General features: G+C 51.0%; 207 protein-coding genes across 207 annotated transcripts in view; 100 read left to right on the top strand and 107 right to left on the bottom strand.

Annotated features, from left to right (window-relative positions):
- Nucleotides 1–403: 403 nt before the first annotated feature.
- On the bottom strand, nt 404–2,268 carry AUEXF2481DRAFT_46855 (uncharacterized protein; the record flags this gene model as incomplete). The annotated part of the gene is made up of 3 exons (XM_013488791.1): nt 404–616; nt 670–1,907; nt 2,001–2,268. The coding sequence occupies 3 exons, from the start codon at nt 2,266–2,268 to the stop codon at nt 404–406; spliced, it is 1,719 nt and encodes a 572-aa protein (XP_013344245.1).
- Nucleotides 2,269–5,431: 3,163 nt separating this feature from the next.
- Nucleotides 5,432–6,582, top strand: AUEXF2481DRAFT_29027 (uncharacterized protein; the record flags this gene model as incomplete). The annotated part of the gene is made up of 5 exons (XM_013488668.1): nt 5,432–5,587; nt 5,639–6,009; nt 6,054–6,100; nt 6,162–6,312; nt 6,366–6,582. 5 exons carry the CDS (start codon nt 5,432–5,434, stop codon nt 6,580–6,582), a joined length of 942 nt encoding a protein of 313 aa, XP_013344122.1.
- A 1,593-nt stretch (nt 6,583–8,175) lies between these two features.
- Nucleotides 8,176–9,682, top strand: AUEXF2481DRAFT_677529 (uncharacterized protein). Its single transcript, XM_013488858.1, has 5 exons — nt 8,176–8,504; nt 8,569–8,736; nt 8,797–8,890; nt 9,032–9,190; nt 9,252–9,682. The coding sequence occupies exons 1-5, from the start codon at nt 8,485–8,487 to the stop codon at nt 9,525–9,527; spliced, it is 717 nt and encodes a 238-aa protein (XP_013344312.1). The 5' UTR covers nt 8,176–8,484; the 3' UTR covers nt 9,528–9,682.
- A 553-nt stretch (nt 9,683–10,235) lies between these two features.
- Nucleotides 10,236–10,980, top strand: AUEXF2481DRAFT_677550 (uncharacterized protein). The gene is made up of 2 exons (XM_013488859.1): nt 10,236–10,853; nt 10,902–10,980. The coding sequence occupies exon 1, from the start codon at nt 10,315–10,317 to the stop codon at nt 10,798–10,800; it is 486 nt and encodes a 161-aa protein (XP_013344313.1). The 5' UTR covers nt 10,236–10,314; the 3' UTR covers nt 10,801–10,853; nt 10,902–10,980.
- On the top strand, nt 10,585–11,875 carry AUEXF2481DRAFT_39444 (uncharacterized protein). The gene is made up of 4 exons (XM_013488737.1): nt 10,585–10,853; nt 10,902–11,003; nt 11,162–11,425; nt 11,481–11,875. Exons 1-4 carry the CDS (start codon nt 10,797–10,799, stop codon nt 11,802–11,804), a joined length of 747 nt encoding a protein of 248 aa, XP_013344191.1. The 5' UTR covers nt 10,585–10,796; the 3' UTR covers nt 11,805–11,875.
- Nucleotides 11,876–12,157: 282 nt separating this feature from the next.
- Nucleotides 12,158–12,526, top strand: AUEXF2481DRAFT_4569 (uncharacterized protein; the record flags this gene model as incomplete). The annotated part of the gene is made up of 1 exon (XM_013488591.1): nt 12,158–12,526. One exon carries the CDS (start codon nt 12,158–12,160, stop codon nt 12,524–12,526), a length of 369 nt encoding a protein of 122 aa, XP_013344045.1.
- An 807-nt stretch (nt 12,527–13,333) lies between these two features.
- On the bottom strand, nt 13,334–15,329 carry AUEXF2481DRAFT_677512 (uncharacterized protein). Its single transcript, XM_013488860.1, has 2 exons — nt 15,329; nt 13,334–15,272 (listed from the first exon to the last, which is right to left on the bottom strand). Exon 2 carries the CDS (start codon nt 15,138–15,140, stop codon nt 13,713–13,715), a length of 1,428 nt encoding a protein of 475 aa, XP_013344314.1. The 5' UTR covers nt 15,141–15,272; nt 15,329; the 3' UTR covers nt 13,334–13,712.
- Nucleotides 15,330–21,214: 5,885 nt separating this feature from the next.
- Nucleotides 21,215–21,641, bottom strand: AUEXF2481DRAFT_677722 (uncharacterized protein). The gene has a single exon (XM_013488861.1). It carries the CDS (start codon nt 21,513–21,515, stop codon nt 21,273–21,275), a length of 243 nt encoding a protein of 80 aa, XP_013344315.1. The 5' UTR covers nt 21,516–21,641; the 3' UTR covers nt 21,215–21,272.
- AUEXF2481DRAFT_677737 (uncharacterized protein) lies at nt 21,598–22,250 on the bottom strand. Its single transcript, XM_013488862.1, has one exon. The coding sequence runs from the start codon at nt 22,021–22,023 to the stop codon at nt 21,679–21,681; it is 345 nt and encodes a 114-aa protein (XP_013344316.1). The 5' UTR covers nt 22,024–22,250; the 3' UTR covers nt 21,598–21,678.
- Nucleotides 22,251–22,477: 227 nt separating this feature from the next.
- Nucleotides 22,478–22,861, bottom strand: AUEXF2481DRAFT_29034 (uncharacterized protein; the record flags this gene model as incomplete). The annotated part of the gene is made up of 1 exon (XM_013488669.1): nt 22,478–22,861. One exon carries the CDS (start codon nt 22,859–22,861, stop codon nt 22,478–22,480), a length of 384 nt encoding a protein of 127 aa, XP_013344123.1.
- Nucleotides 22,862–25,611: 2,750 nt separating this feature from the next.
- Nucleotides 25,612–26,591, bottom strand: AUEXF2481DRAFT_677748 (uncharacterized protein). Its single transcript, XM_013488863.1, has 2 exons — nt 26,524–26,591; nt 25,612–26,473 (listed from the first exon to the last, which is right to left on the bottom strand). Exon 2 carries the CDS (start codon nt 26,444–26,446, stop codon nt 25,760–25,762), a length of 687 nt encoding a protein of 228 aa, XP_013344317.1. The 5' UTR covers nt 26,447–26,473; nt 26,524–26,591; the 3' UTR covers nt 25,612–25,759.
- A 472-nt stretch (nt 26,592–27,063) lies between these two features.
- Nucleotides 27,064–28,241, bottom strand: AUEXF2481DRAFT_65033 (uncharacterized protein; the record flags this gene model as incomplete). The annotated part of the gene is made up of 3 exons (XM_013488801.1): nt 27,064–27,368; nt 27,421–28,038; nt 28,094–28,241. 3 exons carry the CDS (start codon nt 28,239–28,241, stop codon nt 27,064–27,066), a joined length of 1,071 nt encoding a protein of 356 aa, XP_013344255.1.
- Nucleotides 28,242–29,436: 1,195 nt separating this feature from the next.
- AUEXF2481DRAFT_46857 (uncharacterized protein) lies at nt 29,437–31,533 on the top strand (the record flags this gene model as incomplete). Its single annotated transcript, XM_013488792.1, has 7 exons — nt 29,437–29,631; nt 29,683–30,035; nt 30,092–30,239; nt 30,295–30,508; nt 30,558–31,106; nt 31,163–31,437; nt 31,459–31,533. 7 exons carry the CDS (start codon nt 29,437–29,439, stop codon nt 31,531–31,533), a joined length of 1,809 nt encoding a protein of 602 aa, XP_013344246.1.
- A 1,383-nt stretch (nt 31,534–32,916) lies between these two features.
- AUEXF2481DRAFT_29039 (uncharacterized protein) lies at nt 32,917–33,747 on the top strand (the record flags this gene model as incomplete). Its single annotated transcript, XM_013488670.1, has 5 exons — nt 32,917–33,037; nt 33,096–33,247; nt 33,280–33,514; nt 33,566–33,690; nt 33,742–33,747. The coding sequence occupies 5 exons, from the start codon at nt 32,917–32,919 to the stop codon at nt 33,745–33,747; spliced, it is 639 nt and encodes a 212-aa protein (XP_013344124.1).
- A 2,075-nt stretch (nt 33,748–35,822) lies between these two features.
- On the top strand, nt 35,823–36,648 carry AUEXF2481DRAFT_677822 (uncharacterized protein). The gene is made up of 2 exons (XM_013488864.1): nt 35,823–35,895; nt 35,954–36,648. The coding sequence occupies exon 2, from the start codon at nt 36,067–36,069 to the stop codon at nt 36,520–36,522; it is 456 nt and encodes a 151-aa protein (XP_013344318.1). The 5' UTR covers nt 35,823–35,895; nt 35,954–36,066; the 3' UTR covers nt 36,523–36,648.
- Nucleotides 36,649–37,154: 506 nt separating this feature from the next.
- On the bottom strand, nt 37,155–39,070 carry AUEXF2481DRAFT_4578 (uncharacterized protein; the record flags this gene model as incomplete). The annotated part of the gene is made up of 3 exons (XM_013488592.1): nt 37,155–37,314; nt 37,371–38,822; nt 38,877–39,070. The coding sequence occupies 3 exons, from the start codon at nt 39,068–39,070 to the stop codon at nt 37,155–37,157; spliced, it is 1,806 nt and encodes a 601-aa protein (XP_013344046.1).
- Nucleotides 39,071–40,398: 1,328 nt separating this feature from the next.
- Nucleotides 40,399–41,748, top strand: AUEXF2481DRAFT_4579 (uncharacterized protein; the record flags this gene model as incomplete). Its single annotated transcript, XM_013488593.1, has 1 exon — nt 40,399–41,748. One exon carries the CDS (start codon nt 40,399–40,401, stop codon nt 41,746–41,748), a length of 1,350 nt encoding a protein of 449 aa, XP_013344047.1.
- A 538-nt stretch (nt 41,749–42,286) lies between these two features.
- Nucleotides 42,287–42,757, top strand: AUEXF2481DRAFT_4580 (uncharacterized protein; the record flags this gene model as incomplete). Its single annotated transcript, XM_013488594.1, has 1 exon — nt 42,287–42,757. The coding sequence occupies one exon, from the start codon at nt 42,287–42,289 to the stop codon at nt 42,755–42,757; it is 471 nt and encodes a 156-aa protein (XP_013344048.1).
- Nucleotides 42,758–43,368: 611 nt separating this feature from the next.
- On the top strand, nt 43,369–44,205 carry AUEXF2481DRAFT_88432 (uncharacterized protein; the record flags this gene model as incomplete). Its single annotated transcript, XM_013488842.1, has 1 exon — nt 43,369–44,205. One exon carries the CDS (start codon nt 43,369–43,371, stop codon nt 44,203–44,205), a length of 837 nt encoding a protein of 278 aa, XP_013344296.1.
- Nucleotides 44,206–45,114: 909 nt separating this feature from the next.
- On the top strand, nt 45,115–46,417 carry AUEXF2481DRAFT_65225 (uncharacterized protein; the record flags this gene model as incomplete). The annotated part of the gene is made up of 3 exons (XM_013488821.1): nt 45,115–45,482; nt 45,541–45,595; nt 45,653–46,417. 3 exons carry the CDS (start codon nt 45,115–45,117, stop codon nt 46,415–46,417), a joined length of 1,188 nt encoding a protein of 395 aa, XP_013344275.1.
- Nucleotides 46,418–49,107: 2,690 nt separating this feature from the next.
- AUEXF2481DRAFT_46860 (uncharacterized protein) lies at nt 49,108–51,255 on the bottom strand (the record flags this gene model as incomplete). Its single annotated transcript, XM_013488793.1, is given in 5 exon segments — nt 49,108–49,241; nt 49,261–49,381; nt 49,436–50,761; nt 50,812–51,122; nt 51,183–51,255. 5 exon segments carry the CDS (start codon nt 51,253–51,255, stop codon nt 49,108–49,110), a joined length of 1,965 nt encoding a protein of 654 aa, XP_013344247.1.
- Nucleotides 51,256–51,729: 474 nt separating this feature from the next.
- On the top strand, nt 51,730–52,835 carry AUEXF2481DRAFT_678018 (uncharacterized protein). The gene is made up of 2 exons (XM_013488865.1): nt 51,730–51,932; nt 51,992–52,835. The coding sequence occupies exons 1-2, from the start codon at nt 51,885–51,887 to the stop codon at nt 52,706–52,708; spliced, it is 765 nt and encodes a 254-aa protein (XP_013344319.1). The 5' UTR covers nt 51,730–51,884; the 3' UTR covers nt 52,709–52,835.
- AUEXF2481DRAFT_677968 (uncharacterized protein) lies at nt 52,835–54,103 on the top strand. The gene has a single exon (XM_013488866.1). It carries the CDS (start codon nt 52,962–52,964, stop codon nt 53,688–53,690), a length of 729 nt encoding a protein of 242 aa, XP_013344320.1. The 5' UTR covers nt 52,835–52,961; the 3' UTR covers nt 53,691–54,103.
- AUEXF2481DRAFT_79436 (uncharacterized protein) lies at nt 54,097–59,608 on the bottom strand. Its single transcript, XM_013488835.1, has 9 exons — nt 59,433–59,608; nt 57,484–59,346; nt 57,198–57,434; nt 56,925–57,150; nt 56,563–56,870; nt 56,034–56,509; nt 55,843–55,986; nt 55,184–55,791; nt 54,097–55,128 (listed from the first exon to the last, which is right to left on the bottom strand). The coding sequence occupies exons 1-9, from the start codon at nt 59,540–59,542 to the stop codon at nt 54,334–54,336; spliced, it is 4,767 nt and encodes a 1,588-aa protein (XP_013344289.1). The 5' UTR covers nt 59,543–59,608; the 3' UTR covers nt 54,097–54,333.
- A 406-nt stretch (nt 59,609–60,014) lies between these two features.
- On the top strand, nt 60,015–61,753 carry AUEXF2481DRAFT_46861 (uncharacterized protein; the record flags this gene model as incomplete). Its single annotated transcript, XM_013488794.1, has 2 exons — nt 60,015–60,029; nt 60,059–61,753. The coding sequence occupies 2 exons, from the start codon at nt 60,015–60,017 to the stop codon at nt 61,751–61,753; spliced, it is 1,710 nt and encodes a 569-aa protein (XP_013344248.1).
- A 1,750-nt stretch (nt 61,754–63,503) lies between these two features.
- On the top strand, nt 63,504–65,275 carry AUEXF2481DRAFT_4588 (uncharacterized protein; the record flags this gene model as incomplete). The annotated part of the gene is made up of 2 exons (XM_013488595.1): nt 63,504–64,799; nt 64,973–65,275. The coding sequence occupies 2 exons, from the start codon at nt 63,504–63,506 to the stop codon at nt 65,273–65,275; spliced, it is 1,599 nt and encodes a 532-aa protein (XP_013344049.1).
- Nucleotides 65,276–66,178: 903 nt separating this feature from the next.
- On the top strand, nt 66,179–67,407 carry AUEXF2481DRAFT_39465 (uncharacterized protein). The gene is made up of 3 exons (XM_013488738.1): nt 66,179–66,366; nt 66,421–66,690; nt 66,819–67,407. The coding sequence occupies exons 1-3, from the start codon at nt 66,320–66,322 to the stop codon at nt 66,970–66,972; spliced, it is 471 nt and encodes a 156-aa protein (XP_013344192.1). The 5' UTR covers nt 66,179–66,319; the 3' UTR covers nt 66,973–67,407.
- Nucleotides 67,408–69,873: 2,466 nt separating this feature from the next.
- AUEXF2481DRAFT_65163 (uncharacterized protein) lies at nt 69,874–70,840 on the bottom strand (the record flags this gene model as incomplete). Its single annotated transcript, XM_013488814.1, has 3 exons — nt 69,874–70,536; nt 70,587–70,704; nt 70,761–70,840. Coding segments are annotated over 3 exons (861 nt in total), but the record flags the coding sequence as incomplete, so codon positions are not given.
- Nucleotides 70,841–71,530: 690 nt separating this feature from the next.
- Nucleotides 71,531–74,189, bottom strand: AUEXF2481DRAFT_4591 (uncharacterized protein; the record flags this gene model as incomplete). The annotated part of the gene is made up of 3 exons (XM_013488596.1): nt 71,531–72,383; nt 72,433–73,985; nt 74,040–74,189. 3 exons carry the CDS (start codon nt 74,187–74,189, stop codon nt 71,531–71,533), a joined length of 2,556 nt encoding a protein of 851 aa, XP_013344050.1.
- Nucleotides 74,190–74,549: 360 nt separating this feature from the next.
- Nucleotides 74,550–77,847, top strand: AUEXF2481DRAFT_88443 (uncharacterized protein; the record flags this gene model as incomplete). Its single annotated transcript, XM_013488843.1, has 2 exons — nt 74,550–75,079; nt 75,136–77,847. 2 exons carry the CDS (start codon nt 74,550–74,552, stop codon nt 77,756–77,758), a joined length of 3,153 nt encoding a protein of 1,050 aa, XP_013344297.1. The 3' UTR covers nt 77,759–77,847.
- A 740-nt stretch (nt 77,848–78,587) lies between these two features.
- On the bottom strand, nt 78,588–80,931 carry AUEXF2481DRAFT_39469 (uncharacterized protein). The gene is made up of 3 exons (XM_013488739.1): nt 80,375–80,931; nt 79,833–80,321; nt 78,588–79,781 (listed from the first exon to the last, which is right to left on the bottom strand). Exons 1-3 carry the CDS (start codon nt 80,658–80,660, stop codon nt 78,790–78,792), a joined length of 1,767 nt encoding a protein of 588 aa, XP_013344193.1. The 5' UTR covers nt 80,661–80,931; the 3' UTR covers nt 78,588–78,789.
- Nucleotides 80,932–83,207: 2,276 nt separating this feature from the next.
- Nucleotides 83,208–83,591, top strand: AUEXF2481DRAFT_29057 (uncharacterized protein; the record flags this gene model as incomplete). The annotated part of the gene is made up of 1 exon (XM_013488671.1): nt 83,208–83,591. The coding sequence occupies one exon, from the start codon at nt 83,208–83,210 to the stop codon at nt 83,589–83,591; it is 384 nt and encodes a 127-aa protein (XP_013344125.1).
- A 1,061-nt stretch (nt 83,592–84,652) lies between these two features.
- AUEXF2481DRAFT_29058 (uncharacterized protein) lies at nt 84,653–85,722 on the top strand (the record flags this gene model as incomplete). Its single annotated transcript, XM_013488672.1, has 2 exons — nt 84,653–84,716; nt 84,767–85,722. 2 exons carry the CDS (start codon nt 84,653–84,655, stop codon nt 85,720–85,722), a joined length of 1,020 nt encoding a protein of 339 aa, XP_013344126.1.
- A 1,428-nt stretch (nt 85,723–87,150) lies between these two features.
- AUEXF2481DRAFT_39474 (uncharacterized protein) lies at nt 87,151–89,837 on the bottom strand. Its single transcript, XM_013488740.1, has one exon. The coding sequence runs from the start codon at nt 89,680–89,682 to the stop codon at nt 87,283–87,285; it is 2,400 nt and encodes a 799-aa protein (XP_013344194.1). The 5' UTR covers nt 89,683–89,837; the 3' UTR covers nt 87,151–87,282.
- A 19-nt stretch (nt 89,838–89,856) lies between these two features.
- On the top strand, nt 89,857–90,975 carry AUEXF2481DRAFT_678714 (uncharacterized protein). Its single transcript, XM_013488867.1, has 3 exons — nt 89,857–89,926; nt 89,981–90,039; nt 90,093–90,975. The coding sequence occupies exons 2-3, from the start codon at nt 90,009–90,011 to the stop codon at nt 90,845–90,847; spliced, it is 786 nt and encodes a 261-aa protein (XP_013344321.1). The 5' UTR covers nt 89,857–89,926; nt 89,981–90,008; the 3' UTR covers nt 90,848–90,975.
- Nucleotides 90,857–91,742, bottom strand: AUEXF2481DRAFT_65347 (uncharacterized protein; the record flags this gene model as incomplete). The annotated part of the gene is made up of 3 exons (XM_013488828.1): nt 90,857–91,133; nt 91,189–91,514; nt 91,575–91,742. 3 exons carry the CDS (start codon nt 91,740–91,742, stop codon nt 90,857–90,859), a joined length of 771 nt encoding a protein of 256 aa, XP_013344282.1.
- A 299-nt stretch (nt 91,743–92,041) lies between these two features.
- Nucleotides 92,042–92,952, top strand: AUEXF2481DRAFT_29062 (uncharacterized protein; the record flags this gene model as incomplete). The annotated part of the gene is made up of 3 exons (XM_013488673.1): nt 92,042–92,071; nt 92,126–92,282; nt 92,339–92,952. The coding sequence occupies 3 exons, from the start codon at nt 92,042–92,044 to the stop codon at nt 92,950–92,952; spliced, it is 801 nt and encodes a 266-aa protein (XP_013344127.1).
- An 845-nt stretch (nt 92,953–93,797) lies between these two features.
- On the top strand, nt 93,798–95,784 carry AUEXF2481DRAFT_88450 (uncharacterized protein). The gene is made up of 7 exons (XM_013488844.1): nt 93,798–94,123; nt 94,181–94,254; nt 94,354–94,604; nt 94,658–94,734; nt 94,792–94,894; nt 94,959–95,060; nt 95,123–95,784. The coding sequence occupies exons 1-7, from the start codon at nt 93,928–93,930 to the stop codon at nt 95,727–95,729; spliced, it is 1,410 nt and encodes a 469-aa protein (XP_013344298.1). The 5' UTR covers nt 93,798–93,927; the 3' UTR covers nt 95,730–95,784.
- A 221-nt stretch (nt 95,785–96,005) lies between these two features.
- On the bottom strand, nt 96,006–96,463 carry AUEXF2481DRAFT_29064 (uncharacterized protein; the record flags this gene model as incomplete). The annotated part of the gene is made up of 2 exons (XM_013488674.1): nt 96,006–96,141; nt 96,198–96,463. The coding sequence occupies 2 exons, from the start codon at nt 96,461–96,463 to the stop codon at nt 96,006–96,008; spliced, it is 402 nt and encodes a 133-aa protein (XP_013344128.1).
- Nucleotides 96,464–96,546: 83 nt separating this feature from the next.
- On the top strand, nt 96,547–97,070 carry AUEXF2481DRAFT_678143 (uncharacterized protein). The gene has a single exon (XM_013488868.1). The coding sequence runs from the start codon at nt 96,649–96,651 to the stop codon at nt 96,922–96,924; it is 276 nt and encodes a 91-aa protein (XP_013344322.1). The 5' UTR covers nt 96,547–96,648; the 3' UTR covers nt 96,925–97,070.
- A 153-nt stretch (nt 97,071–97,223) lies between these two features.
- AUEXF2481DRAFT_39480 (uncharacterized protein) lies at nt 97,224–98,497 on the top strand. The gene has a single exon (XM_013488741.1). The coding sequence runs from the start codon at nt 97,577–97,579 to the stop codon at nt 98,396–98,398; it is 822 nt and encodes a 273-aa protein (XP_013344195.1). The 5' UTR covers nt 97,224–97,576; the 3' UTR covers nt 98,399–98,497.
- A 101-nt stretch (nt 98,498–98,598) lies between these two features.
- AUEXF2481DRAFT_39481 (uncharacterized protein) lies at nt 98,599–99,957 on the bottom strand. The gene has a single exon (XM_013488742.1). The coding sequence runs from the start codon at nt 99,819–99,821 to the stop codon at nt 99,072–99,074; it is 750 nt and encodes a 249-aa protein (XP_013344196.1). The 5' UTR covers nt 99,822–99,957; the 3' UTR covers nt 98,599–99,071.
- Nucleotides 99,958–101,521: 1,564 nt separating this feature from the next.
- Nucleotides 101,522–102,472, top strand: AUEXF2481DRAFT_678992 (carbohydrate-binding module family 50 protein). Its single transcript, XM_013488869.1, has 2 exons — nt 101,522–101,794; nt 101,855–102,472. The coding sequence occupies exons 1-2, from the start codon at nt 101,716–101,718 to the stop codon at nt 102,451–102,453; spliced, it is 678 nt and encodes a 225-aa protein (XP_013344323.1). The 5' UTR covers nt 101,522–101,715; the 3' UTR covers nt 102,454–102,472.
- A 3,491-nt stretch (nt 102,473–105,963) lies between these two features.
- Nucleotides 105,964–107,247, top strand: AUEXF2481DRAFT_29068 (uncharacterized protein; the record flags this gene model as incomplete). The annotated part of the gene is made up of 2 exons (XM_013488675.1): nt 105,964–106,016; nt 106,071–107,247. The coding sequence occupies 2 exons, from the start codon at nt 105,964–105,966 to the stop codon at nt 107,245–107,247; spliced, it is 1,230 nt and encodes a 409-aa protein (XP_013344129.1).
- A 3,390-nt stretch (nt 107,248–110,637) lies between these two features.
- AUEXF2481DRAFT_65045 (uncharacterized protein) lies at nt 110,638–111,672 on the bottom strand (the record flags this gene model as incomplete). Its single annotated transcript, XM_013488804.1, has 1 exon — nt 110,638–111,672. A coding segment is annotated over one exon (1,035 nt), but the record flags the coding sequence as incomplete, so codon positions are not given.
- A 71-nt stretch (nt 111,673–111,743) lies between these two features.
- On the bottom strand, nt 111,744–112,718 carry AUEXF2481DRAFT_679142 (uncharacterized protein). Its single transcript, XM_013488870.1, has 3 exons — nt 112,526–112,718; nt 111,917–112,471; nt 111,744–111,839 (listed from the first exon to the last, which is right to left on the bottom strand). The coding sequence occupies exons 2-3, from the start codon at nt 112,419–112,421 to the stop codon at nt 111,835–111,837; spliced, it is 510 nt and encodes a 169-aa protein (XP_013344324.1). The 5' UTR covers nt 112,422–112,471; nt 112,526–112,718; the 3' UTR covers nt 111,744–111,834.
- Nucleotides 112,719–114,257: 1,539 nt separating this feature from the next.
- AUEXF2481DRAFT_29071 (uncharacterized protein) lies at nt 114,258–116,075 on the bottom strand (the record flags this gene model as incomplete). Its single annotated transcript, XM_013488676.1, has 5 exons — nt 114,258–114,812; nt 115,002–115,245; nt 115,296–115,444; nt 115,498–115,772; nt 115,826–116,075. 5 exons carry the CDS (start codon nt 116,073–116,075, stop codon nt 114,258–114,260), a joined length of 1,473 nt encoding a protein of 490 aa, XP_013344130.1.
- A 617-nt stretch (nt 116,076–116,692) lies between these two features.
- AUEXF2481DRAFT_29072 (uncharacterized protein) lies at nt 116,693–121,742 on the top strand (the record flags this gene model as incomplete). The annotated part of the gene is made up of 6 exons (XM_013488677.1): nt 116,693–119,770; nt 119,864–120,086; nt 120,119–120,324; nt 120,378–120,509; nt 120,565–121,462; nt 121,513–121,742. The coding sequence occupies 6 exons, from the start codon at nt 116,693–116,695 to the stop codon at nt 121,740–121,742; spliced, it is 4,767 nt and encodes a 1,588-aa protein (XP_013344131.1).
- A 1,501-nt stretch (nt 121,743–123,243) lies between these two features.
- Nucleotides 123,244–125,700, bottom strand: AUEXF2481DRAFT_65056 (glycoside hydrolase family 55 protein; the record flags this gene model as incomplete). The annotated part of the gene is made up of 2 exons (XM_013488806.1): nt 123,244–125,152; nt 125,207–125,700. The coding sequence occupies 2 exons, from the start codon at nt 125,698–125,700 to the stop codon at nt 123,244–123,246; spliced, it is 2,403 nt and encodes an 800-aa protein (XP_013344260.1).
- Nucleotides 125,701–127,954: 2,254 nt separating this feature from the next.
- Nucleotides 127,955–128,621, bottom strand: AUEXF2481DRAFT_679261 (uncharacterized protein). Its single transcript, XM_013488871.1, has one exon. The coding sequence runs from the start codon at nt 128,523–128,525 to the stop codon at nt 128,106–128,108; it is 420 nt and encodes a 139-aa protein (XP_013344325.1). The 5' UTR covers nt 128,526–128,621; the 3' UTR covers nt 127,955–128,105.
- On the bottom strand, nt 128,622–129,572 carry AUEXF2481DRAFT_679260 (uncharacterized protein). The gene is made up of 3 exons (XM_013488872.1): nt 129,205–129,572; nt 128,819–129,135; nt 128,622–128,765 (listed from the first exon to the last, which is right to left on the bottom strand). The coding sequence occupies exons 1-3, from the start codon at nt 129,260–129,262 to the stop codon at nt 128,718–128,720; spliced, it is 423 nt and encodes a 140-aa protein (XP_013344326.1). The 5' UTR covers nt 129,263–129,572; the 3' UTR covers nt 128,622–128,717.
- A 906-nt stretch (nt 129,573–130,478) lies between these two features.
- On the top strand, nt 130,479–132,264 carry AUEXF2481DRAFT_65179 (uncharacterized protein; the record flags this gene model as incomplete). The annotated part of the gene is made up of 3 exons (XM_013488816.1): nt 130,479–130,588; nt 130,639–131,303; nt 131,357–132,264. The coding sequence occupies 3 exons, from the start codon at nt 130,479–130,481 to the stop codon at nt 132,262–132,264; spliced, it is 1,683 nt and encodes a 560-aa protein (XP_013344270.1).
- A 261-nt stretch (nt 132,265–132,525) lies between these two features.
- AUEXF2481DRAFT_4613 (uncharacterized protein) lies at nt 132,526–132,873 on the bottom strand (the record flags this gene model as incomplete). Its single annotated transcript, XM_013488597.1, has 2 exons — nt 132,526–132,712; nt 132,773–132,873. The coding sequence occupies 2 exons, from the start codon at nt 132,871–132,873 to the stop codon at nt 132,526–132,528; spliced, it is 288 nt and encodes a 95-aa protein (XP_013344051.1).
- A 176-nt stretch (nt 132,874–133,049) lies between these two features.
- On the top strand, nt 133,050–135,134 carry AUEXF2481DRAFT_679506 (uncharacterized protein). The gene is made up of 2 exons (XM_013488873.1): nt 133,050–133,099; nt 133,294–135,134. The coding sequence occupies exons 1-2, from the start codon at nt 133,097–133,099 to the stop codon at nt 134,995–134,997; spliced, it is 1,707 nt and encodes a 568-aa protein (XP_013344327.1). The 5' UTR covers nt 133,050–133,096; the 3' UTR covers nt 134,998–135,134.
- Nucleotides 135,135–135,874, top strand: AUEXF2481DRAFT_679507 (uncharacterized protein). The gene has a single exon (XM_013488874.1). It carries the CDS (start codon nt 135,272–135,274, stop codon nt 135,722–135,724), a length of 453 nt encoding a protein of 150 aa, XP_013344328.1. The 5' UTR covers nt 135,135–135,271; the 3' UTR covers nt 135,725–135,874.
- A 150-nt stretch (nt 135,875–136,024) lies between these two features.
- Nucleotides 136,025–137,558, top strand: AUEXF2481DRAFT_4615 (uncharacterized protein; the record flags this gene model as incomplete). The annotated part of the gene is made up of 2 exons (XM_013488598.1): nt 136,025–136,563; nt 136,616–137,558. 2 exons carry the CDS (start codon nt 136,025–136,027, stop codon nt 137,556–137,558), a joined length of 1,482 nt encoding a protein of 493 aa, XP_013344052.1.
- Nucleotides 137,559–139,363: 1,805 nt separating this feature from the next.
- On the top strand, nt 139,364–141,124 carry AUEXF2481DRAFT_679531 (uncharacterized protein). The gene is made up of 4 exons (XM_013488875.1): nt 139,364–139,898; nt 139,968–140,430; nt 140,482–140,593; nt 140,653–141,124. Exons 1-4 carry the CDS (start codon nt 139,647–139,649, stop codon nt 140,678–140,680), a joined length of 855 nt encoding a protein of 284 aa, XP_013344329.1. The 5' UTR covers nt 139,364–139,646; the 3' UTR covers nt 140,681–141,124.
- A 443-nt stretch (nt 141,125–141,567) lies between these two features.
- Nucleotides 141,568–146,741, bottom strand: AUEXF2481DRAFT_29079 (uncharacterized protein; the record flags this gene model as incomplete). The annotated part of the gene is made up of 4 exons (XM_013488678.1): nt 141,568–142,573; nt 142,630–143,026; nt 143,214–146,549; nt 146,600–146,741. The coding sequence occupies 4 exons, from the start codon at nt 146,739–146,741 to the stop codon at nt 141,568–141,570; spliced, it is 4,881 nt and encodes a 1,626-aa protein (XP_013344132.1).
- Nucleotides 146,742–146,970: 229 nt separating this feature from the next.
- On the bottom strand, nt 146,971–148,669 carry AUEXF2481DRAFT_679745 (uncharacterized protein). Its single transcript, XM_013488876.1, has 6 exons — nt 147,980–148,669; nt 147,820–147,930; nt 147,745–147,761; nt 147,543–147,688; nt 147,411–147,491; nt 146,971–147,332 (listed from the first exon to the last, which is right to left on the bottom strand). Exons 1-6 carry the CDS (start codon nt 148,228–148,230, stop codon nt 147,201–147,203), a joined length of 738 nt encoding a protein of 245 aa, XP_013344330.1. The 5' UTR covers nt 148,231–148,669; the 3' UTR covers nt 146,971–147,200.
- A 440-nt stretch (nt 148,670–149,109) lies between these two features.
- Nucleotides 149,110–150,636, top strand: AUEXF2481DRAFT_4619 (uncharacterized protein; the record flags this gene model as incomplete). The annotated part of the gene is made up of 2 exons (XM_013488599.1): nt 149,110–150,506; nt 150,555–150,636. The coding sequence occupies 2 exons, from the start codon at nt 149,110–149,112 to the stop codon at nt 150,634–150,636; spliced, it is 1,479 nt and encodes a 492-aa protein (XP_013344053.1).
- Nucleotides 150,637–150,908: 272 nt separating this feature from the next.
- Nucleotides 150,909–151,946, top strand: AUEXF2481DRAFT_4620 (uncharacterized protein; the record flags this gene model as incomplete). Its single annotated transcript, XM_013488600.1, has 2 exons — nt 150,909–151,277; nt 151,341–151,946. The coding sequence occupies 2 exons, from the start codon at nt 150,909–150,911 to the stop codon at nt 151,944–151,946; spliced, it is 975 nt and encodes a 324-aa protein (XP_013344054.1).
- A 3,655-nt stretch (nt 151,947–155,601) lies between these two features.
- On the top strand, nt 155,602–158,742 carry AUEXF2481DRAFT_97316 (uncharacterized protein). Its single transcript, XM_013488877.1, has 2 exons — nt 155,602–156,710; nt 156,763–158,742. Exons 1-2 carry the CDS (start codon nt 155,789–155,791, stop codon nt 158,490–158,492), a joined length of 2,652 nt encoding a protein of 883 aa, XP_013344331.1. The 5' UTR covers nt 155,602–155,788; the 3' UTR covers nt 158,493–158,742.
- A 2,065-nt stretch (nt 158,743–160,807) lies between these two features.
- AUEXF2481DRAFT_680239 (uncharacterized protein) lies at nt 160,808–162,120 on the bottom strand. Its single transcript, XM_013488878.1, has one exon. The coding sequence runs from the start codon at nt 161,882–161,884 to the stop codon at nt 161,003–161,005; it is 882 nt and encodes a 293-aa protein (XP_013344332.1). The 5' UTR covers nt 161,885–162,120; the 3' UTR covers nt 160,808–161,002.
- A 328-nt stretch (nt 162,121–162,448) lies between these two features.
- AUEXF2481DRAFT_29084 (uncharacterized protein) lies at nt 162,449–163,441 on the bottom strand (the record flags this gene model as incomplete). Its single annotated transcript, XM_013488679.1, has 3 exons — nt 162,449–163,247; nt 163,294–163,343; nt 163,397–163,441. The coding sequence occupies 3 exons, from the start codon at nt 163,439–163,441 to the stop codon at nt 162,449–162,451; spliced, it is 894 nt and encodes a 297-aa protein (XP_013344133.1).
- Nucleotides 163,222–164,117, bottom strand: AUEXF2481DRAFT_680250 (uncharacterized protein). Its single transcript, XM_013488879.1, has 2 exons — nt 163,397–164,117; nt 163,222–163,343 (listed from the first exon to the last, which is right to left on the bottom strand). Exon 1 carries the CDS (start codon nt 163,953–163,955, stop codon nt 163,503–163,505), a length of 453 nt encoding a protein of 150 aa, XP_013344333.1. The 5' UTR covers nt 163,956–164,117; the 3' UTR covers nt 163,222–163,343; nt 163,397–163,502.
- Nucleotides 164,118–164,265: 148 nt separating this feature from the next.
- Nucleotides 164,266–164,965, top strand: AUEXF2481DRAFT_39516 (uncharacterized protein). Its single transcript, XM_013488743.1, has 3 exons — nt 164,266–164,293; nt 164,353–164,821; nt 164,876–164,965. The coding sequence occupies exons 1-2, from the start codon at nt 164,291–164,293 to the stop codon at nt 164,593–164,595; spliced, it is 246 nt and encodes an 81-aa protein (XP_013344197.1). The 5' UTR covers nt 164,266–164,290; the 3' UTR covers nt 164,596–164,821; nt 164,876–164,965.
- Nucleotides 164,611–164,832, top strand: AUEXF2481DRAFT_65327 (uncharacterized protein; the record flags this gene model as incomplete). Its single annotated transcript, XM_013488826.1, has 1 exon — nt 164,611–164,832. A coding segment is annotated over one exon (222 nt), but the record flags the coding sequence as incomplete, so codon positions are not given.
- A 1,228-nt stretch (nt 164,966–166,193) lies between the features above and the next one.
- Nucleotides 166,194–167,574, bottom strand: AUEXF2481DRAFT_39517 (uncharacterized protein). The gene is made up of 4 exons (XM_013488744.1): nt 167,434–167,574; nt 167,058–167,380; nt 166,661–167,002; nt 166,194–166,591 (listed from the first exon to the last, which is right to left on the bottom strand). The coding sequence occupies exons 1-4, from the start codon at nt 167,526–167,528 to the stop codon at nt 166,443–166,445; spliced, it is 909 nt and encodes a 302-aa protein (XP_013344198.1). The 5' UTR covers nt 167,529–167,574; the 3' UTR covers nt 166,194–166,442.
- Nucleotides 167,386–168,353, top strand: AUEXF2481DRAFT_680469 (uncharacterized protein). Its single transcript, XM_013488880.1, has one exon. The coding sequence runs from the start codon at nt 167,535–167,537 to the stop codon at nt 168,051–168,053; it is 519 nt and encodes a 172-aa protein (XP_013344334.1). The 5' UTR covers nt 167,386–167,534; the 3' UTR covers nt 168,054–168,353.
- A 959-nt stretch (nt 168,354–169,312) lies between these two features.
- AUEXF2481DRAFT_73293 (uncharacterized protein) lies at nt 169,313–170,693 on the bottom strand. The gene is made up of 2 exons (XM_013488830.1): nt 170,506–170,693; nt 169,313–170,367 (listed from the first exon to the last, which is right to left on the bottom strand). The coding sequence occupies exons 1-2, from the start codon at nt 170,644–170,646 to the stop codon at nt 169,447–169,449; spliced, it is 1,062 nt and encodes a 353-aa protein (XP_013344284.1). The 5' UTR covers nt 170,647–170,693; the 3' UTR covers nt 169,313–169,446.
- Nucleotides 170,694–170,802: 109 nt separating this feature from the next.
- AUEXF2481DRAFT_680517 (uncharacterized protein) lies at nt 170,803–173,052 on the bottom strand. The gene has a single exon (XM_013488881.1). The coding sequence runs from the start codon at nt 172,816–172,818 to the stop codon at nt 171,160–171,162; it is 1,659 nt and encodes a 552-aa protein (XP_013344335.1). The 5' UTR covers nt 172,819–173,052; the 3' UTR covers nt 170,803–171,159.
- A 1,734-nt stretch (nt 173,053–174,786) lies between these two features.
- On the bottom strand, nt 174,787–175,670 carry AUEXF2481DRAFT_65115 (uncharacterized protein; the record flags this gene model as incomplete). The annotated part of the gene is made up of 2 exons (XM_013488810.1): nt 174,787–175,303; nt 175,369–175,670. 2 exons carry the CDS (start codon nt 175,668–175,670, stop codon nt 174,787–174,789), a joined length of 819 nt encoding a protein of 272 aa, XP_013344264.1.
- Nucleotides 175,671–175,949: 279 nt separating this feature from the next.
- AUEXF2481DRAFT_29090 (uncharacterized protein) lies at nt 175,950–177,254 on the top strand (the record flags this gene model as incomplete). The annotated part of the gene is made up of 3 exons (XM_013488680.1): nt 175,950–176,033; nt 176,095–177,060; nt 177,117–177,254. The coding sequence occupies 3 exons, from the start codon at nt 175,950–175,952 to the stop codon at nt 177,252–177,254; spliced, it is 1,188 nt and encodes a 395-aa protein (XP_013344134.1).
- Nucleotides 177,255–177,788: 534 nt separating this feature from the next.
- AUEXF2481DRAFT_88477 (uncharacterized protein) lies at nt 177,789–178,728 on the bottom strand (the record flags this gene model as incomplete). Its single annotated transcript, XM_013488845.1, has 2 exons — nt 178,072–178,728; nt 177,789–178,025 (listed from the first exon to the last, which is right to left on the bottom strand). Exons 1-2 carry the CDS (start codon nt 178,552–178,554, stop codon nt 177,789–177,791), a joined length of 720 nt encoding a protein of 239 aa, XP_013344299.1. The 5' UTR covers nt 178,555–178,728.
- A 48-nt stretch (nt 178,729–178,776) lies between these two features.
- AUEXF2481DRAFT_4631 (uncharacterized protein) lies at nt 178,777–180,238 on the top strand (the record flags this gene model as incomplete). Its single annotated transcript, XM_013488601.1, has 2 exons — nt 178,777–178,810; nt 178,863–180,238. The coding sequence occupies 2 exons, from the start codon at nt 178,777–178,779 to the stop codon at nt 180,236–180,238; spliced, it is 1,410 nt and encodes a 469-aa protein (XP_013344055.1).
- Nucleotides 180,239–180,595: 357 nt separating this feature from the next.
- On the top strand, nt 180,596–183,987 carry AUEXF2481DRAFT_39525 (uncharacterized protein). Its single transcript, XM_013488745.1, has 6 exons — nt 180,596–180,698; nt 180,767–180,829; nt 180,888–180,909; nt 180,962–182,259; nt 182,312–182,475; nt 182,533–183,987. Exons 1-6 carry the CDS (start codon nt 180,681–180,683, stop codon nt 183,590–183,592), a joined length of 2,625 nt encoding a protein of 874 aa, XP_013344199.1. The 5' UTR covers nt 180,596–180,680; the 3' UTR covers nt 183,593–183,987.
- Nucleotides 183,988–184,743: 756 nt separating this feature from the next.
- On the bottom strand, nt 184,744–185,662 carry AUEXF2481DRAFT_29094 (uncharacterized protein; the record flags this gene model as incomplete). Its single annotated transcript, XM_013488681.1, has 2 exons — nt 184,744–185,266; nt 185,331–185,662. 2 exons carry the CDS (start codon nt 185,660–185,662, stop codon nt 184,744–184,746), a joined length of 855 nt encoding a protein of 284 aa, XP_013344135.1.
- A 377-nt stretch (nt 185,663–186,039) lies between these two features.
- AUEXF2481DRAFT_29095 (uncharacterized protein) lies at nt 186,040–187,405 on the bottom strand (the record flags this gene model as incomplete). The annotated part of the gene is made up of 2 exons (XM_013488682.1): nt 186,040–186,597; nt 186,782–187,405. 2 exons carry the CDS (start codon nt 187,403–187,405, stop codon nt 186,040–186,042), a joined length of 1,182 nt encoding a protein of 393 aa, XP_013344136.1.
- Nucleotides 187,406–187,988: 583 nt separating this feature from the next.
- On the bottom strand, nt 187,989–192,331 carry AUEXF2481DRAFT_65197 (uncharacterized protein; the record flags this gene model as incomplete). Its single annotated transcript, XM_013488817.1, has 5 exons — nt 187,989–188,558; nt 188,610–191,168; nt 191,222–191,870; nt 191,922–192,022; nt 192,074–192,331. 5 exons carry the CDS (start codon nt 192,329–192,331, stop codon nt 187,989–187,991), a joined length of 4,137 nt encoding a protein of 1,378 aa, XP_013344271.1.
- A 749-nt stretch (nt 192,332–193,080) lies between these two features.
- On the bottom strand, nt 193,081–196,790 carry AUEXF2481DRAFT_97341 (uncharacterized protein). The gene is made up of 3 exons (XM_013488882.1): nt 196,248–196,790; nt 195,835–196,196; nt 193,081–195,784 (listed from the first exon to the last, which is right to left on the bottom strand). The coding sequence occupies exons 1-3, from the start codon at nt 196,430–196,432 to the stop codon at nt 193,203–193,205; spliced, it is 3,129 nt and encodes a 1,042-aa protein (XP_013344336.1). The 5' UTR covers nt 196,433–196,790; the 3' UTR covers nt 193,081–193,202.
- Nucleotides 196,791–197,098: 308 nt separating this feature from the next.
- AUEXF2481DRAFT_4637 (uncharacterized protein) lies at nt 197,099–197,507 on the top strand (the record flags this gene model as incomplete). The annotated part of the gene is made up of 2 exons (XM_013488602.1): nt 197,099–197,223; nt 197,282–197,507. 2 exons carry the CDS (start codon nt 197,099–197,101, stop codon nt 197,505–197,507), a joined length of 351 nt encoding a protein of 116 aa, XP_013344056.1.
- Nucleotides 197,508–197,912: 405 nt separating this feature from the next.
- On the bottom strand, nt 197,913–199,975 carry AUEXF2481DRAFT_4638 (uncharacterized protein; the record flags this gene model as incomplete). The annotated part of the gene is made up of 2 exons (XM_013488603.1): nt 197,913–199,390; nt 199,444–199,975. 2 exons carry the CDS (start codon nt 199,973–199,975, stop codon nt 197,913–197,915), a joined length of 2,010 nt encoding a protein of 669 aa, XP_013344057.1.
- A 644-nt stretch (nt 199,976–200,619) lies between these two features.
- AUEXF2481DRAFT_4639 (uncharacterized protein) lies at nt 200,620–204,734 on the bottom strand (the record flags this gene model as incomplete). Its single annotated transcript, XM_013488604.1, has 3 exons — nt 200,620–204,093; nt 204,148–204,305; nt 204,359–204,734. The coding sequence occupies 3 exons, from the start codon at nt 204,732–204,734 to the stop codon at nt 200,620–200,622; spliced, it is 4,008 nt and encodes a 1,335-aa protein (XP_013344058.1).
- A 1,221-nt stretch (nt 204,735–205,955) lies between these two features.
- Nucleotides 205,956–207,687, top strand: AUEXF2481DRAFT_88486 (uncharacterized protein). Its single transcript, XM_013488846.1, has 4 exons — nt 205,956–206,419; nt 206,468–206,561; nt 206,624–206,899; nt 206,955–207,687. The coding sequence occupies exons 1-4, from the start codon at nt 206,100–206,102 to the stop codon at nt 207,318–207,320; spliced, it is 1,056 nt and encodes a 351-aa protein (XP_013344300.1). The 5' UTR covers nt 205,956–206,099; the 3' UTR covers nt 207,321–207,687.
- Nucleotides 207,688–208,321: 634 nt separating this feature from the next.
- AUEXF2481DRAFT_65237 (uncharacterized protein) lies at nt 208,322–209,624 on the top strand (the record flags this gene model as incomplete). Its single annotated transcript, XM_013488823.1, has 3 exons — nt 208,322–208,364; nt 208,427–209,486; nt 209,546–209,624. 3 exons carry the CDS (start codon nt 208,322–208,324, stop codon nt 209,622–209,624), a joined length of 1,182 nt encoding a protein of 393 aa, XP_013344277.1.
- A 1,230-nt stretch (nt 209,625–210,854) lies between these two features.
- Nucleotides 210,855–213,554, bottom strand: AUEXF2481DRAFT_29103 (uncharacterized protein; the record flags this gene model as incomplete). The annotated part of the gene is made up of 3 exons (XM_013488683.1): nt 210,855–210,989; nt 211,041–213,317; nt 213,369–213,554. 3 exons carry the CDS (start codon nt 213,552–213,554, stop codon nt 210,855–210,857), a joined length of 2,598 nt encoding a protein of 865 aa, XP_013344137.1.
- An 852-nt stretch (nt 213,555–214,406) lies between these two features.
- Nucleotides 214,407–215,530, top strand: AUEXF2481DRAFT_4642 (uncharacterized protein; the record flags this gene model as incomplete). Its single annotated transcript, XM_013488605.1, has 4 exons — nt 214,407–214,459; nt 214,572–215,152; nt 215,209–215,288; nt 215,348–215,530. The coding sequence occupies 4 exons, from the start codon at nt 214,407–214,409 to the stop codon at nt 215,528–215,530; spliced, it is 897 nt and encodes a 298-aa protein (XP_013344059.1).
- A 308-nt stretch (nt 215,531–215,838) lies between these two features.
- On the bottom strand, nt 215,839–216,384 carry AUEXF2481DRAFT_97350 (uncharacterized protein; the record flags this gene model as incomplete). Its single annotated transcript, XM_013488883.1, has 2 exons — nt 216,135–216,384; nt 215,839–216,078 (listed from the first exon to the last, which is right to left on the bottom strand). The coding sequence occupies exons 1-2, from the start codon at nt 216,264–216,266 to the stop codon at nt 215,839–215,841; spliced, it is 372 nt and encodes a 123-aa protein (XP_013344337.1). The 5' UTR covers nt 216,267–216,384.
- A 248-nt stretch (nt 216,385–216,632) lies between these two features.
- On the top strand, nt 216,633–217,832 carry AUEXF2481DRAFT_73300 (uncharacterized protein; the record flags this gene model as incomplete). The annotated part of the gene is made up of 3 exons (XM_013488831.1): nt 216,633–216,728; nt 216,776–217,639; nt 217,696–217,832. The coding sequence occupies exons 1-3, from the start codon at nt 216,707–216,709 to the stop codon at nt 217,830–217,832; spliced, it is 1,023 nt and encodes a 340-aa protein (XP_013344285.1). The 5' UTR covers nt 216,633–216,706.
- Nucleotides 217,833–218,383: 551 nt separating this feature from the next.
- AUEXF2481DRAFT_4645 (uncharacterized protein) lies at nt 218,384–219,848 on the bottom strand (the record flags this gene model as incomplete). The annotated part of the gene is made up of 7 exons (XM_013488606.1): nt 218,384–219,076; nt 219,132–219,195; nt 219,250–219,310; nt 219,362–219,396; nt 219,448–219,482; nt 219,643–219,759; nt 219,810–219,848. 7 exons carry the CDS (start codon nt 219,846–219,848, stop codon nt 218,384–218,386), a joined length of 1,044 nt encoding a protein of 347 aa, XP_013344060.1.
- A 733-nt stretch (nt 219,849–220,581) lies between these two features.
- AUEXF2481DRAFT_4646 (uncharacterized protein) lies at nt 220,582–221,061 on the top strand (the record flags this gene model as incomplete). The annotated part of the gene is made up of 2 exons (XM_013488607.1): nt 220,582–220,982; nt 221,040–221,061. 2 exons carry the CDS (start codon nt 220,582–220,584, stop codon nt 221,059–221,061), a joined length of 423 nt encoding a protein of 140 aa, XP_013344061.1.
- Nucleotides 221,062–223,131: 2,070 nt separating this feature from the next.
- AUEXF2481DRAFT_29109 (uncharacterized protein) lies at nt 223,132–224,871 on the top strand (the record flags this gene model as incomplete). The annotated part of the gene is made up of 1 exon (XM_013488684.1): nt 223,132–224,871. The coding sequence occupies one exon, from the start codon at nt 223,132–223,134 to the stop codon at nt 224,869–224,871; it is 1,740 nt and encodes a 579-aa protein (XP_013344138.1).
- Nucleotides 224,872–225,618: 747 nt separating this feature from the next.
- AUEXF2481DRAFT_39536 (uncharacterized protein) lies at nt 225,619–227,130 on the top strand. Its single transcript, XM_013488746.1, has 3 exons — nt 225,619–225,858; nt 225,909–226,299; nt 226,363–227,130. The coding sequence occupies exons 1-3, from the start codon at nt 225,776–225,778 to the stop codon at nt 226,711–226,713; spliced, it is 825 nt and encodes a 274-aa protein (XP_013344200.1). The 5' UTR covers nt 225,619–225,775; the 3' UTR covers nt 226,714–227,130.
- Nucleotides 227,131–227,270: 140 nt separating this feature from the next.
- Nucleotides 227,271–229,829, bottom strand: AUEXF2481DRAFT_29111 (uncharacterized protein; the record flags this gene model as incomplete). The annotated part of the gene is made up of 1 exon (XM_013488685.1): nt 227,271–229,829. One exon carries the CDS (start codon nt 229,827–229,829, stop codon nt 227,271–227,273), a length of 2,559 nt encoding a protein of 852 aa, XP_013344139.1.
- Nucleotides 229,830–230,655: 826 nt separating this feature from the next.
- On the top strand, nt 230,656–231,372 carry AUEXF2481DRAFT_29112 (uncharacterized protein; the record flags this gene model as incomplete). Its single annotated transcript, XM_013488686.1, has 3 exons — nt 230,656–230,722; nt 230,775–231,244; nt 231,295–231,372. The coding sequence occupies 3 exons, from the start codon at nt 230,656–230,658 to the stop codon at nt 231,370–231,372; spliced, it is 615 nt and encodes a 204-aa protein (XP_013344140.1).
- A 689-nt stretch (nt 231,373–232,061) lies between these two features.
- On the bottom strand, nt 232,062–234,152 carry AUEXF2481DRAFT_29113 (uncharacterized protein; the record flags this gene model as incomplete). The annotated part of the gene is made up of 8 exons (XM_013488687.1): nt 232,062–232,376; nt 232,429–232,521; nt 232,572–232,917; nt 233,022–233,389; nt 233,498–233,526; nt 233,570–233,785; nt 233,840–234,006; nt 234,055–234,152. The coding sequence occupies 8 exons, from the start codon at nt 234,150–234,152 to the stop codon at nt 232,062–232,064; spliced, it is 1,632 nt and encodes a 543-aa protein (XP_013344141.1).
- Nucleotides 234,153–235,763: 1,611 nt separating this feature from the next.
- On the bottom strand, nt 235,764–238,043 carry AUEXF2481DRAFT_39540 (uncharacterized protein). Its single transcript, XM_013488747.1, has 2 exons — nt 236,301–238,043; nt 235,764–236,239 (listed from the first exon to the last, which is right to left on the bottom strand). Exons 1-2 carry the CDS (start codon nt 237,862–237,864, stop codon nt 235,917–235,919), a joined length of 1,887 nt encoding a protein of 628 aa, XP_013344201.1. The 5' UTR covers nt 237,865–238,043; the 3' UTR covers nt 235,764–235,916.
- A 101-nt stretch (nt 238,044–238,144) lies between these two features.
- AUEXF2481DRAFT_39541 (uncharacterized protein) lies at nt 238,145–239,809 on the bottom strand. Its single transcript, XM_013488748.1, has 7 exons — nt 239,576–239,809; nt 239,466–239,519; nt 239,288–239,383; nt 239,046–239,225; nt 238,950–238,994; nt 238,794–238,896; nt 238,145–238,740 (listed from the first exon to the last, which is right to left on the bottom strand). Exons 1-7 carry the CDS (start codon nt 239,603–239,605, stop codon nt 238,631–238,633), a joined length of 618 nt encoding a protein of 205 aa, XP_013344202.1. The 5' UTR covers nt 239,606–239,809; the 3' UTR covers nt 238,145–238,630.
- A 545-nt stretch (nt 239,810–240,354) lies between these two features.
- Nucleotides 240,355–242,405, bottom strand: AUEXF2481DRAFT_29116 (uncharacterized protein; the record flags this gene model as incomplete). Its single annotated transcript, XM_013488688.1, has 2 exons — nt 240,355–241,524; nt 241,578–242,405. The coding sequence occupies 2 exons, from the start codon at nt 242,403–242,405 to the stop codon at nt 240,355–240,357; spliced, it is 1,998 nt and encodes a 665-aa protein (XP_013344142.1).
- Nucleotides 242,406–246,352: 3,947 nt separating this feature from the next.
- On the top strand, nt 246,353–247,260 carry AUEXF2481DRAFT_65148 (uncharacterized protein; the record flags this gene model as incomplete). Its single annotated transcript, XM_013488813.1, has 2 exons — nt 246,353–246,436; nt 246,490–247,260. Coding segments are annotated over 2 exons (855 nt in total), but the record flags the coding sequence as incomplete, so codon positions are not given.
- Nucleotides 247,261–248,061: 801 nt separating this feature from the next.
- Nucleotides 248,062–249,532, top strand: AUEXF2481DRAFT_107809 (uncharacterized protein). Its single transcript, XM_013488884.1, has 2 exons — nt 248,062–249,102; nt 249,172–249,532. Exons 1-2 carry the CDS (start codon nt 248,477–248,479, stop codon nt 249,359–249,361), a joined length of 816 nt encoding a protein of 271 aa, XP_013344338.1. The 5' UTR covers nt 248,062–248,476; the 3' UTR covers nt 249,362–249,532.
- Nucleotides 249,533–249,962: 430 nt separating this feature from the next.
- Nucleotides 249,963–251,942, top strand: AUEXF2481DRAFT_682989 (uncharacterized protein). Its single transcript, XM_013488885.1, has one exon. It carries the CDS (start codon nt 250,098–250,100, stop codon nt 251,757–251,759), a length of 1,662 nt encoding a protein of 553 aa, XP_013344339.1. The 5' UTR covers nt 249,963–250,097; the 3' UTR covers nt 251,760–251,942.
- A 26-nt stretch (nt 251,943–251,968) lies between these two features.
- Nucleotides 251,969–252,437, bottom strand: AUEXF2481DRAFT_4656 (uncharacterized protein; the record flags this gene model as incomplete). The annotated part of the gene is made up of 3 exons (XM_013488608.1): nt 251,969–252,091; nt 252,183–252,260; nt 252,351–252,437. The coding sequence occupies 3 exons, from the start codon at nt 252,435–252,437 to the stop codon at nt 251,969–251,971; spliced, it is 288 nt and encodes a 95-aa protein (XP_013344062.1).
- Nucleotides 252,438–252,459: 22 nt separating this feature from the next.
- On the bottom strand, nt 252,460–253,448 carry AUEXF2481DRAFT_39548 (uncharacterized protein). The gene is made up of 2 exons (XM_013488749.1): nt 253,197–253,448; nt 252,460–253,144 (listed from the first exon to the last, which is right to left on the bottom strand). Exons 1-2 carry the CDS (start codon nt 253,412–253,414, stop codon nt 252,712–252,714), a joined length of 651 nt encoding a protein of 216 aa, XP_013344203.1. The 5' UTR covers nt 253,415–253,448; the 3' UTR covers nt 252,460–252,711.
- Nucleotides 253,449–253,659: 211 nt separating this feature from the next.
- AUEXF2481DRAFT_706495 (uncharacterized protein) lies at nt 253,660–255,670 on the bottom strand (the record flags this gene model as incomplete). Its single annotated transcript, XM_013488886.1, has 2 exons — nt 254,626–255,670; nt 253,660–254,532 (listed from the first exon to the last, which is right to left on the bottom strand). Exons 1-2 carry the CDS (start codon nt 255,295–255,297, stop codon nt 253,660–253,662), a joined length of 1,545 nt encoding a protein of 514 aa, XP_013344340.1. The 5' UTR covers nt 255,298–255,670.
- A 1,205-nt stretch (nt 255,671–256,875) lies between these two features.
- On the top strand, nt 256,876–258,684 carry AUEXF2481DRAFT_79507 (uncharacterized protein). Its single transcript, XM_013488836.1, has 2 exons — nt 256,876–257,211; nt 257,264–258,684. The coding sequence occupies exons 1-2, from the start codon at nt 256,972–256,974 to the stop codon at nt 258,569–258,571; spliced, it is 1,548 nt and encodes a 515-aa protein (XP_013344290.1). The 5' UTR covers nt 256,876–256,971; the 3' UTR covers nt 258,572–258,684.
- A 411-nt stretch (nt 258,685–259,095) lies between these two features.
- Nucleotides 259,096–259,766, bottom strand: AUEXF2481DRAFT_683201 (uncharacterized protein). Its single transcript, XM_013488887.1, has one exon. It carries the CDS (start codon nt 259,588–259,590, stop codon nt 259,255–259,257), a length of 336 nt encoding a protein of 111 aa, XP_013344341.1. The 5' UTR covers nt 259,591–259,766; the 3' UTR covers nt 259,096–259,254.
- Nucleotides 259,767–260,289: 523 nt separating this feature from the next.
- On the bottom strand, nt 260,290–262,697 carry AUEXF2481DRAFT_683203 (uncharacterized protein). Its single transcript, XM_013488888.1, has one exon. It carries the CDS (start codon nt 262,506–262,508, stop codon nt 260,418–260,420), a length of 2,091 nt encoding a protein of 696 aa, XP_013344342.1. The 5' UTR covers nt 262,509–262,697; the 3' UTR covers nt 260,290–260,417.
- Nucleotides 262,698–265,013: 2,316 nt separating this feature from the next.
- AUEXF2481DRAFT_683181 (uncharacterized protein) lies at nt 265,014–266,801 on the bottom strand. Its single transcript, XM_013488889.1, has 6 exons — nt 266,670–266,801; nt 266,593–266,615; nt 266,320–266,536; nt 265,994–266,264; nt 265,783–265,936; nt 265,014–265,734 (listed from the first exon to the last, which is right to left on the bottom strand). The coding sequence occupies exons 1-6, from the start codon at nt 266,766–266,768 to the stop codon at nt 265,188–265,190; spliced, it is 1,311 nt and encodes a 436-aa protein (XP_013344343.1). The 5' UTR covers nt 266,769–266,801; the 3' UTR covers nt 265,014–265,187.
- Nucleotides 266,802–268,210: 1,409 nt separating this feature from the next.
- On the top strand, nt 268,211–271,244 carry AUEXF2481DRAFT_4662 (uncharacterized protein; the record flags this gene model as incomplete). The annotated part of the gene is made up of 6 exons (XM_013488609.1): nt 268,211–268,623; nt 268,679–269,432; nt 269,484–269,650; nt 269,706–269,804; nt 269,853–269,966; nt 270,017–271,244. The coding sequence occupies 6 exons, from the start codon at nt 268,211–268,213 to the stop codon at nt 271,242–271,244; spliced, it is 2,775 nt and encodes a 924-aa protein (XP_013344063.1).
- A 1,497-nt stretch (nt 271,245–272,741) lies between these two features.
- On the top strand, nt 272,742–275,916 carry AUEXF2481DRAFT_65236 (uncharacterized protein; the record flags this gene model as incomplete). The annotated part of the gene is made up of 3 exons (XM_013488822.1): nt 272,742–273,002; nt 273,055–275,688; nt 275,740–275,916. 3 exons carry the CDS (start codon nt 272,742–272,744, stop codon nt 275,914–275,916), a joined length of 3,072 nt encoding a protein of 1,023 aa, XP_013344276.1.
- A 593-nt stretch (nt 275,917–276,509) lies between these two features.
- On the bottom strand, nt 276,510–279,113 carry AUEXF2481DRAFT_683340 (uncharacterized protein). The gene has a single exon (XM_013488890.1). The coding sequence runs from the start codon at nt 278,965–278,967 to the stop codon at nt 276,880–276,882; it is 2,088 nt and encodes a 695-aa protein (XP_013344344.1). The 5' UTR covers nt 278,968–279,113; the 3' UTR covers nt 276,510–276,879.
- A 542-nt stretch (nt 279,114–279,655) lies between these two features.
- Nucleotides 279,656–280,506, bottom strand: AUEXF2481DRAFT_4665 (uncharacterized protein; the record flags this gene model as incomplete). Its single annotated transcript, XM_013488610.1, has 2 exons — nt 279,656–280,186; nt 280,243–280,506. 2 exons carry the CDS (start codon nt 280,504–280,506, stop codon nt 279,656–279,658), a joined length of 795 nt encoding a protein of 264 aa, XP_013344064.1.
- A 508-nt stretch (nt 280,507–281,014) lies between these two features.
- On the bottom strand, nt 281,015–288,448 carry AUEXF2481DRAFT_4666 (glycosyltransferase family 5 protein; the record flags this gene model as incomplete). Its single annotated transcript, XM_013488611.1, has 4 exons — nt 281,015–286,684; nt 286,798–287,931; nt 287,988–288,162; nt 288,210–288,448. 4 exons carry the CDS (start codon nt 288,446–288,448, stop codon nt 281,015–281,017), a joined length of 7,218 nt encoding a protein of 2,405 aa, XP_013344065.1.
- A 5,397-nt stretch (nt 288,449–293,845) lies between these two features.
- Nucleotides 293,846–295,526, bottom strand: AUEXF2481DRAFT_29130 (uncharacterized protein; the record flags this gene model as incomplete). Its single annotated transcript, XM_013488689.1, has 3 exons — nt 293,846–294,088; nt 294,151–295,493; nt 295,517–295,526. The coding sequence occupies 3 exons, from the start codon at nt 295,524–295,526 to the stop codon at nt 293,846–293,848; spliced, it is 1,596 nt and encodes a 531-aa protein (XP_013344143.1).
- A 441-nt stretch (nt 295,527–295,967) lies between these two features.
- On the bottom strand, nt 295,968–298,564 carry AUEXF2481DRAFT_39559 (uncharacterized protein). The gene has a single exon (XM_013488750.1). The coding sequence runs from the start codon at nt 298,313–298,315 to the stop codon at nt 296,192–296,194; it is 2,124 nt and encodes a 707-aa protein (XP_013344204.1). The 5' UTR covers nt 298,316–298,564; the 3' UTR covers nt 295,968–296,191.
- A 326-nt stretch (nt 298,565–298,890) lies between these two features.
- On the bottom strand, nt 298,891–300,519 carry AUEXF2481DRAFT_683554 (uncharacterized protein). Its single transcript, XM_013488891.1, has 3 exons — nt 300,064–300,519; nt 299,558–300,008; nt 298,891–299,490 (listed from the first exon to the last, which is right to left on the bottom strand). Exons 1-3 carry the CDS (start codon nt 300,403–300,405, stop codon nt 299,126–299,128), a joined length of 1,158 nt encoding a protein of 385 aa, XP_013344345.1. The 5' UTR covers nt 300,406–300,519; the 3' UTR covers nt 298,891–299,125.
- AUEXF2481DRAFT_683765 (uncharacterized protein) lies at nt 300,320–302,404 on the bottom strand. The gene has a single exon (XM_013488892.1). The coding sequence runs from the start codon at nt 302,194–302,196 to the stop codon at nt 300,634–300,636; it is 1,563 nt and encodes a 520-aa protein (XP_013344346.1). The 5' UTR covers nt 302,197–302,404; the 3' UTR covers nt 300,320–300,633.
- Nucleotides 302,405–303,024: 620 nt separating this feature from the next.
- Nucleotides 303,025–303,605, bottom strand: AUEXF2481DRAFT_683989 (uncharacterized protein). The gene is made up of 2 exons (XM_013488893.1): nt 303,084–303,605; nt 303,025–303,029 (listed from the first exon to the last, which is right to left on the bottom strand). The coding sequence occupies exon 1, from the start codon at nt 303,428–303,430 to the stop codon at nt 303,134–303,136; it is 297 nt and encodes a 98-aa protein (XP_013344347.1). The 5' UTR covers nt 303,431–303,605; the 3' UTR covers nt 303,025–303,029; nt 303,084–303,133.
- Nucleotides 303,606–303,781: 176 nt separating this feature from the next.
- AUEXF2481DRAFT_65049 (uncharacterized protein) lies at nt 303,782–305,483 on the bottom strand (the record flags this gene model as incomplete). The annotated part of the gene is made up of 3 exons (XM_013488805.1): nt 303,782–304,931; nt 305,000–305,096; nt 305,288–305,483. The coding sequence occupies 3 exons, from the start codon at nt 305,481–305,483 to the stop codon at nt 303,782–303,784; spliced, it is 1,443 nt and encodes a 480-aa protein (XP_013344259.1).
- An 822-nt stretch (nt 305,484–306,305) lies between these two features.
- On the top strand, nt 306,306–308,465 carry AUEXF2481DRAFT_65071 (uncharacterized protein; the record flags this gene model as incomplete). The annotated part of the gene is made up of 1 exon (XM_013488808.1): nt 306,306–308,465. The coding sequence occupies one exon, from the start codon at nt 306,306–306,308 to the stop codon at nt 308,463–308,465; it is 2,160 nt and encodes a 719-aa protein (XP_013344262.1).
- AUEXF2481DRAFT_39565 (uncharacterized protein) lies at nt 308,464–310,770 on the bottom strand. Its single transcript, XM_013488751.1, has 2 exons — nt 308,634–310,770; nt 308,464–308,551 (listed from the first exon to the last, which is right to left on the bottom strand). Exon 1 carries the CDS (start codon nt 310,490–310,492, stop codon nt 308,672–308,674), a length of 1,821 nt encoding a protein of 606 aa, XP_013344205.1. The 5' UTR covers nt 310,493–310,770; the 3' UTR covers nt 308,464–308,551; nt 308,634–308,671.
- An 876-nt stretch (nt 310,771–311,646) lies between these two features.
- Nucleotides 311,647–314,391, bottom strand: AUEXF2481DRAFT_683546 (uncharacterized protein). The gene is made up of 5 exons (XM_013488894.1): nt 313,720–314,391; nt 313,297–313,667; nt 312,956–313,246; nt 312,833–312,909; nt 311,647–312,777 (listed from the first exon to the last, which is right to left on the bottom strand). The coding sequence occupies exons 1-5, from the start codon at nt 313,967–313,969 to the stop codon at nt 311,802–311,804; spliced, it is 1,965 nt and encodes a 654-aa protein (XP_013344348.1). The 5' UTR covers nt 313,970–314,391; the 3' UTR covers nt 311,647–311,801.
- A 161-nt stretch (nt 314,392–314,552) lies between these two features.
- AUEXF2481DRAFT_39569 (uncharacterized protein) lies at nt 314,553–315,382 on the bottom strand. The gene has a single exon (XM_013488752.1). The coding sequence runs from the start codon at nt 315,352–315,354 to the stop codon at nt 314,815–314,817; it is 540 nt and encodes a 179-aa protein (XP_013344206.1). The 5' UTR covers nt 315,355–315,382; the 3' UTR covers nt 314,553–314,814.
- A 2,065-nt stretch (nt 315,383–317,447) lies between these two features.
- Nucleotides 317,448–318,268, top strand: AUEXF2481DRAFT_79523 (uncharacterized protein; the record flags this gene model as incomplete). Its single annotated transcript, XM_013488837.1, has 1 exon — nt 317,448–318,268. Exon 1 carries the CDS (start codon nt 317,861–317,863, stop codon nt 318,266–318,268), a length of 408 nt encoding a protein of 135 aa, XP_013344291.1. The 5' UTR covers nt 317,448–317,860.
- Nucleotides 318,269–318,362: 94 nt separating this feature from the next.
- AUEXF2481DRAFT_39571 (uncharacterized protein) lies at nt 318,363–320,833 on the bottom strand. The gene has a single exon (XM_013488753.1). The coding sequence runs from the start codon at nt 320,790–320,792 to the stop codon at nt 318,546–318,548; it is 2,247 nt and encodes a 748-aa protein (XP_013344207.1). The 5' UTR covers nt 320,793–320,833; the 3' UTR covers nt 318,363–318,545.
- A 151-nt stretch (nt 320,834–320,984) lies between these two features.
- Nucleotides 320,985–321,982, bottom strand: AUEXF2481DRAFT_4677 (uncharacterized protein; the record flags this gene model as incomplete). The annotated part of the gene is made up of 2 exons (XM_013488612.1): nt 320,985–321,920; nt 321,971–321,982. The coding sequence occupies 2 exons, from the start codon at nt 321,980–321,982 to the stop codon at nt 320,985–320,987; spliced, it is 948 nt and encodes a 315-aa protein (XP_013344066.1).
- A 122-nt stretch (nt 321,983–322,104) lies between these two features.
- Nucleotides 322,105–323,349, top strand: AUEXF2481DRAFT_684151 (uncharacterized protein). Its single transcript, XM_013488895.1, has 2 exons — nt 322,105–322,448; nt 322,596–323,349. The coding sequence occupies exons 1-2, from the start codon at nt 322,224–322,226 to the stop codon at nt 323,121–323,123; spliced, it is 753 nt and encodes a 250-aa protein (XP_013344349.1). The 5' UTR covers nt 322,105–322,223; the 3' UTR covers nt 323,124–323,349.
- A 225-nt stretch (nt 323,350–323,574) lies between these two features.
- AUEXF2481DRAFT_29143 (uncharacterized protein) lies at nt 323,575–324,366 on the top strand (the record flags this gene model as incomplete). The annotated part of the gene is made up of 1 exon (XM_013488690.1): nt 323,575–324,366. One exon carries the CDS (start codon nt 323,575–323,577, stop codon nt 324,364–324,366), a length of 792 nt encoding a protein of 263 aa, XP_013344144.1.
- A 958-nt stretch (nt 324,367–325,324) lies between these two features.
- Nucleotides 325,325–326,998, bottom strand: AUEXF2481DRAFT_29144 (uncharacterized protein; the record flags this gene model as incomplete). Its single annotated transcript, XM_013488691.1, has 1 exon — nt 325,325–326,998. The coding sequence occupies one exon, from the start codon at nt 326,996–326,998 to the stop codon at nt 325,325–325,327; it is 1,674 nt and encodes a 557-aa protein (XP_013344145.1).
- A 249-nt stretch (nt 326,999–327,247) lies between these two features.
- Nucleotides 327,248–327,979, top strand: AUEXF2481DRAFT_4681 (uncharacterized protein; the record flags this gene model as incomplete). Its single annotated transcript, XM_013488613.1, has 1 exon — nt 327,248–327,979. The coding sequence occupies one exon, from the start codon at nt 327,248–327,250 to the stop codon at nt 327,977–327,979; it is 732 nt and encodes a 243-aa protein (XP_013344067.1).
- Nucleotides 327,980–328,521: 542 nt separating this feature from the next.
- Nucleotides 328,522–330,270, bottom strand: AUEXF2481DRAFT_4682 (uncharacterized protein; the record flags this gene model as incomplete). Its single annotated transcript, XM_013488614.1, has 2 exons — nt 328,522–328,623; nt 328,681–330,270. The coding sequence occupies 2 exons, from the start codon at nt 330,268–330,270 to the stop codon at nt 328,522–328,524; spliced, it is 1,692 nt and encodes a 563-aa protein (XP_013344068.1).
- Nucleotides 330,271–330,568: 298 nt separating this feature from the next.
- On the top strand, nt 330,569–331,968 carry AUEXF2481DRAFT_39577 (uncharacterized protein). The gene is made up of 3 exons (XM_013488754.1): nt 330,569–330,709; nt 330,827–331,366; nt 331,420–331,968. Exons 1-3 carry the CDS (start codon nt 330,698–330,700, stop codon nt 331,567–331,569), a joined length of 702 nt encoding a protein of 233 aa, XP_013344208.1. The 5' UTR covers nt 330,569–330,697; the 3' UTR covers nt 331,570–331,968.
- Nucleotides 331,969–332,328: 360 nt separating this feature from the next.
- On the bottom strand, nt 332,329–335,159 carry AUEXF2481DRAFT_4684 (uncharacterized protein; the record flags this gene model as incomplete). Its single annotated transcript, XM_013488615.1, has 4 exons — nt 332,329–333,837; nt 333,890–334,253; nt 334,302–334,702; nt 334,752–335,159. The coding sequence occupies 4 exons, from the start codon at nt 335,157–335,159 to the stop codon at nt 332,329–332,331; spliced, it is 2,682 nt and encodes an 893-aa protein (XP_013344069.1).
- Nucleotides 335,160–335,531: 372 nt separating this feature from the next.
- AUEXF2481DRAFT_4685 (uncharacterized protein) lies at nt 335,532–336,523 on the bottom strand (the record flags this gene model as incomplete). The annotated part of the gene is made up of 2 exons (XM_013488616.1): nt 335,532–336,400; nt 336,457–336,523. The coding sequence occupies 2 exons, from the start codon at nt 336,521–336,523 to the stop codon at nt 335,532–335,534; spliced, it is 936 nt and encodes a 311-aa protein (XP_013344070.1).
- A 296-nt stretch (nt 336,524–336,819) lies between these two features.
- AUEXF2481DRAFT_39580 (uncharacterized protein) lies at nt 336,820–337,438 on the bottom strand. The gene is made up of 4 exons (XM_013488755.1): nt 337,351–337,438; nt 337,180–337,287; nt 337,098–337,125; nt 336,820–337,045 (listed from the first exon to the last, which is right to left on the bottom strand). Exons 1-4 carry the CDS (start codon nt 337,413–337,415, stop codon nt 336,998–337,000), a joined length of 249 nt encoding a protein of 82 aa, XP_013344209.1. The 5' UTR covers nt 337,416–337,438; the 3' UTR covers nt 336,820–336,997.
- Nucleotides 337,439–337,475: 37 nt separating this feature from the next.
- On the bottom strand, nt 337,476–338,879 carry AUEXF2481DRAFT_39581 (uncharacterized protein). The gene is made up of 2 exons (XM_013488756.1): nt 338,637–338,879; nt 337,476–338,584 (listed from the first exon to the last, which is right to left on the bottom strand). The coding sequence occupies exons 1-2, from the start codon at nt 338,807–338,809 to the stop codon at nt 337,726–337,728; spliced, it is 1,032 nt and encodes a 343-aa protein (XP_013344210.1). The 5' UTR covers nt 338,810–338,879; the 3' UTR covers nt 337,476–337,725.
- A 180-nt stretch (nt 338,880–339,059) lies between these two features.
- AUEXF2481DRAFT_29151 (uncharacterized protein) lies at nt 339,060–340,396 on the top strand (the record flags this gene model as incomplete). Its single annotated transcript, XM_013488692.1, has 3 exons — nt 339,060–339,119; nt 339,177–339,826; nt 339,877–340,396. The coding sequence occupies 3 exons, from the start codon at nt 339,060–339,062 to the stop codon at nt 340,394–340,396; spliced, it is 1,230 nt and encodes a 409-aa protein (XP_013344146.1).
- AUEXF2481DRAFT_684626 (uncharacterized protein) lies at nt 340,291–341,336 on the top strand. Its single transcript, XM_013488896.1, has one exon. It carries the CDS (start codon nt 340,393–340,395, stop codon nt 340,951–340,953), a length of 561 nt encoding a protein of 186 aa, XP_013344350.1. The 5' UTR covers nt 340,291–340,392; the 3' UTR covers nt 340,954–341,336.
- A 350-nt stretch (nt 341,337–341,686) lies between these two features.
- AUEXF2481DRAFT_39584 (uncharacterized protein) lies at nt 341,687–342,610 on the top strand. Its single transcript, XM_013488757.1, has 3 exons — nt 341,687–341,872; nt 341,931–342,319; nt 342,381–342,610. Exons 1-3 carry the CDS (start codon nt 341,720–341,722, stop codon nt 342,520–342,522), a joined length of 684 nt encoding a protein of 227 aa, XP_013344211.1. The 5' UTR covers nt 341,687–341,719; the 3' UTR covers nt 342,523–342,610.
- Nucleotides 342,611–342,899: 289 nt separating this feature from the next.
- Nucleotides 342,900–343,714, top strand: AUEXF2481DRAFT_4690 (uncharacterized protein; the record flags this gene model as incomplete). The annotated part of the gene is made up of 3 exons (XM_013488617.1): nt 342,900–342,977; nt 343,062–343,442; nt 343,511–343,714. 3 exons carry the CDS (start codon nt 342,900–342,902, stop codon nt 343,712–343,714), a joined length of 663 nt encoding a protein of 220 aa, XP_013344071.1.
- A 249-nt stretch (nt 343,715–343,963) lies between these two features.
- Nucleotides 343,964–345,740, bottom strand: AUEXF2481DRAFT_4691 (uncharacterized protein; the record flags this gene model as incomplete). The annotated part of the gene is made up of 2 exons (XM_013488618.1): nt 343,964–345,553; nt 345,690–345,740. 2 exons carry the CDS (start codon nt 345,738–345,740, stop codon nt 343,964–343,966), a joined length of 1,641 nt encoding a protein of 546 aa, XP_013344072.1.
- On the top strand, nt 345,741–347,525 carry AUEXF2481DRAFT_39586 (uncharacterized protein). The gene has a single exon (XM_013488758.1). It carries the CDS (start codon nt 345,781–345,783, stop codon nt 347,464–347,466), a length of 1,686 nt encoding a protein of 561 aa, XP_013344212.1. The 5' UTR covers nt 345,741–345,780; the 3' UTR covers nt 347,467–347,525.
- A 487-nt stretch (nt 347,526–348,012) lies between these two features.
- AUEXF2481DRAFT_39589 (uncharacterized protein) lies at nt 348,013–349,090 on the bottom strand. The gene has a single exon (XM_013488759.1). It carries the CDS (start codon nt 348,656–348,658, stop codon nt 348,218–348,220), a length of 441 nt encoding a protein of 146 aa, XP_013344213.1. The 5' UTR covers nt 348,659–349,090; the 3' UTR covers nt 348,013–348,217.
- A 1,546-nt stretch (nt 349,091–350,636) lies between these two features.
- Nucleotides 350,637–352,676, bottom strand: AUEXF2481DRAFT_29156 (uncharacterized protein; the record flags this gene model as incomplete). Its single annotated transcript, XM_013488693.1, has 1 exon — nt 350,637–352,676. One exon carries the CDS (start codon nt 352,674–352,676, stop codon nt 350,637–350,639), a length of 2,040 nt encoding a protein of 679 aa, XP_013344147.1.
- Nucleotides 352,677–355,039: 2,363 nt separating this feature from the next.
- Nucleotides 355,040–359,420, top strand: AUEXF2481DRAFT_39592 (uncharacterized protein). Its single transcript, XM_013488760.1, has 4 exons — nt 355,040–358,336; nt 358,464–358,520; nt 358,570–358,821; nt 359,179–359,420. The coding sequence occupies exons 1-4, from the start codon at nt 355,242–355,244 to the stop codon at nt 359,312–359,314; spliced, it is 3,540 nt and encodes a 1,179-aa protein (XP_013344214.1). The 5' UTR covers nt 355,040–355,241; the 3' UTR covers nt 359,315–359,420.
- AUEXF2481DRAFT_39593 (uncharacterized protein) lies at nt 359,229–360,952 on the bottom strand. The gene has a single exon (XM_013488761.1). The coding sequence runs from the start codon at nt 360,896–360,898 to the stop codon at nt 359,708–359,710; it is 1,191 nt and encodes a 396-aa protein (XP_013344215.1). The 5' UTR covers nt 360,899–360,952; the 3' UTR covers nt 359,229–359,707.
- Nucleotides 360,953–361,083: 131 nt separating this feature from the next.
- On the top strand, nt 361,084–362,522 carry AUEXF2481DRAFT_685044 (uncharacterized protein). The gene is made up of 2 exons (XM_013488897.1): nt 361,084–361,155; nt 361,357–362,522. The coding sequence occupies exon 2, from the start codon at nt 361,395–361,397 to the stop codon at nt 362,325–362,327; it is 933 nt and encodes a 310-aa protein (XP_013344351.1). The 5' UTR covers nt 361,084–361,155; nt 361,357–361,394; the 3' UTR covers nt 362,328–362,522.
- A 194-nt stretch (nt 362,523–362,716) lies between these two features.
- Nucleotides 362,717–363,887, bottom strand: AUEXF2481DRAFT_4697 (uncharacterized protein; the record flags this gene model as incomplete). The annotated part of the gene is made up of 3 exons (XM_013488619.1): nt 362,717–363,467; nt 363,522–363,729; nt 363,782–363,887. The coding sequence occupies 3 exons, from the start codon at nt 363,885–363,887 to the stop codon at nt 362,717–362,719; spliced, it is 1,065 nt and encodes a 354-aa protein (XP_013344073.1).
- A 377-nt stretch (nt 363,888–364,264) lies between these two features.
- AUEXF2481DRAFT_46902 (uncharacterized protein) lies at nt 364,265–365,286 on the top strand (the record flags this gene model as incomplete). Its single annotated transcript, XM_013488795.1, has 3 exons — nt 364,265–364,290; nt 364,347–364,605; nt 364,660–365,286. The coding sequence occupies 3 exons, from the start codon at nt 364,265–364,267 to the stop codon at nt 365,284–365,286; spliced, it is 912 nt and encodes a 303-aa protein (XP_013344249.1).
- A 199-nt stretch (nt 365,287–365,485) lies between these two features.
- Nucleotides 365,486–367,613, bottom strand: AUEXF2481DRAFT_685066 (uncharacterized protein). The gene is made up of 3 exons (XM_013488898.1): nt 367,457–367,613; nt 367,080–367,363; nt 365,486–367,028 (listed from the first exon to the last, which is right to left on the bottom strand). Exons 1-3 carry the CDS (start codon nt 367,521–367,523, stop codon nt 365,589–365,591), a joined length of 1,791 nt encoding a protein of 596 aa, XP_013344352.1. The 5' UTR covers nt 367,524–367,613; the 3' UTR covers nt 365,486–365,588.
- A 735-nt stretch (nt 367,614–368,348) lies between these two features.
- Nucleotides 368,349–369,199, top strand: AUEXF2481DRAFT_29163 (uncharacterized protein; the record flags this gene model as incomplete). The annotated part of the gene is made up of 3 exons (XM_013488694.1): nt 368,349–368,655; nt 368,709–368,813; nt 368,865–369,199. The coding sequence occupies 3 exons, from the start codon at nt 368,349–368,351 to the stop codon at nt 369,197–369,199; spliced, it is 747 nt and encodes a 248-aa protein (XP_013344148.1).
- Nucleotides 369,200–369,773: 574 nt separating this feature from the next.
- Nucleotides 369,774–371,735, top strand: AUEXF2481DRAFT_29164 (uncharacterized protein; the record flags this gene model as incomplete). The annotated part of the gene is made up of 3 exons (XM_013488695.1): nt 369,774–369,863; nt 369,923–371,042; nt 371,098–371,735. The coding sequence occupies 3 exons, from the start codon at nt 369,774–369,776 to the stop codon at nt 371,733–371,735; spliced, it is 1,848 nt and encodes a 615-aa protein (XP_013344149.1).
- Nucleotides 371,736–372,645: 910 nt separating this feature from the next.
- AUEXF2481DRAFT_29165 (uncharacterized protein) lies at nt 372,646–373,414 on the bottom strand (the record flags this gene model as incomplete). Its single annotated transcript, XM_013488696.1, has 2 exons — nt 372,646–373,322; nt 373,375–373,414. The coding sequence occupies 2 exons, from the start codon at nt 373,412–373,414 to the stop codon at nt 372,646–372,648; spliced, it is 717 nt and encodes a 238-aa protein (XP_013344150.1).
- A 95-nt stretch (nt 373,415–373,509) lies between these two features.
- On the top strand, nt 373,510–374,963 carry AUEXF2481DRAFT_39599 (uncharacterized protein). Its single transcript, XM_013488762.1, has 3 exons — nt 373,510–373,692; nt 373,751–374,273; nt 374,330–374,963. The coding sequence occupies exons 1-3, from the start codon at nt 373,612–373,614 to the stop codon at nt 374,497–374,499; spliced, it is 774 nt and encodes a 257-aa protein (XP_013344216.1). The 5' UTR covers nt 373,510–373,611; the 3' UTR covers nt 374,500–374,963.
- AUEXF2481DRAFT_4704 (uncharacterized protein) lies at nt 374,754–376,273 on the top strand (the record flags this gene model as incomplete). Its single annotated transcript, XM_013488620.1, has 4 exons — nt 374,754–374,963; nt 375,022–375,167; nt 375,222–375,349; nt 375,399–376,273. The coding sequence occupies 4 exons, from the start codon at nt 374,754–374,756 to the stop codon at nt 376,271–376,273; spliced, it is 1,359 nt and encodes a 452-aa protein (XP_013344074.1).
- Nucleotides 376,274–376,538: 265 nt separating this feature from the next.
- AUEXF2481DRAFT_88547 (uncharacterized protein) lies at nt 376,539–378,320 on the bottom strand (the record flags this gene model as incomplete). The annotated part of the gene is made up of 2 exons (XM_013488847.1): nt 377,856–378,320; nt 376,539–377,678 (listed from the first exon to the last, which is right to left on the bottom strand). The coding sequence occupies exons 1-2, from the start codon at nt 377,949–377,951 to the stop codon at nt 376,539–376,541; spliced, it is 1,236 nt and encodes a 411-aa protein (XP_013344301.1). The 5' UTR covers nt 377,952–378,320.
- Nucleotides 378,321–378,816: 496 nt separating this feature from the next.
- On the bottom strand, nt 378,817–380,465 carry AUEXF2481DRAFT_685397 (uncharacterized protein). Its single transcript, XM_013488899.1, has 2 exons — nt 380,268–380,465; nt 378,817–380,200 (listed from the first exon to the last, which is right to left on the bottom strand). The coding sequence occupies exons 1-2, from the start codon at nt 380,271–380,273 to the stop codon at nt 379,124–379,126; spliced, it is 1,083 nt and encodes a 360-aa protein (XP_013344353.1). The 5' UTR covers nt 380,274–380,465; the 3' UTR covers nt 378,817–379,123.
- A 541-nt stretch (nt 380,466–381,006) lies between these two features.
- Nucleotides 381,007–381,669, top strand: AUEXF2481DRAFT_39603 (uncharacterized protein). Its single transcript, XM_013488763.1, has 3 exons — nt 381,007–381,070; nt 381,142–381,309; nt 381,375–381,669. Exons 2-3 carry the CDS (start codon nt 381,151–381,153, stop codon nt 381,543–381,545), a joined length of 330 nt encoding a protein of 109 aa, XP_013344217.1. The 5' UTR covers nt 381,007–381,070; nt 381,142–381,150; the 3' UTR covers nt 381,546–381,669.
- A 373-nt stretch (nt 381,670–382,042) lies between these two features.
- AUEXF2481DRAFT_39605 (uncharacterized protein) lies at nt 382,043–382,931 on the top strand. Its single transcript, XM_013488764.1, has 4 exons — nt 382,043–382,102; nt 382,177–382,195; nt 382,321–382,675; nt 382,731–382,931. The coding sequence occupies exons 1-4, from the start codon at nt 382,085–382,087 to the stop codon at nt 382,798–382,800; spliced, it is 462 nt and encodes a 153-aa protein (XP_013344218.1). The 5' UTR covers nt 382,043–382,084; the 3' UTR covers nt 382,801–382,931.
- Nucleotides 382,932–383,426: 495 nt separating this feature from the next.
- On the top strand, nt 383,427–385,181 carry AUEXF2481DRAFT_685214 (uncharacterized protein). Its single transcript, XM_013488900.1, has 2 exons — nt 383,427–383,939; nt 383,988–385,181. The coding sequence occupies exons 1-2, from the start codon at nt 383,798–383,800 to the stop codon at nt 384,947–384,949; spliced, it is 1,104 nt and encodes a 367-aa protein (XP_013344354.1). The 5' UTR covers nt 383,427–383,797; the 3' UTR covers nt 384,950–385,181.
- Nucleotides 385,182–385,412: 231 nt separating this feature from the next.
- On the top strand, nt 385,413–386,810 carry AUEXF2481DRAFT_4710 (uncharacterized protein; the record flags this gene model as incomplete). The annotated part of the gene is made up of 1 exon (XM_013488621.1): nt 385,413–386,810. The coding sequence occupies one exon, from the start codon at nt 385,413–385,415 to the stop codon at nt 386,808–386,810; it is 1,398 nt and encodes a 465-aa protein (XP_013344075.1).
- Nucleotides 386,811–387,960: 1,150 nt separating this feature from the next.
- AUEXF2481DRAFT_65361 (uncharacterized protein) lies at nt 387,961–389,812 on the bottom strand (the record flags this gene model as incomplete). The annotated part of the gene is made up of 2 exons (XM_013488829.1): nt 387,961–389,395; nt 389,526–389,812. 2 exons carry the CDS (start codon nt 389,810–389,812, stop codon nt 387,961–387,963), a joined length of 1,722 nt encoding a protein of 573 aa, XP_013344283.1.
- A 2,231-nt stretch (nt 389,813–392,043) lies between these two features.
- Nucleotides 392,044–393,103, top strand: AUEXF2481DRAFT_686132 (uncharacterized protein). Its single transcript, XM_013488901.1, has one exon. It carries the CDS (start codon nt 392,155–392,157, stop codon nt 392,830–392,832), a length of 678 nt encoding a protein of 225 aa, XP_013344355.1. The 5' UTR covers nt 392,044–392,154; the 3' UTR covers nt 392,833–393,103.
- Nucleotides 393,104–393,402: 299 nt separating this feature from the next.
- On the top strand, nt 393,403–393,810 carry AUEXF2481DRAFT_29175 (uncharacterized protein; the record flags this gene model as incomplete). The annotated part of the gene is made up of 1 exon (XM_013488697.1): nt 393,403–393,810. One exon carries the CDS (start codon nt 393,403–393,405, stop codon nt 393,808–393,810), a length of 408 nt encoding a protein of 135 aa, XP_013344151.1.
- A 190-nt stretch (nt 393,811–394,000) lies between these two features.
- Nucleotides 394,001–395,253, top strand: AUEXF2481DRAFT_686134 (uncharacterized protein). The gene has a single exon (XM_013488902.1). It carries the CDS (start codon nt 394,375–394,377, stop codon nt 395,035–395,037), a length of 663 nt encoding a protein of 220 aa, XP_013344356.1. The 5' UTR covers nt 394,001–394,374; the 3' UTR covers nt 395,038–395,253.
- Nucleotides 395,254–395,953: 700 nt separating this feature from the next.
- AUEXF2481DRAFT_29177 (uncharacterized protein) lies at nt 395,954–396,439 on the top strand (the record flags this gene model as incomplete). Its single annotated transcript, XM_013488698.1, has 1 exon — nt 395,954–396,439. The coding sequence occupies one exon, from the start codon at nt 395,954–395,956 to the stop codon at nt 396,437–396,439; it is 486 nt and encodes a 161-aa protein (XP_013344152.1).
- A 236-nt stretch (nt 396,440–396,675) lies between these two features.
- Nucleotides 396,676–397,472, bottom strand: AUEXF2481DRAFT_685197 (uncharacterized protein). Its single transcript, XM_013488903.1, has one exon. The coding sequence runs from the start codon at nt 397,412–397,414 to the stop codon at nt 396,911–396,913; it is 504 nt and encodes a 167-aa protein (XP_013344357.1). The 5' UTR covers nt 397,415–397,472; the 3' UTR covers nt 396,676–396,910.
- Nucleotides 397,471–398,698, bottom strand: AUEXF2481DRAFT_686894 (uncharacterized protein). The gene is made up of 3 exons (XM_013488904.1): nt 398,128–398,698; nt 397,678–398,078; nt 397,471–397,623 (listed from the first exon to the last, which is right to left on the bottom strand). Exons 1-3 carry the CDS (start codon nt 398,400–398,402, stop codon nt 397,547–397,549), a joined length of 753 nt encoding a protein of 250 aa, XP_013344358.1. The 5' UTR covers nt 398,403–398,698; the 3' UTR covers nt 397,471–397,546.
- A 2,631-nt stretch (nt 398,699–401,329) lies between these two features.
- Nucleotides 401,330–402,412, bottom strand: AUEXF2481DRAFT_29179 (uncharacterized protein; the record flags this gene model as incomplete). Its single annotated transcript, XM_013488699.1, has 1 exon — nt 401,330–402,412. The coding sequence occupies one exon, from the start codon at nt 402,410–402,412 to the stop codon at nt 401,330–401,332; it is 1,083 nt and encodes a 360-aa protein (XP_013344153.1).
- An 888-nt stretch (nt 402,413–403,300) lies between these two features.
- On the bottom strand, nt 403,301–403,846 carry AUEXF2481DRAFT_4717 (uncharacterized protein; the record flags this gene model as incomplete). Its single annotated transcript, XM_013488622.1, has 3 exons — nt 403,301–403,571; nt 403,621–403,780; nt 403,822–403,846. The coding sequence occupies 3 exons, from the start codon at nt 403,844–403,846 to the stop codon at nt 403,301–403,303; spliced, it is 456 nt and encodes a 151-aa protein (XP_013344076.1).
- A 982-nt stretch (nt 403,847–404,828) lies between these two features.
- On the top strand, nt 404,829–408,903 carry AUEXF2481DRAFT_4718 (uncharacterized protein; the record flags this gene model as incomplete). The annotated part of the gene is made up of 4 exons (XM_013488623.1): nt 404,829–405,122; nt 405,178–405,247; nt 405,302–408,442; nt 408,494–408,903. 4 exons carry the CDS (start codon nt 404,829–404,831, stop codon nt 408,901–408,903), a joined length of 3,915 nt encoding a protein of 1,304 aa, XP_013344077.1.
- Nucleotides 408,904–409,741: 838 nt separating this feature from the next.
- Nucleotides 409,742–411,264, top strand: AUEXF2481DRAFT_29182 (uncharacterized protein; the record flags this gene model as incomplete). The annotated part of the gene is made up of 3 exons (XM_013488700.1): nt 409,742–409,870; nt 409,923–409,992; nt 410,048–411,264. The coding sequence occupies 3 exons, from the start codon at nt 409,742–409,744 to the stop codon at nt 411,262–411,264; spliced, it is 1,416 nt and encodes a 471-aa protein (XP_013344154.1).
- Nucleotides 411,265–412,751: 1,487 nt separating this feature from the next.
- On the bottom strand, nt 412,752–416,207 carry AUEXF2481DRAFT_4720 (uncharacterized protein; the record flags this gene model as incomplete). The annotated part of the gene is made up of 4 exons (XM_013488624.1): nt 412,752–413,490; nt 413,542–415,355; nt 415,405–415,770; nt 415,830–416,207. The coding sequence occupies 4 exons, from the start codon at nt 416,205–416,207 to the stop codon at nt 412,752–412,754; spliced, it is 3,297 nt and encodes a 1,098-aa protein (XP_013344078.1).
- A 158-nt stretch (nt 416,208–416,365) lies between these two features.
- On the bottom strand, nt 416,366–417,756 carry AUEXF2481DRAFT_39618 (uncharacterized protein). Its single transcript, XM_013488765.1, has one exon. The coding sequence runs from the start codon at nt 417,561–417,563 to the stop codon at nt 416,670–416,672; it is 894 nt and encodes a 297-aa protein (XP_013344219.1). The 5' UTR covers nt 417,564–417,756; the 3' UTR covers nt 416,366–416,669.
- A 470-nt stretch (nt 417,757–418,226) lies between these two features.
- Nucleotides 418,227–419,461, top strand: AUEXF2481DRAFT_29185 (uncharacterized protein; the record flags this gene model as incomplete). The annotated part of the gene is made up of 2 exons (XM_013488701.1): nt 418,227–418,316; nt 418,367–419,461. The coding sequence occupies 2 exons, from the start codon at nt 418,227–418,229 to the stop codon at nt 419,459–419,461; spliced, it is 1,185 nt and encodes a 394-aa protein (XP_013344155.1).
- Nucleotides 419,462–423,160: 3,699 nt separating this feature from the next.
- Nucleotides 423,161–425,417, top strand: AUEXF2481DRAFT_4723 (uncharacterized protein; the record flags this gene model as incomplete). Its single annotated transcript, XM_013488625.1, has 3 exons — nt 423,161–423,444; nt 423,499–423,710; nt 423,766–425,417. 3 exons carry the CDS (start codon nt 423,161–423,163, stop codon nt 425,415–425,417), a joined length of 2,148 nt encoding a protein of 715 aa, XP_013344079.1.
- A 2,621-nt stretch (nt 425,418–428,038) lies between these two features.
- On the bottom strand, nt 428,039–428,923 carry AUEXF2481DRAFT_29187 (uncharacterized protein; the record flags this gene model as incomplete). Its single annotated transcript, XM_013488702.1, has 1 exon — nt 428,039–428,923. One exon carries the CDS (start codon nt 428,921–428,923, stop codon nt 428,039–428,041), a length of 885 nt encoding a protein of 294 aa, XP_013344156.1.
- Nucleotides 428,924–429,469: 546 nt separating this feature from the next.
- Nucleotides 429,470–430,153, bottom strand: AUEXF2481DRAFT_4725 (uncharacterized protein; the record flags this gene model as incomplete). The annotated part of the gene is made up of 1 exon (XM_013488626.1): nt 429,470–430,153. The coding sequence occupies one exon, from the start codon at nt 430,151–430,153 to the stop codon at nt 429,470–429,472; it is 684 nt and encodes a 227-aa protein (XP_013344080.1).
- Nucleotides 430,154–430,894: 741 nt separating this feature from the next.
- Nucleotides 430,895–431,794, bottom strand: AUEXF2481DRAFT_88569 (uncharacterized protein; the record flags this gene model as incomplete). Its single annotated transcript, XM_013488848.1, has 1 exon — nt 430,895–431,794. One exon carries the CDS (start codon nt 431,792–431,794, stop codon nt 430,895–430,897), a length of 900 nt encoding a protein of 299 aa, XP_013344302.1.
- A 797-nt stretch (nt 431,795–432,591) lies between these two features.
- On the bottom strand, nt 432,592–433,303 carry AUEXF2481DRAFT_687052 (uncharacterized protein). Its single transcript, XM_013488905.1, has one exon. The coding sequence runs from the start codon at nt 433,065–433,067 to the stop codon at nt 432,600–432,602; it is 468 nt and encodes a 155-aa protein (XP_013344359.1). The 5' UTR covers nt 433,068–433,303; the 3' UTR covers nt 432,592–432,599.
- Nucleotides 433,304–435,392, bottom strand: AUEXF2481DRAFT_687053 (uncharacterized protein). Its single transcript, XM_013488906.1, has one exon. It carries the CDS (start codon nt 435,058–435,060, stop codon nt 433,540–433,542), a length of 1,521 nt encoding a protein of 506 aa, XP_013344360.1. The 5' UTR covers nt 435,061–435,392; the 3' UTR covers nt 433,304–433,539.
- A 3,241-nt stretch (nt 435,393–438,633) lies between these two features.
- AUEXF2481DRAFT_65200 (uncharacterized protein) lies at nt 438,634–439,323 on the top strand (the record flags this gene model as incomplete). The annotated part of the gene is made up of 1 exon (XM_013488818.1): nt 438,634–439,323. A coding segment is annotated over one exon (690 nt), but the record flags the coding sequence as incomplete, so codon positions are not given.
- A 1,800-nt stretch (nt 439,324–441,123) lies between these two features.
- AUEXF2481DRAFT_4729 (uncharacterized protein) lies at nt 441,124–441,849 on the top strand (the record flags this gene model as incomplete). Its single annotated transcript, XM_013488627.1, has 1 exon — nt 441,124–441,849. The coding sequence occupies one exon, from the start codon at nt 441,124–441,126 to the stop codon at nt 441,847–441,849; it is 726 nt and encodes a 241-aa protein (XP_013344081.1).
- A 1,482-nt stretch (nt 441,850–443,331) lies between these two features.
- On the bottom strand, nt 443,332–445,170 carry AUEXF2481DRAFT_4730 (uncharacterized protein; the record flags this gene model as incomplete). Its single annotated transcript, XM_013488628.1, has 3 exons — nt 443,332–443,969; nt 444,005–444,038; nt 444,100–445,170. 3 exons carry the CDS (start codon nt 445,168–445,170, stop codon nt 443,332–443,334), a joined length of 1,743 nt encoding a protein of 580 aa, XP_013344082.1.
- Nucleotides 445,171–446,720: 1,550 nt separating this feature from the next.
- On the bottom strand, nt 446,721–448,076 carry AUEXF2481DRAFT_39627 (uncharacterized protein). The gene is made up of 4 exons (XM_013488766.1): nt 447,756–448,076; nt 447,196–447,705; nt 447,013–447,138; nt 446,721–446,963 (listed from the first exon to the last, which is right to left on the bottom strand). The coding sequence occupies exons 1-4, from the start codon at nt 447,848–447,850 to the stop codon at nt 446,813–446,815; spliced, it is 882 nt and encodes a 293-aa protein (XP_013344220.1). The 5' UTR covers nt 447,851–448,076; the 3' UTR covers nt 446,721–446,812.
- A 198-nt stretch (nt 448,077–448,274) lies between these two features.
- On the top strand, nt 448,275–449,184 carry AUEXF2481DRAFT_29196 (uncharacterized protein; the record flags this gene model as incomplete). Its single annotated transcript, XM_013488703.1, has 5 exons — nt 448,275–448,308; nt 448,360–448,405; nt 448,465–448,479; nt 448,535–448,810; nt 448,863–449,184. The coding sequence occupies 5 exons, from the start codon at nt 448,275–448,277 to the stop codon at nt 449,182–449,184; spliced, it is 693 nt and encodes a 230-aa protein (XP_013344157.1).
- A 1,022-nt stretch (nt 449,185–450,206) lies between these two features.
- On the top strand, nt 450,207–451,451 carry AUEXF2481DRAFT_4733 (uncharacterized protein; the record flags this gene model as incomplete). Its single annotated transcript, XM_013488629.1, has 2 exons — nt 450,207–451,232; nt 451,284–451,451. The coding sequence occupies 2 exons, from the start codon at nt 450,207–450,209 to the stop codon at nt 451,449–451,451; spliced, it is 1,194 nt and encodes a 397-aa protein (XP_013344083.1).
- Nucleotides 451,452–452,474: 1,023 nt separating this feature from the next.
- AUEXF2481DRAFT_97437 (glycosyltransferase family 20 protein) lies at nt 452,475–455,985 on the top strand. The gene is made up of 3 exons (XM_013488907.1): nt 452,475–452,915; nt 452,970–454,314; nt 454,371–455,985. The coding sequence occupies exons 1-3, from the start codon at nt 452,893–452,895 to the stop codon at nt 455,805–455,807; spliced, it is 2,805 nt and encodes a 934-aa protein (XP_013344361.1). The 5' UTR covers nt 452,475–452,892; the 3' UTR covers nt 455,808–455,985.
- Nucleotides 455,986–456,913: 928 nt separating this feature from the next.
- On the bottom strand, nt 456,914–458,854 carry AUEXF2481DRAFT_39631 (uncharacterized protein). Its single transcript, XM_013488767.1, has 3 exons — nt 458,767–458,854; nt 458,652–458,712; nt 456,914–458,507 (listed from the first exon to the last, which is right to left on the bottom strand). Exons 2-3 carry the CDS (start codon nt 458,659–458,661, stop codon nt 457,384–457,386), a joined length of 1,134 nt encoding a protein of 377 aa, XP_013344221.1. The 5' UTR covers nt 458,662–458,712; nt 458,767–458,854; the 3' UTR covers nt 456,914–457,383.
- Nucleotides 458,855–459,148: 294 nt separating this feature from the next.
- AUEXF2481DRAFT_29200 (uncharacterized protein) lies at nt 459,149–460,441 on the top strand (the record flags this gene model as incomplete). The annotated part of the gene is made up of 1 exon (XM_013488704.1): nt 459,149–460,441. The coding sequence occupies one exon, from the start codon at nt 459,149–459,151 to the stop codon at nt 460,439–460,441; it is 1,293 nt and encodes a 430-aa protein (XP_013344158.1).
- Nucleotides 460,442–461,386: 945 nt separating this feature from the next.
- AUEXF2481DRAFT_4737 (uncharacterized protein) lies at nt 461,387–465,374 on the top strand (the record flags this gene model as incomplete). The annotated part of the gene is made up of 2 exons (XM_013488630.1): nt 461,387–464,837; nt 464,893–465,374. The coding sequence occupies 2 exons, from the start codon at nt 461,387–461,389 to the stop codon at nt 465,372–465,374; spliced, it is 3,933 nt and encodes a 1,310-aa protein (XP_013344084.1).
- A 764-nt stretch (nt 465,375–466,138) lies between these two features.
- AUEXF2481DRAFT_29202 (uncharacterized protein) lies at nt 466,139–468,507 on the top strand (the record flags this gene model as incomplete). The annotated part of the gene is made up of 3 exons (XM_013488705.1): nt 466,139–466,205; nt 466,263–466,293; nt 466,350–468,507. 3 exons carry the CDS (start codon nt 466,139–466,141, stop codon nt 468,505–468,507), a joined length of 2,256 nt encoding a protein of 751 aa, XP_013344159.1.
- A 3,938-nt stretch (nt 468,508–472,445) lies between these two features.
- On the bottom strand, nt 472,446–475,255 carry AUEXF2481DRAFT_706582 (uncharacterized protein; the record flags this gene model as incomplete). The annotated part of the gene is made up of 7 exons (XM_013488908.1): nt 472,446–472,980; nt 473,040–473,801; nt 474,003–474,628; nt 474,716–474,836; nt 474,889–474,921; nt 474,997–475,091; nt 475,138–475,255. The coding sequence occupies 7 exons, from the start codon at nt 475,253–475,255 to the stop codon at nt 472,564–472,566; spliced, it is 2,172 nt and encodes a 723-aa protein (XP_013344362.1). The 3' UTR covers nt 472,446–472,563.
- Nucleotides 475,256–477,457: 2,202 nt separating this feature from the next.
- AUEXF2481DRAFT_39638 (uncharacterized protein) lies at nt 477,458–483,701 on the bottom strand. The gene is made up of 5 exons (XM_013488768.1): nt 483,396–483,701; nt 483,272–483,315; nt 478,504–483,226; nt 478,184–478,392; nt 477,458–478,135 (listed from the first exon to the last, which is right to left on the bottom strand). The coding sequence occupies exons 1-5, from the start codon at nt 483,561–483,563 to the stop codon at nt 477,850–477,852; spliced, it is 5,430 nt and encodes a 1,809-aa protein (XP_013344222.1). The 5' UTR covers nt 483,564–483,701; the 3' UTR covers nt 477,458–477,849.
- A 239-nt stretch (nt 483,702–483,940) lies between these two features.
- Nucleotides 483,941–484,609, top strand: AUEXF2481DRAFT_46914 (uncharacterized protein; the record flags this gene model as incomplete). The annotated part of the gene is made up of 1 exon (XM_013488796.1): nt 483,941–484,609. One exon carries the CDS (start codon nt 483,941–483,943, stop codon nt 484,607–484,609), a length of 669 nt encoding a protein of 222 aa, XP_013344250.1.
- Nucleotides 484,610–484,742: 133 nt separating this feature from the next.
- AUEXF2481DRAFT_88585 (uncharacterized protein) lies at nt 484,743–486,277 on the bottom strand (the record flags this gene model as incomplete). Its single annotated transcript, XM_013488849.1, has 5 exons — nt 486,128–486,277; nt 486,023–486,072; nt 485,261–485,955; nt 484,880–485,202; nt 484,743–484,819 (listed from the first exon to the last, which is right to left on the bottom strand). The coding sequence occupies exons 1-5, from the start codon at nt 486,216–486,218 to the stop codon at nt 484,743–484,745; spliced, it is 1,236 nt and encodes a 411-aa protein (XP_013344303.1). The 5' UTR covers nt 486,219–486,277.
- A 598-nt stretch (nt 486,278–486,875) lies between these two features.
- Nucleotides 486,876–487,472, top strand: AUEXF2481DRAFT_4742 (uncharacterized protein; the record flags this gene model as incomplete). Its single annotated transcript, XM_013488631.1, has 3 exons — nt 486,876–486,967; nt 487,152–487,278; nt 487,347–487,472. 3 exons carry the CDS (start codon nt 486,876–486,878, stop codon nt 487,470–487,472), a joined length of 345 nt encoding a protein of 114 aa, XP_013344085.1.
- A 979-nt stretch (nt 487,473–488,451) lies between these two features.
- Nucleotides 488,452–489,789, bottom strand: AUEXF2481DRAFT_4743 (uncharacterized protein; the record flags this gene model as incomplete). Its single annotated transcript, XM_013488632.1, has 1 exon — nt 488,452–489,789. One exon carries the CDS (start codon nt 489,787–489,789, stop codon nt 488,452–488,454), a length of 1,338 nt encoding a protein of 445 aa, XP_013344086.1.
- A 1,051-nt stretch (nt 489,790–490,840) lies between these two features.
- Nucleotides 490,841–493,549, bottom strand: AUEXF2481DRAFT_4744 (uncharacterized protein; the record flags this gene model as incomplete). The annotated part of the gene is made up of 2 exons (XM_013488633.1): nt 490,841–492,996; nt 493,045–493,549. The coding sequence occupies 2 exons, from the start codon at nt 493,547–493,549 to the stop codon at nt 490,841–490,843; spliced, it is 2,661 nt and encodes an 886-aa protein (XP_013344087.1).
- A 310-nt stretch (nt 493,550–493,859) lies between these two features.
- AUEXF2481DRAFT_29210 (uncharacterized protein) lies at nt 493,860–496,552 on the bottom strand (the record flags this gene model as incomplete). The annotated part of the gene is made up of 2 exons (XM_013488706.1): nt 493,860–496,344; nt 496,401–496,552. The coding sequence occupies 2 exons, from the start codon at nt 496,550–496,552 to the stop codon at nt 493,860–493,862; spliced, it is 2,637 nt and encodes an 878-aa protein (XP_013344160.1).
- Nucleotides 496,553–496,974: 422 nt separating this feature from the next.
- AUEXF2481DRAFT_39645 (uncharacterized protein) lies at nt 496,975–498,080 on the top strand. Its single transcript, XM_013488769.1, has 2 exons — nt 496,975–497,390; nt 497,447–498,080. Exons 1-2 carry the CDS (start codon nt 497,087–497,089, stop codon nt 497,872–497,874), a joined length of 732 nt encoding a protein of 243 aa, XP_013344223.1. The 5' UTR covers nt 496,975–497,086; the 3' UTR covers nt 497,875–498,080.
- On the bottom strand, nt 497,932–499,398 carry AUEXF2481DRAFT_39646 (uncharacterized protein). The gene is made up of 4 exons (XM_013488770.1): nt 499,331–499,398; nt 499,209–499,272; nt 498,166–499,147; nt 497,932–498,112 (listed from the first exon to the last, which is right to left on the bottom strand). Exons 1-4 carry the CDS (start codon nt 499,340–499,342, stop codon nt 498,028–498,030), a joined length of 1,143 nt encoding a protein of 380 aa, XP_013344224.1. The 5' UTR covers nt 499,343–499,398; the 3' UTR covers nt 497,932–498,027.
- A 1,120-nt stretch (nt 499,399–500,518) lies between these two features.
- Nucleotides 500,519–500,887, top strand: AUEXF2481DRAFT_88591 (uncharacterized protein; the record flags this gene model as incomplete). The annotated part of the gene is made up of 1 exon (XM_013488850.1): nt 500,519–500,887. The coding sequence occupies exon 1, from the start codon at nt 500,546–500,548 to the stop codon at nt 500,885–500,887; it is 342 nt and encodes a 113-aa protein (XP_013344304.1). The 5' UTR covers nt 500,519–500,545.
- A 747-nt stretch (nt 500,888–501,634) lies between these two features.
- Nucleotides 501,635–502,759, bottom strand: AUEXF2481DRAFT_4749 (uncharacterized protein; the record flags this gene model as incomplete). The annotated part of the gene is made up of 1 exon (XM_013488634.1): nt 501,635–502,759. One exon carries the CDS (start codon nt 502,757–502,759, stop codon nt 501,635–501,637), a length of 1,125 nt encoding a protein of 374 aa, XP_013344088.1.
- A 352-nt stretch (nt 502,760–503,111) lies between these two features.
- AUEXF2481DRAFT_4750 (uncharacterized protein) lies at nt 503,112–504,152 on the top strand (the record flags this gene model as incomplete). Its single annotated transcript, XM_013488635.1, has 1 exon — nt 503,112–504,152. The coding sequence occupies one exon, from the start codon at nt 503,112–503,114 to the stop codon at nt 504,150–504,152; it is 1,041 nt and encodes a 346-aa protein (XP_013344089.1).
- A 56-nt stretch (nt 504,153–504,208) lies between these two features.
- AUEXF2481DRAFT_29215 (uncharacterized protein) overlaps nt 504,209–504,840 on the bottom strand; it is a gene marked incomplete at both ends in the record, with an annotated part of 959 nt that continues 327 nt past the window's right edge. The window contains one exon of the mRNA XM_013488707.1: nt 504,209–504,840. This exon is cut by the window's right edge and continues 227 nt beyond it. Coding sequence (XP_013344161.1) covers nt 504,209–504,840 — 632 coding nt within the window.

Consider the following 504,840-nt stretch of genomic DNA (forward strand, 5'->3'; position numbering starts at 1 on the left):
GAAGAAGCGAGCGATGGGTCTCAGGTGCTCATTAAATGCAATCGCTCGAGCGAAGTGTGATTTGCAATTGTGATGTTGAAAGAGGGATACAATTTTCACCTACCTGCAGGCAACAATGAACCGCCAAGCCGCAAACTGCTTGTTGGAAGTAGAAGCCACGGATTCGACTCCGATCGTGTTTCGTGATGCTTCGCTCCTGCTTTCACTTGAAGATCAGCAGTCAACAGTGCGGCACAAGTCTATTGATCGGCGACTCTTTGTGCTTGGAACAAAATCTTGAATTTTCTAAACATCAAATGATAGGGTATCTAAATGCCATAATGACCACTAGGATCTTTTTCGTGAAATGTGGGTCTGTTGTGTGTATCTCACTCCAACAGCCATGCTTGGTGACTAAACTTTTTTACAATGTCTGCTTGCCTCTGGTCTCGATTGGAAGCAAGCAGAGGGCAACAAAGGCAGCAAAGAACAAGCCACCCGATGCATAGATGGGTGCGTTGGGGTTGGCGCTGGCTGCGTTGACCGCCACGATGGGCGCGCAAAGTCCGGCGAGACGGTTGAAGAAACTCGAAATACCAGTACCAGTGCCACGGTTGGGAGCGGGGAACACTTCGGGCTATCGGATGTCAATAATTGGGTTGACGTGTTATTGGATTGGACGAGACTTACTGTGTATGCATAGAGAACACCGTACATGATGTTTTGGAAGAAGGCTTCGAGAGAAGAGAAGGCGAGTTGGGTACCAGAGCTGGTGCTAGTTGTGAAGAGGAACAAGAACATGCCAGAAATGGCAGTTGCGATGGCCATCGTTCCCTTGCGTCCAATGTACTTCAGGTTGACAGTGTAACAGCCAAGGAAAGATCCAGGGACACCAACAATCGATGTGATTGCGTAGTTGCGGTAAGTGGTTGAAACAGAGTTGGAGCCACCACCACCGTTGTTGGCAAGATACTGAGGCAGGAAAGCGTTGAAGAGAGGGTAACCCATGCCAATAGTGGCCCATGCGAACCAGATCAGGCAGGTGGTGGCAGCAAGCTTCCAGCCGTGGAAGAGAGGAGCAATGCGCTGGGTAGAGAACTTGCCGGCAGCGCGCTTGACAATGTCGACAGTGCTGAGCTTGTGGTCCTCAGTCACATCAGGATCACCGCCAATCTGGTTCAGGATCTCTTCGGTCAACCACGTAGTAGTCTTGTTGTGAGCAGCAATACCCTGAACAACGCGGACAGCCTCGGCCTGGCGGCCACGAGAGAGCAGGAACTTGGGTGACTCGAACAGGTCAAAGAGGAAGAATCTGAAGATGAACATGCAGAATGTAATGGCACCCAAGGTAAGAACAAAGTAGCGCCAACCCCAGTTATCAGCCTTGGTGCAGACAACGGCATCAGCAGCGCAAGAGAAGTTAGGAATGTAAGCCCAGGCCAGAAGAGAGGAGATGAGCTGACCAACGGGCCACCAGATAGAGAGAAGGGTGAGCAGGTAGTTGGACTCGCCGGGCAAGAATTCGAGAAACAAGGCGCCGTCGACAGGGAGATTACCGCCAACACCAAGACCGATACAGGAGTAGAGAGCGCAAACACAGATCCAGCTGTCGGCACCACCAGCGGCAAGACCGAAGGTTCCAGCAAGGAACAGAGTCATGTTGAAAGCGTAGCGACGACCGATGATGTCTGAGATGATACCCCAGAAACTGGCACCAATGCAGAGACCCACAAACAGGGCAAGAGTGGTGTAGCGAACCTGGTTCGTGTCAACGCCGAACTCGGCGGCAATAGGGTCAAGGGTCAAGGCAACGCCCTGCAGCCAAAGGTTGTCTGCCATCCAGCCGAAGCCGCAGAGAGTGAAGAGCTTCCATTGATAGGTGCCCATTCCCATATCCTGGATAGCTTTGTTGATGACCTTGGACTTGCCTATTAATATTTAGCAAGTCAAGATACTGATGATTTGGGTGCAGATGGTGTTATTCAGGATGCAAGAAGCCTCATGATCAATATTATACGTACGGTCATAGGCAGTATTGTGCCCTTCAGTGGCAACATCAGAATCAACCTCAGCTCTCAGTGACTCAAGAGTGGTTGTTGATTTTTCAGAGTGCTGGATGTGTGATGACTTTTCTCCGATGGAGCTTGTAGAGTCATCGGCCTTGACATCGGTAAGATTGTCTTCAGCCTTTACCTCATTGGACTGGCGTCGCTCTGTTGCGATTGGTACGACGGCATGCATAAAGTCTCTATCGTCTTTGCCGAAGAATGTTCTCTTGAGGTAATCCATCTTTGCTATGGTGAGTGTGATGATACAAGCCTACGTGCGAGAATCTGTTGCAGGGGCAAGCCGTGGTAAAGTTGCGAAGGGTCGTCGGATATTATACAGAATCGCTTGGGCACAAGTATTCTTCGAGGTCAATGGCAAGCAATGCATGGGCAGTCGCTGCGTTAATGTTTCACTTCGAAATGTGTGACGGCGCAAGGGATGAGTTTCAGACTCAAGTGTCAGTAAAGTCAAGTCGCAGAGGGGTCGTGATTTCGGTTCGATGATGAAAGTCGCGAGGAAGAGTTGATGCTGCTGGAGTTGCTCGGGAGAAGATTGGATTCTCGAAGTTGCTTGGGTATGAGTCGTACAGAGGCGAGCACAAAGCTTGTCACCACGTGAAAATGGTAGGCGATGCTCGAATGTTGTTGAAGATGAGTTCTTTCCGAATTGCTTCCAAGATACTCTCGTAGGTAGCTGTAAAGGAGGTAAAGTTGATGGTCGGAGGGAGGGAAAAGAAGACTAGGTGACACCGGCTACAACGATGTTCTTATGCAGCGGATCGTTGGGTAGGATCCTCTTTCGCCCATGCGGCGATACGACGACGTCGTTGTCCTCAACTAGTAGCTAACACTGGGGATCGCCAAGAAAGGAGCATTTCGAGAGATTTGAACCAATCGTTGAGAAGTGCTTGACCAATACAAGGCCGAGTGAGACAAGCATAAGTGTGGATCAAGCATGTCGGCAGGCATCGCGTGACGGCGACGTGGTTTAAGATTCTTCCTTTGGTCGTCTTGGCGTTCGTCATCTCGGAGCGACTCTTGTTCGTTGCCTTTCCTGGATACTAAGTCCCCAGGCCTTGACACATCAAATGCCTGGGGCATTTTCTGGGGCTCCTCTACTAGTCGAATAGGGATCAATGTTCGACAGAAATTCCGCATCGTCCGAGCATATACCAATATCAATCGCATCTGTAGATGTTCAGGCTACGGTGAAACCTGATGGTGTTGGCTGGGATGGGTGGAGAACCTGAAGGGAAAAAAGCCACTGACCGCCAAACTTTTCGCCGAACGGGTTGGCTGTGCGGCTGGCTGACGGAACCGTGATGTTAATTGCGCCTCACGTGTCTGGCTAGGATATTAATTGTTTCCCATTCTGAAGCACTGATAGCTGCTTGTGGAGATTCAGTTGGTCTTAGGAGTATGAGAGGGTACTGTCATGGAGACGATGGCAAGCAGGCGATGCGCTGTGTTGAGCGTGTGTACCAGCCGCGTGGGGACCGGGGAGTAGGACATGGGCTCCACAGATGCGTGCGGTTGTATTGAGCAATCCTGTACACGATGGGCCGACGCCAGTAGGTATGGCACGGGGTCGACCGGCCTCCGAAGAAGCCGCTTAGACCTCGCAACGTGCCACCACTGTGTCATACCTATTTATCACACGCCCTTCGGTAGGGTCCTTCACACTTCCAACTTCCAAGCATCAAGATATGCATTACGTACCAGCTTCAAACGACTTCCGAGATCGTGAGGGGCATGCGAGGCTTCAAATCTGTCAGGAAATTACAGCGTTGCCCTGCGCTAGATAGTGAGAACCAGCGAGGTCGGGACGCGCCAATCTGTGCGATCAGCACCGCGGTAAAAGATGTCAGAAGAAGGGAAAGCAATCCTGTCGTACAGTGATGGCATCCACAGAGACCAACAGGTTCTTTGCAATGACACGGCATCGCAATGGACGAAGCACGACTGAGGCATTCTGTCCAGAAGTTTGGCGAAACACGGCAGGTCCATGCCTGCACTCGACTCCGTGGAGCGAACGCTCACTGGCATTTAATTGCGTAAGGGGCTTGAGCAATACCGTAGCTCGTGACTTTCATTGTGTCGAAAGACAACATCTAGAGAGTGCGTGATTTTGACAGAGACCGAGACGTATGGACGATACAAAATGATACTGCTGATTTTCTAGGTGGCGTTTGGATGTGACCTCGAAGTTGACATCCCAACGACTTTACGTCAAGCTCGTTGGTTACTAGGTAGGTAGTCAATTCCAGGCCCTGGTGCTTGCCTGCGTGTGCTCAGTTGTCGTTCTCTCTGCTTGATCCGGTTGACAGAGAATGCTTATCTATCTGTACACCGCAAGAGGTTGAAAGCTCTGGCCTCAGCGACCACCGTGAATCATTGCCAAAGGCGATAGGTAATGTGTAGTCAAGTCAAACACTCCGGATTCGGCTCTAGCGACACATCTGAGAGCTCAACTGGCGGTTCGAAAGAAATCGAAGCGCATTCGAATAAGGCTCCGAGGATGCTGATCTGACATCTTAAGAGCAACTTAAGAACACCTGCTCCCTCGAGTGCGTCAATTCGAAGACGCTTGTAAAGATAAGAGCATGAATATGATCCGATAAGATACATTGTCCGCCTGCGTAGACTTGGCGATTGGCAAACAAGCTACAATGTCAGCTCATGGTGTTTAGGAGGTGAGGGACCACCAAGTCCAATCGAACTCCATAAAAACCATTTGACACTTACGGAGTAGTGGAACTTTAGACACAAATACAACGTCCTGTAGACTGACAGTATCCAAGTGCTACAAGCAAACTCGGATGTGGTACGTATATAATGCATTAGCATGTGAAAGCTCAGGGCTAAAGTGTAAGTACATCTTTAGTCTGAAACGACGTTTGATGGCGGCAACTTCAAATGTTGTTCACACGCACAAAATGACCCAAAGGATCGTTGAGATTACTGGACTGGCAAAACGAATTCGACGCCTAAGAGATTCGAACTCTTGCTCCCGAAGGAAATAGATTTCTAGTCTATCGCTATAACCACTCAGCCAAAGCGCCTGTAATTTCCTTGATTTTCTGTCTAGATAGTATATATATCACGTGACAGAGATAAACACGAGATGGCAGACAAGGAGGCATCGTGGACGTCCAGCTAGCACTCGGACGATATTCAAGCGCTCTCTCCTCAATACGATCTCTTCATAGAACTGTTTCTTGTCCGAAGGGAAGATTGCACGATGCTTTGGTATTGGATCTCCAAGTAGCTCTCAGTCGCGTAATGGGATCACTCAATGTACAGTCCAATCTGCTATCGATGGTCTACGGCTGTAGTGACTCATGCGTTACTAACAACATGAGAATAACTGTTTCCCATGTGATGCATCTTTTCATACGTCTGTAATGCCCCTCAAGATCAACTGCGCGCCTTCGTACACGCTTCAGACTGGCTCAAATACCACCTATGCCGGAACTGAAGGCATCGAAGCGGCCCTCATCGCCGCGGCACTCGACCAAGGATATATTGTAAACAGCCCTGATTGGGAAGGCCCCAAATCTGTGAGTCAGGTGGACTGTTTTCATGTATTCTAGCTTACTCAGTGACACTAGGTATTCGTGGCTGGAATCGAGGCAGGTCAGGCAAGTCTCGACAGTATCCGTGCAGCATCGAAGTCTGGATCTCTAACAAGTATTTCGCCCTTCGCAAAAGTCCAGATGTGGGGATACAGCGGAGGGGCTTTCGCTTCTGCGTGGGCTGCAGAGCGTCAAGCATCCTATGCTTCCGAGATCCCCTTCGTTGCAATGGCTATTGGCGGTATCACTCCAAACGTTGTCAAGGTCTTCGACACCCTCAACAAGGGAACTTTTGCTGGTATCAGTGCCGCTGGATTCCTGGGGTTGGGCAATGCCTATACGGACTTCGATGCTTATGTTCAGTCAAGCTTGATTCCCGAGAGAGGCTGCTGCTTTCAACCAGGCTGGTTGTCAATGCTTCTATGCTGACGTGAAGACCTATGCTGGCCAGGATATCTACTCTTACTTCAAGCAGGGACAGGCAATCTTCGACACTAAGTACCGAAATGATTCTCTATAATTGCTTTGAACAGTAGCACTGACTTGTACATCTCCATAGACCCTATCGTCAACACAACCATTACCAACCGAGCCACCATGGGACGCCACGGTACCCCATCAATGCCTATCTTTGCTTACAAAGCTGTGGCCGGTGAGATCTCTCCTATTGCTGATACTGATGCGCTTGTGCAGCAGTTCTGCAATGCAGGGTGAGTAACTTGACTTTAAGAATAAGAAACGGCCCCTCACTGACGTTTTCCAGCGTCTCCGTCACATATGTCCGCGATCCATTCGGAGAGCACTTCACTCAGGCCGCCACTAGCACCGGCGACGTCCTCAACTTCCTCGCCGATAGATTTAATGGTGTTTCCATCTCAGGATGCAGCATTCGCAGCGAGTTTCTAGATGCCCTTGACCCGGGTGCTCCCGGAAGACTCGGTGTTTCTCTTACACAGGTCCTCTTGAACGCCTTGGGTTAGTTTTTGTCAACAGTGGACTCGAATATGTATGGAGGAGATGAGAAGTTGATGAGAGTGTCGATTACCGTATTCAGGATTGACGGGAACATGAAGAGTGGATCTCTTGTCTTTCGGCCAGGTAGACGTAGCTTTGTGTATATAGACTAGAGGCTGCCATCGCTTGGCCAATTGATAAAGGTTACCCATTCCGCAAACAGCCACCGCGACTCTGTTTCTGCCTTCTTCATACTGAGTTGATCGTGGATTTCCTAACTGATCAGCGTCACACAATAGTCTGTCTCATCGAGTGACTGTATCGTTTTGGGGAGCCTTTTTGTGCTGTATCATGGGGTCGTGCTGTCCTACCTTACGTTCCATACGCGTCGAGAGCTCTATGTTGCATGGTCGTAATTCCATTACAGAAGACTATCAGATGAGAATAATAATCTATTTCGGCGAGCAGCGCTTCATGCACCAATACCAGCATAGCTGGCCTATCTTCATTGGTCTAGTGGTCATGATTTCCGCTTGTCAAGAGAAATCTCGTCAAGCGCGGGAGACCAGGGTTCGATTCCCTGATGGAGAGAGATTCTTTTTAGTCATGAGCACTCCAGTTGCGAAAAGACCCGAGGAACCATTGGCAATAAATAACTGTGCGGTGGTTCTGTTTTGCATTTTATTTACAAGTAGCGTTTTCGTCTCACGGTGTCTTCGCACTCGTGTTTTTATGTCGTCAGGCTTGGCCAAGAATTTCTCCAAGCGACCTGATCGGCTCTCTTTCCAGTTCTTTTCTTGCCATCCGAATCTCGCCCGTCTCGAGAAACGATAGATTTTGGAGAACAAAGAAGCCAGAGTGTTAGTCCACCAATTGAGGGTGAAGATCATATCAAATATTTCTTTGTGTCAGCAAATCGAATCCGGTCAACAAAGGTAGACAAGTCGACTTTTTTTCCCTTTCCAAGTGACAAGGCATTCGATCATGAATTATTCCATTCGTGTTTAGTAAGCTTGTTGTTCGAATTTGCCTCCCAATCTTCTGCACCTGGTAATACTCCTACAAGATGACGAACGATCAAGCTTCGCCAACGTCAGACGACGAGTCCGAACATGACTCTGTCTCATCGGATATGTCGATGGAATCCTTCATCGATGCATCCCACTACGAGCTCAGTGACTTGACACAAGCAGAGATGAGCCAGTGGGCTATCGATCCGAATCTCTACTTACAAGGTGCTAGAACTGACCCAAAGAAGGCAATAACAAAGAAGGAGTACTGCAAGCGAATGTGCGCTATAGGAGTATCTGCCAACGTATTGGCCTTGGGGAAGGATCCTTATCCTCAGCTAAGAGTCGATGTTAGTTCAATGCCTGATATAGACGGGTTACAACAGCCCTGGGATGATACAGTGCCACGGTTTGGTCATAGCACAATTCTATGATACATCACACTGTCTCAATTGCTGGACTATGGATCCATAAATATCGATGACAGCAAGGACATGCCAGTATCGCCTCAGTTAAAAGTGGATCAAGTCACTGCGAGGACGGCTAGCAGAGACAGGACTTCGGTACAACATGTCGGAAATCATAACAACATTCATCCTATTGTCAGGCGAAGCAACTTCAAAGAGACATCTCCATGGGAGTACGAGTACCTAAAGCCTTCCCTAAGGATATTGTCAAAGATGCTAGAGATGGACAGTGTCTTGGAGACGTTCCATGCGCCTGGACGATCCATGACTCCAGTTCCAGGTACCAAGAAGCGACCAGGAAATGCCTACGTGTATACTCCTCGTCAACTCTCTGACCAGGAGAGAGCTGACATAGTCTTTGAGTTACGACAATTGTCAAACTTTGTGTATTTTGAGTGGCGTTCTGGTGATGATGGTCTAGGCGAGCCCCTTTGAGTTGAAACAACCAGGAATGAGACTTGGTAACATCACGTAAGTCATAGTTACTCAAAGTGTTGAGGGGCTTGATAACAGATTGCTAATTCCGAATCGGCAGGAGAGCGAGCAAGGTTGCGCTCAATACCGCAACCAGATATGTTCTCACAGACGGTCACGCGATACGCGCTAGTAGGTATAACAGCGAAGCCTCTGACGCGTCTTCACTCTTGCGCAACCAATTTATGTTCGCAGATCTTATTCTACACGAGTTGGGACACGCATACTGGTGAGCGATTCACACTTGGCAGTCCGACGAAAAGCACACTAAGTAGGACTCTGAACCCAGGTTGAACGTCATGATTATCAAGAACAACGATCGTCCGTTTTGTCGGGACGACTATATCTCAGAAGAGGGGCTTGTCATGCAAGCGGCAGTACATGTGAGTGAAGTCAGACTATCTAATCACCGCACCAGACTTCGACATATCCGTCATGTCAAGTAGCATTTATCGTGCAGCGGTTGAACGAAGAGGGGTTCTAGCCACTGATGGTATGGATTCGCTGACTTGCTTCGCGCGAAGGCTGGACTAGTTCTCTCGACCGAAATCGCAAATGTGTATGTCCCTACGAGGCCTTTTGGCCTGAAAGCGACGAGATGGCCAGAAAGCCAAAGCGCACAACATTGGGAGACTAGGTCAAGCTATGTCAAGACAGGCGGAAGATTTGACACTCACTATGTGGTCAGTATGGAGGTAGTATCTTGTGAAAGTGGTGTGAGAGTATGAGGCTGATACTAGACAGTATATTCGGCAATTTTTCACCGATACCTTTTGGGACGAAGAGTTGCCTAGGTGGGGACGCATTGCACTATCGAGTATCACAGCATTAGGGGTACGGAGAGAACTACCGCATTACTATCTCGAATATGACCCTGCAGAGAGTCCAGTCCCAAGGAAGAAACGTAACAGTTACGATGGCTTGGAGACGGATGATCTGATGCCAGGCACGAAGGAACATACTATTGTCTCTAGAGACTGGGATATAACCCTGGGCCCTCTGCAGGATTTTGATGGATGAGAAGTGGAATGTGTAGCGGGAAGCAGGGGAGAATTTTACGAGCCCGTAAGCCTTGCGTACTTCTTGGAAGGTCCACCAGAGCTATGCAATAGAGATATGCACCCAGGCAAAAGATCAAGTCTAGGATTCCACACGCACATGCGAAGCAGATCCAACAAAAGCCCTCGAAAGTTCCATCGTGGTGAGCAATTCTTTGTTCGCCGGAACCGGTAAACTGTTATCGGCGCAGGAGACGAATTTTGACAGCGTGATTTGAGCAAAGCCATAGTGACCGTGTCTGTAAATCTGCTCTACGCAGCCTCCGCAAATATGGCCTCCGAAGCCCCATTCGGTCCTTCGACCTTCGATCCCGAGTCCATAGATGAAGCCTTACGCGAGGCATGGCGCCGCAATCCATCCTTGACAGTACCGGATGAGAATGACATCGACGAGACGACTGCGACTTCAGCAAAGGAGTATTATCGACGATGGATCAGAATCCCGGTGTCTCCTGCAGTGATGGCGCTAGGAAAGAACCCATATCCTGGACTACGTGTGCGACGATATATTTCCGAGCTGAACAGATGGACACCTGCATACGACGACAGGTATCCTTGGATGAACAACAAGATATTACAATACGTCGGTGAGTACCGTGTAGCACTGTGAGTGGAGAGGCTGGTCAACTCATACCTCCTGTCTAGCACCCCAAGAGCTACTGCAATTGGGCTGTATTAACATAGAGCCCGGAGCCTCTATCGACGCAGATGTATCACCTCAGTTCAAAGTTGATACTGCGACATTAGCAATGGCGAGTAAGGATAGAAGTGTGTCCAGCAACATCGGTAGCAACGCAGGCATCCACCCATGCTTCCAGAGAAGCAATTGGAAAGACACAAGCGATGCCGAAATGGAGTTTCTGAAACCAGTCTTGCGAGTTGCAACACAGATGATGGCTATGGACAGCGTATTAGACGTGTGGTATGCTCTTGGACAGCCATTGCTTACACCGCCTCCAACAAGAATGTTGGTGGCTCAGAAGAAACCCTTCAGAGTGTTCTATACTGGTCAGTCGACACGGGAGCAGAGGGCCAAAACGGCGAGGGAATCAATGGGTCTACGCGATTTCGTGACGTTCCATTGGAAGGCCGAACCTGATGAGCCTGGCTCGACGTTGGCGGATGTTAACAAAAAGGGTCTTCGAGGCGGTACTACCACGTACGATAATGATGAGAAGAGCATGAATTTGAAGACTGGTGCTGATACTATATTACCAGGCATGCATGTGACATGACACTCGACATTGACCTCAAATACATCATCTGTAACCCGATGAATGCATTTAATGTTAGATCTCACCGGAGCCTTTCCAAACTCTCGCTAATGTTTTTCTAGGCCTCATACTACAACCCAGATGCTTCGGATCAATCGGCATCTCTGCGCACACAACTCCATCTGGCCACGGTACTGGTCCATGAATTGACGCACGCTTGGTTTGTATGACTCTCAACCACACAACGTAACACGATGGCCATACCTCCGGGCAGCACACAACATGCTGTCATCACAGTGAATGACGAATCAAGATGGTGCCAGCTGCACAGTCCATCCCACTTGGGAAAGAGCTCTGCTGACTTTTGTGTTGACACCTGTAGGAAAACGTCACGTCAGAGCACGGACAGATATATGTATTTCGTAACGACGACAGAATCGGAGAAGAAGGATATGCAGTGGAGACAGTCATTAGCAACGGTGTAATACTGGATGAACTTGCGGCAAACGTAAGCGTGTACACGATGCCATTTGGCATGTCGGCTAAGCGATGGCCTGGAATTCACAAGGATGGCAGTGGAACCACAAAAGCCACTGCATCGAAATATGGACTGAAGTTCAATACTGAATATGCAGTTCCCATGACAGTAAGTTTGAGAGGTCGGAATACTACAAGTTTACTTTCCTTCTGACTGCTCTTAGTACGTACTTCAATTCTTCCAGTCGTCCTTCTGGGACCAACGCACAATTCGATTTGGCTCAGGCGCTCTGAACAACTTTAGATCTGTTGGCGTGCGAATGACGGTGGATGAGGTGTACGATGAATCGGAAAGCCCGGCGGTCAAAAAGAAGTACGATTCGTCCGGTGTTTGGAAAGATGAGCCCGAGATTGATCCTGATGTCACCTTCCCAGACGAGGATGAAGGGATTATCTACATAGACAAGATCTTGGATCTCCTTGGTCAGCCGATCAAAGATGAGATGGACGAAGACGATGAATACGACGAAGACGAGGAGATGACCTGATGGAGTTACGTTGTGAAGAGCTGATAGGTTAGATGCAATGAATATTGTGTCCGGCTGATCGACGTGTGCAGACCCGTCAGTGCACCTCTTGTAGAGATCCACTCGTGTCTTCCTATTGGTGTCCGTTACAGTTGGACACGATTGTGTCCATGGTGATGTTGGCGGTTAGGGAGCAAAGGAGGAGAAGCTTGAGCGTTGGATGTTGACAATGACGTTGCGCGCCAAATTCGCGTTTGCCAAATCGCGTCACCCAGGTTGACCAATGTTTACATCGCCCATGGATGCACATATAATTGACCACTCATCTTGAAAACATCACTCTGCATCAACTCAACTCTCCAAACAAAGCAGTCATGGCATCCGAAGCACCCCTGAAACGCAAGCGCTCCGTCGAAGATCTGCCGCATGTCGAACCCAAACGAGTGCTTCGCCCACGATCCGCTCCCGAGATCATCATACCAGTCCAAGCAGCACCCATCATGAAAGCTCGCGTCAAGAAGACGATTGCAAAAAGGTCAACACCTGCTGCTGTCAGATCAACAGACTCCAGTCCCGGCTCGAATCTGCTCCTCCAGAAAGACAAGATCATCGAAGAACTACGACTTGAACTGGCCGAAGCAAACAGCAAGCTTGCAAAAGCAGAGAAGAAGCTGGCAGAGTCGGAGAAGGAGCTTGCTGCTATGAAGACATCTGCTGCGAAAGATACGCCTATTCAGCGCTGAAGCTTGAAGACTTGATCGATCATGAGATCAGCGCCATATCAACCTTGCATCATCACGACACCAATCCACCATGCCGTACTCGATCACAAGATGCAAGGCGAATGTATGAGGAAGTACTGGAGGACAACGCCGCATGTTTGGCCGGAGGTACGAAGAAGGCTGGACTGTCTTCCGCCGCGGATACGAGCATTCGATGACAAGGAGGAAGCTGGTATGAATTATGAACTTACGAACTACATGACAAAATCAACAAGTCATTCTTTCTATCTAATGTTCATGCACTCGGATGACGTCTCGCGGCGGTTTTGTGTGGAGCTTCGCGTACCCCTCAATCCCCAGCCACCCCATCTTGAGTCTCATCAAAGGTCGTGCCTTTCTTCTCAAACACATCATCTCCCTCCTCTAGCAAATCGGATTGTCACGTCATAAACATGGCTCCGAAAAGAGTAGCCACGAAAGGCCAATACTCGGCCATCGCCATCGACTCCGACGCCGACTCATCAGCCTCAGAAAGCACCACCCAAGCAGCCCCCCCAAAGGAAAGACCCTGTAAAAAAGGACAACCACCCCAGCGAACTGAGCAACCACGACAAAAGGCCCGACAGTAGCAAAACTATACAAAGACACCATCAAAGCCCTCAGTTCCTCCATCAAAGCACTAGACGCCAAAGCCCGCAAGATGAATCGCAATAGTCGCACAATCACCACCGATACATATGTAGATATGTCGCTTGATCATTAAGATCCTGTAAAAGAGTTGGAGTAGACTAACATGGCTCATTGTTACTTTCCACGCTCTCGAGAACACTTTAGCCGACGTCACTACATTCTTCTGACCCTATCCAAGACCCAAGTTCAATCGCTGCTGTCCGCACGTTTCTGCGCATGTATATCTCTGCCACAAGAGCCGCTAAAACGATAAGACGCAAGCTAATCTTTGCAAAACAGCCGTCACCAGTCTTAGATCGCGGTCACCAAAGTTTGAAGGGGAGGCTGAAGCCGATACATCGGTGATCTAAGCCCCGCACAATGATGGAATATTGAGTAATCAGATCTCCAGCTTGCTGTCCAAGAGGATAGTGTGAGTAACGGTCAACTGAGCTATCAGCCAACTTGATCCGTTGAGATAAAATGAACATACAGAGATCGAACTTGGAGAACTCCGAGACGGGAAATATCTTCACCACTACCGTGGATCCTGTTTGTAAACTTGTGCGGGTGTCCCCTGGAGCTCATTGACATGTGCAGCGTCCATTTCTACCGGACTCCTGGTCAATCCATACTTTCCAGGCGCCCAGACCTCTGAGGGTAGTGATGATGTCGTAGAATCAGACTCGTATATCTCAGCGTCCTTCGTTACCCCCATCTCGTCATTGGCCTGGGACGATGACTTTCTGAATCGTTGAAACCAAGCCCAGCACAGCCCGACGAGAACTATCAGAACTACAACCCCAACAACTATGCCTGCTAATACTCCTGAAGATAGATGACCAGAAGCGTCAACAGTGTTGTCTTTGCTCTCAGTTGGGGTAGAAGAGTTCCCCCTGGTCAAAGGTTTCAACTTTGAAGCCCAAGTTGTGTCCCAGGATGGTGCTTTGATCATCGGGGAGACTGAGCTAGAGTTGGCTGAGATGGTTGCCAAAGAAGCACCTGCCGAGTCTGGCCCTGGCGCTTGAGCGAGCATCAACTTGCCAGTCTGCCAGTTCTGTGCCATGAAAGCTCCTTGAAGAAATGCGCGACCGAGGTGATATCTACCATCAGAAGACTCATATGGCGAACACGGAAAATGTTGTGTTGGGTAATCCACGAGCGGCCATTCAAGAGTGAGATTCAATAGGGCGAACGGTAGATATATGGTGCTTTTCGATGAGCTGGTTTGGAAGCTGAAGGAGATATACGAGGGCGAAGTCATAATATTCTGGTATGACTCTGCTTCGATGTCCCAGATATAAAGACCAAGTGTCTCATTGAGTGTCACTGGCAGATGCTTCGTTATTGCTCGGCATGTCTCTCGAGGTAAATGGAGATATGGCACTCCTGGGTTGGGGTAGACATTTAGTATACCGCCTGCACCAGTCTGAAGGAGATCGGTCACTGGTAGTTGCTCGTCTGCGGAGAAAGGTGAGTTTCCACTAGCAACTCCTATCTCAATATCAGTCAGGGTGAAGGTGTCTGTGTCCGATATAAGTGGCTCGGTGAGACAACGCGACTTGTCGTATCCTCCGAGGACGAGACTTCCAGGGACCGCGACTGATGTTGAAGCCGAGCCTACGTGAAGGCTGTAGAAGTTCGATGGGATAGCGTCTTGTGCATATGCCAAGGGTAAAGTTGTGTTCAGCGACACATCACTCCCATTGACCGAGCGATAATCGACATGGTCTCCTGCACCATACAAGGAAAGAAACCCCGTATCTAGAGTGTACCATGGTCCAGACGATGGGAAGTTAACATTGATATTTTGGTCAATGGCATTGGCAGTGAAGTCGAGATATGGGTTGCCATCGCCAGGACCATCGAGAGTCACCCTATCGCTGATGTAACTTGCTTGACCTGACAAGTTCAACGGGGCCAGAGATGCGTCCCATGACGAGGCGTCGAATACGGTACTGTTCATCCAGGACCACGTACCTGCCAGTCCTGTCCAGAGATCTGATTGTGACTGTGGGCAAGCGCTGAGAGGGTCGGCACATGCGTCTTGGTGGACAAAAAGGTTGGCCCTCGTCAGAGACGGAAGAAGAGTGACGTTCTGAATATGACTGTCAGCAGATTATTTAGGAAGAGTCCGGCATGAAAATTACTCGCTGGGGCCAACTCGCAAGTAAGCTCAAAGCATTCCAAGGGCCATCAGGGCCCACAGCTTTGTCAAAATTGAGCGATCTTGGAACACTCGCATAGGCGGTCAGGTAGAACACGCTTGTGAGAAGGAGAGAAGCCATTTCAGCCTGGTGCAATTAGTCGGCCGACGGGAATCTTTCGCAAGTGAGTTGGAGAAAAAGCGACACAGGGGAAGCTAGAAGTAAGAGCTCGACAATTATAATCCATTCGAAAGCAATGCTCGGCGAGCTCAATAACCCGGCATATCGTTTCGATGCATACATTGTCGGATAAGCGCTGCAGCCATATGAGTTGGCAGCTGTGTTCCTGGTCTGGGCGCGTCAATGAAGTGTGTCGCTCGACGCGCCTTCTAAGCGCCTGGCTCCATGCCCATGCTTGAATCGGCGCGGATTCGCTGTTTGGCATGTCCTCATCGAATGTAAGCGCCGACAATATCTTGGATGTATGTAGATGAGCATGAGTACGGCATGGGAAGTCATGCATAATCAAGCAGCGTTGCAAAGGAAAACGACTGTAGAAGCGACAGGTGCGACGAGCTTGGTCAACAAAAGAGCGGGGGTGCACCTGCCGCTTTTGAATCTGCAGTTCAAGAACGTTACGGCAAGAACTGATTAAACAAATATCTCATAGGTCAAACTGGCGTTTAATACAAGAGGGACCCTATATGATGGGCTATAGAATAAGTAGGTGTTATATACAAAAGATGGAAGATACAAAAAGAAAAAAGTGTGGTGGTTAGAGAATGATGAATGTAGCGCCTCCAATCGTCAAGCCTTTCAGAGGATTATTAATACTCCTTAGATAAGGAAAGCAGCGAAGGCAGCAACACCAGCCAGACCAGCAGCACCGACCTTGTTGGCGGCACCAGTGTACTGAGAAGGCGAGTAGGTGGAGGTGGCCTTGCTGCCAGACCCGGTACCGACGATACCAGTGCCAACGGGACCAACAGACATCATAGTGCTGTTGGAGACGGCGAAGGGGGCGGTAGTAGGGACGACAGGGGCAGGGGCTGTGACAGCGGGAGCAGAACTCTCGGGAACAGCATCGGAGGGGCTGGTGTACTCGATAGGAGTGAAGGCCGAAGAGATGACGCTGGTGACGGCGTATCCGGTGGGGATGACGGAAGTCTGAACGACAGTGGAACGAGCAGGGCAGTTCTCGACACCCTCGGCGCAGCTAGTCACAGTGACGACGGCAGTGCTGTAGTAGAACATGGTCGAGGCAACGGTGATGGGTGCGGAGGTGGTCTCGGGGCTGACAGGCGATGAACCAGCAGGTGCGGAGCCAGAAGCCGAAGCGACAGCTGAAGTACGGGACCAAACGCTGCTGACGGTAATGGCAGTGGGGAACAAGGTGGTCGAGACGACGGTTGAGCGAGCGGGGCAGTTGGTCACATCAGCAGCGCAGCTAGTAATGGTGACTTCCTTGGTGTTGTAAAGAGTCACGGTCGAAGGGACAGCAACGTGACCATCAATGGAGGCAGGGGTGGTCTGCTCGGGGCTGACGGGAGAAGACTGAGGTGCGGATGCAGTGTGAGTGATGACAGCCGAGACCGTGCTCTGAACGGTGATCTTGGAAGTGATAACGCTAGGAGCAGTCAAGACAGTGGTCGAGCCAGCGGTAGTAAGCGTTTGGCCAACAGGGCATGTGGTGACGGTCTCCTTGACGACATCGGTGACATAGACGGTGCTCTCGATCGATGTAGAAGCCTTGGGGGTAGGAACGGCGTTGTTTCCGGCGGCAGGAACGGTAATGGTGTGGACAGCAATGGTCGAGATGGTGCTCTTGACGGTGACCGAGGTGGTAATGACCGAAGGAGCAGTCAGAACGGTGGTGGAACCGGCAGTAGTAAGTGTCTGGCCAACGGGGCATGTGGTCACGGTAGTCTTGACGACATCGGTAACGTAAACGGTGCTCTCAGTGGAGGTAGCGACCGAAACGGCACCAGATTGGGCATCAGCGGTGGAAGAGCTGCCGTTGACATAAGCACCACCAGTTGAGATGGCACCAGATCCAGTTCCAGTGATCATGGCGGTGGACTTGGTGGCGTTGGCAGCAGGAGCGCTCGAAAGGCTGACGGTAGGCTTCAGGCTGGCGGGAATGCTGGTGACCTTGTAGGAGCTGGCGTCCTGGCACATCATGTAAAGGTGGTTGCAGGCGGCCTTGTCGGAGGAACCGGAGACGAGGCAGAGGTCCAAAGTGATACCACACGAGGTCCCGCAATCCGCGCGAAGCATCTGGCAAGTGGCATCGGTTGCATTGGTAGAGGCGCAGGTCTTCTCTCTTCCGGCGCAGTCGAGGGGCTTGTAGTCGACGAGGGAGGTGGCGATCGATCCGAGGCAAGAGTTGTACACTCCCTGACATTGGGCGGCGGTAGAATTGTCTCCACTGCTGTTGCATGAGTCCAAAAGAGAGCTACAAGTATCCTTGCACTGGGCAGCTGCAACTGAATTGCATTCGTTCAGAGCGATGCCGGAGCTGTAGCATGAGGTGAAGCGCTCAATACAGTTAATGGACTTTGCGGCCTCCTCGGCTGCGGGGGTGGCTCCAAGACAGGTATCGTAGTGGGCAAGACATCCAGGCTTGACTGAGGCGTCGCCACTGGAAAGACAGACATCGTAACTCCTTGAACACGCTGTCTTACAATCCGCTGTAAGCATACTACAATTGTTCGATGCAGAGCCCTCGAGGAAGCAGGTGGTGGCATCCTTGACACATGAGATGGGCGAGACGGGCAAGACCTCAGTGGCACCGAGGCAGTTGTTGTACCAAGACTGGCATTCACCGAAGACACTCTCAGAACCGCCAGAGGTACATGTGTCCATTCCGCGAGAACAAGTACTCTTGCAGACAGCATTCATTGAATCACATACTGCGTCCGAGTACTTTCCGGAGAGGTAGCAAGCATCGTTACGAGCGACACAGTTGATAGCTGAAGGCTCGTTGTTGATCTTTGATGATCCCAGGCATGACTCGTACTGAGCATCACACTGGCCGGTAACACTTGCGTCTCCAGCAGAGGCACAAGCTGAGCGAGTGCGAGAACATTCGTTCTTGCAGGATGCGTTCATGTCATCGCAGCGGTTGTCCTCGTTTCCATCCAAGTAGCACTGTTCGACGTCGGCCAGGCAGTTGATGTTGGAGGAGTTGCTGGAGCCACCAGTGCAAGCCTGGTTGAACTTCAAGCATTGCTCCTTGACACTCTCCTCTCCAGAGGATAAACATGTGCTAGTCAAGAACGAGCACGTAGCCTTACAATCCGCAAGATTCTGATCCTGGACATGGTCTTCTGACGTAGCGTTAAGGTATGAGGCCTCACTGGCGGCCAGACAACTTTCCGAGATGGTGGGCAGATCGTTTGCTCCAACACATGAAGTGTAGTATGCGAGGCAGGTGGCATTGTTTGCAGGGTTGTTGGCAGAGTTACAGGTATCGAAGGTGCGAGCACAAAGATCTTTGCACTGCGCATTCATTTGCTCAGTTGTTTGAGAGTTCTTTCCAGCCTTAACCATGGCCTCGATCTCAGAAACGCAGTGGATCTTGCTCTCGGTAAGTTGACCAGATCCGAGGCATGATTCGTAAGAGCTTTGGCACTGAGAATCGTCACCACTGGTCATACAGGCGTCCTTCAAGACACCGCAGGTTTGCTTGCATGTTGCCGTAAGGGCGGCTGCGGTGTTGTCTTCAGTGTTATCGAGGTAGGCCTGCTCTGCTTGTGCGATGCAGGAGACGGCAGGGACAGTGGCGTTGTTGGAACCGAGGCAGGCCTCGTAGTGAGATTGACAAAGCTTGGTGTCGCTTCCCGAGTTGCAAATATCTAGTATGGAGCTACAAGACTGCTTGCAATTTCCAAGGAGGCTGTCACAGGCGTTGGTCTCATCGTGGGATGCAGAGGCGTAGCAGGGGATGACTTGAGCCAAGCAAGATGAGGCGAAGTTGCTGGTAGAGGTTGATCCAATACACGAATCGAAACGGGTGTTACAGACTGCGCTGGACGTACCACTGCTCAAGCAGTTGCTCTTGGCAGTAGAGCATTGATCTTTGCAAGAGCTTCCTGCAGACGAGCATGCGTTGTCGTTGGACTTCTCAAAGTCGTAGCAGGAAACGTAGGCGGACACACAATCGGTTGTGCTGTTCTGTGCAACGACGACCGTTGCAAGGCCGATGAGGGCCGGGATAGAGTATCTCATAACGAGTGGAAGCCGAGTAGTCGGCAAAAGTTAGTAATAACGAAAGACAACCCCGTAAGTATGGCGGGAGAATGTTCGAAATAAGAAAGAAGAATGAAGACAAGAGTAAACCAGGAAAGAACAAACAGCTGGGATCTCGCATGTTTATGGACGAGACTGATCTACAAGCCAATTCGCCCAAGGAACCGTACCTGCACTAGCATGGACTGATCCGCGCGGAAACATAATTAGACCCGTATCCGCACGCTCTGATCGTCTGACGCATGGATTGACTTTGAGCCTGATAGGGCGGCCCTGGGCGGAAGGCGGAAGTAGAGAAATTACATGCGGTCATGCACTCACCCTAGAAAGGATTCGTATTGCTTCGATGGCTTGCGGGGCGTGAAGATTCTGTCTCAACCTGAGACGTCGGCGCCTGAACCTACTGACAGACAGGTTCATGCTACACAACAAACACATCACCCAGAGCATCAATTGCCCCTGAGGCTTCATTTTCTTTGTGCTTGACTGAAGCCTGCAGAAGGGATTCGAGTTCGGTGGCTTCCAGACTCGTGTGGTTTCTGTACCTGATCGTGCCTGGCGATCATCGGTGCAAATACCCGTCTTGCCGTCTGTGCAGATATTTCACGGGAAACCCTAACAATTTTTAGCGACGCACCGTGCCGCAAATTTGGAGTAGACCCTTGGCGTTCGTGTTACTCGCCGCGGATTAAGATGGCAGGGCACATAGATTGGCCTCGAATCGAGTCCGTTCATGTCAGGGATCTGATGATTGCGATGAACAATAACAGACCAGATGATGTCGTCGAGAAAGACGTTGTTGAAATGCGGCACTCCACGAAGCAAACCGTCAACGAGGATGGCAGACACGTTGAAACGTGGAAGCAGGCAAGAGCGTTGAGCCGGCTTGGCCGATGCATCATCAAATTGCAACGTTCTCCCACAAATTATTTCAACTCTGCCAGCCACCGCATCAGATCGTGGGTGTGTTGAGCTGGCTGTTGAAAACTTTCTGTGACACTTCTAAAGAAATAGTTCCCATACGATATCACCTCGAGGCAAAAGGTCTTGTCAACAGTTCGTCTTAAGAGCTCTGGCGATGATTGTCTTGGCCGCTTGCCTTCGCATCCGTGACTGGTCGATCACAAGACAATACCCTCTGTCGCTCGTGGTATTTGTGAGCACGATGGCCGACAGAGCTCTTGCGTCTCTCGACCCGGATTAGGACGTCTACACATGTGTGTCGCTCTCATACTTGCCAGTCAAACGAGCTTATTCCCTCTCCTGCGATGCAGTCGAGTATGTCTTTTTGGACTCTAGTAATACAAACGCTCCGTCGCTTGGGCGTTAGCCCAAAGAAAGCTCTATGGACGATGTGGCAGGCCACTCCGTCAAGTTTCGAGGCACCACATCTGTCTTGACATGGATAAGCGTCGAGTGTACAAGTTCAGATCGTTCCCGGACGGCGGTCCGTCTTTAGAGCACAAACCGCTCCGGATCTTGACATGTTGGGTCCCTATTGTGCTTGACAATTTTCCGTTAAGTCATGTTAGTATCACTATCAACATCCCACTGAGCAGGAACGCCAGTATTTTCTGGATGTGAAAGTCTCGAGACTTCCTCAACGTATGCAGGGGATCTTCATAACCGATAACGTGCTTGTAGTGAAAAGGACGACATGTCACGAGATTGGTTTGAGTTGACCATCGCGTGTGCATGAGTTACACAAAGACGTTGGAAGACGTGCCAGAGGCGATGTCGGATTGGTCAAAGTAATCCATCAAAGTGGTGGCTACTCCGCCTGAGCTTGGATTCGCGCTTGTGTCATAGGCTCGCTCTCGCTGGTGTTTCGATTCCGCCGTTGCACTCCCAGATCTGGCATCCATGACGGCAAACAGCCGGTTGGCGTTCTCTAGGGATTTGGAGGACGGGGTTAAAAAATGGACAGCCAGGAGTTCAATCATGCGCGTGGTGAGCAGCGAGAAGACCGACGAGGCTGTCACTTGCCAAGCAGTAAAGCTTACAATAGGTCGGTCAAGCTTCTGTCTATATACACATGTCGTACCACTGACTAATACCTGTCGTATGGTTTCTCTCGCTTATTGCCCTTAAGTCCAAGTCCGTTCATTACCCCGAGGCCAGGTCCATCAAGAAGACCAAGACCAGAAGCGTCCGCGTCCGCTCACCATCCCCGGCTGCATCGCAAAGAGAGAGGATGTTCGACAAGGACACTTTCTCGTCTAAGAAGAAGGCACAGACAAAAATACCAGAGAACAAAACTGCGCGTCGACCTTTAGCCATGCCCATGGCAATGTCTATCAAGTCGACGAAGAAAAGGAAAGGTCGTCCAGCCATTCCTGTCCCGCGTGAAAAGCCTGATAACAAGTCACTGTAAGTCATATGTGTACCCCATCTTCTTTCCAATAACCCTAACTGAGAGTTATGTGAAGTGCCGGATCGATCAGACGCCATAAGCCGGGTGACGCAAAGAAAGTCTGGAGACGTTAAGTGCGCCCGCGAGGGACGCCTAGATCGGCATCACATCATGTGTTTTCATAGACAAGGAAAGGACGGTGGTGACTGCTGGAGCGCCGAAGGCATACTTGACTGTTCGTCAATCTGATATATCACTCTGCCAATGAATCTTGCCTGCCAGCGCATTGTTCTCATGTCCACGTCCACATCAAGATTTACTGTGCTAACGTACAGTCCTTTCCAGTCCTGAATGATACCTGAGCGTGGCGCGTCTTGCATCTTCATGGCTTTCAAGCGTGCATTTTTAAGAACAAAGGGTTGGTAAGAAGGGTAGAGTCGTGGTACACACTCTACCATCTGACATTGGAATGGCGACTCTCCCAACGTCTTAATTATAGCTCTGACTCCAGCCCTCATTCCAGGCGCTTCTTTAGAAAAGGAGACTCCCGGTTCAGGAGTGGCTCTTCTTCTTGGAGACAGGCGATTTGGGACGCATGGGCAATTTGAGAATGCTTAACGGGACGTGTCTAACTTCTTCGACCCTAGACTTGACTCCTTCGTCAGTCATCTCTGCCACCCGCGTTTCCATGATGTCTTCTTCCTTGCCCCCGAACGTTCCATCGCCCTCAGGCCTGTTGTTTCTTTGATATTCCTCCAAGCCGTCCAGAGAAGCGCGAAACTGGGCGAGGACGTACTTGCAGTAGCCTTCTTTTGGGTGATGATCGCAGTGGTACCAGAGGTCTTCGGCGTCGAGGCGACATGCCTCAGCGTAGGCCCAATGGTCGACGAGCATGCTCAACATCATCAGAACCTTCAGTCTTGGAAGTGGGGCCATGTTGATGTTGTCAAGAAGATAGTCGAGGAGAGTGATACACTCGTCAATCGCATCTTTGTCGTAGAGCTCGTCTGCCTTGATCAATTGTTGCTCGACATAGTCTTCGAATGGTGCGGACTAGGCTGCCATATTGTGGGAAAACGGTGTTTTGCTGATAGATAGACAAAATGAAAGCTGAGTGACGAAGATGAAAGCCGAGTGATGGAGGTGGAAGCTGAGTGATGGAGATAGGGACTGGATGACGAAAACTCTGGACAAGCAAGCGACTCCCACGTAAGTACCCGTCACACCAGAATAACAATTTTGTTCCTGCGATGAAACCTCAGGAGCTCCAGAATGCTCTGTCTTGAGATATAGGACACGACCCTCCTCACGGCACCACTGTACTAGGCCTCGCTCTCGTCATCGCCAATTCTTTCCTTTATCTCAAAAAGCTAGAGCATACTGCCGTGGAGACATATTTGTGGTCTACGAAAGACAGTGCCGTTTTATTGGCAGCAACCCTAAGACGTTTTTAGTGCCTCAAGCTCCTCAACCTCTCCTTACGTGCCCGTGTCATCAGTATAAACACGTCTTTACTACTCGTTCCCCTGTCGAATACGTAACCACGTGGCAACCTGCATCGATGGGAAGCTTACGATTCTCCAAGCTGTACGCCGGAAGTGTGCGCTTATCTCATAGGCTCGACCAGAGCTAGCGATGACTGTCTCGACAAGCTATTTGGTATCAGCAAACAGCTCCTTTTGCACTCTCTCCTCATCTCCGTTTTAAGATTCTTCAAACAACCAAGAGCTCCTGCTACCGTTCACTACCAATCATCACAAGCAAGATCCCGCCTGAGAAGGTCAAGACCAAGCTTGTTGAGTCTGTTGAAGATGACGACTCCGACAGCTCTGAAGAGAGCACGTCCGATGACGCTTCTGAACAACCACCTGCTCGTTCGACCCGTGCGGGCCTCAGGCGGTCTGATAGAGCCTTGACAGGCGCAAAAAGATCGACTAAGCTTGCAAAGGTCGTCATTCTTGGGTCTCCTCGCACTATCAAAGACTTCAACCCTAAGAAAATCTCCTTCACGCCCACCGTCAACATCAATATGGCCTCTCAACCGGGGGAACCCGCACTGCAATAAACCAGTCAAACCACCAATCTCAATCACGCCCACGACGCGATTACGAGCGGCCTCAAAGTCAAACCAACTCCGAGCACTATGTTCCCAATCAAGGCGGTCTTGTCAGCATTTGTGACATGTAAGTCTTTGGAAACCCCAACTTTCGAGTCATCGGCAGTCTCTCAATCAAGTAACTTACATCGGGAGACTGGGAGTACCAAAGGATGGCAGGAATACGTCAGAGACTTGGAAGTCAAGACTAGCTTTAGGCTCCAATCATTCACTATGCCAGCCGTGTCTAAGCTACTTGCCAACTGTTGTCTCGAAGAAAAGTTCTGCGCCTCCACAGCCGAGATAATCAGACTGTACAACTTTGCGTGCGAAATCCTGGACAAGACACCGCACAATCTACCATCACCAAGACTGCTGAAGCATGGAGCTCGAGTATGCTCCTGGCTTCTTTGACTTTCTCGGTTCCTACGATCAAACTGATCTGTTACCGTGCGATAAGCTTGCCGCAGGAGATCTTCGAGTTTTGGAAACAATGGAGTGCGCCTTCTTAGTTTGTCGGTGACGAATGTGGTCACATCTGAATAGAGAGAAATAGCCATCATGTAATCAATACACAAATGTCCATGGCATGAACTCAAGATGAGGAAGGAGTAGCCAGTTTTTTACACTATCCCTAGTTCCCAACTTGAACAGCCTCCACTCCAGAAATCGAGTACAAAATAGTGATGATAGAGAATCATAAAAGTGTAATGCTGGTCTTGAGATTTTGTCATCTATCTACGATGACGATCGTGGCTCCAGTGTTCTTATGAGCAATGTCTTATGAGCTACTTCAATACCCCGCTGTCTCCGAAACATTATCATTGCCCAGGTAAAGTCGATGACACATAACCACCGCCTCTTCTAACCTGAGATAGTGCAGTGTTGTAGCTGAGCGCGAAGATCCTCCAGTTTGCTGTCGAGCTCTTTGTCGATAACCGCACTGGACATGTTGCGGACTGAGCGCAATCTAGGATCTTTCTTGTACTTGATGCCAGGAGCAACATCCCCGACCTTTTAACCGAATCTCACCATGTCAATCTCCTTGTCGTCTTCTTCGATGTTTCTCTTAGTGCCCCTGCTCTAGAATCCCTGGAAGCTCTTTAATCCTGGTTGAAGAACTTCATCTATCGACACCTTGTGGTGGAAGACTCCTTGCTGACCTTCGCAATAGTAGGTCCACTTCTCTGCCTCGTAGTCTGGGATTGCCAACCATGTGGTCTCGTTTGCGCTAACAAAAGCAAGTAGATCTTGTAACTTTCTTCTGACGTCTTTTCCTTCTTCCTTGCGCTCGAGGATTTCCTGGATATGAGCTGTACGGGTTGGGAAACGAGGAGCATGGTGAGTGCTGCAGAGGTAGAGAAAGTAGTAAGACTGTAGATGTGGTGCGGTTGATAGCACCTCGAGGATCATGCGCCAGAACACATTATCCACCAGCATCATGTGTGAGATGGATATTGTCTTGAGAGTGTAATGCACCTTTGGAGGAAGTCCAACAACGGCCAGAATTCTCTACGTTCCCTCATCACGCATTGAGTGAGAGTAAGATGGGTAATGTTGGCGTCCATGAGCCACGAGCGGTTGAGAATGATGTCGCGAGTAAGAGAAGAAACCTTTTCGAAACACATTCTTCTCCATCTTCCCAGGCCTTTGATCTTGAGACAGTGGTTCTTTGGCGTCCATACAAGACCACATGGACGAATCTTGTCGTCACGAGCCTCGCCGATCTCAATCTTGAGTTACATGTCAGGGCAAATTGAGTAGATGTTATGCTCGTCGTGCTCACACACCAGAGTTTTTTCTTCTTTGATTAACTGTCTCACGTCAGACGCATGGAGAGCCTCGACTCTGAATTGGAGGGTGTTGATAGAGATTTCCTTTGACCTGAGACAACTCAAGACAAGTGCACAAACGTTGCCCGTGGGAGAACGCTCGAAACGCTTCGTATCTTGGTGACGGAGGAGTCGTGTCAGCTCGGACACGGGTCCAAGATGGCTGGAGTCGTTGAACCCCAGACCCAAACTCGATTGGAACACTTTCAAGTTATCCAAAGCCTTTAGCAAGATCCTGATGGTGCCCAAAAGCTCTGTGAACGTTGGCTTGCTGGCGAGGTATGCTGGGTGGTCTGATGGGAAAGTGTTGGTTTCGTACACGAATGTCTCCACGCCAAATGTCCAGGTGGTGTTGAACTCGATGTGCAGTACAAACGGCGCGAAGAATGGATCAACGCTGATCTCGTACAGCGTCATCATGCTTGACATAGAAAAGACGTGGTGACGGGTTGAGAAGTATGTTGACGCGAAGCGCTCGTTCACCGATGTGTGCATTCTTCTGCATGTGCTGCGAGCGGCGGGGAAGTCGTTTGGATCAACGTAACTCAACACATGGTCGAGCGTCTCGTTGGCGAGACTGAGGATGTTTGCCATATTTAGTGGTGTTGTGTAGGTGTTTGTCTTGCTGGTCGTCAGTCGATGTGCGGAAGGGGAATATCAAAGACACGCACTGCAGAGTAGAGCAGGCTGTTGGACAGATCGAGCAGTGTCGCGATATAACTCAATCAGGTGCGATGAAGTGCAAGTCGATCGAGAGAGGTCAGTTCTGCTCCGACCTGCGATTTGGTGCAGATAGCAGACGCTGAAGGTAGCTTCGCCGTCACGGGCTCTGCGTAAGGGTCGCGTTGATAGCACACAAAGAAGATAACAGATGGCAACTGGACGAGAACGCGAAGTGAAGAGGTTGCTGACCACGAACAGAATGCAAGTCTGTCGTGTTTTTGCGTCTTGCGTCGCTGTATTGTTGTGACCGAGTCCTGCGTCTTCTCGAATTTTGGCCTGACGACCGCAAGCAGAACACAACCCTCGAAGCTCCTCCCCCGATCCGGACTAGTCACTGATCGCGACCACGAGAGATAAATTCTTCTGGATGCAAGATGAGAAGTGTGTGATTTTGAAATGCTAAGAAACACCAAATTGAGCTACAGAAAGTTGTGGGAATATGTGCATGATGAAAAAAAACAAAGACAAGACTGCTTCAAAACCTAAGCTCAAGCCTTGATATAAGGAATACCAGTAAGCTTGTATCCTCTCTCAGTCAACTGTGGTGGTTGACGAGGCTTCCATGTGTTGTGAGGATCGGGCTTGCCGTTACGCATGGGTTCCAGGAATGCCTTGATGAAGGGTTGGAGAGCCATGGGCCAATGGCTGTGACCGTCTTGGTTCTCGAAGCACTCCTTCTTGCGCTTCAAATCATCCTGAGTCGCTGTTGATACTGGCAACATGCAAACGTAGACGACGAATCTGTCGGTATCCTTCTTGGGGGAGGCGTTGTAGTGAGGAGTGCGAGAGTCCCCTGGAATTGGGTTAGTCGGGGAGCTCGATAAGAGTATGAACATCAAACTTACAAAGAACGAGGTCGCCAGGCTCAGCATCAACCTTGACCCACTCGTGACCTCTGTCGGCCAACCACTTGAGACCAGTCTCCTTGAACAGGTACATCTCATTTGTCCATCTGAACTCACGGTGCTCATTCCTGAAGACATTGTGATACTCCTCGCTGACTTTGTGTCCACCCTTCAGGGCCAAGAGACCGCCATCCTCGGGACCGTTGGGCAAGAGGTTGACAAATCCTTGAACACAACGAAGACCACCACGCTCTGGGTCCTGATCCTGATGAGGCCAGGCACCGTTGGCAGGTAGATCTTGACGGTTGGCGAGAGAGACGTTGACGGCATCGAATGAGCAGATCAAGTCTTGGTCCTGGTAGAGGTGTGCGAAAACGTCAATGACTGCAGGTTCTTGGCGAACATCCCATGTGAAAGATTCGTGAGTAGCACCGTATGCTTGGAGTAGACCCTTTTGGTGAATGATAGGGAGGCACTCTTCGCGGATGGTAGAGGGGTCATCACGCTTGTAACCCAGTCCGAAACCCTCGAGCCAGTCCTTGATGTCTTCGGCGTACTTGAGAGCCTTTTCCTTCTCGAGAACATTCTTCACTACGCAAAAACCATCACGAGCGAGGTCTGAAAATGTTGTCAGTACAGCTTCTGCCATTTTATGAGGAGAATATGTGCTTACCGTCACGCCAGTCACCATAGTGCTTTGTCTCGTCGAGGACATCCAAAACGGGAGTGTCGTGAACAACACAAGGAGGGATAGCATGAACAGTGGTCTTAGGGTCAAGCTTGGGAGCCTCGTTGAACTCGCGCTGAACGGTGGTGGTCATGGTAGCGGTAGCCATCTTAGTTTGTGTAGGTTAGATGTTGCTTGACGGTTGATGCTGATGATGTCCAAATCAAATCTGGAGAAAGCAATGGGCTTTAAGATTATTATGTCTTTCCACCAAGGCGTTTCGGCCCACTCACTCGCACTCCTCCGGTGGAGGTCCGTCGCCTTGTGTTAGGTGTAGAAACTCGCCCGAACTCAACCGGTGGTCCTGCCGAAGGGGGATTCTGGGGTATTGATGGATTCGGAGGAGCAATCGTCTCGGAGACTAGGCTCGATTCGGCGCCATGAGAGCTGGAAATGAGGGGTAACGCCGAACCGAAGGGATTCTGGATGCACGCGGCCACTCTACGATTCTCTGGTCCAATCGGAGCAGTTGATGACAGTTGTAGACTCCGAGTCCTGAACGAGCTCCGAAGGTAACATATAGACACGAAGTCACCCATACACCTTTTGATGATGATTTCCGACTATCTTCAAGTCATCACAAGGCGGTGGAAGGACGGTTGGATGCAGATTCGAAAACGCGGGGGGCGAAGGCGAGTTGATGCATTCTAGATAAGTGGTCAAAAGTGGTCAAAAGTCGATGTGAGGGCATGGAATGTACACAAAACTCATCATTTCTGACCGCTTCATGTCAACATTTTCTGCTGCACCTTCGTGCACACTCCGTATCCCGCACTCGTCCGTGGCCACTTCCCGGTATAGCGCAATGCCTCAGTGTATGGGGTCTCGAACCAACATCCATCGATCCACGGTAAGCTAGACAATCATGGCTTGATTGCAGCCTTCTCACAGGAGGACTGGACGACAGGGAAGAAGTCTCTTTAGAAAATGCCCTTTGCGACACCGTTGTCAAACCTCTAGACTGCCGGGTGGCTAGTCGCCCTTCATCTTCCCCAGAGTCTTGCTATCGGACGCGCCCACAAAACTCGACATTCCCACCCCTCTTGGCGACTACCGGTAGACGGTAACCCTCAAAGATAGACCACATGCTGCTCCGGGTGTCGCGGAGAAGATCTACCCCATAAGAGACCCATACTGCCCTCCCCAGAATATCTGTACCCCAGGAACTTTCATCGCGAGACCATCAAACACCTGAAGGTTGTTCTCCTTTATCTTGAGTCTTCTCCTTCTTTCTTTCAACACATCCCTACACGACTTCCATCACCATGGACAAGTCGAGTACCACCCACATGGACAAATCAAACACTACCCACATGGAGGTCTCGACCTTCCCCGACTCACACGTCGTCGACTCATACGCTGTCGACAGCAAAGATGAGCAAGTCACCGTCATTGGTACCATGGGTCAAGATCCCAACCACAAATCACATGTATCATGGAGAGCTTGGGCTATTGTAGGAATTTGCGCTCTGGCTACATTTCAGGTATGATCGGGCATCGTTGATCGTCGTGCAAAAACTGACACCAAGATTCAGAACACATACTTTGGCATTGCCCCCGCTGCAAACCAATATGCCATCTCAGGAGCTTTGCAAGGAACTGCAAGTGAGAGAATTTGGATCGTCCAGGCTGGAGCAGTACCTGCTATCGCGTTTGGTCCGATCTTCGCCATCATCTCCGATGTATACGGCCGCAGAAACATGCTTCTCTTCGCTTGGACACTCTTCGCTGTTGGCTCTATTGTCTCCATGACTGCCAATGGTATGACTGCCGTTATCGCTGGTCAAGTCCTTTCCGGTGTCGCATCTGGTATCTCTGGTATCATGTTTGCGGTCGCTTCTGAAGTCATTCCGGGAGCCTACCGCGCTTATGGTCAAACTATCGTCAGGTGTGTTGAGATGTTCAATTGATCATGATCATAACACATACTAACATCCAACTCAGTTGGGTCTCAGGACTATCATCTCTCGTCGCTCTTCTCCCCATTGGAGCCGCCACCACTGCTGACCCCGTCAATGGGTGGAGATGGGTATTCCGCATCAAGTTCATTCTTGAGTGTCTTGTTGTCATTGGCATTGCCGCACTTTACTTCGTGAGTATACACCATGTCAACTCGGCTCCTGTACTGATTCGTTATTTTTTCGTAGCCTCCTCCCCGTACCGCTGCTAGCAAGCAATCACTTGGTCAGAAGCTCAAGGCTCTTGATTGGATTGGTTACGTTCTGCTTCTTGGAGCTCTCGTTCCTTTCTTGATGGGCTTCGCCTGGAGTGGAGACTCAAACTACGGTTGGGCAAGCAAAACTCACACTGTTGTACCTGTCGTAGTTGGTGGTGTTTTGTTCATTGTCTGCTTGATCTATGGTATGTTCCTCGTGTCGTCTATATTCAAACTCCTACTGACTTCATTCAGAGTGGAAGGGCACAAAGACTGGCTTCCTCGATCACCGCCTCTTCCAAAACGGCCGCAACTTCCCTCTTTGTATGGTTCTCATCGCCGTCGAGGGTTCTCTCTTCTATCTCATGAACAACATCTACCCCTCTCAGGTCAATGGTATCTGGGAGCAGCCTGGAACTATCAAGGCTAACGCCTACCTTCTACCTTTCTTCATGGTCATCACCGTCGTCTCGCCTTTCCTCTCCATCTATGTCACCAAGTACAGAGATGTCAAGTGGCCTATCTTCATCGGTTTTGTCTCCTTCAGTGCCTCCGTTATTGGTCTTGCACTTTCTGGAACTAATGGAAAGCTCGGTCTTGCCTTTAACGGTATCGGTGGCCTTGGTTTCGCTCCCGTCTTGATCTTGATCATGGTTTGGGTTCAGAACTCTACTCCTCCTCTCTTCATCGGTACCGCTTCTGCCCTCACCATCTCCTCTCGTACACTTGGAGGCACCGTCGGTCTCGGTATTGCGAATGCCATCTACGGCTCTCTCACCAACACTCAGATTCCTGAGGCCATCAGTAAGTCTTCATGCAAATCTCTGACCACTCGAGCATCGCTAACATACTCCATCCAGTTGGTGCCGTTCTTCCTCTTGGATTCAACCCAGCCAATATCGGTCAGCTCATCGGATTCTACTTCTCAGGCCAAGGTCTTGACAAGATTCCCGGCATCAACGGACAAATTCTTGGTGCCGGCCTTGAAGCTCTCCACAAGACTGAGGCTCACGCTTACAAGATTGTTTGGCTTTCTTTCCTTCCCGGCTGTATCATCGCCGCTGGTATCTGTCTGTTCATGCGCAACTCTAGTGAGAGAATGAACTGGGTTGTTGATGCTCCTCTTGATACCAAGGTTGATACCCTTTCCGCAAAGGAGGCTCAATTCGCCGAGGTTCACCCTCCAACCATGGACGACACGATTGAGGTGGAGTTGACCGAGCGCAGATGAGACGACCTCCTTTCTCATGCTCGATTATCGTGGATTTAATTCGAGCTGCTGTTTGTACATAGCTATGTACCACATGAATTTATGTTTTATTATGACAACGATTCTACCTTCTGACATCGATATCGAATTATTCTATCAAGACTTTGGTCAAGAGATGGTCCCACTGCATCGTGTCATCTTTCTTGACTCAGCGTAGCGTTCTACCTCATGCACAGATCGACGTCTGGTCAATCTTACTCCTTGAGCGACCGCTAACGTCGCCACTACGCAACCTCAATATCGCTCACCTTGATCATAGAACAGTGTTCCAACTTTAACACCACCAAGATAACCCTAGCCACCATACTAATAGCGCAAGAAGATGATAGTCAACTTCCCCTACATTCATATGTGCTCGTTGTCACCCGCCACAAGTCTTACAGATCCTTCTCCGTATCCACAGCGTATTCGACGAGCTTGGATCGCGAGCCTCGACACTCGTTGCCGTGTTTACCGGTCGATCTCCTGTAATGAGGTTTGATTGCCGACCCTTGAATGTTCAAATGCATAGGGCTAGATCGGTGTTCATAGTGTGTTGTCAACTCACCCATGCTGACCCGAAGGTTGGAGAAAGGTGGAGGAATGTGGGCACGTGTTGTGGACGTCCCTTTACGAACTTCTTCTGTCCATACTTGTGGACTGGAAAGGTCATCCTTCTGTACTGTATGTGCTGCTCATGAGAAATGCCGTTGATTTTCAGTGTTCAATCAAGTTTTCTGCGGGAGTGTCGCAGATGTGTCGATGACTCTAACCAACATTCTTCATATGGTAATGACTTTCGTTCTATATCAGTGCCCTATGTATCGTCTTCGTCGCAATACTCCTACTCTATTGGTAAGCTGCTACCTTCCATTCATCTCCCACGTCATGCGTCGTATTGTGATTGTGTCAGGTTACACTCTACTATTTCTTTCCTGGCACGTCTCTGTCTCACACATCTTCGATTTCAACTATTGTTCATACTGCATTCCCCTGAATCCTGCCTTTTTTTCTCCTAGCTCGGACTATCCTTTGTTCTTTCGTGCAGTCCGAGGATCGATTCGTCACCCGATCGGGGTAGGAAGTCATTGAGCTTTGCTAAGGCGGTTGTAGATATAATCAATAAGCAGTCATCATCCAGGTATGTTCCAAAGGCTGTTACGTCTATATGGATGGAGGTAGGATGGATGGTCAGTTTGCTAGTGTTACAATGTAAGGATGCAAGTCACTCACTCTCGTTTCCCTTTGAAAATTCCGCATCGCGCCATCTGGCCTGAAGCCGGTGGCGCAATATGTGTTCTCGCAACCAAACCACAACCGCACAAATAACCTTCCACCATCAACCCCTATCGATGTATCATGATGATGGCTACCTATGTGCCTCCTACCACCAATCCAGTGGCTCAGACTATCCTTGAAGAAGTCCAACGCCTATACCAGCGCGGTAACACTGGCGAGGTTCCCCTCTACCCTCTGGGCCCTACTGGTAGACCACACTCTCGATGATCTTCAGTATATGAAGGTCCACCTACTGCTAGCACTAGCTATAAGAGACCGTACCTCCGAGTTTCTTGATACAGCAGAAGAGTGTTGGGATCGATTGCGCGTGTCATGGCCGGCTGGCATTGATCGGGAGCGGGACGAAACCTCGTGGGTGCTGAGGGGAGAGTTTGCAAATGTTTGCAACAAGCAAGAGGTATGATACGGTCTACACATGTTCGAGTACAGTCCGGCCTAATGCTGTTCGCCCAGGTCACTACCGCGCCAGCCTCTCATCAGCCTCGCCGTTCTGGACCCCCTATGGTTACGGCACCCGCTGGTTTACAAGGCCCTATGAAGCAGGAACCACGTCCTAGGTATTTACCAGAGCTACCAATAATGCGTGGGGCACCAGTCATACCTGTAAAGCCTAAGGAGGAGCCTGAGGAAGAGTTCAAGGCCGAGATCAAGGAAGAATCTCATGGTAAGAGCTATAGCTGTTATAATTGCTACGACATGGACTAACTTCTATCAGAAGAGAACGCTAGAGCCCCTGCTAAGCGTGCTGCTAGCCCTGATGGACCAGAAGCCCCTGAGCCCAAGAGGCGTGATCTTCATACCAAGCTGGTCTATAGATCAAAGGACCAAACACAGATTGAGGTAAGCTATGCCATTAGTATACTAATGAGTATTGATAGCTGATATGTATAGTTGTAGGATACGAGGAAGATAGCGTTGTTAGAATAGATACCACCGATCGAGATGACATTCACCCTCTACCCACTCTCCACCGTCATTGCACAGAAAGATACAGCGCTGTGGAAATGTACAGTCTAATTGAGATGTCATGGAGCGCACACTGAGAGTAGTTTCCAATTGATCTTTCATGGACCTCTTTCAAGATAGCAAAATCATGTTGCCTTTCCACAGCTCGATTTCGGCACCTTCTTTAGCTTTGAAGACGATACAGTATGGGCGCCTTCTCCCTCTACACGCCCTCTACACGGTACAAGCATCTCGACAGCTGTGTAAATGCACAATCTGGTTGCAGTCTCGGGAGCGCTACTTGAGAGACAAGCCTGATCAGTATCTCATCGAACACCGTCCGAAACACCAATCTCATGTTGCATTTCCACAGCTTATCTTCAATACGTAGCTATCATCAGGAAAATCGCATCTCGATCTCGATTGTCTGCAGGTAAGTATGGACGGACAGGTTCAAGCAATTCTCCATTGAGCATCTATCACGGTAGAAACATAGTACTGTAGTTCGATAGCGAAGACGAAGCAAGTACGAGCAAGACGAGAAGATTTGTCGTCGTGAGCCAGGTGAGCAAATGGCCGGTCGTAATCTTTGCCGACTTTAACATTCACACGTCACATCGGGTATAACCTCCCTCGCAAGACCTCCGATCACGTACATTCCTTCCATCCATCCAACCGTCAACCCCTCATGGATCGCCCTTCGAACATGCGCCATATTGGTATCCTGCCTCAGGAAGTCATCAGCTATCTCCGCGACTTTAAGTCTACGCGCCATTCCTTGAACTAACGCAGTGCAACAGTCGTCACCAAGCATGTACCGCTCATGGAGACAATGCCAGAGATCATCCTTGTTGAGCCTATGGATGGCAGAGCACACAGACAAAGCGAAGGCTTGCCTGGAGGACTGACAGACAGCTAGAGTACAAAGCGTCTTCTGCACCACGTTGGCCTCACCGCTGCCACTTCAGTGTTGTCACGCTACAACACCATCAAGACCTCACCTCTATCGCCCCTTCTCGGCCGTATCACAGCTACTGGATCACCTGCACAGATCAAGTCCGAAACTCTCTGGACCCACCGTCAGTTTCTACTTCTGCACCGACTTTTCATGGTCGATAAGAGTGATGGCTTGGTCAACTAACGACCGCGTTGACTTTGGGTGGAAGCTGTGAGCAGACCACCATGAGTCACGCACTTTCCCGCGTATCAACCTGTTTTCCAAAGTGATGTGCTGGTGTTCCGGCTGAGCGTTAGCGATATCACTTCATCATCGACTTGTTGGAACGGAACAAAAGCCCACGTTGAAGTGAGATGGTGTCCGAGATAGTCTATGAAAGTGAAAGCAACGCAAAAAGGCTGTTTCATCAGTGGACTTTGCATTTGATGTGCCCAGAACCTGTTTTCCCCTTGGCTCGTGCTAACTTTTACTGCTCAAGCATTTCCTCATTGTTAGCATATTCACCTCAACCATATGTAAGTAACATTGAAATGCACACACACAGATTGCGCCTCGAGAGGGGCCTCAAAGAGATTGATGGATGGCCACTCTCCTCTAGATCTTCTTGTAATCACAACTTGACCTTGCATCACCTCCACAACTGTCTTTTGGAGGATCGCACTGCCCATGGAGGGAAACACCAGGTGTATCTTCTTGTCTGATCAATCTCAAAAAACGCAAGGTTTCGTGAGGAGGCAAGAGGAGGTGGTTGTTGAGAGCAGCGATCGGTATGTTGCTGCCTCTTGACTTGCAGGTGTCGGGTTGATCGTGCAGTGGGTCTCGTGGTCGCTCTCGGAGTCAGACCACTGGGTCTACAGTCGTGACGAACAACAACTTTCATAACAATACATCATACCGAGCACCTTGTTCTGCCAGCCTTTCAACGACGCATCCGCACAACAAACACCAGCTATTCACCACAACGCTCCAACGAAGGAAACCTCTCTAACTCCTCCAAACCTCCCCATTTGTGCGATCATCAACAATCAAATCAACAATCACCCAACTTATCATAGATCGCCCCGAAAATTTGCTCGGCGACTGTTTGTCCGAAGAAGTCATCGTCTACCTCAAGAAGGTGCAGTTCGGCGAGACTGAGAAGTGTAAAGTCTCTCTGATCACAATTCGCGCATCGTAATCTGCACTGACACGCGACAATAGACTCTACCAAGCATGTACCGATCGAGGAGACGCTGCTAAAGTTTCCCGGTGACATCTTGTTCCTCGTCGCTGGCACTTTTTCCATCTCAACTCTATCGGCCGCAGACAAGAAGATGTCTCCTGAGGAAAAGGCCGATGGAGTATCGCATGATCTGAGCACAACCTTGGACAGAACTTCGATCGCGGTCACCGGTCCAGGTCGCTCCTCGAAGGAAGTGCAAGTTTTTCAGACCCCAGATCAGAGTGAAGACACTGGCACAGTTGTCCGTGCTAAGCTCAGTGGTTCAGGTCGGTGGTATCCTCCCGACATCTATTGGTCATACGATCAAAAACAGAGCATCACCAGCCAAGTACTCGAGAATTTGTCGTTGATCAAGAACCACAACGTCGCTCAGGAGTCAAAGCAAAGAGCCACTGCACTGAGTAGTGATGCAGCTAAGTGGCTATCCGCACCAGACGACGACTCTGCAGTAGATTGGGACTCCTACGCGAGTATGTACGTCTGCATGGAAAGATATGCACGACGCTCCCTCCATCATCGTCGCCTTTATAGGACCTCTTTTCCATGATTCCACAGCCGCGCTCTTCACCACTCATTGTCGAGATGTCTTGTCGTTCGACTAAGATGCCGCGTCCAAGATCTTTGAGCATATCAATAGAAACACACCTCTGCCTTGCGAGCAAACAAAAATGCTCAGCAAGCTGGTCGATTACCCCAGCACAAATCACAATTACTCAACGTGACCGGAGGCACAGACGATTGCACATCAGATAAAGAGGAAGGCAGCATAGCTTTCCACAAGATACCCGAATGCCATACCATGTTTCACGTTGTTCCAGTGTCCAACTCCCACGATCAGCATGCCATCAAAGACTGGGTGAGGGATTGCGGAGTACAATTGAGAGCCTGTGAAACATTCATCAAGAGCTTACTCGTTCCTGCGTCTTCGTCATCGACCTCTGTCGTTCGGAAGTTGTTGTGCATTTTTGAAGCGGCGTTGATGCACCAGCCGAGGGACCTGGATCTAGCATTGGAGGTGAATTGAGAGAGCAAATGCAACATTGAAAGGCTGTTGTGTCTTCAGGGGACTTGTTATGTAGTGTGTCCGGAGCCTATCTCATCTACAGTCGTGATGGCTTTTACTGCTCAAGTATTGCCCAAGTTTGGAGGTAGCTGCTGTCTATCTGCAGAAGCTCAAATCTACTGCATCTCCATAGCATCAGCTCCGTCGTTCTTCGACTTGACGGCTCTTTCCTCATCCAGCTTGCCAGCACCCTTTGTAGCCTCAAGACCCTTTGATGTCAAGTACAGGAAGTGACGCTCCTTGTAGTTGTCGATCTGGTTGAAGAAGAGGTGGAAGCTGGTATATCTTGTTAGCAAATTCGTCATCGCGACCAGTAAATCCAAAAAACTCACGTGTTATCTCTCTCCTCTTCGGCGAAGATTCTTTGGTAGATCTCTCTCTGCTTAAACTCTTCAAGCTCCTTCTCATACTTGCCAAAGTCGAGCTTCTCCTTGTCGTGCTTGACGGCTTGGATAGTGTTGTAGCTGTCGAAGACAGGGCGCTCAAGCAAAAGACCCAGTCCGGGGACCTTGGGAATGCTCATCTTCTGATCGCCTTGTGCTTCGGTGATACGCTCGATGGGCGTTCCGCAACGAACAGTCAATGCGACCATACCGACCATCTTTCTGATTTGGTGCATCATGAAAGATTGACCGTGAACCTTGAGTGACAGCCACTCAGTACCGTTGATGATAATAGGCTTTGGGTTGCAAACGAATGACTTGATGTTTCGCTTGGCTGAAGGGTCCTTGGCGGTCTTTTGGACGGTGAAGTTGTGGTAATTGCGAGTGCCAACGTAGGAATCCAGTGCAGCCTGAACACGAGCGATGCGCTCCTTAGGAATGCGGTATGCGCGACGGGCAGTGTTATAGGCGGCCTTGAGCTGCTTGACACCAGTCTCGATACGCTTCTTGAGCTCTGTCGACATGGCCGCCGACTCGACAGTGGTGGGTTCGTCAGGCATGGGTGTGTCGGTAGTCCCAGCAGTCTCTGCAGCAGCTTCAGACTTTGTCTCAGCATCTGCAGGTGTTGATGTGTTAAGATCAGCAGTCTTCCTGACAGCCTCCTCCTGCTTGTCTTGTTCTCCATCAGGGTTAAAGTCTGAAGGTTCGTGAATGGCTTGAAGAACCAGATCACGGATGTCATCATCCAGGGCATCAACAATCGGCTTGATGTCGCGTTCCTCGACAGTCTTCCAGAAATCCTTGACCTCAGCCTGACGAGATTCATAACTTTCACGGTCACCAACCTCATCAGCAGCCTCCTCCAGATTCTTCGCCAACCAACTGCTAGGGTGTGGTGGCAAGAAAGCGTGAGATGGAATCAGGTATTCGTACCAGCGGCTGTCACAGACGTGGTAACAACTGAAGCTGCCGATTGTTCTCTCGATTCCCCAAACTCTTATCTGCGGTGACAGGTGGGAGTTGATCTTTTGGACGATGTCGGGATCTTCAACAATCAACTTGAGTGATATCATGTTGCCTGCAGCGTGGACACCCTTGTCTGTGCGAGCACATCTGACAAGTGCAGATTTCTTGGGGTCATCAGCGTTCGCCTTTGAAATGGCGCCAGCTGCGACGAAAGCTGTGAAGAGATCGCCTTCGATGGTCTTTTCTGTTGTGTTGATTTGCATGCCCTTGTATCCAGTGCCGCTGTATCCGATCAAGACGGCGACTTTGCGCTTAGGCTTGCGCTCCTCTGCAGCGATCTCGTCCTGAGCGAATGGTGCTGGAAGAACCGAGTTTTCAGGACGCGGCTTCTTCTTGTCCTCCTCATTACGCGTTCTACGATCGGTTTGCTCTCGTCTGATGATCATGTTAGTTGCGAAGATAAGATCAGTAATCTATCGCAATACCTACGCCCACGCGTTCCTACCCATGTCTCTCTTCTTACCACCACGCCCGAATTTGAGTCCATCGTCTTGGAATCTCTTGCGCTTGCGATCGGCGTGGGATTCTTGCTTGGTATCTTCGGTGCCATCGGTGGCATTGGTGCTGGGGACATCGTCCACAACAGGCGCCGTAGCCGGCTTGGTTTCACTAGAGTCGGCCATGATGTTGGTATTGACATTGTGAAGGTGGGCGACTTGATTTAATTCTTTCGTGACCTTGTACCGCGCCTTGGCGTCATTCTTGATTCTTTCCCCAGCTCTCCGCATTTGTCAGGGTATCCCCCTTTACCATGATTTCGACCATCTTTTCGTCTTCAATCGTGGATAGTATCGCTTGTGCTAGACTTAAGTGCCATAGATTATGTTTCAATACTTCTGGCATGTCTAACTGTCACTTTGTCGAGTCTCGTGATGATTGAATGCGTTTGTGGGGTGTTGCAGTGGTTTCAAGGTTTTATAGATTGTTCCATCAGCCTTGCGTCCTCGACAAACAGTGTTGGACAGCTAGACTTGAAGCGCGACTGCTGAGTTTCTTCAAATGATGTTTTGGCGGCCTTGAAGCATTAGAAAGGACTACCAAGCCAAGATACAGGTTCAAGCATCAAAGAATATTTATGCCTGCAGTGTTGTGGATACACAAGGTACCCTCGTCGTCGCGATAGCTCTTCCGCACGATATGAGAACTATATTCAATAAGTCTCGCTCCCTGATCACAATCTCTTCTTAGCTCAGTTGGTTTAGAGCGTCTGACTGTAATTGTTCGATTGTCATCAGAAGGTCCTTTGTTCGACTCAGAGAGAGGAGAGTTTCTTTTAGTTCGTGCTGTCTTCCCCACGATTTTGCGCAAGACCCCTTCCTCCTCCCCTTTTGGCTCTCTGCACTCTATGCTCCAGTACACGTCTTTTCACACAATCCTGATCAGTCTTTGTCGGCGGCTTTGGATTAATTTGACTTCAACTTCGATAAATGGTTAGACTCATCGACTCAAGCAACCCCAGTGCTCTTGCTAGCCTTTGAAACATCAGGAGAGTTTCGAGGAGCGGCTCGGGCGCATTCTGGTTGAACCCTGACGCGGCCAGACCCGCAAATCTCGTGTCTCTCTCCTAGGATTCTGAATATCATGCCTTTCTCCTTTACTTTGTCTTGTTTCTCTCCTTCTTGCTGTCCGTGTTGACACTATACCGATTGCTTTGTCAACTGCTGTCATTAGACGTCTCATATACCAGCGTTCGGCTCAAGCGCATCCACTCTCTTCATAAAGTCAAAATTGGCAGTCCCTCGCCTCTTGAACACCCCACCCCACAGCAAGAACTCCGCCCCATCGTTCTTTATCCGCATCACTAGAACGAATCTCCAAACTTGGAAAGGCGCTCTATCTCTCAGCAAAACTCATCTTACAAAATTCGCTGGGTTGTTAACCTTGAAGTCAAGAACGCAGACCTTCGCATTATTCTGATCAATATACTCGGCCTGTGCTTCGACAATCCAACATGGCTCGCAACGTTGACCCATACTTGACTGGACCGGATTTGGTAGTCTCCAAAAATCTCCTCCAGGATCTTCAGGCATTGGCAACTCCAGCAGGTCAGGATCCTGCCGACGATGAGAAGGACATCAAGCATCTGCTTGCGGTCAATGATCCGAAAAGCCCAGACTTCGTGCCGACCGTCTTCACAACATGGGACGACAAAGATCTTAATCCTACTATTAACAAATATCTCGTCAAGCCTTACACCAAGATAGCCATGGAAATTGTGCGCCACCCGACTGATGTTGTCTTCTTGACTCACATCATCCTCTACTTGACAGTCAATTTGTCAAGTGCTGCCTATCTTTATTACGACTTTCACTGGTACCATGGTGTGGTTCACACTGTCTATACTGTCTGGTGTGCTGGTGCTTTTACTCTGCTCATGCACAATCATATTCACAACGGTGGTGTTCTCAAAAAGGAGTTTGCATGGTTTGATCTCAGCTTCCCTTATGTTCTGGAGCCATTGATGGGCCACACGTGGGATTCTTACTACTATCATCATGTCAAGCATCATCATGTTGAGGGTAACGGACCGGACGACCTTTCTTCAACCATTCGCTACCAGCGTGATTCACCATTCGACTTTGCATGCTACGTTGGACGCTTTCTTCTCTTCATCTGGGCCGAGCTGCCTTTGTACTTCCTCCGCAAGGGCAAGTCGAGATTGGCACTACAGTCTTGTGTATCAGAGATGGGCAACTACGCATTCTTCTACTTCATGGCTACCAAGGTTCATTTCGGTGCCTCGATGTTCGTCCTCCTGCTCCCTTTCGGTATCATGCGCTTGGGACTCATGATCGGAAACTGGGGACAGCACGCTCTTGTTGATGAAGTCGATCCCGACTCAGACTTCAGAAGCAGTATCACACTTATCGATGTTCCCAGCAACCGCTTCTGCTTCAACGACGGCTACCACACTGCCCATCATCTCAACCCTCGTCGTCATTGGAGGGATGCGCCAGTACACTTCTTACAAAGCAAGGAAGCCTACAGTAATGGACGAGCACTTGTCTTCCACAACATCGACTACATGATGTTGACCATCAGAGTACTCAAGAAGCAATATCTCTATCTGGCAGAGAACTGCTTGATTCCGATTGGTGACCAGACAAAGATGTCGAAGCAGGAACTTGCGGATATGCTACGGACAAAAACAAAGGCTTTTACCGAGGAAGACATTCGACAAAAGTTTGGTATTAAGGCCAGATCGGGCAAGAAAAGTGGTTTGGCTAGCTGGACGGAGAAGATCTTTGGTGGCATTTCTGGTACACACTCCGCACCTATGGTCAAGCAAGCAACAGAGTAGTGCTACTATGATATCAAAAAGCTACATGCTGTCGCATCCGAGAAGCCGTCAGCATTCTCATCTTCCACAACTTCACCCTCAAAACACAAGAAGAACGTACATGCATACTTGAGCTTGAGCTTCTGTCGCTTTGCCATGGCATATGGGCGGATTAGCTCGATCCTAATGCGAGTGTGGTACTCCATTGACCACCTCGTCTGATAGTCAAAGATTCAAGCAGAAGGACGCGAAAGCAGCTCATGCATCGCGTGTAATGTTGAGCAAGAGTGCAGTCTAACCGCCATTCTACGTGCCGCACAGCAGCCTGATCGCGTCCTGACCTTCAGGATCCACAGTAGCTCAAATCCAGCCTCAATCTGTTCCCATCATCCTTCCTCCACCACAATCAAATATAGGCGCTCGCAACCTCACCATCGTCTACTACAAAGGCAAATATTGTATCGCTCAATACGGACAACGGGATGGCTACCCAGACGACCAAGGCCTAACAATTTTTTACTTCCTCAAAGACCCAGCCAACATTGCAGAAACGTAAGAAATGCTTGACGATAGCGACCGTTGCATTATTATCCCTAGCGACGAGGAGTTAGATGCCTACTTCGCAGAACTTGAGCGAAGGCAATTAGAGGCCAGGTGCTTTCTAACTCTACCGCCTATCGAATCACTATCTCGCGATACATGCGCGGAAATCTTGTGGATTGTGGCTGGTGCTACGGAGGAGGAGCCTGTGAAGATTTCGCTGTGGTTGGAGTTCATCACTGACACGCTGTTTGGTGAGTGGGCTTGGGTCGTTCATCTGGATGAGAAAGTCTTGGAGGCATACAGTTCTTGGGATAGATATGAGGCAGCGGTGGAGACGAATGTGAGGTTCGGAGCGATGCTCAAAGGTAAGCCGCTGCTGGGACTGGTCAAGAAGTTTGCCTTTAAAGAGTTGCCTGAAGATCACAAGGAGTTTCTGGCGAGCTTCAAGGCCCTTGAGATTGAAGAAGATAGTAAAGATGGGGCCTGAGGTCTATAAGACGCGCAGTCAGGTAAAGTACGAGGATAAGTACAGTGGTGCTCCAAGCGGACGAGAAATCTGATCGTTGCCGTGGTTGCCGGCCCGGGAGGAGGAAAAATCGAAAAGTCCGTCATCTAAAACCAACACCATAACAAGCGATTCTTCCCTCTTCCGCGCTCTCCAATGTTCTGTAAGCTCGCAGTGATCGCCTCCTTGGCCAAACTTCTCGTCATGAACCCAAGCGTTGTGTCTTCTCTTCTGCCCATCTCATGCACAACCTGAAGGCCCTTATTCGAATTTGTGCAAGCGTCGAGTGTCCAATTGAATCAATTGAAGTGGATCTTGGCGGCAAAGGCTCTCTTTGTAATGACCCCAAGAGCATGTTTGGCTGCGAATCATTGTACAAGGACCTTCGAGCTGTTCACTCTGAGTTGCCAGCTCCAAACATCAGCATATGCGCCAGGTCCGGCCACTCGAAGGCAGGTAGTCAATCACTCTGCAATGATCATACCCCACAATACATGCAGTTTCTACAGCAGCTCAGATAACGTGTCGAGCATGATGGATGCATCGACGACCACCAGCATTGGTTAGCCACAACTCCAGTCTCGGCCTTGGAGATGAATGATCAACCAACTCGGAGTTTCCAGTCATTCAAGACCGACCTTCTTCAATACCGACTGGACCATCTGGAGAGTATCACGTTACGTAACATCAAGATGCAGTCGGCACAGAACTGGGGTGCAGTCATGCATCATCTCTCCACCATCACTACTCTCGAGAAGGGCTCTTTATACAAGCTCTCAAGCAGCGTGTCGGCACCCTCGCCCAGCCAGGACAGTACAGACTTCTTGGATATCCACCGCTACGAGATCGAAGGGGTTGGCATCAAGCACGAACTCTGTGATCTCGCAGCTCTACTGGTACTATCTGCAGACGATCCCAAGAAATGGAAGCACGACTTAGGTCTCAAGATCAACAACCCAGTAAAAGCGAGAAGAGTTGTTACCGGGGTAGAGCATCATGGGGCGGAGCAACTTGCTGTGTGCAAGCCTGACGAGGAAGTGACGATTGCCCCAACCATAATTGCAAGTCATCCACAGCACATGCGGAGCTCAGTCCTTACCATCATTGAAGACACGCGCACTATATCTGTCATCTCCAACGTTAACGTTACAAAAAAGCAAACTTGTAACCATCTGATTGTTGATCAAGACATCACCCCCGTCAAGCCGGGTCCGGTCCAAGAGGTCAACACAGCAGCAGTCGAGAGGTCGCTGGACCTCGACGATCATATTGCCTTCTCCGACTCCTGCCGCAACGAAATGTTTAACGAGTTGACTCCAGTCATCACTCAAATCGAGTCTCATCACAAGCTGGAGCCTTCTGAGCAGGACGAAGATATCGGCGAGTGGGCCGAGACCCTCTGCAACGAGCTCAACGAACTGTTTCTATAGCTGAGTCAAATCGCAGTCCCTATCCAGAGACAGATCAGCATGGTCATACACCTAGGCTCAATTCGTGCTGATGCTGCCGAGACTGACAAGTGGGCTGATGAAGTTGGCTGGGACCTAGAGAAGGTCTTCGAGAAGCACTGTGGTGTCGTCTGATTTTGTTCGTATGGGCGTCGGGGATTCGATTATGACGAGATAAGATGTACTGTAACATGAAATGGATTGTAAAGGAGGAGAGGAAAGTTGACGTAACGGATTTGGGTTCTGTTCTCGGACTTGCGTGCTCTCTCAGTTGTACAGCTCGATTGTTCAAAATCCGTTGCCCTTCATAAGTGTAGGAGGGTCGTGAATTCATTGGATAGTCTTGACAGCATCTCTTTGTAATCCCTCAGAATGGGGTGAACGCTTCCTGCATGGTCGCGAACGTAATGATTTCTGGGTTTAGAGAAGTGCTTTTCTTCTGACGTGGTGCGGTACTGATAAGCTTCGTCGTGATACGCTCAGGCTGTGGTGCAGCGCATCTCCTTCTTCGTTTCCAAGTCCTATATCGGCATACACTTGATAGGCACAAGCGCAAAGGAAGCAATGGCTGTTGCGTATCGACAGGAAAGGAAGTCGCTGCTGAGCCGGGACTTCCGCTGAACGTCGTTGCCAAGCGTGGCTCCTTCCAATGTCGTCATCACCAAGAGCTCGAGGACGACGACGACCTCTATACTATCCTGCTTCATACAAATGTAACTCGGACAGGTCCTGCGTTTTGTGACCGCTAGAATCTTAACTATACCAAAGATTGGCGTCAAGAACATTCCACACGAGCAGAAAGCTTCATCTTCGCCAACGACTCTGAATCCCGAAGTCAAGCTTCAATCAACATCGGCCGGCAGACTCCCTGCGGAACAAAACACACTAATCATGGCAGACGGCAACAGATCAACCCTGAAGGAGTTTATTGCATCAATCTCGACAATCAGAGGCGATCTATCGAACATCACCGCCCCACCATTTTTATTGGCTTCACAGTCCACTGTTGAATTTCCTTCTTATTGGTGTGAAAGACCTCAACTGCTGTGTGCTCCTGCTTCCGAGCCCGACGCACAAAAACGCTGTCTGCTGGTGCTGAAGTGGTTCTTGGCGAGCTTGAAGCGTCAGCAATACGCAGGGAGAGATGAAAGTGCTGGAGTAAAGAAGCCGTTGAATGCTTTCTTAGGTGAGGTATTCATGGGTGCTTGGGGTGGATCGGATGGAGAGGGTAGAACTTGCTTGATTTCTGAGCAAGTCAGGTAAGTTTAGATAACTACGTTTGGGTAGGCCGAGCGGTCGAGTGCTAACAAGCAGAAGTCATCATCCGCCAGTAACGGCGTGCTACCTCTGGAATGACGAGCAGGGTGTCAGGGTATGTTCCAAGAGGCTGCGTCACACACCTGCCGACGATCACTGACTCGGTTTCTAGGCTGAAGGCTACGCATGCCAAAATATCACTTTCTCCGGCACTGTCAATATCAAACAGATTGGCCATGCTATCATCCATCTGGACAAGTGGAACGAGGACTACCTGGTCCCTCTACCCTCAGTCAAGGTCTCGGGTCTGATCACAGGAACACCCTACCCAGAGCTTGTTGGCAGCTACGATATTGTCTCTTCAGCCGGCTACGTCGCATCTGTTGACTTCTCTGGCAAGCGATTCTTAGGTCTGGCTGGCAAGAAGAACAGTTTGCATGCGGCATTGTACTCCGCAGATGACACGAGTCGCAAACACCCTATCTACACTCTCGACGGCAACTGGAATGGGGTTTTCACTATTCGTGATGAGAAGGCCGACTCGGTAGTCGAGGAGTTTGACACTAATGCTCATCCTCCGTTGCCGGTCCAAGTTCCCGACGAATCAACTCTGGACCCCTACGAAAGCCGGAAAGCATGGGGCCCCACTATCTCTGCTTTGAACTCAGGCGACATGCAAGCGGTTGTCGATGCCAAGAGCAAGGTCGAGCAAGGTCAGCGTGAGATGCGAAAACAGGAAGAGGCGGCAGGTAAAACCTGGACGCCATTGTTCTTCCAACAGGTACAGAGAGAAGAAAGACTCGACAAGTTGAAGAGTATAGCTCACGGGGATGCGGAAATGGATGGTACACAAGGCATCTGGCGATGGGTTGGAAGCGAGAAGGCCGAACAGGTCGACAGACCTTTCCATGGAGATCTGGTGCCGTGGCTGACTTGATCTACCACCGGTCAACAGTCAAGATGTTGACCTTTGGAAGGAAGGAGACAAGTCATCACTTCCATAATTCGATCCCGATCATTTTCTAGGTATGTAAATGTGTAACGTTTCCCGGATGAACAAATATCACGATGGAAGGTGTAAGACCACCAACTTTCATTGGCCATGACCTCGAATTTGAAAACGATGGTGCCTTACAATAGTAATAGAGCCACGGGACCACATGTATGAGATGGGTAAGCCGGGATGCATTCTTCAGGTCATTCTGTATCTCGTGGCTGACGATTGCCTTGAGAGCATACCTATGGAATGGCACACGACTTTTCAAACAGACCAGTGGCAAGTCCGAGAAGGCGGAGACTAGCACTTCTGGTAGTATGATACTTCTGAGGGCGATTGCACATTGCCTTGCGAGAGCTGATGTCAGTGGCATGTGTTGTAGTTGAGAAGAGGGCGGAGAGCAGGTTGGCAGGTTGACAGTACGGAGTTCGCTCGCACAGAGCATAATCCAAAGTTGGAGTTCACAGGTAGAACAGATATGATGAGGAAGCAGAAAAAACAGCATAGTCCATCTAATATTGACGGATGTTCGACGGATGTTCGACGGATGATCAACAAATTGATGTCGTGAATGCCGAGAGCATCGAGTACAAGAAATTTCCAGAGATGGGCCACTACGACTTCCCAAATTTCCGTCCACGACCACTTGGCCAAACAAGTTCCTTCGTTCACACGGTGACCAACTGCAAACTGTAGAAGCGCGTCGGCCCTCTTCTCTTTCCTCGACTCAACGTCAACCCACCAACGAACGCGCGAACCTATCTCTCTTCGTGGCAGACAACGTAAGTACCTGCGTCTTGACGTTCTTCCTTGTTTTTACACGATCTTGCCCCTGCGCAACTCATCCACTATCTATCAAGAATGACTGAGTCTGTTAAGCGCCCGTCTCTGCGATTCTCTTGATCCCGTCTGCATCGGCAACCAGTCCTCCTGCCTCCTGCTTCCACGCATTGTTGTTGTCGTTTTCCGGTCAGTCAATCGAAACTTCCTCCACGATCACAAGACTATATGCTGACACAGATCATCTTTCGAGGGTCTCGAGACTCAACTCTACATCAAGACTTGTAACAACATCGCAGGCACCGACTGCTGTCTAGACACCTTTTGCCCATCCTCAGGTATCCGTAGCTCCCGACGCCTTTGACTATCTAGCAACGTCTTCCCCTCGCTCTGCTTGTACTTCCAGCTCGTACCACCCGACCGCAACTGCCGATAACATGCCCACCCCACCAGCCTCTTCCACCGGTCCTCCAAAAGCTCAACGCGTTTCATACTACAGAGCACCGTCGCCATCTCCATCTGAAGACGACAGTGACAAGACGACATTGATGAATACGGCAGCAACAATCAACAGGATCCTCGCGTCGTAGAACTGCAGATCAGACTCGATCAGATGACTCTGACCCTTGAGAAAGCGCTTAGAAAGCTCGACAAGGGAAAGACCGAGGCTGGTCTAGAGTTGGTCAAGAAGTCTGTCAAGGCTGTAAAGTCTGGCTAAAGAATGTGGTGATGACGTCTCGTACTCCCTCAAAAGTCCCAGGTTTTCTTGGAGTATGGTGGCGAGGTGTTCCTTCTTCGTGCCTAACTTCGTGGGATAGGAAATGTCATGCTGTGACAAGATCTGCTTGATCTGGCCGCCGCCCTAGGCGGCGTGATTCATCGTCAGATGGTCCCTCGGTTCGGCGTTGCGTCTTACACGCTCCCAAGCGAGATGCTCCTCGATGATGGTAGCGAGTTTAGCATTCGTCATGCCTGGGTTGAAGTCAGGTTGACTGGGCTCATCTGCTGCAAGGACATGAGATGACTGATGAGTGTTGGCTTGGTATGTGTACCAAAGTCATGAATGGCATCAGAATAATCGGTAATGAGTGTCATGGTGCGGTCGTAGTGGAGACTTGATAACAAGGCGATGGGGTTTTCTTCCGCAGTGAACTTGTATGAGGTGATATATATCGGCTGGCGGAGCAGCTGCCCTTTATGTCCAACATGGTAGCAGTGACGATAACAATAATTTACAAGACAAGCCTCTCGAAGATCAGATTTTGTCTCTAGCTGTAGTGTGTCAGTAATCGTTGACTCAAGCTGTAGCGAAACAGCTCAAATGAGACAGCAAAACGCAAAGGAGACAGTATAGTCTGTGACCGCACAACGTGGACTTTGTTTTACGCCAGAGCCTCTGCTATATGTAGACGGACAGCGTCTAAATTGAACACACGGTCATCATAGAGTCTCTCAGGCAGTTCTTACTCGAGCCACATACGAATGCGGCTCGCATTGGATAGCATCACGTGCAGCGCTACTCCACCGGCGGAGGAAGCAGTAGAGGCCGATGCCTGCGCACTGAACTCTCGCTGACTGAATCGCGACAAGGAAAATCCGGGGTGTCTGGCATTGGTCTCAGCTTGAGTTGCGGGTAAAGTGGACAAAGGAAAGCTCAGTGTGGCTCCTGACCTGGTTCAAAGAGGCTTCCCTCACAAATGGCGCGGCGGGAAGGAACCACCCACTAATTCACGTCGACCCATATCAAACTGATTCAAGAGACATTATTGATTCTGTGCGAATCTGCATACTTAACATTAGGTTACCGTCTCCAAGACTGGACTCACGTCCATCCTATATCTGAGACTGGTTCACCTAGGCTCCAAGACAGGAATCTTGTTAACTTCCACCCTGGCCTCCTCCCATGTCTCCAAGCTGCGTTGTGCCCAATCGATGTGACAACGTGCAAATGCGAGCTGAGAGGTATTGTTAGCATACGGAAAAGCTAGGGGGAAGACATGAACTGCTCACCATGTACTTCCTCAAGTCCTCTTCCTTGTCGCTCTGGAAGCGCTTCAGGTCCTTGAGCACGGCACCACTAGCGTCCTTGACGTCCTTCTCAGAAACTTCCAAAGCTTGCTCGAGCTGAAAACTTTGGTTAGCATATTGTAGTGATCAGACAAAAACGATCGCCCTTACCTGAGTCAAGCTTTCTCTCGTCTTGCCGATCTGATCTCTTCTCACGCGCTCTGGATCTGTGTCCACGACGTTGTGGTAGGCATGAGTGAGGCGTCCAAAGATCTTGTTCGTCACAAAGTTACCGCTAGCGCCTCTCTTATGTTGCGTAGGGCTGTGAGATTGATCTTGTTGTGGGGATCCTTGAGCGGCGCTTGGAGCACTGCCCATGGTTGGAGGGAAGTCTGAGTCGATGCTCGCTGTGTCGTCTTCTGCACGTCTAGGTAGTTGGTCTCTAGCAGGGTTGCGTCTAGCAGCGTTACTGCCTGTGCTCATGCTACGTTGAGGTGGTGAAGAACCAGAGTTGTGGAGATATTGCTCAATGCGCTTAGCTTCGGCTTCGCTTTTCTCGAGGGAGTCGAGATTGCCCCTCTTTCTGTCAAGTTCTTCCCGAGTCATCTCTTGTTGAACACGTTTCAAGACTCTGTATCGCAGAACACCCTTGACGATACCGGCAAATTGAGCACTCTCACGCATCGGCTCAGCAAATTGAGCAGACAAAGCGCTGGACAGATCACGTGTTTGGATGTAGGTAAAGTCACATGCCTGACCGATTTTCTCGATTGCAGCAGCGACTTCGGCAGATTGCTCGGAAAGGGAGAAAGCATTGTAGCGACCTCCCAACTCCATCAGGTCGTCGCCGAGTCTGTAGAGGTGTGACAAAGTTCGCTGGTTGACCTTTTCCATAGAGCCTTGCAGCAGAGCCTCCAACTCGCGGGACGAGTTCTCAAACTGAACAAAGTACGGGTCGAGATCTTCTTCGGATAAGTGTTGGGAGTCTGGAGGGAAGCGTCCAAAGACTTGAGGGCCGGGAGAAGAATGGGCAGCGACTGAAGGCTGTTGAAGTGGGGGTGAACCTGGGGTGCCTGATGCAGAAGCGTTTGCTGCTGAGCGTAATTTGGCCGAAGATGAAGGTACGGGTAGGAAGTTGTGACCAGGAGATGGGTTGGCAGGATCGAGGGGAGGAGCCTTGAGGTTGTTCTTGGGGATGTTGACGACAGGGTGAGAGTGCAGGACCTCGTTCCAGCTGGCGTTGGGATCGAGGAAGCGCCACCAAACATTGTCCTCACGCACGTCTTGCATGCGACGGCAGCGGTTGAGGAAGGTGGTCAACATGCGCTGTCTCAGCTCAATGATGCCGACATCTTCCTTTGCTTTCGTCGGCTTGGAAGCGTAGTCTGTTATCGAGTGTTTCTCGGGGATTGGCGGGATGATAAGCGTTGGGTGCAATGCGACCAGAGTTGCTCTCAACGACGCAAACTCGCTGTATCGTCGTCGAACCTCGATGTCCTGAGAATGTTAGTCACTGCGACCAGGTTCAATGTATCCAGAAAGCATACTCCAGTGCGGATGGTATAGGTAATGTAGCTGCCTCCACCCTCGGTGTTCTTCCCAGCGTGCACAATCTGGATGTCTAGATCGGGGTTTTCGTAGAGAATCTGCTCAATGCGACTGTGATAGCCTCCTTTCTTGGGCTCGATTCGTTGCGAAGCCGAAACATTCTGCTCTTCGTCGTCTTGATCGTCACTCTCTTGGTGCTCTTGGCCAAAGGGCTCGTCATGGTACGTCGACTCTGGACGGTGATACTCGGGTGTTGACTGCTGTGGACTGCTGGATCCTGAAGGCGGTGTGGAAGGTGCTTGACGGAAACCTGGAAGCGACGGTCAGAACGAGGCTACAGTGTGGTGGGTTGGTATAGAAGGTCGTGTACCGGGAGCGTCGGAGCCCTCCGAGTCGCGTCGCTTGAACGAGCCGTATGGGTTGTTATCCTCGTCGTCCCACATGGTACCTGCTTCTGTTCAAGTCGTGAGGAGCGTGTCGAGGTGAGTGAGTGTCTAGAGGAGGATCGCGGAGTCTAGATGTCTCTCAGTATGGGGAAGCCGCGTCTTGCGTGTTGCACCTGCCATCTCCGCCAACTGCTCGCGCCGCTGGTCTATCTTCGGCAGTCACCTACGTCACCGCCAAGCACCAGGTATCTACAGCTGCCAGCCACTGTTCTCCTTCGCTGCCAACATTCTCATTTACACGACCGCAGTCTATCAAGCACGCACAATCCAGGACGCATACAAGCTAGGTAGCTGCTGCACTTGTGAACGTGCCTAAAGCTTGTCTTACAGGACTTGCCGTCATGTTTGGCTCACGGCTCAATCGGGCAAGTCGGCCGCCAGTCGTGAGGCTTTTTGGAAGGTGGGCCGACAAACTAACCTCATGCCGTCGTCGGCCTTTGCTCCTTCCCCTTTGATGACTCTTTACTTACTACAAATTTACATTTTGTCTCTTTCCGTTTTGCAAACACTCCCATTTTTTCGTCTACCCTGCCGTAACGCTTTATCAATTCACTCAGACAATCCTCAATCTTGAAAATCGCTCTCCTCTCACAGACCGGGGAACAGATTCAACATTGGATCTAACCATGGCTCCCACAATCTATGTCGTCCGCCATGCTCAGGGCCACCACAATGTCAATGTGAATCGATTCTCATCAATTGGCCTCATCCTTGTCGTCTAATCGTCCCCTAGAATCAACACCATCTCCGCGACCCCAATATCACAGATCTTGGTCACACTCAATGCACGAATCTCAGCAAGACTTTCCCCAAATCTGAGCTTCCTGCCTCTCTCACAATTATGGCCTCGCCATTGATCCGCACAATCCAAACCGCCTGTCTTGGTTTCGGTGATTTGCTAAAGACAAGGCCTGACGTCAAGTTCTTGCTGGTACCAATGGCTCAAGAGATTGCGAACCAACCTTGTGACATTGGCTTTTCTCAATCGGAACTCAAGCCAAAAATCGCCGCCTGGCTAGATGAGAACAGGATTGGCTTTGGAGTTGAGAGGATGAACTGGAGCTTAGTAGAGGATGGCTGGAACTCAAAGGCTGGACCTTACACTGCTTCGCTGGAAGAAGTCACAGCTCGTGCTGCTGCTCTTCGTGCCACCCTTTACGCTTACCCTTCAGAAGCAGTCGTATTGGTTACTCACGGCGCTTTCCTGCACTACTTTACTGCCGACTGGACTTCTTTCGATGGAGCAAAGGGCACTGCTTACGAGAACTGCGAGTTCAAGAAATTCACGTGGGACAGCGAGGGAAGCGATGGCATCCACTTGCAGGAAGTTGGTGGTGCAAAGATCAAGCTAGGTAGACCTGCTGGTGTTCACGCCCATGTACTCCAAGGTATCGAGATGGTCAAAGGACAAAATCCTAGAAAAATTAGAGTGGGCAATGGCAAAATATGAGCTGTCAAGACTAAATGGCAAAAGAACAAAGTTGGACGTGGACAGATTCGAACTCAAGGTCATGGCTACCAAAAAGGTGGACATCAGTGAACCCCAATTCCGCACGATAGGAGCTCGCCGCCGTAGCAGTGTCCCAATGTTGAGATCCGATAGACTTAACGCTCGAGGATAGAGGATTGAAAGACTAGTGGGCATATCAACCCTCAGCTCACAATCTGGTCACCACGTCAATCACTTGTCGCACTGCTACGGTATGATGATTTGGGTTACACGCAAGGTAGAAACTCCAACTGCTCGTCTGACAGATTCCTTCATTTTCAGCTTCAGCTCCGCTCCAAGACAACAAACTTGCATTAATATACCCTTCCTCTATCCTTGCTGTGTCATTGCCTCTCTTACGCTAACAGAACGGCCAACGTCGTGCGAAATCTCTCTTCAAGGTCTTGTGCTGCATCTACATCCCGAGTTCAAACAACCACCTCAAGCTCCGTTGCCAGCAGAATCATCAACCTCCATTAGCGACCTCTTGACTTTGAGGTCTACTTCTGCCTCTAGCTGCATCATCCTGGCTTGGAGCTCTGCTCGGAATACCACTCGCACCACATTGTACCTCTACCCTGCTGGGATGATTGCTACCCTGTCTCTCACTAGCAGCTCTGCTTGTACGTCTGCTTGCGTGTCTGCTTCCCGCTGCCTGACTAGGTCGTCTGCTCCCCGTAGCTTGACTAGGATGCTGACTTACACCCCCACCAGCTCCTTCACCGGCTGCTCCATCACCGCCAGTCAGGCCGTTACCACCCTCAAGATCAGCCAAACTAGCTTCAGCCTGCTCAACCTGTTTCTTCTGAACAATCTTCTCACACCAAATCTTGATCTCCCAATCGAAGACTTTGACCCAGATGTACCAGAATGCGATTACTCCGCCGATTGTGAGGAACATGGCGAGGAAGACTGTGACGTTTGCTTTCATTGTTGCGGATGAGCCTTGGAACTTCGATGACTTGATTTTCAGTGGTGTTTGGTTTTTGGCTCGGTTTGCGCTTTTTCGATGGTGGATTTTGTTGTTTGGATGTTGATTGGTTGAAAGGAGCGAGAGTTGTGGATGACGATGTTTGTGGATGTTTGTGGTTTCTCTTTCGAGGCTGATCTGACGGTGATCTTGTCTGTGGATCTCTTGCTGCTGTCGGTCTCGATGGTTTGTGGTTTTGTCCGTCGTTGTTGGTCCGCGGCTTCAATGCGGTATGCGCAAAGTGTGAGATCGTGTCGATATTATATGTCCTCTTGGAGAGACAAAACGAATGTGGATGAGAGCGTGACGAAGTGAACAATGATCATGCCATGATGAAGACACTTGCGCGCACAAAAACGAAAATCGGTGGAAGAAAATGCTGAAGACCAAGTTGGTGAGTGGAAAATTGGTTATGCTGTCGGTCGAGCAACCACTGCTACATGCGATATAATCGAGATACTGACGCACGATCTAAATGTCCGTTCTCTTGCATCTAACGTTCGCAGTCATTCTTCTTGTCAGAAAGAATTGGAAGACGCGGAAAACTGTGCATCAATTCGCGTCACACCAGTCAAGATAGCATTGAGAATGTAGTGAGTACGACCTATTGCGACTCTTATGCCCGCTGCTCCAACATCTCCCTCAGGGTTTGCAGCCACAGAACATTGATCTTGTTCTCTTGACCTCTACTCAACAGCGTCTCAAGTCTCTTCATCACTGCTCTGCTATCAACAGGCATCTCAACACCACTCTTGATCAACTTCAACACTAGCTCAGCGGCGTACAAGATCTGCATGCCCAGAGTAAATACCTCGGCTTTCCTGCTCCAGCCAAGTGGTTGGTCCGGTCTTGCCTCGGTTTCTGCAATCAGTACGTCCAGACCGTCGATGACCCATGTGCAAAGATTCATGAGCAAGCGGAACGAGAATGCTGTAGGCTGGAGTCGAGCTGCGATAGATGACCAGAGTTTGGCCTCTCGGGTTTCGTCAATGAAGAGATTTTGCTTCTCTTGAGCGAAAAGCGATGGACCTGCACCATTCTTCTCTGCGAGAGACTGTTTGATCGAATCAGGGAAGGAGCCATTTACAGCATTTCCAGTGGCTCTGCTGATTGCTGATAAAGCAGCGCGTTCGGAAGAGCCGAAGGCTGCAGCAATGAACTCTGCTATGCCTTGGTTGGCGGCAAGTGGAACCATATCCAGGTGCTTCTTCGCACTCCGAGCGTTCAGAATCTTGGTAGCAACGGGAGCGGAAAACGTCCTGATCTCAACATCATCATCATTGCAAAGGTCGTAGACAGCGAGACAGAAGGCGAGGAAGGAGTCATCTAGGTCGCTCGAGCTGAGGTAGGCGAGAGCTTCCTCTGAGAACTGCCGAGTTGCCACTACTGCGGCATATCTCGTATCGAATGGCTATAAATGGTAAGTCTGTGTACATTTCAATGAGACGGCAGATGATGGAACTTACGTTGATAACTCGCAGAGCGCCATGGACCTGAACAACCCATGCACCAAAATCTCTTGCAAGCGGCTCGTTTCTCAATGACTCGTCCTCAGCACGAAGATTAAGCAACGCTCCTTGTAGGATGAGTCGCTTGTCGCCGAACAGGGGTGTCGCAGCATTGGAGGGGAGATATGATGTTCTGAGGTTGACCAAGAAGGTCTTTTTGACATCGTCTGCAGCACCTTGCGAGAAGAAGCTCACGAGGACCTCTTGCGCAGCATCTTGAACCTCAATATCTACGTCATCGTCGTGCAGCAGCTTAGCGGCAACTGCGACTAGAAGCTCCGTGGTCTGAGCAGCATAGACGTGGTTGGTAGCTCCGAGGCGGGCAGTCTCGCGTAGTGCAGACGTACAAGCATCAGGGTCACGAGTTGCAAGCAGAGAAAATGTATCGACACGGGCTGTCAGGTCGGCTGATGTATTAGACTTCGATGGTCCAGTGAACAATGCATGCTCGTGAATCAATGACAGCGCGAGAGACTGTCTCAAGAATGAACATGCTGCAAAGTGATCTCGAGGAAGATTCAGTAGAATGTTCATATCCTCCGTACTTGCCCATCGAGTGCCTGGAACTTGCGAATATTAGTGACAGCATGACATGCAACTTTGGATAGTGCACCTACCAAACAGGTATCGTTGCTTTTGAATGGCGGCGTAGAAGAACGAGGCCTGCACGTCAACAAACGCTGCTTGGGTAAACGGACAGGCGCTACCATAGAGGAGATCGTCAATACGCGATTGAAGAATCTGAACCAAAGTGTCCATATCTGCAATCATTAGTGGGCTGTTACTGAAAGCTTGCACATTGACTGACCTTGGGTGGTGAACCGTTTTCCGTGTCTTCCAATGAGATACCTCGCTGTAAGTAAGAGTCCATGTGCCTCGTTTTGAGTACGCGCCTCCCTTCGGACGAGTTCCCCAATGCGACTTGCTCGATTCTGGGCAGGTACCAAGACAGCGTAGGTCTTGGCCGCTTTGTCACGAACATGCCATTGCCTGTTCGATGTAAGCCTCAACACTGACTGTTGAATTTCTTCCGCCAGGTTAGAGGGCGGCTGGACGCGTTGGAGTAGCTGTAAAGCGGGAAAGACCACTTCAGCCTTGACTTGGTTGACATCAACATCAGCCGGACCAAGCAACTGTAGAACGGCTTTCATCAGGCTCGTGATCGCATCATCTGACAATCGACTCTGGGTATGAGTGACTTCATCAGTATACGCCTCATTGGTACCAACGAGTCTGTCCATAAGAGCTCGGAAAAGCATCAAGCCGGAGTTGCGAACGGCCCATCTAGTATCAGTGTCAGCAAGCTGTTGTCGAGGTTTGCTCACACGAAAACATACGTATCTGAAGATAAACACTTGGCCGCAAGACCGAGTGCTTGTGGGACGTAAGCTTCGGATCGTTCGCCCAACTTCGAGTTTTTGAAGATATCCTTTATGCAATTCAGAGCATGGACTTGAGATAGGCCGCCTGCAGTTTCGGCGGTTTGATCTACCGGTCTTGTACCCTCAATAGTCAACTCTGACATAGCCCTGCCAAACAAGAGTCCTTTACTATCTGCAACTACGATACCGATCATCAACGACGGCAATCCAGCTGAACGACGGGTGTTTATCGCAGTTTGATTTTTGATACACAAAATTGCACGCTAGAGTGTGTTAGCTGAAAGATTACAGATGTACACCGATAAGACGATAGTCACCTTGTACCAGTCCTCGAGCGTGGAGCTGACACCGTCTGTACTATTGTTGGAGCGTATACAGCAGACGACGAACGTTTGGGCGACCGTGGAGAAAGCTCCACGATGACGCAGCTCAGCAAGCTGTGTGAACGTTAGATCACCAAGCTGGCGAAGTTGCTCGGGTGACAGAAGAGCTTCGTCGGTTGAGGTCAAAGGGCAGCTTTTCACAATCGCTCTCAAGAGGAGACTGGATCGTTAGCTCCTGACAGCTTGATAAGATCATGGGTAACTTGCCTAGATTCCTTAAGTGCTCGCCAGGAATAGCTCAGAACATCCTTTGTTCCGATCTCTTCCTCCTCAGGCTCTTCTGCGGCAACACCCTCGGTGGTATCGTTGCATAGTGTGTCGTGTACACAACTCCAAATTTGTCGGAAGATATGGTAGAGTCGTTTGTAAAGTGTTTGGAGATGAGAAAACGCATCGACGTTGGTAGACATGGTCTGATAGAACCCAGACTTCTCCACGATGTACCTGGCCATGTTAGCATAATGAAAGAAGTGTATCCTGAGTCTATATCTACCTGAGACTGGTGAACAAACCATGCAGAGGGTTTCTGCTCACTGCCTGGGCAATATCCGCGTTGGCAACCTGTATAGTCTGTTCAATGGTGTGAACAAGGTACTCCAAGACTTGACATCTTGATGCCCACCACCGCTCATCATCGCTAATCAGATTTGCACATTGGCGGAACAGTGAGCTGTAGAGATGTGCAACTCCGTCTGCATGATCTGCACGTCCGCTGCGCATCATCATATTCTGAGCTTGCGCTAGGCTATTGACCAACACAGGCGTCGATATTGCCTTACGTTGCGATTGCGACACGTTTTCTGTGAGGTTCAGTATCTCTGCAGCTGTAGATCTGACGTCGTCGTAAGCGTTGAGAAGTAGTCCAGTTAGCAAATCAGTCATCTCGTCGTCAACCACATCCAACTCGAAAGGCCATGACACTGCAAATCCGCCCGATCTTGAGTGAATAGGGATGACAATTCGAGGATCGACCCCAGATTTAGCGATGATCATAATGCATCTGAGTGCCGATACATGCCTTTGATAACTGGCTGTTGGCCGCATCTCAGCCTTCAGGAATGAGACATACCACTCGACGAAGGATCTGTGAGCTGTCACAGTATCAAGCCCAACGCCAGACTTGGACTGAGACTGGGCAGAGGTGTGCCCAGACCCATTAGCCTTCGCTTTTGATTGAGGCTTAGCAAGATTTGCTGTCGCAGATTTGATACGCTCCATGAGATGTTTGATCAAGCTGAAGAGCTCACTTCGGAAACCCGCATCTGCATCCGCGTGAAGGAATGGTAAGCCTTTTTTCAAGGCGTCCATTGTTCCTGAAGATAATGGCTGAGTGGTTGTTGTGGTATTTGTGAGCATAGCGAGACCAGCAATTCTCACAGCATCAGATGTGCGTAATAGTAAGTCTCCAAGCAAAACATCGGGAATGTATAGAACTTGCTTCTCGATGAACAGCTCAATGTTATCGGCATCTCGACCAACATCTGCGACTTTGACCAATCCAAGCTTGTTACCCACGGACAAAGCACAAAATAAGGTCTCCTCACACTGAGCTGCTGGAAGGGGTAAGGAGACCGGGGTATTCTGGCTTGACCCCAGAATACTGCGGATATCTAGTTGGTCCAGGAAAGCGATGAAGCTCGGCCTATCGTATTGGAAGATTTCAGGGAACACAAAGTGGCGGAAGTTGTCAAGAGAACGAGGCTTCTGTTTAAGAATGTCTAGGACTGTAGCAGACCATAGCGACGTGTTCTGAGTTCCAAAAACAAGAAGTGATGCATTTTGGTCGGTACTTTGAGCCTTCTGGAGTATCAAAGCTGCCAACGAGCCGGCGGCAGGGGCAAACTCCTCGTAAGGCGCGAGAGTCAAGACAATGGCAAGCACATCTTTGATTGCCATGGTGGCATGATCATGTAGGCTCGAGAATCTGCCAAAAGAGTTGCACAACTGCTCGACATGTACCATGTTCTTGGAGAGCCAATGGGCCAGGACTAGCATGGCGGGTCTGGTAGGGGCATTCTCTGAAGGAGCCACGATGTGTTGGACTAACAGCTCCAGCATTTGGGCCTTTTCGGACTCGCATAATGCTTTGTCCTGACACTTGGCCAGGACTGATGTCAGAGAGGTCAGCAGTAAACGTGACGGCTTGACATTGAGGGCGTGATGCTGGTCAAGGTAGATCGAGAAAGCATGGCGCCAGAAAAGTTTTGACTGCCAGAGCAAAAGGGAAAATTCGGACTCGCTGGACTGAGAACATTTCTCAATCAGGTTGGAAAGCAGGTTACAAGCGGCCGTCCTGTGTTGGTTTGTGATGTCTGTCCGCAAAGTAGAAAAAAGTTGATCGAATAAATTGGACACTCTACAATCTATTAGCACTCATGATATATGTTGGATCACAGAGATAGGATATAGTCGGCAGGGTTGCATGGGAAGGGGGTAGCTTACCTTGCAACTTCCTGATGCAGAATGTCCTTGTGTTCGATTTGGCGAGGAACGAGATTCGCACCGTTCAGAGTTATTTGACGAATCTCATCTTCAGACAAAGGAGCAGCCATCACTCGACAGATGACTTTGAATTAAAATGCAAATGGTGTGAACAAAGCAGGTGTGTCTCGGTCGATGACCATTTAGCTAACTAAAATGCTTGACCATAATTCTTGCAGCTATTTTTCCCCGGAGCGATGATGTTTTCTAGAGCGACATCGGCAAAGCAGACGGCGGTTGGCCAATCAGGCACGAGATAAATTGATTGCGGGGCCTGACTCGCGCACTCTGGGAAAGTTGATCTGGAGAGGTTGGAATCGTTCAAGTTCCCTTCCAGTCTTTCCAAGCATTGAACGCAGTCAGTGACAGCCATGTTGTCGTCACGTATTGGATCAAAAGCTGCGAGGTCTTCGTGGGCCTCGCGGGCGCAACTGCGCGTGGCGTACGTGCAGTCCCAGACGAAGCCTTGACCAACACTCACTCGACCAACTCACTGACTTTCCATCAACAGTCCTTCAATCGCCCAGAACCTGTCCAGACAATATGCCACCGGTCCTGGTGAAGACAAGATCTTCCAACACATCAAGCTCGACAAGGATGCCCTCAACAAGACCAGTGCTATCATCACGCAACCCAAGGCCCACGGTGCCTCGCAGGCCATGCTTTACGCCACTGGCTTCAGCGATGAGGACATGAACAAGGCTCAAGTCGGTATTTCATCTGTCTGGTACTCTGGAAACCCCTGTAACATGCACCTGATGGACCTCAGCCACAAGGTCAACGAGGGTGTCGAAAGAGCTGGACTCAAGGGTATGCAGTTCAACACCATTGGTGTCAGTGACGGCATGTCCAACGGTACCACCGGTATGCGCTACTCGCTGCAGTCTCGCGATATCATTGCCGACTCGGTCGAGACCGTCATGGGCGGCCAGTGGTACGACGCAAACATCTCGCTTCCTGGTTGCGACAAGAACATGCCCGGTGTCATCATGGCTATGGGAAGAGTCAACAGACCCTCCATTATGGTCTACGGAGGAACCATCGCTGCTGGATGCGGTAAGATGACTGATGAGAGACTCGACATCATCTCTGCATTCCAGGCCTATGGTCAATTCATCACCGGCGAGATCAACGAGGAAGAGCGCAAGGACATTGTCAAGCACGCCTGCCCTGGTGGTGGTGCTTGCGGTGGTATGTACACTGCCAACACCATGGCCTCAGTCATTGAGGCTATGGGTATGTCTCTTCCCGGTTCCTCCTCCAACCCTGCCATGTCCAAGGCCAAGCAGCTCGAATGTCTGGCCGCTGGTGGCGCCATCAAGAACCTCCTCAAGGAGGATATCCGCCCCTCAGACATTATGACCCGCAAGGCCTTCGAGAACGCCATGACCGTCGTCAACATTACTGGTGGCTCAACCAATGCAGTTCTTCATTTGATTGCCATGGCCCACTCTGTCGGCATCACCCTCACCATTGACGACATGCAAGCCGTCAGCGACCGCACTCCTCTTCTTGCCGATCTCAAACCCTCCGGCAAGTACGTCATGGCTGATCTCTACGATATTGGTGGTACCCCCGCCATCCTCAAGTTCCTCCTGAAGGAGGGTGCCATTGATGGTAGCGGTATGACTGTCACTGGTAAGACTATGGCAGAGAACCTCGAGAATGTTCGCGACATGCCCGAGAGCCAGAAGATCATCCGTCCCTTCAGCAACCCCATCAAGAAGACCGGTCATATTCAGATCCTCTACGGCAAGATTGCCCCTGGCGGCAGTGTCGCCAAGATCACCGGTAAGGAGGGAACTCAGTTCACCGGCAAGGCCAGAGTTTTCGATGGTGAGGATGGCTTGATCGAGGCCATTGAAGGTGGCTCTTTCAAGAAGGGCGAGAAGACTGTTATCGTCATCCGTTACGAGGGACCTAAGGGTGGTCCTGGTATGGTCGAGATGCTGAGACCTTCTTCCGCCATCATGGGTGCTGGTCTTGGTAACGATGTTGCCATGTTGACCGATGGCCGCTTCAGTGGTGGCAGCCACGGTTTCCTCATTGGTCACATTGTCCCTGAGGCTCAAGACGGTGGCCCTATCGCCCTCATCAAGGACGGTGACACCATCACCATCGACGCTGAGAACAGAGTCATCGACACCGACGTTACCGAGGAGGAGATGCAGCAAAGAAAGCTCAGCTGGAAGGCACCTCCCCTCAAGTACCAGAAGGGTACCCTTTACAAGTACGCCAAGATCGTCCAGGATGCCAGTCACGGTTGCATCACTGACGCATGAACGAATCGCTAATGTATCATACTGCACGCCTGTAATTGCATAGCTGCTGGGTTGTTTTGGGATATTGGCGTTGAAAAAGGTAGGGGGAGAACTAGGTACTGTACAGCTTCATACCACATCACAAGAACTCATTCACCTTCAACGTCTCTTTGTGCTTTCCTCTTGTGTATCTCAAGTTACTCTCCAGTCGTGTTGCATGCACAGAAAAATGGTCATAGTCGCTCTTTCCCATCAAGATCCACATTCCCCACACTTGGCATTCTCTGAAGCTAGACTACACCCCATCTCCTTCCTGCTTCCTTTTCGCATATACCTCACCATAAACCCATACGCTGTATACTGGATACAATACTTACAGATCTTGGCGACACATCTCGACCGGCCTTCTTGATTCCTGGATCGTACTCGGCTGATCGCTGTATCTTTTCCTGTGGTTGGATCTTGGTAAGGGAGCAGGTCAGGCTGCCAGGCCTTGGGAGACCATTTCGAAGCCTCTACGGTCCTCTGATATCTCGGCAATGTGTTCAAGGTCGCCCTCAGATCACTTCGAGGTGTCAAGCGACGATCTTGATAGGACATTATGAGTCGATGGTGGCAAAGGTGCATCGAAACCACAGCATCAACAAGCGGTGCCGAGGAAGGTCCTCGGGTCTCATCACACTCAATACTCAGGGCTATTGGCTTGCCTTCTCGATGCTTCCTTGTTCGTTGATGAGGAAATGACCACAATACAACTTTTCTGTCGCGAATGATCTGGACAACGCAAGATCAGACGCTTGGAGAGGCTGTTGGACACATATGCCACTGGGATTGTGCTGAGGCAAGCCTCAATGACGGTGCCGCTGAACTTACTATTGGATGAACCTTTACCATGCTGAAGGTGATCACGAGACCGCGCGCAATTGTCCGTGATGTCGCCAAGACGATCGAAAAGGAAGGATGTTAATTCTCTGGATTCCTGCTAATATCCTAGTAGCGGTCCTTTGGCGCAATGGCTTGCCTCTTCATTGTGTCTCTGGTTCAATCCCAGGCGAGACCGTTACGGCTGAACATATCGTCTCGACAATTGATACGCCGACGCCCGTGAGCGAACTGGCAGACGGTTGGTGAGGCGGTATGCGAGGTTTCTTTTTTGCTATTTGCCGTTGCTGTCAACAAACAGTCTCACATCGAATCGCTGCATGTCCATCTCATATTTGTGACTTGTGATCAATGCTAAAACTCAGCCATTGTATATTCAGGCACTCGAGCGGATAGGCAATACCATATTCGTTCTCTCGCAACCTTGACGACTTCACGTTGTCGAAGCTTACTCTATCAAGCCCATTGAACTACGACTCATCACTCAGTTTCCCTTCCACGCGTTCTTCGTAGCAGCAATCCCAGCTGAACACACATCTCTTCAACTCTACGCATCGTCAGCTTCTGCTCTTGCGCATCGATCACCCCCCGGCGTACAGCAACCTCTGTGTTTTTGTCTGCGTGCCTCCACTATCATCAGACTCCCTCTCTCGTGTTTCAGCGCCTCACTTGCGCACCAGCGCGTAAACCAACAACCTTTGCGCCCTTGTCTGCGCGCCTCTACCATCATCAGTCTCTCATATCACAGCACCTCACTCGAGTTTCAGTCTTTGCATCAGCAAGCACTGCACTCGCATCTGCGCGCCGTCAATTCGGTCCGCCTCTTCTCCAATCAGCGGCCCGTTCATCAACATCATTTTCTGCGCGTGTCCGTCTCTGTTCGACCAACATGGACCCTTCAAATCACGAGACACTCGAAGCTCAGCAGCTGCACGGCGCACTGCCTGACCAGTTTGAGCAGACTGCGCCGAATGATCCACTCTCGCGTATGCCGCCTCGCTCGTCCGACGCACCCAGACAGCCATCCACAGCTACTCCTCAATACCCCTACAACGTGTTTCCACCCAGCTCATCCACCAACCACCATTCATACACGCCTAATGTCCCACAATCAGTCACGCAGTCGGCACTTGCTCTCCTAAGCTATCAGTCTCCGTACATGTCAAGCCAGGTTGCACAGGGCTTCCACTTCCAGCCTCAGTTGGGCCCTCATCCTGCGTTCCAGAAAAACGCCCCGACGTCTACAGTCTATCCTCCTGGTGCAGTACCCATCGCCTGCCCATCCGCGCCTCTTCAGAATGCCGTGGCACCCTCGCCATTGGGACCAGCTTCGACTTATGCCAATCTCGTGCACGCATTTACGCCTACTGCCATTCGACGCCCTACGTTTGCGCCACCAGCTCCCACTTCCATACCCGCCAACCCTGCCCTGGCGCTTATCAAGCACACGACCGACACATTCAACGCCGCTGCTACTAATGATCCTGTTTATTACCTCTTGTACCGCCGCTTTCTCGAGGCTCAACCCAATGTCGCCTATCCAAAGCTCGTTTACTACCTACGCCTAGGGCTTCAGATTGGTTGGATCGGCTTTTTGGGTCGCGAGGGACGTCAGGAGGAAATTGGCGACACTGATGCTCTCGTCAAGGAGCGCAAGGACATGATCATATGGCTAGTGCGCCAGTATGACGTTAGCCTTAAGCAGAGGGCTGGTCAGTATCTAAGAGGCCAATTGGCTAAGTTTGCTCCACTTAGCTTTGATCCTAATGAGGTCTCCCCCGTCGCACTCCTTATAGATCATCTTTACGTCCTTGAGACCGAGATCTTCTATAAGACTGTGGAGGTTCCTGGGCCATCTAGGCAGGAGTACCGCATTCGTGTCGTTACCTACATCGACAACGACGGAGGCATGCCTAAGGTACACCAGGACCTCAATATCTGGAAGAAGCTAGGGTTTGCTGGTTTGTCGCGTATGTTGTCTAACGCAACGTCAAACATCCAGTCTGCCCGGTTTCACTACAACAATGGCTGGGAGTGTGGCGGCACTAACGGTTATTGGTTGTACCAGATCGTTTCGGAGGAACCGGAGGGACCGGAGGAACCTTTAATGCCGCTGGCATCCGACGCCGACCTGGGGGAGGTGAAGAAGATCCTGGCTCAGGGCCAGGGCATCATCGTCAGTCACGTAAGTCACTTGGGTCTCACATGCTCATCATTCGCGCTTCACATTCAAAACACTTTTGCTTCACACATCCTTCAGCTCTATTTCACACTATCCTCACTCTAGCCCCTCCTTTTGTCATCTCCCTGATCAAGGTCCCATTCCCAAATAACATGCTGACTTTACACGGCATATAGACGCAGCAGTATGAGATTTGGGAGAATCTCATACTCGCAGACATGCTGGGACTGACCCTGGATCGCCCTGGCCAAGCCTGCAAGCCTCTTCCCCCGGGCTACCTCTCCGCCATCATGAGGGAGTACCCTAACCACATGGCCTCCTCCTACCTGAGCAATAGGGTCGTGGCTGCTGGCGGTCACGGCCTTGCAATTCGGGTCAGGAGAGGTCGTAGGTCGGAGGTCGTGCGTCGTGCCAAGCGCAAGCAGGACAAGGAGAGAAAGGGTCTCGGTGCCCTCGCCACCAGACCCAAGGAGGTGTAACTTGTTGCTGCATTGCGGCAGGGGGTGTGAATGGGGTGATGACGAAGTGGTGAGATGGACGATTTTTTTTACTTTTTTGTATAGAGTAGAAGAAAAGCACAAGAAGATGAGGATAACTGTTTCGAGATGAGCTTCTACCCCTGATTGCCGAGCTGTAGAAGTGCATAAACATGTTCAAAATCCGTGACTTTCTCTATCGAGAGTCCCATTTTGACACGCTCTCCGCGGAGGGTTCTCAGGTGTTGAATTGGTTCTTGCCTTTTACGGCCCTCTTCTGTGCTCACCACTGCTGATGAGATGGTTCAAAACGGCAATTGCGCCCTTGGCACGATTCTATTATATCGCCTCTTATAATCAATGCACCCAAAATCAGGTTTGATTGCGCCTTTTCAAAGCCCTTTTTCGTGCTCACCACTACTGACGAGATGATTGAAAATATTGATTGCGCTTCTGGCAAGATTGTAGATATATCGGCTCTCGTAAAGGATGCTCTAGTAATTGATACTGATTGTGCCTTTTTACAACTTTATTAATACGCCAACGATTAATGACGAGTTAGCGTTCGTTTCTACTTGCGCCCCTGGCAGGAACATGTATTTGTCGACTGTCATAAGGCATGCTCCGTTTCTTCAATTCGATTGTGCCTTTTTACAGCCCCTTGTTGGCTATACGCATGCTAGTGAGATAGTCTCAAATCTAGTTCCATTTGCTACTCCGGCCAGCAAGTCTCAAAAGTTGAATTTGTTTGTGCATTTTTACAGCACCGAATCTATGGTGCCAATCACACAGGAGATGTCGTCGAGAAGTGACCGGGCCCAAAGTCCGGGGCAACTTGTAACATTCTGCCACGATATTTCACCGCCTTTGCAAGTCCGCGCTCCGACCAGCAACTTTACTTTGCGACAAGATCCATCGCGCGCCTGCTATTCACGCTTCACTCGCACACAGCTCTATCTTCTCGCGCAACAGCTTCAGCACACTACGTCCGCTCGCATATACCGTCACTCCCAACGCGCAACCAAATTCAAACCACACACAGCAGACATGTCCGACTACGGCGATGATGGCGGTGGTGACTTCGGCGCCGGCGAGTACGTCCACTCCTCACGCGCCCCAGTCCCAGCATCCTACTAACCCAGCCCCAGGGAGTACGACGCCAACATGCTGGAAGAAGACTACGAAGAAGTCGAGGACCTCGTCGACAACAACGACCAGCCCGGCGGCACCGAAGACCCCGAAAACACAGCCAACATTGTCACATCCGGCGACCCTAACGCAGTCGCACGCGCAAACGCAAACTTGGGAGTCAAGGGCCTGAAGGAAAAGAGAATCGACAATGACAAGAGAACTACTACGCCGTACATGACAAAGTACGAGAGAGCTAGAGTTTTGGGCACGAGGGCGCTGCAGATTAGGTGAGTGCTTTGAGAAATGGACGTGAGAAAGAGATTGGAATCCAGCCAGGATGTCAGAGGCAGGACCGCGAGAAACGGATGAGAAGATGTATTGGAGGTGCAAAGGACTGGGCTGACAAGATATACAGCATGAACGCCCCTGTTCTTGTCGACGTCGAGGGTGAGACGGATCCTCTGCAAATCGCCATCAAGGAGCTGCGCGAAAAGAAGATCCCTCTGGTTGTGCGCAGATACTTGCCCGATGGCTGGTACGAGGACTGGACCTGTGAGGAGCTTCTTTGAGCTATTCGACTGCTCCGTTACGAAACACGACTCTGCCCTTGATCATCACACCTTTTTCTTGCACCACAACAAATACCTCGGAGCCCATCGAGTCTGGCCCAAGCACTGGGTTCAAGCGCTTGAGCTTTGTGGGTCACACAATCACACAACTGCCAGCCTCGAGTTGTGCTCCCAAACATCGCTCGACTGCAACGCATCATAACCATGGATCGGGCTCTCTGGTTCCAGCTGGCGTCTCTCGTGGACTATGTCTATCTCAGTCTATCAGCCAGGGTGAGAAATATGCTTCATCATTGTTCCGGCGTTCAAGCGATCAAAAAAGAGGTCGAGGGGAGCAAATAATTGAAAGCGCGCTCTGCATTTTTGGCGAAGCATCAAAATGATTAAAAAAAATCAAAAACATGGCACAAACAAACAGTTTTTACCAGTTTCACGGGGCGGGAGTTGTGTCAGTGCCACCATCACCATGATTGCACACTTCGAGCGGCAGCAGCATGTCTGGAACACTCAACAAAGCATGTAGGTTGTAGTCACTTTTGAAGGTTATGCTCCTTTTGACAGAAGCTCTCGATACTTTGCCGTCGTCGTCGTGAGTAGTGTGCTTACTTCTCAAACCCCATTGCATCATCTTCTTTGTCTGCACTGCAACAGCTCTTTCTCTTCTGAGCCATGTCTGCCTTGCTCAGTCCCTTGCATGTCTGCCAGGTGAGATTGCACCTTTCCATCTCTGATGATACAGTCTTTTTCCTTCCTATCTTTCCAACAGACAATGTTCCGATATATATGTATTGTAATAATAAGCTTCGAGCAGATGAGAATTCACGTTATCAAGAAAGAGAGAGAGAGAGAGATGGACACGGGGGGAAATCCTCGTGTGAAGCTTCGAAAAACTAGAGGTTATTACCATCGTACACATACACATACACCCTTCGCATCTCTAATTTTTGTCCTCTTCTGCCTTGCTTTGGTCTTTCTAGACTGGCAGGGGTTTCTTTTGCTCTCAGTAGCCTACACTAGGTGCTTTGAGGAAACACCACCAAGAATACCTAATCCATTCTCATCGTCTTCCTTGACACTTGCCTCCTTCACAAGTCCTTGATTCAGCACATCCGAGGCTATCGTCTTTGCATCTCTCGAAAGCTCAGAGGTATGCTCACTCTCATTCCCCAACATTGGTATGATAGTAACATCGGCATCCTCTTCTTCTTCTTCCTCATCTTCCTCGACAATAAATTCCGTCCTCCCTTCTTCGACGGGAGAAAATGCTTCTACCTCTTCAATCTCCATCTCTTCCTCTTCGTCTTCTTCTACCAATCTCATGCCTTGAGCCTGTAGAGTGACTTTTGAGCCGAAGAAGTCTTTCGGCTCTTCTTGGTGTGCATTCTCCTCCTCCTCTTCTTCCTCGTCTTCTTCGGCGATTGTGATTTCATTGCTTCGTCGTCCTTGAGCGCTGGTACCGCGTGAGCCTTCGGTGGAGTTGTTGCCGGAGCCTCTGCCTCGTGCGCCGGGTGTGTTGTTCAGACTGGGTCCTTTGAAGACACTGCGCTTTTTCTTGGCAAAGACTGGATGCATGCCTGGTGATGCGGGGCCAAAGGTATAATTGACTGGAGAATTAAGTGTTTGAGTTGCGAGAGAAGGTAGAGATCCGAGATTGCCAGGAGGAGGTCGTCGAGCGACACGGATGCCAGAGGGGAAAGTGCCGGTGACGGAGGATGTGGGTGTGGATGGGGGTAGAATTATTACACTGCCACTTGTGTGCGGAGATCTCGATATGGCGCGAGAATGTGTGCTGAGAGATGGAGAAGCCACGGAGTTGGAAGATGTGGTGGAGGCGCGAGAAAGAGAGTGGTGATGAGTGTGGATGCTGCGGACAGAGGAGACGGATGAGGATGTCGACTTTCTACCACGCAGACCAGAACTGCGACGATAGATAGAAGAGCGAGGTGTAAGTGGTGCTGGCGAAAGAGAAGGTCTCGTTCCACCATGTGTTCGAGAACCCGTTGAGCCGTATGACGAGGCAGTAGATACCCGCGGCCGTACAGGATAAGTGGCTCTAGTAGGAATATCTGGTCGTGGACTTTTCCGTGGGTCGGTCAAGAGGTCATTTGCAGAACCTCTTCGTGAATTGGAAGGCATTGAGGCCTTGCGAGCAGTAGCCAAGTGTTGTTCCATGGTCTCCTGTACATCTTTCTTGGACGACTTCCCACTGCTGACTTTGAACCAGGACTTGAGATGTGCGAGTTGATCCTTGAAAGGACGTTTCCGTAATTTTTGGTGAAACGGCGGCGGAGCTAATAGGTCGTTCTTTGTGTGTATGACTTGCAGCAACTGCGAACTGTTCCTGCTAGCAGGGCGTGGTCTCTTGGGCACGTCTTTGGGCGGCAAAGCAGGGCCACCGCTCGACGAGGCGATAGAGTGCGAGCGACGGTGGGAGTCTTTCTCGACAGGAGGCGGCGGTCGCTCCTCGGGTTCTGGTGTCTTGCCTTCGGTGACTCTAGGAAGGTCTGGCGCCGCAGCGCTGGATCTGCTCACACCTCGACCCCTAGTCTTTGGTGAAATGATCGTCAGTCGTGCCTGCTCCTCTTCTGTGATTTCGCGCAGACTCGGGGCGTTCAGCAGTCGACTGCTTGACGCACTCAGTCTTCGTATGCTTCTGGCTTCGGCTTCTCTTTCTCTTCGTTTCCGTAATCGCCTTTTCTCTTTGCGTTCCTCCTTTTCAAGCAGTAGTCCCCACCACCCAGCCAATGGGTCGCATCGTTGTCCCAGTACGTTCTCGATGACATGGTCAATGTTGACTCCAGCGCTGCGCATGCGTTGTAATGTCTGTTTCTCGAGTTCGGTGCTGAAGGGTGGAGGCTGTAGCACCTTGAGAATCTCCTGTTGCTGTGGGGCGTACTCTTGCAGCCACGGATGACGGAGGACGTCAGCTAACGGGGGTCGTATGAGCGGGCGGCGAGACAGCAGTTTTGACATGAGGTCCTTTGCGCCTTCTGGTACATATTCCGGGTAAATGGGGTCTTCCTTGAGGATACGCTGTTTTGTATCGTTTTCGTCGTCTTCGTCAAACGGCAATTCACCACACAGCAGAGCGTATAGAATGATTCCCAGACTCCAGACATCTACCTTTTCGCCAGCATATTTCTCTCCCTTCAGCATCTCTGGCGCACTATAGCACACGGTGCCACACCATGTCTGTAGGTAGCTGGTCGAGCCCTGGTACTCGCGCGTGAAGCCAAAGTCGACCAACTTGACATTGCCGTGTTTGTCGAGCAGGATGTTCTCCAACTTCAGATCGCGGTGGACGCAAGACTTCGAATGAACGTACGACACGGCGCCGACTAGTTGTGTGAAGATCTTTTGCACCTTGGTTTCCTCCATACGACCATGCTCGAGTAGGTGGTTGTACAACTCATCGCCGGCGCACCATTCCAGGACCAGCCATACCAGCGACTCGGTGACTATGACTTCGTAGAGGCGAGCGATGTGCGGGTGCAGGAATTGGCGGTGATGGTGAATCTCGCGCGCGAGGTTGGCGTCGTCCTTCTTCGCCGACTTGAGTACGACCTGCTCGAGTTAGTACGAAGCGTCTTGCTGGGAAGCGTCATTGAGCTCACCTTTGAGCCATTGATGAGTTTGTTCGAAGCCAAGTAGACCTTACCAAACGAGCCTTTGCCTATTAGGCGGCCGACGGTGTAGTTGCCGACAGTACGGAGGTCTTTGCTGCTGAACTCGCTGTTGTTTGTGTAAGTGACGTGATCTCTGAGCGGAATGGTAGGACGGCCGCTTACTCGAGAAGCTCGCTGTACGAATTGGCGAGTTTGTTTTTCTGGTGCTGGAGCTCCGCTTGCGCTCGAGCGGCGGGTGGCATACGTTACGATCGGTATGCGCCTACTCGTCGCGCGACGGCTGGCTTGGGGATCTGTGTCTGTCCGGTATGCCGTCGAGTGGTCGGGAGCCTATCGTGCTCGTTTTCAACAAGACCCTGTCAACAAGACTCGCGCTCATCGGTAACCTCGACCTCTCCCAGCTGCTTATTAGATATTATCGATATTGTTGATCGGTTGCGCAACGGCCGTCTTCTTGTCCTTGGCCTGCTGTGCTTGTTGCTGTGCGAGTCGTAAATCTCGTTGTTGCTATGACGAAATCTGAAATGTTTGATATTATACTTTCAGACGACAAAGCCTCTCTTTCTGCCTTGGTCGACTTGTCCTGGTACTTGTCTTCTCCTTGTCGTCGTCAATGCATGACATTCTTACGCCGCCTTCATCTCCGCCCGGTCCCCTGCCGCGCTCTGTCGTGATTGGTGTGGGGAATCCATTTCCATTAGAATCACCACATTCCCATCACCAAGTGTCCAGATACTTGCGAAACTCAATCCGACTTTTGCATCAGACATGTCACAGGGCCTCGGAGCCGCATGTCGATCTATAAGAAGTCACCACGCTCGAATGGGTCTGGATGCATGAGGGGTCAAATACGAATGTCTCATCCTCCATTCTCCCTTGGCTCTCCGCCTTTGCATCATGCTTGCATCTCGGAATACTCTATACTATATCATCTAGCTCCTCCTGATATCTGCAATCGCCTTGCGTCTGTAATCACTATCCGCAAACAATGCCTCAATCAAATCCGTCACTTCATCTACATCAAACTCAAGTCTCAGCTCGCCTTCGGTCCACAGGTATTTTATATCGGCGAGTGAGCTTTCCAATAGTTCCCCAAGGTATTGGAATTTGAACCAGTTTGGACAGTAGATACCGGTCATGTTGCTTGCCTCTCCACCCTCGGGATGCTCTTGAATGAACAAATCCTTGACTTCGGAAATTTTGTCGCAAAGCTTGCGGAGCTTCGCCGACTCTTCCTCTCCAATGTCTTGGATTTCTTCAATCTCCATGATCATCTTGGATATTGCTGTACTGAGCAGTGAGCCAGAAGACTGCAACAATGCCGATCTCGACAAGATTGGTGCCCACTGCTTGTGCACATCGCGTAGGCGTCCTTCGGTAATGGATACCGCACTGTCGCATGCACTCGCAAACGGTTCGGCATTGCAGTTGGAGAACCCTTGGGCTCCGTCGAGCATGTCACGGACAATCGTACGTTGAGACTCCATCTCGGCACTGTATGCTCTCTTTGCGAATGTCTCCAATGCCTTGATGTCATTGTCCAATCTCAAGCGCGACGATGGTCGTAAGTGGCTGGGTAGACTCGATGTCAGATCTTTTTCCGTTTGCCTGACAACGAAAGAACGGATTTGGTCGGCCAGTCGAGATGCGTCGTTGTAGATCAACATGTTGCCAGAGTCCAGTTTTCCGTAAGCTGTAGATGCTGTAGCTCTGTAAATTGCTAGGATGAAGGTTGGCAAAGTGTACAGCGCCGAGGCTGCCGGTCCTATAGGTGATCCTAAGTAGCTGTCTGGCGTGTAAGTATATGTCTTTGCAGAACAGATGCCATTCTTACCTCGGGTCTGTTAGCGTCTCGGCGTCAGACACGACTTGCAGGACTATATCGAGAATGCCGTCCGGTACTGCTGTCACAGTGTATGTCTCTCGGAGTGTGAGTTCTCTGTCACCAGACTGTGTTACCTGTTCCGTTGACGCGGCCTTCTTTGTTTTCTTTGGAGAGCTCAACTTCGGTGCTTCGTCTGCAACTTGTTCATCGTCGCCCCAACCCCAAGCATCCGCTGCATCATCTTCTTCCATATTCTCATCTTTGGCTGGTTGCTCAGATGAGACGGCCGTTTTATCTGTGTCGTCTCCATCCACATCCCACGCACTAGCATCGTCGTCATCGTCATCGTTTTTGGTCGAAGTCGCAGCCTTTGAGGCGTCAACCTTGGCGGTTTCTGGTGTCTCTTCCTCCCAGTCAGCAGCCCAAGCGTCATCTGCTTCGTCAACGTCGCTTCCACCCATAATGGCGTCGCCTTTCGAGACGGTCTGCGTCTCGACTCTCTCGACAGTCTTGCGTGTCTTTAGACCAGAAAAGAGCAGACTCCTTGCAGCACCGAGAGCCATCTCTCTGCGTTTGGATAGCCACGTCCTGGGGGCATTTTGTACCCAATCCTTGAGCAAAGCGGTACTTGGCCAGTTCAGCGTGTCAATCTGATCAGCTAGCTTTGACACGCGATCAAGAATCTGCTGAAACACAGGCATCTGTTCAATCTGGACGGGCACAGATCTATCCAGCCAAGTGTATGTGAGTGTCTCGAACAAAGAGGGCAGAAGCTTCTGTGAGAGTGGCTCGCAGATTGATGATGGTAGATGGATTGAGAGAAATTCCAAGCAGGCCCAGATGTCGTCTAGAGTGGCAATAGTGCCAGGCCTTGCGTTCGCCTGGGAAACGATTATAGATGCATCGGTGATGTTGAAGACAGAGTATTGGCCAGGTTTCATGGAGAGACGGTGGTCAATCAGGGCGAAGTCAACATCACGCTTCAAGCGTCTGATGTAGACATCAAGGCCCCCCAGATACGAAAGCGTTTCTACAAGCAATTCCAGGTCGACAGTGGGCATATCTGGGACCTCGTGCTTGACAAGCAGAGAGCGAGTTTCAATGTCGCACTGTATGAGAGCCTGTGCTAGAGCAGTCGTCTTGTCTAGAAGGGTGGCCTTGAAGCGCGAGCTGCGTGTCTGCAAAAGGCCCACAGCTCTGGTGTCCTGGACAGCGGATAGAGCAGCTATAGAGGCGTCGCATCGCTTGATGTGATCAAGGGTGGCGCGCAAATCGTTGTTGGCGTATGCTTCATCTGCCTGGTCGAGGATGCGACACGATGATCTGATCAGGTCCAGGGTGGAGGCCAGGGATTCGTTGAAGGCGACCTCCTTCTCAAGCAAGTGGACCTTGTTCCCGGCATCATGCGTCTCCTCTTTCAAGGCCTTTCCGGCTTCGGCTTGGGCTACAATGTCTCTTGCTGTTGCTTTTGATCGTTCGATGTCGCCTTGGAGTTTCTTGGCTTGCGCGATCCAGCCGTCGACGTCGGGCGCGATGTCTTTACTCAGACTACGTATGTCCTCCTAGAGATGCCTTGTCAGACACAGACCTTGCGCGCATTCTATCTTAGTCGGTACCTTTACTTCGTCGCGGGCTTTCTGGAGATCGGCTAGGAGGGCGGGGAGGAGCGTCGATGGGACTTCGGCTGACGAGACATCAGCCTCTGGATAGGTTCCATGCTCGACACTGTCGACGATGGCCTGCTTGAGCTGATCGTTGGTCGACATTGTCGCGACAACAACCCTCGAACCTGTGACGTTGTTGCTTCAACATGGCCCCAGCCTGTCAGTCTAGGCGTGCGGTCCGGTCCGCTGTCTAGCGCCTTGCAAACGCGACCCGGGACCCCTCCACCAACGACTTCTGAAGAAGATGATGAGATGTTGGAGGCGAGTGCACAACTATCCACATCCAATTTATTTCCTGCTCGTTGGCACCACTTCCGCCGCAGTACATATTCCTGCAAGCTCGTCCGGTCGTTTGCACTTCTGGCTTCCTTCTCAAAAGCTCGACTTTTCTCTAGAATTGCGCTTGCTCAAAAGCCTTACCAAATCAGTCGCGCGGCTTCTCGCTGCTTCACCCGCTACAAGATGCCTGCAGCAAAGCATCAGACCCATTTCAAGCCCATCCAAAAGTTTAAGCTCGACTACGCTCCTATTGACATTGCCCAGTATGAGTCTGACCGTACTGGTATGCGTGTCGTCGTCGTCGATCAGAAGGGTCCCAAGGTCTACGGTTACTTCACCTTAGCCACTGAGATCCACGACGACTCGGGTTCGCCGCATACCCTTGAGCATCTCTGTTTCATGGGCTCCAAAAACTACCGATACAAGGGTGTTCTCGATAAACTCGCCACACGTGCTTACTCTAACACAAATGCCTGGACCGCCACTGATCACACCGCTTATACCTTGGAGACTGCTGGCTGGGAAGGCTTCGCTCAGATCCTTCCTGTCTACCTTGAGCACGTTCTTGTGCCCACCTTGACTGATGCCGGATGTTACACCGAAGTGTTCCACGTTGACGGTACTGGCCACGATGCTGGTGTCGTCTACTCTGAGATGCAGGGCGTTCAGAATCAGCAAGGCGAACTCATGGAGTTGCAAGCCAGAAGACTGATGTAAGCGTTCATTATTCCAGCTTTCTCGTCTCTCCACAAACTCTGACACTATCCAGGTATCCCGAAGGTGATGGTTTCAGGTACGAGACTGGTGGTATGATGGAGCAGCTCCGTGTTCTCACGGCTGACCGCATTCGAGAGTTCCACCGCGAAATGTACCAGCCCAAGAACTTGTGTCTCGTACTCATTGGTGAGATTGACCAACCCGAGCTCCTGCATATCCTGGACGATTTTGAGGCTACTATCATGGAAGACATTCCATCACCTGAGACTCCTTTCCAACGTCCTTGGGTTGAATCCAAGCGTACACCGCCGCTTAAGAAGACGATTGTAGATACTGTCAAGTTCCCTGAGGACGATGAATCCATGGGTGAGGTGCTTATTGGTTTCCTTGGACCCGACTGCAACGACCACCTGCAGGCGTCTGCTCTCGGGATTATGCTGATCTATCTTTGCGGCTCTTCGGTCTCTGTCTTGGAAAACACCCTTGTGGAGAAGGAACAGCTGTGCAGCATGATCTATTACTCTACTGATGTGCGACCTGACATTGCTTTCTGGTTCAACCTTAGCGCTGTCGAGACCGGCAAGCTCGCCGATGCCGAGAAGCGTTTATTCGAAGTCCTCAAGGAGACGGCTTCCAAGAAGCTTGACATGGGCTACATGAAGGATTGTCTTAGTCGTTACCGTAGGCAGCTTAAGTTCAAGTGCGAAAGCACAGGAGACTTCTTCGCAACACCCATCATTGAGGATCATCTGTTTGGTAACAGAGATGGCACGGACCTCCGCGAACTGGAGACTTTGAAGGACCTGGATGTTCTTGAGGGATGGTCAGATCAGCAATGGAGAGACTACTTGTCATCATGGTTTGCAGATGCACACCACGTATCTATCCTTGGTGTACCTTCCAAAGAGTTGTCCAAGCAACTCAAGACCGATGAAAAGGCCAGAGTCAAGGCACAGAAGGAGAGGCTCGGTGAGAAGGGACTCAAGGAACTGGCGGAGAAGCTTGGCCAAGCCAAAGCTGAGAACGACAAACCAATCCCAGACGAAGTTCTGTCACAATTTCCGGTACCCGGAACCTCTTCAATCCACTTCATCCCGACAACCACTGCTAGAGCCGGCCGAGCTAGACAGATGGGCAAGCTCGACAACAACATTCAAGAGATTGTTGACAAAGACGGCTCCGACATTCCTCTCTTCATCCACTTCGAGCACATCCCTTCCAACTTTGTACGTACTAAACTGGTTATGTGCACAGGCTCGCTGCCTACTGAGCTCAAGCCTCTGCTCGCCGTGTACTTGTCCAACTTCTTCATGACCCCCATCATCCGCGACGGCAAGCGTATCGAGTTCGAAGATGTTGTCACGGAACTTGAAAAGGATACAGTCGACTACGACATCAGCTCTGGTCCTGGAAACGGCGAGCTCTTGCAGATTACTTTCCAGGTGGAGGCTGAGAAATACTCCGCCATGATTGATTGGCTGCGCATCACCCTGTTCAGCTCCGTTCTGGACAAGGAGAGGTTGCAGACCGCTATCACTAAGATGCTCGCAGATATTCCTGACGAGAAGCGCAGCGGCATGGACATGGCTACAGCAGTCGACTCGATGATCCACCTGACCAGAGACTCGAGCAGTCGCTCCCGCAACACTCTTGTCAAGTCGGTATATCTCAAGCGACTGAAGAAGCATCTCGCAAAGGACCCTGAGTCTGTAATCGCTCGCCTACAAACTTGCATCGATACGCTTCACAGGCCTTCTAACTTCAGAGCCTACGTTGCGGCGAACATGGAGACCCTTTCGAACCCTGTCTCGGCTTGGAAGGCCCTTCTCAGTAACCACGACGACAACACACCGCTTCAGCCCCTGGACTCTCGCAAGTCCAAGCTCAGTGAAATCTCCAAGAAGCCTGGTAATACAGCTTACATCATTCCTCTTTCCACTATCGACTCTTCGTATGCTCTTCTTACCTCTCGCGGTCCGGATAGCTGGTCTCATCCCGATCTGCCTGCCCTCTTGGTTGCTCAGTCTTACCTCGATGCTGTTGAGGGTCCTCTGTGGGCAGCCGTCCGCGGTACAGGTCTCGCCTACGGCACTGGCTTCTCGCGTTCTACCGATGTCGGCCTTCTGACCCTTCGTATTTACCGCTCTCCCGATGCCTTCAAGGCCTTCCTTGCTGCCAAGACCGAAGTCAGCAACTATGCCACTGGCGTCACACCCTTCGACAAGTTCGCGCTAGAAGGTGCCGTCAGCAGTATCATCATGGGCTTCGCTGATGAACAGCCTACTATGGGTAGTGCTGCTGGTCTTTCGTTCGTCAACCAGGTCATCAGAGGTATTCCCAGAGACTGGAATGACAGTATGCTTGAGAAGGTCAGAAAGGTTACAGAAGATGAGATCAAGGATGTGCTCAAGAGACTGATCATGCCTATCTTCAACCCTGAGTCTACGAACTTGGTTGTTACTTGTGCTACTATCATGGAGGAGAGTCTCGTCAAGGCTTTCACTGATGCAGGGTTCAAGCCTGAGGTCAAGGCTTTGTCCGACTTTGAGGATGACTATGGCCTTGAGAACATTGACGGCGACGATGAGGATGAAGATGACGATGAAGACGATGGCAGTGAAGATGGTAGTGAGGATGGCAGCGAAGATGGTTCGTCAGGTGAAGACGAAGAGTAGACTGCTTCTAGAGATGCATATAGACGCCTTTCCACAATCTAATAGATGCACAAAATCTTTTGAAGAAAGAACGATGTCTGTTCGGGACTATCACGCTGCTGACTGCTTCCGAACATGAGTTGATACCTTGATCATTGCGATTCTCGCGGCTCAAGAAGACTGCCGTTGAGTTCAGGCGTAGCTACATGGCAATGCCCAAGCTTTGCTTGATCAATTGACGACCGCAACAAACCCGAAACCCGGCCCTGACTCATCTCAACCACATTGTATTGAAGCAGCAGCACAGAACCAGACAACAAATTAGATACTTGGCCTGTCCTTAGAAATCATCAAGCTCCTACTTCATCCAATCTCCCACGCTGGGAAAAAGATCAATCATAATATCCAATCAGTGGTCATCCCCCACCACCCGCCCAAAAAATACTTTTTTTTTGCAAAATTTCAAATCTCAAAATTTCTCGCGATATCATCCCTCCCTCCATACCTCTCTCTTCCTGCCAGCTTTTTCTTAAATCCCAAGATCGGGCGAAGAATGTGTCGAATGTTCAGGATGTACGTGTCTTACTGCCACTACTTGGGCCATGTCGTTGGATTTAGCTATTGGGTCGTTTTTGGGGGGGTTGCGTCAACGTGCTTTTCTTTGTCTTTTATGTAATGCCAACTTTTGCACTATGGGGTCTCCGCATGGGGGTGTTGACTTCACCTCGTGAATCATAAAAAGACGTGTACCGTGAAAGAAGGTGCACGAACGTGGCGGTGTGTAAGGAGGCTATGTGCATGATGCAGGCCACACAGACACAAGAGTGGAAGCACTGTCAGACCTGGAAGACGGAAGGTTTGAAAAGGGTAGCATGTTGTGTTCTATAATCTATATTCGTACATTATGCAAGATGAGAAAAGACGCTTAGATTCCAAATATGCCTTTTGACTTTTGTATCCCCAAATAAATGCAAGCTGTCCGGCTAAAGTGTGACACAAATGATGTATATGTACAACGTGAAGATCTGTGAACGGAAACTTAAGCGGTATGCTCAGCAGAACCACTTGTAAGTCTTCTTCCAAGCCGGCCACTGAGCCTGCTCAGCTCTCTCCTCTGCAACAAGCTCAGCAATATTAAGCTCGCGGATTCCAGTGTGGAGATCCATATTGTGACTGCGAATGAAGGGTGTGCGTTTCCAGATCTTGTAGACGACGTAGAAGATGATAACAACAGGAGCAGCGAGGTAGACCTCGAAGAAGCTCTCGACCAGCTCGCCAGCAGTCATGTCAGCGTAACCGATAGGTGCAAAGCCGGTCCAAAATTGCGCAATGAGAACGAGGCAGTTGAGCAGGAAACCAATCCAGGAGCCAATGATACCGGCTTGAGACTTGAAGGCCAATTCGTCGAGGGTGTGGCCCTGAACCTTCCAGCCCTTGCGGAAGCGGATGTGCGCGAGACAGATGCTGCCCCAGGTGAAGATGGAACTGAGACCGGAAAGGGCGAGCATCCAGTTGAAGGCATCGGTTTGCTTGTCGGATCCAGCGAGGAAAGCAAGGAAGCCAAGAACAGAAGCAATGGCGATGGAGACGATAGGACGACCCTTGCGATCAATGTAACCAAGAATCTTGGGGGCCTGGCCTTGATCGGCAAGTGCGGCAAGAGTACGCGATGAGCCATAGATGGAAGAGTTGCCGACGGAGAGGACGGCAATAAGGATGACAGCGTTCATGACAGAGGGCAGGCCATCGATACCAGCGTTAGTGATGGCAATGACGAAAGGACTGGCCTTGGCGTCAGCACTGCTGGAGCCGTTGAGCAGACGTGGGTCGTCGTAGTTAACCAGAAGACCAACGAGTGTTAAAGAGACGAGGTAGAACAAGAAGATTCTCCAGAAGACTTGCTTGACAGCGGTGGGCAAGGACTTGCGAGGGTTCTCGGTTTCGGCTGCAGCAAGACCGACCAATTCGGTTCCAGCAAAGGCGAAAGCCGCGGTTACAAATACACTACAAAGTCCCTTGAAGCCGTGGTTGAAGGCGCCGGGGTCTGAATACATCGTCAGCAGTGTTCGTGTGAATGAGAACTGGTTGCACGTACCGCGCCAGTTCTTTCCGCCAATAAATTCTCCGTTAGGACCGCCGCCAACATCAAGGATGACACCGAGGATGATAAAACCAACAACAGCGATGACCTTGATGATAGAGAAGACAAACTCGGCTTCACCATATCCCTTGACACCGAAAAGGTTGATACCAATGATGACGAACAAGAAGATGGCGACCCACGCATTTGGGTTGATCGAGTCATTCCAGTACTGAATAGTAATAGTCGCGGCGACAATTTCCAGGGGCAGGACAACAAGCCATTGTAGAGCGTAATTCCAACCCATAGCGAAGCCCCATGCAGGGTCGAGGAAACGAGTCGAGTATGCAGAGAAAGATCCAGCGACAGGGAATAGAACAGCCATCTCTCCTAGAGCATGGACTGTGCAATAAAGCATGATACCGATAATACCATAGGCGATCAGTAGCGAGGCAGGACCTCCGTTGGCAAGAGCTGAACCAGATCCGACGAACAGACCAGTACCTGCATTGTGCGTCAGTAACAGTACATGATTAATGTATGCAAACTTGACCCACCGATTGAGCCACCAATAGCGATCATCTGCAGATGACGGCCCTTCAAGTGTCTAGACAGCCCAGACTCGGCTGTCGCTGCGTTTGCGGTTTCAACATCAAACACCTTTCCATCCGAACCGACTGTTCCCGGAGGTGTAGCGTGTGCGTTTGGGTCGCGCTTGAAGGAGTCGACGAAGCGTGCGGACCATGATCTGGGATGGTCATAGTTCTGGCCAACCTCTGTCGCAGAATCAGAAGGTGATGAGTATGCGCCAGGATTCGGAATGACACCTTTGGCGTCCTCCATGATTGTTGATGTTGTTGGTTTCTCCTAGTGGTTCTAGTAAGGGCTGTTTGTCGTATATGAGAAATGAAGAATAGAGAAGCAGGGTTAACTTGAGTATCGTGAATGCGACAATTGGACTCGCAAAGGTTGTACAAAAAAAACGAACTGCACCTCGGAGCGTGTCACTGTCCCTTATTTACGTCAAGGCCAAGGCCTGTAGGTTGAGAGTATGAAGACAATAGAGTTATGGTAAGCCTACCGTTTGTGGCTTGCGAGGCGCATGCTGATTAGCTGACATCCTGTCCGCTATCTAAATGCCATATCAGCGGCGCCACTACTTCTGCCGCTGTCGTAAAAAGAACTATGACCGAGTTTGACGAGGCGAGAGTGGGAAGATCTCGCGCCTGTGTAATGGTCACGAGTCGATTATACTCCACACAGATAGGCAGATGCGTTGTGCGACGATTTGGCTGACACATACATTTGACAGCCGGCTTCGAAAACACTGGGGGACTGATCGTCCACCGCGTCGAGACCTCGAGCCAACGGGTATCGTTATTTCCATGTCGGCTTCGGGTAAAGTCGCGACCAGAAGCCTCGCGGCCTCGATCATTCAAGCAACATATTTTTTAGCTCTTCTCAGTGACAGTTCTTGACTTGACTGATGTCTTTGGCAGCCAGCAAATCCTGATCCAGCGCCAGTCGTGTGCCACAAATTGATACCGCATGTGAGATGGTTCGGGTAGCAGACGTTTGCGCACCAATCACAGGAGTATTATTGAATCCTTCGCCGTCGCGTGTTGTGTGTCCAAGCGGCGAGCGGCCGAGTCTTCGAGAGGAGGTGGGCTTGTGGGGAACATGAGGGAACCCTGTCCGGGTCAAGTCAGCCGAGAGGCCAAGCTTCTGCTCGTGCTTGGTGGCTTTCGAGGAGCTGCAGTAAAAGATGCACAACATGCAAGGGAAACTCGAAATAGTCGTTGGACGTCAATTAATGGCTGAGACTATAGTCAGGTTGTGTATACGGGTGCGAGCATGGCCGTACAATGTTTGTGGTATCACACGAGGGACACAAGCAGGCTGGCCGACTCTTGCTGACTTTTCGTTGTTCGCATCGTCAATGATTTCTAGCAACTCAGGACGAGCTTATCAACATTGCTGCCCTAGGCTCTCTGGTGGACTGCCGCCCAGCTGTCGGAGGGAGGTATGGAGCTCCGGAGTCATCGGATCCCAAATCACGACCCTGATAACCTGAAAGATCATGCATCGGCTATCAGCTCATGCGCCATTACATTGCTTTTCCGCAGCTGGAAACGCGTCTTCTACTAGCTCGTCAATATCACGAATAAGCACAAGATATCTCATGATGTCTGCTGTGATAATTTGCTCATGCAAATACGTCTGAGAAATGATCCTTCGCGATGCCTATCGCGGCTTCCTTGGCCGTGAGATAAGGAAGGATTTGGCAGCCACTCATATCCGGACTCGAATGCCAACACTCTCAACCGAAGCTGCCGGACTACGAATGCTTGATCAAAGCTTATAACGATCTTCCATCAGGATCGATCATGTCATGCTCTTTCTGGCTTCTCGCAATCTCAACGTCGGTCGAGTGATTCTGCTGAGACGCGAATTGCAGCACTGACTATCAAGCCAACACACGTGCTACCTTCATCACAACCATAGTAAAGAGAATTACCATGCTACTTCATGACCATATCAAGCTTCAATGCCATGCTTGTTTAAAGGCTCTGGTCGGCCATCAGTATGCTCAATAGGCCTGATGCATCCGCCAAGACTATACAGAATATGCAATACGCGTTAGATACTTGAGCCACAAGTTATGCCTTCAAAAGGAAGATCTCTCGCGATTTCGCAATGGCTCGTATACATGTAAGTGGTATGCGTAAAGTCACAATGTAGCTGAGAGAATTACTCCGCGAATCATACAGAAGTCAGGAATGTTCTCTGGACCTTACAAAATATCACTTACAAGCATTACAACGCTGGCGTATTTAAGAAGTCGCACTCGTGTCTACCAGCTCAATGTTGGACAGCGTTCTTGCTTGTTATATCCCGGCGTCGGAACTTGCTCACCGCGTTCCGCTTGGAGTCATCGCAGCTCAGTGGAGAAGAGTCATCAGTAGCAAGTCGCATTCTTAGAAAAGCCCTGTTGGACCCTCGACGTTAAGGATGCATGTATGCTCCGAAACAAACACCGTCTTGATCAACCACGTCTCTTTATCTTCTTCAGTCTTAGGAATACCTTTCGGTCGATCCACGTCCTGTAACCGCGATGATGAAGAACAAGCAGGCCACAAAGGCACAACAATTCTCAGAGGCTAAGAAGATAAAGTCAGAAGCAAACGACGAGAACACCTATGTGCGTACAAGACGAACTACAGGCAACACGATATTCTACTTCTTCAAGGACGACGAACAGCCATATGGCTTCTTCTGCCAGTGGTACCGATGCCACTTCACTCTGGCCTCGAGTTCAACTGTACCGAACAGTGGATGATGTAGAACAAGGCAAAACTCGCTGGTGACGCGGTACCGGCAAAGGTCATAATGGCAACGACATCTCCTCGCAAGCAAAAACAGCTCGGTCGCGAGGTTGAGGGTTTTGATGTCGAGGCTTGGGACAAGATCAGGTTGGATGTTGTTGAGCAAGGCAACTATCTCAAGTTCACACAAGCGACTAATGTTGCCTCGATGAAGATGGGGGATGTTGGTGAGCCTGTGCCCCTCAAAGATTTATTGCTGGCTACATGCGAGCGAGAGCTGGCAGAGGCTTCAAGATTCGATCGTGTCTGGGGCATTGGCTTCGATGCGCAACAAGCGTCGACCACACCTTACGAGAAGTGGGGCGAGAATCTTCTCGGAGTGGCTCTCATGAATGTTCGGGAGAGGATCAGAGATGAGACAGATCGACAGACCGCCGAGGAGGCATAGTTGGCGCACGATATGGTCAGTAGAACTAAACACAGTAGATTGTGACTATCGATCTTGTTGCTGATACCATGAACTGCTGCTCCCCAATTTCTTTCTGTGTTATAGGTCTCTTTGCTCTGACGACAACAATCAACCCTCGTAGTAGTCCCCTGGCTGTATTGCTTGAGAACTTTTTTGTAGGTCACCCCCGAGAATCCAGTAGCCGTCAAACCTCATTCCTACCTGCTGGACCAAGAGCATCCTGGCACGGTCCACTACCACCGACTCAGTCGCTTCGAGTAAGCAATGTATGTGTCAGAACTCGGACCTTGAAACATGTTGCATCGAAAATGCCATAACGAGCACTCCAGAAGAATCTATCAGCAAGATTCTGACGCTTTTGTAGATCCTGGCCAGGAAACCCACATCATCGTTGAGAGGCATGATCAACGATCCCGTGACTAGGACCCATGCACGAAATGGCATTTGATTTTCTCGGACAAGTGTGAAAACACACCCAGGGTCGGCAGCTTCTGGTGTTGCTCGCTGACTGTGACTGCAAAGCTTGTGGCGGCGCTCGAGAATGTTTGGAGTCATTGACTTCTACGGTCATACAGCACGACAGGTTGGAGGGCATAAGGATGAAAATCATGGATAACACATCCATCTTTAGCTTCGCTTCGCCTCAGACTCACAGAAAATAAACATGGCTGTCAAAATGCAGGATCATGATTGTTTATTCGAACCTTACGTCTGGAGCTTGATCGCAAGCTCGCGTCAAGAAAGGTAGGAGGCGCATGTCGATGGCTACTTCCTCCATCATGCTGGTTGATCGTCTAATCAGCTGCGGAACTGCATAGTCAAAAGTGCCTTTGGAGTCGACGCGGTCGGAGAGTCCAACTTTGACCAGTCGAGGAAAGAACCACCATCACCTTCATTTTCCATCTCAATCACAAACGCGTTTCTTTCCTTTCACCTTCCCTTCATTGCACCATCACTCGGTCATCACACATCGCTCAGTCGGCAGCGTTTTGCGGTTTACTTCCACCTCACTTCAGCTTCGCCGCTGTCTGTTCATCACAATGTCAACACCGTCCAAATCCGGAAACATGGCATTCCACAACGGTGTCCAGAAGCGTTCGGCTGGTACTTCTCACTGCACGCATTTCACCGACACGACTAACGCGCTTGTTTAGCAAAGCCCCATACCCCACCCACGCATGCTATCGATGGCCTGCTCGCAGCTCTCGGAGATGACGCTCTTCTAATCAAGAAAAAGCACGATCGCGACGCACCCACCAAGCTGGAAGTCTACCATGCATATATGAGCTATCTTGAGGATTCATTTGCAACAGACGTTGCTGTTCCCGCGCCCTCTCTGGTACGGAACGTCAAGACCGAAGTCGACAGTGGCGCACTCCCTTTCGTCGTGAAACACGAGTCACGTCTATCCAACCTCTTTCCCGAGGTTAAGATGGAAGACATCGAGGTCATTGACCTCTGTAGCGATGCCGAAACCGACGATGGCCTGAAGCAAGAATCTCGAAGCAGAGTCAGTAGCATCTCTAATACGAGTTTCGAACATGATCAACGCTCTCGTGTGATCAGCGGCAAGCGTAGGCTTGACAAGGAAACTTATACGAAGGTTATCAGGGGAGAGCGCCCTGAGAACAAGATAAAGTCTGACGACGTGGTTCAAACAAGTGAGCACAAACGTCCAACCCAGGCTAGAATCCGCGCCATGGCCAGAAAGACATACAAGGCTTGCAAAAACGGCCACTTGAATGGCCTCACGTCTCGAAAACACTTCGAAGCCATACTGGAAGAGGCTGACCGCAAGGATTATCTCGGATACGTTGGCCGTATGAAGGGACTGGAAGGTTTTGACTGGACCAACCCTCATCGATTATCTTTGTTGGTGCTAGCCGCTTCCACCCTCTCTCGATCGGACGAGCAAGAGAAGCAACTCCTCGACGACCTGGGGGCCTTCAGAAAGCGCTTCAATGTCCGGCAGTATCTCGCTGAGACCTTTCCCATCAGGCACCCAGAAGCTCACGCAGCCAAATTGGCGGCTGAAGAAAAGTCACAGGCCGATTGCGTACTTGCAATCGACAAGCAGCAGAGGAAGCGCGAAGAAGATCACAGCAACTAATCGACAGAAAAGTCGAGCTTCCAACAGTCGGTGTCCAGTGGATGAGAGACAGTGAAGAGAAAGAACGCAAGGCAAACCTGGAGAAGATGAGCATCGACACTAGGAGATCTCTTGCGCCTCCGTGTTTGGTCACAAAGCGTGAATCGGTTCTGATCGAGAGACTGGCAATGGAGGATCGCACTCCTGTTTGTTTGGAGGAGTTTCGAGTCTGGGCTGGAACACACATGACATTGGACGAGACGGAGGAATATAATCGCATACTGTGGATCTCAAATAGCAAGACAGCGACTAGCTCGATGCTGGAAGTGGGTCCCGGGGTCAATTGCAGCATTTGTTGTCTTGAAGCTGATCGGATGAGAGATCCGGTGTCGGTCTCGGGGACCTCGTTTGTCGTTGTTGATGACCACGACCGCAGAAAACGAGTCGTCAAAGCAGACTGGGCGTGCTTGAGAAGTTTTTAGCTGGAGTATTGAACAACATGACAACTTTGTCTTCTCTCATCTTTCGTCCATCAAATCTGTTTCTGTGTCAATCATACACAACACAAGGAGGCAAGACCAAATCACAGTTGATCATTGTGCATCATGACGTCTGCTCAAAACACCATCATGTCGATGTCTTGAGAGTATGCTCTGCCCCTTGACTCCATGATACTTAAATTGATAGTCCGAGTAATATTAAACAGTCCGAGTAATGTTGGATAGTCCGAGTAATATTTAGATAGTCCGAACGATCATTTATCTTGGCAGTCAAAGATAATCCAAGTAAAGTCAAACAACTAGACTCTTTTTAAGAAGAAAATCAAAATGGTCCGATGATCTGAGTCCAGGATGAAAAATGAAGAGAGTCCAAATATTCATGTGAAAAAAAAAAGACCATGATCATGCAGTTAGTCTCCCTGATCACACAGTTCAGTCCGGGGGGGGGGGGGGACATGGGTGGTCAAAGTTGCATAATAGTAAGAAGTGATGATAAAAAAACACAGTTTATGGTGAAATTGGATAGTTCGAGGTTAACTTAGATAGTCCGGGGGGCGAATGAACAATCTAAGGTCAAGACATGAAGTTCGAGGAAATATAGATTGTCCGAGTTATAAAGTCCGAGGAGAGAAGAAAGTCCGAGGAGAGAAGAAAGTCCGAGTGCAATTCAATAGTCTGAGATACCAATGAACAAGTCCGAGATGCCATTGAACAAGTCCGAGATGCCATTGGATAATTCCGGGTAAACGGGGATAGTCCGAGTGGAATAGATAGTCCGAGATGAACCAAAGAGCGAGAAAGTCCGAGCATGAAACGTGGTGACGAGTGTAATCGACCAAGGTCGGGGTCAGAAGCAGAAAGGATGGTGCAAAGTGAGACGAGTGGGGGAATGCTGCAGAGGTTGAGACCCCGAGGAATACATTCATGAGAAAGACACTGACATGTTCTGGCGAGATGTATGCTAGAGCTCTAGCTTGAGGTGTGATTGGAAGAGATAGAAGCTATACTGTAATAGTTATTCCAAGCTGAGTAGTTGATCATTGGTAGCTTTGTCACAATTATATGTTTTGATATCCTACTATCAAGCCCATCCACCGCCTTTACCGCCAAAACCACTACTCTCCTCCACAGGCTTCCTATTACCACCCCTCTGACTCTTCTGTTGCGCCGCCTCATGCTTCCTCAACTCCTCTGGAACCCTAGAGATAGCACTCTTACTAAGCATTTGTTTAAGATCATAAAGCACATCGTTATCCTCATTGCCCAGGAAAGTGATCGCCACACCAGACTTTCCAGCACGACCGGTACGACCAACGCGATGAGTGTAAGATTCGATATTGTTGGCCATGTTGAAATTGACAACCAGAGATACATCAGGGACATCGATACCACGACCCGCGAGATCGGTGGCGACGAGGACTTCTGTTTTGCCTTCGCGGACGGATAGCAAGGCTGCTTCTCTTTGCTCTTGTGTTTTTGAACCGTGCAAAGTGACTGCCGAGTAACCCATTCGTTGAATGTCTTTTGCAACAGCGTCGCAATTTCTCTTGATGTTGACGAATACAATGATGGGAGGTGCGAATTCTCTGCTGCTGAGGATTTCTCGGAGACGGTTCTTGCGCTTGTCTTCTCCAGCGACGAATTCGACGCGCTGTTCGACTGTGTCAACTGCTTCACCCACGTTTCCGATTGTCACAATGGCAGGACGACGGAGGTATTTTCTGGCGATTCGTTCAATGGCTGCAGGCATAGTGGCCGTGTACATCATAGTCTGTCTGTAACGTCCTCGTTCGCCAACATGCATTTGCATGGCCTGACTGTTTTCTGCTTCTTCGGTATCTGGCTTTTCGTTGCCTACCGGAAGGGCGTCGAGGATCTTGTTGACGGATTCTTCGAAACCGAGATCAATCATTCGATCGGCTTCATCCATGATAATGTAGCAGCACTGTGAGAGGACGAGGACGCGGCGCTCGATACAGTCGACGAGACGACCGGGAGTTGCGATGATGATCTCAGCTCCATTGCGCAGGTTGTAGGCTTGTTCTTCGATCGAGTGACCACCAACAATCGAGACACAAGTGAAGCCTAGTGGAGTTGCGAACTTCTTTGCTTCAATCTCGATTTGTTGTGCCAGCTCACGGGTAGGTGCAAGAATGATAGCATACGGACCATCGTTCTTGGTGAGTTCATTCAAAGCAGGCAGTTCGGAAATGTAGACCAGAAGTGGCAGGAGGAAAGCGGCAGTTTTACCGGAACCAGTCACGGCAACACCGATCAGATCACGAGCTTGGAGAGCAACAGGAATGGCTGCTCTTTGAATTGGCGAGGGATCCGTGTAACCGACTTGATCAATGACTTGCAAAAGTCGGTTGGGTAGACCAGACTCTTGCCAGTAACGCATAGGATTCGGAATGGCACCACCCTTTGTGCCAATGTTGAAGTCTTCCTTGAAAATGCGCCAATCTCTCTCGCGCATTTGGGTAAGTTGTTTTGTGCTCCAATGCTGCTCGATACCGTTGCGACTCTCGTATTGTTTTTGACGTTCCTTCATTTCCAGCAGTTGCTGTGCACGTTGCTTGCCAGTTTCCGGGTCACGCTCCTGTAGCAGTTTGGCGTATTTTTCAGCAGCCGTCTCATCTCCATCAGCATAACCACCCAATCTCGCGGCAGTGCTAGCTCTGTCCTTGTACAGCGGATCAGTGTTTGCACTCGTGTCTTCCTCGGCGTTCCAGTCAAAGTTGAACTTCTTCTCGGTAGTTCTCTTGCGCTTCTTCTTCGCGGAGAAATTCGATTGGTTCTGTTCGGCTCCCATGTAGCGTTGTCGAATCGAGGCCTGGGCGGTCTCTTCCGGGGTGAGTTTCTTGACGGTTTGGTTGCCGCTGATGATGGCGGTCTGTTTCGGCGGAGGTGGGGGGGCCATGTCGTAGCCTCTATTGTGCTGATCCTTGTTCCTCCAACCCGACGGACCGGACGGTGGTTGACCTCCTCGTTGACTTCTGGGACCAGTGGGAATGGCTGGACGGCCGTCCATGGATCGATGTGAGCCCGTGTTGACCATGCCATGTACTCCATCAGGCTTGGAGAAAGTGTCGCGTTCGACGTCTGACTTTTTCTTTGCATCTGCAGCTTCCTTGTCCTTCTTCTCCAGAGCCATCTTTTCTCGCTCGGCACGCGACAAGAACTTTGGCTTCATGGCAGCAGCATCTGCGGCCTTCTTCCTTGCCAGAATCTCCTCAATGTCCAGCGGTTGGCTCTTCGGTTTGGCAGTGCCCCATCCCTTTTTCAGTTTCTTCGAGGGCACCATTGAGGGACCGAGTTCTTCATCGTTGGCATGTGCAGCTGGTGGAGGAGGCGGCACATCGGCGACAGGCGGCGGCGGCATGGCGACATGTTCTGAGGGAGGTGGAGGCGGCGGTAGATCTGATAGAGGAGCAGGTGGAGGCGGCGGTAGATCTGATGGAGGAGCTGGTGGAGGATCCATAATGTCTTGTATGCGTGTGTTATGGCGAGAAGGCCAAGAGGAGGAAACGAACAAGACTACTTTGATGATTCGCATGTGATTCGCAGCTGCCCGCAAAAGCTTCGATGCGGCGTCGTCATTTCAAACATGCTCCTTCTTTCCACGCGACACCAAACACAACATGAGTGGCGCATTGGGTCTGGGAGGCTACTCGAGCAGTGAAGATGAAGACGAGTCTGTCACGCCTGTCAGCAAGTCGAATCAGGTACAGCCCGTCTACACCTGGCCGCGCAAAAGGACGGAGCGCTGCTAATCAAAGCCCACGCTAGGCCGTCGCAAACAAGACCATGGGAGAATCCCTGCCTAATGCTGTTTCGTGCATGTCTAAATCTATCAATTACGTCTTGTACACTCTACTGATAATCTTACAGCATCCTCGCAACATGCAGCTCCCACCATGGTCGTCGAATCCACCACCGAACCACAATCACAACCAGAACCACAACCACAACCACGACCCACATCTACTGCCATACAAGCGCCTGCGCCTGCGCCTGAACCCACCCCAATTGGTCCAAGCCTTGGTCCTGTCGCCGGTCCAGCGGCTGGGCCTTCACCCATGCCAGAGCCCAGCCCGCTCGCAAACGAGAGTGGAGAGGAAGGCGTATCGGCGCCGCCATCACCATACACTGCCAGTCGACTCATGATAAGAAACCTCACCATGCCGCCTGTGCCGAACTTCCAAATCCCTCCTTCGCCCCCAGGCTCGCCGCCACCCGACACAACAACAAAGTTTGCAAGATTTCTCGACTTAAAGAAAAAGGGCACACATTTCAACGAACGTCTATACCACTCTTCGGCACTACGCAATCCTGGCCTCTTGTCCAAGCTCATGCACTTTGCCGGAATCAGTCAGGAAGACCAGTACGCTACTCCGTGGTCGCAAGGTGTTGTTGCGACTCAGTTTCCAGAATGGGCCTATGGGGACAAATTGGTTGCCGCGCATGAGAAGATAGCAAAGAAGAAAGAGCTGGAAAAGGCAAAGACTCCGAGAGAGGCGGTTGATTTTGTACCAGCAAAACAGGAAGCGACCGCTTCAACATCCGGAAGAGTGGAGAGGAGAAGTCAAGGCAGACGAGGGCTAGGCTTCGACAATGAACGACGCCGATCTCGTTCGCCTAGATGAAGAGATGAATCACAGACCCCAGAACTTCTCTGCCCTCATCTTGACTCCCTCCCAGCTGTTCAGCTTGGGTCGCACATCGAGGTAGAAGTTGAGGGATTTGCCAGGCTTGCCCTCGTTCTTGCCCGCGTAGAAGTCGATGACATAGTCAATGTGGGTGCCGCAGCGGTCGACGATCCAGTCGTGTCTGTCGAATGGCTTGGAGTAGCCCAGGATGGAGTTGAAGCGAGCTCGGGGCGTCAGTTCCTTGGACTGACCCATGAAGGACACGAGGCGGGGGCCACCACATCTGACAGACCAGTTAACTCGGCCAGCAAGACATGTAGCAGTATATATGAACTCACGCTTCGGAACCTCTGCCCTTTTCCCAAGCCTTGATCTCTTTCCAGGCCTGCTCATTCACAGCGTTGTGAATGGGCACAATGGTGCGCATGTCGGCGGCATCAGGATCGTAATTCTTGCGCTTCATGGCGTTGAAGAACATTTCCTCGGACGGATAGATCCAGTTTCCACTCTTCTCATCTACTCCTGACTCTTGCTCGTTGTTCGCAGGCGTGTGGGTGTTGACAGCGGCATCGTGGCCTTCAGCAGACACTGCTCGTGGGATAGTCGAGATCTCGCGGAAGGTGTCGAGGGCACCACGTTGGGCAGCCGACATCATAGCCATATTCTTGGGCAGAATGGCCAGCCATGCACCATGATCGAGAGAGAAGCGAGTCTGGATAGGGACCTGACGGAGGTCATGAGAAGCGTCAGTGGCTATCGGCGGCGTGGGCGTTGCTTGCGGCGGCGGTGCTGTGGCTTCCGGTGCTTTGACCTTTTTGGCCTGGTCTAGCCATGCCTGCCGGGTTTCGTGGTCGACTGGACATGCAGTGGCATCGGCTGCTCCTTCGGACATGTTGGGCGTGGTGGTGAATAGAATCTTGATTGTCACATGTCGAACCAAAAAGTGCAAGTTTCCATGACGGGGACGGGAGACGGCGGGCATCGGGCGTCGGAGCGGAGACTTGGCACTCCGCTCAAGCTCCCCGTCGGGCGCGTCACTGCGCTTGACTTGCAAGCAGCTGGCGATACTCACAGCAGACATACAATCAATCATCCGACTCATCAACTCATCAACTTCCTACCGCTCGCTCTAGCTCCTCGTTCTCTGCAGCCGACTATTCCCACCTCATACTCACAACCCACGACTTCATCATGAACCACTTCCCTCACGGCTGGGGCAGAGTAAGCTCCGTCTCCCACAGTCCATCTGCTGCTCCATACTGATGCTCTGCGCAGCCTAGAGACGATGTCTACGGCGCGTACGACTACTCACACTTTGGTGCTCAAGACCACGCAGGTCCCATTCAACATACTCAGTCACCCATCGTCACCGGTACCTCGGTCATCGGTCTCAAATACAAGGACGGTGTTGTCATCGCCGCCGACAACTTAGGTATCAAGGCCTCTTTCACGCCCTCGCACAATACCGTCTCTAACACTTTCCCAAAGCTTCATACGGTTCTCTTGCCCGTTTCACCGACGTCAAGCGTCTGCGCGTCTTCAACAAGCTCTCCATCGTCGGCTTTGGTGGCGATGTTTCCGACATGCAATATCTCGATCGCCTTCTCGGTACCCTGAACATCAACGAGAACTATCAATCATCAGACGATGCCACCCTGCTCTCTGCCAGCAACCTCCACACCTATCTCAGCAAAGTCATGTACAAGCGTCGCTCCGATTTCAACCCTCTGTGGAACGCCATCCTGGTCGCAGGTCTTGATGACAAGAAGAAGCCCTTCCTGGCTAGTGTCGACCTTCTCGGTACTACCTTCAGCGCCCCGACACTTGCCACTGGTTTCGGTGCCCATCTCGCACAACCTATTCTCCGCCGCGCAGTGCCCGATGAGGAGGCAGCATCAAAGCTGACCAAGGAAGAGGCCGTCGAGACCATCAAGGAGTGCATGAAGGTCCTCTTCTACCGTGATGCAAGGAGTTTGGATCAATACAGCATTGCCGTCATCGACGGTCAGTCGGGTGTCGATCTCAAGGAGTCCGAGAAGCTGGAAAACCAGAGCTGGGCTTTCGCAGAGGGCATCAGAGGTTACGGCACCCAGACGCAATAGAATAATTCAGCATCACGACATGAGAGGCGTTTATCTTCTTCCTTTAGCATAAGGGGCCTGAGCTTTATGTATACTACTACGAATCCACACGCACGCTTGAACGTGCGATACCCTTCCACTACTACCTTTTTGCCTAAACAGGAAGACATTTGTTTGAGGTCGCCATCTATTCCACTCTGTCTTTTCGACCCTCACATCTGGACATGGTTACGCAACTTTGCAGCTCTCCATGATCGGTCCTCGAAGAGAAGAGAGAGATGACGCCGAACTTTAGCCACAAAAGTCGTACCCGTTCTTCGCCCGTCTCGCGAGTCATTTTCTCGTTTCACATCAGACAATCTGTTACAGTACCTTGCATCCTTCCAATAAACCACCCTTCTCGAGGCTCGACATTTCTGACATTCGTCGAATCGCTGTAATTGCGCGAATGCTGTTTCCAAGTGAGACTGTCTTTTGTCCTTGATCACGACCACTACATCGAATGAGTGTTCGATGTCTCGACCATGACACTTGTGACAGGTACTATGAGGACTCCTTATCCCAAGGACCAGGACCAGGTCGAGAGATGTGCTGCCCCGGACTTTGGAAGCAGGTTCACGAGGTCTTTTGTGTCTGATCACTTTTGCAATGGTCTTACATTGGTACTTGCGTGACCACTAGCCAACAATGATCTTGCGATCTCTTTTCTGTGAGTTGCGGCTTCTGCCCTTTTCCATGTGCCTCACTCTTGGTCGCCACGATGGTAGGCCTTATTCCTAGTACCACTCCTTGGTAGGTTTCGTTGCAAGATGATACATCGGCCGAGAAGCGAGCTCAATTTTTTGACAACCACCTAATGTCACCAAGGGTCTTTTTACTACCATCCCATGGTGGTGGTCTCTTTTCCTTATATCCTTCTATACGAACATCTTTTCTCGTTTTCGCTGTCGAACCCTTTTTTTCCTCGTGATCCCCAGACGCTGAGAGAACGACGACATGGCAATGAGCGATCCTCGAACTACACCAGCCAGACCGGCACCATCAGGACTTACGAGCAATCTCGTCAACCCGCATAGCACTGGATATCAACAAACGACATGTAATATTCTCTGTCTGATTTTCGTCACCATGTTTGTGGGCATGAGAATCTACACACGGATCAGACTTGTCAAATGTGTCAGCTGGGATGACTGTAAGTGTAGCGAATGGGTATCTTGGAGACGCGAAAAGGGTATTGATGAGAAGATAGATCTTATTATACTGGCTACATTGGTGTTTTATGCCGATGCGGGTTTGTTTCAATATATTGTCAAAGTGGGCTTGGTGTGTATCCTTCCCCCCTCCCCTCCCCTCCTCTCCCCTCCCCTCCCCTCCCCTCCGCTCCTTGCCTCATACTTGGACGTGTTTCTAACATGACAGCAGGGTAGACATCTATGGGACGTCAGTGCCGCAGACTTTTCACCAACTTTTTTGGAGGTATGGACGTTTGCAGCCATGATCTATTCGGTGTCGATGTTGTTGATCAAAATGTCGATTTTGATGTTGTATAGGAGATTGTTTCCGATCAACAACTTCAAGTATCTTTGGTGGGTTTGTGCTTTTTGTACGGTGGGGTATGGGTTGGGTGCTCTTTTTTCGAGTTTGTTTGCTTGTGTGCCTGTGAGGGCGAATTGGTGAGTTGTACTTTGTTGACATGACAGTGACGTGGAGCTAACGTTGGACATAGGGATTTGAATATTGAGCCTACGAGGTGTATCAATAAGAAGGCATTTTACATTGGTAATGGTGTGATGAATATCTTTAGTAAGTCTTATGACATACTCACCTTGTTAATGCAAAGAGCTAATGATGTCACTCTAGCCGACCTTTTAATCTTGTGTCTCCCTATCCCCATCGTCTGGAGGTTGACTCTCGAGTTGAGACAGAAGATTATCCTCAGTGTCGTCTTTACACTAGGTTCAATGTATGTTGTCATTTCCTTCCACTTGACACTTTATGATCTATCATCGCTGACCCTCTTACCATAGCTCTTGCGTCATCAGTCTAGTCCGCCTCCTCAGCATCATAACCTGGATCCACGTAGGCGATGCAGACATAACCTACACCCTCCAAAGCATAGTAGCCTGGTCGTGCGTTCTCCCCCCTCTTCCCTTCCCTCCCCTCCTCTCCCACCACTAACCCCCCCTCCCAGTGAAATCGAACTAGCAGCCTGCATAATCTGCGCCAACGCACCCTGTCTCCGCCCTTTCTTCACCACCCACCTCCCCTTCCTATCTCTATCAGCCAACTCCGCATCCACAGCACCTTCCTCCACACACCCCCACCCCACCACAATAGGAGGCAAGAGATCGAGAGCAATCTCACCATATCCAAATGATATGGATGCAATCTTCGACGGCACCCAAGACGTTGAACTCGAGAATTATGATGTGGAAATGTGTGCTTCTTCTTCTTCTTCCCCTGAAGAAGTGCATAAAAGAGGCATAACCACAAAACACTCTTATGCAAAACATGGCTATAAACCATCTACAGGGAACATGACGATTGTTTCTGTTTCCAGAACTGGAGGGCAAGGAGGAGGGATCAGTAGAGTGGGGAGTCGAAGGACTAGTTCGGACGAGGATAGCTGTAGTGGGAAAAGTGTTGTTTTGATAGGGAGACAGGGGAGCTTGAGGAGTATTGGGGAAGAGAGGAGGGGGAGGGGGATGGGTAGAGAGGGAAGGGGAGAAGAAGAGGAAGAAGGGAGGATTGTGGTGCATACTACTTATCAGGTACAGACTGTTAGGGAGGATGTTTGAGAGGAAAGTGGATGGTGATGGGAAATCTTAATGTCTTCTAATGATAAAATTGGTGTGGTATAAAACACACTTTCTGAATATGCTTGTGCCGACCTTGTTGTTCTGTAATGTCGACTGGAAAGAGACGCCTCTTCACACCGAGTACCCAAGCCAAAGTCTATCATCAAACAATATTAGAAAAGTCAATAGGTCAGTCATGATATGTTTGAAAGGTCAAAATGCCAGCTTTTGATTGTCGTGTCTAATTCATAAAGTCGCCTCTTCTCCATTGCAAATCTAAGAAGTACCAGTGCAGCCGACGAAGTTGTTTCCAGATGCTCCGGTGTGGGTAACGGTACCAGCCCATTGACCCTTGGTATTGAAGATGACTCTGTCTGCGCCAGGGGAGCCACCGGTGAAAACACCGCTTGTCCTGATTTTCACATCAGTAAGATGTTGTACCACCAAGCGTATGTCGTGGGAACTTACTTCAGAGGGAACTCCTCGTAGGGGCCAGCGACGGGGAAATCAAAGCCTTCGTAGTTGTTGTACTTGTGGGGGTAGTCGTTGCTGCCGTAGGTGCGGCCGGCTTGGTAGTCACCGTAGCCTGCATTTACGGCTGAGCGGACCTGTGCGGCAGTGTAGCTGGTGCTACCGCAACGGGTTGCTTGTTGGCGAGCCTCGAGATCGGTGGGGAGGGCAATGGCAGAAGCCGCAAACAGCACGGCAGTGGTGAAGATGGATTGGAAGAGCATCTTGTCTGGTTCTTGCAAGTGTCAAGATAGGGGATGGTAGGGGTAGGAGCGAATGTATGGTCGAGTACTCGAAAGCGAATGAAGAGTTGTGATGAACCTACTGCTCTCTTGCTCTGGAGAGGACAAGCCGATATTTAACTTCTTACCTGTGGGTGATATTGTGGGTATCCAGCCATCCGAAGACCATGTGCCTCGTTCTCACCATCTTATCGTCCATTGGCGAGGGCACGAAAGTAACTTCCATCTTAGCGAGAGGTGCGCTGGTGATAGTCCATAGCAGTTGTTGTGCAGCAATAACGACTTCACATTCCCTCCAATCGCAGATACCACTCGGGTATTCCATGCATGCAGCAGTGGCAGCAGTGCACATCAAACCGGGGGATTTCAACAGCGGTCAGAGTTTACAACAAAGTGTCGTGCATTCATGCCTTCCTGATGCAGTAATCGCCCTGAACATCTAGTCTGTTACAGCCGAGGTCCCCGAGGAGCGAGTCTTGTACGAGTGGGCGACGAAGTCAAACAACCAATGATCTGCAGATAAGAAAGCACGACTTGGGGATCACAAGTCATGTTTCGGCCGAGTAAACTTGGATGATTGGTAAAGAAGGAGAGAAGAAGTTGTGATTTCTCCGCTCTCTCCTGGATGATCGACGAGGCACGAAGGCACGGGCCGCGTGTGTTATCCTTGGCGTGCGGGCGAGGTGCTCTCACCGTCGGACGTCGCCTTTTGTGTTTGTAGGCTTCTTACACTATCAGCCAATGATAAGGACCATGTGGGAAGCGCATACGGGACCTGCCTTGTAGGTGACGGGTTAGTAAGGCTCGAAGATCATACCGACTTCGTATCAACAATGCTCAAGTCTTGGAGCTCGAGGCAGGGCAAGAGCACAGGAGACTGGAGTTGCCGTCTTCAAACATTCATCCGGTGTGCCGGTCATTCGTCACAGGTAGGTTTGAGAGACCGAGAAACAACAGGGAAGTCGCGGTAACGAACACATTTCCTCTTTCCGAACACGTCCTATGCAACTACGCTTCTTGAGAGCTTTTACTGCCTACACACGTTCTGTTCTGTCACATTCACAAAGACACTCCTACCAGCACACATACCGCAGTATGGACATTTCATCCGACATCACCAAGTGTGAGACGTACAAGATCCTCTCGTCATATCTGGCCAGTCCCGATAAGACGGCCGACACTTTGGACAAATTTACAGCTCAAGCCGAATCGTCGCTCTCGGACGACAAGCTTGAGACAAATCTACGCGCTTCATGGAATAGCATCCTGCACCTCGCTTCTCAACAGTCATACTCGTCAGAAAAGCAGGACTCTCTTGTCAAGCTACTTCAAGCCCTGATCACGCAGGCTCCCGCGCCTGAAGACAGCAAAGGAAAGGAAGTCGAGGTCGATGGAACTAAGGTCTGGCAAGGTCTCCCACTTTTTGGCCAGCAAGTGCGCGAATGTTGGAACTTCCCAGACGACAAAGAGGTGGACACACAGACCAGAGACACATGGATCAACGTCAATGCCTTTGTTGCTCGCTTGACTGCTGCTGCCGTCAACGAGCACGGTGGTGAAAGACCTGGCTACAATGCTCTCGACTTTTCTCTGTACGGCATCTGGAGCTTGAGAAGTGCTTTTGAAGAGGAACTGTCAAATCTGCCTGGCAAGACGACAGTTGATGCTTCGCTTGGTGCTGCGGCGGTATGGATACTCTATGCTGGTCCGACGCTGAAGGGTCTCTCGGACAGCGAAAAGAGCTTCAGTGGAAAAGTCGCAAAGCCTGGTTTCAACTGCAAAGACAAGGAGTGGAGAGGTTTCGCCAAGGAGAGATGGCAGCTTTGGGTAAAAGAGCTCGCTCAGGCAGAAGATAAGGTACAAGATGGGGGCATCAAGGACCTTGTCAAAAAGGCTGCCGGAGCTATGGAGCAATGAAAGTTGAAAACTTGTGGCTGAACATGCCCCTCAACACCATTGCAAGGAACAAATTTCGTACAAAGTAGCCTAGAACAATGGCAAAGATCCGCTTACCTCTCAAAGTGATCGTTCTCAATCTCGGAACTTTTTTCATACAGCACCTGCTTCCGACCAGCGTCACATTATTTTGTGTGACGAGATTAATTGCGTTAGGGCATCTCTTCCAACATTCATTCGTGTTCGGTTTCTCTAGTAGATGCACATCCCTCGTGTTGACTTTCGCTGTACAATAGGTGGATGTTGCCAAGATGATGGGAACGTTCGATGCCGAAGAACTCGATTGAAAACGAGACTACTTCCGAAAATATCGTTCTCAATGCTGATCTTGAAGGCTCCCAGTCGATGCCATCGTGGTGGTATCAACTAAACTCAACAAGCTTGCTTGTCATAGAAAGTGGAAAGTGTGCATATCAGGTTCTCGTGTTACCTCCTTTATTGTGAGTCACGTTGACAGATCTCTCTGTTTACAATCGTCTCGAGAGCCTTTGCCTTCCTACCAGGTCTAGGAGGGGCTTATTTAGTTCAATTAGACCATACTACCCTTCGCAAAGTGACTAATCCACTCAGCTCATGACTGGGCTTCGACGATATTTCCATCAATCACCACGGAACTGACAGTGGCCGATGTGTTTCAGTTCGGCCGGTTCATGGACTCCCAAAGTTCGGGAAGTATAATTCTATGCCTTGGGCCATCATAGCGAGAATTGCTCAGCCTCCACTCGGTAGAAGCAGCCGGGTATCCAGGTTCTGCTGTCCGCATTGCTGCTAGGATATCATCTTGCATGCTCATAAGCCAGGGGTGTACCGCGCCGACGTAGTCCTTGACTGTCACAAAATCGTTTTCAGGCGAAGGGCGGACTTCGAGCGTGAGGCCTTTTTTACCTAGTGGGCGGTCCTCGTTGCAGCAGTAGATAAGGATCTCTGTATCCGAGGGCTCATCCCAACTCCAAGTCCCGTCCTCTCGCATAGGGTCCTCTGCAAAAGGGCGCACGTCATTGTCAAGATCGCCGTAGGTGACAAATTCGCACTCGTCGTACGCTGGGTCGGCATGCTCCATATGCTGTTGCTCCCACTTACGGTCCCAAGAGTCCAGATTTACGAGAGATGCTTCGAGGTATGAAACTTTGGTGTTCGTGATTGCTTGCGAGGCAATTTCATGCCAATCTCCAGTCTCTATATTGAACAACGGTCGTAGAGTGCCAGTGTTTCGGTGAGGCTCTGTCATCACCGAAATGGCAGACGGGAATTCACCCCGAATTGGCCATATCAAACGTTCGTACGCTGCTGAGAAGGTTGGCGCTTTGTTGTTTTCTGTTTTGCGCTCATTGAATGTTGGATAAGGGGGTCCGTCTTCATTTCGAGTGTTTTGTGCTTTTGCCATCGTGTTAGAAAGCTATGGCATTGAAGAGGACTTGGTAACAGTTGATTGCAAAGCAGAGAAACAGCGAAAGCTCCGAGTAGCTAACAAGTTGTATAAGCGACGCCTGGTCTTTTGCGCTGCAGCCGAGCTAATCAGGTTGGAGGACTCGATTTAGCCGGGGCTACTTCAAAGAAACATGTTCCCAACAACCGCATCGGCAGGCTTCGAAAGGAAGCCATCGTGGTGGGATCAAAATCATCTATCAAGCTTGCATATTGTGGAGAGTGAACAAAATTGCATAGACTTTCTCGTCTTGTCTTGAGGACTACAAGATACGTTGGTATTAAACACCAAACGAAGACTTGGCTAGCTGATCACCGTTTTATCCACTGGCTTGCTTACTGTGTCTGCTCGTTGTACAGATAATTATCTTCTCATGAATTCCAACGCCGTCATTGGTTACACATGTAGCGTGGTATGCGCCTTTTTGACTCCTCGTTGCGGCGACACGACATTCCAGAGAAATTGTTACTTGGGATTCAGAGCAGCAAAAGATGCGAGGTGGTGACAAGCAAAAGCAAAACATACAGCAGCAGGGATTCCCACGTGGTCACCCACCGTAGTACTAATCTGCCGTTCAACTGCTTATGTATGGCAGAGCGGACGGGATGCCCAGTTTTCAGCTGACTGTGGCCGTATGTGCTTGTAAAACAATCTCAACTCAATACGTTAATCTTAGCGTTGATTGATCAAAAGGGCATCACTGATGAACTTGGGAAGCGTCATGCCTCCAGACTCCAGCGCAGCCACGCTCTCAGGTCCAGACTCGGCCACTTCCGTTCACTCTTGTGAACGTCGCAATTCCATACCACTCCAGTATGCTTGCTGCTGGTATGTGCTAGCCGCACTGTCCTTGCACGCCGAGTCTCGTATACTGTCGATCTTCCCTGGCATCCGGGGCCGACACCGCCGACGTATCAGCAAGGTCGACGACTTTAGTCCGACGTATCCACATACTGCGGACTCGCTGGATCATAATGACCAGGAATTGATGGGAGAGTCTACCGCCATGAAGATCCGACTGCCAGGCGCTCCGTCGCAGCTACGCCAACAGCATCATTGCATCTCCTCCGCGACATAGAGAGCGCAAAGAGGGCGACGCATTGGGCACAAATTCGACGACACGTGGTAAGCTTTAAGCCATCTGTTTTATCCCTGCACACAGATGGCGTGAGCATAGTGAATCAACGCTGGCCTTGAAAACTCACAATTGGGTTCCTCCCATTATAACAAATTATTGCAAGTTGAACCACCCCTGATCAGACGCCTAGGCTCTTGGTTCTCCCGATTCTTGGCCTCTGTCGTGAAAATGACTCACTCTCGAGATCCCATCGGGTGGTATATCCAAGTCTCTGGTGTTTGTTCACAGCCTCAGGCGACTTGTTGGCGTATACTTCTCACGCAGTCAATCGGGGGTTGTATGTATGCTTACAACACTACACCACTTAGGCCCTATTGACAACTCTTTATCGCTGCTTGCTCACCAACTCTATCTTCCTGCATCATTTGAGGGAAGGTTGGCCGAGTATGCTACAAGAGTAATATGAAACCGCGTTCGTGCGCAAGGTTTACCAGGTAAGGTTTTCGGCGACGGAGCAATCTCATGAAATTGATAGCAAGGCCAAACAAAGTGCAATAGAGATGTACCTGATCAACAACCACCTCTTGTCGTTCTTGTTAAAGAACTGTGGTAAAGACAGGCGATGCTGGGTTGGCATATATAAACACCTTCCTCTCTTTCTCTCGACAAGCCCATTCATCATCTTCACCATCCAGACCTCACCTAGTCACTCATTGAACAACTCTACCTACACTCACATTCACTAAGTCGTTCTTTACACATCCTTCTGTAATCATGAAGTCTGTCATTGCCATTTCTTTCGCCACCTTTGGATGTGCCTGGGCTAGCCCAATCCTCGCACGTCAATCATCATGTACGTGTCGATCTACGATCGTGGTGTGCTATAGGATTATGTTGACTGATCTTGCCATAGCTTGCACTTATATCAGCAACACTACCGCACTGCCTTACGGTGCCACTGCGTACATTGACTACACCGTCAAGTCTGGCGATACTCTGACTACTATTGCCGCCAACCCGGATCTCAAGTCTGGAGTCTGCGATATTGCCAAAGTAAACTGTATCAGCAACATCAACCTCGTCGTACCTGGGGACGTCCTCAAGATTCCTTCATTCTGCACCCAACCCGACAACACCAGCTGTCAGCAGCCCGTATCCGCTTCTAACAACACCTGTGTCAAGGGCGTCCCAGCCAGATACACCGTCCGTGGTGGTGACTATCTTAGCAAGATCGCCGACGACTTCGAGATCACCCTTGCTGCTCTAGAGCAGGCCAACTCTCAAATCTCAAACCCTGACCTCATCTACCCAGGCCAAGTCATCAACATCCCTGTTTGCGAAGGCAGCAGCTGCATTGTCGCTCCCTACCAGATTAAGAAGGGTGATCTTTACTACGACCTGGCCCAGACCTACCACACTACCGTTGGCCAGATTGAAGCCTACAACCCGAACGTGGATCCTCTAAACATCACCATCGGAATCACTATTCAATTGCCTCAGAACTGCAACTGATTTGCAGTCAGGCTATAAGTCAGGCATGGCGAGCTGGGTCACACAAGATGTGGGGTTCGACAGTTGGTGCGCGGTACGAGATGGTTTTGTAAGGTGCGAAGTTGATGGCGGGGAGCAGGATACGATGTAATTAACATGAGAAACATATAACATGGTTGGTATTGTGCACAGTCATATAAAATTGACCCCTGTTCACGGTAGTATGAGAAATAAACATTCGCGTTGTTTACAGCAATGCTTTTAATCTGATATGCTACCGAACAGCCCGCACAAATGACACGTACCTTTTGTCCCCAGCTCATCGCGACACCAGATTCCCATGACGGTCAGCGATACTTCTGTATAAAGACTGGCTAGGTGAGCGCAGAAAAATTGATATAGAAAACTCGTGGGTCTAGAAGCAGTCGAGCCTACAAAACTGCTGACACTTCCGACCGCTACATTTGTCTGAACGACTCCACCTATCTGGTGATATTTGCAAAACCTCGCTTGCATATACGCCTCTTCTGGATTCAGTCGAGCCGAAACATTCGTCATGCATGTTTCTCGTCTTTACTTGCCACGCGATCCCAAGCCTCATGTCGATCAACGTCGCCGTTAGTAGGATTCGTCGACAAAGTCCAGAGCAGCAACAACTCCATCCTGTTCCTGAGCTGTCAGATATGGAAGGAGGTTGGTTCTAAGGCGATCAGTAGAGTGCGAAAACAACACTAGCTGCAGATCACGACGCATGCATGATATCAACCCTTGGAAAGATTATTTCTATACACTGTCCGGACTGCAGACATAACCGTCTCTCGCTCTAGCGAAACCAGCAACACCGAGAACACCCCCATCGGTTGGGCTGATGTTAATACAACGTCCCGGTTCTGCATGCCAGGGGGGTCGTCTAGTAACAGGTATCACAGCTCGACATAAGTTCATACTAAACACATGGTCCTCTAATCGAGTCTCACTAGTCCTAATCTAGCAATCGGGTTTCGCCTTTGTCGGTCTGTACATACCATCGGTTCTTCATGATTGACTGAGGATTCCACGTAGAACACTTTCTGAGATACAAACTTTGGACCAGTTGAGGCTCGCGTTGGTGCACCTCACGCAAGCGGGTGCAGATCTACAGAAGTCTTGTTGGTTCGAAGGCTGGACCTCAGCCGAAGGGGTGCATCCAGCATCGGACTCTATGGAGGTACCCTCTCCTTTCCTCGACAGATCCGTTGCTGCTTTGCTCGCATAGCCGCTGCATTGGGCATAGTGGAACTACCCCACTCATGTGAGCTGCCACAGCGAATAGTAATCGAAATCCGACAGATGCCACCTGTTGTGAGCCGACCCAGCTTAAGCAGCTGTATACATCGTAAAGCTTGTGGACCAGATGAGAGGATGCGTCAACATGCCTGCCGAAAGGAGTGTGTGCTGTCTGGAAGCAGTCACCAGTCCGGCCATGACAAGGGCGTATAGCAAGGATAGTCCAGCAAAACTTTATCAGACCAGGGGCCAGATACAGAAGGTCATAACTTTTTCCACCTCGATAAGACTGATTCAAGACGACCGGTTCAAGGACAGCCACCTAGCCATCCGAATAAGTTTCGTGCGGTCCATTGGGTGGTCTGCGGCTCAGGGTCTGTATTTCTGGTGAACATAACACGGAGAGTGCAAGCGACCGGAGCATCCGCAGCGTTGCTGATATTGGGTATTGAGAGACAAGTACAGTCGACACGCTACAATAGACCACAGCAAAAGGTCGAGATGGTCCCAACGGTACTCGGTAAGGGCACGATTCCGGTAGCATACTCCGGTTCCGCAATCAACACAGGGTCTAGTTCTTACAAGTTTAGGCGGAAAGAGCTTGACCTCATTTGAATGCAGTTGCGAACAATTGAACGTTTCTCCAATAATGATGTAAGAGTCCAAGCTCCGCGAAATGCCGGCGGCGGTCCCCGCGTCGGCCCGTCTCCAGACTTTTTCCCACGATCATCACCACGTGAGTAACACGAGCTTACCCTCTGACCTACCATGGCTTCAACCTCGAGCTTCATCACCTTGCCAGATATCCCACTCCAATCCGTTCCATACAGCGAATTCGACTTCAATCGAAGTAGGGGCCAGTCGGTCTAGCATGAAGGCAGCGGGTTTTCGCGCACACACCGTTTGTTTTGCCGTGCTTTTGATGAGAGAATAAGCAACATCGCCACTCTGGGGACGTTAGACGGCCATTAGCCGTGCGGCGCTTTTCGAAGCCTTGACAAAACACACGGCCAAGTATGAACTCCAAGACGCCTCACCTTGTTCATCAGCTGAATGCTTATGCTTATCTTGGTGCTCGAGAAACAATAGCAGGGACTACGACCTTTATACTGCTTTGAAGCAACACCATCTTCATTCTTCCAATCGTTGCCTGTATTTTCTTGGTCTGCCGAGCGTTGGCTCTGATTTCTGAATTGTGAGGCAAGAATCTAAGTTTCCCTCCCTCTGCAGATCTCCCGTGACTGGACATGGCCTCTCGCATCCTTTGCCCTCACGTTCGAGGCGTTGTGATGCTAGGCGAGCCGTTGGCCTTGTCCCGGCACTGTGGACTACAAGCTACTAGTCTCTCGCCGTTGGGACTAACTGCTATACACACACGTGAGATGTCCGCGGCATCAGAAGACGTCAGGCACATCGAGCTCCACCATCGGCAGAAGTTACGTGCAACACTCGTCCCTTGCAAGGACTATGCAACTGACCGCTCATATCGGGTGCCGTTGCACGTGTTGATATGGTTCAGATTGGCTACACAACTGACCATACTTTCTACTTCTACCAAGTGGACGCTCCGCTCCTTGCCAGTCCCTTGTAGGCAGGACAGGAGGTTGTCCCGATCTGGAGCGCCATATTGATTATGTTGTCTCTGGAAGAGGGATACCGCCGGTATGGTTCGGTAAAAGGTCTGGAGAGGTCCCTGCTTGCAAGTGTCTGGCTTGATGTCTGAGTTGCTGCGCCGTTGGAATTGACAGACAAACTCGCGTGCTATGGTCAACGGCGACATGCCTCAAGGTCATGGCAATCGAGGCTTTCTTGACATAACCCGCACCATTGCTCTGAGGCCGAGGGACGGGTACCTCTTTCCCTCCAACGGTTTCAGTATCTGGAGCGCGGTCAGCATCCTACAAGGAACTCTATGAGGGTTCTCTACAACACCGCTGAAACTTGACTATCGATCTTTCTTTTCACTAGAGTCCATCTATCGCCAAAGCCTTCCCGAGAAGTCTGGCGGGGCCTATCCGTTGGCCTATATCGAAAAATCCATTCTCTCCCTGGGACATCTCAGTATAAGTATCGGAGAGATCTTCGTTGTCCCACTTCTCCATCCTCATCTCATTTCTTGTGCACCGGGCAACGAAGATCCTGGCGGTTTTCGATCTACTCGTATCCTTGGCCCTTCGACTAATACTCCTCTCTTCACTCGTTATAATACCTAATCATAATCAATTAATCCAACTTTAATCATCTTCGGCACGATACCCGACAGCCATGTCACGCAACAACAGCTTCTCAACTATGCAGCGCAACGACAGCTTCGATCTGTGAGTGTCGCCCGTCTTCTCCTCCATCTCCTTCTCCATGCTAATATACTCCAGCACCTTGGCTCATCATGACCATGTGGTCTGTGTTGTCGGAGTTGGCTATGTCGGCGAACATTTGCTCAGGTCCTTTGGTACTTGCTACCAGTCCATTGGTTTCGACATTTCTGTCCAACGCCTTGCACAATTGCAACCTGTCTTTGGCCACATGCCCAATGTCACTCTCACCAACGACGAGTCCTACTTGGACAGAGCTACTGCCTATCTCATCTCAGTCCCTACCCTTCTCAAGGCCGACAACACTGTCGACTTGAGCCATCTCATCAGCGCCTTGGCCATGGTCTTGAAGCACGTTCAACCTGGCAACACTATCGTTATTGAGAGCAGTGTGCAAGTCGGCACCACTCGTCAAATTCTTGGCCCCTACCAAAACATCCTCCACTGCGGCATGTCTCCTGAACGTGTCGATCCCGGTCGCACCTTCCCCACTGCCCAGCAGATTCCCAAGATCATCTCAGCACTCACTCCTGCCTCGAACTCCATCATCCACAAGTTGTACGCTCGTGTCTTCGAACAAGTGGTACCTGTCAGCAAGCCCGAAGTGGCTGAAATGACCAAGCTGTTCGAGAACTGCTACCGCATGGTTAACATCGCCTACGTCAACGAGATGTCTGACGCAGCACGCGCTCACGGCATCGACCCCAATGAGATGATTGACGCAGCCGCAACGAAACCCTACGGCTACCAGGCTTTCCGTCCTGGTCTCGGTGTTGGTGGTCACTGCATCCCTGTCAACCCTTTCTACCTCTTCTCCAACAACCCCAACTTGCCTGTACTCAAGCGTGCTACCAAGCTGATGCGCAACCGCCCCGCCGCTTTGGCCAAGAAGCTTCACCGTCGCTGCGCCGCTCGTGCTGCTTGCCCTACTGGCCCTCGCATCCTCGTCGTCGGCATCGGCTTCAAGCCTGGCCAGAGTGTTCTCAGCTACTCTCCTGGTCTTGCATTCGCAACTGAGCTGCAACGTCTCGGTTGCTCTCGCCTCGTCTTCCATGACCCTCTTGTCGAGCAAGCTCAGGTACCATGGCTCGAGAAGCTTGACCACGCCGGCTTCCACCCTGGTCGTCTGGATCTCGAGTTCGATGCCGTCGCTGTCTGCACGAGACAACATGGAGTCGACTTCACCGTCCTTGACAAGCTGCGCCACTGCAGAGTCAAGACCTTCGACACTGCATAGAATCTTTTCTCTACTGCATCCTTCCGCATCTGCATTACTTCACTTCACCTTGCATAATACCTCTTTCACGGGTCGCGTACCGTCTATCTCGGTCTTTTACGAGTTCAGACCTTATACGCTAATTATTTCTACTATCTTTGCAATTCTTTGTTGGGCATCATTAGCGATCTTCTGTTCAAGTCCAAAACATTATTGGCAATCATCATCTTTGTAGATACTAGATTTAGAAAAGCATCCATCTATACCCAAAAGTCAATCGGACATTTTTTATCACAAAGAAGCCTATTCTTGCCAAGTTCCATGTTACCGCTCTTGTCTCCTTCCCAATTCTCTACACCACGAGTTCTTCTGGAAGAAAAATCGAAATGAGATAAATCGCCCAACAAAATTCTATGCGGCATCTGCTTAAGCAAAACATCCGGACCCCGCTTTGCGAATAGCAGAGAGTTGACCATCCGACGTTAGAATAGATATTTGGTTAAGGTTCTCTGACCCTAATTGTATATCCTGCAAAGAATAGCCGTGCCCTCTTGGCTTCAACACCCAATCTTGCCCACTTTTGACAAATACGGCGCATTTTGGCTTTCCAACCTTGAATTTGTTACTGTTGTCCGACCACGGCGACATGACTTTTTAGAGTTTCTCGATTTGAGTGCGCAACACTCTGCCCGTTTGACAACTCTCTTTTCATTCCGTTGCAAGAATACGAGGTGCGCAATCGTGGGCGCTGCCGTTTGTGTGATGCTTGGTAGATTTCATCAGATCTGACGGCTGGAGGCTTGGTCTAACCTGAAGTTCCGCATTAGGTTATTGTATTTGGTGCGAATCGACCAGGCGGCAGAGCTGTATAGAGCCTGAGTTTGTGCTATGAAAGTGTTTTGTTATCACAAGGTTGTGTAACCCTAGGGCTGGTGACACGCATGCCGTTCACATCGTCGACGATCAAGCAGATTGCCTTGGAGGTGGCAGATCTCATCCTGTCGTGCGGTCCCAATTCGATTTATACGTGTACGACCGGCTGACTATCTCCATGCAGCTCTGGGCGAAAGCCTGTCGATTGTCAGAGCACTCCACGGGTTCTTTGATACCAAGCTCATCGCAATATGCATCGACGGTTTTTGTGGCATGGCAATCTCGTCAAAAGCTGCAGGTACCGTCTGAACTTCCCAGAATGGTTTATTGTGCGAGAGCCCACATCGTCTATACCTCCCATCAAAAGCCAGCCACAGTCACTTTTACTCATGCAAAACCGTTTCACCTGTATCTCGAAATACCGCTTGCGTGCGCAGCGTGTAGACTTATACCACTGATGAAGTCAGACATCCCAACTCGGACAGGTCCCCGGCTACACTTTCAGTTGCTTCGCTGCGTTGCGAGTGCGATATAGCGATCCGTAGGATTCTCCGAGTACGAGGTCTTCTCTTTCTGGAAACGGGAGATCAGCGACGATGGAATTTCACACTTCGAGAAGAGTGGATATGTGACTATGTTGTTAATTTCTCGCTTCTATGCTTCTCCCACGAGACACGTTCGAGTCTCTTTGACAACATGGGATACCAAAGCGTACAGTCTTGGGCAATAACCTAATGTGGTTAGAGTCTGGAACTGGGAAGGTCGAAGTTGGCAGACGACAAACACATCGCCAAACACCTGTCAATGACCACCTTTTGGTTTTTGGGCTGAATGACGTGCAGAACTGCAATCGATTTCAGGGTCAACCTGCTCGATGTAATTGGAGATTTTGAGCCGCACAACGTCGCTTGACTCAACCTGTCTACTCGGGTTCAGCAGAACTACAGATCCACGGGGCAGTACGGCAGAGTCTCATGGTGCAAGATTCCACCGACGTCGTGTGCGAGAAAGGAATAGTTCGTTGTAACCTTACAATTCAGGCGGGTCTTCAGCAAGTTCGCGTGACGGAAGTCTGCGGTTGGCATTTGGTTGATGGCTTCCAATGTACCATCCTTCGACAACAATGTGACGTCGACAGGGTCATCCTCGACAGGGTGGCTTCTGCCACTCCAATAAACGGCTACAAGTAACACAACTTACACACTCGGCGTTCTGATCAGAGCTCTCACTCAGGGATCTGGACTTCCCGGTCATTACAATCGGGACATTCGTCATGGTGGGAACAAGAAAGCGCATGGCTGGGTGGACGCGTCTCCAACGCGTAAGGCACGTAGTAGAGGTAATGGTGTTGGAAGTACATGCGTGCGACGATATGTGCCACTGCGGATCCTCAGCAGGCACCAGATCTTAGATGGCGATACACAATCACGGAAGGATCGATGTCCTGGTTACTTCGACTCATATCTGATAGCATCTCGTGATGTTGCGCTTATATGAGTCAAATGTGCTTCAACCTTGTAATCGTTGGTGCCTCAGGCGTTCATCTCAGGGTGGTGCCCTCAACCATGTATGAAAGACAGATAAATTCGATAGCGACCGCACGGTAGATGGAATCTTGACCATTGTGATACTGATGGGCTCTCCCACATATTTTCGAACTTCCGTGCGAGTTAGGTCTCTGACGGGCTAAATTTGAGAGCACGATATCGATTTTTCGATTCCCGGATGACTCGACCTGGACTATGATCTTGCACATCACACATTTCACACACAAGTCCCCACATAGGACTAGATTGACAAGAACCTTCGAAACAAGATGATGAGAATCGTCCCCAAAGGTCCGAAACAAAGAAATTGAAAAGGTCAGAGAAAAAAATGCGCCTTATAACTCTTATTCTTATTATACAACACGTGCATGCATACTATACCGTACCGGCTTCGCGGTAAAGCATCGGCTCGCGACCTAGATCGCAAGCTCCCGCGATTGCGACCCTTAAGTCTCAAGTCAAGGCCTCAGGAGTGAGACTGAAGCCTCAAGTACTCCCAAAATATTATAGGAAACTCTCAAACGAGCTTAGCAGCATAGGGAGAAGCATCCACACAACACAAGCAAGAGCTTGTTGCAAAGAGACAAAAAGAAATTGTATCAGCCAGGAATCGAACCAGGATTCACCGCTTGGAAGGCGATAGTGCTAACCATTACACCACTGAAACATTTACAGATTCAAGTTCTGTGATGACGTAGCTCGGGATTATTGCAATATGACCTCTTTCATCTCTACTTTCACCATGACTCGTGGACTGAAGAACTATCAATGCATTATCCAGACTACGGAGTTGTGACGGAACCTGGCTGTTGAAGATATAATGAGTATTCGTTATTATACTTATAAAACCTCGACTGATTTTAAGCATGAATCATTGGGAAATCATTAAGCTGTGTTCTAGAATACAATATTGACGAGAGCTACGTCAAGCTTCGAAATGTGAATTGTTGGAGATGAAGTGAATGAAGAGAGCCGTGACAGAAAAAAGAATTTACTCGACGATCTCGAGGTCGCCATCGCGGTGTTTGGCGAAAATGTCCTTCCACTCATCCCAGATACGCTTCAGCTCGTCCACGTATTGTGCATGGATCTCATCAACGTAGTTGGAGTCAGGGCGTTCCTGCTTGCGTACATTTATGGGACGACCAGTGACGATGTTGAGTGGGCGTCGGTAAGGCATCATGCCAACATCGTAGTTGAAGACCCCACGTGCGTGGAAGAGGGGTACCGTGAAACCCAAAGCCTTCTTGACCAGCAGCTGGAACTTGTGGATGGTGGGGTGTGCCTGAGGATCAAACTGCTCGTAAAGCTCGTTCTCGCCAAATGCCAGCACGGGGACGAGATCGGCGCCCGTGCGAATGGCGAGCTTGACGAAACCCTTGCGACGAGCAAGCACAAGACGTAAGCTATTGGGCTGAGCATCTAGTGACTCGCGAGCACCACCAACGACGATAGTGATAGCACGACCCATGCCCTCGCCATTGGGACCACCCTTGGAGAGGATGTTTTCGCAACTCTCACGAGAGACCGAGGCGAGACCCAGACGCAAGGCATAGTCGCGGTACAACGGGATGCGGAAGTTCGAGTCGAGGGTAAGGAGAGTGTTTGTGATGCCTGGGAACAGCTGAGAAAAGCCAAGAGCTTCGGTCGCAAAGGCAACAAAGGCACCGTGGCTGATGATACCATGCGGGTGATAACCGAAGACGTACTTGCGGGTGGCAGGCAGCTCTTGCGAACGATGGAGACGGGCAGGGAAGTATGAAGCGAAGAGCGACCAGACCGGGAGACGTCTCAGCCACTCGGAACGATATCTGAGCGAGCCAGAGGTGCCGGCTTTGGAGAAGAGGACGTAGAGGAGGTAGGGTAGCAGCAAGGGCCAAAGGACAGGAACGGCGCAGAGGACAAAGAAGGCGGCGAGGAAGAGGGCGATGCAAAGGGTGTGAACGAGGACCATTCCTGTCTGGAGGCGACGCTGGAGAGGAACGTTGAGTGGCGCCCATCTTATGCTGAAGTGCTTGTCAGTGGTGTCAAGATGATATTAGGATGCACAGGAACTTACGCCGACGACTCCCAACCTGCTCCAGCCCTTCTTCCACTGACGAGCTCATCCTTAGATGACGCGGGTTGCTGCTCTGCCTGCTGAGGATCTTTCTTCTCATCTATTCTCAAAGCCTCTTCGTACGAGTCGTCAGGCTTCACACTGGTTAATTGCTTGCCATCGGAACCCTCAAACTTCTCGTAGACCAGCTTCTGCTGAAGACCACCCAGACCTTCTGCGACAGATTTTTTGGGGCTCATTGATTTGTTGGAAGACTTTGAGGATGTGCGCTTGTGAGGTCGATTGATCTGAGCCGGACTTCTGGGAGCTTCGTTGTGACCCTCTCCGGTGAATTCCTCACCATCGCCCTTGGTCTCGCCAGAATGAAGGTCAATGACGGGGTGTGACTTGGTATCGATGCCCTCCTCTGCCATGTCTGCCCATGACTTGCTATCCTTCTTTGAACGTGTACGGCGGGGTTGGACAGGCGTTGAAGGCAGCGAGGGCTGTCTCTCCTCCTCATCTAGCATCTCCTGAAGTGGGCGAGGCTCAATGCTGCCTTTTCTGACCAGCTTCCGGGTTGGCGGAGTTTCCTTGATTGAGTCTTCGTTGATTGAGCCTTGGCCATTTTGTTCCGGCTCTTCGAGAGCTTCGTGGGCGGCGTCAGCGAATGACTTTGGCGGCAGGTGCTGTTCCTGTCGCTCCTGTGCATCGGCGGGCTCTGCGTTCAGAGACATTTCGTGTGTGTAGGTAGATGGCGATGAGGAATTGATTCCATTGAGCTCGACTGCAGAAGATTGAGCTCACCCAGACACTTGCAGCGTCATCACCAGTGACGTACCCCAATCCTCCAACTTCCCAGCCTTATGCGGCACAGATTGCCCGCCCCGGTCGATCCCGACTGCGAATGACCATCTCACTTTGCAACCCTGGCCTTTGTCTTGCCATACAACTAGTCAGTTCATTGTTCTCTATAATCGCGACTACTCGTCCAATTCACTAGTGCGTCGTCAGGGCAAAAAGACTGGGATCCCTAGCCAGCGTTGTTTGAAGCCTGCCCACCTATTCTTCCGTACAACAAAGAACGGCCTTAGGCGCATTGTAGCTACGGAGCCTCTCAAAGAAAATCTCGGGCTTCAATTCGACACAGAAGGATAAGGAAGATGAAGCCTTCCGCATATAATGTGAAGAACGTTGGTTAGACCTGGAAATGATTTGCTAGGCACTCTAGAGGTCTAAAGCCGCAACAAGAAGCTGATGAACAGACCATATGCCTGTCACAGCAAGATTACTGTCGAAGCCACGTCGCCAAAAGAGAGTCTACTTCTAGTAGGCTTCAAAACATGGACTCGACCATGACTCGACCATGACTCGACCATAACTCCACCAATATTGAAGATAATCGAGATTTTATTGCAGATTTGAAACCAGGGCGTCGTTCCGCGCCTTTTGGCCAATTCAGAGGTGCAAAAAGACTGAATTAGGCGGGAATCGAACCCACAGCAATCGCTCGCAATCGTTGATTGGAAGGCGATTATGTTACCACTACACCACTAATCCTGTACTGATGAACACAGTCCAATCTAGATGGTATATATCATATCATGAGCCTGTTGGTGTACAGACGCTGTAGCTACAGCCATAAAACATTCAAGGGCCTTTTCGTGCTTTCGGTTGATAGAATTGGAGGCGATCCGAGATTCCGAGAAATGACTGTAGACCCACAATCATGATGTTCGATACGTGTCAATGTGGAAGTGATTACATGCCTTGTTAACAGCAAGTCCCTTATAAGATGCTTGAAGGAAAACCAATCGTAGCCCTCATTGTACATTTGGTAGACTAATGACTTTGGAAGGGTTAATATTAGTAGCGGGACCCCTTCTTACATGGAGTGTCCATAAGCAAACGTGACTGAACAAATACTGACAAGTGCTGTACGGAAAAATATTGATTCTTTGTTCTCAAGACGCTTTTGGGAATTCTGGTATTCTTTCAAAGTATAAAAGGCTTCAATTTCCCTTCTCTCACAACTCAGCTGTCCTTTGCCTCACATATACCCAATCGATTCGTCATAACTGTACTCTGAAACTTAGTCCGCCAGCGTGCAACTCAAGTCAGGCGGGTCTGTAATAGCCAGAGCTTTCCGAGCCCTCATTCCCATCCTCCCTTTCCATTTCACACCAGGACCACATGAGCGAAAAGTCAAGAGTCACAAAATGATGAAAGGCAAAGAAAGAGGCGGGGGGAGAGAAGAACGGAATTATTGATCTTGCGCGGTTGTCTCGTCGGATACCAACAATGGAGAATTGTGTTGGTTGACGCCTGATAGTGTATCTGCCTCACGCTTTGGTGCTGGTGGGGGAAATGGGTGGATACGGAGGGAAGGATATGCTCGAGGGGACAGATGGAGAGGATAATGATAATCTATCGGTGCTTTCGTGGATATGGTAAGGTGCTTTCTCACATGCAAAGACCAGAGACAAGAATGCTCGAACAAAAGACAAACGTCGCGACGTTGTAGTTTCAACAAATCATTGAAAAGGTGTTTGTTTGACTTGCTTCCTCCTGCTTCAATGCTTCACACCATTCACTGGCTGTGGTTGTTGTCGAGCCTTGCCATTCTCACCATTAGCAAGGTCGGCTGTCGGGGGCGGCGGAGGGGGTGGTGGTACTGGACCATATGTCCGAGGTCGTTGATCCACAGCTTCGTCCTCGGTGTCGTCGTCGTACTCGGCCTCGCCGCTTCCCTCCTCATCCTCGTCATACTCGTCGTAATCAGAGTCTGTCTCGGCAAGGTCGTCTTCCTCCTCTTCCTGATCTGGGTGATGTGCTGGATTCGGTGCGCCAGGGGCGGCGTTGACCATATCTGCGCGTCCGTAACCGTTGGTCTGCATGGCGCGGCAGAGCTTCTTCAGCTTTTCGTTCTCTTTATGTAGGCGATCGATGGTTTGCTGTGATTGCGAACGTTCCTCGGCCATCTGGAAGATGTTCTTGTTGGTGGCCTCTTGCTTGCGTGTCAACTGCATGTTTTCCTTTTCCAAGCGCTTGGACTTCTTGCTCATTTCTTCCATCTCTTTACGGAACGTCAGGAACAGGTCGTTGCTGTTGTTGAGGGTGTCTTCGACCTGCTAATGCGGTCAGTGAGTGAGATGGCACTGCCTAAGTTCGAAAGTGGGGAGGAAGTTGATCGGATGGGCGGTTGCGGAGGTACTCTTGGTAACAGATGCGGGCGGGGGCTCTGTAGGACAGAGATGGACGGGGACTTTTGAGAAAAAGACATGGACGAGGGCAGCATGTTTGGAAGAAAGTCTCACCTGCTTAAACTTCTCCACATAAATATTCAGCTGACTGCGCAGTTCGTTCTCTGTTTGGGAAAAGGTAGATACCTGACGGGTCAACTGATGCGACTTGTTCAGTTCTGCATCTTGTTGTTTGCGGAGTCGTTCTTGTTGGGCGAGATGGAATTGGATTTCGAGATCTTTTGATCGGAGGAGTGAGTGGAACTGGATTTCGCGCATTTCGTATTGTTCGACGAAGGATTTGAACTTTTCTCGGAAGCTGTCTGGTGTCAGTGGAGAGTAGGATGGGGTGCAGAGTGGGAGGCGTACAGCTTGTCTTCTTCCATCTCGCCGGCTGGTCGGTCTGGAAGCTTGCGATCGGTTATCACTTGCTCAACGTCGCCTACCATCCTTTCAAGTCGACGGTGCAGCTCTTCGTTCTTGTCTGCTGCGCTTTCCTTCATTTCGCGAAGATCCTCCTGCTTTCGCAATCAATAACCGTTTCACTCTGACAAAGTCGTGTTGGGCGCACCTTGAGTTTCTTGTTCTCCTTGGTCAGCTCGCGACTGAGCTTTTCCAGCTTCTCCTTCATCGAGTTGGCCTTTGTAAGTTCGGATCGCTGCGTGTCCTTGTCTTTTTGCAGCTGGTCACCTCGCTTCTTCGCCTTGATGTGTTCTCGTTCGGTCCTTTTCATTTCTGCTAAGAGTTCCGAGTACTTTCGTTGAACGGTTTCCATCTTGCTTATCGGACCGTCCATAGATTGAAGGAGATTCTGAAGATCGCGGTTTGCCTTTTTGACTTCCCGGTCTGTCATTGTCAGTATAGCCCTTTGCGACCAACGACGATTGCACATCACACACCAATCTCCGCATCTTCTTCAGCCCTTCCTGTTGCATCTTGCTCTAGCTGGGCAATCTTCGCCTGCAGCTGTTTGTGTGCGTCATTCGTATCGGCGACACCTTTCTTGGCCTTGAGCTTCTTCCCAGCAGAGGTGTTGTTCGGTGGCGGTGGTGGAGCGGCGGGCAATGGAGCATCGTCGCGATGTTCGTGGATAGATGCAGGCGAAGCGCGTGAGCTGTGGGGTTGGTGTTGTGGCGCGACTTGAGCCATAGTTCAGAGACGAGAAGAATAGTCTATCGGGGTAGTGTAGAGCGAGATGGTGCTTGCATCGGGGGCAGTGAGGCGCAAACAGGCGGGTTGGGATTGGCGCACTGAGACAGGCGGGCACAGCGAAAATCCGGGTATGCCTGTCTCTGTGGCGCAAACAGGGTCGAGCAGGTGATTTCAGGTAGCGAGCTACGAGTCGGGATAGCGATAGAGCAATGGGATAGGATGGCGTATGTATATCCAATTGCGCAGGAGGGGTTTCGGACGGGAACTGCTGCAAGCCAGGCGCGAGAGCGGAGATGGTATGCAGAAGCCTTGGGACGATAGGAATGGGCGAACTGGGATATCCAAGAATTGCCGGGTCGTTCGTAAGCACTCGTTCACGGTCGTATGTCGTGTGCCGGGCGGACTATCAGACTCGGTCTCGCAGTGCAAAGAGGTTGCGGGAAACGGAAAGAGCGTTTCCCCCCACCTGATTGGCCACTTTGGGCCATTCTCTCCAGCCCGTCATCCAATGTTCCGTGCGCAACTGCCTTGTGAGCATCTGAGTATTCGCCTTCCTTCTTAAATACTCAACTCAACTAAGCCCTGTCAGAGCTAAAGGACTGATATTTTTGGACATGCTGCGCGGAGTCAACAGATTAGCGACTAGGCCAAACCGCCTCTCACACACGAACCTACCGGCCTTGCGACGAAGTTATGCTTCGGTGACCGACTTGTCCAACTATCCCAAGCCCGGAGATCAGTTGCATGGATTCACCTTGAAGCGTGCCAAACACGTGCCAGAACTTGAGCTCACTGCTCTACAATTTACACACGAGCGCACCGGCGCCGACTACCTACATATTGCTAGAGACGATCAGAACAATGTCTTCTCCATCGGCTTCAAGACAAATCCACCCGATGCTACTGGAGTTCCGCATATCCTGGAACACACAACTCTTTGCGGAAGCCAGAAGTTCCCCGTTCGCGATCCTTTCTTCAAGATGCTACCGAGATCGCTTTCCAACTTCATGAACGCTTTCACCTCCTCCGACCACACCACCTACCCTTTCGCTACCACCAATGCCCAAGACTTTAAGAATCTCATGGGTGTCTACCTTGACGCTACTCTGCATCCTCTTCTCCAAGAGCACGACTTCACACAGGAAGGATGGCGTCTTGGTCCTGAGAACCCTCAAGCCGAGAACCCTTCTTCGGACGACATTATCTTCAAGGGTGTTGTGTACAACGAGATGAAGGGCCAAATGTCTGACTCGCAATACCTCTACTACATTCGCTTCCACGAGAATTTGTTCCCTGCTATCAACAATTCTGGTGGTGACCCTCAAAAGATGACTGACTTGACCTACCAACAACTGAAGAAGTTCCATGCCGACCATTACCACCCTAGCAACGCGAAAGTCTTGACTTACGGAAATCTCCCTCTTACCGAGCATCTCCAGTCCATCGGAAAGGAGCTCGATAGCTTCTCGCGAATCTCTGTAGATTCGGACATCAAGGTTCCTCAAAGCCTCGACAACGGACCGCGCTCTGTAACCGTCAAGGGGCCCTTGGATCCTCTGAACCCTGCCGATTCTCAGTTCAAGACTTCTGTTACATGGCTTATGGGAGAAACATCTAACGTCCTCGAAAACTTCTCGCTCTCCATTATCTCTTCATTGTTGATGGATGGTTACGGCTCGCCTCTATACCGCAACCTTATTGAAGCCGGTCTGGGTCCTGACTTCTCGCCTAACACTGGCTTCGACGGCTCAGGTAAGCGTGGTGTCTTTTCGGTTGGTCTCAATGGTGTCAAGCAGGAGAATGTCCCCAAGGTCAAGGAAGCCATCTCCGAAACCTTGCGCCAGGTCAGAGAAAAGGGCTTCGACCCATCCAAGATTGACGGTATCCTGCACCAGCTTGAGCTTAGCCTGAAGCACAAGACTGCAAACTTTGGAATGTCAATCATCCAGCGCCTGAAGCCTGGATGGTTCAACGGCGTCGACGTTTTCGATGCTCTGGCGTGGCAGCAGACTGTGGACACTTTCAAGGCAGAGTGTGCCAAGGGTGGCTACCTTGAGGGCTTGTTGGAGAAGTACTTGTTGAACGACAACACTCTGACTTTCACCATGGAGCCTTCTGCCACTTACGGCGAAGATCTCCTCGCAGAAGAAGCACAAAGACTTGCATCGAAGAAGGCTGAGGCCGAGAAGATCTATGGCTCGAAGCAGGAGGCATACGATCAGCTGAAGAAGAGAGAGTTGGAGCTTGTTGAGCAGCAGATGCAGGAACAAGATCTGAGCTGTTTGCCATCTGTCCATGTCAAGGATATTCCTCGCACCAAGCCCATGACCGAGACACGTCAAGACTTCCTTGATGATGTCAAGGTGCAATGGAGAGAAGCTCCTACTAATGGCTTGACATACTTCAGAGCTCTCAGCATCTTCAAGAATTTGCCTACCGAGCTGCGCACATTTATACCTCTGTTTTGTGATGCACTAATGCGCATTGGAACAAAGACCAAGTCGATGGAGGAGATCGAGGATCTTATCAAGCTCAAGACTGGTGGTGTCTCATTTGGTTACCACGCATGCACATCTCCAACCAACACCAAAACTTGTGAAGAGGGTCTGAGTCTGTCCGGATTCGCGCTTGACCAAAACGTCCCTGCGATGTATGATTTGATCCGAACGATCATCCTGGAGACCGACTTCGACGGACCTAAGGCCAAGGCCTCTCTTCGCGAGCTAGTCCAGAGCGCTGCTAGTGGCGGTGTAGATACCATTGCTGAATCGGGTCACGCCTACGCCAGACGTGTTGCTGAGGCGGGTATCAGCGCTCACGGAAGCTTGCTCGAGCAGACCGGCGGTATCAGTCAGATCAAGCACATGGTCTCTCTCGCATCACTCTCCGAGATTGGTGACGATATCATACAGCCACTCAAGGCCATCCAGCAGTTGGTTGCGTCCAATGTTCCCAACATGAGAGTCGCCATCACTTGTGGAGCCGAGTCTACCAGCATCAACGAGGCTGCTCTGAAAGGCTTCTTTAAGAGCACATTCTCATCGTCATCCGAGCTGGCGTCTCAATCGCAACTAGCCCAGACATTGACGCGTACCGCTAAGTCGTTCTTCACTCTTCCTTACCAGGTCTACTATTCTGGTCTTGCCCTGCCTACAGTTCCCTACACTGATGCTTCAGGTGCGCCTTTGGCTGTACTAGCACAACTGCTCACACACAAGCATCTGCATCGTGAGATCCGTGAGCGTGGAGGCGCTTACGGAGGCGGTGCTTACTCTCGCGCATTGGACGGTGTCTTTGGATTCTATTCTTACCGTGATCCCAACCCCGAGAACACCATCAAGGTGCTGGACAACGTTGGCAAATGGGCCGTGGAGAGAAAGTGGAGCGATCGTGACCTTGAGGACGCCAAGCTGTCTGTCTTCCAAGCACTTGATGCTCCCAGAAGTGTGAGCGAAGAGGGCATGACTAGATTCGTCAGCGGAGTGACTCCCGACATGGAGCAAACACGCCGCCAGCAGCTCTTGGACGTCACACAGGAGCAGGTCCGTGACGCAGCGGAACGTTTCTTGGTGAACGGCATGTCCAATAGTAGCATGGCCGTTCTTGGTACTCGCAAGAGCTTCGTTGATGAGGCCCAAGGCTGGAAGGTGCAAGAGATCGGCCTAGGTGGTGCTGCCGTCTCGGAGGCCGAGGTCGAGGCGATCGCTGCATCAGTGTAAAAAGCGAAAAGTTGATTTTGTTGCCATATACCCATTGTAAATAGATAACTCCTCTCTGTATAATAGATGTACGATCATGATGACCAAGCCGAGGAAGCGTCGAGAATGAAATGTGGTCCGAACAGGGAAATGAAATTGAAACGCGTCAGAAGCGGAAGTTGCGACGCGTCTCCTCCTGACGCGGGCAAGCAGCTCTCACACAATCTTGCAGCCCTGCACTTAATTGCAACACATTCTATTGCGAAATGGCGCCTTCAGATCCGGTCGATGTGCTGCTACAGCCACCATCGTAAGTACATTGGTCCTAGATACGTCTGGCAGCAGAAATTGACATTGGTCGAAGGAATGAGGAACACCAGACTCTCGAGCGCACGCCGTCAAGCTACAATCCACTCCGATCCTTCCATCTTGCGAAAGGCGAGCAAAAACACTACCAACAACAATATGCCGACATGTACTTTGCCAGACTGGCTGTACTAAAGCCTGCGGTAGAGCGCATTGCGAGTGAAGCATGGGATGGCTTTGAGGTCAGCAAGCTCGAGACGAGTTGATCGAAAGGAAACTAAGACTATAGCTGCAGATTGGCGGAGACGAGGTGCACAAAGTCGACCGTGTGCTCGATGTACGACAAGGTGAATTGGTCTGGGTGGCCGGCACTGTCTACATGGAAATGCCTCTGAAGCCCAACATTCTCGACGACATCTCAAAACATGTAAGGTTCACGCGCAACTGCTTATTGTTAGACTGTGCTGATACATGATCTGTAGCACTGGATCGCCGCGCCGCCACCTCGGCTGAAGTTCACTTCTGGAGACAGCGATGAAATCATGCTCGAAGACGAATCTGGTCGATTACGCTTGACAGGCAGCTTTCTCAGCTCGTGTCTTCTAGTGACTGGGTGTATCGTAGCCGTCATGGGCACCGAAAACTCGAATGGCGACTTTGAAGTCATTGATCTGAAAATACCTGAGCTAGCACCTCAAGCCGCACGATGGTCACAGAGCCCGGCCGACGCCACAAACACGAAGAAGGCTGCGAAGAAGGATAAGGCCGGCAAGCTTGCCATCGTCTCAACGTTGGGTGTTAGTGGTGACACTGGCGACACCATGTCTTTAGACCTGCTTGTCGAGTACCTCTTGGGCGAGGCTACTTCACCAGCCGAACAAGAGAAGATATCGAGCATATCACGCCTCGTCATTGCTGGCAATTCTTTGTCGTCGGCGAATCCCATCCCTGTCGCAGAAGACTTGCCGACCAAGAAGCCATCTGCTGTCAAGAAGTATGGCTACGATGCATCCGCTTATAATCCTGCTCCCACGGACCATCTAGACTCATTGCTTGAGTCTCTCTTGCCGTCAATACCGATCACCTTGATACCTGGCGAACAGGATCCTACACACGCATCATTGCCTCAACAGCCAATGCACTCTGCTCTCTTCCCAAAAAGTAGAGCCTACATGGCTGCTCCCAACTCGGAAGACACAGCTTGGTTCGATACTGTGACCAACCCGTGGGAAGGTGATGTGGATGGTTGGAAAATCTTGGCTACTGGAGGTCAGCCAATCGATGATGTCTTCAAATACGTTGAAGGTGATGATCGTCTGGAGATGATCGAGGCTACATTACGCTGGAGGCTATGCGCACCCACTGCTCCAGACACTTTATGTAAGTTGACTTACACTGCCATCACCTGATACAATACTGACAACCTTTAGGGTGCTATCCTTTCCAGGACAAAGACCAATTTGTTCTTGAAGCGACCCCGCATGTCTACATTGTAGGCAATCAGCCTCGCTTCGAGTCCACTGTCGTTGAAGGTCCTGATGGCCAAAGCTGCAGAATTATATCTGTGCCACGCTTCAAGGATACTGGAGAACTACTATTGCTGGACATGGAGACTCTTGAAGTAGAGGTCGTCAAGTTCGGCGTCTATCAGAAAACTTGAAGAACGCACAACACATCATGAGATTGATTCTCGGCTGTGACCACAACCATTCTCGCGCAAATTATGCTTATCGAGCAGCTTTACAGCCAGACATCATACTGGCCATAGTTTCTACGGCAGTCTGATGTTACCAGATACAGTTCACCGCCTGGGGAGAATCTGACCTAGGCAAATGAACGTAGGACCAACTGTGCTTTCTGCACAAAAGCAGTATATCCTGCCCCCATGTACTGCACGTAGCTCTGTATCCAACCTAAAAGATTTGATGCAATACAACCCCTACCTGGGAATATTTCAATGTCGTGATCAAACTCGACTCAAGACGCGTTCCCATAAGCAGAGTGGAAAAATGAGGCAGGGGAAAGGAGCGACCAACCTCCATCTCTGTCGCCATCTCTGGGATGCTCGTTACTCTTTCTCTATCGACTTGTTCAAGCGGCGTCCATCGAACATGCATACCATCTGCTAATTCCAATTACTCCACTGCCATCCAAACAACTATATCACAACGAATTTCCATGACTCCAGAAACACTGGCGACGTCACCGTGCCATGGTCGGAGTTCAGTGACCGCCTGGAGCATGCCGATCGATTATTCAGGCAGGGAAAGACACGTACAAACAAACCATCGCAGAGTGCAGGCAGGGGCAATGCTCTCTTATCCGGGGAGCTGGGGGCCATACTTTCCAAATTTCAGTGTCGTTTGGTTCATTGCAGACCCTGTCAGACGACTTGAATGAAATTGAGATGTGTTTATTGGGCAGTGCGTGGGCTTTGCAGTAATAAATCTTCCATTCGTCTCCTCTGTCGACTGCTCGTACTGGCCTTTACCTCTCTCTCCCACACGACCCTCTGAATCTGAATGGAGACCAACACCAAGCTCTGAGGAGGGTACACCATCTCATGTCATGGACAAACAGACCAATTGTTACTATACTCATAATGCAAAAGGAAGGATGGCAAGATAATTCAATGACGACAAAAATACTTGTCAGTGTGGTTGATGATTCTTCGCTATGCTACTACACTAACTACCAAAGGTGGCCTGCCTGTTTTCTGTTTCTGCTTGTCGTTATTGTTGTTTCCTCCACCTTGGACCCATTCTGTCCAATGCATATATGCATGAATCTCCTCCACTTATTTTGTATCCATTTGACCTTCGAGGTCCTGTGTTGTTCAGAATTATCAAAACTCCTCCCAAAGATGCATTTCATCAATTCTCTTAGTTGTGTGAAAGAAAAATCGCGCCAGTTGTTTGCTCTCCATGTTCCATAAAAAAAACACCATGAAAACTGATGCGTATACTGCCTCTCTTTCATTTCCGAGACCCGCGGTGAGGGGTATTGTTGTTGTTAAAATCAAAGATGCTGTTTCGTTAGTAAAATCATTCCGGATGAAATCGAAATCGTGGCTTGAGTTCCCACATCTACCGGAGATGTGTGAAAAGAAGCGTTGTTGTTGTTGTTTGTGCAAGAAAGAAGTTTCAAGATGGGTGAGACACTCATTGGTCAACTTCTTCGTCCTCGTCGTCGCAATCGCGTGCGGTGGAACCACCTCTGCGGTAGTAGGCAACAGTGGCGCCAAAGACGTTTCTGTTGTCTGCATCGAGAGCAGCGGCCATGCCGTTGTCCAAGGTGATCATGTTGACAGATGCCTTTGTGGTGACGGCATACATGTTGAGGTTGTTGTTGACACCTTGAAGACCAATCATGTTTTGCTGGCAATTGTTCGTGGCGACACAATCCTGGCTGTAGTTCTCGAAGAAAGAGTACAAACCAAGGCCATGGATGAAGACATTGGTGCTGTCGATGACACGAAGGCCCCAGGACTTGTAGCAAGGTGCTGAAGGGTTCTGGGAGGAGCAGATCGAGAATGTGGGATCCGAAGGGCGTTGAGGCACGAAGGGGGCAGGGGCCTTGGGGTTGGACTGGAAGTATGGAGTCTCGGACTGAATCATACCCATGAAGATGTTCTTGGCGTTGCGCACTTCGTAGTTGTAGAACACGTTGTGCTCCGAGGAAGTACCGTACAGCCAGACAGGACCTTGAGATTCGATGTAGACACCACGACCGTTGTAGATGTTGATCTGATTGTGGTCAGGAAGGTCAAGCTCGTGGTCAGCAACCCAAAACCAGGTATTCTCGAGGTAGACACCGGCGGACTTGGTGCCAGCCCAGAAGAGCATGTAGGCACCCTCGCAAGCGGTGTTGACAGCTGTCGATGAGGGGTTCTTGGAACACTTGTCGCTCTGCAATTGGGTTCCAGCACTTCCACCAATACGAACGTGGGCATCCCAGATGCCCGAAGCGCCTTGGGCGGAAGCCATGTTCCACTTCAGCATGATAGCTCCAGGAGCTGCGCCCTTTGTCTGGAACATAAGGTCTGTGATCTCTACCGCACCAGCCTCACCAGCCCTGCCAATATCGAAAACGGGCTGAGGGTTGCTAGGGTTGGCAAAGAAACTACCAGTGGCCATGATCAGAGGCCAGATCTCACCAGTCATCTTGATCTTGTTGGGAACACTGATGGTCTTGCTGACAACGTAGGCACCATGGTCGAAGTAGAGGATCTGGTTGGAGGCAGTACCAGCCATGGCCTTCTGAATAGCGGCAGTGTCGTCGGTGACACCATCGCCCTTAGCACCGAATGTCTTGACGCTGATGAAAGCACTGGCGGGCAGGTTCTCGTACTGCGGCTTAGAACGCTCGAAAAACTTGCCAGAAGCATCGAGTAGGGCAGCAGGCTTGGACGGCGCGGCAAGAGCACCCTGAACGCGAGAACCGGTTGTGCCGGAGTATTGACGTCCCTCACCCCATGACGTGACAGTCTTGCCACCAGCGAGGATAGAGCTGCCGTCAGCGGCAGCGACAGCGGTGGTCGAGCCGGAGAAGTCAACATTGTCGATGATGAGAGTACCGGCAGTGTTGGGAGAGCTGTTCGAGGTGAACGAGGTCTTGACACCAATGGGTGTGTTTGTCAACTTGGAGTCCATGAGGATAACAGAACCGATCAGAATGTTTGAAGACCCTCCGTTAGACATGTCGAGACCGACGGCACAGTTGTTGATCGAGACCGACTTCAAGGTCCATGCCCAGTTCCAGTTCATAAAGATCGCCGTGTTGCAGTTGTTGAAGGTCCAGTTGCGGGAGGTGAATTGCTGGTTGCCCAAAAACGCACCATAGTTGCCACCGTTGAAGACCAAGTCACTCATGAAGCCACCAGAGCCGTTGTCCATGAAGATGCCGACCTGCTTGGAGGCAGAGCCAGGGATCATGTTGAAAACGATGTTTTGGAGCGATGTGGCTTGAGCAACTTGCCAGTGGATACCCGCTCCAGCTGTTTGAGGCATACCGGTCAAGTCTATCTTGAAATTACGCACCTGACGGAAGAAATTATTCTGATTAGTGTACCTTTCCGACTGGTTAGCATGGTCAATGGCTGTAAAGTAGTGTGTCAGAACTTACCAGTTCGCGCCATTGCTTTCGTAAGGGTCGGCATCCAGGACGGCCATACCTTGGAAACCGGCAGTAGCCTTCAGGACAGGCAAATTGAGCGCGTCTCCAACCATCTGGGTGTAGTAGTACATGACAATAGGTCGAGAGACCATGTATGTACCAGGAGGAAAGTAGACTAGAGCAGGCGTAACTGTGCTGCTGTCACAGCCCAGGCCGCATCGGCCGCCAGACGAGATCGCTGCGTTGATTGCTGCCGTATCATCCGTCGACCCATCACCTTTGGCGCCGTAGTCCATGACATTGCGGTAAACGGCGTAAGAAGAGTCGCTTCCGTATGCGACGGATCCTTGACGCTTAATGTTTGCGAGCCAGTAGTTTGAGGACGTGGCCCTCTTGACCGACGATACAGGGGAGGCCACCGCCTGCGATGGCGACAACACCAGGAGCAATGTGACCAAGGCGGTCAGAACGCTGATCAGCGAGAGCGGGCTGATTGCGCGCATGATATTGAGGTTGGAGGGATTGTTTTGTTATTGAGAGTTGAGAAAGGAGGAGAGCTTGAAGGGTGTAGAAGACTAAGTCGCTGTATCAGTGCCTGCACTGAGAAAAGTCTTCAAGGTTGTTTTTGATGTTATTGTTGTCGAGGGAGAAAAAGTGTGAATGTGATAGGCGATTTTTTCAAAACAACGAAGCGAATGGAAAGCTTTTGAAGGGCAAACAGTCTCGCAGATTCCGGTCTTCTGACTTTCAAAGTCTGGAATCAATAGCACCTGACAGCAACAACGACACAAATGTATTGTTGTCCAGCAAGATACTTGTATTGATCAAGTGAACAAGGCTTCGGCCGAGAAGAAACAAGAAACAAAGAATGACAAAGCTGGTGAAGAGAAGGGAACGCGCGTGACAGGCAAGAATGCAAGACGGAGGAAGGAACAGGCCCTTTTTGAAGATGGTGGAAGGAGGGTAAAGGACGGATTGGACTCACCTTGCAGTAGTAACAGGTCTTGGAGTGTGGAAGAACCCTTTCCCTCGCGTGTTTCAGCTTGGGGATAATTGATGCTCTACTCCTTTGCTGAGTGGAAGGAATATGCGCGCCCTTTCCACTTTATACTCGAGCGAATGGCTCTCTCTCTCTCTCTCGACCGTTGCACTATTACTCTAATCTCGACAATGACTACGTAGGAGCGGCTCAGTTCACAGCGTTCAGCGCATTTTCCGATGCTCTCGCTCGGAATGTAGTAGAACGCTGGCGGCGGGCTCAACGCGCGAGACGCGCCAGCGATTGGCGACCCACCAAGGTATGGTCAAGGGTCTTGCCTCTTGACTATGCTAACGGCAAGGGGGCGTCGTCCAAGAAACACCAGTCTACAGCAGTCGAGTGTTCGGCGAAGGGGAGTGCGTCAACGGTTTTTCCATGTAGAGCAATGACGAAGTGCTGTTGGCTGGGCTCCCGCAGTTGCCAATTTGCTGAAACGGCCACCTGCTTCGGCCACGCGCCCGTTGTTTCTCGACGGCACACGTGCTTGTGCTGCCATCACCTGGGAAGCCAAAGACTACACTGCCGACTACGATGAAACGGGTATTGCAATCGACAAAGCTGCTCCAGCCGTGTGCGTGAAAGAGTCGCCGTGGACGGAACAGACGGAAGGCCCGTAGCGCTGCTGTCTCTGACCAGCAAGAAGCGCTCGTTGCGACACCAGATCTCCGCCTTTACAACAAGCAAAGACACCTCTAGACCGATACGCTCACAAGCATGGTGGGGACGCTACGTCTCCAGCAACACATCAGCCTTTGTGAGCGCGTGGGTGGTGCTCGTGCAACCATGTCTTGGATTTCCCTCCCCACCTCGTGCTACATGAACTACTTTGAACCTCTTAGCAGATCTGCCGACCATACGCCATATACTAGCGACAATATCCATATTGATATCCAAATGAGATGCACGGTCACAAGAACGCTTTCACTTACTTGGCTTCCAAGGTCGGTTCTCAGCGCTCGAGAGCCTGTCACCTCATTTTACATTGGTCCAGAAAGAGACGGAAACAAACGAGCCAGCTTTCCAGGGCTCGCTTCAGGATAACAACTGAACGACTCTCTAACACGCCGCGACTGTTCTAGCAAGCTTGCTCTGGGACAAGTCGTCCAACAGTTTGTCTAGCATACCGAAGTGCTTCACCGCGATCATCCTTAGTCCTGAGCCGTCCTTGTCAGGCAGTGGATCAGGGGATGCTCAGCTTCGTTGCATCTGCCCAAATTCTGTGTCTGAGACTAAGTCATGTCTGTTATAAATGCTTCGTATGATCCGGCCTTCGAGGCAGCGTCCAAGGCTTCGCACAGAGCACCTACCGCGTTTGTCGGCATAGTCACAGCACTGGAGAGCTCGCAGGTTCAGAAGATGTTGTAGTTACTGTGAAGTGGACTAATGGCAACTAAGCTACTAAGATGTTGTTGTCACTGTAAAGTGAACTAATGGCAACCACTAGGTAAGCTACTGAAGTAGGTGGGGTTGTTCGCGTTCTGATTCCACTTGAGCAACTGTTACCTCCCAAACACCTGCCTTTCCGCTTCTCCGCAACAGATCCCGCAACATACGATGGCAGCTTCATTGACGCTGTCACAATTGGGACAATGGCTGAGCCTCCATACAGCTACGCATCACATGCTTTGGCACATGTTGAGCATCTTTGCTGACACCACAGTAGGCAGAGCTCGAGGTCGCAGAGAACATCTGGAATCACGCTCGCTTGATGTGGCCAGCCGGCGAAAATGACGAAGCGGATAAGTTCATGGACGAACTGCGTGGCATCGCCGACACCCTTATCGTAGACATGGAGCACGACCGTCCTGTCGACCAGAGACTTGATTCCATTACTTTCGACCTCTCTGAAAGACCTGTTGTCGAAGAGGATCAGAAGGAGGAGGAGGAGGAGGAGGAGGAGGAGGAAGAGGAGAAAACGGGAGATGAAGCGTAGATGAAGAACAAGAGATCTTTTAGCATGGGACGAGTACTCTTCAAGTTGCCTAAGCCCGTGCTGGCGATGGAGATCCGAGGTAGGAACTTCGGCGAGGATGTCGTCGACACGTCCAGAGCGTAAGCATCAAAGACACGCCACGCGACGAACCCCACTAACGACGTCAGGGCAGTGTTATTCAGCGTGTCGCCAGTGTTGGCTCGAAGAAGGATAAGAGAATTCCCAGCAGTGGCACCCAAAACAGTACCTGCACCGTCCTCAAAAGAAGCGCAGCATGTGGTTCTGGGTGATGATCGGAAACAATTGGCTTGGGAACCGGTTACGTCCACGTCAGGAAGTCGAACCTTTGCTTCCATTTCTCGATCAGGCTTGGAATCCCAATCTGAACAGTAAGGACACTTCTAGTGGGAATAGTAAGATCGGGAGAGCTGATCAGGCGGTAGACGGGCGAAGGCGTACTCTCAGGAAGGCGGCATTATACCAATTCAGAGTTTCACTCATTTGAGCAGTTTCAAAATTTATGCAACGATTGAACAATCATGAACTGACTATGTATTGGGCCTTCGAGGCAGCGTCCAAGGCTTCGCACAGACTACCTATCGCGCTTGTCAGCATAGTCACCGCACCACAAGACCACATCGTAACATACCTCGCCTTCAGTATAAGCCCAGAAATATATCCCACATCCAACCAGGTAATAAAGTGCGGGATTAGTCCCTTGATACAGTAACACAGCCGTCAAACTTGATAGTGGTAGTAGCAGTATCCTGAGCTCTAATGAGCGGTGTACAGTTGTGCCAGCGAAGAGATCCAATGGCCACTCCCAGGCGAGATTGATGAAGCCGAAGATGAGGTTTATGGTTTGTAGTATAGGTACAGGTTTGACAGCGCCATCAAAGTTCTTTGTCAGGAAGTCGAAGAAGAATTTTGGCCAGAAGAAACCGTGGAGACTGGCGGCGATGTGATCTGTAGTTCGACCTGGATCAGTCCTTTTGCTACCAGCGTCGCCATGGCGAAAGCAGGAATGAAGCTTACATATTGATGCTGTCATGACGATGAGACGGGCCAAGTGGTTCTTTATGAGCTTTCCCATGCTGCTGTGTAGACTAGCAACGAGTACGACACTCTGGTATGCCGATGATGGAAATTTGCTACCGGTAGAGTGGTGCCACAGGGGTCGAAGCCGACATGATTCAGATTCAGTGCGGTCAGAAGGTAACGAAAGAACGGATAGCCAGTCCTTTGTATGATATCGAGCAACCCCTCTGCGCAATTGATGGGTGGGTGGGGTGCAAATATGGAGAGATAGTACTAGAACACAAGACAGAAGAGGGAAGAGATGCAGGTGATATCGAGCGGCAGTGGCTTAACAAAAAGCGGGATGCATGTCTGTTTTCTCGCTTCTGCTCCAGAGAGAAATAATGTAGGCGGCTGAGTGGACGGAGTCATCGATGTCTAGAATAGCTGAAATCGATCTGCTTGGCTTCTTGGTTTCGCGTGATGTGGGTGGTTGGAGGGTCTTGTGAGGCTTCTCGTAACTGCGAAGCGCCCAAAGTCATGCACGAATCAAACCAGCTCTCACATCAAACAAACATTCTTCGGCAAGGGACAGACAGGATGCTACATATTTGCATGGCCCTGGCCGCTCTTGACCGACCCCGCCCACTCTCCAGGGCTTCATCATCTGGCCCCCTCGGTCGGGGGTTTGCTCTATCATTCATAAGCAACACGATGCGAGAACAGCCCTATCACTTCACTATCGATTAACCATTTATACCCCATGGCACCGAAGCGAGCCATCGCTATCACAATGTATATTCGCCAAAGTGTACGTCGAGGAGAATGTTCAAGCAGCTTGCAGCAGTGTGAGCGGTTACGCATCCAATCAACGCGTCTCTGTTTCCGTTTTGGACACGCGCCGAGACTTCTGCCCTGCGGCCATTCACCACCGACACATGCATCTACCTGGCCCGGCCACCGGATTTTGTGATTCATGATTGAGCCCTGCAGCAAGTATGCAGGTCCTGGTTATCAAGGTGGGTGCCGGGCGGTTATGCTGTGGTTGCGTGGTAGGGCGATTTCATTTGGCCGCCCGAGGTCTGCTCTTCTCACAAGACCCGGCTGTAGCTGATGATCGCGCTGTAAGTTTTTCTTTGCATTTGTCGAACTTCCCGGGAACACATGTTGGCAAAGATGCTGAGCAGACTTCTTCGGAAATCATAGGCCGCATAAAGCAATTTACCTTGATCGATAGACCGACAACACCCTCTGGATTAAGTTGAAGTGCCTGGACCGACACATCGGTCATTATGCTCGAGCATGCTGAAGAGAGATCATGGAGGTCATGGTTCACGACGAAAAAGTTGAGCTTCTATCTACTGTTCCATGGACTCCACGTTGCACTGTTCGTTGTTGGATGGTATGCTTTATTAACTCTCCACACACGATTTCCAGGCTGATGGCCAATAGGTGGAAGCAACAGACCAGTAAAGCACTAGCATCTCTAAATCTACTAACATTCTCTGTATGGATATCAAGAGGTGCAGGGTTGGTGCTCAGTGTCGATGTCACCCTGATTATGCTGCCCATGTGCAGAAACATCTTACGCTTCTTTCGACCGAGGGTCAAATGGCTACCACTGGATGAATCGCGATGGTTCCATCGACAAGTAGGCTATTCACTATTGTTCTGGACCATAGTACACACTACTGGTCATTATGTCAATTTCTTCAACATCGAGCGATCACAACTTCGTGATCAGGCTGCTGTCGAAGTTCATTACGCACAAGCTGGTGGCGTAACAGGACATGTCATGCTCCTCTGCATGCTACTCATGTACACCACGGCACATCAGAAGATACGCCAGCAGTCTTACGAGACATTCTGGTATACGCACCATCTGTTTGTGCCTTTCCTTCTGGCCATGTATACCCACGCTACTGGGTGCTTTGTCCGCGATATGGTTGATCCGGTGTCGCCTTTTGCTGGCAAGTACTTCTGGAATCACTGTCTGGGGTACCAGGGCTGGCGATGGGAGCTGGTGGGTGGTGGCTTGTATCTGTTCGAGAGAATATATCGAGAAATCCGCGCTCGCAGGCCGACAGAGATTATCAAAGTTGTCAAGCATCCATACGGTAAGTAAGCTCAAGCGCGTAGTTTGCGTCACGAAATGTTGACCTCGCAACAGATGCAGTAGAGATCCAATTCCGAAAGCCCAGCATGCAGTACAAAGCTGGACAATGGCTGTTTCTCAATTGTCCGGAGGTGTCAAAGCACCAATGGCATCCTTTCACCATAACCTCCTGCCCTTTCGATCCTTACGTCAGCGTCCACGTCCGGCAGGTGGGTGACTTTACGAGATCTCTGTCCAACGCGCTGGGTGCTGGACCGGAGCAAGCAGCCCTGTACGGAGAACTAGACCCTATGGGGATGTACGAAGTTGCTTTGCAGCAAGGGCAGGAACTGCCTACACTTCGTATCGACGGACCTTATGGCGCGCCAGCTGAGGATGTGTTCGACCATGAGATCGCCATCCTCATTGGTACTGGTATCGGCGTCACACCTTGGGCTTCTATCCTCAAGAACATCTGGCACATGCGGCTATCTCCGAATCCGCCCAGACGCTTAAAGAGAGTCGAATTCATCTGGGTATGCAAGACAACGACATCTTTCGAGTGGTTCCAAGCCTTGCTATCGTCGTTGGAGATGCAATCGCTTTCCATGTCCTCGCCATCGCATGCTAACAAGGTCGGCGACAATAGCGACGAGTTCTTGAAGATCCACACGTACCTGACGCAGAAGATGGATGTGGACCAGGCCAACAATATCGTCTTGAACAGCGTAGGCACGACTAAGGATCCATTGACAGAGCTCAACTCGAGGACGAACTTCGGCAGACCTGATTTCCACAGGCTTCTGGGTGCGATGAGAGACTCGATTGAGAACGGGACGTACATCAGTGGGTTGGAGTCTAGGAGAGCCGAAGTGGGAGTATATTTTTGTGGGCCTAATATGGCAGCGAGAGGGATCAGAACGGCTTGTCAAGACGAGTCTAGTCACGATGTCAAGTTCCGCTTCTGGAAGGAGTATTTTTAGAGAATCAAATGAAATTGTTGTACATTCGTGTCCTTCGTACGAGGCTCTTTTGAGGAGGGTTTGGGTATATGATGCAGCAGCGCTGCTCATGAGCGCATAACAGAAAGAGTCCCAAAGGTTTCCTCCTTGTGATCTTCTCTTCTTCATCTCGTATGCGCGTGCTCGGATCGAAGAGGGTGGCGGGCAAGTGATTCGCCTTGTGATGTAGTCGGAGAGGTGGTGGGTGTGTTTTGGTCGAAGGTGGTTGTAGAATCGAGCACTTTACATGCCGAAACCGCCAGCACCGCCCTGCTTACCAGCAGCCTCGCCCTGCATCTTCTCCGAGACCTTGACGTTGACCTCGAAGAACTTGCCGACGCAACGGTCGAGGCAGACGGACTCGCCCTTGTTAAGGTCACCCTCACGGTAGCTGTTGGGGATACACTTCTTGGTGCAGGTCTCGACAAGACTGTATGAATTGTCAGTAGGCGATCGTGGTGCGATTTGGCAGGACTGCTGTGGTATATACCGGTTGTACATGTCCGAGACCATGTCAATCTCGGCCTCAGCAGCGGCAATCTTCTCTGCTGAAGAGGGCTGGGGACGACCACCACCGAAGAGGAAAGACATTTTGATATAAGTTGAAAAGGTTGTTGGATTTGAAGGTGCAAAAGTGTAGTGAATTACTGTTCGAATGGCAGGTCGCGCATCATCATCAGTAGAAAGTTGCGACCTTTGAGCTTGGGCCACCCGCACATGGCTGAAGCTCCGAGTGTTTTCTGCGAGCAAGAACTTCAACCTGCGACTTCCTTCCTCTCTCCTTCCTTCCACACTACACAACATGCTGTGATAAATGGTAAGTCACTCACCACTCCTCTGCACCTTCCCATCATATTTTCCATGATGAGCCAAATTTGTAAAGAACCGTTGCGAATGACTCCTTCGGGGGGTTGATTTCACAAACATACCGATTATCCTGATCTCTCTTCTACACTACACACTGCATACCACATTCACATTCTCAATGCCGAATCTAACAGTGTTCCACAGATGCCAAGGTCTGCCGAAGTCTACCGCTTCTTGCGGCCCGTTCTCCAACGATCGAATGTGAAATCCTCATATACTCGCTACTTCTCTGCCCATGTCACTTTGGCGTCGAAGAAACTCGTCAAGGAGTCTCCGACCGGCGACTATGAGAAACGCGTTGCTCAATTGCAAGCGAACGCGTCCTTGCAAGACTGCTGGCCACGTCTGCCACAGCGTCTCGATGTCGCTAGAATCTCCGTGAACGATTTGAGAAAGAGCAGTGCATTTTTAGATAATGGTGCCTCAAAGCTCGACGATAAATTTGTCGTCTCGGGCAGAGTACGTTCTGTGCGCACTGCCGGCTCAAAACTGGTCTTCGTCGACATCGAACAAGATGATCACGTCGCACAAGCCATCTGTAATTTCTCCCATCTCGACAAGAATGGAGTACCTCGTGAGCAATTCAATGCTTTCAAGCGTGTCGTTCGTCGTGGAGATTGGTATACCTTTATTGGTCATCCACACAAAGCTCAAGGTGGGGAGGAAAGTATCCTTGCGACCGAACTGCCTCAACTCATGTCGCCCTCGCTGCACCAAATTCCTGCTCAACTTGATGACGCTGAAACACGCGCCCGTAGACCCCATGTCGACATGTTGGTTCATCGTCAAGCTGTGCAGACACTCAGGATAAGATCGGCTATCGAGCGTGGCATTTCTACCTTCTTCGATAAGCAAGGATACTCGAAGGTTAGCACGCCTCTGCTGACTGCTGGAGCTGGTGGCGCTGTAGCCAGACCTTTCGAAACTGTTGCTACGGAGATGCAAGACACCACTCTCAACCTTCGCATCGCCCCAGAGCTGTGGCTGAAGCGCTTGGTTGTTGGTGGCCTGGGCAAGGTCTATGAGATCGGACCGGCTTTCCGTAACGAAGGTGTTGATGCGACACACAACCCCGAGTTTACCATCTGCGAGTCATACATGCCATTCGCCGATCTTGAGCATCTCATGAAGATGACCGAAGACCTATTATCTGGCTTGCATGAGCAGTTGCGTGAGCTAGGTGAAGAGCACTTCAAGCACCTCTCTGATACTGCTATCAACTTTGATGCAGGTTCAACTCACCTATTCCAGGGACCGTTCCCACGTCTTCCCTTCATCTCCACGATCGAGAAAGAGATGGGCAAGAAACTGCCCAACCTCGGCGACGACAACGCAGCACAACAGGTTCTCGACCTCTTTACTGAGATGAGCATTCAGGTGCCCGCAAAACCAACACTTCCAAGACTCCTGGATGCCTTGGCTGGTCATTACATCGAGCCACTATGTACCTACCCGACTTTTATCACCGAGCACCCTGCTGTTATGTCACCACTCTCGAAATCCTACACCTGTCCAACAACCTCCCAACTCATATCCGCTCGAGCCGAACTGTTCATTCGCGGCAGCGAATACGCCAACATGTACGAGGAGGAGAACTCACCGTTTGCACAACGTGAGAAGTTTGTGGAACAACTCAAATACCGCGAAGTCGATGGTGAAGGTGATGGTAGGGCTGAGGTGGATGAGAGTTACCTCGAAGCTCTTGAGTGGGGATTGCCTCCTACTGGTGGCTGGGGTATGGGCATTGATCGTCTGGTCATGCTCTTCACTGGCCAGAAACGTATTGGAGATGTCTTGCCCTTTGGCACTCTGAGGAATGTTGTCGGTCTTGCTGCCAGACAAACGTGATGAGTCTCTTCGTATTTACCTTGCTCTTACTTCGTATGATACCCCTCCGCTTCTCTCCTCGAGCTTGAGTTCTCATTATCGCAACCTCACGATATATTTTACTCCTTTACTCTAAGTCATGCACTTGATCAGCTTGACCCAGCCCTAATGCTCCTGGACGTAGATTTCTACCACTCTACACGCTGACCCTAGTAAGTAAGACAAGGCATGACCAAACGACCAACACCGGCGAATTAGCAACCATTCACACCGCAGCAATACAGCCTCTCTAGACATGATACTGGTCGAAACATCTCGAACCAAGGTTCACTTCAAACAACTCGAGCATGCATCAATCACAACCAACTGCCGGACCCCTCTTATGCACACGCAGCTTGCACGAGCGCAACTGCATCAGAAATTCTGCAGCCTGCGCGACGTTCATATCAATAAATCTGCACGAGCTGCGCGTCGCATTCTCACCGCAACTCTTGACAGCATGTCTCGTCACCAACAATACCATTGTTCTTCCATAAATAATGAGTCTGCACAGCCTCGAGTGATATCGCCTTGGGTAACAATGGTTGGTTTAGGCGATGAAACGAACAGCAGGCACCCGATGATCATCAAGTTATCACCGAGGCTGAAGACAAGTAGAATAGAACAACTGATACGGGCTTATACGAACGATGCCAATGCCAAGAATGGACTCGATACTGCATGCAGAAGGTCCATGCGGAGATCATGACGCCTTGAAGCCTTACTTTTTTTGGTCGCGGCAAGATCATCTCACGTAAAAATCTCCGCAGCCCGCGGGAACCGTAGAAAATGGCAGTTGAGGCGGTTCGAAAGAACCAGTTGACCACGCGCATAATCAAGGCTAAGCAGGTTGTTGCAAAGAGACAAGAGGGCTTGGTCTTTGGCAGATGTCTTGTTAAGTTACACTCTCTTCGCTCACCTCTTATACTTTACCCATAGCATGTCTTATCTCCACGAGAGGAGGCACCACGAAGATTAATTTATACGACATCAATCAACGTCCATCGGTATGTTTGCCTGGTTGACGGGTACCGAGACCACTCCACCTGCCTTTCTCGAGCTCCGGAGTTCGAAGGTGTTGATCATTAGCACTGTCGCCGCTGCTGTTTTTACCGACGTCTTTCTATATGGCATCATTGTGCCAGTGCTACCGTTTGCGCTGAGCGGTCGCGCTGGCATCGCGCAGGACAATGTACAATCTATGATTTCGGTATTGTTGGCTGTCTATGGTGGCGCCTTGCTTATAGGAGCACCTATTTGTGGGTGGGTAGCTGATCGATTCGACTCACGTCGGTGGAGTTTCATGGTCGGACTGCTGGCGCTAGCTGGGTCGACAGTGTTCCTCGTTGCAGGTAACAGTCTTGCTCTCATCGTTGTTGGCCGTATTCTGCAAGGTCTTTCGGCGGCGGTGGTGTGGGTTGTTGGACTGGCACTACTCCAGGATACTGTTGGTTCTGAAGCGATCGGGCAAGCGATGGGATATGTTGGCATCGCGATGTCATTAGCATACTTGCTCGGGCCTTTGCTAGGCGGAATTGTGTTCGAGAGGTGAGTTCCTCTGAGTCTGGCAAAGGCGACTCCTTGCTGACATTTCTTCAAGCGCTGGTTACTACGCTGTCTTCGCCATGGCGTTCGGACTGCTGGGTATCGATGCTATTCTTCGCTTGATCATGATCGAGAAAAAGGTTGCTCGGAAGTGGCTGGGAGCAGAAGCAGTAGAAGTATTTGTGGATGATGAACACAAAGGCAGTACAGACGACCACAAAGCTGACCCGACGTATCACACACCCGAAGTTGAGACACCTGCGGTGACACCCGACAAACGCAAGCTCCCTAGAGTGTGCTCACTACTCGCGTCGTATAGACTCGACGCCGCTCTGTTTGGCTGCTTCATTTCGGCATGCTTACTCACCTCCTTTGATTCGATCCTTCCGCTGTATGTCAACGAACTCTGGGACTGGAACTCTGTCGGTGCTGGATTGATCTTCTTGGCCGTCACAATACCGTCTTTCATTGGCCCCTTAGTCGGCGGATACGCAGACAAGCATGGATCCAGATGGCTAGCCACCGCCGGTTTTGTTATCACGGGTCCTTGTTTCATCCTGATGCGGCTCGTGGACCATGACGGCATTCGCCAGAAAGTGCTGCTCTGTGCACTTCTCGCTGTCATCGGCCTCGGAGTCACGCTTTCTCTCACACCGTTGATGGCGGAAGTGTCGTACGCGGTGGAAGCGCAGGGCGCGAAACGACCGGCAGGATTCTTTGGCAAGAATGGTGCTTTCGCTCAGGCGTATGGGCTGTTCAACATGGCATACGCCGGTGGTACCATGGTTGGACCTTTACTTGCCGGCTTGGTCAAGGAGAGGGCTGGATGGGGTACTGCAACGCTCGTGCTCGGATGTGTTTCGTTAATATGCGTGATACCGACCGTCATTTGGTGCGGAGGATCGATCTTCAAGTTGAGAAGGAAACAAAGGGTCGAGAAGCAAGAGAAATCGAATCCGAACTCGAGTACTAGTGCGAGTAGCGAGGTAGATGTTTGATTTGTGGATACAAATTTCTTACATAACAAACCTGTACATAGTCTGATGTTAGCGGTAGCCTATTTTATTAGCATTGCGCTTGGTTTCATGGTGTTTGGTGCTTGCAGAGGGAGTCTCCGACTAACTGGCAAGGCGCAAGGCTGAGGCTGCAGGACAGGGTGGTACCAACAACGATGCTTTGCGAAAGATATCTCGAACTGCAGTCCCAACGACCTGACTTCTGGTGTGTCTCAACGTTCGACTTGATGCTTCAAAATAGGTTTCAAGCTACAGGCCTACTCACCGAAGCTGAACGTCTGCGCCGAGGCATCTGCTCCGATTCTGAGGTTTCGAGATGCTGTTCTTGGGAACCAGGGTCATCGTGCGGCGATCCCCCAAGCCCAAGGTCGGCGGTGTGTGCTACGAACCTCCGGTGTTATTTCACAGACTGCGCGCGGCGTACACTCTCTTCTCTTCTCCACCGACCGGCCTACACACTCTGCCAGAGCAGATCATACTAACAACAGTTTCGCCCCTACACGATTCAGTCGGTGAAACATATTCTAGAATGCTCGGTAACCACGCTATCCACCAATCAGATCTAACCAATCATTCGGTACAACTAAAGGCGCTTTGGCGGAGTGGTTAACGCGATGCCCTGCTATTACCCAGCGGTAAAGTTTAGGCATTTCCTTCGGGAGCGTGTGTTCGAATCACACAGGCGTCGAACTTTTTGCCCTTTCGAAGGTATCAAATGTGTAAAATGTGTTCCTTTTGCTTCTGGAAGAGTGCTGGAAAGGTGACATTCAATATTGACAGAGTCATGGAGTTTTTTGTTAATATGGAGCATGGCGATGCAACGCTTGGACCGTCGAACGACGCGTCGCACCCCAACACCATCACTCGAGCCCAGAGGCTGCGGTTTGGTTGACACTGACACCTCATTGTCACCAGCCTGGATGATGCAGTCGTGCTGTCGCGATGGTTGATATTCCCGATATAATAGGGAAAGTCATGGAGCGCAATGTATCAAGATCGACAAGCTGGAATACTGCGCTTAGATGCGTGACGTGTCTTCATACTGCTGATGCACAACACTTGCCTAAGCGTTATCGGGCTTCTCTCACTACACACATTTGAGTCATACGCGGTCTCCTATCTCTGTAATCGACCTTCTTGCTCTCCACTCTAGAAAATCATACAACGCTAACATTATCAGCCCTGGCTGAATCCTTTGATCGCGTACACCGCACTTTGGAGTCGACTGTGCATAATCCTTCGGTCGCTTGCGAGGACTTCATCTTTGTGGTGTTCTGGAATCCTTTGCCAGTCTCCAAAATCGCGACGCTTTACCACTTCAACGTGGTTGTTGACACACGAAGTTTAATCGAGCCTTGTATCGCAATAAAGACGTTTGTAGCACTGACTGCCAACGGGGAAGGAAACAATCCCCCTCCCAACTGATGCAAAGTCTCAGCCAAACCCCCTGTCCTTACTCCGACCGTCGTTCTCGAAATCTCACAGAAGGGAGGATTTGTTTCGTAAATTTTCAGCATGACTAGGCCAAGGTGACCATGGAAAAGGACAGGGATCGTCCGAGACATTTATGACATTATGCTATCATCATGTCTCTGTGTGCGGGTCGGTTACTCGTCAACCATTTGCTCTGCACGTAAGAGCCCGTTGATGGCACCAGTACTGACTGACTCCTTTTCACAGATGGCTTCTGCGACTATCAGCAGCCACAGGACCACAAAGTAGCCTTTCGACTGCACTTGAAGAAATAGGTGAGACATAGTCGGGGGTACGGAGAGGTAAAATAGAAGAAACCCGGCCAATACAGATCCTAAAAGCCGGACGATGGCAAAAAACGGTCGAAAGTCTACCGTCTGCTTAGAAACGTCTATTAGGTCGTGAGCTAGATATAATGGCCTGGTCCCTTCCCCATACGCGTAGCACACCTACACGATTACACGACCTTGTCGTCGCCCTGACCTTTCGCCATACAACTCATCTACTTCTCATCTACTCTACGTGGATCACCATACAGGATCATCAAATTTTCTCAAGTTTCAAGAAAGAATGGTTGATGGGCAATAAGTCCCAATCATGGACTGGCATAACAAATCAATACCGCTGTTCGCGGTAACAATCGCCATGATCATACTACCACTTGTTGTCGTTCCGATACGCTGCTACGTCCGATACACACGGCGTGCCTTCAAGATCGATGACTGGCTTATCATCGTGGCTTTGGTTCTGCATCTCGGAGCTTGTGCTGTCACGTTATGGGGATTTGTGTATGGCCTTGGTATGCCTGACAAGGTCCTCACGCCAGAAAATATGACCAAGGGTGTCCAGGTAAGCAACCATAAATCGCAAAAGGTGGACCCAAGAGACGCGAGAAACGGACTCTGACAGACGATACAGACATTTGCAATGTACAAGCCAATTTACACGCTCTCGACATGCTTAATCAAGTGCAGTGTATGCTATACATTCCTCCGCCTCTCGACATCACCGAAGATTCGTCGTGCACTCCACTGGATCCTGATCATTGTCAGTTGCTCTTCGCTGGTCATGTTCATCGGATCTTTTGTCTATTGTGTGCCTTATCAAGCCATCTGGTTACATTGGCATCATCCTCACACGCCTGGTTACTGTTTACCTGGAGCTGTTGTATTGACTGTTGGCTACGCTTTTGCTTGCATTACAATCATTACAGATTTTGCATGTGCGATTATTCCTGGAATCATTCTTTGGCAGACAGTCATGAGCACGAGGAATATGTGTATGGCATGGGTCATTCTAGGTCTGGGTGTTTTGGCAGCAGCGATGACTATATGCCGTCTGCCATATATTGCCTACTGGACACATGATACCAACCAAAGCTGTAAGTAACCTCGCCTTTCTATCTGCGAGAACAAAAACCAACAGTGAGCAGATGGTCTAGGACGAATCCTCCTTTTCGAGCTCCTCGAGTGTGGTCTGGGAATTTTCGCCTCCTGCGCCCCAGCACTAAAACCCTGGCTTTCGGCCTCCCTGACCTCATTCACATCTATCCTCCACCGCTTCACAAGGTGGACAATACTAGGCTCCCACATCTCAGCCTCACATCAACAAAATCAACATCAAGACCTTGAAAAAGCAGTGCAAGGGTTGCAAACCTCTTCTCGCCCCACTTCATCTTCCACAGCATCTCCACCTGTCCCTCGTATGGATCTTGTGATCCCTGACATCGAAGACACAATCATGGATACCGTCATGGATGGACAAGATAAGGGATGGGATAATTTCGAGTCGCCGGGAAGTCGACGAAGCGACGTGCCTGTTATAATGATCTCGAGGGTCAGGGCTGAGAGCGGGGACTATACCAGTACTTGGGATGTTGCCAAAGAGGAAAGCAGCAGTGGTGAATCTCACGCTTGAGATGAATACCTAATGTGATTATGACTTTCCTTTCTCTGTTTGCATTGCATGCAATAGCTATATATTCTATTCTTTTACTTCAGGGTTTCTAATTTATGGCCGCCACTGGTATGGCATAGAACTTCGCCATGCTATCCGCTCAATTAGTTCGCAAAGAAGTTCGTGCTAGGATCAGGGATACGGTCAAAGTCAATCAACGATGAGTCGTGTTCCACCATCGTTCAACCAGAGAATCCGTTTTGCTCGAACAAAATAGAACGCAGCGAGCGTTCGCGATTTCCGCCAAACAAGAAATCAAGGCCGCTCGCGACACAACAGGCAAGAGCGGACGATGACATTGCTCTTCATGCCTTCCGACACACCATTTCTACACAACCTCGACACCAAAAGTGGAAAGAACAATGATGTTTGAACAATACGAAAGAGGCATGAAATGCTAAACGAACGCGAAACAGCCGGAAAACCCATCTCCCCATCCATGCATGTGCATGCAGAAGGAAAGCACTCCTCTCTGACCCCGCGCTATGCTCTCACCACCCAAAAGACTGACATACCAACCCCATCAACACCTTACAGTGACCAAAATTTCCAAAGCTCACACTCAAAGCGCGCAACAAACACCCAAAACATCTCTTACATCAATCATGCCGCTCTCGTCTCCAGTCATCTTCCCAGCCATCAAGCCGCCAGAACCCCAAAGACTTCTCCTCTCATCCCAACGTCTGAATTTGATCTTGACTTCCCTCGGAAGCCCGCCTAGCACAACCCTCGCCTTGGGAATAGCAGGTCTATCTTCTAGACTAGCTGACAGGATGGCATAGTCGTGTGCGAACAGACAAGCCTGCACGAATGCATGCTGCCACAATGGCTGTTTCGAAAGCAACGGTCCAGGCAGGACCAAGATCTCTGAATTGGCATCTAGGACATAACATCCTTCAGGCTCCAAGTCGTCTTGTGTGAAAGGTGCGACCTCAGAGATCAACCCCTCGAATTCAGAAGTTGGTGATTTGCCCGAGCCGTCGCGGCCAGGGTGATCGGGATTAGGCGACTTTGGTGCGCTCCAAGAAGGACGGCGAGAGAAGTAGCTCGTGAACAGTGAGGTGGCGGTTTGCTTGGGCTTCTCCTGCGCCTCAATTCTGAACAAACGCACCGAAGAGTGATCCCAATTGCCACACTTGCCCTTCCACAAGGCCGGGGGTTGGCAGACAATTGCGTTACCCGAATCGTGAATCACAGCAAGAAACTCGGCCGTCTCTTTGCCTTCGTCGACCTCGGAGAATCCACCACCAGGGTTGAGATCCATAGATATCAGTCTAGTACTTCCGATTGCGGTAGCACCACATCCGCTGCCCTTCCAGAGCCAAATCTTGGTCTCCTGGAGAGTTATAGGACGAGCGAGGATATACGGATATTCGGAGCAGAGACTGCTTTTGCTGCGGTTGACTTCGTCAAATGCGATGTGACCCATATGTGGGCGACCGCACAACATGTAAGGCTCTTTCAAACTCTCTGCACGTGAGCCACGACGAGTGATCACGATACCACCAAGTGCTTGGAAGAAGTTAGCTGGTTCGCGAGCCTGGTCGATGATGTAGAGTTGAGTCGACCTAAAGTATGGTTAACTTCTTGTACGCAAGCGGAAAGTCAACCGTCAAACACTCACTTCTGGCCCACTCCAGCCTCTCTCGTGACTTGTTTGGCGTGGACTTGCGTCTCTCGAATTGTTGACTCGGAGATGAGGTCACCACACCATAGATAAACTTCGGCCATCCTGGTCATGTTGGCAGTGTGAAAGATATGTGTGCAGATATACATAGAGCTTTCATACAAGATGTGCTCCTGTTGTGCCGGCAGAGGGATCAGAGTACCGTCTGACTTGATCTCCTGGATCGAATAGCGTAGAGTCTTAGTCTTATCGGACTCGCCGGGACGAGAGCGCAAGACTGTTTGCGTGTCTGTCTTCAACTGCAGTTGGTTACTTGATGTAGGCACGTTGCTGAAGAAGTTGGAGAGTTCGCGTGCAGCTGGGAGATCAGGCATATTTGGCAGATTTGGTAGGTCTATCGAGTTTCCAGACACAAGTCAGCTCTCTGTCCCTCCTGCGGGCTTGGGTATAGATCGCAACGGGCTCAAACTGCTCAGAAGCAATCAGAATTTGGACGGAAAAAACAAATCAACGTGGACATGAATCGAGACTCTTCTTCTTTGTGATTGCAAGATGGAGGACGGAATTATGCTAAGACTCACCTTTGGCACTGAGTTGACCGCTGACGACTCTTGAGCTCCTTGCTGGCTTTGGCGGAGCTCCAGCACTGGGCGGTTGTACGTGTTCATAGCCGTTGCCTCGCTTTGGTTGGCTTATTGAATCTTCGGTGATACCGAGGCCTTGCTTCGGCGATGCATTGTATCTAAGTGGCGAGTTCGAGAGAAGTCCAGCAGACAACATGGCGGCCTCTTCATCCTTCCTCGTGGGCAACTCGATCGGAGCGCGCTTCTGTGGCGTGATTTGTTGTGCTGGCTTGCCCCACATGGAAGCAGCACCCTTTACCGACGAGAAACTTTGGTTTTCCTTATTGGCCTCAGTCGTGTTCAAAGGCGGCAAAGGCTTATCCTGAGATCTTGTCCCAGTCATGCCCGGAAGGGCCTTACCAGGGAGAGGCCGACTGAAGCCAGACGGCTGGCGTGTAGTAGATTGCGGAGAAGCAAAGGTTGGAGCAGTCTGTGTGCTGACGAGAGAGCCGGTCGAAGATGTGCGAAGGGGAAGTTTGACAGAAACGGGGGTCGACAGCTTGTCGTTAGCCATCGACGAAGGAGTTTCCAGCACTGGCTTGACAGGCGTGGTGGGTTTAGCTTTCTCTGCTCCAGTGCTTGCTGCCACTTCTAGCGATGATCTCGTCGAAACAGGAGTCTTTGGCTTTTCCGATTGTACAGATGGGAATGTCATTGACTTTGTTGGAGTAAGAGTCTTGGGCTTTTCCTCCTCAGCGACCGATGGTCTTGAAAGATTGATTGATGCTGCCCTTACAGCTGCAGACTTGGGCCGGGGTTGCACGGGAGTCTGAGTCACGGGCGAGCTTGGTGATGGCAAATCGATAGATTTGGCCGACTGGATGGATGACGCACGCTGTTCGGATCCAGACGTGATCGAGGAGATACGCTTCTCGGGTACCGGTGTTGCCCTGATCGTATCCACAGGCGCATGGGTCGCTTTGACTGTATCCACGGGTGTACTGGACTTGGGCTTGCGTCTCTTCGGTCCTTTGGCACGACTTTTAGTCATGTGTGTGAGCTGAGTGCCCTCGCCCGATTCCTCATCTTGGGCGGTAGAGACACGGCTGATCGCAGGAGGAGAGAAGGGACTACCCGATGGAGGAGTATTTGAGGTGCTTGGCGGGCCACGTGCTAACAATCCCGCTAAAGCTGGGTTGAATCTGTCGGCAATTCTATTCGACGTAGGCCTTGATATCACCTGCGATTTAGATGGCTCCTGCTGTACTGGTTTAGGAAGCTCCTGTTTCGCTGGCTTGGGCAGCTCACGTTTCTCAGGCTCGGAAAGCTCTCGACCCAGCGGTTCCGACTTGCTCTCGGCCTCTCTCGTTTTCAACGCTCCGTTGACAGGATTCTTCTCCGCTGTTATAGCGGGCGGCTTACATTCGACAGAAGCACGTTTGAGCTCTACCTTTTCAGTGACACTGCTCCTCTTCTCGGGGGCAGGTACCTTTGGCTTGCCTCTAAGGTTCTTGTGGAAGGAGAGAGCCTCAGGCGTAATGTCTCTGTGTGATTTGGCGGGAGCGGGAATGTTCAAGGTGCTGTTAGATCGGCCGAGCTGCTTTCTGATTGAGAGTGCCTCTGGTACGGTCGAAGGTATCGGTGAGATTTTCGGTTCTGATGCGGGCTTCTCTGTAGCGGCCTTATTCATCTCTTCCTTCTTCTTCAGCAGACTTTCCTTCAACTCATCGCGTCGCTCTGTCTTTTGAGGACCAGCACTGAGAGATAGACCCGCTTTACCGCGAAGAATGTTGCTCTTCAGCTCGTCGGGGGCCACATACTTCTCAGTCGAGGCTTTCTTAAGCTTGCCAAACAAAGCTTTGAACTCGGGCTCTTGCTGTGTTTGTGCGCCGATAGTACCACTTCTTGACTTCAGACCCGATCGGAAGTCCGTCTTCGGTGTGGTCTCTTGCTTCAATTCAGGGGATTTAAACTCGCCAGATCTCAGCTCCGGGGTTTTCAAGACAGGAAAACGGGGCGATGAGGACGCAGTGGAGTTGACAGAGTCGGAAGTCTGTGGCTTGGGTGGTAGACTAGGTGCTAATGACAAGGCATTCGGCTTTGGAGCAGCTGGCTTGACTGGCTCCTTCTCGGTGAAACCTGATGCAAGTACACTCGGCTTGGAAGACACTGACTTGGCTGCCTCTTCCCTCTTGGGTGTAGAGTTTTTCGCTGCGTGGGTCTGCGTGATCTCCACCGGCTTTTCTTCGAGAGTTGGCTTTTCTTCAGCAACCTCCTGTTTGAGTGCCTCTTTGATTGGCTCTTGCTTTTCGACATCGGATCGCGCGGGCACCTTTGGTATAAAGTCGAGCGAAGGAGTATGAAGTTCAGAAAGGGCAGATTTGCCGGCGAGTGAGATAGGCTTGGCCTTTGTGGGTGGTGTGACATTCCTTGATGCGCTTGGAGAGTGTGTTGGTGTGTTCCTCATGGATGACCTCTTCAGCAAGCCCTGGCCAATTGTGGGCGTATCGTGAGCCTTTGCGGCATCTGGGTTCTCTTGTGATGTCGACGTTTCGGCAGTTCCACGCTGTTGTTTCGCCTTTGCGAGGTCAGCCATCCAACTTGGCTGGGTCGACTGTGGTGATGCAAGCGGCTTGGGCGAATCCGGACGAGTGAGAGCGCTCTCAAGCCAACTAGCCTTAGTTGGGCTGCGACTCCATCTTTTGTTCGGGCTCAGTGGTGGTGACATGAGCCCCTCGGGAATTGGCTCATGGCCCGAGAAAGAGGCCATGGACCTCGAGCGCGAATGTCTGGTAGTGGATGATCTCTCGACCTTCTCCTCCTTGACGTCTGCTTCGGGAGCAATGTTCAAGTTGCTCATGGTACTATGACTTGAGGTAGGTCGCGAGGGTATGTCGTCGGCATTGGTGCCACTGCGGAAACTGGCTGTCGAGTCGTTGCGGGTCAAGGTAGAAGGACCGGCCGTGACACTCCATCTCTTGTTGACACTGTCGTTGCGCTTAAGCATAGCACTCTGCACAAAGCCACCCATTCCCTTCGTTGGCGAGCTGGGACGATCCAGGCGGCTCTGGGCGCTTGACATGGCACGGCCAAGACCCGCATCAGCACTGTCGGGCGCAGCAAAGCGCTGTGAGTCGCGTGAGGGAAGGGGCGCTCCCTTCTCAGGGATGGACATCATGCTCATGGGCCTGACGGAGGAGGCCCTGGTGGGCGAGCCCATGTCGACTGACATGGGTCGACTGCGGGGTTGGCGCGATAGAGTGCTGGCGCGAGATGGGACGGCGCTGCTAGGCGATGCTCGGTGCGGACTTGTTGACGGAGACATTGATGGTGAGGCCATGCCTCTCTCGCTCTCTGCGCTAATGTGTCAGTTGATGTTGTTGAGGAGCGCTCGTGTGACGCACCTAGCTTTCTTGCCAATCGTGAACTCGCGATCTGCGCTTCTAATTGCTCCTGACGCTCGTTGTCTTCCCTCTGTCTCTTCTCTTTGAGTTCGCGCACGCTCTCGAGGAAGGCGTTGGTATCGAGATCGGGCGTATCGTCCATGGTGTATGGCGTCTCGTATATCTCGTAGGTGTCTAGGTAATGATGGTATCTAATCCATAGGGCAGATGACGGTGCAATCGATCAATGATTCAATTCGAGATTGGGATGCGTCTGACGACTTCGAAGGAGGGAGAGGGTTCAACAGTCAACCGACGATGCACCAAACACCCTCTTGTTGACATTTATTTGTGTACCCGTCCCACGCCCGTCCCCAAACCCACCAGACCAACGTCCCGGCCGCACCTGTTTAAACGCGCCAAGCCTGCCGTCTCTCCCTTCTCAGATCTCTTTTGAAACAGCCACCGAGGCCTTGTCTGCAGCCAATCTTCCGACACATCATATATTTTGATCGTCGTCATATCTGTTGCTTCCAATCAGGGGTCCTTCGTAACCCAGATCTGCCCTCTAATCGTCTTCCATCTCTCCTATAGAATATTCGAAACCGAGCGTCCCTGCACCTCAGTACAAAAAGAGCCGGTCCTTGGCATCCTGCACTACCCATTGGAGGCCTTCCTGAAGGTTCAATCCAGTCAATGCACTGCACTCCATAATGTTCCACCTGTGCGTGTGAATTGCGTCGAGTCGTAAGGCCTATGTTGTTTGCACCGAGTCAGTTTGATGCGTGGTAAACATTAGGACCCCGCCGTGGCTGGCGTGGGAACGTCAAACCTTGCGTATCTCTTCCGAGCTCATGCATCCTGCCACATCACTTTTATTCTTGAACACGAGTAGACTCGCTCCCATCAGCCGCTACCATCCTGATCAGTCTCCACTTCATCGAGTCGTAACGGAGCTCCATACCTCTTGCAGGAGAAGACCCTCTAGTTCTTGTCGGCAGTCGTCAATCCGTTCTCGATCTGTGCCGTCTACCACCCAGATGAGCGTGTCCGTCTTCTCGAAATAGTTCTTCCAGTATGTCCGGAGCGTCTTCTGTCCGCCGACGTCCCCTGTCCCGTGTAAGTCTCGGTATCGGCATCTCGCACCACGTCCTGAATTCCCTCACAGATATTCAGCTTGTACCTGTCCACCTCAGCTGTCAGCTCCACATCTTTGCTTCATTATCGCCTAGCAACCTTACCCGTCGTAGTCGATTGTTTTGATGATGAAGCCGAGAGTCGGAGAAACTGTGTTGATGTCCTCGCCCATAATATTCTTGACTATCGATGTTTTGCCGCTGTTGTCCAGTCCGCTAAGAAATGGTCAGCGAGGTGCAGCTACCTCGATCCATTCCCACGCACAGCATCAAAATTCGCATCTCTTTGTCCTTGAGACGCGCTTTCCGCAGTATCGACAACATTCCGACAGCAGAATATGGTTCCAATGGCGCAGATAGAGATGAAGAGAATGGAGAGCCAAAATAGCAACCAGAAAGAACAAACAGCGAGTCACGTGCCTTCCGGTTGTAGGCCAAGTTATATTTACACTCACCAACAAAACTTGACTGGAGGAAGGGCTGAGTAGGGCGAGTCCTTTCAACCCTCTCGCGCATACTCGCACGAACTACCGGCCCTGTCTCAGAGTCCTTTCAACCCTCTCGCGCATACTCGCACGAACTACCGGCCCTGTCTCAAGTACTACCACTACGACAACATCCCACGTCGCAACTTTCGGATACCGCTCCTGGCACCTTGGATCTGTGACGAGATAAATGCTTCGTCAGATGCTTCTGAGCAATCTTGTGCCTGTTGTGTATCATGCAGGCTGTTGCGCGATACGATTAGTGGCGCCTGCCAACGGCCAGCCTTTCCAAGTATATGATTGGAGAGTGGAGGAGAGTTCTATTATCTCGTCTCGAACCCTGCTACTCGGATAATCATGACGATGATGACTCTGCACTTGAATCTCGAGTCTGATCCTGTTTGTGGTCAAGGAACTTTTGCTGAGAGATGAATGCGTCGAGGTCTTTAAAGACTGAGGAGCTGCAGCATGCTTTGGATCCTCGGTAGGACAGATTGATCGTCAGCCAGGTGCAAGAAGTGCAAGAACAATATCACATTCGCTATCACGAGGCAGATGTCCTTCCATGTACCGGTGAACATCGTTGCTCGAAGTGGAAGGTACGAAGCTGTATAAATGTCACAGTGCCCATAGCAAGGTATAAACAAAGCTAAACTGGAGGCTCACTGAGAAGAGACGAAACTTCTAAAACTCTGAGTGGACAGCGCTCAGCTCTAAAAGTTTCTCTGCACCACAACACAGGTACTCGATAAGTTAACACGACAAGAAGGGCGAAGGAGGTCGTTTGTAAAGTTTCGTCACTCACTTCGCGAGTGAATGCAGGCAGCCGCGACTGGCACACGCAGCTTAACTTTCCAACTTTCGGCGCAACCTCGACATTCATCCTTCATCATTCTTCTCACGCGCAAAAATGCCCGGCGGTAAGAGACAACAGAAGAAAGCCTCTCCATGGATCAGTGACAGAGAGCTCAAGAAAATGACGGCCGGTGCTGCCCCGCCGCCCGTCGAAGGACCAGCAATCGACTACGGTGACGAAGTCGACCCACAACTCTTCTGTCAATGGGGCGAACATGCTACACCACCCATCTGGGACGATCGTCCAGTCTACCAGGATCGTGATCTCTCGAAGACCATCAAGGAATGGCAGAGCAAGGTCCCAGTGGAGTCCAAACCCTTCGGCATCACGTCAAACGTCAAAGGAAGCACCAACTTCTCGTTCAAAGTCGGTCAAACCAACGCTCCCGGTGGACTCCTCTACTTCCTACCGCCGAAACACGATGAGTCTCTCATGTGCGAACTAGTGCCCCGTGCCTGGATACCGCATAATTTCGAGTCGGGCCAAAGTCTACAGTCGTTCTGGCAGCAACAGATCAGCGGTGCGCCACAACCACAGGAGGAATCTGACTTTGGTGACCGTAAACCATTCTGGGATCGCTATCTTACCGTAAACTCAGCAGTTCAGTGCTTCCCAGCCCAGCCCGACTACGAGGAGTGCGACACTCGCCGAGACAGGCAAATCGACAAGAAGGGGCGTGAGATGGATCGTGGCAGTCAGGGCTGGACCAACCGATACCTTCAAGACCCCGATCAGTTCATGAAGACTCGCTTTGACAGAAAGGCCGGAAGTGCTGAAGGAAAGCAGCGTGATGACGAGCCACCCAAGGCATCACTCTTTGAGGAAACACCAATGATTGAGAACAGTCTGAAACCGGCATTGCATCTCTCGATCCGCATGGCACAAGTCGGCGATCTTCCTCAGATCACAGACATTTACAACCACTATGTCAAGAACAGCGTATGTACCATGGAGATGGAGCAGGACCTTATCAGTATCACAGACATGAGGAACCGTCTTGAAAGCGCTCGAAGCGGCCACCTCCCGTTCCTCGTCGCCTGCTCGCCTGTTGGATACGGCGGTAAGAAGCGTCATCCCGATCGTTTCCCTTGTGAGACAGTCCTGGGATTCGCTTACGCTGATGAGTACGCTGGCCCGAGAACAGCATTCCGCTTTTCTGTCGAGGTTGCACTGTTCGCACTCCCTGGACGTAAGTGGGCACGTAAAGGCACCAGCAAGTGCCTAATGGACAAGCTCCTTGGACTGTTAGACCAGTTCTACATTCAGCGTGGCGGTTACCAACTTGACGAAGATCTGGGGCTTGGAACACAGCGTCTTGTGTCGCGCATCTTCCTCAACTACCTGAACTCGGAGGAGGACAATACCAAGGAGTGGATGAAGCCCTACCTGGAGTCGTGGGGATTTGAAGAGCAGACCACAATCAAGAAAGTCGGCTACAAGCTAGGCCAAGTGTAAGCCTGATACTGCGAGCGACAAGATCTTAACTAACGATAGTACAGTGTCGACGTCACGCTCTTCCACAGGGAAACAGGACTGGTAATCGTGCCGAGCAACCCTCCAATCCCCCCTCCCAAGACTTGAAAAAGCTATGTGAGAGCTGCAAATATGGACAGTGCCTCGGGTTACTGCTATGAGAATAGAGAGTGTTGGTTGCAGCCCCCAGAGAGCAAACAACTAGGAGAGACAATTGCTTTATGGTGGGAGGAGGAATTAATTAAATTGAGACATACGGAAACAATATGGCAAAATGCGGGGCGGAGCGGTCTTGGCTCCTCCGAGACCCTGATGAATTTATCTTTTTTTGTTCGATCAACTTTAACCAAACTTGACCATTCCACACTCTAACAAACAATATGTCGCTCGCACTAGGAAAGCGCAAGCGTGCAGTGGTCTCCAAAACAGCCCCTGCCTCCAAGAAGGCTGCGATCGTAAAGCCGGCATCACGACCACCTCCAGCACCCGAACCAGAATCCGATGCAGAAGATAGACAAGCGATGAACGAGGCTTTCCGCCGCGCTTTTGAGAAGAGATTCAAGGCGATAGAGGAGGACAAGCCAGAGGAGGTCTTGATCGACGAAGAACCGGATGAGGAAGATGAAGAAGCCTGGGATGGTCTCTCGGAAGAGGAGGAAAGCGACGAGAATGAGGTCGAAGTGGTAGAGCACAACATGTCAAACTTCACACGCGATCGAGCAGACAAGGCCGCGCTGAAAGCCTTCATGGTACATTTCCCCCTACCTGTCTATCTTGAAAGACTCAAGAGCTAACACATGCGATGACCACAGTCCTCGAAACCACCCACGTCCACAGACGACATCCCCAGCACAACCTCCAAACAACCCACAAAAAAGAAGGACGAAGATGAAGGCACAGAAGCCGACAATCTAAAAGACGATCTCGCCCTCCAACGCCTCCTCAAAGAATCACATCTCCTCGACTCTACATCCCTAACCACCGACCCATCTGGCAAGAATCGGCATAAAGCCACTGATCTGCGTCTCCTCGAACTTGGCTCCAAGACATCTATTTTCGCTCAAAAGAATATGCCTAAACATCAAAGAGTGGGTATTCAGAAGAAAAAGGAGGACAGAGAGTTTGAACGAAGGAGGGAGGCAAAGGAGAATGGTATTGTGCTTGAGAGGGTCAGGAGGGAGGGTACGGATGGAAGAGGTGGTGGATTTGGAGGTGGTAAGCAAAGGGAGAGAGGAATTGGAAATCCGAGCGTGGGTAGATTCAGTGGAGGTACGCTGAAGTTGACCAAGAGGGATGTGGAGGGCATCACTGGACCTCCGAGTAGTGGAAGAGGAGGAAGAGGTGGCAAGGGAGGTCGTGGCGGTGGTAGAGGCGGTGGTAGGGGAGGTGGTAGAGGCGGAAGAGGAGGTAAGAGGTAGAGAGCATGAATCTCTCAAACAAGACATACTCTCGTTGATCCTGCCAAATTCGGCACAACTGCAATCTGGCAGATCGTTTGCTTCATCCTCGAGCATCGAAACGCAACGCTCGCCGGACATGAAGAGTTCACCAAGCGCACTGGAGATGCAACCTCAAGGGACCCTTTGCTTTTACTGTCTCATATTCGCGAAAAGTCACGGGCAAAGCTCCGACAAGGCAATATTGGAGCCATTAGATCAAGAGTCATCCCCTTACAACGACAAAGCATGCGGAGCCGAGAGAAATCTCTCACAGCAAGTCTGCCGCTTCTTGGTCGTTTACAGTAGGAAGACAGCGTGGTCACTAGTAGACCCAAACTACGGCATGAAAGGAGAGTCTTTAGGTATATATATCAAAAGAGGGAGCAGATAGCACGGCATCTATACGAACCTTGCATAACACAAGACTCTTGCACGCTTGACTTTTCAAAGACAGTACGAATTGAGCTGGACCGCGCATGTACGTCTCTTCCCCGAGTGCGAACGACACAGACCATTGTGACATCTCGAGTCACATCCTGTAATCCATCCAAGGACCAAACCGACCTCCAAGCGTTGTTGCGTCCAAGTCTTAGCACGAGATGACACGAGACGAAATTGCAACCTTAAATCATGGGACTTCTCTGGCTCGCAAAAGCTGGCCGATCGACTGATGCAAAGAAGCTTAGTGTACACTGAATCCGGTAGAAGACAAGGTTCAGTTCTTATCGTACTAGCCCTTGTATTGGTTACTGTCGAAAGAGGTTTGTGGTGGTCAATCTCACAAGCCATATCATTAGCAGAAGCGAATTGGTTGTCATAGCGCATCGCATCGATTTACTTTTGAAGTCGATCTAGCATCGCAATTTTGAGGTTGCGAAAGTTGCTTTCCTTGTAAAGTCAATTGAGCATATGTCCTGTGTTTTGCAAGACCACCATGAGCCTTCAGCACGACCTGTCACTTTTGTGGCTTCTGACTTCCATCCTGGGTCTGAGGACGACATGGTTGATTTGCCTCAGCTGCAGAGAAGAGAAACCAACTACTCGTCGGCACGAATAGCTTCGTCGTTGCTGAAAGCCTCCTCGGGGTTGAAGTAGTGTTCGCATTTGTATATAGGTGTCAAGCTTCACCCGTTGGCAATCAATAATGGTTCGCCATTTTTACAGGTGCAACGGCCTTGTGATGGAGACTCTATACAAGATCAACGTCGCGTGCGTCCTTATCTATATGGCAGGTTATGTTGCATTCTCCTGCCGTCTGTCTCAAGTTTCAGATCAAGTTCATTGCTTGTCCAAAGATGCGCTCTTGTTATGCCGTCAATGGCTGGTTTTTATGGTGTCGGGCCCAGGTTTTGCAAGCATTGGCTGATTTATTGAATAATGCTAGGTAATCGGAAGAATGGTGTATAACGTGAGTGTTGGCAAGTGGTGCGAAAGTGTAACCCCTTCTTACGATTTAGCCCTAAGAGATGTTGTAAGGTCCGTTGCTACAGGCATAGAAAAGTCAAAGTAGCAGGTGCTTTGCTGCCGCTCGAGGAAGGCGGGCAGTCACTAGATCAGTGTGCAAGTCAGCGTCGGCATGGACAACAGATCCCAAACCGTTACAATGTCTCTGATCATGGAAAAGAACCGCGGTCTTCCGTCTTCTGCACCATTGGAAGCTTTAAGGATGTGGCGCAACCGAGTTCGCATGGCTACCTGAAAACAGTATTAACATTGACAGCATGTCAAGGACTCGTCGGATAAGTCTCCTCAGCTCGTATAGTTTCCCTTCGACGCAGTCAGTTATTTCACAAACTCCCTAGATGCATTGCTTTTGACACAGCAAGCCTTTCAAGCGAGGCTTCTTGACCAGCGTCAACGGAGACGGCAGCGCGCTTATGACTTGAGCAAAAGTATCTGGCAGCGTCGGGCGCCATGGCTGAATGTGACCCTGGGGCCCCTGGAAAGCTACTGAGGGGCACAGACAAGCAATTGGTCTCCCTCAATGTAACGTGAGTGCACAGCACAGCATTGCGAGTGATTGGTAGATTTGGACAACTGATCACGAAGCAACTCCTTGCAGAGCGATATCGCAGGACGTAACGGAAGGAGATTGGACCTGGAAGATGGTCAAGAATGCAGTCGGGTGCATACACTCAATATCAGTATGGCACTCGGTCCGCGGCTCTCTTTCAGACACCGCAAAGGAGAATTCTTGCTGTAACCAAATTTGGGTCCTGGTGTTCAGCACGCAAAACTTGGCGTCGCAACGGCTTTCGGTACGGTAAAGTCACAGAAGGCGGAGCTTGGTCCCGACGGAAGCTTTGCTGATCGATCATCCGAATCTTTCTTGAGCCAACACCGTACCCTGTATTCTTGAGCAGACGACCAAACCTCTCACCGTGGGGGATAAGTCCAGCGACGAGACCAGTCGTCTGATGTGGATCTAGGACAGAGCAATGCTCAAAGAAGAAACCTGCTTGAAAAAGAGTTGCTGCTGACTGGCATGATGAACGGAACAGCGATCCGAAAGCTTGAGGTAGAAAGAAGGGCGGCGCTTACAAAACCACCCACTATATAACAACGTCTCGGTCTGAGCGTAGCATAGATCGCCGATTCACTGCAGGCTGTGTCGAAGACCTTCTTGTAGCCCCTGAAACGCATGCCTGAAGCTGGCGCAGTGGTTGAGTAATCTTCAGCGACGGAGCAGAAAGCTGATGAAGTCTGTGGCAGAGATTGGAGCACGGTGTTTCAGAAGCTGATTACGAAGACGCAGCAGCAATACGAATTGGGATCAGCACTAGCTCGCTTGGACCTGTCATGGATAGCCAAGTTGTTGTTTCGTGATATGGAGCCTGTACACGAGTAACAGTTCCTTGACGAACGGAGGGAAGATAAGCCAAACACAGAAGCGGTGCTGAGGATGGAGACGGCCGTATGGAATAAAGTTAGATGTTGGCCAGAAGGCCGGTCGCGTGGAATTGCGCGTCAAAAAGATCTGCAGTGATCTACATGGTCGTAAGATCTATCATACTTTTTGGTAGGCGATGGGGCATGTAATTATTTGGGGCTTTGTGGTTTTGGATATGCAAAGGTTCGGACGACGTTAGGGAGTTCTTCCTGTGCCAACAACGTGTGCGTATGGGCAACGGTGTCTTCCAAAGGTGGTGAGACAAAGAGCCAATTAGCATGACGTATCGGCTACCCGGCATGTCGGATCTGGGTGGCTCTTTGCTCTCTTTGTCGCGCAAAACGGCGGGCCAATGGAGTCTGGAAATAAGCTTTGACATTCCGTGGAGCCAAGTGTAGGTGGAGAGAGATGGATAGAGGTGGATGTGCATGTTGAGAGAACTAGCCATCGAGTGATTTGTAGAGACAGCGTCTGGACAGGCATGGACAGACGTGTCTTATGGTCTCTAGAACGGCTCTCGAGACGCTGCGGCAGGCAGAGAGCTGTGACGTCGCGAGACAGCAGCCAAGACATGGCCTGGACGCTAGACGCTCGCCGGCGGTCTAGAATGTGCAAGTGGAGAAGGGCAATCGCGACGGTTTGCGTTCTCGGACTCCAGCTTGTCCGTTGTCCAAGTCTCTGTGCTGAGCCTATCATGCTTAGCAAACCGCTCCCGCCAACTTGGATCCGACTCTGACTCTGCCTCCGACGCCCAATCCGCTGACTCTCGACTGTCTCTCCTTCCAATCTCAACTTGCCAGCCCAGCCTCGTCACCACAATCAACCTCCTGTACCACTATCGCCCTAACGCTACCATACATCTTGCTGCACACCCGGATCCACGAAACGCAAACCGCGACTTCGAGCTGGACCGCCACGCGGATTGTCCGCCATGGAGCCCGACTTCATACCGAGAAAGTCGATCTGCCTGGGTCAGCCGCTGCCCCCGAAAGTCGTCATTCACGACAGCGACCCCGACTTTGGCGAGGGAATGGGACGTCTGTACCCCTCGAGCGTCGAGAGCAATCTTCTGGAAGAGTTGGTCATCCTGAAGACCAAGCTGCGACTATGCAACAACGATGATTTCTGGTCGCTGGTATCCGAACGCATGGCCGAGATTCTAGGAGCACAGCTCTGCTTCATCGCCAAACGTATTCTGGTCGACGAGCAAGACGCCGCCGTGGAGATGCCTCCTCTTGGAGAGCCTGGCTCATGTCTCATGGCAAGTGCTTGGTACTACAACGATGGAAATGGTTTGCAAGGAGTTGAGAAAGGTCTGAAATACCATGCTTATGGCTGTCCCTGTGGATACATGCGCCATGACAAGGTCTTTGTCGTCCCAGAGAAGGTCAGCGAAATCTTTGCCAACAACCCAAATAAGCTGCCTGTTTCTGCCGAGTCCTACATCGGAATCCCGTTATTTGCTGATGGCAAGTGCTTCGCCCACTTTGGCGTCATCTGGTCAGTCGAGGGCGCCGCAAAGAGAACTGTATCATGGGCCTTCATCGAAATGTTTATGCATGCTCTGGAGGATCTTATTCAAGAACGCTTGCTCGAGGGCTCCGAGTTCAAGAACAAGGAAGCCGCCAACCGAGATATGCCAAGGGTAATACCGCATGAAGTCATCACTGCTGCCCAATCTCTCCAACCTTACGCAAAGAGTCTGTCCCATGAGCTCCGGACCCCAATGCAAGGTGTGGTCGGTATGCTTGACGTCATGTATGCCACTGTTCAAGAAGCCGCAGAGGGCCAGACAGACGCAGATGTTCGTCGAGTGTTCGAAACGTTAAAAGAGAACATCGAAACCGTTCAAGGTAAGTCTGTATCAGTGAATATCCTGTTGGCCATATGCTGATTTCCACCCAGACAGCTCCCGCCGTGCTGTAGAGGCCGCTGACAATGTCGTGCACGCTTACGACATGAACCTGGGTATTCCCGCTGGACCTGCAATGAATGAAGACTCAATGGATGGTTTCCATGATATGAGCTACGCTCCCCACGCTTCTCACCCAGAAATTCTTGTTGCAGGAAGCAACCTGCCTATTTCGCGACCTAACAAGCGCCGCTGGGAAGAGTCCACGAACGAACCAGAGGAAAGCCCCACAAAGATTCAAGCCACTCACGCTGCTCGTCTAGCGAAAGCATCTCCTACTGCTGGCATGAAGCAAGGTGTCCAAGAAGCCGAAGACCTCCCAGAACGCGCACCGCAAAATACCATGCCCATGAGTCCTCGGCCCTCTATTGCTACTCTTCAGGGCGATCGCGCCATTGCTCCTGGAATCAGACACACCAACCTTCGCCGAGTTTTGCAATATGTTGTGAACGAAGGCCTAAAGGTTGGAGGAAGACCAGAATCTGCCATCGCCCAGGAAACACACCTTGGTGAAATTATTGAAGTGTGTACGCGGTCAGCCAAAGGCGAGCCGAGGACAAAACTTATCGAGTGGTCTGTGGAAGCCGCTGTACCCGAAACGATGCTCGCAGATGAAAAAGACCTTGCCAAGCTGATCTCCTGTGTGTTCTTGAATGCCTTCAAATTCACAGAGCAAGGCAATATCACAGTTGCCGCAAAATTGAGTCCAAAGGCACGATACATCGTCGTCAAGTGTACAGATACTGGCCCTGGTATCCCGGCAGCTTTCCTTCCGCGCCTTTTCCAACCATTTTCACAGGAGGATCCTTCCCTCACTCGCCAAAGTGAAGGTCTTGGTCTTGGCCTTCTCGTAGCCAAAGGGCTTGCTCGCAAACTCGGAGGTGATCTATTCTGCATTCGAGCGGACACTACCGGACCCAAACGCGGATCAGAGTTTGAGATGAGAATTCCCTTGAGAGCCGGTGAAATTACCACCCGCCCTTCGTCACCAGTTGGCACACCATCGCGCGACAGAATCCGCCAATCAAACTCACTTGACTCAGATGGGCGACCTTCGCCAATGCCCAACTCCAAAGCATTACACGCACGCACGCAAGGCGACAATTCAAGCAAGGACTTACAATCTGCGACAGAGAAGCCCAATGGTGGTGAACCATCTGCAGCACCTGCTGTGAAAAGTCCTCCCGCGCTTACGCACACTCATTCATTCCCTATGCCATCTTTCCCGCCAAAACATGCAAGCTCAAGTGCACGCAAGTCGTCAGCATCAATCAATGGTATCGATCGCAATTTGGCTACCAAATACCCCTTGAACTTCCTTGTTGCAGAGGACAACAAGATCAACCGTAAGCTACTCGTCAGCATGCTGAACAAGTTCGGCTACAAGACAGTCATCGAGGCATACGATGGCGCCGAGGCCGTTCGGCAAATGTCCAAGAACCCATCTGTCGATGTCGTCCTCATGGATCTCTGGATGCCCTTCATGGACGGTTACGAAGCCACCGAGAAAATCCTCGCCATGACCCACGGCAAGAATGGCGTTTGTGGCGCAACACCGACTGTTCTGGCCGTGACAGCGGACGTGACCGACGGTGCCCTCGAGCGAGCTGCTAAAGTCGGCATGAAAGGGTTCATGACCAAACCTTTCAAGCTCATGGACCTTCAACGCCTGATTTTAGAATACTGCGCTCGTAGCGGCAGCGAGGTCGAAGGTGGGGAGTAATTTTCTACCTTCCTTTCATTCTTCTCTTCACCTTGTCAATCTTTTCTTTCTCTTCTTTTGCATCAATATTCTTATCAGGTTACTTTGTAAACAAGTAGCGCGGCGTTCTGGAGCTTCGGATCGAGACCATGGAAAATGTGGGAACATAAAGTGGAAACTCTCGAGCCGTTCTTTTTCCTCGGCTTACGAGTGTGTCTTGGGCAAGGAGTTCTCTGGACATTTACGAACCAACATTAGATACCAACGAATCTCGGCTTTTTTGTCTTTTCTTCTGTCGTCACTGTAAGGACGTAAATACATCTATTTGCGGTCAGAGTAAACTTTTAATCAAACACACAAACTTCTCAAAAATCCATTGATCTGATCAAGTTTCATTCGAGTTGCTCTTTGTGATTGTCATGCTGAATCCCAAAAGAGACCAGAACGACGTTGCGGTTGGAGGTCCGTCTAGAAATCCTCCGCTGGTCGAGGCAGAAGGGGACCAATGACGTGCCACCAAGGCCTCGACCTCCACAGCCATCTTCGACGACGTTTCTCCTCCCAGCAGTCCAGCCTTTTGCATTTTTTTTGTTTTCGTCTTACGCTGCACGTGCTGACGTTTGCTCACTTAAATTTGCAGTGAACATGTTCTCACTTGCAGTAGCGGGTGCTCATTTTTCTCGTGGCACCACGCACCGAATATGGTCCAGAATCGATAACAAAAAAAGAGGGTCCAGGGTCTGGAACATTTCACACATGCAAGCCTCTTCGTTTCCCACCACGCCTTTGTTACCGTATCACCGGAGCTGGCACCGCGCGGTTTTGAAACCGGTAGTCATCTCATGTGTGTGCGTTTCATGTCAAATTGGTGCTTGTTGGGAGCTCTGGACGTCAAGAGTCTGGTCTACTTTATTTCCGTACTTGCACGATGGAGAAAAGGGTCTGGATCTGGAGAATCGACGATTTGAGCGCTTGAGTCTTGCGAATTTCGGAAGAGGGAATGGCTTCGTGATGGTGATGTGATCTAGATGTGGCTGTATTGTTTTCGGATGCTGCTTTCTCGGATGTTTTGCAGAGTACTTTACACGACATGGCTAGACCGCGACTTGAGATGACTGCAAGGTTAGACTATCCTTGTCAGTTGCATGTTTTGTGTCTTGATCCGTTCCTTCCGTTTCTAGTCGTGCTTAGCCTGCTGCCCGACTCGCTCTTGTTGAAGCTCTAAGCTGCTTCTCCTCGTGATCCTGCCGACCTACTTCATCACCTCATTATTCGATTGCTCTTTCCTGATGATAACTCGGTCACGTCTAGTACAGAATTGGAATCACTCGTTATGATGACTACTTACCATCATTAATACATCTTCAACAGAACATCACATATGACCAAAAGTTTGGGAGAAGAGCATTTCTAAAAAGAGAAAATATTGATATTTGATACTTAACAATTGACCAAAAAGCAAGGCTTCACCTATCGCACAGGAAAATATTGAACCACTTACCATATACCACTCACCGAATAGCTGGTTACGTTTTGAGCGAATTTATCAGTCAAGACAGCAAATTTAACTGCAGTTGTAGCACATCCAAGCCTGCATGAAACTTGCCCAATAACAAGTCTGACGACAACGAGGGCACTTTGGTGGTGGAGGCTTGGGGAATGGGCGGTTACCCATTGTTGATGGTGTTTTGGTGGTGAGGTTTGTAAATGTGATTTTGTATTCTGAGTGTGTGTGTGTGAGCAGATTTCGTGTTTTGGTTGCCTGGTGGTCTGTAAGTTTGGAGATGATGGTCCTGGTTATATGGCTATAGTACTTGGAGTAAGCTGCTTCATCGGCCTTTGTCTGGCTATCTTCATTAACAAAGGATACGTGTAGTTTAGACAAAGAGTTGTTCATCACAAAAGCTGCACAACTGATAGAACAACGGAGGCAAGGTCGACCTGAAAGAAACTGCGGATAATGGTTCCAGTCAACCAAGAATCTCGCCGTGAGCCAGAGAGGATCTGGTAAACGGAACAACACTTTCACTGATGTGTCACGTCATTCCAGGCTTCAGCAAAAGCTCACAAACGAAGGAAACGAGAGTTGATGAGAAATCTACAGTGCGAGGCAGCTCTACGGCTCGTTCAAACTGTCCAAATCGCCAGGCAGGATTCTTTGACTTGTTCGTTGTCGACGGTTGATCCCAGGTAGTCTGTGGGATAACAAGGGCTTCCATGACGAATCGTCTACGCTGGACGGTTGGGCCATGAGCCTTCGTGCATGTATTCAACATTCGAAATGAGGCATGCTATATCAGTCACACTTTCTCGCAAATGGTCAAGAGCTTGATTGTGTTCATCTGGATGAGAAGTATGATTAAGTTATTGTGATAGAGTCGAAGCAGAACGACAGAAAGTATCTAAAAGTATACACAAGACTAGCCGCAACCTGTCTACCTACCAGAGGTTTGGACGATACCACGTCACCACATCTTACACAATACCCGCAATATCGGGAACCTACTTACCTGTAGTAGCTTTTACCTTCTCTACTCCGAGCCAGAGTTGTTAGCCTTTTCCATTTCAGCTCTGACATGAGCCAACAGCTTCCCCAATCTCGAGTCCCATACCGCGGGTGACACGAAAGTGTTGTCAGGGAGATGATTAAGCTCAGCACATCCTTCCAATGCTCTCAATATAGCATCTCTTCTGTGTTCCAAGAGGGCCATCTGGGAGGGACTGGGATAAGACGAACCTTCAAAAGCAATCTCTGTCTGAACAGCTTCAAGCTGCTTACGAAGATGAATGATACGGAGCATCATTTGCTCATGTTCAGCCAGAAAGGACTCGATAGTTTCGTAGGCAAAATCCAGAAGTTTAGCTGCCTTGGAGCTTTTGTCCTCGAGCATGCGCTGCAGCTCGAATATTTGCGCTTTGCGTTTTCTCGCAACTGCAGCGAGTCCTCGATGACGATAAGTTGCGAAATTGGAAGCTATATCAGCTACATCTGTCTCAGCATGGCGAACCCAAGTCAAGACGTAGGAGGGAGGGTCAGGTGTGCTCACTGCTTCGTCATAGCTAGGCAGCTCGTCAGCAGCTCCAGCAAGATTCTCTATCTTGCGGTGGGTTTTATAGACCGTTGGTTCAGGAAGCGGAACTCTGCCTACCTCGAGTGCAAGCTTGGGCTGATCGAAGCCGGGGTGGTCAGATGGCTCTGGGTATCTGTCATCGGCAGGGCCACCATCGTCTGTTTCAAAGACGCATGAGTTACAAGGATGGCTGCCGGAGATCTCACTGGTGATGTCTTCGGCGCAAGTCCCTCTGGAGTCCATGTCGACAGCATCAAGATGGCAGCCTAAATGAACGGTCGAGACAACAGCTTCCTTGCGACAAATCCCGCAGCGGACCTTTGTTTCCACTTTCCAGCACATTGTCGAAGTCGGATTGGATTTGGATTGGATTGAGGTACTATTGAGGATGTTAGCAATATGCGAGACCTGTCTCTGCAAATCTTGTCTTCAATTTTACCTGACCAAGCAACCTGCAAGACGACGCCCACAAGAGACTTATATATCTGCTTAACGGTACATTCAGTCTCTTTGTCTCACGGACACAACATTGACTGGAATGAAAGTATCTTTGTACACTCTCAAAGAATGAACAAGGGCATTGAAAGACTGTGCCTTTGTTTTCTTTCAGACGCTCGGTAACGAGTTTCCTTTTCACGGCTTCGGCCCTCTTGAGCTATGAGGTGTGATTAGATTCTCTATCAACGCTCCGTACATGTGATGTGTCCTTATCTCATTAGGCAATACAGAATATATAATACATTATGACGTAACGGACACCATACCCCAGGTCTGGTGTCGTGAAAATGCACGAACGTTGGCAATTCATGTGAAGGTGTGGTTGATAATCTTTCTCAATCTGAGTCTGGCCAGCAAACAGAAGATGTAGAGATTTTGGTAAGATCATACCCTGCAAGGCAGTCCCCCTCATCTGCCCAACTCTATTTCACGGCGTCGTTCCTCGCGCGAAGAATTGCGTCGCGAATCGTTGGTAGTCCAGCTTTCATTGCGTCCATGCCATGCCGAGTTACCAAAGGAGCGAGTCGATAGGTTGGTCGTGGCAACAGGGGCGTAGTAACCATTGATTGGCGATTCTGTCTCGTCCAAGTTGAAGTCGATGCGGTTGAACGGGCTTGTGGCTGGGGATACGTGAGACTCGGGCTTGTGTAGTAGATCGGACATGCGTCTTCGCTGTATCTCTGTGTCGTTCACTGGTAGCTCATTTGGCGGCGTCACAGCCGCATTGGATGGAGATGTACGCGCAGCTGGGTACATGTTCGCAAAGTGGTTGGCGAAGTAGCTCTGGGTGTGGTATGAGCCTGCTGCGCTTGCATTACCAGGTCGGCGTAGAAGATCGATGTGGTCCGAGGGTACACTCTGTTCAGGCTGTGGCCGTGTGAGCCTACGGCGAGCGAAAACGTAAAGGGCTGTGAAGACAAATGCCGCTGCAGCTGCCCCAATCGTGGTAGTCATGGCTATTGAGTTCCACTTGAAGCGAGTGCTGATACTGAAGCAGTATGGCACATTGAGAAAGCCGATAAGACATGCAAAGATACATGGCACAAAGACGTATTCGGCACTAAAGGCCCAGCTGCGACTGCAGAAGGACGCAAGCGCGGCTAGGGAGAAGCCAAGAGCCAGCAGGCCGACCCCGAAGCCACCCAAGATTGTCTGCGATACACGCAATTGTGGTTGCGTATCAAATGCAGAGGGAACCACAAGAAAGCTGTAAAGTCAGTCGATATTCCTAGACTGTGTCCATTATAACGTACCCCCCAAGAATGAGGCACGCAGCACATATAGCTAAGGTTCGCCAGTACCACTGGGCATAGTCAGTCTTTGGTTGTTCTTGTATGTACCGTCTTCTTAACCTACTCGAACACTATCGGCCCGGTTCGCGCTCAAGGTAGTGTAGCGCATTGCATTCACGCGCGGATGCCCACCATGTACAGTCGGATGTAGCCAGAAATGCAAGTTTTGTTTATGGAGGGAGCGGCGTGCGAACAGTCGATCGTCTTGAACGTCGGCGGCTGGGCAACGGATGGTGTACGGCACGAAGAAGCCAACGACGTATATTTGTGTTTCGTGGAGATGATTTGGATAGGATGTTTGACTCCAAAAGACAGCGAGTGTGTAGATGATTGACCGAACGAGTGTGTCCAAATGTGGGTGTTGGAGAGGTAGTGATGTTGAGGCTCGTAAAATGGCAGGCACAGGTGGATGGCAGTGCTAAGGCTGAGGCCTTGCAGTGTTTAGCCGCCAAAAGCGACGAGCACCAGCCACGATCTTGTAAGATGATGCAGAGTCGCAGGAAAGGTGTCAAGCAGGTAGCGATGCAGATTGTCACACAAAGGCTCTGGACAGAGTACAAGATGATCTCGAACACGATAATGGTGAATCTTTGGAGGACAGCCGATGGGAGGGGAGCTAGCATGCCAAGCCATATGTATTGATTAAATGGCAGGTCGAGGGACACGCAAAGTGTTTACCTGCCTATTGCTCTTGCCGGAGTTTTTGCAAAAGACCTACAGGAAGATACGAGCAACAAGAGAGAAAACGTATCGCACAGCGAGAGCTTCGACGGATAGAAAGTGAGTTGCTCCCGCCTCGGGAGGAAGATGGGTTCGAGGGCTAAACGACTGTTGGAAGGGACGCACAGACCAGGCGCACACACGTGACGGCCCACATTCGAAAAGCAGCGCGCACAAGGACTGATATTCAGAAGCGACTTCCAGTGTTCCAACCCTCTTACCACCCACATCCGACAAAATGGTACGGCCCCTCGCAGACGCTATCCACGACTACGACAGACACTGACACATCATGTAAAGGCACCCGCAGCAACCGGAGCCAAGAAGCAGAAGAAGAAGTGGTCCAAGGGCAAGGGTACGCACGCCTCCTCTCCAATCCATGCGCATCGCGAATACACAGCAAACAACCATCGATACCACATTTCACCCATCACTAAAATCCATCGCATATCGAAGCGGCTTATTTCCACATCTTCAAATTCACGATCCGCACTTCCCGAACGCCGCGCTCTATTGCATCAAAGGAAGGAACAGTTTCGCTGACATGATGCGCACACAGTCAAGGACAAGGCCCAACACGCCGTCATCCTCGACAAGGCCACTTCGGACCGTCTCCAGAAGGAGGTTCAGTCCTACCGCCTCGTCACTGTCGCCACCCTTGTCGACAGACTGAAGATCAACGGTTCTCTCGCTCGTCGTTCGCTCGCCGACCTCGAGGAGCAGGGCCAGATCAAGAAGGTCGTCAGCCACTCCAAGTGCCTCGTCTACAGTGCGTCCTGACCTACTCCCAACATCCACCATCGACCTGACTGACTTTGACTAGCCCGCGCTGTTGGCGGCACCGACTAAATTCGATCATGACGACTCACGCATTTGTCCGGATGGATTGAGGTCATTTTTTGACGACGACAACAAGAAAAAAGAAAAGATATCCCGTCGGTTTTAACGCTGGTTCTGCTTTTCTATGGGAGTTTTTCGGTGTCGAACTTCGGCTGAGGGACAAAGGATCCCCTCATCGGGGACGGATTTGCTCCACACAAAAGGGCGCTTTCTTCCATAGGCCGCAAAAAGCAAATCCACCGGCTTCTTTCGTCAAAATCTCTCTTTTGAGTTTCTCGACTTCTGTGAATGTGTGCCTTGTGTCTCGTGTACACTGCGCTCTTTACTGCCCCAAATCGTAAGTTTCATCTCTCTACAGAACCATCTTTCTCACCCCCTTCCCCATCCTTCCCTTTGCAATGATGAGACATATTATCAAACAGTTATCCCTGTCTGAAGACTATTGTTGAAAATTATTTTTGATCTGATACTGCACACCTCTCCTCTTTCCACAAGACCATGTCATCCAGGTTATCTGCCACAGATCACTGACCGATCAATACAGATGACCTCTTTTCAGCCTCGGCTCAAAGTTTAGCTTAATTCCTCCAATGATAACACTGAATGACGAAAACCTCCTTACTACTGTTCTTATTTCCATATGTATCGTAACGTCCAAGTTTCCACCGAAACTCAACTCGTCCTCCCCTCGCTTCGAGAACTACTCGTCGTCCACCTTGGTCACTTCCTCAGCTGCTGTATGGTCTCGTGGTTTGAATCCAGTAGCCCAAGGTATCAGCAGCTAATCGGAAAGCCACTACGGCCTGCTTGATAGCATCAACAGATAGCTTCATAGCAATAAACATCTTGACGATATGGAAGATAGTCTTGACGATTGTCCGTAAAGTATGGAAGTAAGGAATCACCGCAAGAAACGAGTACAATGCTTCTGAATCCATTGAGACGTGCAAAGTAGCTTGTATAGCTGCCATCTAGACTTTATACAGCTCTTGGGGGGCATGGTCTTGTTGGTCGTGATTCATCGTCAGCTGTAATTTGTGAGACATGTTGTCGACCGAGTATTCAGAGTTAGACGGCTACGAGACGCTACAGCAGAGACCAAGAGTATGTCGGCTCGACATTGTCCGCTTAGATCAATAGAGCGAAGAAACACTATCGTCGTTGACAAAACTCATTGCTGTAGACACGACCCTGTCTCGAGATACAATCTCTTGCTGCCTGTCGAAGCGACGACGGATGGATTCCTGAATCATAAAGATGGCAAGGGATGCAGAGTAAGAAACAGGCTGCCTTGTCAGGAAGGGGTGAGTCAATTGCTGATAAACGTCTGATTTGTGAATCACTACTCAAGAGGCGTGTGACATGAAAGGGATGCGCCAGATTTGATCAGGCTGTTTCTGCTTGATTGTCCATTCAGTACAGGCCCGCTGATAACAAAGATTGCGTTGATAATGTGAAACTGAAGGTATTGAACGTGAATCTACATGAACTTTATGAGAGTATGCGAAAAAGCACAATGATGGTATCTCTTTACTTGAGCCAACAGCTTTCTATTGCTGCTGTTGTTGCTTCTTAGATGCAGAAGGGCCCATCTCCTTGCTGAAGGCCATGTATGAAACCTCAAGGTTGGCAATGGCGCTGACTCCGACGTAGAGGATGGAGAAGAGGAGGATGCTGACGATACCGCCCATGAAGATTCCTGAGATGTGTTAGTTACTCGGACGTGACCGGACGTGAGGTTCGTTGAATTTGTGGCAGCAGGACATACCTGGTGAGAGGAATTGGTATTTCTCGAACAATGGCAGGTTGGCCTGGGGGTTTGTGTTGTTGCTGGCACGGGAGACGTAGGAGTTGAGGTCACGCTTCAGGTCGGTGTGCATGTTCGACGGGTAGGGCTCGTCCATCTCATACTGATCGGGGTGCTGAGAGCTGGGGGGAGACAGGTTGGAGAGAGTGGAGTAAAGAACAGTGTATGAGTCGATGGTTGCGAGTAGCGAGTTGATATACGAGTCGGCTTGGAGGAGAGCAGATTCGCGATCGTCATGAGCAGTGGGCAGGCTGGGGAACTGGACGTGGATGGCGTTGTAGGCCTCGGTAGGAATCTCTCCCTCTGTAACGATGTTAGAATCCCTTCTTCAGCATGACCAAGGCGTGCTAGCACATACTCTCGCCGCTTAGAAGCAAAGTGCTGAAGAATTGGAGATCCAGGCTGCTGCATTCGCGGTTTACGGTAGCCACCAAAGACATAGCATCGACGTCTCCAACGACATTTTTGGCGGCGAAGATGGACTTGACGCTGTCGTCCTTGCCCGAGAGGCGGCGGCGCAGATGCGGTGTGGATTTGGAGAGGGTGAGGTCGGCCGTGTTGAGGCCAGGCTGCGATACAAAAACGTATGTGTCCGAGGGGCAACCCTTCAGTTGCTCGCCAACATTCTTCTGCAATGTCTGCGCGCTGATGACATTTACGCTGGACTCCTTTACGTCCAACCTGTGTCTATCAGCATGTCGTTCGCCGTGATTTTGGCAGCTTGTCAAACATACTGGTTGGTTGAGTATGAAACGAAGGGAGAAGCATCCTTGAAGGCGTCTGCGGATTGCAGAGCCAGAGCGGCTGCACTCAAATACCTCAACAGCATGGCGATATGTGTAAATGGAGTCTAATCCAGCTCCTTGTCGCGTTCGCCCTCGACCTTCTGACGTTGTTACCCATCACGCGCACGGATCCCACTTCAGCCGCGGCAGATCCCGTGCTTCCCTTCGCCAGCTATCTCGAACTGGCCTGCTACACCTTCACCAGTCCGACCACCGAGTCCGTACAGCCAATCATGAAACCTGCAGACGTTGATGGAGCTGTACCCGTCAGGCCAAGCCCTCCCACGCCAGAGCGACTAACACCTGAGCAAGTATACGCTCATGCCAAGGCAGAGCTTGAACGGCTCGTTGATCTAGTCAAACGAGAGCGAATAGGACTTCTAGAGATACCAGCCTCGGATACTGCTAGCAGTCTCGTCGACATAGAGCAAGTTTTAGATGACTCGGAAATACAGACTTCCTGGATGCAGGCTTTACTTAGGAATCACTTTCAAGAACACCTGCAGAACGAAGACCCCACGTCCGAGGAGTATAGACAAGTAGTAGAGGCTCTGGACAGTTCTGAATAGATCTTCAGGCAAGTAGCTACTGCTCGTAAACAGCTGCCCAGCCGTCAATTATATTGCGGTGAATTGCAACCACAGTTTCGCTGTCTGGGGGCTCAAGACTGTCGCCAAGGCGTGCATGACAGTGTTGCCACAGAACAAGGATACTCCTGATGCCACGTCTGGTACGTTTCCTCCATGTTTTGGTCAACCCACATATCAGCGCTCCTGCACCAAGCAATATATCGCAATCGACGACCGATCAAAGGAACCTATCACGGCCAATGAGATACCTGCTAGTCGAGTCGAAGTTCCCTACCCAGAGGTGGGGTCAGCCGCTGTGATCAAGCGACTTGCTGGTATTCCAGAGGGGCGCGCTCTCACTCAGGCAAGCGATAATCGAGAGCCGAGTCCAAGGCCTAATGCCGAAAAGACAACCTCATCTAAAATCAATGTCGGTGCACAAACTAATCTTTCTGGGCCTGGTTGTGAGTCCCGCAAGGGTGTGGAAAATTCCGGATAGAAAACAACTCTTACAAGCATCAAGCTGCATATCAGCGTCAAATGGCAAGGCTTCTGGTAAGGCGGTTCTAAAAAGAACGATGTGTCAATGGGAGGAAGAAAATGGAGAACTGGTTAAATAAAATGAGACGGTGGCAGCAAATGATAATTTTGGTCAGAATTGATTCACATACGCAATCTCAAAATCACAAAAACATCGTGCACCATGTCAGGATGTATAAGTGCAGACAGGCGTCAAGCAAGGGAGAAATTCGCAAAAGGAAAGGCCTCAACCCGAGATCGAATCGGGGACCTCCTGCAAGTTCGGATGTACCCAAAGCAGGAATCATACCACTAGACCATTGAGGCTTGATTATACTGTGGTCAGACTTGGAACAGAACAACAAGCCTGCGCCGTGGCGTGCGTGACTCGATAGGAATAGCGAGCCCTGCGACGGGCTCGCGCTGCCGGACCTTCAGCCAGCGCGACCGACAGAGACACTCTCGCGGAGGGGCCGCAATGGTCGCAGCTAGAAACTCGCCTAGGAGCCATTTTACCACTTGGCACGTTCAGGGCATCGAAAGTTTGCGTGCTGGGCGCGAAGGGAAGAACGTCCAGGTTGGAACTGAAGTGAACAAAAAAAGTTTTCGCTCCAAGTTTTGCTTTCGTCACGGCTCGGATGGTTTCGGGCTATAACGATATGTTGCCAACATCCAGCAGACTTGTTACTCACACTGCCTAAATTTACCGACGCTATCGAACATCGCAGCGAATTTGGAGTGAACAAGTGACGGCTAAAAGTCAGTGAGCATGCGACTGCGTCCTGCAGCTCTGCTGAGTGCACTTTTTATGACGATAGGCGCTACCCGTGGTTATCAAGATTTCTCCTTCGCGAAGACAATCGCTTGGTCGATCTCAGCGCTTCAAGTCCTCCTGCACACCACAAATGAGTGTCTTGATTCCTTCGCCTCTGCCCACGCTCTCCCACGCATCAGGAGCCTCTCTGAATGATACTGTCCTCGAAATCAATTGCTTGACGTCAATCTTGCCGTCCCTCAAGAAACCGACGGCCATCTCGAAGTCGCCGGACCCATATCTGAAGCAACCCTTGACAATCGCCTCCTTCTCACCAAGTTTTGTCATAGGTACCATGACATTTGGCTTTCCACAGCCAGTCTGAACATACGTACCTCCCGGCGCCAATACATGGATGCCCATTTGAACACAGGGCTCAGCGCCCGTGGCTTCAATGACCACATCAGCACCGCGGTCCAATCGAAAGCGCTTGACGATCTCTGCAGCGTTACTGGCTCCATCGATGCTCGTATCCGGTGCGTATGTATCGGTCGCAGCAAACTCCTTGGCAAACTCCAGTCGTGCTGCAATCATGTCCACAGAGATGACTTCGACAGCACCGAATTGTCGAGCCACAGCAGCGCAAAGAATACCCACTGGGCCAGCCCCAAATACGACAACTCGATGACCGGGCTTGATACCCGCGAGTTTGTTGCTATGTACAGCGACAGCCAGTGGCTCCACCAGTACACCCTCCTCGAGACTGACATGCGACGGTAGCTTATACAAGAAGCTCTCGGTAAGCTTGTAGTACCGACATAAGCATCCGTGGGTAGCAGGACCAGGTCCAGGTGATGCTGCGAATGCCATGTCCGGGCAAAGATTGTAGCGACCAGACTTGCATGATTTACACCTAGAGCAGGGTACCCCAGGTTCGATACAGACGTCGTCGCCAGGTTGAAGAGTCGTCACCGAGTCGCCAATACTGTGGACGGTACCCGAAGCTTCATGACCCATGGTCAAGGGGTTTTCTTGAGTTACCTTGAGACCGCTCCGCCGTGGTGCCAAAAGTGAACCTACCTAAGCTGTTACTAAGATGTCCTTGTGCATGTCTGATGCTCATGCTGATGCTGTTCTGCTGTTGGGCATTGAATGTTGTAAGCATTCGGCTAGACTTACGTCACTACCACATACGCCAACATAGGCAATTCTGACAATCACATCGTGAGGATCGTTTATGCTGGGTACCTCCCGGTCCTCGAATTTGACATCATGAGGACCATAAAGAAGGCAAGAAAGATTTGAGTCTGGACCAGCCATAGAGCTTACTGATGACCAAAAAGAGGGCTCGTTAGTGGATTCAAACGATTTGTACGACAGATGGCTTGGAGGTGGTGTATTCCCGACTGCGGGGTTTGTATAAAATGCTGGAGCATACTTCGCGAATAAGGTTCTAGGCGAGCAGTCCGCATCGGATTTTAGTCGACCGGTGTGGCGGCTCATAACTCAAATATCGGACCGCACGTACCGTGATCGTCTTCAGCCGTGCGGAGATATTTCCCAAAACAGCATGTTCCGCTACACGAGCTCATCGGCTCACAAGCCTCAAGCCCCTCGAAGGCGCTCAACACAGTTCAGTGCCAACGAGATTTTGTTCAAGAATCACATGGTCAGAAATAAGACGGGACAAGCAGTGAAGTGTGGAAAAGTATGTTTGTTCATGCTGCGTGTTTTCGTTACACGAGATATATAGTTCGTAGAGACAGAGGCTATCAAACAGCTTGTCGAATGCGTTAACCCAATTTGACCAAATTCCCAATGCAAAGTAGTTGTTTAGACTGCGCGCTCGATGATCTGGACGTTGGCCTTCTTCTCGTCGATCTTGTCGGCCTCGAACTGGTCGCTGATCTCGGCCTCCTTGGCACCGAAACGACCAATCTTGTACCAGGGGAGCTCGAACAGCTTGTCGATGCTCTCGAGGGATCTGCCAGAGGTCTCGGGGATGGTGAACCACGCCCAGGCACCACCGATGCAGGTGATGGCGGTGAAAAGCCAGAAGGTACCGGCAGGGCCGAGACCACCCTCCTTGTGGTCGAGGAGCATGAGAGGAACAGCGCGAGAGTTACCGTACTGGTTGACGAAGTGGAAGCACATGACCAGGGAGGAGGAGATGGCTCTGATACGGAGAGGGTAGATCTCAGCGTTGAGAAGGTACTGCATCGAGTTCCAACCCATAGCCCAACCGAAACCGGAGAGGTAGATCATGACAAGAGCAACAGTCGAGGCGGCCTTCTGGCTCTTGGAGAACTCGAAGCCCTTTTCCTCAATTCCGGGGACAGCAGTAAGGAAAGCGGCGACATATGCCATACTGATAGCCTGGCAGGCGATACCGATGCTGAGAGAGCGCTTGCGACCGATCCAGTCAACAAGGAAAAGAGCGCAGGCAATGGCAGCGACGAACTTGACAACACCGAAAATGGCAGTTGCGAAAAGTTTCTCGTTTTGACCCTTGGTACCGAGAAGAGCGAAGAAGTCGGGTGCGTAGACAGTCATAGATTGAGCGCCACTCCATTGCGAGAGCACCTGAGAACCAAGTCCAATGTAAAGCCTGTATGCGTTGTTGGGCATGAAGAACATTTCCTTGATGTAGCCCATAGCACCTTGGCCCATAGTAGCTTCTTGCTCCTCGTGAAGCTGGTTCTCGATATCGGCAATTTCACTCTGGACAAGCTCGTGCTCGATGGGCAGACCACGCACGCGAGCCAAGTTAGCAACAGCGTTCTCACGCTTGCCAGCCTTGATGAGGTAACGGGGTGATTCGTAGTTGAAGAATGACAGGACGAAGATGAGACCGGCGAACATCAAGTGGATTGAAGTAGGGACTTCCCATGAAGTAGGCGAGGTCTTTGAGATGTGAAGAGAGCTACCCCATGAGGCGAAGTATGCAAGCATGATACCAATGTAGACGGAACCGGAGAAGACGCAGGTACACAGACCACGGACTGACTTGGGGGCGATCTCAGAGATGTAGACCGGGGCGATGACAGTGGTTTGTCCAATACCCAGACCAGCGATGAAACGACCGGCGTATACCTGGCCGAGGCGACCACCACCAACAGTGCTGGTCATGAAGATGACAATACCGAGCATCCACACAAGGCAGAGCTGGCGAGTGGCCCAAAGACGACCGATGCGGTCAGCGAGGACGAAGGCCAAGAGGGCACCACCGACGGAGCCGATTTGAACCATGGCGGAAACGTTGGCCTTGACCTGGGCGAGATCTACTGTGTCGAGCTTGTTGAGGCCAAGGGAATGTTGGAAGTGCTTAGTAGCAAAAGTTCCAGAAATGAGACCCTCATCGATACCACGGGCAGCACCCATGATACCGAATGAGAGGACGGCGAACCATAGCTTCCAGTTGAGAACCTCTGGGGGTTCGCTTCCGTTCTTCTTGAACGTGAAGATGTTGACTGGCTTGCCTCCAGCACCCATATTGTCGTTTGAAAGGTGATAGGATGGGAAAGGAAAGAAAGGTAGTGTGAGGATGTGCTGATGGGTTGGATGCGGACCTGCCTTGTTTTATACCATCCTCTGTGCCTCCATCAGGCCCCTTGTCTACCCAATCCCGTCGAATGGCGAACGGTCTCACCGTTCCAGGCGGACTCCACATCCAAAATCGATTGATCTGGAGAAAAACTCTCCCCCATACCCCAGTCGCGTGGGGTGTTTAGCCGATCTGCTATGCTTGCCAAGCTCAGCGTGGAGCATGCCAAGGCATGTGGCGTTGAGTGGTGTGCCTGCTTGTTTCGTCCGGGCCTTCAATCGGGTTCTCCTGGCTTTTCGGTGTTGACCGAGTGCAAAAACATACCGTCCGGCGAGAAGTCCATCCACTGACCTGCAGCCGTGATTTGCCGATTGTCATCAGCTCATACCGTATGTGGCCCATCTGGCCCAGGCGCGGTCAAGGATGGCACAGATCTGTACGGATCGATTGTTGCAACAGATCACGCCGGCATACTACTGTCTCTTGAATTCGTTGTTTCTGGAGAATGTCTATCATTGCGGAGAAACTGGGGGGATGCTGTGGATCCCTGCACCCCGACGTGGAGGCCGAGAGTCTGTGCTCGAGCCGAATAAAACGTGTTTCGTATCGAGGTATCGTTAAGCGCGTGCCTCCGCTGATGCTTTCCTGATAAATCGTATCTCCAAACATAGCTATCAAAAGGGACGAAGCAATCCAGGATATTGATGGTTGTCCACGGAGATCAGGCTCACAGCCGTCTCCGCGCGGACATGTTGTACGTAGCATAAGTCCACGCCCTGGGACAGCCGTATTGTCGAAGTGGTCTGTACAGTGGAGACAGCAGCAGGAGAGCGCTTGGCGGGCGGGTGGAGATTCGCGACCATGCCTGACCTCGTCGATCGATGATACGGCGATGTTGCATTTTCGGCATGCCGAGCACGAGAAATTACTTGCAGGATGAAATCTTTGCCGGTAAGTTTGGGCTAATAAGGTTTGGCTAATTGGCTACTACTCGTGTCAGAGGAGATGGCGGGGCCAATGTGGGCTGTGGTGACACCACTTTGACAGACATTCCGATTGTTCTGGTTGGTCGATTAATGGGCATGTGGTCTGGCGGTAGACGCTGGTCATCAAATGGAGTCCGACGCCACGTTTCTTGGTATCGGTAAGCAATTTTGCAGCACGATTGGCCTTGACCCTTGGCAAAAGAAGACTGTTGAACGTCCAACCGCTGTGGACGAAAAGCCTCAGAAGCTAGCGAAGGCTTTCTTAGCTTGCTTGCTTCTCTTGACTTTGCTTGTGCTGTACGACAGACTTCAATACTTTCGGGTTCTTGCGGGTTCTCAGAAAAACAAAACGACACCAAACAAAGGTGTTTACAACTTTTGGTAGAAGATTTTGAAGACAGGTTTTCTCTGACATTGAGCAGGATCGTGGTACTGTGGGGTCCTCCGCGCTTAATCTATCCCGCGCTTGGATATGAGTTGTAACCGCGTACAATACTAGCCAGGTGCGACGGCCCCCCAGTCTCCAGAAAAGACCCACAACCATCCATTCAATAGCGTGTTTACCGATTCTTGCCGTTGTGCAAATATATGCTCACGGTCTGTTCCGAGTCAAAGGCGGGGAGACCGGGGTATATGCATACATCGGAGCAACTCGTGTCGATTCCATCTAGAATGAAAGTCACTCCGCGTCGAGGCGTAAAGATTCAAGCCAGTCGGAGACATGTGCGTGTGAGGCAGAGCAGATCCCAGCATGCGCCTCAGCCGTGAAGGCGTTGTGTACCAGGGACTGGAGTCTTGGAAAGCGGAGCGGATTGATTACCTGTGCCTTCGTTCGCCTAGCGGACGGCAAAGCAAGGCATGGCCAGACCGTTTTGCTTCGCGCTGAGACCAGATCTTTTCAACTGAGCTGCTAAAGGTGCTTTTTCGAGATCAGGGAATAACAGCTTTCTCCATGGTATCCTCAACAGTCCGGAGAAGAGGGGCAATGCGATTAGCATCACGCAGGACCTCTGGGACATTCTCTCTGTGCATCTGCAGCTTGGATTGGACGACATCATATGATTCTTCCTTGGCAGTGTACTGTCGTATGACGGTCTTGGAGCCCAGCTCGATATAGACCCTCGTGTCCCTGACGCGCACAATGACACCGTCTAGACGCAGGAAGAACCTACACAAGAGGAGAAGACGCTCAGCCATCACGCGAATTTTGCAGCTGAATATGGCGATGCCATTATCAGCCAGTTCGTCTTCGTAGAAGATAACATCATCGTAGAAAAGTATGGGATCCGGACGCGAGAGAAGGTCAGTCCTGATGGGATCCTTGAAACTATCTGTTGGCTGCCAGACAACATTAGGATCCGGGCTATGAGTGCGGCCCTTGAAATCTGTGCTGTACGACCAGTCGAACGGTTTGACGACCTCCTTGATTCCTTCGTGATGATGTTGGCTAGATAGGCAAGTGTGATCAGTCCGGTTCTTGTTGATACAGTCAGTAGGCCAGCCTGCACGTACCGGTCTTTCTGCCACTCCTTTGAATACGCAACCTGCAACATGCCATGGGCAGTTTTAGAGACGCGGTCAAGGGCATCGAAAGCATTGAAGTCAGTGGCCCATCCAGAAGGTACATGCTCAATAGCAACCACGTTGTCGCCGAAGATCATTTCAGGTACAGGGATACCGAGCTTCTCGTTCATAGCATCGATAGGGCCAGCCTTGAGGATAGGTCTCTTGCGCGTAGTGACTTTCCATTGCTTGTTGCGCGAAACAAAAGTGTCGACACCTTGGATATCTGACAACTCTCCGTTGGAAGCCATGGCGAGTTGAACAGATATTATTTTATGGTCAGCGAGATAATCTGATCCGATCTGATGAAGCCCATGTCGAGTTTCGATGGGTATGATGCGGGCATGCAAGCGGCAATGGATAGAAAAGGCTTGGCGCCGGTTGCTGGGCGGTGCCATCTTTGTTTTGTCAACAACAAACTTGATTCCATTTCCGAATCTCATACACCAACCAACTTCCAGAACGATCCGAGTCATTACTAACTAACCATACAGCAACAGCTGGAGTCTCGATCACTTCTGTCTGCAAACATGGACGTCCAGTCACTCGAGTCTCGCTTCGAGGGCATCTCGGTCAACGATGAAAACCACGACCAGAACTCGCACAAATCAAAGGTAGCCGGCAAACAGACACAACGTCCTAGACGAAGGAACCTTTTGCTTACACCAGACACAGGGCTCTATTGCCATCTCTAGCCTGGGAGCTGCCGCCGCTGCCAACCGATTAAAGCTTCCGTTGCAGAAGCTGCCCGCCAATGCCACAAAGAACTCATTGTACTCGGCCAACGGTGCAAATACAGCTGCCACCATCGCAAAAATTACTCTTCCGTCCCAAGCTGCCCAAAGGTCGTCCGATTCTGAACCTCGCCGCTCGGATCCCCAGTCCATGCTCTCATCCATCCCACAACAACCCTCAACACCGAGACAGTTCCACCTGGGCATGTTTGAAATCGGCAAGCCCCTCGGCAAGGGCAAATTCGGCAGAGTGTACCTGGCACGAGAACGCTCTAGTGGCTTCGTCTGCGCGCTCAAGGTCCTTCACAAGACCGAGCTGCAGCAAGGAAAGGTCGAGAAACAAGTCCGAAGAGAGATTGAGATTCAGTCCAATCTTGCCCACCCCAACATCCTCCGACTCTTTGGCCACTTCCACGACAGCAAGCGCATCTTCCTCATTCTCGAGTTTGCTGGCAAAGGCGAGCTTTACAAGCATCTGCGCCGCGAACAACGATTCCCCGAATGGAAGGCTGCTTCGTACGTCGCTCAAATGTGCGCCGCCCTCAAATACCTGCATAAGAAGCATGTCATTCACCGAGACATCAAGCCCGAAAACATTCTGGTCGGTATCCATGGTGAAATTAAGATCAGCGACTTTGGCTGGTCGGTACATGCCCCTAACAACAGGAGAAACACCATGTGTGGAACTCTCGACTATCTGCCCCCAGAGATGCTGAAGCCCGGCAAAGATGAGAACTGGTACAACGAGAAGGTCGACCTGTGGAGTCTGGGTGTTCTGACCTACGAGTTCTTGGTTGGAGAAGCGCCATTCGAGGATACCCCTTCCATGACACAAAAGCGCATTGCCCGTGGAGAAATGACGATCCCGCCATTTGTGAGCGCCGAAGCAAAGGACTTGATCAAGAGGGTATGTTCCAGCATTCCACGACGGCGTTATCGGATCTGATGCTAACAAAATTTCAGTTGCTTGTTCTAGATCCGGAAAAGAGAATCCCATTGCACGAGGTCGAGCAACATCCCTGGATCGTCAAGCATTGTGTCAAAGGCGAAAGAGCTTATAACAGAACCTCTGCCAGCAGTAAAGAGCGCCCAAGCGAATGAGACTACGAACTGGAAGCATGAATCACGATCGAGGGAGTTTAAGGTTGCATTTCTTAAGGGTATTCCGGAGTCCAATTTTGGCAAAGGCGTTGGGGATATGCCTGGAGGGTGATATGCATGCAATGAGTGGAGTTTGGGTTTGGCATAGCAGGTGTATTTGTCGGTGGTATGCGGATGTCTGTACAGGATTTACATTACCCGAACTCATGGCGAGACGACCGTCTCCGTTTTCCTTCAACCCTTATCACGATCATCGCAGAACTCGTGAGAAGAATATCTTGTTGTCTGATTTCCGCGACAGGTAGAAGAGCGTCTTCATACGAAGAGATGTTGCCTCTTGTAAGCTTGAAGACAGACTCGTCGTGCAGGTCATCAAGGTCAAAGGTGGGACGGAAGAATTGCTTATAGGAGGAGAAGCCAAGCAGAGATCGAAGCTTGCAGAAGTGAGCTCTGCTCGTGACAATCGGTTCAGAACTATAACGCCAATGCTATGCAGTACAGAGGAGAGAGAATTGACGAAGGAGAAGAAGCCTTTTACTTGTAGATCTCGTCGAATGGTCTAGTGTCGTTGAAGCAGCTGTCCCAAACTTCGTCGACTACTCTGGCGGCGTGTTCGTTGTCCTTGCAGCTTGGTCTGTTGGCGACTGACAGGGTGGCTCTCCTTCGTACGCACTCTTGCATTTGTTGTGTGATGTTCCACTGTCCACGAGTAAAGAACTCGCGACCGAAACGGCATTCTCCCGATAATGTCGAGGCACGGATCTGGAGTGGCTATTAGCTGGATTGCTAGACGTGGCGGTGCAGCGAGTCAACATACCTCCATACAGGCAGCATGTCTCAGGTCCAGAGGATCCAGCTTGAATCTCAGATGATCGTAGGCGTGGACCATCTCATGCGCCATGGTGTCTTCCATATGACCTCTGTTCCTGAACTTGTTCGCGCATAAGAGGATGCCGAAGTCTGGATCGAAGCCTCCGCTTTGTTGTGTGGTGCAACGCTTCACGCGCATATTGGTCTCATTCAGATCATGACCGAGTAGGTTGATGTTGTGGCGCATGAAGCGTACGATGGGCGAGTATTCGAGCAGCCATTTCCGATCCTTCTCGGCTCGTTGAATATCGCGCTCTTCGTTGATTGTGTCTTTGATGTCGAAGTAGGCTTCTCGTTCTTGGGGAGTTGCGCCTCCAGTCAGGATGGAGAAGAAGGTGGACCAGGTGTAGAAGTCCTTGTCCGGCGTGGGAGCAGCGGGCGACTTGGCCGTCGTCGTTTCCGGTAATGAGTTGGTGTTACTTTGCGACATGATTGCACGTGTGCTTGTAGTGATGGTGATGGCCAAATGTTTTCCAGCACTCTGGCGTGGTCGGGAGCTGAGGCCTTCTTATGGAAATGGGTCGCGATTGGCCGAGCGGCGGTGACGGCAGCGCCCCGCCTTTGTCCGCCCTAGAATTGACGATTCACCCTCGTCACTTTTGTTATACCAAACATGTAGCCTTGACACTTGTCGCTGCTTGGAACCAGCACCATGAAGAAACACCTCACTATCGTCATCAAGCTTGGTACTTTGCTTCTCAATTGCCCTCACATGGCAATGCTAATCGGCGCATCCAGGCACTTCGTCAATCGTTGACGAAAAGACCCATGAACCTCTTCTCTCCATCCTGTCCACCATCGTCGAAACGGCCTGCAAACTTCAGAAAGATGGACATCGCGTAGTCATCGTCTCCTCTGGTGCCATTGGCGTCGCCCTCGGCTACATGGAGATGGAACGCAGACCGAAACACCTGCCTCAAGTCCAAGCACTGGCTGCCATCGGACAGTGCAAACTCATGAGCCTCTGGGATCAGCTCTTTATGCACAGAAGGCAGCCTATTGCTCAGATTCTACTCACGAGAAACGATATCGCCGACCGCACTCAATACCTCAATGCTCAGAACACCTTCAGCGAGCTGATTCACATGGGCGTCATTCCTATTGTGAACGAGAACGATACCTTGTCCGTCTCGGAAATCAAGTTCGGTGACAACGACACTCTCTCAGCCATCACGGCCGCCATGGTCCAGGCCGACTACCTTTTCCTCATGACAGACGTCGACTGCTTGTACGACAGCAACCCTCGCACGAATCCCAATGCAAAGGCAATTGAGGTCGTGGAGGACATCGGTGACCTGGTTGCAGATGTGTCGAGCGCTGGTTCGTCAGTCGGCACCGGCGGCATGGCCACAAAGATCACCGCTGCTCGGCTGGCAACCTCCGCCGGTGTGACAACCATCATCACTCGCTCAGACAAGCCTGGAAACATTGCCAATATCGTCACATATGCCGAATCGAAGAAGGCAGAGGAACTCGCAGCCAAACGTTCTTCGCGACAAGGTTCCGCAGATGGTTCAGAACCCTTGAGCAAGTCAACGAGCAATCTGAGCCTGGACGAATCAACGCTTGTGAAGAAAGCGGTCGTCAACGAGGCCTCGAACACTAACGGTGCCGGGTCCCCAAAGCTTGATGTCCCGTCATTACCTCCGCTACACACTCGCTTCATTCCAGATTTACATCCCATCAGGGATCGTTACTTCTGGCTGTTGTACGGTCTTGCACCCCACGGAACGGTTTACATCGACAAGGGCGCACACAGAGCACTGGCCGACAAAGCAGGCTTGCTTCCAGCAGGTGTGGTACAGGTCGAGGGTAACTTTGCACAGCAAGAAGCGGTGCGGATAGTGGTGGTACAACGCAAGTCCAAGGGCTCATTCGAGTTTGAGAAGGACGACCCTGCACCATTCGAGGTCGGTAGAGCGCTTGTCAATTACTCGGCAGCGGAGATTAAGAGGATCCGCGGCCTCAAAAGCACAGAGATTCATGATGCCTTGGGCTATGCTGACAGTGAGTACATTGCGCTGAGGGAGAACATTGCATTTGGCAACAGACAGAGCAGACCTACGACGCCCAGTCGTATGTCGATGAGCCATGAGGCCGAACAGAGACATTAGGCATGTAATGGTAATGAAAAGCGAAGTCAGTTATTCCTTTCATTTTATCAGTAACCAATCACCGAGACTCAGAAGTCTCTTGCAGAAGACTGCGGGATTTTCTTCGATTCTTCTCTTGATCACTTCCATGTGCATACGTGTTTGTTGGAGACAGAGACTTGTACTCGAGGCCGAAATATATGCTCGGAGTGGAGACGTGGTCTAGGAGAAGTCGCGACTCGCAACCTAGAAAAGCAGGGGTTCGTGGTCCGTGCAGAATGGTGGAGTTAGGGAGTGGACAAGTTTACAGCTACAGCTAGCAACAGCAACAAGATTGAATTGTATCTCGCGCTTGATCTGTAACGAAATCTCACGACCGGCCGGAGTGTATCGAGATAAGAGTCAGGAAGCGTACGGCATACACAAGATATTACCCCTTGCATAAGCTGGACTAGTGGCCAGAATGCGCCTGGACGTGAAGGTTAGATTGACCAGCCAACACTCAACACGACCACAATGAAGTCGGCTCACACGAATCTTGATATACAGAGACAGCTCTTTGCCCGCTCCGAGCGAGTGAAGGGCATCGACTTCCATCCTACCGAGCCATGGGTAAGTCAAGAACATGCCGCTCCTTGAGACAGAGGAACAGTGGACTGACATGACACAGATCCTCACAACGCTCTACAGCGGTATGCGCAGTCGCCAGTGATGACAGCAAGACCAATCTAACATGCAGTGCAGGCCATGTATACATCTGGTCATACGAGACACAGGCCATTGTCAAGACATTCGAACTCACCGACGTACCCGTACGAGCTGGTCGCTTCATTGCGCGCAAGAACTGGATTGTCTGCGGCTCCGATGACTTCCAATTACGCGTCTACAACTACAACACTTCCGAAAAGATCACCTCCTTCGAGGCACACCCCGACTACATCCGAGCAATAGTCGTACACCCTACACAGCCCTTCGTGCTGACGGCCTCAGATGACATGACAATCAAGCTTTGGGACTGGGAGCGTGGATGGAAGTGTGTGCAGGTATTCGAGGGCCACAGCCACTATGTTATGGGTCTGGCCATTAACCCCAAAGACACAAACACCTTTGCGTCTGCCTGTTTGGACCGCACCGTCAAGATCTGGAGTCTGGGCTCCAGCACCGCAAATTACACCCTCGATGCACACGACACTAAAGGTGTCAACCACGTCGACTACTATCCTCAGTCCGACAAGCCATACCTGCTCACCACCTCGGATGACCGTACTGTCAAGATTTGGGACTACACAACCAAGGCTTTGATTGCAACTCTCGAGGGCCACACCAGCAACGTTTCGTTCGCCTGCTACCACCCCGAATTACCTGTCATCATTTCCGGTTCCGAAGATGGTACCGTCAAGATCTGGCACGCAAACACATACCGTCTCGAACAATCTCTCAACTACGGCCTGGAACGTGCATGGTGTGTCAGCTACCAACGTGGCCGTCAAGGCATCGCCATGGGTTTCGACGATGGTGCCGTCGTTGTCAAGATGGGTCGTGAGGAGCCGGCTGTATCCATGGACAACTCTGGAAAGATCATCTGGGCCCGTCACAACGATATTCTGACTGCTGTCATCAAGGGTGGTGACAAGTCTCTGACAGATGGCTCACCTCTGACTCTCCCCTCAAAGGATCTTGGCTCTACTGAAATCTACCCTCAGACTCTTATCCACTCTCCCAACGGTCGTTTCGTTGCTGTCTGTGGTGACGGCGAATACATCATCTACACTGCTCTTGCTTTGAGAAACCAGGCTTTCGGTTCAGCTCTTGATTTCGCATGGGGATCCAAGGAGAACGACAAGGATTATGCCATTCGCGAGTCTTCCATGTCTGTCAAGACTTTCCGCAACTTTAAGGAGAAGTCGGTTCTTGATATTGGTTTCCAGGCCGAGGGTCTCAGTGGTGGTGTTCTACTCGGTGTTAAGGGCCAAGGTGGAATCGGCTTCTTCGACTGGGAGTCAGGTCAATTAGTCCGCAGAATTGAGGTTGATCCCAAGAACGTAAGTTTATGGTAATAGGTGCGTGGTTGATCGAAGCTAACAATCGTGACAGGTCTACTGGTCGGAGAGCGGAGAGCTTGTCACTCTTGCTTGCGAAGACACATTCTACGTCCTCCGCTTTTCTCGCGAGGAGTACCAAGCTGCTCTTCAAGCAGGCGAGGTCGATGAGGATGGTGTTGAGGCTGCCTTCGAGGTCGTCACCGACGTCAATGAGAGGTAAGTCACTCTGCGAATTTCTCTCTGTTCGAATTTTCACTAACAGCAATATTACAGCGTCCGCACTGGTCAATGGGTCGGCGACTGCTTCGTCTACACTAACAGCACAAATCGCTTGAATTACCTTGTCGGTGATCAAACCTACACAATCTCACATTTCGACTCTCCTCACTACGTTCTTGGATACATCCCCCGCGACGGCCGCGTCTACGTTGCTGACAAGGATGTTCAAATTGTCTCATTCGCTCTTTCGCTGTCAGTCATCGAGTACCAAACGCTCGTCCTGCGTGGCGATCTTGATTCCGCCAACGAAATGCTTGCCGATATTCCTGAAGACCAAAAGTCAAAGATTGCTCGCTTCCTCGAAGGTCAAGGCTACAAGGAGCAAGCTTTGGAGGTTGCGACTGACTCTGAGCACCGCTTCGAGCTTGCGCTCAGCCTGAACCAATTGGAGATTGCACTTGAGCTGGCCCGCGAAGCCGATGTCGAGCACAAATGGAAGACTGTTGGTGACGCTGCACTCACGGCCTGGAACATGCGTCTCGCAGAAGAGTGTTTCACTCATGCTAAGGATATGGGCAGTTTACTTCTTCTCTATACCTCAAGCTGTAACGAGGCTGGCTTGAGGAAACTTGCACAACAGGCTGACGACGCCGGTGCTCGCAACGTAGCATTCAGCTGCTTGTGGCAAGTCGGCGACCTGAACGCCTGCATCGACCTCTTGATCCGCACCGACCGTACCGCCGAAGCAGTCCTTTTCGCTCAGACCTACCTTCCTAGCCGGGCGCCAGAGATTGTCAAGCTATGGAAGCAAGGTCTTGAGTCAAGTGGCAAGGCCAAGGTTGCCAGACTATTGGGTGTACCTCCTACCGATGGTGAAGGCGATTCAGATCTCTTCCCCGAATGGAACTCATATCTCGAGCTCGAGAAGAATGGAGGCAGCAAAACTGACAACTTGATCGATGTTGGCGATGATGCTGAGGAAGAGGCAGAGGCGGAGGATAAGACAGAAGAACAAGAAGAAGACGGTGAAGTGGAAGCAGAGGCCGAGGAGGCTGAAGAGGACGAAGAGGCAGAAGAAGCAGAAGAGGCTGACGAGGCTAACGAGGATAACTAGCCGGCATCACCGCAGATGGATACAGAGGTCTAGACGGCTTTGTGAGGGTGTTATAAATCCAATTGATGGCAGAAAGGCGCTATTGGGAAATAAGAAATGAAAGGTTATGTTTTTTGATCATTGTTGAAAATTCTCTCTTCATCAGTACCTACTTCTCATCCATACTGGTCAACGACAAGAGAGACGCTCTCTTTGACAAGCTGCTACTGACATTGAGGCGTGTTTGTACATAAAGCCCCTCCCCTATAGCTCGACACCAACGTCAATGGAGGAAGCAACGACCCTTCGAATCGAAAGAGAAAAGAACGCATTCGAGATCGAAAGGAGAAAGAAACGACTCAAGGGTCAAACTACTAAGGCACGACTCTTGTATTCTGCAGGTAAGGAAAGGGACGACCCGCAAATTTCGAATCAGGGAGAGAACGGACCTGAGCAGCGGATTGGAAAGGAGATGATCTGATCTGGCCAGAAGAGGAAGGAACGATTCGCAAAACGCAAAAAAAAAGGGGGAAAAGAACGACCCACGCACTCAATTAGGAAAGAGAGATCCAAGATACAACCCAGGAAAGAAGTACCGTGACTTGCGCAAAGTATAGACAAGGAAAACGATTGGTAATTCGCGGATTGGCAAGGTACCATCCATGTATCAAATCAGGACGTTAAAGAAAGCCATCACTGAGTTGGAAAGGAGCTATCGTTCTTAGCATTTTATTATCCAGCACTCCTCGTATATAGAAGGAGCGAATGGATGGCTACACTGATCCTGGCACAGCACGCAAGAAAATGATGTGAACATGTAGAGATTGCTATATGGGTGTCATTTACGCCCTCTTGTATAGAAGTTCGCACCGAGTCCATTGATGGCGAGCCGTTCCTGAATCCTGCGATTGACTTGACCAAGACTCTTCTTGCCGAAACTCGGTCCCGATCGCCATGGCATGGTGCCGAGTACTCTCTCTCGAGTAGCGTCGTCTTCCAGTGTCTTTGCAGCGTTGATACAAGACCATCTCGCAGTGTGCATGATCAAGGCAGGATGATGACCAAGGACTCGGGACCTCTCGTCCTATCCTCTTTTCATGCTGAAGTACCTGATCAGGTCAACCAGCAATACCCTTATCTACACCAGTGCTCTTAACATTAGGGCTGCAAGATCAAGCCTTTGCAACGCCCTGCTTCTCGGCCACTTTTGAGATCCTGACCAGCTCCTCGGCCATATCCTTCTGAACTCTCTCAACCAACGCATCAACGTCATCCTTGCTCAACCCCTTGGTCTCGACCGGCTTCAAGATCGAGACAGGAACCGTGCCTGAGTTGAAAGTCTTTTTCTTCACATCCAACACATTGCTATAATTTGCAACCACTACAGGGACAATGGGGACCTGAGCTTGGACAGCGAGATGAAATGCGCCCTTCTTGAAGGGTAAGAGGGTGGGTGTGTTTGCGTAGGAGCGAGTGCCCTCGGGGAAAATAAAGACGGACTGTTGCTCTGAGTGCATAGTTTCTGCAGCATGGGAGAAGGCGGCCAGGGCGGCGGAGCGGGAGGTGCGATTGATAAAGACGGTCTTGGAGAGGGTCATGAATTGACCGAGGAAGGGGACCCACTTTAGACTGCTCTTTGCGGTTACGGAGGTGTAGGGTGGGAAGACACAGCCGAGCATCAGGACGTCGAGTTCACTGTCGTAGCCGCACGTCAGTAAGCCTCGAGGAGCAGAGTAAGGCGAGATATCGGATGACACACCTCTGGTGGTTACCGATCATGACGCAAGGACGAGTCTTGAGACTGCCATATTTGTCGTTGACCTTGAACTCGACACCAGTGAGTGTCCACATGGTCCATTTGAAGGCACGGGCAGTGGTCCACTGGCTCAGCCCACCATAGCCGACCAGACGTAGGACGATAGAAGCGGCGACACCATAGCAGGCGCAAAAGAAGAGGGCGCTGAAGGAAGCGATGCTGCGGGCAGCAAAGGACAGCACCGGCGCATGCGTCACGGATGCCAGCAGGTGCAGCGTTGGTATCGACACCAGGATTGACGTTAGCGCCGCCCCGACATAGCCGATGAGGCTCATTGTGTTGCGATTTTGGGCGAGGAGTAGGTCGGCGGTCCCGCTATAGGAATTTTGTCAAGGGGGGAGGGGATCGCAGGTCGGGAAAGTGGCTGCTGAGACCGAGGCTGCTTTGCGATTGCTATGCTTCATTTTACCTTTTGACTCTGATCACCGCCGCCTTTTTGTGACGGATGGCCCCATGGGCACGTTTTTAGCACATGCTATTCGAAAAGTCTGTCATATGACAGGGCGTGTGACTCGTGAGGCTTGTTGATGATACAAAAGTACAATGCAGGAAGGTGCGCGGTTACGAGGGGCAGGCACGAGGGCAATCCACCCCCCAAACTTGTGTTTCTATGAATATATTACACTACTCGTACAACTTCCACGAATCACGTCTATTCGACGCTCGTGGGAAGTTTGATCTCGCCCTTTTCGCGGTCGTGGTGAGGGTTTCCGTATCTCCATCCAACTCCGCGTCTACCGCGACCGTCCTTGCCTGCATCCTCGACACTGATGCTCTGGAAGCGGAAGTTCCAGCGCTGGTTGCTAACGACCTTGACGTTTCTGGCCTCCCACTCCTGCCTCTTGCGTTCCTTCTCCTGCTTTGCGCGGAGCTTCGCCTCGGTGCGCTCACGAATACGCTGTGTGCGTTGCTCACGCGGCACTTCGTTGAGAGCATCCCTCTCGATCTCGATCAAGTCGGACAGAGGTATCCGCTCATCGGCAGACAGGAGGGTGGGTGAGAAGACCTTTGCCGCGTCTTCACGAGTAAATTGTCGCGACTCTGATGTCGGGTAGAAGATTTGTGTGCGTGTGTATGGGTGGACAGGGAGATCGTTGATCGACTCGTGTGAGAATGTCTTCTTGGGGTCTTCAAGGAGCTTGCGGCTGAAATGTGTCTGTGGCACCATTTGCATGACTGCCTCGGCGTATGGTGTAGCCAGCTTCTTGCCCTGTTGAACTTGTCAGCACTTGATGCAGTTCAAGTTGTGGCAGGCAGTTTTGAGTATAGCGAGTAGATCAGAGTAAATAGGCGTTGTATCCATGTGGGTGTCATAAAGACTAATCGAATTTTTTGTATGTCTCATCATTTGAAGTGCAGGGGAAAGGGGGAAGGTAAACAGCAGCATCACATACCTCTGCAATCCAGTTCTTCTCAATCGTCTTCAGACGGACAACAGCAGCCACTCTGCGCATATCGACACCGTACAGAGCGCTGACAGTCGACAGATCAACCTTCTCATCAACAATCTTCTTGTAGATTTCATCGCGCAACTCCTCACTCAAGATGGACTGACTGCGGAAATCGGTGTTTAACGGGTATGGTCGGAGATCGGCTGCTCTTTCTTTCGGGATCTTGTTTCGCTCCTCTGCTTCCTTTTTCTCCTTCTCTTCCCTGTACTTGGCCTTCTCTTCATCACTGAGCTTGGACTCATCAACCTTCTCCTGATCCTCGTTCTCCTGTTCTGCACTGTATCTCAGGCGGAGCAAGTTCCCACTTCTGTCGTATGCACCCAGGTAGTTAGTCGAGCCTTGGAGAGGTTCACGGAACACGCGACCAGGTCCGTTCAACCAGGAAAACATGTTGCGGCGAAGACGCGTGTCATTCTTGCATGTCACCTGGAATTGTTGACCAGATGATTGGGAAAAGTCGCGCTGTCCTGATACAGATTGGCGAGCATTGCTACCAGTGATTGTTGTGCGGAGGCATTGTTGAGATCCGGCGACCTGGCCCGCCCGAGGTCCAACACGGGGCGGCATTGCTAATGTGGTATGAGGTCGAGTCGAGGAGAGATGCGAGGCACAAGACGTATCGTATCAAGAGGCGGCACCCGACGCTGCTACGCCGTGATGTTCGGAGGTGCCACGAAAATAATTTCCCCACTGTTTCGGAACTTGCCATCATCACCTCGACATGACCATCACTCATTCGCTAAGGTATGCTTGATGCTTTCAATATGAGCATCTACTGAATCTCTCGTGGCAAGTATATAGAAATCCGTAATAATTTACATTACTGCATAATGGATAGGAAAGGCTTGTCACTTCAAGCAGTCTTCCGTAAGCTGAGGTCTGCTGAAGCGTACCTGCCTACTTTACGCCAGACTCCTATTGAGCTCTTCACCTCTGAACCAATCGAGCTTCCAATGACCTTCTCGCGACGCTGAAATAGAGCTATGAGACGTAAAAAGCTCATCTTGCAAACGCCTGTGTCCTATTCGCCCTCTCAATCTCGTAGAGACCATGAGAATATTGCTTTTCTCTCTGAGCTTGCCCGTGATCTGAGTCTGTCCTGGACTATCCAGCGAACGACTTCAGGAATGTCTCGGTAGGGGAAAAATTGCTAGTCTTCCATCTCTTCGTCCTCGTCGGTAGAACCTAATGACACCGTGACGCCGCCCTCGGTAACTAGAGTGTGGAAGCCAGATGTTTTGCCCTCGACATCCTCCTTGCTAAGCCCTCTCATGGCTGCGTGGTTTATGGCAGTGTCCTGGCTATGATCGCTTCGGTAGCGGGCCGTGAAGTCTGCCTCCTCTACACCTTCCTTGCCTCCACTTCGGATGGATGCTGGTTGGTATGCGTACTCCTCGGTGTTCTTGATGAAGTACATGCGGTACAGCTCGACGGCCACGCGGAATTCAAGACCCTCCGATGAAACAGCGGAATCCACAAGTCTGCGGTAGTCGTCAGAACGCTCCTCGCTGTAGATTGTGCTGGGATCCACGTTGAGTTGACGCAAGTTTCTGTGCATTACTGGCCGACGCTTGGTTGCGGGCACATCTGGTGTCGGCGCAAGCTTAAGGAGATTGGTGACGTAAACGCGCCAGAGATCCTCCTGGAGCATTGAGGTTGTGTCGAGCGTAGGATCATCCTTCTTGTAGAGTCTGATCTGCACTTCAGATGTTGCTTGGTCCTGCATGTTCGTTAGTCTTTGCTCCTGAGCATGTCTTAGTGTGTTTCTTACATAGGCGATTCCGTAGATATCCATATCTTTCGTGTACTTCTCGGTCTGCTTTCTGTAGTTCATCTCATCTTGGAAAGAAGTTTCATCCTTGGCTCTGTCTCTGCGGAACAGCTGGAGAATGTCCCAGCTCTTGTCCTTGGTGCTTTCACTACCGAGCATTGCAATAGCAAATCGTACCAAGGCACCAAGAAGCTTGTCGAAGGAATAGAGCTGCCAACCACACTGCAAGTAATATCTGCGCAACGTCTCTTCGATGTGTGCCATGTCCATATCTCCCTTGATCAGATCTTCGAACATGCCGAGTATCTGACGGTAGAAGTTGGATGTGTCGCTAACATCAGTGAAGAAGTCAGTGGGAAGCTTGTCGATGATACCGAGCTCGGTGGCAGGCTTAGGAGCCATTGCACGGTTCACTGTGGTATGAGCATCGGCCTCGGCCTGCTTGATGTTATTCAAGCGCTCGTACAGGAACACAAATACGCGGATGAAGCAGTAGATGGTTGCGTTGCCGTAGAGGTTGTACTTGGAGCGAGAGTACATCTGGTTGAGGTACAGCTCCTTGTCCTTGTGGACGTTGCCCGCCAAAGGATGGGATGCCCAGGTGTCCAAGGCAATGTCAGACTTGAGATCGTCTACCACGTTGGCAGTATCGCTCATCTCTTCGTCCACATTGGATGCGTTATCAGGGGTCGATGCTCTACTAAGAGGGGTGTTGCTACCGTCATCTTTGCGGTTCTTGCGTCCGCGCTCGAGAACACCGCGCAGAAGATCGCCCTTTTTGGTTGTTGGTTTGCGAGGCTTGGCGTTGATCGGATCGTCAAAGGCCGAGATTGAGTCTTCACCGACCTCCATGTGAGGAGTATCGCCGAACTTGGCTCTGATCTGGTTGCCGAACCACTCATAATCTAAGCCAAAGAAGAGGGGGATGAACTCTCGGATGAAAGAGGTCAAACGTGGATATTCCGTAGAGTGCATCTGCTCGGCGTACAGAAGAACCAGATGTGACGCGTCGATGATGACACTTGTGTCTGCAAACTTGAAAGTCATCTGAGGCTGGTTGCGTGGGTTCTGGCCGGCCAGTCGTTGTCTCTTTTGCTCTTCGTATCTAGTTTGGACCTCACCAAGGAGGATCTTTGTCTGGAACTGACGCTTGTCGGCTTGCTTGGCGTTCACGGCTTGGTGGTCCAAACTCTTCCAGAACATTTTCTGTGTTTGATCACGCCAGACCTTCTCCCACTCTCGCTGTGCCTGTTTCCACTCCTCGAGCTTTTGCTTGAGTCTGTTGAGCAGCACGGGGATGACCTTGTAAGGCTGAGCGTGGAGCGACTGGACGACCATGTGACCCTTCTCGCGGCCGTAGAGCTTCATGATGATGCGCTTGTGAATCGTCTCGCTCTGTCCACCAAGACCAGGAGGAATCTCGAGAGCCTCCTTCTCACGAGGATTCATGCGGAGAATCTGCTGTGCGATAGGCTCAAGGAGCTGGATTGTGCGAGAACAAGCCTCGATGTTGAAGTCGTAGTCGTGACGTTCTTCCTCAATCTTGTGGAGTCCTTCTTCGTGGATGTTCTTCCTGTGGGCAATGAAACCAGAGTCCTCGGATGCCCACGTAGGATGCGAGGCCCAGTCGTCGTTGAGCACTTCGTTACACAACTCATCACGTCCACGGCACGGCTTCAAACGCTCCCGCTTAGGAAGAAGGCGATAGCTTGGTCCGAGCCCTCTGCAGTTGCTCAAAGAGATTCTGCATGATGGGGCTCTGGGCTTGTTCTCGATGAGAATGTCGTCGTTGGCGTAACCGACCCACATCTGGAACCACTGGAAGAGATCTGGATTGCTGCCGATGAAACCGCGGGCTTTGTGAACCAAAGTAGTGCGGTCAATCAGATCTTGTGAGAAAAGATTGCAAAGTTTGAGGAACTCGTTCATGGCAGCTTTGTTGCCGATGGCCTTCTTAGCACGGTCGAAGAAGCTCATCTCGTCGGCTGTCGCAAGCGAGCTCTGGGTCGGTGGCAGAGGCTCAGGGAGCGCAGGGACCAGAGTTGGAGAAGTTGGGGGGATGTCTGAAGGCATGACCTGCCTGGTGGCATGGGTCTGCTTAGCACGTTTGTTGACGCTAGTCATCTGGCCGTAAGCTGGAGCTTTAGCCAAGCCGTTTGTCTCAGGGCCTGCGTTGGTGACGGTCCCTTGTCTGTCACCGCGCTTTCTCTTGTTGTCCTTATTAACAGTAGGTGTAGGAGCAAAGTTTCCGACGGGTGGCAGGCGATGTTCGGCTCTGGGTGTCTGATGGGGCTGTGGTGCCTGGTAGAAAGGGTCACCACGCACGTTGCTAAGCATGACAGACTCTTCTTGTTGTTGTGCCCTTGCGGCTGCCGCGGCTTTCGCGTGTGCGGCGGATTCTGGTAGAAACTGCTTGAAGTCCTCAAGAAGATCTGGGGCCGAATTGAAAAGTCGCGTTACTTGGGCATAGACGTCCTGGATCGGCTTAGACTCGCGCTGGTAGGTCTGCAAGATTTCCAAGAATTGCTTGTAAATGTCTGGCTGCTGTTGGAAGCGGTTCTGATCAGAAGTAAGCATGACGTTTGGAGAAAAAAAAGACGCGCTGCACGAACCTTTATCTTGTTGACATAGCTGATGGCATGGTTGAACTCGACCTGCGGCCTCACCTTCTCGTGGCCCAGGGGCTGACCATCAGGACCAATCACCATTTCACCTTGGGCAAGAGCGGCAGCACCACCAGTCGGAGACATCATGCCAGCCCTAGCGAGATTGTCACCGGCTGCGGCGGAGACGGCATTTTGCAATTGCGAGACACGCTGTTCCTGCTGGAGGCTCAAGGCCTGCTGCTGTTCGCGAGCTTGAGCTTCGGCAATGGCGGCGGCTTGCTGGGGGCCCATCTGGGAAGTGAAGGGAGCGGCTCCTACCGGGCGACCACTAGGACTGTGGACGATGTGAGCATGGCCAGGAGCCTGAGGCGTCCAGTTGCCGTTGGTCTGTCTGTTGACTGCGGCAAACAAAGGGCCTTCCTGATTGCTTCCGTCTTGCGGAGGAGCTGCGGTGCGTGGAGAAATGGGCCGGGGTGCCGGCATGGCCTGAACGGTTGTTCCCATGGGAGTCGTTACTCGAATAGCGTTCGGATCGTCGCCGGTGCCGCACTCGATCCTGTAGCCTGGGGGCAAGAAGGTGTTGAAGCCCTGAATGAGCTCTGGGTTGCCGGCGAAGAGGGTCGAGACACGTTCGATAACACCAGGTGTATCAATACTGTATCTTGTCAGCACCTCAGAAGAGTCGGATGCGGAGACCGACACGTACGCCCCACTCTTGAAGTCCTTCATTATGTCGAGGAATCTGTTGTAAACATCGGGATGGTCGACGAATTGCACCTTGACTTGGTCGAGATAGCTCAGCGCATCCTGAGGACGATCAGTAGTGTGCATGGCAGAGGCAAAGACATGTGAACCTACGTTCAGAATAGGCTGCTGGCCTTGGCCAACATTCGCGGGTTGGGCACTGCCAGGCTGCATAGGAACAAGCATGGCCTGAGACTGAGTGGCAGGCTGGACAGGGCCTCCGCTGAAGACGGCGTTTGGCATCTGAGCATGGCCACCAGGAGTGTTGGCCAGCAAGCCGTTGGGGCCATGAACAGTGCGAGGTGCGACGGCCACGGGCTGGTGAAGATGGATGGGTCCTCCTTGGGCTTGGTGGGGAGGGAGTTGCTCCATATGTTGTCTTTCACGCTGTTGGTCGCGACGCACGGCGTCCTGCTCTTCTTTGATGTGGATATTCTCCCGATGATCCGACATGTCGCGACCGAGAGGGAAGGCGGCTTGTGCTTGATGGCGGGGCGAAGATGGGTTCATAAGATTGTGCGGTACCTGTTGGAAAGGGGCAAAGGGTCCTGTCTCAGTCGTAAGCATGTGCTCGGCCATAGACTCGGGACTGGCTGTACCTGAAGGAGGGGGAAGCCCACCTGTGCGAGGTGATGGAGCTGCACCGGGATGAGCAGGAGGTGGATTTGCACTATGTTACGACCATGTCAGCACTCGTGATAAACTCTTAGTCGCATGTGTAGACTCACGCGAAAGTGCGATGAAGTGGAGTATGCTCCTCTCTGGGCGGCCAGCCGTCTCTATTATGCGCTGGATTCATCTGATGGCGTATGCGCGCGCCGGATGGGCAACGTGCTCGGCGGTCCGTATGGGGACGTCTGTTTCGTTCTAATGTCGCTCGGTGGGGGTCAAATGCTCGAGGGCCGTCTTTTCATAGCGCTCGAGGCAAGTAACTCGTGGTGAAAGAAGGTGCGTTGGAAAACAGAGGGTCCCTCTCTGTTCATCATACTCTACGTCCTCATCGCACGCTTCCCCCGGCTTTTGGTGTGCGCTAACGACCGACATTTTCCGCTTTTATCCCCGTTAACTCCACATTCAGTCATACAGATCCCACACAGAAACAGTCATACAGACCAAGGACCCAAGCAATCACTTCCAATGCAAAGTGAATTGTGTTATACACGCCATCATCTATGTTACAAGCCATAAGGGTATCTTCGCGTCAAAGCAAATTCATCTGGTCCCCGTGCATCCCATTTCCCTATCACATGAGTCCTTCTCCCTCACTGCCGAATCCCTTGACATGCCTTTCGTAATCCTCTCCCTCTTCCCTTCCTCGAAATATGTCTCTGTCACGTCGTTGAAACATTTCGGCAGCCAGACCAAGTCCTCCTTCTAGATCGGCAAATAGACGGTCCATCTCTTGGAACACGAGCTCTGAGTCGGCGCCGTCGATGAGTACTTCTGCATCAGGTGCTGACAGTCGTGGGAACTCGTTTAAAAGACGGCTGCTGCGCGCATATGATATATATGCTGTATCTTCTCTTGACGAGTCGTAGCCTGTGCTTGTTGTGCCTCCTGTATCTGCACGTGCGCGATTGCGGGGCATGGTGAGGTCTCCATAAGTGCTCTCGTCTGTGTCCACATTGAAGGCATCAATGCGCGACGATGGCTTCGATCCCGCATGACCTACGAGGGGAAAATCGGCGTCATCGAGTCCCGGTACTCTTACACCAGGATCAGCCATAGGTGCATCAATGTCAGTGTCATCAAAGGAGTCGGCTGCAGCGAATCGAGCCCAGCTATTGCGTGAAGCAATAGCAGAAGTGTGAAGTCCGTCAAGGAGCTGTTGTCTTGTGTGTGCCTCCATCCTACGGTTGTAGTCTCGGGGCCAGCTTCCACTCTGCACGTCTGACGATGCTGTAGATGAGTAAGAATAGCCTCTGTCCCTCGAGTGTCTGAGTAGAGATACGTTGCTGGGCCCCCTAGAGTGAAGTGCTGCAGAATGGAGATTGCTTGATGCCAGAAGTTGTGGTTCGGAACGTGATTGGCGATGCGAGGAGCGCTTGACTTCATCGCCGCTGGGTTGCTCGACCTCATCTAAGAAGAAGGGGTTACGTGACGTCTCGGTCGACCCTGCTGCGCTTATGACAGGAGACGATGTTGTGATGCTTGGTTGTGAGTGGTGAGATATGGATGCTATGCTTGGTTGGGAATGGTGCGTTATGGCTGTCTCCAGATCGAACTTTGGTTCAAAGGTCATGCCCAAGTCAAGATCGATGATGGGCTTTGATTCGCGAACCTTCGATATGTCGAAGTCATCTTGGGTAACCGATCCTACAGGAGGGTGTAGGAAATCATTGAACTGCCCGATCGGTTCTGTAGCTGTACGGGTCAAGTGAGGTCTGAAGCCTGGAGCAATGTCCGTCTCATCCTTCATGGGTGGAAAGGAGAAGTCTGGCTCGGCGTCTGGTTCGTTGGACGCCGGCTCAGCTGTCGCGAACGTCCAATCTGCGGTTCGGCGGTCTGGCTCTGCTGTCACGGGCTCTGTCATCTCTGCGAATGACCAGTCCGCCGTTCTTCGATCAGTAGCCGGCTGAGCTGTAGCGAACGACCAATCTGCAGTTTTACGATCGGCCGCTGGTTGGGCTGTTGCAAAGGACCAGTCTTGAGTCTTGCGATCCGCAGCTGGAGGTTGTGCCATAGCAAAGGTCCAGTCCTGTGTACGCCTGCTCGGGTTGTCGGCAGGCATCATCTTGAGAGGGAATTGCCAGTCTTTGGTAGCTCTTCGCGTGTCTTGATCTGGCCCATCGTAGAAGTCGTTTTCGTCATCGTCTTCGTCGGGCATTGCAGATGACATACGGTTCGGTCTTGCTGCCTTTAACGTTGGCACATCGCTGAAGTCGAAATTGAAGGTCGGCTGAGAATCCAGCCCCACTGCGCCCATGTCCAAGTCAATCAAGGTCTCCCTGTTGGCCGAGCGATCGCTGGACAAGTTCCTCAGAGGAAGGTCTGACATCGGTTGTTCTTCGTCGTCCATGAGCGTGTTGTAGTCGTATGGGTCTGCGTTGGTGTCGAAGAGTCGTCCCATGGAGCGCTCTCCTCGCTTCGCCCTGGCCTCTTCTTGCGCTTCGTGGAATGGGTTCCTAGGATGTGGCTTTGTAACGTTGTTGAGCGCGGGTAGAACTTCGTCCGAGTCGCTATTCGTAGCTGCAAAATCTGTTTCCGCAATACCAAGTTGACTGTAGCGCTTGACGAAGTCGTTTTCAAAATCGGCGGAGGTTGAGAAGTTCCAATCATTATAATCGTCGCGTTGCTCAGATGGCTGAGGCGCAGCAGCTCCCATGGGGTTGAAAAGTGACGCTCTTTGGCCGCCTCTTCTTTCCCATTGGAAGTAACGATCGATCATCTCTCTCACTGTGGCGGTAGGATATTGTTCTGATGTACCAGATATGAACGGGTGCTCCAGAATAGCGTTCATGGTCGGACGATTTTGAGGCTTTTCTTCGAGACAGAACGCAATGAAGTCTCGTAGACCTTGTGAGTAGTCGCCCTCCTGAAGCCGTGGTGCGGCTTTCAGCACTGTTCGCAGCATGGACGGATGGAACTTATGGTTTGGCGGCATTCCTGTGGCCATTTCGTAGACGGTGCAGCCATACGCCCAGCAATCAACCTCAGTACCATAACCTTGTTGGACGGCCATATCCATCGAGTGCATCTCTGGAGGCATCCAGAACGGCGTTCCGATGATAGTGGATCTTTTTGAGGCTTCGGTTTCGATCACTGCTGCCACACCAAAGTCACACAACTGAACCTGGCCGTCCTCGGAAATCAAAACATTGCCGCCTAAAGATTGTTAGCACGTCTCAAGAACAGAGCCATCAACCTTCACGTACACTTGACATCTCTGTGGATCACACCTGCGTCATGCACGTATTTGAGCGCCACCGCCAGTTCGCGTGCGATCGGTATGATGTACTCTTCTTCAAGCCCAGGACCTGGCGTAGCCTTCATGAGCGTATGAACGCTACCACCTGGACAGTAGTCGCTAACAATCCACAGCTGAGAATGCAGGTCAAAGGCCTCTTGAATGTAGTTGATGTTCTTCGCCTGACTGTCTCTAAGGAGCTTGAGCGTCTTGACCTCTTTTCGAAAATCTTCAATGGCTTCATCCTTTTGGTCGAGATCCAGTTTGTAATCCAGATCGTCAACATCAATGATCTTCACGGCCACAAGATCTCGAGTAGCATTGTTTTTGCTGGCGCACGTAAGTCAAAGCCATATTTCATCCACAAAGCCAACAACTCACCACTTGTAGACTCTTCCAAATGATCCCTTTCCGATAAGTTCAATGAACTCGTAGTCAGGAACAACCGTATTTGTTCTTGCGGCGCGTTCAACAACCACCTGGTACATATCCTTGGCATCTTGAATCTGCTTGTGCTTTGTACCAGCGCCGACTGCAGAGAATGGATCCAGGTGGTTCGGACTCATGTCCAGAGCTTTTCGTAAGGACTCCTCTGAGATTCCAGCTTGTTCCAGAGCAGAGCCAGGCTATGCGCTGTTGGCGAGAAAGTGCCGGAAGAGCAACTATGGCCCAGTGACAGGCTCTCAAGAGTTTTCCTGTCCAGAGATCGTGGGAACAAAGTATTTTGGTTTGGTCCAGTCCTGTTTTGATGATAGTTCAAACTGATGCGTATACACCAGGATACATGTTCCGCCTCCCCGATCTCCTCCTTTCCGCGGCGACAGGTTAAGATCGCTTGTCGTTGGCCAGATTGACGATCCTGTAGTTTTACAACTCAGTGGTATCCAGTATGATTGCCCTGTGTAACAAGGTTGAAAATGTGGCTGCTGAAAGTGGTTGAAGACGAGCCCTGTCGAAAGAGTGGACGATCAATCGGCGAGCGGCCTCTTGGGCCGAGACGCTAGCGTGGCAGAGATCCCCAGTATTAGCGAACGTCCTCACATCTCTAATGACGTACCCCCCTGTCAGCCACCTGCAAAGCAGACGCGAACCTTGGTCTGATGATTCTAGAAATTGTTCAGCCGTCCCTACGTATATCTTCTATCGTGAAACCTGGTTTGTGATCTTAAGCTCAAAGACATCCCTCAACTATCGCATCCACCAGACTTTTCCTCCATATATCAGAACAAACAATGGGTGACAACTGGCTCAGCAAGCAAGTCCAGGGCTACGTCGCCGGCGCGGGCAAGGTGGCCGGTAACATTGTCTACAGCGTAGGCAATGGCGTAAACAATGTTGGTCGCGGAGTTGGTGACAGGTAAGAGCCTCCAAAACTTCCTAGACCGCTACCTAAGCTCAAGCTAACACACCTACAGTATTACCAACACGACTCGCTACTGGGGCCAGGGTGTTGCAGGCTATGGCAACAACATCAAGGATGCCTCTCGTGCAGGAGGTCCTCGTGTGCCCACTGGCGGAAATCCCCTTGGCTTGAGTGGCCCTGGATCGAGCAAAACTTTGATGCCTGGAGGAAAGTTGCCTCCTGGCAGTCAACAACGTAATGCTGGCAAGGGCACCGCCAGCAATCCATTGGGCCTGTGAAGGGACAACAAATCCCCCATCTGATGAAAACACGATACAATCAAGAAACCATCAATGATAAATGACGAATAAGACAAGCAAATATGAAAACATTGGAGGCGTTCGGAGGGAATTATTTGCAATATCTATGTTACTGATTTAGCAACACCTTTACCATGTTGTGTGAGATAAGTTGTAGTATCGTTTGACTTTCAGGATCACTGTCCTTGTCTTGCTATCTCGGTCTGATTTTTAGATTAAACACAGTTGAGAACGCCTTATGAACCATCAACCGCGCTGGTATGTGCCGAACCACCATGCATAAAGAAGCAACATGCACATTGCGCCAAACCAGGACTCCACGCTAAATCAATAATATCGTACCATCGACCGTCAACACCAGGCACACATCAATACGTGCCATCTTTACTCGCTCTCGTACTCGGGGTCGTCACCGATCTCTCCGAATTCGTCTTCGTCCTCGTCCTCGTCGCTGCTCTCATCGTCCTCGTCCTCATCATCATCATCTTGCATACCAGGCACGCCCTTCCACACCATGTAATCGCCTTCCAGCCACTTCTTACTCTTAGGCAATTGGTAAGGGTCGAATGGGAAAAAGGCGTCGAGCTGATGGTGAGCTTCTCCACTCTGATGACTGAGAGTATTCTCTCTTCTCGCGGCACCCATGTCTCTGCTGACTGGTGCAGCCAGGGTACGGAACGAAGACAGACGTAAACGCTTGTTTGTCTCGAGCAGGGGAATGACATACATGAAGCGAAGGTGGTTGGCGATGGCTCCAAATTGGTGGACGATGGCGGGAGCACAAACTTTGAGAGGGTTGAGCTTTGAGTAGATGGCTTGCGTCAAGCACTCTTTGATGCCAGGGAGCCATTCGGGTTCGCCCTCCTCGAAGATGTCATAGTCCTCGACGTCTGCATCGTCGGGCGTCATGATAAAGTCCCTCCACCTGAAGCAGAAAATGTAGAGCATAGCTTGGGCAATGGCGTAGAAAGTTCCATAACGACTGAGGTTAGGCCCCTGACACGCCGACTCGTGGTTGCGACGCAGGGTGTCGAGATGGTTGCCGAGTCTGGTGAAGATGGAACGTATGAGAGTCTTGTTCACACGAGCGCCACGAGCGATGAAACTGGCCAAGTACGCAGCAGCAGACAGAGAGCCGTTGGAGGCAGAGCTGCGGCCAGTAGCAAGGCGGATCAGGACGCCAGCAAAACGCTCTGCGTAAGCTTGGGACATCTGAGCGAAGTGGAAGACGAGGAACTGCGTGTGGCGCGAACGATAGGTAGGCAAGACAAAGGTGGAGAACTGCGAGATGAGGTGCTCGAAGGCATCATTCACCTCGTACATCTTGCCACTAGCAAATGTAGGAGTGTAGTGGGAGAACAAGAGGTCTAGGACTGAGTCAAGTTTGGCGACTGTGTCGCGCAGAGCACGCAGATGGGTCTCTTCGGGTGTCATGCTGATCTCGCTCGATGATTCCGAATCGGCATCGCTGTCATCTTCTGAATCGTCTGCATCTTCTCTTCCTTCGGGCAGACCAGAGAGTCCAAGGACGCGCTTCTCGTCAACCTCATCTTCCAAATCGTCCAGCTCTTCTTGAACTTCGACGTCGATCTTGACTAGGCGCTCAGTGATGAGAGTTTGGATTTCGGCTTTGAGCTCAGGAGCGTACTCGATCGTCTTGAGGGCGTTCTTGACAAAGGCAATGTAGCCTTGACGACTAGCAGTTCTGTGGTTGGGGAACTGGCCGCGGAGAGATTCGGCTAGGCCGCTGTTCGCAGACGGAATGAGACGGAGCAGGTATCGAAGGGCGTTGTGTAGGCGAGCAACCATCTGTTGTCTGGACACGTAGGGTTCGTTGGGGATACGGCCAAGGGACGACGAAACTAAGGCCATGTCAGCAAACGGGCACACGATAGCAAGAAGCAAGCAAGCTCACCCTCGACAAAGTGTCCCACGATACGGTCCAAGACTGTTCTGAGAAAGCCAGGCACAGCACTTCCCAGGGTGCCCAAGAAGCGGACGTAGAGAGCTACGAAAGCATCGTCTCTGCCGAGCCAGTTTACGTCAAGGACGGCGTGCACCAGCTTGCCACAGGCCTTGAGATCACTCACGCGGCCACTCAAGGCCACCAGGTATTTCTTGAGTGTGGCGTTACTGGGCGCTTCGGAGTGCGAGACTGCACCGCTGTCATGGGATCGCGATGGCTGGGCGCTGACGAAGATGATTCTAAGCTGTTCATATGCGGCGTCGTCTTTGTCGGCACCAGCCCTCAGATGGCCTTCGAGAGCACTTCGCACTTCATCCTTGACCAGGTCCAACGGCTTAGCCGTCCAGTCGTCCATGATACGGACGTCAACCCTATCGTCGAAGGCGACTCGCAGTTTCTTGCTCTGGCTGGATTCTGGCGCCGGTGACGACAGATGTGAGGCGTCTCTTTTGAGACTCTTTTGCGGAAGTGTGGGCGGCATGCTCGGCGCCTGTACAAGAGAGACCATGTTGCTTCCACAGATAGGAGAGACTAGCTTTTTATTACTATTGGACAAGGGTGTGAATCTTTGCTCATGTCGCGTGCGTCCAACACACTTGGGTGATCTCAGAAGTGAAAAGCCTTGAGAGAAACAACCTTAAAATTCGGAACGCGGAGAGGGACAGAGCACAGACCATCTTTCTGTATCACCCTGCTGTCTGTATCACCCTGTTCACACAGTCCGCTGCCACCTACTCTCCATCCCAAACACGAATACCATTTCAAAATGCAGCATTACAACGACCTCCACGCCCAGATTATGTGGAGCAATTTTCGTAGTCCTGGCCAATGATTTGTCTCCTTGTGAAGTATGTTGTCTTTTCACAGCAGCACGCACTAGCTTCTCACCAAAGCTGGCACAACCATGCTTTCTTTCTTCACATCCCACACAACCAAGTACATTTCTAACTCGTATCAAAAGCGATCAATTATCTGACAAGTGGTTAAGAAAGCAGTGAACAGTGAACAGTGAACACTGTATTTTGAAATATGGACAAAACTCCGTGACAGATGCTATGCAAACCTATGTGCACCGCCAGCCGACCACTGATGCTACCTAGATATGTATACCTTTCAACATTGATGCTAATATCTTCTTTGCTGTCTATGCTGTCCATCCCCCTGACCAAAATATGATTGCGCGTAACCTGACTGAGGCTGAGGCGAGCCTGCACTACTCCATCCTCCAGCTTGACTCATGTGGGCCAAGTACTGCGAGGATCGTTGTTGAGCTGTGCCCGGCCCATTTGCATACGGGTAGTTGGCAAGCTGCTGCTGCTGCTGTAGCTGCAACTGCATCTGATACTGCTGCGCTTGTTGATGAGCCATCTGTTGCTGCAATTGAGCCTGTTGCGCTTGCTGTTGAGCATACTGCTGGGCATAGTGCTGTGCCTGCTGGTGAGCTATGTGCTGAGCATGAAGCTCGGCCTGCTGCTGAGCATACTCTTGTGCCTCGATCTGGGCTCTCATCCGTCCATCGAACTCATCCTGCAGCTGCTGTTGTTGGCGAGCTGCAATGGCTTGCTGCACCGCGTTGTTTCGAACACCCTCTTTTTTGATGTTCCGTTGACGTTCGCGAACCGCCATAGCACCGACCAGGCCGGGAGCATCCGCTTCGTTAATGTCCCTACGCTTGTCTTTCTCTGACAAATTGATCATCGAGGTACCAGTCATCCTAGCAACTTGCATCTGCTCATGTGCCGACAACGATGTGCCTTGGAGCTGCAACGTCCTCCCGGGACTAGGAGGGTTCAAGAGCGCACCCGCGTTACGAGAGTGAGGGCGAGACGGCGCTTGCTTACTCCAGTCTCCCGAAGGGGTCCGGCTTAGAGGTGGTGGCGTCTTACTGATCGACATGCGGTTTGCTTGCTGACCCCAATCACCGGAAGGCGTACGGTTGAGTGACATGCGATTCAGTTGTTGCGTCCAGTCTCCAGACATTGTTCGACTCAGACCGGAGGCTGGCCGACTGAAAGGAGGCGTTTTAGATGTACGAGCGACGCTCGAGTGCTCTCTTGCATGTCCAAAGACCGGAGTAGCTCTTGACTGGGTCAAGGGAGCTGCAGCGAGGGAAGCACGATATTGAACCCATTGCTCTGCTGTAAGACCTTGGTCAAGAGACTCGCCAGCTGCAGCCGCTGGCTGCCAAGCCACACTTCGACGTCTGTCTTGGTTCATCTCGCTGCTTGACACTCTTCGTGTTTCGAGGAAGGAGTTTCTCTTGCTGTCCAACTGTGTGAGACGCGAAGAAGGGCGTTGCTGAAGCTCGGGGTCGTCCTGTGGCTCTATGGGCATGCTGCCACTTGTAGAGGGTCGCACGTTCGGCTTGTAGGTCAATGTAGGGCCGAAGTTGATCGGTAGACCGGTTTCCGTGTCAAAGCGGCTTCGTACTTGAGGCTCGTGTTCGGGATTTCCGACCGTCTTCAGGCGGCCCGTCCGGCTTCTTTCAATAGGTTTTCTCTTTGGCGGTGACATGCTTTTTACGCTAGCATAATCGACCGACTCGTCGTCGGGAATACTGACAGGAGGGCTGAGGGATCTGTTGAGTGTCTCTGGTGACTGCTGGAGCATTTGCTCCAGCATAGCTTGCTGCATGATTTCATTTTGTAAACTCTCATTGCTTGAAGCTCGAGATAGGACAGGACTTTGAGGTGGAGGGCTAGCAAGCTGAGACTCTTGTGCGTTCGGAACAGGCTTTCTGCTAATAGGTGCGGCCATGGCTGGTAGAGGTGGACTCGCAAGAGGCCGGGCAGGAACAGCAGCTTGAGAATTGCTCGAAATGCTGCGCTGTGGGACAAGAGGGCGAAGGGCGTCTTGCTTGGAAATGGCGAGAGCTGCAGCGGGTTGTGCAGGACGGTTGTAGGGAGATGCAGGGATGGGGGGTAGGCGGCGGGTAGTCGGCTGTTGATGTCGAGGTCCTGGAGTAAGATTTACCTCTTCATTGTGGAACGAGGGGTCAGCGAGCGATCTTTGAGTCCGATTGGTAACACTAGCTACCTCTCGTGGAGCATTGGTAAAGTCGAATTGCTCTTTTTCGGTGTATGGTGTGGCCCCGGTGGCCTCTACAAGCTGTTGCAGCGTCGCAGCATCCATGGCCGAGTTGGCCCTGCGTAATTCAGGTGTCATGTTGAGGTTTTTAGGGTTAGGCCTAACGTTTGGCCCGTGCATGAGCTTTGGGGGCGCCACAGTGACCGTAGGAGGAGAAGCCGAGCGTATTTTTAGCTCCTCGAAGGCAGGCTCAAGACGCCGCTCCTGGTCGTACGGCGATTCCTCTGACGGAACCCGCTCGAGCACCGTAGGAATTTTCTTTTCTGGCAGGGTACCACCATGCACCGGAGGCTGGGGCGCTCTGTCCTGCAGGTCGCTGGTAGCGTCGTAAGAAAGTCGCGAGCGGTTCTCCGTCTGAAACCGCTTGTATCCGACCGCGTCAGACGCTGAACGATTGTGTCCACGACCCGGGCTGCCCATGCTCACGGGCGTTGTTTCAACCCTGCGCGGAGGTGCGAATTGAATGGAACCATCTCCCGGTCCCGGAGAACCTCTACCTGGTGATGGCGAAGAATTCGAGGAGCTGTCATTGCCAAAGCGGACCGCCCCGCGACCCACCGAGAGGCTAGTTCTGTTTCCAAGACTCATCGTGTTCCTTCTTCCTCTGGCTTGTGGGGGTGTGTCGTCGGCCGAGTTCATGCGATACGACGTCAACTTCTTCATCTCTCTTCTCCAGTCTTGTTCGGACCATGTCCCACTGCCTTTGGTGTGGATCAGACCAGAAACGTCCAATATGTCCAAATAGCCATATCGTCGGTCGCGAGGCATGGCAAACATTAAGCCACGCTGGTCAAGAGAATCTGCGACTAAGCGGTTTGGTCGGCCGTATAGAGCGAAGATGTCCCAGACAGGGAACAACCAGCGAAGCATCATCTCAAACCCACTGACTGCAGGATGCACCTCTGGCATGACGAAGAGGAAGCCTTCTGTGGTAGTATCCTTTGCACCGTGGATGGTGATCTGGCCTTCGAGCTTGATAAGTGTCGATTGGTCGATAAGTGGCTTCGACTGAGGGTAGATGGCGTATGCAGCGAATGCGTCTTTGATGGTTGCGACGGGCCGTGTCTTCTTGTTGACGCGTTTAGTCTCGTAGAACTTGATACTGCCCTTAGGCACCTCCACCTTTCGGTCGTACGTATCGCGCTTCTTCAGTGCCTTCTGGTATTTGGCCCAGTCCTTCTCATTCGGGGGAGTGATAACACACCAGCAGCGTCTCCAAGGAGTGCCTGCTCCAAATCGAACGCGTGCCCAGTCGTCAATGATAAACTTGCTTCGCTCCATGATTGTGCGGATGTTGTTGAGCATCTTTCCCTTTCCAGCAATGAGAGAGCCAGTATAGGCTTCTTGCAGTGTTGCATGTTCGTACATGGCGAGGCGGAAGCCGGCAGTCCATTGTGTGAGCGAGTTGAGGGAGTTAAAGTGGAGAAGGTAGCGGTTGTTCGCTGCGGTGGAAATGCTCAGAACGTTTTGCAGTTGTCCTCCTGACTGTCCGTTCATGGGAAGGGACTCAATCTGTGCATAGCAATTAACGACATGATTGTGCTGCGAGAGAGCGGCTTTACATACCATCTTGATCGATGCATCGCTGACATTGATAAAGGTGGGCAGGACTTCACCATCTTCACCTGCGGCGTCCAGTGTCGCAGCGTCCCACAAGGAGAGCACTGTGCCAACTAACTGAGCGAAGCATTCGGTCCATGTTCTATCTGTGCTTGGACGCCCACCTAGAGCGAAGTCAGCCAGTTTGTCCCATGCTTCTACCGTAAAGGCTGCTTACGAGAGTCCAAGTCGTGCAGCTTCAAGAAGTAGCCTTCTTGATACAACTTGTTGGAGTGGCTGTTGAGGAAGGTGAAGATTGGCTGCAATTCTGGCAGCGTGTCCTGGGCTAGATCCATGAGGGGCGGCTGGTACGTGTAGATCATAGACATGGGGCGAGAACCGCGTTCTGACCGCGAGTCTGATCGGAAACGTTGTTGAGTAGTAGGGGAGGGAGAGGTCGGTGTATCGCACGTCTTGCTGGTGGCAGAAGCGAAGGAGGTATCGATCTTTGGTGGTCTCGCAGGGTTGCTCTTGAAAGGGTCCTCTGACATCTGGGGTCTAGAGTCTGGCGTGGAACTCCTCGAGGGAGCACCCCATTGGGTCATAAACGACATTACTCGGGAGCGAGGCATCGTGCAAGGTAAATTCGGAATGCAGTCGGCTACTGTTCAGTGACACCAGAAGCTGATGAGAGTCTGCAAGGGACTTTTAAGACGGATACCGGCTGTACGCGGATCCGTGCATGCGACACAACGAGTGCTACTTGTCAGATCAACCGGGTCTTGCAAGGATGTTCCGCAAGAGGTAGGGGCGAGCAGGGTAACGACAGGTCTTGACGGGATTCTGGAGCGAAGGACAGCAGGACAGCAGGACAGCAGGGCGGGAGTGGGCAGGAGGTGGATATTTGGATCCTGTTAGTTTCTATATTCCCACAAGATGTTGCTTGGCACATCAAACCGTTCGTCGATGACGACGACCTTTGGCTTTGCGACCAAAACTCGCGGAGAAGTGACGGGCTGCTGAAAGCAGATCCCCCAACATCCGCTCGCTCTTTGATCGGTGGTTCACCAAACGCCCTCAAGACGAGCGGTACGAATGACACGAATGACACTCATCATGATCCAGGATGCCGCGGACCGCCCTCTCGGCCTTTCTGATTTGCTTTCCCGCGTGCTTTGCAGCCCAGCACCTGCGACCAGCTGCGCCCGTCTTGACCTGCAGCTGGTGAGCCAAAACGGGTCTTGGGACGGTCGGAAATAGCGATGCATCCCCGATCCGTTTTCTTGGCCCGCCCAATAACGCAGCCACTCTTATGAGGCCTCGCGGCTGCTGCAGAATCGATTGTTATTTGATAGGCGGGCGACTGACAAAACATCAATGCTCGCAAATAGGAGGCTGTCACCAGTCGTAAGTCAAACTGTGAGAATGAAGTGAGCATATTGGAGGAGAGCCTTCTATCCACTTACTGTTGAAAGGTCTTGGTTTCCAGAGATAAATACGTTGCCATTATTGACCATGGTGAAATAAGCATAGTCGAGATGCGCGCGCTAGCATGTCCGATACCGTGATGTACAATCCTTGGCCGTCTTTTGATGGCGATCTAAGCTGTTTCTTGGACAAATTAGATAGACCGCATAGAAGGGACTCCCATGGTCGTAGAGATGTCTCGCTCTCTCACATCATAGCCTGTAGATTTTGCTCAGGATATCTGGCCCTTTAATATTGCAATACACAGCAAGTGCGATCCACCTCGATGGTTCTCTGGATTCACCTAGTAAAAAGGTATTTTGGTCGTGGTTTTCCTGATTGGGGTCGAATGACGCACGTGCACTTCTATCAAAAACGCGTCTCCATTTGACACGCGACAACCGCACTGCAGCGTTGTCCTACTCCATACCATTACCAGTACTAGTCTCTACACATAGATTATGCGCGAGCAATTCCGTCATTAGGCGTGTTTAAGCGTGTATCGATATACGATGAAGCGCGACCTGGTCGACAAGCCTCCCTCGAACAAGAGAAGAAAGTTGACAGAAGACATCCCATCAGAGTCTCAGTCTCCTGCACAAAGCCGCTTATCAGAATCTGCAAAAGCAGATCTAATACAATGGCTGGATCAAGCTGACAAGAAAGATGGACCTATCTTTACTGTTGTCGTCCCTCCGATCACCAAAAACGCAAAATCTCATCCCGACGTCGTGGAACGTCCCCTAACTCTAAACGACAGGAACTATCTGGAAGCTCGATGGACCATCACGCCAATGGAGAAGTGGTTGAGCATGACCAAATACAAGAAATTGTACGTTTTGAGCTACATTGCGAGATGGTCTTCACTAATGCCGCTCAGCACAGTAGGAAATCAGACTCATTCATGCGGAGATTGTGTCCTCGTCAAACCAGGAAACGAATCCGATCGGGATTGGAAAGCTCAAGTCCATGAGGTGCGTGACTAACAATTAATTGTGACATCACATTCCATGAGTTAAGCTGAACATAACTCCAGGTTCGGGCTGCGGATGAACATCATGTCTTCCTTCGTTGCACCTGGCTCGAAAATCCCGAAGAGCTACCTGCGAAGGTGCGTAGCACGCCACCATATCACGGTCGGTTTGAACTGGTTCCGGGTAACAAGATGGACATCATTGATGCCTTGACTGTAAATGGACCTCTCAAGGTTGTCTATTGGGACGAAGCCAACGACAACGAAGACGCCGAGATGCCAGCGCCTGGCGATCATTACTGGAGACAGACATATAACTACTATACTAATGTCTTGTCGGTGAGTGTCAGCTGCTTGATATATATCTTGATTATAATGCTAACTAGATTGAAAGCCGCTACGCCTCATCTGCCGATGCAAGCGGCCACAACATCCAGACCAGGTCATCATCAAGTGTAATAACCAAGCTTGCGGAATCTGGCTGCATGCTTCCTGCCTGGCCCAGAACGCTATTGAGAGTAAACAACGCAACGGATCGAGCGCGAAGATTGGCAAACGGGCACGTAAATCTATCAACAAACCGAACGGCATTGAATATGCTGTTGACGACGATGGGACCTGCGCAGAAGATGAGACCACAAAGGCAGAGGTCCTGGCTCCGGAGTCAGGGGCACCTGAGCTTTTGATCACTGACAAGAAGACTGGCGAGGAGACCAAAGAAGCGATACCATGTTTGCTTTGTAAGAAACTTCTTGATTAAAGAGATCGGTACGCACGCCTTAAAGAAGGGCGAGGTCCAGGACAGGGTTATGTAGAGATTGAAGAGAGATGTGTCTCCCTACTGCTTCGCTGTATCCTTGCGTGGATGGAGATGAAAACATAGTTTAGCTACATATTAACTTGGCTGGTCAGCAATCACTGGCTGTCAAGACGCATGATTGTCATGACACCCTATCCTTCTAGCATCCCTATTACAGACAGCCTCCTGTTTTGGTCAATAGAATCGCGAACCCGTATCAGGCTGGACCAGTGTTTGTAGCAGAGCTGGATCAGGCTGAAGTAGTAAAAGCAGCTAGCTGGCGAAACGCGTGAAACGGTCATTATCGAGTCAAGACCGTGCAACGAGCAGCATGAAGCAAAGTCAATCTCTGTGGGAGATCGCAATATCTGGTTCGGTAGCAGATTATCCGTAAACTAAAAGCCGAATCGTCCGGGGCCCGAGCGTGATTGGTGTGCCTCAGCTTGAGAAGCTGAGGCTGCTAAAGATTATGAAGGGACGGCAGGCTTAGGAAGAGAGGTGACAGGAGCTGAGGATTTCAGTCAGAAAAAAACAAGCTCCATAGTCCCAAAGACTGCTGTCAATAGATCATGTCTTTAGCAAAGACCTAACAAGAATCTCGAGAAACCGCATGGTGCTAGATGGTAAAATGGACCAAACCTTTCGATGGCTTCAATTGAGCCTCTGCTCGGCTGTATCCACATGGTGGCTCGTGGTCGAGCGGGCGGTCCCTTTGTAGTCGCAAATGCAGCGAAACAGATATCTCTTGATCTCAGCTCCACGATTGACATAATTTTTTCTTCGTTCATTCTTCGACTGCAAGCTTACCGGACCGTTGGAAACAGGCGTAGCGGCACTCGTCACACAACAGTTTGAATTCGAGCCTCAAACACATTGTTGCAACTCTCGTCTTGCATTGCTAAAGCCCTCTTGGACCCCTCATCCCCCCTTTAGCGACTTCGATGGGTGATACGGCGGGGTCGATGGCCGGCACCAAACCGAATGTGCTCATCATTGGAGGCCTTGGTATGGCGTTCGATAGGATTAGGAAGCCCGCGAGTGATTAGCTAACGTCTCTGTCGTGGCAGGCTATATCGGACGCTTCTTGACCAACTACATGCACAGCAATTCGCTTGCTTCGACGCTCCGGATAGTGGACAAGCAACTGCCGCAGCTGGCCTCGCTGGCTCCCGAACACAAAGATGCTTGCAGCGCCAACTTCATGCAGGCCGATGCATCACGACCACAATCACTGAGCCGTGTCTTCGACCTGCCCGATGGCCAGTCGTTCGATTACGTCTTCAATTGCGGTGGTGAGACGCGCCACTCTCAGGATGACGAGGTCTACAAGCTGCGATCCTACGACCTATCTCTCAACGTGGCTCAGGAGGCTGCCCGTCGTCATATCAAAGTCTATGTTGAGCTATCCACCGGCACAGTCTACGACAGCAAACGCGACCCGCCGCGCAAGGAAACAGACAAGCTCAAGCCCTCGCTCAAGCAAGCAAAATGGAAGCTACAGGCCGAGGAAGACCTCAGCAAGATTGCAAATCTACCACTGGTCATTCTGAGACTACCCAACGTCTACGGCCCGTACTGCGGTCAATGGATGGGCACACAGTTGGCACTGGCCCGTGTGTATCAAGGCATCGAGAAAGAGTTGAAATGGCTATGGGGTCCTGAATTGCGTACACACACCGTTCACGTCGACGACGTTGTCCGTGCTTGTTGGTCTGCTGCCGAATGGCGAGCTAATCAGGCACAAAGCGGTGCTACTGCTGCCGACAGTGCCCCTCCCACCCCTACTTCTCCTACCCCTAAAAAGGGTCCCTTGTCTTCAGCCTCGGTCTTCAATATTGTCGACAAGGGTGACACAAGTCAAGGTACCATGGCCGACATCACAAAGGCTCTCCTTGGTATAGAGACAGGCTTCCAGAACGTTCTTATCAACACCTTTGCACGTCTTAACCTCGAGTCCGTCGTAGACGATGTAAATGACGAGACCCTCGACCCCTGGGCCGAGCTTCAACAGAAAGCTGGCATCGAAGGCGGTACTGGTCCATTGAGTCCGTTCATGGAGAAGGAGCTACTACGCGAAGCCGATCTCTGCATCGACGGCACAAAATTCGAGCAAACAGTTGGATTCAAGTAAGTCCATCCTGCTCAACTTCCTCAGCCTCTTACAGGTTCCTAACATTAGATGACAGGTACACACACGAAAAGTTCACAAAGCAAGAAGTGGAAGCCGTAATCGACAGTTACAAACGCATGAAATGGTGGCCTTGATGCCCCTTCCCAGCCCAGCAACCTAGGACCCCAGGAAATCTAAGCATGTGCTCACGAGACCTCATCATCATAGCAGCATCCATCTAGCCCGGCGTTTTCTTGACACCAAACATATCATTTTGTCTTTTGTATTCTCATCATCTACTTCATTTAGCCATTGCCTTATCCATCCCTTCGTCTCGGTATCATTATCTGCATCCATATCACATCTATCTATCTCATATATCGATTGGATGCAATACAAGATTAGCATCTTAAGGTCCACTTAAGTCTCCGTGCACATTGTATTACAGCCAAGACTCACCGCCGGCCCTCGCAGACCTGGGGCCAAACAATGTTCTGTTAACGGTTGCAACCTTTTAGCAGCCAATCTTTCCAAGGCAGTGTTCCACGCTTTCGCCGGAGCATCTTTCGGCATAGCCGCTGACGTTGACTCACGAACTCTCAAATTCATTGTAGAGTGCCAGTGCGAGATCTCGAGCAACTTCACCAACTCTCCTCTCGCCGACCCTGACCCCGTTTTGGTGCCATATCCGATCTCCGCCATCTCTCATGTGCTTATGCACAGAAGTTGGATTTATAATGTGCCATGACACAGACCTGATACACATAAAGTACAAGACCCGATGCAGGCTCGTTCAACTTTTGTTTTGCGTCTGCAATTGGACGTCCTGGAGTCCATCGCTCGAAGACCGGATCTTGGTGGTCCTGCGCTATCTGCTGCCTTGTTTGACAGCGACTGTAGCTAGACAGGAGTTCCTGTACACTTGTCACATATAATCATTATCTCGAGGTAGGAGGCAGCCAGGTATGCGCAGGTTTGTGGCGCATGCACGAGAAGCTGGATGCTTACCTTCTATATGATGAAAGAGCAGTCACATCGCGGGATAAGAACAGAGGCAAAGAAAGTATGGCCGGAGAAATCAGGGAAAGCTCAACTTTGATACTTGAGTGCTAAACTGAAATATAGCATAAATCACAGACTGCCACTGCAGCCTTGTTGTCGCATCGCAAAATGGCAAGCTACCTTTCTACGCCTGGCTCCAGCTCAGAAAAGACAACCCTCGCCGTTGTAAGCCATGATAAAGTGAGCAGAGCTCAGACGCTGTGCTCTTTGCATTCCTGTATTGCCTCCAGCGCCTTTATGCTTCAAGATGCCTTGTTAATATGATGATATGTGTAACAATGTGTTGAGAAATTCAGCTAGTTGTTCCAATCGGGTGAGGATGTTTAGAACTCCCAGTCCTTATCGACGGAGTGAATGGCCCACTGGAACTTCTCGCGCAGCGTCTTGGAGAAGAACTTCTCGATGGGTACATCGAACTTCTTGGAGAAGACGACAGTAAGGCGAGGGTCGATGTAGTTCTGTATGACGGATTAGACATTGACGAAAACGCGTGTGGTAGACAAACTTACGATCTTGGAAGTTCCCAGAGCGACTTCCTTGTTGCTCTCTCTATCCTCGGCTTGCAGCTCCATGTTGCTAATTCTGGCGGCAAGCTTCTCGATCTGGCCTTCGAACTTCTCAACAGAAGGGCCCTTGCCTTCTGGCTCGACCTTCTTTGTCTTCAATTCGGTCTTGAGCTTCTGCTCTAGATCAGTGACGGCCTCGAGACGCTCGTCAAGCTCCTTCGCCTTCATCTCCTTCTCGCCGTCTGCCTTCAGCTTCTCATTGTCCTTCTCGAACTTCTTGGTGATCTTCTGACGTTCCTGCTCAACCAGGTCCTCGTGGTGTTTCTTCTGCCATTCCTCATCAAGGCCTTCAGGCAGAGCAAACCACTCGGCACCCTTCTTCTTCTTAAGCTTAGAATCGAGGGCCAGCATCATCTGCTTGACACGGTACTGCTGGTACTTGACGGCGTCGATCTTGTCTTGTACCTTCTCCATCTGAGCAGCGTGTCCAGCGGCCACAGTACGCTTGTGGTTACAAAGGATAGCCACTTTGCGGTTTGCGTCGTTGTATGCCTTGACCTTTTCAGCATGTGTTCCAACTGCCTTCATGTCCTGAAGCAGTCTTGCCATTGTCCAGGAGGCGTTGTAAGTACGGAACACCTTGGCAGTAAGGCCTTGCATGTAGTTGCTCAAATGCTTGTTCAATGCACTGGTAGTGAGACGGTCGAAAATCTCATCCCCATCTTTCTTAGGCGCCTTCTTGAAGATCTTGAGGTTCTTGAAGACCTGACCGTCAACCTCGACCTCATCGTAAAAGCGAATTGAGTCTTTACCCAAAAAGTCGAAGACGACCTTGTTTGGGGGCTTGAGAGTGACGTTCTCAAATTTGAGAGAACAGCAACCGACAGTGTCGGCTTCATCGTCACCTTTCTCGTTACCAGCACGGAGTGCAAATTGATCGATAAGGTAGACGGCAGTTGCGCGTTGACGGTCGGCCATCAGTTCGGCCTTGAGCTCACGCTGGTAGTCCTTACGAATTCTGTCGATGTGCTTCTTAAGCTCTCTGGCCTTCTCGAACTTTTTGAAATCCGATTGACCCTTGACATCGGAGTTTGCCGCCAGCATAACATATTTGTAGTTGCCGTTGACATTTTCCTGCCACATCGCAAGCCATGTACCTGCGTTGTCGTGACGGACCTCCTTCCATTTGTGGCCCTCCGGAGGTGCAGGCACGGTGGCTTCCTCGCCAATGTTGATAGTGACCTGCTCCGGCTTGACACGAGTCTTGACCTTGCCGGTCTTGGGGTGCTCGCCGCGTCCACGGAAGAGACCTGGAGGTTCGACACGGAAGTTGCCAACCTTTTGCTTGCGTCCATCCCAGAGACAGAAGGTGTAGGGTGCCTCTGCCTTGTCCTTCTCGGCTTTGAGTTCCTTTTTCTCTGCAGTAGTCAAGAGCTTTTTCTTTGCACGCTCGGCATCGAAATACTCGAAAATGGGCTTGAAGTCACACTTCTCGAATTTCATGATCTTGACCTTTTCTCCCTTGCTGTTGGTGCCATGGCCAGTACGATCGAGGTATTCCTTGAAGTCGCCGAAGAAGTTCTTGATGAAGGTCGGGTTCTCGACATTGTGGGTGGAGTTGAGCATGCTGCCGAAGAAAGTGGCTACCTCCTCAGCCTCCGGATGGAGCGTGACCGGCACACCGTCGTAGCGCATCTTGACATTCTTGGGAAGAGGCTCGTACTCAGGAGGGAATACGACACCGTTGTGCTCCAGGGTGCTCCACTTCTTGGTACCGTCACCCTTGGCCGTGTCTTCCCACCAACGATACTCCTCTTCCTCGTCACCGTCTTCCTTGTCCTCAGGGCTCTCTTCCTTCGCTGCCTTCTTGCCCTTCTTTGCGGACGCAGCAGGGGTGGCGCTCTGCGACTTGGGAGTTGCACGCTTGGCGGGTGCCTTCTTGAGTGGCTTGTCATCATCAGACTCTTCCTTCTTGACACCGTTGACCTTCTTCTTTGGAGGAGCTCTCTTCTTCTTCAATGGCGCGTCGCTGTCATCAGACTCTTCTGCTTTCACAGCAGTCTTCTTTGCGCGAATCGCCTTGGCTTGTGTCTCTGCCGTCTTCTCGATCGCGGCCTTTTGTTTGGCGAGCTTCTGCGTGAGTGGGACGTCGGAATCGTCCTCCTCGCCAATTTGTTGGGCAGTGACTTTCGGGGGCTTGCGTCCAGTCTTCTTGGCAAGAGGTTGGTCGTCCTCGGAGTCAGAAGAGGCCTTGTTCTTGGATGTCCTTCTGCGCTTGGTCTGTATAGTGAATTAGAATTGATAGATCGTGGTGTTGCGAATACGACATACCAATGGGATATCGTCATCGTCATCGGATTCGGTGGTGTCCTTGTAGCTCTTGCCGTTCATGGATGACTTGCGCTTGATTCCATTGCCGTTGGTAGCAGGAGAGTCGACATCCATCTCGTCAACGGGGCCCATGCGAAGTGAGACTCCAGGGTTCAAGTCGTTGGTGCTGGTGTCGGTGTCGTCCATGTTGACACGCTCGTTGGATCGGGCTGTGAAGGTGTAAGTGGAATTGACTTTAGTTGGTGATAAAGTGCGCGACATGTTCAAGCGTTGAAGTACGAGATGGGGAAGAAGAAGAAAAGCAATAAGTAATTCGAGTGTATGACGTAGACGACGCGAAAGTCCAAGTGATGCATAGACTGAAGCTAGGTATAAAGGTGCCGGTTGAGGTCGGGATTGGGCCGAAGTGATGCGAGTTCAATGTGAAAAGAATGGCAAGGCAAACAATTAGACGGGTAGCTGCATGGACTCACCCTTGATCAAAGGCTTGTCATCCTCCGAGTCCGACATTGTTGGAATGAAAGGCCAAGGTTTGCGAGCAGTGGTATACGCAGAAGATGGCCAAGTCGATGGATTGAGCTGTAGGAAACGCGAGGTACTGAATAGCTGTGTCCTAGACGGATTGACACTGCAGAAACGCGTGTAGGTGGTCCAAGAAAAGTAAGAGCTGTAAGAGACGCGGAAACGCGGAAGTAAAATGCTGAAAAGTCGAATTGGCGGTTTTGAAGCAGGAGAGGATCACAGGGAAAGCCGACGGCGTACGAGAGATAGGCTAAGGAGGGGTTTTGGGATAGAATCGAGATCAAAAGTGAAGGACAGGAAAGAACTCTGGTTCCTGCTTCCTCTGCACGTGAGGCCAGCCAAAGAGGCAAGAGCAGACCTACCAGCGATCCGGGGTGGCCCGAGTGTTCAGCGCCAAGGATTGCTGGAGACGGCGGGAGTGGGCGACACAACGACAGCAGAGCTCGCAGTCCAATTCCGAAGGCCGTCGCCATCTCACTTCGTCCTCATCCACCTCTCCGCTCCCATAGCCTGACAATGCTGTCTCGCGCTGCTCGTCCCACCGCCAGGGCTGGTGCTGCCGCCCTCAGGTACGCCCCTCAACCTCCTGCCGCTCCATCGAAACAGCTTTTCCTCCGAAGCCGCTCATGCGCCAACAACGACAAACTATGCTCAGTGTACTGATCCGCTGTGCCTCTGTAGGCCCCAGGCTCCCAATGCTGCCAACTTCGCCACTCTTCGTGAAATCGAGGGTCGTCTCAAGTCCATTCGCAACATCGAGAAGATCACCAAGACCATGAAGATTGTCGCCTCGACCAAGCTCACCCGCGCCCAACGTGCCATGAACTCTTCCCGCGTCTACGGCCAGGCTTCTCAGCAGGTCTTCGAGGAGGCCGAGACCAAGCCCTCCGAGGCTGAGGGCAAGACCCTCCTGGTTGTCTGCTCTTCCGACAAGGGTCTTTGTGGTGGTATCCACTCGGGTCTTTCTCGTTTCGTCCGCAGAGAATACGGCCCCCACCCCGACACCTACGAGCTCGTTGTTCTCGGTGAGAAGTGCAAGGCCCAGCTCGGCAGATCCAACGCAAAGAACATGGCCCTCTCCTTCGCCAACGTCGGAAAGGACGTCCCTACCTTCGCCGATGCCTCCGCCATTGCCGACCAGATCACTCAGCTCCCCGGCACCTACTCAAGCGTCAAGATTCTGTACAACAAGTTCATGAACGCCCAGCAGTACGAGCCCACCGTTGTTGAGGCTTTCTCCGAGGACGCCATCAAGGAGTCTGGTACGTTCGATGCACATTATGCGGATTCATTGTCATCTGGCTAACACTGTCTCCAGCCAACATCTCTTCCTTCGAGGTTGACGACTCAATCCTTGGTAACCTCCGTGAATACTCCCTGGCCAACTCTCTCTTCTGGGTACGTCCTCCTTGTCGTCGATTATAATGTCGATGATTCAGATCACTAACAAGATTCAGGCTCTTGCCGAGGGCCACGCCTGTGAGCAGTCTGCTCGCCGTAACGCCATGGACAACGCCTCCAAGAACGCCGGTGACATGATCAACAGATTCCAGATTCTGTACAATCGTACCAGACAGGCTGCCATTACCGGTGAGCTGGTCGAGATTATCACTGGTGCTACCGCCTCCGAGGACATGTAAGCGGGTCGGTCTCTGTGTATATTTCGAGCGATTTCTCTTGCGTCGTGCGCGCCGCATAAGAGTTTCGTATGTAGCAATAGGCAAAATTCGAAGGGATTATGCGCGCGCGATCAGTTCTTTACCATCTTTAGAGAAATCCAGACAAAAAGTCTTCTTCCTTGCAGCAGTCGAATGTCACATGGTAATGTTGTAAGTCGTATGAGAATAATGAAATAATAGTACAAGAAGATGTTTAGCGTGTTGATTGCTCATGAGGCCTCAGATCTGAAGCCTTCGGAAGCTTCTGAGACATCTCGTGATTTCAACATTTATGAAGCCTTGGGCAAGAACTTTCCACGCGAACCGACAGCCAGAGCAGTCCAACCAGCAATCAAGAAGAGACCACCTATCGGTGTGACCGGACCCAGAGCCTTGAATCTCTGAGGGTCGAGAGTGAGTAGGTAGATGGAGCCGCTGAACATTGTAATGCCTGCAGCAAAGCAACCGGCGGCAATCTTGTTCTTTGGTGCAGCAGCAGCAGTGAGAAGGATCATGCCAGAGTGGACAAGCTGTGAAGTCATTAGACTTGAACATTGGCATGCCGCAGAGCTGGCGGTTATCCTACCTGATAATGGGCGGCAGTGTTCCAAGCGGCAATCTTGGACGGATCTGCGATCTTCTTCTTCAGACCGTGTGCACCGAATGCACCAAAAGCTACTGCGCTGGCGCCGTAAATAGAACCCAAAGTCCAGAACATGATTGAGTGGATAGAGTGTCAAGGGGTGAGGTTGGTTTTGTGGTTTCTTGAGTGTTCCTAATTCGATGGACTAGAACACTCGGAGGCGTGCAGCTCTGGCGTCAACCCCGCGGTCCACAGTTGTCCTGCATGCACGAAGAACAAGAGGACCTTTTGGCACCTCTCCCTTTCCAACAACTCCACGCTCTGAGCCTTTTCACCTTCTCTTCGCTCGACATCTCTTGTTCCTTTCAGCTCTCGTCGTCATTACGCTGTTGCTTGCTTAGACTAATATACCCCTTCTTCAAACCGCTCGCTGTTTCAAATCTTCGTTTAAGAACTGCCTCGATTCCTCTACCTACTACCAACTGCCCACCTACTTCACTTCCTGAACAGCCTTTTTCTCGAATAGCTGTCATCTTTGCAACCTTCGCTACTTCGTGTCTCAATATATCGCACCAATGGCCACAGGTACTAAGTCCAGCGCCAGTGCAGCCTTTGCTCCAACCACTAACCAGCGAGGCATGTAGAAACCAGCAAAGTAGTCCCTCTGACCTGCCACGGCCACTCTCGTCCCATCACCCACATCTCATTCTCCTCTCTGAGCCCGGCCTCTGTATCCTCGTCGCAACCACAATACTACTTGATCTCGGCATGTAAGGACAACAACCCCATGCTCCGCGACGGCCTGACTGGTGACTGGATCGGTACTTTTGTCGGTCACAAGGGTGCCGTCTGGTCTGCCCGTGTCTCTGCCGACGGCTCCCTCGCTGCAACCGGATCAGCAGACTTTAGCGCAAAGGTCTGGGACACCTTTACTGGAGAGCAACTGCACACTCTGCAGCACAACCACATTGTTCGCGCTGTTGCATTCCCCGCCCTGCAAGACAGACCTACCAGCCTGGCTACAGGCGGCATGGAGAAGAAGCTGCGTATCTGGGACCTTACGCGCGCGGGTGTCGCAAACGGCGCTCCGGCGGGAGATGAGTGCTACGAGGTCGGTGCCGGCGAGCACGGCCAAACAATCAAGAGCATCGTGTGGTCGGCCGCAAACCCCAACGTGTTGACCACGGCTTGCGACGACAAAACGCTGCGTTGGTGGGACCTACGATCGCGTTCGGCGATTGCGACACACGAGGTTGATGGAACAATTGGCTCTTGCGAACTCAACTCGAGTATCCTGGATGGCTCGGCAAACGGCACTCTCAGTGTCGCAGCCGGAAAGACCGTGTACTTCTTTGATGGCGCAAGACCTGGTGCTCTACTCGACTCCAAGACGCTGGATCAAGAGATTGCCAGCGTAGCTGTATGTGGAAGCCAACGTCGTTTCGTAACCGGCAGCGCAAGAGACACCTTCGTACGAGTATGGGATCTCGACTCGGGAGCCGAAATCGGTAAGTATCCTGTAAATTCGAGACTGCAGCACGAAGAAGCTAACAAAAACACACAGAAACACGCAAAGGCCACCACGGTCCCGTCTGGACCAGCGCATTCTCCCCCGACGGCAAACTCTACGCAACCGGCAGCGAAGACGGTACAATCAAGCTCTGGAAGGCCACTTCCGAATCGTACGGTCTGTGGAAGTAGAGCACCAAGGACAACCACGGTCTCGGACCTGAAAAGATACTACAAGAAGCCCATCAGGGCCATCGCATTGCCTTGAGCCAACAACGTCGTCAGAGAGGAGCAGACTGCCTGCCAGAGCAAACTCCTTGGGAGCTTGTCGAGAACAAGCGCAAGAGAAAGTCTAGGATACCTTGATGTTGCAGACACGAAAAGGAAAGCCCTATGGACTCGCAAGAGGAGATATGAGGCAAGAACATTGTTCAGAGGTAATTCAGGAAAAGCACAAAGGCTACTGCATAGAATACTCCACAAAACGACAGAACAATTCGAGCAGGGATGAGCATTGTGACTGGAGAGTTTACAATCGCATCCTCAGTCCGATCCCATGACCTTGTATAACTTCTCATGCAATTCTTTTTTCTTCGAATGAGTGACATGAAAACCTAAATATACAAAGCAGCGGTAGACCTCCCAGATATTTTCCAATCTTTTGATGCGCATGCTCGTCTTTGCGTGAGCGTGTACTCGGTGCAACGAGAGAAGATTTCCTTCATACTTCGAGATAGAGTCTCTTACTCGACCATGAGGTCAATGTCGTCATCCGGAGCTGTGGATGTGGTGCCCTGGTTGTTGTTCTGCCCTCCAGCGATGGTAGCAACCTGAGGCTCACGACCAGTTTCGCCAGATACAGCAGCGCTGGCTTCGGGAGCAGCTGAGCCACCACCCCAGTAGTCGTCCATCTCAGCATCGAGCTCTTCAGCCGTCTTTCTCGGGCGTCCTTGCACAACGGGTCTGCCATCAATCTCTTTCTTAGGTCCAGGACCACGTCTGTCACCGCGCTCGCGACCGCCTTCACGGCGATCGGTGTTCTCGCGACGGGCACCAGGACGACGTCCAGTCTCACGGGGAGCACCGCGACCACGACGAGAAGGGCTGCGAGAGCTGCGGGGTCCTCTGCCACCGGGAGGAACGTAGCGATCGACGTTGCGCGAGTTGGGACTGGCACTGCGACGGCTGTCGATACGATCGAACAAGCTGCGGGCGGGCTTTTCGACATTGTCAAAGGGGTTGCGGGCTGGGCGGGCGGCTTCTTGGATGGTCAAGTAGATGGGTTGACCCATGGCATTCTGACCGTCGAACTGACGGAAGGCACGGTTGGCGAGGTTTGCGCTGGGGTATACGACGTAGGCGACACCTTGCGAGCGATCGTGGCGGTCGTAAAGAAGGCGTAGAGACTCGACGGGTCCGATGCTTTCAAGCAGCTCCTGGAAAGACGTGGTCAATATGAGCACTTCGTGACTCAGACACACATGGACGCACCCTCAAGTCGGGCTCCTGGATATCGTAGTGAATATTCTCAATGCGGATGGTGGTAGAGCCGGAGCTATAGGACTAATTAGCAACGACGGTCGGGCATGTTGTAGGAGCAGAGACATACGCTTCCCTTGCGGGTTCTCTATCGTAGCGATCGTTACGCGAGCCTCTAGCAGGGCGGCGGGCTGTCCAGGGATCAGAGTCGGGTCGAATACGCCGTGGTGGATGGAACTAACAGTCATCATCTTCAAACTTATCGTGGACCCAGTCACTGCAAGTTGAATTAGCACCAGATCATAGCTGTGTGCATGTAGCCGCTTACCGGTCAATGTTTCTGGCGTCTTCGCTGGGAAATGACTGATGTAGATTACGGTCAGCGGATCGAACCAAGGGGTGGTGTTTGTCGACGCATGTTGATCGATGTCGTCCTATTGACTGAAGCACGAGGGAGGAAGGAGAACCTGCAGCACCTGATTGTCAGCTCAGTCGGTGTACTCTTGCCATGATATGTGCAGACCTTTTTGACGCCGTCTCTGGGAAAGTCGCGTTCGCGCTCAGCGTAGTCTCGTCGGGGTCCACGGCCACCATCGCGGTCAGGACGTCCACGTCCTCCACGGCGTCCACCACGGGTGTTCTACCATGTGTTAGAATGAGAACACCATGTAATTGCTGCTCTGTGCGAACCTGGCGCTCCTCGAGGATCTCATCGAGGCTTCGGTCCATGTTGACGGTTGGTAATTGGATGGTCGGTTTTGAGTCGAAAGCGATGCGACGGCAGCTGGCTATTGGGCAGTGAAAAATGCAATTGGAAGTTTTTGGATTACACAGAATGCCGCGTGAATTTAGAGAACTCGGCTCGATGGAATTGCTGGGTTGTCTGGTTGTACGAACGATGGTCTACATCTCGTCAGACTGCCAAGCACCGTTGCAGCTAGAGCCCGTCAAAGGGTTCAGGCCGACTTTCACATGCACTTGTATCCATTCCTCTCCAAGCTTGAATTGCCATTCGAGTCTACATAGCTCATCTATGTTACCAGATGCATCGAGTCGTTATGAGGTTCACACGAATGAGGCTCCAGCAGGTTCGAACTGGAAATCCTCTCCCGGCGTCTGTATGCAGATCCTCCTCCGAATGCATCAAACCGACTTTATGTGGCCATGCTTTTCGTATTGTTCTTCTGGTCACAATACTACACCTGCTTGACATGTCTGGATAGTTGTTGTGCAGTAGAACGTTGGATAACTCGTACAAGAGGCCGCGTGGAAAGTGGAACCGAACTGATATGCAGAAAAGCAGGTTAGCCATGCTTCATACGTCAGTGGTGCTACAAGGATGCGGTGCGTGAACAGCAAACACCAGGGGTATAAGTTTCTTCGTTCCCTGATTAATTGCTATACACTCTCCCGTAAAACTGACACTCTTCAACCTTCCCATTAATTGAAAAACTCCTCCATCATGGCACAAGAATTTCCCATCATCTTCACGCTTGGCAACTCGTCATCCAGACATGAAGTCATGCTCATCAACGCTGGACTCGGCATCAAGAATCTAAGCGATCGCATTCAAAAACTTGCTACCTCATCGGTCAACTGCGCTGAGGCTTTGGCTAAATACAAGAAGCAAAGCGGAGCTGAGAAAGTGACCGAAATCAAGGTCCGCTGGTCAGCAGATGGAAGGGACAGCAAGACTTTCCCCAAAACTACCGTCCTCACAGGAGAGAACTGCAAGGCTGTTCTCTCCCTGATCAGCCTGCATGGAGGAAAAGACATTCTTGAGGTTGCTCTCGAGTCACCTCCGGCTCCTGCAGAGGAGTCGAAGGACTCGAAGGAACCGAAGCAGTCGCAGGAATCGAAAGAGTAGGTACGATAATCTGTATTTTACCTCTTCTCTGGACATACGCTGATTATCACAAGTCTGCCAGACCGTACGAATTAGAGGATATTAATGATTCATGAACACATTTCATAACGTCAACTAAGACCTAGTCCTTACGCTACTTCAATAGAATGCGTTCGGCAGATGGCTCATTGTCCTCGGTTGCGGAGAGAATTCCGATGATATCAATGCCAACAAGTATACTATCGGCATTCAGTACCTACTTAGTACATTTGCATACAGATGTAAGCCACATGACTTGCCAATGGTGAACACACCTCAGGGCGGTGCTCCAAAACTCTGTTACACGAAACGCGCCTCTCTTCCATTGGCTTGCCATATCGCCACGTGATCTGTCAATCTTGATCGCCTTGATCAAGCCGGCGCATCAATATCGAGCCGCTGTTGCATCACTACCGAGTGTCCAACGGGGTCTGCGATCAGCCGAAGATGCGCTGGCTGAACTGTTTGTCTGTGGTGCCTTCAACTTGACATAGAACTTGTTACTCCGAGAACGAGGCGCTTCAGGAAGAACACTGCAAAACGTGCACCAGAACATTTCTTCGTGTCGGGTTGTCTGTGGTTAATGTCCACCTGGTCACAGCAGTCTGCTCGAAGCGGGAGTCCGGGAGGCTGATATTCGTACCACAGCCGTCAGGGCATAGGCGCGGCCAATCTAACAGGTAGCCACCATCCTACCCGGCGGTCACTCTCTGATGTGGACATGTTGGTGGCATTCTCAACCCGCATGGTGTGTTGCGGCAGTGTGGTGTGCCTGTTAGCGAATCTGCTCCAAAAAGTGTACGTCTCGAATGTCAACCGCAGAATTGCACGTGTCAAAAGCCACTGGTGCCATCCCCAGGAAACGCTCGCCTATGGAACCACGGTCTTGGGTCGCACCTTTATCGTAAGTTCGATCATGATGCGCATTTGGAGCGGAAAGATAGATCAGTAGATGGTATTGGACTCATCTGGCACCAAAGTCCGAAGCAAGGCGGTATATCTATCGAGAGGCTGAGCAGATTGAGCGAAGTAGAGGTTGAGAGTTCATGCACGCTGACGGCCTACCAGGTTGGTAAGAACGTGGGCCGTGCAGTATTGACGACAGCCGCGACATTTTCGGTCTTGACCCCTGAAACAGGACGCGATTGTGTTGAGAGCAGGCGCGGTATGGAGTGGTGAAAGGTCTCAACCAGGAGACGTGTCAATTGTTAAGCAGAAACGGTCATCATAAACACCACTCATCTGCTCAAAAGGAGATCCGGGGGTCGATTTCCATCTGACCATGTCCCTGGACCGCGGTTTTGGCCAACCAGAGCCAAGAGGAGGGTGAACAAGGTTTGAGGGATGCTGCCTCCGAGAATTAGAGTTCACAAGCAGAATCGCATTCGAGCTGTGGTTCGCAAGAAGACTGGCCGGCGAGAAACGAAGTCAAGTCGGAGGTCAGTAGGTCGTCGAGTTCCACAAGCAGAAGCTTTTGGAGCAGGTTAGGCGTGGTGAGTATTGGGTCGAGTGCGGGCGTTTGTGTCAATTGTCTGCTCTGGAGGTGTCAATGATGGCGCGACAGGCGGTACACTAAGGCTTGCTAGTCTTACTCCCAGCCATTGCCGTGTTCGCAAGGATGAGAGGTGCCTTATCGGCGCACTCTCCTCTCGACTCCACACTTCCCAGCCCTTCCTCCATCTCTCATCATCCCCGAACGTCGCTGTCGCTGTGCTGCCTGCTCTTGCCCGCCCGCTCCACAGACACGTCAAGTCGGTCACCAAGTTCGATTGGGCTCGTCTGTCGGTCCATCATCCAGTCGCAGCACGTAACAGACGGAACCCGGCGCAGCGCAGCACTTCGGTCGCTCTCGGCATCGCAACCTCGACCTGCCCCTCGAAGCTTTGTCGCAACTCGGTCGCATCCCAACAAACTCGACCGCTTGCCATCCAAACCACTCCTGTGGTCGCATTTATCGCATTCTTCGTGGCCCGTTCGCATAACTCGCTCAAATTCTCGACAAAGCACGCGTTCGCCCTGCTGACGTCTTTTGACTCACACCTCGGCCTGCACTATATATCGCATGCGCAGCTGCACCTCCGGGCAATGGCCGACCACCGTTCCAACAGATACAGCCCGACCTCGAGCATGTCCACCCTTCCCAATCTAGGGAACTTTTCGCCGCCGAATCAGTCCAATGGTACGAAGCACATGAACCTCTTTACCAGCCCAGATACTCTTTCTCAGCTCCCGGGCTTGTCGCCTACCAGGGACAGACGCAACAACCACAGGAACTCGGAGCCCTCAGACGCTCTTGTCCGGTGGATGATCCGCATTCGACGCCTTCCTCGCCATTTCACCGACGACGCTCTTGGCAATCTGCTCATCTTCGCAAAGGATATCGACGACACAAAGTTCGTACAGCCATCCGACCAGTCGACCGGAGAAGACTCGGGTTTCTCCAGTGCTATTGCTATCTTCCACTCCGAGGCCGGTGCTATGGAAGCGAAAGAATGCCTCGACGGCAAGACTCTGAGTGGTCATCAAGCACCCATGATCGTCGAGGTCATATCCCCTACCCCGGCCAACTACAACGGATCTAGGCGCAACACCGTCGACGGCACAGCAATTCGACAGCAAACCATCTCCGGTGCCTCGAACAACCCAAACCTTTCCGAGAACACTTTGAGTCGTCAGTCGTCTCGCTTCACCAGTACCTGGCAGAACATTCCGTCACAGAACGTTACTTCGCCACTCACCTCTCCGCTTGTCTCCACTGCAAATGTCTTTGACTTCCCTGCTCCCGATGGCAGTAATCGCCTTCAAGGCCTCTTCTCACCCCAGTCTCCTGTTGCCAACGCTTACAGTGACTTGAACCGAGTCTCTGGCAAGTCTGTCATCAACGCTGGTCAGGATGACGACGAGACAGGCGAGCTCCTCAAGGATCCCGTTGGGTATGCCCTAAACGGCCGCAACTACGACAGTGTCTTGTCTAGCTTCAACAATCTTTCTCTCGATACAAGCCGTACGAACGGAAATTCCTACTCCAGCTACGTGGCCTCTCCGTCAAGTCCGAACTACGCTTCTCCGCACTCAGTTCGATCTCCAGCTTTGCCCGGCCCAGCCAGGGCTCCAACTGCAAGCTCTGACGGGACCTATCAGACAAGGAACCTGAAGCACGATTACCCCCCGGCAAACCCGGCCGACCAGAATCCCCCTTGCAATACTCTTTACGTTGGCAATCTTCCAGTCAATACCAGCGAAGACGAACTGAAGTCTCTGTTCTCCAAGGCTAGAGGATTCAAGCGACTTTGTTTCCGCACAAAATCGAACGGGCCCATGTGTTTTGTCGAGTTTGAGGACACTTCTTACGCATCTCACGCGCTGCACGAGCTATACGGAGTTCAGCTGCACAACAGTTACAAAGGAGGTATCCGGGTCAGCTTCTCCAAGAACCCATTGGGGGTCAGAAGCGATAATAGGAATCATCCCGGGATGGGTCCTCACGCTGGTCCGCCCGGATATGGTAACGGTATGCCAGGTTCAAACTTCGGCGCCGCAGCAGGTCCACCTCCAGGACTTCCTGGTCTGCCAGGTCAACAAACTCATGTGGCCCCTCCTATGCACAACAACGCAGGACGAGGAGGCTATGCTCCTCAATCTTTGTACAGGGCATCAAGTCCTTACAACCACAACTATTCCCAGCAAGGCCCGACTGGCCCGAACGGCTATCACCCGGCTTCCCGCAACCTCTCTGCTGGTCAACACTCATACCAACAGCAATTTGGTAGCATGAACAGCTTCCTGGACCAGAACCCTCCAGTCAACGGCAACTCCTACTCTAACGGCAACGGTCAAAACGGGTTCAACAGCCATAATGGAAGATAGTCCATTAATGCTGGCCTCATGATCATCGTCATCACCCTCGAATTATCTTTCTGGCATCTTAATCCTTGGTTTCATGGACTGTGGCGCTTCGGGCATCACACTCATCACCCTCTCATTACTCTCCGGGCATCAGGTTGGCGTTATCTCTTTTCCTGCTACACAAAGACATATTGGTAAGGTATGAATCACATGGCGCAAGCTGGGAGGTTTGGTGGGACAGTTGTTTTCTGCGTTTGCATCACGCATAAAAAGATTCCCCCACGAGCGACTTGATTTTTTCACGAGGCGGGCTCAACCTAGTCGATCTGGTTTTGGACACGACCGCTGGGCTTACGAGCCTTCTTTCATTTGGTGTTTTTTACAAATATCCCCCTCATCACATTCCCCGTCATGGAGTTACTGCTTTCTTGTCTCTCTTGACGCTAATTCACCGGTCTTGCTTTCTCTGTAGGGTGAGGGGACACCTTCACTTGGCGTTGGCATTGTTTTTTGTTCCTACCTTGCACTTTGGATGCGCTTGAGAGTGTTTGGGTTCTGCTTTTCTTGCAATCTGTCACTCGAGAAGTCTTCACGGCCAAGCTACTCATGCGCACACAATCAGACAATCCTTAATGAGCTTTAGCAATGCATTGATGGATGATCCTTTGAAACTGCAGACCCGCTGTGATTTGTTATCGATATCGAACTTTGCAACGACTGTACATTAGCTGCAGAGCTAATTAGATTGGCAAACTCCATTCCAGACCACACGTGTCTGCCCTTGCAGTAAATCGTTTTGTCGATCTAGCGATGCCTTGGTATCTAAAGAAGGGACAGGGTCGCAGCTCGGCTCTGGCTGCCGACGTCACAAGTTCGTTCTTTCCACATTCGGCTTTTGAGGTTTCTACCAAAACACAAAAACAAAATGCGACCAACACGATCAACACAATTACTTTGCTCGCGTCTGTTGTCGCGGGAAGGAGCTGTCGCGAGACAATGTAGCCTCCGGTATGCGACGCCTCGAGCACTTTACTAGACCCGACTAACATCTCTCGCAGTCCCTCAGGTCTGGTCGCGGCTACGACGACATCAAAACTCACAACCATTCGCACCTTCAGCAACACAACTTCCACGTTGAAGAAAGGCGGTAAAGCAGCCCGTGAAGCCTCCCGCTCTGACTCGTCATCATCATCTTCATCATCCGCCGCGACTGGAGCAGTAGGCTCAGAAGACCCCTTCGACTTCAGCGTCCTCGAATCTGACATCAGTGATGCCGTTGAGAAGCTCAAGAACGACCTTTCACAACTGAGACAGGGTGGTCGCTTTAACCCTCAAGTTCTCGAGAGTCTGCGTGTGCAGCTCAAACAAGGGGGACCTGTGAAACTAGGAGATTTGGCTCAAGTCGTGCCGAAAGGAAGGATTGTTCAAGTCGTTGTTGGCGAGCAAGAGGTACGACATCTCCCATTCACCCTCATCTCATACCTTGGAATGGGACTAACACGTCTCACACAGCATCTCAAATCAATCTCCTCAGCAATCCAATCCGCAAACCTAAACCTAACACCCCAACCCGACCCCACCGGCGCAAACCCTCTCCTTCTATCTATCCCCATCCCCCCACCCACCGCTGAATCCAGAAAAGCCACTGTGAACGCAGCAGCAAAAGCAGGGGATGTTGCAAACAATGCAGTCAGAAATGCCAGACAAGGACAGCAGAAAAAGCTGAGGGCAATGCAGTTGGCAAAGACGGCGAGACCGGATGATTTGAAAAAGGCGGGTGCGCAGATGGAGAAGGTGGTGGAGAAGGGAGTTGGTGAGGTCAAGAAGATTGTGGATGGGGCTAAGAAGGCTTTGGATGCTTAGCTGTCAAGACGTCAGTGGTGTGTCTTATCGAGCCAAAGACAAAGGCATACATGACCGTCCGTCCGAAGCACGATGAAGAGTACAAAGTAGTCCTTGCTTGGTACGAACAGTGGACTAAAATGCGACCCTGCCTGTGTGCCACTCTGGTAGCCGGGCAACGAGAGCTGATCTAGGTCCAGATATGTAACGTTTGCGCTGTGGAGATCTGAAACATAGACAATGGCTCGCATTGAAGCATGTACTACATGCATCGACTCTTCTTGATCCATTGAGAGCAACGCTCGTCTTGACTAGGAATGATGGTCTCTTGACCTTATACATACATTCGTCTATATCATAATACATCGTGGTGTCTGCATCAATCGTCTCTAGCTAAAACAGGGTATCATACCAACAATGTCCATAACAAAGCAACCCTATCGCATCATAAGCCTATATTATCAAGCAAGCAAACCAAAGAGGATGTCTCGCTCATCAGCAAGAGCACATCCACCTCAAGCAGGGAAGAAGAGTTCTAAGAGAAAGGTGAAGCGAGCAGCAAAATCGTCAGCTATCGCTCAAACAGCAAAAGATTCCCATCTGCTCATGGAGTTTCTAACAACGTCAACCAAATCACGCACCAGTTCCGCTTCTGGCTCAAGTCTGAGAAGAGATTGACTGAGCAAAGAGGTCCAGAGCTGCACATCATCCTCTGTGAAGCTTCTCTTCTGCTCTGCTAGTGGGTCGAAAGCAGGTGCATTCCAGGCCATAAAGGTGCCTTCCGACACAATGTGCCGCAACTGCTCATCTAAGCCATCCACTGTCACGGCTAGCATAGTGTTCCAGCTTTGAGTCTGTGACTCTACAGGCACCTTTTCGAGTGGTAGAGTTGCAGATTTGGTACGTCGTAATCGTTTTGGGTCCGATTCTCCAGTGCGGCGACGACGGGGACGGTCTTCGTATTCTGAGCCGCTTGCCCCTTCGTCATCTGCTCTGCCATTCCCAGATATCTCTTCGAGCGCACGATCGTCTGCTGTTCTGTGGCGCTTCGGCTTTGCTTTTGGAGCAGAATGTACAGCCTCCACAAATTTAGTGCTCTCGAGGTCAAGTTCACTGGCCTTGACGAACCCCTTAGGCTGCGTCTCGTGGCGAATCTCAGTTTGTAGTGCACTCTCATCGCCTGAATCTGTCGGACAGTTGGGCACAGGAGTAGCAGACTGCTGATCTCGACCTCGGCCAAGGAAGTTACGAATGTCAGCATTGTTGGGAGTAGGTGTAGCGCCTGACGAGTATGGCTCTTCGTTTGGGACGAGTCCTTCGACACTCTGTCTCTGCAACATTCTCTTTGGCGCGAATTGCTTCGATCTTTGCGACTCCGGGAAATGGAACCATGCGTCACGTTCGGGGTCGACTGGTGATACGAAGGGCTTGTTGGCGAATGATCGCTGCTGCTGTTTTGCCGGACTACGCCTCCTGAGTGCCACTTCTGGTATGCTGTCTAAAGGTGTGCCTTCCGGAGCCTGGTCAGGAGGTAGAGTCATCCGGTGAGGAGCTGAAGATGAGCCCGAAGCTTCGAAACTGTTCCGTATTGGCGACTTGCTCTGACTTGACATATGAGGTATGGGTGGTGGAAGATCAGGAGGGCCTATCATACGATGGTGACCGGAAGGTTCTACTTCCTCTGTAAGCATGGATACAGGCGATGACGGTCGTGGTGTCGGCAGTCCGGGCGCATATTGCTGCGAATGGTGTATTTCAAAAGCAGGTGAGCTCGACTCGAGTGTGGCACTCGAAGCCGGTTTAGCTGGAGTCAAGAGCTGGACGTTCGGGGCGGTCTTCTTGTTGCTGTAAGCATTCATCTTGGCGGTCACCCAAGGATTTGACATTGCGGCACTTCTGAGAGTTCCAGGTCGCTCTTCTTCCTCAACAGCATCAAGTCTGGGTTGTTCTACCGAATCCATGAATAGAGTGAGATCATCCTCATCGAGATCGTACATGTTGTCCTTCGCCTCGGCTCGTTTGGGTCTCGTCTCTGTCTCCGGCACACGATAAACCTGAGCAGGTTTGAGCGCGATCGTCGGTTCGACCACGTCGTCTTTCTCCGGGTATGAGATCAACATCAGTCGTCTGACGGCTTCTGTGACCTTGTCGACATCGCCAAAGAGCACATCGTCTTTCGCCGGCTCGATATTGACGTCGTAGCTACCTGGTGGGCAAGACAGCGAGAGATAAAGAAAGGGGTCTTTGGCATCATGCAGAGAGGATGAGCCTTTGAGACTTTCTTTGTAGATCCTCACAAGCTGCCTTGAAATGCCACGGGACGAAGTGAGAGGTCGATCGTTAACCGATACATACTGTCCCAGCCCACTGATCTTCGAAGCATGTGCATCAGGGCGAGGTAAAAACGCTTGCACAGTGAAGCCTTCGTGCTCCATCTCGGCCCAGACGCACTGAGCAGCACAAGGTTTTCCGACGACCTTGAGAGCTGTATCCTCGATACCGCTGCCAACCTTTGGTGCATAGGTCCAATTGTCCTTGTCACTTTTGGCCTTGATAACTTTCAATGACAATCTGGTGGCCGGCCTGGCGAAAGCATACGACTGCAACAACTGCTTGATCCTCGTCAAAGTCTTGGGTGCAACTTTCAAGGCGACCTGCTTGCGGACTGGCTGATTCTTGAGGAAATTGACGATACGAATTGTGGTTCCAGGTGGATGAGTGGCACGATCTTGAACCGGTTCGCCATTTTGATCAAGTTTGATAGCAGTAGCAATACTTTCGCCTTCGACTCTTGTAGTGATGGTCATCTCACCACTCATCTCCAATGCACTGCTCAAGGCTTCACCTCGAAAGCCGAGATAGAACGAACCTACAAGAGCAAGATCTTTCTCATCTTTAAGCTTACTGGTACAATAAGGCTTCGCCACCAGTGGCCTATCGGTAGGCGCAATTCCATGACCATTATCCTTGACTTGGATCAGATCGAGTGTATTCGTGGAGATCTCGACAGTGATGTTAGATGCTCGGGCATCAAGGGCGTTATCAACAAGTTCTTTCACAACCGAGGTAGGGTCCGTCAAAGCCTGACCGGATCGAATGGTGCGCACAGCCGCCTGCGGTAGAGCGTGTATCGACATTGCTATGAGATGTCCATATTTTCGTCTTAGTACAGACGGTACAAAGTGGTGTGGCGAAGAAAGACGCGCTGAGACGCGAGTCGGTAACGAGCAGTCGAGCCTTCCTTATGCAGCACCTGCCAAGCTCTGTACTCGAACAACTCTCGACCTCAAACACAACAATTTGTGCATACTATCGAGATGCACATGTGTCTTGAACCGCTTCTTTGCTGTAACAGCATCCCGAATGATGGTTCCTGATGCAAGTCATCATCTACAGTACTTTGGCTTGATTACAGCAGATGATCGGGGAATTAATCTGGCAGCCGTCGGATGTTGCTCCACCCGCAATGGTCATAAAGCCCGGGCTCACGTCATCGTACAGCCGTATCTCGTCAACCACGAAGGTGCTTTGGAGGTTCTTAGTCACAGCATCATTTCAATCTTCTTATAAACAGTCATCATCATCGTTGCAGCTCATTCCTAGCAATATATCCAGGCCGCGGATCCCTACTCACGTACTCTCGAACACCGCAGAACAACCCGCAGCCATAGGAATCGGCGGCAGTGTTAACACTGGTCCCCACCCACCCCAGAACAACGGGAAGCCGCAGCACGACTACGAACAGAGAGACTCGAGCGCCAGCGAGTTCGCAAGATCAAGAAACGCGAAGCAAGCCTTTATTACACACACCATCCCGAGGAACGTCCACTTGCCGCACGTTTGACAGCAAACCTCTTTGGTTTCCCTAATCAAGCCCCTCCCGGAATTGATCTCTCTTCGGCCGCATCATCAATTCACTCTCAAGAACCGAGTACCGCAAGCGATCTTTCAGCTTCAACCGACATGGCTCTCGCTCCCAAATTTGCTGGCCAAGCCCTCTCGAGCGGCGCTCACCACACTTTAGAACTATGTATGCTATCAGTCAGGTATATTGCTCGACTGCATATTGATACAATACTCAGTCCTCGACTACGTGTGCCCTTTCAGTAAGAAGCAGTTTGAAACCTTCTACCACGATGTCGCTCCCATCATTGAGCAGAAGTACTCGAAGGACCTCCGGGTCATTTTCCGTCAGCAGATCCAGCCATGGCACCCTTCCTCAACTCTAGTCCACGAAGCAGCTGTTGCAGTCTTGAGAACCGATCCCTCCAAGTTCTGGTCCTTCAGTGCTGCTCTTTTTGACAAGCAGACCGAATATTTCGATGTCAATGTCGTCAATGAGACCAGAAACCAGACCTACAAGCGTCTTGCAAAGCTTGCGGCCACTGTTGGTCTGGAGGAGAGCAAGATCTACAGTCAGCTCGAGATCTCTAACAAGCCCGGCCCTGATGGCAGCCTCAATTCTGGCAACCAGGTCACTAACGACCTCAAGTTGCTCATCAAGGCTAGTCGTTTGGTCTCTGTTCACGTTTCGCCTACCGTTATGTTTAATGTGAGTAAAGCTCAAATCAACATCGCACATATAAACTGACTGCGTCACAGGGACTCAACGAGCCAAGCATTTCGAGTAGCTTCACAAAGAAGGACTGGGAGGAGTGGTTGCAGAAGAATGTCGTTTGACTCGCCGACTCAAAGTTATGACAGTAGATACTCGTACCTGATGACTCAAACTCACGCAAGTCCTTCCCATGCAAACAATGCTCCTCATCGTGCAGCCTTACTTGAACATAGTCTTTTTCGAGTAATGGAGTGGCTGGGAGTGAACAATTGCTTGAGCGGCTCTACATCTAGAAGTAATTCTGCTTCTCTACAGCTCAAGGAGGGAGGCACTACAGAAGACCAAACAAAGCCTACTCACGCGTAACCCAACGAATACTCAGCTGTTTGACTTACAGGTGTCCCTCTGGCCGCTTTCACGAATCGGACATGTCGACTGACGCGCGAAAGTGGTGTGCCTGGCTTTTTCGTTCTGACTCCAAGCTGTATCTGCCTGGAAACAGTAACACGAGAACGCTGTTTAGAGTAGCCCCATATTCTCCACGGCATTAATCGACTGGCTTGCACGTTCCAGCGTTGAGCGGTCAGTATCATGGCAAAATTTGAGAGCCCGTGATACGGAGTCAAAGTCACATCACACGGTCACACATGAAGTAGTTCGCAATCAAAGGAAACATTGTGTAATTTCTAGAATGTATAAGTCCAACTTTATGGACCTCGCACTCTCAAGGTGCGGTCAAAGTAATGTTGGGCTCGTGTAAGCCTTGTCTGCGTTCAGTATGGATGCGTATCGTCTGATGTTTTGTACAACCTCAAATGGTCTGCTTGGGAGCGACCTCGTGGGTCTCAGGGGCCTCGTCATTGCTGAGCTTCTTCTCGAGATCTTGTCCTCTCTCCATGCGAGAAGTGATCGAGGTCGAGGTACTGGTTTTCCAAGCAGGTGTACCGATGTACTTGATGCCGTTTGGGTCCTCGAACATAGCAGTGACCTCCTCGAGTGGTTTGCCACCCGTCTCAGGAAAACACAGGAATACGTGGATCCACATAGCAACACAGAAGACGCCGAAGATCGTGTAGGTGTGATATCTGATGTTGATGAAGGCTGGAGGAACGAAGTAACCGAGGGCCTGGTCAAAAGATTAGCTTGTACTTCGCTGTGTTTAGTTCGGAGTTCCATACGAAGTTGAAGGCCCAGTTAGCCGAGGTCGCAAGAGCAGTGGCCTTGCCTCTGACACGGTTGGGGAAGATCTCCGAGGGGTAGATCCAGGAGACCTGGAATAAAAGTCAGAATTGGCCACCAAGCGATAATACGAGCTACATACAGGACCCCAAGTAGGTGCGTAGGATGCAACAAAGAGGTAGGAGCAAGCAATGACTGCTTTTGAAGCTGCGCCAGTGACTTCGGTGGATGCCTCAGGTGTGTTTCCGCCAACACCTCCGGGACCAGGGTAGGTACCGTATACGCCGAGTATGCCGGCATTGGCGAACAGCCATAGGGCCATGAAGGCAGCTCCAACCAAGAGTAAAGGGCGGCGGCCGACGCGGTCCACAAGAAGCAGACCGGGAATCGTCATGACAACGTTGATGACATACTGGATAGATGACGACACCAGAAGGGTATTTCCTGACAAGCCAGCCATGGTAAATATGTACGTGATGTAATACATCCTGTTGTGTAGGTCATTAGTGATCATGTAGCATCGTTAGGATGGACACTGGAAAGAAAGGGGTAGAAATGGGACGAAAATGGGGAAATTCCGCAACCAACTCACATCACGTTCATGCCAGTCAGCTGAGACCAGATCTGCATGAACAGACCAGTAATAGTTCTGTTGAGCATGCGAGGACGGATGAGCTCGAGGTATGAGGCGTTCTTAGCTTCAGACTCGATTCTGATCCACTCCTTGATTTCGTTGAATTCGCGAACAACGAAGGGACTCTCAGGATCACCGTGACCATGCGTAAGTGACAGTACTTCTAGAGTCTCCTCCCAGCGGTCCTTGGACGCCAGCCAGCGGGGAGACTCTGGGAGTAGCATCATGCCGAAGAAAAGCAGGATGGCTGGAATCATCTGAAGGGCCCAAGGAGCGCGGAAAGCGCCAGTACCGTTGATGAAGGAGCATCCGTAAGAGATGTAGAACTAAAACGAGTTCATGAAGTCAGCATTGTTCTTCCATGTTGTAACTCTCAGACCCAGATTTTGACGGGACTCGACACGCCATCTGTTCGGAAAGAGCGATGGACTGACCATGATCATGATGCCTGATAATAAGTTAGCTAAAAAAAAAAGTAAAGAATGAGACTATTGTGGCTTGCGTACCCCAAGTGATGGCCCATTGCTGAGCTCCGACCAATTTGCCTCGCTTGCTGGGAGGTGCGATCTCTGAGATGTAGACAGGAACCTGGGCTGAGCAGATACCGACACAGAATCCATTGATGATACGGCCGACGATGAGCATAGCGATGTTCTGGGAAGCACAAACGATGATGCATCCGATGACCCAGATGACTGCTCCAATCTGGATTGCCGGTTTACCTGTTGACTGTGGTCAGTATTCTCTTGTGATGCGATATGAAGATGATCACTCACGTCCAAGACGATCGGAGAGGTAACCGGAGCAGAGAGCAGCGAGCCAAGAACCACCAGCCATGGATGCAGTGATGCCACCTTGTACGTCGGCTCTAGGACCGATGCACTCTCCTGCATCATTGTATCCCTGCTGGTTGAAGTAACACTTGTATGGCTGAGTTGCAATCCTCGACTAAAATCAGCGACATCTCAGAGATGGTCTGCCTGACACTTACACAGCGGACATCGACGAGATATCAAAACCGAAGAGACCACCTCCTATGATGGCAATTGCAGCAATGAAGTAAACATTGCCGATCTTAGGGAGTCCCATCTTGCCTGTTGCCCTTGATGGTCAGGCAATACCAGGTGTTGGTTGATGGTAGTTGTTGTTGTTGGTGGTGGTTAGGCTGATTAGGGGGACGACAAAGAAGAAAAGGGAGGGCTATGAGAGTGATAGGGGTATCTCAATATATAGAGATTCAAGGCAAGAACAACCCACTCTTTCACTTGCAGGTCGCGAGCACGAAACAGTAAGCCAATTAGGGCAAGTGACAACAATGTTCGTCGCTCGGAGTGACAGCATGCGGTGCGATGCCGTGAGCATACGGATACTCGGAATCCTTCACTCTACTCCTCGTATTGCTATTGGGTGGTTTCACTAACACCATCGTCGCGAGAGGTTGCATCCAAGCGTCGATCACCTTTTGCCAGGTTCTCTCTCCATGGCACAGATGTCTCCATGCCCCACACGCGTCCCCTCCACGCTCCTGTCTCCAGTTCTCCCGACTTTCTCCAGCTCTGCATTCGGCCCTTCTGTGGATAATGCCAGTCTTCGGAAGATTTGATAATATGAAGAGGACTTTGTGATATCCAGCGAAGAGAGTGATGATAGTCTTGTCAGTCCATCAGCCTCATCCAGGTACGTCGTCACGCCGCTGCCGCTGTGAGGCTTTCGGAGCAAACATCCGGAGCAGCCAAGATCTTGCGGTCATGGTAGAGAAGCTTCATGCCTACTTGCAGAGCTTCCTTCGAAGCACCCGACGTTTGCAGAATGATAGAAGACGGTTAAAGTCTCAAGCCAACCACGCGTGAGGCGCTTGTCAGGGCTTTTGGTGGCTTGCGCCGAGCAAGAGATCGCGTCCCGGGTCCCGAAATTCTTCCCAAATGCCAGACAAATGGGCAAACTCTGTTGCTTTGTACATGTACAGTATTTACCATTCGCTTCTTGGAGGAGCTTAATTCCGCCATGTATCTACTCTATGTTAACCACCCCTCATCCTACTCGGACAAGGAGCATCCGAACACCATTTGGGGCAAAGCATTTACTCTAGAGTACTCTTGTTGTCTTGAGTCTCCGTGACCAAGTTGGATACGATCTGCCCTATCTCCTAATTACGATTCTGTGCATCGGAAGAATTCATCCATTTCCTTCCACGGGGCTGCCCCAAAGACCCACCCACATCGTCTCTGTACAATCTCCTGCAAATTCAAGCTCGATTATCTTAACCGAGAACGGGTCACCTCGTGAAGATTCTGCAGCAGTCAGGAGTGTCTTGGGCGGTAACGTCTCTTGGGTCGCCCTGCTTGATTCTCCGATTTGATCCTTGTACTCGCGAGACTGCGATCATCGATTATTGTGTCGTCTGATTTGATTCGAATAACATCTGAGCTGTACACGTACTCGTGAGCTCTCTCGCACATAGAGCTGAACTAGCTATATTTACTGTGTGGTGAAGCGACAGTCTTGGGGTAGGCCGAAAGACAACTCCTACCTGACAGTAACTTGGCTTTACACACAGAAAGACTGATGATCTGCTTGGGTAGAGCATACATATCGTGCAAGTCGAAGTCTGACTCAGAATATACTGGACGTTGACAGACTTGCTGAGGTTGAACACTTCAGCATGTCGACTTGGAGGAAAATCACAGAGCAAAATTTTCGGCCCAAGACAGCGGCAAGCGGTATCATATAGATAGATCATTCGAGTCCCTTGTAGTGTACATCTGATCTACTTACATAGCCCAATAATTGTGCGGAGTTACGCTGGATTCAAAGCCCTGTTCTCCTTTCACACCACCACCCAGCCATACCAATTTACGACAAAGCCACCAACCCCCTCTGTCTCTGTCTCTGTCTAGCTCTGAGTTTAGCCTGTCTCTGCTTCCTGCCTCTCCTGGCTTTAGCAAGGTGGAACCTCGCTGCCCACGTTTTTACGGTCCTATAACCCACTCCACCCCCTATCATCGCCATAAAAACGATAGTTGTTGGTATAGCGATGATCCAGAAGTATACATCCGAGTGTTCTATACCTTGAAAGTGTGTGAAGTTCATGCCGAAATAGCCACAGAGGAAGGTAAGAGGTGCAAAGAAGACTGTAACGATGGCGATGATGGACATTGTGGTGTTTGTACGGGCTCCTAGATAAAAATTAGTACTTTTGCAACTAATGCGGCATACTTTGGTATGAGTACGACGTACCAATAGTGTTGAACATCAGAGATGACAGGTTATTAGCTGATGCATCCATCTGCTCGAGCGATTGGATGATGGTGATACAATGATCGAGTACATCTCCCAGGTACACATGAGCCAAAGGACTCATAACCACAGTCGTGGGTGTTTGCGTGAAGAATCTCTTTGGTTGTGGTCTGCGATGATCACTAACCTTCCGTGATGACGGTTCTGAGGGTAAAAGTGGTCCAGGGAAAGGTTCTGATTTGTGGTCTCGAAGTGAGTTTACCAGGTTGATGATAGGCTTGAAGAGGTTCTGCAGCATGTCAATTTCTTCGGTGAAGATATGCAGAGCTTTTGATGTGCTCATTGATGGGTTGGTGAGGACGTCGATTTGTAGGTCTTTTCGGGCTTTGTTATAGGCTTCTTTGACCGGAATGGCCAAATCGACAATGGCATCGATAATGGCCTGTAGTACCAGGGATGAGTCTGCACTACGGCGCAGCATAGTGGCAGGGCTCTTCAGGCGCTCCAGAATTGGTTCTTCGACGTCAGCACCAGAGTGTTCGAAAAATGAGATGACCGTATTGTCTGACATCAAGAAGATGGCAACTTGCTCAACACTAACAACCAGGTTTTCCTCGAATAGTGCAGAGTGTTTCTCCATGAACAGTGTATGCTCGGGATTTTGCATACTCTCATAGCGATGCAACGTTCTGATGTTTTGCAAAGGTGCACCGTCCGCTGTTGAACTGTGAGCGCGAATCATGTCTCCCATCTTGTCCAGTCCATCCAGTCCATCGTCGTTATAGCGTGGCAAGGTAGATGGCTTTCTCTTCGGCTTTGATTTCTTGAAAGGGTTCTTCCAGAAAGGTACGCGCTCACGCTCCGGATGAGGTATGCGGTCTTCTTCGACCTCATCATAGTGAATCGGTTCTTCATCAGAAGAGCAATCACAGTCATCCGAATCAGAATGGTTGTGTATTCTGACGAGTTTCTGCAACGTCAAAACCACAAAAGCATGGTCAGAGTACCAATCGCATTTTGTTCGCGTACGTGTGTTAATCAAATCCTCGATAGCCAGTCTGTGCAGTCCATAATGCTGACCGAGAATCTTAATGACATCCCAACTCAATCCATTAACCGAAATCCAGCGGCAAGGTAGATGGGGTGGTCGTTTCTCCGACAACACTTCTTCCAGCGAATCGTTGTCGGTTTGTACAGACTCCATGTGCTCAGCACTGAAGTCTGCAACCAGTATATCGCATCGGGCGCGTAGTGCTTCGAGATGCGGACTGACTCTCTCAGCATCAGTATCAATACCAGGTTCAGCACCAGGCTGCCAATTTGGTCGACTTGGTTCATGGTAAGTTTTGACAGTGTTGGATCGTGACAGTCGTCGATGACGAGATGTACCATCATTGGAAAAATATGACGTTGCCGAGGCGACACTTCCGAATCTCTGACGACCGGGTGTGTTGTTCTCTGGACTACGTGGAGTGGTGACCGAGTTCCGTCCTACCGGCCCCTGGTCCTGAAACGCTACTCTGTCTGGCGATTGAAAATCTCGAACTGTGGTGGTGTTGGCCATCTTGGCTTTGGGTGTGAAGAATTAGTCGCGTCGTGTTGTTGTGTTGATCACTGTGATTAGACTATGGTGAGACCATCTGAAGGTCTGATCGTACGGATATAAGATCAATTAACAATCGCGAGATCAAGAATTGATTATTGTATGCGGCTACAAGTATTGCCAAGATATACACAAGAATTGGAGGCAGAAAATAAAGATGCTTGGATGCGGATGCAAGGACGGAGAAGGATTGGTGACATGCAGGAGACCGTTGAAATTGCGGGGCAATTTATGATGAAATCGGGTGAGACATCCTTGGTGGCATTCGTGCGTAAGAGGGGTAATAATTTCGAGAGCTAGAAGATTGGATGTGAGTTCCCCCCCAGGACAATGTGCTAGGACTGTGGTCTGAGATAGAGTGAAGATGTTTGTTGCTGAGACTGCGTCAAAGGGGAACATCAATCTCGCATACCACTCATCATGAGCTAATATGAGAAAGAGTGCTCCCGCACCTGGCAGACTGATCACGAAATCCAACCAGGACTATCGCTTCGTGCTTTTTAGGTAACAATTGTACAAGAAACTTAGTCATGTATTATAGGTATCTGTGCTGTATCGACACCGCAGGCACTGACGGATAAAGCAGTCAGTGCAAAGGGACCGAGACGAAGCCCTCCTGACCATAGAGTGTTAGGTCCCTTTCATATGCAAATAGAAACTCCCAATACATCCCAAGAAAAACGAATGGCGTGAAAAGAAACGAGAAATTAACAATTGTTAAGAGCGTTCAGCAAGCGCAGCCATCGCGCTCGTTGTCGAGGTTGATAGGGATGGTTTCGGGGTAGTCTGCGTTGAAGTCGCCGCTCTCTTCTTGGGCCAACGCGTTACGAGCAATAACTGCACTGTGTTAGCGGTTGTAAGGAGGGAGCATTACATGTAGGATGAATCACCTTCGAAGGCTTGCTCGACGTTGATGGCTTCTTTGGCACTGGTTTCAAAGTACGGGATGCCACCCTTGGACTGGCAGAATGCCATGGCGCGTTTCGATGAAACCTGAACTACGATCAGCCGACGGTCTTTCCTGACCTGGGTTATGTGGTACGAACCATACGCTTGCTCTCCTCAACATCAACCTTGTTGCCGAGCACAACCTGTAAACTGTCAGATTCGTATTCGACGTGTTTCGCGTTGGTGGAACTTACGAAAGGGAAGCTCTCGGGGTCCATGGGACTGGCCTGGATCAGGAACTCGTCTCTCCAGCTGTCAAGGGTGTCGAAACTCTTGGAGTTGTTGACATCGTAGACAAGTACGCAGCAGTCGGCGCCACGATAGAAAGCAACACCAAGCGATTGGAATCTCTCTTGACCAGCAGTATCCCAGAGCTATCAGATGTGTCAGACGAGCTGTGATGAGTGCGCTCGGAGGGGGGAAAAGGTATGCGAACCTGCATGGTGACCAGTCGGTCATCGACCAGGACCTCTTTGGTAAGGAAGTCTGCGCCGATGGTTGCCTTGTAACTGGCACTGAACTTCTTGTTGACCTGAAAGCAGTATATACATCAGTCTCATTATTCCCTGCTCTTCTATCTCTTGCTTAATGTCGTCGATGGAGGGGTAGCGTACGTATTGGTTCATCAAACTGGTCTTGCCGACACCACTATCGCCGAGGATAATAACCTGTTGACTGTCAGATTGTCATGCGACACAGCACTTCAGATTGCTAGAGGACATACCTTCAGAAGGACCTTCTTGCGTGAAGACATGATGTGGGACGGGACGCCTGGCGCGAAAGGTGTATCCTTATCGTCGTGCTTCGGATTGATGCGAGGGCGATGGCGAGTGTTCACAGAGGTGGTAATCAGCAAGCGAACGCGTAATGAAAGGCGGTGAGCGATTCGGCGAGGTGTTGTTGTTTATCTGGATGGTGGTCACGGCGGTCGAGGTCTCAAAGCCTCAATGACGGGATGCCGCACGGGACCAAGCCTTGCTATCTCGCTTTGTCATTTAGGCCACCCTGTCTGGAAATGCTACCTCGGTTCACACCTGATCTCTGAGCTTCGGGCTACTCGTCGTTAAATCATATTTTCTGCATAAGTCAACTGATCTAGGAAAGTCATGATACCAAATTCCAGCTCGTCAAGGCCTCAAATTGTAGCATGTTGTGCGAAATCGACGACTTGGACAAAGCTTCGCGAGGCAAGCGCAAGCTCATGTCGTGTCCTGACTTCGCTGGTCACAGTAAGGGTGAAATTTATCGGATGTAAAGTAAGTAGCATTTGATGAGTGTATGCGTATGCGTGCTGTAGCATGTAGACTAGTAAAGCAAAATGAGAGACGACCAGCTCAGAAAAACATGTCAAAAGGAACGCTCGCTTGCCCAAGAGATCTTGCGGATGGATGATGAAAAACAAAACTCCCCCGGCCCACATGTACTCCAAAATGCCCATGAAGAGTTATGCGACAATAAGAAAAACAACAAAAACATACGAGATAGGTCAGTCGACCAGGTGATTCAGCGCTTTCTCTTCTTGTTCTTGTCAGGAAGGGCAGGGGCAAGGAACTCGCCAGCACCGCCAGCAGCAGTTAGTGGGATAGAGTCATACTCGTCGTAGCCAAGGTCAGACTTCTTGACAGGAACACCCATGTGACGACCGTAGCGGCCTTTGCGACCGTTGCCCTCGTCTTCGCTGACACAGCCTTCGATGCCAATGCCGGCGTCCTTGCAGCGGCCACATGGTCTTTGGCGATCACAGCCCTTCTTGCTCTTGCGGCATCTCTGGCAACGAGGCTTAGTGGACAAGTCTTCTTCGTCAATGCCGAGTTGATGTTGGAAGTTGATGGTCGAAGCAGCCGACGTCTTACGGGACTGCGACGGTAGAGAGGCTGGCGAGATGGGAACCTTTGTCGAAGTCGAGCTTGTGTTCGACTTCGGCTTGGACTTGACCTGACCACTAGGTACACGGCTCTTAGCAGACTTGACAGAGCCGTTGATAGAAGAGACGCTGCCACGGGGCTTGCCATTAGGCATGCCCTTTGCCTTCGACATGGCACGAGCGATATGGACGCCATTCTCATCGTATTCGGGAACATCACTATCTGCTTCGGAGTAGTCGTCGGCACTAGAGTGTATGCTGTCGGTGCTTTGAAGGGTTTCGTCAAGCACACGCTGCTTCTTCCTACGTGGTCCGGCGGCATGCGATGTGGGCTGCCGAAGCCTCGTAGCTTCTTCGTCGACAAGGTCACTGTCCTCATCAACCGAGGAAGCAGCGTCTGCCTTGCCACTTAGGCCATCGTCCATAGTGGATGTCGAGGTGCGACCGTGGGAGGAGAAGTTTGACGCATCGCCAAGGCGCATGAGCTGCAAGGCGACATCCTCGTCAGAAATGACGCTTGCATTGGTGGGCTCTGGCGTAGGCAAGATGGCTCCACCGCCAACCGATGAGCGAGGCCCGAAGGTAGGTACAGCGCGGCCACGGAAGGTTGTGTTGTACGGAGTGCTGTAGTAGCCGCCATTGTAGCTCTGGGGCGATGGGAGAGGCTGCTGGTAGGTGATGTTGCGCCCATTGGGCCAAGAGAATGGAGAGGCAACAATGTCGCCGTTAGGAGCAGGCCGTCTTTGAGGGGAGACAGACGATATTGAGTTGGCGGCCGGCACCTGCGGAGGGACGAAAAGAGGAAGTTCCTGGGACAAGGTTAGACCAAAACATGGGACCAAGGCATTGCCCTAGCGCATACCGAGCTGTCAAACTTAGCCCGCTTCCTTCTACCACCCTCGACGATGTTCTCGACGCTGATCTCGGCACTGGCATGCGGCTCAATCTTGGAGCGACGACTATGGGCACCATCGCTGTCGTAATCAGTATCTCCGGCATACATGTCGTCGTACAAGCTCTCCTTCTCCTTGGGACGGAAGCCACTGCGAGATTGTGGCTTCGATGTGCTGCGATGGCTACGGTTGGACTGAGGGGACAGACTTCGGCCACCAGCAGCGCGCGAAGTCGGTCGAGAGTTGCGCGATGGCGGGCGCATGTCAATAGGAGCAGCCAGCTTTGGCTTGCGAGGCGAAGTCGTGGCCGATCGCGCCTGGCTGGCAGCAGCTGCAACAGCTGGGTCAGGCGCAGTCATACGAACGTAGACGACCATGTTGTGCTCAAAATTCTCAAAGGTTGCAATGAGGATGCGTCCTTCCTTGTCCTGGAAGCTGACACCAGGACCTTCGTACAAGCCGTAGAAATTGCGCACTGTGGTGATGATAGAGTCCGTAGTGTCGTGGGGAGAGATCATGACTCGCATGGGTAGACGAGCGCGGTGCTCGCGGTCCTGGCCCTCGGGCAGAAGAAGTTCAAAAGTGACATGCTTCTGCTGCTTGGCCCTCGAGGGGCGAGGAGGCTCGGTGTATGTGCTTGTGGGGGCATCAGCTGCACCGTCATACATGCGGTCCTGATACTGCATCGTCTGCGACGGTAACGAGTGCCGAGTCGAGTGCTGACGGCTCGATGGCCTGCCCTCGCTGGCGCCGCTAGCCCGAGGTGCTTCTCTCGCCAAGAGGTCACCAACATCCATGATTGATGCTTCTGGTGCTTTCTGGGGGCTATCTGGTTGTAGAAGAAGCTCTTGCTGGTGCTGGGAGAGGTATACGACGAGGAATCAGAGGTTGGTGGTGGTGACGTTGTCGTCGGCGCAATGGGAGCGGGATGTCGTCGAGTAGCTGGAATCGCAGTCTGGTCAGCGCTTGATGTCTAGAGTGGCTTTCATGATGGATGGAATGGAAGCGGGGGTGCATCAGACAGCAGATAACAGTGATGCGAAGACATTGATGGCGGTTGGGACTGGGCGGGCGCTGGGGAGCCGCCCTAGAGAGTCAACGAACCGATTCGAGCGCTTTCAGCAAGCAACTGCTGTCGCTGCTATTCAAGCGCAGGTCAAGGGACACAGTCGATTTGCTATGCTTATCTTGGAGACAAGACAGGTTTGGGCTGTATCCTCGCTCGAGCGCTCAGCCAACGGGTGGTGGGCCGTGGGCGGTGGTGAAGAGTCGGGGTTGCAACGAGCAACGGCGGATGACTCGAGAGACAAGAGCGCAACAAGAAGCGGGATGAGAAGGAAAGGATGAGATGAGATGGCCAGAGGCAACGTCTTGGGCAGAAGAAGAAGGTTGTAAGTGGGGGAAGTGGTCTTGGAGTGTGCAGAAGGAAAGCTAACTACTGGGTTGTCCCTCAGCCCAGGCGGAGACTTCGGCCACTAACCACATCACGCCCAATTCATCATGCGGAACACGACCAGTTTCCCTTTTACAATTGACATGGTTGTGGTCGCATTGCTTCCTCTTTGCTATTCCAACTTGAATTATCCAAGAAAATGTCCATTTCGCTGCCCTGGCCCTCTATCATTCCCTACAGCCCGATGACTGCTGCACTTCCACCGTCAGCGCACTATCGACATTGCTTCGTTGAGGAAGTCATATCTTTGTAGTCTCGTCTGCACCTGCTCAGCGTACCTCGATCGACTACATGGCATGCACAATCCTGCCTGTCTATAGGTTGGTTCAAGGCCATGTTCTGTGGGCGGCTTGTGGAAGCCAATGAGGCGTTGCACTTGCCCACGTCTAGTCCCGCTTGTGCCATATAAGAGGCGGTGTCTGACTCTCGGATGGCCAAAACGCCTTGTTATGTCATGTCTGTCGGCCATCTCTTGTCGAACCTGGTGCTTGTGTCCAACAAGGTCACTCAACCTGTGCAACACAAGCGCATACCAGTATCCCCCAAACTCTGTATGCGCAATGCATTCGTACACCGGTCCAATGACCCCAAGGCCCTTTTCATATAGATGCGCATGGCACAAGCATAGCGCTGCAGATCCGCTCGCGCTGCTCCCCTCCCGAGTCCTTGATAATGCACCGTCCATCGCTTCTTCGCAATGCGACCCTCAGGCGCTTATCTGTGCAATCATTCCACTCCATCGCGAACACCGACTTGCTCGATTCTCTTCGTATGCGACACATCCGCCAAGCCATATGGAATGCTTGCAGAAACAATGCTTGGTCCAAGTTGCGATACGATGAAGCTAGCACCTCACCTTCAGCATGGGCCGGTATTAGATTGCCTATAAGGGTGTCCAGGCAGACCGCCTGGGACACATGAGTATGAAACCCCCCTAGCGTGTGCGCATAAAACAGAAACGAGTGACGAGAACAACATTGCGCCTGGCTGGTCATGTCCTGTGCGCTGTTTTTGGGTGCAGGGTGCGCAGGTCATTCACCACGGCTTTATCATGCCGACAATTGCCGTCGGAATGACGAGGCTGATCTGCCCACGGTAGAGGCGTGACTTACGAAAGAGACATCCTTGTCACGTTGAGGCTGGGGTTGACCATGGCTTCCAAGCGTGCAAGTCGTCGAGATCTTGTTGAACGAAGGTCGAGTTCGAAAGGAGGTTGTGAGGTTTACCAGTGGGATCGGGCTTGCTTGCGATCTCTGTTTCAGATGCGCCGGCGCAGTTGTGCCGAGGTCGCAAGCTGTCAAGAAATTCGTCACCACGAGTCGCAGTGCGCGCGAACGTTCTGGCGCTGTTTGGATAGACAGATGAAAGGCGCTTTCTCCTGTTCCATACCCGCCTGCGAGCGCTACACGTAACCATTACATTGTGGGAGGTCAGTCTTGTATGGTTGCGGTCCTTTTAGGAACGGCGAGTCTGAAACTCTGTCTGGCCCTGACATGATGATGTTCACAGACTTCGGTGCACAGCGACAAGTCTGGAAGACGACATGCCAATGTATGGGTATTTGCCAGTCTTCCGTGGACCATTAGGCCACCAAGATGATTTGAGGTGCAAAGAGCCAAATCGATAGGTGCCTATTTCCACGGTCACGTGCTATGGTGAAGAGTCGCGTTCAAAAAAGCTCAAAAGGAGGGACGCGACATTCGAGCGGGATGGTCGGCAAGGATGGTCCAATATATAGCACAAGTATTCAAGCAAATGACAAGAACCGATAGAATACAATTCAATCGGAAATTCGATCGTTTGTGGAGATCCAAGGGGAAGATTGCCGTCTTGTAGGGTTTATGGACGACGTGGAAGAGGCCGCCTTGTTTACATTGGGCAGGGATAGAGTTGACACTAGCGGCTTGGCGAACCTGTTATGCAGCTCTTCTGTTTGTTGATGGAACCGTTTTAGATGTTTTGACATTCGGTTCTGTAGCAATCTTATGTTAGAATCTCCCTCGACCATCGACTACCTTCTTACTCCGCCATGAGCCTGCGTTGAATTGTCGTCTTCTTTTGTCTCCAGCTGTCTCCTCGTCCACACGCGTCTCGACCCCCACGGCCGTCTCGCAGACTTTGAAGATTCGCCGGCGACGCGCTTCTGATCTGTCTCTACACCGCACATTGCTTCCGCCCTGTCCCAACTTGCCCATCATGGACGCAAAAGTAAGTCCAATATTCGGTTTTATGCTCGTCTCCTCACCTTCTCCGTGCATCCTTCTTGAGGAACATCCTTGCCCGACTTTGTTTATTTTGCTGCAACGAATATGCTGCTTTCGCCCTTGCATATTTCCAACACGACCAACACCACCAATCCACACGTGTATCCACATGCTGTTGACCATCACACGAATGCAAAAACTTCTTGCGCCTGCATTCACGAGCTTTTGCGACACCCATGCTGACCATAAATAGCCCCAGAGACCTCTGCGCTCTCTGCGTATTCATGACGAGAACGCTCTTCCGTCGCATCCTGTTCCAGTCAAGGGCACACACCAGCGCAACAAGTCGTCAACCACTCTTCCAACCTTGATGCAGACCGGTGCAGTACGCCCTGGTGCCAAGCGTGCTGTCTTCGCCGATGTGAGCAACACCACCAGGACTGCCTCTGTGACAGATGATGTTGTCAAGGCACATGACAATCCCAAGGCAGCTGCCATTTACCTGGAGCCTGCGGTCGCCTCGAACCCTATTCAAAAGCCTCTCGCCGTCAAGAACATCAATGCCGCAACCACTGGACCTACCATTGCTCTTCCCACCATCCGCAAAGTCCAAGGAAAGAAAAGCGCCCCTGTTCTCAGAGAGTCCGCACTGCCCACACCCAGTACGACCACAGCCGGAGAATCAGACCCATCTATTGAAGTCGCCAGTGACGAAGCCGAAGCGCAACAACAAGTCACTGCTGTCGTCGGTATCGAGAAGGACATCGCTGTTGGACAAGTCCAACTATCACAAGCCCTGGCTCACTCGGCCGAGATCATTGTGGATACTGAGGCGCTGGAGCAATTCGTACCAGACGCCGAGGAGAAGGTTGTCGTGCTGAGTCAGTCATTGATCACTGTCAACGACGACGAGTACGATGAGGAAGATGAAGAAGAAATTTACGAAGGCAGCCAGACTGTAACAAGAGCCGGTGCTACGGACAACACAACTGGCGGTGCAACGGTCGTGCTATGTCCCAAGCACTCTGCCAAGACGCTGAGGGAGATCGAGGAGGCCAGGGAATTCGTCGAGAGCAATCGTACAGCCGAGGACATCGAGGACGATCAATGGGATACCTCGATGGTAGCCGAGTATGGCGACGAGATCTTTGAGTACATGCGCACTCTCGAGGTAAGTTCGCCGAAAAACTGCTTGCCGGATGTCGGATTGCTAACACAGAGCAGGAACGTATGCGCCCGAATGCACACTACATGGATTACCAGAACGAATGCCAATGGTCCATGCGCGCCGTCCTGATGGACTGGTTGATCCAGGTTCACACACGCTTCACCCTCCTGCCCGAGACTCTCTTTCTGGCAGTCAACTACATCGATCGCTTCCTTTCCTGCAAGGTCATCTCGCTCGGAAAACTGCAGCTCGTCGGTGCCACTGCCATCTTCCTTGCTGCAAAGTACGAGGAAGTCAACTGTCCTTCGGTCCAAGAGGTTGTCTACATGGTCGACGGCGGTTACAATCAGGAGGAAATCCTCAAGGCCGAGCGTTACATGCTCAGCATGCTCTCATTCGAGCTTGGTTGGCCAGGTCCCATGAGCTTCCTACGCCGCATCAGCAAGGCAGACGACTATGATCTCGAGACCAGAACCTTGGCAAAGTACTTTCTGGAAATTACCATCATGGACGAGCGATTCGTCGGCTGCACTCCCAGCTTCCTGGCTGCAGGAGCCCACTGTTTGGCCCGCCTCATGTTGCGCAAAGGTGACTGGACACAGGCGCATGTCTACTACTCTAACTACACCTACGCACAGATTCGTCAGCTCCTGGCAATCATGGTCGAGTGTTGCGAGGCTCCCGACAGTCATCACAATGCCGTCTTCCACAAGTACCAGGATCGTCGCTTCAAGCGTGCTTCTCTCTTCGTCCAGACCGAGATGAAGAAGGGCTTCAAGCTTCCTGTGTACAAGCATGCCGGCTCTACAGGCTACAAAGGCTGGTGATAAATGCACACCAAGTCTCTGCAAACAACCACTTTTCATCCTTTGGCGTTCCTGGGTTAACACTGGCGTTCGAAACGATACCCTCAAGGCCGCCCCGACTTAATCACCCTGGTGTTTACTGGTCCCTTTTTCTTTGCTCCAAAGCTTACCGAATTCATCCAATTTGGCACAGCGACTCGAGCGCGCTCTCCACTTGCTTCAGTTATATCCACCTTGTTTGCTTCTCGATCTCGAGACCTGCTCGACGGATAGGCGAGTTGTTTTGGAAGGCGGTTCACTACGATGCCACGACGAAATGAGCACTTAATATTCCCATGTATAATTGCACGCCTATCGGCAGCGATTCTACCTTTTTTGTTCTGTTTTTGCTTTCCTTTCTTTGCCTCTCTTCTTCTTGCTTCTTTGGCTGGTTTCTCTTCGTTGTTGATGCATACTGGGAAGATGTTTAGGATGGCAGCCATTGCTCGGAGTCCAGGAAAGTGCATGTGATGGAAAGGACTAGTAGAAGCGAGGCTGCACCTTCATGGTGTTCATAATGGTAGAAGGCAGGCGGATTATGATGTTTCAAGAGAACACTCAGAATGGAATCTGTCTGCCATTATCTTTAATCCTTCGATCGTCATCACATCTTGAACAATGATATCCGAGTGAGGCTACTGCAAAAGGCGAGTCTGTTGCAAGCTCGATGGCTGCCGAAAGCTTTCACGAACAGCCCCGCACCAGACAAGAGAGCCGCCTCACCAAATCTACCCGGCCCCTGTGAACCGAACGGACAAGATCGTCGTCGTGCATCATAATTCTCCGACGGCTTCTATTCTGGCGGTCCCGAAAGATCAATGCTCACCTTCAATTGTCGGACTTTTGTGGAAAGACGTGTCTCACGTCCGCTGTGCTTGGGGGTGCCTCCCTGGTCCGCTCCGCTTTGGGGCTTCAGGACGCTGTGTTCGGTCTCTCGAACAGTTCGGCTCCCCACCTCGACTTCAACACTTCGGCCCTCGTTGTGTCGGGTCTCTGAGTAGAAGGATTGTTACGAGTAGCTGTAGTACTAGAGCTCAACGTAGGTGAACTAGTACTTAACACATGGTAAGTCCACGGTCTGGTTGTTTCCATAACTATCTCATCACATCCACTCTCACCACTTGCTCCAACACCGTTGCACCAACTCTCAGCTGCAAGTCTTATATCGCCTCTCAACCCAAGCAAACACATCGAAAACATGTCTCAAGGAGTTGTTACTGTTCCCACCGCTTCCCTCCACGGAAAGGTTGCTCTGATCACTGGTGCTGGCCGTGGTATCGGTCGTGGCTGTGCCATCGAACTCGGAAGACGTGGTGCCAGCGTCGTTGTCAACTACCAGAGCAGCAAATCCTCCGCCGATGAGGTCGTCAGAGAAATTGAGGCCACTGGCAGCGGTGCAAAAGCCATTGCCATCCAGGCTGATGTCAGCAAGGTCAGCGAGATCGAACGTCTTTTCCAGGAGACCAAGAAGCACTTTGGCAAGATTGATATCGTCATGTCCAACAGTGGTACCGAGAGCTGGGACAAGACTGAGGAGATCACTGAGGAGAAGTACGACCACGTCTTTAACCTGAACGCTCGTGCCCAGTTCTTCGTTGGACAGGCTGCCTGGAAGCACCTCGAGGATAACGGTCGTCTCATCCTCATGTCATCTATCGCTGCTGGTCTTCTTGGTGTCCGCGACCACGCCCTTTACAACGCCTCCAAGATGGCTGTTATTGGTATGATCAAGGCATTCGCTACCGACTTTGGTAAGCGTGGTATCACCGTCAACGGTGTCGCTCCCGGTGGTATCAAGTCTGACATGTTCACCTCTAACGCCTGGTAAGTTTCAAATCTTTCTTCGACATGATCTCAAACTCTTTCTTTTTGCACTCGCTGACACCCGAATGGGCATTATATTCCTGGTGGAACCCCCGAATGGCCTGCTGAGAAGATTGAGAACCTCATGGCCGAGCACTGCCCTCTCGGAAGATGTGCGGTTCCCGAAGACGTCGCTCGCGTCGTGGCTTTCCTTGCCAGCGGCGACGGCAGCTGGGTCAACGGACAGGTCCTCACTATCTCTGGAGGCTCTTCCCAGTAGATCAGGTATTGCATTTAGTATGCATTGATGATGTTGGGAGCGATATGGTTTTATGAGGCGTTGATTCCCCCTTTTTGAGTTGCAGCATGAATGGTACAGGCATCTGGAAACGACGATAGACAACAAAAGTCACGGTAGCTATGCACAGATAATAAAACTGAAGACTTCTACCTACCCAGAGATACCAATATGAAGAGTTTGTGACCGGTTGATGTGCCTTTCGGAGAGCCCATCTAGCGACTCTCCTGGGCGTGCCTACTATTTTAAAAATGATTGTGCCTTTCGACAGCAGTGTTCTGTTGAGAAGACAGCGTTCGAGATGGAGCCATCAATCTGGCTCTCATGAACTTGGTCTTCATGAACGTGGTCCTCGACTCTCACTCGTAAGTATCCGATGCAATCGACTATGAAAATGCACAATCTGTTTTGCAGTTGATGCAGTCGCTTGGTGAGAGAATCAACCATCTTGCATCTTCGTGAATGCTGCTGTGTATTTCAGAAACACCACACATTGCTATCCCTGTATCTGGAATCTACACCAGATCATATATGGTAAGTCATCAGTTCGTATACTCATGTGATTCAAGAATCAAGGTGCGAACCGATCATGAGGAAAGAGAGTGTGGACGTCGTCAAGCCAGGCAGTAGCGAAGCGTCAGGGTCGCTAACTCCAGCAACCCAAAGCTTTACTGCAACCGAAAGCCAAAACACCTAATCACAAACCAAACACACCACCATGGCCCACTTTTCTGACAGTGAGCGCCCAAACAAAAGAGCGCGTCTGAGCGAGTCAACAGCAAGTACAGAGTCACCACCAAAAGACAACCTCAGTTGGGATTGGCCTGCCGACCTTGCTCCATCAACCATTGAAACCATCGAAACCATCAGCCCTCCCCCACTCAAGCGCAGCAATGGCAAAGAGAAGCAACACTCAGAACCCCAAATCATCGCTCAACCTTCGCCCTTCCAACTCACCGAAATCCGCGACCTTCCAGCTTCTGCAAATGTCGACACGGTCACACTTTCGGATATACTCGGCGATCCCATGATCAAAGAGAATTGGCAGTTCAACTTTTTGATTGACATTGACTTTGTCATGAGCCATCTCGATGAAGATGTGAGAGATACAGTGGTTACGAAAATCATTCATGGCTTCCACGACAAGAACAGTCTGTCTCGCATCAATCTCGAGGCTGCAGCTAAAAAGTATCCGAATGTTCAGACGTTGCATACGTGGATACCTGCTTACGGAACGCATCACTCCAAGATGATGGTCTTGATCAGACATGATGATACTGCACAAGTTGTCATTCATACAGCCAACATGATCTCTCAGGACTGGACGAATTTGAGTCAAGCTGTTTGGCGGTCGCCGCTATTACCAATGTCTACTACAGGCGATGAGGCTTTGGATGCCCCTGTAGGCTCTGGCGCTCGGTTCAAGCAGGAGTTGCTTAACTACCTGGAGGCTTACAAGGACAAGTACAGAGATAACACACGTCCTCTGATCAACCAGCTCAAGAAATACGACTTCTCTCCTGTCAAGGCTGCCCTTGTTGCGAGTGTTCCAGGTAAGCAGCAGGTCGGCACTAACACCATCGCAACTAGCCAAAGTCTTTGGGGCTGGCCTGGTCTGGAACGAGTCCTTAAAACAGTTTCGACAACTTCATCAGACCGTAAAGCGCAGATCAACGTCCAGATCTCATCTGTGGGCACTGCACCTGAGAAGTGGTTAGAAGGCTTCTTCGACGTGCTAGGAACAACCACTACTGGACAGCAGGCAAGGAACAAGAAGCCAACAATTCGGGTCATTTTCCCAACAGCCGATGAGATCAGGCGCTCATTGGACGGTTACCAATCCGGGAACTCGATCCACATGAAGTTAGACTCGCAGATGCAAAAACAGCAGTTAAAGTACATGAAGCCCCTTCTATGCAAGTGGGCGGGCGACTTGGACGGCAATTTGGACGACGTTCGTCAAGCAGGTCGCCGCCGTGCTGCACCTCACATCAAGACATTCATCAGGTTTTCCGACGACAGCTGCAAAAACATCGACTGGACACTCGTGACGTCAGCAAACCTGTCAAAACAGGCATGGGGAGAGATGGCAAACAAGCAAGGAGATGTCAATATCAAGAGTTTCGAAATTGGCGTCATTGTCTGCCCACAGTGGCTCGCCCCTGGAGGAGAAAAGGCTGCCATGGTGCCAGTCTTTAAGAGGGACGAAGCAGAGGCAGACGTTGCGGAAGGAGTCGACAGAGTTGTTGGGGTGAGGATGCCGTATGATCTGCCGCTTACCCCCTACAGCAAAGACGAGGAGCCGTGGTGCGCAGAAAGGTCGCATGCTGAGCCTGACTGGAAGGGCATTGTGTGGGAGACGTACAATCCTAGAGCTTGATGTGGTGACTGGTTGGACGACGTCCGCTTTGAACGAAAGATGGCTCTGTAGCTCGACGAATGTGCTCGAAACGGCATGACTGTTGTGGTCAAGGAACAGAAACACGGAAGAAACGAGCGAAACGAGCGAAACAAAAGGTCTCGTGTTATGCAGATTATGATATGATATTGCTTCTCTTTGTTCATGAAGGGGTATCGAACAGTCATTGTTTAACCAGTGTAACCGTGCTTGGTCTTGAGCGACTCGACGAGAGCGACGTACTTCTTCTGGGCGTCCTCGGGGGAGACCTTCTCGTCGACAAGCTTCTGCCATGCGTTTCTCTTGGCCTTGCCCTATAGGTGGTAGATGTGTCAGCGAACGTGCTAAACTTGACAAAGGCACAACAGAAGCTATGTCTGTGGGTCGAAGGTGGTGGGGCGTTACCTTGAGGTCGAACATGCCGGGCTTGTCTGAGGACTCGATAGGAGGGTCCTGGGTACCCTGCTTGAACAGGCCATAGAGCTGTTGCACACACGTGTCAGTCGTGCTTCACTTTCATCTTGCTGGTGCTGCTGCTGCTGCTGCTGCTGCTGCTGCTGCCGTAGCCCGTACCTGGAGGAGCTCATCATCCGAAGGCTTGGCCTTGAGCTTACGGCTGTCCTCGACAGCCTTCTTGAACTCTGCGGTTTGGGCGGCCATGTTTGCGGTATATGTGTTGGTATGAAAGGATTGTGTAGAGTAGGTTTGTGTGATGGAACAGAAGAAAGAAGGCCAAGTGATCACATGAGGGGCTCGCAATCTCGTGGTCTCATTTGGTCTTGGCGTGAGTGGGGGGAGCTTTCGAGACCCTTTCGAAACGTGCATCTTGACATCATTTGTGATCTTTTGCCCGTCGCGTCATTTTCCAGTCCAATGATTTCTTGATGTCTGGCTCGACATAACGATGCTCTATCTATGGGACAGCGGTTTCGCGCTATAGCTTGTGTCCTGTCTTCTCAACTGCGCGCTTGTAGCTCTCTGTTTCCTCGCAGTCTGCGATCCACTTGTCGACTTTCTCCCACTTCTTCCCCTTGGTCCCCAACTGCCTGGCCAGAATAAACTGCGCCGAGAACAGCATCATACAGTCAGCCACCGTAACATCGTCGCCAACCAAGAACTTTCCCTGACTCTTGCCCAGCTCGTTCTCCAGGAAGTCCATGTCCTTGCATACGTTTACTGACATGCCTTCTTCGATTTTATCCGCTGCGGCTTTGTTGTCGGCGCCGAACCAGCGTGTGTAAAGGATCGCCAGTCCGTGGAGCGCGTACGTGGCTTCTGCTGCGTGAACCCAGCGGAGGCATTGTACGCGTGTGGCGGCGTCTTTGGGAAGGAGTTTACTCGAGGTATCGTATTGTTCGCAAAGATATCTTGACAGTTTGTCAGTAAGTCGTCCCGCACAGGGGGAAATCTCTTGCATACTCAGCAATAGCACCACTCTCTCCTACAAGTAAGTCTCCGTCTTTCAGCAGAGGAAACTTTCCCAATGCATCGCCGGCGCTGTCTTTGAAATGTTGAGGAGCTTTGTTGCTTTCACGCTCCGAGAATTCGAGTTTGTAGTCCAGGCCTAGTTCTTCGAGTTGCCATGCTGTACGGATGGAACGCGAGGCTTGCAGAAAGTATAGCGTAATGTCTGGCATGGTCGGGAGGGAAATCGATTTGCGCATATCCATGAGACTGTGGGGTTGGTATGCTTAAGTATTTCTAGGGAGACGGGAGAGCGGGGTTGCCATCAAGGTTCTAACGGTTGGTCGAGTGGCTTTGTTTACGCATGTCGTATTGCCCGAGGTCTTACGGAACTGACACTTATAGATCTATGATATGTTTGCGATAAATGAATGCTGATGTGGAAATAGTTCTGGTATTTATCACAGGTCGATATGATCTATACAGGAACCTCGCGAGGCACACTTCTCAACTTGAAGTTCGTGTAAAACTCGCTCTGTCTGACAAACCATGCGTTTCTCGTCTTCCAGTCGTCACAAGCCATCTCGATTTCAAAGGTTCTCAGGAAAGTCGGTACCAGCTTGTAAATCTCCAACAAGCTGATGTTCTTGCCAATGCATGTTCTGGCGCCAGCGCCAAACTGGAACATGGTAGCCTTCATTTCCTTCAACTTCAATGGGTCGGCATCGATCCAACGCTCTGGTCTGAAAGTCTCGACGTCGGCGCCGAAGACTTCGGGACGACGGTGGAGGACCCATGAGTTGCAGCCAACGATCACACCGCCAGGGATGTGTTCGCCGCAAATCTCAATGCCTTGGGCGGGTGTGATGCGTTCAAGGATCAAACCAGCAGCAGGGTGCATGCGGAAAGACTCTTGAATGACAGCATCGAGGTAAGGTAGCTTCTGACTCTCCGCCCAGGATACTTTGTTGTTCTCTCTTTGCTGGATAGCACCAGTCTCTGCTGCATCGTCAAGCTCTTGCATAAGCTTTTCATAGACCTTGGGGTGTCTGACGAGGTGATAGAATATACTGCTCAAGCTGATAGCAGTAGTCTCGCTTCCAGCAAAGACCATACTTGTTGATGCTGCCAGTACTTGGGCATCAGTCATGAATTCAGGGTGATCGTGTTGAGCTTGGTTGAACTTGGTGAGAAGATCGATACCACGGCCAGGACGCTTCTCGACAATTCCAGTCTCGCGGACCTTCTGCATCTCGTCCTTGCGTTCGCCTGAGCGGTCAAGTGCGAATTTTGTGACAGGGAAGACCTTCTTGTTGATGCCCCATTTCTCGAGTTGAAGCTTGAGAGGGTTCTTCTCAAGGAGAAGATCGAGGAAAGGCATTTGGCCAATCTGTGAAACATTGTCAGTGGTGACGATTTAATGACATAGCCAGGACATGCTTACAGGTGCAGCGTATGAGAGGAACTTGTTCAAGAACTCGATGATACCATCAACATCCTGGTCTTTCTCAATGTATCCCAGACGCTTACTCCAGGTCAACTCGCCAATGACATCGAAGGCGTAAAATTGCAACCAGCGAGTGAAGTCACATCTCTGGCCCTTCTCTCCGCAGTAAAGCTCCTTTGTACGCTCGATGTAGACGTCTGTTGTGCTGTCTACCAGAGGCTCGTACTCAACGAGCGAAGACATGGCGAAAGCGCCGTTGACGCATCTTCTGTACTTGGCATGATAGTCCTCGAAGGTGGTAGAGAAGAGCGATTGTAGACGCTTGCCCTTCGAAACTGCTTGCTGGACAGGATAGAAGTCTGACTTGGTCATACCCTTGTTCAGACCATAGATGATCTTGATGGCCTTGGGGTCGGCAAATGATAGTACATTAGGACCAAGTCTGACAATATCACCATGTTGCTTGTGAAGAGCGACATGTGTGTACTCTGTCTTCTGTCCCCATACTTCGAAGAAGCGCCACCAGTTTGTGTAGGCTGCTATCGGGACGCCTGGGTATTTGTTCAGGCCCTTATAGAATTTGTTGTTAAGGAGATATGCGGCTGCTGATGCTGCAAGTACGATGGGCCAATAAGCCATCAGGAGCGGCAGTAACTCGCCGATGATCATGATGTGTTAAACTTCACGATGTTCGGAAGTTGTGATGCCGATGTTAAGTGGTATGGTATGAATAGACCCGGTTGAAGAGAATGGAGATTAGAGGGTATGAATGAGTGATACACAAAGGATGCCTTTTGACCCATCAGCTGCAGCAGGCTGTTTATATGTTCTACGCATGTTTACGCCAGTACTCTACCAAGTGACCAGCAATGTGCAACTTCGGCAATGGGGCGATTCACAACTGCCGTGGTGTCGCATTGGTTACTTGCGAACAAAAACGACTTCCAACTTGGCCTTTGGACGGCAGTTGCAAAAGCTCTCGGTTAGTCGGGGATCTCTACTCCTTATCCTCGGGTTTCGAGGGTTCTCATGAATTGACAGGGCGCAAAGGTCAACTACCGTTCTGACGTTCGATGTTTGGCCATGGGGCCCCAGACTCTGAGACATGCCTTCCCCACTGTTTCGTAGCAAGCTCTCTCGGAAGTCTTCCGCTTTTGACTTGACAACTTGTCCTGTAACTCATCTTTCGCACTCGTTCGTCATCGGATTGATTGCTGGTGCTTCGTCCATTCCGTACTGGTGCCATCTCCCAGGCAGAAAATGTATGTGTTACTGTAACACAAGCCAATAACGGATAATTCGACAGTTCCGGATGATGTAGATGCATCATCATGGCAAAGCACAATACTAAGACTTGCGAGGTCATTCGGCAGGAAAAATCGGCATTTCGACTTGAATGCATCTGCCGTCCATCGCACCTTGCACCTGCTACATCTCCTTCACGGATTCTCGGCTTGGTCTTCGATATCGGTACTGAGTAACCGGAATGACGGCAACTGTTGTTAATCGGCAGTCCTTTTGATGACCTAGATATGGACATCCGAGCAATCCGCACGGAGTCAACGCGTTGCGAAACTGCAGAGAGCCAAAATCAGGCGCGTATTTGTCGGTTGAGGAGCCCACATGGAGGTGATCGATTTCAACAGACAGAAGTCACTACTTCTAAACAAACCCGTGGGGTATGGGGGCAGTGGGGTTTGATACCAGTCCCCAGCATCTAGATGGTAATCTCGTCGCGAACTGGCAGCATACGGCCAATCTCGGGTGTCGGATTTTTGGCGGCCGACGCCGACAAACATTTGCCCTAAACATGGTGCTGGAACAGGCATGGAAGCCGCCGCAAGACTTGCCCAGACTCGGAATCAGCCCCCCTACTCGGACAGAATTTGAGCCGCCATGGCGGCATTGCTTGGTAGGCTTGATTACGACAGACTTTGCATCAAACGCCACTTTCTTGATACAACTCAACTTTGGTTAAATAGGCATAAACACACGTCAAGCTTAGCAGTTGTTTGATGTCCGACAGTTGAATAACCTCTTATCTGTCAAACATACATACGGCAGTACCCCGGACGATCTGTTAAAGCACTGGTATCAGGAAGACCCACCGCCAACCGTGTTGGTGCACTAAGTGGGTACATCATCTCGCTGGTACAAGCTGACTACCACCCGCGGGGGCCACGCTTGTGGAGAAGGCGGAGAGAATCGATTCATTCTCTCCACAAAATTTTCATATTGAGGCCAACCGTTTCGAGTTGCTCCCCAAGGGATAAATAGGGCCGTCCCCAACACCTTCATTCTACTTCTACACACATTGCATCTCTGCCTGGTTGCGACATTGTCATGATGCAGTACAACCCCGATCACAAGGGCGAGCTTCGTGAGCCTTCGGAAACGGATGCCAATGCCATCGAGAAGGTCGAGACCGGAGGACTAGCACCATGGTCGACTCATATCAATGGCGATGCAGCCAACCTCTCTCCTGAACATCGCGAGTATCTTCTCAAGCGACATGGAACATTGGAGCTGGATCCTATGCCTGGCTTTGGCGATGCGGATCCGCTGAATTGGAAGACTTGGAAGGTGAGATGACTCATCCTATATAGAAACACACATCATGTCTAACCTGTAACAGAAAACTGTCAATCTGTTATTAGTCGCGTTCCATGCTATGATGAGCACGTTCACCGCTGCCGCCATCATTCCTGCGTACTTCAACATCCATGAGGACCTGGGATGCAGCATCCAGAGGGCTTCATACCTTACATCGTTGCAAATCGCGATCCTGGGTGGAGCTCCTCTGTTCTGGAGACCGCTTTCCGTGAGATATGGACGTCGTCCAATCTGGTTGATCTCTACCATCTGCAGTCTCGTTTGCAACATTGGATGCGCATACAGTCATAGTTATGCTAGTATGGCTGCGTGCAGAGCTTTGGTCGCCTTCTTCATCAGTCCTGCTGGAGCCATTGGCAGCGGTGTTGTTAGTGAGACCTTCTTCAAGAAAGAGCGTGGAAAGTACATGGGCATCTGGACGTTGATGGTTACGGTCGGTGTTCCACTGGCTGGTTTCACCATGGGTTTCGTCGCAAATAACGTCGGCTACCGCTGGATCTACTACATTCTCGCCATCATCAACGGTGTGCAGTTCATCTTGTACATCTTCTTCGGTCCTGAGACCAGATACCTGCGCCAAGGTGTTGAGCACCGTGGTTCTGATCTCAAGCAAGAGTACTGGAGCTTCAGGCGCATCGACCCTACACCCATCAGGGCCTGGGATTTCATTCAACCTTTGACTATGGGACGCCATGCCACAGTCATGATTCCTGCCGCCGCTTACGCCATGGTCTTCTTGCTTACTTCCATCCTGGTCACTGTTGAGATTCCTCAGTTGTTCCAGGAAAAGTTCGAGTTCAACGCTCAGCAGATTGGCTATCAGTTCGCCAGCATTGTCATCGGTGCCGTGATCGGTGAACAGCTTGGAGGTGTCCTTTCCGATTCATGGATGAAGCGCGGAGCTCGCAAGATGCCTGCTGGGCACCGTCCTCTGCCCGAATACCGTCTCTGGCTCAGCTACTCTGGTTTCATCCTCGGCATTGTCGGTTACATCGTCTTCCTCATTCAGACTGAGGACATCAACAAGTGGAACGTCACTCCCCTCATCGGTGCCGCCATTGCTGCCGTTGGCAACCAGATCGTCACCACTGTCCTCATCACCTACGCGGTCGACTGCCACCAAGAAGAAGCCGCCAGTATCGGTGTCTTCATCACCTTTGTCCGCCAGATCTGGGGTTTCATCGGACCCTTCTGGTTCCCCCAGATGTTTGAGGGTATCGGACTTAAGGCTAGCGCAGGCGTTGGTACCGCATTAATGATCGGTGTCAGTGTTATCCCTACCATCTGGTTGCACTGGAGAGGTCGCTCGAGAAAGACGATCGACGAGTAAAGGCAATTTTGGCTTTTTGCATGCTTTCAACATGATATTTATAATAGATACGAACTGTGACGAATTGTATAATGCAGAGCCGACCTTCAACAAGGGCTCTTTTTTTCTTCTCTAAACCTCTACTTCTCGTCCCACCGTGTGCTGTTATCATTTGTCATGGACCATCCCCGTCTTTCTTCCATGTCCCTGTCATTGCATCGTATCAAGATGTTTTGTGTGCTTCCTTGGACTATGTATGATCTGTTACAACTAATGTGTGGATGCACGAAGGTGCTCAAAAAGCCAACCGTCAAAGGCCCATGCATTTCGTATAAGCAGCTCGTCTTGCAAAACCGATCACAAGTATCCAAGAAGCATTTCTCCATCCAGAGTACAACTCACTACCATCCTCCACCCTCGCAGTACACGAGTCAGACCGCACAGAACTCAAAAAAGCTAAAAGCACAGATGCAATCTTTAGGCTTCAACACCCGCCAAGCCACTATGTCCAGCCTCCAAATTTTTGCCTTTTCTCAACCAAAAATGATCCTTCTGACTCACCGCAACGTCTAACAGACGTGTAGGCAGCAAAAGAAGAGTGTACTGGTCAGTACGGGGGTCGAACCCGCGACCTTGGCGTGCCACGTATCGCATGATATCGGAGGACATCGGATGATATTAGCACCACGCTCTAACCAACTGAGCTAACCGACCTGTTTGTTGAGTTGTGGTTGAGTAAGAGTCAATAACAATCTTTTGTAGAGAGGACGGAGAGGAGAAAGAGGACGATAGCGAGGTCTGGGAGGGTAGAGAGGTGGTGTTGAGGCTTCATCTCGCTGGAGAACTAAGTCGGAGTGTCTGGACATAGGTTTCAGCGGCCCTAGAAGCCTCGGAAGAGTCAAGACCAGACACGTTGCATTCGTCAGAGAAGACCGGCGTGGCACCGAGTGGTTTGCACGTGCAAACTGAAATCTTTGGACAAGTACACAAGATGTCGCCAAAAGCAAGTCCAGAGTGCCAGCATTCATTGATCTGAGCATCTACAAGGTTGTCAGTTGATCAAAGGTGCCAGTGAGAGGCCAAACTGGGACATAGGACTTGTCGTCGCTTCCGATATCAGTCGTGTAATGAGACCAGGGTGGTACCGCTGACAACTCCGACTTGGCTGTGGAGAGAGCCAGACACTCCACTCGGCCGATTGACAATCTCACAACCATGATGCGAGAGAAAGAGATATACAACTCTTGTTTGCTTGTGACATTTGAAGAGGTGACCATCGATGAGCGTCTCGGGTGTGTGAAACATTGAAGCATAGAAAATTACTTACAACCAAGCATTTCCATCTCATCTACGGGTGATCCAGCGGATGTCGCGGGCACACGATCCCGATCCATGTGTTTCAGGAAACTAGCAATCCAAGGAATTCCAATAGATCTCGAGTCGAGAGCTTGTCCCGAGCAGGCATCTCGTCGAGACCTTGATCGCGATCTCCCTCTGCCGCTCGTCATGGTCTCCAACGCACAGTCCACACAAACGCAGGACGTGACGATGCAAGCACTCACAAATCCTGGGAAGTCACGATGGAAACAAGAAAAAAAGCAAAACTTCTGATTGCGATGACGGGGAAGAGAAAATAATAGCTCCGTTTCATGAGATAATAGATACGTCGTGGAAACATGCCCATCCATATCGAGTAGTGTAGTAAGATAAATGGTAATAGAAAAATGTATACGCCAAATTCCGTGTCTGCATTAAGACTGACCCCAAAATATCCAGATTTTGATCATGATCTCGTGAGAAGAATAAACAAATAGGTTCGAGGTGAACATATGTACAAAAGAGAAATAAAAAAGAGATAAAAGACAATCTACTGACCGCCCAGACGTCCCCATGCGGTGAGAACATCCAAGTCAGCGCTGTCAATAGTCTTGACACTGTTACGATATCTGTCGGCCTCGCTGCTGGTCTCGCTATCGCTACCAGCAACGTTGAAGCTAGTCGTACCGTGAGTGCTGAACTCGGGAGTCATGGCAGAACTGCAAGTACCGGTCAAAGATGGAGAATAAGTGCGTGCAGGAAGCGGCAAAAGGTCGAGGGAAGAGAGCTCAAGATCCGGAGCCAGACGGTAAGGGTCCGCAGTGTTCTCAAACGGGACGAGCTTGTTTTGACTCGAGTTTGCAGACTTGGTAGGTTGCTGGAAGCAGAGAGCTTGCAATTGCTCGGTTGGAGCTTCTAGTTCGGCTAATATGCATGAATGTGGTGTCGACATGTCTGATGACCTGTGGTAGCGTTTATCGTCAAGGGTGAAATAGTTCATATCTTGTGTTTCGTGAACAATCCTGTTGCTAGGAGGGGCAGGGAAAGCGGCGCCTTCAGGAGCATCAAGCATCATTCCAACGCTCATGGCACTGCCTCGTGAAAAGGTCGACGAAGCGGTGCTTCTGATGACAGAGTTCTTGCGATCGTATTGAGAGGGTTGACTGGATGAGTCGTGTCTTCGTGCAGGATGGCTGGAGGAAGTCTGCATCTCGGCTCTCTTGCGGCGCATCATTTCCAAAAGAGCCATCTCCTCTTGAGTGACAGCCATAACATGGGATTGTCCAGTGGTGGAGGCACTGTTGCCACTTTGCATAGTTGATGCAGTGCTTGTCGCTCGCGTACGTCCAGGAGATGAGAAATGATAAGACTTCTGTTTGCGTAGAGGAGCCGGCACAGCACTGACGTCCGAGTATTGTTGATACTGAGCAGGAAGTGGAGGTAGAGGGGTTCGGTAAGCCATCTCCAGGTTGTCGGCGTTGATAATCGGGATAGATCCAGAGGTCATGGTTGTTTGCATGCTGAATGTTGATTGCCTGGTGGCAGCCGTTTTGCTCCAGTTCAACGAGTCGGATGCGTGTTCGTTTCCATTGGCCGAGTGATCTACCCATCGAGGTGGTGACGGAGGTTCCGAACGGTCGTCCTCTTCATCGGATGAAAGGTTCAGCATACTGCGTTCCTGTAGATTCTGATTCTGCGAATATGCCTGGTGCGTGGAGCTCTGGTAGTGGAAATAGTCGGAAGATGATCCTTCGCAATTTGGAGTGACACGCGAGGTAGGGGCAGCCCTCGATCTTCCAGGACCAAGCGCCGGGTTGAAGGCAGATTGGTGGATGGTTTCGGCAGGAGTCACGACTTCAGGCAAGTCATCGTCGGACGAGTCCAGACCTTCGAACCAATGCTTGATACCCTTTGGCGGCCTGCGCACGTTGATTTTGGCATTTTCGGTTGCGTTACGTTCAAAGGCAGTGGCCTGAGTGCGATGACTGGCAGTACCGGCCGAAGCAGGTCGAACAGACGAGAGATCACTGTCCTGGCGAGAGCGGGTCGAGACGGGCGGCGGCGGTGGCGGAGGTAGAGGCAGAGCAGATGAGGGTACTACATGTGCAGGTGCGCGAGTGGGAACCTGTGTCTGTACAGGCCTTGGAGTCTTGTCCTTTTCCTTTTCCTTGTTCTTTGATTTGTGTCTTGAGAAAAGCCTTGAAAAGTCGACCCTGTGGCTGCGTTGGTGGGCTTGCGGAATTGGCGGAGGTTGAGCAGCGTCAGTCCTGATGTCGTTCTTGCGAGACGAGGAATACAAGTCTGGCTGGCTGGCAGCAGCGTGTAGAGTCGGTCGTCGTCTGGCAGGCTGTGTGAGGAAAGGATCGGTGTGGTCGCTCGGCAGGCGGTTGAAGCGGGCTTTGTCCAGGTCGGGCATGTTCTGGTATGGCTCCATGTGCAGTTTAGGCCAGATCTGTAGCGTCCCAGCGGCACCCATGTCTGAATTGGCACCTCCTTCGGTGGCTAGTGTGTATCCGATGCTGTCTTGGAAGCGCTTTTCCAAGGCTTCGTCGCTTTCGTATCGGTCGGCGTCGTTCTCAGCGTCGTATGAGTACAGAGGAGTGGGTTGCGTAGGCGCAGGCGCAGGCGCGGCGGACGACATGATGATTATGTAGACTTTGAAAAGCCAGACACGCGCCCCCCCTGTACGCTCCTTATCGATGGACCGGCCAACGGCTTCCTTGACGTGCAGAGGTGCAGGGTGCAGGTGCCAGGGAGTAGACTTTGAGAGTTGGAATGCGCAACGGGCGGCGGGCAGCGAAGTCTGTCGTGTGAAGCTCTCTGACGCGATTGAGCGTGTTGACAAGTTGAGCGCCAAGTTGAACGGTTCCCCCTTGTGGATGGGAAAAGGGAAAAGTGCTGCGTCGACGCCGCAATCGACGTCAGAGCCGGTACGCTATCTGCTGAAGATGAATGGATCAGGGGGGAGTCTGTTGCTGCTGACCCTCTGCTCGTGCTCAAGGTCAACGACACTCAGCATGCAACCTGCAGCCTACAACTGCTTACAAGTGCTCAGTCAGATTGAGCCCGAAAATCAGGTAACACCCCAATCTCCTCGACAATGTCGCCATGCCGGCAACTTGGTTAGTTTCCGTCGAGTCCACTCTGTCCCGAGGATCCGTGGCTTTGTGTGTCGCTCGCTAAACCGCTCGAGACTGGCCTCAACATCAGGGGCCGACTGTTTTAGCGCGAGCCGCCGAAGTATCATCCACCATCCTCCACGCAAATTCTCGTGCGCCAACGTCCAACTTTCACGCCTTGAAACGTGGGGGTCTACTGCTTTGCCATCTGCCATCATCAATTCCAACCTTGAACGACTCACGCGCTGCACCCCTTGGCTGTTTCCTCTCCTGCACGACATAACGTTGTGCTTCTCCACCCATGAACCATGACAGAATCATCAATCTTCCCCTCCAGCCACTTTTTGATTTGTTGCAATTAAATCCATCTTGGACGCACAGCCCATGATCTTCTCTCACGCAATTCCCGGTCTCGGATAACTAAATGAACAAGTCTGCAAAGGCCTTCCTGGAGGATTCTCGCTCGCCTCATCTCTTCTTGTGTGCTTGACTCTGAGTAATGATGAGCTGTAGAAAGGCACAGTCATATTCCGCATCAACAAGACTGCGCAGGAGTTGATGAAACACTATATCTCAGTAACGTCGCTGTACATGTAGAAAGTACTGTGCCTCGAGACAGCTACAAGTGACGGCGTCTGCACACGGAGAGGTCCTCGTAGCTGTAGAAACGCGCCGTGGTTTCTCACGACAGAGCAGTCGCGTACTACAAGTCAGAGCCGAGAAGCAGTCAACCTACCTGACGCGTGTACCGTTATGCAGATACCTATCGCGTGCCCCCTCAGCACCCACCCTAGAATACGAAAGAAGTAGAATAGGATAAAGGTGTCATGTATACTTTCTGCTGATCTGAGCTACTCATGTTGTTCCTGCTTCTACCCTTGATCCGTTCACGCCTTCTCAAGCTACTTGCAGCCACAAAACCATACATTGCTTTGCGTTCAACCTCCGAGCCATTCGTATGCACGCATTCTTGTGGACATCAGCCATCCATCCACCCTTCTTCGTCGTTCTCGCTAAGATAAAACCCCGAGCCGGACCCAATCTCCTCATGCGAGTCATACCCGGCCTCATGAATCGCCCTTGAATCGTTTCGACTTGATTTCCGGATTCTCTCGAGATGGAAGGTTTCTTCCGTTGATAAACATGCCAAACTTGGCTTCCTTCATCTTTGGAGTCAGAGTCCTCACTCTTGGAGACCGTCGGACTGGTGTCGCATGCTCGACCTCCTCATCCACCTCTAGCTGACCGGTCCGGGCTCTTTTCTTCGGAGCGATGTCTTTGTCGTTTGCAGCCTTTTTGGTCGCTCTCGCTGTCGCAGCTCTTTTACGTTCTGGCAAGAAGGCTGGGATCACTTTGCTCGAAGATTGCGCCAAGGTCGGATATTTGACCTTCAAAGCCTGTGCCACGAGTGTACCCGAGCCGTCTGACAATCTACGACCCGAAAACTATACACGCTTAGTACGACCATCGCAGTAGTCAGAATAGATATGCTTACGTGATGTCCCACAATCCGATGAGGATCGAAGAATTGCGCGAGGAGACCGATATATTCTGGCGTACCGACTGAGTCTGGCAAGGTGACCTTGGCTTGAGAGTTTCGGGTATGGCGTCTGCCCTGCTCGACGACCAGTCCCTGTGAGGTCAAAGAGGCCACAAGCTTTGTAACTTCATCGGAACGTATGGCTGCTCAAATAGGTCAGTCTCAGTATCTCGCAAGGTCGTCGTTGTTGGCACATACCAAGCTTTGTTCCCGACTCCACTGTGTCCTCGGCTTCTCTCGAGAGAAGGAGATCCATCGCTCGTCGTTCCAGGGCCAGGTCACGTAAACTCTCGAGGCTGTCGCTATCTGATTCAAGTTCAAGCAAGCAAATGTGACAGACATGCTTCGGAGGCTGACGACCGTCGTCTAGTATGTAGCCTTGACAGATGGAATGCTGTTGCACAGTGCATACGCTACATTGTATCTATAAGGCAGTCAGCTTGGCCCGATGAAAGCGCTCAGCAGCTTACCATCTCTTCCCTCGAGTCACTAAGCTGGCATCGACATCTTGTGATAGACTGGTCAGTTGGCGCGATTGACTTCTCGGAACGCTTCCCCCAGAGTTGGAGCGCTTTCTCGCGAGTGAGAAAGTCGTAGATGCGCATATGCTCGACCAGCTCGGCACTTGGTTCGTCTCTGTCGTTCGCCATCTGGCTAGCTTTTAGTCTGATCTGAGTCGCAAAGTCGTCATGCCCATTCGAGTTGGAGTGCATCTGAAGACCATGTTAGTCCTGGAATGTGCAATTGATAGCCACAGACTTACCATGTTGTCCAATGAGCTCCGTCTTCGCACGTCATCATCAGCCTGAGACACACTAGGGTCTCTCGAATGCGGTTGTCCGCCTCGAGCGAAGGCTGCCGTGTCCGGATCTTGGTCTCCAGGTGCTCCTAGGAGTGCGGCTGCGTCCTGTGGAAGTCTGCCTGTAGCTTGTAACGGCGCGCTTGGTACGGCCTGCCGAATTATGTCTTCTTCGTACCGAACAACGTGTTGAGGAGTTTCGGGTATAGCTGAAATAGCCGAGCTTCTCCTGCCTTGACCAGGAGAGAATGTTCTTTCTCGAATTGTGGAAGTGTCAACGGTGGTTACCACCAATTTGGTCGACGCCTGCTCTTCTTGACCAGCAGTGGTTCGACGCATACGAAGGTCTTGTGCAAGTCGCCTTGTATTGGAGTCCTGGTGTTTGAGAGATGCGACCCGGAGAGCAAGACTGAATGGGTAAGTCGAGTGACAAGACTGATATGCTGTGAGGCCTTACTCATGATGCACTCCACCGCGAAGTCCTATATCTTCGACCTGCGGACGCCAGCCCGCGAATCCTTCGACTGATGGCTGAGACCGTGTCTCTACATAGCCACTTGGCTTCCATCCGTCATTCGTGTACATGATACTAGGTTGAATATAGCAGTCATCTAGGAGATCGAGTTAGCCAGGTAATTCAACGAGTGTGAGGTTCGACTATGTTTTACCTGGCAACTGCGTGAGCTCTTCGCATTGGTCAGATACCCTTCCCAGTAGATCCATTACATAGCCATCGATGTCAAGACTCGGATTGAAGACGTCTTGATTCCCGAGGTTTGTCTCAAGACCTTGAACTTCACGTTTGCCATTCGCAGACTTTTTGTAGATAATACGAAAAGACCATAGTTCGAGGGGATCCGTACTGATCTCTGGGTCGCCCAAGAATGGGATGCGAAAGGCGTGTAAAGTCCCTCGTTGCAATGCCTCGAAGACGATTTCCTAAAAAAATTATTGTGTCAGAAACGGCAAGAACGGCCACCCTCACATAACACACAAGAGAATCGAGGAATTGATCTGCGCGAACACTTCTTCCTCTTTTAAGTAAAGGAATCTTCAACGTGGCAGGCTCGGAATGTCTTGTAGAGGTGCTCGACGGCGAGGCGGGCTGAGCTCGGCAAGGGTGTTTATTGTTCATCAAGCCCTCGCAAGTGTAGAACTCGTCGTCTTCTGCAAGTTCAACCGCGTCAAAGGCCAACGAAGGAAATATTCCTCTAGGTGATGTTGTTTAGCTCGAACATTGCAAAATGATACAAGAGCCGTATCTCACCTCCTGCGGCAAAGCATGCTCGTCTAGTTCCGCCACAGTCAGAGAGGAGTCCGAACAAGAGTTGCACTTTTACTGACCGTGGTGTAGAGCATAACTTGAACAGTCTCAGTGCTCTGTTGTTGGGTCAGTTGCGTCTTGGTCGCTACTATCTGGCGCAAGGCCATGACTTGTGCCATGCTGGCAGTGTGATCTGCTTGGGAGCGAGAGAAGAGACGGGAAGAAATTACCGGTGAAACAAGTCGAATGACAAGAGTTACTGGGGGCGGGGCTACATGGCTGATGCGAAACTAGAAATTTGGCAAAACAAGATGTCCGAGGAAGGTGCAACTAGAGAAGTCAAGCGCTCTTTCCCAAGCTTGAAAAACACGCCTGTTCCAAGCCAATATACACTTTGCAGATGCGCAAAAGTCTTCTTGATCCTTTCCAGAAGCGTACAGTGGATCTGTAGTGATGGTCGAGCTTCACGAAACCAGCCCTTCCAATTGCCACCGCTCGAGCCGATATTTCGTAAGGACGCGGTTTGTACGGCGACAGCTAAGGATGCAGGTTGGAGCAGCGAGAGCTTGGGAACAGTCCAACAGAAACGAAGCCGACACGCAGAGAGGTCGGCAGGAAGGCACGGTTGCCCCTGACAGGATTGAATCATGGTGCACGCAGTCTACAAATTGAGATAGCTGGCGGTCTACTAATGACATCTTCGCGGGACATCGAACCTTCTACAAGAACATTGGGATCCATTCCAGTGGATCTCATACATAAATAGACATATGCTGTATGGCGTATCGCCTTCAAGGCATTGTGCTGGCTCTGTGGCTGTGATGATCATTGGGGAGCAACGAGCTCGTCGAAGACGCTGATGGTCGGTCGCTAGGGCTCGGATGGTCATCCGGCGGCCAGATGCATCTGGCGGCAGTGTGCAGTCCGTGCTGTCGGCAGAACTTCGCCATAGCCAACGCTAGCATTTGACTTCACTTCTTTTTCTCTACACCATCAAGTGAGCAGCGCACTAATACTTGCATGCCATATTGACGCAGAAATTTGCCATCTCTGGGAACATGTGGAATATCGTATTCGGAGCCGTGAACAAGTCGAGTCGAAGTTCTCCATGCATCGGGCGGGACTCAGCGAGATTTCACCACTCATGGTCCCTCTGAAGAGCATAGATGCCTATAAAGTAGTGTGTACATGAGGTTGTCTGCAGACAATGTCATACCAAGTAGGATTCGTAAGTAGGCTTTGGAGCCAATTCTGCAAGAGCTATACATATGATAGCTACCGTACCACCAGCTTAACTGTGTTTCCTTTTGCCTATTCCCTTCCACTTCACCAGTGACGAAAGAGCAAGGAACAGGATGTATGGTCAGCACCGACCTGCAGGATTCGCTCGTGTTGCGAATCGGACGCGTTCACTTCGCGACCAGCTTTCACTGGCAGCTTATCAATACTGAATGCTCGAGGGACTGGCGTCGGAATTCTCGCGTAAACTCAGCACAACTCATTTGGCACACTCTTGTTCTAATCGTCACGCATCACGTCAAATTGAACCACACCGTACAAAGTATGTGTGCTTCGAAATGTGCATCGTCTTGAGCTTGCTGACACCGAGATAGTATTGACCATGTTGCCATCCGACTACGGCTCGGCGCAGCGTCGTGCTCCAGAGTCAAACACCGCCGTGCCATCAGTTTCCAACTCTGCGGAATCGTCCAAGGCTTTCAAAGGTGCCGAGAAGGCTATCGTGAAGCGTAGCATCAACTTTGATGCCGAGACTTCGTCTGGTCGTGATCCTCTTCCCGGACTCTCAAGCGCCCGCGAGACTGCCGAAACCTCCAAGCGCAGATGCGCAGTTTCCGGCAACGCTCAACAGCAGACCGCTCGCCAGGACATCCGCAGTGAATTTGTGAGAGCCTTGTTCAATCCAGTGTCTTCAGACACCACCAGCGGTCAGACCCAAACTATGGGAAACATGAGCAGGCCTTTCCTTGCCATGGCTACAACTTTTGGTCCCAGTGCTTCCTACAGCTTCCCTAGGTAAGCATATTGATCTGCAAAGTAGACGAAGCAGCTGTCGCTTATCATACTCTAGCTCCATTGGTGCCAGTGCCAACAGTTCTGTTCATCAAAACGCTCCTCACAATGCGCTGACCGGTCCATACGGCCCTCCCAACAATTCAGACAAGCATGCAAGCTCGGGCCCTACTGCCGTCCCGAGAGATACCTCTCACGGCACCGGTGCGTTCGGCATTCCCTTCACGCCTCAGCATACTGGGTTCCATATCCCAGGCCTCGGCGCTCCTCTCAGGTCGGTTGATCCCGATGACAGCAAGAAGGCTGAAGTCACTTCTCCAGGTGTAGCTCGCCCGCGTCAACCTGGACCTCACACTCGTACTGCTACTGGTCCCCAAAGCGTCCTCAGTCCTGTCCTGGAAAGTGCTCCCGAGTCCTGTTCCAACCCTACTGCTCAGTTCCAGTACAAGAGCAACCCTCCCATGGTGTCCCACGGTCCAGCCGGTACCAACAGAAAGCCTAGCCCAGCCAAGCAGAACTCGTCAAACGCTCCTGTATCGACTCCGTCCAAGGCGACTCTCACTCCCAAGCACGCATCAGCTGATGCTGGTGCTGCGCCAGAGGTGTCTGCTGCCGCATGCCCTTCTGGTCTCGTCAGAATCCCCAAGCACCTTCGTCCCTCAGGCCATGCCGATGTCTGGATTGAGAGGCAGAGCTACCGTACGTTCAAACTGCATCAAGCTGAGAACGATGCCCGTCGTTTCGAGACATTTGACGGAGCCTATCAGATCCTGAGCGGCATCAACCCTGGTCACTACTCAATGCCTTACGGTGTAGGTTTGCCTTAAACAATCTTCAACTGCATCTTGCTAACTCTTTCGCAGTCCATGGTCGTTGCCATCAAATGTCCCATCTTGGACGACATTCTGATATCTCACATAACTGGGCTTTGGGCCACCAACCAGAATGTCATGGGACGCATCATGGAGCTGCACGGAAACCGTGAAGATAAATCAGCGAAGACACTGTTTCTTTGGTCGATGCCCGGAAGGTACGTGATGTGACGCTGATGGTATTTCTGCGCGATGACTGCTGACCCCACACAGCAAACATTTCTGCGGCCTCGCAGAGCTTCAAGCCTTTAATCCCGAACCTAGAACTGAGATCTACGACAAGGAAGCAGGAAGAAATATCACTATCTTTGGGTAAGTTCATTGTCCTGTGCCGCGATGCCCAATACTAATAACCTAAAGTGCTTTGGTGATCCAATGGATATACTGCAAGCTGGTTCCGTTCGAGGATGTCGTTCCCGCCGTCGAAGCTAAGATTGACCAAGTTTCTGTCACTCAGATGTGGAATGGCATGTAGTAAGCTCATCACCTAATCTCTATCTGAAACTTATCTGATCAGCCATCAGTTACAACGAGGCGACTGGCCGCGAAGTCGTCAAATCGTATGTCGAGGCACCTCATGTTGAGAACATGCTGGCTGCACCCACCGGAGAGTTCTTCCGTCGCGCCATGGAGAACAGCAAAGTCGCCACAGTCCCTCCCAGCGCTCCGCGATACCCCGCTCGTGGCGGACTTCGCTCCCAACAGCGCGGTGGTCATGCCTCCAATCAGAGCACTCGCGGTGGAGGCAACAACCTCGTTCGCAGAGGAAACTTCCAAAACAGCAAGGTCCAGATCAGACCTCAGCCTGCACATCAATCTGCGACTATGTCGGTTCCAGTTGTCAAGGAGGAGACTGAGGAGGCCAAACACACTACTCAGACCGACTCAACATCGCCTGAGAACAAGCGCCACCGCGGCCAACCTCAGCTTCAGATGATCCCCGTACTGAAGTATGCTGATGGCAGCATGACTACTGCACCGAACATGCACGGTAGCATCGCATCCATTGCTCCTCATGGAAGCGTTGTAGCCAGTCAGAATGTCCGCGCTCATGAGTCCAACTCTGCGGTCCAGACAAAGAGCGTCACCCTAGACAGCTCCAACATGCCTGCTGTCATGCATACACCCGTAACCATGGGTACTAGTTTCCCTAGCCAGGGACAAATCGCCAATCACCTTTCTGGTTCGGTCTTCGATGTCAGCGGTAGCGCCGGAAACCACAGCTACTCGTTCGCGATGCCTACCCCTCGCAAGCCATCCATGTCCCAGCAAGCTGCTGCATCCCAATCAGAGGGACCCGAGTCCAGCACTCCTCGTTCACTGGCTAGTATTGACAGAAACCGTACTGACCTCAACGCCTGGTTGTACTATGATAGTCCTGAGAAGACCCCTACCCAGCCCAAGACGCCCGTCAGACAGCCCAACAGCTCGCACCACTTGACTGGCAGTCCCATGGACATCATCAAGCACAGAACTCCCACTCTTCGCGATGTCCATTCTTCTCTTGGCTCCAACCGTGTCAGTCCTCAGAGAGTCGGCGCATACAGCTATGGACAGCTTCCCCCAAAGATCCGCACTCCTGAAAGCAGCCCCATCGAGGTCAGATTGAAGTCTGATCAGTCTGTCCAGCCCGTCCTGCCCGCTCAACCCGTCACTCCCCGCCCTGCCGGCAGACGTGTTGCTGCCGAGCGACTGGACGAGAATGGTAACTACAACCCCATGTGGATCCACATGCTCGTCGACGACGAGTAAACGACCTTCAAAACTGTTCAGCTTGCTAATGTACTTCTTGTCAAACTGTCTATTGATGTCTTGTTTCTTGCGGGAAAAAGGTGGTCATGATGATGGTCTTCAGTCGTACATTCACTTTTGTTTTTCGTTCAGACATGGAAGGGACAGTGAAAGGCAGTAATTATTGACGTAACGGAACGTTGATGCTGCCTGGTAGTAGTTTAAGTCGCTCTATAGCAGTCAAATCAATTAAAGTCAGAAGAAAAAACAGCTTCTCGTGAATAGAGCATCTTGCATTTCCGCAGCCATCACGAGCACAAAGCAGCACCGATGAGATGCAACCCTGTGGCCTCGAACAGCATGAATGCAGGGCCGCACTAAATCATCGCCGTTATCTCTCTTCCAGCATTGCTTGCTATGATGTACATGCCCGTACAAAGGCACAATCATTTGTTGGATAAGCGTCGCGTTCTTGAGATGGCACGACATGTCCGCTCTCTTTGATAATGTTTCAGACGGCAAAAGATCCCGTATTCACCCAGCTGTCCAAGAAGCAAGCAGTGCTGAAATGATACTAATACAAGGGTGTAGACAGCAACAATCGAGGGCTCCCTCGATCCAACCCATTCATCTCTTTCAGCGAACGCTACTTGTTCTATGCACCCCCATAGGAAGGCACAGTCATTTGTCAAACCAAGGTCACGTCACAGAAAAGCATGAAAAAGATGGCTTGTTTGATGTGACATGTTGGCAGGCGTTCCTCGAGAGTGGCATAATGACGGAACAGCGGGATGGTAACCACTTAACGCGGTACCTCGCTCGGGCTTCTAGAAGAACAAAGCTTAATACCCCAGAATGAAGAACGACATGGATATTGGTCATTACAGTAGCAAGGCTACGATAGAGTATGGGCGGTGGATGGTGTTATCAATTGTCTCGAACAGCGATGACGAAGTCCAGAAAAAAGAGAATTAAGTTAAGCGGTAAGGTAGGCAAAGTTTCTGCAGACGATTGCAGTCGCTTGGCTCGCAGGCGGTGGCGCATTTCGGGCGGTCTCCGCAAAAACGGCAAGCAGGCAGGGAAGAGGCTTGGAGGGTTGCCAGGTTGGAACAAAGCGACTCAGGCAGCGAGCGGCTCCATTTCCTTACCGACCCATCAATCAACACAACGAGCCGACAACTACCACTGCATACCTGACGCTTCCATCCGACCCCTCAAAGACGATGCCGCCTCAATAAAAAGAGTTTTAGCCACCCACGACGTCCCAGCAGCGCGAACGTGCTTGCAACCCTCGCATCCCCGTGCGTTGACTCTGTCGTCACGTTCTGGGGCTTGCACGAGACCGAAGGTCTATACCGACAGCAACAGCGACATTGAAGCGGCCATCCGCCCTTGGCAGTCTACTCGAACTACGACGGCAGTATGGAGCCTCCAGCCCGTCACGAGCAGACCAGGGCCACGATCCGCAGCACGCAGGCTTCGTTCACCACCGCTCGCGCTTCACCCGACCATCAAGACATGCCGCCCTACACCACCATGGCCCATGTGGCCTTCGCTCCTGCTACCCAGCAGACGGTCGTGACGACCACCACAACCACCACCGTCACCCTGCCTCCACTTCTCATCCGCCCGCCCAGAGACATGCTCAGCCGTGACCCCAAGCAATATCCTCTGGCATCAACTTCCACTCCTTCATCGCTGCAGCGCTTCTCTCTCGACCTTGGTGGTACTCCGATCGTCTACCAGGAAGCCGAAAACGTTCAGTCGTCACTCGACAAGGTATTGACTCTTGACATGCCTCTCCTAACCTGCCGCTGACAAGCTTCTCCAGTACAAGCGCCAGCAAGCACAGCTGCAACAATCTAACGGTGTCATCCGCAGCCAAAAGGCCTCCTCACAGACCCATCACACTCCTACTCGACCGCAGGAACTCCGTCCACCGCCGCCCAAGAGGCCATCCTCACCACCCAGTCTTGCCGAGGCCGCAGAGCTTGCTAGTCTGCACCGTCGCAGAAAACACCCTCGCTCGCTCTTGTCACGCACTTGCTCTGGCATCACCTACCCGCTCGACGACGACCTGCAACCTTCTGCTTCACATTCTGCCTCTGCCCTGAACCGTCCCATGCCAGTCACACCAGACACTGATGCCGCCATGGGCAGCGACCGGGAACAGCAGCGAGTGGCCTCTCTTACAGAAAAAGCTCGTGAATGGCAAGAGCAGCATGCGAGACAAAAGGCCTCACTCGCAGCCGGTCCGAGCCACTCCTTTGATAGGGATGCCGCCACTGCCACACCACCTGTTGCAGAGGGCGATCTCGAACCTGTGGACAACCCGTACCCCCGTCTTGAACAGCCAAGACCGTTACCCGCTGGCTTGCTCGCAGGCTCACAGCAAGATGCCAGCCTTCCAAGCCCGAGTCTCTCTCCCGTCACAGCCGCTGCCAATCTGGCCCGCAGTCACCAGCTTCTTCTATCATCTCGTGATGTCGACGACGAAAATGCCAGTCAAGTATCCAGACTGGACCTTGAAGACAGCATGATGGCCGATCAACCGGATGCCCCTACCAGTTCTAGCGAAATCACCCTTCAGTCTCTCACGCGCACTCAGCAGCCCAACCTGCCTCCCCTGACACTAATGGATGTCCCGACAATGATTGATGCTTACGATGCTTTGCCCGAAGACATGCAATCTTATGTACTCTATCAAATGCTCAGACGCTCAACGAAGAAGTCGTTGAGGACAGTCGCTTCGCTAGTCAACCCTGCACTGAAGTGCGATCCCTTTGACGTGCTACCAGTGGAGTTGGGATTGCAGATCACAAAGTTCTTGGATGTCAAAAGTCTCTGCCGTGCGGCTCAGGTCTCGAAGAAATGGAGACATTTGATAGACTCGGATGAAAGAGCATGGAAAGAACTTCTTGACAGAGATGGTTTCAACTTGCCAGAGGGCGAGGTTGAACGCGCGGTACGTGAAGGATGGGCATGGCAAGCCCCTTCTCGAGATGGTTATGAGGAGGATCTCGGCGTTTCAGGATCAACACGCTCAGTCTCTAGAGTCGTTGAACTTGAGCCGATGAGTCCATTGGCTGCAGCTTCGGTGAGTAGCGACGATGCTGGCTCTTCTGCATCATTGCGCATCACACGGACCAAGAGAAAGGCAAGCAGCAGTTCTGGAAGTCACAAAAGACAGAAGCGTAAGACGTCCAGACGCCAAGACGATGCCCCTCTTTGGCTGCGCGACTTTCAAACAGCACAAGGTCCGATGGCTTACGCAAGCGCTGCCGCCAAAGCAGTGCCTAATCCCAGCGTAGGTCTTCCAAGTTTGACCAACTTGCATCTCTTCAAATCCATCTACCAAAGACATTACATGATTGCGAAAAGCTGGATGGACACCGAGGCAAAGCCACGTCATCTGGCTTTCCGCGCCCATCACCGCCATGTCGTCACTTGCTTGTTGTTCGACTCAGACAAGATCTTGACCGGTAGCGACGACACCAACATCAACGTGTATGACACCAAGACTGGAGTGTTGCGCAGGAAGCTCGAAGGACACGAAGGTGGCGTATGGGCACTACAATACGAAGGTGACACGCTGGTATCTGGCTCGACAGATCGCTCTGTTCGAATTTGGGACATCCCTTCTGGCAAATGTTTACAGACATTCCAAGGCCACACCTCTACCGTCCGCTGTCTTGTCATCCTAAAGCCTGTCAAGATCGGCACCGCTTCAGATGGCTCGCCCATCATGATGCCAAAGGAGCCCTTGATCATCACCGGTTCGCGTGACTCTACGCTCAGAGTATGGAAGCTCCCTCGCCCGGACGACCCGCAGATTCATCAAGCTGGGCCGCCAGCGAACGACAGCGATAACCCTTACTCTCTGCGTGTTCTTACTGGTCATCACAACTCAGTCCGCGCTATCGCAGCGCATGGTGACACTCTCGTCAGCGGTTCATACGACTGCACCGTTCGGGTGTGGAAGATCTCGACTGGCGACATGGTGCACCGTCTGACAGGACACACACAGAAAGTTTACAGTGTGGTCCTCGACCATGACAGAGGTCGTTGCATATCTGGGTCAATGGACAACCTGGTCAAGGTGTGGTCTCTCGACACAGGAAACTGCCTTTTCAACCTTGATGGACACACGTCTCTGGTGGGCCTCCTCGATCTCAGCCACGGACGTCTGGTCAGTGCTGCAGCAGATAGCACTCTGCGCATCTGGGACCCGGACAATGGAAACTGTCAGTCCATCTTGTCAGCCCATACTGGGGCGATCACCTGTTTCCAGCATGATGATCAGAAAGTCATCAGCGGCTCAGACCAAACACTCAAGATGTGGGACATTGAATCAGGTGAATGTCTACGTGATCTCCTTTCGGATTTGAGTGGAGTGTGGCAAGTTCGCTTTGACGAGAGAAGATGTGTTGCCGCGGTGCAAAGAAATAACCTTACTTACATCGAGGTATGTGTACAGTGATTATTTACAACTGCAGCAAGAACTAACACATCGCAGGTGCTGGACTTTGGCGCGGCTCGAGACGGTATACCGGAGAGCAAACGCGGCCATAGAATCGTGGTCGACCCACGCGGCCGCGAAATCGAGGACGTCGAAGCAACCGCGGAAACGCAAACAGCCGCAGCAGCAGCAGCAGCAGCAGCAGCAGCAGCAGCAGCAGCACGGGGCGGCTAGTAGCAAAATCGATGAAGAAACCTGACGATCACGGATTACGAATGAGTGACGGCGACGAAAGAGTTTGTTGAACAAAATGCATTTTTTATGGGTAGGAGAGACGAACGAATTTGGGAGGGGAAAAATGGATACCCGAGCATTAGTTGTGTGCATGAAGGATGCACACCCTTAGCTTGCTCATGTTTTTTAGCCTTTCTTTTGTCACGAAGAGTACGGAGTCTATGGTGTTGAGGTGGCCTTTGATGGCATTTTTGCTACTATTATTTTCCGAGCAGAACATTATTACACGACATAAGTCGACGTCTTCAAGCTGCTCCAATTCTTTCATATCTTTGTCACCTCTTTCGTTGTATCTTTCCCCTTGTCCACAGTAATACAGAGGTCTCATGAGTCGCGGAGCGGGCAGAGTCATATCCTAAACCGAGCAACATGCGTGAGGATGCAGTGAGACAACGACTCCCAGTAAAAACGATGCTCACCTGAAGAAAAGGAGATGTTGCATTTGCATATAGCTTTTGACTCTTGCTTTATAAAAAGCCGCCCATCCATGATGGAGTAAAAAGCTGGAGCTTGGCCTCTTTTTTTTTTATTTCTTCCTGCTAGGCTCTCTCTCTCTCTCTCTCTCTCTCTCTCTCAACATGATCTTTCGGTTCACGCTCTCTTAGGTACTCCTGATACACAGAAAAACAACATGCCTCAGGAAGATATCAATCATAGAAGTGTTGGTATTTCATTTCTCGTAATAGCAATAGTAGTAAGTTTTTACGAATAGAACAAGCGGCAAAAAAGAAAAAGAAACCCCAGACTCCCCAGCAATGAGTATCCCAAGAGCTTAGGCTAAAGCGGGAAAAAGAGAAGAAGCGAAGAGAAAAGTAAGAAGAAGCAAGATGTAAACTGTCCCTGGCATCTTGAGGAGTTTTGATCGACGTCCGGTCAATGCCAACTCCATAGCTGATAACGCTCCTATCGTCTCAGACTGCCTGCAGCACGTGAGAACAGTCCACGGCTAGGACTCTTGGCTTCTACAGTGCCACTAGGTGTCACGCCTAGGTTATAGGACGAGACTGCTTGATTGGCTGCTTGCATAGCTAGAGAGTCGTCACTACCACGGCCGCTGTGAGTGATGTTCGGTCGTTTCGAGGGCGAGACGGTCATGCCGCGGCTGGATCTTGATGATTGGTCGGAAGAGGAGGTGTGATGTTCACTCATGCGACGGAAGAGCTTTTGTGTTTTGTGCGAGAGAGCTGCTCGTACGCCTCCGCTGCTGACTTGCGGCTTGGTGATGGGAGGTCCCGGTTGAAAGGTTGATATCGAGCTTGGTAGTTGTAGGTTCGTCGTAAGGTTGGGTGTAGTCTCAGATCGCTCCATGCGTTGAGGACGTAGGTTGGAGGATCGTGACGTGGAGTTGTTTCTCTGAAGCGTCGATGGAGGTGTTTGCATGAGCGCAAGGTTCGGCGTCGTCTCTGAGCGCTCCATTCGACGTCGACGATTGTCATTCTGCTTCAATGGGATCTTCTTATCATCCGTGGTTAGACCTCGTCCTTCAAAGCCCGTGCCCCTAGTGGAAGAGATGTTACGGCGGACTTGAAATCTGGAAGGTGTGCCTTTCAAGATGGAGCCGCCATTAGGATACGATCCATCTGAACCAGCACTACCGGTCCGGAGGCCGTGCGATTGCTCGTAGTCGCCATCTTCCTCATCAGTTGAAGAGAGAGATACACTATGCCTGTTGAACCATCCAGCACCAGTCAATACGTGCTTTGCGTCCGGCCTAGCTTCCTCCTTGCTCATATCAACGACACTCGGAGGTTCGGGGGTGTGTAGTAGCGCTGCGTGCTTCTCTGCGTTCGGGAGATTTGCGGTCGTTCTATGCGTAGACTGACCGGTCATGTATGAATCTTGCAAGAGGCTGGTGCTTGCGCTATCCGGTGTTGGTGGTAGCAAGGCCCCGAACGTCGAGGCCTTGAGCGACGGCGTCCTTTTTGGCATGAATTGAGAGGGCGCAGTAAACTGTATCGGTTGTTGTACACCTCTTTCCGAAGATTGGACGGAAGATTGGGGTGTTTGCACCTGCATCCAAGAATTGATGTCGCTGCCCGAGTCGCGCTTGCTTCCGGCGTTTCGCGAGATATTCTCCAGTTGACTGTCAGAAATGGTGATATTATCCGAACCATACTTGACATTGTCTTGGCCCCTGGGCAGATCGTAGATGCTCGGGAAACTACTTTCACTCAAGACACTGAGACGTGGTGAATCCAGAGTGTCAACATCAGAGACCGATTTGTCGACATCTTCTCTTTGCGGCATCAATGATGCGAAGCTCTTGACAGCATGCAACATTGGCGTTGGTTCCAGATAGACGCTTCTCAGAGCCCGTGTGTTTGGTTTTTCGTCACCCACAAAGGATGGTATACGCTTTTGTGGACTAGCTGAGCTCGGTCGGGCGATTGCTGACTTGTCGGCCTTCGGCGGTGGAAGGATAGCCTGTGGGTAGGGTGATGATGAAGCGGCATACGTAGGCGCCGGCGCTTCTGTTAGATCGCTACGGGCCTGTTGCGATTGTTGGCTTCGCTCAAGCCTCTCTTCTAGGTCACAAATGATGGAGACAGCTTCTTGAACGGCTTCGTCGCGGTGCTCCAATTCCTTAACTAGGCTGTCGTTGAGATCGAGAAGTGTAGCGTTCTCTTCGACGAGCCTGTTGGCGTCCTCTGCGCGAGATGCCAGTAGTTTGCAGTTGTCTTGCAATTTCGCCATGCGCTCGCGACAGTGGAACAGCTCAAGTTTCAGGTCAAAGTTGAGCTTGGAGAGTTTGTCCATGCGTTTCTCCATTTCGCGGGCGCCGAGAGATGCAGTGGCATTGACGGGGGCATGAGCGTTGTTAGGTGTTGTCGTTAGGTTGTCGTTGGCTGAGGATCTGGCCTCGTCGATAAACAAATCATCATCCAAGTTGCTAAGTCTCGAAGTTGAGTCTGAGCGGCGCGACCTGGTTGCTGGATTTGCGCGTCGCGCCTGTAGACGATCGAGTAGATAGGGAGATGCTGGGTTAGTCATGTCGCGTAAGACGTTGTGAGTTTAGGAGGATGCAATCGTGATCATGCTCTGATAAGTAGACATGGAATAGTGACGCCGTCAATCCAAAGTGAGGAAAAGCGGTGACGAGGCAGTTGTGAAAGAGAGACAGGGTCAAAGACACGCAAAGGGTGAGTTGAATTTGTTTGGCTGGGTATGGGCCGAGCAGATAAAGTCGACCGTTGTGGAATGCGCTCGTCGCTGGAGCAGCAGGGACGTTGACGGCACTCACGCAGCATAGGCTTTGCAACGTACTCGAAGGACAAACGTGTACATGGACCGAAATATGTTGAAAAGATACAGAGCGCGGGAGTCGTCTCGAAAGGAAGGCCAGGCACAGGAAGGGACCATCACTTCACAGGACCCGCATGCCGAACGCCCATCACAATGCAGCCTTCCCGAAGCCGCGCGAATGATACGACAGGACGAGCGCGTTCAGAGCCCCGCTAGTCAGCAGGTCCCCGCAATTGCTGCCCAATAGAGTTTGATGAACTCCGTTTCATCTTTCGACATGTGTTTGCTTCACGTTGCCTTCCATTGCTGAAACCTTCTTAATGAAGGCTACTGAACAGGATCAGCTACGAATGCATCATATTGTTCCGGACATCAGGGAAAATGTATCACCAGAGTCTAGTTCGTCTTGCACGACACTTGGGTGTGAACACCTCACTCATGAACCTCTAAACTGATCAAGAAGTTGGCCACCGATTGTCCTCCTTCTACCACCCTCAACCTCTTCAGGTCTTGAACCACTAGCCGTAGCAGCCTCTCCTTCCAAGCGTCTCCTCAAGCCTTCAAATCGCTCTCTTTCCCTCTTACCGGCACTTGTGTCCGGGATTCTCCATGAAGCAGCACCGGGCAAGATCTCCCTCCTGTACGCGTAGCCAACCAACCAGCCCACCCCTGCTACGATAGCAGAGCCAGGGAGCTGGGCAAGTGCCAGTTGGAGAGGCAGGACGTATGACGTCGTTTTCGAGGTCAAGTTGATGGCTGACCTTGTTTGGTGCGAGTCGCTGGCCGAGAGCTGGTATTTGTACATGTAAGGAATGGCGGCGTGGTATTGTGCGAGGAGGGCGAAGACGATGGCTGTGGGGCCGGCGGGTAGGTAGTTGATGTTGTAGAATGAGAGTGGTCGGACGACGAGGACAAGGAGCAGCGGTGGGAGCAAGACGGTATAGGGCAATGTCGACAGAAGGAACGACTGCGACTTGGTCAGTTACAAGCTTCGTGGCTGCATGCTTGTCGGAGAGGACTTACGGCGAACTTGCGCGAACCCCAGAGACGCTCAATGACGCGTAATTGGTACAAGGTCATGGCTGAGAACAGCACCTCTGTCGAATTGGTATAGACCAGCGGCCAGGTCAAGCATCGCCATAGCTGTCTGTAGTCGGAAATGTGCGGCTTGATCAAGATCCAGAAGAGGTGCTTGGTGTCGGTGATGCTGGCTAGGAGCGACCCGACCACTACTGCCATGACCAAGTACTTGGATAGCGGTGCATTGCTGAACCCGGATGCCAGCATCCTGTCGCCAGCTCGTTCGTTGTATTGTGTGTTGGCAAAGTTATTGGAAGACAGTGTGGGCTAGAACAATCATCCAGGACACCATGTCATTTCCCCACACTCGCTTGCGCCTCTTTTGTCCCATGAGCCAAAGTTTGTCACTCTCACTCGAGACACTCGATTACCAGATCGTTCACCCGCTTGAATATACATCTGGAGAGCACCTGCCCCATGTCGAAGATCGGAAAGCCAGCACGAGACCATGAGGCAGAGTTTGGAGTATGAACAAAAATGAGAAATTTGAATGCTATCTATAGGGTATAGTAAATGCTGTTTGTTGTTTGCCAGCAAAACAAGAAAACTAACTGACGAGGAAGGAAATAAAAAACCGCAGTTCATGTATGCGAAACAAATGTCAGAAAACAGCTATTACAAACACCAGAAATGAGTCAACAGCTTTTGAGGCTCGCAAATTTTGCGATGTGAAGAGAAGGGAACAGAAGAGTACAAGTGTTCAAAGTCCAACTTTCTAAGGCTTCGAAAGCTGTTCCTTGCGGAAAAAGGTGAAGAAACCGACACAGATGCCGAGTTGGAGAAGTAGACATATCCAGAAGTCTGCGCTTGTGAGGCCGTCCTTCCATTTCACTGAGAAATCAGGGAAGACGTCTCCGGGTCCTGTAGCATCGGGCGCGGTGGCACGCGATAGGATTGTAGCAACGGAGCCGATGACTTGGGCGGCCACGAGAGTGAAGGTGATGTGGAAGCGAGTCAATGTCTGCAACAGGATCATACCGAAGCCTATGCCCTGAACCGAGTCTAGCACACCAAGCCATAGCCATAGACCACGTCCTAGAAGCGCCGAGGCTACTGGGCTACCAGCCCATGGCAAATACATGCCGATATTGCTGCAACTCCAGAGGATCTGGCACCATCTAGGTGCGCCTAAGCCAATGGCAAAAATAGGGATGAACCACGAATGGGTAGTGCTAAGATGCGAGAACCACCATAGCGCCAGAGCCCAAATGATGACGAAGAAAAGTACGATGAGAAGGAAGATCGACCAGGCAGGTGCATGCTTAGAGCTCCACAAGTACTTCCAATTGCGACCATAGATGGAAGCGAGGAAGTAGTTCTGTACAAAGACTGCCACGAAGAACCAGACGATGATCTTACGTCTCCTCACGGCATTATAGAAGGAGGGTACTGCTCCAGGTGCTTGACGATAGAACGCAGGCAAGCCTAGCCATAGAAGGATACCTATAGCCCAGAGGAATATAGCGATCGGCACACCAATGGCTGTCATGGTGGAGCCATAAGTCACCAAAGTAGATGCGCCCTTACCACTATCGCTGAGGGCAGATAGCTTATCACCCCAGTACCAGAGCCCGACAATGTAGAGCTGCTGAGTGCCTTGGATCATGCAAGCACGGAAGCCCCATGTCTTGATAGGTGCCGATCCAGTGCTACCAAAGTTCTGAGCGAAGAAAAACGATCCGGCAGCACTAGCGAAGGAGTAGAAGCCAGTGGCGACGTTCTGGATCCAGCCACGACCAGAAGTTGTCGCTGCATATGGAGCCATACCAAGCAAGAAGAAAGCGAATCCGTAGAAGAACCAGGGCAGCGCCATGGTGTAGATCAAGGCAAAACGACGGAATGCGAACCACCACATCAGCGAAGCAGCAAGGTAGATACATGCGACAATGTACAGCTTGCTTGCAGCCTCACCGATCTCTCCAGTAAGTAGTGTGATCTGGTAGCTGTTGGCAGCAATAATCTGACCAAGTGCAAGGAAGAGTGAGTACATGGGCCAATCACCAACCTTGTACATCATCAGACGACAAACGCCTGTAGGAGCTTGATAGTCTCGAGGTAGTAGAAACTGGTCAGCGGTCTCCTTTTCAGGGTCCATGTTGGTGTTGATGAATCCACCGGTAGGGGAGTTGGCACGAGTAGCAGCAGGAGTTTCTTTGGCCATCTTTACATCGTGCATACGGTTGAACCACTGCTTTTCCGACTTTTCGAGGTAGTCTTCGATACACAAGGCCGATTCAGAGTTCTTGCCATTGAGTTCTTCGAGTTTGCGCTCGAAAGTACGGTAGTACAGGCCAGTAGAGTCCGTGAAGAATGGTAGTAGATCCTGAGGTGTTTTGTCTTCCTTTTGCTCGATGACTCGGTCAACAGTCAAGGACGATTCGGCGTTGGCTGATCTACCCAGAGAAGGAGGGAAAGGTAAGAATGGCGAAGAGGCAGATGGACTAGCGATGCCAGGGGTACCAGCAGGGGAGAACGTGTAGGGGCTGTTGGCACCGAATGGATCTTGATTTAAGAAGGGGAAGCCTGAACGTGCCTCTTCTTGTGCTTGTTCCCTGGCCTGTTGTGCGTCTTCGCTTGAGATGCCAACCTCCTCGTCCTCGATTTTCGATAAACGGTTGCGGCTTTGCGTTGCCTCGGTGGAGTTACGTCGCGATAGCGTGGGACGGGAGCCAGAGAAGCTGCGAGCCCGTTGAACATGACCTGGTCCAGCACGCGTACCAAGGGAAAGTGAGTTGTTACGAGACTCTGTGGGCGAGGAGTCCGCAGTGTTCTCCTGGGTGGGAGATGAGGGCCTGGTTGGGTTGGGCGTGCCTCTACCCCAGGGTGTGCCAGCACCAGGAGTGGTCCAGCCACTGGGGGTCATCCAACCAGGCATGTTGGGTGTGTTGTAACCACTGCCCCAAGGGGTAGTGGCGCCGGACATACCACCGTTACGTTGTTTTCTCTCAATACGCTTGTTGTGGATCTTGATTGACTTTGTCTGTAAGATCTCAAGGTCTTCTTTCCACTGTGCAACAGGGAAGCGCTGCTTGGCCGATCTCGCTCTCATCAATGCCCTTGTCTCGTAACTGGACTTCAGTGCGCCGTCAATGGCCATCTTGAACTGGTGCATTTGATGTTTAGTGGTCAGGGACTCGATGGTGTACCACCAACCAGGCATCTGACCCAGACCTCCGACACGAGAACCAACACCGAGAGCACCCTTGCGACCAAACTCGACAGCGACTAAACCGAAAGGCTCGTCTCTGCTGGGGATGAGGGCAAACTCGGCTCCAGAGAAGATGAAAGGCGGGAGTGCGGTAAACTCAGGCTTCGAGTAAACTCTGCCAGGATACTTCTTCATCATGATCTCCAGCTTCAGGGCTGCAAACTTGCCGTAAAGATCGATACAAGGTCCGACACAAAGAAGCTGGACGTTCGGGTTCTCTTCAAGTAGAGAAGGAAACACATCTGCGATCAGATCAATTCCTTTTTGCATCGACCAACGACCAACGAAGACGAAAAGGTCAGCATCAGGCTTAACCTCGAGACCAGCCCATTCTTGAGCTTGACGTCTGAGACCTGCTCTGGAGGACTCGTAGACCTCGTCGATGACAGCATCGTTCGGATTTGAAAGCTTTTTATCCCATTCCGCAACATCTGAAGGATCAGGATTGGGCAACGCACCAATACTGCTCAAACCCCAGAAGATAGGATACCTTGCCCAAGAGCGCTTGCCGTACTTTTTACTGACACCGACAGCGCCAAAGCCCTTTTGATGAATTCGCAAAATACTGGCGCCGGCATGCAGAAGGTTGAAGATCTCACCAAATTGTACATATTTGGCAACAACAGATTCAGAGAGGTTGTAGACGGAGCAAACCTCAGCTCTTTCCTTTGCATTACGCATCGGCCACAAACCTTGGAACTCTGCGTTATGAAGAGATAAGCAGACAGGAATGGTTTGAGGTAAAAGGTATAGCGGGGCGATGGTTCCGTGATAGTCGTTGATATGGTAGAGATCGATGGGGAAGCGGCGGCATGCCTCAGCAATGCACTGATTCCATGCAGAGTAATAAATGGCAGAGTCGAGATCATCCATACGAGCAGGGTAGGGCTCCTTAGCAGACTGCTTTCTGAACACAGGAGCATCTAGTAGCATGTAGGTGATGTTCTCAAGCTTGTGGTACTGAACTTGGACCTCATAGACCTTACCAAGAATAGTGACGTCGACTGGCTCACCAGGAGTATCGATAGGGTAATCAATTCCACCGACACAGGGGACAACCCAAATGAGGTCTTGATGCTGTAGATTCTTGCCCATAAGCTGAGCCATCACACCCAGTCCACCAATCTTGATTTTGATGTTCCAGTCCGAGATGTCGTATTCCATTGTACCGATAAGGACGGTCCTGCGCTTAATCATGGCTCCAGCTGTTATGATACCACCGCTATCCACAACAACATTGCCACCGACAGTCTCGGAGCTAGAGGAAAGGGCTATGTCTTTCTCGTTGAATACTTCTCCTTTCCTGAACTTGCTCCTTATAGCCAAAGGTATGAAGGACTTTGGGTCTGCTAGGCCTATCTGGTTGAACTTGACTCCGTAGAAGGCTTTCTTGTAGAAGTAGATACTAAGGAGACCGGTCAAGGGAGGAATGACTGCGAACAAGATGAACATGGCCAGTTGCCTCCAACGGTTTCCAACGGGGATAAGAACGTAGCGGAAGGAAGCGTCACTGAAGTGAATGCGCCATGCAAGGAACGGTGACTCAGGACCATTGTTAGTGATGTTGACAACCGACATCTCAAGGGATGTCGGGCCGATGCGATCTAGAACGGTGTCGTTGTCGATGTCACCAAAGGCAGCAGACACATCGGGGGTTCCGTCGTCAGCCATGCCCCAGACGTTGAGTTGAAATTGTGACGGCCATTCGGTTATAAAGTCATACTCCCAGGTGCTGTTGCCGACGAGCGTCATTTTATTGTCCAAGCCTGAGTCGTAGCCATACTCATTGAACGAGCCGTGAACGAAGAAGTGAGGGAAGCGACGCACGTGCTCTGCGGATCCGTAGACATCACCTTCTTGGAGATGGTCACTGCTACCTGCTGCCTTGGACCAGTATTGGACCTTGACATGGTCACCGGTCCACTTTTGTCTCTTGGATCCTGCCCAGATTTGCTTATCCAGAGTACTATTGCCGCCCTCGTAGGCCATCCAGTCGGACCACTCTGCGCCCCAAGTCAAAGAATATCTCCACTTATCAGCACCAGGAGCTCTGTGCTGGACATAGAAAGCATCTTCTTTGGTGCCAGATATCTCCGATGCCCGCTTAGTCAAACCATTGCTGCTGAACAGAAGTGTCGAGCTATAGTTTGCCTTGAAAGGAAAGACCATGGGGTTGTCGATCTGACCAACTCGGAACATCAAATTATCCTTTGAGCCAGTGAAGTCAGTTTTGCTGGCAGAGGTGGCATTGTTGACAGTGATCGTGTGAATACCATTGGCAACATTCGTGATGTTTGTGCGGAATCTCCAGATGGATGGGGCAGCACCATAGAACAGGGGTTCATCCAGAAGCTCGGTGGTCAAACAGTCGACACTGTCAGTATCGACGACCGCGACTGAACCATCACCTGTGGTGGACGTGATATTGATTGACTGGCGAACCGAATCACAGTCCATCTCTCTGGAAAATCGAAGTTCCAAGGCCAATGTCTCCTTATCCTCGTTGCTCACCAAGATTCGCGAGTCATGGCCGATAAAAGTGTCGTTGAGTATAATCTTGGTCAAGAAAGGAGAAGGCTCCTCCCATACATCCTTGGGGACGAACGCCGCGTAGCCATACTTCGTCACGTTAAGCCAAGGGAGACAGCCATTATACTCGGTAGATCCATTGAAGCCTAGTTTCTCCGTAGAAGGCTCTAGCGTTCTTTCGTCATAGGGGTAGTACAAGTTTTTGACCTTGGTACCTGTATCATAAGGTGCGATGATTGCATGTCCACTGGTGCTGCTGCAGTCGAATGTGTAGTTTCTAGAGCCGTTGTAGTTGCTCATGACAAGCCAAACGGGTTGATTACCATGGCCTCCAGCATCGGAGAGGTCTTGCGCGCCCTCCATTTCTCCGCGATAGATACTCCAGATACCAGTTTCAGTTGGCACACCAAATGAACCGTTCAGGTAGTAGTGGAAGGTCTGGTTAGATAGCTGACGAACATCGAAGCCATCATTGAGGACAGGGTATCGTCGTCTTAGCTGGTGCCCGGACTTGAGATAGTTGTACATAGGATGCGTCGGATCACGGTGATCAAGAGACACTGCGTCATCCTGACACCCAACCGTAGAACTGTTGACTGGCCAATTGCTCAAATTGATATTGTCAAGTTTGAAGCAGCCGTGCATTTGCTGGGAAGCATAATTAGCATGATTCTAAGAGAGGAACGGTACGTTTCGACGAGCCAATAGAGAGGTTATTTAGTGGCTGTTGACTCGGACCAACCGTACCCTCACACACTTACCCAAGCTTGTGCCGAGCTCATAGACTGTCGGCCGTAGATGTAGTTGGTAGCGGTATTGTCTAGAACGTAAAAAAGCTGTTCTTCGCCCCAGGAGACCATAGAGATACCAGGTACCACAAGGGTATTGACGAAGGACCCCAGAACCTGTCTCTCGGTACCATTGATAAGCCCAGGCCATCTTAAAACATCCTGGTTAGATACACCATACATGTGGCGCGGGTCGAATTTGCCGTTGTTGGCATTGACAAAGTCGTTGGTCTGTACCATGACGTGCCATGCATCGACGAAATTAACGGGTGCATCTGAGGCAGCAAGTAGGTTGCCGTCAAGTCCGAGAAATCTCATCAGGCCACGGTAGATAGTGTAGTGGAAAGCACCGGCATCCAAGGCCTGATGGCTGTCGTCGCGGATGTAAGTCGTGTTAGTGGTCGCTGCCTCGGTCAAGTTTTCTACTTGCATGTCGGGTTCTTTGCCTCGTCCAATGTAGATGGCGCCGTTAGCATTACCGTTGACGATTTCACCAGGGATGAAGAAGTTGTATTTTCCGATGCTCGCAGCGCACTCGCGCATGGCGTGAGAGAAGTTACCTTGACCATCAACGGTAACCTGCATAGCCTTGTCGATACGGAAGCCATCGAAGTCGAGAGCTTTGAGCATCATACACATGAAGTGCTGAAGCTTCGTCTGTACTGACGGGCGCCAGTCGCGTAGGCGGTCTTGAACGCCATTGAACTTAGAAAGCTGTTTCTGCCACTCAGGGTACTGTCCGAAGGCACCGACATCGCCATATTGGTCGAACTCGCTGTCCATACATCCAATCATTTTGGTGGTGTTCTCATCCTGGACCAAAGCACCTCCCTGATCCCAGAAGCGCGGATACTCGTAAGGACATTCCTCATGCCACTCGTTATTGAACTCCCAATCTTGGTACCTTTCGCCAGACTTCCAAACTGCCGTGTGCTCTTTGAAAGACCAGGGTGTGCTGCTGTTGTAGAATCCTTCGAACGCTATGACATCGCTCATAGTTGCCATGGTGTTGTCGAGCAGGACGTACATGCCACGCGAGTGGATATCGTTGATCAAGTCTCTCCATTGAGCAATGGTACCGAAGTGAGCGTCCAAGTAAGTGTGGTCCTATGTGATTGTCAGTTGAAATTTGAGCTATGATTTAGGGTACGCTGGAAACTTACCAGAGGGCTGTAAGTGTCTGCCATCCAGGGGAAGTTATAAAAGACACTGCCAGCAAGGTAGATACCCTTGATGCCCATTCCTTGAAGATAATCTAGCGTATCCCGCACGCCTTCGGTGTCACCACCGTGACGCAGTTGCGTACCATAGATATCGTGTTCCCATGCAGTACCGTTACTGAGTGGATGTTAGATTTGATGACGAACAGGTCATCATTAGCTTACATATTATCATTGCTTGGATCTCCGTTCACGAATCGGTCCATGAAGAAACTGTAAAACGGGAAACGCCAGTTGTCCGGAGAAGGATGGTAGGTGTGGTTATCATAGACTGTATAGTAATCCAACGGATCTGTGGCATCCTGTGCCATATTCAGATTCCACTCGACATATCTTCCATCATAGCGAAGAGCACGAGCTCCGAGAGAGCCCAATGCCAACGGTAAGAGCCATCGGCCGCGCATTGTGAAGTCGTAGGGTCGTCAGAAAATGTCAAGAAGCGATGCGAGGTTGAGTTATCCAGCGCCACGAAGGCGAAACGACGACAAGAAGGCGTATATTCCTAGATATCAGACATAGATGCCGAGCAGAATCAAGCGAGTGTCGGGTGTCGTGCAAAAGAAAGCTGGTGCGGCAAACAAACAGGAAGAACCTGAGTGGTTATGTAGTACAAGAGATCGTAGAAGGCAAGGACCCAAAACTCAATATGTGGAGGAGTGGGTCTACCGAAAGATTGCTATCAAGGATAATTGTAAAGCAAGAAGAGAATAGAGGCGTAGAGAAAGGCTACAACCAAGTGTTGAATGTCCAGGAGCTTGGTCGGGTTTGTCGAGGACTCAATGTCAACAGAAAAAGGCCGGCAACAATTGGGGAATTGCAGCAGCTTATCTTGATTTGCTTAGACTTATCGGTGATAGGACGGTAAGAAGGGCACTGTGCGGCGGCGAGCATGGTTCAATTGATACACTGACCATCAATGATGCATTTAGACATAGTCCATTGCAGGGGTGGATTTGGCAGTAGCAGAATGATCGTCAGGCGGCTTAGCGGGACAGTCCGCCGACTACATTCAACCTGTCTTTTTTTCGGGCCTTACTGCAAGTGATTACTCTCAATCGGAACTGCGGTCACAGTCCAACGACTCAGGCACTGCAGTGCGCGTCCGATGCGCCACGCCGCAGTGTGTGCTCATGGAACGTCCCCCTTCCATATAATCCCGTGTACTATCGCGCAGAAGCTGCATCGAGGCACATTACCGTACTCAGTTTGTAGAATTGCAGCAATGTCCGCAGGGGTTTGCCGCCGAGTATCTCTGCGGAGGCTCGTCTGACTCAAGGAAATCAATATGCCTTCTTGCAGCTTACTTCTGCTCTGCACACCGTGGAGGGTGAATGACAAACTTCAGCATGTGGGGTGTCCACGTTTCATGTTACCTCTGCTGTGGGAAACGGCCGAGAAAGAGGCGGTCGTGCTCTGGAGCGGCGGCGGACAAGCTGCAAGAGAGACAAAAAGACTTCGGGGTGAAACATCTTGTGTCGACATCTTGGCGAAGCTTTCCTGGCAGGATGGTTGGGTGACAAGCCTGTTGATCGCCCATGCATGTGCAGTGACTAGGGCATGGCGATATGGCTTCTTGCTGTCCGCAGTGGACAACTCACTTCCGATGACCAAATCTCCCTCTCTTCGAGACTCCAAGCTTGGACGTTGCTCGTAAGACCCGTAGCTGGATCGATTTGGCTTGACTGATTGGCTGCAGGCGGCACCAAGGGTCAGATGAGATTGACGAGGTGATGTCGCAGATCCCAGCCAATCTTCTTGTCTAACAAGCCTGCATGCTCGACGGTATGATATCGCCAATTTGGCGAAGCCGTATAGCAATAGGATCCGCACCTCTGAGATCAGAAGTTCATGTTCTTCACTTTGATAAATACCGCCTAAAGAAGGTGTCAAATTTGGGTTCTCGACACAAAGTTATTCTTTTACTTGCGACACGTCGTAAGCGCCTACGTTTCGAATTCCCGCTGTGGGCCCCACCGCACAAGCCTTCCTTGGCCTCTGCCATCATCGCCGTTTGGCTTGCCAGACTTCCGAGCCGCCGGCACATCGACGAATCGACGTTGAACTTCCACGTTCCTGCATTGTCATTGCCGCCACGCCGTCCGCCACGTCAAGCCTCGCACTGTGAACGGAACTTTTATTTCAACGACCTTTCGTGCAGTGCTAGTTGGCCGCGCCTCTCTTGCTAGCGCTAATATTCTCCGTCGTCATTGCTCTGGCCATACCGAGCAGGCGAGGTCAGGGATTTGCTCATTCGTTGAGCAAGCCATAACGGATGCAGGTCCACCCTGCCGGTAATACAGACGTAACCCAGAGATGTGGGCGACATCAGATCTCTAACCCGGTCCTGCCAAGGGCGAACGTATGTTCCTGGGCACAGTGGCACAAATCGACATCCTTTGACAACAGAATTACAACAACGAATGGACTTAACGTCGCTGAGCTTCCGTAATTTCATACTGTTAACTTGCGTTAGTACATCATTGTTATTCAGCGCTCGATTTTGCGCTCTATAGACATCGTAGGTACGATTCTGCTGCCGTGCAGACGCGCGGTTGCGCCGTGAGAATGCCCTACGGACGTACTCCGATCGCGGACCGCAGCGAGAGTCCAAAAATCGGATAATTGCGCACATCACCAGCTTTCGCAAATCTCCAGCAACAATCCACTCTCATCGCGACTGTGAGTGTATCTGAGTTGTTAGTCAAACAGCTCTGCTACAGCACAGACGAAGTGGCACGAATGTCTTCGATGATCTGATCAGACGCTGCACGGTGCTGTCGATCCGCATAAACATTCTCTGCCAAGCTGTATGGATATTTCCCTTTGATTTCCAGTCCGTTTGACAATATGAGACCGACACAGCTCTCGAGGATCATCAAGCGAGGAAGCGCGGAATACGCATGAGACTTACGCAGCATGACAAGCCATGTAAGCCAAGTCGTGCGCAGCCACAACTTTAGTCTACTTGCCGCCTAGCTATTTGCTTGCCCATCAGAATATGCACACTCTCGCGCAGAAGTCCTATTAATTCGATTAGCCTAGGAAGTCTCGAATGTCTGTTAGACTGTGTCTCAGCTTCGACCTTGCCGAATTAGGCTTGTTAATCGTGTATTGCCGTTCTGTCACATCGCTCTATTTCTTCCACATACATGGTACGCTGAGTCAAGTAATCACGCAAGACTTATGCGTCAAGATGTTCCACCGATGGCATAAGCGGCCTTCTGTTGCTATTGACTGTCCGTTCCTTCCAGCTAGGGATATGTTGTATCAAAAGCTTGCAACTCTTCCCAATCCCTTCCGTTGGAGTCTTGAGGTGGCGGATGTCACGACTGATGCCTACTTCAGTGGTTTTCACATGCCGTTACGCTACTACTGAGTATTGGAAGAAATCTCGCTATGGCTCAGCACCAACTGGCTGACGTTCAGTGGCCTGCCCGTTGGCCATGTATCTTGACCTCAGCTGGCGGTGGTCAGTCAAAGGTACTGGGCGTGAGGTAGAACGCAAAGCATCCTCTCCAGGATGCATATGTCGAACCGTGAAATCTTAGCATTCTGCGGTGCGACCATGTCAAAATCGGGCTGTTACAACAGAGCAGATCAGCCTAAGAGACTGCTCTTCCAATTGTAGGTCAACATCTTCAAGTTTCTGCAAAAGCCGAGCTAACGCAGATCCGCGCTCCTGAATTTGCAGTGAAACGTTCGGTAAAGTTCCTTGCGTTGCATGCTGATCAGGGCGATATTCACCTTCATAGATCCTTCAAGTCTATGTGTCACCCAGCAATACAGGCGAGCATCTTGCTTGAACAGAACTGCCAGCACCTCCTTTTGTTCAAAGTTACTTGATCCCTCGCCATATCGTTAATGACTAGGTTGACTCTGTCGTTGTCACGCAATGGTGGATTCTACGCTCGAGGGGTCAATCAGGTTACTCTGGATCGTTCTGTAGCCATCATTTGAATGCCCATTCGACCCGACTATTGGCTCATGCTAAACACACTCTGTTGAGCATGGCATCTGTCAGATTTTGACGCCACCGGATGCCTTCTGTCTTCACGCCTTCAGGCAGTATTAATGTCTCCCGTTCAAGCTTCAAGCTTGAGAGCATTTAGACCATGTATTTTCGAGTCTGAGAATTGACGTTGATACTTCACGAAATTCAGTGTTTATCAGTTCCAAGTACTGAACATTAAGCACAGCATGGAGACCGGAGGACCAAGCTACTGCCTGATGTCTACGCGAGTCTTGAGGTGAAATAATATCGTCGCGACATCAGGCCAACATTGACTCTACAGACAAGGCGACCTATCGAAGCTTTCTCTGCAATCATGTTTATCAGAAGTTAGCTTCCTTGTTATCTCAAAGCGTAGTCACGGTCAAGGACCTTCTGAAGGAGGGCCTGAAACGAGCTTTCGGGAAGGCACGAGTCAGCGCGAGAATGTCGATAGCGCCAGTGCGCCATCCCAATCAATCGAGACATATTAACATCTAAAACCTGCTCGACGTCCCACAGATAGAAATATAATTGTGGCGCCGCTTCGTGCCGGCACTTTTTTCTTCGGACATCCATGACCGCTTATCAAACGCAGCCACGGCGAAAAATGCATCCGGTGATGAATAAAGGTCGCGATTGCCAAATCTGTCCAATCTAGCGACAGCACATGAACGGATCGCTGCAACTGATTGCCTGAACGCCGAGTGGCTGTAAAAACTCCGAGAGGCAAGCCTCAACCATCTCCTGCATCTATCGCGAAACACAGAATATCGCATCTCTATCCACAAGAGATATAAAACTTAGCCGCTCTCGCCCGCATGACAATTTCGCCACAAGAACAATCAATACAACTCCTGATAGAATCGCAAAACTCTTCGCGAACCTCCTTCATACTAGAATGCACTCTGCGATGCCTACAAATGGAGTAGAGACATCTCCATCAGAGCGGTCCTCATGTAATAAGACAGCTCGCGTCTGCGCACTGTAGACTTTAAGAACTCCAAGCGATGCTAGACTCTTTGATCGTTGTCCAGGATGGCATATCATGCCAGACAGTCCAAGTGAGTACTTCAATTACTCGAGTAAGACCACCCTTGGGAACAACACAGAGGCCATAGATTGTCTCAACGACTCAGTGGACATCATGCATTGTTTCAACACACATGTCGAATGCCATCATACAACTCAAAGATAGCTCGAGCAAGGTGACTATGCAACATGCTGATCTCCTACTAAGACATCTTTGACAGAATCACCGAATCGATTTGCTATGTTGACCACAGCTCAACAGCTGTGCCGTCAGATGCAGCACGTACGAGCTATTCTCATGCGCAATATCAACTTCTCCTGTTCAACGACAGGACGTCTATGACTTAACATCGTCATGCGGTGAGCTCCTTAGATAGTGGGTGCATCTCAACCATATTTCCAGCGGTCGACCGACCTGAAGCGTACACGGCAGTTTCTCTCGCTCATACACTTCACGTACGGATGTCTTGTTTTCTGCTATGCCCGGTTGTCCCTTCCATCTTTTTGTCAATTTTTGAGTCGCGATGCTTTCTCTCCCTAATCATTATGTTGCGAGTACCGCCACAATCGCAGATGATCTCATGCAGTACGAGTTGATCAAATCAAGCATCCCCAACGGGAGTCGTTACATTTTCGGCTCTCTTCATAAAAGCCCTCGACTTCAGAATTGATTGTACATTCTGACAGCACACTTTTCACCCTCGGAAGGAGCCATTCTGTGTATAGCGATACACCTTATCGCTCATTCCAGGATTGACCTGATACACATGCCTCAATACTATCATGTCGCACCGTCAAGATGTCTCCATTGTTCTTCTAGCATCTTGACAGTATTCGACGTCCGCCATCCAGTGACATCCTCCGACCAGGTCAAGAATCGTATTGCTGCTTCTCGTTGACAGCGATGTTTGAGACAGTACCCACACATGTATAGTAGATGATGTGTTTCGAAAGTGGCGTTTTCGAGTTCGCCGTTGGAAGCTGATAAGCCTATTGCTTGTGAGAGGTGGTGCACGACGCTTTTCTGTCGTGTTGTTTTCAGTGGTTGATACTATGATATGTCTCTGGCGGTGTTCATTAGCATACCTCTGCTTCTTGCCTTATCTTTGTCGCATCGAAACCTGATAGCATGCTGCTCACAGGTTTATTCATCTTGATTAGTACTTTGGCTACGTGGTAATATGCTAGGCCAGCCACTAGTACCGAAGGTGAGCAAAACCATCCTTTGGACCAGCAATTGATAGTCCACTTACTAGGTGCAGAGGATACCACGCAGATGGTAGGAAAAGCGCGGTTTTGACTGAAATCCGAGTCCTCGTGAAATATGGGTTGAAAGGTGTCCGGTTTCGCATCCCACCATGTATCAACCTCTGTTTCTAACGTCGTCCATGCTGCGGTATCCGTGGAGTGAGCGGATGAGTATAGTAGTTGTAGTATCTTGGCGACCACCAGTACCACGATATTGGAGTATGCACCATCGTCTTCGAGGTCGAATGTAGCTTGATCATAAGTAGAGAGGCCAACACTTAGAGGCTGCTTGTGAACAAGCGCAACATAGATGTCTTGCCGTAAGATCCACCATGAAGCCGTCTCACCCAATCCACCAGACAGAGAGAACCTTGACACAGCATTCAGTAGTCTGCTGGTACCTAGTATATGCGTCCTGTGGTCATCATCATTGCCCAGCTCTTCATAGTGCCGCAATATCGCCGCAGTGATAAGATGAGTCTCATCATAGCTTTCTTCAGGAGCAGAAAGGGCCTCGATGAAAAGCTCGAGAGCTTTACCATGGTAATAGCTTGCTTCTAGCTCATTGCTTTTCGTCAATATCGCTTGATGTCTTGCAGACAATCCTAGAACAGCATAACGCATCATCGGTATATGGAGACAGAGTCGTGGTATTAGCCTTTTGCAGTGTTGTCTTGAGTCGAAGATGTCCGCCCACGGTGCTAACAGATTCGTGTATTTGTGTAGTAAAAAAGCCTCTCTCTTAGACGTGAGATGTGTGCGTGGAGTTTGATTGATCGCAAGGTCTGATGGCGATAGTAAATTGTTCCTCTGCGAGTCGCTCACGCCAATATTGAAGGGGTTGATTGCTGTTGTTGCGATACTTTTCTCTCTCCTGGGCTTCCAGAGAAATGTCGAAGGCGACTTTGGCGTATCTAGTGCTGGGGCTTCGTTCAGGACTGATACCGGGTGCAGAATGTTTACATGATTTGATTCGAGATCCAATCCGTCTTCATACGAGTCCTGTCCGATGGTGACAACAGGTTCCGAGAATTGGATCGGTATGTCTTCATCAAGGTCTTCCTGTATATCAGACAGAGTGTCTCTGCCAGCTGTTTCATCGACTGGTATTGATAAGTCCTCGATGTGCTCCGTAGTGTCCCACTCAGTCCCATTGACGACATCCTCAATGATAAACCTGCCTATAACATCTCAGCTCAAACACCCAAAGACATTGGTGTCCCTCAGAAGCACTAACAAGGCACATTCGTATCCACCCAAACCTGATCATCCTCAAACGTCAACTCCACCCTGACACCCGGCCCTTTACTCGCAGCATCAACATGCTTAACCTCCTTAAACCGTATCCTCGGCTCAAAATCGCAGACGTGTCCAGAATCAATACATCGAGAACAGGACGACGCGCCATCTTCCAGAATACATCTGGCGTGTTTTTTCCGGCAGCTTTTGCAACCTCGCCCCGGTCGCATTGCTGGAGTATGTTGAGTTTTGGGAGAGTTGGACGGAATAAGAGATATTCTCCGGGGTGTGTAGCGGGTGGGGGGGATGGTGGGGGGAAAAGACGTTGCGAGGTATGGCCAAGAACGACCCCGCTGTGGTCAGCGAATGGTTTGGAGAGGGAAGGCTCGGATGATAAATCACTATATTTGTAAATTCTACTGTCATCAAACCTTTCTCCTTGAGAGATTACCACCAGCATAGTAGCTATGTCAAGGCACAGTGGATTTTAGGAAAGAACGAGATGCATCGAAATCCATTATGACACCTACACTCCGTGGAGGTCCTTCCCAGCGATGAATGACTCTGCCTTCCTAGAGTTGTAGACCAACCGCAGCATGAGATACTAGAATAACTCAAGAACCACCACGTATACCGGGCTCTATCCCCAAACATCCTGCTGCCACCTCTTGAACCTCTTCTGCTTATCCGCAAACTCCTTGAGCTGCTCATCGCTCCACCCCTGCCTCTGACACAACTCCCTCCCAAGCTCATTCGAAACATCTCTCGCCATAGACGCCGAACCACAAATGTAGAAATTTGCATTACCATCAGTGAGAAGTCTGCACACCTCATCTGCATGTTCAACAACACGATGTTGTACATATGTCTTTTCACCACTGTCAGGACGAGAAAATGCAGTGACGAGGGTGAGCAAATCGCCAAATTGTGCTTTTAGCTCAGCGAGCTCTTCACGGTATAGGTAGTCTTGATTTTCGTTGCGGCAACCGAAGAGGAGAATCGTGGGACCGACTTCGCGGCCGATGGATTGCATACGTGCTCGCTCCTGTAGGAAGGCGCGGAAGGGAGCGATGCCGGTACCAGCGGCGATCATGATGATGGGATGTGATGCTAGAGCAGGAAGCTTGAACGTCGATTTGCGCACATGAGCGTGTAGCCGTCCGCCAGAGAGCGACTCTTGGGGTCCTTCTAGAGGGTACGTGAGACCGTGAGGGTGGGGTTTGCCTTTATCTTCCAGCGACTCCTTGAGAGCGAGCATGTAATTAGTGGACAGACCGGGAATGCGCTCATTAGTGCCAGGAAAGACAGTATCGGAGACAACTGCGGTCAAGGCTGCTGATCTTGGTTGCACGACTGATGACGAGGAGATGGAGTAGTATCTGGGCTGCATGACGGGCAGAATCTCGACAATGAACGACAGAGGAACATCTTTCCAAGCACCTTCGTCACCGGCTGCGCGCTCGAGAAGTCTTCCGAGATTAATGTAATTTGAGCGCAGGAAGTCGGCATATGCTTCCTTGCCGCTCAATCTTGTGAGAAGGTCCTTGGCAGTCGAAGTTGGTGCGAATTGGACAAGCGAAGCGATCGTCTCTCTAGAGACCGGAGCGCATGTCTCGAGATAATGGCTAAGTAGCGCATCAAGGGTCGTAGGAGTCGGCACCTTGACTTTGACATCTTCCTCTAGCGAAAGGATAGTGATTGGTATCTGTCTCCTGCTAATCAAACCAAGTACGCGAAGCAGTCGGCTGACCTCAGCATCAGGATTGATAGGCCAGACTCCAAGATGATCTCCTGTCTTGTACTTTAGCTCAGGATGTTCGCTGAAGTCGACCTTCATGTGTATACAATTGCGATGCTCTGAGACCTGGAAGAGCTCTCTTGCACCCTTGACTGGAAGGGAGTATACAGCAGACATGCTGGTATTGGTCTTCCTGTCCGAGGTCTTGTCTGCTGGTACACCATGATTGAGATCAATTGGCTCGAGCGACTCGTCTTCGAATACCTTGAGAGAAGGTTCGTAGATAGGATCTCGCTCGGTGTAGCCAAGTTGTGTCCTGAATACTCCGAAGACCTGTTCTTTCCACTCTAGGTAGTGCTCTTCAGTCTCGCCTTGCGCATCATCCGCCATGCCAGTGGCTAACAGTGGTTCTGCGCCAAGAGCATCAAGGCGGTTCACTACAATCTTGATGACCTCGTTGTAGTGCTTGTAATTCGAGTTTCCAAGACCAAACGCCATGTATCTCAGCTCCGCTAGTGATCTGTCCGAAGTACTTTGGAGCCATGAGTAGAGATCCTGGTATGAATCTGGTGGATCACCTTCACCAAAGGTAGAGGCGCAGAAGATGGCGAGCTTGGTCCTAGGGATCTGAGCGATGGTCGAGGACTCGTAGTCAGAGGCATCGACGGACAAGACCTTGAGACCAAAGCGTTGCTGACACTCTTTCGCAAGACGATTCGACATACGCTCTGCGGTGCCGCTCTGTGAACCCCAGAAGATGACCATGTCGGCCCCAGTCTCTTCGATCTTCTCGGCAATGTTCCGGGTCTGCTGAGCACCAGCTCTTGCACCCATCAACTCTTGAGGTCTCTCGAACCATTTGTAGTGGTAAGGATCTGGCTTGTCCCATAATGTTCCCTTGAACATATATGCAGCACTGGCAGCTCCTACCAGAGCCATCGCGGCTATGTCTTCGAAGCCGGCGTTCTTCGATAGATGTGTAAAGACATTATTAAGTACCGGCGTACTGGCAAAAGCGGTCGTCATACTGGCGTGCTCCGCTGGACAGGTGAAAGGAAGAATGAAAGGGTACGAACGGTAGGATAGTGGTGGGCTTCGAAAGAATGGCCGTTCGCAAGATCAAGACCTACATTCTCTTATGTATGTTACTCGTTGCAACATCATCGGATCACATTTCCACATCCTACTGCCTACCAAGATAGTAGCTCCGCGGGCTCACTCGCCGAGTCAAGGTGGAAGTCACATCGTGTCTGCGTTTCAAGTCCCTTGACTTTCCAGCCGGACAAAACTTCGTGCACTTGCCTGCGGGGTACGGTTGTCTGGGGCTCCGCTTTCCGGAGTAAATTACTGCTTCTGTATCCTGGCATCAACAACGGCGCAGCCCAAAGTCAAATCTGCCAATGTGCCGTCTTTGCTTGTCGCTTGTGCTTTTGGTTGTTCTAGAAGTTGCCTGCGACATTGCTCCTGGGGGACTGGCTCATTCCCGTCGCCGAATGCCGCGTTAGTACCGGGATCAGATTAAGAATTGCGAGATGGCTGTCAAAGCCAGAAGCAAGACGCGAACAAGAGCGAGTGAGAGACAAGACGCGATGACTGATCGTGACGATGCTTCAGTCCTTCAACACAGTATAGGTTCAATATGAGAGGTTTGGTGTTGATTAGAAGATGCGTCGTTGTGCAACTTGTTTTTCTGCAGAAAGTGGATACAAGAGAATGGAATCAGACTAGTGTACAGGCTCGCGTTACTGGGATATAGAGCACGGCAGTATGAGTTGTGGAATGGAGAAAGAAGGACGATATTCATATCCTCGTCGTAGGCGTCAGGTCATAGACCATCTACCTTCTGGGGCCACCACCTCTGGTGTTAAGGTTACTTCTGGCAGTGGTAGCGATCTTGTGGATACCGGTGCGCTTCTCCCAAGCAGAACTGCGGCCCTCGATGATGGCAACAATCTCTTCGGCAACACGGAGAGCGAACATGTCGCGACCGCTACCACGCGACTTGCGCTTGGAAGCAGCGTCCAGAATCCATTCAAAAGCAGTACGACGACGTTGACGGAGACCCAATGGGACAGGAATTTGCAAAGCGACACCACCACCGGCAGCACCACGTTGCGAGCGAATGCGCAGGAGAGGGGCGATGCTGTCGACAGCAAGTGTGAGGTAAAGGACAGGGTTCAAAGGAAGGTGGGATGGTGGGGCTGTGGCAAGGCGTATGTTATTAGCTCGGACTCCATGAGTGTAGAACGGATTGAAGGGTGGACTTACGAGCACCGGGCAGCAGAGGTCTACTAGGATTGTAGTTTGGAGGAGACTGGGTGCGCAGATGTGTCAGGATGGTAGACATGTTGCGCTGAGCGACACTAAGCTTGCCATGCTGCATCATCAAGTTTGTGAACTGTCGCACGACAGGGTCGTAGCGGTAGTCTTTGTGGGCATTGCTAGGCAACGGCAGAGTGGGGAGACCAAACTTGTGACCAGTAGGTGTAGCCGTGACAGGAGTTGCCGGCACAGCAAGTTCGGGCGTACCAAAGTTTGTGTTTGCGATCAGGGAATCGTCAAATGTGTCGTCCTTGAACTCGTTCAGCTCCTGGTTACGGCGTGCGAAGGTCGAGAATGAGCGGGTTCCCGAAGGCTTGGGGTGGGCAGTGCCAGCCTTGATGCTGTCCTTGAGCACTTGGGGTGCGTGTTTCTGTGCTTCCTTGTCTTCCTCGAGGAGCTGCGCATCGTCAGTTCCGCCGCTTCTCCTTGTCCCAGCTCTGCCATTGACGTACCTCCTGCACTGGTGTACCCTGCTCCAAATCCGGGCCCTTTTCACCCTGGATCTTTGCAATTTTTGCTGCTTCCTCACTGATGTGCTCTTGCTGGTTCATGTTGGGTCCAGCGCCTCCGCTTTGCTTGGGATCGGTCGCGTAGCCGCGGCGCCATGATGCTGCGATTGGGCTCTGGATCGTTGCGAATGCCCGTGGGCGGAAGGCGAGCGCCCTTGATGTTGCGAAAAGGCTCATTGTGTCGTTTGTGTCTGGTCTACTGTCGCTGGCGATTCTTTCTGACGATGACTTCAGTTTCACTTGCATAACGCCGGCTTCACGTGATCTGTGGCTTGTGCACTGCATAATTTGCGCTGCGGCTGCCGATGTCGCCCTGCCATTCTTGTTCTAATTGTCACACCTACGTGCATCTGATCTCATCAAAGCCTGAGCCCAAGAGAGGAAGCGGATGTGAAGTGGCGTTGTGGATAACATTGATAATTGCAAACGCTGCATCGTTCTCAAGCCTGCATCAATGTTGGGAATTTGGAGAGTATCTAATCATTAAACTAATGAGATAGCGTATTGAACACCTCAAGCCATGACCGCAGGCTTCTCAGAGACCACATCTCTCATCCTCCTTCTGATCCTCGCCGGCAACTCCGAAAGATGTAGGTTATTCCACTCATGTCTCTCTGGCTCAAACGCCGGGTCCGCAAGCTCGAAATCATATCTATGCAACATACTCGCCAACACAACAGTCTGCTCCAAATAACTGATGTTGCGACCAATGCACCCTCTAGCACCCGCCGAAAAGGCCACAAAGTAAGGTCCCAGCTCCTTGCCAGCTTCACCCAGCCAGCGCTCGGGCGTGTACTTCTCGGGGTCGGGGAAGATCTTGGGGTCGCGGTGAGCGACAAAGGCTGAGATCGAAACGGTGGTGTCGCCGGGGACGAACTCGCCGCAGACGACACTTCCCTCTGGTGGTGTTGCGCGGGTGAGACCATGCGAGGTAGGCGGGAAGATACGTAGAGATTCATCGAGACAGGCGCGAAGGTATGGTAGGTACTTGACCTTCTCGTATGGGGCAATGACTTCCTCCTCATCAAGAACATCATCAATCTCATCGCGAAGCTTTTGCATACAGTCAGGGTGCTTGAGAAGCCAGTACATGACGTTAGTCATGGCGATTGCGGTCGTTGTGGATCCGGCGTTCATCATGATGGATACTTCGGCAGCGATCTCGCCAAACTCGAGGTTGTTTGCTACGCCATTTTTGTCGTGCATCATGGCTTCGAAGAAGTCGTCGAGCTTTTCGCCTGCCTGGTATCGCTTCAGGCGTTCTGTGGTGAGATTCAGGACGATACCATCCCAGCCTTCGTTGAGCTTCCAGAGGTGATTGTAGTGTGGGAGCCACTTGCTGAGTTTGACCAGTTGCTTGTAGTAGTCGTAGCAGTAGCCGATGACAGAGTTTGCTTGGGAGTTGGCATACAGACACTCGCGGTAATTTGACTCGAAGCTGGATCCGTCCCAACGAAGAGACTTTGTACGATCACTACCCTGGTCCAAGAAGCCGAGACGGTGACTGATGCCGATATCAGCGATGGCGTCGAGTGTGAAGTAGTTGAGCCAGGGTTTGTAGTCGACAATCTCGTCGTGACCATAATCACTGCATCGCTTGTCCATTTGATTGATGAGACGAATGGTCTTGTCGGCGACTTTAAACTCCCACTCCTCGAGATTCTTCAATGCGTAGGCTGAAGAAAGCACCTTGCGCTTACGCTGATGCTCCTTCTTGTCGACAACATCAGCCAGATGGTAGTGAGTGCCAGCCGTGACAACATATTGCTCATCCTTGGTGCATTTGGTGTTGTGTCCGTAGATGTCCTTGATGGCTCTAGTGTCGCCGTACGATAGAGAATTAGGTCCGGTTCTGATGACCGGCATGCCAGAAGAATGTAGCTCGAACAGCTTTTTTGATCGGAAGCCTTTCTCCGAGAGAAGCATATACGGTACGTTCGAAATACCAGAAAGCAAATGCATATTAGGATATCTTCTCAGACCCTTAGGGTCCTTGAAGTAGTCGAAAGTCCATTTCGTGACGATGAAGAAGAGGCCTGCGAAGATTGCAGATACGCCAAAGAGAAGTCCGTACATTTTGAGTTGTGGATGTCAAAGACAACGAGGATTGTTTGGGTACTTCTGAGAGGACGGAAGCGAAGAGTCTTTCTATATACTTAACTCTCTTACATCTCAAAGCTGCAAGAACTGAATAGAGCATGCTTCCTCCCATCGTAGTAACTTTGAGCGGGCGACTGAACAGGCTCAACCTTTGCCGACTCCTGACACAGTTAGCCTGTCTTCTGCCCCACCATTTTTATCTTCACCATGGGGATCATAATGGCGGGGGGTGGTGTCTGCAACCCCAGATTAACTCATTGGTGGTGAACGAGGCGTTTGGACGTTGGCGTGCCGAGAGTTGCTCCTTTACCTGTACAAGGCAATTGCGTCCGATAGCTCTTTCCACAACGCAGGCAGATCTTTCCGGCCACTATCATTGCGCTTTCGGACTTCATGTTGCCTTTTTTGTTCGGTTGTCGTGGAACGTCCGATCAAATCTTCACAATTACGTCGCTCGAGGGGGCGGAAATTGTCTCCTTTCTAGTGCCAAGCCACAATGGTTTGCCTGAGGGCGGTGAGCACAAGGTACACTGTAGTACTCTCGACCAGGCTTGGAAGCTACTCATGTCCAGGCAGCTCCCCAAAGGATGTCGGAATTGCCCTGCTTCGCGTTGTACGAGAAGTCACCGGCGAAGCTCGATCGGAGTCGAGAGAATGTATGTAGGAAGTTTCGGCTGCATCTCGGGTGATTACCCATGGCAGAGCACTCGAGTACACTCCATGTCTCCTACTTCCAACAGAACCACTTGATACAGAAGAGAATACCCGGTCTTTGGTCTAAAATCGAGTCATCATACTTTCCGAGGTCCCTGTGCATAAAGTCATTATGCAAACAATTGAATAACCAATCAGCTCAGCCTCACCTTATGGTCTCGAATATATAAGCCCAACCCTATTCATTGTGAGTCTATTGTTATCTTGTGTCTTGTCTCACATTAACATGATGATGCGTCAATGAGCATAGGTTGTTCGCGATGCAGAAAGCAGATCGATTGTGAAAGCAAAACAAGAAACAAACGATGTGAACAAAGTGCTGGGTATAGCAAAACTCTCCCTCCATACTCCTGTGATCCCTAGAAGACTCCGCTTGGACAAAAGCAAGATTCGCTTCCTCGCATCCAATAGGAACCTTACGACCAAAAAAAAAAAGCCAGAACCCGCGGGTGCATAATAAGGATTTGAGGCGGGAGAGAATAGACAAGCCGGACATTCGAGTCTAGGCTGAAGGTGGTCGCTTTAGTCTACACGGCAGAGATCTTGCGCGCTATATGGGCATTCTTGAGCCCAGCTTCTGCACATTTGCATCTCGTTGAGCTGAGAAATGTCTATCTTCAAAGTATCAAAGCGACGCGACTTCGGCAGGATACGAGGTCACGAAGAACAAGGCCTTATTGGCTGTTGGAGACCGGTACTCTCGAAGCAAAAGCACATCCTCTAGCTTTCACATCTTTTTGTATGAGGTCCGTACTCTTGCGTTGGGGACAAACAAATACCACCAACTACATTCCTGACCGTGTGCGAATGAACAATGATTATGCTTATGTCACCACCTGGTACTAGCTTAACTCTGGTTGCAGAGACCAGGAATCAGAGCAGCACCACGTCCAACCAATCCATCAAAATATGCCAAAATACTGTTCAGCGGCACCATGTCGACTTCATGACCCAGAGCTGGACTTGAGCTCTTCAAGACCTGTCCACCCCAAAGCACACGAACAAACCACTCATTGTGCTTCGAGTAGAGCTCGAAAATGACTTCTGAACCCATGCCAGGCCACACCATCTCCTGGATTTGCAACAAGGCCAACAAGCGAGAAATACTGCCATCATGAGCGACGTCATGTCTGTAGATGACTGAGCTACTGCAGTTCTGTGCCGCGCGAAGGTGGTCTGCTAGCTCGGCAACCCAGATGCCATAACTGCGACGAGCGTACTCAAGAGTCTGAGGTCCAGCAGAACGATATAGGTAGTTGTATTCGTACTCGCCTAGTCTGAAGACCTCGTTTGCTTGAGTCTGAGTGACACAAGTGCCAGTAGTACTGTTGCATGGCAGAGATTTAGCATGGCAGAGACGTGCAGAGAGGTTGTCAAAGTAATGATCCCATGATTTATGCCAATCAGTCGCGCTGGACGAAATACCCGAGATGGCATCGAGAGTACGCACGAGACCAGAAGACGCAGTGAGATGTGCAGTCCAATTTGCATTGGTGCTGCCGGCTCCATATGACGAAAAGAGAGACGAAGCAGAGGAGCATGTATAGCCAGGTTCCAGACTATCGACAGAGCTGGGCTGAATCAAAAGTGGCACGCTCTTTCCATCCAGCGAAGGGAACATGCCAGGGATCAGATTACTCGCAACCTGGGAGGTAATGACGTTGTTCGTGACACGGAATTGCATCTTTTTAGAGTCGTAATGCCCAGGTAGGAACCCCAGCAAAGAGTGGTATACACCAAAGACATCCTTGCCATGCTGCCGACTGTCGTCCAAGCCCCCCGAGGTGAGCTGAGGGAATTGGCATGTCCCATTGAAGCCTTGGGGAGCCAAAGGATTGGACGGAGAAGTGAAGACGCTCCAATACGTGGCAGCTGACGAATAAGCGTTGGCACCAGTGAAAGGTGCGGCATGATAGTAGAGCCCTTCGTCAGAGCAATCCCATGCATACGACTCGCGAGGGAATGTGTTCGACGCATAAGGTGTACGCTTATGGTGGCTGCAAGAAGGGACACACGTGAGTATAAATCTTCTAGGCATGCAAGCGCCAGTATTCGTGTTACTTACCGATGAATCACATGGACGTATTCGAGCTTGTAGCTGGAATTGACTTTGGAATACTCCGAAGAGCGAACATGAGGCATGTTGCACCAATTGTAAGTGGCTGCGAGTGTCAGCATTTGTTCGATATGGACTAGGTCGGCTATAAAGCCATGGTGCACGACAGAGCGATAGTTTGCGTCAACAACGAGCGGTTGGTGACTCTGCTCAAAGATTGCTCAATCTCGACTACGTTTGCGGTTTCTGTCCTACCGTCGTAATATGCTAACTTATGCTATCTTAGACGTGACTTACAATAAGGCAGCCCTGCCGGGGTCTTTGACGAATTGAAGACGAAGCCGAAGACGTCGGTACCGTTGATGACCAAATTGAGGTCATTGAGCTTGCTGTACGAAGGTGCATGCCATGAAAGGTCAACCGTCGAGTTCGAGGCAGATACAGCGACGCCAGCAAAGGAGAAGATGATAGGAAATGAATATAAATAATGCATGGTGATCCAGGTCGTGCAGGCCAGAAGTACAGTTGAGAAGAGAAGGACGAATTGATACATTATCAGCAGTCTAACAGCCTACTTTATATGTAATAGGTGTCGTGTTCCAGATACAAGGGATGATCGTATGGTTGTATGAATAGTGGAGTTGATGGTTATGATGGAGTTGGGCGTGCAGAGCTGCGAACACACGATTGGCTTGAGTTGGCGGCTAAAAGCGGGCGACGAGGAGCATGATATCTGAGCGCGCTAGACTTTCTTGTCCTTTCAACAGTATCGTAGACTGCAGTAAGGCCCATCGAGACGATGGGCACAGAAAGTCGTCCCGCTTCGAAGTCACGGACGAAGAAAGAGAGTCGCGACATAGTAGTGCAAGAAGGTGGAGTTTCTCGGCGTCTCATCAGAGTCCCCACGGCGACAGCAAGCAGCCAAGACTTGGAAGGAGCACCATGGCGGTCGCTAAACAATCGAGAGTCAACACGGCAATGCCAGATAATTCTGTGTAGAACACCATTCGCCAAACGACACCAGTAATTCTGACACTCCGCTTTGAATTTCTGCTCGATGATCCCGTGAGAATAGCTTGTCGCAGCAGACCAAGATATCGAATCGACAAAGTCACTTGAATCAGGTCTGTGCGCGTGCTATCGTGACGTCCGGACTGAACAATCGTATCGTCGGATGGCCTGAACGATGCCTTTCCGTATACCGAAGCGCAAAGACAAGGGAGCTGGATACACGGCGCTCGACGGACGATGGGTTGACAGCGACAAGGAGCGCCTGTCAGACGACGATGGCGCCTCAGATTCCAATGCGACACCGATGTTGCGACGCGCCTCAGGAGCTCGCAGTTCACCGTCCTACCCCTTGCCTCCGCGTCGCTTCACACGATACTTTACCCTGGTCATTGTGCTCATCCTCGTAGGACTTGGCCTCACATTGGCTCGCCTGAGTGCGCTCTCTGAAGCGTCATTACGATCTGGCGCATCAAAACCACCGCCCCGCCCGCCGACATGGGAGAACTTTCCATTCTTGAAACGCTATCATGGCGGTATTCGGACTCTGGTCTCGCGCGCAGAAAACAAGCCCGAGTATCCCGACCCAGATAACAACACTTTGGAGTCTACGGTACAGACGGATCAAAAGGAGCAGACTGCTCCATCAGATGAGAAGGGCTTCCAGAAGAGAGATGTGCCGCAGGGCCAGAGATTCAATCCAGTCAAACAAGATGGTCTCGCCGAGTGCTATATCAACGAAGACAGAAAGAGCAGTGTTCCACAACTCCTGGCTTACCCGGGCGCGCCCCAGGGCTTCCCTGAACCTGTCATGGGCTCATATGACATGTTTGGCTTGGACGCTGACGTCTGTTTTGATCGTTATGGAAGACTCGGCCCTTACGGCTTGGGCTACAGTAAGAGATGGGGCGGCAGTGGTGCTTGTATGGACGGTCACCGCGAAGGTTCCGACCAAGTCTGGGGCGGCAAGACCGAGATTGACTATCGTGAGGTCAACTGGGCTCAGGCTCAACAGAAGTGCGCTCAGAAGAACAAGAACCGTTTCAAGCCACTTCCCAAGGCGCGCAACCATTTCTTCACCGACATGCCCGTTGGAAGCCCTGAGGACGACAAGCCCAAGAGGGAGGAGAAGCAAGAGAAGAAGCTGCTCTCCAGACAAGCTGTCGTCATTCGAACATGGCACGACTACCAATATGATGACGAGGATTTGTTCTACCTACGTGCTCTCGTCAACGAGCTTTCCCTCCAATCGGGCGGCGAGTACACCGTCCACTTCCTGGTTCACGTCAAGGATAATGACATGCCCATCTGGAGTGACGACTTTACCTATCAGCGCGTCTTGAATGACTCGCTTCCTCTGGAGTTCCGAGGTATGGGAACTCTTTGGTCAGAGCGACAGATGAGCCTGATCTACGGAGGTATAGCAGAAACGAACTATCGTGGTTTGCCAATCCATGGCGCGTACCGATCGACCAACATGCCATTATCATACTTTGCGCATATGCACCCCGAGTATGACCTTTTCTGGCACTGGGAGATGGACATCCGCTATACTGGCCACTTCTACCATCTGTTCGACAAGGTCGGCAAGTGGGCAGACCAACAACCTCGTAAGGGCCTTTGGGAGCGCAACGGCAGATTCTACATTCCAGCAGAGCACGGCTCATGGGACGACTTCAAACACATGGTTCGTGTACAGACCGAACACGGCACGGCCCACAAAGCCGGCATGTACGAGAAGGTACCCGGCAATGACAACACTCAAATTCGCACCCCTTCCATCTGGGGTCCCATGCCACCAACCGGCGAAGGCGACAAGCTCGAAACAGAAAACGACCCCATTCCTCCTACCACACCAGACAAAGACAACTATTCCTGGGGCGTCGGTGAAACAGCCGATCTCATAACTTTCAATCCTCTCTTTGACCCTCACGCCACGAACTGGATCCTCGCGGAGGATGTCACAGGCTACAACACTTCCGCCGGCTTCCCTCCCCGCCGCACAGCCATAATAACAGCATCCCGTCTCTCCCACCGCCTCCTAGAAACCATGCATCGCGAAACGGCCCTCATGCGCCACAGCATGTTTTCAGAAATGTGGCCCGGCTCCTGCGCCCTGCACCACGGTCTAAAAGCAGTCTACGCACCTCATCCAGTCTACATAGACCGTCGCTGGCCAACATCCTACCTCGCCGCCGTCTTCAATAACGGTCTTCACGGAGCTTCAGGAGGAGCAAGAACAAGTGTTTTCAGTGATGAGAGGCAGCATAATTTCTTGGGCACGACGTGGTATTATCATGCAGGCTTTCCAGGTAATCTTTGGAAGAGATGGTTGGGGTATAAAGTTGATGGGGATGGTGGGGAGATGGAGGAGGTGGAAGGGGAGGGGAGGATGTGTTTACCAGGAATGCTGCTGCATCCTGTCAAACATGTCGATTTGATCTATGAGCATCGCGAGGGCGAGTGATGAGACAGGATGTCAACGACGATTCCGTGAGTGAGGAATAAGAACATGGCTTGTATTCGATTCATTTCACAAAAGTCAAACAGTGACTGCGCGAAGTCATCGTCAGCTCGAAAATACAATCTTCATAATGGAAGTCGCAACGCTATGCAAATCGCCAAGAATACCTACATGCTTGTTAAATTTACCCTCCGTTCGCAGGAACCAGCTCACATATGCCCAGGCAACCTCAAATCGTCCTCATCTTCCACTGGAAAAGCGTCGCGATCCCCAAACTGACTGCCGACTCCATCGTCATCATCATCGCTTTCCTCATCTTCACTTTCGTCTTCCTCATCCTCATCTTCTTCTCCATCATCATCTTCTTCTTCCTCATCAGATTCTGAAATGTCACCGAAGAAAACGCCTGCATTGCCTTCGCCCCAGAAACTGCCTTCTCGCGATTCGGCGGTTTGTGGTCGTTTAAGCTGTGCCTCGTCTTTCTGTGCCTGGTCTTCTAGTGTGGGTGGTTGAGAAGCTGTGCCACTGACATCTAGGCCTTCGAGGTAGTAGCGCATAGGCGATAGACTTCTGCTGAAGCGTTGTAGAATATCGTAGGGCAGATTTCTGAACGCGTCACCGGCGGTCAATGCGCGCTCGGTATTGCGAGTGCTTTCTTCCTGTTCGGCTTGGAGGAAGTAGCTTCGTCCTGTGGGTGAGTGGGGAGCAAAAACTGCTTGTTGCACTGGTAATTGTTGTTGTGATTGTTGGGGGATGGGTATTTGTGCTGGAGAGGCTGGGCGGCCGTATGCACTATCTGCTCTTTCTTCGTCGCCTGTCACGACGGATGGCAGGGCGTTTACACCAGCAAACTCGTGACGACGAACGATGGGTCGTGTACCGGGAATTTCGGAGCCTAGTTGAGCGGTCTGAGTTGTGTTGTATCCGTCGCAGTGTGGGCATTTCAGACCGAGCCAGTGAAAGGCGGACCAGCCTCTTCCTCCACAGTCGTTACAGCCTACAAATACTTTTCGAGGTACGCGACGATGCGTTGGATTCTCTTTCGCAGCAGTAGAGTCCTCAAACTCGTCCTCAGGCATCGGTTGCAGACGTATCTCGTCATCGAGTTTTCGCCATTGGAGCTCCATGTTGACGGCAGATTTGTTGCATACGGGACAGCGATATGTGACATGCATGAGATCCTTGTAGCATCTCCCATGCATATAGTGGCCACAAGCCAAACTCACTACCGGCAGCGATGATGAGAAGAGGTAGTCTAGGCACAAAGGACAATCACAGTCTGTAGCCCTTTCGACACATGGATGGGTACTACTGGTAGAGATGGAGATGCAGACATTACACCGTTTGCAGTGGACATAATCTCTTCCCAAGCCCTCACCGCGACGACAGATGCCACAGTCGTCACAGTGGTAGATGCTCTTTGTGCTGTCATTGTCCCACAGCTTGCACTTCGAACAGTAGTAATAGGCAGAGTCTATACCGCAGTTGGTGCATGTGGGGCCAGCAGTTTGTGGAGTGCTGCAGAGCATGCACAGCATGTTGCGTGTCATTTTACGATTGAGGCCATGAGGAAAGGGTAGAGTGGGTGAAGCGTCGTGACAGTGTCGACACGGGTGCCATTGGTTGCAATCGAAGCATTGTACTTTGACGTTGCGGCTGTAGTGAGGGCATCCGAGGCCGGTTCCCTCGTCATTGATATGATCGGGGCAGTAGCTGGGTTCGAGGTCTTCTGGAGTGATGTTGTAGGGGTTGTCTGCTGAACGGGCAGGGTGACAGAGCGGGCCTTGGTGGAAGAGGTCGGGCATGTCGTGATCGGGGTTGTTCATTGTGATGTAGTCTCTTGTCATGAGCAAGTGCATTGCTCTTGCCTTCTCTTCGGTTGACGCTGCCAGGTTCCGAATCTCATGCATTTTTAGGCGGAGTGAGCGCATACCGTCGTCTTCGGGTAGTGACGTGCCGGGCGTGGGGGATGTGGCTCGCCGGTCGACGTCCAGCTCGAGCAATTGTGATGTGTTCATGTTGACGGCCATGTTGGAAGTGCTCCCTCTCTTGTCCCTATCTCTTTCTCCGTGTTATGTACGAGGGTCGTGGGTAAGAGTCGAGTCAATACGTGTTTGAGGCAGGCTATGTTGGTTTCAGCCCCCGAGTCGACGAGCGTTGGGCTGAGTGAAGTCAAAGTCCGCGTCCAAGTCTTTTCCTCGCCTTTGTTGCTTGTATATGTATATAATTTTAACCCCTCTACAGACGCCAAAAGTCTGAAAGTCACACGACAGGGAAGAGCAGCCCGAGGCTATGGAAAGACTTTCAGACATGTCGCGGCCATTGGTTGCTGTCATACGATAAAACGCGCCATTCCATCATCGTTCCCACGTGAAAGCTTGCATGTGATTGCCAAGCCCTTCGAAAATCCACCCTAGAAGCACCTCCTGAACTCCCTTGCACCTTCCACCTCTCCATGTATCTCAACTTCGCTTCAATTTGCCGTATACGCACGCATTCACATGCTAGAAATGAACGCTTTGACAGAAGCCTCTCTCGCCTTTGTCAGGGCAGACGACTTCGTAGAGCATTGAGATCGCAAGAATTACTTCTTTTGACATCAAAACTTAATCTCGCGATCTTCGCGTCAACTTCGCCATCACGTCGGAACAAATCACTTTCACGCCCTCCCTGATATATGATATACCACTCTTGTCCTCCACAAAGAGTCCTTTTCGCGAAGTCATTGGAGAACGTGCCGGACATGTACCTGGCTCTGGCCTTTACCATCGTCGCCGCTCCCAGTCACACAGTGTCATGACGTTAACAAAGCCATCAAGCATCCCGCGTATTGTTATTGCCTTCCACTTCTCCATCAAGCACGTACGGCCACAGTCAGCTGAAAACTGGGCATCCCGTCCGCTCTGCCATACATAAGCAGTTGAACGGCAGATTAGTACTACGGTGGGTGACCACGTGGGAATCCCTGCTGCTGTACGTTTTGTCTCTTGTTTTGCTCGCCGAAGTGGAATTTGTATGGTGTTGACCATAAAGGTGCTGATCCTACGGGCTAGACTCCGATGGCTTACAAACACGTTCAAGATGATTGCTGCTTGCCAACGTAAAAAGGTCTACACGATGTATTGTCTCTGCGTATACGCACTGGTTAGGAAATGGGGGTTCTCCTGCAGTCTATGTCTAAAAAGGTACAACACTACATGCGTTTCTCCACTAACCCTCCACCTCAGGCAGATTCATGTCTTCGGACAACACACTCTTGTCTGTTGTCAATCGAAGCATAGTATGCAGAATACAGTTGTACACTTCACGCCTCAACTGCTCGAGCACGTCACAGTACAATCAATGCTTCATGGAAGAAGTCTTGGTTGTGACAGTCGAGAGTCCCTTCTTAGCAGACGAAACCTTCTTCGTGACCTTCTTCGTGACCTTCTTCGTGACCTTCTTCGTGACCTTCTTCGTGACCTTCTTCGTGCTGCTAGACACCTTCTTGGTCGAAGTCGACTTCTTCGAAGAAGCATGAGGAGTGGATGGCACTTTCTTGACAGAAGTCGAAAGCTTCTTAACCGATGACTTATTCGAGGCGGCACTCGACGATGAATGGATTGCAGGACTCTTTTTGCTCGAAGTGGATCCTTTGGTCGATGACGACGACTTTTTCACAGAGCTGGAGGGCGACTTTGTGGTGCTTCTCTTTGTGGAAGACGAAGCTTGATCCTTGGTAGATGAAGAGTTCTTGATGGATGTCTTGACGCTGCTAGTCTTGCCCATGAGCTTCGACGTCGATACAGGTTTGGTCGAAGACTTTGTTGATCTCTTGCTCGAGGATATGCTCTTCGATGACGAGGATAGGCTGCTAGAACTGAGGGTTCCGACAGACTTGGCCTTGTCGACAGTAGAGGTACTGGATTTGGTCGATGCGGAAGAAATGATGACCTTAGAGGTTGAGGTGGCAGCCTTGCTGGACGCAGACGAGCTCATAACAGACGACTCGGCCGTGGACGAGCTGGCAGAAATAACTTCAGAAGATATGGGCACAGGATTGGCGCTGCCAGAGATCGAGCTCGAAGGGGAACCTCCCATGCCACCACTTGGAGCCGAACCCATGCTCATTGACTGCCCAGAACTCATGCTCATACCGGAAGGAGCACTACCGGCAGCGCCAATACCCGAAGGCATCGATCCAGAAGCCATTGAGCCCGATCCGGAACCGGATCCAGAAGAGCCGCCAATGCTATCACCCGAAGCGACACCGCCGTCTGGAGTCAAGGTAGCCGCAGAGGTGACGGTGTATTCGGCGGACATGTTGATGCCAACACTATGTTCTTGTTAGGAAACCGAAAGCCGCACAGAAACCAGATAAGAAAACATGCCTGATCCACATGAGTAGTCCGTCAGAGATGTTGTCTCCCAGGTATGCATAGTCTGGAATCGGATCATAGTTGTTGTCCTAAGGAGTGTCAGCTTGGTGCATGTGGGTGGTTTGCCAAACTCACGGCTTGATCAGGAGCCCACATATCGTCATCATTGGTGGTATAAGACTGAGTGTTGGTACTGTATGGATATGTATTGTACACAGCATCCTTTAGATCCTCGTCAAAGAAGAGCTGACCGACGTGAGAGATTGTGCCGCCCGAGTATGTTCCATTGGCGAACACAGTACCATTCTGTTGGGCGATGAGGTGGATGTGAGTTGCTCTACCTGAGTAATGTCCAGGGAATATGGTGTCAAAGTAGCCGACACCATCGTCGTCTACTTGTGTCACGCCACGGAGGAAGGTAGTATCCTAAGTCATCAGTCGGCATCCTATTGATCCTACATCTCAACATTACTCACAAGATTTTTACTGTCCGCATCATTGCCGTTACCAGAAGCAACGACACCAGAGTAGACTCCAGTGGCGTTCGCCTGCCAGGCTTCGAGGTAGAGTCCAGTTGCAACCTCACAGGTGCTGATATCGATATACTGGTATTCGAGATGGACTGGGATACCTTCTTGATCTTCGGTGACATCGGTTCGGAAGTACTCTCCGGTGACAAAGTAAGGGCCATAGGTGACCTCGGGAGTGAGAATGCATGAAGCGTTCTTGTAGCTAGCAAACAAGACGGAGGGTGCAGTTGACTCAGTGTACCCAGACGACGTCAAGTTGTGTTCGTTGCCCTCGAAGGACTCGAGTGCCGCCAGATCACGTCTGGTCCTGAAGGGAGCTGCACGATATGTCAGACCTGTTGTTCCTCGAAATCTAAGAAGATCACATACTCGATTCGACGATACCGCGATCTCTTCTGAGCTGCTGTGCTTTCTCCCAGCGTCTATCCTGGCCGCGTTTTTGCAGCTCAAGGAATTTCGGGTTGTTGTAGCAGCTTCCAAGACCACGCTGAACGATAGCAGCGTGCTCATCTCTCTTGATGATGGCATCTGCCATCTCGTGCTCTCCTGGGTGAGCATGAGAAAGAGAAGAGAGGCCGAAGACCAGCAGAGCTGCCGAGAATTGGTGGATCTTGACCATGTTGTTGTTTGACAATGTCTGGCAAAGGGTTTCAGGCAAAGTACAACGAAGACGAGCTGATCCGGTCAGGAAATCTATCGGACAGTGTAATACTTATATCTTCTGCTCGCCTAGCCACGCAGGGCTCGAAGTCCCATTCTCATGAAGCGTCGCAATCATCCAAACGGTTTGAGCTTTATGTCAAGACGCCATACCTTTGACATCGCGCCAGGCTTAATCGGAAACATAGCCAAGAGCTGCAGGGAGAAATCCACGTACGATACCGTTGGTTGTCTAATCATTGAGGGAAAGTGATCGCTGTGGTCGAGGACTACTTTGAGCACATCACGTTGGCTCTGATCTGAACACGCCGATATGTGCCATGTCGCTCAATAACTAATTTCTAATCAAGGATGAGCTTTGTTTTTCTATAGGACGATAATTGTAACAATACTCAAGATGGTCGTTTTCTGCTGACATGTCGTCTAGTGCTCATTCGTCGCCCAAGACGTTGTGCACGAGCCTCGATGAATAGACGCCATGTAGACGACTAACGGATATGGAGAATTGTTCAGACGTAGCGAGGCCAGAACGCATAAGATTGAGATGACCGCGTAGACATGTGCTCCAAATCGATTTTTTTGACCTTCGAGGTAGCTGCTGGATATGGGGAGAAAGGAGACGAATGTGGGGGAGATTTCGAATGCCTGAATTAAAGTTTGGCAGGGACGACTCTTATTTCTCGTCTCAATGCTGCCTTCAACAGAATCAACTTCGAAGAGGAAAGTGTGAGCGACCGGAGATCGGGCGGCCCAGCCGTGACGCAAGCTAAGCATTCCCCGAGCGTTCTGTGCCATGCGCAACACTTACAAACCGCAGCTCTTCTCGCCAGCATGTAGCAAGTCCAAAGCAGTCTCAAATTCACCCTTCCAACATTTGCCGGTAATGCCTCCGAATGACAAAGCGTCTACTTCTGGATATCTTCCTACCTCGAAATGCTCGGTGATGATCTCGCCCTCTTCGCCAGCAAAAGGCTTTTCTCCAGCCTCGAGCTCATATAATGCAGAGCCCAGCGCAAAAAGATCCGAGAGGTCCGTATTGTCGAGTTCTGGATCACGAGGCATATAATGACTATACGACTCAAGACCAAGTGCTTTACTAGCTGGCAAGTCTAGTCTCTTGTTTGCATCGTAACCAGAGGCGTTGAAGTCGCACAATCGAGCGTTGAGGTCTTCATCCACCGACCATTGATCGAGTCGCAGATCCGAGTGTCGAATACCGTTGCGGTGAACTTTTGCAACTCCTTCGATTATCTGTCGCGCCCATCGTTTCAATTGCTTGGTGAGAGAGCGTCCATTCTTTGCAACGTAATTTTTGAGGTCGCCGTGTGGATAGTACTTGAGCATAATGAAACTCCAGGCGGAACTTTTGTCTAAGCACTCAGCTATGCGATCATGTTGACCAAGAATACGATATAAGCTCGCTTCGTTGCGCATAGCGTCGACATTGCTCTGTGTGAGCAATGCTTCATCATCGGCATGCACAAACTTGATCACCGTGTCATGGATACGATAGGTCACAGCTGACATCCCAACAATGAGTAGGGCCATGTCGACTTTGGTAGCTTTTTGCGACTGAGTCTTGCTGGCTTTCGTCTTCGTGATGGTCATTGTGAGCACTACGCCTGCCATGAAAGCTGCAATCATCGGTGTGACTGCACGAGAATGAATCAAGAGCCGTTCCATGATCAGGTCTCCGCGAAATTGGGTCAGATAGAGCCGCTTTCGAGGTCGATGTCGAACGCGGATGTGTATATCTCCAGGAATAACGAGGCCAGCGGCAAGCACACGTGATGTACACAGACACCATCATGTAGGCAGCCCCATGCATGACATGCAGATGTCAGGACGTTTTGACCATCTGCTGCACAGTCTCATGACGGTCTCATTAGGGCGTTGCCAGCCCACACCACTGAGCTCAAAGACTTGAGCGAGTGTTAGTTTTCGCGACTAGTGCTCTATTTTGGAGATTACAAACAAGCCACATAGTTCAAAACAAGCGAGACATGATCGTCGGATTGCTTCAAGGCAGCAAAGTAGTCGGCGAGGTCGACTCGAGTTACAACGTTGCATTCATTGCAGAGAAGTTTGGTCCGGGAAGGTCCATCTTAAGAGGCTTCATCGTCCCTAATGATGCTAGAGATAGCAAACTCAGAGTAGGTCCCATCGATAGAAGGTTCTCTCACGTTGGGGTCGTCATTAAGGAAAGTGGGAACACACCGCAATTGTAACATGGATGTTCCGCAAACGTAAGAGTCGATGTCATCGAAAACGATGAATTCGTCATAAGTGACCAACAATTAGACGCAGATGGCACGGAGCAAAAGAAACCACGTCCGACCAGACCAAGGCGACACAGCAGTGGCATGGCATAGCTTCAACGAGCAAAAGAAACCGCGCTCCCTGTGGAAAGAAACTGGCAGCCCCCGCGTTCTCTTATAGCGAAAGTATCTACCCATGCGGAGGATTGAACTCGGACACGGGTGATTGTCGTATGTCCGCTCCAACCAAGTAGACCAATCACACCAGGCAGGAAGGCGGGATCTTTCCTTGGCTGGATGACAAGAGGGCACAGAATAAGTCGTATACAAAGATAGAGAAAAGCTGGTTAGGGGTTCGTGGGATGTATCATGTTTGAGCGAGTTTTCGGGATTTTCAGGGGCCTGTCGTGCGAAGCCAGGGTGCAAGATACTGATCCTCTTCATGCCCTGTTCGAGGGAGGGCATCTCTGTGCTCCCTATGTCCAAGTAGTGAAGCATCTCTGATGAGAACCCGCAAAGCTTTGTGAGTAGTTTTGTAAGCCAACTCCATCGTTTTGTGGAAACCCTCGCATTCTGTACACCACAGAAACACCAGCATGGCTCAGAGGCTAATCAAATTCCTGTCCTGAACAGTGGGGTATGAGTTTTCCACGGAAGTTTCTCGCGAACCCAAGCTTCCTTGCTGCACCAAGTGTACGTCCTAGCCGCCAGTCTGTGTCGTTCAGAGACCATTGGATCTCTGGCTCTTCTCTTCGCGATGGCTCAGGCCTTGGCGATCTGGAGGCTTTTTCTCTGGCAACCGAGATCCTGCATCTTCTTCGCATACCATGCCTTGTACCTTGCTCGAGCTTTTCAGGATAATCGGGCTTTCGATCCGCCGCACGATGGTTGCAACTGCAAGTGAACGAACGCAAGATTTTTAATGCGGGAGGGGATGACTTGGACGTATTGATTAGTCCTCTCCAGATGATGGATAGTATTACAAATGGGCGGAAGTATGTAAGTATGTATGGTTGTCTACCTATACCTCACAATTGAGTTTGTCAAGCGTTTCGAGTTTGCCGAAGTTCTCCCATGACAGTTGCTGTTGGAATCCGATTTGACTGGAAAAGCAGCCATGAACGCACACGCTGATGATTTTCGGTCGGCTCCGTTGACTAACATGAGCGAGCCACATTCTTTAGCTGTCATGAGTAGGTATTTGTAGTCAAGGTCAAACACGTGATGAAGGATGAGCCGACCTTTCATCGCTTGCATGAACGAGACAGCGTTTAGCGTCAGTGATTGTCGACCCCAGTCATCATGTCGTGTAGGCGGATCGACCCAAACGATCTACCACAAGCTGCGATCTGACCAGTACGTACCTGCTCATTGGTCAGGATAAAGAGCCCATGCTCGTACCTGAGTGTAGAGCACGTAGGAACGGTTTTTGAGTAACGAAGGTGAATCGGTCTGTAGACCGACTGAGCAGGTGCAAGACGCGGCATCCGCAGCATAGTTCCTTCCTTATCACCTTCAATCCTCAGTTTCAAAGCGACTCCTCGACTGAGACCATACTCAACCAGAAACGTAACGCACCATCCACCTTTCCCATGCAGGCTACAAAGCTCATGTCTCGTGCTGTTGCACTTACTGTTCAGCAACCTTCCCTGACCTTGTTCCGTGCCTTTGCATCTTATACTACTTTCAAGCAGTGTGTCTCAGACCTTACCAAACACGACCATGCTGAACTGAGAATCTACAAGAACAACATCATCAACAGTGCCAATGGTGATGAGAAGCGTCGCTGGCAGAACCAATTCGTCTGGGAACTAGCTCGTCACAGTATCGCCGAAGAGCCGGTCGTCACTGATTTTGATCGCTGCAGGATGTTTGTGCCTACTAGGAGTCATCCTATGTCACCTAATACTGGGGGTCCGTTTGAGACGGTGGCGAGCTTGATGTCGGCGCCGTTGGATAGGTTGGGGGACATGTTTAGGAGGTATCCCAAGACTCATTGATTGAAATTGCTTGTTTGGAAGTGGGTGGGGGAAGAGACTGGTTATCGTCATCAAGAAGCTAGAGCATTCAGTACATCTCCTATAGTCTGCTTATGTGTCATTGGAATGTTCTTGCTCAAGGCGTCAGTGAAAGTTGGAATATGTGTTTCAGTGATATATGGATATAATACAGAAATGCTTTTTCTTCTCAATAAACAATCGGGTAATACGCTAATGAACAATCTTTTCGGCCAATCTAGCCAATTCAGCCAATCTACTATTCTGCATGTATGCCACCCTATGCTTGTGCTTCACCAGACACAAATCTAAGGTTGACATTCCAATCAGCGCCGAATTGCACTTTTTCACGATCGCTCAGGACGACATTAACGCCTGTATCCACAGCAGTGATCACCCAAGCACTGCCTTCTCCCTCTTTGATTGCCTCTAGTAAGCCCAGCACTGGCACTCCTAGTGCAAGAACAGCTTCAGGACGAATCGCAAGGGGTTCTCCATCCACGATACTAGAACTTCCATCCACGTTGTCAAAGCCCGAGGGAATGTTGATACTGACGACACCAGCACGCGAGCGGTTTGCCCAATCGATCATCTCGCGAGCTTCTGTGCGAAGATCCTCATCTCGGATATCGGCGTAGCGTTGGCCGTCTAGAAGGGCATCGACGATTATCACAGGAGGTCCTTCAAGTTTCTTGATCTGGCCAGAGGTACTGCGCCATCCTTCTATACGAGCGGCTTTGCGACCTAGCGCTTGCAGAGAGTGGACGTGCTTTGCGAGTTGCGGGTGCCAGACGCTTGGATTCGAGAAATCGAGGACTGAGATGAGGACTTTGAAACCGCGGCTGTAGAGGTGGCGGGCACTGGCTATCGCGCGAGCTCCAGTGATGTGGTTACCGGCTAGGATGACCACCACTGATTTCGAGTTTGAATTGGGTAGGTTGTTGGCAATCTTCGAGTTGCGTCGTGATGCGCCAGGCTTGAGGGTGCTAGTCAAGACACTTTCAGCGATTCCACGAGCAGCATTCTCGGTGATGGCGTCAGCGCTAATGCCAATATTTGAGATTGCATCGGCTTCGGCTTGTCGTAGGCGATCAGGATGGTATAGTGAACAAGGATACTTTGACTTTGGTGTTTTGAAGTGTGGGCGAGGTGCTGCAGCAGCTTGTTGGGCGAGACTGAGCTGGTCGAGGGAATGCATGGGTGATTGAATGGATTGGGGAGAACGTGCTCTGTTTGGATTTGGCGAGGATGCGACGACAGATGAGCCCCTCAATGAGCTTACAGAGCGATTGAGGGCGGTCGAGGCTAGTGAGGCAGCCAAAGGGTGTATGATGTCTTCCGGGAGACCGCTGGTACTCATGCGCGAAGGACGTTTGTTCGATGTGCGAGATGGTGCGCGCCTCGAGTTGGGGCCACTGCCAAAGTTGACCTCAGTGTCGGCATCTGACGACGACTCGAGCTCGCTGCCGTGATGCTTGGGCTTCAATGTCGGCGAAAGCACATTCTCAGTAGGATGCAGGTTCTTGCCTCCGTATGTGCCGGGTCTTGCAAGTCTGTTGTGTGAGACCAGTCTGTCCTCGTCTGCGGTCGTGTCCTCGTTACGGATTTGATCAAAGACGGTTCTCTTGTCGAACTTGGACAAGTTGGCTTCAAAGTCGAAATCACCCATGTCCTGAATGTCTGTCGCCTCTTCAGTCGCCCAGCCATTCTGATCCCCGAGTCCGTTGAGTGGGCGCTTGGCCTTCTTCTTGGTCTTCGACGATGCAGCTGATGTAGGCTCCTTGAGCAGGGGTGTCGATCGCCAGCCTTTCTTGTTTGTGCTAGGGGTGATAGTCATGTCGTTTCCATTACGCGACACATTGGGTGACAGAGTTTCCTTGACAGTCTGGGCTTCGGTGGCTGCAGTGACAGGAACTTGGGTCGTTCTAGGGCCTCTTCTTCCACGTCGCGTCTTCTTGCCCGACTGCGCAGTGTTATCGTCGACATAGTCTTGGTCTTGATGGGCGGATGGCTCGGCAGCATGAGCAACGAAGGGAGAAGTGTTTGTAGGTGGGATGGCTGCGGCGGCAGCCGACAGAGCTTTTTTGCTAGGTGTGACGGGTGCGGAAGGCTGCTGCGGGAGAGGCGGCGGCTGACTGCGAGCAGAAGGCGCAGGCGACTTTGAGAAGCTGAGAATGGCAGGGTCGACGAAGGAGGGAGTTTTCTTGGCCAGAGGACTCTCAATACGCGCTTCCTGAGCAGGGAGAGGGGCAGGGAATTGAGCTGGAGCACGCGAGGCCGAGAAGTTTGCTGTAGGCGTATGAGGCTTGGAACTGGCCTCGAAGTTGGTCTCGACGACGCGGAGATCCTGGATCAATTGGGCGGGTACGTTGTAGGAGGGCACATGGTTGCCAGATTGCGGGAAGAAGACTTGTTCGAGCGCCAGATATTCGCCAGCGACGACATGCACGACCCGTCCTATCAGAATGGCGCCGGGAGGTTGTTGCAGCGTGACGCTGATGGTCATACCAGTAAAGTCAGCCATCATGTCGTGTACGAATGCGATGATGTCGATGCTGTCGAGGTCAATAATTTCACGCGCATGCCCTCGACGCTGGCCGGATTTAACCTCATAACGCCATGTCTGCTCTCCTGCAGCACGCACGTCATTGTTTGGAGTGACGGTCAGATTCCATACGCGGCAGTGAAGATGTTTCTCATGAATTCTATCTTTCTACATCTATAGCTTGATCTCCCCCTTGAATCCTGGGATGTGAGCAAAGTTTGCCTTCAGTGCCGTCACACTGGTTTGGCCCTGTTGCACGGCCCAGCCGTCATTACCAGGCCCAGCCCTCTCGACACTCTCGTAAACATCTTTGAACTTGGGTGCCCACTTGTAGTGTCTGGCTGCCCATTTGCTCTCCTCTGACGAGCTGCTCTGATCCTGCTCTGGTGCTTCGCCTCCTCTGCTCTCTTGTTTTCTCAGATTGGTCTCCTCTGTGTCTGCGTCCTCTACTGCACCGCTTGTCTCGTCAAAGCAAGAGCTGGATGACCAGGAATTCTGCAGCATCTCGGTCCAAACTACGGGCTGCTTTTCGACCCCATCCTTGACGGGGACGTTGATTGTGAAGACACGGCCGGCATCCCACTGTCCGTTCTTGGCCAGGTACTCAATTACGCGGACGCCCTGTCTACAGCTCTGTGCGACAATCTTGGGGTCGTTCAAGCGGTCAAAGAAGGCGAATGAAATGGCAATTGCCTTGGCTCCACAGACTGCGGCTTCGAGAGCTGCACCCAGGGTGCCTGACGAAAGGGCGAAGATGGCTGTTGTGTTGCGCCCATAATTGGGGCCCGATACGACAAGGTCGATCGGGCTTCTGTCCTTGAAGCAGTGTGCCAGTCCAAGCTGAGAGCACGTTGCCGGTGTTGAGTTGACCAGCACCCAGGGCTTGCCTTGCTTCGACTGTTGTGACTTTGGTGATCCATGCTCTTCAGTCTCGGGCCAATAGTACGTGGCCGACACGTCCTTTCCGATTATGTGTGCCTTGCCAATCCATGAGCGCTGCTCACTGGGCAAGATGACCGAGACTTCGTGTCCAGCTTCCTCCAGAGTGCGAACGAAAGCGAGGATGTAGGGCGAGGACTCGTTTGACGGCGGGCCGTCATCGTTAGTTACCTGAGTTTGGTCAGTGGAGCTTCTTCATTTGAGGGTTATGGGAAGCATACGAGAATGTGCATGGCAGGGGAGAACAATTAAAATGATAAATGATGCAAAGAATAATGATCAAAAGTCAGGTATGTTGTCGACAAGCAGAAGGTGATGCCAAGCTCATCATCCCACTTTCGTCATCGTTTGCGTGCTGACTTTCATGCCACCTTCTTCCTTACCTTCTTGACCATCTACCTAAATATGATTCGGTACATCACCCGCAGTTTCGATAATACTGATCAACAATATTTGGAACCTATCTCATAAAACATGCCATCCAAGCAAAAATCAATGCCATATCCATGGGAGATGATCGTCGATGCCAACCGTACAGGTTCCGTTGGGGACATTGATCTTATACTGCTTGAAGCATTCGAATTGTCGACGGAGGCATACGACACGTGCGTTGCTTCAGTGAGAGAGAAAGCTACAGTGGGTAACAAAGTTGATCGTTTGCAATATCTGATTGATGAAGGCCACATCGATGTGGACAAGGTAGGTCCTGCATCAGTATCATCTTCAAGTTCTGGTTCCTCTCCTAAAGAGGTCGCGGCCTTGCTCATCTCCACAGGCTGGGACATCAATCGTCGACAGCCAATGCGTGGCACTTACAACACGCCGGCTAACACTGAGATTGACAAGAAACTGGTACAACTTGTCTACAGGGATGACGACATGGTTCGCTGGTGCTTGGATGACGGTGCGATCGTTGACGACACAGACAAGACCATGCTTGCGGATGTTGCGTCGTTCGGGAGCATTGATACACTCAGGCTCTTGCATGAGCATGGTGCATCGATCAGCGAATCGACCCTCAACAATGCTGCATGGCGCGGTAGACCCGAAATGGTTGCCTTCCTCATAGACCATGTTGGTATTGACATCAATAAAGCATATGCCGGAAAACACGAGCCACTACTCCGAAACCAGACGGCACTTTGTTCTGCAGCAATCTCACCATTGGCTGATGGGGTTGGGGAAGTTGCGAAAGCCTTGCTCGAGCCGAGAGCAGATCCCTATCACGAGGATTCCAACGCGCTCGAAGAGGCAACAAACAGTGTAGTGATTGATGTTTTCCATGAATGGAAGCACAATCTTGAAGAGCCTAAAACAAAGACGCGGAAGACAACTCATCGTACCAATTTCACGGCTTCGAAAACAATCCCTTGAACGACAACGCAAAGGGCAAACTCATGAGGATTCTTCTCTCCAGGTTCTCTCAAGAAGGCCATTCTTGCAGCAAAGCTGAGCGCATCTGCAAGCCAGAAATTTCTCCAGTGTCTGGCGTATTGATCTGCACAGATAGTTATACCGTGCCGGTCTTGGATACAATAAAGGACCCTCTGGATCTCGTAACTCGATCGACCATGGCAGATCCGTCTCCAGTCAACCATGTCGCCTCAGGCGTCGAAGCCTCAAGCCAGGCAGCTGCCCACTGAAACTCCCTCAAACACGCTTGCCACCCACCACCACCATTGCTCCTGCCTGGCCCACAGCATAGCCCTTATATTCGATATTCTTCAGGTCTCCCCACAAGCAAATAAAACATGGTAGTGTAGTGGCAATCACACCCCGGACTGTGTAAGCGGTCTGGTGGAGGTCGCGGTTTCGAATCCCGCTCATGGTGCTAGTAATATCATGCCAGAGTGGCGCGGTTGTACCAACCTACTATTTGGGCTGGAGCGAGCTCATGACTGTCGAAGGACGACTTTATGAATACTGCGCCATCGATACCCTCGGCTGTACAATCCTCGGTGCAATCAGGGCGAACTGTGCTGTCCGTTCCCTCATGCTCGAGCTCCACCACTACGGCTTTGATATCCTGGAAGATGCACTCGAGGATCTTCTCAGCTCTACCAGACCTGCTCTGGAGCTGATCATCAACTGCACCCGCAGACGCTATAAAAGACTCCACTCTCCTCACACAATCATCTACGATCAAGCTACCAAATCAATCAAGTTGCGCGGTATGGATACCTATGAGCTCTCGACCGCTAAGCCCACCTCTACCATCAAGAAGACCTTGACATACCTCTTCGCACAGGGTACCACTCATCTCGAACTCGAGGACTGTCATCTCTGCTCTGCAGATCGCTTCATCGTTCTTCTCTCCCTGACCGCCGGTCTAGAAAGCGTGCACATGCATGACTTTGAACCCTGTCGTTCAGGAGGAGACACGGCTAGAGAGCACTGGTCCGGTATTCTCGGACATCTGGCTGGAGTAAAGAGCTTGAAGCACTTTGTCATTGAGAACCTGCATTCTCCTCACGATTGGGCTCTGTTTCATCTTTCAACCTACACTGATAAGCATGAGGTTAGTGGCGATGAGGTGATCGATCACTTGAGAACTCTGGCTGCTACTGTGGCTAAAGTCCCTGTCGCACATCCGGAGGAGGATCTGATCTCCTCGTGAGTATCGGTGTGGCTTGGTGAAAAGCACTGTGCATCACGACAGCCATGGAGCGATGTGCTTTGATGGGGAAGGAGAAGGAGGATAGTTTCACGACAAAAGGGGCCAACAGCTTTCAACACGGAAGGCTATAACGAGGAAAATATCATGCAGCTCGACAGTCATGGGATCAATTGCTCAACAAGGAAGACGGAGAGATACCATGGCAAGGGGCTTATCAGACATCGACAATAAGGCAGGTAGATGACCATGAACACTCAATAAAGGTCTCATACACCACTGTGCTTTCTGGTGATAAGCTTTTAAAAAGGCATAGTGATATTAGAAACCTCGTGGTCCACCATTGAGAGAACACACTTTAAACACCATCTCATCATCTGATATTCCAGTCGTAAAATTTACCTCGCCTTCCGACACCTGCCATGAACATGAACAGTCAGAGAGCGACCGAGAAAGTCTCTTGCTCCTTTCCCATGACACAGAGTGGAACGGCCTCACTCGTTGACCAAAAGCTCACAACATTTTCATCAAGAAGCAGAGAAAAAAAAAATAGACCTACATACCAAGCAATATCGAGACTCACACAAAAGATGCGGAGATAGCGATACTAATGATAAACAGTCTGGAGGAAAGCGACTTTCAGAATGTAACAAGGAAGGCACGACTGAAATACCGGGACACGAGAGATGCTCGATTTAGGGGAAAGGCTGTCACGCCGTCTCGCCCTCACGACGAGAAATTGATTGGAGAATAAATGTACTATTACGTTGCAAGGTGACTTCAAGAGACGAGTCTCGCCCTTTGGGAGAGCACCTTTGATTGCTCCAGTACCAAACCAAACGCCATCGCTAAAAAGACTGCAAGAAAAATAAAAAAGGAATAGTCTGAGGATCTTATAATCAGCCGGCGCAAGGTGATGAATCGATAAAGTGGCATTCCAGGGCATAGCCTGATAGCATGGTTACTCGGCATTGTCTTCGTCGTCATCAACCTCCATGCCAAAGTTCCTGCGCTTCATGGCGAGTTCGCTCTCCAGACTTTGCAGCTTGTTGATGTTACGCTGCCTGAGCATGGGATTCATAGAGCGCTCGACGTTAGCGCGCGCGTTTGCGACCTCCCTCTCCAAGTCCTCGATTTCCTCGCGGACTTGGGCCTGTACAGCCTGCTCTGCGACCATTTCCTCATCAATGGCGTCTGGACCTTCATCTTCGTCTTCATCGGATTCTTCGGAATCGTCGTCCTCGTCGCTGGAAGCCTCTTGGACTGGGGCAGGAGTTTCGGCAGACGCGGCTGGTGTTGGCGCCTCGGTTTCTGGTTCTGCTTCTGCCATGGTGGTTTGCACAGCGCTCATCGAGGCTGCTGCATCTGCAGGTGGTAACGGCGGTGCGTCGGTCATGTCTTCGTCGAATAGAGCAGCTCCCAGCATACCCTCCAGATCTTCGTCGTCTTCTTCCTCTTGCATGGGCTCTGTTGTGTAGGCTTGTCCGTAGGCGTCCTCGGTCGTTGTTCTATAATCGGTCGGGTCGTCATCGTCGTAGTAGTCCATGTCTTGGTCTCCTTGGTCTTGCGGATCGGGTGCATCGTTGTCGACAATGTCGTACTTGACGGTACCCCCAGCTTTCTCGCATAGTTCGTCTGCTTTGATCAAACGCTCCACTTCATCATCAACGTGTTCAACAGACTTATAGCTGGCGCGTTGTCTGAAGCGCCTCTTACGCACCCAGTGCATTGGAGGCGTCAATCCGTGTGCATAGGCGAATGTGTTCTTATCAACTTCGCGCGGTAGAGGAGCGTACTTGGCTGTCGTTTCGCCTTCGGTGGGACCCAAAACTAGCAGCATCTGGCAGATGTCGGCAACCTTCCACCATCCTCTCTTGTCCCAACTCTTCATTCCTTCGATGATACAAGGCAGATCAACCATTACAGCGGCATAGTTTGTCTTATTGACCGTCACCATGGCACGTCGTAGATCCTTGTCCAGGAACTTGATGTTGACATAGGCACCGCCTGCATCTGGTTTCTCGCCGAGTGTCTTGTTCGTGATGGCTTCGCGGAGATAGTCGCAATCGGGACCGGGCTCCATGCGCAGAACCCACTGCTGCTCAATAGCTGGATCGTCTTCTGCATCGCTGGCTTCCGAATCGTAGCCAACACCGACGGGTCGCTTGGGCACATATTTGCGAGAGACAATCGAGATTGATTTGGGACCGGCGCTCTGCTTTCTCGCGTTCGCTGACAGCTTGATGCGAGCAGAGGTTGGTGTTGATGAAGCCGACTCTAGTGCTGCACCTCCTCCGCTTCCGAGCTTAATGGAGAAGCGTTTCTTTGCGGGGAGCTGAGTGTTGATCGTGGGTCGTTTGGGGGCGGGCGAGATGTCATCTTGGGCGGAGCGCTTCTTAGTAGCATCGTCGGTGGGTTGCTTCGGCTTTTTTATCTTCCTCGGTAGAGCAGTGATGACTGACTGATCCGTACGAGGAGGCTGCGAGGGAGTGGATTCGTTCTGAGGAGTCGGTGGTTGCGAGTTCTTAATCTTAAGTTTGAAGCCGCCAGTGCTGGGAGTGGCAGCAGAGGGTGTAGGCGGGACCGATGGCGGCGCATTAGGATCCACGGGCTTGGTGGACAGCTTGAGTTTCATCGTCGGGTCGACCGCACCTCCAGCGGATTGCGACGCTATCTTGTGATGCTGAAAGGGGAAAGTACTGTTACGAAGGTCAGACGATGACGAAGAAGTTGAAGGTTGTCGGCAGCTGGAGGTGGAAGGAGCGACCGACGCCAAGAGCTCGCTCACTCAGTGGCATGTGAAAGAGGCTCGAGCCTCGTCGGTGCATGCTCAATTACCAAAAACATCCTCTCTGGTCCAGCCTTAGTCCACATAACCGACATCATGTCGGCGACACAGCAACTACATACTTCGCTACTGCGCGCCCCCATACTCCATATTCTGCGGGCTCAAGGCTTCCACTCGACGCGACCTTCGGTCCTGGACACTCTTGTGAACCTCACCGAGCGCTACCTCATGCTCCTTGCCGAGACGACCAGAGACCATGCTCTATTAAATCACAATGACCCCATCCCGACCGTCACCGATGTCCGACTGGCTTTGACCGACTGCGGCACCCTCACACCCGTCCTCACAGCCGCCGAGCAAGACTGGCTAGAAAAGTTCAGACGTCCGCTAGAAGACTTCGACGACCTCAAGCACGGCGACATCAGAAGAGAAGGAGAGTCACGGCGACGCGATGAACAAGACACTCAGGACGTTCGCGACTTCATAAAATGGATTGTTGGCGACCAGAACCGGGAAATCCGTCGCATTGCTGGTGTCTTACCCGAGTCTGGTCCTGGAGGCACTGTCAATGGTGAAGACTACTTGACCGTCTTGAAGAAAAAGCACAGCAAGACGGGAGAGGAGTCGAGGTTCCAGGGTACGGTGCTCGGAAAGCCGGCCGAAGACAGACCCATCAAGATCGAGGGAGGCCCAGTTGAGACTCTGACAGAGTGGAACAATCTCATGCACGATCACTCTGAGCACCAATTCCCTACAACAAAGGACGCGGCCGAAAGCCCACACGAAGCTGAGATTGACGAACAACAACTACTGATGGATGTGTCTTGAGACGACCGCTCTAATAAGACTACAACATCAAACAACAAATCCACCTGCCGCTTGCGCATAGTGCATCCATCTCTCACGAGGCTTTCATACAGATCGCTCGAAACGAGCGATTAGCTGGTCGCAGAATGCACCCGCAAAGGCTACCACCAGATCAACGACCACATGTACTACAGACGCTCAGTACGCCGATCATGGTATCTGCAGAGGCGGAGGGGGGTGTCAATGACAGGAACCTGAGCAACAGAGATTCGTCATGTGCTGCCAGCTTGAGCGAGAGGTAGCAGCATCATCATCAGGCGACCCTCAGGACGCCATGCTTGACGAAATGCCGGACAATAGGCAAGCATGGAAATCAAGCAGAGATAGAGATCGAAACAAGTCACTCCCGACTCCGTCTATGATATGTTATCTCCTATACAGTAGCACGTGAGTGTCAAGCCAGGATGACCAGTTCCGATGAGTGGTTCCGATTTGACGAACGGGTCGCTGCGAGAAGAATACCGAACGTTGTCGAGTTTGGACATCCAGCAAGATCCAATTGTTCAAGTCGAAGCAGCATGCTTGCTGAAGAATCCAACACCACCAAGATACTTAATCGCCTGCAATGCAAGTTTGTTCTCTTCGTCCACTTCCTGCTCAACAAGCTACATCCTCGTCAGCGACTGTCCGTTTCACGTGTAACCAAATGGAATAAGACTTACTCTCTGGTACAAGGTCTTCCTCTTGCCCTTCTCCAGCCCAGAACCTGATTCGTGCTTGAATCGGCACTTGTTTCCGAATTTGCAGCGGCCTTGATTCACAAAGCTTACACAATATCTAGTTTCTGCTTGTTGCTGTTTTGGCAGCGCTTTGGTGTTTGCGGTAGGTGGAGGGACGCGAATTGGGTGGGAAAGTTTCGAAGTCGTTTCCTCAGGGGGTGCATCGCTATCAGATTCGTAGAAATGCTGTTCAGCCGCTGGAGATGCGTGTTCGGCATGGGCTCCCTGCTCGGGCAGATCTGAAGATGTCTGGTCGATGATCGTATTTGTTGTCAATACTTCCTGTTGAGGCTGCTGTGTGTTGTCCATAGCTTGTCCGGCTGCCTCAGTCATCGTCGAATCATGAGCTCCTTCTCTCTCCGTCAGGCGCTTCTGTAGCTCCTCTACCTTCTGCATTTGGATCGCAAGCTCCTTCTGTGTGTCTTCTAGTGTTGAAACTTCTGCCTGACGAGCGTGTCTCTCGGTAGCAGGTTTTCTCATCGGTCTCTGCTGGCGATCCTCCCTTACCACAGACTGATGCTCGCCTCCTGAAGCACTGGCAATCGCTGCCCGAGTCTCCTGCTCAATTCGTCTACGTTCCTCCATACGTGACTGCACTTCCAATTCCTTCTCCTCCACTCTACGTTTACTTGGCCAGCGCTTTCTGCGCTCTTCAATCCACTCGGCGATATCCGCTGCTGAACCTAAAGTTGACAACTCTCCATTGAACTCGAAACTCAACGGTCCGTCTTGCAAGGCACTCAAAGCGGCTTCTTCATCAACATCTTCTTCGTCTACCTCCTCGTCCTCGTTCTCGTCTGAGTTGTCTGCTGATCCGTAATCTTGTGGTATGAGTCCGAGTCCTGTCGAAGGTCGTTCTTTCAGACCGCCGCCAGATGCCAATGACGGTGGAGGCTTCTGAGGGAGGATTGGTGCTCCAAAGCTGGGAACTGCTGGAGCGACCTGAGCCTTTGGTACACTCTGGAATTTCTTCACGGGGTTTCCTCTATTCGAGCTTCCGAAAGCCTGATCTCGAGTGCGTTTCTCCGCAGGTGGATGATTTGAACCGCCGGGAGTTCCGTAGAGAGGTTGACTATTTTGTCCAGTAGCATACGAGTTTTGCTGTCCATACTGAATTGTCTGAGGTTGAGGATATGCCTGGGCTTGCATCCCACCGAATGCCGGGTTAACATAAGAACCTGGTGGAGCCTGGTACTGCTGAGGGATTTGATATTGCTGTGGAGCTTGGTAATTCTGATTGTTCTGAAACTGTGGAAGGCCTTGATGTTGCTGTTGATTGCCAATATTTGGTTGGTAGTTGCCAGTATTTTGCCCATATCCAGTATGATTGGTGTTCTGATGTGGGAAGTTGCCTCCGCCACGCTGTGGTGCACCTCCTCGACCTCTGAACGAACCACGACCTCCGCGACCTCCACTTCCACCTCTTCCGCCTCTACCTCCGCGGCTGTTGTATTGATTAGATGCTTCTGGTTGTGATGAAGATGTCGCCTTTGGCGGAGGTGGAGGAGGAGGTGGGAATGAGAATCCGTCCATTGTAGAAGTTGTAGATGTAATTACACGATCTCGAAGAATTGTTTTGATCAGACGCTAAATTGATTCTTCAACATCGTCAAGTCCAGAAAATGGTGTTTGCAAGAAAGATCAAAGCATTTAAATTCTCGAAAGCCTGCCTCTGCCTCCAAAAGAGCAAGACGACGCGTGCCAAGACTCTACCAAAACCCGTCGCTCGTAGGGCTGAACAATGGCCGTCCTCGAGTGACCAAAATCCCGTTCATCACTCTCACACCTGGGCATACACGATTTTTGGGGAGAATGTTTTTATAGCGACACCGAAGCGATCACATCACAGCTGAATTATTATGACTTCTTTGCTGGACGAACATTCTACAATAACGCTGCCCGAATATTTGACCTGAAGAAAAATCTGCCGGGCGTCGTCTCGTAACTCCATCCATCAAGAATGTATATCATCGTAAGTTAAGATCCTCCTCAAGATTCACACCGGCAACATCGGAAATATCAGAAAGAGCAAGGGTGCGATATACAGGGCACGAACGGGCAAAATAGCGATACTGACTAGAACATCAAGGTCACAATCGCGGACTTGATCCAGATTTCACCACAAGACTTTGAGAAGCGCAGTGCGCAAGCAATTGAAGATAACATCAACGCAAAGTACGCCGACAAAGTCATCCACAAAGTCGGACTTTGCGTAGCTCTCTACGACATCCTTCAAACTAGCGAAGGACTCATCGGCCATGGCACGGGAATCGTCAACGTCAATGTCGACTTCCGCATGATTGTTTTCCGACCGTTTAAGGGTGAGATCTTGACGGGTAAAATCATAAGTTCTTCCGATATGGGCATTCGAATCTCCATGGGCTTCTTCGACGATATCTATGTGCCTACGCCTGGAATGATCTTTGATCCGGCAAAGTACATCGTCACTGAGGAAGGTGATAAAGTCTGGGTTTGGGAAACTGCGCCGGATAACTTGTTGTACTTTGATCACAACGAGATGGTGCGCTTCCGTGTCGAGGCCGAAACGTGGACGGATTTGTCGCCAGAGAAGCAGCCTGCGCCTGGCGAGGAGGTCGAGGTTTACAGACGCTCACCCTACGAGCTCACGGTGAGTCGCAATCATGATATGTGCATCTCACAATATGCTAATACTATATGCAGGCATCCATGCAACTGAGTGGTCTCGGACCAGCTCTCTGGTGGAGAGAGCCAGATGAGGAAGAAGTTGCAGAAGAGGGCGAGGAGGAGGTTGATGGCGGAGCAGAAGATATCAATGGCGATGCTGTTGACGAGATGGATGAGGGTGTTTAGTATAATCCCTCCATGCCGACTCGTCCGCTCGCCGACAAGACGAAAGAGCCAGAGTTTGAGGCGGCTCCGGTTGATGACAGCCCGAGTGAGCTGCCACGTAGGAGCAGAAGGCTAGAAGCAAAAGGCTGAATGACCTTTCCGCTGAGAAGACCGCTGGAGTATGAGAATCGAAAGCTACAGGAAAGCAAAGTGCAAAGGCCGGCCACGATAAGTAGTGCGCGCGCGGGAAGAACATCACAAGCGACCATCGCACCCACATAGATACCACACCAACACCAAACCAATAACATCAAAAAGTCAGAAAACAGACATCACAACAAAGCAGCCCTTCACTCACGACAACCTTCATATACAAAGAAAAATCAGTCCCTTTACATCCCAGCTTGATAAGACCAATGGCGCAGTGGGAGATCCCCTGACCACCGGGCGGCCGTAAGCTACCACCCTCTTCTTCACCTGGAGGAGATTGGTAAATTACGACTGCGCGAAGCCGGGAGAAGTTGCGTCGGCAACACCTACTTTTTGTTTACGGTATAGAGGTGGTGGGTTCGACTCTATGGGGTATCAATTCTTCATTTACCTTTTTACTTCAATGTCGACAATGAGGTGTACAAAACATGACACACGCTGGAGCTTGACACGGACTCACTTTCACTCTGCTGAAGAGAAGGACACGATACATGGGGCTCAACGACTTTTGAGATATGGATGAAAGCTTTCAGCGCTACAACGCACTGCAGGCTATATAGAGGTGCCTCGCTATTTAAGTCCAAGTCTAACCTTCAACACACCCTCCCAAGCATCCAAAGCACTAGCTTCGGCCTTTGTAGCAAAGGTTCTAATGCCCTGACTCAAAAACGCAGCCTCGGCCATGGCATCGCCTGTGGTTCCTTCACGCAATGCCTGCACCATATCTCTACCGTCAATCTTTGCTTTTTGCTCGCGCGCGAGTGTCTGCAAAGCTACGAAGTGTTTAGCCACGGCATCACGGATGCGCTGTACAGGCTGAGGAGGCAGACGATTGCCTTGACGCTTTTTCTTCTCCACATCGGTGGCGACGTTGCAGAAGAAGGCGGCGCTGCGGATAAAGTCGAGTAGCAAGAAGTAGGGCTGCAGCGTGTAGCTCGACGGTGGTAGACCAGACGCCTTCTGGATGCCGAGAATATCAGATGTGGAGAGCTCTTGGGTAGACTTGGCGAGACGATCGAGTAGTCCAGCATCGGGCTTGATTTCATTGGTACCAAGTAGCGATTTTGTAGCCTGGAGCAGTTGTGCCCAAGGCTTTGCTAATGCCTTTTCGGTCGGAGTGAGCTCATTGGCACCTGCCGCTGCAAATGCAGCAGCTTCCTCTTCTGTGACACAGCTCGACTTGGCGCACACAGTGGGTCTGCTGGAAAGCAAAGCCCAAACGTCCTCGTTTACAATAGCTTGTGAGATCCAGTTGACGTTCGGAATCTTACCCGCACTGTGTAATCTACGCTCGGGTGTGCTCTCAGTACCAACACCATCAAAGTTGAATGTCTCTGCGTAATCTCTGCTGTCTTTGAGGTCCTGCGTCCAGCCTTCGAAGATGCTCGGTCGAATGTCTGGGGTGCGAGGATGGAATGGATTGTCAGTCAAGCGAGCCATTCTGCATTGTTCAAGGATAAGCATGCGCCTGGTGAAGCTGTGCTCGAGCGTGTCCCGCAGCTCCTGCAGCTCAAAGACCAAATCACATTGTCCCTGCTTCAGGAGTGAGGATTGCGAGTGCGCAAGTTTCTTGTCGGTCGCAAAGAACATGTCCAAGGCGTTGTCGATGATCTCATAGGGATCGACTGATGCCTCTCCTCTCTGATCAAGTGCGAAGGGATGGTTGACAGAAATTCTTGTGAGGAGAGAATGAGCCATCGTCTCTTGCTGTATCTCTCGCACACGCAGACTGGCATATTGCTTCATGGCCAGAGAATGTAGGCCCAGCTCGGTCTCGAGGTACACGAGCAGGACTTTACCGGGGTGTGCGTCCTCAGTCACAGGACCAGTCTCAAGGAGGTATGCGGCCTGGAAGAGATACGTAATGTCACTCTCAAGCTCATATAGTCTGATGAGTGCTGAGACAGCTAGATAGCAAGCATCGGACAGAAGTAACTTGCTCTGTGAGCTAGTCTCCATGAGTCGAATGCACTCGCACGCGAAGTTCTTGATAACATCTGCTTTTGGCTTGGTAATGCCGATGTTAATGCGGTACTGAAACTTCAACGCGTTGATCTCTGAATTGAGCAGATCGGAGGCCTGTTCGTCGCTTGTCAGTCTATACCCAAGCATACGAATAAATATCACCTACCTTCGTTGACTTCTTTGCAGCGTCGGAGTTGGTCAGCTTCATCGAAGTCTGAGAGACGTGGTCAAGGAACTCTTGCTGGGCCTCAGATGGCAGATCGTCCACGAATTCTCTGATATCACCGTAGCAGAAAGGGTATGACTGCCACTCCGTAAAAAACTCCTTTGCAGACTGCAAAGTCTCTTGTGACTTCGTCCTCGTATCTGTCTCTGCCTCAGATAAGACTGTAGCCTGTACATTGGCCATCATCTGTAGTCGCTTGATTCTCCAGTCATCCTTCTCGGTGACAGCAGGTGTGACGTCCGGCTTGCCGAGCTTGGCTGCAGCTCTTACTAGGCCATCCCAAACAACCCAGTCGTCTCTTACTCTGTTGAACATCAGCCGAGATTCTCTTCACCGTGTCTCATCAACATACTTTAGTGTACCGTCTGGAGAGTTCTCATCCAGCAGAGAGGAGCACAGATCGAGAACCTCCTGCCATCGAGATTCCGCAATGTACAATTGGATCTTTTGTCTTGTGAAAGGCCAATCACTCATGATTTGTTTAGCAAGCTTGTCATCCGGCTTATCCTTGAACGAGTCCAAGGCTTCGATCATGTCCTTCTTCTGCCCCTGTCTGCGGTAGAGATTCATCATAAGTCTCAGCTGTGCAGAATCCTCGACCGGCATCTGTTTGAGAGTTCGGAAAGCAAGAATACGATTCATGCCAGCCACCTTTTCGTCCTTATCTGCCTCGCTGAGTAACTGCTGAACAGCAATGTGTGCTAGCTTGTAACGCCTGTTCAAAGGGTCTGCCTTCTTCATTGCAATTAACGCCTGTGAAACATCAGTATTCGCTGTTACTAGATGTTTCGGTCGCACATACAGTAGCCGCATCTTGCCATCTTTGCTCGCTCACTGCAATCGTGAAGCGCTTCTGATTGATAGCAATCACACCGTTTTTACCCGCCGAATTGGTTGCATTTGTCCACAACTTGCCAGCTCGTGGTCCGTTACTCAGCGCGCGTGGGTAATCATCCACAATAGCCATTGTAGCCAACTCATCGAGATCCGAGATCAAAGTAAGATCAACAATAGGAGGATTTCTACTACAAAGCTGATCCAGAATCTGATTGCCTTCATCGGTTTGCATCATGCTGAAGAGGAAGTTTGCCTTGAAGTACAAGAGTTGGTTATTGGCCGGTGACTTTTTCAACAGCTTGTTACATTTGCTCAAGCCATCCTTGTATCTTCCAGTCTCCAGATAATCTTCCAGTTCCCTCGCGGCAGCCATGGCGATTGTCTGAGGTCCAGCCAAAAATCTGCAAATGTAAGGAAATGCGCGCTTCGACAATGTAACAAGAAGTGTGGAGCAAAGAATCAAAATCCAAGACATACAACTCAAAACTGCAATAACAAGAGACCGACAAATTATATGGTCAAGACTTTATGGAGGAAGAACGACCAACATGAATTGACTTGCAGAAAGGCTGTCATCAAATCAGCGTGGAGCCGACGAGGTCCGTGCACGAAGCTAGACAGCTGACAGGGTCACACATAGTTGAACATGGAAATTGGTGATGTTTGCAATTCATAAATTTCAAGAACGTTTGTTGGAAGATTTACAGATCCCACTTCTAAGGGGACTGACGAGACGTGTTCTCTACTAGCAAGGCTTACCCCAGCTTTCTTCGGCTAGAGAGTCTAACAAGCCCTCAATAAGACCAGGTTGACCGCTCACAGCTAGAGCGGCGCCCTTCGGTCCTGGATTGTTGAACATAGGTACGTTCCGAGTCACCTCATGTCCGACTTCCAAGATAGTACCGCCCACCATATCTTCGTTCTCGACTAGAGTCAGCAACGTCTCTGCAACTTCTTCTGGAGTGGCCCAAAGATCCTTTGTCTCATCGAAGTACTTCATCTTGTCCGGATTGTCGGTCCACAGCGGCGTCTTGATGATCCCTGGGCAACATGCAGTTACTCGAATACCAAATTTTTCATCTAGTCCAGCAAGTGAGCGTGTAAAGCCAATGACAGCATGCTTTGCCGCGCAGTACAGGGGTATAAGTAGCGAAGCACCTTCTCCAGCAACACTGCTGATCATTACAATCCGCTTCGGATTTTGCGGACTCGCTCGGGGTTGCTGTGACAAGAAGATCTGGATGGCGAGCTGTGATACTCTGATCGGATGGGTAAGATTGATGTCGAGAGACGCATAGCGACCACCATCAATGCTGTCCTTAGACTCGGCGGTTCCAGGTGGATTCCAGAAGTTCGACCAATTCGGCTCAAAAACTCCTGCACCGGGACATACAAGGTCGACTCCACCGAACTCTTCTTGTGCCACCTCGAACATGCGCGAGAGCTGGGTCCAGTCTGTCACGTCTGTCCTTTGGAAGATAGCTCGAGGCTGGCCTGTGGACTTTTGAGAGTACTGATCCGCAATAGCTTGGGCTTCCGGACGGAGACCAAGGTCGGCGAAGACAACATTGCAACCCCGCGAAAGTAACAGGGCCGCAAAGCAGAGATTGATGCCTACGTCTCGGTCAGGAATATCTTCTTTTGAATATTGGAGAAGACCGAATGCATACCGGACCCCGCTCCAGTCACGATAGCAGTCTTTCCCTTGACAACGAAAGGTGTAGTTTCTGACACCATGTTGAAATGCTCGATAATGTGGAACTCTTATGTTAACACGAGAGAATAGTGTTGTGATTGTAGGTTCACGGCAACATACCCATTTAAGAGTATTGTCGTTGATATATATGCCACCTCGGTCAAGTAATTGCGAGAGGTAGCGGAGAGGGCGGGGTCACTTTCGGACGTTAGCAAAGCGTCGATCTTGAGTTGCGAGCACTTTCTTGAGCAGTCGCCTGAGATACCCCGATTATCCCGAGGATGGATTTACTGAATTGGCCATCATCTACTATAAATTTGCACTCGGACGAGGTGGCTGAGTAAGGTCGCATACTCGAGTACACGCGGTTGGCCAAGACCACTTTCAAAACTGTGACTGGAATGTCTTCCAGATCTCCAGAAGTCGGACTGTGTGAGTAAAACGATGAAGAAGGTGTAACAAAGTTTTGGTAAGGAGTCGAATGGGTATCTTTAGTTGTGTGTTGGCGTGGTTCTTCACCACCATCTGCCTTGCTTTCTCTTCTCCTCCTTCATCTCTGCCATCTATATAGCACGTCAGCACAGGATCATATCAGATGCGATCGTTCGGACATACCCATTGCTTCTTACACTCGCGGTATGCTCTGTTGGAATGTTAGTCAGAAAGTCGAAGGTGGGAGTCAAGGAACAGAACGTACTCGAAGTAGTCTGAGCATAAAGTCTTGTCACCGCCATTTCTTCTCAGACACCTCAAACTTCTATCGGCGGCTTCTTGACAAGGATCAAAGTACTCGCTGTATGATTTGCTAGATCACAATCACTTGGTCAGCCGAATTGTGATTTGTGGCGGGAGAGAAATTCGATCATACCTGTTGTACTTTGCGCCACCCTTCTCCCAGGCCTTCTTGTTCTCTTTCTCGTCTTCGCTGGACATCGTGATTGCTTGGCTCAGACTGACGAACGGTCAAAGTTGAGTGGTATAATTATGATGTGTTGCCACGAGGGTAGAGGCTGGAAGGTGCAAGGAGGCCTGTGCTTTTATCGGCAGATCTTGCCGTTTTGATGGCTATGTCTTTGTTCTCAACATCTGAGCAACACAGAACGATTGGTGCATTATCATGTTGTCTGTTCGTGTTTTACTACAGTCTAAAACTACACAAGCATCGCCTTTGACATGACCTGACCATGATCCTGGACAGAATGTCTAATGACCCAATTACTTATTCCAACCACGCTCACATTCATTATACAGACATCTTCATGGCGATACCCTTGTGGGGATCGTAGCCAAGAACCTTGAAGTCCTCGACCTTCCAGTCATCAATCGAGAGGTCAGAGTCAGGCTTCTCGATGACCAGCTCGGGAAAGTCTTTCGGTACGCGCTCGATCTGAAGCTTGAGTGCGTCTACATGGTCGCAGTATACGTGCGCATCGCCCATAGTATGTGTGAAGGTACCGGGGATCAGATCGCACACCTTTGCCAGCATGTGTGTCAAGAGAGCGTAACTGGCGATATTGAACGGAACGCCCAAGCCCATATCGCACGACCTCTGATACAAAATGGAATGGAGAGTTCCTTGTTTTGAGCCATCTGCTTTTGTAGGTGCGTCCTTGGGGAACGAGACGTAGAACTGGGCAAACATGTGGCAGGGTGGTAAGGCCATCTTCTTGAGGTCTGCAGGGTTCCAGGCGGACAGGATGATGCGGCGATCATAAGGGTTGTGCTTCAGTTTGTGAACGACTTCTGCCAATTGGTCTACACCTTGGCCTGTGTAGTCTGTCTTTGCATCCTTGTACTCGGCACCAAAGTGTCGCCATTGGAAGCCGTAAACTGGACCAAGATCGCCAACTTCGCGATGCGAGAGACCAACCGAGTCGAGATAGTCGCGAGAGCCGTTTCCGTCCCAGATCTTGATGCCTTGCTCGGTAAGAGGAGTAGAGGTTGTAGTTCCGGCGACGAACCAGAGCAGTTCAGCGATCACAGCGCGAAGAAAGACGCGCTTTGTGGTGAGGAGAGGTAAGATCAGCTTTCCGGTATCCTTGTCGGAGAGTCTGAAGCGGAGTTGATTTGGGGCGAAGATGGAGAATGTGCCCGTGCCGGTTCTAGAGACAGCCGTCAGAGACTCGTTGAATGATGGCGAGTCGAGAGTGTTACCTGTCTGGACGATGTTCTCCTGACTCGAGGATGTCGCGAATCAAGTCGAGATATTGGTATTCTTCGTGTGCAGCATGTTGGCGAGGTGCTTTGTGGTTCGGTGGCTCTTGAGGCTCGAGTCTCACATCAGGACCACTAGCAGGGCCGAGCTCTATTGTTGCGGAAGGCGACATTGTGTATTGTGATGTGAGTTTGTGAGTGAGTGGACTTGGGATCAAAAGACCAAAAGGCACAACATTTGTGATGGACGGGTGACGCGAGCGCGACAGCACCGCGTTAGATTGACTCGACCTGCACAACTTTCTTATGCATGCACTGGAATAGTCCGTGCACCGATGATGGAATTCGGCATGTGAATGTTCAAGTCGACAAAGACTCGAGCACTTGAGTATATTCCCGACACTCTCGACATTTCCAGTAACCATGGCGGGAGACAGACGGTGGGCGACCATCCTCCAGGAAATTGCTATCGCAGCAGCTGCTGTATGTCCGGACTCAACGTAATTCAGCACGACAGCCATAACTGACAAGATGCGACAGCCCATCATGGCCTTCTTTATTATGCGGAACCTCCTGGCTCGAATGGATCCTGAAGCCGGTGCCAAATCTGAAGCCGAGAAGAAATCCTCGGCCGCAACAGCCCGTCTATCATCCATCTTTGCCAGTGCTCCCGACGACGACTTTGACGAAGACGATGAAGACTACGATCAAAAGATGGAATGGGAGAAGCGCAAGGAGAACCTCGTCCTTACACCTTACGAACAAACTATCGCCATGGAAGTAGTTGCCCCTTGGGAAATTCCCGTCTCGTTTGACGACATCGGTGGTCTAGACGATATTATCGAGGAACTGCGCGAAGCCGTCATCTATCCTCTTACCATGCCCCACCTCTACTCGGCGACAAGTTCTCTCCTCTCGGCTCCTTCTGGCGTTCTTCTCTATGGTCCCCCTGGTTGTGGAAAGACCATGCTCGCAAAGGCTCTGGCCCACGAAAGTGGTGCCTGCTTCATCAACCTGCACATCTCAACTCTAACCGAAAAATGGTACGGCGACAGCAACAAGCTCGTTTCTGCCGTCTTCAGTCTTGCAAGGAAGCTTCAACCAAGCATTGTATTCATCGACGAGATCGATGCCGTCCTCGGCCAAAGGCGTAGTGGAGAGCACGAAGCCAGTGGCATGGTCAAGGCAGAGTTCGTTCAAGCTGCATTATTATGCTCAGCAGTCACTAACACGGCAACAGGTTCATGACACAATGGGACGGTCTCACATCTTCAAATTCCCTCGGCGAGTCTCAACGCATCTGCGTGCTAGGAGCCACCAACCGCATACAGGACATCGATGAAGCCATCCTCCGTCGCCTTCCCAAGAAGTTCCCCGTATCCTTACCCTCAGCATCTCAACGCCGTTCAATCTTCTCCTTGACGTTGAGGAACACTCGCATGTCTCCCCAGTTCGATCTCGAAACTTTGGTCAAGGTCAGTGCAGGCATGTCCGGCAGCGACATCAAGGAGGCCTGCAGAGATGCCGCCATGGTCCCCGTCAGAGAATACATCCGCGAAGCAAAAGCTCGCGGTGCAAATATGAAAGGCGTCAAGGCTGAAGACGTCAGAGGCTTGCACACCGACGATTTCTTTGGCAGGAAAGGCGGCGCACTACAAATGAGACGTCAACCAGAAGTCGACGAGTGGGAGGAGTCCAGGGCCAGTCCTGAAACGATGTCGGAAACGGATGACGACCCGAAAATTTCCGTGCCGGTATGATTATGATGGTTTCGCACTTTCATGACTTGTTGCATTTTCATGGGCGTTACTTTGATGTCGATATTCTAACTCTTCTCAACCGCGTTTGTTCTTGGAATACCCCATCTAGAATGCAATCTTTGCTCTTTACCACTAACATCTCGTTCCGGGTGCGACACACCTCAAGTTACCATAAGCTGACATCAGAACTAACTTTCCGCCCCGCAACAAACATTCGGAGCATAAAAGGCATCATCTTGGCCTCTTCAAGAGTGACTCCGATCCTGTTAACCATCACCATCATCCTTTCGATCATGTCACAACATCGGTACAGAGACCTTCACATAGGCGCCGCCTGGGTCAGCATGATTGAGCCCTCAACAGGCTCAGAGGCATCCTTCAATCGCTGGTACTCAGACGACCATTTTTACGCTGGCGGCATGTGTCTTCCGGGCATATTTTCAGGCCGTCGTTGGGTATCTACGAAAGCACTACGCGAGCTCCGGCATACTAAAGGCGACGATATGAAAGACATTGGCTGCTACCTCCATTCAATCTCTTCGCTGAGCATTTGTTAGACGAGATCAATGTCGCGCTACGTACAACACTGCAAGATCTTGGAGCGAGGGGAAGAATGTATGGCGACGACGTCTCTAGACGGCACCTGTATACTGCTATCACGCGTTACCGAGGTGCTGTGTACAAGATCCTCGAGTGTCCTGGAAAGTATTTGAGAAGCATGACGAAGAAATCAAAGAGAAAGGCTTAGGAGACTTTGTGTTCGCGGGACCTTTCATTCCCACGGTACCGGGGACTAATCGGTATGTTGATGAGCTTCGGTAGTGTTTTGGACTGCTTTGTGCATATCATACTCAGAATGCCGGAGCATTTCGACGACGGCTCGCTTAAGGGATGGTCTGCATTCCTCTACATCATGATCACATCGGATGCTCTAAATTCTGACCCAACATCGATGACATTCTTTGTTCATCCCCACATGGCCCGCTGGTCGAGTACACTTAAATGAGAGGTGGATATAAGTTCACGAATTGCATGTACTTGAAGAATCAACATGCACGGCACGCAGGCTTGCTGTGGAAATATCTACCGGCGTCGATCTTCTGCATTCGGCGTTCCTGAACAATGGACCACCGCGTTCTTTCCCATCAGGCCGCGAGCAGTAAACTTATTGAGTCTTGGCCGGGCGCCGTTTCTTTCATCGACTATCAAATCAACTCCATCATGGGGTATTGCTAGAGCCGCATCCTATAATACAGCCTAGAGCCTTGCTCTCTCCTGCATGTAAGTCGATTCAACTTCATCAATAGTGATTCGAACCACACCATGAAGCAAACTTCTACTCGTTTCTTGGGCTTCGCCGCCCTCTTCGTTGGTCTTGGTGCCGCTGCTGCCACTAGTCTGGTCAGCAGAGCCACTGCTCCTGTGAGTCTGAGCCAAGCACTCAGCATCAATGTCGCCGAGGTTCCTCAGTGTGCCGTAAGTGCCTGCCCTCTACAACCACGACAGAGCTCAGGTGGCCTAACATGTTCATCAGCAAAACTGTGCAAAGGACCTTCCCGAGGAATGCGAGGGCAACCCTCAGTGCATCTGCAGCCACCCAGAGTTCATGAACGAAATTGCCTGCTGTGTCGCCAAATCATGCTCGTCGGCCGACCTTCTCTTGACCCAACAATTCTCCGGTCAACTGTGCGGTATTGTTGGCGAGTCTCTGCCTGCTCAACCTACTTGTACCACTACTGTCAAGCCTCCTGCCAATCCCAACTGGAGCTATGTCGGCTGTTACAGCGAAGCTACCAACTACAACCGTGCTTTGAACAACACCTACTACATCGACAGTAACGGCATGACTCCTGCTGCATGCCAGTCTTTCTGCAAGGCCCGCGGCTGGAAGTTTGCAGGTGTCGAATTCGGCCAAGAGTGTTGGTGAGACTACCTCTCTATCCTGTTTGGTATCGAGATTAGGTGTACTGACAAGTGATTGCAGGTGCGGAAGTGCCATTCAGCTCATCAACGGAGCCAAGAAGTTGCCCAACGATTCCACATGTAACAGAGCCTGCACTGGTGACAGCAGCAAGAAATGTGGTGGTTCTGCTACTCTCAACATCTACAAGTCTCCTGCCACCTAAGGATGAGATGTGTGAATGGGGGCTCCGCACGGCTTTGGGGATAGACTACCATAGCTTTATAGTGATTCATGGCGACGGTGAAACTGTAGACATTGCAAATAAGTCGTTCATCTGAGTTTCGTGTCAAGCATCAATTGAATGTGTTTTATCTACCAAGCTTATTGCCGTGTTATTCCCATCTCCACATGAGAGGAAACAACGACCACTCACCCCGCACCTCGGCTCTCGAGAAAGTAAAGTAACCTCCATCCGAGGACAACGACTACCCATACGTGGTTGAGTCAACACGAATATTTCTATCTTCTCAATCTCATAGACCAAGTCATCTCCATCTTTTGCATCGCAATCTCCAAGTGTCCAACATCATCACCGCAACAATGTCGCAAAAGCCCAAACTCACCCTCTTCGTGGACATAGTCAGTCCATTCGCATACATGGCTTTCCACGTCTTGAACGTAAGAACAACCTATCCTCTCCATATTTCTCACCGAAACCCATGATAGTAGAAAACCCACTCAACTAACCACAAAACTTCCCAGCGTTCCCAAATCTTCAAACAAGTCCAAATAACCTACATACCAATCTTCCTCGGCGGCGTCATGAAAGCCTGCTCAAACACTCCTCCCATAAACATAAAAAACAAAGGCGCATACATTGAAAGCGACAGAAAGCGCTGGTCGAAATACGCAAATATTCCCATGGGAAAAAATATGCCAGAGGATTTCCCGCCGTTTACTTTGCATGTCATGAGGGCTTTGGCTGTTGTGGAGGGAAAACATGGCGAGAAACTGACAGAGAGTATAGCGGCTTTGTATAAAGGTATGTGGGTGGATGGGAAGAAGATTCATGAACATGCTGTCTTTGAGGAGATTTTGGTGGGGGTTTTGGGAGAGGAGGAGGCGAAGAAAGTAGTTGAGGAGGTGAGTTTGTCCTTTTTTTCCCCCTTACACATCTTCTTGAGAGGAACGGTACTGATAAAGCATTGCAGAGTACGAAAAAGGAAGCCAAGGATAGACTGACTGCCAACACGGATCTGGCATTCAAGGAAGGTGCCTTTGGGTTGCCTTGGTTTTTGGCTACGAACAAGGAGGGTGTCACGGAGAAGTATTGGGGCTTTGACCATTTGGGCCAGGTTATTGAGCATCTTGGTTTGGACAGAGGGGAGGCCAAGGAGTTGAGAGCGATGCTTTAGGAAGAGTGACGTGACTAGCATTTAGACGTTCTTGTTGTGATTTTCGTATCCATTGCTTTGCTTTGCATACGTACAGATGAAAGACGCTCAATGTATAATCGCTCTGTGACTCGTCCTAGAAGCACCACGCTCGCTCAATCCATGATTCATGCTAGACTCAAAATGAAAGATGGATGGTGTGTCATAAGTTGTTTCCGAAAGACTTTTTCGCTTTACTCATCGGGTATCTGAAACTTTTTCGCTCTTACTCTACATACGCTCTCTCCTCCTCGGAGCAGCGCGAATGATGTTGTCTACACGCAAAAGGAGCTCAGCAGCTTCACTAGCACTGCTCACAACAGCGTGCTTGAGCTTGTAAGCCTCAACGACTCCCAACTCGCGCATATCCGTAATACCGCCACCGGGGGTCAACAAGTCGAGACCTGAGTTGGTCATGCCACTGTAGACTGCATTCTTCAGACGGCTGACCAGTTCGGCGGAGTCGAGACCGGCGTTGTCGGCGAGGATGGTGGGCAATTGTCGCAGAGCCTTTGCGAAGCTGTCGACGGCGATGGCCTTCTTGCCGGCGCAGTTTTGTGCGGCCTGGTCGACGGCTTTGGCCATGACCATCTCGGCACAACCACCACCGAGAGTGGTCTTGGGGAACTTGACGGTCTGGGAGAGAACGGCAAGAGCGTCGTGAAGAGAGCGCTCGGCCTCGTCGAGCATCTGCTCGGTGGCACCACGCAGAACGACCGTACAAGCCTTACCTGCAGCAACTCCTGAGAAGCGGATCAAAGTATCCTCACCAATGATGACCTCCTCGATCAAATCACAGTGGCCAAGCTTGACAAGCTCGGGGTGGTCAAAGGTAGAAGTGATCTCAGCACCAGTAACAAGAGCAAGACGCTCAACACCGTCAAAGTCGGCGTGCTCAATGCTGCAGATGCCGGCATCGCTGAAGAGCTGTTCGGGCCAGTTGTAGATAAGTTGACGGTTGACAAAGCAGTTGATGCCGTGCGACTTGATGCGCTCGACCTTTTGCTTCATCTTCTCGCGCTCAGCCTTCTCCAACTCAGCCAATTTGCCAGTAGAATCGACCTTGACACGGGCACCGAAGATCTTGACCTTGTCTGTGTCCATGGCAGTGTTTGCGACCAGAATGTTTGCATTCTCCAGACGCTTGGGCTGGTTGACACCGAACTTCTTGTCGAGAATAAAGCCAGAGTCGAGGTATGAATCGGACAGCTTGCCGCCGGCCTTCTTGATGATCTGAATGTGGGACAGGTCGGTGGAACCCTTCATGCGCAGGACGGCGTCTACGGCCAAGTTGGCGAAGTATTCGCGCTCTTGTGAGAGGACCTTTGAGCTGAGGGTGGTACTAGCGATGGCGAGGAGATCCTTGCGGAAGGCTTCGGGGTTTGCGCTGTTGTCGACGGCGGTCTTTGCGAGGGCGGACAGGGCGGCAGCAGAAGCGATGCGGTAACCTTCGATGATGGTCTGGGGGTGGATCTTTTGGTCGACGAGCTTCTCAGCCTCGCGGAGCAACTCAGCAGCGAGAACAGTAACGGAGGTGGTACCGTCACCAATCTCGTCGTCCTGGACTTTTGAGATGTTGACAAGGACCTTTGCGGCGGCGTTGTCGAGGGCTATTGACTTGAGGATGGTTGCACCGTCGTTGGTGACCATGATTTGCCCAGTGGAACCAGACTGCAGGATCTTGTCCATTCCCTTGGGGCCCAGGGTGGTCTTGACGAGGTCACCTACGGCGATGGCGCCGACGAAGGCTGACAGACGGGCATTCTCGCCCTTTTCTTCTGTGACATCGTCGGCGAAGATTTGCGTGGGGTTGTTGTACGACTGGACGAGATTAGCACATCATGTCTAGATTGAGTAGGCGGGCAGAGACAAACCATCGTTGTGATGTACGTTTGATAAGCGGATACCGAGAGTAACTGTCTTGATGTTGCGTCCAAAATTCCAGCAGCACCCTCACCCTGGTCTTGGCACCCCCGACATGGAGCTTCCACTTCTTTGCGGAGCACATGAAGCACTCCCGAGCGCAACCATATAATCTTCAACGCAACATGAGCAAACGCCCTGCAGACGAGCCTTTGGAGCAAACCACCGCCTCTCCCTTCTCCAAACGCGCCAGGGTCGAAGAGGTCGTCGACGAGGATGCGCCCGCGCCGAAACCCACGAAACAGACCAACGGACATAGCCATGGCGTAGCTGAAGCTGCTGCGCAAGAGAAGGATGCTCTGGAAGAGGCAGAAGGGAACCAGGAAGAGGAAGAGGAAGAGGAAGATGAAGATGACCGACCTGCTGTCTCTGGCCCGACGCGACAAAAGGCGCCAGCTGAAGGCTACTCGGACCTGTACCTGGACACGATCAATCGCGGCGTGCTAGACTTTGACTTTGAGAAGCTGTGCAGTGTGACGCTATCAAATATTAACGTCTACGCCTGTCTTATATGCGGCACCTACTACCAAGGTCGCGGCCCCAAATCACAAGCCTACTTCCACGCTCTCGACATTGGTCACCATGTCTTCATCAACATGCACACCAAACAAGTCTACGTCCTGCCCGATGGTTACGAGGTCAAGCACAAGAGTTTGGAAGACATCAAATTTGTAGTTGATCCGAAATACTCAAAGCAAGACGTCACGAAATTGGACAAGGTGCGACTACACGCCTGGGATCTTCAAGGAAAGAAATACACACCAGGCTATGTCGGCATGAACAACATCAAGGCCAACGACTATTTCAATGTCGTCTGTCATGCTTTGGCTCATGTGCCTCCGCTCCGTAACTACTTCATGCTGGAGGATCTGCACGACCGACCACAGCTTGTGCAACGCTTCGGTACTCTGTTGCGCAAGATCTGGAACCCTCGCTCATTCAAAGCACATGTTTCTCCTCACGAGCTGTTGCAAGAGATTTCACAGCGATCGAGCAAAAAGTTCTCCCTGACGGAACAATCAGACCCTGCCGATTTTCTCTCCTGGTTTCTAAACAACCTACATACAGGTCTGGGTGGAAGCCGATCGAAGCCTCGCAGCAGTATCATACAAAAGATCTTCCAGGGCCAACTGCGCGTGGAGTCACAATCCATCACAGCACGGGCAGACGCGCAAGATCGTCTCCGCTTCGAGGATGCCGCCATCCAAAGCGCCATAACACCCTTCATGATGCTGACTCTCGACCTCCCCGCCGCTCCCCTCTTCCAAGACGACAGGAACGAGAACATCATCCCTCAAGTCAGTCTTACAAACATTCTCGCCAAATACGACGGTATCCGCGCACAAGAACGTCTCAACACACGTCTACGCTATCGTCTCCTCCACCCTCTGCCACCATACCTACTCATGCACGTCAAACGCTTCTCCCCAAACAAATTCCTCCAAACTCAAAGAAACCCTACTATCGTAACCTTTTCACCTCGTTCGCTGGACATGTCGCCCTATGTCGAGCCCAACCCATCTCTGCATTCACCTTCTGAGCCCATCATCTATGATCTCGTCGCCAACATCACCCACGAAGGTGTCCGCGTCCGCGACGACAGTGTAGAAGGAGAGGCAGAAAAGAAAGTCTGGCGTGTACAATTGCTGGATCGCGGAAGAGAAGAGAACAGCAATGCTGACTCTGACCGTTGGGTTGAAATGCAGGATCTCTGGGTTGGAAGAGTGGAGGCTGAGTTGCTGAGTACAAAAGAAGCATATGTTATGGTTTGGGAAAGGAGAAGAAGTGGTGTCGCACCTAGTAAGAAGTAGAAAAAAATACAGAAATCAGAGAAGATGAGTATGAGAGATACCCCTTCCTTCCTCTGCTTATCTTAGTCGCGCCTTCTCTATGTGTTTGATTTTGCCTTCTTCGTTGAAACCCACCTGCACGCGTGCGCGCTCCTTGAACCTTCGTGATACTTCTAACATGCCTTCGACAATCCAGCGGGATGCGAATACAATAACAGGCATGTGTTTTATCGTCTATCGAGGTTGCCATTTGTCTTAACACAAAAAGCGGTTGCGCAATCGTTGGCGACGAAGCCAGGGTCGCCTTTGACCACCCAGCAAACCGTACTCACATGAGTTTTGGTTTCTGGCCTTTGGAGCGCAACTTGTTCCGCTCCTCGTCGAAAAGTGATTCCCGCTCCCGATCTCGGATTTCCTGGTGCATTTGGCACACAAAAATATTTAACATCGCTTTCGAACGAGACATTTGGCCCAAACTTGTTCCAAGTCAGAGACATTTACTGAATTCATCGCAGATAACCGCTAACTTGCGTTGCAGACCTACATCAAATAAAGACATACTACCTGGTCCAGAAGTACATCAGGTTGCTATAGCAAAGAGTTACAAGTCACCCGCTTGCAGATGGCGGTATATAGTGGTCGTCAAAAGTATGATCAGGGTTACCTGCACCCCATCAATGACGTAGTACGCAACACGCCCGAGGCCTTCTTGTCAACATCAAACCACATCAGATGCCCTGCCTCTGTCTGTACTCGCAGAGACGTCGTCTTATCACTGTCGCCGTCTATAACCTTTCTCAACCACCGCCTCTTTCTGTCCTGTTCCGAGTCCTGACCGTCCTCCCCTCTTCCGACAAAACCAGGCGTTCCAGCTACAAACGGTTCTCACAGTCGTCACTTCCACCGCCGGAGCCGCGACTTCCTCTTTCGAAACACGACTCGTTCCTTCCTTATGTCTGTCCCGCCCCTGGTCGATCACTCCCTCGGATGGCTTTCCCACATTGCTCCGACCTATACATCGAAACTCAAACTCGAGCCCTACCGGTAGTGGATAATCGTTATCCGCGTGGGTGGCGTGCAGACAGACTATTGAGCCGTATAGCGCCGTCCACCCTCCGGAACGCCATGTTGAGGCTCGACTGACTCGGAGCTGGACGATGTACCTGTACCTCACGGTCACTCTTGGCTCACAGCGTCGCTGACTTCTAGCCATACTGGACATCGCAGTCACCTCCATCAGCACTTCCTCCTCCTCCGTCAGCAGATTGTCGCGAAGTAATATTGATATCGAAAGTGAAGAATTTCATGCTGGCGCTTTGGCTGAGTGGTTATAGCGATAGACTAGAAATCTATTTCCTTCGGGAGCAAGAGTTCGAATCTCTTAGGCGTCGTACCTTATTTTGTTTTGTCCGCTCAAGCACTGCAAGACACTATTTTTGCTGGCTGCATGTACAAGGGACGTGATGGCAGTGTTGTGGTAAGTTTGTACGGAGTAGTGATGGACTTGTGCCTTCTAGGCAAGTCTTGCGAGGCCTCAACTCGGAACATTTTGCGACAAACATCACGAGCTGTCTCGTGTTCATTTTCTGCTTGAGCCTCGGTCTGTCTACCATTTTGCATGTAGGAACTAGGGCAAGAGCGAAAGAAAAACAGCCCGTATAAACAAAGTAGGGGATGATCGCCTCTGATTGACAGGAGCAGACTCGGTACTTTACAGCCGACACGACGACACGTCAGGGATTTTCTGCTACTATAAAAACTTTTTTTTATGGGTCTACACGTGGGAAAGTGACATCTTTTTGCACAGCCTCGACCAGAAGGGAAGATCTGTATCAAAGTAGTCGTCGCAAACAGAGACATTTTCTCTCATTCTTCCCCTTGTGTGAAGGGCAAGGGGGGTTATCGCTTACACAAAAGAGTAAAAGAAGGTCATCGCTTACACGAGAAAGCATCATTTTTGCCAAGCAATGATCCATATACGAAGCATGGCAGTTTCAAAGGCCTCGAATCCCAAAGAGCCGAAGTCTAAACCTGTCACGGCAAAAACAATGACGACGAGATTGTCCTCATTCGTGAGAGTTCGGATTCGAGTCCGTCGTCCAAATCCTTTGGGCGAAAGCACTCTGTAAGAAAGGGGGTGAATGTCAAGGATGTATGGGTTTATGCTTTCAGGTCCTTTGAGATAGGCGGGGCCAGGCCTTTTTTCCTCTCGCTCTTCCCTTGACACATACGATTATGCTACGAGCGAAGACCAAAAGCAAAAGATACCGAGAAGAGAAATCATGAAAAGACACTAGATTCAGAACGAAAAAGTGAGATTACGAGAAACAGAGAATGAAGAGGGTTTATACACGGCTCGCTATACTTTGCCCTAGCAATTATCAACCATCACCCAAAAGAACGGACACGCTTAAACATTGAAGTAAAAAGAGACGACAAAGAAATAAAAAAGCCAACTTTCCTGTAACAATAACAGCAACTGCTTGCGAAAGAAAAGCAAGAAAGTCATCCGGTAGTTCAACTGTGAAAAAGCCTACAGGCACGAATATAAGGAGGGGTTAAATGGAAAACAAGGTAAGAAGGAGGGTAAGGTAAAAATATCGTAGTAGAGTTACACCAGAGTATCTCGAGACGAGAGGGTGCTGGTGTAACGAGAAAAAAGTAGGTCACGAGGGATCCGGGTATAAGACAAAGCGGTGGAAGCGCATGATGCTTTTTGGGCGGTTCGCCTGCTTTGAGCCTGTACGGCCGCCCATGTACTCGGTCCGGGAATATAATGACATCGATATAGCCGAGTTCGCTTTGCATCACAAACACGAGCGTGGCGTCTGCCTTTAAGGAAATAACAACTGCATAAGATGATGCTCACTGGAAGAGGAAGGCGTAGAGTGAGCAATTTTGATGGTCTTGTTTGTGTATGTTCATTCGGAATTGAAGCCCAACGCCTGAAAGCAACCAGCGCGCCTGTGGGTATGTGTACGTTTGGATATTTAGTTATTACAAAACAAAAGCATCGAGTGGAACGTTGGCGAAGAGACCGTCCGGTCACTTTCCGCAACCTCCTGTGTAGTGTACTCGCTCCAAAGTGTTGCGGTTGGTTTGTTCTTCGCTTCATTACGTGCCTGCTCTTGCGCATAATTCCAAGCAGATCGTAAGACGTAAAAACATGTGGAATTGACAGGATTCCATGTCTACTTTGCATCACTCATCTCGACATCCACACGTCCATGAGTGTGATGAACCATGCTCCTCTCGCCGTCAATCAGAGGCTTAGATCCATGATTGCCTTGAGGAACCTCTTTTGTAGCAGTCTCGCGCTCGACCATGGCTTCGATTTTGACCGATGGCGCGGCGCGGTTGTCGTCTGACTTGGGGAAGAACTGTTGTGCCATGCTCTGCGCGCTAGATCCATTGACGCCGTGCGGGAAGACTTTGCGCATGGTCTCCTGGTGATGATCCAGGATACTGTTGTCACCATCCATTGCATGCTCATCCACGCTTGGACTGGTGGGGCTCATCTCCCCAGCATCGTGATCTGATGCCGAATACGGCGTAGATTTGTGATCTTCAGTTCCGGCAGAAGTCTCCTTGTTGCTGGCGCGTTCTGCCTCCTTCTTTGCATGCACCTTTTTGAGATTCATGGCACTGCTCACACTGCGCATATCCGGTCGCCCATCTTTACGTATCAGAACACCGTCTGCGTTGCGTACAGGTTTGGTGCGGGTTTTTTTGGTCGGATGATTCGCGGAGGCTACATCGGCGGTCGTGGTGATGGGCATGAAGTGCGGGTCAGGATACATGCCGGCAGTCGTCTCGCTGGGCTGTTCAACTGTTGGCATCGATGCTGCAAGGCCCTCGGACTGATTGACAATATGCAGATTGTCAGAGCGTGCCTCCCACTCTGGTGTGGCCCGATCGCCTTCACCACCTCCACTTTTGCGTCCTGTGCGGCCCTTTCCCCCTCTTCCTCGTCTTGGACTGTCTCGTACTCTGTCCAGAGCCGACCCTGGTCCTTGCCGCCACGAATCCTCTGCTGCGGAGTCTAGGCCGGATGCGAATTGAACGAAACGTAGAGGATTGGGTTGTGGTGGAACACTTCCAGTAGACTCGTTTGACGGGTTTTGTGTCGATTGCAAAGTGGGGACTGTAGGCAGAGAGTCACCCGAGATGGAGTGGTAAGGTGAAGAACCCTGCGCCGGACTGTGCTGGTCGTAGGTCCTAGGCATCAAAGGTGCCAATCGCTGTCTCTTGGGCGATCCGGGCGTTGCGGACTCGAACGAGGGCTCGGAGATCAATCGCTTGGGAGCCGTATTTGTATTCACAGCTGCCCATCCACTGCCGGGTGCTGGGGGCTCGATCTGCGGCGAGGATCCAGCTATTGGTGCCGATGGTGGGGGAGCAATCGAGCCGGCGGGACGCCATGAAGAGACTGGAGTATTTGGGTCGATAGAACGAATACCAGGAAGCGTACGCGACTCGGATTGGATGCGAACGTCCGGAAGTTCTGAGTTCGCAACGATCGGGGCGGGCAGACGATTCTCTAGAGGAGTCTGGTAGAGGAGCGGTCTCTGGTCTGGCGCAGAAGGCGTACCTGCAGCAAACGCGGCTATCGGAGTGGGGACGTGAGGCAGCTGCTCGTGTGCCGGAGGTTCCATGGGAGTCGCACCATTCGCTCCAGGTGACCCGTGACGCTCGAGACGTCTGACTTGACTTCTAAGGATATCCAATTGCATTCTGAGACCCGCAATCTCATTCGTCTTGGTTGAAATGTTCTGGACTTCTTGAGTGAGAATGTCGACTACGTTCATGTCGGGCTGCACCGGTGGAGCGGGACCACGTGCTCGCAATTCATGCCTGACCTCATCAACCATAGCATATATGCTTCTTTGCTCCCGGTGCAGAGCATCTATCGTGTTGTCGATACGAATAAGTTGATGTCGCTGGTTGTCAATCTCTTGTCGTTGTTCCTCGAGGATCTGGCTGTGCACGTGCAACTGAGATTGGAGTGTTGACTGAAGCTGGGAGATGATTCCATCTTGTGCTGCCGGGTGTTGTTGTGATAGTGATGGCAGATGTAATGTGGTGGCATTTCGTGGTTGCGAGAGTTCCGGCGGGGGCAGAAGAGAATCGCGTGGGCCAGGAAGCATAGTAGATGGTGGTGCTACCTGCCTTAGCTCACTGTCGACAGGATTGCCGACGTGCGATGCATCCGGCCGATGCTCGTCTAGCATGGCCTTGAGTGGTTCCACCTCCAAACCAGCACTAGTAATGGGATATATTATTGGGAGCTCGGGATTTCGCGTAATCTGTGGACATCGAAATGTAAGGATCCGGAGTGGAACAAGGCAAGGAACAAAGGAACAAAGAGATGCAAGTGCGACAGAAGGAAAGAATACTTACTCGATCCGAGATCTGGAGCTGAACGCCAAGTGATCCGTAGAAGAAAGCGCGAGAGTGGCTGGATCTGACTATATGGGGGAGAGATAGGTTAATCTAGCAGATGCGCGAAGCAGGGCAAGTAGGGCTACGTTATTGTTTTAGTTGATTAATATTATGCAAGTATTTTTTGACTTTGCTCGGCGAATTTGGAATAGATTGCGCTAGGACGATGAGGGAAGAAATGGAGAGTTAGGTCGATAGGGTGGAAACTGCCGCAGCGGCGCAGCCAAAGCAATGGTACATAATTAAACTGGTGAGACTTTTACCATATAGATCTGTGCCGTCGTATGTCGGTCTAGGCTGGCCGATAGCGCGGATGGAAGATAGCTTCTACGAAGCCGGTTAATGCCGGTAGCAGGCAATAGGCGCTTATGTTCTGAACCAGGAGTTTAGGCCGCCGAGTACAAGAAGATTGCGGCCCCGTCGATACCGAGTCCCTTTTTATGCGGGCGGTTGCCTTCTCGAGTCGCAGTAGGCAGAAGAACCGTTGCGGTCAGCAGAATATGATACGTCGTCGCCTGGATCCACCTCTCACATGAAGGGAAAAGACGAAAAGGGGCCGACGACAAGACGAATGTATCTCATCGCATGTGCGCACATGCACCATGCTCAAGCAGACTGCTTATTGTGCGTTACGTCTAAGGTCTCGCCGCATTCATTAGCAGTCACATACATCAAACCCAAACCCTATCATATGTCGATGGATGTCATCGTCGACGGAACCTAATAGCGAGCGAGGAAAGCCGCCTGGGGCCGATGGGGTCGTTTGACACCACACAGGTTAGGCAATTTACGTGATGGAAAGCTTCGCTAAAAGCCAGTTGGGAAAAGTACGTCCACACAGGAGTTTAGCTTTCCTGACGTTAACCTGATGCAAGGCTGTTCAGTAATCAGTGGGTGGACACCAGATGACTCGTCAAAAGTTAGCGAACATTCCTTTGCGGTTTCGGAACGGCAGTGCACTCGTAGCGATGTTGACGGTACTCGAATAACGGCAAATGATTTCGAGTACGATGCGAGTCGCTGCCAATGAAATTAAATGGTTTTCAGTCGACGGAGCGCTGCTGACGGGGAGAGTAAAACGTAGCGGCCGATCCTGTCATGTCTCAAGTCGACTGACTCCAAGTCTCAGCTTGGGACGCAATAGGCGCAGCACCTTGTCGCAGTCATCAATTTACATGCCCTACCTCTGCTTGTGTGGATGTCAAGGAGTACACGCGTAGTGCAGACGTCAAGACTCGATGCACGACCGCGGAGATTTCCACCGAAGGGCCCCGGCCATCTTATTTCCTCTATTAGAACTCTGTGTCCAATGGAAGAGTGGTTGGCGTGGTCCGTACTCCCCAAAGCAGTTAAAGTCCAGCCAACTTGAGAAGCATCACGTGGTGGAATAGATTGATCAGCCTCGGATCTCGCTTGGTGCCGTCCATCGTGCATCTGTCTACATCGTATCAGGCCGGAGTACGACTTGTTTACGATGGCGGCGCAACGTGTATGCATTTGCGAACCGCATGGCTCAGACGTGAAAGTCCAGCAGTCGGCCCCAAGTCCGTGTCTATAGCTTGAGCCTTGCCGAGTACAAGTTCTCGAGCCTGATTACCATTTCTCATCAGGAGCTGATGTAGAGAACAGAGGATTTGTGCACCAGAAGGTAGAGGTACAGACAGCAGCTCGAGCGTGACTTCGGGAAGCACCATGGCTTAATATTGAGGTTGGTGACGGTTCTCAGAGACTCTAGCGTTCGCTGTGTAGATTCAGTTACCGGAAGATGGTTGCGCTCCTGCGCTCACTCGATAATAATGGTATTTCATCATTGAATATAAGTCTACAAACGAGGTGGCAGCAGGATGGGAAAGACAGCCATATCCATCTTGCCCTGCATGATTAGGCGGACTTTGCATTATGCTGCAGTGGTCAGCCCTGATATTCTCGTTAGTAAAAGGAGGTAGGTACAGTAAGGAAACAACAAGGTATGCATCGCATCGAGTAATCAGACAATCAGCATTGAAGACGTAGCTAGTCGTTGCAGTGAGCGAGCCTCAGGTTTCGGATTCGGAAGGCTGGGCCGAACGGCGGAGCGGTCATCCAAAGCCTTGGCATTCAATCGCGAGTGCCGTTCAGTCAAGTGCGCAGCCAAGATACGGCGACGACCAAGGTCATCTTGTCGCCTGTCGCTTCCTCGCTTCAATCGTCGCCTCGCCGCTATCACCAACGACAACACTCTTCACTGTATTCCATCATCAAAGCCACCGTCACTTGCTTGTCAGCGCGCTACATCCATGGCCTTTCGCCTCGCTCTCTAGACTAGTGCCTGAGAATCCGAGCGATCGTTCAAACATCACTTCTGCGCGCCTGTCATGCCGCATGCCGTCGATGCATTCGAGCTCCAAGATCAGGCCGACGATGCCGAAATCGCGCGCCTTCTCAACGATGAGAACCCTGGCAACAACGATCTGAATTTCGACCGAGACCTGGAAGTGGGAGAAAAGGCTGACGATGCCATCGACTTCGAAGACATAAGCGACGATGACCTAGCCGAAGATGAAGACGATGTCAAGCCAAAGGTTGAAAGCTCGCCCGCCGACGGCCTTATCAACCAGCTTGAGCCGACAACTGAGCAAGACGAGAACCACGATGACCTATTTGGCTTCGAAGACGACCTGTTTGGCGACGACAACGACGACGATCAGGATGCCAGAGTTGGCGTGCCCCAGTTGGACGACCAGGCCCAAAAAGTCGATTCCAAACCATCCCTTCCAATCAGCCATGGTGGCCTCGCTTTACCATCAAAGTCAAACCTCGCTCTGCCAGGCTCTTACACATCCTTAGCTCTGCCGCAAATGTCGGATGACCTTATCGAAGACGAGCAAATGACGGATATGGACATCATTGAAGAGCAGGATGACGAAGAAGATGATGATTGGCTACGGCAGAAGGCCTTGTTCGCAGCTATGGAGCAAGAGAGAGTTGAGCGCAGCAGAAGAGGCGGATCATATGAACCACCTACTGCTCCGGAGACGGAAATGGAAGTCTTCTATTCTATATGGCCATCATACGATCCAGAGGAGCGCCCGCGTTTCACCGAGCTCTTCCCTCCCCGGCGTGGTATTTACGGCTGGAAGACTCCTGTCAAGCCTCCTAAGCCTGTCCAACCGACTAAGCTCAGTCTTGATCTTCAACATGACCAAGAGAAGAGTTTCAGACTCTTGGGCGCCGCCACCATGGGTAAGCAAGCGAGAGGAGGAGCTGCTGAACAACAGGGGGTCATCCGTGTCGAGGACACTTCTGCTAAACAAAAAGATACTGAAGACGTGGTTGATTTGGACGAGATTGATCCAAACGAGCGCGTTGGTGGTGTCTCATGGCATGACTTGACCGTTCTTTGCGAGGACTGGGACATGGAAAGTGGCGCATCTTCACCCGGTCACTACTCGCTTGTGGATAGCGGTGTCGACATGGGTCGGGACTCACGATCGCCTCCCGCAGCCAAGCGCAAGATACCTGGGTTCGACTTGGAAGAACCCACAGCCAAAAAGCTCAAGGTCGCTGGGTTTGACCTCAAGGCCGCTGTTGCCATTTCGCACACGTATCCATCACTGGACGAACCCGAAAGGGCGACCGCGTACATTGCCAAGCGAGTTACTCTCGATATGAACGATCCTGGACTCCTCTTAGATGAGAACGCGCCAGCCACCCAACCCAAGAGACTGCGTCATAACCCTGGCGATATGCGCCGAGAAACCAGGACCGCGATGGCGCGTGATATGACCAAGAGATATAACATATCCAACGACGAAGCCTACGAACTCCTGAAGGAGAACCACCAGCACAAAGTCCGCAGCACACTCGGTAGTATGGCTGTTGAGCATAGTCTGCCCGCGACCAAGCTGCAGTTCCCCTTCTACAGGGTCAGCCTCGACGACAAACAGAAGCGCGCATTCCACCGACCTCTTTTCACAGGCGAGAGACCCAACAAAACCATCACTTTCAGCAAGCCCAAGAGACTCAAGAGGAAGGAGATGCGTGGCAAGGACGTCTCGGCCCTTTTTGCAAAGTCAGAAGACTTGTCTATGGCCGACAACTCCAGTGCGCTGCTTCTCGAATACTCTGAAGAGCATCCCGTCATGCTCTCCAATTTCGGTATGGGTAATCGTCTGATCAACTATTACAGAAGAAAAGATGCCGAAGATTCTTCCAGACCGAAAGAGGAGATTGGCGAAACCCAAGTGCTCCTGCCTCAAGATCGCAGTCCATTCGCGAACTTTGGTCAGGTTGATCCTGGAGAAATTGTACCCACCATACACAACGGCCTCTACAGAGCACCAGTATTCCGCCACGAAGGCAAATCGAACGACTTCCTGGTCATCTGCAATGAAACGCACAAGAATGGCAAGAAGTATTTCATGCGCAACATAGAGAATCTGTATGCCGTCGGACAGCAGTTCCCCTCCGTGGAGGTTCCCGGGGAGCATTCCAGAAAGGTCACGGACGCTGCCAAACGTCGTCTTCGTGCAATTTCGTATCGCGTTTATAAGAAGAGCGCTGATCCTGCTATCAGAGGCCGACCTCTTACCAACGAAGTCGTCAAGGCTCATTTGCCTGGCAGCGATGTTGCCCAGAACCGTGGAAAGATGCGTGAGTTTATGCAATATGACAAGAACAACCAACTCTGGCATCTCAAGGCAGGTGATTCTGTTCCTGATTCAGAGACCCTTCGCGGGTGGATCAAGCCCGAAGACATCTGTGTTCTTGATTCGATGCAAGTGGGTGTGCAATACCTCAAAGACCTTGGTCTCAAGAAAGAGGACGATGACAATGAAGAAGATGATGCCAAAGAGGGCACGAACGTTGAGCTCAAACTCGCTCCATGGAACACCACGAAGAACTTCCTCAATGCCTGTCAAGGCAAGGCTATGTTACAATTGCATGGCGAAGGCGATCCATCGGGTAGAGGTGAAGCGTTCAGCTTCGTCAAGACTTCCATGAAGGGTGGTTTCAGAGCGCAAGGCGAGAGTATTGAAGAGAGACTTGATGCCAAGCGACTTAAAGAGAACGGAGGACACAGCTACAACGTAGCCAAGCAACAAAGAGCCTACGACGAATCCATCCGTCGCATCTGGAGATCCCAGCATGAGAGTCTCTCATCACGTATGGAAAATTCTGAGGGCGAAGCTGATGTGGACGACGAGCCTGAGGCGGGGCAAAGCTTCCGAGCCGGGACACCTCGATCTTCTATCGGAACGTCTGCGTATGGAAACAACAGACGGGACGATGAGTCTGCAAGTCAGTTCAGTCGCAATAGTATGAGCCAGAACAACAACTTCATGGTGATCAAGAGGACTGTGCGCGACAAGTATGGCCACTCGGAAGAGCAGACAGAGACAATCACCAATCCCAGGGTCATCGCAGCATACAAGAAGCGTAAGCTGCTGGCACGAAGCCAAGCAATCGAGTACGTTTCTGTCCAAGTCTGCAAGGGATTTCGGGGAGTTTGTTCTGCCCATTCCACGAAAAGTCCCTGCAGCAAATTCCCAGAGTGCTTAAGTATAGCTTGGACGTACGCTGACATATATGCACAGCATCATGAACACCAAGGCAACCGGCGACCAAGACTTCGATGCGCTTCAAAAACAACTGTATCGTGTCCCATTCATATTGATGTCACACTCGCTAACGAATACATAGTATGCAAGCAGAAATAGAACGCTTGGAACGTAATATGGGACGTAGACAGGCTCGCGAACGCGCTAAAGGTATAGGAAGCGCCGCGTCGCCTTCTGCCGCGGCGTCTCCTGGCGGCGATGGTGCCGATGGCGGTGAAGCTGCAACTCCGGCACCGACTGGCAAAGGCAAGGGCCGCTCGAAGAAGAACACCGAGGGCACAGCCCGAAAGTGTGCCAACTGTGGTCAAGTGGGCCACATCAAAACCAACAAAAAGTCAGCAAGTGATTTCTTTTGCTCCGCATCCTGCAAGAAAGACTCGACAAAGAAAAAGTCCTCGTCTGCAACGACTGTCCAGGTAAACGGTCAAAGGGGCAGGAAGAGAAAGCAAATAAGCAATGATTCTACTTCCGCTCCGCAGGCGAACGACTGGCTTTTTGTCGACTCGGCTCATCAGTTCTGAGAGTCATCCTGAATCTCGACTTCAACACGAGAGATTCAACAGCCGTCAAGTTTTTCATCCTGCACCTGTTCACAATTTTTCTTTTGCTTTCTCAAATACCTCCTACTCTCATGTTATGAGACGAAGGATGCACATTCACGAAACGACATTGCTGACAATCAACACTCAAGGCTCTGCCCGATGCTCAACGGTACGATGAAGCAAGAAGACATGGCTGTAACAGGATTCGGCGGCGGCCCTGGGCCAGGCGCTGCTGGTGCTGGACCGGGAGGTGGAACCTCATCTTTCGGTGCTATGCCAGCCTAGTGGGCACAACGCATGGCCAAGTTTTCCTAATGGATGAAGCACAGTACGCAAGGTGATTAAAAATTCACAGATGACGGACGATGGAGCGAAGGCTATAATTCCCCCGAGACGAAAATAATACAAAACAAGTCATTGTCATTCCGTCTTGCCTACTTGAAAGTGTGATGTAGTATAAAACATTTCTTCACACGATGAGAGTCGGAACATGTTCATCTGACCTCTCGATGGGTTTGATGGCCCCGAGAACGAATAATGACGTCTGTAAAGACACATATACCCAATATGGAAAAAAGAGAAACCCGTCCGGAGCGCCATGCAATGCAAACAAACCCAGGTATAAAAGCCCCTATCCATCAACAAAAACTTTTCCTTCTTTTATGGGGGATTCATTGTTTATGCTGCAATGGCAGTCTTGGACTCTTCCTTTTGCTTCTTGAGGGCAGCTTTCCTGGCAGCCTTTTCGGCATTGTCGCTCTTTGACTTTTTGGCCTTGGTCTCCTCATCAGCAGCATCCAGACTCTTTCTCTTCTTTTGCAAAGTTGCATCTTCGGCTTCTGCTGTGTTGACGGCGCCGGCCTCGAGCAGGGCACGCTTTCTCTTCTTCTTGTCCTTGACGACGGGCTCGGGCAGTTTGTCGAGCACATCGGCCTCGTCTTCCCAAAGCTCGTCTGCGAGCCAGATGGGCAGGGCAGCGGTGTTGGGGCCCTTGATGTGGAGGGAGCGGATGTTTCTCCAGCCCTTGGGAATGTACTTTTCGGTCAGGCTGGAGACGACGGCGTCGATGTTTGCGGCGACTTGGTCGGCGGTCATGCTGCTCTTGCCGACTCTGATGCTGACGTTTGTGCTGGGGGCGAGGTGGACGAGGGCGGCTCCGACGGCGCGCTCGATCTCGTGGGCTAGGGCCTCGGAGGTGATGTCTGAGCGCTTGAGCTTGTCACCACCTTCGGAGAGCTTTGCGCGCTTGTTGCCGGCTTCGTCGCGGGCGTTCTCGGGCTTGCCTTGCATGGCTACGGGGATGGGGCGCTTGGCTCCGGTGCCGTAGAAGACCTTGCCAAGGAGAGCGGGCAGGCGAGTGATGATACGGTCGTCGGCGAGGAAGATGTCGTACTCGGCGAAGAGTTGGCGGCGGGCCTCGTAGGTCTTGTACTTTGCCTTGAGCTTCTCGGTACCGAGGACACGGGTGATGCGGGAGGAGAGCTGGGCGGGGAAGCGGTCGCTGGCGATCAGGTCCTTGTACTTGCGCTGAGGGTCGGCGGTGATCAAGCAGATGCGCAGAGAGGGCGAGGCGGCCGACTGGAGAGGGAAGGGAACGATGATCTTGCCGGGCTTCATCTTGCGCTGGTCGGCGATGTGCTTCTTGGTGGTGACGTTGAGCCAGACGGTGGTCGAGGTCTCGTCGCTGTCCTCTTCCTCATCGGCATCCTCGAGCAGGTTGGCCTTGCCGCCATTGTCCTTGTGTGCCACAGAGTCGCCGGAAATCTTCTTGAGCAGAGCGGTCGATGCGCGGAGTGTCTGAGAAGGGTCCAATTGGTAGGGCGAGCCGGACTCGACCTTTGTCGTCAATGATTTGCTGTCTCCTGCCATTTTGAAATTGCTAAATCTGATACGAGTGGAAAAAGTTGTATATCTTAAGTCTCTACAACCGCGACAAAAAATGTGCTTGACCAAACCAAAAATTCCGGCGAGACCTGGGGTTGGTCGGGCAATCGGAGCTTGGCACTCTCCCGCACACTCGAGCTTGTGACTACAAAAGCTCTTCCATCTCGACAGCTTCTGCAAAGAACCCACGCATCATGGGCTGAACAACACGAGACTTGTTTTTGTCTCTCAATTCTCCAAAGGTACGTTACATCTATCGCTTCATCTGCCCACGCCCGCTTTAAGGATTAAACAACATCTTTTCAATCAATCTGTCAATCCCCTGAGACTACGGTCATTGACGACAGAAAAATGCTATGCTCTTTATGAATACGCTCACTCAACCTCACCTCTTCACATTCACACCAAATTGTTTGCAACACACGCTGACTATTGTTGTAAAGCCTTGACGAAAGTCTCGGTATAATCTAGCCTCCTCAACATGGCCGCTCCATCAGTGAACGAGCCCTTTCCGGTCTTCCTGGTCGGAGGCCGCTACACGCTCTACGACGTTAATACCGTCAGCCATGCGCGCCGTGTACACAACATCACCGGTGTGTTGATTGGTGGCCTTCCTCAAGCACCCCAACAGAACGTCTTCCTGGGTATTCCTCTAGAGCTCATGCCCGAAGAAGCACGACTGTTGGTAGAGAAGGGTGTCGCATACGTTGTCGACGATGCCGCTGCCCACAAGCAAGCTTTCGTAGACCACAACCTGAGTAAAGAGGAAAAGGAAAAATTTCTACGCAGCTTGAAAAAGCAAGGCAGTGACGCGACGAGAATGCAGAGCAAAAGTGCCGATGACAGAAAGATTGCCGCCTTGAAAAAGATTGCCGCAAAGAATGCTGTCGTTGCTGCTAAGCTACAACAAGAGCGCGAGTCTGCTGCTGCTTCTGGTAACAATATTGCCGGGGATGATGACAGTGAATCGCTCTTTTCCGGCCCTGCCCCTTCTGTCGCTCCTTCCGAGTCTTCTGTCGCGTCGTCTTCAGCTTCAACCATGAAGATCACGCCTACCACATCACATCCTCCCCTCACATCCTCGTCACCCTCACAGCCCCTCCCTCTCCCCGAGGTCCCTGCCTCATACCCTCTATTCAAACACCTCCACTCCAAAGGCTACTTCATGGCCCCAGGCATCAGGTTTGGTTGCAGGTACACTGCCTACCCTGGCGATCCACTTCGTTTCCACAGTCATTTCTTGTGCGACGGCATGAACTGGGATCAGGAGTTTGATCTCTTGACTTTGGTTGGTGGTGGCCGCTTGGGTACTGGTGTCAAGAAGGGCTTCCTCATTGGTGGCACTGAGGACAAGGAGAAGGCGGAGGGCGAGGATGATGTTAGAGCTTTCTGTATCGAGTGGGCGGGCATGTAATGTGTCTGTCGCTCATCACCAATACAATACTTTCCACCTCCGATTACGTCTTTGTTCACTGTGCTTTAACATTCTCGTCCTCTGAAAAGGTCTCCCCTTAACATGCGCTTGTCATTGGAACATGATCTCAGTGGTCACTTTGCATCTTGATTGGTTAGAAGAGCTCTCGTGAAATCAATAACATTGAGGTGGTCGTCGGGTATTGTTCAATATCAGAACACCTTTCATGTGCAATTAACCCTCATACTAGCAGCTCTAGTATCTTTAGAATGGAAAAATCCTCGACAATCCCGAATGGCCTTGCTCGACCGATTCCAAGTAAGGCTGAGAAAGAAAAGTGGAAAGAAAGATCATTAATCATAAACAAAAGAGTGAGAGGAGCTTCAGTCTCATGGCGCACGCTTTCTCAACACTCTACCAGCAGGTGGAGGTGTCGCGTTGGTACCAAAGGTAGCAGCAGCCGTAGTCTTCTTTCCCCTCTTGCTCCCTGTGAGTGAGGCCATTGCACTCTTGAATGTACCCTTCTTGGTTGTACCTGCGACAGGAGTAGGTGCTACCGAGGGTACTGGCAATGGCTTCTCCCTGATAGAGTTGTATTTGGTAGGCGAACTAGGCACAGGCAGCTTCTTAGAGGGCGAGGCCAGAGCCATGGCAGTATGTGGGCGACTTGGAGGGTTCGGTTTCGCGGGTGACTTGTGGACTATTGTGGTCTTTTCGCTACTGGTGCTTTCTGCTGAAGCATTGCTGGCGCGGAGGGCACGACGGGTGGAGGTGTTCGGCTGCGCGGCAGATGTGATTGCATCGAGAGTGGTAGATGTAGGCGCAGTGGCAGGTCTCTTAATCGTGCCCTTCTTTGTTGATTGGATTCCTTGGAGAGGCGCAGCACCGCGTGGCCTAGGAAGCGGTGGTGGTGACTTTGTTGTGGGAGATTTTAAAGGAGAGCGCGGGAGAGTGCGTGAATTGGGAGACTTGGGAGAGAGAATGGCGGTATTGAGAGGCTGAGGTCGTACAGAGCGCGCCAAATTGGGAGATGTGGGAATTCCAGTAGGGCCAGGACTTGGTTTACTGCGCTTCTTTGGGTTCGCAAGAGCTGCAGATGCTGGTTGAGTATTCTCCTTGTTGGCCATACTAGCTTCCTCGCTGCGCACAAATCAGTACTTGAGAAGAACAGCGGTGTCTCTCGGTAGATCTAACCTCTTGCGCTTCAAGCTTTTTGTCTTGATGGGACTGGGCAGACGCTGCTGAGTCTTCTTCTGGGCGTCAAGGTGTTTTTCCAGCAAGTCGCCCATGTTGGCTTTACGAAGATGGCGAGGAATGCGGTTGATGCGCATCTCCAAACGAGTGCGTAGACCTTGAGCTTGGAGAGTATATTGGGCGCGTAGTTTGCGAGCACGGTCGGCGACTGGCGACATGTTAGAAGACTATTCTGAGTACACATGATGTATGCGACACACCCTCAAGCTGTAGATTGTCCATCAGAGCTTGTTTCTGAGCCTCTGAAATATGGGCGACTCGTTCAGAGGCCATTGTCGCGTCGGGTGTCGCGACAAGACTCGTCATGTTGATGCCTGAGAGTGAGAGATGCAGCCTTGTGTGGATATGCGCGTATACTTAAGGCGTGTCTCGATGGTGGCTATGTGAACGGCTGTTTGTGTTTGAGAAATGGCAATGGTTTGATAGTTGATGGAAAGCGCGATGCGGAAAGCGCGATCAACAAACAGAGGACGGCGAGCGGCCTTGGCACGTCCACATGTCCAGCGTCATGCTCCGGCGACAGCTTCGAGCCCGACAGGCCATTAAGCGGCATCAACTTGTCCACCAGCTCCACCACACGCCATCTATCGCCGAACTTCTACACCAACTCCCTCTCCCTCTCTTATACATCGCTGCGAAGCATACTCACCCTCTCCATACCGACCACCTTTACGACCGCCAACATGGGTTTGGAGGCAACTATGATCGTGTAAGTCTAGCTCGTGCATCCACTGCATCGCCATTCGATTCTGATCTTCTACGCAGTGTCGACAATAGCGAGAGCAGCAGAAACGGCGACTATGTGCCAAGCAGATGGGATGCCCAAGCAGACGCCGCCAACTTGATCTTCCAATACAAGACACAAGCCAACCCCGAATCCTCAGTCGGCCTCATGACCATGGGCGGTAGCGGCCCCGAAGTCCTCACTACTCTCACCACAAACCCCGGCAAGGTCCTGGATGGTCTGCATCGCACAAAGATCCGTGGAGAGAGCCACCTTCACACCGCCATCATGATCGCCTCTGTACGTTATGCGCGGCTCACCATCATGCGCAGTACAAGACTAATCGCTGTTTAGCTCGCACTCAAGCACCGTCAGAACAAGAGCCAACGCCAACGCATCATCGTCCTCACCTGCTCGCCGCTAAACTCCGCCCAAGAATCTCAATCCTCTCTCGTCAAGCTGGCAAAGCGTATGAAGAAGAACAATGTCAGCATTGATATCGTCGCCTTTGGTGACCTCAGCGACGAAGTCACCTCTAAGCTGCAAGCCTTCAACGACGCCGTCAAGGGTGGTGACGGTTCATACCTCGAGATTGTTCAACCCGGCCCCAACCTCCTCTCGGACACTATCGTCGCATCACCAATCCTGGCTGGCGAGACCGGCGGCATGGGAGGTGCTTCGTCTGGTGCTGAGGGCGGCGCACCAGCATCTGGTGGCGGTGACTTCGAGTTTGGTGTTGACCCTTCCATGGACCCGGAATTGGCCCTGGCCCTGCGCATGAGTATGGAAGAGGAGACTGCCCGTCAGGCACGCGAGACAAAGACCACAGAAGGAGCCGATGGCAAAACACAGTTGGAGAGCGTACCAGAGACTTCAGAGAGCCAGCCTCTGCTCGATCAGAGTGGCCAGCCCAGCGGTAGCGGAGAGTCAAAGGACGACAAGAAGAAGGACGGCGATGATGACAAGATGGACACTGCATGAACACTGGGTTTGCTAGAAGCGCATGGAGATCAAGGAGTTCTAATGTCACACGACCACGGACGAGGTTTTGCTCGCCTCCGTTTCTGTACCAAAGCATTCTGAGAGTTGAATTATCAAGACGAATAAAGATAACATACACTCACTTTGAGCAACCCCCCGACCCTCTTTGACAGTCATGACGAGCCCAAGAACCGATACCAGCATGGATGAAGATACAAAATTAAACGCCAATCGTAAGTCATTAACCACAGCCCTACACTGCCACGTCTGATACCAGACAACGCAGACTTTCCACCATCTAATCACTCCTTCTCATAAACATAACCAACAATCTTCCTCCCAATCTTCTTTGGCGGCGGCAAAACCTCTCCATGCCCACATTCAGCACTTCTAACCACGTTTCTCCCCTTGACCTGTCCCAAAATTTCATCCAATTGTCCTTTGAACATTTCCTGTTGCTTTTCCATTTGCAGGGTAAAGGACTTTTTCAGTACTTGCATTTGTTTTTCCATCTTGGCTTCTAAGTGGGAGAAGTTTGAGGCTTGGGATGATGATGCTTGGGATGCTTGGGATGCTTGGGATGCTTGGGTTGATGAGAGTGTGTGGGTTTGTTGTAGTTGTGAGGTAAGGGCTTTTTGGGAAGAGGCTTGGGAGTCGAGGATGGTGTGGAGGGTTCTTTTTGTCGTCTTTTGGTCGTTCAGGAGACCTCGAAGAAGAGTCTTGTTGGCGTTCATGTCATTTTGTAGATGGAGAAGGATGTCTGTGGTTTCTGATACTGGCTGTGCTTGTGCGGCAGGTGTTGTTACTGTTGCTAAGCGGTCCGTTATTCCGCGGAGGATGGCTGTGGTTTGTGAAGCTTCTTTGTGCAGCTTCTGCAGTGTTTCTGTATTGGAGACTGGTTCAGGGCGGTCCATCATTGCACGAACAGCTTTTGTGTTTTGCAAGAGCTGTCTCTGCAGTTTTTGGAGTGTTTCTGCGTGAGGGTCTGATTCTGGCAAAGGACGGTTGTAGAGGTCTCGCAACAGTGTAGCGGTCTGCGATACTTCTTCTTGAAGCTCATGCAGTATTTCGTGGTTCGGACCTGGGGTGGGTGGTGGTTTTAGGTATAGCTCTTGCACCCGCGAACAGGTCTCTTCGATGACGGATTGCAGTGAATGCAAAGCAGCTGCTTGTTGGTGTCTGTACTGTACATCGCTAGCAGCGTTGTTCGCCGTGGCAGCTGCAGTTAGCTCGCGTAATACGATCTCATGGTCTTGCTGTCTACGGGCCAGTGAATCCATCTGCTGGGTCATACGCTCAAGAGTCGCAGACAGCTTCTGGAAGCCCTTCGCACTGGCCTGCTGGCCCTCAAGCAATGCATCGAGTTGCAAGGTAGATTGACTGACGGACTTCTGGATATGATCCGAAGCCAGATTCAGCTGGGCGAATTCCATATTGCTTACGCCGGGTGGTGTGAACGGGTCTTCGAGTCTCTCGAATCCTCCAAATACATGACCCTCGCTCAATGTCGGCATCAGAGGTGTCCGAGCTGACGCAGGACGTCTATGCGATGAAATCTGTTGCTGATGTGCGTTCTTGTCGTCTTTTCCATCGGTCTGGCGATATGACCATTTGTTCTTCAGATGGGCAAATTTGGGGTTGTCCCAAGCTTTGATCGGAGTACGGTCGCTCTTGAACGAGAAGAGGTTGGAGCTTTCGCGTAGAGTGTCAGGATACTCGGACTGCATCAGAATCCACCACTCCTGTGCAGTGTTGGCATCAGCAAAGCTCAGAAGGTATCGGGCTTTGTTGACCTGGAAAGGACTGATGAAAGAGCTCCGTCTGCGACCATACGCGAAAAAAGGGAGTGTTGGGCTTCCGATCAGCGAGTCTGAGGGCTCTTCCGAGCTGTCGCTGGCGATACTGCCTCGTGTCTTTCCGCCCGTCATATCAACATCGCCAGATGTCATGTTCGCATCGAAGCTGTCGTCTCGCATCTCTGGGGTCTTCGGAGCTTCGGGTACGGACTTGGTGATGTTGCGCGGATCCGATTCCATGGATGTATGGTGTAGCAAAGCCGAATAGCTCCAGTAGTTTGCTATCAACAGAAGGGAATGTTTTTAACGGGAACGTTCTTTGTTTGGCTGAATGATCCACAGTGCTGCAGGGGGGTTGTCAGGATGATGCTTACAAGGAGCTAGCCACGACAGACTGCGAATGATACACTGAGCCATTGTGGTAATGGCATAAGTAGCCATGGATTCGTTATAGACTGCCTACTTTCCTTGGTTTTGCTGTCTTCACGTCATACTCAATCTAATTGTTCAGCCCTCGTTTGAGGAAGCGGCTAGAGCTGTCATTTGTTGTTGTGTATTCTGGCCGTGGACGGGCCAACCGGACTCCAGCTTCCGTGTCAAGATGACACACAAAGGGTCCTTTCTACCCCGAGCCGCGTCTGACAGGAAGCTGAATGTGCAAAGTCCCAGACCTCATGGTCTGATGAACCTGAAGCCATGTTTGGCGGTGAGGGTCAGAGATCAGAACGAAGTTGGGACCTGTAGAATGTAGAAGAGGACGTTGAAACCGTTGTAGGAACGCGACTTGCGGGAGCCCGGGTCTGACGACACGTTCTGCTCTTTTGACAGCCGTGTCCACTCTTCGACATCCATTCGAGTGTCCTGCAAGAGCCTGCAAGAATATCTCGACGTTCGCGAGCCAACAATTCATGAATCATTCCAGAGATCGAGGTCTCTGCTCGAGACATGGTCGAATCCTTCGCGCTGGGCCGAGTCATACTAAGACTCCTTCATCTCTGCAGAGTTGGTGAAGGTCCGGCGCCTACAAATCCGCTGACCATCAACTTCTTCTCGATTCTCCCATAAGACTTATGGAATCATCGCAGAACCTCTTCAAACAACATGTACTATAACTCTGAGAGGCTGAGTCCGGTGTTCCTTGTCGTGAGTTATTTTCGGGAATATGTCGTACCATCAGTCTGGCTTCAGCCTCAGCCTTGATGGGTAGGCTGCAGTCGAGTGGGCGGCTATCTCGTGGGAGAAACACGAAACAACTTCTCCTTCACCATGTCGGAATCAAAGCCTGTAGTGTCCCGAATCTGGTTCAATTGGTGCATCCAGGCAACTGCGCCCCTTGTCGTGCTTCTGGTAATATATACCCTCTTCAATCTGCTTTCACTCTCACTTCTTGCTCTTACTACATGGAAAACTTCTTCAATCTTCCTTCTACCTTCCACCTTCCAACTTCCAGCTTCCAACCGCTACGCACAACCCAGAACATCACTCGCAATCATGAGTCTCATGTCTAAAGCACGCGGATTGGGCTTGGGTGTCATCATCTGGGCTCTTGCAGTTCCCATCTTTCTCTTCACCAGTAGGTGATACACGCGTCTTCACTTTGGTTGGCGATTTCTGACATGTGCATAGTCTTTCCTCTCGTGTCTGCCACCTCAACTGGACTCAAAGGAATCTATCTCCTCAAGTACAAGTGGAACTCGGAGGACGGCAGTTGGTTAAGACTTGGCTACTATGGTAAGTTGATTCTCATTCATGCTCATGTGCTTTAGCTAACATTCTCAAAAGGTTTGTGCATCGTCGGCGGCAAGCACAGCGGTGATCGTTGCTTAACCACTACTGGACGATCTGGCAAAGACCTTTACAAAGGCTTCGGCATCGACATCGATAATCGCAAAAGCTTCGACCTCCCTCTCAAGCTACAGCACGACGTCTTTACCGCTTTCATGACTGCCGGAGGCCTAGCGTGGTTCATCTCACTCATTCTCATCTCTCTTGTCATACTCAGAGGAAGCTCTGCCGGACGTCTCGTCCGCAACGCAGCAGAGGCCACCAGTCTTGCAGGCGCTACCCTGATGATCGCTAGTGCTTGGGCAACCAACTCTGCAGTCAAGGCACTGTAAATTGGAAGTGATAGATCAATGGAGGGCGGTACTTTGCTCTACGGTCTGCAGTGGGTGGCTTCTATCCTGGCTTTCTTCTTTGCCTACCTAGTCAGCTCAGTGGCAGACTCTGATGATGGCGGAAAGGCTTACCGCCTTGGTCGCGTTTGATACTCTCGAGTCCAATCTGGGAGAGCGACGTTTCATATCAGCAAGAGAGATATATTAAAAAATAATTGTCAGTTGACCAACGCAGGAGATTCTCGATTATACGTGCCAACATTGCGAACGATCAGTAAGTTGCTGGTGACCACTGCCATTGTCTTGTGAACCGACTGTGCCTTTCGTCATCCATTCTCTTGAAAAACCCATCCGCTCTCTATGCGCGTTCGTGCTTGGAAGCTCGCCAGATCTCCGCTATGATCTTGACCTCGATCAAGAGTGATGCAGAGGCACACAATGCTCAGATTAGTGGTAACAGATGAAGACAGGGTCAGGAAGTTAGCAACCCTTGCAACGGTCAGAGCTTGGACCACCGTAGCTACATACACGCGCCACCGAGTCATTCAACTACTCCCCTTACATCCAACCAACAATGGACTATACATTTGTCATAAATGGCGATCCGAACAATCGCAAAAGAAAGGCTCCTCAAGGTGCATGCGAGACTTGCAAAAAAAGAAAGGTACATCTAGCCTTTCTGATCCTTTTCATGCAATGATTGAAATGTTCGAGCAATGATAGAAACGATGCACACACGGCCTAGAATCAGAAAACCACCATGTTGATGCTCGGATTACCTCGAATACTCCGGGCAGGACGTACAAACCTGATACACCATCGGTCGCGGTGGACCATTCTACAAATTCCAATGACGAGCGACAACATAGCACGCGGCCTGTGGACCATCCATCCAATTCGAGATTCATAGGGGATCTGAATCCAGAGGCTAGTCTAGTAGCCGAACACGATCCTGGCAGTGGGAATCGCGATAGACACGATGTTGGTATTTGGGTGGGCGAGCCCAGACGCCATACCTTCAACGGCCAACACGACCATGACCGACGCGGCAGGCATTCTGTGGAGGCCAACACTCCAGAGAGAGTCGCGTTAGCCGATGACGAAGGCGAAGTTCCGCCATCCGCGTTAATGAACAGGCAAGACCAAGATGCTCTGATTGACATATACTTTGCGAGGTTGAACCCGTTGCTCCCAATAGTAGACGAGGCCACTTTCCGGAACACTGAGAGGAAGTCACAACCCGTGATCTACGCGATGTGTCTCGTTGCCTCTCGAGACTATAACGCAAAACGCTACTTGCGCTTCTTCGAGAGCTCTGAACTGCTTACAGCGAGAGCCTTCGGGTCGAGAACGTATGCGTTCCTACGGTTCTGCCTGTCGATGGGGCGAGAAAGGGACAAGATCATCTTGATACAGATTTTAGCGCTAATGTCTCTATACTCTGAGGGACCAGATGGGACAGTGGACGCGTCGATGCATCTAGCACAAGCGATACATCATGGTCAGACCATTGGATTGCATCTAGGACGGTCGAGCGGACACGGAGGTAGTCAGACGCGCTTGTTCTGGTGTTTATGGATATTATCAAATTTCAATGCTGGCTTGAATGGAAGACCGCGACTCATATTGGATCTGGACATTGGCCTCAAGCTGGACGAAGCATATGAGCTCTGTGGACCGGCAACCAGGATATTACTCGCGATTTCGCAGCTCCTCACTAAAATTATTGGGCTCTATCAGCCTACGGCTGCGCTAGAAATTGAGGGTATCGAAGAAGATTACGAGAGTTTCGAGAATATCTTGAACAGATGCGAAGCGTGGGATCTTGAGCCGAACGTCATCAGTAAGCAGCGTATGGTGCACATATGAGATAACGATCTTAACAATCATGTTTCTAGCATCCTTGGAGCTCTACTACCACGGTGTGGCGATCATATCGCATCGAGCTCGCGCTACCTCTCAACCATCACTTCCAACGCCCTCGAGCTTACGACAAGAATTGTCAGCACTCCAGATCGTTACGACTCTTCGCCACATTTCACCACAGAGTCTGGTATCGCTACCTCTGATTCCATATGGTATTTCTCTCGCCGTATCCACATTCTACAACCAGCTTCGAGGTGCTCGCAGCCAGATAAAACGTACAGCAGCTCGCGAGCATCTTGACCATTGCGTACAAGCACTCGAACAGCTGGGCGAATGGTCACAGCCAGCCAAGAACATGGCAATGCTAGGACGAAAAGCACTGAAGCAGACTGCAAGAGTGGCCGCCGTGAATGATTCGCCAGAGCTTCGGCGTGTATCTCGACCCTACGTTGGGCCTCCAGAATGGCGACCAGCCGGACCACAACAAACTCCGCATGAGCTGGCTAGTATGCAACAAGGCAATGCTTCCTCAGCATCGAATGGCCAACCGGCACAGCCCGACGGTTTGAGTGGCTTTGATATTGCATATGATGGGTTGATGGATATGGATGCTGTGTTTGGCGATTTCTTGAACATGAATCTGCCCGATTTCGGATTGCCATTCCAATGAAAGGCAGTGCTCTCCTTGAAGATACCTCACCAGTCGGAAAACATCGTACCTTATATCAGCTCAAGGACTGCCATACACTAAACTTTCTGGCTCTCCATGAGCATATCTACAAGTCTAGAAAGCACTGTGCATTGCAGCAGATTCTGTTCCATCGCAAAGGTGTTGCCGAGAGATCGAACCACATGGCCTTCACCATGAAAGACCAGGGTCACCAAATAACCCATCTATTCCGAGTCTCACATCGGCCCACAAAAGATGCTGTAACAATGCCAGATGCTTTTCCAAACTCTCATGTGCTTACTCGAGACTGGAACCCCCATCAGCCAAAACAAGTACAGGAGCAAAGTTCATCATGCTTCCTCACATGCACATGAAGCTTCAAAACAGTCAGCAATTTACACAACCCCTCAAATCAACTACAACTTTTCCGACAACAAAACATCGATGCCACCAACCCTTCAAAGCCACAAGCGCAGTAACTCACACCCGAATCTCGATGACGTCTAGCAAACACCGCAACGTACGCACAATGTCGTGCAATTTGCTCCTTGGAAATCGCAGGACTTTTGGGTTGGAGTTTACAAATAAAAGAGGCATCCATGGACTAATCTTGACATGTTTGACCGATCTCTAGATGGACTTCTGTTGTGATGCCGTTGAGTTTGCGGACTCTTGTCCAGAAGTTGCTGTTTGGATGGCATGTCTAGTAGTATCGCCAGTCGTAAAGTTTTCCGTTTGGGTCTTCTGGGTCATTGTCGATTAAACCTGTAGGGATGAAGACGAGAATGGCATAGTCGCCTCTTGTCAACTTTAACACATTAAGACCGAGATAGAACTAGAGAGAAATCAAATCAAATGGAAAAGTGCTTTTGTTCAAGTGTCAGCTAGTAGATATATAGCCACGATGAGGCTAGCCTCTTCTCCTGGGAGCAGCAGCAGGAGGAGGACCAGTCTTGATGACGTTGAGAAGATCCTTGAGACCTTCTGGCTGCACTGAGTGAGCAGTCACGACACCGGCAGCTTCGTCAACAACGTTCTTCGGATCAGCATCGCCAACCATGTCGATGTTTGATGCAAGCCATTGTTGGAAGGGAGCAGGTGCGAAGAAACCATCGGCGGTGAACCATTGCATAAAAGGGGCCGAGATTTCCTTGTCGACCGGAGGGATGGTTATGAGTGCGGAGGGGCTGTATGTGACGCTGAGCTTATATGTTGGATCGAACTTGTCTGCGCGAGTCGAGATGGAGATCTTGTTGCGTGTTAGCTTCAAGCGTAGTATCTGAAGAGGTGATTTCCGGCGACTGACCTTGCGACCTTTCCAGGCACCGACGTAAACCATGCCCTTCTCGACCTGCCAGATCCAGAATGTAAAGACACCATTCAGGAGGAAGTACAAGACAACAGCCACGGTGGTGAAAGCTTTTGTAGCTTCGAAGCCATATTTGTAGTCCAGAGCAAAGGTGGCAGCGGCAATGATGACAGCAGTGTATCCTAGACCAAGCTTGACGTCGGTGTACCAGTGTGTTTGACGGAACTTGAGACCGTTCAGATAGTTTTGGAGGGCATCGTCGGTCGTGTTCTTGCAGTCTGGAGCGGGGGTGAGTCTATGCTGGTAGCAAAAGTTGGACGTGTGTGTTACCAGAGACGTTATAGGGCGATATTCTAGACTCGTCAGCCATGTTGGACAGGTGTGTTTGGGCGTGATTTGTTTATTGACAAGGTCGCAAGACGATGGGTTTGAGGTGTCGGGTGAAAGTGAAGCGTGGCCGAAGCTCGACAATTGCGGAGGAGCTGCGGAGTGTCGGAGACCACGCCCTCTGCCCTCTGCCCTCTGCCAGCACAACTTGACCAACATCCGTCAAGCATGCCGCCCAACATGGCCGAGCCAGTGGTACAGACCATCTACAGGGATCCTGCCCTCTTCTACTGGATCCTGCTGCCTATCACCGTCGTCATGGTGAGTCTCCATCATCTGCCACCATCCTCTACAGCACCAAGCTAACACGTCCAATCAGGTCCTCACCGGTATCCTGCGACACTACCTCTCGACCCTCTTGCAGTCTGCGCCCAAGCAGCAAGCCATCAATCTTTTGCGCCAACAGCGTTCGCTCATGCGCGGTGTCAACCTCCGCAACAACTACCAGCAGCTGCCCCCGGCCTCCTTCGCTGCTCGCAAGGCATACATGATCCAAGCCTACAAGGACGGCACTTTCCTGGCCGAACCCGACATGCGCGGCCAGCCAAAGGCCAACCCCATGACGGATCCCGCTGCCATGGAGGGCATGATGGGCATGATGAAGGGCCAGGTCGCCATGATGGTCCCCCAGAGTCTGATCATGGGCTGGATCAATGCCTTCTTCTCGGGCTATGTCATTATGAAACTTCCCTTCCCCTTGACTCCTCAGTTCAAGTCCATGCTGCAGTCTGGTGTTGGAACCAGAGACCTTGATGTCCGATGGGTCTCGAGCTTGTCCTGGTACTTCTTGACCCTGTTCGGTCTGCAGCCCGTCTACAACTTCATCCTTGGCAGCAACAACGGTATGTCCCTCTACACATGCTCATCCAAGGTACAAAGGTACTGACAAAGTACACAGCGGCCAGTCAAGTCACACAACAGATGGCTCAGGCTCAGATGGGTGTTAACCCCATGGGTGGCCAAGATCCTGACAAGGACTTTTTGAACGAAGCAGAGAACCTCGAGGTGCTCGAGCATCACTGCCTTCTCGATGGCGTCGAGGATAGATTATTGTCAAGTGTAGTATAAATTTGTATCTAGAACATGCCAGGGCGCATCATAGATCTGGCCAACATCATCTCATCTACATCAATCTCTCCCTCTCACACAACGACTACATGCGGGTGAGATGGTCTGGCTTCTGATAATGCCAAGCTCTAGAAGATCATGTAATATGGTCTGATGATGAGAGTGCGGGGCAGAAAGGGTCCAGACAGAATGCTATGACGCGACTGCCTAAATGCTTTCGAACATTTGGAAACCTGCCTTGTCTCACAGCAATCATGTTCTCCTTCCGATCCAACTTCTTTTCCAACCTCCTGTCCGGCGGCTATGGATCAGCTCTCAAGCTTGATCTGCCTCCAGTCGAGTCGATCGACATTGAAGAAACGCCAGAGAAACGAGCGCGTACGCTCAAGCACCTGATCAAGGCCAACCACATCAACCACTCGATCATCTACCACCACCTCGAGTTCCACAACCACTCGCCTCATGTATAACTTCCTTTCTTTGTCCGCCTAATCCAAACAGTGCTGAGGTCATGTCCTCTAGATTCTGGGAACCGCCTACTTCCTCGGTGCCAACGTTGATCAACTGCTCGAAATCTATGAGAAAGAGTCAAAGGAACTCGAGCCCTGGGAAGATGCACCTTCGGAGATTGCGAGGCACGACTGGCGTGACTTTCTGGGAAAGAGAGAGTACGGACACCACACAACCATATGCAGTCATGGTAGCTGACGGAAGTACCACAGGTACCAGCGCGCGTGGGTAGATTTCTTCGAGGATCAGCTTGTCCAGTTTGGCTACGACTGGCGAGAGCTGCTTGACGACTTCTTGTACTCTGGAAAGCAGCCTCTGATCAATAACCTGATCGCCGGACGTAAGTTATCGTGCGAGCTTTAGAAGGAGCCGCTTTAACGTCCTTGCAGTCGCCCATCCTCTTATTCACCTCGGTTTCGCCCTTGAACTCGCTTCTCCCACTGTTGCCATTGAATCGCTGGCCTTGGTCGCAGCCTTCTACAACGATCAACACGTCTACCTGGACGACCCCTCATACACAAAGCCTTCGTCCTGGTCCTCACAGAACCCCTTCGACGTCATTCAGAAGGTGCACAATGACTCTCGTCTGGACTCGTTCTTCGAGAAGCCCGGAGAAGACAACTACAGTGCACTGACCGAGGACAAGGAGAAGGAAGCTGTTCTGCTCGAATATTGGAACAGCTGGACAATCACCGATCCCAAGTCTCAGTTCGAAGCCGCCCAACGTGCCGCCGTTGCATTACTGGTCGGCTCACCCGAGAAAGGTCAGAAGTTCGACTTCTTCCTCGTCCATATCCTCACCAGCTCTCACGCTGTGCGTGTTATTGCTCCGTTGATTCGACCCACGTATCACGTTCCGCTACTCAGGCAGTGGTGGCTGTTCTTGCTCACCGCGTATATCGCTCAACTTCGTCCGGCTGTCAACAGGGCTAAGATTTCGGACGTGGATCTTGCGGGAAGAGACTGGAAGTGGGTAGCCGATCGTGCCGTCAACAGTGAATGGGCCAAGGATGCTCACTTTGTCAAAGGTAACATGGTCAAATCTCTTGTCTACGTGAACCCTGCTGACCACCATCTCACCTTAGCATGTCGCTCGATACAAGAAGCTGCGAAAACATGGGGCGATGAAGACCAGTACTTCCTTAAGGCTGCTGTCAAGTTTTCTAGCGAATTCAATGGCTGGGGAGGCTTCAGTGCATTGTCTGAAGATGAGGCAGAAGCCACCGCTTCCAACATTGGCTTTGCTGCAAGGCACCGTGGTTGAGTTTGTCCATAACGTCATGTTCATGTTTGAAACCAAATTGTAACGAGGACCATCTGTCGTTTAGCATAATGTTCTATTCATACATTCATGAAACCGCAACGGCCGGTCCTCATCATACATTCTTCCTATTGTATTCGTCGTGACCGAGCTCCTTGGATTGGGAAAACATTCAATGCTGTGACGTACATTTGTATCAATTAGCTCTTCAAAGCTTTGTGTGATAATCTATTGCGATCTTGAAAGGACTATTAAAGTGGCATCAAATCTATGCGGTGCCATTACCGTTGGTAGCGGTACCATTGCTCTCTCCAGCGACCTTCTTCAAAGCAGCCATGACATCCTTGACCAAATCCTCACCCTCCTCGACACCACAGCTGATTCTGACCAAATCGTCAAACACACCAGCAGCCTCTCTCTGCTCCTTGGGAATACCCATATGTGTCATGCTAGCAGGAAGTTCCACCAAACTCTCCACACCACCAAGCGATTCCGCAAGGGTGAAGATCTTGGTAGCAGCGCAGAAGCGCTCAGCAGCTGCTTTGCCTCCGGCAATACGGAAAGACAGCATACCGCCGCCAAGACCATCTCTGTGCTGCTTGAGCGCAATCTTACGCTGAGGATGCGAGTCCAAGCCTGGATAGTTTACGGCACGGACGAGAGGGGAAGCGGCGAGAGCTTCGGCAACCATTTTGCCATTCTTGGAGGCTTCACGAGCGCGCAGATGCAGCGTCTTTACACCACGGTGAGCGAGCCAGCAGTCGAAAGCTCCAGGAACGGCACCGATGGCGTTTTGAAGGAAGCCGAGGCGTTCTTTGAGGTCGTCGCTGTTGAAGGCTGCGACACCCATGAGGACGTCACTGTGACCGTTGATGTACTTTGTCACGCTGTGGACTACAATGTCTGCGCCGTGAGAGAGGGGGTTTTGGATATAAGGGCTCATGAAGGTGTTGTCGACAACGACTAGGATGCCGTGCTTGTGGGCAATTTCTGCAACGGCGGAAATGTCGACAAGAGACAGAGTGGGGTTTGAGGGTGTCTCGATCCAGACCAATTTGGTCTCGGGCTTGATGAGTGCTTCGACGTCTAATTCGATGCTGGGGGTGAATGTGACGTGGACACCGTGGGCCTTTGCTACCTTGGTAAAGTAACGGTGGGTTCCGCCGTACACATCAGATACACTGACGACGTGAGAGCCAGTGGCCAGAGATTGGAGAATGATGGCTGTGGTTGCGGATCCGGAGCTGAAGGCCAGAGCGTACTTTGCCTTTTCCAGTGCTGCGATGCAGTTCTCAAAGTTGTCACGATTGGGGTTTGAGCTACGAGTGTACTCGTATGCGCCAACGGGTTGACCGACAGCAGTCTGAGCATATGTTGTTGAAAGAGAGATCTGATCACTTTCGTCAGTCTGAAATTCATTTTGATCATGCTTATAGATGCTTTCAAGCCCGCATCGAGAATGGTAAAAGGCGTCATCGTGTTCCTCCCATTCTCATCATGGGAAATGGTCACTGGTCCGGCATTCCTTGTAAAGGTTGATGATTTCCATGGCAGGCTTGAATCTATCTAGAAAGACATGACTTACAGATTCAATCACAGCACCAGTGACAGGGTCGTGCGGCGATCCGGCGTGCACGGCGAGAGTGCCAAAGCCGTGTTGTCCATGTTCCGAGGGCTGCATCTTGATGATCTAAAAAGTGTCGTAGATGTGTATTCCGAGATGGAAGAAAGGTGGCGAGAGAAAGAGAGGGTTGATATTGATAATAATATATCCTTCCAGGATTCTTCGTTATGTTGTCGAATCACGCAATCCTTCCACTTTGCGTAAGATAGTTCCGCCTTTCTTAGTCCGGAGAGATAGGGTGCTTTCTCGAAGAGAGTTGGATTTGTAAACAGAAAGAGAAATGTTTAGTTTCACAGAACTCGACACGACACGAATTCTTATGTTTAGTCAGGTACCAAGAGAATGGCGAAATTGTTCCTGCAGATTATCAATAAACTTTTTTTTCGAACAGGAGAAGAAAAATTTGGATTGGTTGGATTCTTTGAGCATAGATGCAATCCTTACAGGGCGCCCGTTCATGAAGACGCCCTGTTTGCTCGGCGTGTTCGGAGACTTCGGCGTATTCATCGTTATTCTGACAAGTCGAGACCAAAATCTGACAACTGGTAATTCAAACTTTTTTTGTATACGGCCCTTTTTACTTATGAGGTGTAGTAAGTCAAGTGGAGGAGATTGATGACGAGGGACACATGTCAGACTTGAAGATCATCAAGGTGGCTGTTCCTCGTCTTGAGATCTGCTATCAGTAAACGTTATCCGAAGAAAGCTCAATGGCTGAGTGATAACGGTAAGGAGGAGGCACCTCTCTGCTGGTCACTAAGCTGAAGGCGTACTACCGAACAAGCCGAAACAACTTCCAGAACTAATGCTGCCATCGAGCATGGCAACGGTATTTACAGTGTTTACGACTGCTTAAGAGCGAGGCTGAGCGTCATGACAAGATAAACGTCGGCACTGAATCATGAAAAGGGTGTCGCCGACATGGAGTCTTGTTGGTGATGAGACTGATATTATCAAGCTCTGAAGCCATCACAGACAGGCAAAAGAGTGGTATGTAGAAGAATGGGTTACCCGCAGGCACCCTGATGAAACTGATATCATGCAATTCGTAGCAATATCGCTAATAGTCCGGCCCAATGCATTTCCCGTCGCTCCCAGGCTTCCGGCAATCGAATAAATGAATAAAGCAAGACTAACGCCTCCAATGGAATCAGTGTACTCCAAAACAGTTTGTGAAACGGAAGAAACAAAGCAGGAAAGATATGTGAAGGTCGAGGGGTGACAAAGTGTCAGTAGGTGCGTGGCTTTGCCTTTGAGGCAAGGGCTTCCAGTTTGCGCTTCTTCTCAGCTTTCTGGCGCTTGAGCTCGTTTTCTTCGGCCAAGGCTATAGCATCTTCACGCTTCGCAATACGTGCAGATGCCTGTTCTTCTTCGTAAAGATCGTCAACGCCAGCCTCCATGTCGGATCCCGATTCATAATCGTCTTCTGGTTCGTCGTCCTCTTCTTCCTCCTCTTCATCGGAATACGAAGCGTAGCGACGACCAGCACCATAACCAGACCTGCCGGGTGCGTGGGCTTTGGCAATTGGTTTACGGGCGGCAGCACCGCCAGGACCACCCATAGTACCACGATAGACAGGAGCAGCGGGAGCGTTGGCACGCATGGTACCTTTGTATGCAACTTCCACGGATTTCTTCTTGTCTTTACCCGGCGCATTTGTTTTGGGGTCCGCCAAAGGTTCGACACTCTTTCCCCTGCCTTTCAAGCCAGCCTTTGTGTCCCTGTTCGCCAGAGGTTTGCCTTTTGCTGCGGCACGAGCCTCCTCGACAAGACGCAGGCGATCCTTCTTGGTAAGCTTCTCTACTGGCTTGTGCTTGATTTGACCAGCCAGTTTGGCCGCTTCGGCGTTTTGTTTGGCGCGTTCCAATACAGCCAGATAGCCTCCTTTAGTAGAAGCGGATGCTGAGACAGGTGTGGTAGAAGTGGTAGGAGGCCGTGTGGGTGCGGGAGATGCGGTGGCGATCTTTGATGCTGGTTGTGTCTTCGCAGAAGGGCCGCTACCACGGTAAGGGATGGCAGCCTTGGGAGGCGGCAAAGCGGCTCTTTGGGCGGGTGACGATGTGGTGCTGCGTGACGGTGGTGGGGCTAGGGAGGCATTGCTTTCGAACTTTGATGTGTTGGTGTCTGTTCTTGCGACTTTGGGTTTGAGGTCGCTAGCAGCGTCTTCTGCCTTTCGCTTCGGTGGCACTTGCTGCGGAGCTGGGTTACGTGGCGGCGGATTCGTTCTGGCGGTAGAGGAAAGTGCTTGTGGACGGGGTGGAGCGGGCTGACCGCCGTTAATGGACGAGAGGATGGAGTTGAGGAGCTGTCTATCGCGTCAGCCTTGTTGTGCAGAGCGGCGTGCGATCATGCTTGTCGCGCATCAGACTCACACTCATGGCTGCAGAGTCGTTAGAGATGGCGATTTGTCGGTGAGTCAGATCCAGGCATGCTGTGATGGAGGCAGCCGGCGCTGAGATTTGCGAGTTGACGGAAAGGCGACGGACGAGAAGCGACGGAGAGATGGAGCAACGATGTTAGAACTTCAAGATCCTTAAGTACACGCTCACGGCCAAGTGACCAACCGGAAGCGGCTAAGTCCGACGACGACAGGGTCACCTTTGGACTACAATGGATTCGACGTTTGCAATGGCATACTACAACTCCGCATCGTCTCTTGTTCAGGCCGACCTGGCCGGAAGATGAGTGTCGAGACTTGGAGATAACATGGTCAGTGTACGGCAGCTAGTGCTCGTCACAATCCTATACTGAGGATATTTCGCCATGCTTCTGTCTGGGAGAAATGGTCATGAAGCAGGGAGTGGAAGGTCGCACACTCAAGCCGTTCGATCGTGGTCAATGATATGGGATTGGGTTGTTCTCTTCAACCCAACCACTACCTCACTACCTCTCCTATCATTTCGAAGGCGACTTCAGATATGTGATGTTCAACTCGACTGTTCACAACGGGCAAGTCTCTCAAATGTTCAAAGTTCAAAGGTCGACAGGGTTGCTCTCGTGGCCGACTGCGCCAAGCCGCTTAGCGTCAAACCACTCGCACAGCGTCAGCGTCTTTGCAAAACTCTTCTATACTCAAACGCGCTCCTCACTTTTATTCCGCAGTACAAGTGGTTAGTCTCCGTCCAACTCACGGTTAAATCGATTGCCTCTCACTGTTTCATCAAATCCCACCACCGTCAGTCCTTCTCTCGCACACATCGACATCCCACTCCATTTGCGACACGCACTGACAGAACGCGCATTCAGAAATTCAAAATGAAGTACCTTGCAGCCTACCTCCTCCTCAACCTCGCCGGCAACGAGTCCCCCTCTGCCGAGGACATCAAGTCCGTCCTCTCCTCCGTCGGTGTCGACGCTGAGGGTGAGCGTCTCGACAAGCTCATCTCCGAGCTCGAGGGCAAGAACATCCAGGAGGTACGCATACATCCCACCGGACCGCAAATTATTTCTCGACCGCACGATACTAACAAAATCTGCAGCTGATCTCCGAGGGTTCCGCCAAGCTCGCCTCCGTTCCTTCCGGTGGTGCTGGTGCCGCCGCTGGTGGTGCTCCCGCTGCTGGTGCCGCCGCCGAGGCTGCCCCCGCTGAGGAAAAGGCCGAGGAGAAGGAGGAGTCCGACGACGACATGGGCTTCGGTCTTTTCGACTAAGCGTATCGCAACGCTGATCGAAAACAAAACTGGTGCGGATGGGTGGTTTCGTTTGTGGGAGCAGTCGGGCGCATGGGAGAAAGTCTCTACGCTGAAGCCGCAAAAGGCACGGCCATACTCTGACTGCTTTATTTGTAGCCAGGGCCACGAATGGAGAACTCTACAATTCCTCCATGATCAAATTGTCGCGCATTTCCTGCCTACTCGTGAAATTTGAGCGCGTGATGTTATATGACTATGCTGTAAATAAGTCATGCTGCGCTCCACCGTCTCTAGAAACCATGAACAGCCCGCGAAGACCATTCCGACACCTTACATGCAATTCTACAGAAGATCCTTGATTGAGGATCAAGAAGATCGCATTCATCAAGGTGCTTCACTTTTACTGTCACCAGAGGCAGGCACATTCGGAAGGAACGAGATTGGTCACGTGAGACGCACGGCCGCGAAGCGAGATTCATGAGATTTTGTTCGAATTTGCCCACAGCCCATCTGAACCAGCTTGCGTCCCGACAACTTCGACCTCACACACCGACACAATGGCCGACACCGAATACGTACGTTTGCGCCTGAGCAGTTCCCTGCGAATAACTCTGCACATCATGAACAATTGCTGACATGCTTCTTACAGAACGCCGAGGAGGCTGCTGGTATGAGATGACTCTAAACGCACCGCACCCCTTCGCGACACCGCGCAATGGAATAAAACCCTGTGGACAGGCCACGAAAGGGGTGCAGGAAGATGGAACATGGACTGACTGAGTCGTCACAACAGCCCTCAAGGCCAAGAGATCCTTCAAGAAGTTCACCTACCGTGGTATCGACCTTGACCAGCTCCTCGACCTTTCCTCCGAGCAGCTCCGTGATGTCGTCCACGCCCGTGCCCGCAGACGCTTCAACCGTGGTCTCAAGCGCAAGCCCATGGGTCTGATCAAGAAGCTCCGCAAGGCCAAGCAGGAGGCCAAGCCCAACGAGAAGCCCGACCTTGTCAAGACTCACCTCCGTGACATGATCATTGTCCCCGAGATGATCGGCTCCGTTGTCGGTGTCTACTCCGGTAAGGAGTTCAACCAGGTCGAAGTCAAGGCCGAGATGGTCGGTCACTACCTTGGTGAATTCTCCATCTCATAGTAAGTTGCTCTGCATTAATCGTCAGTCTCGAGCATTTTCCTAACAACCATCCAGCAAGCCCGTCAAGCACGGTCGCCCCGGTATTGGTGCTACCCACTCTTCCCGTTTCATTCCCCTCAAGTAAGCGGGACATGTACTCGAAGATGCTACGGTCAACAAAAGTTTGGGAATGGATTCGTTGTTGTCTGGCGCTGGCATACAGTGCTTCAATATATCCGTAGGCTCAATGAATCGCCTCATGAAAATCACGTCTTTTCTTCTCTTTGTCCAATAATGCGTGCACGTAATACAACGAGCCTTCTCCCATCATGTGCTGGTGTGAGATATGCTATTCCGTCTCGTGCTCCATGCCGAAGAAATTGTATTCCTCGCGCCTAGCCCTTATCGCGATACATCGGTTGACGTTCTGCTTTTTCTCTACCCGGGCTTGACGTACGCCTATCGCTCGGCCGGCTGATATGCCATTGGTGCGCATGGTGAACGTGCGGGTCATTCTGGGGCTCTGGGTTCCATCATGCCCGCCTTGACCTTCCTTCCTTACCCCAACTTCTCGTCGCGATGTCCTTATCAACACCTTTGTCACCCGGCCCGGCAGCTTTTGGAGGCGATATCGCTGCACTGTCCATGCCTACACGACACTTGTAATCCGGCACTGGGGTGCCCAGTCGACTCCAAGGCTAGTGGTGCCAAAGCCAAGATCCCAACTCTAGCGGTGTTGCGATAGGCGTGCTTTCTATCTGCTTTGGTAGTTACCGAGGGGTAACAAGAACATCTCTCGGAAACCTTGCCCAATATCTCTTACCCCTCCAAAACTCATCGAGGTCAAAATCGCTCATCGAACTCACCTGGTTACCGCGATCTAAGCCACGATAGGATCTGATAGTGTATGATGGCGTATCAATCACCTCGCCGATAGTGGACCGCCTCGTACCTCGAACAGGTTTTCCGCTTGGTAGCATCGGCGTGCAAGGTAGCATGCTTGATGACTATATAAATTGCGAGTCCTTCGTGAGTCTGCTGGGGTGAAGAGTCATTTTCTACTTACGCTTTCGTTTTCCCCTCCCTCGTTCTATCTCGACATTCGTCGTCTGTCGAAGAATATCACTCTGCCTCTCATCAACATGCTTAGAACACTATCTCTTCTCACTGCTCTTGGCCCTCTATGCCAGGCTGCTGCTCTGCCTACATTTCCACAGCTCGAAGTCCGTCAATCGGTTGCGAGCGTTAATGCCAGTCTAGGCAATGTAACCATCTTTGGCACTGGTATGTATCACACTTCGACAATTTCAACAGCATGCTGACATACTGTAGGTGGTACTATCGCTGGTTCTGCTGGTTCGGGCGTTCAGACTACCGGATACACAGCTGGGGCTGTTGCCATTCAAACTTTGATTGACGCCGTACCAGAGCTGCTCAACATCTCGAATATCAATGGCATCCAAATATCTAACGTCGATTCTGGGAACATCAACGCGACTATTCTGTTGGAACTGAATCGTCAAATCACATCTGAACTCGCCAGAAGCACCTCGAGTGGTGCTGTGGTGACCCACGGCACTGATACTCTTGAGGAAACCGCATTCTTCTTGGATCTCACCATTGCATCCGATAAGCCTGTTGTAGTTGTCGGTGCTATGCGTCCCTCTACTGCTACTTCAGCAGATGGTCCTTTGAACCTGTATCAAGCTGTCACACTGGCCGTCACCCCCGAGGCCAAGGGTCGTGGTACTATGGTCACTCTGAATGACCGTATTGACAGTGCCTTCTACGTGGTCAAGAACAACGCAAACTCTCTAGACACATTCAAGGCTATTGAGCAAGGCCATCTTGGCTTCTTCTTGAACTCTGTCCCTCAATTCTACTACTCGGTCGCGACGCCTGCCGGCAAGCCCTTCTTCGACCTTGCGCCTTTGAACCTGACCTCGCTTCCTCAAGTCGATATTCTTTACGGTCACCAGGACAGTAACCCGGAGCTCATCCGCGCATCTGCTGACTCAGGTGCCGAGGCCATCGTCTTCGCCGGTGCAGGTGCTGGCGGCTGGACATCGAAGGGTAGACAGGTCGCTCAAGCTGTTTACAACGAAACCGGCATCCCTATGGTTTTCTCTACTCGCACGATGAACGGATTTGTCTCCCCCGAAAGCAACGATTGGTCGATTGCTAGCGGTAACTTCGATCCTCAAAAGGCTAGAATCTTGCTCCAATGTGCTTTGGCGGTTGGGTACAATACTACCCAGATTGCCGAAATCTTCGATGCGCTCCAGGTGTCATAGACGGTGTCGGGCGAGTAAAAGTTCCTCTGCCCCTTAGAGGACTTGGTCAGTACCTACTATATCATACGCTACATACGACTAAATGGCATTGGAATATTACCACAGACACGTTCGATATGGCCATAGCTCTTGTAAGCCGACTCCACGTTTCGGCAGTTCCACGTGCGATCATTCCATGTTCAACACACGCTTTCTTGCTCTATTCTGGTCCTGTTCAGGAAACACTGCTGCCTGATACATGCTATATACTTGTGATAGAGCACGTTAATAAGTTCCGTGATGGCAAGTATAAGTATGCGTCTGTTTCCCACACCCTTCCATCTTCCTTCTTTTCGTATCTTGCAGTCCAGACCAAAGTCTCGTTATCATCAACACGCAGCTCTTTTCAGTCGAAACTCAAGACCTTCCATCATCCTATCTCGTATCAGACTCTTGTCTCTACGTTATCTCGCCAGACTCAAACATGGCTTCTTCCTCAACCACCTCCGGCTGCTCCAGCATGTCCTCCAACATCACCTTTGGCCTTGAGTACGAGCTCAAGCTTCGTCTCACCGCCGACCAACTCAAACAAGAAATCAGTGGTAACGTCAAGGTCGTAAGCAACCCTGGTGAGGTCAGACTTTCCAAAGTCGGCCCCCAGTACCTCAAAAACGAGTACCGCAATTTCGCCTTTCTCGATCCCAACAGCAGTGCTCCAAGGACATCTCTCGTGACGAGAGCTGACGGTCAAGCAAGTCTTTACCGCGGCTACTCTACCGAAGCCTTGAGCATCATGCAAAAAAGACTACAGGTAGCCCCTGGTCTCGGATCGACAAGCATCTATCAAGGTGCTGGCAAACAAGCCGACTTTTCAGCTGCTCGTCTTCATCTCACCCATGACGCCAGCTTGAACGGTCTCAGCAAATCAGCCAAAATCGCCACCGGGCTATGTACGTCAGAGCAAGCAGAAACCACCGACTTTGTCGGCACGGAAATTGTTACAGCTCCCCATAGCTCGCCTCGCGAAGCCTGCGATGAAGTCAATAGAATTTCCGCAGCCCTTCGTAGCGATGGCCTCAACTACATCATCGACGATGAATGTGCCATGCACATCCACGTCGGTAAACAGGACGGCACACCGTTCAGCGTCAGGACTCTTCAGAATCTTGCATACCTCACCCTCATTTATGAGCATGAGCTTGCCCGCATGACAGTCCCACGCAAACGGGGTACCGATTTCGAGACATTATCAAACCGTGTCGATTTCGCTACCGAGTGCCCGTCTCCAACAGAACACCACGCATACCTATGCAATCAAGCAGGAAACATTTCCGAAGGGTCTCTTGAAGTGATCTGGAACTACCAGTCGCTCTCAGAGATCCGGAAGGCCCTGTTTGATGGCGTGGACTCGGCAGCGGTTCCTATCGAAGCGTTTGTCAAGCTTCTGGGCACCAAAGGCAGAATGGTAAATTTCTCATACTGTTCCCGGGACGTTACCAAAAACGAGCCGGCAGCCACTGTCGAGTTCCGCCAACACCAAGGCACTCTCGAAGGCGACGACGTTCTTCACTGGGCTCGTCATTGTACGGCCCTCGTCGCGCTGGCTGAGAGATATGCCATCAAAAACACAAGGTGTTATATCACCAATTGGGACGACACAATCGACATCGAGCAGCTGTGGAGGGAGATGGTTTTGCCCGAATCAACCAAGCAATTCTATCGTAATCGCATCCAGGAATATGATGTGCGTTGGCCCGACGTGCACCAGACGCCTCTTTGTGAACCCGACATGGTATTCGATGACGATTTTTCTTTTTCTGACGAGGAGTTTGAGGACTCGGAGCCAAGTATGACTGAGACCGAAGTACAGGAGAAGTGTTAACTTCAATTGTACCGCATGATCGTTGTTTCGTGGGCATAGCGCTTGTAACTCTTTTTACCCACGAAGGTTTTTAACGAGGCAAGAGCGTGTTTCATTGTATCATGTTGTTTGGATTCATTAATGTTCAATTCGTGTATCATATAGCCATGGGAAGAAGAGCCTGTTCGTTTCCCAATCGTCACGTTCGTGCCTTCTTTCTTTCTCAAGTGCCTGAATCTCGTCTGTAGGTACCTTCCCTATGTGCTTGGGTTCGGTCTGGAGGTGCTTAGTTCCCTGCTACAGGTGCCTGAATTCCTTTTGCGGGTGCATAAGTACCGTGTGTACTTGAGTTTTTTCTGCAGGTGTCTGGTTTCCTGATTTCATTTTTTTTCTAGATGCCCAAGTTCCTGACTTCCTTCTGAAAGTGTTTGGGTTCCGTCTCCAGGTATCTGAGTTCCTTCTGTAGGTACCAGGGTTCTGTATACAGGTGCCTGTGACCCGTATACAGGTGCGTGAATTCAATCTGCAGGTACGCGAGGCCCGTGTGCAGGTGCCTGACTTGAGTAAGGGTCAAGTCAGGAATAGTTGCATCAATGCACGAGATCATACAGGAAGAGAGCGACATTCGCTGAGACGTGTTCTGTCGGCGCTCCAGGGAGGCTCGTCCGTTCTAAGAGTTGTGTATGATTTATGACAGCTTGTTCTCGCTCTTTGCCTTCACAAAGGAGAGCGCGTCCATTCGATCGTGTGACGACCTGATCATCGCCTGTTCATATAGTCATGAAAAAGAGCCTTTTTGTTGTCCCGTGCCTCGTGAAACGTGGGTGTCTCATCGTTGCTGATTAGTTATCCATATCTGCTGCGATAGAACCCAGAAGCGAGTCTGCTGAACTCGTCACTAAATTCCGTCACCTCGGTCTCCTTCCGAGAAACGTGTCGTGATAACGAGCTGTAGGGAGGCACATGTATTTCCTGAGTCGATGAATCTGCTCGGAGAGCTGATGAGACGATGGATCCCGTGGCCGTCGCTGCGCGCCTAGAAAGTATCGTGCCTCGAGACAGCCTGTACCGCACCAGAACACAACATTTGGGGATATTTCTCATAAAAAATCGCGGTTATATTTCTGCAAGATGTTGTGGCATAGAACCTAGGTGCCGATACTACTTGCTCTCATTTGTCACCGCCCCCTGAGTTTGATGCAGCACCTGAGATCTTGTCGGACACTTTATCATAAACTCCAGTGGCCCAGTCTTTAGCACCATCCAGCTTTCCCTTGACCCAGTCCCACCACAAGTTTGTGTCTTTGCCATTGTTATCTTCATCTTCTTGGCTTACGTCGTCGTGGATCACTGGTCGCGTTGGAGCAGCAGCATCCGTGGTAGCGATCGTTGGTCGAGAAGCCTGGGTTGAGGACAGAGCCCCTATCGTAGTTTCTGTCGACATCGCGATCGAGTTGGACGAGTCCTCTGGCATATCTTCCGGAAGATTTTTAGGTGGCATAGAGCCGTGCAGTCCAATAGGCTTGAGCGGTAGACGTAGTGTGCCGTTATTAGGATTAGGTACAACCCCGATAGAGTCGCAGACGAGATTGTAGACCTCGATGTTCTGGAAGGGTTCTAGCTTACTACCCGGTGTATGAGGGAAAGCAGGACCTCTGGCCACAAATATGGCTCGCATCAGAGGATGTTCATGATCGTATCCATGTACACCTATAGGATGATACACTTGACCAGTCTTCTTCGCTTCCTCAACATTGAACTCCTCTTTGACTACGATGGCCCATCCGGTCCAAGGTATGACCCAAAGAGGTGCAATACGGTCGTTATGCGAGAAATGATAGCGTTCAGGCATATCGCGATCTTTCAGGTAGACATCGAATCCCTCCATGTTTGTCGCTTCTTGCTTCAGGTGATTGTATAGAGGCTCAATGTCCGACTCGTTCTTAGGGCGAAGTCCGTATAGCGGCCAACCATCTGTACGCTCTATAAGGGACATATCGATAATATCGTCGAGTTGAACCAGGCGAGATGTGGACGTTGTAGCCATACCGTGGTCAGAAACTATGACAATGTTCACAATATCTGTCAAGTTTCGCTGTTCGAGTCCCGAGAACAGCTGACCCAACATGGCGTCGACACTAGATATAGTGGATCTGATTTCGGTACTGTTCGGGCCATACAAATGACCATCACGATCAACATCCGGCACATAAGCAGCAATCAATTGTGGTCGAGGCCTATCAAGACTTGCGTCTTTATCAAGAGGTCCAGGAAGGTCCAGCAGGCCGAGGATACGGTCAACCTTATTTTTGAGCAACTCGTGGCCTTCGTATTTGTCAACAAATGTGGGCTCAGTACCGATGTGAGCTTCGGACCCAGGCCACATATGAATAGCGGTGCGGACATCCTGATTCTCGGCGGTGACCCATATAGGCTCAGCAGTCCACCACTTAGGCTGCATGCTCCTGGCAGGATCAGTATAGAAGAAATCTTCCTTGAATTCAGGATCCCAGAAGCTATTTCCCACAATACCATGCGATTCGGGATATAGACCCGTGACTAGCGAGTTGTGATTAACGAAAGTCACGCTGGGGAACGAAGGGGTCCTAGCCAAATCGTGGTTAGCACGATACTTTTGTACAATGACTGGATGACCGAAGTTTTTTTCAAACAAAAAAACAAGACCCCCTCGTTTGGCAGCGGGTTGCTTGTTTGGCTATATTCCCACACACTTACATGTATTCTGGAGAGGTGCCAGCTTGGACGAAGGCACTCAGTGATGGTGTTATATTGCGGTAGAGGAAATCGGCGCGAAACCCGTCAAGCGAGATGAAGATAGTCGTTGGAGCAAAGATTGAGCTACCATTGCTGAGGGCGTTCACCAGAGGGCGAACCTGAGGCCTATAGTTACGAGATGCCTTGTAAGCACCAAGTAGGAGACCAATGAAAGCAATGACAATAACGACATGAGCAGCCGTGAGTTTCCTGATCCGTGATTTGCGGCGTTCGACTGGCTCTGGCATCTCTTTCAACCTCAGTCTGTCAGCATCCGACGAGTTTGCCGAGTCGGAACTGTCCTTGTGGCCTTCTTCCATGTCGTACATGAGTACACTCTCTTCCTCCTCTTTGGGGTACTTCTTGCCTTTGCGATTGGCCTCACGCAAGTACTTTCTGCGTTCTCTCTTGCTAATTTTGACACCGCTCGACGGCCCGTCATTTCGTGTGAATAGACCTCTGCGTCGCTTGTCCTTCTCTTGACCAGTCAACAGCTCTTCGGCTTCTTCCTCTCTTTCTAGTATTTTTAAGTCCAGCTGTCTGATATCGGTCGAAGTGCGGGCCCTGTGTCCAGCATCATCGCGTTCGAAGTCACTTCCTGAGTCATCGGTGCTATCAACCGGTGGTGGGCGATGGAAGCCAGCTCTGCCATAGTCGGACATGACTGCTGAGTGGGAGGGGGCGCGTTCCAATTGTTTCGCAACAAGCCTTGTCGCTCAAAAGCGTGTCGCGACGCTCACGGGTCGGTCATAGGTGCCTTGCAGACAATATATATAGTCTCTAACTATTTCGTGCCGGTGGCATACGAGAATGTCGACAGGTATTGAGAGGGTTGGGCTACATGGTCGTTTGGAGGAGGAGTGCGCTGGGGGACTCGGCGGGTTTCATCTCCCCCGTGTGCCAAAATACGTACGTCACGCCGTAGCACTCTGGAGGCACAATACCTACGTTTCAAACTTGCAGCTTCTACAGCTCCTTCTTGCTCCCCTTCAATAATGCAACTCCTCTGTGGACCTGGTGTGCTTGCGCCATTAATCCCTCCATATGGTGCAGAGTGGGAACCGAGTCAAGACACCGTCGATCTCGTTGATGGCGGATCGGGACTGAACAACCGATGCGAGGACAAGGAACACGACACTTTAGTCGAAGTAACTGGCTGCACGGCACAACATCCATATAGGTACAAGAGACGTGTCGCACTCATGATTGTGTAGATTTGTCGCTTTCAAGGCAGACCGCCGAGTACGACACACAAGTAGTTGGCTCTGTTTCGCAGCGTGAGACGTTCTGTTTCTTGTAAAAAGATCTGCCGTCAATCTTCATTTGGGCACCACTTCGGTGTTCGGTGGAGAAGACTTGCTCGTGTCCGCAGAAGCCCCAAACTTCCACCAACAAGTCGCGATCGTGACGACACAACGACTTCCTTGCAAGGCAGGCGCATGACCAAAGCTGCATGCAGCAAGGACAGTGGACAAGGTTTGTTCTCCTAGCCAGTCTCACAGCGGTATCAATTCCTCCAGAGTGTGCATTGTTCTTTTGACGATGTTGAGGTGACGCCGAGCCTACGAATCACTGGTGGGGACTTCTTGCACGGTTCCTGAGCAAGAGAGGCGATCACTCCGCACCCACACTTTCCAGGGTTTCCTTTGTCGACATACGCACAGTGACCTCGATGTCGATGCTTTTGAGCCACGGTAAAGTCCACGAGTGGGCCATCCAGCGCAACTGCGTGCCGAACAAACGATGATTTCACATGTATTCACACGCCATCGCACTGGATTACACGCAGGCGACAGCGTTTCCTTTCGCGCGGCTGTTCCTGGCGCTTGCATGAGGCAAAGCAAAGCCAGGTGCACAACAGCCTTCTAGCCAAGGCGAAACCGACGGGTACCTGATTCTAGAGACAGGTGCTTGGGACAGGCGCACCGTGGCGGCAACCTTTTTCATTTTCATCACGTTCTTGAGACTTTCGGTGGCCCTTAACCGCACGTCTTCAACGCATCGTCAACCTTGTCTCCACATCCGAACATCAACCCTCGTGCTTCATGGTCAACTCCTGGGCCCGGGCGGGCCGTGACCCACAACCAACACGCGGATTGCAGTTGCGGGATTGCCGCCGAGAGAAGTCCAAGTCAACCGCATCGTGCACAGCGCACAGCGCCTGCAGGTGCCAGCAGGAAAATCTTCTTCTCTTTGCATCTCTGGCCGTTCTCATTCGTCGCTTCTCGCCCAGTCGTTGAAACTCCCACATCATGGATGGTGGGCTCGTACGCCTATTCGACAAGAGGAGCGAGGACACGAAAAATCTTGGGTAAACTGACTTTAGCACGGGCAGCAACTCCACTAGACACACGCATATATAAATCATCGTAGGTCTCTGGTAATGGTTTCCCTGATACAGCCAACCAGTCCTTACTTTCCTCTCTCTCAATCACTCTCTTTCGTCAGGTTCCTGTGGAATCGGCAGACACTCCTTCTCGGACTCACACTACTATCATCTCAGAATCCTTGTATACTCTTTTAGCCAGTCGATCTCGGCATTTCACTTCCTTGTCTTCATCTTTCACCACGGCAAGAAACATCAAACAAAATGCAACTCTCTGTCTCCGCCATTCTCACTGTTCTCGCTGCCACTGCGGCTGCTCTCCCCACCGAGAAGGTTCTGCAGAAGAGAGATACTATCTCGGCCACCCCTCATGTTGAGTACTCTAGCTCCGTTGGAGTCCTTGGATGCAAGATCGACACCAACCGTGTGGCCTACTGGCCCATGAGCGTCGGCTGTGACAACATGTGTGTCAAGGTCAGCCACCAAGGCCGCTCCCTTCACCTTCTGCGCGTCGACCAGTCCGGAGGTGCCTATGACATGAGTTATGATGCCTGGAACACCCTCGTCACCGGCAAGAACGCTACTGTTGACCCCACCATGGGCGGCGGTGTCGAGATGGAGTACGAGAGCGTTGGCATGGACGAGTGCGCTCACCTTCTCAAGAACTCTGACGGCAAGCTCGCGTTCTCGGCCGCCAATAGCATGAACTTCATTGCTTCCTGCATCAGCGAGCCCAAAAGCTGGGTTGCTAAGAACTACGGTCTCTGGAACATCTACAACTCCATCTGCACTAACGGTGTTGATGAGCAGTGCTCTCTTGACTTGAGCGTTAGCAACCAACCTTCTTGCGGCAGCAGCATTCTTGGTATCAACACCCCTCTGAGCGGACAGAACGTCACAAACATTGCCTACGGTAGTGGCAAACTCGTTGCCGCTGTATAGGTGATCCGCAGTCTTGTGAAGCCCGAAGATTCATGACTCCTGGTTCTTGACAACCATTTTCGCTTCAAGTCATTCATTTACACCCATTTCTTCCCATTCGACTGTCTTGAAGACAGCAGCAACTTTCTTTCCTTTTCTTATCATTTACGTCCACCAGAAGCGCCTGCATGCAGGCTGCGCAGCATGGGTTGGACTTTCTAGACACGATTTTGAGACGCTTTTACGAGTTAACAAAAGAAACGGAGAGTTATGTACGAAGAAGAATCAGAAGAATCTTTTAGCAATTTTCCAGTCCACTTCACCTAAGTTTATATGCTTTAGAAGCAAATATTTATGCGTGCATGTTGACCTGTGCATAAATTTGCTTTGAGAGACACATTCACAAGCACAATTTGATGCTGTCGATTAGTCGTCCCCTCGACTTTGAGCGAGATAGGAAGGTTACCGATGCCAACGAAGGCCAAAACTGTTGACTTCGAAGCCATCGCTTCCAGTTTTGCGACAACGCCGTGTTATGGCGCCGCACAGTTTTCTTCGCCCATATGCGGAGCGCTCCTTCTACTATATATAATGCATCTCTACGGTCGCATATGGCACATTTTGAAATCCGGGAGAAGCAGCCAAGGAGGTCATGCTTTTATCGCCAATGCTGGCATTTCTGGAGGATCTATACTAGATATCGCCTTCCCGAAAGACTTACCAGAAGATGCCGACCTAGTTCAGCCTGGCACACGTGAAGTCGACGTCAATTTGACTGGCACATACTACACAACAGTGCTTGCTCTCCACTATTTTAAGAAGACGCATGATACCTCGGACGGTTTCAAGAAACACCTCGTCCTCATGAGTTCTTGGCGGGATATTGCGAAGACACTCTCGCATCAACGTACATGGCTGGCAAGTTCGGTGTGCGTGGATTGTGAAAGTCTATCAGATACCAAGAAGATGCTCTCGGATTCCCATTCCGCACACAACTGATCGCACCATGCTTTGTACGTACAAAGATGACCGAGTCATTCGTCGATCGTACCGCAGAGGCCGGAGACTACAATGTTGGTAAGATCATAGCAGAGTGTGGCGCTATATTTGGCTTGCTTAGAAGGTTGTCTCAGACTTAGCGGCCATATTGGTACGTACCGAACTGTTACGTCTCACACTACTTTTGACGTCCAACGGACCTAGCAATCACTAAGGGAGCTCCAACATTCTCTATCACTGAGTCAGATGACAAGTCGACGACGGAGGACCCTCATTCACATCATGACTGTTTCGTTACCATATTCGTGGCATGAAATCTATTCACGAGTTGATGATGGTCAACGGTGACGGATATAGATTTGGTTTACGCAACTCAGACACGACGACGATACTGTTCTCGTGGTTGTAGAGAGATCTTTACTTCGAAGCCTGGGCTTATGTCTGTATAAATGTCTTGAGTCGCAGCATCATTTGTTAAAGGCATTAATCCAGCACCTCATCTCAAAGCATACTACCACTATCCAAACATACTATTTGATCTTTGTCAAACACTTGAGAGGAAAGATGCATTTCTCCATCGCAACCACAGTTCTTACTTTTGCTGCATCCATCACCGCTGTTGCAGCCGGGCCCAATGGCAAATATCGTCGCCAGGCAGCCGATCCTTGCATGCTTGACTCGGTCACCGATAATCCCTCAGCAGATGACGCTAAAGCCGCAATCGACCAGTGGAACATCGATGTCAACACTGTCAATGCTTTCCTCAACGAGGCCAGTGGCCTAGCCCACGGCATGGAGATTCAGAATGCCACCATGCAGACTCTGCTCTTCGCTCAGGACGAGCCGTGTCAGCTCAAGACCCTCATCAGCAACAGCGACTTCGCTGGTGGTGATACTGATGCCTTCAACTGTGCCGCCATGGACCTGATGATGGTGTTCGATACCCACGTTCTCCAGAACCTCAGGAGCATTATCATGATGCCCTCGGATGCCGATGTCATTGCTCATGCTATCAGCGACATCAACACCTTTAGATGCTGCAATGTTCTGCCCGATGCAAACATCCTTTGGCTCGATTCTGCCACCGACAATGGCATCTCTGACCAAGTCAACTTCACCCCAGGACTTGAGGATGCCTGTGCCAATATCGACTGTTCGACTGTTGCCACTGCTGCCAATTGTACGTCGCTCAACAACGGCAGCAACCCATTGAAGTTGCGTATCTGAAGACGGAGATCGAAACATGAGAGTTGGTAGCGACATCATGCTGCCTGTTACTACTTACATTGCTTTGTACAGCAGACTTGGACTGCCAATAAACACTCGCTCGTTTTATTCGGTTAGACTTTTTGTTCGAGATTATTGACGAAGCATTACCTATTTTCGGTATGTTGACATTAGCTTGTATCAAACCTTCCCTTGCGTATGAAAATCTGCATTCTGATCGCTTGTCCAAGTTCGCAATATTGGATTGTGAAAGCGAGTCGATAGACTAAGAGTAGATGTGAACTGGAAGTCGGTGGAACGTCCCTGTGTGCAGAATACTGTCACACACTCTCTCTCTTCACCAAAGCAGGGCAACGACGAGCTGTGGAAAGGCACAGTCATATCTCGTGTCGACAAATCTAGCGAGGGAGTCGTTGACACGAGGTATCTAGATGACATCGCTTCAGATCAAGAGAGTATCGTGCTTTGAGGCAGCTGAGTGTGATAGTATTTGGCACACGGGGAGGAAGGATGCAGTGTTCCGGCAAATGAGAGCCGCACGCAACCGACTCTCGTATTCGACCTCACACCTCCGCACCTTCTATACACTTGTCTGCCGTCTCCTTCTTGCGCGACAGGCCATTCACGCATAGCAAGCGTCAACACCTCGGAGATTGACGATCACCCGTCGCTCAGGAGAGGAAGAGCGAAGATTCAAGGGCCGGCAGCGTTTGTCGGCTTCGTCGCGTCCGACGTCGCGGACATGGTCGTCACAGGTGCCAATCCTTGTTTCGCCGTGGGTCCTTCCCAGGCTGAGTAAATAAGAATCGATCACCATCTCAAGGCAGGTTCCTTTGTAGCCCCAGCACTTTCCCCCACCCCTGGCCCAATCCACCTTCCTTTGTCTAATCCTCCTTCCGTCCAAATTACCGCAAACATGGCCAGCGGTCAATTCGTCGACCCGATTCAACTGCTCCGAATCACGCCTCTCATTGCAGCGACTTTGACCCTCGATCATGCATTCGACAGCAACCTCTTCCTATCGGCTCTCAACCAGCCCGAGACGCGCACCAAGAGCAACGCCGCTCTCTCCACCTACTTCCCCGTCGTATCTCACGCTGGCTTCTACCGTCGCCTGACCTCCGTCTCTTTGACCTTTGTCGCTTCCATTGCCAACCTTTATTCTCGCGGCAGCCCGGCGCGAGCCTGGTACCGTACAGGAGCTATACTTGCAGTCGCCCACTTCATCTTCATGCCCTTCATGATCACATCCAAGGATGCTATTCGCACAAATCATCCTGCAAGAGACGCAAACATTGCCTTGGACGAGTGGCTTTGGTTCAACAGACTGAGAGGCTTGACTGTTGACTTGGGCACTTTCCTGGTCTTGGGCGTTGCCGTTGTCAAGAGTCTGGGCAAGTGAACATGACCTTGCGCTCAGTTTCGTTGACACGACTCCTGGAAGACAAGCACGGCCTCGAAGACTGGTCGGGGCCAGGACGATGCAAAAACTGTTGCAGAACATCCTGATGTAAATCGCGCCATGACACCAGCAGCCCAATGCGGTCCTGTCCGGCACCTACAAACCAGCTACCACAAGGCAGGCGGGTCCGTGAGGTACGAGAGCTGTGAAGCTCATCAAGGCATGAGTGCCGACCGACGGAAGGTAGCTCTATCCTCTACCTGTCTTGGTACGAGCGTCCTTGCACTACACATGGAAACATTTTGGACGCGTGTCAGGATAATGCCGGTCTAAGTTAAAAAGATGCTATATAATGTAGTGGGTATCACAGTGCAACGATACGTCTATCGTCAAGAAATCGAAAGCAGTTCTGTCCGCCTGTAACAACAAAGGAAAACAATTATCTAGGCCGTGTCAACCGTATTCTGTACACTAACACGGACATGTCCACAGAAATGCCTCTGCCCATTTTAAAGCGGCGTCGAGCCTAGTAGCGACCCCAGACCTTTGTATTGACACCCATAGTGTTTGTCGGCTTACGCAATGGCGCCTCATCACTGTCTGAAGTATGTCTTCGAGAATCAAAGTTCTCGCCTTGGCCATCCGTCTTTTCAGATCGCTCTGAAGGTGCGCTTTCGACTTCGACTGTAATCTCGTTGTGTCTGTGAACCACGAAACCATCCTCGATATGATGGTCATCATGCATCGTTTCCTCTTCTTCGATGATGCCGAAGTGATTTTGCATGGCCTCTGGGGATGAAGGTCTGACGTTGCCGAGCTCGACATCCTCAGGTGATGCAGGTGCTTTCTGTACGGAACCTCTCTTGCTCTGGCTGGTCGTGGTATTGAACGTGTAGCCTTTGGCATTGATCGTGCCGTTGGAGCTTTCTGGGTTGTTGAAGCGTACTGGTCCCATGTCTTGGGTTCGAGCGACATGAGCGATAAGCTCAGCCATAGACATCTCGATCTTGAGTTTCACGATGCTAATACACAGGTCAGTACTGGCTTCTTGAAAGCATTCTTGGCTAGGCTCGACGTACTATGCTAGAGGATGGAACTATCTAACTATTAGCTGGAGGCAACAAGAATTATTGCAAGTTTACTCACCATCAGATATACCAGAGGGTTCTTCAATGAAAGCATACCTAGATGCGGGTCAGCGACGTTGATCTGGACTGGTCTGACGATCAAATACTAACCAATGATCAAGCAGTCCATGGCCAAAGAGAGCATAATCATCCAAAGGTTGAAGCGAACAAGCGGCTGGTACTTTGTGAGACCAGGCTTGATTAATTGCTGGCGAACCACTCGTATAAAATAGCCATTTAAAAGAGCATCAACAATCAAGATGATGACCTTTTCGATTCGGTCCCATACAACGTTAAGCTTCTCGTACGTGTCGTTGACCTCCAATTTGGCAGGAATCCAGATGCAGAACACACTGATATTGACAAGTAGAATTCCAACAAAAGTACCAATTTTGAGTTGGGAGGCTCGTCTCCGATTGACCATCAAGATCGAGACTCGGTTGATGATAATCTGGAAGAGACAATGCACTTGAATGACCCAGAGTGATAGAATGGAGAACAAACTATAGACGCTGTTTTGGGTCAGTCGTGGTACTTTTGACCGATAATGGAGTGACTTACTTGAGAGTGAGAGGTCCTTGCAGAACCAGCCAACAAACGATACTCAGTGCGAGACTGGACACCAATTCGGCCCAGACCATCCAGATGTATGGATGATTCAGATGACCATTCCTCCTTTTCCACATATGTCTCGTCTGCTTCATGGCAGTCCATGTCGTCAAGAATCCAAATCCGAGTGTGAATCCCCAAGTGATGGATATAATCGAGAGATCGGTCTCGCTAGATATCTCATTTCTCTTCTCGATAATAGACCTGATGGCAAGGAGAGATGCCATGGCAGGCGATGTTCGCGTTGTGAATATGGGGTGCGTAGGGAACGTATGTGGTCAGCCAGCAATGGCAGAGCGATCCGAGAAAACGGGTCCCTCTAGATTTATCAAGTAGTCCAACATGTCTTGTCAGGTTCTTCGTCTGGGGCAATAGCTAATGAGAGGCAAGATGATCGCTGTGAAGAACGTGCTCGACGAGTTCGAGCATTGACTCGTGAACCCTACCTTACGACTCGCTTGTTGGTTGGACCCTACGTACGTGCAAGTGATTTGCATTAACGCCGAAGGTCGAGAACGATTTAAGGTATTGCAGCCTCGTGTGCTCGGGTATTAGAACCTTTGGAGAATACTATACTCCCACTTCCCAGAGTAGCACACCTGTAGAGACCGTGATACACAGTAATTCCTCGAGTACATCTCTAACTCTAGATGATTGCATGGGACTAGAGATGCCAACATGCGGAGCTTCAAGTAGCGACCTCCTTGGAACCTTGGAGGCGGAGTTTCAGAAGTCCTGCTGTGCAACAATAGAGGAAAGTCTTGCGTGAGCTTCAGCACCAGCGATCGAGTCTGAGTCCGGCTTTTATGACTCGCGTGTACTACTCGGCATATTCGTTGACGCTGGTTGAAACGCTGTGCGGGTGGTTCAACGGCTGGTAAGGTTGTGAAGGATGCAAGAAGGAAAGAAGATCTTCCCCAGTGCGATCGTCCGGCCAGCTCTTACGGCCCCAAGCAGATCTTGCGTTGTGGCTGGTACGCACGTGCGTCACAGATCTGTGCTTTCCGCAGCCTCAGCTTGCTCGTTGCTCTCTTCCAGATTCCATGCACCACTTAGAGTTACTTCTACAAAGACTATTCTCCGCTTGTTCTCGTCTTTAGAAACGCCCATCGATGTTATGGCCGGATTGAAAGGGTTCTTCTGACAGGTGCTGAAAACTCTTCGAAGTCAAAGATGACTCGCTGTGCCATTTTGCCCTTCTCGTTGTACTGAATCAGAGCTCACGCCAAGTGATCCCCAGTACCGCCGCCACGGTCGTGGGCGGCGGATGAGGTGCGGAAACAGATCTCAACCGTCCAAGCGGCCATCCAGGATTTGATTGCACGCGTGCACCCCACAGCATGGTCAAGGATGAAGCATTTACCTCTAATGGAAGCTGTTCTCAGATTGGCGATCACCAAAACAGCTCTCGTGGTCTTGAGGATCGCCAAATATGGACGATGCTCGTGGCTCGTTGGCAGCTGAAACACTGCACTTTCTTGACTTGACCATCACTAGACCTAGCGGACACATAGAAAACACCTGCCCTCGCCTACTACGTCCTCTGAGTGCTCCCGATTCCTCTATCACAGCTCGGACCGACTTGGCGGGCTTGGGAGGCTAGTGATTACGAACACTGTTTAATATCGTGGCGCACGTCGACTTGGAAAGATAGCAGCTCAACTTCCATGAACGACCAGTTACATATGTAAAATGCTTCGGTGTTCGAAGGTATCTGCAGGCTACTGATGATTTGAGGAAGGGTCCATACATACTTGGTCACCTAATTTGACTCCCGAAGCCACTCGGAGCAAAAACCGCGGCGTTGAGAGCGGGCTGCAATCTTCTGTGCATGACAAGCACCAATTTCCTCATCCGCTCGATATCATTACTCTCACCTTATCTGAGCGATGACAAGCTGCATAGAGTCACACCCAGAACAGAGACCAAGAGAGCCTCACCACGCAGTCGACATGACGAAATTCTTGCCTGAGCTTTTCCTGCAATCTAGCCTCAACACGGCCTTACCTGTGACAGAAGTAGGTACACAGGATGAGAATGACGCTCAACAGCATCTTCGTAGAGCACATGGTCGCGACTCAGGAATGATTGTGCCATACTCGCTTCCGACCCCCTAAACAAGTCAACAGACGACATAATATTTGACGTACATCTTACTCATCCGTCCGAATCTCTCGAGCTCACCGACTCAGATCGACGAATTTTTGCAAGTCATACCAGCATACTAGCTCGTGTCTACAAGCACAATCCATGGCGCAACCGGGTTGTCCAATCTTGGAGTGATCCTCCGGGACAAGATCTTAGCCTGGTCTTCGGTCTGGATCCGAACAAGGTCCACGATCACGACCACTTTTGGAAGGCAATCGAGCACTCGACCCTGACTGATCTGTCGGGTTCTAGGAATGTACGGCGCGAATCGATTTCCGGGCCGACTGGGAACGTGCGGCTACCTTCATTGAATGACACAACCAAGACAACTCCTGACCATTTTCTGGTATGTCAGACTCCGCGATAGGGGCAACAGAAGTGATCTTGAGCCAACACAAATCATCGAAGAGAAATACGGTCGGTTAGAAAGCACAAAGCAGTACCAACTCGGCCGATCGCAACAATGGCTCATCGTTCAACGGGCGACAGACCTGTGTATGTCGTCTGTATTGCCGAAACGTACAAAGGCGATAGATGTGTGCATAGGTAAAGGGGACCGCCAGATGGTGGGCATGTCTCGACCTGCTTATTCGCTCGACACCTTTGCTTGCTTGCCTGCTTCCTGTGTATGCCATCCCGGATGATCCCACTTTGCGACATTGTTGGATTCTAGAAGAGACTCAATGGAGTGCTAGTCGAAGAAGCCTTTGTGCCTATTAGTTAGAAGCCTCTACAAGGGTAGCAATAGCAAACAGGGTCTTTGAGACGGTCTCAGTCATTGTAGTAGAATAGATATATAGATCCAACTCTTCCTTCTATATGCAACTCAAGTCTTGCACTCATCAGTTTCAACAGACACATGTTCGGCTGCTACGTACCACTAAATGCAAACCTCTGTGACTCGGCCGATGGTCCGTTGCCGTCCACACTGTGCGTAGTAACTCGATCACTCCAGCATCGTATGCCAGCCAATGTTCAGGGTCGAGGTCGAGAAGTCTGACTTGCCTCACATCTTTTCTTGCAAGATTGGTGGCGTCCGGTCGGTCCCACTCGACGAGATGATCTTTGCTGTAGCCACCGCAAATGCGACTCCTACTCTCCTTGTCTCGATCTTTGCCTTCCTCCCCATCTCAGCCAGCTGCTCGTCTGACTTCACGCCGATACTCACATCCGACACCATCTGACAGACCAGCACACCGTTCACTCTTGGATCGTCGTTGTCGACATCGATGAATATGCTTTTGTGCAAAGGTCTGCATGAAGGACAAGGGCCCTTTCCTTTATGCCTCTTTTCTCCTCTTTCATCGGCCGCCACATTGACTAGGAATTGGGCTCTGAGCTTGTTCTTAGCTCCGATGAAGTGGGGGCTATCGAGGCCATACAGCTCGACATCACTGTGTCCGAAAGGTACATCATGGTATGAATCGTCCAACATGCCGGTCACAGCTAACGCGTGAGCCCATCCTGTTGAGTAGACCGCAAAGCGTGGTGCGTTGTTCTTCCACGAGCCGCTCTCGTCCTTGTGATGCTCTTTGTAGTTCTCGTCGATGTATGGGTCGTTCTGAGGAACGAGAACATCGCGCTTGTAGCAAATATCTCCAAAGAGCTCGTCACCCATTATGAGACTAGTGACCTCCAAGGAAACATCGGCGACTACCAGATGGGTTGAGCCTATCTGCCATGTTTTGTTAATGGAGTCAATGTGAACGAGCAGTACATTCTGCTCGTCACGCTCGAACACGATGATACCATACGGATAAATGGCTACATCTCTTTCAGGTGCTGGATGTTCTAGAAGCCACTTGTCCAGGCGGTCAAAGTGATCATCGATACAGTCTTGCACGCAGGCAAATGGCGATGGTATGGGAGTGAGGAATTGCTGATATTCTTCCACCTGGTCGTCCCCAAAATAGTCGCGAACGTATGACGCTGTCAGAGAACTGCAGACAGAAACAAGAGATGTGCTAGACAATTCGGAAGAAGATAAGAAGTACACGTCTATCCGAGAATCATCGCTTGCCCTGCCGGTATAGGCGTGCGCGAGTGTGCCTATGGCGGATGGGGGTACTTGCAACGGAGCCGAGATCATGATTGTTGAACCTGGAGGGACAATGTAGCAAAGTATGATTCCGTCATGAGACTCATGACTGTCCAGGCAGGGGGGCCTAATCGCACGTCATAGAATATACCGATGCTGCTGGCTTAGTCGCGATGGACGCGCGAAGGATCTGGTAGCGGCCAACGCGACTGACACGCTATATCCGGTCTTTCCGGAAATAAAGTTTGTCATTTGTGCACAACCTATCCCACCTGATCTGTACAGCGCGGCCTTGGGGGGCGCTCAGAGGTCACAGTGATCTTCCGCTTTGAATGTATTCCCTGGGGATTAAATCGAACATCGATGGGATAATACATCTCGGTGGGTGTGGCTATACTGGAAGAGACTGTGCCGTACTCCGGCTACGCGTGACAAACTTCTGCATGGGTGGAGCAAGCTGCATCTATAGAGCAGGGTTATCTCCTAAACATGATTTTCGAAGCATGAATGTTCTGTTTCTGGCCACCACAAGCTCTATTTTGACGGAAAAGAATGTCTGTGGCCTCAATCGACGCCTAGATCTGTAGATGTGGTGATTGAGGTGCAGATATGATGAGAACACATCTATACGTCGAATCTTTGTCAAATCATAATCCGACTCCAAGCTTCCCAATCTCAGACGTGTGATGTAGGCTAAACAACGTGGAGAATAACGATAGCCAAGTTCATAAGCACACAATCATCGATCAACTCGCTCGATTGATTTGTTTCATTTCACTTCGTAATACATGCTAGAAGGATTCCGTTCGGTCTTGGTGCTCAAGGCTTGTAGCCATGCTTCCATCAAGCCGACGATACCCCTAGTCGAAGAGGAGATACCACAAGACAGACGCCAGCGATGTCCAATGCCCAATTCTTACAGTCTATCGTCTCTTACCTCTACTTGGTCATCCCTTCATCACTACCCTCGGAGGAAGTAGTAGTTCCAGCTTCACTGGGAGCCGACTCCATGGAAATGGTCTTCTCCAGAGCGGCATAGTCATCTGCCGAAGGACCATGGACATTCTGCTTGAACATAGGAACGGCCTCAGTGACCTCGAACTTGGATGTCATAGCATCGAGAAGTTGAGCGGATGCATTGCTGCGGCGGCGAGGCTTGCTAGGGCGGTAGACATCGTCCATATCCTCGAGCTCTTCTCCATGACGACCCCTTCGAGACATGAGCGATGACTAAAGTATTGATAAGACCGGATACATACCAATTGCCTTTACCATTGCCGGACTTCTTGACTCTGTTGGGATCGTTGTTGGCATTGAATCCGGATTTGGCGAAGTAGCGAGGGAGATGCTCCTGAGGGGAAGCGGTGCCGTTGGCAAGGCCAACGTGGTCACGGTCGTTGATTTTGTGAGAGCGAGTCACTGTAGTAAGTAGTCGTTAGTCTGAAAAGGTCGCGTGCTACTCAAGTCTCGCAATGAGTAAAGCATGGGGCATGCGCCGGGTAGCTTCGCTGGCAGGAATAGGGAAACGTACTGATGATGCACGCGGATGCTGAATAAGCTTGAAGGTGTGTTGTAGAGAATTGAATAGTCCTTGAGGTAGCAAAGGCTTTTGTGTGGTACAATTAGCAAAGCAGGTGGAAGAAGAAGAAGAGAAGCTGAGGTTGGATGCAAGCAAAGCTTAATATAAAGGGACCATGAGAGCTCGACAGTTACGTTGCTCGCGTGACAACACTCCTCGGAAGCCGTGAAGCTTGTCAATATGAAGTGTCAATTACTGCCGACCACTGCCTTTTGAGCCACACCCAGTGTCGCATCCCATTTTAGAAAGCCCCCCCCCCAAGGCCAATGCCACTCTCGTCTCTATGGCTACTGCATGTTTCTAGGTCCTTCTCTTCTGACGAAGACGAGGAAATAAGCCGATGCTTACACCATCGAGCGACTGGATGGTGAGCGATGCAGATCGATTGCGGGGCTGAAGGAGCTATGGCCGAATACCTCAAAGATGTCACAGAGAATCTGTACATCCATTCCTCCAATTCGATAGGACTGGACAGAAGCATGTGTTGATGATACAGACTCTTGGCTCGCTATAATTTGTTCGGGAAGCAATTGGGCAATTGAAGTGGACTCCTAAAATGACAATCGTCTCCATGTCACTGTCTCGTGTCGTCTCCCACATCGTCACCAGACCTGGACGTTTCGAAGTTAATGCCATACCAGATCCGTAAATTTGCGGGGTAACTAGCGTGTCGTATTGGCTTTCAGCATTTATCTGTGTGCTGCATTTTATGCCGCCTATACATTTTGTGCAGAGACGAATTGGTACTCGAAAGTCGGAGTTAAGTGAAAGTGTCCAAGGCGTTGCGCCGGCCAAAGCTCGCAGCTCTACCCGACCATCATCATCAAAACAAGAATTATTAAATCCTTGTCCACCTAATCACCATCCACTCATTCACAACCTGTCGCCATGTCCATGACAACGACGACAGATGGCGGCGACAGCATGCGTCGGAGCGCGGCGCGCAATCCAAAGCGACGACCTAGAAAGACAGAAGGCTCAAACAGCCCCAGCGGACCACAGCGCAAGATGCGCAAACTGACCAACACGACGGCCGATGCCCCTCTGCCCGTCGACACGACAGAATCTCTTCGCAGCGGACTCAATGCACTTGCTGTGCAGTCTTCGGCCTCGTTCTCGCGCACGGGAGATGCAGCCACGCGTCACAAGAGACCGCCGAAGAGCGACAACAGCACCCTATGGGTATTGTCCCCAACTGCTCCGTCTCGCAAGCCACCGCTGACCAGACGATGCTTAGGCGCAAACAGATCAGTACAGTGTGCGCCATCTTCCCAGTACACCCGACATTCTGCGCAACAGCGCCAGCGGTACAAACACGTCCTCCAAACACCCGTCCGTCTTCCTGTCTGACCACAGTTCAGACTACCGTGCATCCATCCTCACCTCACCGCCTCTCGCTCTAGCCGTCACACGAGAACGTGCCTACATCTGGGACTACACTTCTCCCGCTCCCGTCGCTCATCCAAAGACATTCGATGTGCCACGCGCAGCACGCTCTACCGATCCTCTCCCCCTCGCCGCCCTCGTCACGTCGCCCACAAGAGACATTGGTCTAGTGGTAATCTCCGCCTTCACTGGAAATGTAACCTACTGGCAGAACATCGACACAGCCGAGTCCTTGACTCTATTCAACCAACAAAACACTGCCGTCAATGGAAACATTGGCTCTCTGTCTGGCGGAGAGACGGTCATTCACCTCGACTCAGCCGATCATGCCGGTTTCATCGTTACACTGAGCTCTGGCCGAATTGCTCAAATGAGCCTGCTTGACGACCAAGGCAGACCAAAGATTTCGGCGCACTTCCTGCGCTCGACCGAAGCAGCCAGTAGTGGTGGTCTGTTTGGCAGCCTCAAGAATGCCCTTGGGGTCGGTCCCTGGAAACGCGATGTCATCTCGGTGCGCACTCGTCCACTTCCTGCTAGACGCGAGATTCAGGCAATCGCTGCGACCGAGTCTGGCCAGGTCTACACCTGGCATCTGGCATGGTCTGGCCAACCCACTTTCAGAGGCGCCTTCAATTTCCGTCAATTTCTCCAGAACGAACTGGCCGCATCGTTGGGTGAGGAGAACATCAGCCTCCTGGACATGGTCATCACCCCTGCATCATCGGTTGTTGAGGCTCCGCTGCAGCTAATCCTGCTCGTCCAAGCTGGCCCTGCGTCGTCTCCATCGTACGCTATGGTCCATGTCACAATGGAAGGACAGGACAGCGCTCGTCTTGACGGCATAATTCGTGTCAACGCCGTCTCACCCGATTCACCTGCAACTGTACGTCCACGACTGCTCTTACCTCAGCCCGGACACACCGCTTTCATCATATTTGAGCGTGAGGTTATCGTCGCATCAATCACAAGCACAAGTTCCTTCCAGGATGCTATTCGCCTGCGATCGGACAAACATGTCGTCATCGAAGGAGGTTGCGAGGAGGACTTGATTGATGCGAAGGGGACTTCTTCATGCACCATCTTCATCAAGGGGCATGGCCTTGCTCGTATCTCTGCGACACAGACTACTGCTTCTCATCCATCAATAAAGACGAAAATCGAGCAGGCCATTTTCTACGGAACCATATCCGACAACATTCTCGACTTCTCTCGCAAGTCCCATGATCGCTATGACCTTGAAGAGACCGAAAGAGCTGCTTTACTCATTAGTAATGAGATTCTGTGCTCCACATCTCAATTCATACCGCCCCTTACCTCGTCCATGGAGGCACATCTGCAGAACCGTATCAAGGCTATTCGTGCTTTGATACTTCACATTCGAAGCGAATACCCTCCTGTATCCAAGGCGACATCGTGGAAGCTTCTGCTTGATGCTGAGAGATTGGCTGCTGCTCAAGCAATGTGGACCGTGTGTGAGGAGCGTTCTGCCAAATCAAGTTTGCTGCCGATTGTCGTTCAAGCCTACTACAGGAGTCGGTCTAAGCACCTGTCGATTGACATGGACGCTGACTTGCTGAGATCTTGGTTTGTCAATGACGTTGCTAGCATCGACAGGCTGCGGACCCTGGTCTTGGTCTCAATAGTCAATCTACACGAGAACGGCAAGACCAAGAACATGATGCATCTAGTCAGCGAAGCGGATGATATTCTGTTCAGCCTGTATGACGCTGTTTTCCAATTTCGCACCGACAACGCCGAGGTCTATGGCTTAGACTTGACGTTGTTCAGTGACGGTGTGCTTGAAGAGGGCTATGAAGACCTCGCAGAACCCTGGACGTCGCAGTATGAAGTTCTCAATGCGCTGAACAGTTTCATTGATATCTCACGCGCACTTGCAGTCAACTCCTTTGGTGAAACCTCGGGCGATCCGGAAATTTCTACTGTTGAGAAGGTCGTCGGCGAGAATGTTCATATGGTTAACATTCTCTGTCTCTGTTACCGGGAACGCATCGGCTACACAAAGGTGCATGAACAGCCTGGTTACGCCGCAAACCTTGAGAAGATTTTCGAGAAATCACGATCACATCATTTGCGCTCTCTTAACAAGATAGGCGAATCTGCCGCTGGCATCAGTATTGCCGAGAGGTACAGAGACATGCAAACACTGGTACAGCTCGTCATCAATGAGTCCCAGTTCATGTCCAACATTCTGAACGACCCTGGCACCGTGTCTCACGATAAGATCGAGACACAAGCCAACATGAACAAGCTGCAAGCCAAAGTCGAGCATTACTTCAAGACATTCGGTGAAGAGTGGGCCAATGCCTTCTTCGACAATCATTTGTATCGTAACTGTAGCTATGGCTTGTTGAAGGAAGCAGAGGACTATAAGGAGCCCCTGACACGCTATCTCAGAGCCGAGAAAGTTCGTGGTCGATTGTCATGGATCAATGACGTGCTCCGGGAAGGCGATTTCCAAGAAGCTTCGACGACCTTGACAAGGTTGGCTGAAGAGCAAGAGGTCAAATTCTGGAACAAGAAAGTCGAGCTGTCGCTTGCGAAGCTGACTTCGATGGCCGCTATGGAAAAAAGCGGTGTCAAAGTATCAAACCATGAACGCCTCGACGGTGACTTGACTGTGGTCAACACGCAAGAAGCCATCAGACATCACTTCCAATACATTCTGTATGCAGCAGTTGACATCGAGGCAGAGCTTCAGCTAGCGTGTGACGAACACGCAATCTATCTCAAGCTCAAAACTCCTGCACTCTATGGTCTACTCGAGGCTTCTCTCGAGCACATGCTGAGAAACGAGGCACTGTCGGTTGAAGAGATTATTGACATCTTGACTCTGATGGACACGCGGGTAGAGAAAGATTTCGAAGCCAACATCATCGGCAAACAGTTCCTCATGGCACTGCAGGTTCTCGAGGCTGGCAAGTTCAAAATGTCAGAAGGCAGATTCGAGACCAATCTTCGCATGATCTGGAAGAGATGCTACTTGCAAGACGATTGGGCGTTCATCAACAACACGAGGAGGCGAACAGACAAGCTGATTTCGAAGCACATCAGAAACACCCTTGCATGTCAGACAATGATGCGTGGTCTGGAACTTTGTAAGTGTGACAAAACAGAGTAGAGACATGGACTTGGCTAACGTTGAACAGCACTTTTCCACCCAGGCTCAGGCATCCGCATGATGGGACCTAGCGAGACACTCGGGGCAGGATGCACGGCGGAAGAGCTACAAAGCAGATTCCCGCAGGAGGAGCTCCGTGACCCGATCATGCACGACAACGTGGTGCAGGACAGAGGACTGCAAGAAATGATCGAGAAGTCGAATCTGGATCGTTGGCACGCAGTGTGTCTCGAAGAAGCCAAGAAGAAGCTGGAAGAGGAAGCGGCGGCAAACGTGCAGGAGGCAGCAGCAGCGCAACAACTGAAACAGACGTTGTCGGAAGCGGAAAACGACGGTGCGGAGAGTCAGAAGGACACGGACGCAGTCATGGTGAACGACAACGAGGCAGTCGAGTCATCACAGCAGAGAAGTGATGACGACGATGTACAGATGGTTTAGGGAAGAGTCTACTTAAATGATAGGGCATGGCCCGACTTGCTGAAAGTGCAAGAGAAATTCAGAAGACGATTCTAGCAGCACAAGCGAAATTTGAGACGGATTGTTTCGAGGGTTCGTGCGGCGACAAAATAGATTGAGTGCGTCTGCTCGCCGGTGCCGGGTGGTTGCGACGAGTGATTTGGGCGCTGAAGGGTATTGTGGACAAGTTGGTCGCAGCAGGACAAGTATAAGTTCTGGACTCGTCTCTTGTTCGAGATGTCAAGCAAGGGAGAGCAGATTGTGGTGGTGAGAGGTTGTGCCTTTGTGGGTCTGGGCGGGTGATTAGCGCGCGAGTGCTGCGAAGTCTATCAGGGGCGGCGGGCTCAGCCGAGTGGGCGGACTGCAAAGCCAAGGCCCGTCAACAACACCTGCCTCTCTAATGTGCTGGAGGCCTATTGTCCACTATTATCCATCTACACCGCATTCCCTCGCTCTGCCCGCCTGCGCGCGCAACTAAGCTCCCGGTGCGCTCTCCGTCTATTGTTGTCGCTGTCGTCGTCGTTACCGTCGCCCTTCTGCCGTGTCCGCCGCGTCCTGCCAACCGTTCCCGCCGTCGTTGAAGGCTGTTGTCTCCCCCGTGCCCGCCGAAACACCCAACCTCCCTCATTCTCAATCTCAATCCACCGACCCCTGCCAACGACCAAGCTCTCCGTTTCCCCCCAAGGTCCCTACAGCGCCCGTAGACGGACCCGTGCAATTCTTCGTCCACTGTCCACCGCCCGTCCACCCTTGCACTAGGACCAGCACGACCAGCTGTGCCGTTTGACACGCCCGACACGCTTCCGACCAGGCCCACAACATGTCGTCCTCATCATCCAACGTCGTCGGCGTGCATTACCGCGTCGGCAAGAAGATCGGCGAGGGTTCTTTCGGTGTCATCTTCGAGGGCACCAACCTGTTGAACAACACCCAGGTCGCCATTAAATTCGTGCGTCAAGACACGACCATTTCTCTACTGCAACACCTCTAACTTTGTGCAGGAACCGCGTAAGAGCGACGCTCCTCAGCTCCGTGACGAGTACCGCACATACAAAATCCTCGTGGGATGCCGTAAGTCCTATTCCGCCGTCGTTCGGTCATCGATCGTGTCTGACCCGTGTCGCAGCTGGTATTCCCAATGTCTATTACTTTGGCCAAGAAGGCCTTCACAACATCCTCGTCATTGATCTGCTGGGCCCATCTCTCGAAGATCTGTTCGATCACTGCAACCGTCGCTTCTCCACCAAGACGGTCGTCATGGTCGCCAAGCAGATGCTGTCACGCGTACAGACGATCCACGAGAAGAACTTGATCTACCGTGACATCAAGCCCGACAACTTCCTCATCGGCCGTCCTGGTACCAAGGCCGCCAACGTCATCCACGTCGTCGACTTCGGCATGGCCAAGCAATACCGTGACCCAAAGACGAAGCAGCACATTCCCTACCGCGAGCGCAAGTCGCTCAGTGGCACAGCCCGTTACATGTCCATCAACACACATCTGGGTCGTGAACAGAGTCGCAGAGATGATCTCGAGGCTCTGGGTCATGTCTTCATGTACTTCCTCCGCGGCGGTCTGCCCTGGCAGGGCCTGAAGGCCGCAACCAACAAGCAAAAATACGAGAAGATCGGCGAGAAGAAGCAGACTACTGCCATCAAGGATCTGTGTGAGGGTTTCCCTGGTAAGAGTGACAAAGTCTCCATTGACGGCCCGTTGCTAACGCGTTTCGCAGAGGAGTTCAACAAGTACCTGTCATACGTCCGCAACCTCGGCTTCGAGGACACACCCGACTACGACTACCTGCGCGATCTCTTCACCCAGGCACTGAAGAACAGTGGCGAGGTTGAGGACGGCGAGTACGACTGGATGAAGCTGAACAACGGCAAGGGATGGGAGGCCATGAAGCAACACCCCAGCCAGGCCCACCTCCACGCCCACCACAACAACGTCGCAAACACTTCTGCCCGTGACGTTCACGCCAATCGTGCTAGTAAGACTCCCATCCCGCCGGGCCGTCTCGAGCAGGAGCTTCCCAAGCCTGGTGCCGCCAGATCTCCCGCCCAAGCACAGCGCCAATCAGGCATCAACCGCCACTATAGCCAGGACTACGCCCAGAAGAGAACAAGTCAAGGTGGTGACCTTGCTCCTCCAGAGGGTTCCACCGCTGCTCAATTTGCAAACAGCTCTGGCAATCTTCCTGGCCGTTTGCAAAACACCCAGCCCAGCAGGCAGAGCACCACCCAACCTTCTGCTCAGGCACAACGTGTGCAACCGCAACAGCAGCAGCCCGAGCAGAAGCCTTCGGGCATGCAAAAGTTTTTCAAGGTCTTGTGCTGTGGCTAGATCGACCATCTCCCTCTTACGCTTCAATGCGATACCTTCCCCCCCCCCCCCCCCCCTCCCTGTCATCTATCGCTCTCCTCCTTCTCGGCTTCTCTTCTGCATCTTTCGCCTCTTTACTCTCTCCGCCGCATCTACGAACTTCACGCAGCGCTACGGGGTTTCAAGAGAAGAGAAAGGAACATCACAAGGATCATTCGCATTCCTCTTGTCCGATTGCTTTGCTCGGGTTGTAGAGGTCACGGAAACAACCCTCCCCTTGTATCTCTTTTTTTTACTGTTATACATTCCATACATAATACTTACACTGACCCGGGATCCTTGTTTTTGAGCAACAAAAAATGGAGTTGTCTTTTGGAGGGGCGTAGTCGTCCTTGTTCTCGATGCTCTTATTTTATCAAAAAGGGAAAACAACTTGCATCGTTTCCGCATCCTTCTTGCTTCCTTGTTTGCATCCAACGCTCACCGCTTTTGCAACACTGACCACCCACAACCCCGAGACCGAGCTTTTCTTCTGTCCTTGCAAGGATCAGGAGTGAACATGGTCACATCCAGGAGAACAAACAAGGGAACCACCAAGAATCGGCGACGAAAGAGTTTCCATCCCGGAGAAGTGTCAAGGGCATACATGAGAAGGGAGATGAAGAAGACGTGACATGGGAGAAATTTCCTTGGGGTCTGTTGTGTTTGTTCTCTCCTTGGTCGAATTGGCTTAGCATTGTTTTTTCCTTTTCTCTTTTGTCCTCCCTTATCTAGCTAGCTCCCTATTTTTTTTTCGTCTTTTTTTTGGTTCTATTTCTGCAAGCAGGCGTTGGTGTAATGAAAGGGTAGCGGCTTCGTTTGTACTTGTTTTTGTTTGCATCTTTTCCGTGTCCCATTTGTATCGTAGTTCTGTTCTTCCTTTTGAAGCATGTCTCTTGTGTAAGATGTTTTGGTGCCAATTCTCCTCTTTCAATCAACTGAGATACGTGGTGTATTTCGTCTTGTAGTTCTTCAAGTGTGTACAAACTCGCCGCTCTGAAGCCTGTGTCCTTGTCGTGTGTCGACTGCAAAGGATTTGTTGAATACTTCTACGTCGATGATGGATCAGTCAGTGTTTACCTGTTCACCTATTGCTACTGCACAATCACTCTGTTTTCAACTCTCCATATCTACCATCTCTCCTCTTGTCTACCATCTTCGTCAATCGCATCGCGGAAGGTGCGGTGCGTCTCTTTGCTCTTTCCTTGGTAATGTTTGCCATCATCTCGGCCACTATTCCCATGGCATTCAGGCTGATGATTACGCTCAGAAAGACACCAATTGATGTTATTAAATGCTTTTGTCATTGAAGCTCATGTTCGCCATATATCGATACATATGCTTTGCTCGACAGTATCGAGTCTCGATCTTTCTCATTGACACTACTGTCCCGTCCCCTTCATGAAACAATATGATGCATCTCAATCCATGTTCGCCAGAAACGCCTCGCCATGTCATCGATCCCTTCCTTACCACAAAGCTCCATCATTGTCGAAGCGAACAAGCTCCTTGCCAGAATCCTCAACATCCTTCTTGGCCTTCATACGCATGTAGAAGATCGGGCAATCTCTACTCGAGCAAATGACTTCATTGTGCATACTGCCCTGGCATCTTTGACATTGGGTCCAGAGACGGGCAAAGCGGACTTCGAGTTCGGCGACCTTGCTCAACGTCTTCTGGTACAGTTCACCAAGGCGGTCACGGTCGTTTTCGCAGACGGCACCGCCTTTTTCGTCTTTGCCGGTCAGAGGCTTCTTGCAACCCATACACGTCTCGGTCTTCTTGGCGAATTTCATCAGACCACCCATGGTTGGAGCGGCGACACTGATGGATCGAGTATGCTCGCCAGTAAGAAGCTGACCTGCCTTCTTCTCGCCCAAGATAGGCTCGAAAATACGACCAAGAGGCTTGGCAAGCTGGTTGTCGAGGTAGTATCTTGTGTCGATGGGCAGGTTGTTCTCGAGCACAAAGATGGGGTCTTCGGACTTCTCATAGTTCTTTGCGCCCGCTGCACCCTTGACCATGACATATGCGACACGATCACCGAGTGCAGGTGCCGAACCAGCGTCACGCTTCTTCATACGCTCGGCGAGCTCCACGTGAGCCTGTTTTGCAGCGTAGTCATTCTTGGTCAATGCCTTGGTAATCACCAAGTTGGACATATCTACTTTGTTCTGCAACAGCTCGGCAATAGTCTCTTTGACGAAACTATAACATGTTAGTGACAATTGCGGCAGTAATGGCTAAAGTTGAACTTACTCTTGTGCACCCTGAACATCACGATCGATCAACAGCATGCGCAAGCTTGTCTCGATGACCGTCTGTACGAGTCGGCAATTGTCTCTTCGAACAGTCTCGATACCTTTGCTGTCCATCTTGTCCCATTTGTTTGGGTTTGTCCAGTACAGTCCAGCGTAACGTTTCTTGTTGATCAGCAGGTATGGGAAGTAGACCTTCTCGAATTCTAGCTTAATGGGCTTGATGAATTTGGAAGAGACGTAGTTGGCTGCTTCTTCTCCCAACTCCATGGCCTTTGCAAGATCATTGGGACCAAACTTGACCATGACCGAATCAGTGTCACCGTAGATGACCTCTGCGTCGTGGGTGTATCCGTTGGCAATAGTGTAGCGCTTCTGGACCTCGTCTCTGGTCTTTTCGATCATTTGACGACCATAGGATGTGGTACTTGAGGCGATGGCAAGACAAGGAAGTTTACCGACTGTTGCACCCGTGATACCGTAGACACTGTTCGCACTGATTTTCAGAGCCAGTTGTCTACCGTTCAGGACGGCCTTTTTGAAAGGGTCTGTTTCAACAGCCAGTTCCTTTCTGGCTCGCTTTCTGGCACCCAAGAGTTCTTCGAGAATCTGCGTAAGAAGACCTTTACGAATCTTCGCCGTACAGAAGAGATCGCCGTTTGGCGTGACGATGTAATCTTCGTCTTTCACAAAGCCCAGCTTATCAACGGCGTTCTTGTTGAGCAGAGTTGTGTAGCACAAGTTGTGAGCCTGCATGATACTTGGATACAGAGAAGCGAAATCCAATGTAGCAATTGGCACATCGTAGTAACCCCTGGTAGGCTCAATGACTGTGGCACCTTCGTACTGCTCATCTGTTCCTTCACTGCGAAGGTTGGGAATGACAAGCTGTTGTTCCAGAGCCTTTCTGAAGAGTTGACTGATGAACTTGACTTGCTGACCACGAGAGAGGAGATAATTGAAGGGCACACCTGTGACTCTGGCCATCTCAGTGTAATTGACAAGACACAGAAGTCTGTCCATAAGGCGCTGTGGAAGGTAGGCATCTTTCAAACAATAGACTGCTAATCGACGCCGTGACTCTGGCGTTCCGTTGAAAAGCTCGGTGATCATGGTGTGGTGGACATCTTCTTTCTGCTCGTTCAGGAAGTGGGCACATACTGAATTGAGAGTGTAACTTCGAAGTTGGTGATCTCTCTGGATCAGCTGGAGAAGATCGAGCTGCAGACGTCCGTTGGTGTTGGTTGCCTTTGTGTCTCTGTTTCCCATCTGTTTGCTCGAAAAGTTCGTGTCTTTGGCGACAGACTGCACGTTGCGCAGTCTTGACCAGAACGGGAACTTTCCGACCTTGAGATGTTTCGCTCTGTCTAGTAGGTAAGGGAAGTCGAAGTTTGAGATGTTGTAGCCAATGATAACATCGGGGTCAACTTTCTCCAGGAAGTCTCGCCAGGCCATCAACATCTTGTCCTCATCTGCGAACTCAAAGATTTGCGTGTTGACGATCAGACTGCATGTGTCCAAGCAGAAAACGTTGCGCACGAATGGCTTCTCTTCACCGTATCTTGTGACGACGTTCGCGATCTGAATGACGGGATCCACGTTGGCCTCCGGGAAGATGCCTTTGCGGCCAGCGCACTCGATATCAAACGAAAGAGTTCGCAGAGGCGCCATCTTGGCCCATTCTCCTTCGGCAGGGTGGGCGATGAGGTCTCTGTAATGGCAATAGGCCTCGATCTGGCAGTTGGAATGCCTGTCGCGAGCGGGGATCATGGTGTACTTTGACGCGGGAGTTTCGACCCAGGACATTCCTGATACCTGTTTGTGTCAGCGACGATGAGGCGAGGCTGACGTGGTTTACGCATACCTTTGTGTCGATCATGAAACGGAGCACATATTGGATGCTGTCAAAGGTGAGAACACCGCCATCTGCACCTTTCCAGAAGCCCTTGAAGTTGGCACTACCACTCTCTATTGACGTTCTCAGCTTGTTGATGTGTTTGGGATCGGTGACGGTAATCTTGAGATAGGGGCTCTTCTGATTGCCCTGGAAGCCGTACAGGTTCTCGCGAAGGACCATCTGTACCGAGTAGATGACGGGCTGGTGCTGAGCGAGGTGGGTTTCGAGATATGCTTTGAAGGCCTCGCAGTCGCTCTGTTGGAACGACGGAGGTGCTGCTACGTAGAGGTAGTGCATGAAATCGGTGACGTGTAGCAGGACAGAATGGCCGGTCTGGTTGTGGAATTTGGTTAGCATGCACCAACACATGGTCTCTGCCACGACGCTATTACCTCTGTAACACCAAACAGCTTGACACAGGTCTTTCCACCATGGAGAGTGCCCTCCTCGACTTCAATCTGCTGGAAGCACAGGTTGTCTCTCGTCTCATCGAAGTCGTCGAGACTCGGACGAGCCCATTGTTGGTCTTTCTCGGCGTTGTGTTGCTTGAGGTCATCAAGATCTTGAGTCAACTTCTCGAGTACTTCCTCCTCGAACTGGCTCTTGACTTGACTAGAGTTGGGCCCACCCGGTGTCTTGAAGTTCTTGGGTCCGCCATTGAGCTTCCTGCGCTTAGAGGCATTGTCTGTCTGGATATTTTGGCGGGAAGACGGTGCATCGACAAGCACGCGCTTGCTCGGCTGTACGTCCTTTACTTTGGCGGCAGGCATCTTGATGATGGAAGTCGTTGTGATGGAAGCAGGCAAATCGGTGGTAGGACGACGCGTGTTTGTCAAGGCCCCGCGTTTCTGCTGGAAGTCGCGTCTCGATTGTCATTTCCGCCCGATTCGGCTGATGCTGACGCTGCACTTCAACCAATCACACCGTCTGCCTCGCTCCACCTCGACCTCAATCGCGACCTCTATCTCTTGGATTACCGGCATGTGTATATCCTCGTGCGCTTCTAATTCATCGGAACATGTCAGGTGCAAGGCTATCACAGCCTATCTACCAGTACGTAACACTGCATGGTGTGTGAGAGCTAGTCAGGACGAGGTTCATTTGCATCAACATCGTCTTGTATGTCAAGAGGAAACCGGCTAGTCTAAGGACAGAAGCGAGGAAAAGGACAAAGGAAATCTATACTTTCAACGGCCAGATAGCCAGCGATCTATGGTCAACGAGTCTACTGCTTATGCGTCCATCTGCTGATACGCGTCCTGGCGCGCCACGAGCTTTTCTCCTTCCGCCATCTCTGCAGAGCGGCGATTCTTCAGCTTCTTGATCGCTCTGAGAAGTCTGCCAGGGTGTACAATGACAAATGCCCACATGAGGCCCGCCATTAATGCTGAGTCAAAGATGTAGAGATACACTTCTGAGTGTGCGATCGCACCATCAGCGCCTTCGACATATTCAGCGACACGAAAGATGTTTCTGACGCTCACCAGAACACTGGTCGCGTACATGACGCGCAAATGTCTGACCCAGTGGATGGTGTGGTGGACCGAGATTGCGGTAGGACGAGCATTCATGCGTCTGTGGAAAACCAGTGCCACGATGATGAAATACGCGAAGATGAAGATCTGGAGGATCAGACCAATGATCGTGACAGTACGGCCATTCTTCTGTGCCGAGGCTGAGATAGAGCACTGCATCCCTATACCGCCTATCTGGACCACAAAGCAGACAATGTCGAAAAACACGAAGACTTTCGACAGCCAACGTGGACGGATGAGAGTATGGTCTCTGTCCGAGTCCAAAGCAACGATAACTCTGCCTAGTGTCATATACATCGTGGCCGCGAGGAATATGGGTGCTGGCGTCAGGAGCAGAGCTTGTAGTACATATGCTTTGAAGTTGTTCTGATCGCTATGGCCCCAGAATCGACCATAAAGGCCACCAACCTCCATAATACCGCCAAGAATCATCGGGATGAAGAAGCATTGTCGTAGCTTGGGAAGATAGAAGATGTGGGCAATAGTCGCTACTCCAAAGATCCCCATGAAGGCGCCAGCAGCGGCGGCTGAGGGTGTGTAGGCATAAAGAATAAGGTGGTCGGGATCGATATTGCTCGGAGCGAGAGCCATGTTGTCTTTGAGATGAGATAATCCTGAGAAGAATTGAGTTGCGCTTTACTTGGTATATGCGACGAAGGAGAGCGATGCTTGTGATGGAATGATTCTGATAATCGAGGCATTGATTCTCTTAAGTATTCCCACCTTCTTCAATGCGTGTACCATACGGAGGCATAGTGGCTGTACATTCATCATCGCCCCGATAGCCAATAGCGTCGCACTTCTGGAAGGCGAGATATTCGCAATCACGCTGAAAACTACATTGAGCGTTGTGGAAAGCCTCAGGTGCGTATTTGAGCCCGTATGGTACACAGGGCTTACCACGGATATGATTACCGAGGTAAGCGCGCCCAGAATTTTGGCGCTTTCCTGTTTGACGGTGTCGCTGCCGAGACGTCAAGAAGGGCGAACGCATGCTTGTGAACATCTATAGAGCTTACTTTGGAAGCGCTCCCTCAGCTAAAATCGTGCACACGCGTCTTTCGTTATCTTTGGACACATCCTAAAAGTGGCAGACGTGGCCAGGGCTTGAGGAGATTCTTCTGGGGGTCGGCAAAGCCATGGGCTTCGTTATCTGACGCCGTCATTTGCGCGTTCGATCTTCGCTTGCGCATTTCCTCTTCCAAAAACTTTGACCTTGTTCAATACTATCCACCAGAACATTGGACATGCATCATGAGGGGCGGTCCAGTTGGAGAGCGGCAACGCAAAACCCACAAGAAGTCACGTGCTGGCTGTGATCAATGCAAGAAACGTCACTACAAGGTCTCTTTACTCAAGTGTCTGACATTGCTGTGTAGCTAACGTGAATACAGTGTGATGAAGGGAAGCCCTCGTGTGGTGGATGCGCTAAGAGAAAAGTCGAATGTAGCTTCACAACAGCTCAAAGTCCCGGTTCAGATGTCTCCGTCAATACCAGGGTATTCAACGCGATCTCGCACAACATCACCGAATACGATGGTAACTCTGAGTCGTCCCTGCCTATGGCGGATCTGGAACTGCTCCATCAATCCATGACTAGTACTGCGTACACCATAACACCGGACCACAAGCCAAACAAGGACGAAGGAAAACTGCCTCTACGTTTTGATTATCTAATGCATTCCACACTTGCACTGGCAGCACTACACCTATACTCGGAACAACCTCATCGGCTGGAGCTCCTATCCAGAGCAGCTTCTCATCAGCATGCTGCTTTGTCTCTTGTACGTCCTCACATCATAGACGGCACTCCTGAACACAGCCAAGCGATCTTGGGTTTCGCCGCCATCACTTCTATATTTGCGCTTGCTGAGCCTGCGTACGACCCCCGTGGCCTTGGATTGGTGCGTGATCCTGTGGATGAACTGCTTAATTCCTTCCATCTTGGCAGAGGCATCAAAACTATTCTTACGCAAAAATGGCACGTACTTCAGCACAATGAATCAATACAAAAAGTAGCCGTTCTTACGGACTACACGGCGCTCATACCGACATTGGACAACGTATATCCTGCATATCCGATCTTGCGTGGTGTCATATCGCAACATTGTCACGACGATGAAGCAGCTTCATGTCTACACGCTGCGCAGACCGTATTTCACTACATGGCAATCATGGAGGCGCACCACCAGGAAGTTCCTGGACCAATGTACATTCAGATGTGGCCTATCGATGTCAGCACAGTTTTCCTCGATATGCTGGCTGATCGTCATTCGATAGCTCTTATCGTACTGGCTCATTACGCGGCACTGATGAGGACGAGATCGAACACCTGGTGGCTTGAGCGATGGCCTTCTGCTTTGATCCAGCATATTACCATGATCCTAGATCCTAGTCTCATCGTCCATCTTGACTGGCCTAGAGACAAAGTCCTGCGATTGGACCAGACATTCCCGTCTCCAGTGGAGATGGACCTGGCCGTCGCCTGATGGAAGTCTTCAGGACATCACATCATGACTTCTGACGTCGTCATCTCGAGTTCAGGAACCGTCATGTCGTCCGACTGCTGCATTGTGACCCGTGACGACCATGTGGACAGGAGGCTATCTCGATATCTTACCTTCAACATAAGACTGCTGGACACCATATCCACTTTACGAAGATTCGTGGCCTGTTCTGTACTAAGTCTCGGGCATTGAGATGCGAGCTCCTGGAAAATAATCGGCCATCGGGTAATGCCTGATAGCGGTGGTTGTTACTTACAGCCAGAAAATTGTGTCCGATGCTCTTGACAGCCTTGTAAGCTATGTTGTTACTGTGTTGAAGACGGCGGCGCTTTTATGCTTGTTGGCATCGATGTGAGGAAACTCGTTCGCCGATAAATGTGACGGCGATCTTCGAAGGAAGAAGGCACTAGAAGGCTGCATGGTAAAGGCAGGAGATCTTGAAGCGATGGCTATCGCAGCGTCCACAGGCTGTGCCAAATCATGCGTCTCTATACTCTGCTCTTCAGATTCGTCCACCGGCTCGCATCAAACACGTGTGTCAGGGACTGGAGAATCACACTGTCAACATGTCAGACGATCTCAGGTATTGACAGCTTGACTCACAATTACAGAACTCAACATGACCGTCGCATCATGTTGGCGGTGACCAAGCATTACTCATAGGCGGACGAGTCGTCTGACAGCCCTAGACACATCTGCTTGGGGCGGGCCGCCCTGTGGTTTTTATGTTCACATCATGACGTCGCTCCAGACGAACTTCAAGACTTGAGATGATATCTCCACTTCCCGGGATATACTGGCAAACGGCTTTGTGCTTCACCATTACTTCAGAATGCCTGCTTCAGAGAGGTGTGGCTGAAGCCTTACAAGCTTTTTTCGAGGACACGGCAAGCCTCATCCGGTCGCAGCTGAACAAAACGGCAGGGAAGTTGTTTTCTAGAAGGCCACTGTTGCACACCCGGCCCCGGGGGCACCATATGGTATCTGCCGTTCTTGGGACTTCGTAATCGCTGTATAGGTGCGACAAGAGGGCTGAATCTGGATGACAGAATCGCGATGATAGCCTTCGAGGCAAGGCTGAGTTGTTGGCAGTGGAATGGTGGAAGAATATTCTAGCGTCGCCTTGACCAAAGTGTGAAACTTGATACCAAGCGCACTGATTTCCCAGTTCGGCACATGTGTATCTCGCCCTCGGAATACAAGCATCTGCTAAGAAGTCATGCACTGTGCGGAGTACAAAGATGCAGCCTATAGCAGCGAAGCAGTGCATCCATCTCAGTAATCTACCCAATAGAGTTCTGCTGAATCTACAGATCTCGTATCATAACTTAGCAACGTACATGGACTGACAGAGAAGTGCCAGACAAGGAAGGCTCGTGCCCTTGGCATAAGTACTTTTCGGGTACGGAGATGTTTCATCTTTCCAGCTGAACACTCCTTACAATGTACGAAATCAGTCTTCGCACCGTGGCACGCCATGACATTCGTCGTACCTCGAAACGCAGCAGGCGTCATGATTCACATGTGGCTTAGATCGGATACCGAATCATAGAAGATACCAGATCGAGAAGTCTACCTTGAGGTACCTTTTTCATGTCTCTGAGACTTGGGAGGAACCTCCGAGGTACAGAGAAGCGACGCTACGGTTATCTGAAGCAAAAATAGAAAGCCTACCTCCACTTACGTCCATGATTCATTTCGAGTCAGCCCGCCTCTAATAGAGACACAAATACTTCCTGTGATATGTCCACAGATATGCAGTTCAGTCATGCGAACACCTGTACTACTCGAGGTTGCTCTGCTATACTCCGGGGACGGACAATCATATATTGATTGCATGCAGATCTGGCGACCCTGGTCATCAAGAATGTGGTAGAAGGGTTCAGCCGGGGTGCCGGACGACAAAGCTCCGATGTCTCTGCGGCTCACCGCGCTAGTGTTTTGCCCCGACCGTTGGCATCCTCGAGCTCCTGTGGGTCGCAACGTTGAGAGCTCGTGCTGGCGGCGGGTGTTCCTGAGCGGTGCCTGCGTTTTCTTCAAGGATCGTCAAGCCACGAAAACAGGGGCCAGGGGGCCAAGACAAAGCACTTGCCGATCAGGTCAGCGAGCCAGTGTCCGAAGAGCGCGAACACCGGCAGAGTACGGCGTTTTCTGACGTGACGTCGGTCCAGCGCGCAGATAGAGGGGGGCAATCGAGACGAGCTAGGACGAGAATGGTGATACGGCCGATAAGCAATCGAGGTATCGACCGTGGTAAAGAGAAATAGCCGAACGTCGACGCAGCATGTCTGACAAAAAAAGTTGTCTGCGGCTCGTATGAACTGCATGTGGACGTTGTGCCTGAAAGGCTGTTGCAGAGAGCGTGGTCATCGATCGAGTGCTTGTCAGGAGGTAGGATGTGTGCATTTTTGGCATATAGGCCCAATCGTGCCGTACACGCGGTCGAGGACCGCCAAAGTAGAAGTCACAGACGTGATAGTGGGTTGCTATTCGTGAACTAGCAGGGCACGGGGATGGGTAACGCGAGTTGGTCGCCAAGGCAGCGAGATGGGTGAGCGAGTCGAGAAGGAGACAAGTTAACCTACGGCACGATACATTGGTGGCATGCAGGGCAGCTGCCGTCTCGCGACATCTGCGCCTGGCATTGGTAGAAAGGTCGAGGAGGATAGCGGATGGCGGCGGCAGGAGCAGAAGCAGGAGCAGGAACAGCAGCAGCTATTTACAGTGGTGGATCTTTTTGGACGTGTTCGTGTGCCTAAACTGCGCACGTTGGCTCTCGCAGGGCATAGTCTTGATAAGATGGATAGCAACAGTTGGCTTACGCTGACGCAGACAGAGGGGCGGGCGGGAACAAGAAGTCGACAGCAGCAAGAGGCACAAACGCCATGACGGCACGACGGAGCATCATAGCGGTCGGGCGATTGGAAGCGCACTTGGAGGAGCTTATGATAAACAGACGAGCGACCACGGGGCTCGTGGCCTAAAGCGGTATGGTCGGACAAGTGGGTCGTGCCTCGTGCGTTTCACAAACGTGATTCGCGCGGTTTTGGCGCTTGTGCTTGACTTTGCTCCGACTCGTCGAGGAAGCGTGGACTTGTGGAGTGTGGACCGTGGACCAGTCTCTCTCTCAAAGGGGGGAGGGCACGCTCTTCTCGTGTGTGTTTCGCCTGCCCAAAGCACTTTATCCTCGCCTTTCCCTTTGCAACATCTCTCTTTTCCTCTTTCTATTGCTCTGCTCCTGTGCGCCGCTTCATCACTCCCTTAAGCTGCGGTCTAATTCCACGCACATCCTATCCTTCCTTCCTTTTTTGCTTCTTGCACGCTCTTGCACTTATTTGCACTTGCACCTGCTCCACTGCTTTGGCCAGTCTCGGCAGACCGTCACTCCTTCCGGCTGTCAACACCTTCTCCTTCTTTGCAACAACAACAGGCTCCTTGCTTCCTTCCTAATCCGACTCTTTGACCACCCCGTGCCTTGTAATCCGCTGTTGCTCTCGGCATTGTCTCGATCGAGCACACGTTTTGACACGCAGACAAAGACTCCCAACCCTGCATCAGCCTCGGTCTAAATTGCCTGTCTCTTTGACCCTGCCCAGCTGCATCTGCCACTGGCGGCTCATAATCAACATCGACAACAAACTCATCCTTTAGAAGCCTTCTATAATCACAAACATATACATCATGGACTCCAAGGATATGGGCCCTATGGACTCGGCCTCGCCCGGCACCCCCTCGCCTGCGACTCCCCTTACCGCAAGTGGTTCTTCCTCAAGGAGGCCGCCGCGCAAGAGCACTCTCACCCAACAGCAAAAGAATCAGAAAAGACAACGCGCTACCCAGGACCAGCTCATCACCTTGGAAGTCGAGTTCAACAAGAACCCCACCCCCACTGCTGCTGTCCGGGAGAGAATTGCAGACGAGATCAACATGACCGAGAGATCGGTCCAGATCTGGTTCCAGAACAGGTACATATGCCAAAGTCCAAACAAAACATATCACAGCTTCTAACGCCATCACAGACGTGCCAAGATCAAGAACATTGCAAGAAAAAGCATTGAGAATGGCGAGGACTGCGAAAGCATTCCCGAGTCAATGCGTCGCCATCTGGCCATGCAAGCGCTTGAGTCTGGCAAGGGCTTCTTCCCCAACCTCGTGGGTCCCGGTGGTAACGGTTACCCTTACACTCCTGGCACTATGAGCCTCAACTCCGATGCAGGCACCGGAAAAGTTGGTATGTTTGAGATCCCTGTCTCTATATCTGTGACCATACGGCTAACCTTAAGCAGTCATCCAACACTTTGCATGCCGTTCTCTCTCAATTGGATCCTGGCGTAGAGTCGGTCAAAGTCAGATGGACCTGATCATCTTCTACTCGCCCGAAAAGGCTTGTGTCACGTACTACATCAACAACGACTCGGCCGGCTACAAGATTGAATACCCCTTCGCATGGATCAAAAACATCAACCTTGTCCAAGGCGAGATCACAAGCGCAGCTGAGGGCGCCTCCCAGAGGCTGGGCGCTTTGGTCGTCGAGCTGATCCGCCCGCCCAAGTTCTACATGGACAGCTCGGGTAGCGGCGGCTTCTACGAGTGCGGCGACTTCACTGAGGATCAGCAAGCCAGCAAGATCATGGTCCACCAGCTCGGTGGTCCCTCCAAGGCTCTCAGCGGCCAATTGGCCAAGCTTGTGTCGCTCGACTCGTTCCAGAACCGCCACACGATGCTTGATCCCACCCACTTCGCCATGGCTGCTGCCTCCGCTCCTGTCTCCCCTGTCAACTTCAGACCCGCGAGTCAGCCTAACCACTTGGTACACCCCCACTCGGGTGTCTTCCAGGATTCTGCCATGGGTCTCATGGGCCCTCCTGCTCCTCGTGGCCACAAGAGACAGCGCAGTCGCTCGGTGCCCGCCGCCATCGATCTCTCGATGCTCAGGAACAACCCTATGCCCTCGTTCCTCATTCAGCACGAGTCAAACGCCCCCGCTCAGCCCCTGCAGGACAACGCCATCTTCGCTCCCCAGCCTCAACATCACCACGGCTTCGCCACAGGTATGGGCCCTAACAACCTCAGTATTGATACCTCTGCCGGCTACGGCATGGACTTTAGACAGTTTGCTGGCCCCATGTCTGCCACCACCCTTAATTCTCCCAGTGACTTCGGCACTCCCGGCTTCTTCAACCCTGGTCCTACCAGTGATATGATGGCTCACTCAAATCTCAACACCCCCTACTCGAGCTCCTTCCTCTCCGTTGACCCTTCTGCTATGATTGGTACTAGTAACACCCCTGTCTCTTTCTCTAGCGGCGACCCGGTCATTGCCGACCAATCACCGCCCCTCAATGGTCTCGGACGCAACCACTCTGATGACATCTTCAGCACACCTGGAGGAGACAACGGCTTGAATGACGACGCTTTGTGTCTTTCTTCTGACGTCTACAACAAGTCGATGGGCATCGGATTCCACAGCCCTCTTCCTGACGAGCACATGGGTTTCGATTCGTCTTTATCAGAGGCACACTACGACTACAACTCGCCAATCCCTGCAAACAAGATGAACCTGCCCTTCCGCATGCCCAACGAGACGCCTTTGCACCAACAATCGCCTAACCCTGCACAGATGGCCATGCACCAGGATTCTGCTATTGCTTTCCAGTCGCCAACCCACATGGCTCATGTCGATCACGGCCACAACCTCTACCAGACACCAAAGGTGAACGGTGCTGGTATGTTCCAGGACAGCAAGATGTACCAATCGCCTGCTCAGATGCATGACTCGACGTTCTCAACTCCAGCTCACCATCCTTCTCACCTCCAAGGCCATGATGTATACCACAGCCCGAGCTTAGGTGCAAATGACCACCACAATCAACATGGAGAAGAGATTGACATGTCAAGCTTCGTGCATTACGGTACTATCGATCCTGCCAGTCTGTAAGCAAGCGTATGCGTCTTCCAGGCTACAGCCTGCTGGCAGGACTGAGCACTACATCCTCGAAGGGGTGATTGAGGCAACAAAAGAAACAGCCGCAGATGGGCTACGAGCTACATGAGAGAGTGAAGAGCCAAGATGCTCCCACTACTGGTGTTCGCTGGAAAATCTTTGATCACATTTATTTCCTTGTCTTTGCAATTTTCTTGAGTCGGACCATTTTGGGACAGGCGGCTATGTTTTGGTTCGGTCGGGGAGTTGTCCTTTCACTTTTCGCTTTCCTTCGATTCCTTGCTATACCCCCAGATATTTTGTCTTTTTTCCCCCTGCCAATCTCCATGGTTCGCGTTGCTTTGCAAAGCATTGCTCATTCAAAGCCAGCTCCATTACCTTATTTCTCCATCATTCTTCCCTTTCCTCTCGAGCACCGCATCGATAATTCCTGCGATCTCAGCATTTTTTGTACTAGTGCTCAAAGCACCGCTAGCATTGTAACATCGATCACGATCTCGACAGCTGTTGGACCGCTCGATTCGAGCGGACAGGAAGCAAACGCCTGCGGCCGGCCCCCTTCAACAAGAACGATAAGGGGGCGGCAGGGAGGCGTTATGCACATCCGTTTCGACACCTCGGGTGGACTCCTCTGTTAAGGTCGAGGATTTCTGATGACGCTTTTTGCTTCTGTTTGTTTCTTTGTTTTGGTTTCCGTTGTTTACACCTTTCCTTTGTTTAGTGTGTTTGGGAGGATGAGGAAGGTGTCCTCGGCGAATAATTGGTCTGATCAGGCGTTCCTTTTCTGTATTTGTAGTTGATCTAGCACACACACCGAAAGAGTCGAATCCGCTTCTATCCCCTTACGGCAAGGCTGGGTTCCTCCGAAGAAGATGGTCGTCTGATTCTTACAACTCTCAAAAATCACAAAGCAGTTATCCATTCACACAACCACCAAACATTCTAGACCTTCCCGATTTAGCCCTTCTCCGAACATTCCACATTGTATGCTTTTTCTGGCGATGGCTTTGCTTTGCTTTCCTCGGATGCTTGTCACTGCTTGCAGAAAGGGGGAAGCCAGAAACGGGTTTCAAGCACCCGTGCGTTTAACCTCATGCTTTTCGGATTCGTTTCAGGGGTTTAACGGTGGATTGGACATGCACTGAGGGAACAACGGTCTTTTACCGGCATCCAAGAAAGCACGGAATCGATAACCAGGATACCTCTTGAGGCTGAGATAAGTATTGCTAGAGCTGAGATAAGTATTGCTAGATCGAGGATATCTTTTGGAATGGAAGGAGAGATCGAAGATGAGTATGCGGGACTATGGCACGTGATTGGTACGTAGAAGGTAGGTACCTAGTTTGTAGTACTTGTAGCTGAGTATTATGGCTGCTTTGTTTGTTGTTGTTTAAGTACCGGCATATGTGCATGCATATGGTCGATCACCTGATTTCTTAGTAAACTTGGAACAAGATCTGATGATCATTTGGCTTGCATCTTCACTCTGTGACGATCGTTCAGTGAAAGTTGGTTATCATTGTACCTTTGCCAATGAGAATCTATGGATCAAAGTACGACTCGAGTCAATGAAGCTTAGACGTGGTCTCAAACGCAAGATAAGGATACTGACACATGCTGTGAGATATTCAAAAGTACGCGCTCCTCGAGGCATCTCGAGTGCTCGGAATAGGTCTTTCCTACATGTCCTTGAGCGCGACCCCGTCGAGAGTAAGGCAGAACTGAGCATATCACCAAGCGATAGCGTCGATTGCTGGGTGAGAAACAGGGCTTCCTGCTGGACAGCGGACACCTCGTCTGTAAGATGTACTTGATCATCGCTCGTGTGAGGTTTTCAGATATGCCAACCATACTCCCTGGGCAACTGCACGGCAAGAACAAGAGTGCTCCCAGCGATTACACGAGATATGGCCAAGTAGCTATGCCAGTGGAACTGCATTTGGAGCTGGAGAGGAAGGAGTAAATGAGACGAGGCATACTTGCTTCGCACCTGCCTCAATCAAGCACAATTACTGCTTCCTTTTTTGAACATACATGCACTCAGAACTCTAGCAAGTCTTGCATGTTCATCTACGATATACAGAACGCTGCTTATCGGCTCCATCGACCTCGCCACTGATCTTCTGCTGTGCATAGACTAAAACAAGAAAACATACATAGTCGATGATACTGTTCCTGCCCGTATGCACAGCCTTCCCTGGATGTTTGTTACCTTGCGATGTGCAAACTTTGCTGACTGTATGGTACCCCAAGTGCATACTGCTAGCATATGCCAGTCAGTGTAGATAAAACATGAGAGCATTAGACATCGCGGGTAAATGTCCACCTGGTTAACTAATCTAGAACTTTGACGTGATCATATGGGCACAGGAAGCACGTTGATTGACTCGGTTGAGCCGAACTTGATGAAGAATTCGCTAATGGAGTATTCCTTGTTGATAATAAATAAGGACCAAGAAGATCAAAGATGCAGAAAGCGCATATAATGCAATCCATACGCCATGGCCATGCTCGAAGAAGAATAACAAGAATAGAAGAAAAAAGGGGTATGTAGGGATGCAGCCATGGTTAAGAGCAGCAAGAGTCTAGACTTGGAAACGAGGGGACGACATGTCCTACCAGTCGATTGCCCAAGTGCCCGCCGTCTTCCAAAACTCCTCGAGGACTTGTCTCAATGCAACATTGGGCCTCAGGTCTCTAGCCGTCAGAGGTTCTCTGGTCAGCGGGTCGGTAGGGTTGTTCTTGAGATGCTCCAACAGTGTAGATCTCTCATAGCTGTGCCCTGTTCTTGTTATGACGGGATCATGCATGATTTCGAAACTGATTGTGTCCACCAAGTAGTCTGGAACCTCCCTAGGTTGATGATTTTGAGGGTCTGCCAGTGCAAATACAGTCTTTAGCTCGTCGATCTTCTTCTGATGTGTGTCTAGCGTCTCTGCACGTCGTTCCTGGGCCTCCACTACACCGATTCGGGATTGTGATAGGGCGATTTCAATGTCTTGAAGATCATTGCGTTTGTTTGTCTCGAGAGATTCCTCCAGCTCTGCCAGGATATCACCTCTTTTCCGTCTGCGATCACGTTCGCGAGCAGCAAACTTTTCTTTCTTGCATTTGAGGACCAGTTCGGAGAGCGAGGGCAAGGCGGCGCTGGCTTTGTTTGCTTCGGCAGCAGGAGGATGCATGGCTTGATTGTATGCCGTCAAGGCGGAAGAGAGAGCCTCATTAGGGTGGTGAAGAGCCAGTTGTGCCTGGGCGAGGTAGAAGAAGGACTTGAAGTTGAAGGCGTTCCGAGGAGTCAAGTCTATGCTTATGAGACAGTCGTCGATGACGCCTTGCCATCTTTGGAGACGGATACGGGCAAGGGCGCGATTGGTGAAGAGCAAAGGGTTGCGAGAGTACTTTGTGATTGCGGCCGTGTATTGCTCCTCGGCGGCAGCGTAGTCGCCTGCCTTGAATAGATCGTTGCCTTGTTGTTTCAATTTCTCGGCGATATGAGCCATGTTTGGCGGCTTGGGTGAGGTGAACCGTGACTACGCCCGACCTGTCGCACCGAGCATGAGCGACTACTTGCAAAGTGATCGAGTAGCCGCAGCTCGCATGTTGGTATGCTCCTCGAATCTTCTAGCGCTCCGGAAGCGGCAGCGATATGTCATCGGACCTTATCTCCGCATATCCGCACGCGACACGCACGGACCCTCAAGCTGTATACCGGTGACGTTCATTCTTCACTCCTATCACTCCATGCTCACCGACAAGCGAGTGGACCGCAAAAGAGGAGAAAGAGATGTTTTGTTTGATTTCTCCCGTTGCCATAAACGCAGCAATAAAGATGCCACTGTCCTGACTTGTCTAACCTTGTTTGCCCGGTATGCCCGCCATCATAATCATGCTCATAATCTCGTTTGTCCGTCGTAGTGAAAGCTACCTAGCCTTCACAGCAAGCCAAAAGCCTAGCATCCCCACTGCATTTTATCTCCTGGTATAACGTCGTTCTTTGGTGTCATCGGAATTCAAGCGCGCCTGTCGTCACTTCTAGTGACACCTGCTCAATCGAGCCCAGGACCTTCGGAACTGGATGCCATTTCGGACATCTCATCGTCATCTGTAGAAGTTGAGCCTCTTCTCTTTTCACGCTTGAAAGTAGCAGACTCGTCGGCCAGCAGCTCATTCACTTCGTCGTGCATGTGAGTAATAGTAGGGACCTCGCCCTTCATACAGCCAAAGCGGACTCTCTTCTTAGACGTCATGAGAGGACTGATAGCATCGAAGATCTTCATCTTGTAGATGGGCGTATGCGAGAAATGTTTACGCACATTCTTCTTGAGGCAACCAAAGCGAACACGCTTTCTGGGAGGGCTGGACGACGGCGACGGAAGCGCGGACTCTGCTGTCTCGATGTCGACCACTTCGTCGCTGAAGCTAACACGGTGTGCTTGGATCTGGTCGGGTGCTGGAATTTCAACTACACTGACTTTGCTGTTGAACCGAACTCCTCTGGTGTTGGCGGGTTTTCTGTGCTTGTCCGATGAGACAGGAGAGTCCAGCGCGTCGGAGAGGTCAGAGAGATCAAGAGACGATGACATGCTGGCGGAGTTGTTGATGAAGTTGGTAATCATGTTTGATTCGTTGCGCGTTTCCTGGATGTGACGAAGAATTGCAGGTAGAAGAAATTGTCTGCGGCGAGCACTGCTCGGCGAATGCGCACGTTGAAGGGTGATGTTGGGTGCCATTGCCTTTTTGTCGGAGAACGTGATGGGTGGTGCGCGGTATGAGCGTTGGCGTGACGTGGTTAGTGTTGTATGGAAGCTCAGACAACGAATGGAGCAAAATGCGGTAAGAAGGAATCAGAAGCGCACATCATATGTGAATGCTTTTGCGCGGGCGAGTCGACAATAACAAACTGCTAGTTGAGTGTGGCAGAAAGGGAAGTATCGAGAAGCTCAAGGTGAACGTCTTCAAAGCTGTCACTCATTGGCCGCAGATCGGTCAGCCGAAAAGCGTCCGCAAATCAGAGAGGCTTCTTGATGGATGAGAGCACAGTCTGGACAGCATACAAATAGAAACAAGAACATCGCAAGCATCTATAACCGTTTGCGTGCTTCAGCCTTGCTATGTTTGTTACACTGCCCCTGGTTCGACCTCATGGCCCCTCCCCACGGCTGTCACCTCGTCAGACACACAGATGGTGGATAGTGACGAAAACCTCCTTGGAAGTTGCACAAAACACACGTTGAGGTCAAAGTAGTGGTGCGCTTGAAATCACCTGCTTCCCCTAGTGATGTCCTGTACAACAGCGGTTAGTACCTACAGCATATCATACACTATTTGTTGGTTGAGCAGGTCCCCGGCACGGAGTACTAAATTGTCGTTCTCTTCACTTCTACGTCACTAACAGCACGACACTGGCTTCCTACAGCTTTCAGCATGCAGAACCTGCCTGAAGTCGTCTGTTCCAATTGACTGCTTTTTGCTCATGCGAAACCAAGAGCTATCCAACTCGCACCAGCAGCGTACAGCGTACTGTCCTCAAACGTCTTCAAAGACCAACGGAATCCTTGTGTGTCGATATCGCGTACGTCAACAGCGACCCTTAAGTCGGCGTTGCCTGCCATATCAATCATGTTCAGCGCGCACAAGACTGTCGGAGCAGGTCTATGCGACTTGAACGCCCCCGCCTCAAACTTGACTTGCGATTTGGTCTCGGGTATCGGATTGCTCCAGCTCCTGACGTCCCCTGTTTGGAAGCTTCCTGCTTGTACATAGCGTTTGCGTTTCGGAAATGCGATCCAGCACATTGCGCCTCCGAAGAGGAGACTGTCTCCCCAAGTGTCGATATGGGCAGTGAACCCGGTGCGGCTAATATTAGTCGCATAGGCTCTTATGCGATAGTTCCTGTCGCCACTGGCCATGTCTATCCGGTTCAGCCAGCAGATGATATCGCAGTCCTCCTTGAAGGCCTGGGGAAAGGTGAAGTTTCGCGAGTTCTCTTGTTGTGCCCCCCTCTTGCTTGCTCCATGGTTCGCGGGAAGGTCATGTGTGTCGAACTGACCGAACAGGCAGTCTTTAGCGTTGGCCTTGTGCTCAATCCACGTCGCGCTCGCCGAATATAGTATCGATCGGTCGCCCCAGGTCTCCAGAGTTATTCGAAACGAGTCTGTGGTGATCTTGTCTGCCACCAAGTTCGCTCTAACAGGTGCCTCTGACGACAGGTCAAGTGATCTAAATCCAGCTGCCAGATTCGGTGGCTCCTTGTAGTGGTTACGAGGTAAGGAAACGATGCGCGAAGTTGACTTGCAAGGCTTCGACCGCGGCCGCACCTCCTCCGTGGTGAAAATGCCAGTATCCGGACAAGGGGTGTCAAGGTGTACCATAATGATGAGTGTTGTTCGTCTGCGGTCGCAAAGTAGAGGGTAAGCTCACAAGGGTCATGGGTTGCGAAAGACGAGGGAAACTATTGCCAATCGAGTTGGACGCATCGACGACGTGCTGACGCCGTCGCATCCACTTAACTACCTGGGTGCTTTCACTCAAACCGCTGTACTTTCAACTTCCAATGATATCGTTGTGCATGGAGAAAGACTTGCACTGGCCGAGTTTCAACATGATCTACTTCGAGTCGGCAATACTTGCTTGATCTTCGTCTGACGTCAATCGGGTTCCAGGAACTTGGAAGTGATGAAAGACGGGACGAAGGCATCTGGAACAACAAGGTAGAAACAAGGCCAAAGAGGATCAGTTTCGTAGGTGCTGAACTTTGTCAAGTCTGCCCTGCCCTGTTCTCGCGACAGGGAAGAGAAACAGATGGCGGAGACACGCTCTACCGAGGTCTAAGTCGTGTAAATGGGAGAGCGTCCTCAACGGCGAGCCTCACTGTACACAGCTCAGCCTGCCCGTATCTGTCTTGCGTGCCTACAAAGTTGAGAGCCGACGGGTTTTGATGCAGCATGCACGATGTCGGAAGATGGAAGCTGGAGCTAGGGCTCGAGAACAGAAGTCAAGGAAAGCAAGGTTTGCGCAAAGCTATTATGGTATACCGTTGGCCGCTCCCGAAACCCAAACCCAGAAAATTGAAAGAACCCATCCTTGATCGAAATCGCAACATGTTAATCGTGAAAAGGGAGATCGAAATGCAGCCAAAGGGACTGCGTGGTAGAGCCTGACTTGCCAGGTTTCTGATCACTTCTCCTCATTCTTGCCGCCGAAGAAGCTGCCCATGTAGCTTCCTGCGCCCTTTGCGCCCTCGCTGACCTTGCTGGCGCCAGCTTGTGCGTTGTCACTCATGGCACCTGCGTAGCTGCCGCTATCGTCCTTGCCTCCTCTTTCGGCACGGTTGATGCCCTCCTTGGAGATGTGGTCACCAACAGGTTGTAAAAGTCCACCTTGACCGATCTGTCCGGCTGCGAGATTGTTCACGCCATCTTGAAGGTTGTCGACTTGTTCGTTACCAGTGATCTTGCTCTTGCTAAGCTGATCTGTTTGGAATATGTTAACATGGTGTTTGAACAAGTCGCACAGCGAATAGACGGTACCTTTGGTAGCATATGAAGCTTTGTTGTCTTTGGTGAAGTAATAGAGGACGTTGTCTTCAACCCAAGGCATCCAGTTCTCGTACTGCTGGTTGTATTGCTTCTTTGACCACTCCATCTTGTTTGAGGTAGGTTGTGGGGTTGGGTGTAGAAGTTGGTCGTGGAATATGGATAGCAAAAGTGCACTGGAGATGAAACTGCAGAAGCCGAGATATCTTTTGTTCTTGTATCACAAGGATAACAGGTCTTAAAGAATTGTTGATCACACATCCAAGCAAACTGATATCAGCTCTTTCACATGCTCTGCCGCTTCCCTGCACAGTGACGTGGGCTGGCACCCGTGATGTGCGTCACGCTCAGCCACCCAGAAACCTGGGCTGGTCGCTCATGATCTTCGCGGTCGCACTTGAAACTCACGAATCGGCAACTATTCGCGTGCAATGATTTAAGGGAAATCATGGTGTAGTGTCGTTTTTTCGTAGTTAGCTTGACGAGAAATTTGGCCATATTTGTGCAAAACGGCTCAAGCTCTACATATGTATCTAGAAGAGAACAAGAGAAGAAGATGTCGCAGGAAGCCATTAGCTTTGTCATTCTACGACAAGATTCCGTCTTCTGGAGAGACTGCTCGTGCGGACAGGCTCGCTACCAATTCGAGGACTCAAAGGGGAATATTGCGTCAAGCTTGCAATACGGCGCCTCTTAGGCACGTACTGGCTCTCTTCGAGCTGCATCGCAGCACGACGCTCCAAGATTCGTCTCGTTGCCTCTGAATGAGAGGATGTTGATCCGTATTGGCTACCTTCCGCTGGCATCACTGCATTCGCACGACGCGCCGCTAGAGTCTCGCGCAGACTGGGAGAGTGTTGAACGCCGCTACCATAATCTGTTCTGCGCGTAGAGGATTGTCTCATATGTCCGAGTTCTGTCATGGCGCGAGAGGGGGCACGCGAAGGGACTTCCAGGGGAGCCTCGTCCTCTGCCTGAGAGTGTCCCGAGTTTTGCATGCTAGTTCCTGGACGATTGTAACGTGCAGCGTAATCAGTCTGGTCATGACCTGGTGACAGTTCCTGGCCTAGGTATGGATCGTGCGCCTCGAGCGGGCTGGTGCTGATGGTATTGCCCAAGCCTAGGCCAAGTAGACTACTCCTTCGATTGTCGAGACGACTCATAGACCTTGTTGGTTCGGTCCTCAATTGAAGATCCTGTGGACCCAGGCTGGCTCGTCTGGCGTAGCGCGACGATGGTGTTTCCGATTGCATGTGGGATACGTCCATAGGGGAGACTTTGGTGGCAGGGCTTGCAAGATCAGATCTACCCTCGCAGAGCGCAATACAAAGATCAGTCAGGTTCCTGCACATACTGTCGGCCTTTCTCCTGATATGCCTATCAGATACTGTGGCGCCATTGACCATGGATGCAGCCGTGAAAGCAGTGCCCTGGGGTCCACCGCTGCCTGTCATGGCTGCAAGTGCCAGTGCATCGGTAGCAGTTGCCTCCAGAGAACGATAAAGTTGTGTGCTGAGTACGTTCTTGGCCTTTCCAAGAGCGCTATGTAGTAAAGGATGGATGTTAGCGGTGGACAAGCCGGGAGTATTCGCATCAGCAGGTACACTGCTTTGTTTCCTAGCGTGTTTCGGCGAGGAAGATATAGTAGTCGGTGCTGTGGTAGCTGTACGAGGACGCTCGAACGAGTGATTTGTGACATTTGCAGCAGAAGGTGACTGCTTACCTCCAATCTCGAGACTACGGATTCGAGACTTGAGGTCATCTAGTTCGTCCCAGACTGTAGACGGAGCATTAACAGAATCAACGGATTCACTCTCTGCATTGGATCCTTTGCGAGCAGTTGGAGCGGGAGACATGGTCGGCGTAATGAGACCCTGGGCAAGTCGATCGGAGAGGCTGGAGAGATTTCGGGACGTGGTCAAGGGCTCGTAGGCTTTGCCGACGCGATACATGCGACGCTGTCTCGGTATGGCGTCCGAGATGGGGCCCGTTGGACGCTTTGAAGGGAACTTGAGCACATCGGGAGAGGCGTTCCACTCGCGAGCAGCGGCCTCGAAGGACGAAGAGGTGGTCGTTCCAATGGCATACCGGGGCTTGCGCATAGACGCACGCAGCGAGGGAGTACGTTGGCCGTGGTCTGCAGTCTGGGCAGGGCTCGGGGAGTGTTGGGCACGCAGCTCGGCCAGCCTCGAGGCATTGAGGCTCTCGTTGGAGGGAGCGCGTTCTCGCACGTTCAATGGCTTGCGCAAGGGCACTGGGACTGCATAAGCGTGGATTGGGCGACGGAGTGGTCGGTCGTCGTCGTCGTCGTCGTACCTTTGTCGGGAGCGTCCATGGCGAGGCTCAAAAACAGATCGTCGCTGGGATTGGCCGTCTGGCGCATCCTGGACACGCTTACCCTTCTACTTTGGCTTCCGCGGTCATGATCGTTGGTCGACATTGTCGGACGACGTGATCATAGGGGCATTCTTCTAAAGGACTTTCCTCTTTTCTGTGGAGGGCTGCCCGCCTAATGTGCGCCCTGAGGTTGTGTTTGTGTTTGTTTCCCTCTCTATTTCCTGCCTCTTTGAGCGCAAGCTCTTCCGACAGCAATGTCAAACTTTTGACGCGTGCAATCAATCGACGCTTTGGTTTGGAGAGGCTATGACGGAGCGGCAGCAATCGGGCGCGACGTGATTAGGGCGACAGTCGGAGGTTACGGTGGTGAATAGCAGCTACAACAACAGTAGGGGGATGGCGTGCGTAACAGTGTCGCAGGTTTGGCCATGGCTTCCACTTCCACTTGCACGCGGAGACCCGCTGCGGCGCTGCCAAACCAGCCACCCCTGGCCAGAGAGACTTCTGCCAACCTCGACAAGCCGTGCTTAACCTCGAATTTGCCAGCCCTCTGCCATAGCAACAGACGACTATTGTGCCGCCCTCATGTACTAAATCTGGTCGCTCCTCTAGGTGCGCTGCAAGTTCTAAGCAGAGAAACGGAACGTGCCTGCGCTCGTCGTCTCTTCGACCTTCTGCGAGCTTGCTTAGATCTCGAAAATCATCATGCCTTCTTACAGCAGCTCTCGCTCCGCACCATCATCATGAAAGAGAGTGCATCACGGGCGCTCATCGAGATTCTTCGAAACTCGCTTCTTGCTTCTTGCTTCTCGCTTAGCCCTAGTCCTAGTCCTTCCTCGTGTGCTGACACGCCGAGAAGTGTCACTTGTGTTTGCTGTTACAAAAGTCCATTTCACCCCGGTCTACATGCTTCGACTCCTACAGACAGTGGGAAAAGTAATCTGCGGACCGTTTGCGCTGCAGGTGAGCAGATGCACATCATGGTCTAACAAGCCATGCATGGAGAGAGAGAGGCTCGGGCGACTTGCCCGCAGACCTCGTGTCGAATTAGAAATCAATCCTCGGTGCCGTTGGCCTAAACTCGCTACATTGGTACACGAGGCGGCGCTGGGTACATCCTCATTATATCGATCCTCTCAATAGACAAGACACGACGCGCAAACAGCATTTTCTTGCGATGACCGGGTCAGTCGTCATCGAGATAGATTGCAACAGCGTGGTCGGCGTTTCAGCATCTTGACGAGCTGGCAAAAGTACTCGACACGCTGAAACTTAGCGGCACAGAAAAGTCAACAAGCAGCTGGGGCTAAGGATTAAAAATAGCATCACCCTTGGCGTCCATTCCAGAGGACCGTCACAACCGTTTCTGTCTGGTCCTGCCACCATCTCTCTCTCCTCTCCCAAGCGCGCGCAGGTCGGTTCTGGCCGGATTCTGATCTCTTTGCCCTTTGTCCCTTTCTGCTCTTTCCTTGACCAAAAGCACCTAATACCACATCACCTATTCTGCTTTGTGCCAATAACAAAAGCGATCCTGACGCTGCTCGCGCGACAAAGTTCCGACTCCTCGATCCAGTTCGACCGCGCCCGGAATAGCCTTGCTTCTTTGTTCGCTCCTTCCTAGCCCGCTCTCACTCTTACCATACGCATTCGACCTTCAACATTGTGCCTTCCCCGAGAAAGCTTCAGACTTGATCCTCCTATCTCTCCGCGACCGCCGTTAGCCAGTACAGTTTCGCATCAAATTGCAGTTTCCACTTTAGAGACGATAACTGCCGGCGCGTCTTCCAAGACCTATCCTCCTCCTCATCATCCTCTCAACCGCCAAACTGCTCCTCGTGCAGTCCTTAACATCATAACCAAAGTCGAATGAGAACAAAAAACACCTGGTGCCATCTAAGATAAGCCTTACAATCCGCGAAAACACTGGCTCTCAGACCTTACTTGCAACACGCCGACTGGACTCGAGCCCATAAGACCTGGTATGTATAATTATCAACTACTTGCACTCTGCCCTGTACAATAGCTTCTTGTATCCTTCTTCATGCTGAACTGCGGGCGCTACTGCACTCAATGCGGCCGCTGCATGACCCCAGCGCGGCTACAGGCCGCTTCATAACATGATTGGCCAAGCACACATGTAGATTTTGTGAAGCGCCTTGCTAACACACCTTGTCCGACCAACCAGGCTTCCACCCATCATATCTTGACATACATTTTGATCAAGTTCACTGGTACCCATACCGTTGACTCGCCGCCTGTTCGGACTTGCCGATTACTACTTCGAGAAATGGCTTTATAGGGCCAATCTTGCTTCTGATAGTTTGCTCTCCTTCGTCCGCTGAAACATTGCTGGCCGCCTTCCCTCCTTCACGATCATACACCTCCTTATCTACCCTCAGAGTTCCTTCCCGGCGAAGGCCCAATATTTGTTTTCGTAAGATTTTCATTACCTGGGTCTTGAAGGTCTTTGGTGCAGCACAAACAGCCAACGATCTAACCACCACTTAGCACACGACACCTCGATTCCACTGGACATTGATCACACAGCCCTGTCGACTCTGCCGGTTTGATCAGCAAGTAGTCTGTGTGACATTGCGATGATTGGTGACTTCCACGGACCTGTGGCAACAAGCAAACCGCTTCCTGGCGGCGATGTCTCGCGAGCAGGCGCAACTTTGCAAAAACCCTTCGAATCATATCACCAACACAAAGAGAGTGTGTCAACATCCGCATCTACATCAGCAGACTCATCACCCACCACAACCGCATCCATAATCGACGACTCCTCAGCGACAGAAATGTCTCCAGGTTCATCACCAGAATCACCATTGGGAAAGCCTTACCCTACCTCTTTCGGCATGATCAGACCGCATACTTCAGACAATGCCATGATCCACTCCTCACAGCCGTTCTTTGAGCTGCAACGATCTACAACTCCAGGCAGGAAAGGAAGAAACCTCAAGAATCTTGCCGTCAACACATCTGGAGCCTTTGTCATGTCTAGAGCAGCATCTACCACATCCTTACCCATGTCATCGTCACTCGAGAGTTCATCGAATTCTGACAGTCTTGGACAATCTTTTTCGAAGCCGCCGAGCCTTACCAAAAGGCGCTCCAGCAAGACCCTTGGCTTGACCATATTGACGCCAGCGAACACAAAGACACTGCCCCAGAATGGACGTGCCGCCGTACCTCCGACTCCATCGTTTGCCCGGCCCAACGTACTTCGCCATTTTCAGTCATCGCCCTCGCTGCCCCTTCACATCACCGAGGAGATTCGCGAAGAGCCTTCGGCAGAAGCACAGCAAGAACAGAAAGAGTTTGCATTACCTATACACATGCGCGCACCCCTCAAGACCAACGACTCGGATCAGAATTTTGACATTCCTCAGTCAAAAGAGGAAAAGCCCGAAGCTTATCCTGATGGCCCTATCTGCGTTTACGGCCGCTATTTGGATCTTTACCTTGAACCAACTGCTGAGCAGGCATCTCAATACGATGTCATCCTGAACGTTGCTAGCGAAGTCAGGAATCCCTTTGACAGCGAGACGTTCCAACCTTCCGGTCCCGAGTTGCGTCTCGATGGCGGTGGTGGCATCCAGTATGCCCCGAAACGCAACTTCCTGACTTCTCAGACAGCGTTCGGTCGCGAAAATCTCAGCCCGGTCTACGAGTCTTCGCCAACCACGCCCAAGGCCAGTCCCTTCTCAAGAGACATCACATCTGCGCCTCAATCAAAAGAGCCTTCCAAATCAGAGCCAGAATACATCCACATCCCGTGGGAGCACAACACTGACATTGTGCCTGACCTCATCCGTCTTGTCAAAGTCATTGACGAGCGTGTCCAGCTCGGCAAACGAGTTCTAATCCATTGTCAATGCGGCGTCAGTCGATCGGCGACACTAGTCGTGGCTTATGTTCTCTACAAGAACCCTCTGATGAGCGTACAAGAAGCATATGATGATGTGAAGAAGCGAAGCAGATGGATCGGCCCCAACATGAACTTGATCATGCAGCTGCAAGAGTTTCGATCAACATTACAGCGACCTCAGAGCAGATTTGGCAACACGCGTGGGCTAAGTCCAAATTCACCGGCATTTGGGTTCACAGAGATGGGACGTCCAGCATCGTATGACGGCAGCAGTGTACCTGGGATAAAATCACCGAAGACTGCACCACTTCCTCCAGATACAGCGCAGTCCAAACTTCTGCTTAACCCTGATCTTCTCGCTGTCAGCCCGGGCCCTTCTTCAGCGCCTTCAGGTCTCACCTGGCCATCAGATCACGATAGCTCCATCTCGAAGAGGTCGGAAGAGCCTACTCGTCGCGAAGCAGCATACGTGGATCCGAATGGCCGAGTTGTACCTGTCGTGCAAATCTCAGGGGACCACCCTATCCTTGAGCCCAAACTCGTGAAAGAGCTGAAGGACAGACCAAAGTCCTTGAACCTTGAATCGCACATCAGACAAGATTCTGGAAGACACATAACTCCTATGATGTCTCCTAGAGCTGCTGAGTTTGCGATGGCACCGCTTCGACCGTCGAAGGAAACGGACTCAGCCGATCAGTTTGGTCTCATGTCTCCGCGCATTGTGGAGTTTTCACAGTCTCCTTTCGATCGCGATTCATTGCTCGGCGCACTCGGCATGGGTTCAGCAGTACTACCACAAGTCAGATCTCAACGAGTGCTTCCAGATGGGCCGAAGTCTCAAAAGAAAGTACCGAAGACCCTCACTCTGCGACCCAAAATTAGCGCCCCCGGCTCGAGCGAGCAACGGGAACTACAAACCATGCAATCCAAGCTCGAGGCCGAGCTGACGCATGACGAGCCAGACTTCATGGATGCTTTGGCATCCCCACGCGCGTTCGAATTCACACAAAATCCCTTTGCCAATCTTCCAGGAGAACCCAATGCTGAAAATGCTTCTGCTACTGCTGTTGCTACTGTCAACGGCACAGAGGATCCGCGCAGTCCTCCACAGAAAGGAGCTTTTCCGATTCAGCGAAACATCTTCGACGTGCTCTAGCATGGTGTTTGCATGACGCCTTTGCAATGACCTAATTCATTCGTCACTCTTCATTTTCTGCACAATATTAGACATATTCGACCGACGACTTCTCGCTCCTCTCGTATAGGAAGTGATGATATAAAATGGTCCTTACCGCGATAAAAACTTTCCGATCCGATAGGGATGTTCATCTTTTGTTTTGACGACACTTTCACGGCGCTACATCTTTGGGAAACGGAGATGGACATGAAGACTTCCCTTTCACTTGACACTCTTCTTCTTCGATTCTTCTGCTCAGCCATTTCCCCATATTTTGCATCCCTTGTTGCTATTGTCAACTCTTCCTTTATACCATGCTCTGCGGTTCGACACATTCGCTCGACTTAGCTAGCAAGCGTTGCATTTCCTTTGAACTCTTTCATAGCTTGTTTACTTCTCCTGTCTACCTATGATTTTCTCTTGTTATCATAGGAATGCACAAAAGGGAGACATTATTTCTACCCTTTGGTTTACCACTTCATATATGTTCACGTGCAGCGATTATGAATCGAATCTAATGCTTCATGGCGAATCCACGGGTAAGTGCGATCAATTACTTCGGGTACAGTTCGAAGCTGGTCGAATCAAGTCGTAGGTTCCTTCTCTTCTCGTCTTTTTCTGATTGTCTCCTCACGCCCTGTGTTTGACGAGCTGGTCCGAGCTTCCATCCATAGATGGATATATACTCCAAAGACGGTTGCAAAAAAAGAAAAGAGCTCAACGCCTTCCTTCATTTCTCATTGTCGTCTCGAATTTCCCTACAGACATAAGCCATCGACCATGCGTTCAATCGCCGACCTCCAGAAAATTGTCGACGGCGCCACAGTGGCCAAAACGGTCTTTGAGCTACGACCAGACTACCTCGCTCTGCTGATAGCCATCGATGGCATAACGCCCTCGCCCAGCGATTCAACCTCGGAATCTCTCCTCCAACGAGCAGAAGCTACAGCAAAAGCACGTCTTTCTTCTACGGCAGTCACAGACATCCCTGCCATTAAAGCCTGGCGCGATACCTATAAATCCTTTGGCGCAAAACCCAAAAAATACCAATCTTCCATCGAAGCACTCACCCGTCGCATCCCTACCTCTGGTCTGCCGCGGATAAACAAGCTTACAGATATCTACAATGCCATTTCCATCATTTATAATATTCCTCTAGGAGGAGAAAATTTGGACGCGTATATTGGAGCTCCAAGACTTATTCGCGCAATTGGAGACGAGAAGTTTGAGACGAAGAATGGGGATGAACATCCGGATAAGGGGGAAGTGGTTTGGTGTGATGAGGGAGGTGTTACGTGTAGGAATTGGAATTGGAGACAGTGTGTTAGGACTGTGTTGACGGAGGAGACGAGGAGTGCGCTGTTCATTCTGGATGCATTGGCTCCGATGAGCAGAGAGGAGTTGGAGAAGGTGGGTGAAGAATTGGTGGAGGCTTTGAGAGGTGAGGCAGGTGGGTTGGTGGTTGCGAAGAGGGTTATTGGTGTTGAAGATGGAGTCGATGGATGATGGCGGTAGGGTGATATCGCAGCAGTCCGACACATCGTGTTCATCCAAGCGTTCTCCACAAGACAGTACGCTCTCCAAACATATCTTTGCCTTTCAACAGTAGCACTAGCTATTCGTCTCGAAGAAAGAGAGATCAAACAACTATCCACAGGGTTATCCCAGGGCATTGCACCAGGTCGCCAACCCGTATTCTCGCTCCAGGAGTAACAAACAGTAAGAATCTTACTGTCGAAATACAGAAACACATTCATAAATGGTTACTTCACTCAGGGAGAGCTATAATTCAGAAAATGTATCGAAGACGAGACTGTGTCAGGAGCAGATATATCACACTCAAAGAAACACCTACGTTGAATCTGCGAAAGACGAGAAGGCAGTAGTAGATGATTTAACAACGCAGCAGACGCGTTAATGCTGCGGCAGTTGGACTTGTAGCACAGCAGATGGGTCACGAACGAAAGGGATGAGGTTTTCGTGCAGCAGATGTCTTCGCTATTCAGGACAAACTTTCAATATCCTGCAGACAAAATCGCTGTGCAGCGAATGATTTACGTGCTACAGCAGATGAAATTGTTGATGCAGCAGACGATCTTTCTTAAGCAGCAATTGGACTTTCCTAGGCAGCAGATGAACTTTTCGATGTAGAAAATCATACTTCAGAAAAGCAGATGGATCTGTTAGTGTTGCGTCCCTTTTTGATTCACTGAGCAGTAAACGATTTACATGATGCAGCAGAAGAACTTTTTGACGCAGCGAATGGGCATTCTGGCGCAGCAGGTGAGCTTTTCGACACAACAGGTGAGCTTTTCGACACAGTAGCTGAGCTTTCTGATACAGCATACACTCCCAATACACTGCAGATGATTTCGGAATACAGCAAATGGATTAAATAATATATAGTAGGTCAGCAGATGAACCATTTGTTGCAGCAGATGAGCTTCGACGTAGTAGATGAGCTTCCGACGCAGCAGATGAATTTTTGTGGCCGCAGGTGAGCTTTTGATCACAGCAGGTGAACTCTCGCGGCTGCAGATGAGTTTTTGATCGCAGCAGATGAATTTTGACGCCGCGGATCCACCTTTTGATGCGGCAGATTATTCTAGACGTAGCATATGAGTACATATCGCAACAGGTCAAACGATATATCAACAAGCGGCACAAAAACGCAGCAACGTGGACGATGCTGCAGCAGATACAAAGTGGATACGGCAGATGTTTCGTTGACGGAACATGTAGCACATGAGAGCAGATCAATTCACCGGAGAGAACGGTTAGCATGCACAGCTTATAGTCACATTGAAGCGTGCAGTAGATGCTTTCGATGATGCGTTGTATTATGTTCGGTGCGTAGCAGTACCGTATCGTAGATTGAATGACTCGAGTGGAGTATTCTGTAACCCTTCTAATCCAATCCTCATCCAGTATTATACAATAACGCCATGATTCGGCAACTTCCATTATCCTTTGCGTCAGACCCTTTGATTATGCTGCAGTCATCTCAATCTTCTTGCCCTTTACAGACTTCCACTCGACGGCCAGTGAGCCTACGATCGATAATGTCGCAAGAGCGGCAGCAACGTAATATGAGTTGGCCAAAGCATCGTTGTACGCCCGAAGTACGCCATCACGATACTGCTCGCCAATGGCTGACTTCAACTCTGTAGCACCAGTTTGAAGAACGATGGCAGGATCCAGGTCCGGTACAGCGGCCTTGAGACCAGACACAAGCTTGTTAGTGAAGACGTTTTGTCCAACCGAGATGAATAGAGCGCCGCCAAGAGTTTGGAAGAACATGACAATAGCTGTGCCAGTAGGAATATCTGCTGCTGGAAGCACAGTTTGCACTGCGATCAAGATCTGCTGCATGCCGAGACCAACGCCAATGCCGAAAAGAGCCTGGTAGCCAATCCACTCTGCGTGCCCTGTGTCAACCTTGAAAGTGGTCAAGAGTCCAGCTCCGATGGCCATAAGGACGGAGGAAGCGATCATGAAAGGTGCGTAGTAGCCGAAGGTGGTGACCAGACCTCCAGCAACAACAGAACATATGACAACTCCGAGAATCAGGGGTAGAGACATAATGCCAGATTTTGTAGCAGAGACACCCTTGATCGCTTGGAACCCTGCAAAACAGTCAGCACGGTGGTTCTGATAACACGGAAGCAGGGAGACTGGCAGATCGGAAGGTAGTACTGATCGGGCGGCGCGTTAGCAAGCGGTGTTTCAAAAGTAACAACTTTGGGATAGACTTACGACAAAGAGGAAGAACGCGGCCCCAAGGGAGACGCCGAACCAAGCACTTGCTGCCACGGTGCGTTGTTTGATGATGCGAGGAGGAATTGTAGCCTTCTCTCCCACGTAGAACTGGATGCAGATGAAGATCGCACAGAGCACGCCAAAGACCACGAAGAGGGCGATGACGCGGCCGCTGCTCCAGGGATATGTGCTTCCACCCCATTGAAGCGCCAGCAGGAGACAGATGATCATGGGAAGGAAGATGATAGTGCCAGCAGGATCAAAGTCCATGACGCGGTTCTTCCAGCCAACGGAAAGCTTCTTTGCGCTCTTGGTAGGGTTAAAGAAGAAGAAAATGAAAATTATCGTGACAGCTCCGAAGGGAAGGTTGATATAGAAGCACCAGCGCCATGTCAAGTGATCAGTGAAGGCACCTCCCATCAATGGGCCAGCAACACTAGCAAGACCATACATGGCTCCGATAAGACCGGTGTATGAGGGTCTAGAGCGAAGAGGTACAGAGTTTGCGATGATTAAGATGGCTCCAGAGAAGAGACCAGCAGATCCAACACCAGCGATGGCACGTCCGACGATCAGAGCTGTTGAGGTTGGTGCGATGCCACAGAGGAAGGAGCCAAGTTCAAAAATGACTAGTGCTGTGAGGAAAACCCATTTCAAGCTCAAGAAGGAGTAGAGCTTGCCGAAGAAAAGCTGGAAGGAGCATGTGGTGAGGAGATAGGCAGATCCATACCAAGCGATGTCGTCAATTGCCTTGAAGTGATCGGTGATCTTAGGGATGGCAGTGGCAATGATGGTGTTGTCCAAAGCGATACAGAATACAGTCAGGCAAAGAGCAATGGTAATCAAGACAAGCTTGATAGTGGTGGGATATTCGACTTCTTGCTCTTCTTCATCCTTCTGGGATCCGTCGGATTCAATTCCAGCTACAGGCTTCAGATCGCTGGACACGATGGATGCGCTTCGGATTTGCGCCTCGTCGAGCTTTTCTGAAGATTGAAGAACGCCGGGTGAGGTAGCTTCCACTACCTCTGGACCGGCAGTCTTATGCTTTCTGTCGAAAAACCCCATATCGAGGGTATGACTGAGAATGTTCCGACAGGCGGTTGACTTGTTTGATGATTTAGTGGAGGTGGGACAAGTTGTGACGGGATCCCTGAGTAGAGGAATGCAAGGTCTTTTCTACAGCAAACTTTGGTACAACTACCTGCGGCTGAAAGCAAACGGAGCCACCGAAACAGACTCACCGACGGCCAAACACGGACAGAAGATGAACGGATGGCTGCCTGGTGGTTAGGATGCGCCTCAACCTTACCAGGTATAACGACATCCCTAGCGCATTTCCACAGCGCATCTCAGAGCCGACATCTGATCGTGACGCTGTTCATACAGTTTCGAACCGGATTTATCAGACACGGATTTTGATTCCGTCCGCGCCTGTTGTCCGCCGAAGCTTGGCTTTTTCCTTTTGCACTACCATTGATTCATCCCCGGCTTGTTTGTGGAAGTGTGTTGTCTCGAACAAAGGGGGTTCATTCCACCGGGGAAGGAGGATCAGTTGCTCCATCTCCGACTGGTAGCGCCACCCCCGGCTCACAGACGCCGCCTGGTCAGAAAAGCAAGCCACCAATTTCATCGCAATGCACCTGTGGTTCCGTTTATCTCGACAGCATAGGTATATGGAAACTACAGCCCTGTTCTCAGTAAACAACCTCACAGGGCTCAAGAGACCTAGCATTGAAAGGGCAAAGATTAGGAAACATATACCACGAGCAGTCGGCACTAGGGGCATATCTACCTGCACTGTTTGACTTCTCTCCACAGCCCGGACCCGTCCGTGTGGATCGATAGCATTGTCTGCATTGAGCTCTGTCCACTCGACAGCTCTACTGCTTACATCGCGTAGAATCGGATCCTGTGGGCAATGTATAACGAGGAGCTGGGTGCGAAATGACTTGCGTACACTGGTGACCCACGGCGTACAGAGGGGTCTAGCGAGGTTTGATAATTAGGTCGTGTGGTTTAGAATTTTTTCACTCTCTACCTTCGACTTATGACAGGTAACGTTACCACAGCCAAAAGTCTCAACCTTGTGCGATGGTTGTTCACATAGCCATCGGATTGCACAGTGTATCCTGGTATATCAATCACCAGAAGGAGAGGGAGGGGGAGAGGATCATCGCGATCCCGTAGAAGCACCATGCAAAGCCCAAAAGCATTGTGCCTTTCTATAGCTAAGTTATCGAGGTTTTGCAATCAAAGGATTCGACGCACTATCCTGTTTGTCTGCAGCCAAGTCCCCTATTGTGTCCTGTCGAGTCACGAGTCACTTTTTGTGTAATTTCGTATCACTGGACGTTGTGGCGCGACGACCGAAGAGAACCTCATGCAGGGACGCTGCGATCACAGACTTGCTGCCTAAATTGGCAACACGACGATCGTGAAGAGTCGGAAGGCCGCCTTCCTTCTCGTGCGATGCCCACGAGGCAAGTTGTCAGCTGTTCGAAGTACCATACATTACCAACACGTAAGCGTGAGCACTTTTCATCAAACGATCTCGGGACGATGACTGCCATCAGTTTTTGAGGATCAAGACGTAGCTCTCTACTACGATAAGTTGTGGGATGTGTATGAAGGATCTAGAGTTGAAGGCCGAAGCTTGAAACATGACTGTTCCATGCGAAGCAGTAGGATGAGAATATGGAGGATCTAATCAAGAGACAACATAGCTGTTGAGGAAGTCTTGGATATGTTGGAAGTATCCGGCCTCGGCAACTGTGTTGTTGTGATCGCCATATGGGAACTCCTTCCAGATTTTGGGTTCGGAGCGACAAATGTAGAAGAGTCGCTTCATATGAGACGGCCTATGGTTGGTCAACATCATACTCTAGAATCCTTGCAAGTCTTACATACGGCACAATCTCATCCTGGAGCCCGCTCAAGAATAAGATGGGAGTCTCGGTGATTTGTGGGATCATTTCTTCACTTGGCCAATTCTGGTGACATAATGGTGTCAGATATTTGGCCGCAGGAATCACGCTGTCAAATGTCAGTCATTCCGGTCGCTTTGATGTAGATCCAAAGAGCACAATCTACCTTGGTATCATCTTTTTGATGCTGAGGAAAGTGTTTTCGAGTATAATCCCCGCGATATCACGCTTGTCCTTGTTCTTGACAGCCAGATCAATACCTACGGCACCCCCCAGACTTTGGCCATAGATCACAATCTTGGTCTTCTTAAGATCATCTCGACTGCGAATATAGTCAAGTCCGGTCTGAGAGTCCTTTGCAATACCCTTTTCATCCGGGTTGCCCGTTGAGAGCCCATAGCCTCGATATTGAAGCATGAGAACATTGCAATACAAATCGTTGGCCAGAATTTCAGCAATGGGAAGTCGATGGCCAATATTGCCAGCGTTTCCATGAAACATAAGAAGAGTCACGTTCTTTGCCTTGCTAGCGTTTCCTGGTTTGATAAGAAATGCGCTCAGTTTCTCGCCGTCTGGTGTGGTCAAAGTTAGTTCCTCGGCGTCTAAGCCGAGTTGAGAAGGTCTGGGAACATCGGTTCGAGCATTTGGAGGGATGTTTCGAGGATAGATGAGTTCACTCATTGGAGTTAGAGGATGCAGCAGGCCAGAGGGTGTTAGAAGACATACTTCTGATAGTAGAAAAGCCCGCTACTGATGGCCAAGGATAGACCTGAAGCAAAGATGAAGGGTATGCGGAGATAGCCCCAGAGTAGGGTAGCCATATTCTCTGATGCTTCTGAGAAAGGACGGGATTGTGAGATGGATCGTTTTTTTAGATGAGCAGGCCGTTGGTGAACATCTGGCGTCTTTGATGAGAGAGAATCGAAGTTGAAGCTGTTACTACGAGGTATGTACTTCGACAGCCAGCGAGGTATTGACATAGGTATGTGCAAAGAAAGAAGAGAAGAAGGCTGGTATAGGCATCCAGGTAGTCGGGGGCGTTGATTGGTGGTGGCTGTTGGTGACGGCGGAAAGCTTGGCGAAGCGGCGGCTGGGCTGGCGTGCTGCGTGCATCATTGATGGTTTGCCTGGAGCTGTTTGCAACATACAACTCGCATCTCACTTTCAACATTACACAGCGCTCGTTCATCTAACCGCCACTCCCGACCTTCAAACATCTCGCACCGCACATTTACAGCACACACGATGATTGGACACGCAACGGGAATGCTCGGCGAGGGTAGGATTGCCCCCGAAGAATAGCTGTGCCAGGAGCTTACCAAAGTCACAGATGGCATCCACATCGACATGAACCACCTCAAGAAGGGTGAGGTCAAGTGAGTGCTGTCCGAACCCGAATGTTGACTTGACGAGAGACTAACACACACAACAACAGCCTCGGAACCTCCATGTATGTCGAACCACCTCCCAAGCGTACGCCTGTACCCAAACTGAACTCTTTCCAGCATGGCCATCAACTTCAAGGACGGAGTCATCCTCGGCGCAGACAGCAGAACTACCACAGGCGCTTACATCGCCAACCGTGTCACCGACAAGCTCACTCAAGTCCACGACACCATCTGGTGCTGCAGATCTGGTTCCGCCGCAGACACCCAGGCCGTTGCAGACATTGTGCAGTACCACCTGAACATGTACGGAATCAACAACAACGAGGCCCCCACAACACAGACAGCCGCTGCCATCTTCCAAGAGCTGTGCTATGACAACAAGGATATGTTGAGGTATGTTTAGTGGCGCGCGGTGATGCCGAATACAAGTTGATCGTGTGCGCAGTGCTGGAATTATCATCGGAGGATGGGATCGCAGACACGGTGGCCAAGTCTACTCAATACCGCTTGGTGGTTCTCTGCACAAGCAGTCATACGCAATTGCTGGTTCTGGTTCAACATACATCTACGGCTACTGCGACGCCAACTGGAAGGAGGGCATGACCGAAGAGGAGGGTATCGACTTTGTCAAGGGCTCTCTGAGAGAAGCCATCAAGTGGGATGGAAGCTCAGGCGGTGTGATTCGCATGGTTGTCCTGACCGCGAAGGGTGCTCAGAGACATCTCTACTTGCCCGACAATGGCTACACCGGTCCTGGTACCAAGTGAGAGCGCTGCAGCAATGGTTCAGCTGCATAGCGACACCTTTTGCTTCTGATGCCGCAGCTTGCACGCAGCGGACCAAGTGGTCCGGGCAGCTACACGTTAGCGTGCATTTGGCTTCTCACCCATTCTCAGACTTCGACGTGATGCTCACAAGCACGCCAGGAGATATGACGGCGAGTACTGGGTGGGTAGAGGCACAAGCAGCACCACATAGATAATACGAATTCATGTCTCATGGAAAGCTCCACGCATACAGATGACAGCCACGTGGGTAGTGTGAGACGGCGCGAGTAATGCGAATCGTCGTGTAAATCAGGGTGAGTCGAAGCACGGAAGCTTAAATGGTGCCCGGCGTCAACGACGGCTCCCGTACCTTGGCCCCTTCGTCTTGAACTCACAGGCGCCTTCTGTTTTCTGTTGATTCGTTCTTTGCTCAACTCCCTTCTACGCGTAGAGACTTGACGCTCCCTGGCCACTCTGGCGGCATTGTTTCTGTGTGTGGAAAAGATGCCTTGCATGTGTGAGTAGCAGCTCTTTTCCTTTCCTCTCAACCTGACCCGGGCTCGCGATACATGTGCGCAGCGCGCAACGATAGTGACGTCTCGAGGCTGGTGCTGCGACATGTCGGCGACATCATTGCTGTGATCGCCGGCCGTGTTGGCCAGAATATTCAACCCTTGCCATATCTGTTTGCTGCTTGTCGCGTCCGGGACATCTGTCGGATCGCTCCTGTATTTCCTTCTGTTTGCCTGGTCAATCAAAGCTGTCTTGGCCGTTTTGTTGGTTGCTGAGCTTTGCCCATAACCCCAACCTCTCACGACTTCGGCACGCGCATCGCGGCAGCTCAAACTCGATTTCTGGCGCGCGACTAACGCATGCTTGAACAGAATACCGAGTGTCTGTATATTATGGGCTCGGTAGCATTCGACGCCTCCACACATCACTCACATCCATCGCTGCCGCCACCATCTCCACATCCGGCCCAGACATCCCCTGCACCACACGCCCGTCGGTCGCAAGACAACATGTCAGCGACCGAAAGCCGAGCAAGCAGCTCGCATGCTTCACGAATGTCAGCAGAGTCGTCAGCTCCCTCGTCGACACGACAGCCCCCCGCCTCGCCCGCTCTACAACCTGCTGCAGGCCAGCGGACTCCTCTTAATCTCGTAAATACACCTTCGTCGCACCCTGCCGCTGACCCCGAATCTTCACCCGAGTTATCGCCTACCGAGACCGACTCCACACGGGACTCGACCTCGTTCTCTCCTCAGCGCATCAAGGTCCGCGACCTGAAACATATCCAGACCTTGGCAGATAACGACATGCACCCCTTCGCAGAAGATGGTAACAAGGTTGGTGATCAAGGTCCGCAATACGAGATCAGCGGCATGCCTATTGAGAACATCATCGAGATGGTCGCTGGCCTCTTGACCAAGATCACCGCCACAAACGATAGGCAACACCAACACCTCCATCGCCAGATGACTCCGCCTGAGGGCGGCTCGTCTTCTAGTAGATTGCAATCAAACAGCGTGCTGGCCTTCCACGGAAAGAACGTGCCCAGCATAACAATCCTAAGCTATCTTCTTCGCATCAACAAGTATTGCCCTACAAGCTACGAGGTCTTTCTCAGCCTTCTGGTCTACTTTGATCGTATGATGGAAAAAGTAAACGCAGGCGCCATGCATAATCTCCGAGAGATGGACAAGCACGAGCGAGCTGTAGCTTCTGAGCAAGAGCTCAGACCTTCTGCTTCTACACAGTCTATGGAAGGTGTCGCGCGTACTAGTCACAATTATGCGCAAACAGCAACGCCTCCCCTATCTGGGGAGCTTGAGACCCAGAGCCAGGGAGCTGTACCTGGCACTCCTCATAGCAAAGCACGTCAGCCGGATTCTCCTGCTGCATCCGCCCTGGACGCAGACACACTCGACCTATCCCACCTTTTCGTCGTTGACAGCTTCAACATCCATAGGTTGGTCATTGCAGGGGTTACTTGCGCCAGCAAATTCTTCTCAGATATCTTTTACACAAACTCACGTTACGCCAAGGTTTGTTCTGTCTTGAGATATATTCATGACTGTCACTGACCCCTCTCGCAGGTTGGCGGTCTCCCACTCCCCGAGCTCAACCACCTTGAACTACAATTTTTACTACTCAACGACTTCCGTCTATCCGTCCCTGTCGAAGAAATCGAAGCCTACGGAACCACACTAGTCGAGTTCTACGCCAGAGAGGTTTTGGCTCAGAAGCAAGAGCAAGCCGAATGATATGTCTACTGGCCCCTCTGGTCCACCAAGCATCAATCACAACCGACATCGCGCACCAGCATTGGCAGCGAGATTCTGTAATAGTGCATAGCCTGTCAGTCTCCTACGAATAGCTCGCTTGAGAGACTGGACTCTTTACGACGAAACGATAGCAACCTGTTTTGGCTTCTTATTGGGGCATATGATGAGGGAGGTATATTAGAGCGCAGTGTTGTCCTGTTTTAGAGCCCATAGATCCAACATACCCCGTCCGACACTTTCATTGGCATTCGCTTTCTGCCATTCACTCTTTTCTGCTCTCTGGTCATTCCCTTTTGGCTCTACTATACCATGTGTTCTTCCGGGTTACCCTGGCTTTTCTGGCGCTTGTGCATCTGTCAGAAAGGCGTTTATGGTTTCTTGGAGAATCTCAGAACTGCTACTCATCAAATCGTCTTTGTTCCAGCCTTGCACGTGGGCGTCCGTTATGACATGCACCGTTTTATTTAAAGTTCACGTATGCCGAGAAGAGATGAATGCAAGCGAGGGCATTCGGATGATTGAGAAATTAGAATGCATCGGAAGACGCTGATTCGATCGGTAGATTTGGGCTACGAGTAAGTGCACGAATAGCATGTCTTGCCCACCTTTAGATGAAGAGGTGTACGTACCATGTAGATATATGTAATGTGCTGTTAGGCGTGCCTATCACAACTTTGACCGAGTCAGCAGGCAATCACTCTGCAGTTACCAAATTGGTCACGTATAGAGGCGCAAGGACCTGCATTAAGCATAAACGAGCGGCAGAGCAATGATGTACCTACTTTTTGGTTGGAGGTGGGTCTGTCTCAATCCTTGGTAAACATGCGTCACTTGTACGATCGTTACAAGGAACTCGCAACTTCGATGGCAGCGCCCAGCGGCAGTTTCGGACTTTTTTTGCGCGCCGATCGTCACGCACACAAACAGGGCAAAAGTTGGTCAGGAACTTCCTGCAACTACTTGTTCATCGAAACCGAAGAAGAGACGTGTGCCTAGAAGAAAGTAAGAACGTATGTACTAATAGGTGTCGCGTTCACATTTACGAGTGAGATTGGCTTCCTCTTTGCTGTGCGACCAAACATTTTCCGACGTGAGGTCAATCTGAAACCGACAGCTACAGGGCAGCACAGCAAGCCAAGAAAAGTCGCGGACAAAGCTAGTCTATTTCAGAAAGCTCGACCGTCACTCTTGCATAACAGGCACGCACGTCCATTGCTTTGTCTACAGAACTTTCTGGACATTGCTATTAAACTTGTTGTCGCCCTCCTCTCCCTACAAGGACCTGTCATAATCTGGGTTGATCTCCCACCTACAACGACCTCTTCACCTAGCTATCGCGGTTTGTGAAACATTGGCCACTTGACACAGGGTCCACGTCTAGGCTTCTCGCCAACTACACACGTTCCTACAATCACACATCATGTCGACCTTCGTCGCCAGTCTGTAAGTTGTACATGACGCAATGATCGAGAGCCATCGCATCCGCTGACAATTTAGATTCTTGCCGTACACGGTAGACTTTCACGATGAACCAGAGGCCCCTACAAGGTCGAATCCGCAGAGGATGCACAGTCGAGCAGCATCCGCAACTGACATGAAGACCCTTGCGACTTCAGCGGCAAGTTTATTCAGTGGTCCTCCTCCACCTCCTAAGACTCCTGCCGAGGAGAAGAAGGATGACTTTTTTTCCCAATTGCAAAATGACCCTCGCATCAAGCCCAGTGATCCGCGCTCACTTGCTCGTACGGAGGCAGCTCCTCCGGAGTGGGGTGCCGCTGGTCAGTTTTTGAATCAGCCCAAATCCACCGCTGGGCCATTACCGTCTGGTAGCATTCTTGACTACGTGAAGTCGGAGAAAAAGGACCCGGAATTACTAGCCAAGTACACTGCTCAGAGGAAACGCAGGCCCACCGTTGGTACTTCGCGCAGAGGTAGCAACGAACGAAATTTCGCCCGTAAGACCTGGACTGTAGAGCCTGCCATCCAAGGAAATGGTGGCTTGATCAACGCCATCCGTGCTCACGATGCCCTGAGATCTGACGAAGACTTCCAAAAGATCTGGGTTGGTACCCTAGGGTTCCCTACTGATGCTCTTCTCGATTCCAAGAAGGAGGAGATATCAGACAAACTCGCCAACGAATACGACGCTGTAACTGTTTTCCCTTCGGATCGCGATGTTGATGGGCACTACACTCACTACTGCAAAACGATTCTCTGGCCAGTCTTCCACTATCAGATCCCTGATCATCCTAAAAGCAAAGCCTATGAAGACCATTCCTGGGAGTTCTACAGGAACGTCAATCAGAACTTTGCCGACAAGATTATTGCGAACTATAAGCGAGGCGATGTTATCTGGGTGCACGACTATCACCTTCTCCTTGTGCCTGGTATGATTCGCAAAAGGTTGCCTGATGCTCAGATTGGTTTCTTCCTCCACGCAGCCTTCCCATCCTCAGAGGTTTTCAGATGTCTTTCAACCCGTACAGAACTACTTGAGGGTATGCTCGGTGCCAACCTCGTGGCTTTCCAGACTAAGGAATACGCCCACCACTTCCTGCAGACTTGCAGTCGTCTTCTCACAGTCGAAGCCACACCTGAGGGAGTACAGTTGGAAGAACGCTTTGTGAATGTCAGCCATGAACCCATCGGTGTTGATCCCGAGGGTATGGCAAAGGCTAGAGAAGAGCCTGAGGTGCAGGAATGGATCAAGATCATCCAGGAGAGATACAAGGGTAAACACTTGATCGTTGCTCGCGACAAGTTAGACAATGTCAGAGGTGTCAGACAAAAGCTACTTGCTTTTGAGTTGTTCCTCAACAAATACCCCCAATGGCGTCAAAACGTAAGTCAAGAAAGTGTTTGTCAAGTCTTGTCGCATAGCTAATCTTGTCTCGACAGGTTGTCCTCTTACAAGTTGCCACCTCTACAACGGAAAACAGCGAGCTCTTGGCCACAGTCTCGGATATCAACACCCGTATCGACTCCGTTCACTCGACGCTTGCGCATCAACCTTTGGTCTTCTTGAAGCAGGACATTTCTTTCTCACAATACGTTGCACTGCTTACTGTTGCTGATGTCATGATGATTACCTCTCTCCGTGAGGGTATGAACCTGACAGCTCATGAGTTCATTCTGTGCCAGGACGGTGCTACAACTGAGAAGAAGTTCGGCCCTCTAATTCTTAGCGAGTTCACTGGTAGTGCCTCGGTCTTCGGTGGCAATGAGATCTCTGTCAACCCTTGGGACTACCAGAAGTGCGCCGAAGCTATCAAGCTTGCTCTCGAGATGTCGCCCGAAGAGAAGGAGCGTCGCTACACCAAGCTTTCAAGTGTGGTCCACAAACAGACTGGAGACTACTGGACAACCCGTCTGTGTGACTCCCTCGACAAGGCGTCCAAAGAACAATTCTCTCGTGACGCGATGTCGATCCCCCGTCTGTCAGTCAGCGCACTTGCTCAAAAGTACAAGGATGCAGAACGCAGAGTCTTCATCCTGGACTATGAAGGCACACTTGCCACTTATGGAACAGACAAGGACGTTGTTTTGACGTCTCCTCAGCGTGTACTTGATACACTGAACGAGCTGTTATCTGACAAGAGAAACATTGTCTACGTAATGTCTGGCCGTACTCCTGAGGAGTTACAGCGTCTCTTCCGCCAAGTGCCTAATCTTGGTGTGATTGCCGAGAATGGATGTTTCTTGCGCGAATGGGGTGCTGCCGAGGATGACTGGACCGCCTTTGCGGATGTTGAAGCAAGTGCTGCTTGGAAGAAGGACGTCAAGTCAATTTTCCAATACTACGCCGAGCGTGTTGAAGGATCGTGGATTGAAGAGCGCCACTGCTCTCTCGTCTTCCACTACGAAAAGGCTGTGGATCCCGATGCTGCTCGTGCTCAGGCAGGAGACTGTGCCAACCACATCAACGACAGTTGCCAGAGTTACAGAGTGCAAGCCATTCCCACGAGCAAGGCAGTCTACGTTGAATCGCTTGACTGGAGCAAGGGCTCAGCAGCTACAAACATCTTTGATAAGCTTCGCGAGAATAACATCGAGGGCAAGGGACGCTCACCTCCTGACTTCCTACTGGTGGCTGGCAACGATCGCGAGGACGAGACCATCTTCCAATGGGCCAACAACCTTTCCGAGCAGGGCAAGGTTGCCAACGTCACCACTGTCAGCGTTGGAAAGCGCAACACCCAAGCCATGACTACCATCACCCAAGGTACGACAGGCCTCATCAGCGCCTTGCAAAAGCTGTCAAACTACTCATATGAGAGTGCTCCCGAAGGATCTGGCGGCCGTCGCCCATCAGTTCTCCTTACTACTGGTTCTTAGTTGAAATCTTCGGCCTTGTGACGTCCCGGATGCTTTTCGCCTGAAGGAGTATGAATGATGGTTTCTGTTTCGCATTGTGACACTAGTTACTTTTTGTGTTTTTTTCTTTTTTGCTTTCCACAGCGCCTTTTAGTTCTTCGCCCTATGCATGTCACGAGGATAGATGAGTAGGCCAATGAAGTCACGTCTGTTGCATGAGATAATCTTTCCGTGTCGGTTTTCAAAAGTTTGGATGTGTGCACTGTCTCCTTCCGTTACTGTTAACGCGACGCCAGGTGTTTGTCAGCTCGTTGTTAAACGTGTTCCCGCGGGGTCGGGCCGGTTTGGCCAAAAATGGTGAAATATCGAGTTGTGCAAGGTGAGAAGTTTCAGGAATGTGACTTGAGAACCCAAAAGTCATGTTAAGCTGATTGTTCACATGTGAGCAGATGCAGATATGTATACATGCAGCACTTTGTACTATAAGATCGGTGCTTGGATAATCATAGGTTCTTACCATGGTTAGTCAAGACGATGGACCGTCCGCATGTGCGTCTGAATTGGAAATACTGCAACGCAATATGTATCAACTACAAGTCATGAAACCCATGTTTGATACGCTAAAGATATCAGAGTACATAGCCCTCAGCGTGAGAATACTACACACGAAGACCGGAATGATTTAGCATGTTGTATAAGTATATATCACTGCTTCTGACACAAAGCCAGGGTGACAAGCTCAACCATCGCCCCCGGACTGCGAAGAACATCAGCACACGAGTCTCACAAAGCTCGAGTCACTTAAACACTGCCTGCCTGTTAAGCTTTTAATACCTTCGAGTCTTGAGCTAAAGCTGTTGTCAATCCGGACATAGTTCAACCATGGTCATCGATATCAAGATCTATAATTCATCGTGCTGTTGTACACCCTCAAGATCCTGAATCCGGCCAACCGGGTTCAGTCCTTACAAGCTAAGGTGATGTGGTGTAGTGGTAGCATGTGTCGTTGTGGAGGTTAAAGTCCAGCAACGCCGACCCGACGGCGGTTCGATTCCGCCCATTGCCAGGATCTGGAAATACTTCTTTTTGTTTTGTTTTTGCTTTCGTGCAAACAGAGAGTGAGATTGCTGTTTTGTCGCTGTTTCGGAAATTGAACACATGAAACGCGAGTCGTGTAGGAGAGGTCTCGTGGAGAGGTTGACGCTTTTTATGGATATAGGTGTACGAATAAAGATGTTCTCGGTGAAGAAGAGATGAACCGCGGATCATAGAGATGATGTGAATGTCTTTTTTCTAGTGGTACGATCTCATGAGATTTAATCATGAAGGGAATAGAGTAGGAAAGGTCATGAAAAATATGGGTGGGGGATTCCTTGCGCCTTTTGATATCCGACAATTGGACGCCACGCGCAACCTTTCTCGTCTTCCATTTTCGTTGCAAAGCACGCCTGAAACGCCTTGCATCCGGTAATGCATGACGAGATGAAACACGCTTTGAAGAGCGCTGTACTAAAACGACACAAAACGCCCAATGACTTGCTTTGAGAACAGAGATGAATGTGAATCTCGTTGAAACTCCGTGCCATGATGTTATAACTTACGCAGGACTGACTGGTTTCGAGCTGGAGGGCGAGTGACTTGTGCGTGGGTTCGGACCTTGGTAGATGTAGATGTCGACGGCGCTTGCCGAGTCGCCGTAGCCGTAGCCAGGTTCTCCAGGAACTGGTAGCGAGGTTTGTGACTTTTGCTTGAAGCCTTTTGAACGGAACAGGTCCCAGAACATGGCTTCGCTCTCGTGTCGAACTTTTGTGGAAATGAGGATGACTGCTCTTGGTGAGCGCTGGACGAGGCGTTCGAGCGTATCTACCAAGGGGGGAATGCTGTCGCTGTTGTAGATGCATTCAGCGACCAAGATCAGATCAAAGGCGCGAGAGGAGACTTTTGGTGGTAATGGTGCCTCCCAGTCCAAGGCAGCAAAGTCAATATTGGACGACATTGCGGGATTGGCAGCTGCGATGTTGCGCTCGACCAATTCGTCGACCTCGGGCAGATCGGTGAGGAGGACATCGCAGTCTGGCACGGTCTGAGCGAGGCCGATACCGACGACACCGCAGCCACAACCCAGTTCCAGTACATTCAGTTTCCTGTATGTGGCGGAGGATAGGACACTTTCCAGCAGGGGTGCCTCGTGAACAGAGCGGAGAGCGGCGACACGGTCAAGATAGGCAGTCAGAGCAAGACTGCCGTCCCACAGATGGCGGGCGATGCTCTCGCCAGTGTCTTCGTACATGTTCAAGGTACGCCCTGTCAAAGGAGTGAAACGGCGCTCGACGCGTCTGCGGGTCTCGAAGATGCCCTTGGTGGGGTCCAAAGACTCGCTCCAGACGGAGATGATGCCTGGCAAGTGGCCGCGGGAGTGGTGTTCCTCGAAGCTATCGGCCATGGCACCGTTGGCTTTTGTGTGGACATGGAGTCTGGCAGGCCAGTCGATCTCTGTGCGCGTCAGGTCGAGGGAGATGTTCAGAGAACGCATGTCTTTCTTCCATTGCAGCGAACGGCGGAGGTAGATGTCGCCATCGTCGTCAGGCTCGCGGAGACTCGCGGCGAGCAGGATGTCGTGTGGGTAAAAGGTTTCTCCCAAGTCGGTGGTGAGAGTGATGACGGCGCTGAGGGTGACGGCGCCGTTCTCGACGTGCACCTTGGGCGTCTTGAGGAAGCGGACTAGAAGTCGGTGTGAGCGATGGGTTGCAGGTGACAAAGGACAGGCACGGAGCAGGGACGTTGACGTTGACGTTGACAGGGCTCTGGGCTATACTGAGGCACAGTATAGGTCCCGGAGTAGTGTTGGACAAAGTGGTGGCTTACTGTAGTGCATGTTTGTCGCAAGGACGGGCAGAGAGGGCGCACGACAAAGTGCTGCCAAACGCTTTGCAAGAGTCAGGAAAGAACGGCCAAGGCGTGTGTTTACAAGCTGTTTTACATGTTGAATTCGTCCGTCAACGAGAGTGACTGGAGGCGTTTCCTCGAGTGCCGCTTGGGAATTCTAGGCCCGTCTGACGCTGTCCGCACAGGCATCCAGATCGGCCGACCTTTTGCTTCTTCTCTTTCCCTTCTTTCCTTTCTTCGCTGTTATCTTATCGCATCTGTCCTCTCCACATCGCCATGCCGGCCGCATCCGAGCCCTACTCTCTCGTCGGCCCCAACTCAGTCCCCACCCCGGCGACCCGTCACCCAAGGCGCCCAGGTTTCAAACCCTAAGGCACGCCATTGCCATCATCCTCAGCACAGCGCCAGCGCCCGTTCCCCGCGCCATTCCTCCTACCATCCACGCCGCCGCACTCGACTGATGCCACTCGCCCGTCATGTATCGACGCAGCGATCCTCGCTTTCGCCGCACCATCAATGAGATCTCCCAGACCTTTGAGAGCGCAAACGAGTCCGCCCAGGCAAACATCTTTACCTTCTCCCACCGCTATCTAGGCCCTTGCTTCTCCTCCATCGGTTCTTGCTTTCAATCCTGCTGCTCTGGTCTTACGTGCTGCGACGGCCGCTCATATCGCTCTCGCGCCCGTACACGCGGTCGCCCTGAGCTGAGCTTCGACTTCTATGACGACTGGGACCACGACGAGACTGCCGGCTTGCTGGCATGGGACAACGACGACCTGGACAGAGGATCTGGCTACGGCGCAAGTGCCATCTCGGATCAGCCTGCTCGTGAGCGTGCAATGAGCTACGGTGCCCGCCGAGACAAGTATGGTCATCGCAAGAGCCAACCTCGAGACGACCCCGACTCCGATCCTACCCTCATTCCTGCATCGTCATATTTCGGCTTTCTTGGCCGCTTCTCCAGCAAGCTCACTGGAGCAAAGACTCTACGTTACAAGCCTTCTGCTGCCGACTTGCAAGAACACCCTGGCGCTGCGAGGACCATGCCTTCACTCGCCGAAGAGGTTGATTTTTCTCCTAGAAAGAGAAGCAACACCGCCGGGAGCAACAACACCACCGACTCGTTCAGCTCGAGAGGCGACCTTTTCCCGAGCGAAGACGAAGACGACGCCCGTGAGCTCGACGACGAATTTGCCATGGTCCTGGAGCGTCGGACAACCAGCGCCGCATTGGAAGATGTAGATAATAATGGTAAACCTCGTCGCCCAGGGAAACGCCCAAGTACTGGCTCTAGATTATCAACTCGGACCATGTCAAGCAGAAGCACACGCAGCTCCAAAAGGCGATCTCGTGCAGTCAGCCCTTCGCCGTCAAGAGAAGTGGAACCCAAACCCGTACAGTCCTTGACCGAACTCAAACAAGAAGAAGACAGGCTACGAGAAGAGGAAGAAAGCACCATTGCAAGCAGGAGAGATGCTGCCCGAGGTCTCGCATTAAAACGCGGATTGAGTGTCAGCGAGTTGTCGCCCTTGGATCCTGTGCCACCCTCTCGAGAGCCAAAGCTAGCAACAAGTTCTGATACTGCACAGACCATGTCTACAGAACACATATCGGAGCAAAAGTTAGCACCAGCTTTAGCATCGCCGAATGACGACAAGACACCGAGCAGCGATACAGTGCCGTTCCCGAGCTTCGATCCGGAAACAGCAGCAACAGAGGACGAAGGCGACTTTGTGCCAGCCCAACTGCCTCGATTTACGGGCTCATGATAGAACGAATACACCAACTATACCTCATGTTTGCAGCGACGGAGTCATGGTGTTTATAAGCAAGCAAGCTTAGATTGGGATACGAAATTTAATGTGCATAACGAATTTTCCTCTGTTCTTTGTGGTTCGATGGAATTGTCGCGATAGCATCGCCTGATTAGGAGAGCTTGTCTCGTTTTGCTTGAGCGAGCATATAGTATGGGTGGGTCTGGGAGGCTGAAAGCAACGGGCCGCATCCAATTAATAAACCTTGTTAGAAGCAACCCTCCACAAGCAAGACTGGGCCCATAAACATGAAACCTGGTACTACCAGGACGACGTCATTGACAATTTTCTGAAATGACCATTTCTGGACATGTCTGCTCTTACACGATGTCTTGATGTGGTGGGAGTGGAGTGTAGACAGGCCCGGGCAGGTACAAGTAGGGGCCGTTTCACAAGCGAAGTGTCTCGGACTCGGGACGAAGCCGGGGGTGGCTTGACAATGTTTGGGTTGCAAGGCAGAAAGCGAGAGTCGTGGAGATTGGCCCGTCAGATTAGGAAGCAGAATTAAGCAAGGCCAAGGGGAAAGTTGAGAGAAGTGTGACATTTGCGATTGTGCCTTGAGTTTGAATGTAGGGCTCGGCCAAGCTGATTCGCCGGGGCAGATTGGCATCGAAGACTGGAAACATAACGGCTTTGGGCCCTGAGTCAAGAGGCTTCATGGTTTAGGCGAGAAGAGGGTTGGCTGATTGACGAGCAGAATATTTCGCCGTCTACCACGACATTTCTTGTTGCATTCGACTGGCGAAGACTGCTGGTATTCGGAGTGAAGTCTTTAATATTGGCCATCGTATCGCATTGTCTTGTGCGCTTGACCCAAACTTGGTATCACGCCAGACACAATAAATGAAGGGCGCTAGCGTCATTGGTCAAGCAGGCTGCAGATAGTCTGGTTGTTTGGACATGTCGCTGCACCAGCATGCCGACCATCCCACCACCACGTATCAGCGTGCTGCTGCTACCCTACCGCCTCACGCGAACCAAGACGCACTGGACCTGCCATCTCCCAGTCGAACGAGCCCGCCCAACTTGCGTCCGACGCATGGGCAAGCACCTTTTCGTGCCAGGCCGCTAGAGAGCACTCGTCGCCTGCGTGCTTCTCATGCCTCCGTCTCTCCTCAGTTCTCGACCATCATGCCTCCGACAGCTCTCACCGCCGCTGCTGCTGCTGCTGCCGCTGCTCAGCGCGGCCCTCCCCTGAACTCGCCCGCGAACCGGACCGTCTCGATGGATTCGACTCTGTCTTCGCTCTCTTCATCAACTGCTCCACAGCCCGTAGTCCGCTCACAGTCGTCGATATCTCTGGAGATAACCGACATACCCACTCTGATCGCTGCCGCTGGCTCTCCCGAGGCTGCTATCGCGAAGCTGCTGCAAGAGAAACATTCCGGTTCGGCACATACCACTCAACTATGGAGGCTGGTGGAGAAACAGAGGGCCATGATCCTTGGTCTCAACAAGGATCTTGAGCGCATACTCAAGGAGAAGGACAAGTACCGCAAGAGACTCAAGGACATACTGGGCGAGCAGTCTTCCCGTCCGCCCACCACAAGAGAGAGCCTTGCTTCTACCGCCCAAGACGGCCAGTTTCCCAATCTGCCCACCTCCAGTCCGTCGCTACCCACGAGTGCCTCTCTGGACAGCTTGCCTTCTGGCTATTCGCGCCCCGCTCGTGCACAGCCATCAGAATCTGCATCTTCATTGCCTGGTCTCCCAGTGCGCTCGGCGAATGGCTCCAAGACACCCTTGGTTTCCGATGCCCCACAAGTAGTCTCGCCTAAATCCTTCTCGAGCCCGAACCAGAGGTTACGCAAGGAGAAGCCTGCTCCGTTAGATCTGTCAAGTGCCCCTACCATGCTTCGCGAAGCCTCGGATTCGGACGACGACGGGACCCCCCAACTCTCGAGAGGAAGAAAAAAGACAAGAGCAGACGATGATAGACTAAGAGAGACGCTGGCTGGCCAAAGTCAGCACAAAGAGACAGCTCAGCCCAGCAGCCGAAGTGCTTCACCTCCGACCGTCAACCGACGTATCCCTGCCCCTGCTGATCTGGACGCGGACCCTGGTCTTCTCAGCGACACGGATCAGGGCGTACTCAGCGATGCCGAAACAATTGATTTCGGCTCTCCCCAGCTCGCCCAAGTACAGACATTCCAGAGCATGGGCCAGATGGTGTCTGCCGATGCCCCCGTCCAGCCCAAGCGCCATCCTGTATCTCTGACCGTTCTGAGCCCTGGTCTACCCATGAGCCCTCGTCCTGGAGACAGGCCTATGAATTCGCCTATGCCTAGAGCTTTCAAGCAATCCTTGTCCTCAATACCCATTTCGCCCAGACTTGCTGGCCAGATGCCTCTGTCACCCCGTGCCCCTCGTCAACCTATTCCGATGCCGCCGCAGACGCCTCTTTCGTTCGCATCCCCTCATCTTGCTCGTGCAGAGACCTATCAGGCGCTGGCCGCAAATCCAATGTCCGACAGACTCGCAGTTCCATCGCGACCACACGTGGCCGAAAACGAACAGTTTTCGAATGCGCCCACTCCAAAATCGCCCGGTGAAATCTATCGCGGATTTGTGTCAGAGCAGTATCCTGGCCTTCTTCTGCCTCCAAACGCTCTTCCTTCTATCTATGTAAAAGTAGACTCATCGCGGTTGCGACCGTCGAGGCATAGTTACATGGCGCCGAGACCATCTGAGGAAAACCCTGTCATCACTCTTGCTGTTTTTGCTCGATCCGACAGAACACAACTATGGCGCGTAGAGAAGTCATTGACTGCTATGTCCGTCTTTGATCAACAAATCAAGACCGCATCTAATTTCAGAACAAAGCTTCCAGATCGTTCTTTGTTTACAGGTCACGCTCCTGCCCGAATGGACGCCCGTAGGAATGCATTAGCCATGTATTTCGATAGCATGCTCGACACTCCCATGGATGATCAAGCCGCTGTCATCATTTGTGGCTTCCTGACCGCTGACGCTATCGGCCCAGACATGCCAGACTACTTTTCGCAAGAAGCGGTCAAGACTGTCAAAGCTCCAGTGATTCAAGGAGGAGGAGGAGGAGGAGGAGGAGGAGGAGGAGGAGGAGGTGTTCGAAAAGATGGCTATCTGACAAAACGTGGAAAGAACTTTGGTGGTTGGAAAGCCAGATACTTTGTGCTGGACGGACCAACTCTCAAATATTTCGAAGCTCCAGGAGGCGCTATTATGGGCTCGATCAAACTGACGAGCGCGCAAATCGGCAGGCAAGCTCATCATACTCCACGTCATGAGGAAGATGACAGCGATAGTGATTATCGACATGCTTTCCTGATCCTTGAGCCCAAGCGCAAGGACTCGTCAAATCATGTGAGGCATGTGCTTTGTGCCGAGAGCGATGAAGAACGCGATGCTTGGGTTGAGGCTTTACTGCACTACGTCGATCATATTGTGTCACCCACGACTCTGAGGAAGCAAGATTCGTTACACACAATGCGCAGTCCACGATTGCAGAAATCCATGAATGATCTCTCATCAGCGAGTTCGAGACAGTCCGATAGCTCTTGTATGCTGCGTAGCATTCCATACCAAGCTACTGTACCTGCCGAAGCGCCTGTGATTGGGCCCACTCGCGATCTTGCCACGCCTTCACCAATCGGCTCTCCAGCAATTGGTGACATCGAGCAACACCACGACTCAAGCCATCACCCACAAATTTCAGGTCCGACGAATGGTGCAGTCATTCAAAATGCAGAGTCCTGGGGCAACAGAAGGGAACCTGTCACCCAGACCAAAGACAAGAAGCGAAGCATATTCGGTTTCAGAGGCCGCTCATCCTCTGACACGGTTCCTGGAAGTATACCTAAGGATCTGGTCCAGAGTGAATCGCCTGTTCTTGTGAGACCGGTCTTTGGCGTACCCTTGGCCGAAGCTATAGAAATTGCGCCACCGTCGGACGTTCCAGTTCACCTTCCCGCAGTGGTTTATCGGTCCATCGAATATCTGAGAGCCAAGCACGCCTCGTCAGAAGAGGGTATATTCCGTCTGTCTGGCTCTAACATAGTCATCAAGGCATTGAAGGAGCGATTCAACACCGAGGGCGATGTCAAATTGCTCGAAGGCCAGTACTATGATATCCATGCAGTTGCAAGTCTCCTAAAGCTCTACCTTCGGGAGCTTCCTGCTAGCATTCTCACAAGAGAACACCATCTTGAGTTCCTCAAAGGTCTGGATGTGGACGAGAAAGTCAAGGTTGAAGTATTCAATGTCCTTGTGAACAAGCTGCCTAGGGCGAACCGAGAACTTCTAGATATTCTGAGCACGTTCTTACGCGAGATTGTAGATAGAGAGGGTACCAACAAGATGAGTGTCCGGAACGGTAAGTCTCTTTGCTGTTGGAGTCTACTTCTGCCGATTAACTAACGTTACAACAGTCGGCATTGTCTTTGCACCAACACTGAATATCCCGGCCCCCCTCATATCCCTATTTGTGATGGAGAACGACAGAGTCTTTGGTCCTCCAATCGACATAACAACTCCGGTCACATCACAGCCTGCAGATACACCGCTATCAGGGGCCGCTCCCGAAAGCGTCAGATCGCCTCGACACAAGATGTCCAGCGAATCGTCAACACCTGGATACAATCAGACAAGCTTCTTCCAGCAGCCTGCACCGCCTACCCGCGATGGCCACGACAATGGCTTTGCACCATCTCAGGCAGCAAACAACGAGAACAGATCCGTGCCGCATAATGACAGATTCTCTGGGTCGAACGGAAGTCGTACAAATCAACTGAGCAATCCGATGAGCAAGCAAGCCAAACGGGAGAGCAACACATTATTCATGAATTTCGGGCCTGCGGGCCAAAGAGAGCCCCCACTCAGTCGTCTTCGGGAGGCTGAAAACTTCGATTGAGCGATACCAAAGCATAGACGCAATCTAGATCAGATCGGTATCAGAGCATCCAAAGGACGTTCCAGAGGGGTGCAAAAGGAGTTTGGGCTATTGGGTAACAATGGGACAGACTTGAGTGTCCCACTTATGAGAGATTGAGATCCGACACAGGGAAGCGGCCGAGTTGAAGTTTCTAGATGTCCTGCGTTTCTCTACATGCCCATGATGATTTATTCCATAGTACCGAGATTCCCCTTCCTGCAGCAGCAGCTATTCAACATGAAGTTTTGGCGTGTTTGTTCTCGAAAACGACATTATACAGCTTCATGTACACATGATTCAAGACTGACCAAGCGAAGAGTGGTTTGGAGCTGTCAAACAGGTTGCGGGAGGTGCACGGCCGTTGTCGGGTCGATCAACAAAGCGAGCCCTCGGTCAACAACAGCAGCTCGCATTGCATTGCAAGATTGCTGAATAAACAATAGCCACCTGCTGGACACGAACGTCATTTGGGTCTATCCATGCGCCTCGACACCGACCTATCCTCATATCGACTCGAAACCCGACAGTCCCCTTTGTTCATGCCTGTGTCGTCGCTGGCTTGACGACTCAGCGCTTCCCCGAAATACTAAAGAACGCAACGAAGTACACGCCCATTACGACTAGATTGGACCAGGATATCTCTACAGCGCTGGCACACGGGTACAGCTGCCGAAATCTTTCACAATATCCTCGAGTCACCGGAAGACTGAGCGCAAGCACCGGCATCACACAACGACCACGACATGGCGTCCGCGTTTGGTGGAGGGGCTGTGGATCCCGAGACTCTGTACACGAAGCAGGCCTGCATTGGTAAGAGGGCGGATACGGTCAGGGCAAATAGGCGCATATGCTGATACAAGTCAACAGGCGGTGGCAGCTTTGGCAAGGTGTACAAGGGGTAAGTCGCACATGCAACCTTACGTATCTTGACTGTTCGCTGATCTTTACTCATAGTGTCGAGAAACGTACTGGTCAAGCCGTGGCCATCAAGGTCATTGATGTCGAGAATGCAGAAGACGAGGTCGACGATATCATACAGGAGATCTCCATCCTCTCTGGCCTCAACTCCCCATACACCACAAAGTACTATGGCTCCTATCTCAAAGGCTCTGACCTGTGGATCATCATGGAATACTGCTCTGGTGGTAGTTGTGGCAACCTCATGAGACCTGGTAGCATTCCCGAGGAGTACATCATCATCATCATCCGCGAATTGCTCATGGGTCTGGAATATCTACACAACGACAACAAACTCCACAGAGATATCAAGGCTGCAAACGTCCTTCTTGGCTCAAACGGCCAAGTAAAGCTTGCCGACTTTGGTGTCTCCGGACAGCTCTCTGCTACTATGACAAAGAAGAATACCTTTGTGGGCACTCCCTTTTGGATGGCTCCGGAAGTCATCAAACAATCAGGATACGACCACAAGGCTGACATTTGGTCTCTTGGTATCACCGCTCTGGAGCTGGCCTACGGAGAGCCTCCGTACGCAGACATTCATCCTATGAAAGTCCTCTTTCTCATTCCCAAGAACCCCCCTCCCCAGCTCGAAGGCAACTTCAGCCAGGCCTTCAAGGATTTCGTCAATCTTTGTTTGCGTAAAGAGCCGAAAGAGAGACCAAGCGCTAAGGAACTCCTCAAACACCCATGGATTCGCAGGGCTAAGAGGACTACATATTTGACCGAGCTGATTGAAAGATATGAAAGGTGGCAGACGCGTCACGGTGAACGCGAAGAGGACGATGAGGATTCTCGCGAGCCATCACCACCTCGTAGTTCCGAGGAAGAAGACCTGTGGGATTTTGGTACAGTCCGACCCCTGTCGCGGAGAGCACCGGGGCTGAAAATCATGAACGAGGCCGCTATGAACACCCGCAATCAGACTGCCGAGCAACAATCTCCCACTAAGCAGACTGGTCATAGGGCAGGAGAAGAAAATTCTAGTCGTCGCACCGTTCGAGCGGCTCCCAATATGCCACCCCCGCCATTACCTAGAGATCTCTCCCCTTCCAAACGACCAACCTCATCATCGGACATGGTGCCCCCTTCACCCAGTGTTGCTGCTCGTGTCCCACTACCGGCGTCACCTATCAAGAAGGTGCCACAAACACCTCCCGAGACTCCACGCACGCCACAATCGACAACCTCGAGACACATGGCCAGTCAACCGCAATTCAAGTCGACGCCGCAGCAGATCAACGACGATTTCATACAGCAATCCATCGCTGCAGACATGTCTTCCTACATGAAGGGCCTCTCTCTGAATGATAGAGCAAACGAGCAAGCCCGACCTTCGACACCAGCTGCACAAAAGCAGGCCAGCACATCAAACTATGGCCCATCGAGATCGCCCGAAAAATCAAACGCTAGCCCCTTTCCGCTCGAGAGAACGTCATCTTCGTTGAGTGTCCAACAACAGCAAGTGCAATTGCAACAGCAACAACCTCAACCTCGAGCTCCACCACAGCAGCAGCCCCTGCCGTCACTCGCGCCTCGCAGACCGAGTCCGCCTGCTTGGCCCGGAACTACCGGAGCTTCAAAGTTCCAGGTGCCAGAAGCTCAAGCTAGGTCTAGGCAAGATTCCGACACTCAGTCCAGATTGCGATACGATTCAGATGCTCAGAGTAGACTGAGACAGAACTCGGACGCTCAACTCAGAAACCGACAAGGCTCAGACGCCCAGCTGAAGACACAGCAGTCATTTGATTCCATGCAGAGCAGCTCATCAAGCAGCAGACCCTCGTCGTCTTCTTCGGCTTCAATGACCGGGCCTTCGCCTCCAGCACAGCCCTCGAACGACGAGATCACTGCTCTATCAGGCGTTGTAATCCCTGCTCTCGAAGCCGCTCTCCACCGCCGCGCATACCAGCTCTCGATGCTGCAAAAGTCAGCCACCGCGCAATCAAAGTCCACACCTACTCCCCAGGACATCATGCTCAAGAGACAGGCACACGAACAGATCCGTAGATTGGTCTCGAAAGTGGGACGTCTCATGAAGGACATTGATCACTGGGACAGCGTTGCACCGGTCGGCATGGGCGAAGGTGTAGAAGGATTTCTCGAGGGTGTTTTGGAGGAGATTTTGTGCCGAGTGGAAGCCGAGGATGCTTGAGCAAAGTTTGAGGAAGTATTTATTCCCTTTCTTTGGACAAGATGTTTTGATGCATCTTGTTGTAGACCCTTTTTGAGAGGGCATTCTTGTTGCGTTTCTTTTCTTTTGGTATGCATTTTTGAGCGGCATTAGCATGCGCAGGGCGCAGATTGAGAAAGTGAGAGGCACATGACAGTAGAGGTTACATGAAAATACCTGAATGCAACCCACTTTTTGATAGAATAAACATTGCTTCTCATCGTTGCTTGTGAACAGAATATCATTGTCTTGCTTCATATGCCTCCTGAGCTGTCATCTTCAGTTGGTCCAGTGTTCATGCTCTGACTCGAGACTGGTCACTCATCTTTCGAATCTGGTCCTGCATGCGTGGCAGTGTGTGGTGGTTCGAAGCTCTCCTTGTCCAAGATTTTCTATACCTTCAACAGCTCTCTTCTACGGTTGATGGTTGAGGAGGAGCAGCTTGAGGAAGGTCAACGCCCAAGATGTTCTACCCACTAATGCTGCAGTCATAAAAACAGCTTGGCGGCTTGTAGAGGTCACAGATATCAAGATCGTAGTGAGTGGACGATTTTGAGAGTCAGGTCACAGAATACATTTTGTTTCTGCAAGGTGCGCCCCCATGCCATTCTTTCCGTTGTTAAGTATCAGTCTCTGATTGAGAATCGCGATGGAAGAGATGGCTTTGTAGCTGGGAGGCCTTATCTGCGAGGAGAATTTGTTGAAGGCGGTTCTACACTATGTCGTAGAAGAGTCTTGTCAAAACTTCTTTTCAGAGAGCACGCATGCCGTTATAGCACTTTCCGTGTGTTCGAAACCCGGTCTCTCGCCAAGGTGTCGGTGGAAGGGATGATGTATTTGTAACCAGAAGCCGTGGTAAACGAAGGGGGTCCTTGAGACCGAGGAGTCGAAATATGTCGTTCTGTATCACCACAGTGTGTACTTCGCTTTTGGATAGCGCTTCTCGTTTCGCTACCGGCCGAGGACGGATCGACAGAGCCATCAATTGAATGCGGCGCGCCACCTTCCGAAATCATGCTCCTCCACAGGGCTGCGAACTCCACATCGGCTCGTCCGTAAAGGGACTTTTTTTTTTTTGCTTCGCAGCCAATCTCTTTGGATTAGGCTTCACGTGATAGCCTTCTTCGACACATGTCGTCGCCAGGCTTATTGTAAGCCCGGCCCGCCGCCGTGGAATGATACCCAATTGGGATATTTGGCCGACGGCCCTGCGCTTTCCCCGACCACGCGACGACTGCATCCCCGAGGCTCCAATGCCAAAGTTCGATCAAAACATCTTGTTTCCCAACAGATTTTTTCTACAAGCCGCAACGGCGTACACTGATGCGGATGTAACATGGCTACCCGTCGGCACTTGTCTAGCAAGTAGTAATCGGGAACATGAACGAGTGTGGAGGCAATGAGTAAATGCGGCCAGTAAGATGCCGTTCGGATCGATGATGCATTGATGTACAATTCCCCTAGTGTTTGTTTTGTCAGTCCGAGGAGGTGTTCACAAAGAACGCACACTGATACAAACCCTACTCGCCCGAGGAACTTCGGTATGTGGCCATGAAAATGGTAAGGAGTGTAGCTCGACCAATCTGCATCACTCGAGATGCTTCGAGAGCTGACAACTTTCCATGAATAGGGTTGGAGTCGTCGAAAGTAGCATCCTTCAAGAGCCCCTCCGCGAATATGTAAGGATCCACAATCTTCACGGTTTCCTTTTGGTGTGCGTGGCACATGTCCCGCCGGGACTGTTTTAGAATGGCGAGTTCGGGGTTGAAACAGAATGTTTGCTCGTATTAGCGACGGGCATTTCCTCCGATCGACTTTTGTCTGGACTGCTGAATGGCATGGCATACAACTCGGCCGAGTCTTCCGAGTAGCACGCGATTCATAAGGATGTACTTCCATATGAAGGCCGTCGTTACGACCATAAGGCAGAGAAAAGAGCCGCACGGGCTCAGGCGGGCTCAGATAGGATGATGATGCATAAAAGTCTCGCTTATACGGCAAGATCATTTCCTCAGTGGCGCGTCAATGGGGCAAGTTTTGCTCCGAAGATAACTCGACCATCAAGAGCCTCAGGGCAAGAGCATTGAACACTGCTGTTTGAGAACTTGCCAGGATAAAAGAAACAATATATGCAACCATGCAGCGGCACACATAAAGAGGGAAGGACACGTACGTACGCACAAATCTGATGCCAACAAGCGATGTAAAAACGATACTCACTCAACAGCCATCCAGCTCTCTTTCTTCTTGGCTACACTATACACCCATTGTTTGCAAAATTGGTCAACTCTGCGGTAGACAGGTAACTTGGTGGCGGACCCCTCTCCTGTCTATTCAAGACGGAGCCATCGGGACTTTAGCTTCGCTCCTACCTACTTGGTAATAACGAGCACATTGGCAAACGACCGGCAGCTCCGACAAAATGGTCCCTGCAGTCTCTTACTCCTTCCCTGCTGGCCAATGTGATTTACGTCTCCTACCGATTCCACTTCCGGTCTCCTACTTTTTCCCTCTACTCCTACCAATTCATCGGTGTCGGCATCGTCAGGGTTCACGTATGTGGGAAAGCTTGTTGTACGTCAGGTACTCTCATCTCTCGCTACGTGCGAAACATCGAGGAAGTCGAATAGATCGCCAGTTTCAACGCAACTCAGATGGTCTCGACTGTGAAAGCCTGCAAAGTATGGCAATTAGCATACCACAAACACATAACCTGCCAAGATGATCTGCTAATTCTTCCATGCTATCGAGCCTGTCCATTGCCTTGTTCTATCTCGGAAAGCATCTGATGACCATCGAACTAGTTCCTCACCGCTTCTTCAGCTTCTCTACTCGAGAAAGATCTCGAACGTCAGGGCATTTGAAATACCAGACATGCTTTACGATCGACATGTCTTCAAACGCGTTGCACATGTAAACGTATGCCATCGTTGTTCAACACACTTTAGCACGATTGCAAGCTCGCGAGAAGAACCGAGATTGAACGAAATGGCTTCTACAGCTCACCCTTGGTCAACCGAGCACACCCTTTAGACACGAGCCTGTGACACACCACTTCGAATCAAGCATTTCACGAGCCTGCCAATATACAAGCCACCGTATCAGACCACGACCACGCTCACCGCATGCGTAGGGCGTATCGACCGAACGAGCAAGACAAGCTCAGAGGCTCAAGGCATGTCGCATGTCGCAACTTTCAGCAAGCCTATGCGACATCAGGGCTTACGCATGTGAAAAGAGCTTAGGCAAAACAGCGGACGCAGAGCAAAAAACAGGTGTATCAGAAACCTTAGCATCCACAACATCGTGAGGCCTTTGCTCCACAAGGGGCCAACGTGGGTCGTGGCTTTCTGTAACCTTATCGAAGGGGGAACAGACACGAGGTGACGGAAAAACACAAGGAGGGTCTGAGACATTCTGCAACGGCTCTGAGTGCGGTGCGAGCACTTTTTCATTAAATCACAACGTCGCGAACATTAAGTCTGCCACTGCGTAAGTATAGACGCCAATGACACCTTCTGTGTCGGACAGATGTGCCGTATCTGTCGAGATTGGTGCAGGGAGAGATATAAACAGCAAATCTAAAGTCCCATGGACATGGCTCATGAGATCCGTTGGGACGCGATGATTTTACTAGTATAGGAAACACAATGCCAACCTGCCCAACCTATCTCCAGACTTCCTGAGGGAGAAGGAAATGGGATGATGAACGCCTCGCTGGGAATTTCGACAAGAAAGCCAGAAACCAGGAAAGGAAAAGCAGATACAAGTAACAATGAAACGAAGAAGCATAAACACGCCATTTTTGTTCAACCATAATGCGTCCATTTGACGTGTTCCACAATCGTGATCTTACTCACATCATTCGCTTCCCTCCAAGGTTGTTTCGTCCGGGCGTAGTGTTGCAGAATTTCCTACTCGTCTTTGATATATGCCCCATTTTTTGAGTCCACGGTAAACAAGGAGGACCAGTGGATTGATATGCGAGGTACTGGGATAATCCATCTCGCCTCTGACGCGCATGCATGGATGAGTTCATCAGAGACCAAAGTTGACGACACCCATGCCTTTTGCCTTTGCCATGTCGATCCAATCCACCTCTTCCGGTCTACCTCCAGCCAATATCCTCTCCCTCTGCTCATCATAGACCATACCCAGCAATTCTCTACTCCTCGTTGCGTTCCTTGAGATCCCCGTGCCTTCCATGACTCTCATCGAAGCAATCGCACGGGCTTTTGTCTCCATATCCGGGCTTGCGAAACCAGCTACAAAAATTGGGAAAACGAGTTGATGGTGATCGTAATTTTGGAGTGTTACTGCCGCGTCGGCCATGGAGAGGATTTTAAGACTGTGGAGGCGGGTTTCAGAGCGTTGGGAGGGTGTTAGGTGGAAGGACTGCGTTGGGTAGAGGGAGCTGCTCGAGTAAATTACCCAAGTGCTGAATTGTAGTTGTGCCTGCGAGAGGTACAGCGTTAACAAAGAATGGTCCAGAGATGAGGCAAGCAAGGGCTTACAAAGTCTAGGAATATCCTAGCAATAGCAGGAAGTCTGCCGGTCGCGTACTCGGAGTTTGGCTGGAAGAGGTATGATGGGCAGTAGCGGTTCCATGTGGCGTAGAGCTCACTCTGGTACTGCGCAACCAGTTGGATGCGCGCAGCCAGGATCTGACTGCCTTGCGGTCCATTTAGATCTTGCACTGCGGCTTCGGCGCGGATCTTCAGGGATAGTTGGCATAGTTTGGCGCCTTGGATGCACATGTGATGGGCAAAGGTAAAGACGTCAGTGTGGGCACTCGTATCCTCGCCGCGATAGCCATCACCCGGTTGCACAATATCGAAGCCTCCAAAGATGCGATTCCAATCCGGCATCGTCAAATCGTTTGTGAGGAAGGCGCGAACGAAGTCTCCGTTGCCGTTTCCTGACAAACAGGCTTGTTTGTCCAGGTATAGCACATACCAGAGCAGGTAGGCTTGTAGTATTCCATTTGATTGCCCTTTGCGGTGTTGGGCTATCCTGATTAGATGTTGGATGTGGTGTTCCCACATACTCATGTTGAACACCTCTTGGGTGTTGCTCGAGCCTTGTGTGGCATAGCTGATATCGTAGATCAGTAATAAGAAATGTAGATATAGGAGGCGGTCGGAGTGTAGGTCGGAAGGTGAAGATAAGCTGGAGGATATAGCTTGATGGTAGTGCTGGAAGGCTTCTGTCAACAGCTGTTGCTGGCCCTTGAGTGCCAGGCTGAGCAGAGAGACTGCGCATATAGCATGGTAGAGCTGGTATGATGTCAGTAAGGCTCATGTTTAGTAAGCGAGCGCGCATGAACGAGGGTTTGCATGAACGAGAACGTTCTCGTCATCCCAAAACCAATCGTGTCGGCTGCCTTTTTGTTCGCAGCGGTGTGACTGTGAGGACTTATAGCAAGCTATTTGCCCCAGAAATGTGGAAACGAGGCTACACGGGACGCTGCGACTTACCGGAGGAAAGTCTCTGGCTTCGGCAACAATAGGATCCTCCTGTGATGGTCGGTCTACAAGCAAGGTCTTTCCAATGGGAAAGATGCGCTTTGAGATAAAGCCGCGATAATGGACCATAAGCCTCTCGTCTCGGAGTCCCTGGGTGACCGAGTCGTTTCGCCGTCCAGAAGGTAGACTTGAACCTCGCAAGCCGCCAGAGATGCTCAACGAGTGCAGATTTTCTGGCAGGCTGGTTCTCCTGTCCACAGGAAAGGATGCCAGACTTGGGAGTGACAAAGGCGCATCCTCAAATTTGGCGAGCACCACGATGTTGGGATCGCCGCTAGGAAAATTGATCTTTGGCCGGTGCCTCAAGGCTTCCATGGACATCTGACTGTCCCAACTGTTCCGACCCGAGTGGATACTGGCCCTCCTTGATCGTGCTCCAGGAAGTGGTCCATACTCCGGAAGACTCGCAAAACTTTCGGGGTTGACGACGACGTTGAAAGTACCAGGTACTTGAAACTCGGCCTTTCTCTCACGATCCTCATCATTTGTAAGCTCGGAGAAAGAAGGAAGGTTGTCGTGAGTAGGTGACTGTGATCTCCGATTACCCAAGCTGGAACGATCTAGGCGTGGTGCTTGCGCTGGTCATGGTCAGCCATTTCCCTTGGGTGTTGCGACTCCTCCTGTGGCGATGGTCAAGTCGAACAGCAGGATGAGAAACCACTTACGATCCCAGACGGCATTGCCGGCTGTTGACACGTTTGAGTACTTGTGTCGTGTGTTCTGTGTGACATCGTCGAACTTCCAGCGGAACTCCCAGTCGCATTCCTTATTCAAACGCGTGCATGGCTACATGGGTTAGCATATGCTATTGCAAAGAGGGTCGTGGTATCTTGCTTACACCGCATCGTGGATGGACCTCATCACATTTGACCTACAAGCCCAGTCAGTGTGTTTGCCCAAAATGTGGTTGAGGCCTTCGTGTCCTCATCTGTTGCTATGCACACACCTTTCGTTTTCTGCATGTCCTTTTCGACCATCGAATCAGTAATTGTTCAAGTCTCTTGTGATTGGAACGGAATATGATATTACCAGCAGCCGGCCCTTGAACGGTGTGACAGTCTCGGCCGCGTAGAGGAAGTACTCCCACCGGCAGACTCAGTATCTGCATTAGCAGAAGTAGCAGGAACGGACTGCTGACCTCTAGGTGCTAAAGGTGGAAGCTGGGTTCTAGCGTTCGAAGATGCATCAGGTCTTCGATGTTGCATCGAGGCAACAAGACATTGATATGCGGGTACCGGTACACAAAATCAAAGACCTTCTTAGTAAAGGGAAACGGCAACAACAGAGAGTAGTATTAGCAGAAAGACGAGCAGCTTTTAGCGGGGCAGACTGGGAAAATCCCAGTATAGGAGCGTCGTGCCGAGCCAGCAAGCCAATGAGAAAAAGGCGATATGGAAATTCGGAGCAGTGACCACGCAGTTTCAAGAGACATTCAGACTGGCAAGAGAGTAAGGACAGAAGCTTGAGGTGATACTGAGCCGATGGGAAGCGAGCATCGCAGGAAGGTCGGAGGATCGAATGATATAAGGGCAAAAGTAAAAAGGCACGAGGCACGCAGGCGCCTTGTGCGTGGAAAGTGCCAGGGTTTTGCATCTTTCCGCTTTGGTTGTCTACTAGTTTAGGTTCAAAGAGTTTCGCACTCTATTAGGATCAGAGCGAACATGGCTTTCGTGGAGAGGGCACTAGATAGAGGTAATCGCAAGTGGTGAGGCGTGGACGGGGGACGAGCCAACAACGGTCTGAGGGATTCAGGACTTGGGGAATGTGATGCCGGGAGGTGATGCATCTCGCACTTCGCAAAGAGCAGGGAGCTGTTGCTAGCGCTGCTGTCGAGTCTAAGCGTTCCATGTGAAATGAAGATAATTCCAACAGGCTCAGCACCGCCAACATATATTCGCTTCTAGCGTACTTCTAGCTCGGAAACGTGGCAGCCACGAAAACTTGAAGTGCTCAACAACTTGGTATGTAGAAAGCCCTTGGCAGCTAAAAGATGTGGGTACTGAGCGCAATTCAGGGTTGAGATTTTCTCGCTTGACCTCACTATTCCGAGTAGAGCCTCTATACGTAGGCGGTCAATGTTCGATCAACATTTCTTTCTATTGCTTGGATATGATGTCAGAAGCAAGAGCAACAGACATATAAGTGTTCTGGTAGCTCACCTGCCTTTACTGCTGTGATTTCCGAAAAAACAACATCGTGGATCAATCGGAACTGTTCTTGGTTGGCCACCGTGGCGAAGAATAGGCCTTCCGAAACAAACTCTTCTGTATGGTCTGATTCTTGAGTTACAAAAACCCATCCGAGTGGCAGAAGCGCATTACGTCTGAGGACCTAAAACTTAAAGGATCATCCCGCGTACAGACAAGAGGGCTTTGGGATCAACTCGGAGACTTCCGGCAGCCATGGTTGTCTACCAAGGAAGCGGCAACGGTTGACACTAGCAAAAGATACAACATCGGACACGTTCGAAAGAAGTTCGACTAACAAGCCACAGCCGATGATATGGAGTCGTGGTTTAACAACATCGCAAAGGGCTAGTTTTATCTGCCCGGGCAAAGCTTAATATGCATCTGTCTATGCTCATGCTGGCCAGGCCCTCACCTAGGCCAGTCAACCTGGTATAACAGGACACAATAAAGCAACAACATCATCTGTAAAGTGCATCACTGGCGGTTTCTACGGGCCGAAGATATTGAACCACAACCCCAGATGTGCGCGCTCGCAACGGCGCAGGGCCAGATGTCACCTCGTCATCCGGCGGCGCTCTCTGCCGGCAACAGATGACATACGAGCGGGCGTGTGCGGAAATTACGTTGTTGTGATTGGATAAGCGACGGAAGCGGCAGTACTACCGTCTCTCACCGGAGCCTGCTCACAGCTGGATATCCTGCAGCCACACGTGCGTACAGAGGTAGTTGTGATAACAATTGTCCCATACAGCGCCAGCCAACTAACCTGATGCAGGCACAGGTCCAGACCTGCGATCAAAACTTGGATAATCAATGTCCGCGAGAACAACAACTCTGCTTGCATACCGTTCTCTTTTTGGTAGCCGTGCGAGGGCATGCCGAACAATACTCAATATTGAGCAACGAGCTGCGGTCACCAAATGGCATGCGACATGCAAAATGACGATTCGACACGCTTTCTTATGGTCCAACGGGAACGCTGGAAGCTCGTAACTTCGTGGATCAACAGCTGCCCCGTTGTGAGCCCCGTCGCCGAGCCCCGTCGCCGAGCCCCGTCGGATGTCCACATCTCGCAGGATGATGTCGTGCAGGGCAGGGCACAACTGCCGCGATGTTGAGAATACAAATATTGGAAGACATCATCACACGCAATCAAGCATCGATCACAAACAGGCAACAGTCTCGACACTGATGGAAAGTTTTGACGGAGCCGGTGGATGTGGGTGGAACTTGGCATGGTTGAGAGTTGCAGACCACGTGCAGTATGGACGATTTGACGAACTACGCGTTTGACAGCCTAGCGGGTACAACCGATGACCCTATTTTCTCCTCGTCGAGCAACGTCCTTCGGGGCTTCGACGCCCTACTCCTGATGTGTTTTTGGAAGTTCTCGACGTGCTTCCTCGGAGTTGTCATTTACCATGGCTGCGGTGGCTTGTATAGTCACTGAAGCTCTTTCTTTCTCTTTGAACCCACGTGGTAGCACGAACTTTGTTTTTGCCAAAATTGCTGCATCACAGCAGTTGTATTGACCTCTTTCGTGAACCCTAGCTAGGTAGAGTCGAGTGGCGCTCGGTTATTCGTCCGAACCCAGATAGATAATGTCACTACTACGTCGTTGCCTGTAGCCCCTCAATCCGACGGCGCAAGTCGCGTCCAGCATCGCTTTCCTGGATCTCTCCTTGCAGACATGCCAACATACTTGCCTTGGCCTTCTCCATCGTCTTACGAAGACTCGCGTGCCCTTCGGTCCGCATTGGTTGCAAGATCTGCAGGGTGTCGACGACGCGGTCCAACCTCTTTTCCATGAGCTTCTGGTCCTTCTTCCAAGCCACATCCGAGGGGTCGAAGGGTCTGCAGAGCGCTTCGACGCTGTTGACAGTAGTGCTTTCCCTCCTGAAACTCAATTAGATTCGAGAAAACCGTTGGTCGGATGTCACTTACGAATCCTTGTCGCCGGCTCCGACACCGTCGTCCACATCCATGTTGTCCTCGTTCTCGGTATCCACTACGTCGGTGAACACAGGTTTGACTACATCGCACATGGCGTCGAACAATTCAAGATCCTCTCGATTCGCGGCCACAAGGCCTAGACACTTGATGGCGTGGGGTCGGTACGCCACGTTCTGCCTTTTAGCTTCCCTTAGAATAATCTATCATTGATCACGTCAGCAAATGTGTCGCTGTAACGATCATCCCGCCGAAAGATAGTGTCGGCATGACAGGCGGCTCAGGCGCATCAGCATAAACGCAATGTCACTTACCTTAACGAATGTCTTCGCGACGGCATCCTCGGCTGACCAGACATGCTTGGTGTTCTCTACAAATTTGGCAAAGGCATATAGCACTGCCTCCTTGCCGTCCCAAGTCTTTCCGCTCAAGGCCTTCTCAAGGACGGGCCATATCAGGTGGCTAGTCGTGGTGTCGAAGCCACTACTCATCGATGCAAGTGCCGTGGTAGCATCGGCGACTGATCGGGCTGCTGTATGTTTAATTACCCACTGCGGAGAATCCATGTGCTCCTGAGCCATCGAGAGAATTTCCTTCAAGTAAAGAGAGATGGCTCGGCTGCCTCCGACATTGTCTTCCCAGGTGTTTCGGAAGATTTCCGTGACCTGGTCGTGAGAATCGTGCTTGCCAAAGAAAATGAAAGGGAGGAAGTCGGATGCAAGAGAGTTGAACCTGTCATTTGCATGCTTCGAGATTGCTTGCATGATCTCGGCAGCTGCGATGCTTTGACGTGGTACTGCTTGCTCGCGGTCGCCTTCGCTCTCAAAGTAAAGCTTTTTAGCAAAGGTCGCTAGACGCAGTACCTGCTTGTCTGATGCACCACGAGCGACGTACCCCGATGAAGCTGCATATGAGCTAGAGACTGTCTCATTGCGGTCAATGACTTGTCTCTCGATCAGCCTCAGGAACTGGTCTGCATATGGTTTGAAGAGCACGTTATGGCGTGTGCTGAGTGACACCAAGACACGACTGCAGCCAACTTTGGAAGGCAGACCTACTGCATTCTTCATAGCAGCTTCGAGGCGAGGTTGGAGTTGCTCCATCGAATTTTCATCAAGCAGGTCCAGGCATCGTTCAATAGCTTCCATCAAGGGACTGCTGCGGATGCTTGACAAACGGATATCGTCAATCTTCTGCTCAGTAAGATTGTACTTGCTTGCGTTTAGATGCAAGTAGTTGACAGCTTGTGGCTCTAGAATACTCAAAAGACCCACCAAGCGCTCAACTAATTCCGGAATAAAGGGTCGTAGAATCTTGCCACTTGCCTTCTTGATGATCTCCAACAAAGTGTGCAAGGAGAAGCTCTGCACCTCTTCTGCGCTAGATTCGATGCCGGATGTGGAGAGAAGGAAGGGAAGTACGTTTTTGAGCAATACACCGGCGTTCTTTGATGCCATGGTATCTGCCTCAAGCGATCTCGTAAGAATACCCGTCAGTACGCGAGCCAACGCTGCTGCTGCTGCCCTGACGGATTCTTTGATGTCATCAAGTACTTTGAAGCAGACACCCCAGATCTTCTCAAGATACTTCTCGTACTTTTCCAGAGGACGGCCTTGTACGAGATCTCCGATAGCAGCACACGAAGCTTGACGTACTCGCCACTCTTTGCCTAGGATGTTCAGGAGCAGATCATCCATGATGGCGTCAAAATGTGAGTCAATAGTTGCGGTAGAGTCCTTGACCAGTGCATTCCATATGTCAGTCATAGACCGCTGGACGTTAGGGTTGGGATCAAATCGGTACCGGTACAGCTTAGGGTACAGTTTCGGATTACTGGCAAGGTAACCATCGACGCTTGAATCTGACAGGACATTGCTGAGACCGAACCTGCCAAATGCCGCTCTACTCGACCAGATGGCATTGCTGGATGCCAACGACATAAATCGATAGACCAAACTCGAATCACCAACTTCGGCAGCAAGACTCATGATGTCCTTGTAAGTAGTCACAGATCCATCACCAGTTGGGAGCGCTCCAGGTTCGAAGAGTTGCGTCTCCGCAGTGACACTCCCGGCCAGTTGCGCCTTGTTGTCAGAAGAAAATGATCCGATAAGGTCTCTGACCAAATCGTCTTTCAAATTTCTGTCGCCCTTCTCGTAAACAAGACCAAGACCTCTGGAAGCCGTCTCTTGAACCAATTCATCACGGTCTGAGAGGCATTTCTTGAAAGCCACTTGACATGCAGCCAACTGAGTCTGCACTTCTTCTAGATGGCCGCAGAACTGCACCAGACACAGCAGCCAGATGACCGACGCCTTCTTGAGCGAAGGTTTGGTTTGTTTGCAGTCTTGGAGTGTCCTATCAAGAAGCTTGCGCAACGAGTTGACACGTGCAGGTCCGGTCGGCACAGAAGACTCCACGTCAGTCCGGTGGACGAGAGCTCTGGACCTCCAGCCAACTGCTGTGTAGCTTAGAGCTTCGCCCACGGAGAAGTGTGTCTCAGCCTGTCTAATATCGTGTAGCTGGTGCAGTCGCTCAGAGGCATGCTCAAGAAGTGACTTCTCTTCAGCGTCTGTTGTTGGTTCCTCGAGCACAGTGGCCATTTTTCCAATAGCTAGAGCAGCGCTCTCACTGCCCCCCTTAGCAATATCGGCCGCCTTGTCAATGATCGCTTTCAAGCCGCCCATCTTCTCGAAAGTAGTAAGCTTGACTGCCTGGAAGAGGCACAAGTCGCCGATTGCATTATAAGCAGACTCCTGCAGTACTTTGTCGGTTGACTGTAGAAGGATTTCCACAACTTTGGTCATGTACTCGGCGAACGGCGCTGACGATTCGAAGTCATTACCACCGCGGAGAGCATATCGGCTATAGAAGAAGCCCAGAGCAGATACGGCACCATGGACTTGGTTTGCTGCTGCGCCTACAGCCTCGCGCCAACTCAAGATTTTGCTCAAAAGCTGTTGTACAGTCTGCAAAACTTCTGTTGGGCGATCAACTTGATTCCTGGGATGAGAAGCGAGTAGGCCAAAAGCATGAGCTGCAGACTGTCTGGTAGCGAGCTTGTTCGAGGATATCGAGGGAACAAGACCAACAAATTGTGGAGCTACCGTTTCAACGAGCGCATCAGGACTGAGGGCGCACAGTTCGAGGAACAGTTTATCTGCGTCTTCGACCTTTATTTTGCTACCCTCTGGAATCAACACGCTGACTGAGAAAGCACGCAGTAGGAGCTGCAGATTGGTGGCAGCACCATGTGCCTCGACTACAAGCTGGGCTATGCAATCTTTTACAGTCTGTCGGATCTGTTCGTCATTCTCTATAGCAGTGTCGAACTTGTACTCCCAGTCGGCGTCTAGCTTGACCTGAGTTGAGCTCTTTGACATCGCATCATGCATGAAGACACGTCGGCAGTACTTGATGGTATCCATAAAAGCGTTTGGGTGGCGTTGGAGGAGTTGTTGAACCGCAGTCGCAGGATTGTGGTCCGTGGAAGAACCTGAAATATCCGACACTGCTTGGTAGAAAACATAGTCCATCAGAGTCTGGTAGGGAGGAAATTTGACACTCTCGTCTGTCTGAGATGTACCAACAGACCCGTTGAGCATTCGGTACCAATACGGGCTGAGTCCTCGTCTGCCTTCCTCGACGACTTCTTGTCTATCGGTGGTCTCTGCAGCGATTGCCAGCAAATTCACCCATCGAGCCTTCACTGAGGCGTAGGGAAGACAACGATTGGCGTACCTCACGGCAACGTAGCGAGTGCTTCGACGCTGAGGGGTCCCAGATCTGTACATCTGATCGATCAGAAGGTTCTCAAGACTGGTTGCAGTCTCCGAGTCTCCGTGTTTTGCAAAGGCTCCGAGCATACTGGAAAGCGACTCCTCAATACTGACAGTGACGGAGCTTGTAGTAGTGTCAAGAGCCAAAGACTCGAAGAGCCAGCGCAGGATGTCGAGGTTCGGCTCAGCCACAAGATCTTTAGGACCGGCTTTTGCCAGCAGACCAATAACCTCGTAAGCATATCCTCGAGAAACGAGATCCTCATTCTGGCTGGGCTTCGGCCAACTTTGTCCCTCGATGTATTCTCGTAACCTTCCAAGAACGCGCGGAGCAATGGCATAGAGGCTCTCTTCGCTACCAAAGCGAGAGACGAAGTTGATGTAAACAAAGATGGCCGCACGAAGCTTTGTGGCTTCTCTGCCCAATGCAGATGGGTCCTCGTTTGCTGAGGTCGCAATGCCGTCATTTACGAGTCTGACGATTTGTTCGGTGAATGTGGTGCTGACTGTCGACTTAGCGAACAGTCCAAGAATTCTCAGCTGTAACGGCACTCGAGCTCGCTTCTGGGAGTCGATACCCTCATCGCCGAAATACAAGGTATAAAGAGATTGGACAAAATCTGGATCTTCGAGCGAGATATTGGGTAGTGTTCTCTTCAGCATATCCTCGCCAATGCCAGACGTTGACTCTGTGGAAGCGAACAAAGCAGGTAGGATACGTTCCTTATCTGTGAACATGCCACTAGCAAGGACTTTGGCAACACTCGACTTGATCTCGAGCAAATTGAGACCCATTGGGGAAGCTGGATTCCAGACATCATCTCTGTTCTGCAACGTCAAGAAAGAGTACTCGCTTGGTCTGAGACCAGGGCAAGTCACTGAGGCGGTGTTACTGCTTCCTTTCACCACTGAGAAGAGAATCAACTTTCCAAACCAGAACGCCAAGAAGGAAGTGTCTTCGTCGCTGAGCTCGAGAATCGAGCGCAGCTCGTCATCTTCCTTAGTACCTCTTGGAGGAAGTTTGAAATACTTCAGTAGCTGGAGGAGCAAATTGAACATCTGAGAACCATGGGTTGGCGAGGTCTTGCCTGCCGAAGCAACACTTTGTAGTACAACAGGGAACAAGGCAGTGCTTTCCACAAACGACATGCGTCGGATACCCGTCTGTATGTACAGAAGATCGAAATGGCGGATCAGTGGGACATTTGGATTTGACTTGAACTGTTCAACAAGAGCAGCGACTGGTAACTTTACGGACCTATGTCTGGTCAGAGTAATTCTACATCAACCATGTTATACTCACTCCGGCTTTATCCTAGTGTTGACGTGTTGACAGATGCCGATAACCTGTCACTCAAGTTAGCGATGGCTTCGATTTGCGTACAGCTCGTGCTTGTCCAATCCTTCTCCGAGTTGTGCAGACATACCTTGTTTCGGACGCTCATATGTTCAGAGGCGAGTTTAAGCAATAGAGGTGCCAGATAGGTGTTCAGAGTAGATTGCAACTTTTGATCACCATCTGCAAGGGCTATGCGCATCTCAACTTTGCCAACAAGGGACAACTCCTTTGCCTCCGGTGATTGTGGAGTGGCCATGATGATGGTGAGTTGTTGAAAGAGTGTGGGAGGGAGATTAATTGAGTTGTTGAGTGTCGATCGTTCACTTCGTCAGCATGTCAGATGAGAATGATCTAGACGAACAGAAACCAAAATAAACAGAAATCTATAATAAATGTGTTGCCACAAGTGTACGAATACCACGACTGCCTGGATGTGGTCGGACTTCAGATGATTGATAACCAAAGAGGCAAGCGCGCCTTGGCGGGAAATGGGGACCCTGACTCTCCGGCGTCCGTACGTCACACAAATGATTGTTCTCGCAGATAATTATTCTCCGACATCGCATGGCTGAAGCTTGCACGAAGCTGTGCCAGTCAGTCTTTCCCTCATAAATCATCACTCGCACAGAAACCATGTCAAGCACCAAAGCCAAATTGACCGTCTTGATCTCGGGATCGGGGAGTAACCTCCAAGCTCTCATAGATGTCTGTGGACAGGCAGCTCTCCCGAATGCAGAGATCATCAGAGTCGTATCGAACAAGAAAGCCGCCTATGGATTAGAAAGAGCACAGAAGGCACAGATTCCTACCGCCTACCACAACCTCCTCGAGTACAAGAAGCGCTTCCCAGATGCAAGCGAATCAAAGAAGTTCGAGCAAGCCAGAAGCGAGTATGACCGGGACTTGGCCTCTCTGGTTCTGGCCGACAAGCCAGACATAGTCGTCTGCGCAGGTTGGATGCATATTCTCGCGCCCACTTTCCTGGAACCCTTGAAACAGGCCGGTGTACCGGTCATCAACCTCCACCCAGCGCTTCCCGGCCAATTCAATGGTGCGCACGCTATCGATGAAGCATACAAAGCTTTCCAAGAGGGCAAGATCGACCATACTGGTATCATGATCCACTATGTCATTCAAGAGGTCGACATGGGAGAGCCGATTGTTACCAGAGAGATCCCTATCCGTAAGGGCGACTCACAGGACGAACTGGAGCAGAGGATCCATGAGAATGAGTGGGAGTTGATCGTCCAAGGCACGCGAAAAGCTATCGACACACTCTGGAAGTCAAGACCATCATCATAGACGACTGATATAAAAAAAACAGCCTATCACGATCGGGGAACGAGAAACGATTTTTAGTTGAAGGGCACAAGCCCAGAACTATCTACATGCTGTAATGCTCTCGATAAGACGCGATAGAAGAATCGAGGGATGCTCAATCCTCGTCTATCTTGTTTGGAGAAAAATCGCCGAGAAGGATGTCGTCTGGCGCCGGGCCACGGGTGTTGCGCACTAGACGATTGTCAGCCAAGTCATGCATAATGTATAATGCAGCAAAGAACAAGAACCTACCCCATTCGGTCTCGACACGGAAGAAGATCCATATCCAGCGTCGCAGCACCTCGAGCAATTCCATCACGAAGATGCCGCCCTCCAAATCGTTGAAATGGTCCAAATGCGGAGAGAGCTTTAGACTCCACGTACAACGAAGCATCAGATCTAAGCAGATAGCACCATAGTACATCTCTTTGGCATGGAAGTAGCGGTTTCGACGAAGAGCCCACGGGTGCTCTGGATCGTTCCTCTCTCTGGACGTCGAAAACAAAGACAAATCCCAATCTTTTGTGACATCCCAGTAAAACGAATAGAATGAGTTGACAAACACAAAGAACAACCTGTACCGTGTGTCAGCAGTATTCTTAACAATCGTGTCAAGTTCTGATAGGTGCATACCATAGACGAAACAGTCCGGCCTCGGACATGCCAATCTTGGCTGGGTCGTAGCCTCTCATCAGTGCACTCAGAACGATGACGGGAAAAGCGCTAGAATATTTGAGCGCGTTGGCTAGATGTTGACCACCCCAGCCATGAGCACCGATGCCTCCAGCTTTTGCATTAGCCTTGCGAACTCTGAAATACTCAATCAAGCATTGTCTCAAGCGGATCATGCTGGGTATGGCAATGATGAATGGCACCAAGTATTGTCCTCCAGCCTGTCGGTCTGGCTTTTCGGTCGAACTCCTTCCAAAGGAGAACAACATGTAGAGAGCAATGAACAAATCTCCCATGACTTTTGCATAGCTCGTCAAGACATCTGCCATGAGAACATCTCCAAACTTGCCATCGTGGGCTTCGGCCAAGCCGCCTATACTGATCCGCTTCAGGGTAGCGAGAGTTCGGTAGCGGCCACTGCGTGAGACGCGCTGGATGGGCAGAACGAATGCAAGTACTAGTACGAGCAGGTATAGATTGGGTAGTATTTCCCAGTTTGCGACCGAGGCGGGATTGCCATGAGTGATGACCCAGAAGAGGAACAGCGAGAAAGCGAGGGGTATAGTTAAGATTGTCGCAAGGCGGTATGTCGAGAAATGGTGCGGTGGTTCGGTGGGAGAATTACGAGCGGGATAGCGGATGAGGGATGGCACGTCCTATGCGATGCGATGAGCGACTGCTTGATGTGATTGATTTATGCGAAGTAGTAGAGAGGCGACATACAATCTTGATCAAGTGCAGGTAGTGTAGATTCAGCCCCCAAGCCCAAACACCTATACCTTTGGTCAATTTCTCCCAAGGATGGCCTGCTACGTGGACACTGCGTACCCAAAACAATGATCAAAGCAACACGATACGGAAGCGGAAGCACGAGACTGAAGCCATCTAGCTGCGACTCGACAGCTGGATCACCGTCCATCTCGGCTGACTCTGTGTTGAATGTTTACAGAGGTTGACATTGAGAGTCGCGTGTGTCGAATTCCATCTTCCCAAAATACATTCAAGCTTCCCTGCTCACTGTTCGCAACACCGCCCCTGGCTGCCTGCTTGTTAGCAACACCACTGTCGGACTGCATCCCGATTATTGCACAAGGCCTTGGCCGTGTCCCCGTATGCATAAACGATGCAAGATCCAGTGTCCCCCTCGTTCTTGCGAAGAACAGTTCGGAAGGCGCCCCGAGCTTCCCAAGGGGGTCTCTGACAGTGCTCAATCGTGCCACAGAAGGGGGCCCCTCCTAACCCAGGGGAAACTCAACTCAGATCGGAATCTCCCATAGTATTCCCGCCCGACACTAACCCCGCCGATCGGTCTGGGTCGTCAGCGACCGTCAAATCGCTTGCGCTCGCGATAATGTCGTCATTTTCATCGTTCTCCAAAGCCATCAAACTGGTGATGTTACGTTTACGGTCAAACCTATTTGACCAAAACTCCCTCTGCGATCACGTCCTGTCAAACATTGATTTCTCTCTTCATCTTTACACTCTGACTCTGAACTTTTGATCTCTCCCAATTGACGACTTTCTAAAATTCACCGCCTCGACTGATCCCTCTACTACAACCACATTTACATCAAACATGTCTTTCTGGAGCCGTCCTCGTAACCTGGTCATCCTTGGTGGTGTCCTCGTTGGTGCTGCTTTCATCCCTACTCCTGGCTCCAAGACTACGTACGAGTCCTCTTCCTCTGCTCTCTCTCAATGCTTCCCTGTAGAGCTACACTCTTGCCTGTCTTGTCCCTATTAGCTATGGAGAGAGCGTATCCACAATTACCTGCTTGTCCCCAGTCGCATCACACCACTCCACATCTATCGACATCTCCCAAGCCTTTACTAACTTCGCTCCTCAAAATAGCAACGTCTTCGAGACCCAAGGCACAAAAAACATCGGCGCTCGCTGGTCAGCAGCAGGCGGCTCAGATGTCCACACCCCAGGTGTCGCTACCACTCGTGGAAGCGCTGAAAACACACAAGAGAAACAGGTAGATCCCAAAGGTTATTATTCCCAGAGTGTTTCCTTCAAACTGACACATAAATTCTAACGCAAAAGGATGGGCCCTCAGGTATCAACACCGAGCACTTCAAAGAGAACCAAGCTTCCCAGCGTCCTGGAGAGCCCGGCCCATTCGACAAGGCATGGAACAAGGCCCACTACGGCACCGAGAAGGGCAAATAGATTGTTTGCTCCCCGACTGCCCGACGACACGAAATCACACCTTTTGATATGAAGATTAATGCGAATGAGCACAGCAGAGATGGATTGTTAGCATCGGACATCCCCATGAGAGGGGGTCTGTTTTACAGGAGGACAGGAAAATCACGAAATAGTAGCCTCACAATGAGGCCATTCAACTTTACGAGCAACACTCCGAGTCTAGATGCAGCATCGTGGTGGACAGCTCGAGCTCAGATGTGACGACCACCAGATCGTATGCTCAAAAATGTCTTGAAGCACAATACAAGTCTTTACAAATCCACTTTCCAAATTCTTGGATCATCATGACATTGAACACATCCAGGGTCTGCCTGTGTTTTGCTTTTTCGCAATTCCATGTCGATGTTGCTGCTGGGCCCACCCTGCTCCTATGCTTCAACAGCTTTTGAGTGCGTCAAAACCAGCCTTTGCTATATTGAAATTTGCATGATCTTGCCTTGAGACCAGCAAGTTGCTGAATCTCGGTCGTCTTGGAGGCTGTACCGCGATTCTGGTGTTGTTTGGTGTGGATTTTGTGTTTCGAGTGTGAGGCTTCGTAGAAGCTCGAAGTGTCCGACACAGTTCATGAACGGATAGCGAGAACCATCAACAACCCATCGGCAGATTCAATGGCCCGAAAACGATGACGGGTATCCATCAAGTTCATGGATGGCGATCACAAGCATCCGAGTACGTGAGGCAGGCGTGTGTCATTTGAGACCACAGTCCCATATTTGACCTCAACCTGGCAGAAGACGTCATAGACACAGCAATGCAATTCTGAGGCAAGGGCAACAAATCGTAATAGAGAGAAAACAATGTCATGTACTTTATTAACCGCCGATATGTATACTGGAGTAAGGCAGCAGAAACAACATGCATTAACAATGGTGTAAAAAAACAAGGAAACACTTTTGATCACATCGTCCTCCTTCCTCAATTCCTTCAATTTCAAATTGCTCTAGTATCCCAAAAGGGCAGAAGCGCCAGGCTCGCTGGAAATGTAGACAGTAGCGTGGCTGTCACTGAAGCCATTGAACTTGGTGGCACTGCACTTGGTGTACGCGCCCATGTCTTCAAAGTATAGCCAATCGCCGACGTCAAGAGTCTGGGTACAGGTCCAGCTCTCAGAGATACAGTCGATGCCGTCGCAGGTAGGACCCCAGATGGAGTATTCCAAAGGCAAATTGTTGCCTGCGTCGTAAGGTGCTACGGCGTCGTAGGTAGAGGCGGGCGAGTTTGCGGCCTTGAGGACACGGGGGATGGGGTGCTGGTGATCGAACATGATGGAGCTGAAGTTGCCGTAAACACCATCGTTGAGGTAGAGCATGTAGCTGTTGACGCCCAGAACCTTGTCTTCGACTGAGCGGCGTGCGATGACGTTGCAGGCGATAGTGAAGGCCGAGGAGACGTAGTAGCGGCCTGGCTCTCCGATGACGCGGACGCTGGGGGGGAAATATTCGTCCAGGGCGACCGAGAGTACAGCAGCCATGTCGTCAAAGGTCTCGCTGACGAAGCCACCACCTACATCGAGTGTCTTGAGCTCATAACCGAGAGCAGCTGCCTGGTCAAAGACAAAGCGAGCATCGCGGACAGCCTTCAAGAAGGCTGCAGGGTCAGAGGCGCCCGATCCGACGTGGAAAGCAACACCAACAACGTTGAGATCGAGCTTTCTAGCGAGAGCCAAGAGATCACCCGTGTCATCGAGCGAGGCACCGAACTTGAGACTCAGGCGGCAGAGACTGGCTGAGTCATCAGTGAGGATACGGAGGTAAAGCTCGGCGTCAGGGAAGAGCTCCTTGATCTTGTATAGCTCGTCCAAGTTGTCAAAAGTCATCTGGCGGACGCCCTGCTTGGAGGCGTAGCGAACGTAAGACTTGGTCTTGCAAGGCTGAGCATAGATGATGCGAGAGGGGTCAACACCGAGGCGGAGGACCATGTCGATCTCAGCCTTGGAAGCGCAGTCGAAGCCAGTGCCCATGGCAGCGAGCAGACGCAGGACCTGGGGGTCGGGGTTGCACTTGACGGCATAGTGGGGCTTGACACGGTTGAGGTGCTTCTTCCAGCGCAGATGCTGGCGGTAGATGTCGCCCATGTCGGCGACGAAGAAGGCGTCCTCTTCACCGGGTTCGCAAGTGTCTTCATCAATGCTCTGCACACGCTGCTGCAGGGCACGGCCAATCATGGCTTTGGATAGAGCCTTTCCATTGTGGCTTTCTTCGAGACAGGGGGTGTAGTTTGCTTTCAACGACAGAGATACATAGTCCTCAGTGGTCGGAGTGATAGCCGAAGGTGCCATAACCAGAGAGTAGAGAGTTGTCAAAGGCTCGCGATCGAGTGCGTGTATAGTAGAAGTGGGTTATGCAGTCGAGTCCAATACGTCTTAAGGCGGCTTGAATGGCGCGAAACCTAGACTGGATTGTCGGCTAGGCCTCCACGAGTCTTCCTCCTGGAGAGGAAGAACCCCAGAGATAGTCCTATGCGGCAGCTGGGATTCTGGCGAATCTAAGAGCGGCGTCTGGTGCAGACTGAATAGCAGACGTTCAAGTTCGCTTAGTGGAGCCACAAGAAGAGATGACGAAAATCCCTCACGAGCCTCCTAATTCATTCGACGACGCGATGTGCGTGGTTGGATGAAGTCGGACGCGTGAGATGCGTGTTTTGATTCCGAACAAGGTGAGGCGGCGATGTTGTGAGGAAGAAGAGAGACAGAGTGCAAGAGCGAAGAAAAGGCCTCAAGGTCCGTGTGTGCGTAGACTGAGGCTTGGTATGTGTGTTGCGGCCAAAAAGCTCTCAACGCCCCAGGAAAAATACCGTGCCCGCATCAATCGTCATGTTGCCGCCTTTCTGCCTCGACCCGACATGACCAACTCTCATTCGCCTGCATCCCCTGCTGTTTCTCCGTCGCATACAGATCGATCATCTGCTTAAGCCTTGTCCATGCCCTTTTTCTCTGCTGCTTGTCTCCCACATACAAACAACCCCCTCGTTCTCTCCATCGTTGCTGCTTTGCCTTCGATCAGCTTCTCCGGGAGTCGTTGCACTCCAGCTTAGCCGTGCACAGCCGGCATGTCACTCTGTCGTCGATGCCCCTCTGTTCTCGATATTCATCGATCATCGGGATTTGAACACCGAAAATGCCTCTGCAGCGTCCAAGAACTCCACTCTATTTCCCACCTTCACATGCATTCTCTTGTTTGTATTTTTTTTCAATCTAAAAGACGGTGAAAATTAGTTTCTTGGTAAAGCCACTGATTAATTCGTGATAGTTGTACACAATTGGCGGATAAAGTTAGACATGCGCTCGAGATGAAGTTTCATTATTCTATTCTAGAGATTCATATTATAGTCTATACGCCCAGACTTTTGACCAACAGCCATAATGCAACCGGAACAACGACATTGTCGTTCGCCCCTGTGAGAACTGCTTCCATGAACGAAGCTCCACAGCCGCATATGAACATCTTGATGATCTGTACACTCCAGAAGCCTAAGTCGAGGTGGAGAGGTAGGAAGCTCTCTTGCGAATAGACCTCTGGCCAACCTCCGAATCTCACCCATGACTTTGCGAAGAGCAAACCAATGGTCACCGCGACGGCAAAGGCACCACTGCCCTCGAGACTCTTGCCTCCAATCCATGGCCATTTGCAGCGACCAAATCTTCTACCAATCAGACTGGCTGCCGCGTCGCCCATACCGACGCAAATCACACCAGCGACCATTGCAACTTCGCGTGTTTCGTTCTCTGTTTCCCAGCCGGGCCAGCGGCCAGTCTTGGTCCTGCCGATTCCAGCAAGAGAAAGCCATAGCGGAATAGCACAGCCTATCAGAAGGAAGACATGACTAACCACCATCGGTCCACGTAAATCGCGGCCGTCGACATATGGTGCCACAAACCTTCCAATCGCAATGCCTAGCGGTGGCACTTGACCTGCACGGATAATCTCTAATACTAAGAAAATAGCAAGAACAATTCCGAGTGCCAACGAACAGAAGCATGGGTCCACAAAAATGGACGGAAGAAGCATGGTGACCATGACTGCGTGGAAGACCTTTCGTCTGGTGTCCACCTCAATGAAGGGAGTAAGACGCAACACTGCGACCAAGCCGACACACAGGACAGCTGCCCAGTATGCAACAATAAGGAGTCGCGTGTTTGCTGCACCCACCGCAGCTCTCAGGCCCGGAATGGAAGAGCCATGAAGCGAAAGATTTTGCAAGATCTCGTCCTTGTAAGCGATGCGATCGACCCTGGAGGAGAAGGCAGCGATAAAAGTGGGAATGTCTGAGAAGAGGTACTCAAATGCCCAGATGATTGGTTCTGCGGAACCAAGAGCAGCCTCTGAGATCTTGTTGCGAACTGGGACCAGAATGACGAAGGCAATTGTGGTAAAGATGTAGATAGCATATGCCCACTTGTACATGTAGGCACCTTCAAGTGTCAGATTCAAATGCCAATCGCGAAGCCTACGTTGCCTGCGCTGAGCGGCCGCGCTCGGGAGCTTGGTAAAGATCGGGGCGGGGTTGTCCATGCTGGCGATGGTATGTCTCCTTTTCCTAGAGAAGTCATTGGCATCCACAACCGAGTCTCGATGTGATTCGTGATTTGCCTCCATCGCAGACTTTGGTTCGTGGACGTCGGAGCTTGTAGGCGTAATGTCGACATTCAATTTAGGCCTTTTGGGAGTCTGGGACTGAACTCTGTGGACTGGGACATTCTCATCGGCATCGCTGTCATCGTTCTGATATTGCGTCATTGGATAAATCAATTTCGTGATCCTAGAAAACAGATTGTTGTTTGCAAGAAATGAATGTCCAGACTTGGAGCCAAATTTTCGGAATCTCCAACGCGGGACACGTGCAAGGGCGACGTTCCAACGAACGACATGTGTGCACAATATGAGAAGCCAGACACCTCCGATCCACAGCAGAGCCCGCAAGATGACGGTTTGAGGCGATGTCGCGAACAGCAAAAGGTTGATCAGACCAGCCGACAGAAGGTGCTTCTCAGCAGCTAGGAGACTGGTTGTGGTCAAGTAGTGTAACGGTGGTAGCAGAGCTTGATGGAGAGGGTACAGTAGCGTGAGAAGCTCAGGTTTCAAGAACGGAGGCTGGCTAGCCTTGAGTTTATAAGGCGAAGGGGGGAATGCCATTGAAGGCAATTCGGTGTTCTCGGAGAAGATGAGCGGGGTGATGGAGACAATCCAATGGAATGTGTTTATACCGCTGAGACGAGATAAAGGAGGAAACAACCGGGGTGGAAGGGAGGCCAGACCAAGGATAAGGTTGGGCAATAGTAAGGCGGGATACTGAGGCAGCAGCGAAAGAGCGACTAAGACGGGTACAAAGGTCGGGTAGAGGATTGAAGCAGGATCGAACGAGGCAGGAACTCGAAAGCGGCGCCATCTAGGCCGAGTAGTGTCGTTAGAAGGGCGGAAAATGACAACCCTCAGGGGGTATACAGCAATCAGGAGGGCAATAACGGCCAGTTGAGAGATGAGCTCTGCTGTATGGCGTGAGCGTCTGATCAGTGTCTGAAAGGAGGCGAACATACCTCGATGCCAGTTCCAGAGAGCATGAGTTACAGAAGGAGCAAGAATTATAACAAGGCCAATGACTGCAAGCAAAGCACCCTCTGATATGCGACGAATACGTTCAGCTCTCGTCCTCTTGACGAACAGTCGTCGAGCTATCAGCAACTCATCTTCCCCGGCCTGTTCAGGTATTGCTTGTGACGGCTTGTGGTCGAAGTAACCTTCTGACAGATGGCGACCTTGATTGTCCAACTGCGATGGGGTGAGCAGCGGAGATGGCGATTCATCCGTTGCATCATCTCCAGCCTGTCGGAGTCCTTTGGCAGGACGTGTGAATGGCGGCGGCAATGCTTTCAGATATTGAGGCGGCCTTTCATCATCGGCTTCTGTACCGCTCTCGCTCGACAGATTCGTTGGCGTCTGGGATGCATCGTAGCTGCTGCTCTCTGCGGACCTCGCAGCACGGCGGCCGCGGCGGGCATAGGGGTGCGGTGAGCGTTCTCGTTCATCGCCGGCGGTGGGCATTCTGTTGTTGTCGTCGAATCATCTTACGACCAGCACCTTTCCCTAAAGCATTACTACAAGGAACTGCCTCGATGTACCGTTTGGCATTCAAGGACACGAATGCCTCCCGGACGTGACGCACGCTTCACTTGGCATCACCGCTCCCGACAATCCTGACCATGTGGAAACGGAACTATCGACGATCGCCGCAACGCCCTGTGCATCTTGTCATATTTTTGTGAGCGGAAACATAGTCATTGTAGTGTCTCTACGTAATCGTTACATGTCTACCATGTATCTTTCTTTACAGTTCTATTAAGCCTTGGATTGCTCACAAGTACTTGTTGGCCTTGAGCCATGCCTCTACATCTTCGGCATCTCTCTTCAACCATCCTTCCTTGGCTCTGATCGCGTCGAAGCTCTGCGCCAGGCTCTGGTCGAAGCCCTTGGTGCTGCGCTCCTTGAAGAATGCATCAATCTCCTGGATTTGCTTCTCGCTGGTGAAGCTACTGGTGCACAGGCTGACAACACTGCCTAGCATGCTGAGACCAGGGGGAAGCTTCTTGTAGATAGTGTCCCAGTTCTCCTTGACCCAGCTCCACAGAGCCAAGATACCCTCCTTGTGCGAGCGGAGTCCACCAAGAGGAAGGTAGATATCTTGATCCTTGACCTCCTTGCTCAGGGCCATAGCAAGTGTGCGCTTGATGAGTTCAGGCTGTCTAGCACGTCCAATTGAACGCAATGCTGTGTTGCGTTCATCGGCAATCTTGGCGGTTCTGTATTCGTTCAAAATGGCGTCGTACTCTGCCTCACCACCGTTCTGCAGAACGATAGCGTACACACCAGCACGCAAGTTGGGGTGGATGGCCGATCTGTCACCGTTCTTGAACTTCTCGAACATCTCAAGGGCGGCGATCTTGGTCTTCTCGTCACCAGCAAGGGCTGCACTGCTGAAGAGAAGCGACTTGAATTGCTGCTCAATGTGACCGTCGCTTTCCTTGAAGTCCCATCCAAGTTCGTGCGACTTCTTGCTAACAAGGTCACGCTGGAAAGCCTTGAGTGCATCCTTAACCTTGTCGTCCTGGAAGACCCAAGCTGCGCGAACCGAGGCGATACGAGCAGTAAGCTCATCCCAGACAACAAACTCCGGCTCAGTGTCGAATCCTTGAAGCAGAGAAAGGACACCAGAGGTCTTCTGGTAGCCCGAGGCAGCGAGAGCACCAGCATCAGCAATCATGCCAGCTCGGTCCTCAACAGTAAGGAGACCCTTCTTGGCAGCCTCGCCAAGCTTCTGAAGACGCTCAGGGGAGTAGGAGGTTCTGTAGATACCAGAGTGGTCTGCGTTGATCTTGTAGAAATCGAGGTCCTTGACCTTGAAGCTTCTCTCACGGCCGTCGAGGGTAAGCTCCTCATCGACACCATCCTTGGAACGAAGACCAAGGAACACAGGGTAGAGAATCTTGTCTTCCTCAGGCTTGACGTCTGCGGTGCGCAAGAATCTGTTCTGCTTGACGTGAACCGAGTTGTTCTTGGCATCCTCAGTTACACTAACAACGGGGAAACCGACGTTCTTGGTCCAAATATCCATGATCTTCTCAACATCCTTTCCGCTAGCATCGCTGAGGGCAGCCCAGAGGTCGTTGGTCTGGGTGTTGCCAAAGGCATGCTTCTTCAAGTAACGTCTGACACCCTCCATGAATGTCTCCTCTCCCAGGTACTTGGAGACCATGCGAAGAACGCAAGAGCCCTTGGAGTATGAGATGGCGTCGAAGATCTGGTTGATCTCGTCTGCACGCTTGACAGGAACCTCAATAGGGTGAGAGCTTCGGAGAGAGTCGAGAGCCAGGGCACTCTGGAGGTTGTCGGTGACATAGCCCTGCCACACCTTCCATTCAGGGTAGAATTCGTTGCAGGAGTACCAAGACATCCAAGTAGCAAAACCCTCATTGAGCCAGAGACCATCCCAGAAGTCCATGGTAACGAGGTTACCGAACCACTGGTGAGCAAGCTCGTGCTGCACAACCTCGGCAACTCTCTGCTTGGTGGAAGCACCGCTGGTCTTCTCGTCGAACAAGAGGTCAACGACACGGTAGGTGACCAAACCCCAGTTCTCCATGGCGCCAGCGCTGAAGTCGGGAATGGCGACCATGTCCATCTTGGGTAGAGGGAACTTGCTGTTGAACTTGGTCTCGTAGAAGTCCAATGTCTTGGCAGCAAGCTCCAGAGAGAAACGACCATGTTCGATGTCCTTGTCAGGGGTTGCAAACACACGAACAGGAAGTCTGAAGGCGTCGGTCTCGATCATGTTAAGCTCACCAACAATGAAAGCCAAAAGGTAGGTAGACATCAGAGGACTCTTGTTGAAGGTGACAGCCTTCTTGCCATCGTGAACATCCTTCTCGTTGGCGACATCCATGTTGCTCAAGCAGGTCAACTTCTTGTCGGCAATCAAGGTGATGGTAAACTCGGCCTTCAATGCAGGCTCGTCGAAGCAGGGGAAAGCTCTGCGAGCATCGGTAGGCTCCATCTGAGTGGTGGCAATGTACTTGTCACTGCCGTCTTCGCCCTTGTAGCTCGAGCGGTAGAAACCGGCCATGTTGGCATTGAGAGTACCGGTGAAGGTCTGTGTGAGGGTGGCCTTGTGCCCGGCGGGGATGGTGTCGGGGAACGAGACGGTGGTGGTCTGGGTGTTCTCATCGTAGGTGAGCTTAGGAGATGAGGCGATGAGCTTCGAGCCTGAGTGGACCTCTGTGGATTTGATGTTGAGGTCGATTGTGTTCAGCGAGATGGATGTGGTGTCCTCGACGACATCGAGACTATGGCCATGTTAGAGAATAAAGCACAAGAAACGGCTGATACCTGAGAGACATACTCAATGACAACTTTACCCTCATACTCGAAGGTCTCAAGGTTGGGCTCCAGAGTCAGGTGGTAGTGGAGAGGCTTGACATTCTTGGGCAGAACCTCACGGCCTTTGGCAATGTCGAGGTTCGCGCCCATTGCATCCGCATCGCGGCGACACATTCTTCTGTGCGAACAGTGGCGAGCTTGAATACGGGATCTGGGGAGTCGAGGAGTTGAATTTAGGCGTAGAGAAGAGGGGCGTTGGTGGAAAGTGGCGGGGTTGGATGTGTTCGAAGAGGTAGTGAAGAAGTGGGAGCGGGACCCTGAAACAGCAGCACGTCTAGGAATCACAGATCTGACGGCCTGAGAGCGGACTGTTCGGAGAAGATGAAGGTTCATCAGAGGAAAGAGAAGAAAGGAGGGGGCAGAACGAGAAGGAACGTAGACGAAAACAAGCTCTTTCTCTTTCTAGACTCGAATGCTCGTCTTGCACCTTCTGTTTCGGTCACACGAAGCGTCACGGACTTTCCCAAACACCGACCCTGTGGATTGTTCCTGCCACCTGCAGCTTGCAGATCGCTCGGCCCCGCGTCTCAAGGACACGACACTTGGCATCGTTTGCTACCATGCCTTTCGCTGTGCCTGCGAGGGATAATCACGTCGATTGAAGCCTCGTAAACGTCTCTCTTTTGCTCGAGACCAAACATCGCGACCATGTGGATCTTACCCTTGGTCGGCTATCTAGGCCTTGCCCTTGGATTCTCCTTCCTGACGCTTGCGATCGCATCTGGCCTGTACTATCTCTCCGAGTTGGTCGAGGAACATACCGTGCTGGCCAAAAAGCTCTTGACTCGCCTGATATACTTGGTCGTCGCCATCCAAATACTGCTGGCTCTTTTCGATAAATTTCCTCTGGGCCTTTCAGCTCTTGCTATCGGCAGTCATGGTGTTTACCATCAGAATCTACGCCGCTTCCCCATCGTCAAGCTCACTGACCCTGTCTTCCTGTTGTCCTGTGGTAAGTCTCCCTTGGTCCTCTACAGTTTTGCCCTGATTAACACAACATCCTCACAGCGCTCGTTCTGCTAAACCACTGGCTATGGTTCCGCCACTTCTCCGCCCCGCCTTCATCCCCTCCCAGGCACTACAATTACTACGCTCCGAATGAGTCTGTCCCGAGCTTCAGTGAGATCGCTGCCTTTTTCGGACTTCAAGTTTGGTTGGTCCCTTTTGCGCTTTTCGTCTCGCTGTCTGCTGGCGAGAACGTGCTGCCGAGCATGGGTAGTGAATACGCGACGGGAGCTGGCAGCAGTTTCATCTCTGCTGGCAAGGAACCCGATAATGCTGCGACTGCTTATGCCTCTACGAATGGTGCACGCAGATCGCGCTCCGGAACCAACGCTGGTATGGCCAAGGCCGCTGTAATGGGTGTTCGTGAGTGGATTGGAGAAACAGGAGAACTCATGGGGTTCTGGAGAGGAGAACGGACAAGACCGTTTTGAAAGAAGCATCAAGCAATATACCCGAAGAGTCAAAACTAGTCCAGGTGTACGAATTCATGAATCAAAAATAAGAATTGTTTGAGAGGTATACACGCTATACAACAGAACACCCGCCAGGTCTTGCGACCGCTATTTTGACCACATATGAAGCATTTACTGCTTCTCCATGGCGCCAAGAATGGCTCTTGTGAACTCCTGGGTGGTTGAGTTACCGCCCATGTCACGGGTGCGGGTCTTGCTACGTGGTTGTTAGTGATATTCGAAAGAAATGGTGCCATGTGATCAACGTACCCCTCAGCGATGACATCGTAAACGGCCTTGGAGATTCTGTTGGCGTGGTCGTCAAGACCAATGTGTCTCAGGAGCATGCTTCCGGAGAGGATGAGAGCAGTGGGGTTGGCCTGGTCCTTGCCCTTGATGTCGAGGCCGACGTGTCTGCATCCAGGCTCGAAGACGGCGACGTCACGGCCCATGTTGCATCCGGGAACGAGACCGGGACCACCGACGAGACCAGCACCAATGTTGGAGAGAATACCACCGTACAAGTTGGGCATAACCATAACGTCGAACTGCTGGGGTCTGGAGACACACTGCATCGAGGCGTTGTCGACAATCATGTCGTTGGTCTCGATGGTGGGGTACTCCTCGCCGACCTTCTTGACAGTGTTGCGGAACAGACCATCGGCCAGCTTCATGATGTTGGCCTTGTGGATGCAGGTGACCTTCTTGCGGTTGTTGGCGAGGGCGAAAGCAAAGGCGAACTTGGCGATGCGCTCCGACTTCGCGCGGGTGATGATCTTGAGCGACTCGACGACACCGTCGACCGACTGGTGCTCGAGGCCAGAGTACTCTCCCTCGGTGTTCTCACGGATGATGCAGAAGTCGACGTTCTTGTGGCGGGTCTCGTATCCAGGGATGTTCTTGATCAGGACGACCGAGGCGTAGATGTCGAGCTCCTGGCGAAGGGCGACGTTGAAGGACTGGTGACCGGAGCGCTCGACGGGGGTGTGGAGGATACCCTTGAGACCGAGCTTGTTGCGCTTGAGAGAAGCAATCGACTCTCTGAACAGCTCCTCGGAGTGCTTGGCGCCGGTCTCGATACCGGTGACATCGACCTGCTCCCACTCGACGGGGACGTTGTCGGCCTTGAAGATCTGCTTGACTGACTCGGAGACTTCGGCACCGATACCATCACCGGGGATCAGGGTGACGGTGTACTTGCCGCCAAACTTGGTGGGCCTGAAGATGTCCTGGCTGACAGTGGTGGCCATGGCTGTAGACAGAATTCAGTACTTGATCCATCGAAGGGTATTGGAGTCGTAGTGGTTACTGACAGCGCGAAGCGACCGAAGGGCCGGCGAGGCATCTGGATGCAGGCTTTGCGCCGTGAAGGAGCGTCTGTCGGGCAGGGTCAGGGTCTGTACTCGGGTGGAAGGTGTCGAAAGAAGCAGCGTACCTTGGAAAGCATGGCGACTGGTGCGGAGTGGAGGGGGATAGGATGTGAGGGGAGAGAGCGACCGTGGCAGTAAGGATGGCAATAATACAGACGGGTCGAAATCACAACTCGAATCCACCAAGGCGGAGAGGTGCCAGCCTTGGCTCGCGCGTTTCCGGTCCGAGTGGAGGAAAGAGCTCGCGGCTATCCGATTCCCTCCTTGTCCACTACCGACCCTTCTACCGAGAACGTTCAGCTTTCCTCCCGACTTTCGACTCTGGTCTGTGATATAAGAGAGCAACAACGAGCTGTGAAAGGTCACGATCGCGCTCTATGCGCGGATAATTGTGTCTGAGCTGCGAAGCCATGTGAAAGACCAGCGAGCCACATCTCTTTTGACTGTCAATGTCGGCTACTACGCCTTTTCTTCCCGACCAGCCGCTGCTCACCTCCACCAGTCCCATGAATAATGAAGTAGCTGCCTGCAATATCTTCCAAGCAGTGTAGTCACTGTTGTTGACTCTGTTGAATGGTGCTCTCAAGGTTAGATGCAGGGATTTCGGTCAACACTAATAAACAATGCCTCCCTATATCTCAACCTCTACCTCGAGAGATATCCGTCCAGGCTTTTGATCAACCCAACATCTAGTCCTCAGACCGCGAAGAGTCATGATTGCTCCGTCGAAGTCCTCATATCGCTGCGCAGATGCCGGAGTTCCGACGAGAGCTTTCACCATCTCTTCTATTGAGTACCCGGAATGGCAATTCTGGTTATTGATACCCATATTCGACACTTCTTGGAAGCTACGTCTTACACCACGAGTTTGACTTCATTCACTTTCTACAAAGCATTTAAAATAAGCATGTCAAGCTTTAGAGGCTATCCATTAGTTGCTGGTTAATGACAGGCATCTGGCTCCCGCACCTCGTTTCCACAACTCGATCTGTACCTATCAGGCCTCGCCTCATATACGCTCATATCGATTCCCCAAGATGTTTCTTTGATACCATGATGTCAAGCGTCCTGCCACGAGGGCAATAACCAATAAGAAACTTATTCTGGTCGAGGTGTTGTATCTTCTTTATTGGATCTTATTGACACATCCTTCGATCCTCCAACACTAGCAGTAAGTATATATAGCACATTGTATCCTTCTCTTGTCTCGAGCACCAACCCACAATTCACTCATTTTCGAATATCCCTCCCATCACAAACAACTCAAAAAAACACCAATCATGAAGGTCACTGCCATCGCAATGGCCACTATGGCCGCAGTTGCCACTGCTGCACCCGTCGCTGAGCCCGCCGCTGCTCCTGAAGCTGCTTTCTCCTCATGGGGAAAGAAGTACCACCCTAAGCTTTGGAATGGCTGGGGCGACGACTCAGGCATGGTCTACCGTCGAGAGGCTGAGGCCGACCCTGCTTTCTCCTTATGGGGCAAGAAGTACAACCCCAAGCTCTGGAACGGATGGGGTGACGACTCAGGCATGGTCTACCGCCGTGGACCTGAAGCCACCACCACCGAGACTGCAACGACCGAGCCTACCGCCGAAGCCGAGACTGAGGCCAAGCTCTAAATTCGTCACCAAGCAACCTCTACTCAACCCATGGCTTCCCCATCTTCTGATGGTAGTCAATGGTTGATCGTTTGATGTACTTTTTTCTCTTCCGGATGGTTCTTGATCTTGCTGCTTAGCACATGCGATTCGAGACTTTTAGCCTCGAATAATACATTCTACCTTTCTCATCATCAGTCGATTCAATTATTCTTTTTCGGAGGAGGTGGACTTGGCTCTTTTTCTCGTTCTTCTTGCACTTTTTTTTGCAACACCCTTTTGTGTATCCAATATTATCTTTTCCCCTGCATATTGTAGTATCCTTCTTCTTGTGCATTAACCTTGATCCTCTCGATTACTCTTTTGACTACTGCTGTCTCAAGTTCTAAGATGACCTGTTTGAAAAGTACACCTGTGACTTTGTAATTTCCCACTGTGATATGGCAAATACGTTGTCGAGTAACCATTAGCTAGCATACACGTGCACAAGAGGACAGTACAGTTTGAGGTGTGGCAAGAGAACATGAAAGTATGAACAATCATGAGTTTGATATTAGAACGCTCCTTTTCCTTCCCTTGTTCCTCCTTACGCGAAAGAAAGCAATTCAATGCAAAAATAATAAATCTGAATCAACGCATATGCTCCAACCCATATATACACTTCAAGGAAAATCGTGGGAAACAGTAAGTAAAAAATCAACATGACGTGATTAAAAGAGGCTGAAATGTTGTGGGTAAACATGAACAGTGAAGAGGAAAGAAACACGTTTAGTAGCGTTCACGAGGACCGCTGCCATGTTCCTGGAGAACATCGTCAAAGTATGCACTTGGTGCACGCTGACCAGGCAACTGGCTGCTGACGGTGCTGCCATCGTCAGGTTGAGCACCAATACCGACAGCCAAGCTGCTTGTGCTGGGTTGAGCGTACAGCTGGTGCGTGGGGCTGAGAAGGGCGTTTGAACCAGTTCGTGAATGTTGGTGAGGGTTGAGGCCGCTACGAGGACGGGAGCCGTCTCGACTAGATGGGGGAGAGTATTCGGCACGGGAGTGTCTGTTGTGTGTGGGTTGTAGACTTGGTGCGCCGCCCATGACCATAGAGTCACGGCCACCGGCTGCTTGTGCGCCTGGCGTGGCGTAGTAGCCAGCGGGCAAGTAGGTAGAGCTGCGGTTCTGACTGACGGGCATGTATGCCGAGTTGCGTTGGCCGGCGGTGGGTGAGAAGAAGAGACTCGAAGGATCGGCCTTGGGTTGTGCGCTCTTGCGGTTCTCCTTCTTAGCACCTCCCGAGGACAGAGGTTTGCCGGCAGATGTCAGGGCGTCAAGGGAAAGGGAAGAGCCTTGAGGCATGGCGTAAAGGTTGCCACCAGGGCCGTATTTTGTCTTTGCATCAGAAGCCATGACGCTGGCCATGGCGGCACGCTTGACGGAGCGGTTGATGGTGTAGGCGACCATGGCACGCCATGCCAGAATACAAGCACCCAAGAAAGCCAGGCATGCGCCTACAGCAATGAAGATGGTTCCCTCCGGCACCGTCGACTTTTGCATGAAGGGAGCGTCGGCAGTGAAAGGGATGACCATGTCTGGGACTGTGGCACCGGCGAGGGTGGGCAGGTCGGTGATGCCCGTGTTTGATGCGGCACTGGACGTCTTTGAGGCGGCCGAGGAAGAAGGCTTGGAGGAGGATGTTGTGGAAGAGTCGGCGTCATCGCTCGATGTGCTGCTAGACTTGACAAACGACGACACTCCAGTCAACTTGTCTGTTGTGGGAGCGGCAGTTGTAGCAGCAGCCGACGTGGCCTTGGTCGTGGCAGCAGCAGTTGTTTGGTCCGTGTTCTGAGCGGCGACCAGAGCAGCGCCGGCGGCGAAGGCCAGCAATACGGTGTTCCTCCTCATACTGTGTATCGGTTGGCGGCGAGTGTTTGCCCCGTTGTGAAAGCCCTTCGCGACAGGGAGGCGAGCGTCAAGGGGGTGGAAAAGTCCAAGGCAAACGAGCGTATCGATAGTCCAAGAGTGACGCACGTCCAATGCAGTAGGGTAGCGAGAGATGCAGCAGATTTGCAGGTCGGAGGCTGCACGAAGGGTGGATCAAGATGCTTCCGTTCTTTCTATTCTTGTCCCTGGCCCGTTTCCCGCATGCCCCCAATCCGTGGCGCAGGGCAACCTTTGCGAATCTTGGCATTGTCGATCGATGCCCTCCATTTCTTATCCGTTCAAGCACTTTGTTTGATGTCGGTCTCACCAGAGCATGAGAAACCCCTTCCCACCCACCGACTCTGTGCCTGGACATGGCCGTGTCCACCTGGCATTGTTGCCGCCGGGGACTCCTGTCTTGCAAACCTTGACTTATCAGTATCCTCTCAAACTGATATCGCCAACTCCTGTGACCATAACTCCATCTGCCGACAATGACTCGTCTCACCAAGTCCATACGCTCTACATCTTGACCTATGGTGGTGGTATAGTTGCTGGTGATACTATCACCTTGCACCTTGATCTCGATGCCACCTCCCGTTTGCTCATCCTCACTCAGGGCAGCACAAAGATCTTCAAAACTCCGACTCCCTCTACTCTTAGTCGCCAAGATATGAACATCCACCTGAAGTCTGCTGCTGCTCTGGTCTATCTTCCTGACCCGGTCCAGCCTTTTGCTCAGAGTGCTTTTGAGCAGACTCAACGATTCTACGTACATCATCAACCGGACGCTCCGAATGCAAGCATTTGTGTCTTGGATTGGGTGTGTCAAGGTCGTAAGGCCCTAGGTGAGAATTGGGACTTCTTCAAGTATTCTAGCAAGAATGAGGTCTGGCTTGTGGACGGGTCCCGCGAACACCGCGGACCCAACGATTCACGATTGCTGCTGCGTGACAATGTTACTTTGGACGCCAGCGATAAAGCCATACAAACCTCGCTGATGCGGCGCATGGATGGACTTGGTGCTTTTGGTACCCTGATCTTGTATGGGCCTGTGTTCGCGAATCTTGCGACATTTTTCATGGATGAATTCAAAGCAATACCTCGGATAGGAGGCCGAAAATGGGATACCAGCGACGAAGCTGACGACGCAATACGAGACCTGGAACCTCTTGTGATGAAGAGGAAAGCCAGACAAAAACAAGAAACGAGCGACGGTTTGTTGTGGACAGCGGCGCTAATACGAGGTTGCGTCGTTGTCAAATTCGGCGCAAGGGAAGTCGAGGGCGGAAAGCGTTGGTTGCGCTCGATGCTTGATACTGAAGGTAGTGTCCCCGCTCATTTTGGAGACAGATGCTTGCTCTGTTTGCGATAGACTCGGCAAACTTTCTCGTGTTTGTTGCGCGGTATGTGTAAGCTTGGTATCTGCCTCTACTCTTTATCACCCGACGCCTTTCTCATCAGAGCACGGTATTGCTCGATAATGTTCTTGCGCTCTGCGCCTAGCTCCTCTCTCCTTGCCAAACTACCAGCAGCATTCGGCACGTCTGCCACATCTGCCCTTGCTCCGTTCTTGACCTTAAACTTCTCCCTGGGTATCACAGTAAACTCGGGAGGAGCCTGTGCAACATCATGTAGGCCCTTGGGTTTGTCTCGTTTCGTCTTGAGCACTGCCCAGATGTCGGCTTCGTCTTTGGACTCGCCAATCATCCTTTGTCGCTTCTTGCCGTATAACTGAGGTACACCAGAGTCCTCACCATATAGTGCGTTACGCTCTTCCTCATCTTCCTCGCGCTTCTCTTGCTCTTCCTCGGCCTTGTCCTTGATGCGCTGGTCCTCTTTCCTCCACTCGTCGTACATCTTGTGCATCCTCTTCTCCGTCTTTGTCCGTGAGACCTTCTCGCCAGGAGCCAGGCCTTGGTTGCCCTTTCGCGCCAGACCAGTCACCGGCAATGTTTGGTCTACACGAGCATTGAAGTCTCGTAGTTTTTCACCAGGCTGAATCTTTGGCATTTCCATTGTTTTTCCTTTGGCCTTTTGCTTGATATCTTCCTGGCGCTTGC

This window comes from Aureobasidium subglaciale (genome assembly GCF_000721755.1).
Source record: "Aureobasidium subglaciale EXF-2481 unplaced genomic scaffold scaffold_9, whole genome shotgun sequence".
Lineage (NCBI taxonomy): Eukaryota > Fungi > Ascomycota > Dothideomycetes > Dothideales > Saccotheciaceae > Aureobasidium > Aureobasidium subglaciale.

Excerpts from the sequence above, each read along its gene's own strand:
- AUEXF2481DRAFT_677529 (XM_013488858.1), top strand. The coding sequence starts at position 8,485 with ATGAGACTTGGTAACATCAC. Across the intron at positions 8,737-8,796 it reads GAGTTGGGACACGCATACTG|GTTGAACGTCATGATTATCA; the intron begins GTGAGCGATTCA and ends CTCTGAACCCAG. Across the intron at positions 8,891-9,031 it reads TCATGCAAGCGGCAGTACAT|GCTGGACTAGTTCTCTCGAC; the intron begins GTGAGTGAAGTC and ends CTTCGCGCGAAG.
- AUEXF2481DRAFT_677550 (XM_013488859.1), top strand. The coding sequence starts at position 10,315 with ATGGCGAGTAAGGATAGAAGTGTGTCCAGCAACATCGGTAGCAACGCA.
- AUEXF2481DRAFT_39444 (XM_013488737.1), top strand. The coding sequence starts at position 10,797 with ATGACACTCGACATTGACCTCAAATACATCATCTGTAACCCGATGAAT. Across the intron at positions 11,004-11,161 it reads AATTGACGCACGCTTGGTTT|GAAAACGTCACGTCAGAGCA; the intron begins GTATGACTCTCA and ends TGACACCTGTAG. Across the intron at positions 11,426-11,480 it reads AATATGCAGTTCCCATGACA|TACGTACTTCAATTCTTCCA; the intron begins GTAAGTTTGAGA and ends GACTGCTCTTAG.
- AUEXF2481DRAFT_677512 (XM_013488860.1), bottom strand. The coding sequence starts at position 15,140 with ATGAACAGTACCGTATTCGACGCCTCGTCATGGGACGCATCTCTGGCC.
- AUEXF2481DRAFT_677722 (XM_013488861.1), bottom strand. The coding sequence starts at position 21,515 with ATGATTGAACTCCTGGCTGTCCATTTTTTAACCCCGTCCTCCAAATCC.
- AUEXF2481DRAFT_677737 (XM_013488862.1), bottom strand. The coding sequence starts at position 22,023 with ATGGCGTCTGATCGATCCGGCACTTCACATAACTCTCAGTTAGGGTTA.
- AUEXF2481DRAFT_677748 (XM_013488863.1), bottom strand. The coding sequence starts at position 26,446 with ATGGCAAACATCCTCAGTCTCGCCAACGAGACGCTCGACCATGTGTTG.
- AUEXF2481DRAFT_677822 (XM_013488864.1), top strand. The coding sequence starts at position 36,067 with ATGTCTCCTGAGGAAAAGGCCGATGGAGTATCGCATGATCTGAGCACA.
- AUEXF2481DRAFT_678018 (XM_013488865.1), top strand. The coding sequence starts at position 51,885 with ATGGCTCCCACAATCTATGTCGTCCGCCATGCTCAGGGCCACCACAAT. Across the intron at positions 51,933-51,991 it reads ATGCTCAGGGCCACCACAAT|AATCAACACCATCTCCGCGA; the intron begins GTCAATGTGAAT and ends ATCGTCCCCTAG.
- AUEXF2481DRAFT_677968 (XM_013488866.1), top strand. The coding sequence starts at position 52,962 with ATGATGATTTGGGTTACACGCAAGGTAGAAACTCCAACTGCTCGTCTG.
- AUEXF2481DRAFT_79436 (XM_013488835.1), bottom strand. The coding sequence starts at position 59,542 with ATGGCTGCTCCTTTGTCTGAAGATGAGATTCGTCAAATAACTCTGAAC. Across the intron at positions 56,510-56,562 it reads AAGTGTTTATCTTCAGATAC|ATGGGCCGTTCGCAACTCCG; the intron begins GTATGTTTTCGT and ends CACTGATACTAG. Across the intron at positions 55,792-55,842 it reads AAAGCAACGATACCTGTTTG|TTCCAGGCACTCGATGGGCA; the intron begins GTAGGTGCACTA and ends AATATTCGCAAG.
- AUEXF2481DRAFT_39465 (XM_013488738.1), top strand. The coding sequence starts at position 66,320 with ATGTCCGACTACGGCGATGATGGCGGTGGTGACTTCGGCGCCGGCGA. Across the intron at positions 66,367-66,420 it reads GGTGACTTCGGCGCCGGCGA|GGAGTACGACGCCAACATGC; the intron begins GTACGTCCACTC and ends ACCCAGCCCCAG. Across the intron at positions 66,691-66,818 it reads ACGAGGGCGCTGCAGATTAG|CATGAACGCCCCTGTTCTTG; the intron begins GTGAGTGCTTTG and ends CAAGATATACAG.
- AUEXF2481DRAFT_39469 (XM_013488739.1), bottom strand. The coding sequence starts at position 80,660 with ATGGAGGACGCCAAAGGTGTCATTCCGAATCCTGGCGCATACTCATCA. Across the intron at positions 80,322-80,374 it reads CGCTATTGGTGGCTCAATCG|GTACTGGTCTGTTCGTCGGA; the intron begins GTGGGTCAAGTT and ends CGCACAATGCAG. Across the intron at positions 79,782-79,832 it reads TGGCGGAAAGAACTGGCGCG|ACCCCGGCGCCTTCAACCAC; the intron begins GTACGTGCAACC and ends CGATGTATTCAG.
- AUEXF2481DRAFT_39474 (XM_013488740.1), bottom strand. The coding sequence starts at position 89,682 with ATGGATCCTCCACCAGCTCCTCCATCAGATCTACCGCCGCCTCCACCT.
- AUEXF2481DRAFT_678714 (XM_013488867.1), top strand. The coding sequence starts at position 90,009 with ATGGGAGAATCCCTGCCTAATGCTGTTTCGT. Across the intron at positions 90,040-90,092 it reads CCTGCCTAATGCTGTTTCGT|CATCCTCGCAACATGCAGCT; the intron begins GCATGTCTAAAT and ends ATAATCTTACAG.
- AUEXF2481DRAFT_88450 (XM_013488844.1), top strand. The coding sequence starts at position 93,928 with ATGGCAATGAGCGATCCTCGAACTACACCAGCCAGACCGGCACCATCA. Across the intron at positions 94,255-94,353 it reads ATATTGTCAAAGTGGGCTTG|GGTAGACATCTATGGGACGT; the intron begins GTGTGTATCCTT and ends ACATGACAGCAG. Across the intron at positions 94,735-94,791 it reads TGGTGTGATGAATATCTTTA|CCGACCTTTTAATCTTGTGT; the intron begins GTAAGTCTTATG and ends ATGTCACTCTAG.
- AUEXF2481DRAFT_678143 (XM_013488868.1), top strand. The coding sequence starts at position 96,649 with ATGTGCCTCGTTCTCACCATCTTATCGTCCATTGGCGAGGGCACGAAA.
- AUEXF2481DRAFT_39480 (XM_013488741.1), top strand. The coding sequence starts at position 97,577 with ATGGACATTTCATCCGACATCACCAAGTGTGAGACGTACAAGATCCTC.
- AUEXF2481DRAFT_39481 (XM_013488742.1), bottom strand. The coding sequence starts at position 99,821 with ATGGCAAAAGCACAAAACACTCGAAATGAAGACGGACCCCCTTATCCA.
- AUEXF2481DRAFT_678992 (XM_013488869.1), top strand. The coding sequence starts at position 101,716 with ATGAAGTCTGTCATTGCCATTTCTTTCGCCACCTTTGGATGTGCCTGG. Across the intron at positions 101,795-101,854 it reads CCTCGCACGTCAATCATCAT|CTTGCACTTATATCAGCAAC; the intron begins GTACGTGTCGAT and ends ATCTTGCCATAG.
- AUEXF2481DRAFT_679142 (XM_013488870.1), bottom strand. The coding sequence starts at position 112,421 with ATGTCTCTGAACGCAGAGCCCGCCGATGCACAGGAGCGACAGGAACAG.
- AUEXF2481DRAFT_679261 (XM_013488871.1), bottom strand. The coding sequence starts at position 128,525 with ATGGAAGCAAAGGTTCGACTTCCTGACGTGGACGTAACCGGTTCCCAA.
- AUEXF2481DRAFT_679260 (XM_013488872.1), bottom strand. The coding sequence starts at position 129,262 with ATGGGAAAGCTCATAAAGAACCACTTGGCCCGTCTCATCGTCATGACA. Across the intron at positions 129,136-129,204 it reads CGTCATGACAGCATCAATAT|ATCACATCGCCGCCAGTCTC; the intron begins GTAAGCTTCATT and ends GTCGAACTACAG. Across the intron at positions 128,766-128,818 it reads GGGCTTATACTGAAGGCGAG|GTAGTCTGTGCGAAGCCTTG; the intron begins GTATGTTACGAT and ends CAAGCGCGATAG.
- AUEXF2481DRAFT_679507 (XM_013488874.1), top strand. The coding sequence starts at position 135,272 with ATGATACTGGTCGAAACATCTCGAACCAAGGTTCACTTCAAACAACTC.
- AUEXF2481DRAFT_679531 (XM_013488875.1), top strand. The coding sequence starts at position 139,647 with ATGGACTGGCATAACAAATCAATACCGCTGTTCGCGGTAACAATCGCC. Across the intron at positions 140,431-140,481 it reads ACATGATACCAACCAAAGCT|ATGGTCTAGGACGAATCCTC; the intron begins GTAAGTAACCTC and ends AACAGTGAGCAG. Across the intron at positions 140,594-140,652 it reads GCCTCCCTGACCTCATTCAC|ATCAACAAAATCAACATCAA; the intron begins ATCTATCCTCCA and ends TCTCAGCCTCAC.
- AUEXF2481DRAFT_679745 (XM_013488876.1), bottom strand. The coding sequence starts at position 148,230 with ATGCGCGAGAGGGTTGAAAGGACTCGCCCTACTCAGCCCTTCCTCCAG. Across the intron at positions 147,931-147,979 it reads GAGATGCGAATTTTGATGCT|CGGACTGGACAACAGCGGCA; the intron begins GTGCGTGGGAAT and ends ACCATTTCTTAG. Across the intron at positions 147,492-147,542 it reads AGGGTCTTCTCCTGCAAGAG|CGGCTGATGGGAGCGAGTCT; the intron begins GTATGGAGCTCC and ends TCAGGATGGTAG.
- AUEXF2481DRAFT_97316 (XM_013488877.1), top strand. The coding sequence starts at position 155,789 with ATGGAGCCCGACTTCATACCGAGAAAGTCGATCTGCCTGGGTCAGCCG. Across the intron at positions 156,711-156,762 it reads GAACATCGAAACCGTTCAAG|ACAGCTCCCGCCGTGCTGTA; the intron begins GTAAGTCTGTAT and ends ATTTCCACCCAG.
- AUEXF2481DRAFT_680239 (XM_013488878.1), bottom strand. The coding sequence starts at position 161,884 with ATGTGCTGGAAAGTGGAAACAAAGGTCCGCTGCGGGATTTGTCGCAAG.
- AUEXF2481DRAFT_680250 (XM_013488879.1), bottom strand. The coding sequence starts at position 163,955 with ATGCTAGCTCCCCTCCCATCGGCTGTCCTCCAAAGATTCACCATTATC.
- AUEXF2481DRAFT_39517 (XM_013488744.1), bottom strand. The coding sequence starts at position 167,528 with ATGCTGTTGAGGTATTTGAGTGCAGCCGCTCTGGCTCTGCAATCCGCA. Across the intron at positions 167,381-167,433 it reads GTTTCATACTCAACCAACCA|GTTGGACGTAAAGGAGTCCA; the intron begins GTATGTTTGACA and ends TGATAGACACAG. Across the intron at positions 167,003-167,057 it reads TTTGCTTCTAAGCGGCGAGA|AGGGAGAGATTCCTACCGAG; the intron begins GTATGTGCTAGC and ends ACATCGTTACAG.
- AUEXF2481DRAFT_680469 (XM_013488880.1), top strand. The coding sequence starts at position 167,535 with ATGTGTAAATGGAGTCTAATCCAGCTCCTTGTCGCGTTCGCCCTCGAC.
- AUEXF2481DRAFT_73293 (XM_013488830.1), bottom strand. The coding sequence starts at position 170,646 with ATGGCTGGTCCAGACTCAAATCTTTCTTGCCTTCTTTATGGTCCTCAT. Across the intron at positions 170,368-170,505 it reads TTGGCGTATGTGGTAGTGAC|GTAACTCAAGAAAACCCCTT; the intron begins GTAAGTCTAGCC and ends AGCGGTCTCAAG.
- AUEXF2481DRAFT_680517 (XM_013488881.1), bottom strand. The coding sequence starts at position 172,818 with ATGGGTGCTGGAGGCAAGCCAGTCAACATCTTCACGTTCAAGAAGAAC.
- AUEXF2481DRAFT_39525 (XM_013488745.1), top strand. Across the intron at positions 182,260-182,311 it reads TTGAGGTTGATCCCAAGAAC|GTCTACTGGTCGGAGAGCGG; the intron begins GTAAGTTTATGG and ends CAATCGTGACAG. Across the intron at positions 182,476-182,532 it reads GTCACCGACGTCAATGAGAG|CGTCCGCACTGGTCAATGGG; the intron begins GTAAGTCACTCT and ends GCAATATTACAG.
- AUEXF2481DRAFT_97341 (XM_013488882.1), bottom strand. The coding sequence starts at position 196,432 with ATGAGTCCGAACCACCTGGATCCATTCTCTGCAGTCGGCGCTGGTACA. Across the intron at positions 196,197-196,247 it reads TTTGGAAGAGTCTACAAGTG|CAAAAACAATGCTACTCGAG; the intron begins GTGAGTTGTTGG and ends TACGTGCGCCAG. Across the intron at positions 195,785-195,834 it reads GATCCACAGAGATGTCAAGT|GCGGCAATGTTTTGATTTCC; the intron begins GTACGTGAAGGT and ends AACAATCTTTAG.
- AUEXF2481DRAFT_88486 (XM_013488846.1), top strand. The coding sequence starts at position 206,100 with ATGAAGCGCGACCTGGTCGACAAGCCTCCCTCGAACAAGAGAAGAAAG. Across the intron at positions 206,562-206,623 it reads GGAAAGCTCAAGTCCATGAG|GTTCGGGCTGCGGATGAACA; the intron begins GTGCGTGACTAA and ends ACATAACTCCAG. Across the intron at positions 206,900-206,954 it reads ACTATACTAATGTCTTGTCG|CCGCTACGCCTCATCTGCCG; the intron begins GTGAGTGTCAGC and ends CTAGATTGAAAG.
- AUEXF2481DRAFT_39536 (XM_013488746.1), top strand. The coding sequence starts at position 225,776 with ATGCGACCAACACGATCAACACAATTACTTTGCTCGCGTCTGTTGTCG. Across the intron at positions 225,859-225,908 it reads GCGAGACAATGTAGCCTCCG|TCCCTCAGGTCTGGTCGCGG; the intron begins GTATGCGACGCC and ends CATCTCTCGCAG. Across the intron at positions 226,300-226,362 it reads TCGTTGTTGGCGAGCAAGAG|CATCTCAAATCAATCTCCTC; the intron begins GTACGACATCTC and ends CGTCTCACACAG.
- AUEXF2481DRAFT_39540 (XM_013488747.1), bottom strand. The coding sequence starts at position 237,864 with ATGGCCAACACCACCACAGTTCGAGATTTTCAATCGCCAGACAGAGTA. Across the intron at positions 236,240-236,300 it reads TCTGATGTTCAACACTATTG|GAGCCCGTACAAACACCACA; the intron begins GTACGTCGTACT and ends ATTTTTATCTAG.
- AUEXF2481DRAFT_39541 (XM_013488748.1), bottom strand. The coding sequence starts at position 239,605 with ATGTCTTCACGCAAGAAGGTCCTTCTGAAG. Across the intron at positions 239,226-239,287 it reads ACCGACTGGTCACCATGCAG|CTCTGGGATACTGCTGGTCA; the intron begins GTTCGCATACCT and ends CACATCTGATAG. Across the intron at positions 238,897-238,949 it reads TTGAGGAGAGCAAGCGTATG|GTTTCATCGAAACGCGCCAT; the intron begins GTTCGTACCACA and ends ATCGTAGTTCAG.
- AUEXF2481DRAFT_107809 (XM_013488884.1), top strand. The coding sequence starts at position 248,477 with ATGTCTCAAGGAGTTGTTACTGTTCCCACCGCTTCCCTCCACGGAAAG. Across the intron at positions 249,103-249,171 it reads ATGTTCACCTCTAACGCCTG|GCATTATATTCCTGGTGGAA; the intron begins GTAAGTTTCAAA and ends ACACCCGAATGG.
- AUEXF2481DRAFT_682989 (XM_013488885.1), top strand. The coding sequence starts at position 250,098 with ATGGCCCACTTTTCTGACAGTGAGCGCCCAAACAAAAGAGCGCGTCTG.
- AUEXF2481DRAFT_39548 (XM_013488749.1), bottom strand. The coding sequence starts at position 253,414 with ATGCCAGACATTACGCTATACTTTCTGCAAGCCTCGCGTTCCATCCGT. Across the intron at positions 253,145-253,196 it reads GAGAGTGGTGCTATTGCTGA|ATATCTTTGCGAACAATACG; the intron begins GTATGCAAGAGA and ends CAAACTGTCAAG.
- AUEXF2481DRAFT_79507 (XM_013488836.1), top strand. The coding sequence starts at position 256,972 with ATGATGCAGTACAACCCCGATCACAAGGGCGAGCTTCGTGAGCCTTCG. Across the intron at positions 257,212-257,263 it reads TGAATTGGAAGACTTGGAAG|AAAACTGTCAATCTGTTATT; the intron begins GTGAGATGACTC and ends AACCTGTAACAG.
- AUEXF2481DRAFT_683201 (XM_013488887.1), bottom strand. The coding sequence starts at position 259,590 with ATGCTCAGATCAATGAATGCTGGCACTCTGGACTTGCTTTTGGCGACA.
- AUEXF2481DRAFT_683203 (XM_013488888.1), bottom strand. The coding sequence starts at position 262,508 with ATGTCGTCCGCCGCGCCTGCGCCTGCGCCTACGCAACCCACTCCTCTG.
- AUEXF2481DRAFT_683181 (XM_013488889.1), bottom strand. The coding sequence starts at position 266,768 with ATGGCACAAGTCATGGCCTTGCGCCAGATAGTAGCGACCAAGACGCAA. Across the intron at positions 266,537-266,592 it reads AGCATGCTTTGCCGCAGGAG|AGGAATATTTCCTTCGTTGG; the intron begins GTGAGATACGGC and ends AACATCACCTAG. Across the intron at positions 265,937-265,993 it reads AGAGCTCACGCAGTTGCCAG|ATGACTGCTATATTCAACCT; the intron begins GTAAAACATAGT and ends TCGATCTCCTAG.
- AUEXF2481DRAFT_683340 (XM_013488890.1), bottom strand. The coding sequence starts at position 278,967 with ATGACTAACCCAGCATCTCCCTATCTACTCGATCGTCTACAGGCGCGA.
- AUEXF2481DRAFT_39559 (XM_013488750.1), bottom strand. The coding sequence starts at position 298,315 with ATGACGACCGCTTTTGCCAGTACGCCGGTACTTAATAATGTCTTTACA.
- AUEXF2481DRAFT_683554 (XM_013488891.1), bottom strand. The coding sequence starts at position 300,405 with ATGCAGTGCACAAGCCACAGATCACGTGAAGCCGGCGTTATGCAAGTG. Across the intron at positions 300,009-300,063 it reads AGGGTACACCAGTGCAGGAG|CTCCTCGAGGAAGACAAGGA; the intron begins GTACGTCAATGG and ends GACGATGCGCAG. Across the intron at positions 299,491-299,557 it reads ACCTCTGCTGCCCGGTGCTC|CCCCACCATCCCACCTTCCT; the intron begins GTAAGTCCACCC and ends GCCTTGCCACAG.
- AUEXF2481DRAFT_683765 (XM_013488892.1), bottom strand. The coding sequence starts at position 302,196 with ATGTACGGACTTCTCTTTGGCGTATCTGCAATCTTCGCAGGCCTCTTC.
- AUEXF2481DRAFT_683989 (XM_013488893.1), bottom strand. The coding sequence starts at position 303,430 with ATGTCCGGCTTGTCTATTCTCTCCCGCCTCAAATCCTTATTATGCACC.
- AUEXF2481DRAFT_39565 (XM_013488751.1), bottom strand. The coding sequence starts at position 310,492 with ATGGCCGTCAACATGAACACATCACAATTGCTCGAGCTGGACGTCGAC.
- AUEXF2481DRAFT_683546 (XM_013488894.1), bottom strand. The coding sequence starts at position 313,969 with ATGGTCAAGATCCACCAATTCTCGGCAGCTCTGCTGGTCTTCGGCCTC. Across the intron at positions 313,668-313,719 it reads TCGCGGTATCGTCGAATCGA|CTCCCTTCAGGACCAGACGT; the intron begins GTATGTGATCTT and ends CATATCGTGCAG. Across the intron at positions 313,247-313,296 it reads ATGCGGACAGTAAAAATCTT|GATACTACCTTCCTCCGTGG; the intron begins GTGAGTAATGTT and ends CTGATGACTTAG.
- AUEXF2481DRAFT_39569 (XM_013488752.1), bottom strand. The coding sequence starts at position 315,354 with ATGCTCAAGTACTATCCACACGGCGACCTCAAAAATTACGTTGCAAAG.
- AUEXF2481DRAFT_39571 (XM_013488753.1), bottom strand. The coding sequence starts at position 320,792 with ATGATGGCTGACTTTACTGGTATGACCATCAGCGTCACGCTGCAACAA.
- AUEXF2481DRAFT_684151 (XM_013488895.1), top strand. The coding sequence starts at position 322,224 with ATGCCATCCAAGCAAAAATCAATGCCATATCCATGGGAGATGATCGTC. Across the intron at positions 322,449-322,595 it reads GCCACATCGATGTGGACAAG|AAACTGGTACAACTTGTCTA; the intron begins GTAGGTCCTGCA and ends GAGATTGACAAG.
- AUEXF2481DRAFT_39577 (XM_013488754.1), top strand. Across the intron at positions 331,367-331,419 it reads GCTCACCCTACGAGCTCACG|GCATCCATGCAACTGAGTGG; the intron begins GTGAGTCGCAAT and ends TACTATATGCAG.
- AUEXF2481DRAFT_39580 (XM_013488755.1), bottom strand. The coding sequence starts at position 337,415 with ATGTCCAGCGAAGACGAGAAAGAGAACAAGAAGGCCTGGGAGAAGGGT. Across the intron at positions 337,288-337,350 it reads GGTGGCGCAAAGTACAACAG|CAAATCATACAGCGAGTACT; the intron begins GTATGATCGAAT and ends ATTGTGATCTAG. Across the intron at positions 337,126-337,179 it reads TTATGCTCAGACTACTTCGA|AGCATACCGCGAGTGTAAGA; the intron begins GTACGTTCTGTT and ends ACATTCCAACAG.
- AUEXF2481DRAFT_39581 (XM_013488756.1), bottom strand. The coding sequence starts at position 338,809 with ATGTCGCCTTCCGCAACAATAGAGCTCGGCCCTGCTAGTGGTCCTGAT. Across the intron at positions 338,585-338,636 it reads GGAGAACATCGTCCAGACAG|AACCGGCACGGGCACATTCT; the intron begins GTAACACTCTCG and ends GGCTGTCTCTAG.
- AUEXF2481DRAFT_684626 (XM_013488896.1), top strand. The coding sequence starts at position 340,393 with ATGATTATGATGGTTTCGCACTTTCATGACTTGTTGCATTTTCATGGG.
- AUEXF2481DRAFT_39584 (XM_013488757.1), top strand. The coding sequence starts at position 341,720 with ATGAAGCAAACTTCTACTCGTTTCTTGGGCTTCGCCGCCCTCTTCGTT. Across the intron at positions 341,873-341,930 it reads CCGAGGTTCCTCAGTGTGCC|CAAAACTGTGCAAAGGACCT; the intron begins GTAAGTGCCTGC and ends CATGTTCATCAG. Across the intron at positions 342,320-342,380 it reads GAATTCGGCCAAGAGTGTTG|GTGCGGAAGTGCCATTCAGC; the intron begins GTGAGACTACCT and ends AAGTGATTGCAG.
- AUEXF2481DRAFT_39586 (XM_013488758.1), top strand. The coding sequence starts at position 345,781 with ATGAGCAAACGCCCTGCAGACGAGCCTTTGGAGCAAACCACCGCCTCT.
- AUEXF2481DRAFT_39589 (XM_013488759.1), bottom strand. The coding sequence starts at position 348,658 with ATGGCTAGAAGTCAGCGACGCTGTGAGCCAAGAGTGACCGTGAGGTAC.
- AUEXF2481DRAFT_39592 (XM_013488760.1), top strand. The coding sequence starts at position 355,242 with ATGCCGCATGCCGTCGATGCATTCGAGCTCCAAGATCAGGCCGACGAT. Across the intron at positions 358,337-358,463 it reads GCACGAAGCCAAGCAATCGA|CATCATGAACACCAAGGCAA; the intron begins GTACGTTTCTGT and ends ATATATGCACAG. Across the intron at positions 358,822-359,178 it reads CACATCAAAACCAACAAAAA|GCTCTGCCCGATGCTCAACG; the intron begins GTCAGCAAGTGA and ends TCAACACTCAAG.
- AUEXF2481DRAFT_39593 (XM_013488761.1), bottom strand. The coding sequence starts at position 360,898 with ATGGCAGGAGACAGCAAATCATTGACGACAAAGGTCGAGTCCGGCTCG.
- AUEXF2481DRAFT_685044 (XM_013488897.1), top strand. The coding sequence starts at position 361,395 with ATGGCCGCTCCATCAGTGAACGAGCCCTTTCCGGTCTTCCTGGTCGGA.
- AUEXF2481DRAFT_685066 (XM_013488898.1), bottom strand. The coding sequence starts at position 367,523 with ATGGCTACTTATGCCATTACCACAATGGCTCAGTGTATCATTCGCAGT. Across the intron at positions 367,364-367,456 it reads TCTGTCGTGGCTAGCTCCTT|CAAACTACTGGAGCTATTCG; the intron begins GTAAGCATCATC and ends TTCTGTTGATAG. Across the intron at positions 367,029-367,079 it reads CTTTCATCAGTCCTTTCCAG|GAGTGGTGGATTCTGATGCA; the intron begins GTCAACAAAGCC and ends AACACTGCACAG.
- AUEXF2481DRAFT_39599 (XM_013488762.1), top strand. The coding sequence starts at position 373,612 with ATGGCCGAGCCAGTGGTACAGACCATCTACAGGGATCCTGCCCTCTTC. Across the intron at positions 373,693-373,750 it reads TGCCTATCACCGTCGTCATG|GTCCTCACCGGTATCCTGCG; the intron begins GTGAGTCTCCAT and ends ACGTCCAATCAG. Across the intron at positions 374,274-374,329 it reads CATCCTTGGCAGCAACAACG|CGGCCAGTCAAGTCACACAA; the intron begins GTATGTCCCTCT and ends CAAAGTACACAG.
- AUEXF2481DRAFT_39603 (XM_013488763.1), top strand. The coding sequence starts at position 381,151 with ATGAAGTACCTTGCAGCCTACCTCCTCCTCAACCTCGCCGGCAACGAG. Across the intron at positions 381,310-381,374 it reads AGGGCAAGAACATCCAGGAG|CTGATCTCCGAGGGTTCCGC; the intron begins GTACGCATACAT and ends CAAAATCTGCAG.
- AUEXF2481DRAFT_39605 (XM_013488764.1), top strand. Across the intron at positions 382,676-382,730 it reads GGTGAATTCTCCATCTCATA|CAAGCCCGTCAAGCACGGTC; the intron begins GTAAGTTGCTCT and ends ACAACCATCCAG.
- AUEXF2481DRAFT_685214 (XM_013488900.1), top strand. The coding sequence starts at position 383,798 with ATGCTTAGAACACTATCTCTTCTCACTGCTCTTGGCCCTCTATGCCAG. Across the intron at positions 383,940-383,987 it reads TGTAACCATCTTTGGCACTG|GTGGTACTATCGCTGGTTCT; the intron begins GTATGTATCACA and ends GACATACTGTAG.
- AUEXF2481DRAFT_686132 (XM_013488901.1), top strand. The coding sequence starts at position 392,155 with ATGCAACTCTCTGTCTCCGCCATTCTCACTGTTCTCGCTGCCACTGCG.
- AUEXF2481DRAFT_686134 (XM_013488902.1), top strand. The coding sequence starts at position 394,375 with ATGCATTTCTCCATCGCAACCACAGTTCTTACTTTTGCTGCATCCATC.
- AUEXF2481DRAFT_685197 (XM_013488903.1), bottom strand. The coding sequence starts at position 397,414 with ATGTCGCTCGAACCCAAGACATGGGACCAGTACGCTTCAACAACCCAG.
- AUEXF2481DRAFT_686894 (XM_013488904.1), bottom strand. The coding sequence starts at position 398,402 with ATGGCATCTCTCCTTGCCATCAGGTCTATTATCGAGAAGAGAAATGAG. Across the intron at positions 398,079-398,127 it reads CAAGGACCTCTCACTCTCAA|CGTCTATAGTTTGTTCTCCA; the intron begins GTAAGTCACTCC and ends GACCCAAAACAG. Across the intron at positions 397,624-397,677 it reads CATGGACTGCTTGATCATTG|GTATGCTTTCATTGAAGAAC; the intron begins GTTAGTATTTGA and ends ACCCGCATCTAG.
- AUEXF2481DRAFT_39618 (XM_013488765.1), bottom strand. The coding sequence starts at position 417,563 with ATGGCTCTCGCTCCGAGCAATATCGATCCCGACCACCTTATTCTTTAT.
- AUEXF2481DRAFT_687052 (XM_013488905.1), bottom strand. The coding sequence starts at position 433,067 with ATGGAGTGGTCAAAGAAGCAATACAACCAGCAGTACGAGAACTGGATG.
- AUEXF2481DRAFT_687053 (XM_013488906.1), bottom strand. The coding sequence starts at position 435,060 with ATGCGCAAGCCCCGGTATGCCATTGGAACGACCACCTCTTCGTCCTTC.
- AUEXF2481DRAFT_39627 (XM_013488766.1), bottom strand. The coding sequence starts at position 447,850 with ATGGCTACCCTACTCTGGGGCTATCTCCGCATACCCTTCATCTTTGCT. Across the intron at positions 447,706-447,755 it reads GGGCTTTTCTACTATCAGAA|TGAACTCATCTATCCTCGAA; the intron begins GTATGTCTTCTA and ends AACTCCAATGAG. Across the intron at positions 446,964-447,012 it reads CTCCAGGATGAGATTGTGCC|GCCGTCTCATATGAAGCGAC; the intron begins GTATGTAAGACT and ends GACCAACCATAG.
- AUEXF2481DRAFT_97437 (XM_013488907.1), top strand. The coding sequence starts at position 452,893 with ATGTCGACCTTCGTCGCCAGTCT. Across the intron at positions 452,916-452,969 it reads TCGACCTTCGTCGCCAGTCT|ATTCTTGCCGTACACGGTAG; the intron begins GTAAGTTGTACA and ends CTGACAATTTAG. Across the intron at positions 454,315-454,370 it reads ACCCCCAATGGCGTCAAAAC|GTTGTCCTCTTACAAGTTGC; the intron begins GTAAGTCAAGAA and ends TTGTCTCGACAG.
- AUEXF2481DRAFT_39638 (XM_013488768.1), bottom strand. The coding sequence starts at position 483,563 with ATGGCCACTCCACAATCACCGGAGGCAAAGGAGTTGTCCCTTGTTGGC. Across the intron at positions 478,393-478,503 it reads TCGCGAAGACATTCGTTAAG|ATTATTCTAAGGGAAGCTAA; the intron begins GTAAGTGACATT and ends GATCAATGATAG. Across the intron at positions 478,136-478,183 it reads GGAGCCGGCGACAAGGATTC|GAGGGAAAGCACTACTGTCA; the intron begins GTAAGTGACATC and ends ATTGAGTTTCAG.
- AUEXF2481DRAFT_39645 (XM_013488769.1), top strand. The coding sequence starts at position 497,087 with ATGTGGATCTTACCCTTGGTCGGCTATCTAGGCCTTGCCCTTGGATTC. Across the intron at positions 497,391-497,446 it reads TGTCTTCCTGTTGTCCTGTG|CGCTCGTTCTGCTAAACCAC; the intron begins GTAAGTCTCCCT and ends ACATCCTCACAG.
- AUEXF2481DRAFT_39646 (XM_013488770.1), bottom strand. Across the intron at positions 499,148-499,208 it reads CCCTTCGGTCGCTTCGCGCT|CCATGGCCACCACTGTCAGC; the intron begins GTCAGTAACCAC and ends TTCTGTCTACAG. Across the intron at positions 498,113-498,165 it reads TACGATGTCATCGCTGAGGG|CAAGACCCGCACCCGTGACA; the intron begins GTACGTTGATCA and ends ACAACCACGTAG.